At 44.8% G+C, this 576,716-nt stretch overlaps 1 protein-coding gene and 1 pseudogene across 3 annotated transcripts; both read right to left on the bottom strand.

Moving 5' to 3' along the window:
• Nucleotides 1–89,435: 89,435 nt before the first annotated feature.
• On the bottom strand, nt 89,436–460,248 carry UBTD2 (ubiquitin domain containing 2). Of its 2 annotated transcripts, XM_078653001.1 has the most exons (4): nt 459,905–460,248; nt 443,050–443,207; nt 239,522–239,758; nt 89,436–90,386 (listed from the first exon to the last, which is right to left on the bottom strand). In XM_078653001.1, the coding sequence occupies exons 3-4, from the start codon at nt 239,694–239,696 to the stop codon at nt 89,989–89,991; spliced, it is 573 nt and encodes a 190-aa protein (XP_078509127.1). In that variant the 5' UTR covers nt 239,697–239,758; nt 443,050–443,207; nt 459,905–460,248; the 3' UTR covers nt 89,436–89,988. The 2 variants fall into 2 exon arrangements, with proteins under 2 accessions (XP_078509127.1, XP_078509126.1); XM_078653000.1 differs by lacking the exon at nt 443,050–443,207 and having other exon boundaries at nt 459,905–460,195.
• On the bottom strand, nt 113,117–114,371 carry LOC144767098 (pyruvate dehydrogenase (acetyl-transferring) kinase isozyme 2, mitochondrial pseudogene; annotated as a pseudogene). The gene has a single exon (XR_013598061.1). The product of XR_013598061.1 is annotated as a pyruvate dehydrogenase (acetyl-transferring) kinase isozyme 2, mitochondrial pseudogene (transcript).
• Nucleotides 460,249–576,716: the final 116,468 nt, after the last annotated feature.

The raw sequence follows: 576,716 nt of genomic DNA, 5'->3' as shown, positions 1-576,716 counted from the left end.
GGAAGAAGTAAGTGAGGTGTAGCTTAGTTTTAGTATTCTTTGCCAAGAATCTGTTCCAAGAATTCTCTAAGGGTCTAATCAGCTCCGTACCTTGGTTTAGAATGAAGGAGGTCTTGTATCTCTCTCTCAGGACTCGATTTCCCAGCAACCCGCAAGGCTAGCCTGGAAACACTGGAGCTGGATTTCTCAGCAAGAGAAAAGTCAGCGTCTCTTTCAGTGCGTCTGCTGGAGGGTCGGCTTCCTTTCGGCACTTGCTGTAGCAGGGCGTCGGGCAAGTAGATAGTCAAACTGCTCCAAACCACCGTGTGTTTGCCTGGGCAAGTGTGGGCATATTTATACCTTAAAGGTGCCGAGATTGACGTAAGGTTGGACATAATAACGTCATCAAAGACTCAGTTCTTTGAAAACTCCTTGAGTTCTTGGATAAATCAATATTCAAGCAAGGGGAAGTCCCTGACTGCTGAAGGCGGATTTTTCCAAAAAATCGCTGTGGATTCTCGGAACTAGTGGAAGTAGCCATGCCGTATTTGGACTGCATAGGCTAAGTCTAAATACGGTTATACATTCTATGCCTATATAAGGATAGGGTGATTTATACCTATATATAGGCATGAATCGGGAAAATTACACTAGGGTCCTAGATCCATATATAACACCCACTCCACTTTATTAAGTTCAACATTACTAAATTATAATTAGTAAAACATATCTAAAGCATGTGTTTACAATCCCCCCAAAATACATGAAAATGCATTTGAAGTGGCTGTATGCGAAAAAATGAGCATGTGACTATACGCATCTAAGAATAGTGTTTTCATACGAAGTATATAGCATCAAAGCATTAATACTAACTAAATGAATAACGAAATGTACATTTATGAAATGGCTCTTAATTACAGAAGAAAATTCGAGACCATCCTATAGCAGAAATAATATACTGTTTTGGTTTTGAGGGCAATGTCAAATATTGTCTCTAGGAGGTATTCAAAAAGAATTTCTTGTTCTCTAAGAATAGTTCTACTCTAAGCAGATTACTCTGTGCCAAAAGGAAAAAAGTTCAATTTCAAAAAAAGTTCTAATTAAATCGTAGAAAAATAGAGTTCCCAAATTAGAAGGTTTGTTTTTGAAAAGTTAAGGTCGAAATTCAGGGTTCATGGAACGCAGTGTGCAGATTTCAAAAGTTATTCACGGTGTCAGGAAAAAACATCAAATCGTCTAAGCTGGCAAAGAGATCGTCTACCACAGTAGGTGAAAGTGGAACTACATCAAGTAGATCAAATGTGCACAGATGAGAAACATCGCCGTCAGCGTCAGTTGCCTCGTTAGCCATGTTCATATCAGATGGTACCTGAGTGCCTGTTGTTCCTCGTATCTCACCATTAGTTAGACTTGCCGGTGAGACCTCAATGAATGCCGTGATCAGGATTGGTAGCCATTGGGGGCAACACGATGCATGATTCGTTACCGGACCTAGCAAGGCGCTAACATCCAATGGCAGTACTGATGGAAGTGTAAGACAAATGTCCAACACGCATTCTTCTCCGCGAAACAGGCATGGTAGAACAGCTAAGATGCAATCTTGCCAGATTGGTCTGAATGAAAGGAACCAAGTGGTATTCAGATCTCTTAAACAAGCCAAGCCAAGAATCTGTGTAATCCTGTCACGATACGCATGGCTAGGAGAGCTTGTTCCATGGCAGTCTGGGTATCGTTGGTGACTGGATTCGCCATATCGGAGCAGAAGAAACAAAAATAGAATTCCTGCTACGAGTCCTAAAATGAGAGGCAGGCTGCCGAACACAGAGTGCACGAAATTTGGAAAAATACCGAGGACTGCTTCAAAGGGTGCTAATAGTCCTGAAAAAATCATCTTAAATACATGTGCGATGCCGCTGGTATCAGACATGTTTAAGATTTTACCTAACATTTCTGCGAAATGTACTGGGCAGTTTGTTGATAATAATGCATGTATCTCTGCAGAGGTCCTTGCAACTTGCAGATCATATGTTTCTCTAGACGAGGTCAGTGGCACAGTTTTTTGCAAAAGAATGGCTTTCATTCTGCTTAAAGTATCAATTCGTATAGAAGAGATATTTAGTGAAGGCCATAACACCGACTCCCTGTCTGTCTTGCCTTTTGGATACAATACTAGCATACAACAAGTGACCCTGGCTGACACACTAACTAGATGCGCTTTTCCTGGCAACATGCCACAACAGCTGTGATCATTGAGCATAACGTAGCTGCCATTGGAAAGCTCCCTGAAAATTGGTTCTATCACTGCTGCTGGTGAACCGTGCAGGTGGCAAGAGAGGTTATTTGAAGAACCCTCAAAGGCTCCGTGTAAATTATTACCTTCGCATAAAAGTGTACCGCTTAGTGAGTTCTTACAATTTTTACTACTAAGAAATACTTCCTTTCCCCCACTCCACATTTGTGTGTGTATGGTAAATTCCAGGTCGACTTAATGTATTCTTTACCCAAACTTTCATACATGCCTGCTGGTATGTGTTTTAAGCAATATTGAAACTGGAAAATCGTCACCGGTATTGTGATGGTGCCATGTATTATCCATTCTACGCTAGGTTTCTAAGAAACAGTTAATGGTAATCTTTCTAGTTTTTCAATGCTCAGCACCGTATAGTCTGCTCCTCTTTGTGCCAAAGAGATTTGTTTATCTGTAAGGTTAAATACAGTAAACAATGACATGGTGTTGATTAGACGCCATGGCACATAGCCTGAATGCTGATTTTGCAACGTCCAGCCTAACAGCATTATAGAATGTAATTGAGACTGGCCGTGTTGTAGCATTAGCAACTCCTGCTCTATTATGTCAATGGCAGATAATACAATGCTGTCCAAAGAATAAATTCTGGAGGACAGAGTCGTTAACCCATTGTCCACTACAGAGAGAGCTTTCTCTAAATTAATACAATCAATTTCTCGTATTCTTTCTGCAGTTTCCATTTGCGTGATTTTCCATGCTTCATTGTAAGTAGAATATATGCCGGCGTATATGAAACGTTTTTGACGTGGCTTACGAGGTCCAAGTAAGAAATCTCGTAATTCAACGCCTTCTTTAAGTAAAGAGAAGTGTTGTTTAATTTCTGGAAGTGTGGATTTCTGTAGCCATTCAAGGCATAGTTTTCCTACACTGTATGTTGTAAATATCCCTGGATGTTGTCTCTGGGAGTATCGTGGATCTGGCCTATTCACTGTGAACCCTTGTGTTTTGTTCAGGAATCTACTTGACAGTTATTTGTGTCTGTGGGCCAGATTAACCATTTTTTCCAATCAGGATTAGTTCTGTTCTGTTTTAAAATCTGTTTCACGTCTACCTCCTCATCTGCAGTGTTATTACTGTCAGGCGTGGGCTTAGGTATTGACGGTTTGTTTAAATCTTTTATCTTAGCTAAGCCAAGACAAGATGTTTGTTGAACAGTGTCATTTAAAAACTTTATTTGTTCTGGGATAATGCAGGCTCTGAATAAGGCTTCTAAACCTTGCACCTGCCAGTCTTTTGTGCCCCAGACAGTTTTTGTCTCAATGTTGTCTTTCCAAAAGTAAAAACCTAATGTAGACAGCTGAGCATAAATGTTTGCAGAATACATTTGTTTAGTATTGGTCAACATGTTTTTCATGCCTGTCATTCATATTTTTGAAATAAAACGTTTCGGGATTTGTTACATTAAACCCTGAGAAGTATGGAAACTTTTCATAAAATATTTTCGAGCTACCCTTTGGTGGCATTGGACAATGTTCCCATTGATTATAAGTAAAAACATTTCTAGGGTTTGTAGATTTATGCAAATAATGGTGACCATAATGATTAAAACAATACATTTGTTCATAATCTGATGAACCTTCTAGGTATTCATGTTTTGTGAATTTAGCTGACATTTCTAAATCTGTCATCATGTTATTAACAGTTTCAAAGTCCCAATCATCAGAAAATGTGCTGGGTGCAACAAAGTCACTCAAAGAAACCTTAAACTGGGGTGGAAGTTTCAACAGTTCCACCGGGCCATAAATGTCATAATCAGTTGTATCCCATGCTATAACACCAGGTATAGGAACGGCTGTGATGTTCACTGATGACAGGTCTCTTCGTTCACGATGAGATGATTTGTGAGGTTTCAGGAGAAAGTTGATGTTCTTACTTGCTGTGTCCATTGTACTGTATTTTCCATCTATCATGTTTCCCAAACTTAAAACAAGAAGGAGCCAGAGCAGGAGAAAAAGTACACCTAACACAACCCAAAACTCAACCCATGGTGAAACCAGATATGTATTTTCAAGTTGATGAAAGAGTTCTGTTATTTTTTCTTTGAAAGTTTTATTTGCTGGCATGGTTTCAGGTTCACTGGGATCCTCAAAAAATTTATCAAAGTTGATGAAATAGCCAGAGGCAGTTCTGTCAATTGTTGGGATTACATCTGGATTTTTCGGAATCGTCGGAGCTGTTTCTTCCTTTGTCATATTAGTATAGTCAGAGGCTATATCATTGTAGAAAGGTGTTTCTTGACGAACTGTTATTTGGGTCTCAAGAGGTACAAGTTCCATGGCTTTGTTGCATAGTCCTTCTTTTCTTACTGCAGGTTTATCAAAGGTGATAAGTCTTTCAGTTTGAACCTCTTGGATTGTAGCAAGATTTGGCCGTCTGCTACATCTTGGGAGTCCACTAGGCCTACTACTTAATATTGGCCACATGATGTGGTTTGACCAGGTTGATAGATACAACTCTGTTCTCCCTTTTACCAGCAAGGGGCGGTAGTAACACTGATCTTGTTCCGTGGATTGCCAAGACCGGTACTGTTTTTCTGTAAGAAGGCCCAAATTCCTTCTTCACCGCGATCTTTTCCCTGACTAGATCCCCAATTTTTGCAATCCAGACAGGTCTTGCTGGGACAGGTGGTCTTTCTTCAGTGGGCGTTGGCTTTTTGCATTGTGTTGCTCAGACTTCTTCTTGTTTCACTTAAGTCCTGCAAAACAGCCAAACGATCTTTGATATTAAAGGGTTTTTGTTCCACCACTGAAGTTTGACGATCGAGGTCTTTGATTATCATTCTAGTACCAAATAGTAATTCATATGGAGTGATTCCAACCAGAGAATTTCTTGGCAGATTTTTAAGACTACGTTGGACACTTATTAGATGTTTGACCCACCCATCACCCGAACCTAATACCCTAGCTGTAATAGATAGCTTTATGTCACGTTTTTTTCTTTCCACTACCACACTTCCCTCAGAATGGAATGGACTTGAGTACCGCAATGCAATGCCCAAGCTAGCCATGGCCTCTTTGTAAGCTCGAAAGCTAAACGCAGGACCCTGGTCAGAATGTAGCGTGCCGATTGCGTATGTGCCGATAAAGACTTGTAAATCTTTTATAACTGTTCAGGTGTCAGTCGAGCGCTGGGGCCACATCCAAATGAATCTTGTCCTAATAGTTGTGGGACCGCATCCGTCCATGGTGACGTCTGCGTGTAGAAAGTCTAATGCTGTCTAACAATGGTGTCTGAACTGGGCTGGCTACACTGTAGTCAGGTATCTGGTGGTTTTCAAAGGTATGATCTCTATAACAGACATCGCAATTAATTCCGAATTCGTAAACTTGGACGCTCATTCCCGGCCACCAGTACATCTCTTCTAATTCTATTAGAGATTTTAAGATCCCTTGATGTGTCAGACCCTCTCCCATATGTGCTTCGTGAACCAAAACACCTCTCCGGTTCCTGTTTGGAATTACTCTGTCCCCCACTCCAGGGATTCGAGTAAAAGGAACGAAGTTTGCATCAATTATGTATGTATACGTGAGTGGATAGTTTAGAGGTGATGCTGCATAGCTACCTTTTATGAAGGCTTTAACTGCTAGCAATGTTTCACCGTCTATTCCTTTTAAGGACGAGTGATTGTAGCTACGGAAGCCGTTTGCACAGCTGCCTTCGCGGCTTCATCAGCCAATGAATTCCCTGCAACGTGAACGCCATCACGCTGATGACTCAGTGTATGAATCACGTGAGTCTTCTGTAGTTCTTTTTGTAATAGAACTACTTGTTCCCATAGCAATTTATGCTTAATTGTGCCACCTTTTGCGTTTTTGAAACCGTTTTGAACCCAGTTCTGCAAGTGTTCATTGTAAGATTCAACGCAGAAATACGAATCGCACACTATGAGTGTGGGGAATTCGCGATCGGTATTTTCCAGCGCCATCTTGAAAGCCTGTAGTTCAGCTCTCCGAGCTGTACAGTCCCCGAGTGATTGGGTTTTAGTGACCATAGGTCTAAATTTACCTTAGCGCCAGCAACCTTTAACAATCGCGCACGCAGCACTATAGGCTTGTTTACCCCCAATTGCGGGCTGTGCTGATCCGTCTGTATAGATTATACATCCGTAATGTTCTAGAGGCAGAATCTCGGTCGGCAAAGGACATTCATGTTCGTATTGTAGAAATTCTTGTGTTTTCAAGTAGGGGACAAAAACGTATTCAACGCCTGTTGCAGCAAGAGAATTAACCCATTATATCCATCTCGGATGTAAAGCTTTTGCATTTGGAATGCTCGCTTTCGTCACTGCCTCTAGAGCAGGTACAGGTGTAACGATCATTACGCGTTTACCCTGCGCCAGGGCTCTTTCTTTTGCTACTGCAGTTTGAACCGCTGTTAGAATTTTTTTGTAGAAGTGAATTTCATTTCAGCTTGTGTGTACAAGTGTGATTTATATGCTATTGGTACCTTTTCACCTTCATTAAAGGTCAGGTATGTGAATCCGCATCTCCCTGGGATGATTCGGATCACAAGGTTGCGCACGTTGTCGCGTGTCTGTAACTGAGTTTTTGCTAACATGTCTGTTTGCACTGAACGCAAAATTTCTGTGTGTTCTTGAGTCCAATTAGTTGATTTGAAATCAGGTTTTATTAGTTCGTAGAGAGGTTTAACCCTTTCTGCGTAATTTAGAACATAAGTTCTACCAAAATTCAGGAAACCTAGAATTGACTTCAAGTTTTTCAGCGTCTTTGGAGGCTGGAGCAGCGCACATTTCTCTAGAAAGTTTGCTGCCAGGCTTTTGCCTTCACTAAATAATTTGCATCCTAAGAATAGGACGTTGAGGTGGGCAATTCGTGATTTCTTAAAATTGAATTTGTACCCCTCAGAAGTGAACCCAAATATTATGGTGTTCACTCTTTTCAAGTGCACGTCCAAATCATCATTCGTAAGATAGATGTCATCCACATAGGATAATGCCTCATCATCATACGTTTGTAGTAACTCTGTTACTCTTGCTGAAAATAACCCTGGACTATTCTTGAATCCCTGGGGGATGCGGCAGAATTGTCGCTGTGTCCCCATAATTGAGAAAGCGGTCAAGTACCTGCTTTCTGGTGCTATGTTTTGACAGAAAAACCCATTTGAAATATCTAATTTAGTTTTATATTTTTTCCGCACAATGTTATTCATCAGTTCTGCACTGTGTGCTTTTTGTACTGCAAAAGTTTTGCAACAAGAGTTTAAGTGTCTGTAATCCAAAACTAGACAATATGTTTTGTCTGGCTTGGAGACAGGAAACAAAGGATTGTTCATAGATGAGGTACATGTTTCAATCACCCCTTGGTATTCAAGTTGATTTAAAATCTCCCTGACCTGTTTTTTAGCTTCCTGTTTTACAGGATATTGCCTTTGCATTGTTGGTTGAGTTTTTAACTGGATTTTGTGGTGAGGCGAATCCTCATCCCATCCTACATGATTTTTGTATAAGGCTGGATCCTGGGCAACCACCCATTTTCTGGCATGTGTGTATTTTTATGAATCGGAATGTGATTTGAAAAGGTTGGCATAATGATTTCTTCGCCACGTGGGCACTCCCTGACAAATTCAGGTGGCCAGTCTTGTTCAGCTAGAAGAATGTCATAACCCTTAGATAGCTTCTCCCAAAAGAATGCCTTTATTTTCCTAGTTATGTCCCCCTCCATCCAGAGCGTTACTTCATATAACTTATGGGGTACACTAGCTCTGGTGTCTGCAGTTTCAACTTGAATGCATTCATTCAAGTCCACTGTCTCCAGATCTTGCGAGCTATGGTCACTTCTGCTGCGCTGTCTAGCATTGTCTGGGCCCACTCCACGTTCTTGAGTTGTGTCCTAAAGATCCTCGGCATGTCTGATCTTTACACTTGCTACCTTCTTCTTGGTGAATTGGGTTTTCTTATTTTTTGGAACGTGCTGTTCGTCTTTGGACTTCACGCGTTCTTCTTTCTGTTCTGATCGTCCTCTTCTTTCGGATTTCTGCGAGGAAGTCTGAAAGGTACGAGAGGAGCGTGTATCAGTATCTTGATATCTATCAGGTTTTCTCAAATTATCCCTATTTCTGAGATTATATCTCTTTTCAGAGGGCTCCTGTGGAGGAGACCTTCCTCTGGACTGGGAACGCGTCTCTTTAGGAAGTGTCGGTTTGGTGTTTTCCCACTTCTATTTAGGGGTAGTGAGATTATTTTTAATAAAAACTTTTTCAGGATTTTCAGTTAGTTGCGGTTTTAGCGGTTTCCCACCCAAACTATCTCTACCTAGTTCTTCATAGGATTTTTCAATAACTCTTGCAAGTTCATATGGCTGCTCTGTTATATCTGTTTCTTTTAATTTTTGGCGGATTGCCACGGACGCTGCTTCACCTTTGATGTTAGCTAATAGTATAGCCGAGACCTGCTTGAAATCTTTTAGCAATTTCATACCGAGATTTAAAGCAGGTTCTGGACCGTATTCATTTTTAATCTGTCTTAGTACGTCTGGTATTACCGGCATAGATGGAACACCATGTGTTTTTGTGTAGATTGAAGCAAACACTGTACCCCAAGTGTCACAGTCCTCCACGTGCAGTACAATCCCCAATGGTAAACAGATTGTCAGAATTCTGTGTTTCTCATGAGGTGTACTATCAGGAAAAACGCCTCTATCAGAGTAATATTTTGGGCTAACCAAAACGGAATCTGTTCCCTTTTTGCGGGCAATTTACCAATGACTGATTGTATAGTATGTGGTGTAATTTTGTTTGTGTTCCCCTGGTGAGTGGTGTGCTGTGAAATTCTTACAGTAGGTTGGACTGTTAAGGTCCGCATGACATATTGAACCAATTGTCTGTGTATTTTTATTTGAACAAAGGGGGGGACAGGGGTGGACGATATTTAACGGGGTCCAGTGTACAAGTCCATAAACTCAAAATGCAAAGAGAGTACAAGGTTCCCCGGGAAGAGGGTAGGAGTAGAGGTGTGTGTGCTAGGAAGTGGGGGGAATCCCCTAGTTGGGACTAGAACCCTCACACACCCAGCAAGCTAGGTGTCATGCTTCATCATATGGGTACTGCTCCTCGTCGGACTGGCGCTGCAATGTCCGACGGGCTCCCGAAACCGGGGCTCTTTATCGGAGATCTTTTGTCCCGGCCATATGGTGCATGCGTGTGAGAGGGTGGGGGAGGGTGGTCATGAAGTGAATTTAAAAAAGGTTAATCAGTCCACAACCTATTTTATTCTTGTGGTAGATTGCCTTGGTTAAAAGGGGGTGGGAAGGGAGCTAAATGCCCTGGAGCTGTCCTAGCAAATTAGCTACTACCCTCTAGTATGGTCGACATGTTTCTTGCCGTGATGGCAATTCCTCAGGACCTCGGTGTTGTGTACCACACAGTGAAAAAATAATAATTAAGTAAGTGATAAAAGTAGGAAACTTGCAAAATGGTATACAACCTTCTGTGGGCGGTACTACCGAAGTGCAGGCCAAATGGTCCTGCTCAAGTTTCTAGACCTGTGGAGAATAAAATGAACACAGTTCTCAGATGGCATTAGCGGCGTGCTGATCCCATATGGTGGATTTGTGACCATATCATCCATGCACACACACACACATACAACAACCCTAGTGAGAAAGAAAACCGCCAAAAATTGTTTTAGCCAGTTTGGTGATAAATCACACAACCAGTGGTTTGTGCACACAAATATGCAAGTAGCGATAATATTAGAAGAAGTCAAAAACTGCTTAGCTAGAGGAAGGAGACCGGGATAATCATGCTCACCCCAGGAGGTTCCCTGAAGTGCTTCTCAGTCTGCTTCCGATGAACCGGTGGGAAAAAGGGTATGGTACCTGAGGGGGGAGATTAGCGGTACAGTAAACTGTGTGAACGTGATCACATTGTGGCACAGGAGTGGCAAGGACCCCTATGAGGGCGCACACCAGGAGGTAAGCGAGTACCTCGTATCTCAAAATTCCCGTGTGTCACGGTGTATCATCGCCCCATGGCCTGAGACGATCCGGTCACTGATGGCCACAGAAAGGCACATATGCCGCCACCCCGCACCCGCAACAGCGCACCGCGACACCGCTGATAAGCAACAAGATGAAGCAGCGCGGCGGAGCAAGGAGCCCGGTGGGAGGCGAGCACCACAGAGGCCCATCAGACCCCCAGAAAGCATCCCGGCCACGTAACTGATGACCACCCGGCACCCAAAAACTCAAGGGGTAGTCGAGAGTGCTGCCAGCCCCACTCGCTGGTGACGAGATGTCCTCTGCTACCTGGGGCAGATCTAGGTAGGGCAAAAATGGGGGAAGCTAAAATTAAAGGAAGTTGAATGTGCAACCTCACCTTTGGCGGCCCACGGTCCAAGCCGTTGCACCTACCCCCCGGACAGCGTCTCGATCGAGGCGCTCAGCAGCTGGTAGCTGAGAGCCGGGGAACTCCATTATTTAAGCGTTTGTGGTCACCTTACTCAGCCCGGTCACCTGAGCTGCATGGGTCACGCCCCCTCCTATCTCTCTTTTGCCGCAACTGCGCATGTGCGGTATCCCCGAGCCCAGGATTATCGGACGCGGGTGGCGGCCATCTTAAAGGGGAGTAAGGTAAGATTGTTAGTGCGGGGCAATTTGAAGGAACCCACTCTGTACATAGTTTGTAATTAGATTTTCACGGATCATGTGGGATTCGCCTCACTTAACCCGGTCACCTGCTCAGTGTGGGTAGAACCCACCCACACCCACACACACCCACCCCTCTCTCTCTCTTTCACCCTCTACATCCGTGCATGGATATTAGCCTGGAGCGAGGGGTAATAGGTCCAGGTAGTGGCCCTTAAAGAAGGGAGTATGGCGCAATATAAGTGCGGGGCAATATAGGGGAAACCACAAACTTTGGACTACCATATCTTGACTACCCTCGATGAATGGGGGGTGTGCCACCCTGTAGTGTGTGATCAAACAGAGTGAAGGAGGGGTTGGGGCAACAGGGAGACAGACACACCCACAGTCAGAATACGGAGGGGTTTGATCGTCTGACTCGGGGTGCAGTGTGGGTATAATTCCGTTCCCCGGCTCTCAGCTACCAGCTGCTGAGCGCCTCGATCGAGACGCTGTCCGGGGGGTAGGTGCAACGGCTTGGACCGTGGGCCGCCGAAGGTGAGGTTGCACATTCAACTTCCTTTAATTTTAGCTTCCCCCATTTTTGCCCTACCTAGATCTGCCCCACGTAGCAGAGGACATCTCGTCACCAGCGAGTGGGGCTGGCAGCACTCTCGACTACCCCTTGAGTTTTTGGGTGCCGGGTGGTCATCAGTTACGTGGCCGGGATGCTTTCTGGGGGTCTGATGGGCCTCTGTGGTGCTCGCCTCCCACCAGGCTCCTTGCTCCGCCGCGCTTCTTCGTCTTGCTGCTTATCAGCGGTGTCGCGGTGCGCTGTTGCAGGTGCCGGGTGGCGGCGTATGCGCCTTTCTGTGGCCATCAGTGACCGGATCGTCTCAGGCCATGGGGCGATGATACACCGTGACACGGGAATTTTGAGATACGAGGTACTCGCTTACCTCCTGGTGTGCGCCCTCATAGGAGTCCTTGCCACTCCTGTGCCACAATGTGATCCCGTTCATACAGTTTACTGTACCGCTAATCTCCCCCATCAGGTACCATACCCTTTTTCCCACCGGTTCATCGGAAGCAGACTGAGAAGCACTTCAGGGAACCTCCTGGGGTGAGCATGATTAACCCGGTCTCCTTCCTCTAGCTAAGCAGTTTTTGACTTCTTCTAATATTATCGCTACTTGCATATTTGTGTGCACAAATCACTGGTTGTGTGATTTATCACCAAACTGGCTAAAACAATTTTTGGCGGTTTTCTTTCTCACTAGGGTTGTTGCATGTGTGTGCATGGATGATATGGTCACAAATCCACCATATGGGATCAGCACGCCGCTAATGCCATCTGAGAACTGTGTTCATTTTATTCTCCACAGGTCTAGAAACTTGAGCAGGACCATTTGGCCTGCACTTCGGTAGTACCGCCCACAGAAGGTTGTATACCATTTTGCAAGTTTCCTACTTTTATCACTTACTTAATTATTTTTTTTTCACTGTGTGGTACACAACACCGAGGTCCTGAGGAATTGCCATCACGGCAAGAAACATGTCGACCATACTAGAGGGTAGTAGCTAATTTGCTAGGACAGTTCCAGGGCATTTAGCTCTCTTCCCACCCCCTTTTAACCAAGGCAATCTACCACAAGAATAAAATAGGTTGTGGACTGATTAACCTTTTTTAAATTCACTTCATGACCACTCTTCCCCACCCTCTCACACGCATGCACCATATGGCCGGGACAAAAGATCTCCGATAAAGAGCCCCGGTTTCGGGAGCCCGTCGGACATTGCAGCGCCAGTCCGACGAGGAGCAGTACCCATATGATGAAGCATGACACCTAGCTTGCTGGGTGTGTGAGGGTTCTAGTCCCAACTAGGGGATTCCCCCCACTTCCTAGCACACACACCTCTACTCCTACACTCTTCCCGGGGAACCTTGTACTCTGCATTTTGTGTATTTTTATTAACTGTTTTAGCTGAGCTAACAGTTCTGGACCTGTCATTTCTTCAATGTCAGGATGTGGTGTATAGCTGGCTAGTACCAGCCATGTTGCTCTTGGTCTACCTAGTGGACCGAGCCTGGTAATGTGATTTTGATGTTGTAGGGCGCAATTAAACCAGAGCTGATGCCCTTGGTAAGTTAATGGAATTTCAACGTCCTCGTAAGGAACTTATTTAACTGGAGGTTCCTCTACTTTGTAGTAGTGGAACTCATGTGTTACTGCATTTGCTGCAGGAAACTGAATCCATGAATAGAATACCTCTGTCTGCCGATATTCATGTGCCTCTATGACAAAGATTACTTTACCACCTCTCGATGATACCCCATTATTTATGAGTTTGTAAGTTATAGTTTTTCTTACATTTGCCGGGATGATTATAGCATCTGGTCATTTTGTTGGAGATTTGTGTCGTCTAAAACTGCTTGAGCAACTCTAGCTAATTCTTCGTCACTATCCGGCATTTTTTGTTGACCGAAAGTTTGCAGAACAAGTTTCAAGGAAACAAAGATTAGGTGCACAATATTTTGGAACACTGTATCCTTCAACGTTGAACAAACCAAAAACTAATACATAGGATTTTCGTCCTACTCAATTACGGCGGATATTATATCCTTTAACCCACTCCAGACGTCTATTGGTGTATTTTACGGGAAAAAGGGTCTGTGTGAAAAGCACGACTGAGTTACTCTAGTATCTAGCGCTAAATTATCGCCTTACCAAACGTTGGGCGCCATGTAGTGTATTTCCTATATTCCCAATAGGCTCTGCGCATTGGAATAATATATCCTGTAGCTTAGACGTAGGACTGAGGTCGACTAGGTCTCTACCGAGTATATTAAACTTAATTGTGAGTGCCAGCTAGCTCAGAGGTCACTAGAAACTTTCTCGAATTCACAAGAAGGGATTAGTTTCTGACAACCGCATAAACATGACAACTTTGTTTCCCAAGAATAAGAAATGTATCTCTAGAGTCGCGGAAACAATAGATAGCTATTTCACTCAGTCAATCGTGCATGCTTCGTTTCACCAGAGGTGCAGATAACTAGAGAGACAGGCGTTTTCAATAAAAAGTATTTATTGAACAGACTTCTGTCTTATTCAGGAGAAATGAACTGCTATAATCGTAATTCTGGTTGCAAAGTACAATGCGTACAGTACGAAGAGTATTATAAAATAATACTGTAAAAGCATGATATGGTTTCATACATAGAATACATATATTAATAAATAAAGACTAAAAGTACTCAACTGGTGCTTCTAAAATACGCCTACCCCGGTGTACCTAACCTAGTTCTAGTACAAGGGAAGAAGTAAGTGAGGTGTAGCTTAGTTTTAGTATTCTTTGCCAAGAATCTATTCCAAGAATTCTCTAAGGGTATAATCAGCTCCGTACCTTGGTTTAGAATGAAGGAGGTCTTGTATCTCTCTCTCTCTCTCAGGACTCGATTTCCCAGCAACCCGCAAGGGTAGCCTGGAAACACTGGAGCTGGATTTCTCGGCAAGAGAAAAGCCAGCGTCTCTCTCAGTGCGTCTGCTGGAGGGTCGGCTTCCTTCGGCACTTGCTGTAGCAGGGCGTAGGGCAAGTAGATAGTCGAACTGCTCCAAATCACTGTGTGTTTACCTGGGAAAGTGTGGGCATATTTATAACTTAAAGGTTCCGAGATTGACGTAAGGTTGGACATAATAACGTCATCAAAGACTCAGTTCTATGAAAACTCCTTGAGTTCTTGGATAAATCAATATTCAAGCAAGGGGAATCCCTGACTGCTGAAGGCGGGTTTTCCCAAGAAATCGTTGTGGTTTCTCGGAACTAGTGGAAGTAGCCATGCCGTATTTGGACTGCATAGGCTAAGTCTAAATATGGTTATGAAATCTATGCCTATATAAGGATAGGGTGATTTATACCTATATATGGACATGAATCGGGAAAATTACACTAGGGTCCTAGATTCATATACAACAGTGGAAAATATAGAATAGTGCAAAATTTGAGGAAAATTAATAAAATAGGAGTACCCTGTTGTCCTGTAGTACCAAACCCTGCAGTGATTCTTTATCAGATACCGTGGGATGCCCTTGGTATACTGTGATTGATTTGTGCCAAGCATTCTTTTCGATTCCATTGCATCTGGATAACCAATATCTTTTTGCTTTCCAGTTCGGAGACCGTGTTTTGGCATGGTGCCGGGTTCCTCAAGGGTACACAGAGAGTCCTTCCATTTCCAATCAAATTCTGAAAAAAATTTTTGAAAATGTGGTTATGCCCGGAAATTCAGTCTTGGTTCAGTATATCGATGACCTATTGGTGGCATCAAAAACATGAGAAGCTTGTGTCACTGACACAATAGCTTTACTGAACCATTTGGCGAAGGTAAGACACAAGGTGTCCCCAGACAAATTACAGTTTTGCAAACAAGAAGTTCAATATCTAGGACATAAGATAAAGAGAGGAGTCAGAAAGGAGAGACCGGAAAGAATAAAAGTGGTTCGATAAATGAGCCTGCCCAAAACTAAAAAGGAAGTGCAAATCTTTTTGGGAGTGGTTGGATACTGTCGTCAATGGATAAGTGGATTTTCACTGCTTGCAAAACCTTTAATAAGGTTGACATGAAAAGATGTGACGGATCCGATTGAGTGGGATGATGGAAGTGAAGAAGCATTCATAAGATTGAGAAATTGTTTGTGTCAAGCACCAGTCTTGGGAATGCCAGATAATACGAAAGAGTTTGCTTTGTTCTGTTGTGAAAGGGAAAGTTGTGCACTTTCAGTGTTAACCCAGAGACATGGATTGTATGGACGTCCAGTAGCATACTTTTCTGCTACTCTGGATCCAGTGGCCTGCGGCCTTACCTGGCTGCTTAAAAGCCTTAGCTGATACTTGTGTGAGTCTGGAACAGAGTGAATTGATTGTGATGGGACATCCTATAAAGGTGTATGTACCACATTCAGTTCAGATCCTTTTAACAAGGACTCGTACTCAACATTTGACCCCTAGTCGGCTGACTAAGTATGAAAGAGTAAATTTGGGTGCTGAAAATGTACGTGCGACAAGATGCACAATGATGAATCCAGCAACCTTATTGCCCGATGCCCATTGTGAAGAAGTGAAAGAGGAAGTTGATCATGATTGTTTGGATGTGACAGAAATGTGTACAAAGCCCAGACCTGACCTCCTCGACATTACTCTGTAAGAGTCAGACTTTGTACTGTTTGTTAATGGGTCATGTCTGAGAAGGGAAAATGGAGAATTGATGTCTGGTTATGCTGTATGTACTGTATCAGGTATCCTAGAATCTTCCTGTCTAAAAGGAGTCAAGTAAGCCCAAATAGCAGAGTTGTTCACTTTAACTAAAGCCTGCAAAATTGGGAAGAAATTGAGAGTAACCATATTTACGGACAGTCAATATGGTTTTGGGGTTGTGCATGACTTTGGCCAATTGTGGCTACAGAGGGGATGCCTGAAGTCTTCAGGACCTCCCATCAGAAATGGCAAAGATGTTAAAGAACTATTGGAAGCATTGCAGTTGCCAAAAGAAATTGCAGTGGTCAAATGTGCCGCACATAAGTCAGGAAATTATTATGTGACACTAGGTAAATGGTACGCAGACCAAGTGGCACAATTTTGTGCAAGAAATACAATGTCTTTGAGCAGAGGGATGAAAAGAGAAGTTACCAATTGCCAACTAATGTTTTTCTCTGCTTTTGAAACTTGGGACGAAGTTAGACAGTTACAGGATGAGGCAGACACAAAAGAGAAGGAACACTGGATCAAAACAGGTTGCACAAGAAGAGCTGACAATGAAGTATGGGTGTGTTGAGATGGTAGCGAAAAGAAGTATTGATGGACAGAATGCAGAACAGTGTCATACATTCACCCCAGTACAGAGATCTGGACCTAAATCCATCATTTTTTTGCTCACCATGCCATTCCCGTTTGGACCCCGCCATATGCAAATCAGTCTTGACCCTGCGCCCAATGGAAACAGTCCATCCCGAACTGCCAGGCCAGGTTCTCCCTGGACTGGAAACAAGCATCCTAGGACCGGTTTCAGGGTTTCACCCCTCTTCAGCCAGGATAGCTTGATTCCAGTGGCATGGAGAGCATGGGACTCACGTCTGAGCATACCCGTCCAACTCGGGGTGACAAATGCAAAAAGAAGTATTGATGGACAGAATGCAGAACAATGTCATACATTCACCCCAATACAAGGATATGGACCTAAATCCATAGTTTTTTTGCTCACCATGCCATTCCTGTTTAGACCCAGCCATATGCAAATCAGTCTTGACCCTGCGCCCAATGGGAACAGTCCAGCCCGAACTGCCAGGCCAGGTACTCCCTGGACTGGAAACAAGCATCCTAGGACCGATTACGGGGTTTCACCCCTCTTCAGCCAGGATAGCTTGATTCCAGTGGCATGGAGAGCACGGGACTCACATCTGAGCATACCCGTCCCACTCGGGGTGACAAATGCAGAAAGAAGTATTGATGGACAGAATGCAGAACAATGTCATACATTCACCCAAGTACAGAGATCTGGGTCTAAATCCATAGTTTTTTTGCTCACCATGCCATTCCCGTTTGGACCCAGCCATATGCAAATCAGTCTTGACCCTGCGCCCAATGGCAACAGTCTAGCCCGAACTGCCAGGCCAGGTCCTCACTGGATTGGAAACAAGCATCCTAGGACCGGTTTCGGGGTTTCACTCCTCCTCAGCCAGGATAGCTTGATTCCATTGGCATGGAGAGCACGGGACTCACATCTGAGCATACCCGTCCCACTCGGGGGGTGACAAATGCAAAAAGAAGTATTGATGGACAGAATGCAGAACAATGACATACATTCACCCCAGGACAGAGATCTGGTCCTAAATCCATCATTTTTTTGCTTACCAGTGGACCCAGCCTAAGTTGGCAGGGTATGTCCAGACGTTGGTCCCTTGCTCACTTTGCCACTGGATTCAAGCTAGCCTGGCTGATGACGGCTGATTAGCCAGAAACCGGCCCCAGGATGCTTGTTTCCGGTCCAGGGAAGGTATGGCTTGGCAGTTAGGGCTGGACTGTTCCCATGAGGCACAGGGTCAGGACTGATTTGCATATGGCCATGTCTGAACTGGGGTGGCGGAGTGAGCTAAAGAATGATGATGGATTAAACCCAGATCAGTTGACTGGGGGTGAGTGCTTGCAATGTTCAACACTCCACCCATTGGTTTTGCTGTGTTCAGATGGTAGACCAATAATGCCTGATAGCTTGTTGTCACAAATGGCTAGGGTATATAATGGAACCACACACATTGTGAGGGATGCCATGATTAGACATTTCAGGCAGACCTGGTTTAATCCCAAGTTTATGGTTGTTGCAGAGTCTCTGCCAAAGATGTTTAACCTGCTAACTGCAAAACCCAAGAAGAAAGACAGTGGTCAGTTGAGTGAAAATTGGAAAGGCAGAGGGCCCCTTTACCAGATTGCAACTTGACCTCATTGAATTGCCCCCTTGCAACGGTTTGAAGTATGTCCTTGTCATTGTGTGTCTGTTTTCACGATGGGTAGAAGCCTATCCCATGAGGAGGAATGCCAGTCTCACAGTTGCCAAACTACTGTTGAGAGAGCTCATATCACAATTCGGATTTCCAGTCACTATGGAATCAGATAGAGGACCTCATTTTAATAATGAGATAATTAAATTAATTTGTGTAGCTTTTAAAATTGAGCAGAAATTACACTGTGCCTATCAACCAGAAGCTTCTGGAGTGCTTAAGCAGCTAAATGGCACAATAAAATCCAGGTTAGGGAAAGTGTGTGCATCCACTTCACCGAAATGGCCTGATGCTTTGCCCCTTGTATTGATGAGCCTTAGAACCTTTCCTGACCGAAGAACAGGATTAAGTCCACACGAAATCCTCATGGGAAGAGCAATGAGACAAGCATTTGTACCTGGAAACAAATTGATGAATATAACTGATGATCTAGTGTTGGACTATTGCATGGGACTAGCTGATCTGGTACATTCTGTGTCTCACCAGGTTGGAGACGATGCAATCACAGCACAGCCAATCCAAGCTCATGACCTGTGTCCTGCAGATTGGGTCATGGTGAAGAAGCACACAAGGAAATAGTGTTTGGAACCCAGGTGGAAAAGACCACATCAAATCATATTGGTTATGACAACAGCAGTAAAGTGTGCTGGCTTGCCAAACTGGATCCATGCCAGTCATACCCAAAGAGTCCAAAGTCCACCTGAACAACAGAAGCAGCAACTGGTAGAACAAAGATAAGAGCCAGAAGCTGAACGTTGTGAAGTCGAAGAAATCAGAGAAACAGACTCTGAAGAGAGCATTGATGTTGAGCAACCAAGTACAAGTCAAGTAGAGTGGGCACCAGTTACTGGGACTGAAGAGACTGCTGTAAAGACCAAAGGAGAGCCTGAATTTGAAAGACCAGAACTAAGTAAACAAAATCTAGAAGAATCAGTTGCAGAAAGCTCAGATTCAGTTCAGCCAGAAATAGAAGAAGAACTCATTGTAAAAAACTTAGATCAAATTCAGTTACAAGAAGGAAAGGAAAAGAAATCCATTGCAGAAAGTTCAGATCCAGCCCATTTAGGAAAAGAGAAATAATCAACTGCAGAAAATGTAGATCAAAGTCAATCAGAAGAAGAAAAAAAAACAGAGAGTCCAGAACAAAAACAAACAACAGAAGAAAAGAAGTAGGGAATTCAGAACAAAACCAACCAAAAGAAAGAGAAAATACAAGGACACTTGAAATAGGTGAAGAAGGCGAAAAGGCAGTACAATTGAAGCAGGTCAGAAAGGGTGATTACTGGCCAAGTGGAGTGAAAAGACTAAGATACATTCTGAAGAGAAAAACAGGGAAAGAATTAGAACAGGTGAATGAGGTGTCAAGTCAGGTAGAACAAGAACAAACAAGAAGAAGATCATTGAGATTGTCAAAAAGAGAGAGAGTACAAAGTAGAAAATGTAAGGCTCCAGAGTGGACCTATATTATCCTGGAAAATTTTGAAAATCTTGATCTAAATGGAGAATCAGAAAATAACATTGTTGAAGGGTCTGATGAAAGGGAATTGAGACCACCTTAAAGAAAAGACTTTTGTACAAGGGAATTATCAAGCAAAAAGAAGAAAAGATCGAAAAAGAGGAGGAACTGATTAAAAGCTGAAAGCCTTTGAAATATGGGATCATACAAAGATTTTACCTTTTTACAAAAAAATTCTTTAGAGGAAATAAACTTAGAAATACACTTTAGATACTAAAATGGCAGAAGTAAAAGTGACTGAACATCCGAAATCTGGCTTAAAATGGAGCTGTGTTAACTGTTGTTTATGTAGCATTACAATACTAATGTTGTGGTTTTTGTTAACAGTCGTGATACCTGTCCTAATGGTAACTAATAATCAGAATAACACAAATACTAGTGAAAGAGTGAGTGCGGTTACTAAGAGAACTACTACTACAGATTTAGAACAAATGGATAATAGCATGCATTATCATAACAAATCAAATAGTGATTCATCATTACACGTATTTACTAAACTCCTTTATCATTACGTAGATACTATGATGTGAGTGATTGTTATGTCTGCATGAAGCTACCTACTTCTGTCTCAGAAGGTGTAACCTATCACCATCTTCCATTAACTTATGGTGTTATTTGTAGCGTTATGTCTAGTTTATTTTATGTTACTGGTAAGTTGCAATACTGCTATAGTAACATGAATTTTGTCTTTTCAGACATCCCTATTAGTAGAAATTTAAATCCTGTACTTAGTAGTAAGAATGCAGAATTTATGGGTGAATCCAATGAATCCAATAGACATAACACATGCTCATAGAAATAATCTGACGTCTTTTGCGTGATGAAGAAAAATACTTTTTAAACTTAGCGGAAGAAAGATAGCAGGATTTCCAAAAGAAAGCAGTTGAGCAAAAGTCACATATACCTCCACGGCCTGCTTTAGAAGGGGACTATAAGAAAGGCGTGACTCATGCTGCAATGTCCCTGGACTTGTCAAAATTGGGGAAATGTTATCTACATAGATTAAAAACTGATTATAATAGTGTCTTCATTGGTACTAGCGAATGTGAACATACCTTCCTAATTATGGGGGGATGGGGACTAAAAGGGGGAACTGATCCTGTATTCCCAGGAATTTATTATGTGTGCGGTAAAAATGCCTATTATAGGTTACCGGCACGATGATATGGCAGTTGTTACATTGCCATTGCATTTCCGAAGGTATACCACATCACTAGGAACAATGAAATTAATGGAATAAGTAAAGGACTAACAAGAAATAAAAGAGCAAGTTTTTCAGAAATAGTAGGTGATATCTTTGGTGCACTGATACCATCAGTTGAACACGTATGGAATTCGCATTAGATACGTCAATTGTCCACAGTAGTTGATTGTTTATCAACAGATACTGCTGGAGGGTTCTTAATGATCAACACTGAAATTGATGCGATCAGATCTATGGTTTTGCAAAATAGACATGCCCTTGATATTTTATTGGCAGTAGAGGGTGGAGTTTGTGTTGTAATCTACTTACACCTTCATGTAATTATAGTGGTACATTCTGCACCCCCCCTTCCCTTACCTGGTGATGTGCTCCACTGGAGTCTGCTTTGGAATGTTCAGATCCCTCAGGCAGCCTGGAGAGTGGGTGACAGAATAAAGACTACTACTACTTACTTCCGCCTCAAGAGTCTTCTTTTCAGCAGAGTTCCAACTTTACAACAGTCATGTTGAAAGTGCAACACTGCTATACATATATCCCAGACAAAAGTAAAGGTATTGAGGGATATACCAAGAATATTACGAAGATTCATAAAGATTTGACCCAACTGGAGGTTGGCGGTGTTTGGGAAAGACTTAGTAAAAGTCTTTCCACTATAGATAGCTGGTTTTCCACTTTTGGCAGTAGTTTATTAGGGAAAATATGAATACCTGTAATTTCAATAGCATTGGTGATATTAATGATAATAATATCCTATAAATGTTGCAAGGGAAAAATGAGAACTTAATCAATGATTGAAATGAAGAATAGAAGGATGGGAAGAAAGAGAAAAAGGGAGGAAACCGAGCTAGAGGAAATGAGAGATAATCTGTATAGCAAGATGAAATAAATAAACACAAAAGAGATAAATAAAGAATGCATAGAGAACAACGTAGATACCAAGACTAAATGATAAAGTTGGCACTTGGTAATGATGGGTATTTTATGATGGCTCAAAAATGCCATCAGAGTGGGGATTGATAGAGCAAGGATTCAAGAAAACGAAACTTGCTCGGCTCAATCTCTCATTAAGAAATACTAATCACTAGAATAGAAAAGAAATGAAAAATAACATGCGCACAACATTCACATATGGGGAAATAAACTTTAAGCATGCTAAAATAACAAAGAATAATTTGCAGTGCGACCGAATCCCGCATGAAACCGAAAAATGCTTTTGCGCATGTGCAAACCAGAACTACGTAAATAACAGTGACTAACCCGCTTGAGGGGGAAAAGTCTCACGCATGCGCAAGACTTACTAACTGTAGGTCTTGAGGCACCACGTGCCTGGCATATGCTTGCCTGAATTTTAAAAGACAGAGCCACCCAATAATCCCACACGGACTGGGTATAATCAATAACAATGAAATAATGTCCCCGTAGGAATTATTTGCTTATTATTCTTCGGTACTTATTCGTCACCGTAGTGATCCTATAATTATGAAAAGGCAAGGAAGGTACAGTATAATACTGTTTTTTTATTTAGTTTTCATCAAAAATTCTGGTATGGCAACAAAAATACTACACAATATATTCATTTGTTTCTTTGTAGTATTCGACACCTTATATTTTATAACATGGGGATAGTACTACCATGTGGAGATGATGTAATTACAACATATTTCATTCATTGTAACACACTCCAAAAGACATTACAAATACAATGGTGTCTTTCATCGACGTTTCGGTCCCTCGTAGGTTAAGACAAATCCATCGGACCATCATCAGGACCAGTTGCACATGTATATCAGCAACCTCCAGCCGGAGGTGATGAAGACCAAGACAGACAATGCTGTTCTACTGAATAAATAATTCTTTTAAATCACGGCCCCAATCGGCGTTTCCAATGCAATAATCAATGTGGCCACAGCGACTTAATCACTCGTAGCAATCGGGTAAGCAATCGTCAACCTCCCTCTTCAATCCGATATACTAGTTTCGGTGACTAGTGTATCGGATTGAAGAGGGAGGTTGATTATTCAGTAGAACAGCATTGTCTGTCTTGGTCTTCATCACCTCCGGCTGGAGGTTGCTGATATACATGTGGTCCGATGGATTTGTCTTAACCTACGAGAGACCGAAACGTCGACGAAAGACACCATTGTATTTGTAATGTCTTTTGGAGTGTGTTACAATGAATGAAATATGTTGTAATTACATCATCTCCACATGGTAGTACTATCCCCATGTTATAAAATATAAGGTGTCGAATACTACAAAGAAACAAATGAATATATTGTGTAGTATTTTTGTTGCCATACCAGAATTTTTGATGAAAACTAAATAAAAAAAACAGTATTATACTGTACCTTCCTTGCCTTTTCATAATTATAGGATCACTACGGTGACGAATAAGTACCGAAGAATAATATGCAAATAATTCCTGCGGGGACATTATTTCATTGTTATTGAATTTTAAAAGAAGCTGTTGCAGCTAATGCTTTTGCTTAGAGGAAGCGAATTTAACATGGGATACAGTAGAAGTGGGTGGTGAACAGTTACAATCACATATTTGAGAAATTAGCATCTGTGTATGTCTCCTTTATTAATAGAGTATGTTTGGGCCTAATATGCCAAACCAATGAAAAAGTTGGCGGTGAAGATGTATGCCAGCTGGGACATGCGCGTTGAGATAAAATTGTGATCCGCTGACCGGATCATTGACCAGCTGCCAAGAGCCAAGGAAAAGTCGCTGTGTGAACGCGTTCATCGACTGTAGAATCCTATTGAAAAATTGTTTTAAATTGATATAACAAACGCATGAGAAATTAATAAGGCAGAATGATAAATTAGCTAAAGGGAAAGGGTTTGTTAAACAAAGAATTAGTTAAGAAATTGAGCGTGACAATATGAGGTGATGACAACTCCCTTGCCCCTGTCCAATCACAGTCCATGATCCACTGATATTTGCAACTTTTCAGGGTAGGACAAGGAGAAATGAAAACTATAATTTAGGTGACCAAAAGATTAAGAGTTAATGCTGCTGGAGATTGCTGCTTATTATCTCAGAGAGGTGTGGGCGATAGCTGCTGCTGGAAAAAGAGAACAGGCTGGGAAGAGTCATTCCTGAAAGACAACCTGATTAGATTGAAGATTGCAGAAGAATATCTAGGAGGGAGAGAGACTAAGAGAGGGATGCGCTCCGGTGCGTCGGAGTTCTAGAGAAATGTTAGTAAGTATTATCCTATCCTGATCCTGTCCTATAGTCTTTGTCTCCCGATTCTTAATCAGGAGACTTCCACCAGTCCTTTGGCCAGAAGGTTGGGTGTCCCATTTCACCATCGGGCAATTATTATTCTGTCTTAAATTTGCATATCTTTTGCAAATATATGATTTAGTATGTATTTTGTCTCTTCACCTATCCACTCTCAATGCATTGAGTTGTTGAATGAGTCTGTGAATTTAATGCATTTGATAAATGATTTTTCTCTCCCATGAACGTTGATGGAGTTTGCACTGTGAATTTGTACAAATGAGAGTTCACTTTTGACTGAGATTTAGATAACATCCATTGAATCTTACCCAGTGTCTGTGGTTATTTCATTAAGATTTGTAAGTTAGTTAGTTCATTGTTAATATCACCATCAACTACTCAACTAATGGTCCCTTGACCGAAGGAAGAGTGTTGATCTGTGAAGATTAGTTAGGCATTGACTAATCAAGATCAAAGTGAAATAAAACTTGACCACCCAGTGAAAAAGGTCAGGAAACTTGAATGTGTATGTGGGTCCAATTTTCTAAAAATGTGTTAATTGTGAAATGTTCATCCTGGCCTTTAGCTGGATCATCGGTACTTGATATTTTTTACACAATATTCTGTCCACAGAATGTTTTTGTTTTGGATATTCTGTCAGTGATCCGACTGTGCTTATGGCTTTTAGTAATCCTGTAGCAAGAGGCAGAATCCCTCAGGTGGGACGAGGCCCACACATACCGATATTTTGTTTCCTACACTATCAAGAAAGATTTGTTGCAATGTTGTGAGGCAGTTCATATTGTGCTCCAGAGTAACAAAGGTCCTTGTTGGACTACACGGATACTAAGGGGTTAATTTCTGAACAATTTTGCATTGTATTGTGAATGTATACAGCATTCACTACCCCCTGAAGAGGTGTGGAAGTGCTCTGCAAATACGTAGCACACTACTCCATAGTGCTAGCTGTACATATTTTGGTTATTTGTATCTTAAGCAACAATATGAGAGATTGCTATACTCATTAGTTGCATGCTGTTTATAGTCTAGAGGAAGTTGTTTGTTAACTGATGCAGACATTTCAGTTATGCACAATCTTGATGTTGTATGTGAATTGGAGGTGAATGGAGAGGATGCAGTAAAGTGTGTGTGCTGTATCATAATTACTTGCTGTAGTGCACTGTTATCAAATGGGAGTAGTGTTGTATTATAGATCTACACATTCTGGGACACCATTATTTATGATAGGTCATTGAAACAGCAATGGGAAATTCAGTATGGTTTAGCCAGGAGAGTTTGGACTTATGGTACAGAGATGGTATGGACAGAAGTGTAGGAATAGGCTTACGAATTAATGCATGCATTTATGAGAAATGGGTTCCATGTGGTGGCATGCAATCAATACAAGTACTGGAACAACTGTAGGACAGAGATAATATTTACAGACACTGGTTCATAACAGGCCTGTCATTTGATTCATGCGTTGTTTGGGAAATGATCACATGTGGTGCCATGCTATGAGTTCAAGTACTAGAAGGAAAGTTTTAAATTGTACCTTTCAGATTTATTACTTTACCAAGAGTTGTCAGAGATTCTATGGTGCTGCTCACAGTACCTGTAACCTATGTGGACTGTGAATTTGATGTATGGAATCATTATGGTCTTAACTGGTCTAACGGCTATGCACCGGAACAACAATTCCCTAGTAGTTAGTAACGGGGTGCAGCCAGGAGCACACATATCCCCCACCAGGCAGCTATAGGCTCTGCTTATCCTGCAGCAAGCAACTATGGGCTGTTCAAAGTAGCAACTGTTCCCTAACAGATCACCTGTTTTGGATGAAGACACAGAGTTTCTGGCCCTTGGCCTTTCTAGTTTTAACAATCCCAAACAAGCAGTACCCTTCACCTGTCGCCCCATGCCTAGGTGCGCCTGCTAGACCCTAAGGGGAGAAATGCTAGGGATCACATGACCAGGGTCACAGGAGCGTGACTTCCAATCCTGAAAAATCAGAGGGCAACCATTTTTAAAATAAGAGAAATATGCTGCACTAGTGGAAAACTAGAGAGCGTTGATAAATAGGTGGACACAACCCACCCAGGGTTGTTCTGCTAGTGCTTACTAGGCATGGGTACAGTGGAGTATCTCAAACCTGCTGGGAGGATTTTATAACATCAAGATGGGAACATGGTGATGTATAGTGCCATTTAGTCAAAGCTGTGGTAACTTCAAAGTACTAGGGATATGACAGGCGAAAGATGGAAAAGAGGAGACAAGATATAAGGAATGTGGAAGAGCCCTGCACATCGAGTACTGTTTGACAAACACTTGTAATGCAACATCGAGAGCGATATTGCATTGAGGGAAACTGACTTTAGGCGTCCTGCAGTCTCACTGGGAAGGAGGAAGCAGGAGTGGCCAGGATCAAGGAGGAGGCAGGTTTCAACAGAGAAGAGACAGTGAGTGAAATCAGAACACTACATATTGGCAGGAATCCTGGTGCGCCGTTTGTGAAATATTAGAGCTAGGCCAAGAAAGTCTACCCTGCCAACTTAGGATGATGAAGATGGATCCAACGCAGATCTGTGACTGGGGGTGAGTGTCTGAAAAGTGTCAGTGCTCGGTCTATCATCTCCTTGTGTTTGCTTTGTTTGCACTAAGTTGGCGGGGTATGCCCAGACGTGGGTCCCTTGCTAACTTTCACACTGGATTCAAGCTAGCCTGACTGATGTGGGATGTTACCCCAAAACCGGTCCTAGGATGCTTGTTTCCGGTCCAGAGAAGACCTGGCTTGGCAGTTCGGTCTGGACTGTTCCCACGAGGCACAGGGCCAAGACTGATTTGCATATAGCTGGGTCTGAACTGGGGTGGGGAAGTGAGCTAAAGAATGATGATGGATTCATCCCAGATCTGTGAATGGGGATGAGTGTATGAAAAGTTTCAGTGCTCCGTCCATCATCTCCTTGTGTTTGCATTGTAATTTACAATGCCAATAGCTTAAACTCTTGCAAATGTGAGAGCTATTGCACTGCAAATCCGTTCGGTGCCCGTGCTATAATTTTATTTCTCCAAAAAGAATTAGGAGAGACCCTTTCCTGCCTGCAACAGCAGCCAAGACAAAGCTATTTGAGAAAATAGTGCTTGGATGCTGTAATTAAAGCCTACCGAGTAACAACATATGTAACAGGGGGTGTCTTAATGTGAAGTTACGGAAAAGGCGGTACTAAGGAGGGACTACTAAGCCGACTGATGAATTAAAAACCACTATTTTCAGTGGACAATGACACAAGCCAGTGAAAAACATGGGAAGGGAGTGGGCGGAGCGTCAAGTCCTACCGGACTACAGCATGCCTTGCAGAGTAGCACATGCACTGCCCAGGCTCGACCTAAAACACAGGAATAGGGTGAGGTGCTCAGCCGTGAGAAAGGAACCTCTTCAAATATTCCTAAAGTAATATAGCCTTACTTTCTGGGGCCTTTGCAAAATGCATTTCTCAGACGTTGGAGAAGTTGGCTTCGTTCTAGTTAGCTGTGCTGATATTTTATTCGAACAACTCTTAGCTCTGGGACAGTGTCTGGAATCATTACCTTCCAACATTTTTCCAGTGCAGCCAGACTGGCTCTTCTCGGAACTAGAGTTCACATTTTAGCATGCTTGCCAATTCTTGCCAATTCTTAGCCTTCTAAACACTACACCGAGGTTGGTTCTTTCTAACCTGATTTTCTCAGGATTGGAGGGCAGATGGGCATTGCCTGCAATAAGCATAGACTGTGGTCATAATGAGACAAATGAGAATACAGAGTGAATGCAGCACGTCTAATATCAACATGTCCCAGAGCGCTTAGTCGTGCTAATGCCTTCATCAGGGTAATTTCCACAAACAGATCTGGAAATAAAGACTCGCACAACAACCGCAGTACACACACCTGGTCAGCTCTATATCAGGAGCTCGTTTGCCCGAATGGTGCAAACGAGTGTGCAACAACCGTGTCCTCGTGGTAAGCCATTGTGTGCGACAAATCTGCATCTTGTTGGAGGAATTCAGGTTGTCTTTGGGTTAGATGACAAAACACACACAAAGGTTCCTTATAAAAACGACTGCCTTCCGACCACTAACAAATCAGAGAGATGAGGATTGCCCACATCAGATGCTCCGAGATCCAAGTCATCCGAACACCCTTTTTGTGCCCAAGGGGTTAATTTTTGGTGCACAAACTTTTTAACGAGGGCATGGTGCTGGTTGATGGGGGGCACCTGACACACACCCCAGGCATCTGTATTTATCAGTACACAAGGACACTCAGCATCTATTTTTGGATGTTATTCCCTGCTGTGGTCCAGTTGCAACTTCCATCAGTGAAAAACTCCTGCAGCTCTGGTTGACTTCTTCTCATGTACCTGGTCACCTATAGGAAGCTCAATCTTACACTCATTAGAAACAAGTCTGTTATGCATAGCCCCCAGCCATTGTTCCTGTTATCAGTGTAGTGCAACTCACCTCTTGACCGGTGTTTGCTCTTGGCTGGGTTGCCTGATGAAGATGCGGGGATTTGCCACCCGCAGTCACCAGCCTGTGCTCCAAGGTAACTTCTTTAGCTCACACTCTCTACTCAGCTTGGGAACCCAGCTGGGTGAAGACACACTGCAATTTTTGGTACATTCCTTTTTTGGTGACATGTTAAGGAATATGAATCCCAGAGGGTGTTCTGGCTAAAGATGTCAAACTCCTGGTAGAAAGTGGCACACCACTGTTACAAAATGTCCAATCGAGGATGTTGTCAGAGTACCTTCAGGTCACAAGACAAGTAAACTGTATCCTCTTTGCATTGCAGCACTCATGGATATCTTAACTTCATCCTGTTCTATGCCCATTGCATTTCATTCCAGCTTTTCTTTTTTGTAGCTGCTCTGTTCTTGTTTTGCCTTGAAAGTGTTTTAGGCCTTTTGTATTTTTTTTATCTTCTGAAGGTGCAGTGCAGTTATATTTCTCAGGCTTATTGGTATTCCTGTGAAATGTATTTGTCATCTTGTTCTGAGCCCGCTTGGAAATTTGGAAAGGTAGGTTGGCATCAGCGGTCGGTCAACCTCGACATTCTTCTAGCAAGAAAGAGGCAGAAGTAAGGAACGCAACAGGGCCTGCAATAGTCACCTAGATGAATGGTCTGATAGTGCATAGGAACCTTGTCCATAATACCATCTGGTAAAGACCACTCAAATACGTGATCAACTTTAATAGCAGTCTTACAATCACTTCCACCCGCTAAACTGAGTCCCAAGCTGTAGTATATCAGTGATTTCTCAACTTAACTAGCTGATAACTTGCTATATTTCTTATGGTTCACAAACCTATAGCCATGGTGGATCCAGCAACCATGAGGGACAGTGACTAACTTCTCACCCCAACGCACCCTGGAGGATTAGTGGCACCGGACTGGAATCACACACACAAATATCCAGATATCAAGCAAGACGACAGCTTGTTATAAAGAGACACCAATGTGCTTTTTCCTTCATGAAAAAACGATATTGACACAGATGTGTCTAGTTCTCATCAGGGCAGAGTCACTTTATATGACTTGACTCTTCAAGAGGAGGCCAATAAACTGATTGCAAAGCATATACTTTTAAGGAGAGAAAATCTTCCGGGTGAGCTAATATGAGTACTCGCCTTGGCATTAAGAACTGTGGCAGTGGATTGTAAATATAGATCGTTCCAAGATGAAATAATTTAAAACCAGTTAGTACACAAGACGTCGAACATGAGGCTACAGTAAAAACTAGTGCTGCGTGAAAATTGATACTGGAAAAGATTATCACGACTGTAAAGAGGTTAGAGGCAGGGCGTGGCCAATGATTATGGCCTTGTGGACGTGTTCCGGCTGGGCTCTGCTCCTTGCCCCGCAATCAAGGGCCCTACAGCATGCCAAATGGCACTCGGACCACCTGAAACATAGGCGCTGAGAGTGCTGCAGTCGGTGGACACCTTGCCGCTTGCACTGACCTGCTAGTGGAGCAGTAGCCACAGAGAGAGAGAGATGTAGCGGAGCCGACAAGATGGTAGCCGCGACCCCTCCTGGTGTAGAAGCAGTGATCTGCTTGGGAGGTCCGGACTGTGCATGATCGTGGGTGCTGGCGTGTGCTTGCCTCCCAGCCCGCTGCGGCGACCTGGTTCACCGTGGCAGCAGCGCTGGAAGGGAGTCGGAGCGGAGATGCCGCTGAGACTGCGGATGCGCAGCCCCGACCCGGGAAGACCGTAACGGGGAAAGGTCCATTCAAGACAACACAGCCATGGTGGAAGTACACACATGGGACAGCGGGGAGAAGGGAGACTCTGGGGACCCCCCCCCCCCCTCTCCGAACCACTCCTGGGCCCTGTGAGCAATGAACTGGGGGGATAGACCAGACGGTGCCCGACCTTGAAATGGCAACTGGGGCCAACAAGAGGCTGGGCAGCTCTTTCCTGCAGTTGACGATTCAGGGGAATACTGCCTGACATGACGAGCTCTCGGAGGAGACACACCCGACCTGGCGGGTTCCGGCTTGGAGCCAGGGCCATTTTGATTAGTGACCCTCAGAACAGTATGGCGGCGAGTTGGAGGTGGCCCTATCCTGAGACTGGCACAGTCAAATCATAGAAACTGTCAGGGTTCCATAGCGGGGGTGTTTTGATCTTTGTTATAATAGACATCTAGGATGAGACTCTGAGGCTACTTTGGCACAGTGGTTCCTGGCTGAATACGCACCCGCACAGCTCCCCCTGCCCTGGACTGCGACGGACTAGCTGGAGTGCCTGCGCTGAACAGGGGCCGGCAATGCGCTGAGACCCTTGCCCCTATGCCGCCAAAAAAGTCCTAAACCAACACAGTCTTAAGTTATTTTGCTCCAACTGAGCCCTGGGTGGAAAAGGAAGTTGAGGTCCACACAGACGGCAGCATAGCTTTCACCAGGGGGGATCTCCTCGAGACGCTACGAGAATTCCTGAAGGAGGTCAGGGAGAACATTAAGGCGGACATTGGCGCAACGTTTGAAAAGTTCCGATCAGAGGTGGGGTCAAATCCTGCCCCAATTCAGGCAGATGTGGAATAGGGGGGCACTCGTACCCTATATCTGGAAATGAAATGCCAGGAACTTGAGGAGAGATTGAAGCTCCTGGAAGAGGGATCATCCAACTTGAACACTCAGCTCCACTCTGCCTTACTAAAATGTGAAGATTTGGAGAATCGCTCCCACAAAGACAACATAAGAGTGAGGGGCCTGGAGGAGGGAAGTGAGGGGCCAGATCTGGAAGCGTCTATAGTGGGCCTCTTCTCCAGTGTCTTGAGGGACGACTGCCCAGAGGTCAGGCTTGAACGAGTCGACAGGATGGGCCAGCGTCTACCGGGTGATAGCAATCGTCCAAGAGATATCCCGGCCAAATTCAGCTCATTCAAAACTAAGGAACTTGTTCTACGGAAAGCTAGAAACAGTGACTCTATCACCTTTCAGGGGGCTACGTGTTTGCTCTTCCAGGATGTAGCTCAGGCCACGTTGGCCCGGAGGCAGCAGTTTTGTCCAATCACCGCGGCGCTGAGGGAGTGCCAATTAAATACAGCTGGACCTATCCTTTTGGCATCGCCTTCTCATTTGGAAACAAGCAATGCCATTTCACCTAGTTGGAGTCGGACTGCAGCTTTGATCGGCCTAGAAATGACTCAGCTGCAGCAGAGCATGACTCCTGGGCAGGTGTGCATGGAAGAACCACTGCTTGTCTCCAATACTGCAGTCGAAACTCTGGCTCAGGGGACTTGGGTATAAGACAGCGTTAAGCCAAACAGGAAAAGGAGTACATTAGACGGATAGATTACGAGTCGGGCACCACACACCATAGTGTGGAGGGGAAAGTGTATGCCTGTTCGCAACTGCTATTTAAAGCGGATCCCCTGGTTTAGTTAGACCAATCTCAATATTTGGACTCGCTAGTACTCCCACAGGTTTTCCCCGCCACCAATGAAATGCTCAGTCAGCCCATTACGAGAGATGAGGTCCAAAAGGTGATAGATGCTTTAAAACTCCAGAAGGCCCTGGGACCCGATGGCTTTAGTGCCCAGTTCTACAGAACGATTGGTGCCGATCTGACACCCCACTTGACAGATCTTTATAAAGAGATAGCGACCTCTTGACAGGTGTCTCCATCGATGGGGGAGGTGTTAATTACTCTGATCCCTAAAGCAGGGAAGAATCCCCACGCGTGCGCCTCGTATAAGCCTACTGCGCTTCTGAATCCGGATGCTAAATTATATTCTAAGATACTAGCCAATAGGTTGGAAGGGATTCTTCAGGACTTGATTCACCCGGAGAAGTCTGGCTTTATCAAGGGTCGTCAGACCCATGATAACCTGCGTAGGATAGTGCACTTAATCGACAAAGTACAGAAGAAACGCATCCCGGCAGCCTTGCTCTCTTTTAGACGCAGAGAAGGCCTTCGACCGGGTCGATTGGCCCTTCTTGATGACCACTTTGCGCCATTTCGGGTTTGGCGATAGCTTCATGTGCATGGTGAAAGCCGACTATCATTGTCCCAAGTCCCGGGTCCTTATCAACGGAGAAGCTTCAGAGCTTTTTACTCTATCAAGAGGCACAGGACAGGGCTTTCACCTATGCTGTTTGCGCTCTGCATAGAACCACTTGCTGCGCTAATCAGGGCTAACCGAGAAATCCACGGTATAAGGTTTGGTCCAGACAAACACAAAATGTCCTTATTTACGGATGATGTTTTTCCGCCCATCACAGAACCTCATACTTCTCGGCCAGCTATACAAGCCGAACTCAGTAGCTTTGAGAAACTGTCCGGTTTCGAGGTTAACTTGTCAAAATCTTTCTTACTTAGCCTGTCAATACCCCTGGAGGTGATGACGGTCATTACAGCGGGGTTTCGCCCTTCATGTGTGCTTAAAAAGAAACCACCTACCTGAGTATTAAAATTACCCCTAATCCATCAGATCTCGATAAAGCTAATTTTCCCCCCTTGTTAAGATAACAAATAAAAATGTTGGTCCACGTATATCACCTGGCTCGGTCACATAAACGTGATCAAGATGACTGTTGCCCCGGCCAATTAATTTATTTTAGGGCCTGCCAATTGCGGATGACAGGAAATTTTTCGCTGAGTAAAAGGAGATGATGACAAAAATAATCTGGCAGGGCCGTAGGGCCTGCTTATCCCAACAACTATTGACCAGACCGTAATTAATGGGTGGACTGTCCCTTCCAGATGATTTAGCGCAGACCAGCACAGAGTCATGGCTAAATGGTTCGCTCAAAGCCTCAGACACTGGCTCCATATGGATAGGCTATTGGCGGGAAAGAGAGAAAAACCAAAGGTGGTGATGGACGGAGCATTGACAATACAAACACTCACCCGGTCCTAGGATGCTTGATTCCGGTCCAAGGAAGACATGGCTTGGCAGTTCGGGCTGGACTGTTCCCAGGAGGCACAGGGTCAAGGCTGATTTGCATATGGCCATGTCTGAATTGGGGTGGTGTGGTGAGCAAAAAAACAATGGATTTAGGCCCAGATCTCTGTACTGGGGTGAATGTATGACATTGTTCTGCATTCTGTCCATCAACTGTTGTTTTTGCATTTGTCACCCCGAGTGGGACGGGTATGCTCAGACGTGAGTCCCGTGCTCTCCACATCACTGGAGTCAAGCTATCCTGGCTGAAAACGGCTGATAGCCAGAAACCGGTCCTAGGATGCTTGATTCCGGTCCAAGGAAGACATGGCTTGGCAGTTCGGGCTGGACTGTTCCCAGGAGGCACAGGGTCAAGGCTGATTTGCATATGGCCATGTCTGAATTGGGGTGGTGTGGTGAGCAAAAAAACGACGGATTTAGGCCCAGATCTCTGTACTGGGGTGAATGTATGACATTGTTCTGCATTCTGTCCATCAACTGTTGTTTTTGCTATTGGCGGGAAGAACCATACGGGATCTTCTTTGGAAACCGAAACAGGATAGACCAAGAAATGTCTGCCTTAGCACCCCTAAGGCTACTACCCTTAAAGTATAGGATATTACTACCAAAACACTGCACCTGTCGACCTTCCCCTCCTCCTACAGCCCTATTCATTTCAACCCCCTTCCCTCCAGCTTTGCTGGAAGGTCCCTTTGACAGATGGAGGGAGGGCGGTTACCCAATGCTGTCAGATCTGTTTGTTCGAGGGGAACTACATTTCTTTGCTGTTCCTCCATTTTTAAACTCCCACCCAACGAGGAATACCACTACTACCAGTTGAAACACGGGGTGCAGCAACCTCAGATGCGGCTGGCCACGTCCAGGGAGCTGCTCCCTATAGAGAGATTTGTGCAGGCCGGAGGCACGGCTAAGGGCTGCATCTCGTTCCTCTACTCTCTCCTTCTCACAGCGAGTGCCTCTCTGCCCCTGCGACATGTAGCCTTTTGAGCGCCCACCCTGCAGATCCCCATAACAGAGAAACAATGGAGTTCTCTATATAAAGATATCGCTAAATATAATCACTCCATGTTCCTAAGGGAAGCCCATTATAAAATCATGTACGACTGGTACTTACACCCCCAAAAATGACACACTTTTTTTCCAAACACAACAGACAGATGTTGGTGGGATGTGGGCTATTGGGTGTTTTCCGCTATATATGGTGGGACTGCCCCACCATCCAACCTTTTTGGAAGGAAATTCTTTCCCAGATTAAAAATATATTAGGATACCCAATATCAGACTCCCGGGAACAGGTCCTGCTTGGGTTACGCTACCCCAGCCTGAAACATCAAACCCTGGGGGACTGTTCCATCATGTGGTTATGCTTGGAGGAGGCAAAAATGGCAGTGGCAGCAGCATGCAAGAAACCGGAGGCCCCATATCTTTCTCAATGGCACGCCAGGCTGTGGCAGGCACTGGCCCTCGAAAGCATGACTGACATCATGATGGGCTCCCGAAAAGGATTTGATTATATCTGGAGTCTGTTGGTGCAGTTCCTATTTGAAGGCGTGCCACTCTCTGCCTGTGGCCCCAGATTGCAGGCCCTTCATCTTTTTTAGACATAGCTAACTCTAACTTAGATCTTGACGGGATTCCTCCGGGGGCTATGGGCCTTGGAGCTTTTGCATCTCCCCACATGTGTGGTTCTCCCACTGTCCCATGTCTGGGAATCGTGGGCTCCCCGCCCTTCCCCTCGATTGGTCACTGTCCACTACACACTCTCCTCAGTACACTATAGTGAGGTGCAATAAGTATCACAGGTTTGTTTAATTGTTTTCTATTTTGTTTACTTTTGTTGGCTCTTACTCATATTGTAATGGTGCATCGAGAGATTCGTAGAGTTTTCGATACATGTAATTTGATAATGGGGGAGTTGTACCTGAATATACCAAGGGTTATGCCAAGAACTTGTGGGAAAGATGTGTTTTGTCTTTAGCTATCTGAAGATCTTGGTTTGCGGCAAAGATTTGTTGAGCCTTGTAAATTGTTAATCTTTGAAAATGCAATAAAAAGATTTTGACAAAAAAAGGTTTGATGTAACATTGTTAAGGATGAGGCAATTGTCTTGTTAGACCTGGCATTTCTTGGCGTGATTACCCCTGACTTTTTGCCTCTACCGCCTCTATTTTTGATGCTGTGATGGATTGCGTTTTACTGGCTTAGATGCTTTGGGCACTTTGCCACTGCTGATCAGTGTCAAAGTGCAAGGGTTCCCTGTATAAAGTGTTATGGTAATTGGTTGTCCATAATTGGTATGTTTGCCTTACTAGTAAAGTCCCTAGTAAAGTGCAATATGTGTGCCAGGGCTGGTAATGCAAATGCTACTCGTGGGCCTGCAGGACTAACTGTGCAACCCACAAAAGTAGAACTAAAGAGAGAACTCATGCCTGCCACTGCAGTGCCTGCGCGCAGTTTGCTAACTGCCATGTTGTCCTGACAAGTGCACCCACTTGCCAGGCCTTACCCTTCCCTTTCCATGCACATCAGACACCCCTATGGTAGGTCCAAGTTACCCCCCCTGGGCAGGGTGCAGTGTCTGTGAAATGTAGGACATGTACTGAGTTGTGTACCATGTCCTAACAGTGAAATACTCTGCATTTCGTTTTTCACTGTTGCAAGGCCATCTTGCCCATAGGACAAAATGGGGAAGGGTGTGTAATATGTTTCCAGCCTATCTTCCCAAAGGCTTAAGGTGGGGAGGTGAAGTTTAGTGTGCCTGAACTCACAATTTAATAACACATCTTTTTGTGAAGGTGGTTTTTGCATTGTGGGTTTAGGAACCACGCTTTTAGAAGTGGCTGATTTATTTGTTCTAACAATTCTGTGAGTCTCTGCCTGGTTGTGGATTGGCAGTCTGGATTTGAATGTGATCGGGTCTGGGAAATGTCTTGACCCAGGGGAGGAGTAGGACATAGAAACAGGCTGACCTGCATCTGGAGTGTAGGGGGGAGGAGTAGCCACTGGAGGTGAAGAGGCCTGGGCTGCTGCCATAAAAGAATGGCTCCACCTCCTGCAGAGTGTTTGAGGAACCAGACCCCCACTAATCAAAGGAAGAAGGTGTCACTGGCTGGAAGACACCCAGAACTGGTTTGGACAGGGGTCAGTGCCCCCTGAACACAAAGACTTCAAAGACATTTAGGGGTATAACTATGAGAGCTAAAACCCCTGAATGTTGGACTGATCAAGACTGAAAAGGATTGAAACTACTTCGTGGTCAAGAGGAACCTCTGCCAAGGAAGAAGAGCTGAAGAGAAGGACTGACCCTTGCTATGTGTTCTGGGGCTGGCCTGCAGTTTGCTGATTTACCAAAGGAGAGTCTAAGGGACTTTGCTGTCTCCCCCTGCTTGAAAGGACTTTACATTTACACTGTGTCCTGAATTAACTTGTCCCCAAGGGCCAGAGGAGAGCTGCCTCCCTGTTGTGGAAACTCAGGAACATCAAAGTTTCCAAGAGTGTCTCAGCGGCGCTGTGTGTGTGCTTTTTGCAGCCTGAGACCGTCGTAAGCATTAAACAAATCCGATACACGGCGCCGGGAAACTAAGAGAGGGAGAACCTCACATACTAGGTAAAGCACTCCGTGGATCTTAAGGCGTACCTGCCCGACCACGAAGAATTCTCTCCTCCCGGTTTTCACCTTACTCGTGAAATATCGAGATCTATCACAGTACAAATCTGCAATTGTTTGGGATTCCGAAATTAGGACTCCATTCAACGCCCCGACTGGGGCCATTTACCCTTAAGCATATGATCACGAGCAAAACTTTTGCTTTTCTGACACAAACCAGAGTCTACACACTGACCGGCCCTCCCCCTCTATTTTCGTTCTCGTCAAACATCGGGAGTTTTACTATTCTGAACAAGTATATCTAATCGTGAAAGCCACTCATTCCAGCCCTGAAGATTCGCAGTTTGTTCCCTGCGATGAAACACGTGTTGGCTTATGAAATGGAACAATAAACAGAAGTGAATACTCCAAGAACAGACTATTTATCTACCGACGTTTTCAATTTTGTTCATGTATACTGAGTCTCGGAGTTCTACCAAATGTTTAGATTGCTGTACTAAGCTATACTATTGTATTTGAATAACTCAGTTTATACTATCGAAATATTATATATTGTGTTTAGTGCAGGGGCACAGTTGTTCATACCGTCGTAAGCATTGCCCGGGGACTGTGTGGCCCGAAACCCAACCAAGTCACAGCGACGCTTTGTGTGTGTACAGCCTGGGACTACGTGGGGTCCGTGGTACTGATTGGAAAGTACCCCGTGACTGCAGTGCCCCCGCAGCGTGAATCATCGTCCACACTGCTGTGAAGTTGGTTGTGGCCTGAACCGCCATCTTAACGGAGCCTGTGGATCAAGATCGCCACCACCGGCCCAAGCCGCAACGTGCTGAAGGATTTCGTAAAGCTAAGGAAGTCGTGAGGTAATCGTGATCGTTGTTCATTGTTCGCAAGAGGAATCTGCCCAAGATCGTCAGCAACAGAGAATGCAGCACCATAACCTGTCCGGCTACAACATTGCCTTGCATCGGAGCTGTGTCATCATTGGAAGTGCCCAGCAGGACGTCCGAGCGAGCGAGCGAGAGAGAGAGAGAGAGAGAGAGAGAGAGAGAGAGAGAGAGAGAGAGAGAGAGAGAGAGAGAGAGAGAGAGAGAGAGAGAGAGAGAGAGAGAGAGAGAGAGAGAGAGAGAGAGAGAGAGAGAGAGAGAGAGAGAGAGACAGCGCATTCCCCAGGTAAGGCTTGGACTCCGGTCGGGAGCCGCAAGCGTGTGTGGCCTGGGGAGGCGTGCAGGAGTAGTACAGGAGTGCTCCGGTCTCTCTCCCGCTGCATCGCGTTAGACGCGCTGAGTCCTCGAGCAGCCCAGACCTGCTCCGTAGGACCGGGGCTGCCCTCGGAAGTTAAGGACTGTTGTCTGTGATTGGGGCCTAGTGCTGCCCGTGCTAATCACGTCAATAGGCCTAGTATTATTCCTGCATTACGAACTGTCTTATTACTTGCTATAGGGATTGTATTATTCCTGCATTATAAACTGCCTGATTACATGCATTAAGGAGTGCATTATACTTGCATTACAAACTGCCTTATTATGTGCATTGAGGATTAAATTATTCTCGCATTACGAACTGCCTGATTGTGTGTATTGAGAATTGAATAACTCTCGCATTACGTACTGCTGTATTACTTGCATTAAGGAGTGGGTTATACTTGCATTAAGGAGTGGGTTATACTTACACTACAAACTGCCTTATTATGTTCATTGAGGATTGAATTATTCGCGCATTACGAACTGCCTTATTGTGTGCATTGAGGATTGAATTATTCTCGTATTACGAACTGCTGTATTACTTGCATTAAGGAGTGCGTTATACTTGCATTAAGGAGTGCGTTATACTTGCATTACGAACTGCCTGATTACGTTCATTGAGGATTGAATTATTCTTGTATTGAGAACTGCATTAGTCTGACAATACGAACTGCATAGCATTGCACTAGGACTGCATTTGAACATCGTGAACTGCTCATTAATACCGCAAGAACCTACAAGTGTTTGTTGGCCTAATAACCGGCAAAGGGAAATATTACGAATACGCATATGTTGGATTTCTATTGTTTGGTCTTCCTGTATTTTTCTTCTTGATAAAGATACCGCTATTTTCATACATCAGTGTGGTGTCCATTTGTGGTGTTATCACTGTGTCACTGGGAGTGTGGTTGCAAATACTTTTCACATTGCCTTGAAGATAAGCTGTTACATAGAAGGGTAGACCCAATGGCACTGGGACCTGGGTATTAAATGTTACAAGGAAAAGGGATCCCAGTACATTCACTTCTAGATGAAACAGGATTGACTTTAAACTGTTCAAATACAAGAATAAATTCCACAATTACTTATGAGAGATGTTGTTTATTCACATCCTCATCCATGCACATTTATGTACAAAACACACTCGGTGTATATAAACATTGTTCGCAGAGGATAGAGGGGGAAAAAGTGGGTGGGTAAGTGGTTTGTTTTATTTAGATTTGCACACACCACTGTTCAGGTTGTGGCTAGCTCTCTAATCAGGAGCCTATGGGCCCATCTTTACTTCATTGAATCAGCCCCACACATGTGGTGGTGGCTTCCTGGTGCCCCCCCACCCCACTTCACGCTCTAGTCCTGAAGAAGACCCCATAGTAAGGTGACATCAACCTACGCCACTCGGGGGTCGAAACGTCCACTTTTATATCTACACCTACCCATGAACACTAGTTTATTGTTACTATGTTCTACTGTATGGGATAGGTCTGCAATTGTGTTTTATGTGGCTCAAAAACATGCCTATGTGATGTCAACTACTTACACTGTGACCACATTTGATCTTTGAAACTATCTCACTCAATCCCAAACCTCACAAACCACTTACCCACCCACTTTTTCCCCCTATATCCTCTGGGAACAATGTTTATATACACTGAATGTGTTTTGTACATAAATGTGCATGGATGAGGATGTGAATAAACAACATCTCTCATAAGTATGGTGCTCAGATTGGAGCAGCCCGGTTCGTCCCTCATATGTGTTCTGGTCTATCGCCCTCCCCAACCTATGCCCTGTTTTGTGACCCAATTTGGCGCCCTAATTTCCCAACTCGCCATTAACAACACCAATATATTGGTCCTTGGCGACTTTAACTATTGGCCTTTTGACGCCCATGAAACCCCTTGCTCACACGCCTTCTCGGATCTTATGTCAGGCTTGAACTGTATTCAGCACATTCTTTCACCTACCCACACTAAGGGCCACATCCTAGATCAGGTATGGACCTCCTGCCTTGACATTTCCACTCCTCTTGTCCTCCCTTGTCTTTGGTCAGATCACTTTATGATCACCTTTTCCTTGGCTGTGCCTTCCCCTATCATACACCCAATAGAAACCAACTTTACTGCTCGCAATTGGACCAGGGCTGACCTGAATAAATTTACTGTTTTACTTTGTACTTCCGTTCCCCCCACCACTGGGCCTATTGACTCACAAGCCCAGGCCTTGACCGGATGGCTCACTACGGCATCTGACTCAGTGGCTCCTTTAAAAATGGTTAGAGCTAGGTGCCGCCATGACGCCCAAAGATGGTTCACGGACGAACTGAGAGCACTGAAACTTGGCCTCCGTCAGGCCGAACGGCGTTGGCGCCGGGGCTATTCCCCTGCAACTAAATTGATATTCTCCATCCGACTTAAAGAGTATAAGTCAGCTATATCTCTAGCTAAGTCTTTATATTTTTCCCAAAAAATTTTGAATTCTGATAACAAATCCAAGGACATCTTCTCAATAGTTGAGGAGCTGTCCAACCCGGAAAGAGTCACTATTGCACCTCTCCCCTCCCAGTTGCTTTGAGACTCCCTCAACCAATTTTTCGTCGATAAAATAGTTAAGATCAAAAATAGCATCCCCACCCAAGTTATACCCACCTCTTTTCAACCTGTTGCTTTTTGCCCCCTATTAGACCCTCACACCCTAACCCAGATTCCCCTTATCTCATTGGATGGCTTTCTCGCCCTCCTACACAAAGTCCGCTCTGGTTCTCCTATCGATTGCTGTCCTCCCACTGTTCTCCGTGAAGCCTTTACCGCTTGCCCTGAACCCCCCCTGGCTCTTTTGAACAACTCTCTTGCCACGGGTGAGGTTCCTTGCTTTTTTAAGCAGGCAGAGGTAGTGGCCATTTTTAAAAAACCCTCGGCAGACCCTTCCGTTATGACCAACTTTCGCCCAATATCCCTTCTCCCTTTCCTCAGCAAGGTTTTGGAGTCACACGTTAGTCACATCCTTGGTTCCTTTATTGAGGAATCTTGCTTTTTGGACCCCCAGCAGGCCGGATTCAGACCTGCGCACTCCACAGAGGCAGTTATACTATCTGTCATGGAGGAGTTGCGCAGAGGAGCCGACACTAACATCTGTCAGGCTCTGGTGCTTCTGGATCTATCGGCCGCCTTTGACACGGTCGACCATAATATTTTGGTCGGCCGTGTCAGGGAGGCCGGTATCCAGGGCACCACTCTGGACTGGGTCCGTTCTTTCCTGACCAACCGTCAACAGGCGGTCAGGCTGTCTCAATTTTCAGCGAGGCAGGTCGGGTTGACGTGTGGGGTCCCGCAGGGTTCCTCCCTGTCTCCCCTCCTTTTTAATTTATACCTGGCTCCTCTGATTTGATCCCTCCAAAGGCTGAATGTCACTGCGTTCAATTACGCAGACGACATTCAACTGGTCTTCACCATCGACAAATCGGAGGAATCTATTTCTACTTTTCAAACCACCCTCAGCTTCATTAGTGAGTGGATGAGCTTTAACCATCTCAAGCTCAACCCCGACAAGACCGAGCTGGTTCTTGTCGGGGGTCCCTCCAACCCTTGGCAACCATCCTTCTGGCCGACTAACTTGGGCAGTCCCCCCTGCCCGACCAACTCGGCCAGAAGTCTGGGGGTGATTATTAGTGCTGACTTGTCCATGAAACTTCAGATCAGTGCGGTAGTGTCCTCTAGTCACTTCCAGCTCAGGAAGATACGAAAGATCTCCCGCCTCCTTACCACAGAGGCCCTTACCCTGGCGCTGTTAGCGCTAGTCATCTCGAGACTTGATTATGCTAACGCGCTTTATGTAGGCATCCCTGACTACCAAGCCAAGAGGCTACAACAGATTCAAAATCAGGCTGCTTCTCTGATTTTTCGCCAAGCCAAGTACCAACATGTTAGCCCTCTCTTGAAAAGCCTCCACTGGCTCCCGGTTAACGCTCGTTGCAAGTTTAAACTGGGCTGCATAATTTTTAAATCTCTTGCAGGTGGCGGCCCTTCTTTTATTTCCTCCCTTCTTCACCCCTACCTTCCCTCACGCAACCTTCGTTCGTCCCAACTGGCTCTGTTATCAGTCCCCAGATTTAAGAGGAAGAAACACGGTGGCCTTAGGTTTTCTTTCTTAGCCCCTACCTTCTGGAATGCCCTACCTCCCCCTCTAAGGTTGCCCCTTCCATACACCAGGTTTAGATCTCTTCTTAAAACTTTTTTGTTTACTGATGCCTATAACTAGTCCTGTTGTCCACTTCTTTACTTCTTTTTTTTGTTTCCTCAGCACCAGCGCCAAGAAACCTTCAGGTGTTAGCTGCGCTATAAAAATCCCTTTAACATTTAACATAAGTAATTGTGGAATGTATTCTTGTATTTGAACAGTTTAAATGTATTCCTGTTTCATCTAGAAGTGAATCTACTGGGACCCCTTTTCCTTGTAACATTGAAGATAAGCCTGGATGCTCGTGCCAAGCTACCAGAGGGTGAGCAGGGGTTATCAAAGAAGGTGTCCCTCCTTTCCCTAACTAGAAGCAAGGGTCCTTATTCGGACTAAGGCAACTGCCTCAGCCAACTAGAGCCCCCTAGTTCTAACATGTCTCAAAGTGAAGATAAACAGAATACCATAAGACAGGGGATTGTGCATGAGGATTTCAAATTATTTTATATAGGAGTGAAGGCAAAAATGATTGGATCATGAAAATAAAGAGGCATTCACGCGTCCATTGTGGTGTGAATGGTCATGGAGCCACAAGCAAAAAATGCCGAAGTGTAGAAAAAGTGTGCCGCAAATGCATGGGGCCATTATGCCTGATCATGTAGGGGCAGAGGTGGAAGGACCTTTGCAGGAGTGTCTCACAAAGAATCGGTTTATGTTAAGGAAGTAAAGAGTACTGAGGTGCCTGAGTGAAAACTTACTTGAGTTGTGGGAGGTCAGTGAAGTGAGCACGAATGGACCACAATGTGAGCTTCTGATTTGTGGTGAACCTATACATTTGATAGCTGACTCAGGTTCCATGTACACACCTACAGGAAATGAATTTATAGAGGTATTCAGAGGCGTGAAAATTCAGCCACCTGATGTGCAAATAAGGATATATGGAAAGTAGCCCATAGAGGTAGTAGGGGATATAAAGACCAGCCTTGAATTGAAAGGGACCTGAACAAAGGCTAACATTTATATGGCTAAGGAATGTCCATGACTACTAGGGTGATCCTACCAGAGTTGATGATTAAACTAGATCCAACCCATCCTGATCAAGTTTTAGAAAGTATTGTTATCATGGCAGTTGATTTTTGGGAGGACAAATGTAATGCAAGGTGGGGGAGATAGTTTTCTTAAGAGCTTTCCATAACTTTAGGACTTTTAAAAGGTTTTGCATTTCAATTAGATTAAACAATGGTGCCAAGTCCATCATCCATAAAATGAGCAATATACTATTGTCTGTAAGAACAAGACCACTGACTCATTGTCAGTGAAATTGCTCTCCCACCCTCGCAGCTCCACCATTAAGTGAGGTGCCCCTGCACTCTTGAGTGTTGGTGATCGAGGCCCTCCTCCACCCGCAGGTTTCCCTGCGCCTCATCCCTGGTGGTCCAGTGGACCTCTGTCTCCTTTCTCTCACTCTGCTCCTTCACTCGTTTTTCTACCCTTTCTATCTTTCACCTTTCTGCATCTCTGCTCTTTTGTGCCTTATTTCTGCCCATTTTCCCTTTCTCTCCCTCTGCTCCTTCACTCGTTTTCACTCGTTTTTCTACCCTTTCTATCTTTCACCTTTCTGCACCTCTGCTCTTTTGTGCCTTATTTCTGCCCATTTTCCCTTTCTCTCCCTCTGCTCCTTCACTCGTTTTCACTCATTTTTCTACGCTTTCTATCTTTCACCTTTCTGCTCTTTTCTGCACCTCTGCTCTTTTGTGCCTTATTTCGGCTTATTTTCCCTTTTTTCTTTATCCCTTCTTTCCTCCCTTTACCTTTCTCCGCTGCTGCTGCCCCCGCGGCCCCTCCCCCCCAGCGCGACCGGCCCAATCCAGCTCCCCTCCCCCAGCTGTCCATCCCTCCCTACTTAATGGCGGCCACTGCGGGGACAGGCGAGCAAGACCACTGACTCATTGTCAGTGAAATTGCTCTCCCACCCTCGCAGCTCCACCATTAAGTGAGGTGCCCCTACCCCTGCACTCTTGAGTGTTGGTGATCGAGGCCCTCCTCCACCCGCAGGTTTCCCTGCGCCTCATCCCTGGTGGTCCAGTGGACCTCTGTCTCCTTTCTCTCACTCTGCTCCTTCACTCGTTTTTCTACCCTTTCTATCTTTCACCTTTCTGCCCCTTTCTGCATCTCTGCTCTTTTGTGCCTTATTTCTGCCCATTTTCCCTTTCTCTCCCTCTGCTCCTTCACTCGTTTTCACTCGTTTTTCTACCCTTTCTATCTTTCACCTTTCTGCACCTCTGCTCTTTTGTGCCTTATTTCTGCCCATTTTCCCTTTCTCTCCCTCTGCTCCTTCACTCGTTTTTCTACCCTTTCTATCTTTCACCTTTCTGCTCTTTTCTGCATCTCTGCTCTTTTGTGCCTTATTTCTGCTTATTTTCCCTTTTTTCTTTATCCCTTCTTTCCTCCCTTTACCTTTCCCCGCCGCTGCTGCCCCCGCGGCCCCTTCCCCCCCAGCGCGACCGGCCCAATCCAGCTCCAGTCCCCGCTCCCGCCTCCCAGCTGTCCAGCCCTCCCCGACCCCTACTTAATGGCAGCCGCGCAGCGGCCGCGGGCTGCGGGCACGCTGCTGGTGCACCGAAGGCGCATCAAAGGCAAGCACGTCTGCGCCCGTCCGCGACCAGCACCAGGAACCCTGGACCTCAGCCCCGCCAACGCTACGACCCAGCAGCACTCCACGCACTTAACCCAGGCTGCAACAACAACTGCAAGCTTCAATAGTATAAGCCTGATCACATTAGATTCAAAAGAATTTTTCATATAAATAGGCAATTTCTCAACTGATCAGTAGTCAATCACTGGGATCAAAAAATAGTAACATAGGAAATTTAAGTCCAAAGTTCTTTTCTGTTTAACGAGTTCTTTATTCACTCGAGGTTTTCCAAAGTTCCACGTTTTTCAAAAAGTCAATTCAAAATTCAGATTTCACAACTTCATTATACATCAGCACCAGCCAACACGTGTTTCGTTGGGCAATTATCAATGCCAATCAACTTCATCAGGGCTGCAAGCCAAAGTAATACAATATAATCAGATTTAAATATAATATCACTCCTTTAAAATTTCACTTGAGAAAAGTTAAATTAAATTCAATACCAAAAATTATATAAAGTCACCACCTAGGTGAAAACGTACACAGTACCCTCATTAAAGTGACATATCTTGTGCACTAACAGTGGATCCCAGTGCAGAAAAGTTGAATACAGAAAACATTCTGTCATAGAGCCAAAGTCATGTATATCACAAAATCATATTACCTTGAAAAAAGATCAATGTCCTTATAATATATAGGAGTTTCTGCACTTATTTGGCCTTGAAAGCAACAATTCCTGGAATGATATAGGGAGGTTCTAAGCAATATCACCACTAAAATATAATATGTATACAATAATATCATAAACACCATAACCACTTAAAAATGGAGATACCAGATATCCGATAGCGTCGCATTCTATACAGAATTGTAATGACAAAAAGAATCATAGATTTTCTTTTCATGGTATTGAACAGGTAGTTCTAGATAAACGTGGAGGAGATAGAACACTGAAGCTGAGACGAAGAGAGGCACGCTGGATTATGGTTCTTCGGGCTGTAGAGGAAGGACTTAATATTGATACTGAACTGCAATATTTCTTAGGAGAATAATTATATTGATAGTACAATAGATGTTCAGTTTATACATAATTGTTCTGGCTCTTTTGTATATATGAAAAAACGTTTATACTTATTATTGTGTTAAAACTTGCTATTGTATAAATGATTTCCTGGGGATCTCAAATGCTGATGCCACGTTCCCATATGTTTGTCAACGTGTGAACCTTATTAATGTTCAGTTAGGAATGACACGGGAGGCTCATAGTACTATCACCACATAACCAGATAAGTGAATTCTTTTTGTGTCTTTCAACCTGTTGATACATTGATCTATTATGTAGTTATTTGTTTCATTCCAAAAATAGCAGTGGTCAATTATTTAATAGTTTATCTCAATATGTCCTTATATTGATATTATAAAGGTATTATATCGCCCATTAATGAATAATATATAATTTTTGACTAATATGGTTAGGAATAGAGAATTACTCAGAATTACGAATTTTCTTACATATCTCTCCCATGTAATCATTGACTGTTCTAAGATGGCGGCGGAAAACCGGCATACCGCGATCGATTTTGTGACACCTGATATCAGTGTTATTATTGTAAATAAGAGAGTATTGTTTAGATATACATAGGGATAATAATGGAGTTAGAATAATTATAAGAGGATGTCCGTATTGTAGAACTAAAACTGAACACGGATGGACGTAAACATGTTCTAAGATGGCGGCCGTATTTTTACACTCGTGGTAGTAAATACTTTATTAAGATGGCGGCTACTGAACACGCCGATAGCTGATATGCGAGGATCCACCGGATAGAATACTGGAGAGAGATATTGGTAAGAACTGCCCCAGTACCGCTGCTCGTAATTAAAATCGATTTATTGCTCAAGCGCTGTTGCTTTTAATACTGGAAGACCCCGTAACTAGTGGCTCTTCTTCCGCAGACCCTGTGCACTGATACCGTGTATATATCCATCTGCGTAATAAACATGCGAGATACTGATCGAGAGAAACTTTAGGTAAGGGATAGTCTGGGCATTCAACATTAGGATGTGTATTATTAAATAGATTAACTTAATCATGTATTGCTGCTAAGAATAATATAGACTCGTGGCTCAAGTACTGTTACTCTTAATGCTGGAAGACCCCGTAACTAGTGGTTCTTCTTCTGCAGATTTTGTACACTGATATCGTGGTCACCTCCGCTACGTATTAAGAATGTGGGACACTGATCAAGAGAAATATTAGGTAAGGGACAGTGTGGGTAACTATTACTAAGAAGTGCATTAATAAATAGATCAACAGAATTAAGTATGCCTTGATTTCTCTTACCAGACTGACTAAAGCGCAAATAACTTCCAAATCATAAATATTGGAGTGAGTGAAAAACGGAGAAAGGTACAATTTACTATTTACCGTATTATTATTATTTTAGTATTTAGGGAAAGGTTTCCCTTTTAGATTTCTTACTTGCTTCGCATGGTGTAAATAGTTATACATAGAACGTGGTTATGGTGTTTATGATATTATTGTATACATATTATATTTTAGTGGTGATATTGCTTAGAACCTCCCTATATCATTCCAGGAATTGTTGCTTTCAAGGCCAAATAAGTGCAGAAACTCCTATATATTATAAGGACATTGATCTTTTTTCAAGGTAATATGATTTTGTGATATACATGACTTTGGCTCTATGACAGAATGTTTTCTGTATTCAACTTTTCTGCACTGGGATCCACTGTTAGTGCACAAGATATATCACTTTAATGAGGGTACTGTGTACGTTTTCACCTAGGTGGTGACTTTATATAATTTTTGGTATTGAATTTAATTTAACTTTTCTCAAGTGAAATTTTAAAGGAGTGATATTATATTTAAATCTGATTATATTGTATTACTTTGGCTTGCAGCCCTGATGAAGTTGATTGGCATTGATAATTGCCCAACGAAACACGTGTTGGCTGGTGCTGATGTATAATGAAGTTGTGAAATCTGAATTTTGAATTGACTTTTTGAAAAACGTGGAACTTTGGAAAACCTCGAGTGAATAAAGAACTCGTTAAACAGAAAAGAACTTTGGACTTAAATTTCCTATGTTACTATTTTTTGATCCCAGTGATTGACTACTGATCAGTTGAGAAATTGCCTATTTATATGAAAAATTCTTTTGAATCTAATGTGATCAGGCTTATACTATTGTATTGCTGTTGCTGATAAATATAGCAATAGAAATTTGATTGCTCGACAGGATTTTGAATTTTGTATTATATCTTGGAGTGTTCCGAGATTACTTGAGGAAGTTTGGTAACCTTCCTCCCAGTCTTGTAGCAATCCTTAAATAATTACGTTTAAACTACAACTTTGCCATACTCACAGCTGAGCGCCCTTAGTCCTAGTTGCCTTTTTGTTGTTAACAACTGCAAGCTAGCATCACCAGCCGACACCCATGGACCCTTCAGCTGTCACCGCTGCCGGCACACCTGCAGCACCGCCAAGAACACGGATCCAGCACAACCCGCCCACAAGAACACAACCGAACCGAAGACCCTGCAATGCATCCTCCTCAACGTCCGATCCCTCCACAAACACGCCACAGAAATCTGGGACCTCCTCGACAGCACCACCCCGGACGTAGCATTCTTCACCGAAACCTGGACCAACACCACCTCGGGACCGGACATCACCATTGCCATCCCCCAAGGATACAAGATCTCCAGGAAGGACCGTCCCACCCACCCAGGAGGAGGAATCGCCATCGTCCACAAATCCAGCCTCCGCCTGAGCACACTCCCTGACGAGTCCACAGAACTAATGGAACACCTTCACTTCAAGATACTGGCCAGCCCCACCGCCGCCCTCCGAGGAACCCTCATCTACCGACCCCCTAGACCCCGCGGACCCTTCGCCAACTCCATCACGGACATTATCTCCCCGCAGGCCATCGCATCCACCAACTACACCCTGCTGGGAGACCTCAACTTCCACCTCGACAATCAACTGGACCCCAACACCACATGCCTCCTGGACAACCTCCACAACATTGGCCAGATCGTGACCGAACCCACGCACTCAGCAGGACACACCCTCGACCCCCTCTTCACTACAGGAAACTCCATCACCTTCAGCCACACCACCGAACTCCCATGGACCGACCATCGTTGAGTCCACTTCACCTTCAGAACACCCACCATCCACAGACACCAGCACCTGCTTCCACAAAGAAACTGGACCAAAATCACCAACGACCAGCTCACCTCCTCACTCAACAACTCCACCCCAACCATCGCGGAAAACGACGACCCCAACACCGCAGCCCAAACCCTGCATAGATGGATCTCGGACAGCACCAACACCATAGCCCCCCTCAAGAAAAACAACAATACCCATGCCAAGAAAGCCAGATGGTTTACCACCGAACTTCGAGAGTCCAGGCGCACATGCCGCCGCCTCGAAAAGGCCTGGAGAAACACCAAATCCACAGAAGCCCACAACAACTTCAGAGCTGCCACCAACGCCCACCATCAACTCATCAGAGAAACGAGGAAAAAAGCGATTGAAGACAGAATTTCCACCCACGCACACAACAGCAAGGAACTCTTCAGCATCATCAAGGTGTTCGCTCAACCCACCAGCGAGTCTACCGACATCCCTCCCTCACAAGACCTCTGCGACAAACTCAGCACCTTTTTCCATCACAAAATCAAGAGCATCTATGACAACTTCGACGAAGACAACCAACACACTGAACCCTCACCAACCACCCCGACACCCGGAAACCAGCGATTGATGACTGGACAGCCCTCACCACCGAAGACACACTGAAGACAATGAAGTCAATCCACTCAGGGGCCCCCACGGACCCCTGCCCCCACCACATCTTCAACAGAGCCGCCGACACCATCGCACTCATGCTCCGCCACACCATCAACCGCTCCCTGGCGACCGCCTCGTTCCCCGATGACTGGAAACACGCCGAGGTCAACCCCCTCCTAAAGAAACCCTCAGCGGACCCCACTGACCTCAAAAACTACAGACCCATCTCCCTGCTCCCTTTCCCAGCGAAAGTCATAGAGAAAGCCATCAACAGCCAACTCGCCACATTCATTGAAGAACACAACATCCTCGACTCCTCCCAATCCGGCTTCAGAAAAAACCACAGTACGGAAACCGCCCTCCTCGCCACAACAGACGACATCCGCACCCTACTGGACAAAGGAGAAACAGTAGCCCTCATCCTCCTAGACCTATCAGCGGCGTTCGACACAGTCTCCCACCGCACCCTAATACGCAGACTCTATGACGCAGGAATCCAGGACAAGGCCCTCGACTGGATCTGCTCCTTCCTCTCCGGCAGGACGCAACAGGTCAGACTCCCCCCTTTCCTCTCAGACCCCACACCTTCCACCTGCGGAGTCCCCCAGGGCTCCTCCCTCAGCCCGACGCTCTTCAACGTCTACATGGCTCCACTTGCCCCCATCGTCAGAACCTACGGACTCAACATCGTGTCATACGCAGACGACACCCAGCTCATCCTCTCCCTATCCAACGAGCCCAAAACCGCCAGACGCAACATTCGAGAAGGCATGGAAGCCGTCGCCAAATGGATGAAAAACAGCTGCTTACAACTAAACACCAACAAAACAGAAGTACTCATCATGGGCCCAAACCCCGACGCCTGGAGCGACACCTGGTGGCCTACCGCCCTCGGAAACCCGCCAACCCCCACAGACCACGCACGCAACCTGGGAATCATCCTGGACTCCAAGCTCAAAATGGACCACCAGATCAACTCTGTCTCATCTTCCTGCTTCCACACCCTCCGCCTCCTTCGTAAGACCTTCAAATGGATCCCCCTCGAACACCGAAAGACAGTCACTAACGCCCTGGTCACCAGCAGACTCGACTACGGCAACGCACTCTACGCCGGAATAAACAAAAACCTCATCCACAAGCTACAGAACATCCAGAACGCCACCGCAAGACTGGTCCTCAACCTGCCAAAACACTGCCACATCTCCCAGCACCTGCGCATACTCTACTGGCTCCCCGTCAAGGCGAGAATCACCTTTAAGATGCTCACCCACGCACACAAGGCCCTCCACGGCACCGGACCAGCATACCTGAACAGCCGGCTTAAATTCCACGCACCTCAAAGGACCCTACGATCAGCCCAGCTCTCCTACGTCGTGGTCCCCCGAACCAGAAAGACCAGATCGGGAGGCCGCTCCTTCTCCTTCCTCGCGGCCAAAGCATGGAACGCCCTTCTGCTCCACCTCAGACAGACAACATCGCTCCCCATCTTCGCAAGAAACCTCAAAACCTGGCTCTTTGACAGACCCCCTCCTTGATGGAATGGAACCTGCACCCCCCCCACCCCCCACCCCTAGAGCCTTGAGACCCTTACGGGTGAGTAGTTGCGCTTTAACAAACTCCTGATTGATTGATAAGGGTGGAACCTTAATAGAGAGCTTCGAAGTTTGTGCAATCAGGACTTGGCATTAGAGAAACAATGCTCTGAGTTGCTCTCCCCAGGTGTAGTGGCATGCAAAGCAATTGGCTGAATACGGATTTGTTTATTTCGGAGTTCTGAATGCAATGTGTGGGTAGATCAGCACCCTTTGCTGAACATTAGTGAGTTGTTAACTATGTTCAAAGGTGCAACGGTATTCACAACATTAGTCTTATAGGCAGCATATTATCGGATTACACTCCCAGATAAATACAAAACACTAACTTTCTTTCATCACCCCTGAAGGGCTGTTCCAAGCGCATGCCAGTTGGCTTGTTTTCAGCATTCGTTGGGTTACAGCAAGTCATGCACCTATTTTTCAAAGATGTACCTTACGTCACATATTTCCAAATCAACCAGTGGTGGCCGGCGCGGATTAAAGTAGGGGGCCGGGCAAGGACGTGGGAGAGAAGCTGCTATAAAACATCAAATCTTACCTATTTGCCACTTCCTCGGCCTCTCTCTCTCCTCCATAGTGTTCCCTCGCTTGACCACAGGAAGCACACCCAGGCTCCCAGTCAGCCAATCACAACGCTGCCTTAGCAGTGTTGGGATTGGTCTGAGCGCCGTGTTTCGGCGCTCAGATGCAGACTGGAAGTCTGTGCATGTTCTCCACGTAGGCTGCGATGCAGCCTGCATGGAGAACATGCGAAATGCGCAAGACTGTTTTGGTTGGCCTGAGAGGTCCGGTCAAGCAGTCATTGCTGCCCACCACTCCTCCCCTGCCCCCGTCCCCTCATGCAAAGTTGCATAAACAGAGAATATAAAACGATAACACAAGTTGTTCTTTTATTTTCCCTTTGTTTCACTGCAAAAAAAAAAAAAAAAGGAGTGGGGCAATGCTCCTCTGCCTTAGCGGAGGAGCCGCCACTGAAATCAACAATATCGTATTTGAGCCCAATCAGGGACACGATAACAAAACACTGTATGAACTATTAACTATTATTGAGAATCCATGCCTTAGTATTTCTAGGAACAAGTGCAAGATAGGAAAACCTAAGGAAGGTATGGCTATTTTACATGTTCCTCACCCCTACACATTAAGTGAAATGATCATTTCTGGGTCTAGCTGAGTACTATTCAAAGTTTATTCTAATGTTTTCTGATAAGACTAAGCCTATGGGACTATTCATGAGGAAAAACGTGAATTTCATGTGGAACTATGAGTGCCAGAATAAATGACTGAAAGAGGACTTGGCCAGAGTGCCTGCTCAGGTACCCTTTCACACAAACCTTGATTCGATGATTGTTTCTGATGTAACAAGTATCTGATGCAAGAAAAACTGGGAGATTGATTGCATTTGCATTGGATCTATAGTAAGAAGCAAAATATACTCTTACGTAGAAAATGAGGACCTGGACTCATGGTGGGTTGTCAATTGATTCAGACAGTATGGTTTTGAAGAAAAATGGGTGTACCATTCATGGTAGGGATGGATCAAAGCTCAGAGGTCAATTTCATCGAATAAAAGGGTTAAGCCAAGGCCTGCCCGCATAGCCAAATGGCAATACCAGCTTTTAGAATTCAACTATAAAGTTTAAATATATGCCTGGCATTAGCAATGTGCTGGCTCACTACCTATCTTGGATGCCAGTACCAGATGATCGCAAAATTTATACCTGGGAGGCAGAGAAGGAGGAAGTAATAGCCTCAGTAACATGCTGATGGTAGAAGTATATCAAGATAGGATAGATGAGTGCAATAAAATATGATGAAGCCATGGTGTTGGGACGGGAAGTCTCCTGCATGTCTCTAGAGAGAGTGCTTCCCCTGCCTTATGCTAATCTCCATGCAAGTCACTTAAAAGTTACTGCATTGTTTCTTGATCCCTACCTCAGTGAGCATGACAATCATACATGTCCACTGAGGGCCTCCCTGTTTACATGGATTGAGACCCTAGAGCTTGGCTCTGAGGTCGAGGGGGCATGCCTAGTGCACCCCTATTTTTCAGAGAGTGGCTACTGCCCTTCCTATTAAGGAGATGGTAGACTGACAGTGGTGGCAGCAATAAATCTATAGTCAGGAGGGGTGAGTCCCTAGGCACCCTCCTGACCAAGTCTGTGCAGTCTGCCATGCCTGTGGTCCTGTTGCCTTTGTCTACCTGACATGTATTTGAGAGCCCGTGGGTGTACTGGGGAAGAATGGTGAGCTGAGCCAGTGTGAGGAATGCAAGCTGTTCTGCTGGACATCCCCGCTCCCCCTCCCCATTTCCTTGGAAATGCCTGGTGGGCTGGGGCAGACACTCCGCTCTTATCTGGGTTTAGCTGCACTAACTCTGCTAAGAGGACTCTCCCCCACTGGTCAGCGCCTCCTGGGCTGGAGTTAATTAAAATTCCTCTTTAGGGAATTGCACAGACTGGTACCAGGAAAACATGGATGGAAATTGTGCATGCATGGAACATGCCATGAAGGGTTTGTGATTGGAGGTGTATTCAGGATGCAAAAGTAGCAGACCCTCTGATTGGATGAGCCTATCAATTAGAGGTGATAAAAGTCTGGCCTGAGTGGTCAGCTGTTATTCAAGACTGGTCTATGACTGAAGAGGCGGCCACACCAGGTCCGTCTGAAGATAGCCAGGTGCAGCCTGCAGTGTGAAGGCAGGAGATAAGACACTGTTCACTGCCTCTGGAACTAAGGCCATTTTCTCTATGACGGATGGAGTCTGCAGCCAAGAGTTCAGGGAGAATCCAGGGCCTCAGCAACATTGGAGACCAGCTGTTTCTGTGAGACTTGTGGAGCGTGTGCTTTTGAACAAGGGAATTATAGATAGCTGCCCAAGGTGTGGAAAGGAAGCTTTCAGCACATCAAAGGAGTTGGTGTGGAAAGGACGTTTGCGCAAATCAAGGAAGCTGGTGGAGAAGGATGCTTGCAGCACATCAAGGGAGCTAGAGAGGGGGAAGCTTGATTCTAGTCCTTGAATGTGAGACAAATTCCCTCTAACCTCCCCTGCGCTGTGGGAGCCTGTACAAGCAGTAGCTGGGAATAGAGGCCAGTGAAACAGGCCCCCACCTTTCTTTTTATGATCTCTGGGGGTATCTGGGTGAACTGGCACTCTGTCCAGCCACTACTCTCCTACAGCTAGCTACTGGACTAGTGGGACTCCAGTAAACTGTGCCAAGACATCAGGCACCTGTGGTCAGATCCCTGACACCACTAGAGCGGTGTTCTCACTCATGACGGGAGGGCACTTATGTTGCTTTGGGGCTGATCAAGAACATTTGACTTCACATCATATGCTGAAACTATATCCTTTCAATCCAAAGATTGGTATCAAGGCTCTAGTGAATGAGAGCAGCCCTGTGAAACATGGTCTGTAAAATGCAATGCTTATTGTGTGTTTTCATGTTAACTGGGTTTTTATTATGCTTGGCGTCTAGGCGCTATAATACTGTTTGGGGTCAGAACTCTGTCCCAGAGGGTTGTAGAGACATCTGGTTTTCACTGTTTATCCTAGTTTTATGTGTAGTATAATTATCTTGTGTGTATTAAAGTACTTTTCTTTTACAAAAAAGTAAAGCACTGCTTGGACATTGAGTTTATCAGCTGGTGGTACGGTGTGCACTGTATTCTTAATGTCTAACCCCACCACACCTCCTTGAGTAAGCCTTGGACTGCTCTGTCTCGCTACCCTGAGAGAGTCAAGTGCTGGAGAGGAGTACTTGGGTATCCAGTTTTGGGTCCACTAGTACTGAGGCCCCAGGACACCAGTGGGGAACACTCCAATAGATGCAATTGGAGCGCAGTTACCCCTGAGTGCCCTGGTGCCCAGGAAGCTGGGCCTAACACATGGTGTATGTCAAGGCCAGACTGGGGGGAGGGAAGGGCAATTTTTTTTACTGGAGGCCGGTGTTGTAGCAGTGAAGCAGTTTTAAAAGCACTGTAAAGTTCAATGTATATCTAGTACTTTAAGGGCAATAACAAAAGTTTCAAGATAACTGCTGGTTGATGTAACTGCTGGAGGGAAATGGGAGTTTTGTCAAGTGGCAATTTTGACTCACCTAAGGTAGCGCAGAAGGTTAATATTCCTGCTGCAAAGAACATGTACCATGAATATCAAAGAACAGTATTTTATGTGCATCGCTCAGTGCGTTTCTGCTTTTGTCACAGATTCTGCTGTTACTGTGCAGTTCATAAGTTACAATCATCATCAAGCACAGTAAGCAATGAACTGCTGTGAAAAAGCTGTATGCAAACTGCATGGTGCAGGTTAGAAAGTTATGTTTTTTCCCTTCTGTCATTATTCTGATGTTGCTAAAAAGGTTTGTTTGGGTACAAAAATAATAATTATCATTAAAGTCGACCCTAACCACTGTGTTATATTCTGAATCCAGAGTTTGTGCTTCTCCAGATCAAGCACTCTTAAAAAGTGCCTACCAGCATGTATGACATGTGAATCCTACACCTTGTATTCCCTTTTGCCTTATGTAACATTTACTATACACGATTTACACATGTATGATTCATTGTCTCTGTATGTGCGTGCGTGATGTAAAGTGTTCCAACACCCTACACTGGTATGAGAGGAGCTATAAAACAAATGGAAATACATGTGAGAGGAGCTGGCACTTTTGGAGGGTGACAGTGAGGGAATCATTGAAGAGCCCCAACAAAGATGGTCACATCCTGGTGCACAGTAAAGTCATTATTTACTATGCTTTAAAAGCGAATACAATTGGATGTATAATGACACGTGTGGTAGAATGCACAATTTTCCCCCAAATTGTCTTCGGGTGGGGGGACCCCAGAAAGCCCCCCTTTTAAGGGGTCAGGGTTACTCGATGCACTCACTATGCACTGTATGGGGGCTGGTCTGACAAAATTGCCAGGGCCGCTTTGGGTTCCCAGTCCGGCCTCGTGTGTGTTACTGAATTCAGGAAAAACATATGCATCAAGAGAAAAAAAAATTTCAGAAGAAGTTCGTCCTAGCATGGTTTAAAGAATGAGTCGGGGCGCGGCCCGCCCAGGTAGGAAGATGTACCGCGTAATCGCTAAGCTCTGTGTCTTGGGGAGCGGGGGACGGCGACAAGAGCTCCCTGGGAACCAAATGTGCGTCTGCGTCCTAGTTCCAGGCAGCGGGGGACCCGGGGTGACGCGACGGCAGCTCCGATGACGTATAATGCCCCCAAATGAACACTTCTCTATAGCACAGCTTTCCAAACTGTGTGGCGTGACACATTACTGTGTCGCGACCCAGCCGTAGGTATGTCGCGGGATGAGATGAGATGACTTCTGGCGGCAATCGGCAGAGTCGAGCTGCAGGGGCTCTTAGAAGGGGTGAAACAACTACAAAGCCCCATTAACATGCACAAGGTCTTTAATGACCTGTGAAGTGCTCGGGTGCCGCTGTGAGCAGGTCCGGGATGCCACACACGACGGGGGGCGGGGGGATTGAGTGGGGGCTGAAGCCCTGTGATGCCAATGGGGAGGGGGGGAGGGCATTGCATCATCTGTATTATTTGTCGATCCTGCATATCTTCGTATAAAAAAGTCAGTAACATTTAGGCCCTAGATGTTACTGGCTTTTTTGTACGAAGATATGCTTACGTTATGTATGGTGCATTTTCTTCTGTCTTTTGGTCCCCCGTTGTTTTTGTTTTACACCTTCACTGCTCAGGTCAATATTTTGGTATTCTCTTTGCCGAGCAGAAGGTGAGCTTAGGTCAAGTGCCCTATGACAGAAATGACCGAAAATGAGGAACTAATTCTATTTTTAAGAGTACTCGTTTTATTGAAGAAAAACATTTCTAGTCACGTGCTTTCCCCACTTTCTTTAACAGATTGTAGACATTAATTTCTATAAAAATGATTAGTGTTGCTGCATTTTTGGGTCCCTTTATTTCCTCAGTTTTGTTCTACCTATAAATAGTAGTTGTGTTCCTGCATATGGGACTTTGGCATCTTCTGTATGTGTGTTCTGTGCATCTAAATACATCACGCTTCATCTCCTTCCTCCGCATCACTGTCACTTCACTCTCTTCCTGTGCAAGTACTTTGTTTTGTCGCCTCCACTTTACCATCACCTCTCCCACGTACACAAACACACAATACTTTTTCTATTCATTGAGCGCTGTCAATGTTTTGAGAGCTGTGTACAGGGCCAGACTGGGAGCCGAAGGCAGCCCTGGCAATTTTCTCGGACCGGTCCTGGGGGAGTGGGGTTGGCGGGGTGTTGGGGTTGGCTGGCTGCCTGGCCTCTGGGGAAGCACTGCCTGCCCTGGCAGGCTGGAAACGCTTGTATGCTGCTTTTGTAACCTGGGGGGGGGGCAATATTGCAGCACAGCCGCAAACCCGGCCCCCAGTAACAAATCGGCCCCGGTGTGTGTGGGTGTGTGTGTGTGTGGGGGTGTGTGTGGGGTTGTGTGTGGGGTGTGTGTGGGGTGTGTGTGGGGGCGTGTGGGGTGTGTGTGTGTGGGGTGTGTGTGTGGGGTGTGTGTGTGGGGTGTGTGTGTGGGGTGTGTGTGTGGGGTGTGTGGGGTGTGTGTGTGGGGTGTGTGTGTGGGGTTGTGTGTGTGGGGTGGTGTGGTGTGTCTGTGGGGGGTTGTGTGTGGGGGGGGTGTGGGGTGTGTGTGGGGGGGGGTGTGGGGTGTGTGTGGGGGGGGGTGTGGGGTGTGTGTGGGGGGGGGGTGGGGTGTGTGTGGGGTGGGGTGTGGTGTGTGTGGGGTGGGGTATGTGTGCGTGGGGCCCAAACCCACCATAGGTGGTTCGGGCTCGCTCGCTGTGCTTCCTCACGTTACCGTGTCCCTGAGATTTTGTTCACAAAAAGGTGCGTCACCAACATGAAAAGTTTGGAAAGCTGTGCTCTATAGAGAGCTGAGCAGGTCCTAGTGACGGGCGGAAGACTGCGGCCCACAGCAAGAGGGCAGGGCTAATGAGGTGAAACTGCCAGGGGCGAGGGGCATATGCAGTGGACTCTGGCATCCAGCTGGGCCGTGGCCAGCAACTCTGGAGTGGGCTCTGGCTTCTTCTGGCGACATAGCAACGCACGGTGCCCCAGCCGGGATCTCACCTCGGTCAAGACGGACCAGGCATCCTCTACCACACAGAACTGCGGCCTACTGGAGACTGCAAAGACGGGCAGAGAGAAGCTCATCTGCGCTGGAGGGCCGTGATGTGACTGGCGTTGACACGCTCCCTCTTCAGATTGAACCGGCGTGAGTGTGGGCCATCAGGACTCCAGGAAGGACCTGGCTCTCCCTCCATAGTTGTGAGGCCTAAAGAACTAGCAGTGCCCTGCGCCCGCAGTGACTCGACCAGTCGCTGCTGCGTGGTGCTACAGCGGTGCAAACGGGAGCAGCCACGTGTCGCCGGCACCATCACTGACTCCGGGATGGTTGCTGGTATAGAAGGCAGACGATGCCCTCCGTTATTGGGAGCCAATTGCCAGTTGGAGGCTCGGATGGGTGAGTGGCCCCGTCTTCACCTAACATAGCAGACATTGTTCTACCTTCTCTGGAGCCACAGAGTCTGCACACCAGCAGACAGTGAGTGAACAAGTATACTGCACAGCGGCCCCTCTACAAGTGGGCTCATTAATGACCCTCTCTCAGGGATTTGCCCCTGGACGGAAGTACCTGGGAAGGACTGACCACCCCAGGACTACCTTGCGCTTTCAGAGGCCTGCCTGTAGTGACACACTACCTGCGTCTTCCTTCCCCCCTTGTATGCACCACTATTGTCTCCAACACCCATTCGCCACACGGAATGCCCTCAGGTCTCCAGTTGCCACTTCTGCTGACGGACTGACCACCGACGACAAGTGCATACGACGAAGAAGACACCCTCCCTAGGGATCCAAATGCACGAGAAAGACAATGCACAGCCAAGAGCCCCTCCACAAGCTGTTAGCCGCCGCCCTTGCACAGTCCTTCTTGACATAGGCCCTACCTTTAACCTGAAGCAAGGCTGGGCCCCACCATACGCATTCCTGGGGCAAAATACGGGCTACCTGGAATCCTTCAGAAATAGGCCTCTCCTTAAACCTCTTGCCCCCACGGTGTACACCCTTAGCAGTCTTCAACACAGCTCCCAGCTCCCTCGACCTAGTCAGGCCAATGCTAGTTACAGCCAAATATCAGGGCTGACGTTACCACTGCATCCGTACTCTCTCCTTTGCCTGCTCCACACATACCCATGCTCACTGGTCACAGCATTGGAGACACCAGCTGAGGGAAGTGCTTACACATTCGAGGATCAACACAGAAGAGGATCAACAGCATTGGAGACACCAGTTGAGGGAAGCGCTTACACATTCGAGGATCAACACAGAAGAACCGGGGATGCCTTCTGGCAAGGCAACTGGAAAGCCCGCAAGACAACTCCTCTTTACAGAAGCTCTAAAGCAGGGCCGCCCCATCTCAGATGCACGGGGTGTCACCCCTCGACACCGAAACTACCTGATCCTATGATGGCAACCTCGCCGGACTCCACCATGGAGCGGATACTCGAGGAAATCTCCGCTGTGGGCCGACCGCTAAAAACATCCATATCTGCTCTCACAACCGAGACTAAATCCATCCGCGCTGACATTGTTTGATTCCAGAGCCGGATGGAAGGATGCACCGCACGGGTTGTCGCAGTGAAGGACCACCTCAATACTATACCGGACCAGGCCCAAGAACTTCTATTCTTTGGAAGCGAAGTGGTAGACTTAGACCCCTCCATTAGTACTGAGCCTCCACAATGCATACCCACTCCCGTCTATTTTAATATTCCCCTTGCACAGTGGACCGATCACCATCCTTAACATGGACAATATCACCGAAATGGGGCATCTCCTAGTTGGCCCTGCTGCCGGAAGGAGCTCCTCTAAAGCGCATAGCCCGAAAGATTAGACCCGCAGAGAGCAGCCCTACACCCTATACCACAAAAAGAGATAAGGGAGTGAGCCTTCTCTGACTCCCCTACCCAAACTAGTAACGCACTCAAGAGAGAAGGACTAGAAACAACAAAATCTAGGAAGGAGGAGGGGGGGGGGGATTATTTTGTAGTAAACCCTCCCACAAGATGGCTGAACAATTTAGTAAGGTAAGAGAGGGAATAGGAGAAAAGAAAATACATTTATTTTCTTAATACTGCCCTCGCACACTTTGCAGTGTCATGCTTCATCATAGGGCAGCATCAAACGTCCAGGCGCAGACCAACACACTGGTCGGAGCACGACTTTTTGTGTATGAAGAAGAGTGGTGAGGGAGAAAAAACGAAAAAGGAATGAAAACAGAGGAAAAAGTATTCCCTCAAGAAGGGACCATAAAAAAAGTGCAGCTAGATATAGTTAAAACTATCTAAGGGGATAATCACAATATATCTTTTTTCCTGTGTCCCCTTGACAGGAATAAAAGAAATGATGGGATATTCAGGGGAGGTAAAGGCCCCTATATCCCTACTGCAAAAACAAACATGTGTCAACAAGTGCTACGTGCCCATCCGGGTCACAATGGCGGTAGTCAGGGTAATGATCCCTTATATTTTTTTATCTTCACCCCTACATGTGAGCAGAGGCCAATGAGATTAGGCTAGCTTCCACAGAAATGGCGGTGAATATTAGGCAGTCCTTCACAAGCTCTAATAGGCCTCTCCGACGAAAGCTATGTAGTTGGCTTTATAACACCTGTACCAAAGCCAATACAACTCTCCACACTGCACTACACTACACTTTGGACCTTGAGCTGTGGAGTCGATTAATAAAGCACATACACTTTATGAATCAGCCTTGGAAGTAAGGAAAAAGCAGATTAAGGAAGATGCCTGGAAGGCTCTTCATATGGCCAGCCAACAAAAAGATTGTGCTGCTTTTGGCGGTTGTCAATGCCCCCTAGTTTAGTGAGCCATCTGGTACATAAGCAGAAGTTCATATCCCAGCACACCGCTTTCAAATATTTATACTGCTCAGGAGTCCCAGAAGGATCAATTAGAAGATAGCCAAGGGGATCTGATAGAGATTACCAGCCCTCCCCTGGTGTTTGGTATTGGCCGAAAGTAAGAAAGGCAAGGAACCAGGCCCTCACTGGGTTCCACTAGATGGCTTTATAGATAGGCTGGATCTTTGGGCTCCTTTGTTTACCAATGTGTTTAATGCAGCAGCAATGGGAGGCCCTCCTCCTACATGGAATAGATAAGTAATAATAGGTCAGTAATTATTCCCATTTATAAGAAAGGGGCAAAAGCCTAGCCAAAAAACTTCTCTGCTACCCATGGAAGGCAAAAATGAAAAAAATAAAGATTCAAAATTTCCCCACGTGCAATAGGAGCAGGATGCTGTAGACCCCATAGGAGCAGACAGACTCCATTGCCCATTCTGGGGTAGGACTATTGGCTCGCATTCAGAGTAGGTTACCCTAGTCTTTTGTTTGTTTTGGTATCATGTTGAAATCCACGGAGTCTAGTGGCCTTTCTGTCACCAGAGGACAAATTTTGGGTAAACACCCTAAATACAGCCCAAGGTGGCATAAAGAATGATGCACCTGTTCTGGGGTGGGACTACGGCATGATGCCTGGGTGAACCGCACAACCCCCTTATTTATTTTTGGGCCGCTTTTTCTCCTGGGACCTAGAAACCTTTTTGTCCCCGGGCAGATTTTGGGTAAACATTGTTATTCCACCCCCGGGGGGAGGGGGCAGAAAGATTTATGCATCTATTTTGAGGAGGGAGCACAGTGAGACACTGAGTGCCACGCCATCCCAATTTTTTGCTCAATTAAAAGAAAGTGTGTGGGGTGGCACCCCCGGCATGATGCCTGGCTCCCACTCCAGAATAGCTGCATATATGTTTCTGCCCCACCGGGGGTTGAACGGAGTTAGTTTACCCAAACTTTGCTTCAGGGGACAGAAAGGACCTACAGGACACGAAGGAAAAACCGCCCCCCTCCCCCCCCACCCCCAATTGGGGTAGGGGCAGATCACAGAGGTATCATGCTGTACTCCTTTCCCAGAATAGGTGTTATGTTAAATACACTTCTATAGTGCAAGTCTACCCATAGGTGTCTTGGTGCTTACGGATCATGCGCTACTAAGCTAGAGCATTACTGATTCTTAAACAGCCAAGTCTTAAGTTCCTTTCTGAAAGCAAAACGGGTGGGTATGGACCCGAGATTCAATGGGCTAGAGTTCCACAGCTTAGCTGTGCTGTTAATGAAACTCCTTCCTCCCCATTTCACTTTCCTGATTCTTATGGTGGTTATCAATTTTGCATTAGTTGACCGTAAAAGTCTACTTGGTGAATGCCAGTTGAAAACTTCCAAAGGAATTTCGGTGCTTCTCTGTGCAAGGTGCATCAGTCTTTCTGCGCACCTGGCAGTGGATTGAAGGCGCTGACCCTAAATCTGATACCAGGGGACACAAAGGCCAAAAGAAACCATGAGAAAAATTGTCTAAAAAATAAAACAGGGCGGGTCAGCTTGCCCGCGCTTTGCGCCGTGCCCCATGTCCCTGGTGTCTAATGGACTTTCTCCCCTCCCTCCAAGGGGCATATTGGAAGTAAAGCACAAGTTGCTTACCTTTGGTAATGCCTTATCTGGTAGAGACTATTTAGCTGCAGATTCTTTACCTTAGAATTAGCCACAGGCATCAGACTGGATCCAGAACTTTTTCGTGAGCAGTACCCCTGCATGCAGGTAGGTGGCATTGTTTGGCTCTACCTGGCACCATTGGCACTGTCTGCGCTGTAAGTGACGTGCACAGTGCCTATAAAGGGGCCACCCCAGTGAAGAGACATCAGTTTCTTTTTGCGACTTTCCACGCTAGGAGCATGGAGCCATAAAGAACAGTGACCACTGAAATGGTAAACCAGGGCACTGAAAGAGGAAAGCCCTGTCCCTAAAAATCTGTTTGCAGAGCGTGGAAGATTGGAGAGTCTGTAAGGAATCTGCGGTTAGATAGAGTCTCTACCAGATAAAGCGTTACGGAAGTTCAGTAACTTGTGCATCTGATAGAGACTTCTAGCAGCAAATTCCTTACCTTAGAATAGATATCCAAGCAATACCTCTCTGGAGGTGGGTCTTTTAAATAATCTCACACCAAAATGTCATGCAGGACCGATTGGGCAAAATGCCCGTCCCGACGGACTTGACTGCCCAGGCAGTAGTGTTTTGTGAACTTGTGCAAAGCTGCCCACGTTGCTGCCTTGCAGATGTCCAGGAATGGGACACAGCATGCCAATGCAGTGGTTGCAGCCATGGCGCTGGTTGAACGAGCACACAAGTCCTCAGGGAGCTGATTCTTGGCCAGTGAGTAGCAGACTTTAATGCAGTGCATGATACATCAAGAAATGGTCTGTTTCTGCACATCTTTTTCCCCTTCTGTGCTCCGACATACCCCCTGAAGCGTTAGTCATCCAGTCGGAATTCTTTTGTGCTGTCACGGTAGAATGACAATGCTTTATTTGGGTCCAGACGGTGCAGTCGCTCCTCTTCCTTGGTGGGATGCTGCAGAGCGTAAAAAGTAGGCAGAGTGATGGCTGGCCTATATGAAAGGAAGTGACAACTTTCAGCAGAAAGGAAGATCTAGTGCCAAGAACCAGCTTGTCTGTGGAGATGTTCAGGTACGGAGGCCTGGATGACAAAGCCTGAAGCTCACTGAACCTCCGGACAGATGTTACAGCCACCAGGAAGGCCGTCTTGATGGTAATGTGAAATGGCTCAAAGGGAGTGCACATCAGAATCATAGCCTAGCTCTCCTGGACTCGCTGTTCAGGAGGATATGCCCGAAACTGTACTGTGTCCAGAACAACTCCGATAAAAGGTAGCTCCGATTGATTGATTGATTTTTGAAAACTTATATAGCGCGATCTGTCACCCCACGGGTATCCTGGCGCTTCAGACTAATAAACCAGAGTGGAAGCAGGTTACAACAGATAAAAAAGAGAGGGCTTAAAGACTAAACCTTAGGAAAAAGCCAAGTCTTAAGGTTCCTACGAAACTCTAGCAAGGAGCTACACTGCCTGAGACTCTGGGGTAGTTTGTTCCACAAACGAGCACCAGCCACCCTAAATGCCCTTCCTCCTAACCTGGACCGTTTGAATCTAGGGACCGTCAGTAGACCGGCACTATAGGAGCGGAGCTGCCTTGTTGGTAAATACCATGAAAACCTTTCCTGCATGGGAACCGGACCTAACTCCTGCACTGCTTTGAAAACCAGACAGAGGGATTTAAACTGAACCCTTTCCATTATGGGCAGCCAATGTAGCTCTCTCAGAGCCAGTGTTGTGGAGGATCCACGTTGCCTGCCAAGGGCCAGTTTAGTAGCTGCAGCCTGGATTCTTTGGAGCCTCTGAAAGATGTATAATAGGACCCCCAAATACAAAGAGTTACAATAATCCAGTCTGCTTCCCACTGTACTGCTTACCACCAGGGATCGCAACTAGTTAGGTAGCAGAGGGAGTATTTTGCGTAACATACTTATTAAGGCAAAACATACACTGGCAGTCTTACTTGCCTGTGATTCCACCTGGAGATCACTATCAATCAACACCCCCAAATTACGTACCTTACTGACCGGAGTTAGTGGTTCCTCCTCTGGAGTAAGCCTGAATTCAGATGGAAATTGTCTAGGCAGCCTACCAGAGGAGCAGTATACCACCTCAGTCTTTCCACCGTTAAATTGGAAAGAATTCCTTCTAAGCCAGTCAGTTGTCCGCCGCATGCATTGCTGGAACAAGTCCAGAGATCATGCCTGTTCACCTTCTAGAGACAATTCCAATTGTGTGTCATCGGCATAGTTGACTAGGCATACTCCGGAAGACTTTATGATGGGGAACAGGGGCTGCAGATAAATATTAAAAAGAATAGGACTGATCGCAGAGCCCTGCGGCACCCCATAAATGACTGGTGATTTACTAGAAGAGAATGGTGCTAATGATACCACCTGATGTCGTCCTGCTAAATAAGAATGTAACCATTGCAGTGCCCGACCTTTCACTCCTATCTTCTTGAGTCTTTCCGTTAGAATGAGATGGTTCACCATGTCCTGAGAGGGAGTTAGGTGGACTTCGGCACGGGCATGTTTATAGTGAACCCCAGCACGTGTAGGTGGTCTGGTGTAATCTGTAGGTGGGAGATGACAGCGTGGGGTGAGCCCGCCTTCAACAGCCAGTTGATCCGCAGATGATCTGCAACCATTGGCATCACCTTTGTGAATGCTCGAGGAGAGCTGCTGGTAAGGCCAAAAGGAAGCATAGCGAACTGAAAGTGCTTGTGGCCCACCGTGAACATCAGGTATAGCCTGTGGGTAGGCAGGAAAGGAACGTGAAAGTATGCTTCCAGCATGTCCAACGCTCCCATCCAGTCTACCGGGTTCAGGGCAGATTGAACTTGAGCAAGCATAAGCATTCTGAACTTCTTCTTGAGGAAGACATTGAGAGGGCACAGGTCTATGATAGGACGAAGGCTTCGATCCTTCTTGGGCACCAGAAAGTAGCGGGAATAAAAACCATGACCTACTTCTGGCGTTGGTACCCTCTGTATGAATCCCTTGGCAAATTAAAGGGGGTTTGGAGGCTGTGGCTGCCAGGGGAGTCGTGGATTAGCTTGACCTCTGGCAGCCCGATTCACAGGGTCTGTGTGTACAGTGTCCTCTGCTACACACAGGCTGGGAAGTTTGCACGCTGTGATGACAGGGATGGTGCCGACGTGGTTGGAAGCCCCTTCCATGGCCACAAAAGGAATGAAAGGTGTACTGGGGTTGGTGAGGGGCTATCGGAAGGCCCAAGGACCTGGCAGTAGCTCTGCTATTATGGAAGTGCTCGAGAACTGGATTTGCTTGGTCTCCAAAGAGACAGGAGCCATCACAGGACATTTTCATAAACAACATTTGGACATCATCGGAAAAGCCAGTTGTTCTCAGCCAGGTGTGATGTTGTAAGGCCACTAAGAAACCGCTCTGCAAAGTGAGTCAGTCGTGTCCAGTCCTCATCAAATCGTAAACTTAGTAGCAGCTCTCCCATCAGCCAAAGCTAGAGAGAGAATGACCCGGGCCTCCTCTGGCACCATAGGCAGCTGAATACTACATTGAATGGGATTAACAGTCCAAAAAGCACATGGTGTCCACGGAAAGCAGTGCCAGGCTGCTGGAAGAAAATATCCTTCCAGCTCTGTGTTGGAGTTGGGGATGAGAATGGGAATGGCAGCATTGGGAGCGTTAGTATCGGGAGCGATGCTGGGCAAGGTTGAGATGGTACAACTGGTGCCGGGTCAGATCCATTCGTAAATCCAAGGGGTCCAACTGGAGCCGGGGGTAAAGCCATCAGTGGAGAACCAGTGGAGGGCTCCTCCCGGAACCATGGGGCCTAAACCAGCTGAAACGAGTCACCCGACATGCATGGCCTCACAGAACTCAGAGTTGGGGAGGGTCGCTGCAGCTCCTGGAAACTCGGAGAGACACGAGTCGGCCTGGTGCAGGCGCAGCCGCGGAGCCAGGCCTCGAATTATGATGATCCCTCATCTCGTCAGATGACTTTGACGGATGGGGCGAAGTCGAAGACCTCTTCGACTTTTTAATCTTCAGGCGCTTGTGGGACTTACCAGACGACTTGGCGTGCAAAGAGGATCTTGGGCTCCGCGATCGATCTTGGGGCCTTCCTCTCAACTGGGATTGAGACCGTTGCGGTGTCTCACAACAGGCGGCAAGGCTCTTGAGGGAGAACTCCTTCAAAGCCTAGGGGAGCATGGCGCAGCAGTCAAAGTAGGTTGTTGCGTCATGGTCGTGCTGAAGGCACCAGAAGCAAACAAGATGCAGGACCATAACCGACATCTGACGAGGACAGGTGCCGCAGGGCCTGTAGACGGCCTTCCTAGTGGACATCTTGCCACACTAGGAGAAAAATCTCAAAAAGACTGATAATTAGTCAAAAAAGGTAAGTTAAAAATTAACCGAGTTCTGCACTGACTGGCGCAGAAAGAAACAAACTGACATCAGTGCTCTAGGATAGCACCTGTTTAGGCAACGCGCACATCACTTCCAGTGCGGAAGACGTCACCTACCGGCATGCAGAGGTACTGCTCACAAAAACTTTCCAAATCCAGTCTGACGCATGAGGCTAATTCTAAGGTGAGGTATCTGCAGCAAAAAGTCTCTATCAGATGACTGTTAAGGCTAGGGTGGGAGCTCAGCACAATGTCTGGGTGGGCCACCTTCACCCCTTTTACTAATATATATATATATTTTTTTAAGTGTCTAGTAGGCTTACTGTCCTCTGCGGGGGCAGATTGGAAGTAAAGTCCTCCTCATTGCTCTTGGGGGGCACAAAGACTGCCTGGGTCATTTTGGGGGTAGGGGGTCAGCTAATGTTTGGGCAGGCCGCCTCCCCCCACCTCCCCTAGAGACAGCAAAGAAAAAATATCCCTGATGTCAAGCAGGCTTTCGGCCCTTCCCCCCACGCCGGGTTGCAGAACAGGACCTCTATCTGCCCTCTGGGGAGGGAGGGGGTGGAGGAAGACCACTGGTATATTTGTTGGGGTAGGAGGTTTAGTTCAATGCCTGGTTGGCAGGGCCACCCCGTCCGTTTCATTACATGAAAAAACCTTCCTGGCATCTAGTGGGCGTACTGCATCCTGGGTGGTAGACTCAAGGTAATGACCTATCTGCCCCTGGAGGGGCAGAAAGACTGTTGCCTTATTTGTCGTGGTAGGGGTTTAGCCGGATGCTGGGGTGGGTCACCCACACCCCTTTGTTTTATATAAAAAAAAACTCCCTGGTGTCTAGTGGGTTTCCCGCCTCCCCCCAGGGCAGTTTGGAGGCAACTACCTCATTTCAGCCCTCGGGGGAGAGGACCGAAAGACTTTCGTGCCTGAGGGAGAGGGGGAGCAGTAGCCCATTACTAAGGGGTAGCACTACACCTCCAAATGTACTGCCTGGGGTCCTAGTGGGCTTTCTGCCCATTCCGGGTGGAGGCAGATTGTAGGAAACACCTATCTGCCCCCAATGGACAGAAAGACTGTTGGGATTAATTTTAGGGTGTATGGGCTAGGCTCTATTCCTAGGTGGTCCGCCCCAACCATTTGTAGTTTAAAAATATAATCCTTGCTCTTTGTTGTTACTACCTCCAATCAGCTCCATGGGGTGCAGAAAGACTTTTGCGGCTGGGAAAGGGGGGGGGGGGGGGGGGGAGAACTATGCCATTGCAAGGGGGCCACTTCACCCCACCCCTTAAAAAATAGTCCCCAGTGTATAGTGGGTGGATCCCTGCTTAGGGATTGCCCTCCTGCGTTGAAACACATGCAGGGATCCACTTGAGAGAGGTACCATTGGAAAAGGGAGACTCTTCCCTTTCCAATGATACCTCTGTCATCTAAATTGGTGAGATAGGCCCCCCAAGCACGGAAGCAGTGAAAGTGAAATGAGCCCGTTGGCTCATTTCACTTTCCTTTTCAATTATAATAACTTCAGTGCGCCGATTGTCATTACAAAATAAAATAAATAAATGCCTCGAGTTGCTGGGAAAGATCTTCTCCAGCTTTTGAGGCTAAAATACATGTAAGGAAATCCCTCTGGTGTTCACAAAAGAGGGATTTCCTGCTGCCAGTGCAAGAACGTGCTGGAGCTGTCCTCAGCACCTGAGCGCTGCTGTGCTGGGCGGCTCTAGCACGTTCTCAGCATGGAGGCGTTTAAACACAATGCAGCTTGCCTGCATGGGATACAAGGCATTCTAAGGGATGACCTATACATCTTTAAAAGGAAGGTTTACACAGTTTAGGCCTGTAAAACAGGGTTATTTCCGACAGGTTGCATTTGCAATTCAAACTTGCACAGCCAGGCTATTGGTGGCAGGCCTGCAGTCATGTTTACATTGTCATTGTAGAGGATGACACAATGGGTGCTGCAGTCCACTTTTAGCATTTATGTTACAGGCCCTTGGGACAACTTAGTTCCACACACTAGGGTAGGTAAGCTACATTTTACTAGAAAAGCACAACACAGTATATATATTTTGTATTTGGAAACAGAAACCATTTTCACAAAATTATAACTTTCAGAAAGCTGCAAATTCTGAAAATCAAGATTTTCATGAAAAGTCTTTTGAAAGAAAAAAAGGTAAGGCAATAATGCCATTGTTGAGTGATGGCTCTGATAGCTGCTGACTAGTCCCTGTCACCAGCTTCCCTGCACCTGGTCAAATTCCAGACAGAGAGAAGTGCATCACAAAAAAAAAGCAGACATTCACCGACAAAAATAGCGCCAAGGTTATTTTTGGTTCTGCAAGCACAAAACAGAACAACACTACTTTGATGAAGGCACATACATATAAAAAGGAAAAAATCTTGTTTAACAGTTTTTTTCTGTGAATATATACATATTCCAAACATTAGGAGGTACACATAACTAAGAATCTTTATCTTCATTGTTGCTCAAGACAGAAAATAAAACGTGATCCTGTCACAACTAAATGAATAAGCTCACTATAAAGTAAGAATATCTGGCGTAACAGGGAATAAAGGATCCCGAACAGTACAAATGGCAGATGAATTATTGCGTGCATTTACACGTGTGCAAACGCAGATTAAAAGAGACATTTTACACATACAGGAACATTAATTCACTTGCCCCCATCACCATGAGGAAAAAAAGAATTGGCTCAAAAATATCCAAACTCAAGAAGTTAGTTTGAATGCAATATACCTTGCATGAAAATGTGTAAATATTTAGGGTAAAAACCTTCAAGACAGATCGGTACTGGAGCAACGTTTTAAGATACAAAGAAATTAGTGACCATTTATTGAGAATGGTGGAGTGGATATTTTATTAGTTTATGAAGCTCCCATGATGAAAATCCATCACTTATGAATAAAGTTGAACTAATCTTCAGTAATACCTAATCCCAGCCACCTCTACGACAGTGAATGTAAACCCTGAGAAAATAATTGAGCCTGTACACCTACCTGCAATAGTATATGGCTACGTATATCTGATTTGCTCTATCAACATGTATAAAGTGTGCGTGGAATGCTTTTCGTTTGTGCCACAGTCCCAAGCGAGGTTCAGTTCACACGATGCAAACTCAGGACAGTTTAGAGTTTCTTGATGCTGGTGAATGGAGTATTCGTTCTGAAACAAACTTGAAATGCTCCAGAGACCTCTAGAGCAAATATGTCTGAAAAGAAAAACCATCAACAATAACAAAACGCCCAAATCGGCCTATGAGCTTGTAATAATGAACGCCTTGCAAAATGATTGACAGAAAAAGGGGAGGAACCTGTAAATAAATAAGGAATGCTTTTGGGGAGGATTGAGAGTGTGGTTTAAAGTACAACCTACGGCCCTATTTTTATTTCACATTTTAAGCAAAGAAAAATAGCCCTGGGGAAATGGGCCACATTTAGAAAGGACTCGGGAATGAAAAAACGTGTCAACATGACTCCTAACGTTTCATATATGTACTAAAAGTACAGTTGATCTTAAAAAACATCCTAAATAATTGACGAAGGGCACTGGTTTCACCGAGACAGATACTCAATATAATCCCACCAACCCCAGCAACATACTCGACCCGTGGGCTATTTCCAATGTCCAATTACTGCTCCTCTTGATGTTGGAACTGCTCAGCTGGGCAGAGGGAGCACGAGCCCGGATATCAGACTTCAGTGGGAAGCGTTACTGCCAGCTCTGTCCGAGCTTTGTGCACAGTCCCCGACTGCCCTCCACAGCAGATGCCTACAAACCTAAGAATGTAGCCCACGTTCCAGGGAGGAAGTGCACCGCGTATTGGGCTTGGCTGCTGTTTAGCATCCGCTGAGGTGAGGTGTCATGGGAAAGTAAGAGGCACCGAACAGCATTTTAAATGAGACTGCTCAATGCTAGGCAATGAGGACCTATGGGGTCACCGTGACAAGGTAAGGTAAAAGGCGTTGAGCAAGGAAATAACATGGCAGAGAAAAAAGAAAGGAAATAACATGGCAGAGAAAAAAGAAGAAAGGAAATAACATGGTAGGGAAGAAAGAAAGAAAATAAAAGGCAGCAAATCTGTTTCTAGCACTTTTGCAATCCAAATCGGAAGAAAGGTGATAATGCTCAGGCATCACTAAGTGGAGGGAAAGAAAAGGGAACTAGCATGCAGGTATGGTAGCTCAAATGACCTGTAGAAGGGATACGCAGATCAGATATCTTAACTTAACACATTTAAAGATAGTGTAACTTTGCTTTGAATAAAAATAAAAAAAACGTAATCTGATTTTCCTGTAGTGCTCGTCTTCATTTGATGGCATTTCATGCAGGTGCTAATGTGTTCATACTATTGGAATGCTGTTTCGAAACTTTAACGGTACAACAGTAGGGGTGTGTACTAACAGGCAGCGCTGCTATACAGGAATTGGCAGCACGAACAGTTAGGTGATCATTAGAAATAAATTTTTACTTGAGAAATGACCCGGACACTTGAACTGTCTGCCAGAAGGGATTAGTCATCGGCCAATTGCATAATTAGGCTGAGCTCCTACCAAACTGACTTTTGCAAAATGGAAGCTATTCATCTTGGATTATGGAAATATGATGTGTTTAGTAGAGGCACAGTGTGATGAGACTTCTGCAATGGATCTAGTGCAAAAGGGCAATGATTTAATGGTCCCCACAAAACGTTCCTAGCACTGATGAACTTTTTTTTTCCTAAACCTTGACATTTACGAAGAAACAAGTTTTTAATCTAGGCTGAAGTAATCGTGTGCCCAGGGAAAAGAAAAAAAACAATTACTCACCTTGGCGAGCCTCGTACTCCAAGTACCAAAGCTCGCTTTGCAAGCGAGTAGTGCGGGACACCCTCACTTTGTTAGGGACCCAGAGAGCCTTTTTGGTCAACGCAAGAAGGAAAGCAATAAGAAAGTGTGGATGGCTACAAAGCCCCACCTGGGAACACCGCTGATGGCCTACCCCGAGGCCAGGTCTTTTTCCATCCGTTTGCACTGATTTTGTGAGACAAGATAACTTGAACGGCAGATCAGTCTTTTGGCCGAAGAGGGACCCTTAGGATGGGAAATTCAAATGTCACTGCAGTGAGTAAGTTAAAGAAAAGTGGAGGCAGCACCAATCGAAGAGTAAATCGCAAAAAAGCCAGAGTTGTGAGTAAGTTATATCGAATTCTACTTCCCAGTTACCTTCCCTCCAGCATCTAAGAGCCTAAAAAGGGGGCAGTAATAACCCACAGAACCACTAACCCATTTAAACAAAGGTATTTTCAACTGCAACCCGGCCAACCAGTAGAAGGGCAATAGATTAAACTCCACATACAAACAAGCAGAAGGATATGGAAATGGGGCCGACAGTGCCACTAACAAGATGGGGCTCAGGCATCAAACACCCCATAAAAAAATGAGGTCACATACAATGCACTATTAAGACTCTGCTAGACTCACTTATAGAGTGTGAGGACGGCTATAGATATATATATATATATATTAAAAGATGATGGTGACATACCCGTGCCATAGCCGACATGAGATGGGTGAAGAGGAAAAGACAAGCAGTCAGAACCCCGTCCCTCACTCAAAACACCACATAGCCCACATTTCCTTGGGGCAGGGCAAGTACAATGACACATCCACAATAGAGGGAATACCCTCACGTTGCACATTACTGATCTACCATTGAGTCCAAAGTCCCAGAGTGCGAACAAAGCGGGGCTGGCTGCATTGTACAATTAAAAAATAACAATCTTGGATTTTACGCTGGAGTTGAATTCTGACCTGTGTGGTTAGAAAATTATTATTATTAATGCTTCTTAATTAGTGCATACATATTACACTGCTAGGGTCTCATGGCGCTGCAGCGAGAGCTCCGGCAGATATTAACAGAGTTAGGAACAATTAGAACATCCAGGTTTTAGTCCTTTTTTTAATAATCTATGCAATATCACGGATAAGATCCAAACGGGCTCTGAAACTGCCACTTACTGTAAATGCGTGAATGTGGTCATTGGGAAAAATAACCTTTCGAGACAGCATGAGAAAACCATAGGTGGGAACTACAGGAAGCCAGCATCCTTCAAGATGGAGGATTCTCCCTCAAGACCCCCTGCTGAGGTAACAGATGCTGCCATTGAGGGAGGAGGACTGGGACCTTTGCAGCTTCCAAAAAGTCACAGAAACAGAATCTGATTACTTTACTCAACCCTTTGACTCCATCCCTGCTTTTAAATTGTTTTAATTTGTGGATGAATTTAAGAAAGGGGGGGAACTAGACTGAAATGTATGCAAACTGTTTCTGCCTGCTAACGAGAAACACATAATAACAAACACGCATAATACCCCACAAAGTGTGCTTGCAAGCACAAGCACAATACTGCCCTGGATGCAGCAGACACTTTAAACCATTTTAAGTACAGAAACCTGTTTTTTTCAGCAACCACACACACACACATCCTTGAAGCTCTGGTTCTACCAGACTCCACCACCAAAGCATATGACAGTCTGGATCAGCAACGGAAAGGCATTGCAATAATCCACCAATCATTGTGGCACTCTGCCGTGATCCTGCAACCAACCTTCAGCTTTATTAAACTTCTCCCTGCCACTTCCCTCAAGCAGCAGCTCAGCCCTTCTCACTACATCTCCTCTACAGACCCCCGGCACCCAAACCCAACCTCCGTGTTGAAATGAATAACTGGCTCAGTTACCTAGCCTCCACAATTGAAATGTCCAGTCAGCAAACCTTCTCCGGATACACCCCAAGAATCTGCAAAAAAATTCCACAAAAACGATCCCTCCTATATTTCGCCAAGTAAAGGAAGACCATTTTTTTTTGCACTGCATCTTGCCACACCTTAATATCTCCCCAACGACCTCCTTAACCAATCCTTAATGCTCTAAAAACCATTCTCTCGTTCACCAATTACCCTTGTTATTGCCATGTAACTAGTAACCCTGTCTCCCTTATGTTGCAGAGCACTCCATTGCTTTGTAGCTAGGTTTGAGATCTGTAAACACCATCTACATACATACAGAGCTGCCAAAGCACCCCATGCCTTCTTGTCAGGCTGTGTGCACCTCCAGGCAATACAGGGTTTGAATAATCTTTAGGGCAAAACACAATATTAGGGTGTGGCGGCACCGGGTACAGAACTTAGTGTTGAGCAGAGAAAGAATCTATATTAAATATCACACTACTCGGTCGGATCAGATGTATCTTTCCCTTGATTAGGTCATCACCACAGCTTAAAACCTGCAACTATGAGAGTACATCCTCGCACCGAAATGCCGCTGTTGAAAAACCAGACCACTGAGCTAATGCCTGCAGAAAAAAGTCATCCTAAGTATTATGGTGAGCCCTGCTTGGAAGAACTTTCAATTATGCTACTGATTTCCTTGCTAACTAAAGTCCTGTGATGCCAAAATATTTTCAATATTCAGGCCTGAGATTCAGAAATACACGCAAGTTAGCGGGAGAGAAAGTTCCCTCTCAAATGAACCCCTTGTAAAGTGGGGGCCCTGGGCAACTTCCCACTTTGTCTAGGCCTTAAAACGCCCTTAACTTACTGTGATGAAATATACATACGTTACAAGTTTCCTTCTGCCTTTTTCGATTTAGAACTCTAGACTATTTTTTTCCCCCTGCTAAAGCATTAGAATCATGCGCCCGCATATTAATGAATCAGATTTAGCCCTCTATTATATAGCATAAAAGAACATAACACAGAGCGCTGGTTCATGTGTCCTACAAAAACATTACACTTTTATTCCCGGTGTGTTGGCCCACTATTGTGGGCCTACACTATGATTGAGGCTGTTAAAATGCTATTAATTTGCTCCTTGTAAAAAACTACAGCATTTTGGAATGGTATAGGGCCAGACTGGCTGCAGGGGCACCAGGAGTTTTCCCAGAGGGCTGAAAGGGTGCTGGGCGTTTTTTTTGACCCGTGGTGGCTGGTTTTGCAACTGGTGGCTGGTTTTGTAGCAGTGCTGCAATATCTGCCCCCGTAACAAATGTGGCAGCGGTGCTTGACACTAGCCCCCTACCCCCTAAGCCCCTGCCTCCAAAGGGTCGGTCGAGTAAAATTGCCAGGGCTGGTTTCTGCTCCCAGTCCGGCCCGGGTAGCTAGGGGAGAGCACAGACAATTCCCTGGTTCCACCTTATCGCTCGGCTCAGGCTGCACTGTTTTCAGAGAAAGGTTGCTACAGACTCTGGTCTCTAATAAATACAAATTGTACTTTAGTACTGACTTGTCTCCAAGTTTTGAAAATTCCAATCGACACGAAAATCTTGATGCACATAAACACTCTTTTGTGGGAAAGCCAGCTATAGTTACCCAACGAGAGGCACAGTTAAGCTGCAGTCTTTCTACGCTTGTTCCGCAGGACCAGTTTCAGGTCTCTCCTTTTGACAGCCTTCCAGGGAGAGCATCTGCTGCCCATTTTCAAATGGAACATACATAATGGCAAGGAAAAGGAGAGGGGAGACAATCGGTGTGCAAATAGGAAAAGCGTGAATTCCGTAGCTCTGGTCACACCGGAGTGCATTCATTCTACTACACTCAGCTTCCAATCCGCAGTGGAATATTCTGGGATATTGTTGACAGGAGGCACTGGATTCCCCATAATCAAAAATGGTGAACACGATAACTGGGTTTAAATGGGAGAGGGAGACTAGATTATCTCTTTAGCTTCTCTGATGTCCTACTCTATCCGGGACATTCAGGAGACTAACCAGTCTGCAAGAACCGGTCATATTGATACGCATTGCCTATATGCTGTGTTAAGTTAGCATGAGCTTATTAGAAGATTAAACGCCATTTTTTCCTGTCTGTTGCTTCTGCACACAGCACGTAAACTGTTGTTATAGCTTTGAGCCTAGTAGAGCGCTTTGGATTCACACGAGAATAATATGTTATTACTCTGATATCAGCTTTGCGTAGTGAACTGTGTCTGTACACTGAGTGCTGAAGCCTTCAAGGATAACTCGACACAGTGGTTGTTGTGAGGTCTGATCTTCGCACCTTCCTAGACATAACATACATACGGCGGCAGCCAAATTCTGGCTTTAGGCACGGTTTATATTGCTTCACGCAGCGCACCCACACACACTTGATGGTGCTTCGCATGCAGAGAGCTGGTGGAAGATGATGTGATCCCTTACCACTAGGATCTTGAGGTATGGGGCCGCCCTGCTAAAACCCAATGAGACCTTCTTAGATATAATATAATATGCTAGTTAGGGAGGGTGAGAATCAGATGTTGTTAAACCCGATTCATTTCAACATTTTAGCATGTTGTCACCTTGTGTATTTTATGGACTAGTAACTATGCTGATTATTTTGCTTCTTAGAATATGTTTGTTGGTATTATCTAAGATACTGCGTTTGAGAACCCTGCATTAGTGAATAAACATTTCAAATATGCTTGTGTCCTCATTTACTCCTTGTTTTGAATTGAAATGATTGTATAACGAAAGAGTGTTCATGTGTTCCACGTTACCTGAGGTAATCTAAGTCCATGTTCTGGTTTGTCTATATAGTGGGAGTTTGTAATGACCAATAAGACACTGTAGCTAGTCTGGTAATGGGATTTTGGGTACTAAGGTGAGTTTTGGCACAACCTAACTTACTGAGGTTCCAAGTCTCTATGCACAGTTCTGTAGGAGAACAGGATCCCTGCTACATGGCGCCCATACGTTCCGGTGGCCTTATTACATGACACTTGAGTAGTTTATCTTTCAATCCATAACCCCTTAACAGTCGTTTCTGGAAAACGGTGGTGTCGGAATTTTTTTTGTAAATAGGTCTTTTCAAGCTTGAATCTTTCTAAACGGTTTCCTTGGATTACAACCCAGTTGTGCTACAAAGTTTACTTTGTCCTTTTTACTTTCTGTGTCGTTATGGCCGCAGCCGTGGACATTCCGCAGCATAGTCACATTGCGGTGCGCAACCATTTGCAGCAGTATAATGTCCCCGTGGATGGCATGGCCGTAATACTGATGGTGAGTGCAGAGTTGGCTTACCCCTATGAGATATTTTACTCGTGGGTGACCTTCGTGGCTGTGGACGGAACTTCGGGTGTGTTCCACACATACACTCCCACTCCTGTGCCGAATGAATATATGCCATACAGGGCACAGGAAGTACCTATAGATACTTGGCAGCATCGCGTTTGGTTTGGTGGCGCCCTCCCCCATTCTTTGACAGTTCTGAGGTTAGGTCCTTTGTCCATTCCGGGCGCAAATTGACCTGTTTTGGCTGGATTTACTCCTCATCCTCAACACGGCAATTGTACAGTTATTGAACTAAGACGACTACATGTAGTCGCAATTAGCGTTATTCGGTGGTTGGTGCAATACATTACCCGTAATCTCCCGGGCGGGGCCCCAGGTGGTGCGGCGCTTCCGGCAGGACAGGTCGGCATGAAGCTCAGTCCCGTGATGGTCAATGCAGTGATGGGCAAGCGTCCCCTGGATAAGCATGATTTTCCTTTCTGGCTTGCCGAGAAATTTGACCAGCTGGAAGCAGTATTTCCTAACACGTCTCCTGGTGAGAAACACAGGATTCTGACAATAAGCTTACCTAAAGACTTGGCCCCTGAAATCGGTGACTGCGAAACCTGGGGTAGAACATTTGCGGCGGTCTATGCGAGGTGTTACGGCACTCCGTCTATGACTGTCCTGCCTACGGTCCTTAAACGTGTTCAGGATGAGCACGGACCCGAGGCTGCGGTTGAATTGGGTATGCGCCTATGTGGCACCTTTGATGTAGTTTGCGATCTCGTACTTGCTAATGTCAAGGGAGATGCAGTGAACTTTCAGGTTGCCAATGCTTTGCAGGCGCTCCCCGATGCCGAAAAACCCCGTCAGTTAGCGAGGAGTATTGTGGCGGCTTATAAGACCGTGGGCCACCATAGTAGGGGTCTCAAGCCATTTTCTACTAAAGAGAAAACACAACCCCAAGGACAGAAGTCGGAGACTGATGTCCAGCCCAAGACCAAAAAACAAAATTGGCCAAGGAAACAAAAACAGGGAAAGCAACAGCAACAGAAACAGAAGTCTCATCCTGCGTCTCCAGTGCCTGCCCCCACAGAACGTGTTTATGACTTGCGCGATCGCGCGAAGATTAAATCACCTGATCGATTTCAGGTTTCTGATCAACACTCTCCTCGTTCTTTTCAGGATTCATCGGCCTCGGCGACCGGTGGTGGAGGAGGCGGCAGGGGTCGGGGTGGCCAGCAGGGATGCGACCAGCCCCGCCCAAAAGAAGGTGCAGGAAAGCAGGACGGCTCTACGCCAAAGAGACCCCAGTTTCAGAAGAAGAAAGTCGCCGCTTTAACAGCGAGATATGCCACAGATCGTGAGAACGCGGCTTCGGAATCTGACATGGGCTCTGACTTGCTGGACAGCGCGGCGGAGATTACCATAGTGCGAGAGGCCCTGCGTCCACTACTGAAGGTGACAGGGACTGACCGTTATGTTGTCGTGGAAACAGCTGATACTAGAGTTGCTCCCCCTGATAGACTCTATGAAATTGTCCTTTTGATAGAGGGTGACATACAGCGTACCATAAAAGGGATATTTTGGGAAGATCTTACGACTACTTATGACATTTTGTTAGCGTAGGCTGACTGGCCCCCACCTTCTGGGCTCGCAGCTCCGCGAGGGGAGGAGGTAATCCTCCCTAGTTTCGCGCACACAGTCTCGAAGGAGCATGCGCTGAATTTTGCAGAAGAGTGGGCTAAGTCTCTGGTGCCAGCTCTGTACCGTACACATTGTGGGTGGGATACATTTTTGCCACGCCACGAGATTCCTTTGCGGTCTCAGCCACAGCCGCAACCTCAATATCCCATTAGACGTGAAGCTAAGGCTTCCGTTGCGGAAATCCTTGACCAATTAGAATATCAGGGAGTGATTGAAACATGTGTGTCACCAATGAATAACCCTCTTTTTACTGTGACCAATCCTGACGGTTCGTACCGTTTGGTCTTGGATTACCGGCATTTAAACTTGCATTGCCGTACCTGTGCAGTACAGAATACTCAAAGCTCTGCATTAGTGGATAGTCTTGTGCGTAAGCGTTTTAAGACCACGCTTGACATATCCAACGGTTTTTATGCCCACCATTTGGATGGTCTGAGTTCCCAATGGACCTCCTTTACTTGCGGCGGTGTCCAAAAACAATTTCGACATTTACCTGTGGGCTATAAGAATAGTCCTGGGATTTTTACTGCCCGCATTGTCTCTCTCTTAGAGAGAGTCGACCCTGATGCTTGCTCGTATGTGGATGACATTTATCTCACGGACGACGAACTTTGGGAGCATCTGTGTCAAGTTGATCGCTTAATTTGTAGCTTTGCAGACATGGGTTACAAATTCAATTTTGCAAAATCGCACATTGCACAATATACAGTGTTGTTCCTGGGCTACGAGCTCAACAATGAAGGTAGAGGATTGGCTCCTCACTTCTTGGAGAAATGTGCACAACTGCGCGCTCCTACAACTCTGAAAAAATTACAGTCTTTGCTGGGATTCTTGAACTTCGGGAGAACATACATTCCTGATTATGCCCAGCGTATCAAGCCTTTGTATGCTTTGATACAACCTACTTTTTCCAAATCATGCTGGCTGCCTGAGCACTAACTATCCTGCAGTCTTTGCAGGCTGATCTGCTCGCTTCTAAATTCTTACTGACTCGTGACAACCACACCAACCTGGTGATAAGAATCATCCCTGGGACGGTGGGTTTCACTTACCTAACTTTTAACGAAGGAGACACAGTACCTATTGCTTACAAGTCACACTTGTACACATCAGCTGAAATGCGATTTTCCACTGTGGAGAAAGTTTTGACGGCTGTACAGATGGCGATTCTTAAAGAACGTGCTCTGTCACAGGGAAAACGCATGTTGGTGGTTACCCCGTGTCCTGCTTTGGAGGCAGTTACGAAAGCCAGTGTACCCAATTCAAAAGCTTTGCACCCTCGGTGGATACAATGGGCTGCTTCCTTGACGTCCCCGGATGTCACGTTTATTTTTGACGCCTCATTACGGTTGCAGGAGTACTTACAGTATGAATTCATTCATCCAGCTCCTTTAGCTATGCGACCTTTGGAGGATTTCCATTGCATCATTTACACTGATGGTTCGGCGCAGGTTGCGCATGGCTCTAAAAATGCCTACGTTTCCCCATGCGCCATTGTGGTCGGTGCTATGGTGAACGATGAGTTCAAGTCCAGTGTCGTGCACACGCAGACACTAGGGGACTGCACCGCACAATTGGCAGAGCTTCGTGCTCTGATGCTTGCATTGGAGTACGCTGATCCTGGTGTGACGACTCTTATTGTGAGTGATTCTTACTACTGTGTCCAGTCTTACAATGAGAACTTGTTCTTTTGGATTCAGAATGATTTTCGTGATTCCAAGGGTAGCACAATAAAACATAATATGATCTGGGTCCGAGTGGCTGAGCTTAAAGAGCGGTTACCACTCGTGTTTATAATTCATACTCTGGGTCATCAGCGTGTTGGAGTACACGCTGTTGGCAACTCGCTTGCTGATGAGGCAGCGAAATCTGCGGTATCGACATATTTGGTTGCAGCAGTTACACGGTCCAAAAGTAATATTGATGATGATATCTTGGCGGCTATTGCTGTCAATGAGAAGGGAGGTAAATATCCTACGGAGTTCCCTTCTAAGTACACATACAACTTAAGTCCCGATAAGGTTCCTTATGTGAAAATTCCTGAGGTTGGTGATAGATTGATTCCCAACTCGGATCGCAGACATGCATTGATCACAGCTGCGCATGAAGGTGTTGCGTCTGCACATGCGGGCGTTTCGGCGACTGTGACTCATTTACAACAACGTTTTTGTTGGCGGGGACTGTACAAACAGACGCGCGATTATGTCCTTCAATGTGACATTTGCCAGTAGATTAAGCCTTCGACTGCTGCGCGTCCGGCCCAAACACAGTTGTACATCTCTAATAAACCACTGGGATGTGTTTATTTGGATCACTGCGGTTCTTTTTCTTCTGATACTGCATATAAGTATATCTTAGTCGCAGTTGATTCATGCACACGCTTTGTCTGGCTCTGGCCCCACCGCAGCGCTGATTCACGGACTGTCATCAGGGATTTGCGTGTCTTTGTAGGGATTTTTGCCTGTGGTACCTTCCATTCGGATCAGGGTCCGGCTTTCGCCTCTAAGGCGTATAAGGATGCCATGATTTCGATGGGGGTCCAAGTCAAGTTTTCGTCTCCGTACAGACCTGAGGGTAATAGTGTAGTGGAGCGAATGAACCGTGACTTAAAGCAATCTTTGACAGCCCGAGTTATAGGCACTGGCAGGAACTGGCTGGCCCATCTCAATGGCGTGCAGCGTGCTCTTAATAATCTCCCTAGAAGGTCTTTGGGTGGGCGGACCCCATACGAAATGCTCTTTGGTATCAAGATGTTTGTACCGGACCTTGACAGTCTAGACTCGGTGGCTAGCGCTACCTCCTTTGACGTAGATGAACATTGCAATGTTTTACAGACTCTACAAGAGACGAGAGACAGTCTTGCAAAGGAACATTTGCCCTCCACTTCGGATGATGCGTTGCAGATCGCGGTAGTTGGCTGGCTACCCCAAGTTGGAGAACTGGTTCGGGAGAAGATCGAGAACAAGAAAGAATTTGGTCCCTCCTACCGAGCTCCTGTTCCTGTGCTTGGTGTGAAGGGCACAAGAACAGTCATTTTACCACCACTTCCAGGTCGTAAGGAAAACAGGTTTATCTCAATTGACAATGTCAAGATACACAGAGTGGCCGATTCTTCTTAGTATGACACCAGCAGTCTCCTGTCCTTCGATTGTGAGAAATTCTGTTTTGGCCACTGCTTCTAATCCTGAGCCAGAGGTGGTCATCGAGATGCCTACAGTTTCCAGTCCTTTATTAAGTACTTTACCTGGAACTAACGTTGATGAAATTGATTACACTTATCCTACTGACTTATCGATGCCTGATTTACAAACACGTTTGGCCACAGAATCCAGATTTTCATTTGACACTGTCTCGCACACGTCAGGAAAGCCCTCTCGGATTGCAATATATACAAGTTTCTTTAAAAAAAAAATGTAATTCCTCCTTGGACATTTATTTGGCTGGTGCTTTTTTCAATTTACCTTTTTATGTCAATTGGTTTTGTGTTTTATTTTTTCTGGTTGGTCAACGGACACTACGTTGAAGAGAGGACATGCATTCGAGATCTAAATGGAAAATTAGCACCCCTTTCCTCCTCACATTCTGCCCACAGACTGAAGAGAGACTTGACATTTGTTAACATCACTGCTTGGTCTGTCCTTGATGGGATTGTATGGGATCCTGTTAAATTTCAAATCCATGGCCCTACTGAAGTCATTAATGTCCCTAATGTGCTTAGAGCTAACATGGGGGATGTAGTGAAACAAAACATACGTTCTGATGATTGGGATGTTCAGGCCGTGGAAGCATTGTTTTCCGATTTAAAGTATTATGCTGCCTTTGATGCTGAGGATTTATATTTAGATTCTGCTAATTATGGTGATTTATATTGCTTCCAACATTTTGGCAACCACTTTTTACACAAAACTAGTTCCAGAAGAAATACTGTAAATTATACCCAGTGGGAGCATTGCCCGGCTCCTTTACAAGGCAGTTCAAGTACATTTTTGAAAAAGTACACTTATTTTACCGACTTTAATCAGTCTCATCTCGCTTCATTTTATTTTAAAATGACAGAAAAATCCATGTCCAAGGTTAGACTTACCGATACTAAGTTATTTTATTCAAAGTCCTTCCTTGACCAGTTAGCTGTTGGAGGCTACGAGTTGTGGAAGGAAACAATTGACCTTAAATCAATTTGGGGTTCTAAAAGTTGGGAGGTGCAAGGCACTGAGGCTTTGCCCCGGGCATGCCTCATCCCAAATCATATGTTATTTTTTAACTCTACCATTTCTCAGACGACATGCTTTGGATTGGCTTCTTCTAAAAAATTAAATTCTCCTTCCAGCCCTGATTTAGAAGAATATTCGGGTTGGGGTAATTTTACAAAATTTTCCATTAGGGAATTGCAAACTCTGTGGCATAACTCGTCCTTTAACATATCCAGTTTGGATCCTAATGGTTGGCTGTTGTGGCACAGGAGTGCTGATTCGTGCCAACATCGTTTTCTGGGTTTAGCTGATGGCTTCAAACAAATAAGGGCCGATCCCCGTTTTGGGAATGACCATTCTGTCACCACGTATTCAATAGGCAAATTATGTCAGAATTGGCTTCAACATTCTACCTTGGCTTCAGTTAAACTGCATCCCTCTAAACTGACGGGTGATGTTGATTTAAATGATTTTTATAAAAGGCCCGGCTAGTGGTAGATCAAATAGATGGATATATGCTGTTTATGATGAAATTTGGAAAACATCACAGATTGAAGCGGCTACCAGCCTTAGGGCTATTGATCAAGCTAACTTGGAGAAAGTGCTTGCAGTTGTAGATAATAGCATTAACACGCTTTCATCCCGCATTTACACATTGGATAATATTGTATCGTCTGTTGTTGATATTGTACAAGATGAAGTGTCTGAGTTATACCATGGTCAAAATCAATTGCGTTCCATTATGCAGTTTGTATGGACCCTACAGACGCTTAAAGCCGGAAAAGTGCCTTGGACCTACATGAATGTCTCCTCTCTTTTGCCCCTTTTAATTTGACCGAAAAGCAACATTTGCTTTCAATGAGAGATGCATCTTTTTCCATGTTACACATTGAAAAGTTGGAGTCTTTACCATTCTCTGTGGCAGAGAACACGGCTGCGACGTGGCTTATCCACGGTTTAATTACGTTACCGTTTGCTTTATTTAAATTTACAAACTGTTTGAAATATTTGGCCATTGGTAGATACGAGCCACTGGGTAGTTCATACCTCCATGAAGCCTGGTCGCTTCCTTTTACTTACAGATGCCTTAGAGAAGGGAGGGAAGTTTATCTCAAGGGTGAAGAGTGCACGGAAACGCCTGATCACTCAATGTGTAGACATATCCAATTGCACGGTTCTTGCAACCAAGAACAGCCTAATTTAGCCTGTGTTTTGAAAGGTACTCCCGTTCCCGCAATAGTCCCGACTTTCACTTTACTGGCAAACGGCAGCTATTTACTTTTAAATAATGAAGATTGTTGTAGGCTATTAAAAGGCGTCGCTTATGTGGTTACAGTATCTGAACGTGTGGTGTGCTGTAAAAATGTTTTGTATCCTCATCCGCATGGGAACTCAGATGTTGCTATCTGGCCGCGAATTCCAACCTTGAGAGCAGAGTTTAATGGAATGAGTAGAATAAGAGCCCTATTGTCACAAAAAGAGGTTGCTCTGACTTTGGCTCGTGAAACATTTGTCCTTCACATTGCCAACACCGCACAGAGGTGCAAGCCTTATTAAATACTGACCTACCGTTGCATTTCAGTGAGCTGATTCACACAATCTTTAACGCGTCCACCACTTCAGGCCTTGCACATTTTTTAAAAATAGTTAGCAGTGGTCTTGTGACTTCATTTGAAAAAATATTTGGAGTCATTCCTGCTTTCCTCCATTCAGTCTTTTCAAGCCTGTTTGGTGGGTTTCCTGTGTTACTAGCGTTGGCTGCTGGCATACTGGTGATATTTTGTTTTGTGAAAAATGGATGCCTGTCCTGCGTTTCAAGACGCTCAGTCCCGCCTGGCACTGTTTCGCAACAGAATGCTTGAATACTATGGTACGCTGCCGCTTGCCACCTTAAGTGCAGCGTATGGATTATCGTTTCGATTTTCCTATTTTACGTGTGTCCAGCCTGTCTTTCATTGCCTGAGCTGCGATTCCGATTGGGCCCTGGATTTGTGTCTCTGCAAGATGGTTTCTCCTGACGTGGATTTTAATCATCTCATGAGTACCTTAGTTACTCATGAGTTGCTTTGTTCCGACGAAAGGATTATGGCCTTGGCAGCGATGCATGGAGTACTGGGTTGTTGGAATGTATTTGCAGCAGCGCAAGATTTCTTGGCATATAGCTTCATTGAGAACCCACCGAGTTGTCCTCTGATGGTGCTAGAGGCTCCGGTAATTGAAGAGCATGAATGTTCTTTCCCGCTATTGAATTGGATGGCTGATTTGTTTTCTGATGATAACAGTGAATTCCGTTTGGAAGCTGTTGCTGCTTATTTTGCATATTCAGTCCTTGGCTGAAAGGAATTGAAGCTTTTATTAACATTGAACTTTTTTCAATTTTTTTTACAGAATTATGACTAAATTTACATGTCCCAGAACTATTGACAACGTTGATTTTTTAAATTTTGTAATTTTTTTTTGAGAATTATGTCCAATTTGTTCTTTTCCCCAAACTATTGACTTTGCTCAAATTGTCAAGAGGATACAATTTTTTTTTTTTGAAGTAACGAAAATATTTTTTCTCACTTACTCAAATTTGAACTGACTATCGTTCTTGAACTCTGCACTTCAACGTTGTACCCCTTATGTTATTTTGTCTGGTCCGGGCTCGGATCATGGGGGGATGTCATATTGATACGCATTGCCTATATGCTGTGTTAAGTTAGCATGAGCTTATTAGAAGATTAAACGCCATTTTTTCCTGTCTGTTGCTTCTGCACACGGCACGTAAACTGTTATAGCTTTGAGCCTAGTAGAGCACTTTGGATTCACACGAGAATAATATGTTATTACTCTGATAACAGCTTTGCTTAGTGAACTGTGTCTGTACACTGAGTGCTGAAGCCTTCAAGGATAACTCGACACAGTGGTTGTTGCGAGGTCTGATCTTCGCACCTTCCTAGACATAACATACATACGGCGGCAGCCAAATTCTGGCTTTAGGCACGGTTTATATTGCTTCACGCAGCGCACCCACACACACTTGATGGTGCTTCGCATGCTGTGAGCTGGTGGAAGATGATGTGATCCCTTACCACTAGGATCTTGAGGTATGGGGCCGCCCTGCTAAAACCCAATGAGACCCTCTTAGATATAATATAATATGCTAGTTAGGGAGGGTGAGAATCAGGTGTTGTTAAACCCGATTCATTTCAACATTTTAGCATGTTGTCACCATGTGTATTTTATGGACTAGTAACTATGCTGATTATTTTGCTTCTTAGAATATGTTTGTTGGTATTATCTAAGATACTGCGTTTGAGAACCCTGCATTAGTGAATAAACATTTCAAATATGCTTGTGTCCTCATTTACTCCTTGTTTTGAATTGAAATGATTGTATAACGAAAGAGTGTTCATGTGTTCCACGTTGCCTGAGGTAATCTAAGTCCATGTTCTGGTTTGTCTATATAGGGGGAGTTTGTAATGACCAATAAGACACTGTAGCTAGTCTGGTAAGGGGATTTTGGGTACTAAGGTGAGTTTTGGCACACCCTAATATACTGAGGTTCCAAGTCTATATGCACAGTTCTGTAGGAGAACAGGATCCCTGCTACAAATCTTGGCATGAATAAGGTGAAGAAACTAAACGCTATGGCGTAAAAGTGGTAGTGGGGTGTCTGAAAGCATTTTGCAGATTGGTTTATGGTCACCTATTAACCCCTTCCACACTCATGACGAGCTGGGCTCGTCATGCAGTAGCCTCCCAGCACGCTCATGACGAGCCCAGCTCGTCATGAATAATGGGTTTTTGCATATTCCAGCACAGGGCTGGAACTCATCGAGCATCGATGTGGTTATTGGTATGCTAGTTCCTACTTTGAAGGTCCCTGCTTAGCCCTGTGGGTCTTTGGATGTTTCTTAAACATAGGAGGAGAAGCCTCCCTCTATGTGCAAGTAGGAATTATACTGCCTGCCAGATGACCACTTTCTGTATTGATACCCTATATCTACATTTTTTCCAGGAATGCGAGTATCAGTCTGCAGGCATGTTCCAGTGACATATCTCGACTTGTAAATACTGGGAATGCTGCCTGCCTCCTGGAGGCATGTGCTGGGAAGATACAAAGGCCTTCAGCCCACAGAAAGGTGCAGTTCGCTGAGGATCTGCAACGAAGTGGAATGCCTGCTGAAAAAACCCTAAAGTACTTACAAGTCTGGCTCAGACGGATCATGAAACAGTAAGAGGAGTCCTGCTCTGCCGTAAGATACTCCTGCTAACTAATGAGATGCACTGAAGAACATAGCCAATGAGAAAGGCGGCAGGGCAACCCTACCCTAACAATTTTGGGGACAGAGAGCTAAAGATGCATTTGTACTTTTGCTAAAATGTCCCTATAAAAAGAGCAAGAAACATCACATCAAGCTAACTCAGTTCCCCACCCCTTTGGTACTGCGTGAAGCATTCTTCTGATTGGCCCTATTTCTATCATTTAACATCTCCAAGTCCTGAAGACCTCGTGTGGATGTTTTAGTCAAGGCACTGCAGTCTCGGACATCATTTAAATGTATTTCCACTCTTCTTCATTTTGACGAATTATTTTCCCCTTTGAATTGACATCAAATATTGCTATTCTTATTTTCTTTTTTAATACCACCGTGTAAGGAAGTCTTTCTATTTTACAAAACGTAGTTTCCACATTTACATTCTTTACTTCTTAACTGCATTGTTGTGTTTTTTTTTGTTACTATGCTGAACACTTAAAACATACCCTTTAAAGTCTGCCTTGTCATTCTGGTCCTGCTTTTCAGGTAGGCCAAGGAGCCCCAGGGAAACCTGTTTAGCTATGTGCACTAACTTGGGCCATTGCTCGAGAGGCCATTTTCTCACACTCACCTGTGAGCTGCAAGGCAGGGCGTTGCTTTGACGAGGTCTGACCACCAATGCCAGCAAGTCTTAAAAGTACGAGCACAGAAAAAATCGTAAACAAATGCTTGCATGCAGTGTTGAAATACCAGGGACTGTAAACAGAACATACGAGGGTCAGCTTCCAAAAAGATTTGCCAATCTGATGTACCTTGAAACTGCTGACCTACAAAACGAACAGAACATAGGAAGTAATGCGTGGAACAAGATGGGTCAAAAAAGATTCCCAACTTCCAAGAACAGAGACATGAGAAGGTTTTAGTCCAATTTACAGAACTGCAGAAAAAGGAATCATTTTCAGTGGGTTGTTTCGGGACGGGTGATTGGCCGGAACACGTGCCACCTGGTCAAAACAAAATGGATGCATTTGTGTGCTGTACTCGATACCATCTGCACTGCAAGAGACAGCCCCATCTGTGTATGCCCACCACCTTGATCTTGAAGGCAGTAGGCCTGGACATATAAGTAAGAAAGATATTTTGTTATCGGCTCAGCAAACCAAGTGTCACCCTTGTACACCATGTCAATTGTACAAGGCTGACTGATTAAGCATTACTGCAACAGCAAATTACCATCCGAGAAGCCAAGCCTACCCATAGGTACGATCTCTTTTGCAGTTGCAGAAATTAAGGGCGATCTTATGACAGAATGGCAGTTGCTGTGTTATTTTGGAACCAGCAACGTTTAGGAAGTAGCTTCCCATGTATACTCACTTTTCCCCACTTCATCAAATAAATGCACAAAGGGTAGTAGATAAAAAGAGTTTAAAAAACAGAGCAAAGCAAAAACAAAAGGAAGCAAAAGCGTAAAAGACCTAACATGTCCTTACTTTTTTTTTGGGATGAGCAGTACATAATGCACACTTCATAGTAGATTCTGGGAGCATATTGATTTCCAAACTACATATCTACATACACTGTTCATCAAAAGTGCGTCCTTTCATAGATAAATGCCCCACTGACAGTCAAAACATTCTAGAACGTTAAAAAAAACTTTGCTTTTGAAATTCATAAAAAGTTGCTGAATGTCATCTTTAGAAATATCACAGATCAAGTACACCAACTATGGCCAGCTCTGCTCTCGGGTTCCTTCTCTTCACACATCTCCATCACAGATGGAATTTGGTTTTCTTCCCCCTCCCTCCCATTTCCACCTAATTGGTCATTCCTTCGAGATTTCTCAGCAGGCAGATATTTTTAAAAACAGAAGTGGAAATGACCACATCTAAAGAAGAAGAGGGGGGGGGGGGGACGGAGGGGGAAACGCGGGGGTGTTTTATAGGAACCGTTCATTGATCCGGTCAATTTTCCACCGGTGTTGGGTTTGGTAATGGCTGGCTAACGATGACTTGCACCACGTAGTCCCTGGGGATCTTCAGCTCTTCCAGTCGCATTTTGTCTGTGAGCGGCCGGCCAGAGAAAAACCAACGCTGGCTGGTGGGCTCCACGCCCTCCGTGGTGTGCAGGCGCCGCTTCATGTGGTAGACCGTGTCCGTGCTGCGGACTAGAAGCTTGAGGTCTTTGCCTGTGGAGAGGCGCAAGCGGAGCTGGCATTCATGACCGGAATTGGGGTTTGGTTCGGGGATATCCAGAGTCTCAATGTCGCTCTTTTCTTCAATCATATTGATTGGAGGTGCCAGGCAGTAGACGGGAAGCTGGTATCTATTGCCCAATTCGTCATAACATTCAGTCAGTGCACCTAAGGGAACAGAAAACACAGGCAATGAACACAACATCCATTTGGTCTGGCTGCATCGTATTGATTAAGCAATCATGGCGAATTAAGAGGATATTTCCTGATCCATTCTGAAGACCTCTATGAATTACTAATGTGCATGCTTTACACTGCCTCGATCTAATTCAACCCTATTTTAGAAGCACAAACAAAATTATGAACAGTATGAGACCTTGCAGGGCTAGAGCGCTTCTAATCGAAGACAACTGTTGTGCCTGAGTGCAGATACTTTAGCATCAAGGCTTCTTGGCATCTGCTAAGAACAGAGGCATAGGTGAAGGAAGATAACCAAACACTGGCTGTAGGAAAAAACAAAGTACTCCGAGAGGCTCTCCTTTGTGGGTTATAGTATTTCCACATAGAAAAGCCCTGTGCATTTGTATCAGCGCAGCATCCGTTTCCACTAGACAAAGACCAACAACCTTATTAGTATATGTTTTTTCACTTCTGCGGATAGTTGAGTGATGACAACTTTTAGATCAGCTATTTCGAAATTGCTATTCTGGTCAAATGTAGAGTTCTTTAGGGAAAAAGAGGACACAGGTGAATGAATGCATTACGTGTGCTTCACTTTGCACTTGTTAATGGTTTACCATAACCTAAAACTCACCACACATGGCTTCATTTTCTTCATTTTCACGTGCAGTGCACGAGATGCTACACAGCAAAGAGAATGTTAAACAAATATGGGCCAGTGTGAGGACAGCCAGGTACATGTGACTGCCACCATGAAATGAATACGTCGTGTGTGTCAGCCCAGGCGGAGACAGCCTTCGCGGGCTGGCGAGCATCTTGCAGTCGCATCCGAGTACTTAACAGGTCTTTAAAAGACCATTTACTTGTCAAATAAGGTTTTTGTTGTGTGTTCACCCCTTCATACAGCCACTCTGTCTATGGTTGGTAGAATTAGCCCCCCCAAAATATTTTTCAGCCCCCACCCCCCGAAATTTGCCTCTAGTTTCCCGCCTGCTTGGAGCTGTACATTAAAATAAATAACTAACACAAAATAAAAAGAACAAGCAATTTTTTAGAAACAGGCAGCAATCCGTGAATTGCAGCTACTGGGCTAATCTAAAAATGTCAAAATTAAACTAACAACAAAACAAGCATTTACAATGCAATGGTTTCGCCTTTGGAAAAGTTAGAGCTATTGGCATTGTAAATGACAAAATTTGTATTTATGTGTTGGTTTTGTCATTTACATTGCCATTAGCTTAATCTCTCGCAATGTGAGACCTATTGTACCCTACGGACGAGCTCAGCAGACAGCAATTACTACCACACACACACACCCAGAGCCCCACACACACACCCAGAGCCCCCCCCACACACACACACCCAGAGCCCCCCCCACACACACACCCACCCAGAGCCCCACACACACACACACCCAGAGCCCCACACACACACCCCCACCCACCCACCCTCACCCACCCAGAGCCCCCCACACACACACACCCATCCACCCAGAGCCTCACACACACACACCCATCCACCCAGAGCCCCACACACCCACCCACCCACCCACCCAGAGCCCCACCCACCCACCCAGAGCCCCACACACCCACCCAGAGCCCCACACACCCACCCAGAGCCCCACACACCCACCCAGAGCCCCACACACCCACCCAGAGCCCCACACACCCACCCAGAGCCCCCCCCACACACACACACCCGTAGCCCCCCCCACACACACACACAGCCCCACACACACAGCCCCACACACACAGCCCCACACACACACACAGCCCCACACACACACACAGCCCCACACACACACACAGCCCCACACACACACACACACACACACACACACACACACACCCAGAGCCCCACACACACACACCCAGAGCCCCACACACCCAGAGCCCCACACACACACACGCCAGGCGAAACCTAAAAAGTATAACAAATGAAAATGCAGAAGGAATAGGCAATATACAAAATGTACAACCTCTTTTTACAAACTACTGTAGCAGAACCACAACAGTGCTAACCTGAACATTACAAAAAAAGTGCAGTCTATTCTACGGACTGAAAATCACTTTAAATGCTTTCGACTGGCTCAAGGAAAGAATATAATAAGTGTGTACACAAAATCACAAATTTAACATAAAGGTTTATCCACCCACTCCTTGACCACCGCTTCCCACAAAAATCCACTGGCCAGCAGTAGTAGAGCCTCGCTTTAATAATCCCTGCGCATAAAAGGGTGAGGCAACTCACAATCATAGCACCTTTACACGTGAATTGGAGGTACAGGACGCACCTAACTAGGAAGCACCAGAGGGTTTATGGTTATGAGTAGAGCAAGGCTCAAGAATGAGTGCAAAAAAGTTGGTGGCAAGGTGGAGGGAGTTCGGTGAGAGGTTGCAGAAAGCAGCAACGTGACGAGAAATACATTAGGCTACTCCATGTTTGAGGAAATAAGATTCTTAGTCCGTGACGGATCAAACCTTTGAGTGGGTACTTGCACACTCAACGGCTTGGGATACGTCTGCCGCGACAGGGGACGCGAGTTTCCAACAACGGGTGTAAGTGTCAGACACCGAGTTCTGCATTTAGCCCACACTAACACTGCTGCTACCAAACTGGCGTCAAGGGCATCTTTAAACATTTTCCATCCAAAGTTATGCAAAGAAGTGAGCAGTCTCCCTACGTCGAGAGAGACACAACATAGACTAAACAAAGCAAAGGTGCCATGCACAACTACACAAAGGTGCACACCCTGACGTTCCCTACACAAAGCCCACATACTCACAAAGCAAAAGTGACACATAAACCGGCCTACCCCGCATGGAGACAAAATGCAGACTACAAAAAGCAAATGTGGCATGCACGTACATACCAACATTACCCACATACGAACTACACACAGCACAGAAAGCAAATGCGACATCACATACCTCACATAATAAAAAAAAAACACTCTGCAGATATCGCAAACTGTACACGGAGTCAATGCGTTATACTTTAACACACGCCACATACAAGGACAGCATGCCACATGAAGTTCACTCCACAAAGGCACGCTTTACATAGGTCACACTAAATCCACGCACATACTACACACACTCATTTGCAATCACTCCACGTAGCATAGATGTTAGTCAGACACGGCAAGCAGCGCACGTTTCACATACCTCACCCTAAATCTGACACTAATCAAACTAATGCACTAAGCGCATAACCTATAAAAACACATCATGCAGCTGCTCACACAGTATTCAACAGGTAGCAATCAGCAGTTAGACATACCGTCGGAAACATGTCTCCGTGGTTCGCAGGGACGGTGGCCGGGGGGCAGTGGCGTGGGAGGTTGCAGCATAGTGTGGCCGGCACACGGACAGCGAGGGGGGGGTGGGAACGGGCAAAAGGACAGCGGGGGTGGGCAAACCGACAGCGGGAGGGGGGCGGGAACGGGCAAACGGACAGCGGGAGCTGGTCCTCTGACCTTGCTTAAAGGAGAACGAGATCTAGGCCATGGCTGCACTAGCTCCAAACCCTCCCAGCTCGTTTTGCGGCTTCCCCTTTAAGTGCCCACCTCTTGAACTCATGCCACCCTAACGGCACCTTGGGGTGGCGGGGTTATATGACATTTTATGGGCATGCACCGTTGCACTAAATAAAGTGTCAACGCCAACAGCAGTGTTCACGGGGAGTGGGTTAATTGTCGAGTTGGGCCTTCACACGCTTTCCGTCGCCTGCACACCTCACCATATGTCGTGATAGGGCTGGGTCCCGTGATTTCTGGACACGCACTCCTGGCCAAGTGAGGCCGAGTCCGGGATCAGTCCCAGGAGTTACATCCATGCACTGCCCCTTCCCCTCCTGGAGGGAGCAGACGTATTCACTTCGCGTGCAGCATCCGTGCTGACTCGCCGATCGCAGGTGGAGCTCAGCTCAGAGTTCAAACACCCTGCAGTTTCCAAGTGTAAACATGGGATGGAGGGGGGGTGGGGGCTACAGGACCTGCCCATCCCCACAATCAGGTCTTCAGAGATATGATAACAATCACCCCCACCCCTCTCAGGGAGCTGCGCAGGAGGTAAACCCAACTGCACCGCCCCGGGCTGTCGAAACAGACAAGTCCCCACCACACCACAGAGACAAACAAGCCTCGCAAACTACCCGGAGCCAGCGACACCGCTCACAAAGAGGGCCGCACCGGCCCCGCGGAGCACGCCGTGGGCACGGCCGGCACTACACGGGCACGGCTCCCGCCCGAGAGAACTGGCGAGGAGGCCTGGGCGCAGCGAGGGAGAGAGAGAGAGACGGAGCCGGCTCAGACAAAGAGCAGCGAAGCACAGTCCCCCGGACAGATCCCAGAACCCCGCGTTGTGCTTTTTCCAAACCAAACTCTTGGCCAAGATCTTCCTGCCGGCACCCATCCGTGCTACCAGGTTGAAGTTCACACCAGGCAGGGTCAAAGAAGCTCTGAATTTCTCACGTTCGACAACAACCATCGGTACCGGTACACTGAATTTCAAGAATATATTGCGCCGCAAAGTGCCTCAGATATATATAAAGGGGTTATTTTTTCTTAAACTGTAGCCGGGACAGCGCCTCACAGGATCCCCAGGCTGGCGGCAGTGATCTTCACGGCGGGAAAAAGACACGGCAGGGAACAAGGCATGAGCGGCCAATAGCAGCGCGGCCCTGGGTTGAGGGGGCAGGACAGCGCCTCACAGGATCCCCAGGCTGGCGGCGGTGATCTTCACGGCGGGAAAAAGACACGGCAGGGAACAAGATGCGGGAGTGGGGCGGAGCCCAGAAAGGATTGACAAAAAAAGGGGCGGGACTTAAAAAAAGACCCAGAAACGCCCCCGAATCGCATTCTGAGGGGATAGAGTGATTGACAGCCAATCTCTTCCAATGGCTAGCCTCCATTTATGGAGCTAGCCAATGGAAGAGAAGGCGGGACAAAGCCCCACACTGTAGGATCATAAGATTTCGCCCTGCGGGAGCACTGCTACGCAGTGCTACCGCCAGGGCAATACCTAAAAAGAAAGCGGCAGGAGTGCGTGGAGCAATGGAAGAGTGGGGGAGCGGAGAGACCAATTCGACACTGCTGACAAGCGACAGCGGCAAACAGGGAGGAGAGCAAGAGCAATGGAAAGGTGGGAGGGAGGGAGGGATAATACTTTAAAAAATAAATGTTTTTTAAAGCGGAGCGGCGAGGGGAGTGGGAAGCCATAGAGGAGCAGGGAGTGCGATAGCATAACAGAGGGGCAAAGTGTGACTGAGACAGCAGCACAAACGGAGAGAGAGAGCACAAGAAAACATGGACTCCACTGCAGTGCTGAAAGTAAGAGAAAACCGTAGTTCTCTGAATTTAAAGGCTGGAAGGATACAACTCATCCAATAAAAAGGATGTCAAAGAAGTTATGCTCAGGTGGAGAGACAAACTCAAGTAGCGGAAGATGAGCCAATGAATAAGAAGCAAGCAAATGAGATTGACAAACAAGTAACTTATCTTCGGTAATGCCTTATCTGGCAGAGAGTACCTAACCACAGATTCCTTACCATGGAATAATCAATCTCCAGGCGTCAGGCTAGATCAGGTGGATTTTCAAGTAGTACCCCTGCGCACCGGTAGGTGTCGTCGTTCGACTCAGAGTGGTGTCGTCAGAAGTGATGTGCACGATACCCACATAGGCGTCACCCGGGCGTGCTGTTGTCAGTGGCTTTCGCAACTTTCCACACCAGGAGCACCGAGTCATGATGAGCACTGACCACTGGTGTGACAATCTGAGGTCCTTATGAGGATGTTTTCTATGCCATAATCATTTCTCAGAGCAGGGAAGATGGGTGGGTCGGTAGTAAATCTACTGCTATATAGAGTCTCTACCAGATAAGGCATTACCGAAGCAAGTACTAACTTGTTCATCCGATAGAGACTTCTAGGAACAGATTGCTCACCTTAAATTAGATACCCCACTAATAACTCCCCAGAGGTGGGACTTAGAAACCAATTTGATCAGAAAGTCCACAGGACCGAAAGGGCAAAGTGACCATAACAACAGACTCCTCTGTCCAGGCAGTAGGGTTCGGTGAAAGTGTACAGGGAGGCTGATGTTGCTGCACGACAGATGTCCTGGACTGGCACATTGCAGCCTATGCTTGCGGGCTCTGGTGGAGTGAGCCTGCAAGCCCTTACGGGGTTGGTCTTGGCCAATGTGTAGCAGATTTTAATGCATAGGTCAGTCCATCGCGAGATGGTTCTTTTCTAGACTGCCTTCCCTTTTTTTTTTACTCCCACATAGCCCATGAAGAGCCAACCCAAAACTCATTTGTGTGGTCAAGGTAGAATGACAATGCTCTTTTTGATTCCAGATGGTGGAGTCTCTTTCCCTCTTTGGAGGGATGAGGTGGAGTAAAGAAGAAAAGCAAGGTGATGTTCTGGCCCACATGGGAAAGGGTCACAACCTTTGGAAGGAAAGAGGCACGTGTTCAGAGAGCCAGCTTATCTGGGTAGAAAAAGGAGGTATAAGGAGGGTGCACATAGAGCACTCACTGTTCGCTGACCCTCCTGGCCAATGTGATGGCCACTAAAAAGGTAGTCTTTATAGGCAAGAGCCTTAGAGGACATTTGTGTAGAGGCTTGAATGGTGCACACGTGAGAAAGGTGAAGACCAGGTTGAGGTACAAATCGGGCAAGATGAAGGGCGAAGGTGGAAACATATGTTGCAACTCCTTAACTCCTTCCGCGCTCATGACAGCTCTTGGTCGTCATGAGTCACGGTAGGCATGTGCTCATGACAGCAGGGAGCAGTCAGAACATTGCCGCTCCACCCACACGCGATTAATACCCCGCCTGTGTAGGCGAATTAATCAGTGGGCGGAGTTCTGACGGCTCCCGGCCGTCATGAGCACACGCCCATCGTGATTTATGATGGCTGGGAGAAGCCATGAGCACCTCAGCCCCACGCAGAGCGCCCCGCACCACGGCCGAATTCACGCCGCGGCGAAGGGGCTAAGGAACCTAGCCACAACAGGTGAGTTAAAGAGGGAAGGTTGGTCCAGCGACTGTAAGACTGCTGAGATGGTAGAAAGGTAACCCTTAACTGTGCCCAGAGCAGACACCTGCTGGGACAAGGACAATGTGAACAAGATAACTTTGGCTAAAGGTGCAGAGAGGGGGCCAACATTGTCGGAATCAACATGACACAAACTAATCCCAATGACAGGCCGATTTGGTGGAGGGACGCCTGGCTGCCACAATAACATTACAAACTTCAGGACGAAGGTAGAAAGCTGTCAACTGTCACCGTTCAATCTACACACATGAAGGTGGAGGGTGCACAGGTTCAGGTGCAGAACCCTCCCCTGTTGCTGCCACAGAAGATCCTTTCAAAGAGGCAGTCTGACTGGTGGACTGATTGTAATGCTCAACAGCTCAGGATAACCAGACTCCCTGTGCCTACTCCAGAGCCACAAGAATGACTTGAGCCCGGCTGGTCCTGATCTTCTTGAGAACTTTGGGCAGGAGTGGTATTGGCTGGAAGGCGTATATGAGGCCTGAGCTCCACTGGAGAGGAAAAGATAGTCTTTGAGCTAGAGTGGCATTGGAAACGCCAGTGCACAAAACTGCTGACATTGAGCGTTCTCAGAGGTGTCAAACAGATCTTACCAAGGCTCTTCCCACTGCTGAAAGAGACCTTGCAGCTCGTCCGAAAGAATACGTCATTTGTTATTCCCTAGGCATCTGCAGGTACATTTGTCCGCTCTGAGGTTCAGACAGCCCGACTGGTGTCCATCTATCAGGGAAATGCCCTCATGCTTAAGCCATGTCCAGAGAAGCAGAGCCTCTTGACAAAGGGTCAATGACCCCACCCTGTTTGTTGCAATACTACATGGTGGTAGTGTTGTCCTTGAATATCTCCACTAGTCTTTCCTTGATCGATGGAAGAAAGGCTCTCAGTGCCAAGCGAATTATCCAGAGCACCACCAGGTCAATGTGGAGTTAGGACTTTGCTGGAGACCAGCGGCTTCTGATCTCCACCTCTTCCTGGTGGCCAGCCTAGGAGTGATTCATCTGTAACTACAGTGTGCTTCAGTTGGGGAAGGGAGAGGGGTCTGCCACTGACCCAATCGCGGTTCGTTAGCCAACACAGAAAATCTTTTGCTGTTCCCTCTGAGATCTGGACCATGTCTGAGAGATTCTCCACTGATGCTGTGCCCAATAGGGCTTCAGGTCCCACTGCAGAGCCTGCATATGCCATTGGGCATGATTGACCAGCAGGATACAGGAGGCCATGAGACCCAACAGCCTCGGAGTCAGTCTCTCCGAAATCCAGGATGGAAGCAAAAACTATTGGAATCATAACCTTAATATCCTGGACTCAACGCTCAGGGGTATAGTCCCATAAATGCACTTTTCCGAGAACTGCTACAGTGAAAAGGAGCCTCTAAGAGATGGAGTCAGGTGAAGCTTCGGCATGTTGATAGTGATTCCCAGTGAATGCAGGAGGTTCGCCGGAGTCTAATGGTGAGAGACAACTGCCTGTGATGAGCCAGCCTTTAACACCCAATCTTTGAAGCAGGGAAAGACAGGAAATCCAGACCTCTGCAGATGAACTGCAACTACTGCCATCACTTTCTCGCAACACCCTGGGGGGTGCTCATAAAGCAAAATGGAAGCACAGCAAACTGAAAATGCTCTTGGTCCGTCGTGAACCTCAGGTCTGATGCAAGGCAGAAAGGGGATGTGGAAATATGCGTCCTGCAAGTCCAACACTACTAGTCAGTCTCCCGGGTCGAGGGCACTGAACTGAGGGACAAGAGAATTTGTGCAGGCATTTTGAATTTATCTTTCTTCAAGAGGCTAAGAAGGAGCAAATTAAGGACAAATACGAAGTCCTCCGTTTTTTTGGGGAGCATAAAGTAGCGGGAATAACAACCACAACCTACTTCTGATGCACGCACCTTCTCTATGGCTTCCTTGGCTAGGAGAGCCCGCACTTCTTGACGGAGCAAGGTAAGATGGTCCTCCGTCAGTCGATTGAAAGTGGGTGGCATGGGTGGTGGGGTAGTCACACTGGGCAGGGAGTAGCCCCTTTGAACTATCTGGAGAACCCAACGGTCTGATGTCACTGACCATCAGCAGTAAAGAGGATGGCGTATCCTGCCATGCACTGGATCTCCATGATGGTCGATGGGCAAAATAAAGAGGTTTGGAGGAAGCTGCTGCCGGGGGTGGGGTGGTGTTTGACTGATCCGACCACTAGCTGACTATCCCATGCTATCTGTGGGACCAGCGCACTCTGCCACGAAAAGCTGTGAAGGAATGGACGCTGTTGGAGACCCCTTCTATGGCCATGACAGGGGCAGAGGGCATATTGGGACAAGTCCAAGGACCTGGCCGTAGCTCTGCTGTCCTTAAAGCACTCCGATGCTGACTCCACCTTCTTTCGAAAGGGATGAGAGCCATCAAGGGGCATGCCCATGTGGAAGACTAAAAATGCACTATAAAACCAGTTTTCAGCGAGGCATGGTGCCACTACTTTATTCATCCCATCCATGCTTACTTTAACACTTTCAGTATTAAAACCACCCTTTCACCCATCCATCAGTTCGTGATTCTATCTTTTTGTGCACTCGTCCTTCATTTTCACCCTTTCTTCATCCAAAATCTGCCCACCAACGCTTTTTCATCTTTCTGTCCACCCATCCATCTGTTCACCTCTCTATTCTTCCTTCGGACCCTCCCAGTATTCTTTCATTTTTATAAGCATCCATGTGTTCACCATTCCAAGCATCCATCCTTACAACCTTCTGTTTTTTAATATATAAGATCACCCTTCCATCCATCCTTTCCCTCTCCTATCCATTGATAATTCCACTTACTGTGTTTTATGAGATTTTGTAAACAACTTTGCACAGCGAAAAAGCTGAAAAAACGAATTTAAAACTACTCATTTTACTGGGTCCCAGTAGCACAAAGACAACTCTACTGTAGCTGCTATAGTGCAGGTTCACGCGGTCACTGGTTCTCACAAACTGGACAACAATGGTTTTAGGGTGCCCAGAACAACGTGCCCTAAGTGAAAATATCAGTTCTCAGTTTAAAGAACCATTGGAGCTCTAGCTATAAGCGGCAAGTGATTTAATGTTCAAACAGGACTATTTAAAAAAAGCTAGCACACGCAGTAGGTTCATCGGAGTGTACTGGACTTTAGTAGGGCTGTATATTCAAAATCTAATATATCCACTGGATCCAACGTTCCAAATAGCAATTTGGGAACTGGAAATTACTCGGAGTGCAGTAAGCTATAGGGGTGACAAATGCAGGGGACCACTGGCTCCCAAACAATCTAGACAGAGTCGAATGTGATGCCTCCTGGCAGATTTGCTAGCACATCTATCAGCTTGGTTTAGCAGTTTAGGTAATTCTTTTGGTTTCTGCATTACTGTGGGTTGAATGCATATTGTGGGTGGAAACTTGACACCAGCATAACAGCTATCGAGTCGCAGAGTTGAGCAGTGGGGCACCATCCTGTGTCTTGTAGAATACATCAATGTAGAAGAAATTCTTACAGCAAACATTCACCTAGCCCAACACATGTAAGCTCAAACACGCAATATCAATGCAGGAGAAAGAGAAAGGCACCAGTTAGTGAGGTCTGAATGGATTTCATGCAAAGGTTGTCAGTAGACACCCATCTTAGGGCTGCAGGCAAAAGGCTTTTAACATTCACTAGTGTGTGTGAGCTGCTAATTTCTGATGCGAGTCAATTACTATAAAACCGAAACTCAGAAAACATACTGGTGGAAACCAAATCATGGAAAACGAATTTTTAAAGGAAAAACAATTTTATGGAAATACAAATAAAGTGGAAATTAAAGGAAACGCTGTGAAGGAAATAATTTTAAAGGACTGCAATTTAAGCAGAAGATCTAGAGTAACTGATTATTTTATTGTACTTAGAAATTAGAAATACTTTAAATTTGCAACTGAATAAACATTAACAACGGAAAACAGAAGTGTGTCCCATATGAAACCCAGTTATTAACTAAAGATTTTAAAATGTACCTCTTGCTACAATTATAAAAAAGAATGGTTTCTCTGGAATACTTTTCCAATGTAACCAATATTCGGTAAAAAAAAAAAAACTACAAGTAGTTATGTGTGCGTATGTACATATATATATATATATATATATATTCAAAATGGGATTTCTTTTATTATTTTCAAGGAAATCATCCGGCACTCACTCGTGGATATCTTTAAATTAGGCTTCTTTATTGAGTCTTAAATCACATCCATCAAACACACACAAACATAGTAAGGTTCAGATTTTACACACAAAAAAACCGTAGAAATTCAGTAGTTCTAGTTATCTCAAGTAACTGTAACTCGTGCACTTGGGTAACTTTAACTTGCGCCCCCGTCATGCACTCTTTTACTATCAATTTCACTGCAAATGTTGCAGGGATATTATGAATGATGTCAAGAAGATGCCATGAGTGAAGTTATGTGTGGGGTAATTAGCAGTGCATGGCGACGGCTCAAGTTATCATCTTAGGACACGAGCTATGGTTACTTGAGACTACTACAACTGCTGATTTTCTATTATTTTGTGTCTAAAATCGGAAACCTACCTGTAACGCTCCTGTAACCTTTGTTTTTTGAGTGACTTTCTAAGGTTTTTTTATGCTATATCCTAACTAGAACATCCCTGTAACGTGTGGGTGTGTGCGTTTGCAGGGTGGGTGTTGGTTCAAGTGTGACTGGCTATGTGTGTCCGTGAGCGGGTGAAAGTGGCTGTATGGGTGTGTGACTGGCTGTACAGGTGTGTGAGTGGTTGTATGAGTGCCTGTGTGGGTCTGTGAGTGATGTTCTGGTTCTAAGAATGGGTGTGTGAGTTGCTCTATGGATGTGTAAGTTTTTTTAAAATTAGGATCTGGATCCGCCGTGGACTGAGGTGGATCCGTTGATCTCCGCGTGCCCCCCCAAAAAATTCAAGGCCATGAAGGCTCTTCCCCAGACCCCTCCATACGTACAATGGGGTTCAGGATACCTCTATCCTGACCTCTTATTTCCTATTTACTGTTTATTCCCCCCAATCCCGGGAACTGTGTCCCGAATGACAAAATGTCAGCTGTTCCGTTTCTCTTGGGTTGCGGCCAGCCAATCACGGCATTGCTGTTGTAACTTGGATCAGTGGATCCTCCACGGTGGGATCAGCGTCTCTATATTTACACCAAATCACAAAAAGCACTGTTGGCCCAAGATCTAGCTTTTGGCCAAATTTGGAGAAATGAAACTGCATGGGGAAAATGCGTTTTAGAACCCCCCCTTTTTCTTTGACCCCGCTTGACGAATTACCTCGATATAGACTTTCCAGACAGTAGCTGAAGTGAATGGCAAACTAGTTTTGAAAATTTCGGGCAGATTCGTGAAACCGCACCAACGTTATTAGCAAAACAAAAAATGATTTTTCTATGAAAACTAGGTCCTAACTAAAACGTCCTACTTGCGACTGTCAGTAGGATATATACATACACATATACATACACGTATACATATACATACATACACACAAACAAACATCTATCTTTTCACATCCTTGTTGTTTCAAGGAAGCTGTCCTAATGGCATTAGTAAGCGAATTTCTTGAAAAATAAACATGTAAATTATATATCATAAGAGGAGGAGTGCAGGTGGGGATGATTTCCTCACTAACACAACATAATTTCATAAAACAGAGGTGTCATTTATAGATAATGGGTATATAGAGATAAAGGATCAATGTGAACCTGGTAGAAAACCAAAAAAGCAAGATTAAAAAAGAAGAATGCAAAAGTCAATTTAGAAATAAAGGCACTTTATGAATTGTTTTCTATGAAATGGTAAATGGCATTCATGCAGCGCAGTTCCATTAAACACACTGGGTGAAATGTTTCTCAGTAATAGCATTCCATGAAATTGTTTTTCTATGAAATCAAATATAACTGCTAATTTCACCTTAGCCTGGTTCAAGGGGCACAACGTTTTTTTTTTAATTTACACAAACAGGTTTTTGAAAGGAGATTAGATTGATTCCTAGAAAACAGAACAAAGTAAAAATTACCCAAAAATCTAGGGGAAATCTTACGGAAGAATACATAAAATGATAGCTTAACAGTGAAACACCAGGGTAGTCACAACAATAGCATGCAGTAGTAAAAGAGGATAAATGAAAGACTAATACTCCAGTAAAACCTACCAATAAAAGGGTAACACGTTGACTTAAATACAATAAATAATGAAGACGTGGGGGAACCAACTATGTAAGGTGAGGCGGAATAACAGAGGGAGCTCCAGAAATGAAATACTTTTGACACACAGACCCTGTTGGAGAGGGTGGGAAGCAAGGGTCGCAGCTAGGGGTCCTTAGATTTCAGTATTCTAAAATATTTCTTAGATGACTGATTAGAACAAAACTCAAACTAATTTACACACACCAACGTGTATAGTTTGAAGGAAGGACAAAGGTTCCCTTATATGTTAAAAACAAAAATGAAAACTAAGAACTAAACATGATTACACATATGAATGGTATGTTAGGTTAAGTGCATCTAAACGGCGCATTTCTGTCATTTTAATCCCACTGGGGCACTATCTGAATCTTGGAGTCTTTACAGTCCTGGCATTCTCAATGACAAGAGTTAAAGCAGTGTGTTTATATTGTTTTTTCTGTGTTTCGTACATTTGAGAGGCAACTCATATTTGAAACCGACCTAAAGGGCTGCAGTGGACTAATGTAGAAGTAGACCATGTATACAGAACCATGTGATAAAAAGAAGAAAAGAATGCCCTTAATATAATGATATTAATGTATCCAGTAGGGATAATTAACTTATTTTGTTCAATGACAATATCTGTGTTGGTGACATATCACTAAGGCTACTGCAAAAATCACATGCACTGGCCTTCACATGAAATGACAAACTTCAAGGTATATAAAACCTAATCACCAGACTAACCAAGGATTAAAATGAATTAACTACACACCGCGACCCATATAGTTCTGAGGTTGGATCGCAGGCATTGGGGGATCCGTATGGTGCATGATCAACAGGGCTATACACACCCAAACTGACCTGCCTAGACATAACTAATAACTTCAGATACACACTAACACACACAATTACACCAATAATATTAATGAAACATTGTTCTAAAAACAAAAGGAAAAGAAATCAGCACTGTGAGAATGCAGATGTGCTATGAAAATGTTATGTGAGCGCACTACCTCTCACTGAAGCCATTTCCCTCATTTCTTTTTAGAATACTCTCATGTTACGTTATGTGTATTTTTATAGCGTGCTAATCACCAGTGAGGGCATCCAGGCGCTCTGTAGAAAGTGTCTTATGCCAGCCCTGGGAGCTTGGTCGAAAAGCCAGGTCTTCCGCTTCTCGTTAAAGTTGCAGCGAGTGGAGGAGGCTCTGTTGTGTTGTGGTAGTTGGTACCAGGCTTTAGGGGCCAGGTACGAGAAGACGTGGCCATGTGCGGTACTTTTGCGTATGCCTGGGGTGTGTGCTAGTGAGAGTCTGGCAGAGCGGAGGTGTCTGGAAGGTTGGTGGAAATGAATGTGGCTGTTCAGGTAGGTACGGAATGTGTTGTAGAGCGCTTTGTAGATGTGGGTGAGGAGTTGAAAGGGCACATGCTTGAGTATGGATTCTCATTGGAATACCCTAAAGTTTGGTGTGAAATGGGCTCAGTGTGGGAGGTTGAGAACGAGTGTGCTGCTGCGTTTTGGATGGTCTGCAGTCATCTCCTAGTGCCTTGAGTGTGTCAGAAAATGTCATGTGTCAAATAAGAAAGAACAAAAAAATACACACTTGACTTAAGATAATTAACTGGATGACAACCTTCTGACTAAATCTATATATCTTACAGCTGTTGTAACAAAGCTTAAGTCGGAAAAATGGGTGGGATATGCATGTGCAACTCTTGAAAATGGGGTTATTAAAGTTCACTATTTTGTTGTGCAAAATGGTCATGTACCCACGAGATAAACTGATTCTAGCTATAGTGAGTACTCTTTAAGAACAATGGTATGATTCAAGATAGCCCATAGTACAGAGGGGCATCATGGGGCATTTTTAAAAAAAGTGCGAAATTTCATCTCCGCTTGAGGCTAGCACGAAGGCAAAGTGAGCATCAGAAATTAAAAAGGCCTGGTCCAGGAAAGAGGTCTGAATAATGAAATTAGAACAAAGATAGAGCTGAAAATATCAGTAAATGCTAGTTTTACCGAAGACAGGAACTGGGGAGACTAGAGGGAATTGACTATGCATCTCTTGAAGCAATACAAAAAATAAGCATTCCTCTCAGTAGAGCTGTAATCCGTTATACGATGGAGTATGCCAATGCTGCATACATCTAAATCAGCTGAAGTTAGAAAAAACAAAAATAAATTCAAAGAAAGCAGCAAACTAGTAGCTTTGACAATTAAAAATAAAAGTCTACTTTTGGCCTCTGCTCACAACTCTTCGTTGGTCCATCTCGGTTAATCAATTAACATCTTTAAAGGATTCCTCTTAACATATGTAAAAACACAGTGGCGCTTTTACATTTGAAAACTTGAATGATAAATAAATTCTATGCAACATAACACTAGGACGAGATATCAGTTGTGTATGTAAAGACGACATGGATTAAGGGCAGTAGAGCAAAAATGATATAAACAGTTATACAAACAGGCACAGCGAGATGAAGTGATTATCCCAGAATTACAGGATTATGAGCGGGGAATCGAACCTGCTTCCCACCTTCTAACGGAGATACCTGTGGCCATTATGTCACATCTCCTCCTTTTCATTAATTTCTGCTGGCCTTCATATTGACGACTATACTATCGTCCTTGAGGATATGCATGCTGCGCACTTTTCTTTAGACAAGCCGCATCTAAAGAAAGGGGTGCGGCAGACATTAAAGTGAAACCGCAGCATAGGGCGCTTTGACAGAAAAAAGCATCTGTTTGTCAAGTTGACAAACAGATTTTTTTTTTGTAAAAGCACCCATACCACTCTTTCACTTTAATAGCTGCTGCGCACCTTTCTTTAGACGCAGTCTGTCTAAAGAAAGGGACGCGGCCTCCATGAATTGGAAAACGCTGCATGGACGCTAGTAAACCAAAAAAATAATAATAATTAAGCACGGCTTCTGTACTTAAAGCGAACCACGCTGCTAAAATAAATAAATCAACGCAGCCGCTATAGTTAAAGCGGACCACCATTAGTAAATAAAATAAAAGCGTGCAGCGTGCTGCGATGTAGTGGTTGGAATAGGGGCAAATCATTAAACAAAACAGTGCTCACAGCCAAGATAAAGCAGACCGTGTAACAAGACAAGTAAAAGGTCCAGTCGTTATGAGAGGTAATAAATGAAGAGAAGGCGGTACCAAGGAGGGACTAACAAGCCTAATAACGACTCGGAAGCCAGTGTTTAGAAAAGACAATGACAGAAGCCAATTGAAAATATGGGCGGAGAGTGGGCGGGGCTTCAAAGTCATACTCCCAATACTGTATGCCTCCCAGCAGCGCATGCACTGCCCAGACACTGCCTAAAAAAGTTGTCTCTCCAGTCCATACTAATATGCAGTCCTTAGCGTCTATAAAAGTGTTTTAAAGGGAGTGAATAAGGGGCCACAAATAAAACTGGAGGAACCACCTTCAGCGGGTAGTAGGTTAGAGCGTACAGTTGCACGCAAACAAATTGAGTGTAAGGTGCAATATATCGGTATACTTGTAAACACCACAGTATGGCCTTTCAATTCACACTTAACACAGACAGCCTTGTTGCAACCCGTCCCTACACAAATCCCGACCTGGGATTACTCACACCCAATGGAATTTTCACACACAATTTGCCCGGATTAAAACCGGGCACACCTAAAACAGGCACACAGTGCAAATTCCAAGTGTGTACCCCTCAGAACAGGAGAGAACACGTGCTTTGAACACGTTACCCAACCTTCCAAGGGATGAAACTAAGAATGATGCCTATCTGTGCGCCCAGTACATACCGCAAATCAGGGTTATCTGTATTTAGTGGGTGCCCAATCAATCAGGACTGCTCGACACGCTGAACGCGCCATAAAAGTTTACATTTTGGATACGGGTGAAGGAGAATTCCATTATGTCCATGTACAATGAGCTCCACAGCCTATTACCATTTGCTTGGTCTCTTTCGACACTATGTTAAACAAAAGATACATGTACGCTGATGGTACTTGTGGACCACAGACTCACTTGATATGTCCATTTCCATGCCTCCTGTAACACGGTTTATAGGGAATTAGCCTTTGTTTTGATTTCTGCCACCAGAAACACTACAATTAAAAGTTATGTCTTTTATCTTGCATTAGGACTCCCTGATATAGAAAAATCCTGGAACTCCCTGCCAAGAACTTTGAGGATGGAACCTAGCGAGAAAGCATTCCGCAAACAGCTAAAGACCTGGCTATTCTCCAGCGCAGAGAATAAAACCTAAAAGAACACACCTCCTATAAACTCTTCTCTGTCCATGCCTAGCGCGGGGACACACCGTTGGTGTAACCAAGCGCTCTACAAATGAATAAATATAAATATAAAAATGCATGGCGAAAAAGATACAACAGGCCAGAGGCCACCTGAACACAACTAGATTCTGCCTCTCCATTCCTGCTTTAACTTTCTAGACCATATTAGACTCTGATTACAATCAGTGGTCAGATCTAATTTCAGATGGAAACCTCTTGCACCCACAGCAGGCTTACAAGTCGGGGAAACTGTGGCGCCACAGGTGTGGGCTTCTGTGATCTGCGGCAGGTTTCACGGGATTAAATTAAAGAGAACAACATTCTAGTTTTCACATCAATAAATATGTCAAATGTGCGTAATACCAATTTCCAAGCAGTCAGTTTTCTGACGAGGTGAAAATGAAAAAGCAGTACCTGTAAATGGGCAAATACCAGGCTACTGCTACTTAGCAGGTGCCCTGTGATCTGCACTAGCATTTTGCCCATTAGTTGTAACCAGCGCCTTTGTCTCCATCGCTCACTTGCTTCTAATGCTTAAAAGCTGTGTTGTAAATAGCGCGTTCGGCAGAATTGTCTGATGAACATCAAAGCAGGGTTATTTTGATCGTGGCAGGTTAGAGATTCCTTAGGTATGTTAGGTTGAGGCCAGGGGCAGGGCAAGAGGACTCGCACCACCCTCTAACCTTTTTTGTAACATCCGCACAATGGTGCACTCGGAAAATACAAACTTGTATATGGTGTGAAAGTATATTGACACCATATACATGATATAAGTTTGCTACATAAATAATGATAACATTTCTAGCAAAAGGTATCCTTTTATTCTGCCTATTCCACATGTTTCCAAAGCTGCACGTGGGGGCCACTGTTGGGTATATTTTATTTTTAAATTGAGCAGCTAGTCCTAATTTCTTTCAAAAACAGTGTAGCCCTGAAATCATTACAACGTGTTTCGCCATATGACAGCAAATAAAGGCATCTGTCCTTAAAAGGTGCATAATATTTGGGGATCATTAAAATACACAATGCACGGCCAGGGAACGGTTGTGATGTAAACACGAGTTAGCAGGTAGAAAAAATGGAATTGAACAAAAGTGAGAACGACATTAGTCGGATATTCTGTGGGCCCAGTTCACACACTCTTTCGAGCTTGTAAATTCAACAAATACATGCAAACGGCTTAATTTTCGGGGGCATGGCATTTTTTAAAAATAACTTGCCCTCTTACATTAAATTGCTCGTGCCAGTAACAATCTTATGCAAGGGTAAAGCTTACTCAAAGAGTACATGGGGATACTCTGGAAAGTTTTGGAGCACCCAAGAACTTTTGCGCTTGTGCAAACGTTTTTTCAACCCATTCTATCCCAGAAAATAATAGGAGATTCACTCCTTTTAATGGCCAGATTAAGTCCCATTCCAGGGTTGGGATATGACGGCAACACTCCTAAATCGTGCGGTTTTGGGGGATGAAGTGACTTTCTCTATGAGAAACAATATTTAAATAAAGACTATCCAGGTACAGAACAGCAGAGCTTTCAAGTAACCCCGGTCCCGGCATAAACACCCAGTCCAGGTTTTTCCCTCACATTCCTGAAGTTGTATTCATGATTTTATAACTGGATCTCCAGAAATATGTAACATTGCAAAGAAAATTCCTGGGCTGGATGTGCTTCTCACCTGGATCGAGGTACCCGAGATCTCTGAAGCAAGTCGCAGCGATGCAGGCCTTTCTCGCGAAGAACAAGACCCACACGTAAGGATGCAAGCTTCCGTCACTGAACCTATGCCCACGGCAAGCAGATGTGCACGCTTCCGTCACTCAGAACTGGTTCAGGGAATGCGGAAGTGTAAGTCTGCCATACCGGTAACTGGCTGAGCAATGCGGAAGCGCAAGTTTCCCTCAGACATATTCGAGAGAGCACACATTAAACAGAAATCTTTGCAGTGGATGTCTTAATGACTAATCTATCCTAGCACTATGCAAGGAAAGTCGATCATTTACCTTAACCGACTTCAAAGCAGCCCATTAAATCGACACTGGGCAGTGATCAGACTCCATTCAGTTCAAGAAGCGCATGCACCATTTAAACATGGAGCTGTGTGGTTTTGCTTTTTGTGTAAATCGGAGAAAGGCCTGGAAGTTAGTGGAGGAAAGATTGAGAGAGGTTTGCAAAAAGAGTAGCAATGGAAGGCAACATTAATATGGGAACAATGGCAAAGTTATCAGTTTGACATTAAGGCATCTCGGCACAGTACTATCCGAGCATGCATTCTCAATTATCGACAGTTCATGTCATGTGTTTCTGGCTCGCCCGAGTGCCCCTGCTGCCTAGAAACAGTAACAAGCATTTACAATGCAACGGTTTCGCCTTTGGAAAAGTTTGAGCTATTGGCATTGTGAATGACAAACTTTTTATTTATGTGTTGGTTTTGAAAACAGATAAATAAATGGCATTGTCATTTACAATGGCAATAGCTTAATCTCTCGCAAATGCGATTTGTATTGCAACTATTTCAGTTAGCATTTTGCACTACGATGAAAACTGGCTAAAGATAGATACAAAAAACAAGTCTTAGCTAGGAGGTAATACTCACCAGACAGAGACACCCGGCAAAAATGACTTCACTTAAACTATCATATGTACAGCACTAAACATTGCACATCCTTCGTTGAATAACTGTTTGTTTACTGCACTAAAGATTGAAGATTACTCTAGTGTTATTTCTATAGTGCTCACATGCTTCAGAGCAAAGAGGACTCTAGGAAAAACACTTGTAAACAAATAATCATCGTGGGGTGAATAATAGTCAGGCATTGTAGAATTACAGAGATCAGGGGGGCGCAGACCAGAGCCGCAGCCAGCAGACCAGCGCTGGGAGTCCAGATGAGGCGTTCAGAGCACGGGGGTCGCCTCAGCCCTCAGCAGCAGCAGCGTCGGCTCAGCAGCAGCGGAGGGAAAGTTTTCCGAAGCGGCTGCAGGGGATCCAGAGCCACCAGACCCGGGGCTCGGGCTGGGATCCAGCCAGGAAGGGATCCGGCCGAGGATGCACCCGGGGACCCACCGCCCGCACTGCCTCCAGCCGAGTCCAGCCACCGACCCAGCCAGCAGCTCCCAGCGAGGGAGAGAGAGGGAAGGAGGGAGGAGGGAAGAGAGAGGAGAAGAGGCAGAGGGAGGGCCAGGGGGAGGAGGAAACACCGACATGGAGGGGGAGAGGGAGGGGAGACGGGAGGGTGCGGGGGCACAAGAGGGCAACAATGCCATGGGAGACAGAGAGGAAGGAGGGAGCAGCGGGAGGAGAAAGGAGAAGGGACCGAGGGGACACACAGAGATAAAATCAGGAGCAAGAGAGGAGAAGAGGCAGAGGGAGGGCCAGGGGGAGGAGGAAACACCGACATGGAGGGGGAGGGGGAGGGGGGACGGGAGGGTGCGGGGGGCACAAGAGGGGAACAGTGCCATGGGAGACAGAGAGAGGAAGGAGGGAGCAGCGGGAGGAGAAAGGAGAAGGGACCGAGGGGACACACGGGGATAAAATCAGGAGCGGGTGAGGGAAAGGGGAGGAGAAAGAGGCAGGGGAAAGAGAGCATTGAGAGGAAATGAGTCGGGACGAGGGGAGGGGGGAGAAGAGAGAGAGATACGTACTGAAGAGAAAGAAACATATGAGGCAGGTAATCAGTGGAGAAGACGCCTGAAGCAGGAGGGTGAAGAAGAGAGGAAACAGAAAGAGAACGGAGGAAGAAAAGGAAAGACAACAAGAACGGGGGGGGCGTGGCCGGGGGTCAGCGCAGGACGGACGGGGAGCAGCCACCCCCCGCAGCTCCAGACAGGGGCACGAGTCTGTGATGGGAAAGTCCGGGGGTTGCATAGTGTGGGGGGGGGGGCGATCAGAACCATGGGCAGAACTGGGGAACTCCACAGTACGTGGGCAATGCTCTCGGGCAGAACTGGGGGCGTCCATCATGTGTATGTATTCAGGGTGCATAATGAACAAGCACTCACCTGGGCTTCCTCCGGCGGCCGTGGTCGGCATGGACTGACAAAAACAAACCCAGAAAAAAAAAACGAAACTCCGCCCACCGCCACGATGACGACATCGCAGAGGCGGAGAGCGAAAAAATCGCGGGAACGTCCCCGAATCTGGTCCGGCCTTGACGGACAGATCCGGCTCCCAATGGCTAGCCTCCATTTATGGAGCTAGTCAATGGGAGCCGGGGGACGTTCCTGAAGCCCATATTGTAAACAATAGATTTTGCCTGCGCCGAAAAGCTGCGCAGAGCGCAGCCTTAGGCAGGCGAAACCTAAAAAGTGCTATAGAGAAAAGTAGGGTGACCAACCGTCCGTAAATTTCACGGACGGTCCGTAATTTGGACCTCACGTCCGTTGTCCGTGAGGATCCTTTTAACGGACGCCTTTTGTCCGTAATTTTGGGCTTTGCAGGGGAACAGAGCTGTTCCCCTGCAAGAGGCCTCTGCTCCCTGCTGGGGTGCCTCGTTCTTATCTTAGAAGCATAAGAGCAGCCCCACCCCACCCATTGTAATTCTGTCTGTGGCTGATTGCCACATACAGAAAGACAATGGGCCAGTTTAGGCTCTTCCAGCATGCTGTGGCCTCCATCTAGGGCAGGGCATTCTGTTAGGGTTAAAATGTACAAAACAAACATATAAAGTTACAAAGAAGAGGTTAAAGTTCTTTCATAGTCTAATCATTTCAGAGCGGAAGCATTTTTTTTTTTAAATGAAGAAAGATTTATTTTACAGCAAAACTAAAATCGGATTATCTTTGTCTGGAGAGATGAAATCCCACTTCTCGCACGTCTGTTCTCTCGTTTTCTCTCCAGTCTCAAAACGTCACATTCTCAAATGTCCCTTTAAGGGCTTTCCATCAGTTTTCTTTTCAGTTTAGTGGTAACAGCTGCAAAAGGTAGGTCAAAATACTTGGCGTGTTCAAAGTGCTGTAAATTGTTCAAATGAAGGTTTGATGTTCTTTAAAGTTCCACAGCACTCGTGATGTGCGATAATTGGACACACTGGTCCCACAGTGAAGGATTTGGACACAAAAAACAGAGAAACACTGCACAAAACCTCACGCGGTCAGGTTCCCCATGCCACTTGCATATATCACCCTCTATATTGCAGCAGGTGTGGGATTAGTTCCTGACTTAGTGTTTTGAGGGTGTAGAAGCTAATCCTTGACATAGTAGCAGGCAGGTGTGAAAAATGCTGCCAGCCGGCTGGGCCGATATGAGGAGAGATTTTTAGGTTCCGTGCTGGAGATGCACCAGTCATCTGTTTCTTGAGTTGACTGGTAGTGCTTCCAGGCAGATTTGTTGTAGACAGGAAGGCATTCCACCGAGTCCGTGGACAATGCCTTAAGATAAATGACTGCATCAGTTCCAAAGCCCTCCATGGTGCAAAGCTGCAGGTCACCCTGGATGTACTTGGCATAGAGTCTAGAAATAGGAAGACCCTATCCAAAACCAGCCAGAGGTGTTCCACCTGCACCAAGCTGTGGCATGGGTGCAGTGAAAGACACATAGCTGAAGAACCTTTGAATCTTGTGTAGTGGGACACCACCTCCTCTGTCGCTCATCTCAGAGCCACCATCACCTTGATGGGGGAAGTGAGGGTCTGGAGCTGTGGTGTTCCAATGTCGCTCGCATGGCATTCTTGAAGAGCTCAAAGAGCATGTGATAAAGATGAGATGGGGCATATACCATGTGAATGGGGTGTCTTGGATCATTAGCATTGACTGCCTGGATTTCCAGATTAGGCGAAGCCATATAGTATTTATTACACAGCATCTTCGCCATTTCATAGGCATCTCTCACTACGTCAGTCACATCACAATTCGGATCGATGCTTCCAATGTGTTTAGGATGTGCAGGGTTTGTCGTTGCATCAAAAATCAAAGTATGCTGGTTGATCAGCATGCGGATAGAGATGCGGCTCAGCTAACAGCGGTCCATAAAGTATTGCACATTCTGATTTGTCACTGGGTCAATGCCGAAGGCTTCCTTGTACTCAATGACCCCCTGGGCCATAGTTGGGACAACATCATTGTGCCGGTTCCTGATGGTGATGAGGACGTTTGCGAACTGTTCAAGGATGCTCTGGTCCTCTGGACTCTTATGAAGAAACTCCAGGATGTCCAACAAACTCTGAACACACCAACTCTGCACCAGCTGAATGAAAGGTGATCCCAGCAGTCGATCTGGTAGCAAGTTAATCTCTTTCATGATGTTGGCGAGGCGCACTGGCAGCTCCTGGCACAGGAAGGGCAAGGAGGTTTTTTCACAGGCATTGCTATATACGAAGTCCAGGAATTGCTTCATGGAGAGCGGGGAGGGAGAAAACTTAGAGAAATGGTCGATCTGCTTCAGGCTGCTCCTTGCCCGGCTCGCGGCTAGCATCAGGGTGTGAACCAGGGACATCCTCATAGTGGGCTGTCAGAGGAGGAGGGGCATGGGCTGCTGCTGGTCTACTCTCTGCAGCCCTAATCCAGGGCTCGATTTCAGGGTTGTCAGGCTCCACTCTCCCAGCCTGATATTTCTTCCGGATTTCCATTGAAACTCTATTCGTTCTGCCTCTAGATTTCGGGTTCTAGTACCCCGGCCTCTTCCAAGGAGTCTCGGTTGACTCTACGTTTCTTGCGGAATGAGAGCTGAAGCATTTTTATTATTATATAAAACGAAGACATAGTTGCGTTTATTTATTTTATGCAACTAACATCCATTAACAAAGCCAATAGTCCTTGCTCTGTGTGGGTCTAATGTTACTGGATGCAATGATACATTATGCTCAGCAGATATATGGGGTGTTTTAAATCACACGCTTAATTACATCAGACATGCCCCTTGGAGAGACCCCCAGATTATTCATCCCACTTAAAGCCCTTAAAACAACACCATGTCACAGTCACCTCGTGTCCTGGCACTGTGCATCATGCATGACTCATCACTATCAAGTTTTCAGATGTCCTATGTGCAGGGGCATAGTGAACTCTCCCCCTCCCCACCCCTTGCTTTAGGAACTACAGCTTGGGTGAAGTTCTAGTGTGCAACTGGATGGGTGGGTGGATGGGTGAAGAATGGGTGGCTAATTGAAAGAGGATTGGAGAGAGAAAGGGAGGATGGATGGATGGATGGATGAATGATAGCATGGATGAATGATTAACAGAACAGATGGGCGAATGGGTTCATGGAGGAGTGAAAAGAAGAATGTGAAGATGGATGAGTGAAAAAATGCATATATGAGTGAAAGGGAGGGTGGAGTGCTGGAAGAAAGGATGGATGGATGGATGGGTGAATGGGTGGACGCATGAGCGACTGGGTGCATGGATGAGTAAGTGAAACGATGGCTGGATGGGTGAAAGGATAAATGATTGGGTGGATGAGTGGATGGATGGGTGGAAGAGTGGATGGATGAGTGAAAGGATGGCTTGGGTGTAAGGGTAAATGGTTGGATGATGAGTGAATGGGTGGATGGATGAGTGAAAGGATGGATTGGGTGAAAGGGTGGATGGATGAGTGAAATGATGGATGGAAGGATAGATGATGGATAGGTGTGCAAATGGTTTAAAAGCTTTGGATATGGATGGGTACACAGATGGAAGGACAGAATGAATGGTGAAAGACTGAATGGTGGATAAAAGAATTAATAGATGACAATTTGAGTGACACCCAACTGCTACTTGAATGTTACACTAGTAATTGTAAAGGTTTGCATGTTTTGCTTTAGGTGTAAGATCTTAGGGAGAGTCTCATAGTGCCCTGAGCTGTGCTTGAGATGTATATTGTGTTTGTAGCAATAGGCAAGGCGTCAAAAATAAATTCTGTAAAAGTGTATTGACAGTGCATTCTCTAAGAAAGCTGCAGGGAAAAACACCTTTGTGACTTCCATCAGCTTGTGCAACTCTCTGCGAAGCCCCCATAAGCAAAGTCAGATTCCATATTTTAAGTTTCACTTGCTGAAACACCCATAATGCATTCCCTATAGTGGGTTCATCACAGCAATCCTCACTTTATTCACATATGCATGCAGCTTTAGATCTCACAATGTCACTCAGATATGAGATGCTAGTAACAAAGTCTATCCGAGCAGATCTTCCTGACCACTTCTCTCACCAAACATGCCTTCTCAGGACCATGAGTTGTAAACAAATTATCAGACTGGACAACCCAGTGCAGTAACCATATAAATAGATTATTATCATATGAAATACCACAAATAGACCCACTCAGTTGCCTCAAGCTGCACGCATACTGAAAAACCGTGAAGTGCCCAATAGTCTCAACCTAATATAAAACTTATTTTGACTTGTACTTAATTGGTTGTCCATTTACGTACTTTTATACTATTGCACAACTTCCTCTGATGTGTCTGTAAAACTTACCTTGTGTTTCGAATTTTTGTCCTGAATTTTGACCCTTTGTCCTGAATTTTTGTCCTGAATTTTGAACCTTTGTCCTGAATTTTGACCTTCTGTCCTGAATTTTTGTCCTGAATTTTGACCTTCTGTCCTGAATTTTTACACTTACCGTCCTGAATTTGCACCCATGCCAGTTGGTCACCCTAGAGAAAAGGGTTATTATGACCCTGTTTCCTCAGTGCATTTCACTGCTGCAGCACCTCCAGCCAGGAGCGGACTGGGCCTATCGGACAATAGGCAATGGCTAAGGATGGGCTGTGCTGTTCAGTGTGTTGGCCGCTATTTTTTGTATTTATTCTAGCAGTTGTGTGCCGGTTTTATGGCCAGATGGACCAATTTTTACCATACATTTCCCTGATATTGTCACTTCTTTAGCTATCTGCTTCACTAATAGGGCACACATATTTTGGAGCCTTTGGCCTATTTTTTTGTTCCAGTCCGACCCTACCTCCTGCACAGAACCCATAGCAAACTTCAAAAGAGGGGAGGCAGGACAGCATGCAAACACCCTTCGGAGTGCAGAGAAATTCAAGTACAAATACCTGCATCATATGGGAGCAAAAAAAAAAAAACTTAACGGAAGTTTTCATAGGAGTTTTCTAAAAAGAAGCAGAATGCAATATGTGTGGCAACTTCCGTTTCTGATTCGGAATTGGAGTTTCAAGCAGGTGCAAACTACAAGCAAATAACAGCACCATCACTAGAAGCAACTTTAATGTATTAATACAATCAAAAACAAAATAGCTGCAAGTCAACTAACCAGCTTCCAACTCGGAGTTCATGTATCTGCTTGCAGAGAAACATATAAAAATCTGAAAAGTGTGTTTTCAAATTTCTACGGGAAAGGGATATCCAATCTGTAGTAATGTCGGTAAAAAGAAAAAGCCACATTGTTGGTTCTTAAGCATGCGCCTAATCTGTAGCAATCCTGAATGTTTAGAAAAAAGGACAACTGATCTAGGTCAGGTACCTGTTCTTCTCACGCATCCCTTTTCAACTACAAATTGCAGAGACTTGATGTCAGGGAGATGTTTGAGTGAAAGGTCAAACCTTGACAAACAAAGCTAAAAGGGAGAGTGTATATGAACAACGTCCCCTTGGAACAGACAGATGTATTCACATACCTGGGGGTAACACTAGGTAGGAAACTGAACTGTCAGCCCCAGATTGATATGCTGTCCCTTAAACATGCACAACTGGCTGGTGTATTAATAAAAGAACAGAGGCTTTCAAAGTCCAAACCTATCGCACCAAGCCCTAAAGATCTACAGTTCCAAAATCAGTACCTCTATATTATATGGCGCTGAACTTTGGGCCCAGGAGGACTTATCATCCCTGGCCCTAGCACAAAACAAATTTGTCAGATTATTAATAGGCCTCCCACAATCCACTCCACTCATGCCCCTATACCTAGACCTGGGTTGTCATAGTATAGAGGACCTTGCCCGCTTTAGACCCATTGCATTTTGCAGAAGGCTTTGGACAACTCCAGAGCTCTCATTGTATGCCAAGGCTCTTACTGAAGTTAGGGCGTTGGGTTGCTCACGTAAGATATCTTAGTTAACCAACATAAAAATCACCCTGACCAATATGGGGATGAGTTCCTTATGGGAGGCCCCAGAGGATACCCTATTTCCATCAAAAAAGGACCTCAAGGCAGCAGATTAGAATATAGTCAAAACTAAGCGTCTTACACCTGTTGCAAGGCCCACTGTGGTGAGAGAATTCTTGGAGCACAAAGACTAGTCCAAGCTTGAATCCTATTAGGATCTTATTGCCAGACTGAACGATAGGAAGTTATACCATCAGTTCAGAGTGGGCTCGCTTCCAATAAAAGCTCTCACCAGTAGATGGCAGCCCCCGACGAATGACAAATGCTCCTTCTGTCCAGCCCAAATAGAGTCACTTGCATATATCCTGTTTGTATGCCCATCCTACAAGTCACCCAGGAGTAAATGCCTTAAACCAATTTGTATGACTTTGGTAACAAGATGTGCTATGGTGGCACTAAAGATTCTAAAGACCAGCACTGAGGAACCCATTGTGATCGCAGTGGCCACATTGTTGAGCTGGATGTGGGTTATTCCAGCTAACAAAATGATTGCACACTAATCTTGTCAGCTGCTCCCTAGGAGGTTATAATGATTATGACCCGGTGTTGTAGCTCTACTCCTTGAATTTGCCGGCAAGTGCCTCCAGGTTGCCACTACTTGTCTGCTTCCTGTAGAATTATGGGCTTAGCACTTTTGCACCAGATAAGTAGAACGTGTTTGTTATTTATTTCCTGTTTTTAGTATCTTTAACATTCAATCACATTTTTTATCATGTGTTTTATCTTGTTGTGGACTTATTGTAATCATGTTTTAATAATTTGTGAACATGATATGTGGTTACAATGGATTGAAGTCTTGACGGTCGCTGATTATTTGTGTAAATATCATTTTAAATTATTTTTTTATAGATGTATATAGTCTTTTATGATTGAAACAAATCAAAATAAAAACTATATTGATTGATTGAAAAAGCTACATCGTTGGTTCTTACACAAATGCTCCTAATCTGTAGCAATCCTGAATGTTTAGAAAAAAGGACAACTGAAATAGGTCAGGTATTTGTTTTTGTCGTACATACCTTTTCAACTACAAATTGCGAGACTTTATGTCAGGGAGAGGTTTGAGGGAAAGTCAGACCTTGACATCAATTTCCAAGTCGCTCTAATGTGGTTCTATGCACACATCTCTCAATAGCAATTTGATTTGCCAGCCTGGAAAACCAAATCAACCAATGCGAAAATATTCGAAAGCCCCACACTGAGGACGGCTGGACCTAGAACGGGGCCATTGGGGAATGTTTGGGTCAATGTTGCCCACCCATCCTGCTCTGAAAGCAGAACTCAGACCTGCAGCCCTCCAAGAAAATGAGTCAGACCCCATAATAGGCTATGTGCACCCTCTTACAGTCTTCATTGGTCCCCTTTATCATGTTTGTCCAACAGTGCACACGTATTGGAGCATTTAGATGGAGCAGATAAGATTCACTAAGAAAATGAGTGACATGGGTGGGGCAGTTTCCCTACAAAGAATTATTACGCAAGTGTGTACTGCTGCAGCATGCAAGCAACTGAGCTGCTTTAAAATGAATGAGTATATAAGTCAGTGCTGTCAGTGTGATTGTGACCGTCTCCACGCATGGCACACAGCTCAGGATATCATTTCCAAATCTCATTCCCCTACAATCCAAGGAAGTGGTGTGATAATTATCAATATTACAATTTTACCAACTGGCTTCAAGGAAGCCAACTAGAAACTTAAAATGCACTTAACTACGATGGTGGTATTGGCAAAGCGCACAGTTTGCCTTAAGTATGCCCTCGTAGTGCTCTCAGCTGATGCCATTCCACACCTTTACACGGTTGCAATCTTAGACTGGAGTCTGAATTCTCACTGAAGCTGCTGTATGGAAAACTTCAAGGTGATCTGTCAAGCAGGGCCAGGAAAAAAAAACGGGGGGGGATGGGGGTCCCAAAACATGTTTTCCCCATGTTCATTCCCATAGAGATTTTTAACACAACTGCAGCCCGAACTGCTGAACGGAATTACACCAAATTTGGCAGAAAGCAAGCTGTTGGTCTAGAAAGCATGCTATTTGTGATTTGGTGTAAATCTGTTCAGTAGTTTTAGAGATTAACTGAAAACCAAATGTGTATATCTAAGGGCGCAGATTCGACATTACCCGGGCTGAAATCTGATTGGGTGCCAACACCTCAACCAGGAAGCGTTGGCAGCCATCTTGGGGCTTGGCTTCAGCAGAGTCCCACAAAAAAGTTAAAAATAAATAAAAGGGTATTAATACCCTGACCCCCTAGGTGGGGTGGTCGGGTCCCAGAGGGAATCTGCCAGGGGTTAAAAACATTTATTTGCAGTATTGCTACAAAATCACGGTCCGATCCACAGCATAATTGGAAAAAATGTTGTGCAACTTCTTGTGCTTCTTTACAATATACCCCCGGGTGGGGCAGGTACTGGGGGTATGTGAGCATATAAAAAAATAAAAAATAAAAATAATAATAATAATAATAATAATAATAATAATAATAATAATAATAATAATAATAATAATAATAATAATAATAATAATAATGGAGGGGGCGCATTATGCCCCCCTCTTAAGGATTATTGAGACCAGGGGACACCACCTCACCGCGGCTTTTTTATTCAAAAGTGGGGGGTATGACCCCTCCCCCCTTCTTGGGCAGGTTAAAGCCCATGGGGCTAAATTAAACATACAGATGGGAGCCACAGGGAGTTTGTGGTCGCTGTGGCGGTCACATGCAAAACAAAGGAAGGGGTGCTGCAGCCAATTAAAGCCTGGGGAACTGCAACCCCCTAGGGCCGGCTCCAGCTAAGTCCCAGGGGTGCTCAACCCCGTGACATAGCGGTTTGCTTGGAAGAGCTGTGACAGCTCTCGGCAAGCGAGAGCAAACATGACTCTGCTCCCAGCAAGCGGGAGCTGTCAAACCGCTCCAGAGTGAAATCTAAGCCTAGCTATAATGTCCCTGTAACCTTTGGTATTTTTTCCAGTGAATATATATGTATCTCCAAGGTTTTCTTGAAATGTAAAAGACCAGCAGTTCAGTCCAATATATGCTCTTCTGTGATCTTTATTCTGCTGAGGAACGATCATTGTGTTTTGGCTGTGTTCAGTCTTTTTCACGATCCACAGCCAAAACGCTGTGTCAGCAAAATAAAGATCACAGAAGAACAGGTATTTGAGTGCCCATCCTTCCTTTTTGTCTAATTGAGTATTACTGACGCTTAGGAGCATGGCAGCAACCGCACAGGTTAGGAGCATGCCAGCAACTGCACACAGTTCCATGTGTGTGGATAGGCTTGCCATGCCAGTGAAAAAGGTAGTCAAGAAAACATAATTTAAAGAAAATGTGTTAACACATTCTCATGTACAGGGCAATAGCCTTTTGTCCTGATATGCCCATCCTCTGGTCAGAGTAACCTGAAAACTCATTCAATACCACTGTGCTTAACTCTGTAACAAAGCCATCAATCACTGCTTATCATCCAATAGCAAGTTGTCAGAAGCCTCTGAATCTTCCTGGATGGCGCCATTATCTGACCTCACAAATTGCAGCTCTCAAAACGACGTGTTGTGATAGAAAAGATAATGGATGAATGGGAGAAGGAATTACAAGCCATGACTGATTTATTTGAACTAGAAACCAATTTGATGGCCGTAGGCAAGTAATGAAAGAAAAAAATGTTTACAGTGAGCAGTTTAGAGCCAAAAGAGGACATAGAAGAAATAAAAATAAAAAAACGTACAGGTTCTCATTTCATCAAGGGCTTGTTCGAATTCCACAAAACGAAGACATTTAAACTGTTAACATTTTCTGAAGGAAAGGCTCTGTGCATCAAAGGAGCTGCAGCGCATGCACAGCTACTAAAGGTATTGGAAACCTATCTTTGACAATTATTTCTACATGCCATAAGACAAGATGCATATTCCTACTAACTCCTTAGAGGGAAATACATTTTCGAAGTTTAGAGAGCCTCTTTAAAAATAAACTTGACACTCAGTTTCTAGACTTCTAATTTCCGATTATGTTAACTACCTTTTGTTATAACTACATTATATCTATCTAAATAGACAGCATGGCATCAACCATACAGGCAGATGCAGAGTGTAATAAGTTATTTTTACCAATGCTGAAGGAGGGGAAGGGCATCACGACTCACTTAAGGCTTTCCCTCTCATGAGTCATGGCCCCTCTCCACACTGGTAATAATTATTATAATAAATAGCATTATATATATATATAAATATATATATATATATATATATATATATTTTACATTTATATATATATTTATATTTATATTTTACATTTTACCTACTGGCAGTCGCCAGTAGGTAGTTATAGTTAGGACCTAGTATCCATAGGAAAATCGTTTTTTGTTTTTGCTAATAACTTGGGCGCCGGTTGACAAATCTTCACAAAATTTTCAAAACGAGTGTGCCGGTTACTTCAGTTACTGTCTAGAAAGTTTTGGGGTGATTCATCAAGCGGGGGCTGAGAAAAAGGGGTCCCTAAAAAGTGTTTTCCTCTTGCAGTTTCCCATAGGGATTCTTGTTAGAATCGTTGAACGGAATTACACCAAATTTGTCAGAAAGCTAGATCAGGCCAATTTAAGGCCCCTGGACCCCTTGCCATAGGGCCCGCCTCAATAACATAGGTTACAGGGACATTATAGTAGGGATCAGATTTTACACACACAAAACTATAGAAATTCAGCAATGATTGTTATAGTTATCTCAAGTAAGTAAGTGATGTAATATTTGAGGTAATTAGCAGTGCATGGCGAGAGCATGAGTTCTAGTTGCCTTAGGGCACAGGCGATAGTTACTTGGAGAGAACTATAACTGCTGAATTTCTATATAAATTTGTGTATGTAAAATCTGAACCGAACTATATTGTCCCTATAACCTTTGTTTTTTCCAGTGAATGTCTATGGTGTTTTTAATTTATGTAACCTTGGTTTTTCCATACAATGTCTATGTTTTTTATGCTATTTCCCAACTATAACGGCCATGTAACCTTTGTTTCTGTGTGAGTGTGTGAATAGATGTGTGAGTGGGCAAGTGGCTTTGTGGGGGTGGGTGTGTGAGTGAGTGTGTGTGAATGGGTGAGTGAGTGGATGCGAGAGTGGCTGTGTGGGCCTTTGAGAGGATGTAGGAGTGGCTTTGTGGGTCTGCACAACCCTTGCATATTTTTGAGGCCAATGTGAGCCATGTATATCAAGGCATCCAGTAAGGAGTTTGTCTGCTTGCCCAAATAAAGTTTGAGTATTTCAACATAATAAACTTTATTGTTCAGAGAAGGTGAACAACTGAAGCATAAGTGGTTCCACGAGTGTCCGTTACGCTCAAATATGCTCGATTTTTTCACACTTGCACAGAATTGTTTTAAACAATGTATCGGATAAAATATTTGTTTGAATAATGTAACATAATTGTATTTAATGTTGCAACGATATTGAAATGTTTCTGAAACATGGTGAAGTCTGTTGTCAGTATCTACACGGAAGTGTGTCAATTAAATTGATCATGTGACACAATGTTAGTGCACTCCAGTTACTCGTGAGCAAGGATCGGATGCTCAGAAACGCGCAAAGTGGTATTGCCTAATAAATTGTCACTCTGAAAGAAGTTTGGGGCGTGTTGTTTTGTGGAATTTTGGAAACTACGCATTTGTGGATTTGTAGGCGTTCGCGACCCCGCCACGCCATTATATATATATATATATATATATTTCTCTTATTAATTTCTGCAAAACTCTTACTGCCCCAATGAGCAACTTGTACCTTTCTTAGTTAACCTTACTGGAGAAGGTATTTTTGACCAATATAAGTCTCACCATTAGGGTCCTTGCTTTTCAGAAGCGATACAAGAAGAATTGCCTTCTCTGCTTCAATAGTAATGTACTGCATCAGATTCGTACTCTGGATAGGTTTCTTACGTAGAGTTCCTTCGAGCGTTCCTGAACTGGCCTCTTGAAGTTCTGATTCCTGCAAGACCTGGCCCTTTGAAATGGCTCCTCCAGTCTGTTCTAGTCGCAGCTGATTATTTTACCCCGATGATGGTCTCTGCCATGGATGAAAATATGAAACCTCTACAACCAGTACAGTTAAAATGGCAATCTGTAATGTTTTACTCTCCAACCATCATTACACATACCTTTTGTTGAACATTTTTGTACTTTTATTTTATGCATATACTAGTTTTATAACCTATCCCGCTTCACCAACCATGTATTATATGTTATGTTTTCATTTCTATTCTTACTTTTTAACTGAAATTGATAAACAGTTTGTTCTGTTGGGGCTACTATACCAAAATATGACAGGTACTTTTACAGTGACACTGTATTTCAAGTCTTTGTTGTTAGTCACAAAAGAATGTATAAACGGTGGATGTACATGCAATCTACCAAAAAAATATTTGTGAACTAAAATAAACAAGCATTGACATAGCCAATAGATCTATCTTTTGGGACCTTATAAGTACTTAGTTATGCAGCACAATATCCTTGGTGCAACAACTTCAACCATTGCATGGCTAAACACTTATAAGGTCCCAAAGGCAAGACCTATTGGCTATGCCAATGCTTGTTAGACATTGTCAGGCATACACATCGACGTCCACATTGTACAATTTGAACAGTTAGTGAGTGAAACTGAAACAGATTGCCCATAACATCTTATAATATGTATGTTCAGTTGTGAAATGTATATTTATATTTACTGTGTCCTTTTGCATAAGTCTTTGGGTAGATTAATTGGCAATATAGGAGGATTTTAGCCAGCGACCAAGACTAACAAAGTATATGGCGTAATTGTTCACCCAAATATGTTACAGTGGCGCTAGCCACATCCCTTCTACCCTGTCCTGCTCAGACTTTTTAAACCACCGTCTCAAGGGAGCAGCAGGGATCCATACCAGTTCAACGTTCCTGTAATGTAGAGGTGATGTATGCACTCCACTCTTGGCTATGTCTTGTTTAGCTATTAGGTAGCCAAGATCAATAAACGAGTTGGACCAATGTACCTTCCATTTCTTCATGATCCCCAAAAGTGTTTTTTTGGGTGATAACTCAAAACAATTGCACAACGTTGAGGTCATTGCTTGTTGGAGCCGTTTCCATTATGGTTGATTGTTAGGACAATGGAAAATATAAATCAGGACCCTTGCTTATTTTTACGGTTTCTAAGCCAGGGCAAAACTTACAAAATAAACAAATTCCCTGGCAACCGTGTATATTATATCACAGCTGATTAGTCTCTCATCCACCCAAGAATGTACCGCTTTACTGGTTGTTATTATCATTTATTCAACATTTTATTTATTTATTCAATTCATCAAGTCTTGCTTTGTGGGGGGAGGTGTGGGAGGGGGCGTGGCCAGTAGCAGACAGAAATGACCGCACACTAACACGGCTCCAGCCTCCCACATCCAAGATACTTCATTATCCATTGCATAATCTGTATCAAAGAGGAAATAAATCACAGATAAAACTCAACGATATGTGGAGATCCTGCCACCATGCTGATCAACGTACTGCCGCAGAGCCGCCCTAATCACGACTGGTGCCGGACTGGCAATGCCGGGCACCGGGCAATCCCCCGGTAGGCTGGCAGGGGCTGTTTTTTTGGCCAGGGGCCGGTTTTTGTGCTGGGGCCGATTTTTGGTCCGGCTGGCGGCGTTAGTCAGAAAAAAAAAATCGGAGAAGTTCACGACTCAGTACAGTAGTCACTCACTCTCTGCATGCGTCTCTCCTCGCTGGGAAAAAAATCACAACTCTATCAATCACTGAGTCTGGATTCTCTGCAATCTGCATAAATAATGGCATGCATTGGAGCCCTATGCAGCATTTAATAGGGTGGGTCATGCGCAGCACGATGTCTCGTCTGCCGCGTCTGCGTGGTCTCTTAAGTTCACCCACCTTAGGGTGGGGCGGATGGTGGTGATCATGCGCATTGGGGCTCGCGCAATAAAAAGTGCGCGTGACTGGTGAGGCAAGGTCGAGGAGCATTCCAGAAGTAAGCCAGAGACTGAGACGACGACACCTGGTGAGAGAGGCACCCCATAATTTAATTATTTCTAGCCCTGCCACTCGCTCCCTGCTGCCGACTGCCCGCCTGCGAGTCACACTTTTTGTTTAATCCCGGCCCGGTTCTGCGTGGGCAGCGCAGCGCACTAGCGCCTGCCCCCTGGCCCCCCGAGTGAGAATTTATTTGTGAGCAGGGCAGGCCTGCTGTTGGTGAGCAGGGGCCAGGGTGGACGACCCAGCGGAGGCCGAGTCAGCTGCCAGAGCGAGGTGGTGGTGCTGCCTGCCTGGCTTGAGTTGAGTTGCGCTTTGTCTCGGCTCGCAGTGCCAGGGGGCCTGGCCGGCCCGGACTCCTCGAGCTTAGACACACACTTGTGAGACGAGTCACGACGAGCACAGATAAAGAAGCCACTCCGGGTCCTAGCCCTCCTAACCACCCTTTTGCAGGCAGCCATTTGGTTCCTCCTGCCATGGGCCCCAGCAGTGCAGCACTGACCACAAACATGAGCTCAGGTCAGATTCTCTAAAAATGGGTTTTCTTTTTGTCAGGGTCAGGTGTTGTCTGTTGGTCGCGTATGTGTCTGCCTCTGTTCGAGCAGCCAGCTGTTAGAATGTTCCGAGCTGGCAGGCTGGATATGACATAAGGGCTTCGAGCACCAGTCCCATGACTGAAAAATAAGCCACAATATCAGCGCTGCAGATGCCGGCCTGGGAAACCAACGGTGCGTTTTTATTACCAAAACGAATTGAAGGCGCTCAGTCTGAGTCGGAAACCACAATCTGCCCTGGTAAAAATGTTCCAACGTCAAACCGGCCCGCACTGCTGGAGGCTGAGACGGGAACGGAGTGTTTGGGGATTGCTTAAGTCGTGGCAGCCCACCTGTTCGGAAAGCAGCCCCCAAGGCTTAGGCTAACCGTCGCCCTACCGGGGCAGAATAGGCACTCCGGCCCGAATTAGAGGCTTTGTTTCAGATGAGATAAGGTCAGGACCCCAGATATTCCTTATGTTATGATCAACGTCTCGTCAGGTGTAGTAAGTGCTATATAAATAAATACAAATACATTGCTATGTGATATTCTGCGCTGCTGAGTTTGCCTTCCATGAAATGCCAACAGCAGCGGGCGTTCCTCATCCATTCGGATGATGAGACCTCGACTTAATTATGTTCATTCACAAGTTCTTGCAAGAGTGTCTCTTCCTGAGATGAGAACCCTCCTTAGGGTCATCCCTGCCAGAAGTAACCACGGCATCAGGATGAGTTAGGTTAACCAGTCCTAGTTTAAATCATATAAGCGCTAAACCTGCTGTGACTTGTAGGTCCATACTTAAAATTAAACCGCAAGTCCAAATCCTTCACCCAGCATGTTCAGTGCAGTTGGCTTAAAAACAGGACTGTGTGATAGTCACCTATGTGACATGGGGCTAACTGACAGCTGTCCTCCCTTCCAAGCGGGTGAGTGCATCAAGAAAGGGTTGTCACAGTGAGTTCAGTAATTTACTTGGCAATGATCAGAGCGGCTGCCTCCAGCAGAGGTCGATAGAGATCACCAGCAATGGGAGCGAGGCAGGGAGATCACCACTCCACAATCAGTGAGTGTTATGTAGGCTGCATCCCAAACAATCAGGTCTGTAATGATGTAAATCCCATCAGTACTGAGCAGTAACCAACCCTATTGCATGGCATTGTGAGTTTAGCCATATTGTATAGGATTGTGCAGTGTACCCAGTATTGTACTGAATCCATACCCATTAATCAGTATTGACGAGTGTGAAAAACAATACATACCTCAGTACAGTGCAGTAATCAGGGAGGTCATGGGCAGTGCCGGACTAGCTGTAGCAAGCACCGGGCGCTTCCCCAGTATATTGGAGGGGTGGGGGGCGATTTTAGACCAGTGGGGGCCATTTATGTTACTGGGGGCCGATTTTGCAGCAGTGCTGCAAAATCGGCCCCTTGTAACAGTGCAGCAGCAGTGTTGGCACCATCCCCACTCCCCGGGGGCCGGTTAGACGTAATTGCCAGGGCTGGTTTGCCATCCCAGTCTGGCACTGTTAGTGAGCAACATTCTTGCCGACACTGCCTAGCCGCGGACCCATCGGGGGCAGCAGCGGGACAACTTCATGTAAGGGAGCACCCCAGGCATGGAGAGATTGCAGTGGGCGCCACATCAGGGCAGTGCTAATATTTTATGCCTGAGCGCACAGACCACACTGGAGCAAAGAAAATTTCGAGAGGCCAAAGATGAAGCTACGGCTAGGTGGAAGGTAAGGGAACGGCTGATAAACGGACAGCTCTGTGCTCAACGAAGGCACCCACATTAAGGAAACAAGGATTCGCCCCAGGGGAAACACTGAAGCGTAGGCCCTCGCGGTTCACTGGTGACACACGGATACTCACGGAGGTAGGCGGGCAGATTCAACACCAGCGCACGGCAGAGAAGGTGGGCCTCCCAAACGTAGACAATGGACCGAAGGAAGGGAAGGGAAGCCCCGGGGAAGACCGAACCACAGCAATACAAGATCTCTTGTAAGAAGGAACAAATGACTCCAACACAGATCTACTGATTGCACAATTCATGGCAGTAAGACTGAGTCTGTGATAATAATATATTCAAGGGGAATATTAAACTCCCAAAGCATAACATACCACTACAAGGAAGGAAGAGCGGAGAGAGAGCCCCGCTCCAGAAACCCAACCACCTGCGCAATTAACACCCGAGCAGGCGACGGGGAATACCGAGCGCTCGCAGTATTAAGGCAAGGAGATCCCCTGCAAACCGATAAAAAGCATTGGCCGCGCAGCCATGAAAGTGACGAGTCAGCAAAAGTGAAAGTGAAAGTCATCGCACGCTGCGAGCGATGTGCTTAATGAGCATGACGAGGAAAGCCAGATGACGCCTCTGCTCGTAAGCGTGCGCCTGCGCGCGTAACCGCAAGCTTGAGGCCAGCAAAAGCGTGTGGTAGCATTTTCTGAAGCCCACTTACTAAAAGTCTCGCCAGAGCACTGCATGCGCTGGCTCAGGCGAGACCTAAAAATATAGACATACAAGATTAACCGTGGCCATTCCCATGCTTCCAGGGCTCAAGTCCTAAAAAAAAAAAAAAAAGAAGTGGGTGGACTAACCTAGTTAATCAGTATGCAAGGGATATCACTGCGCGTGACATGTCGCGTGATATCACAGAAAGTGGCATCACAGAAAGTGGCATCACAGAAAGTGGCATCACAGAAAGTGGCATCACAGAAAGTGTCATCACAGAAAGTGGCATCAGATCTTAAGCCCTCACATATATCTTTAACATGTCTATCATCAGTACATTGGAGCACATTTCGAGTATGCAGGGAAACCCTCCTGATTTAGGCAGAAGATTCACACTTTTGTAAGCTAAACATAAAACAATGTTGCCTTTTGACAGCATAAACTTCCTCAACCCATAGTGCTTTACAAGTAAAAAGTGATATTCAAATTACTACAACACCTCCTCAGGGGTAGTAAGCACTATATAAATGCTATTTATTTTGTGTAAAAACTGGGAAAGACCAACACATCTGTGATTCTTACAGTACATGCATATCTCCAAACAATGCCTGAACAAAGTGAAAAGCTGCCAATTTAAAGTATGTGTAGGTGCCAACAAGGTGTGAGCCTTTGTTTCCCCTCCAGCTTCTTTTCCATCTAGGTGTGAGGCTCCTGACTGCTGCCAGCCAGGAGACTCTAACAAAAGGAGGCCCGATGGGCCATCAGATTCAGCCTTTGTTATGGGCCCAGCAGGAGTTCTGTACTAAGAAAGCCCCCTCCTGCCTGCACGTTGAATCGAAAGCAGACACCGACGTGCAGGCGCTGCTGAATGTGTCCGCTTTTACAAATTACACCGGGATATATTCAGCGTATTTTTGAGTGGAGCCCAACGTCTTGGCAGGGTAGACTGGGTCCACCCTGTGAAAATAGTTGGTGGATGTCGTCCACCCACATATACCCCCGAATTTTGCCTTGCATGCATCCATGTACATTGCCCCAACTTGTAAAGCAGCATCATAATGCTATGCTAAAATCGATAGAACCCAGGAACTTCAAAATAAGTTTAAGACCCAAAACTAAACTGCTACTGCAGTAGGTCCAGTATCCTACTGATGGGGCGTGGCCCACGTTGTGCATATGGGGCATTGCCCGCATGTACTCGGATCTGGGGAACCAATCAAAAGACGACTTCATGAGAGTCAGCTGTTAAGTATGCCACTGCAGATATAGAAAGCAGCCCACGCGCCATTCTTTATGCTTGGTGCTTCTCATTTGGCTCCTGCGGAGAAGAATTTTAGCATTCGCTCCAGTGCAAACCATCCCAGGACAGACAAGTGTGTGGGTGAGCATGGACATGCACCATAGCATCGTTTCAATGGTCACTTACACTTACATTCTGGAAAAACACGCAACAGCGTTTTTGTTGTTGATCAGTTGAACAACTGGGCGGATTTATCGGATGCAGCGGTTGCTAAAGGACTGTGACTAGAATGGGCAAGATCAGGGTTGGCTGAAGGAAGCAAATCTAGTTCCAAAAGAAGCCTCCCCACCCCTAGTTTGCAGACCACTGGGAAATGTCCGAATGGTGAGCTCACCTGTGGTGCAGTATTTTACTGCTGTTGCTAGCAGCATGTCCTGTAAGGGAGCTTTGTTCTGCTGGTTAGTGCACTGTGCCAAAGTGAGGGAACAGCACACCTGCTGTCTACTTACCCTTTAACCAGGGCACAAGTTGGGGATACCCTCAGGTCGACGGCACCCACCCACTTTTTTCACAGGGTGGGACGTGGTACACCCAGTCAAGAAGTTGGGCCCCAGTAAAATATACTAAACTCCTCCTAGAGTAATTTTCAAGCACCGGGACACATTAAGCAAAGCCTGCACTGTGTCTACTTTGGAGCAGCTTCGTGTAGGCAGAGAGGGTGCTTTGCTATTTTAAATTCTTGCCCAAGTACAAATCAAAGGCCAAAGTTAAGAGGCCACCAGGCCCCCTTTTTAGGTCGAGGACCGTTGGCTGCGCTTACGCAGCCTCAGCCAGAGAATTAATGTCTCCTAGAGTGGGGCATTAACCCGCCCCTCTTCTCCATTGGCTGGCTTCCTAAATGGAGGCCAGCCATTGGGGAGAGGGGCGGCACTCCCTTTAAGCCCCGTCTTTTCGCGATTCTGGGGGAGTGTTTTTTGCATTCATTCTATCTGTGACGTCATCCGTCACTCAACAAAAAACACGCCCCTGAATCGTGAAAATGTCGTAGCTTTGCGGCAGCCATTTTTTTTTCTTGTTTACAGTTGACATCCTAAAAGACGTGCTAGGTCGGGGAAGCGGCAAAACACAGTGAAAGGGGGACACACATGCATTATGGAGTGCTTTTAAAAAACCAAAAACAGACACTTTTGGAAGGACAGAAGGAGCCAACGGTCCGAAGGTAAACAGTCTGTGCTCCATCGGAGGGTCAGCGGGTAGACGGACGTGCTAGAAAAATATAACCATCGAATAGTAAGCAAGAAAATAGGAGTGATAAAATAAAAAGTAAAAGGAAAGCGCGTCATCTATCGACATGTCCCCAAGAAGGCTCGCAACCGCAGGCTCCGTCCTAAAAAGGTTAGTAGTTAGTTAGTATTCAACCTGCAGAACACAGAGCCTGCCTTTGAAAGCTTTTGAACTCATTTTGTGTAATTTGGGTGATTTTCCCAAGAAGCCACTCCAGCTGCTGTGGGGACCTGTCAATGGCCGAGCGTGGCACGTGCACTGTAAATCCAGCAACAATAACACTGAGTGCCCGCGGTGAGACCTGGAGTGAGACAAGCAGGGAATTCCTCGTGCTTTGAAGAGGCTGAGACCTGTCAAACGCGAGGGACGCCTTTGACCCGACACCCGTGCAGAGGAGCTGCACATTTGTCTTGTTCTAACAGTATGGCTGTGCTTACATTTTTAAGTACTTTGACATTTCTGACCTCGACGGTGAAATGTGATGCTCCTCAGATAAACTCGTGCTGAGAAGGGAGTGAAACCAATTCTCACTGACATATCCCCATCAAGAGATAACGAAGTCCCAAAATGTCAGAAAGACAACGCTAGCTAATAGGCCTCTTGTCTGCTTTGCGCAGCTAAATGAATTATAATAATGGGCTAGCGATGCGTTTATCTCTAGCTTTCGTCTCTGTGAGAGCAGGCAGCGGCCTCTGAGCGGCCCACCCTCCAGAATGAAAGCACTTCGAGGTGAAACACGTCACAGTGATCTGCTGTCATTCATTCACGTATCGCTCAGTCCTGAAGTAGGAAGCAAGACAAAGATGGGCAATGCTCAAGAGTATTCAACAACAAGTGACAATAACAGACTGAGCACACCCAGTGCGGACAGACTGGAGAAAAGCACTGAGCAAGCCTCTTTGTCTGCGGGAGTGGAAGTGGGCAATGGAGACCCCAGCTGTGGCTGTGAGTGATACGCACCGCGAGTGGAGTAAGGGAATACCATCTCTTTGTACCCAGGAATGGGGGGGGACGGGAGAGGAAGCGCAGCATGGAGTGATACGGAGAGGGGCATAACCGGGGAAGAGTGTAAAGCTCCCTCAGAGGGAGCACCAGTGAACACAACACCCAGGACCCGGCCTGTGGATACAAGCGGAGGACGGTGCGATGGGGTCCTCAACTGGGAGGGTGGAAATTCAAACCCCAGGGGGCGCTCATGGAGGGCTTCGGCAGATCACTCACCCGGAGTGACCTAAATAGAGGACACCAGTTGAACAGCCTGACTGCCCTCAAATGCAGAGTCCAACATGTTGTCCAGAACCAACTGTGGCGAAGATGCAACGCCAATCTCAGCATTCTAAATGGGGCATCACAACAATGAGATCAGAGATGACTGCGCGCACCGCCAGGGCTTGTTTGTTACGGCATCATCAACAGAAAGTGGAGTAGGAGCATCCTGGTCACCAGGGTCCACCCTAGAGCAAGACTAGGCAGTCACCAAGGGAGCTACCAGTAACTAGTTGGTAGATGTCCTTCACAGCAGCAAAGAGGCGGCAAACCCACCCCTTGCACTGACCCTACTTGATGACATGTACCTGATCAATCAGCATAGGGCAGGCAGCGTTTCAAAGGTTAAGGTGCACCAAAGTTTGCCTGATGTCTACTTACGCCAGCTCTTGTCATGCAGTCTACTGAAGTGACACTTGATCTCTCACAGCAGGAACCCCATTAACCTGCCTCAAGTTTACTTCAATGGAGATGCACCAGGGCAGTTGTAGTGCAGTCTATTGATACTCTTTGCTGACCTGATGCTAAACCCCACCTCCAGTAATGTGTGGTCCTAATAATTCTATGCAACTCTCCACCATTCTTATTCTTTGCATCCGACATGCATGTAAATCCTGTTATATCTTTGGAGGCGCTCTCAATGCTTGGGACCTTGTCTGCACCAGAGATCGAAGTGGGCAGAGGAATGGGGAAACAACGCTCCCATGCTTTATAACTTGTTCAAAACAGTTCCCACCTTTTTTATTTGGAAAACAACCGTTCTGGGTGGTTGAGTTCAATGCAGGCTGAAAGGGGAGGAGAAGGGACGTATCTACCATTAAGTGAGAGAAGCGAGAGGCAAGTAAAGAAGAAACAAGTCATCTCTCCGGGGTGCCTTGCTTTCTGAAATAATGTAAATGTGGGGACTTGGTTCATCTGAAAATCTAAAGGCCGCTTGAGAGTCCGCATAGGCTTGAGTTAACATAATCTGAAATGTATACTTTTGATCAAAGCTTATAAAAAGGTTCGCATTGGGTACGATCTGCATATCGCTAAAAAGAAATTTTTTCAATCAAAATATGTTTGCACATTTAGTGATGGCACATTTACACTGTGTGCGGCCTATCTTATATTGTGTATATTTACACTGTTAATCCAACGTTTTACTTATTCACAGTGCTTTGCTCTTAGCACTATACATACACCTCACTTTTTCCCCAATGCACCAACCAGGAATCAAATTAGGGGACCACTGGTTCCACCCACAGAGATCTGAAGTGATTGCATTAAACAAGCTGAAGTTGTGCTTGCTTCCCTGCCGCCTGGCTGTGCTCGCTTCCCTGCCACCTGGCTCTGCTTGCTCCCCTGCCCGCTGGCTCTGCTTGCTCCCCTGCCCGCTGGCTGTGCTTGCTCCCCTGGCTGTGCCTGCTCCCTTGCCCCCTGGCTGTGCTCGTTTCCCTGCCCCCTGGCTGTGCCTGCTCCCCTGCCCCCTGGCTGTGCTTGCTCCCTTGCCCCTTGGCTGTGCTCGCTTCCCTGCCCCCTGGCTGTGCTCGCTTCCTCTCGCTTCTCTGCCCCCTGGCTGTGCTCGCTTCCTCTCGCTTCTCTGCCCCCTGGCTGTGCTTGCTTCCCTGCCCCCTGGATGTGCTTGCTTCCCTGCCCCCTCGCTGTGCTTGCTCCCCTGCCTTTGCTTGCTCCCCTGCCCCCTGGCTGTGCTTGCTCCCCTGCCCCCTGGCTGTGCTTGCTCCCCTGCCCCCTGGCTGTGCTTGCTCCCCTGCCCCCTGGCTGTGCTTGCTCCCCTGCCCCCTGGCTGTGCTTGCTCCCCTGCCCCCTGGCTGTGCTTGCTCCCCTGCCCCCTGGCTGTGCTTGCTCCCCTGCCCCCTGGCTGTGCTTGCTCCCCTGCCCCCTGGCTGTGCTTGCTCCCCTGCCCCCTGGCTGTGCTTGCTCCCCTGCCCCCTCGCTGTGCTTGCTTCCCTGCCCCCTCGATGTGCTTGCTTCCCTGCACCCTCGCTGTGCTTGCTTCCCTGCACCCTCGCTGTGCTTGCTTTGCTGCCCCCTGGCTGTGCTTGCTCCCCTGCCCCCTGGCTGTGCTTGCTCCCCTGCCCCCTGACTGTGCTTGCTTCCCTGCCCCCTCGCTGTGCTTGCTTCCCTGCCCCCTCGCTGTGCTTGCTTCCCTGCCCCCTCGCTGTGCTTCCTCCCCTGCCCCCTGCCTGTGCTTGTATCCCTGCCCCCTGCCTGTGCTTGTTCCCCTGCCCCCTGCCTGTGCTTGCTTCCCTGCCCCCTCGATGTGCTTGCTTCCCTGCCCCCTCGCTGTGCTTGCTTCCCTGCCCCCTCGCTGTGCTTGCTTCCCTGCCCCCTCGCTGTGCTTGCTTCGATGCCCCCTCGCTGTGCTTGCTCCCCTGGCTGTGCTTGCTCCCCTGCCCCCTCGCTGTGCTTGCTCTTCGGGGTGTGTGGGGGGCTCCGTGCGTGTGTGGGGGGCTCCGTGCGTGTGGGGGGGGGGGGCTCCGTGCGTGTGGGGGGGGGGGCTCCGTGCATGTGGGGGGGGGGGCTCCGTGCATGTGGGGGGGGGGCTCCGTGCGTGTGGGGGGCTCCGTGCGTGTGGGGGGCTCCGTGCGTGTGGGGGGGGGCTCCGTGCGTGTGGGGGGGGGGGCTCCGTGCGTGTGGGGGGGGGCTCCGTGCGTGTGGGGGGGGGGCTCCGTGCGTGTGGGGGGGGGCTCCGTGCGTGTGGGGGGGGGGCTCCGTGCGTGGGGGGGGGGCTCCGTGCGTGTGGGGGGGGGGCTCCGTGCGTGTGGGGGGGGCTCCGTGCGTGTGGGGGGGGCTCCGTGCGTGTGGGGGGGGCTCCGTGCGTGTGGGGGGGGCTCCGTGCGTGTGGGGGGGGGCTCCGTGCGTGTGTGGGGGGGCTCCGTGCGTGTGTGGGGGGGCTCCGTGCGTGTGTGGGGGGGCTCCGTGCGTGTGTGGGGGGGCTCCGTGCGTGTGTGGGGGGGCTCCGTGCGTGTGTGGGGGGGCTCCGTGCGTGTGTGGGGGGGCTCCGTGCGTGTGGGGGGGGCTCCGTGCGTGTGGGGGGGCTCCGTGCGTGTGGGGGGGCTCCGTGCGTGTGGGGGGGCTCCGTGCGTGGGGGGGGGCTCCGTGCGTGGGGGGGGGCTCCGTGCGTGGGGGGGGCTCCGTGCGTGGGGGGGGCTCCGTGCGTGGGGGGGGCTCCGTGCGTGGGGGGGGGCTCTGTGTGTGGGGGGGGGCTCTGTGTGTGGGGGGGCTCTGTGTGTGGGGGGGCTCTGTGTGTGGGGGGGAGGCTCTGTGTGTGGGGAGGCTCTGTGTGTGGGGGAGGCTCTGTGTGTGGGGGGGCTATGTTATGTTATGTTATGTTATGTTAGTGGTATTTGTAATGTGCTCAGCTGCTCCAGCGAAGGAGCGTCCCGGCGCCCGACAAGGCAGCCACACAACATAACCAAGGAGCAGATTTATCAAAAATGCGAGTTTTTTTTTTTTTTTCTTTTTTTTTTAACAGGGCTAGGGAAACAGGAGAGTCTTAACGGCCTTGCGAAAGGAAAGCAGGTCGGCAAGGGTCCGGATTTTGCGAGGCAATGCGTTCCACAGAGCTACTGCCCGCACCTTAAAGGAACGTCCCCCAGCTCGGCTACGATTGAAGCGTGGAGCTGCTGCCAGTTCGAGATCCGAGGAGCGAAGGGAACGGCCTGGGATATATGGACGCAGGAGATTCTGCAATATGGGAGCAGACGGGTCTTTTAAGATCTTAAAAGCCAAACAAAGCACCTTAAAATGGATCCGCTGCCTGATCGGCAGCCAGTGGAGAGCACACAGGGTGCGAGAGACCGAGCAGAACCTAGGGAGGCCTACAACTGCTCTGGCTGCTGCGTTTTGCACTCGCTGGAGACGAGTCAGCTCGGCCTGATTTAACCCTATAAAAAGGGAGCTGGCATAGTCTAGCCGAGCCAGTATTGTCGCCTGAACCACAAGTTGGCGGGTTGCGGCATCAAAATATTTGAGTGCAGGTCTCAGATTACGCAGAATGCCAAAGCAGGATGCTGCCGTCCTTTTGGTATGACCAACAAAACTGAGTGAGGGGTCCAACCACAACCCCAGATTTTTGATCTCCGAAACCGGAGTGGGGGTGGGACCCAACTCAGAGGGCCACCAGGTATCTCCCCATAGATCCGTCCGCTTGCCGAAGACCATCACCTCTGTTTTATTGGCGTTCAGTTGGAGACAGTTGGACGTCATCCAACTGGCCACCGCCCGAAGTCCGTCCCTGAATCGGGGGGCCTCCACCTCGGGGTCCCCGCTGATCGTGACCGCTAGCTGAGTGTCATCTGCGTATGACACCATAGTCAAACCGCAGAGCTTCGTAACCTCAGCCAGCGGCCTCACGTAGAGATTGAACAACGTGGGACTTAGCGAGGAACCCTGCGGGACCCCAAACGACAGGGGATGGAGTTTGGACTGGTAGGGCGGGGCAGCCACACAGAAGGACCGATCTGCTAGAAACGAACAGAACCACTGAAGTGCAGTACCAGTCACACCTGCCTCCTCGAGGCGCTGCAGGAGGATGTCATGCGAGACAGTGTCAAAGGCGGCGCTCAGATCTAACAAAACAAGCGCCGCCGTTTGACCTGCATCAAGCACTGCCCTCAAATGCTCGACCATAAACAGGAGAGCTGTCTCCGTACTGTGGCCAGCTCGAAAACCGTTCTGCGTATCATCCAGAGCGTTGGTGCGCGACAGATTGTCAGTGAGGGCGGTGTTAACATGCCTCTCCGCGAGTTTGGCTGGCCACGGGAGGAGTGAGATGGGACGATAGTTCTCCGATTTACTGGGGTCGAGAGATGGCTTCTTTAAAATGGGCATTACTACTGCCTGCTTCCACTTCGAGGGCACCCGGCCAGATGTAAGCGAGATATTAATCAAATCGCGGACCGGGTGAGAGAGTGTCGAGTCTCTGAACAATACTGGCTTGAGTGGATCTGCCGGAGACCCAGATTTGACTCGAAGAGCCAAAATCTTGAAAGTTTCCGGAGTAAGACAGGGGAAGGAATCTAGCACCACCTGTCCAGGCACAGTATGCGGCCCGACACCAGCCTGCGCTGCGGCAGGGAAGGCTCTGTAGATGGTATGAACCTTCTCCAGAAAAAAGGCCGCCAGCATTTCACAGTGAGCATTAGAGCTGATGGTATCAGCAGCGGGCTTTTTTGCCACAAGGTCCTTAAGAGCCTTAAAGATGGTTTTGACCGGATTCGAGCTGTTGCGAAATTCCAGAGCATAAAAAGCGGCCCGGGCTCTGCAAACAGCTCAATGATAGACCTTGACAGTGGCCATATAGAAGGTTTTTTTGCTCTGATCGTACGCTCTTCGCCAGTCTCTCTCTGCACGTCTGCAGGAGCTTTTCAGTGCGCGCAGAATACCGTTATACCAGGGGCTGGGATCACGAGGACCGCACTTACTCGTTATCATCGGGATAAGGGAGTCAAGGGCCCTGGTTACCCATTCGCAGAAATGGTCATAACCAGATTTCACATCCTCCACTAAGTCCAATGGATCTTCCGTAAGGAGGCGGTAAAAGTCTTCCAACTTTAATTTGCTCCAACGTCGCCTGGGCAAAGCTCGCGACAAGGACTTAAAAGGAGCCTCTGACAGTGGGCAGTGAATCGTCACCAGCGAGTGATCTGTCCAAGGCAAGGGAAGGGAAGGGGCCACCTTTACCCCCACTAAGTTTGAAAAGAAGGGGCCCAAAGTATGTCCCCCGACATGGGTGGAATCCGAGACCAGTTGGACCAGTTGAAGGGCCTCAAGATCGGCCCCCATCCTGCTCACAGAGGGTAGGGCCAAGGTGTCAAAATGGAGGTTCAAATCTCCGTGTGTGTGTGGGGTGGGCTCTGTGTGGGGGGCTCTGTGTGTGTGGGGGGCTCTGTGTGTGTGGGGGGGCTCCGTGCGTGTGTGGGGGGGCTCCGTGCGTGTGTGGGGGGGCTCCGTGCGTGTGTGGGGGGGCTCCGTGCGTGTGTGGGGGGGCTCCGTGTGGGGGGGGGCTCCGTGTGGGGGGGGGGCTCCGTGTGGGGGGGGGCTCCGTGTGGGGGGGGGCTCCGTGTGGGGGGGGGGTCCGTGTGTGGGGCGGGGTCCGTGTGTGGGGGGGCTGTGTGTGTGTGTGGGGGGGCTGTGTGTGTGTGTGGGGGGGCTGTGTGTGTGTGTGGGGGGGGCTGTGTGTGTGTGGGGGGGGCTGTGTGTGTGTGGGGGGGGCTGTGTGTGTGTGGGGAGGGGCTGTGTGTGTGGGAGGGGCTCTGTGTGTGTGGGAGGGGCTCTGTGTGTGTGTGGGAGGGGCTCTGTGTGTGTGGGAGGGGCTCTGTGTGTGTGGGAGGGGCTCTGTGTGTGTGGGAGGGGCTCTGTGTGTGTGGGGGGGCTCTGTGTGTGGGGGGGCTCTGTGTGTGGGGGGGCTCTGTGTGTGGGGGGGCTCTGTGTGTGGGGGGGCTCTGTGTGTGGGGGGGCTCTGTGTGTGGGGGGCTCTGTGTGTGGGGGGCTCTGTGTGTGGGGGGCTCTGTGTGTGGGGGGCTCTGTGTGTGGGGGGGCTCTGTGTGTGTTTGGGGCTCTGTGTGTGTTTGGGGCTCTGTGTGTGGGGGCTCTGTGTGTGGGGGCTCTGTGTGTGGGGGCTCTGGGTGTGTGTGGGGCTCTGGGTGTGTGTGTGTGGGGGGCTCTGGGTGTGTGTGTGTGTGGGGCTCTGGGTGTGTGTGGGGGGGGCTCTGGGTGTGTGTGTGGGGGGGCTCTGTGTGGCTCTGTGTGTGTCTGTGTGTGTGTCTGTGTGTGTGTCTGTGTGTGTGTCTGTGTGTGTGTCTGTGTGTGTGTCTGTGTGTGTGTCTGTGTGTGTGTGGCTGTGTGTGGCTGTGTGTGGCTGTGTGTGTGTGTGGCTATGTGTGGCTCTGTATGTGTGTGGGGGTGGCTTTGTGTGTGGCTCTGTGGGTGTAAATGCAATAGGTCATGCATTTGCGAGCGATTAAGCTATTGGCATTGTACATTTATTTAACGATTAAGCTATTGGCAATGTAAATGACAATGCCATTTATTTATGAATAAAAAATTTTTTTTTAAATGTCATGAGCAATGCCAATAGCTCTACCTAATAATGCCGAGACCATTGCATTGTAAATGCTTGTTGTTCGAGTATCCTGGATGGGAGTTATCTGAAGCCTCATACCTAGAAGCAAATGCAATGGAGAGGAAACAAAGGCACATAGCTTGTTGTCACTTCACAGATACTTGAGAGGCATAATTTTGACTTTGTACCTTAATATAAAAGATATGCATTCACTGTAAGAATGTCAGATGTGTTGGTATGTCCCAGTATTTACAAAAAAATGTAATACCACTATTTTGTTGTTTTTTCTTTTATAGCGCTAGTCATACCATAGCAGGCGTCAGAGTGCTTTACATCACACTCACATTCTACATTCTCAATAAATTGTGTTGGTCAATCAATGTGCAGAATGTATTACATAAGACAGTGCGGGTTACAAGGTGTAGGATTCACGTCCTTCATAACTCACTGTGCTATATTAGAAGGATTACAAATTATGACCTGCAAGTAGCATACGGATCTCTGTTAAAAGCAATAACCACTTACCTAGCCACATAAAATAAAAAGCTGTAAACTGCATGTTACTTGATGTGCTTTGCAGGAGACGCATTAACCCTCTATGCTACTTTGATTCAAAACTCGGACTAGACAAAACACAGACCTCTCCAGCATATGCATTAACTTCCAGAGTTATCTTACCATTACTAATATTCTCTGAGATTTACTGTGCCCACAAAGATCTCTGCAGCAGGTGCCTTAATCCCATTAGATATTTTAAAATACAGATTGTGTAACGAATTAAGCAGAACAGATTTACTCCCACGTTTCTCCTTGTAACCAATTTCTTTGTGGCAGAGTTTTAAAAAGAAAAATGTATAAGTTGAGGCACAGATTCTGCGTCGGGTTAAATCACTTTTTTGGCACAACCCAGATGCAAAATCGAATTTGTTAAATATCTTCATGCGCTCAAATGTACTCATGATAGACCTGCTGTGAGGTGTTAAGATCTGATGTCACTTGTGAGGTCATGGGTTGTGATGCCACTTCCTGTGATGACATGCCCTCTAATGTCACTGCCCCCACAGTATCTACAACCTGGGAAGAACCCCGAACTGTGCTGCACTCACTTCCATCATCAATATCTCCCTCAAAAGAGCCACCTTCCCAGATAGCTTGAAACATGCCAAAAGCACTGCACTCGCAAAGAAAAAAAAACCTCAGCTGACCCTGAAGTACTCAGCAAATGCCGACCCATCTTGCTGCTCCCCTTCCCAGCCAAAGTAATTGAGAAGCCCATCAATAGAAAACTCTGACGACCCAGAATGATGCCACAAACCCCAGGAAAGACTTGCAATCAGCCTTTCAAAACAATCACAGCAACAAAACAGCCTACATAGTTGACAGAGGCAACATGCACACTATCCTCGACCATGGACAGACCACTATCCTCATCCTCTTCGACCTCTCTGCCACTTTCCACATGGTCTACCGCCACACACTCATCACCAGACTACACACAGTGGGAATACAAGGACCAACACTTAAATGGATAGCGGTCTCCCTCTCTGGAAGAACACAAGTCAGGCTCTCGCCGTTCACATCAGAACCCAAGGACCTCATCTGCAGAGTCCCACAGGGATCATCACTCAGCCCCACCCTTTTCAACATATACATGTCTCCTCTGGCAAACAACACCAGATCCCACGGAATCAACATCATCTTCTATGTCGATGACACCCAGCTAATTTTTTCCTTCTAAGAAGATACCGGCACCACCAAGACAAACTTCAAACAATGCATGACCAGCATGGCCAATTGGATGAAAGCAATCCGCTCAACACCGACAAAACTAAAGTACTGATCTTTGGGAAAAAGAGCTCATCTTGGGACTCCACCTGGTGGCCCGCTTACCTTGGAAACATCATTTTCAAAGTAGGATGCACACCTCGTATTTCATGCTTGTAAAATGTATCCAGTATATTTAAAGAATGCGTGCAGGTTGCTTTTAGTGCCATGCCCAAACGGCACTAGGGTAATCTACTTGACTAGAATGGGGCGTCATCTCGCCCCTAGCAAATGCGAAAGTGTGGATTGGAATAAAAGCCGGAGAAAAGTGAAAAAAATGGAATAAGAGGAGTACTTTGAGTAACAATGATTACTATGAACAGACACATTATTGCCAATGATGCATAATTAGCTGTGCATTTGCAAGGGGCGAGATGACGCCCCATTCTAGTTAAGCCGCTTACGTTGGACCCACATCTACTCCAACTGACCACGATTGGAACCTAGGCATCCTGGACACTTACCTCACCCAGGTCAAAGCAGTCACCTCCTCATGCTTCCACATCCTGCCCATGATATGTAAAATCTTCAAGTGGCTCCCACTGTAACCCAGATGTACCATCACGCAGGCCCTAATCACAAGCAGATTGGAGCAAGACAACGCACTCTACGCCAGCATCCCAACCAATCTTCACAGACATCAGACCATTCAAACCGCTGCTTTCAGACTCGTCCTCGATCTACTGCGCCGAACCCACAACACTCTTGTGAGCTCCAGAAGTGCAGCCAGTTCAAACTTCTCACTCACTTCAAGTCACTACACAACAAGGGACTTGAATACTTCAATCACTGCATCACTTCCAACCAGTCAGACAACTTCGATCAGCAGCACTCGCATGCACACACACACTGCATCAACAGAAGCTGAACTGGCGATCCATCATTCTCCTACGAAGCCGCAATTCCTGGAATAACTTTTCCCAACATATCAGGGCCTTCTCTCCACTTCTTGAATACTGCACAAAGCTGAAGACCTGGCTATTCAACTAGTCTTCTTGCAGTTTCATCTAGACTGCCTGTACTCGGGCCCAGCCTCACCACACATCCACACTCACCTACTTAGCGACCAGATAACGTCATGGTTGGTAAGCAGCACTCTACAAAACCACCTTATATTACATTACTAGCATACTGACTAACTTAGCTAGTCCCTCCCACTTCTTTTTTTAGGACTTGTGCCCTGCCTTTAACTGTTTTACATGTCTATTGGAATCTTGCGCTACTCCTTGCTGTGTTTTACCTCCGACGCCTGCTCTTTGTTAAAGTGACGTTTGTTTTGCTCCAATCTACCCTGCCCTGTGTTCTCTGTGGACAGTCACACTTGGAAGAGCCTCGGACTTGACCCACTCCAAAATGACTGCCATGGTCAAGGTTAGCTTCTCCAATATCACTACTTGGACAGCTATGCCCAGAGTTCTATGAAAATTTCAGCTGAAAAACACATCCTCTAGTAGTGTGTTTTTTTCAGGAATGCGAGCTACGTCTTCATTTGCCGCAAGCCTCCTCAGCAGTGCTTAATTTGAGCCAGTGGTTTCTGGAGCGTGGCACCAGCACTGAATTGTCGACACCGGTGCTTGTGATAGTCTGCCACAAGGTGGCGCTATCTGGCTAATTTAGATATGATAACAGTTAATTATTAATTCAATATACATTAAAAAAATATTACCTGCCTCTCAAGCCATTCTTATCGCTTTGGGGGGCTTGAAATACTTCGAACTGTCACAATTGTGGGTGTGTGACGGTTAGCAGTTGTGTTGGTACTGTCATTGGCAGCATAGCTGGCGCAATGGATGAAGGAAACTGAAGTGCTTTCCTGACGAGATCGCTACCACTTATTTATTTTTAACACGTTAAGCACTGCTCCTTGGTGTACACGTGTTTGAATGTAACTACATCTATACCCTGCCTCATGTAGGTGCCCATCTCGGTGTAGGCTCTAAGCTGGACTCTGAGGTCACATGCATATGGATTGATTTGATGTATTTTTTGGGCGAGGGACAGGGAGGCCTCCCACTGAAGAGTCTGTAATTTTATTTTTCAGTTAACTAGGGCCAAGCCCAAACAATAACGATGGCCTTCCTATAAATACACCTGCTGGCTGTAATTATGTGGACGTTCTGCTTAGTTCACACAACGCTGACATCAACGAATTCTTCAAAAATGTAATTAATTAGATCAATGTGCTAAAGTGAGAATGCAATTAACGTGTTTCAGCACATGCTGGGAGGACAGAGTTTCCAAGTGAGAATCGCCAACGGAAACACTAAGAATGATAACAATGAATATAAAACAGATATGTTCTCATCTCTAACTATTCACTTAGTGGTTTTGCACCTCTGGCACAAAACAATTGTCGTTGGTGCGGAGCCGTAGTTGCGCCACTCCTCTTTGCAACCCTCTGCAATTAGTCAGGAGGAAGGCATTTGCTTATTTAATTTTATAGCGTTTAGTCCCGGAGCAATTTACACAAAAGCGCCGAGACGGAGGAGAAGCACTGGCTTTGCTTACAGAGAGAAACAATAAACGAAGAACACGAGAGAAAATGCACTTCAGGTAAGAGGATCAAGGAAAAACTAAACTGGCAAAGCTAACTGTTGTTTTTTGGTGGTGAGACGTTTATATTAATCTCCCATCTCTTTCTCTTCGTCTCTCCCCACATGCAGAGCAGAAAAAAACATTAGCACAGGATTCACTGACCCACACAGGTGCTGAAATGCAAAACAGACTAAACCCATCAATTGCATACACCAAGGCTGCTCGCCCCAGGAATACATAAGTGTTGAGAGGAGGTGTGCGCGCCACTGAAAGCTCGAGCCAGGCTCGAGGCTGAAGTCTGGCCCTGGCTCAGCTCGAGGGTCTGTTGGAATCTCGAGCCAATAACGAGCCGAGATTTCAAGTGGCTTCTGTCTGCCAGCCTCCCTCTACTCAGGATGTGGCATTACGGCCAGAGCTGCCGACGTTGGTTCTGGGGAGCCAGATTTGAGCGTGTGTCGGTTCAACATCCTGTGAACATTGACAATACTGCCTCAAACTAAAATATGACCATGTGTAATGTAACTGGTGCTCACTTTAAAGCGCTCCGATACTTTCGGGGCGAGTTCGCGATATATTACATATGTACACAGAGATAAAAACAAACCGTTAACATAAAAGGGTTAAGACATTTCGACTTGTACAAAGTGAAACCAGAAAATGTGGCTAAATCCCTACTTCTCAGTACTGTACGATAATGTGAGGTATTGATGTCAAAGCTTCCACATGTCAATACATATACGTGAAGTTTGCTGAATGATTTACATAGCAAACCTTTTCAGGGATCGGCTCTTGCAAGGCCAAGCCAGGTCAACGGTTGGACTCTCCCTGTCCATTTATTGCCTCGCCCGCCTCGAGGCGTTGGCTTGCTCCCTGTGTTATTAAAATAAGGGGTGAGACAGTAGATGCCCAGGACAAAGATGGCTGCACTGCCATGAAAGAAATATACACAAGTGTCTTTCGGGCATCGAATTGCTCCTTTTACACAGACTACAAATACCTTTCAGTTCACCCTCTCCCTGCTTCGTTTTTCGCAGGTCTTAGTGCATTGACCCCTCTGAGACCAAAACTGTTTAATAAACGGACACTGGCATGTAGCTGCAAGACAACAGGCTCCTTCGGCCAGATGATGCCAATAACTCCTTTGCCCAGCACAGCCCCAAGAGCCTGCAAATCCCTTAGACCACACCTGCCATCTGGGCTACATCCCACCATCTCAAATCGGAGACAGATCCACAGTAGCTGGAACCAGAGATGGGGAAAGAGCTTTACATTTAGTGAGTGATATGTACAGAGAATTTAGTGGACAGTTTAAAAGTAAAAATCTGAAAAAAGCAATAAAATGAGATCATAAAACATGACAAAGTTAATTAGGCTGAATTATCAAAGCCAAAAGGTTAATCTAATAAAAAAGGATGAGAACTATTTTGGGGGAGCAGGCAGAGTCTCAAAGGATTGAGTGTGGTCCATATTAATAGGTATAAATAAGGCGGCGTTGTTTAGGAGCATATATTGGACCAGGATGTGTGAGTTGTTACAAACTATGTGGGTGTCTCTATTTTGCACAGAATCAGGGTAAAAAACTGTTTCACGACTACAGGACAGACAGTGGGCGACGTCTGTGTTCAGCATAGAGCATCTAAAGAGAAGTAAACGCCTTTGCAGGTCAGTTTTCTCTAACGCTGGTGGCAAGAGTAAGAACCTTCAGAATTTTGTTTAAAGAGATATATTTCAAAAGGAGTCACCCTTTGAAAACGTGCATGCTTAGCAAATCAATACAATGTACTAATTTTTATATTTAGAATCTTAGGGTATTTCAAATTGACGGTTTCCCCGGTTTTCACTAAAGTGCATTCATTCAAATTTTTGATTTTTCATCTAGGCCTCGTGATGGCACTAAAGCGCGTCTTTTCACCAGGATAAGGAAAATACCAGTTTTACTTTAATTCATGCAGATTTCTAAGCATACATACTAGGGTCAATCAATCAATTAGGCATTTGTTAGTCTCAAGGCGCGGGGGGCGTGGGTTAGCAGGCTCCAGTCCATCAAGGGCGTGCGCTGTCAAAGCCAGGTTTTGAGGTTTCTTGCGAAGATGAGGAGCGATGTTGTCTGTCTGAGGTGGAGCGGCAGGGCGTTCCAAGCTTGGGACGTGAGGAAGGAGAAGGAGAAGGAGCGGCCTCCTGATCTGGTCCTTCTGGTGCGGGGGACCACAGCGTAGGAGAGCTGGGCAGATCCTAGGGTCCTCTGGGGTGTGTGGAATTTGAGTCGGCTGTTCAAGTATGCTGGTCCGGTGTCGTGGAGGGCCTTGTGGGCTTGGGTGAGCATCTTGAAGGTGACTAGCTTCAATGGGGAGCCAGTGGTGTGTGCGCAGGTGCTGGGAGATGTGGCAGTGTCTTGGCAGGTTGAGGACCAGTCTTGCAGCGGCGTTTTGGATGTTTTGTAACTTGCGGGTGAGGTTTTTGTTTACTCCGGTGTAGAGTTCGTTGCCATAGTCGAGTCTGCTGGTGACCAGGGCATGAGTGACAGTCTCTGTGATTGCAGGGGATCTATTTTAAGGTCTTACGTAGGAGGTGGAGGGTGTGGAAGCAGGAGGACGAGACAGAATTGACCTGGCGGCCCATTTTGAGCTTGGAAACCAGGATGATTCCAAGGTTGTGTGCGTGGTCCGTGAAGGTGGGCGTGCTTTCCAGAGAGGGGGGCCACCAGGTGTCGGTACATGCGTCGGGGTTTTGGCCCATTATGAGTACTTCTGTTTTGTTGATGTTTAGTTGTAGGCAGCTGTTTTTCATCCATTTAGCGACGGCTTCCATGCCTTCTCGAAAATTGTTGTTTGGCGGTATTGGGTTCGTTGGATAGGGAGAGGATGAGTTGGGTGTTGTCTGCGTATGACAATGTTGAGTACGTAGGTTCTGACTATGGGGGCGAGCGGAGCCATGTAGACGTTGAAGAGTGTAGGGCTGAGTGAGGACCCCTGGGGGACTCCGCAGGTGGTAGGTGTAGGGTCGGAGAGGAAAGGGGGAGTCTGACCTGCTGCGTTCTGCAGGAGAGGAAGGAGCAGATCCAGTTGAGGGCCTTGTCTTGGATCCCTGCGTCGTGGAGTCTGCGTATTAGGGTGCGGTGATAGACTGTGTTGAACGTCGCTGAGAGGTCGAGGAGGATGAGGCCTGCTGTTTCTCCTTTGTCCAGAAGGGCACAAATGTAGACTGTTGCAGGGAGGAGGGCGGTTTCCGTACTGTATTTTTTTCCTGAAGCCAGACTGGGAGAAGTCGAGGATGTTGTGCTCTTCAATGAATGTGGCGAGTTGGCTGTGATGGCTTTCTCAATGACTTTCACTGGAAGCGGGAGCTGGGTCTGTAGTTTGAGGTCGGTGGAGTCTGCCGAGGGTTTCTTCAGGAGGGGGTTGACTTCGGCGTGTTTCCAGTCGTCGGGCAACGTGGCGGTTGCCAGGGAGCGGTTGATGGTGTGGCAGAGCATGGGTGCGATGGTGTTGGCGGTTCTGTTGAAAATGTGGTGGGGGCAGGGGTCCGTGGGGGCCCCGGAGTGGATTGATTTCATCATCTTTAGTGTGTCTTCGGTGGTGAGGGCTGTCCAGTTCTCGATCGATGGCTTCAGGGTGTCAGGGGTGGTTGGTGAGGGTTCAGTGTGTCTAAATGTAGGCTTCATAAGTATAGCAATGAAAGTAATGGGTTAATAAGGCACCTGATGGTTCTTGTTTCGTGGAATCTTTTTCAATTGAGCCATAGAGAGCCTCTCAATAGCCCACTCGTACATAATTCCCTCGAGCAAATACGATGCATTTGTTTCGGCACTGTAGATTGTCATTGGGAAATACTGTTTGATTCTGGATTCTCTGCAAGTTTTTGGTATGGGGATTCTTTGTCTGTAGTATTTAGAAAATCTTGCAGTGATCAGTTAAGTAAAATCCTCTTAAAAGAGTAATTGTTATTCAAGCGGTGACTTTGCATTGGTTGCAACTGCCAAATTCCATTGGGGAATGCATAATACTGGAGAGTCTTTGTAGGGCCACCATGTAAGTTGTACTATGCATGTCCATACCATTGTGGGTCACTAGTGACAGGCTGCATAATTAGGAGATTGTGGTAAGGGACATGTGAAAAGACAGAAAGACAATGAAGAGGTTGAAAGATTTTGGAATGGGAAGTAAAAACCAGACAGCTAAGGTGACCTCCAAACTTCGTCGCGCAATGTCCCCTCTGAGATGCAAACAGTATGCGGTGCCCACTCAGCAACTCTCTTTCTTATCTGCTTTGCCCCTGAAATTTGACTGAAGTGCAATTCTTTCACCAACAATTTGACCATGGATCACTTTTTTGAACCCACGTGTGGTCTTGCACCTTGTCATTTGATGGTGTAATAAAACAATAAAGAAGAACAGTGTATAGAGACAGGCTTGGTCAAACAGATATGGTGCATACCCTGAGACAGCTAGAGATAACACTAACCAGTTAACTAAATAAATGCTACCATCAAGTGTAAAGATTATGAACCTTAAATTGGGTAGTTTTTACTTTACCTACTCTCAAACTACACTGTTTAACCTGTAGATAATTTTATTTGTTTGGAAAACACCAATTCATACGTCACTGGGGAAATTTAAGAATAGGGACAGCAAATGCAAGGGGCGTTTTAAAAAATGGCTCATCACGGTTTGAAGAGCCCAATTCGTTTCGGATGATGTAATTAAGCACATGGATAAATAGTGAGTTTGCACAGGTCCTCACATCTACACCCACACGTGGAAACCATGAATAAAACATAGGTTCTTGACTGGGAATCAGAGGGCCCAACACAATTGTCTAGCGGCTCTAGCCCCAGCACAAAATCCTTCCTCTCACAAGTCAATACTGTTTTCATAGGCCGCCAGGGAAGCAACCGAAAGTGCGATACCGGAAGCTCTCCTTTACCCTCTCCTAGCGCGAGCGCGCATCTGAGAGCCGGGTGCCTGGCAGGAGCAAGATAATGCGCCGGTGATCCCTGCGCATCTACAGTATCTTTTACTCGCCATTTACAAATCCCAGGATAATACAATCCTCGCTAATTAGCTGCCGAACAGCGTGTGAGCGAGCATAGCAGGGCGGGAGGCTGGGAGCAGCTGCTCCTCTCCTCCCGGCTTGTTATCCAGCCGGGCGGACCCCGGGCTCTGCGTCCGCGCGGACAGCATGGCGCCGCTCCCAGCTGTGAGGAGAAGGGCGCGCCACTGGCGGCGGGTATGCTCTACCACGCGTTGTTACGGGAAGGGGAGCCCTTTGAGGAATAGAAACAAGGAAGAGTCTATTGTAGAACGAAAAAACAGACCGATAGGAAGCAGAGGCCCCTGACCTCAATAGGATCACCTGGCCTCGTTGGTCATTCTGCGCCATCATCGCAGTGCCCCGTTATGAGTACCACTATTCCTTACTTAGACGTAAGTATCCACTTTACAAGATCGGGGTGGCCTATTGGACATCACTCTGTTTGCTTCAATACCTCACGAATGCTATGAATACAAATTAAAATCTTTAAGCGAGCAGATGAGCAGACAGAGCAAGGTGTGTGTCATTTCGAGGCACGCGTGCAGCAGACAGTCTGGGGTACATGGTGCTAAGTGGAGATTTGTGGTCCATAGGTTCCAGTACAGCTGCAGATGAAGTGTTTCCTTCCATTCTAGGCTTACGCACTGAACACGACGTACGTGAGGGCCCGGCCCAAACAGGGACCACCAAGGGCTGGAGGGTTAATTTAGCGGAGTGGTCAACACCTTCCATCACGTCAGCCTGCTCCCTCGGCCCTGCTCCCCCGATTTTAAGAGGAGACAGCAATAGTGGGCACACTGAAAGGAAATGAGCATGGCGTGCAGCTGACAGTAAGAGTATCTAAAGTGTGAAAATGCTGGTGAGAGAAGCAGGCCTGCAGGGTTTCCAGAGGGCCTGCAGAGCGGGCAGCTGAATAATTTAAAGGTTGGTACTTACTTGCAGGACAACCACTTATTAGCTAGGGAATACACAAGTGATCAGTGATGGGGCATAAACTTCCAGGGAGCTGAAGCTTCCGGCCCCACCCTCAGGTTCCTCTGGATGGTTGAGGTAGTGACAGTGCGTACAAGCCGTACACAGCACTCGCCGCCCATGCCCAATTGTTTAGTTAAGCCTGGTAGAAGGATTGATTTCGTTCTTTGGACATAGTGGCCTCACGTGCTTTAAACCACTGATCGCCCGAATGATCAACTCAACAACAGACTTGCACCGCTGCCATTGCAGTTTCTCTCCTTTAATAAAATTGCTACATTTGTACTCCAAGACGACTTTTACGATTTTAGTTATTATAATTTGTGCTAGGAGTTAGTGAGAGGTTATATATATATATATATATATATATATATATATATATATATATATATATATATATATCAAATGATGTAAAATGAATGCAGCAATATTTAATATCCTTCGTCTCTTCCAGTCTGAACATTACATTTGTTCCACTCTCTCACAGATCTCTCCTGGTCCAGAACTATTGTTTGAAGTGTGACTGAAATCTAATGGCTAAAGTAATCTATAGCTTATAAACATTTACCTTAGATCACAACACACAAACTCTCAAGTTGATCATATTGTTAAAACTTTTAATTCCTTAATAGTAGAGTTCAACAATTCTGATATTCATCTCACCAGGGATTCTAATTTTAATAGAATTAGGTCAACCCCAGTAGATGGTCGTATTGCATGGATGAACAGTCAGTGGTCTAATTCTTGGAGTGCTCCAATGGCTCAAAAGAAACATCACATGGTTGTAGTTTTGTTGAATTTACGAAGGTCATTACAATAAGAGCTTTGTATTCTGTGATTGCTTCAGATATGCTTTGTAACTATATACAAGAAGGGCCACACTTGATTTATGCACTGCACATATTACTGAATTATTGTTAGGACTGAGAGTTCACTGTCCCTTTGTGTTCACTAGGGACTGTTCATCTCGCAGGCTCATGATCGGTTACCCACTTGGAGACACAGTTTTGGGGTTTCACATCTCAGCGGGGTAAACAGGGCTTAACTTCAGATGCTCACTTAGCGTGTTGAATACCTCCGTTCAAATTGGTGTTCTATTGAGTGTCTTTGGTAGTAGCACCCAGCAACCAATGTGCCTCCATATGAGATAGGTAGCAGCCTCTTTATGTCAACATCTCACTTCTGTTTAGAATTTCTTTTTATTGCCACTCACAAATACTGTGCAAAAATAGATCTGTCACTGCAGTGTTTTTCAAATAAAAGTACAACAACATAGCTGAGGTGATTAACAAAAGTGGCATATGACCATGATTCTTTTGGGATAAAAACCTCTCCTTAAGCAAGATCTGGAAAAGACAATAGTTCTGGTCTTTCAATAGCAAGTGCCGACCTAAAGGCTTAGCCTATGCTTGTTTGCATTGGCACAAAGCACACTTATGTTTTTGCTTAGCGTTCTCACATGGCTGTCAGCAATGCAGGAATGGCAATATGAAAAATTAAAATAAAAGATAAAATAGCAGTTGCATGTTGCAACATATGCACAGATGGTAGTGGTGTTCCTCTTGGTTATTGTTCTAAAATGGCCACTGTGTACACATATGCTTTACCATGCATGTGCACACAGATGTCGCAATGTGAGGTGGCCATTTTGACTTTTTTCCTAGCATTGCATATCCCAATGTCGTAGCTATAAACTAAAAAAAAAACAAGCTCTGACAAAGCATCTTTTGGACATATTGGCTTTGATAATGCGGTTTACAGATGGATTGCAGCATCGGGCAAAATAATGCAGAAGGGAAAGCACACAAGTGCGAGAGCAACCTGGAGAGCTGGTGGGCAGGGGTTGATTGGAGGAGATGTAGATAATGAAGAGAGCCACATGGGGGAGTTTATATAGAGAAGCATTTTTAGGAAGAGAGCAACACATGGTGGGGGTATCTGGCAAGGGGTAGGCACACTAGGAAGGGATTTAACAGTGTGGAAGGGGGGCTTGCAGGGAGAAGCCCTCAAGGGAGAATGCAACACAAAGTGCAAGGAGAAGGGGGTTTGTGTGGGAAAGAAGCAAATAAGTGAGAAATCAACACTGAGCACAGAGTTTGAGGGAGAAGCATAAGGGGAGAGCAACACAATAGCGCTACGGGCCTTTTTGCAGAGGTGCACACGAGGGAGACAGCAACACTGAGGATGAGGAGGACTTGCATGGGGAGAAACGCATACGAGGGACACAGCTGGAAAACATATGCCCTTCCATGGACTGATTAACTAAAGAGTAAAAATAGTTCCCTAAAAGTGAGCAGTTGAAGGAAGCAAGTCAGCCAATCAAAGGGATAGTATAGAGGCTATGCCCGTTGTAGGGACAAACATGGAAGGCCATCGAATAAGAAGTAAGCAAATAAGAGTGACACTAAACCCAACCAATGGTAAACTACTAAGTTTTTGGTAAGTCCACAAATGGTCTTTCGCAACCAGACATCTTGCGCAGTGTAGTAGGCAAGACCTAAAAATTAAGTGCGCACAACAAATGAGCACTTTGCAGCTGCAGGACCGCCAGAAAAAGAAAAAACAAAAACCACATCGAGCATGAGGATGACACAAAGTTCTCAACTGAGCAGGGGAAAGGAGATGGCAAAAAAGTGTTTGAATTATATAAAGGGCACAGGAGGCCTCCTTGTTTAAAAGAATATTGAAAAGGTAAGCATTCAATACCAATAAACGTTTGAACTACTTTGTTTTTTTACGTAGTTCACATAGTGAAATCCTGTTAAGCTCTGTAATGCACTCACTCTACAAGAATGGCGACCAGGGATCTTCACAAATTATTGCCTGATCACCCTTCTAGGTGTAACAGCCAAGGGTTGGTCTGTATTATTACGGATGAAAAGGAGACATGGCCTCAAGACAAACAATGACTGTTTTTCTTCTAGACAGGCTTTAATCCCACGTGCAGTACAATATCATACCATTGACAATTTTGGATTCGTATCTAGCCACAGCATTAACCCCTTCGACGCTGATGACGGAGCGGTTCCGTCATCAGCGTCGGTTGGGCTGTGCTGATGACGGAACCGCTCCGTCATCAGCACAGCCCTCGGGGGGGAGCGCTGGCGCTCCCCCCCTGGGGCATCGATCGTGGTTCCTTTAGCAGGGGTGGCAGCGGAAGACTTTCCGCTGCCACCCCCTGGCCCCCCCACCTTCCTGAAGACTTCAGCGCGCACCGACGTCATCAGAAAGCGCTGGACGCGCTGGAAGCCATTTGTTTCCAGCGCGTCCAGCTACCAGGTAGGTTTTGTGGTCTCCAGTGGGGCGGGGGGCCCGTTTCTCGGTGCCTTGAGGCATCGGGGGGGAGGAAACACTGTTTCCTCTCCCCTGATGTCCCCCAATGCAGGGCATTTCTGGTTCAGGATCGCGCACAGCGTCGCGAGCCTGCACCAGAAATGCCCCCACTAGACACCAGGGATTGTTTCTTCATTTTATTTATGTGTGCAGGAAGCGACCCCTTGGGCAAGGGTCGCTTACTTTGGGGCAAATTTAATTACAGACTTTTCTAGATCGGTCGGTTTTTGGGCCGAATCTGGACCCAGGGGGGGCAGAAAAGCCCACTAGACACCAGGGATTGTATTTTATTTATAAAGGAAGCGACCCCTTTGGTAAGGGTTGCTTCTTAGGGGCCCACAAATTTTTTTCTAGACTTTTCCGCCCCCCCCAGGGGGCAGATCGGCCGTTTTTTTGGCCGAATCTGGACCCTGGGGGGGGAGGGGCAGAAAAGCCCACTAGACACCATGGATTGTATTTCATTTGTAAAGGAAGCGACCCCTTGTTACCTTGTGTTACCCAGCCATGGGACTCTTCTTACCATGAGAAGCACGCTCGATATTCCAAAGGGCAGGGGTCTGTTTATGGTTAGCCAATTTGCCACTTTATTTTTTAGAGCGAATACAGATTCCTTTGAATTGTGTTTCAGCTCTGGTACTCCGGCCAGGATAACTATGAATGGACAAATAAATTGTGTGGGAACTTGGTCGTGGATTTTTTAACAAAGGCCATCATTTGTATGTCGATAACTTCTACACTGGTGTGCGGTTGTTCAGGGAATTGGCCAAAGTGGACACTGTTGCTTGTGGTACAATCCGCTCAAACCGTAAAGGTTTCCCAAAAGAACTTGCTTGTCAAAAGCTTGCTCGGGGACAGTGCAGTGCATTGCGTTGTGAGGAGCTTCTAGCTGTGAAGTTTTCAGACAGGAGAGATGTCTACATGTTGACTTCCATACATGATGGAAGCACTGAACCGGTGACTGTTTAGGGTCAGGTTGCAGAAGCGCGCAAACCTGTGTGCATAATGGACTATAATAGGCACATGGGTGGTGTTGACAGAGTAGATCAGAGGTTGGAACCGTATGCTGCTCTTTGTAAGGCTTACATTTGGTACAAGAAGTTGGCTATCCATCTCTTCCACTTGGCAACCTTTAATGCTTTTGTTGTGTTCCAGAAATCTTGTCCCCAGTCAAAGATGACTTTTGTAAAGTTTCAGGAGTCTGTAATAGGCAGCCTTGTTTTAGTGGAACAGGCAAGTGTTCCTAGATTTGGAGTGGTGGAGGATGTTGCCAGATTGAAAGATCGCCACTTTCCTGATCAAATTCCTCCTACAACCTCAAAAGACTTTCCCAGTAGGAGATGTAGAGTCTGTTGGCGAAGAGGTTTGCGGAAGGAGGTTCGTATGTACTGCCCAGACTGCCCTTCAAACCCCGGGCTGTGTGTACCTGCTTAGTTTTAGATTGTACCACACGCAAAATAATTTTTGGGAGCATCCATGAGTGGTAAAGGGAACTGGTTGGTCTTTATTCTTTAAAACTTATTGTTCAGTTTCAAAGTTGGCATTTGTGTAGTCTTTTTAGATTTAGTTGTTGTGTTAGTAGATTTGTATCAATTTGTTTTTGTTTTTCTTTTACTTAGAAAAAAAAACGAAAGTATGATGTTGGTTTGCGTGTAGTGTCCATTGTCTGACGGTCTGCATGGTTTGGTGCTTGGCTGGTGGGGTCTGTGGACTGGTGCTGGTCTGGCGGTGTGCGTGCTCTTCCGCTTGCCTGGTGTTGTGTTTGGATTGGTGCTTGGCTGGTGTGTGCCTGGACTGGTGCTTGGCTGGCGGTGTCTGTGGACTGGTGCTTTCCTGGTGGTGTGTGTGTGTGTGGACTGGTACTTGGCTGGCGGTGTGCGTCGTCTGGTGCTTGACTGGCGGTGTGTCTGCTCTGGTGCTTGACTGGTGGTGTGCGTGGATTGGTGCTTTGCTGGCGGTGTGTGGAAGTGACTTAATGCTTGTTACTACACACAGTGCTAGTTGAGCGCCAATCCATGTAATCCATGAGTTTGTGTTGTTGCTGTGTCAGGAATGTTGGCGTGTGAAAGTGATGGGCCCTTGATTGGCGTTGTCTGCTGGTGGAAGTGTAGTAATGTGATGGGTCCGCGGCTGGCGGTGTGAATGTTTTGTATGTGTCACATGTATGAAAGGTGTACGAATTGCCTGTAAAGCGGTTGGTGCCTTGTCGTGGCTTTACAGCTCACGAGCTGTGAGTCAATGGTTCAGTTTCTTGTCCTTTCCATTATTAACAGTGTATTTCATTTATTGTGAATTCACTTGCTAATACAATGGTATATACTGAACCATCACTCACCCTCGTGCCAAATCCAACCAGTATGTGTGTGTTGAATTATTTATTTATTTATTTATTTATTATTTTTTTTTTTTAAGCAGGACGCACCTTGTCACTTTTTTTGTAAATGTTGTGATGTGTTGCTTTTGTGCCTGGTGGTGTGAATGGTATTCTGTGTGTCAGGTATGAAAGGTGTGTGAATGGCCTGTAAAGCGGTTGGTGCCTTGAAGTGGCTTTACAGCTCACGAGCTGCGAGTCATTGGTTCAGTTTTTTTGTCCATGTAATTGACAGTGCATTTCATTTTTGTGAAATCTCTTGATAATAAAATTATATATACTGATTCATCACTCGCCCTCGTGCCAAATCCAACCAGTATGTGTGTGTGTTTGAGGAATAGACGGCTGTGTAGGGATCTTGTTTTTCTTAGTCTCTGTGCCAAGATGTACATTCCGCTTCTGATTAACCTGCCAATTGTAGATATTCTTGAAAACCCATGGGACTACATGGTGATGTCTCTCTGGAGAAATCTAACAATTAATTGTACCCACAATATCCTGCAAAACTCACAATGTCCATCTTATTGTCCTTGCAATATTGCGCCCAAATTATCACACTGCACAAGTAAACAACTAATTTTGTCAAAACGAATTGGTTTAGCTAGGGGGGTCACATGGGTTTTTCAATCCTTCCTGGGTTGCCATCTAGGGAAACCTAGCATACCCACACATTTTTGGAAAGTAGGCATCCGGGGGCTTTCAAGGGGGTATGGCTAGCATGGATCCTCCAACGCTCCTTTTCTCAGAATCCCTAGCAAACTTTATATGTTGCAGAAATATTTTATTTTTTCCAAACATTTTTGTGTTTAAAAGTGTGGCATTACTGGGCTCACACAAATTTCCACCCACCCCGCGTTCCCCCAGGTCTCCTGAAAAAAATGTTATCTCACTTGCCTGTGTCTGCCTAGTGCCTGCGACAGGAAACAGCGCACAACGCAACGTGTTCGCACCGCAATTTCGCAGTGAAAACGGGCCCTTTTTTGGCAAAGTGTCTACCTTTTGTTTTTGAACCGTAGCTCGGCCGACCCCTAGGGAAACCTAGCAAACCTATACATTTGTGAAAACTAGACACCCAGGGGAATTCAAGATGGGGTGACTCAACTGCCTCCCACCAGGTTCTGTTACCCAGAATCCCTTGCAAACCTAAAAAAATTGACAAAAAAACGAATTTCTCACATTTCTGTGGTGGAAAGTTCTGGAATCTGCGTGGAACACCACATTTCCACCCACCCCGCGTTCCCCCAGGTCTCCTGAAAAAAATGGTACCTCACTTGCATGGGTAGGCATAGTGGCTGCAACAGGTAAAGGCCCAAATCGTACGGTGGAGAATTTAAAATAACCTATAGCAAAATTACCTTCATTTGGGGGGGGCACCTGAGTTTTTGGCCCGGGGCTCGGCGGCAAACTTGTGAAACTACCAAACCCAAACAGTTCTGAAAACTAGACACCCGGGGGAGTCCAGGGAGGTATGACATGCGTGGGTCCCCCAATGTTTTCCTACCCAGAATTCCTTGCATACTTTAAATTTAGGTAAAAAAATCACTTTTCCAAACTTTTTTGCGTGGGATCTCCGTGCCGGCACAAATGTCCTACCACCCAGCGTTCCCCTTGTTCTCCCGAGTAAAATGATACCTCACTTGTGTGGGTGGGCCAAAGCAGAACAGGCCAAAAATGTATTTTTAAGAAATTGTAGCATTCAGTATTGACAAATTAAGCACAGAGAATTCAACTGTTTTGGGGTCATCCTAGTCACAGGCCTTTGGCTCACCCACACAAGTGACGTATCATTTTACTCGGGAGATCAAGGGGAACGCTGGGTGGTAGGACATTTGGGCCGGCACGGAGATCCCACGCAAAAATGTATGGAAAAGTGTTTTTTTAAACCTAAATTTGAGGTTTGCAGGGATTTCTAGGTAGGAAAATATTGGGAGACCCACACATGCCATACCTCCCTGGACTCCCCCGGGTGTCTAGTTTTCAGAACTATTTGGGTTTGGTAGGTTCACAAGTTTGCCGCCGAGCTCCGGGCCAAAAACTCAGGTGCCCGCCCAAATGAAGGTAATTTTGCTATAGGTTATTTTAAATTCTCCACCGTACGATTTGGGCCTTTTATCTGTTGCAGCCACTATGCCTACCCACGCAAGTGAGGTACCATTTTTTTCAGGAGACCTAGGGGAACGCGGGGTGGGTGGAAATTTGTTGATCCACGCAGATTCCAGAACTTTCCACCACAGAAATGTGAGGAAAATACGTTTTTTGTCAATGTTTTAGGTTTGCAAGGGATTCTGGGTAACAGAACCTGGTGGGAGGCAGTTGAGTCACCCCATCCTGAATTCCCCTGGGTGTCTAGTTTTCAAAAATGTATAGGTTTGCTAGGTTTCCCTAGGGGCCGGCCGAGCTACGGTTCAAAAACAAAAGGTAGACACTTTGCCAAAAAAGGGCCAGTTTTCACTGCGAAATTGCGGTGTGAACATGTTGCGTTTTGCGCTGTTTCCTGTCGCAGGCACTAGGCAGACCCAGGCAAGTGAGGTACCATTGTTTTCGGGAGACCTGGGGGAACGTGGGGTGTGTGGAAATTTGTTGAACCACGCAGATTCCAGAACTTTCCACCACAGAAATGTGAGGAAAATGCGTTTGTTTTGTCCATTTTGTAGGTTTGCAAGGGTTTCTGGGTAACAGAACCTGGTGGGAGGCAGTCGAGTCACCCCATCCTGAATTCCCCTGGGTGTCTAGTTTTCAAAAATGTATAGGTTTGCAAGGTTTTCCTAGGTGCCGGCAGAGCTAGGGTGCAAAAACTACAGCTAGGCACTTTGCCAAAAAAGGGTACATTTTTAACTGCAAAAATTGAGGTGTGACTACGTTGCATTTTGCGGCGTTTCCTGTCGCAGGCACAAGGCCGACCCACACAAGTGAGGTACCGTTTTTATCGGGAGACTTAGGGTAATTCAGATTTGTAAATCAACTGTTATTACCTATTGAGTTTTCATGCATTTCTCCCTTCCCAATGAAAGACAGTGTAAAAAAAAAAATCTTTTTGAAAAATGACCAATAATTCTAATGCTAGTATGAGTATTCCCAATTTTGAAAATGTACAAATATATACTGTTTCTAAACTCTATAATTTGTACCCAATTCAGAAATACATAGGTGTCTTTCATACCGATTTTTCCATGTATACATTTTCCAAGAATACGTGCTCTATACCCAGTAAATAATAAAATACCATTGAAAGTTGCTGCTCAGTTTTTGGCTCTGGGTTCGTCGGGTTCTTGGTGAAACTAGAAGTCATATATATCCCCACAACCAGGAAGGTCACACGGATGTAACAGTATATTGCTTTGAAAGAGCTGTCACAATTTCAAGAAGTTATAGGTGAAAACGTTGAGACAAAAGGCTGTTTTTTTCAACTAATTTACAATTATTCCAATATTTAAATGTTAATGTCTATAAAGAAACCTTTATGGATTTAGACAAATGACCTCTTTCTGAATTCAGTAGTTTGTCAACTTTCCGAAAATGTAAAGCTTTCCAGGATCCATTATTGCTTTCAAACTCATTTCTACCATTAACTGGAAGGACGTTGAAAGCTCTAAAAATAGCAAAAATAGGCTATGTCCCAGAAATATGCCAAAACTGTGTGAAAAATGTTGCTTCTCTGACAAAACACTGTCATTCCCTAAAAGCTGAGAAAATGGAGATTTCAGCCCCACAAACCCTTTTTTGATAACATTTCCAGGGAAAAACCCAGAGGCTTTCATTTGCAGCCCGTTTTTCCCATTTTTCTGAAAAAAACTAAGATTTCACTGTATTTTTCTTAATTTCTGGGACCCCTCCAAGGGAATCCACAAACCCTGGGCACCTTTAGAATCCACATGATGTTGGTAGAAAAGGACGCAAATTTGGCGTGGATACCTTATGTGGTCAAAAAGTTACAGGGGCCTAAGCATGCACTACCCCAAATCGCCAAAAAAAGGCTTAGCACAGGAGGGGAAAAGGCCTAGCAGCGAAGGGGTTAAGGAACATTGTTATGCCCGCATTGATTACAATAGAGCCTTTTGTGGTGTGGATACAGCCTTGCTTTTAAGTAATTATCAGCGTGGGGAATACAGCATTGCATTCTGGGTCAGAGAAAAACTTTAAACGGGGCAGGCACCCTCAAAAATCATGTACACCAATCAAGGTATGAAACAAGGGTACACTCATGCTCCCCTGCTATTCAGCCATTAATCCATGATTTTAAAGGCAGCTTCACCAGAAGCCAAGTGATTTCCACTAAAAATGGGTATACACAATATTTAGTTTCTTGTGTACACAATTGTACCTGTGGGGCATTACCAACAGATCCGAGGGAGCTAGATGCCTACAACAAATCCAAGAAACTTGCAGTGACAATAGGTAAGATGTACATTCTTAACTACTGATCCATACTTTATTATGCTTGCCTAAAGGATTACACCTGTTGAAACGGGGTCACTTAAAGCACCACCATGGGATATATTTAAAAGCAGTGACAGAGTCAAACTTAATCCATGGGGTATTATGTCAAGTAAAGCTCTCATAACTTGAATGTAGTCAACCTGCTAGGTAGTGTACTTCATATGTAAATTGTGGACATGCACTTCTAGATTGTTTGAGATTTTATTTCAGGAAAGCATCAGTTTATATTTTGAATTCATACTATCTTGATGAAGCCCAAAGATACCCAACTGCTAACTTGGGTCGCCAAATTAGTCCTAAATTATTAGGTTTAGATGTTTTTGTATTGCCTTAATGGGAATTCACAAGCATCTCAAAACCTTCCCCTAATCCTGTCACATTTTGTTTGTTAGGTTTGTATAAATAGGGCTCGGTGTCTTACATTTTATGTAGTTGCCCACTTCTGGATCGTCAAATAAAGTTCTAGCTACCCAGTATATTTAATCCAATTTTAACTTCAGCAATACAAGACTGGATACCTTCAAGATTAAAACTAATATTTTCACTAATGTTTTGGATAGAGCACAAACCATTTTTAAGCTGCAGTCAAACTATCTGATGCTGTCTTATTGTGAATATTGATACGTTTTATATTTTGGATAATTCTGTCTTGCTAATATTAGCAAGTAACAGTGTTCTATTTTCTTTAGGAGCAGAGTAGGAATATGCTATTTTGCCATTTTTAAATACTGTCTTAAAACAATTTAGATGAATTCTATATTGTAAAGGTTTAAATAAAGCACCAACAATTTATTTATTTAATATGTATTTAATATTTTGTCATGTGTTGTGAAGGATGGGAGGTAAAGCTATAAAAGGTCACATGCTAAGCTGAGATGGTATGGAATCCGTATTTCCATCTCTGTAGACTTTTTTTTTTTAAGAGCTAGTGATAGGTGTGAGGGGAGCCTGCAACAAGGAGTGGCAAATAATTACACAAGTAGGAGTGGACTCTCACAAAGGGGCAGGGTGGCATGGAGACCAGGGAGTTCAGCAGAATTAGAGCAAAAAAAGTGGTGGAAAATATGCGCAGCCTATGGGAGAGAAAGATACATGTGTTCCAGGGAAACGCATAGTCTGTAGGAGTGCTCCAGAGTGGACAGGAGCGGAAAGGAACTACTTGGCCACCACTACTCTTGAGAGATTTAATGGGAATCCTGCTTCGATCAATGTATTAGGAAGTCTAAGTGGCAAGCTTTTGAGGGTACAAAGTAAAGGGTAAGTGGCTAAAAACCTACAGAAGCTGAATGGAACTAGTAGAAAAAGGTGGAAGAAGGCAGAAAGAAGAGTTAAAACCACACCACTTCAACCTCATTTCATTCAAAATCTTGAAAATGGCACGTGGAGTACAAGCATTGTCTGTCAGCAGGATGGTGCAAACAAAACAAATGGAAAAAGCGCGCACAACATGCTGGGTTCAGACTTTGTCAAGTTCAGCTTTTGAAAGTAGTGAGAGTAATGTTATACTTATAGCGAATATATATATTTTTCGTTTTTTACAGATGCAGTAAAAAAAATAGTCAATATGCCTTTCAAAACCTAGTTTAGAGAGGCACAATGTACCCTAGGCATTAAAATGTTGGATAAAGAGGTTTTGGGAGAGAATTCAGGATCTATCAGTAAAGCACTGAGCGTGGAGGGAGAACTTAATGATGACGTTTCTGTATCCAGCTTCCTTCAGCTATGGACGCAACAGTACTTGATTGGCTGAGTCCTGCGTCATGCCCACTAATGAGGAAAACAAGCAGCCTGGCGCCCTTGCCTGTGTCTTGATTCCAGGGCAGCAAGGTACTCAAGGGTGTCACCCCAAGTTAAAAGGCAACGTTTCTAATTAGGGTACAATCCACTGAGACTTCCGCAACACCTGCCACGGGCAAAACGACCTAATTGCTTTCACCTGTAGCTCTTTGTTTAGCTCTAAATAGACACAAAGGAACATAAGATGTGGTTAGTTTCTAACCATACACCACACCGGGTACCTTCGAAACAGCTCAATGCATCTTTCTGAACACTGACAGACTTACTATAATACAACATAAAAAGGTTCCAGATCGTGGAGAGGCAGCTCTTAGGAGACAATCTAAAATGTGAGGAAAAATCTACATGCAAAAATGCTCACTTACTCACTCAAGCTTTAAACTGCTATTGGCAACGCTTACGCCCCAACCTGTACCTATGCACCAACTCGGTGATAGTAAGACGACAAGGACAGTGCAAACTGCCAAGTGGCCCATGTCATTTGTAAACCTTCAGTCAGCCGTAGCTTTTTAACCAACATTAGAACACTGGAATGTTGGGAGCTACATTGAAAACAATAGAAAGAAGCCCAGAGCTCTAACATTCCAAAGCTTGAAGGCCTCACCCCTCGGGCTCCCTGAGGCCTTTGTTTTACAAATTAGAACATTCTGCACTTTAGGGACGGAATTATTATAAACTTCCACAGCGGGCTCCACCAGCCATTAAACGGTCAGCTCTCTTGTTAAAGGCCCTCACCTTTTGCTCAGGCATTTAACAGCCGATAGAGCCCGCTACAGCAGGCTTTAAGGCTATATTAGAACATTGGAATGTTGAGGGCTCTATTAAAAACAATGGAGTGCTCCTGGCTTATAATGGCTAATATAAGCCTTCTGCTCCAACATTCCAAAGCTTTTCTTTATGTGTTTTCTTTTTTAATTTAGGGCATTCTACACTTAGAGGGGGGAATGCTCTAATAGCCTTATAGCTCTTCTACCTCGGGTTATACTGGTCATTAAAATCCCTCTCCCTTGTTACAGGATATTATACATCTCCTTTAGCAACCAGTATAGACCGAGACAGAAGGGTTAAAAGGATATTGGCACATTCCACCCACTAAGGGAATGCAAAATAGTGGTCAAATATCTCTTCAGACAAATTGCTGCTTATTCTTTTAACATGGGATTGGTGTTTGCTTTTGTTTTTCTGACTGTAAAGTAGGAGGAGTTTTCAAAGTAAATTATCCCCCAATCACGCTGGAGTACAGGGAGTGAAAGTCTGTGGAAGGCAATTTGTTTTGTAACGTAACAAAATGTTGTAATTCTTTAATGAAACAACAAAATGTAAATACATGTAAATAAATTAACAGATTCAGCAGTTATGAAAGCAAAATTACAACACTTTTTGTAGTGCTGAAGTGTAATGAAGATCAAGATTTTAGCAGTATCAAAACAAATCTAGACAAGTTACTAGATGATGCACTAATGATAAATATTCACAGAAACCCAATTCCACACATTATTATTTGAGTGCTACATAGGTTTATCAGTAAAACTGGCTGTGCAAAGTTAGTGGCCATTTTGATGGAAAAGTGTCATCTGTAAATAACACTGCGCTACCACACAATGCTTTAGTTACATTGAAAAATAAGCATTGGAAAAAGCCAATAGGTATCGCCTATGAGAGAGCTATTGCCTTTGCCAATGAGTTTAGCCATGTTGTAAACCAGCGAGGCTGCTGTTCAGCATAGCTAAATGTTGTGAACTGGGCCGTGGAGTAGGGTGGCATAGAGTGATAGAGTACAGTGGCATAGAATGGAGTAGAGTGTCAAAGAGTGGCATACTGCAGAGTGGAGTAGAGGTTCGCAGAGTGGAGTAGAGGTTCGCAGAGTGGAGTAGAGGTTCATAGAGTAGAGTTTAACCCCTTCCACGCTCATGACGAGCTGGGCTCGTCATGAGGTAGCCTCCTCGCACGCTCATGACGAGCCCAGCTCGTCATGAAACATGGGAATGATCAAATCTCAGCACAGGAGGGGAAAATGCATAGCATCGATCTGGTTAAGAGAGTGGAGCAGAGTTTAATAGAGTGGAGTGGTGAAGGCTAGAGTGTCGTGAAATAGCATGGGGGCAGAGTGGAGAAGAATGTCCTGAAGGAGGAGTGTCACAATATGGAGTGTAATAGACTTGAGTTGCATGAAGTGTGCATGGTGTGGTAGCAGACTGCCATTACAGCCAACACATTTTCAATTGAAATGACCATTACATTTGCACAGACATTTAATTTTACTGATAAAGGTATACAGCACATAAACAATGTGTAGAAATGGCACCAGCTAGCATACTGATTTGCTCTGATCAAATAAAAATATTTGTTTCCACAACACTTCAAAATTACAAAAAGAAATCAATTTGTGCTTTCCTAATTCTGATAGCCTGAAATATTTGTAAAGTTACAGGTGTTTACATTTTGTTCGTGCTAGAAAAAATAACATCCTACAGCCTTTTCACATTGTTGTACCCAGCAAGGTAACATCACAAATCCTCTCACTTTGCAGTAAGAGAAAGTAAACACCAAGCTCCCTAAGAAGACCAAGCCTAACATTTGACCATTGTCCTTGAATGTACAGCAAACGTGACAAGATACAAACAAAATGACAGCTTGTTTATTGCTCATTCATTTCTGAACTCCACCATGGGTATTTTGGAGGAGTTCCAGGACCCCCCACTCTCCTACATCCAGTGCCTATACCATGGGCGTGAAATTGAGGAAGATAATTGTTTAAGTTACGCTGTTAGTAAAGAGCACTGACCAAAATGAACAAGCTTAGACAGAACATTGTCCTCACCGGCATTTGAGACTGATGTTCAAAGTGGAAAAGGTAAGTAGAATCAGTCAAGCAGAAAGACAGGAGTCAGGTAAAATACAGCAGGGTTACTGCTTCCTGAACTATCATTCAAGGGAGACGACAGAAAACACATGTTCTCTTGTGGAGTGCCTCACGAAAGAGGAAAAAAGTAGTTCCCAGAAAGCGCGCACTTGTGTAAGGATACAAGGAGTCAGTCAGAGAGGTGGTTAACAGGTTACGCTCCACTGGAGAGACAAATACATGCTGGATAGCCTAAAAGAAAGCAAGCAACTGAGTTACAAACACAACACCAATGGAAAGCAATGATCAGAAAGCATTCCCAGGGTAGCTCCTCAGAATATCCCCAGAAAGTCTTTCACAACCAGACAGCTGTGCTGTCTGGTAGGCTTTAATCTAAAAAGAGAGGACTGGGTTTTGCCATAAATTGAAATGGCAACATTGAGTTAGCAGTTTAAAAATCTCTGTACGAGTCTGCAATGGTGAACTGGTACTCATGCTTTGCTTTGTCACACTTGTGGTGGCACAATAAGCGGTGCAGTCTATGAGGGACACCTAATTTACAGGCTCTAGGTAAGCCTGGTACCATATGCTAGGGATTTATAAGTAAATTAACGTATGTCAATTGGGGGTAAATCCATTAAGCAACAACACTTATAACATGCGGATGTTTGCTTTCAGAAGATTATGAGGCATCAAAGATTGTTGAATAATGTAGAATGTAGGGTGTCCTACTTACAGGTTGTTTAACTCACACTGATAAAACATCCATGAGCTAAGGTTGTATGCCACTGTGCCCATCCCAGGAACATGTGCAGAGTATCTGTGTAAACTATGAATTGTAGACCATACCGCCAGGAAGAAAGTGTCTTTACTGTGGCAAAAGTATACCCTGACCACCTTTTGTCTTACAATTGTGGGCATATGAAGTAGTAAAGTGGGTAATCTCATCAAGGTAAAGTAGAAAATTGTCAACACATGTAGGGTGCTGAATTATTTCAAAGCCGCAAACCCTATAGGATAGTGTCACAATGACTGTATGATGTTTTCAGTGATGTTATTTGAGATGCCAACATTGACGCCATCAATGACGTCATTTAACATGTGATAAGTGATGTTATAAGTGAGATCATAAATTGTGCAAAGCGGGGGCACAATTTAATGTTAGCACAGTAAACTAATTAAAACTTGTGTATTGCAGTGATTTTGTATTTTAAAACAATACTTTCTGTACTATTGCAAGGCCTAACTATAACATCACTTTAACCTTCGTTTTTTTCAGTGAATATGAAATTACAGGCACACTCGCAAACTCTCTCTCCTTCTCTGTGTTCTTCTACTGCTAAAACCCTAGGCCTTTTTAATTTCAAACCCTGCCAACTAACCTTGAACGGATTTTCATAGTGTGAGAGATGTGGTGGGGTTTTGGAGAGGGAAGGGCCTAGATAGTGGTAGGGCTTAAAGTCAGTGATTGCCTAAGTAGTTATTTATGGACCATGGAGGGTAAAGGGCGATGGAAATAGAGAGAAGATTTGTCTCATCACTGGCTAGGGTAACAATTCCTATCCTGCCTAAAAATGCCATTCCTACTTCTGGATACGCTTTCAAACCTGGTAATGGAGCTTAACTCTACTGAACCTCCACAAGTGACCTGGAAATCCAATCCGTGACCAGGATTTCCAGACCAGCTAGTGGCCACCATGTGATATTAACACTTCACAGCAACCGCATGAATAGTGCTGATTTTGTGTGACATACTGGGGCACCTTGTGAGTTGATATGCCTTTAAATCAGTGGTAAATTCCACAACATGAGTTAAACTAAAGGGGAGTAAAATCAGCATCAAGCATCCCCAAAAGTGAATGGTCCTTTATAAACTTTTGAACACATTTTCAATCGCTTCTGAAAGACACATCCAGGGGCTGCTGCTAGCACAAAGTGTTTGAGAGGGCTACTGTAGCTTGTTTGCCGGTCTCTCGCAGGAACACATACGCAGAATGCTGTATATGATGCATTCACCATTGTTAGAGGAGAACGTCTCTGCTATGAAAATCTAGAAAAAATTATAACCACACAGTAACAAGACACATAATTTTCATATTGGACGAATGCTTAAAAAAGAAGCAAGGTCTGCTTAATGGCATGCATTGAATTACCTGACTTTATTAATTCTCATGACATAGATCTTTTTTCACTACTGAAAACTGCATTTCCTCCATTCTTCGAAATCTTAATTCAATCACTTTCCTTGACAAACACGAACTTCAATAAATGGGTGAGGCATGGCAGTCATGCACAAAAATGAATGAAACTGCATTATGGAATCACCATCCTTGACATTTGCCTCTTATGTAACTCAGTTCCCACTAAACTTAATGTAACAAAAACCATCAGCTTTCGGGTCATAAACCACCCAGATTAACATAGATTGCAGTCCCCCAAACAAATCTCAGCAAAACGTATTCACCTATCAAACCTGAGCAGTTGGATATCAATGCAATGACATTCTACTACACTGCCGGTTTGAATGAGAGGAGCGAGATGATTTTCCAACTGCTTTCGCATGGCTGAAATGAAAGGAAACAGTCAGGATTATTGCAGAAGAAATTCATGGTGACGCGCCCGCGGGCCCCAACTACATTTCACGAGTCTCAAGATCCTGGACCGTTTTTAAATCATTATCAAGAACTTCCACAAACCCATAAAATTTAAGCCTCGATTAATACTATGAATTGAAAAACAGATAATGGACATCTGTCTGCAGCACAATTGAGAGCCCAAACAAAACCAAATCAGAGTCCTGAAGAGAATCCCGGAATTGTTGGGGATTCGAAACGCGTTGGTTGTTGAGTGTGGGGGAAGGTAGAACAGGGTGTGCCACGAGGGGACAGAATAGAAATTATTTCCCCCCTTTTTCTAGGTTGTCAACACCCTTAAATAGGATATGCATCCCCACCCTCCCACAGGCAGGACAGTAGACATGTGTCTTTGAATGAGAAATTGTCCGCCTTGTATTTTCAGTGCAAATGCAGGACTGGTTTAATTTCAGGCTGGCACACATACTTTATCGATGTTTGTCTTGTGATCATTGGTTTGCTGTATATATTTTTTGTCACAAATAACGTTATCGTAATATGTATGTGTTGTATATATTGTCTCACAAAAAAATGGTTCTAAATCACGCATACAAATGTGTTGCAATTGTGTGATTTACTAATGTGGTGTTTCCTTTTAAAAGACATGTTCAATTGATTTATGAATGTCTTTTGAAGTATCAAAACTAAGCAGAATAAATGCTCAAAAACCTCAGAATTAGTGGTCTCAGGTTTATCGCGAATATTTAAAATAAAACTCCCTGGACACCTTTCTGTGATTTCAATATTTGGGTGGTCCAGTCTGGGGAGTACAGGACCCAAGCCTTCCCTGTTTTCACTAATTCTATTACACTCAGCATCGCAAATTAATAAAGGTCAATCTAAGCCAACACTAACTTGTAGATCATTCCAAAGCCTCTACTTTCAAGAGGCATGAAAGCTTTAGTACCAATTTCAAGCCTGCTTCAGTTTGCATAAGAGCTCACGAACTAGAAGATCAGCTTGTAAACTAAACAAACTTGCCTCCGTCTCACATTCTTCTGTACTCTGCAACCAAGCTATTTCATCCCAAAATCAATGAACCCCGAATCACCCTACTAATATACTCCATCCACATCATGCAAAAAAACTATACAAGAATCTAACATTTTTACCTTAACCACAAAAACAACTAATATTGCCAACGTTTCCTCTGAGAAGATTAATAAAAAATTATAAAGAACTAAAAAAATAATCTCATTTGTGACACTTTCATCATTCCAAAAAGAAATTCCTTAAAATGGTTCTCTTTTCGGGAACTAGTCACTGAACATAGTCTCCTAATGAATGCCCATATAAAACTTTTTTCTTTTCTCATGTATTTATTTGAATGTATCTGAATATCACCATTTAAAATCTACCACTGACCAACTGAGAGTATTCAAGCCAAGTGCTCTTCAGTGATGTGATCAAACAAATAATCCCAAATATCGAGGGAAAAAAAGAGGCAATAAATAACATATTCCCCTTACTTTTCTTCACAGCCTTTATTCTCAGTTATATCTTGAAATGGCATAGCACAATAATTTGAACACTTCACACTATTTGCACCGAAGATATTTGATTACCATCAAGAGCAACCCACCTTAGGTATTTTGGAAGGACGTGGTACTACTAGGTTGGTTTAATCACCTTCCTCTCAACCAACTTTACTGCACAACTTGTCTATTAGGTGTTCAAACTGTCAAATTCCCTTTGGGGCAGGTGTACAGATAGGTAAGAAACCTGCCTTGTTAATGTAGATCAGACATCTATCAAATCATCCATCTTGTGAGCTTGGTTCAGCTCTTTGCAAATCTTGATTTGCTTTAACCGTCCTTGAATCTTGCAGTCCATATTTGTCCTTTCCTACCAAACTGTCCTTGCTGACACTGCACCACCGAAAATAACAAATGAAAAAATGTAAGAACCAATCAAGCTCATATTCACATAACAACCAATAAGTCAAAAGCTGGTAGAAAACCGCTTACTGTGTTATGGATGAATCTCTAGGCCTCTGACTAGCCTGCCCCAAGAACATTGAAGGTCATACTACCTCTGGGAGCATGTCCGCCTCTGCATTCTGATCCAGCCTACCTATTTAACCACCCACCCCGCATTTTGAATACTTCACACTATTGATCAATCACTTCCATATTTGATGATGGAGCATATGGAACAACAAGAAACAAATATTTCAAGATTTCGTTGTTATTTAGGTTATGGCAGGTACGTTTGATATTGCATGCAACAGTATGTCTGAATGTTAAAATTGGGAAACAACTGATAGATTATTTCAAACCTAACCGCGTTTTAGACTGAGTTCCTCTTTAAAGGGAATACATCACCCCTCAGGGTACCCGGTTACTCCACCATCAACACCTTCTAAAACCTCTTTAGAACAAATTAGTGGATACTTTGTAAGCTGGGAGGTAAACCCACAAGTGATATTCACCGAGTATTATTAGGAGTAATTTCTAAATATGTGTCACTCAACACAAAATAACCCCCTCTCCTTGTATATTCGAAGATTAACCGTGATCAAATTTGATTAGGTAGGTTTCCAACCTAGGAGCCATCACAAATCATCACAATCTGCAAACAATGCAAATTAATTGTGGCCAGTTCATAACTGCAGACAAATTACTGCCAAGTCTGAGTCCCTTTGGACATCAAGAAATCGTTTGCTTATTTCTGCATATTTGTATTTAGCAGTCCATGGCCCTGATATATTGGCAGCTACATCAGACTTTGTATTTTTATTACACCAATTACTCATGCGTTTGTGCGTTCTGGTTAAGCTAGAATAGTGACGATCCTTTTTCGCAGGACTGATGTGCATGAGCGTCCCTGCAGGAGACAAAGACAGAGCGTCTTAGGTTGGGGAGAAGCACCATAAATCCCCAAGAACCCTTCTGTGGGGAACAAAAGTGATGGGCCATTAATTGATGGCAAGAAAGCAAAATCAGTTTATTCAAAATATACCTTCGTTATGTCCACAGATTACCTGATTATTTAATTAGGATAAAAAGAAGCAGAAACGCTCATTAGTCTGTTGCCTGGTGCAGTGCTTTTATGGATGTGCCTAGCACACAGACACACAGACAACTTTCCCCATTTGAGGTTCAAAATTTGGCCTGTATTAACAGACGATCGGTGGTTCAGATCTTTTCTGCTTTTTCTAATATTCAAGGCGCATTTTAACGTTCAATGTATGCAGCAACGTATGAGCGGGAGATGTTCCATTAAGAAACAATGAATGTAATGAAATGACTTGATATACAGTGAAATCTGAAATGAACTCAGTACAGGACAACGGTCGGGTTTTAAGTGTAACCGAATTACGGCGGACAAAGACTGTGGCTTATGGATACATAGAGGCTTTATCCAATTCACTGTTCTGGCGGATTATGATGACCTTCAGAAGGGCAAACTTTCAGGAAATGAGCTTCAGATCTTCAATATTCATGGCATCAAATGGCGGCACCATTGATTTCGACAATACTAAGTTCAAGTTCCAGGGGGAGCAGGGGCAGGATGCCTTCTTGGGAGATGAACATTGCGAGTACTCCTCTGAATTATTTAATCGCTGCAATCAGGGAAAGAGATGCCAGCCATGGGTCTTTAGGATATGCACTCTTCACAAGCAAATGCATCTTTAGAGACAGAGCATAAAAGAAAGGCACATTCAGCCAAGAAAGAAAATAAGTAGAGTCTGTTCTCAGCCTGCCCTGACTTTGCTGCTAAATGCCTCTTCCTCAACTGGAGTCGCTTCCCGATGCCAGATGAATAGAGCAATCAAATTTGCCTTAGAAAAAAACATATTATGGACATCTTTCTATTTCCTTGCTATCCACCACCTACCATATCAAAAGATCACTGGAAAATATTTCCTTCAGGCTCTCCAACTATCTACAGCAGGCCAACCATTTGTGCCTTAGACAGATGGGTTTCAGAATTTGATTAGGAAAAGAGACACCTGGCAGGTGGGATGAGCGTCAGATGGGGTAAAGAGGAGGGAACCTCAACGACCTTACTGCTTTGGATCTGTCCTTAGCCTTTAATATGGTGAACCACTCCACTGGCTGGCAGCAGCCAGTCTGCATGAGTGGGTGCTTGCATGGTCCGGTTTTCTTTACATCATTTATGTAGTAAAGAAAACAAGGGACCCCACAATAGGTGAACCTGGGGTAGAATAATGTTTTAGAAAACGTTAGAAAACAATGGTTCTTATGTTGCCGAAAAAAGTCCAAAGAAAAAGGCAGTGTCAAAATTGGGGACATTGAGTTAAAGTCAAGATTGATAATGAATATCTCAGGGAGCAATAAGTAATAGGAACAGGGACATGCGAGTCAAAATAACATTTGTTATTTATTTTATGATTATGAAAAAATGCAAGAAAAAAATTAATGTGCTCACATAGAAAAGTGACAACAAGCATGACGTGATAAGTGGGGGTGACTTTTAAATATATACAACGCATTGACAACACATAGGAGAACTCTACATGAATAAATTATACAAAGTGTACAGAGTTCTTGTTGTAGGGGGTCCAAAGTGTATAGAGTTCTGTTGTATGGGGTCGACGGCATTTCGATCTCAACTGTTTGAGATCATTTTCCGGACATAGCAATAGTGAGTAAGCTGAATTCAAAACAGGGCGATGCCGGGGAGAAGGTAGCGAGAAATGAAGCAGATCGCCTCAATGGACATGAAAACCTGATACTTGAAGCGGAGAGAGTGGAATTATTTCATCTGTGACTGGTGTCCGCCAGTGAAGGTGCTGAGGAATGATGTGGCGCGTAAATAAAACAATTGTTTAGGACTGCGCGAAGGGGAGCCCTTTATTCCAGCTTCATCCGATCCAAAACGGATTGGAAACCTCAATGTAGTTCAGTGGGTCAAGGCGGTTATGCGAAGTGGGATTCTTCGGTTTCCGATTTGCTATTCAGGACTGCATTAGTAACAGGGGCGGTGGGTGACATTTGAAAATGGGGGGGCGCAATGTGATTTGCATACCGCACCGTAGCGAGCGCGCGCAGCGCGCGAGCCCGAACCCCAAAGGGGGGTTTGGGGGGGTTACCCCCCCCCAAGAAATTTTTTAAAAAAAAGAAGACAAATCGTGCATTTTCAAGCAAATTTGAGAAAGCAGGAAGGTTAATAAAGCAATTGTGAAAGTGCAGTTATTACATTATTCTCTATGTTCTCGTAGTAAACTCTCCTAGTTGGACTACTTAGGCTCTCGCTCTCTCCCCTCTCTATCTACGTCCCTTTTCTATCCCGTCTCCTCCTTCACTCTTCCCTAAGGTCTATTTCCCTCTCTCTCAGCACGTTCTACTTCTCTCCTGCTTGCCCTTCTCTTCCCCCTCTCTCTCAGCAAGTCCCTCTTCTCTCATACCTCTTCCTTCTCTCCCCACACTCTTACCCCTTCTCTCTCTCTCTCCACTTCTCATTCTCACCAGTCCCCTCTCACTTTTTTCTTACTCTTTTTGCCTCTCTCTCTCTCTTTCTCTCTTTGCACTTCCCTCTTCACTATGGCTCGTTCTTCTCACCCCCCTCTGTCTCTGCACGTCTCTTCTCTCCTGTGCCTTCCTTCTTTCTCCCACTCCTCTATCTGTTGCTGCACTTCTCATTCTTTCCGGCCTCCTCCTTCTCTCTCCCCTCTCGCTCTGCACTTCCCTCCTACCTCCTTCACCATCTCAACCCCGTTCTTTATCTCTCCCCTTCTCGCATCCTCATCAGCTTTATCCTATTGACTCTTGTACTCTAGCCAGCTTAAACATCTCATTATTGTACCACTTTTTTTTCATTTTATCAGTGTTTGCAGTTCCATTCTTCTCTCCGTCGACCTAAATGCATAAATGCATGCACGCATGCCTGTCTTCCTTCCTTTCTTTCCTTCCTTCCTTTTCCTTCCTCTCTTTCTTTTTTCCCCAGGTCTGGTTCTGTGCACACACTCTTTATCTAGCTAAATTGTTCCCTCTGCATTCCCATTATCAGTCTTTCCTTGTCCTTTCTTCGTAGCTACAATTACAGTCTAGGTATGTCCCACGGTGCCCTGTAACTTGCTCACGCCGGCAAAAATGTGCACATGGATATGCAGCCTGATGCAAACTGGTATTGATGTGCATAGTCATATGCGCTAAACAAGCGAATTACCTACAAACGACGGGAGGTAGTCAAACCAGCATTTATCAGTTCAATGTCTTTGTTTTGTTACAAAATATTTTTTACAAAATGGGTGCACATGAACGAAGGACCAGCCACCATAGACCCTCTGTCAGTCAAACATCTTGGTCAAAGAAATTATAAAATATTTCTCAGCACTCCAAATCAAGCGACCACTGCAATATTACTTCACGCATAATGTGAATCAATCTCCATGTTTTAATGAGACAACAAGTCAAGGAAAATAAAAATGGCAGGCCTCACCTCTTGTGCAAGGCCAGCCCAAGGACATCCAAAATGGTGTTGCTTGAATAGTGACGAACTTTTAGTTTCTGCTAATTGAATCTATAATTTAATTGTAATTGTTATTCTATTTGTTTATCGCTTCATACCCCTGACAAGTTGCCGAAGCACATTATCGGACGGTTGGCAACCTACATAGTGAGGGAGTGACTTGTAGAAAGGTGTTATATGGCAGGAAAGTCTAAGTGAGAAATATTTTGGAGCCATACGTGACAGCCGAAAAAACACAATAGGGAAAAATGAGGCTAGTTTCACCCCCCAATCAACAAGTCAACCAAAACCAAGAACCATAACACTTCCTACTATTACACTTCTTAGTGGATCTATTTCCACCCAGTGTTGGGTGAAGTCAAAAATTAGAGGAAAGAAATCACTGTAAGAACCCACTGAAAAATATCACTGTAAGAACCCATTATCAGTGCATCAAAACGGTCAAAAGATAATTCACAGGGGCCTTAAACTGCTGAACTTTATGGTTAAAAATGTAGAAACCCCTATGAAAGAACGAATATAGGGGCACGAAGAACCACTGTGGAAACCCCCCGGCTTCTCATCCTTGGTATATGCACACTTCTTCTGGAAACCACAAACCACTCAGCTCATAATGGACGTGGTAGACGCCCATCACGAGGCAGTCAGCCTGGCTGTCCGCGTTTGTATGTCTCATAAATAAAGACTCTGCTGGTTGTGAGAGTATTTTCAAAGCGAAATCCTTCCCTGACTGAAAACAACCGCCAGTAGAGTCGTGGTGTTCGTGAGAGGGAAGGTGTGACACAAATGGAATTATTTACCCTCTGCCCCTGACACCGGGTTCCGAGTACATTTATTTGGTTGAGAGCTAGCTCTGCAGTGGCACAGCTACTAATATGTTTCACCAATCAGTTTGTAAAATATCAAATATCATTTACAAGGTAAAAACATTCTGCTTGAGTTTCGGGGAAATTCTTGCACGAGATAAAGACAAAATTCAGTGATGCTTCCTATATTTTCTACAGTTAAGTGCAATGTGCATCATCCAAGACAATGTGAAAGAAACAAAATATGCCTAATTTCTCTCTAGTACATCAAACATTAAAATGCTGTTGAGTTTTTTCTTTACAAGCTCGTTTGCAATGTGCTCTTGGTTTTCAGAGACCCCCTAGAAGTGGTCAAAAACGCCTCAGGCCTTCTTGCCAGAGCTCGCCCCCCTAGTCATCAGTCTGTGCCAAATTCTCTAATGGCTTATTTCTTGAGTATCTCATCAGAACTGCCAAAAAATGTGTTGCTTTATTAACACTATCTTATGACTAATGTGCTGTAAAATCAATCAGTAGGCACTTAAAAAAACTGTTTTGAGGAAACCCATGTCCTCTACACACTAACAGAGTTCAGTTCAATAACTTTATTCAGTCATATAAAGGTGAACCACAAAAGTAAATACAATCATATGCAGCAAGACACCAATGATAATAAAACACCGCTATATCATACTTAGATCCTTGAGGAAAGAGATAGAGATTAAAGGATAAAAATTACGAGAAACAAATCACGAAAAACATCAACTACAATTACATCAATTATAAACCTACCTATAAATTACTACGACACTACAACAAACCGCAGGAAAAATAAACTGAAAACAACAAATTTCATATTCAAGCTAAAATTGCGGTTAATACAAAGAAAACATATTACATTTGAAGGTAAAATGACAAATGGTACAATACATTTCAGCAATAGTGTAAAAAATATCTGTCTATGAGAGGTAAAAACAACATCATACAGAAAGAGCTAGTGGTCATCATAAAAGCTACCCGATCAGATTCATTGCATTAATCATCAGCCTCAGAAAGGTATATACAGTAAACACAATTTCCTCTGAGGCCAGGAATTGCATAAAGTGCAGTGCTTCTATGCACTGACGCAAGGAATATTGAATCAATAAAGGTTATAAGACACAGGACCTGCTGCTGGAATAAAAGTGCACAAGAACGCTACATGTAAAGAGCTCTGTACTGAATTCTGATCACATGGGCAAGGTGTAAGATCGTGCGACCAATCATTACACTGGGGGAAGGTGACTAATCTATGAAATAAGCTAAGCAAAAATTTAAGAAAATAAAGTGCTGATAGTACTATGAAACGAGTAACAAGAATGGTTGAATGTCCCTGAGTGGCTCGAGCTGCATATGTAAGGTAGCGGAGGAGGACTCTGAAAACAGCATGGTCCTTAAAATATCTTCGCAGTAAAAGCCCCCGCTCCATGTGACAGACAAAAGTGGCAGCAGACGATGAGAGGGCCAATAAGCAGCAAATACATTTATTTTCTGTGACCTACAAAGATGATGCCTCCTGCTTACCCCAGGCCCCTGCCCCATAAATTCCTGCACTGACACATTTTGCAAGTAAATGGCCAGCATGTGAGAAAACCACATATTACCCAATTTGGCACCAAAGGAAAAGAGGGCATTAATACCCATTGCTAAATGATTATTCCTAACTTCTAACCGTGGGAGCCAGGAAACTCTGCAGTTAAAGGTTATACCTAGGTAGCGAAAACTTTCTGTGTGTTTTACAGGGCTATCATGAAGCTTAAAGGTTGGTTTCAGGCCCTTTCTATAACCACAAGACATTACAAAGGACTTAGCAATTTTGATCTTCCTGTCAAGCTCCTCCATATGAGTTAAAGGCATTCAAGAGGCGTGGCAGTGTGACACTAGTGCGGCCCAAGATGACAGCCTCGTCAGCATATAATAATGCTGGTATAGGACGCTTTCCAATCTGGGGCATGTCCCTGCACCAGAGAGGAAAGCTCATAACATATATTTAAAACAAAAACTGTGACGGTATTTAATAATAGGAATGGCAGGGACACGCTGCTGTGTTTTTGAGATTCGGACAGAAGTTTGTGTCATTCCCTCAGGCAACTTATTAAGAAACACAGCACTTAATCCCAGCACCGTTAACTTCAATGGGTGAGAGAAGGTGTCCCTGCCTCTGGGTGCCCCGGGCAGCATTCACAAAGCGACGCCATCGTAACTGCGGTGCCACTCAGCTATTACTGTGCTTTTAACAATCCAATTAGAAGTGTTGTGAGGCTGTTTCCCATAATAAACGCAAAGACAGCATAGACAACCCAAACTAGTTAGGCGGCTGCAGCTCAGAGATCTGCGCTGCCCTCCAGCTGTGTCTAATAAACCTCCCAGAGGACACGTTAGGTCTTTCCACAAACGGGATCATAGAAAGCCAAAGCTGTCCTAACAGGTGCACATAAATACAAAACTGCTCTCTAGTTTGCCACGGTGACTGTTTCTATGAACAAATCAGGGAGGGAGAAAATGGAGTAAGTAAAAAACAGACAGAAAACTGCACATTCGACGGCGGTATGTGGCATGACGTCGCCTTAAGAACATGGGTGGCTCTAATTAGGCCAGGCTGCATTGAGTTAAGTTTCTAACTGTTGGTATGTTTGGCGTTCGGAGTGTCCCTCAGGTCCCGTCCAACATGGCTAATCACTTCAAGTCCGCTAATTAAAATGAAACGCTGAAAAGAAACAGTCGAGCGGGTAAAGAAATGCGAACCCTCAAATGCAACGGAGACAAACAAAAAAGCAGCACATCTTGGAAGAACCTGGCAAACGGTGCCAGGCGGGGAACTTTCACGTGGCGTTACCATATTATACTGGGTCTGTATTGATTCAACCAATCGGTTATTGTGACCCCATATAACGCGAACCTTACCTGATGGTGTCAGGTGCTGTGATAACTGGAAAGCGAAAGCGTGGTCACGACGTATGGGACCGGTCTATCCCCGCCGAGTCCCGACACCTCTCGTCCTCCCTGAGATTCACTCTCTTTCACCTCGAGGGCCGCGGCTTCCTGTTCTGAGAGAGTGAGAGTGCGCGGCATCCAATGATGGATGCCGCGAGGCTGACCAGCCAATCCTGGCCCTGCATGGAGCGCCAGGATTGGCTAGGGGGTCACTTTTGCTGCTCGCCCTGTCGCCCTTTGGAAACCCGGGCTGTGGCAGGCGAGCAAGCACGCCTGGGTCCTGCTGGGAACTTACAGTGCGCATGCTTGTGAAAGTTGCAAACTTTCCCAAGCATGCGCACTGTAAGTTACCCAGCGGCGGTCTGCTGCAGCCTGAGTGTGTGGACTGTCACTCAGGCTGCAGCAGGCCACGCCCCCTTCGCAATTCACACGGCTGATTCCTGATTGCTGGTTTACTTTACACAATTATTGTTAGATCCGGCGGCCGCGATGCGGGTCCATTGTGGCTGGTGGGGCTACGCCCCTACGCCCCAATGGACGCACCGCTGCTGATTAGTAAACGTGATAACAAAAAGCAGAGTTGCGTTTCCAGTTTCTCCGGAGGGCGTCTCACATTAAGCACACTCTCCAGCTCCACCGCGTAGGAACTACTGATCGGATTTACACCATTTAAAAAAAAAAAAGGGCCCTTTCTGAACCAATCACTCACTGCCAATGGTAGCAGCACAGATGCAAAGATTCCACTCAGAACATGCATGTGTGGGAGCTGAACCCCAATAAACGCCTGAATCCCAATTTTTAATTACCCAAAACATTTTACCAATATAATTTGGCTCCAGAATCTCCAGTTGATCTAACTAACTCCATCAGACTATCAGACTAACTCCACATCAGGAAACCACAATTTAGCAGAGTTAAATAGAATATAATATTGGGTGCATAAAAGACTAAATCCTAGATCAAAAATAGAGCAAAATCTGTATTTATTACAGAATAATAATAAAGCGGTATAGGAAAGAGAATGCATGAGCTGCCATGAAGGTCCAAATTACACAAGTACAGAATAAACGTAAAATCCTAAAATCCTAATTAAACGTATTCTAAGCAAAAATACCAAGTGTCATGTCATAAAGAGTACAGGCAGCATAAAAGGCCACCTACAAGGAAAATGTCAAATGAATCCAGCAAAAATACCAAATCCCAGAGGTTTTGCAGAAGAATCACATAAACTATTAACATCTTTGACAAATTCAGCATGGCATGACCATGGTTAGGGTTGCATTTGGCAAATCAGAAACAACGTAATAATTAAAACGACACCATTTTTTTAGCAGAAACTCATTTCCTATGGTAAGAGAAATCTTCCACTTGCTTCATCAGCAGCTGCACTCCGGAGATTTATAATACAAATGAAACATTACTTAAACAATGGCTCACAGAGCTAAAACCATCACATCGCCACCGGAACTTCCAGTGGAGGTCCTTGAAAATGATACTTTGGGTACATTTGGGAAGCCTCATTCACAATGCACACTTACTAACAAATGTTGGACTTTGCTATTATATACGGACGCCATTTGTTTGATTCTCTGCAGAAAGCTGGGGGGCGACGGCTGTGCAGCAGAACACTCTTTGGTAGCTGGAGTGAACAGGAGAAGTTGAACAGAACACCCGAGTCAGCATCCATTTTATAATAATGGCGTTCTAAAAGGGAGGTTTTCCAACATATGAAAGAATTAAGGGGTTGGTGAGTTTTATTTTGTGATATTTCTGCGAGTCCCAGCCCTGCACCTCCAGATCTTCGAATGCAGGGGCACTTCATTATTTTTTCTTCCTTCCTTACACGGGAGTTCAAGTGCGAGGGAGCACAACAGACACCCTTCTCTATGGACCGATGCAGAAGCCCTTAACTACCAGGCTTAACTGCACACACATCCTAACCCTCCAACCAACGTACACTAGTCACACTTCTCTTCCTCTCACTCACCTCACACAACTTCCTCACCCGTTCAATCCATGTTCGAAAATACATAATTTTGCAGCAGCAGCAGTAAAGTACCTACAGTGAATCACTGTTATTGGGAGAGCCATTTTAGGACACTAAGAAATGCCACATTTCTAATAAATGGATGCTACTTTACAAGAGGCATCTTAACCTACCCTACAATTCTAGGCCCGACGCGCTAGAGACAGGAGATAAAAATACAGCAGCAATTGGCTTTACTGCCATTGTTAAGCCCACTTTGCTACACGGCTCTTACGTCTAGCAGCTACAGTACAGGCTGAAATTAATTTGCACTTTCTTAAGCTAAATGCATATGGCAACCAAACTGGACCGCAAAACCGTTCAGTGCAGCAAGTGGCAGAGCAAGACAATTATATTCTATATCCAGGGTTTTAAATAAAATCACCCCTTTGCCATTGTTCGAGTGAAGCAGTGTTTTCAGAGCTGCACACGAAGCAGCGGTTTTCAGCTGCACATTAGCAGGGGTGGGAACGTTGTCAGTTAAGGGCAAAAGAACAGAGAAGTGCCCGTTCCCTACCTGCCGTGAGGACTGGAGGTGCTTAGCATCTGGGTTTTACACTGGGTGTGCCAACATCTGGACTACTCTTGAACAGGGGTGCTAACTTATGCAGGGCAGCGGGTCTCGAGATCCAGCAATAATTCAGCTGAGTAGCACCCCTTTTGCATAGTCAACACTGACGAATTTCACAGGGTAGTACCTGCACTAAGGACTTTACTCACAAGTGCAGCGGGTGAGGCACTTCAAAGTGCATCAAAACTCGGCTCTGGAACACAGCAGCCAACAAGGACCATTTGCATTCCCTATGTCTTCAGACTAGGTCAGCAGCCATTCCTATGCATCGTGACAAATGTGGAGGTGTGAGTTGCAGGTGACTAGCTTTTGGAACACACTTCGCATGGGGATCTCACTGTGGTATACCGCAGTTGCATTTGAACACTGGGTCCGGCAGGTGCCACTGAACCCCTAGACCTGTAGATAAACTAAAAAGGCAGCAGAAAATAAAGAGTCCTTTCAATAAGGTTTCACTTAATTTGGAACTGGTTGGTTGTTCCAATGCAGCAGTGAAAGGTCAATGGTAGTTATGGAGAGCACAACTTTCAGCAAATCACTGGCATTTGTTTTCAATGTATATCCGAGTTTACATTATAAAGCTTCTAAGAGATGCAATTAACCATCAACCACCATCTCAACCACCATCTCACCGAACACCTGGAGAGCAACAATCTGCTGGAGACCTCCCAAACTGGCTTCCGTGTCAACCACAGCACAGAGACCATTTTGATCAGCACCAACATCAGGGCCCTCCTCAACCACAGTTAGACAGTGGCCTTGATCCTCCTTGACCTCTTAGCAGCACTCAACACCATATCCCACCAGACCCTTGTCAAAAGACTCCGCCACATCGGGATCCAGGGAGATTCCCTTAAGTGGATTGCATCCTTCCTCACAGGATGAACAAAAAAGATCCACCTACTACCCTTTACTTTGGAACCAAAGAGCATCATCTGCTGTGTCCCGCAAGGCTCATCCCTCGCCCCACCCTGTTCAACATGTAAATTATGCCCCTGGACATCATAGGCAAATATTGGCCTCATCATATCCTATGCAGACGACATCCAGCTCATCCTCTTGCTTTCAGAAGACCCCTCTACCATCAGGACCAACTTCCACAACTGCATAACGTGTGTCGCCGATTGGATGAAGACCAACTGCCTGAAGCACAACACGCAAACACAATAGGATGAAGGACAAAGTGCTGAAACTTTTCAGAAACTCACCCCCACTTACATATCTGGGTTGAATCCATTTTCTTTCTGCTAACTAAGCCACTCCAGTTTGGACCCAGCCATATTCAAATCATTCTTGACCTGACTTGACTGATTTGCATATGGCTGGGTCTGAACTGGGGTGGCGAAGTGAGTAAAAGAATGATGATGGATTCAACCCAGATCGAGCAATGACTGGGGATGAGTGTCTGAAAAGTTTCAGTCCTCATCTCATTTTGTTTGCTTTGAAACTCAACAGACAAGACTTAAGTGCTGATTTTTGGGAACACAACCCCCAGTGGAACAACGCTTGGTGGCCCTCAGAACTCGGACCCACACCGACAGTCCACGCCCGTAACCTTGGCATCATCCTTGACAGCACTCTCACCATGAAACGCCATATCAATATAGCCTCCTCCACCTGCTTCTACACCCTCCGCATGCTCCAAAAGTTCTTCAGATGGCTCCCTGTCTACACCAGGAATTCTGTCACTCAAGTCCTAGTCACAAGCTAGCTGAACTACCGCAACGCGCTCTACGTAGGACTCACCACCCAACTCCTGAAGAGACAACAGATGATACAGAACTCAGTCGCCAGACTCATCCTCGACCTCCCCAAACAGACCTTCATCACGTCCCACCTCAGGAACCTCCACAGGTGCCCCATCCACAAAAGATGACAATTTAACATGTTGACACAAGCCTACAAGGCTCTCCACGACCAGGGACAAGCATACCTCAACCACCACCTGAACTTCCACCAACCCTCCAGACACCTGAGCTCTGCCACCCTAGTCACACTCCACACATCCGCTGAAGCAACAGTGAAGAACACTCCTCCTCCTACCTCACCGCCAAGGCCTGGAACGACCTACCGCTGTACCTCTGAACATCATCTTCTCTACCTGAATTCAGAAAAGGACTCAAGACTAGGCTCTTCAACTTATCCCAGCAAGAACTCGGCACCTGCATACCCTCACTGGTGATTAGTCGTGCTCTACAAATTCAAGTTGATTGATTGATTAGCAATCACATGTGTGACTGGGTGCTATTGAGAATAAAAGAATGAGGCACATGAAAGGCACAGATGTAACGCATAGCTCATTTTTTATGGTTTACAAATATTAAAAGAGGCTTATTTGGTATTTTAATTGTGGGATGAAGTGTCAGGCAAGGTTTGAAGTACGGTGAGAAAGCAAACCAAAACACCTCTATTTTAACCCTGTGTGAACAAATGGCTAAAAAACACTAATTTGTTATTAATCTAATTTAATATCTCATTTTTTTATAGAAATTGGCAATGTATTCATACATTTGAGAACAGTGAATCATTAATGACCCATTGAACCAGATTTGTGCAAAAAATGTATTTATCTTGTTTTATCGATCTCATTTCATCCCACAACCCCACAGTTTGCTGAACATGCTGTGTCACACCAGAGTATTTTCAACCACCATCATTTTTGTGAGCTGCTGCCACTGGACACCAGCACCCAATTAAAACACTGTTCCCACGCCACTGGTGGGCAGAGAGGATTTTAGAGGATCAATTTTATTTTAGAGGACTGCAACGCTCTACTGCACACTTGGACTGGGTGTGTCAGTAAATTCTCTTACGTGAAACACTATGGCATTTTTAGGTCTTGTCTAAGCTGGTGCGCATGCAAAAGATATTGTGTGGAAAAAGGGTCATGGAACCTGCCATATGCTTATCGTTTGTTGGCTTATTGTAACTCTTATTTGATGCCTCCTAATTGGACATAGAGGGCTGGCTCCACTTTCTCGTCCTTTCCCTGGAGCATGGACCAAGTACTGATTGCTTCATCTTGATTACTGTCCATTTGTTGCTCATGCTGTGATTGAGGTACTATTTTCTTCTGCCCCGGTTGTCCTTGTTGCTTCTTCACCTTTTAACCTCAGTGGTCCTGTTGCTTTTTCTAATTCTATTCCTCCTCCACCGTTGTCCAAGGAGCTTCTTTTCTTCCCACCCTTGACCATGCTGCTTCCTTGTACTTTTTGCTCCTTCCCTCCCACCCTCATTGTCCCGTAGTCCATGTTGCTTCATATAGCCCACTCCCACCCTCCTGTTGTCCACTTTGTTTCTGCCACCCCCCCTCCGTATGCACTTAAACAGCCCCTGGATGTGGTCTGACATTCCCGCTGCTTTACCCCGACCTAATTTTGTTTTATCTTGGACAAAACAACCTCTGTGATATGGGGAGTTTTAAAATGAGGAATACAAACCTTTACTTCGTCGTTCGTCTCCACACCACACATCCTGGAAATTGTCTTTTAAATTGCCATTCTCTCCCAAAATCAAGCCGCAGCCAGAAACACTCATGAATCTTTTCTTTCCCCGGATACATTCTACACGCACACTTCTGCTGGTGATTTGATTATCTATAAAGTGCACAACACAGACAGGTTTGTCTCTTTTTAAATAAAAATGGCGGTTGTAACAGATCTTAACAATACTCCTGCCATTGACTTAGGCAGGGTGAATTGCAGCATCAGCCCTGCCCTCATCTGACTCTGTTGCAGATAAGCTACACACAGATCGCTACAGTAAATGCATTCGCCTCTTGGGCTACCTCACCACCCTACGCAACCGGCCTGGTACAGACTAGACAGCCTCACTGGGAGCGGTATGAATGTTTATGCCTGCGTGTTCCTCCCTCTTACCCCCACTCTCTTGTTGTCAATATTGTTTCTTCCCTTCCACCTCATCTTCCCGTTGTCCGTTTAGCCTCGCATGGGTGAGCTCTATTGGCTTTGTCAATGCTTGTTATGAGGTTATTCAGGTTAGTGAATACTGAAGACAGGCACACCATCCAATCTTACAGAAAAGGTTTTAAAGGTGCTGTGCACCTTTCATTATGCAACCCCTGCAGAGAAGGAAGGGAACATTCGAATCCTCAGTGAACACAGGGAGAAGCCGCAGATATTTGGAAATGAAATTACATAATTGCCTAGCCTTAAAATAAGATCAAAATGTATCTGTTTCGTAAGTGGCTAAGCCCCCCGCACTCCTATAAATATATAAATATGAAAGCCAAAGATACCTCGGTCTGCATCTTGTCAGTTCTTCGCTACTTTTTCACTTTAAATGTCTATGAATGAAACACAGAGCAAACATGCAACAGGAAGTAGGAAAGGTGAACTTTAGGAAACCTTAGGGCGCAATAGACCAGACAGAGTATCAAGGTTGTGGCTACTTTGTGCTGAGAGTCCTAAAACCAGTGTAAGATACTCATTAGGAGTATTTGGTAACCAAATAATACACTTGGAAAAATGTGGGCGGGGAAAACGTTCACATGTAACTCAAAGCCAAACATTTTGGGTGTTTTATGCAGGGGAGGGAGGCGTCCAAGATATTGGGCATGTTCTATACGTCTGCCCTAGTAAAGTCGTGGTAGAAGCTAGGGATCACTTTTTAAAACGTATGCGTTTTAAATATAATATATCTAGAATTAATGATTTGATCACTTTAGTGAGGTCACCTCCTGATTAATGTGTGCTATAAGCTGTATGGATTTTTTAAAGCGTTTTTATGAATGTACTAATAGAAAAAATATACTTTGCACGTTATGATTTAAAAAATTTGCATTTATCATTAATGTATTATATTGTTGATCTCTGATGAGGTCTAAACCCATTTAACTGATTAATCGTGCCTTTGTGCATTAAATTCATAATGTCACAATTGTTTACGTCAATGGCATCGGTAAAGTCATTTGAGATTTCACTAATCATGTAAGCAATGATTAGAGAAGTCGTGCGAGGTAGGCAATGGCCGGCCGGTGTGCAAAATTTAGTTCTGAGATCTTAACACAGAATGAGTTTTTTTTTTGGAGTTGCGTTGTAACTGAAAGGTTAGTTTAAATGTAATTTTTAGTGTCATTTCAGATATCTATAAACTAACTTTAATTGCATGTAAGCAAGAATAACCAGTTATCCATCACAATTTCTTACAGTGAATATAGTTTCCCAATTGAAGTGCACACAGTTTATGAATTGTAGCTCCCGATTATCAAGCACTAAAAAAACATTCACTTGCTGTCAAACCCTGCTCACCATCACCTTTGGCCACTGTAATGTCGCGATACTGCATGTTAGCAGTCTAGCGGATAGCGCACGTAGACGTGCGCATACACGGTGTTGTACGGACACCGCGTACGGAATAAATAAAGGAGGCGTGGCCCCAGGAGTTAGTCCGGGACCACGCGGAGTAGCTAAATGGTGTCCCGGGTCCCTTATTGCCGCGGCGCCTATTATACACGCGCCCACGCTAAATAGAGGCCCGACAATGGCGAAGAGGCAGTAGAAGACCCCACGCTGTGCCCCGACGTCCGCTCCTGCATGCCCGCCAGAGTGCCGATGCTCGATCGGCGCCCAGAGCCCCGAATGTGGTCTGCCCAGCTGAGCTCCCCGGCCACAGAAGTCGGCGGGGGACGCCCCACAACGCTGCTGTCCCGCGTGAGTGTGCTTTGCTGTGTGCACCCCGGGAGACAGACTTTTAGCCTGGCCTGGCAGCATGACCATGCGTATGGTTGGGGGAGACACTCAATCTATAGGCTGACACAGGAGGATCCCTGTCGCCGGAGGTGGCCCCGTTTTCGCCACTTATCACGACACAAGCCCTACCTAGAGACCCGTTGACAAGTCCTCTCACGGGGGGGTCGTTTCCTGGCGACCGCAGCGTCTGTGCCCTACCTCCAATTCACGAAGGGATCCCACGTGCCAAGATGGCGGCCATTACCCCCATTGAGCCGTTCGTGGTCGATGGTGCACCTGCTTCCCTAGCGCCAAGATGGAAAGACTGGACGGAACGGCTACAATTTTATTTCGAAGGTGCTGGAACGGCGAGGGAACGGCGCAGGGCACTTCTTCATCTAGGAGGGAAGGATATCCACAGAATTTACAAGACCCTAGTGGAAGCTACGCCGCACACCTACGTCACGCTCCTCAATGCGCTCAACGCACACTTTGAACCCATGGCCAGCAAGGATTATGAACGTTTCATATTCCGGCAAGCGCGACAGGAGGCGGAAGAGTCACTAGACGCGTTCCACGGCAGGCTGAAAGAACTCGCCAGCACCTGTGGCTTCAGGGAGGAACAAGAGGAGATACGTGGCCAAATAATTCAAAGGTGCTACTCTTCCAACTTGCGAGTCAAAATTCTCCAGGAGGATGGAAAACCACTAGCTGACATCCTAAAACTGGGCCGTTCCAAAGAGCTATCGCAGGCGAGAGCATCTCATATGGAGGCAGCACTCCATAGACCGGTGAAAGCAGAGCAAGTCAACACGGCTGAGCAAGTGAATGTTGTCCGGCCAAAGCAGCGATAATTTGGAGGAAGAAAGCAGCAAGAACGCAGAAGAGAATGTGGATATTGCGGAGGCACGCCCCACCGCGCTCAAGACTGCCCAGCGCGCGGGAAGAAATGCGGCGCATGTGGACGCATGAACCACTTCGCATCAGTCTGCAGGTCCTTCAAACAAAAAACAGAGGCGGCCCACGCAATCAGAGAAAACCCAGATAGCGAAGACATGGACGATGATTCCAGCGACTATCTGGTCCACTACGTATTTGCCATCAATCAGCCACAAAGGAAGAAGAGGCGCCTCCCAAAATGCCGCATAACGTTGAACCAACAAGAAGTGAGGGCTACCATCGACACGGGAGCCTTGATTGAACTCATGGCAGGAGACGTGTACAACCAACTGCGGGACAAACCCACTCTCAAGACAGCAAAGATCCGCGTTTTCGCCTATGGGCAAAAGACTCCAATCACGCTGATCGGATGCTTCCAGACGGAGCTACGACATCAAGACAGGAAGGTCCCAACGACCGTCTACGTAACCAAAGAAGGCAGCGGCATGCTCCTCAGCGGACGGGCGGCGGAAGAACTCAAACTGATCTTCGCGATGGCCGTACTGGAAGAGGAACTGGACGCGATCCTCGAGGAATTTTAAGACACATTTCAAGGTATTGGGTGTCTAAAAGGAAAGGAGGTTTCCCTCCACATAGACCCGTCCATTCAACCGGTCGCCCTCAGACATCGTAGGATAGCATTCCACCTCAGGAAAAAAGTGGAAGAAGAACTCGAGGCCCTCTAGAAACAAGGCATTATCGAGAAGGTCAGCGGGCCCACCCCGTGGGTATCGCCAATCGTGGTGGCGCGAAAACCCAACCAGTCAGGACAAGTCCGCATATGCGTCGACATGCGCCTGCCCAACGCGGCAGTCAAGAGGGAGCGACACTTAACGCCCACCATTGATGATATCCTGGGGGAATTAAACGGCGCAAAGTGGTTTTCCAAGATGGATCTGCAGTCCGGCTATCATCAGTTGCCTCTGCACCCAGACTCCAGGTATATCACCACCTTCTCTACCCACGTGGGCCTCAGGCGTTATCGACGTCTCAACTTCGGTATCTCCAGCGCAGCCGAAGTCTTCCAAAACACCATCAGGGAAGTGTTGAGTGGACTCCCAGGGGTTTTGAACGTCAGTGACGACCTGCTCATATATGCAAACACCGTCGAGGAGCACCACCAAAGGTTGAAAGGGGTATTGCAGAGACTCAAAGACTCAGGCCTAACGCTGCACAGGGAGAAATGCCAATTTCTTCAGAATAAGATCAGCTTCTTCGGATACACTTTCTCCGACCAAGGGATCGCCCCTGACCCTGACAAAGTCAAAGATGTGCAAGCAGCCCCAGCCCCGACGAACATATCAGATGTACGAAGCTTCCTGGGCATGGTAAAGTTCTGTGGGAGGTTCATCCCAGATCTATCCAACCTCACCAGGCCCCTCAGGGAACTCACCAAGTCGACTACCCCCTGGCAGTGGGGCGATTAACAGAACGCGGCGTTCCATAACACCAAGGCCGCATTGTCAGCGGAAAAGACTCTGTCGTACTTCGACCCGGCAAAACCGCCCAACATAGCAGTCGACGCCAGCCCTTATGGCCTGGGAGCGGTCCTGACGCAGCGTCAAGGAGAGGAAGACTGGGCGCCCATTGCATACGCCAGCAGATCACTGACCGAAACGGAGCAGCGGTACTCCCAGATTGAGAGAGAGGCCATTGCAATCCACTGGGCCTGTAGACATTTCCATGTATATGTGTATGGACATCCATTTACCGTCTCCACGGATCACAAGCCACTAACTACTCCCTCCACCCAGAATAGAGAAGTGGATCCTGCAACTACAGGAGTATGATTACCAACTGGAGTTCAAACCGGGGGCGACAAACCCCGCCGACTACCTCTCTAGACACCCACGAGCAGCAACGAAGGGAGAAGAAAAAGATGCAGAGGAGACGGAGGAATACGTCAAAGCGGTAATGGAAAGGTCAAGGCCGCTACCCATGAGCATAGACATGATAATTGAAGCGACCCGCGACGATGAGATCCTCCAGCTAGCGGTGAACGCCCTGCAAGCCAACGACTGGAGGGCTCTTCAAGAGTCACTAAGCAAGAGGACACCACAGGCAAGAAGCGCCCTGGAAGCACTACTGAGGGTACGGGAAGAACTGTCCGTGGACAATCAAGGGTGCTTATTGAGAGGGCCCCGAATTGTGATGCCAACGAGCCTAACACAACAAGCCATCGAACTCGCTCATCGTGAGCACCAAGGCATGGTAAAAACCAAGAGCAGACTTTGTGCGAAAGTATGGTTCCCGGACATGGACACCAGAATAGAACGAACTGTCAAAGAATGCCAATGGTGCCAAGCGGCAGGACAACCCGACTGCCCATCCCCGGTCATCACCGAAGACAAACCGCGAGGACCCTGGGAGCGCGTGAGCACAGATTTCGGACACCTGCCGGATGGAAGACACATGCTTGATTTCACTAAGTATCCAGAAGTAGAAATCGTGACAACACTCGCTGCCAAAGAAGTCATAGCAAAATTTGAGAAAGCCATCGCCACCCACGGTATCTTCCAGCGGGTTAAGATCGACAACGGACCTCCCTTCCAGGGACAAGAGTTTGCTGACTATCTCGCCGGATGGGGGATCCAACACCGAAAAGTGACGCCCCGATGGCCTCAAGCAAATGGAGAGGTCAAGAGATTTATGCGGACTCTTAATAAAGTCATCCGGATTGCCCATGCGGAAGGGACTCCATTAGAGAAGGCGATCTACTCCTTTCTCAGAGAATACCGGCTCACGCCACATCGTACGACGGAAGCCGCACCCGGCCCATCGGCAATGGGAAGGATAGTCCGAGACACCATCCCCAATCATCATACCTGGACTCCAAGTGCCACAAACGCAGAGAGAACACTGCTTAACCGAAGGAAGTCAAATGACTACGCCAGCTTCCGACGGAGGGCCAAGGAACCGTCCATAAATGAAAGAGATCACGTCTACGTGAAGGACAGATATCCGGGAAGTAAGTTCAGACTCCCATTTGAGCCCCAGCCTTGGACAGTCACGCGCTGCACCGGCACCATGGTGACGGCCCAGCGAGGAGGAGAGACTGTCACACGCAACGTCTCATTCTTCAAAAGAGCAATCAGCCCAACAGAAGATCCCTTTTGCCAAGGACCCAGCCAAGACTCGCCCAACCGGCCAGAAGAGAATCATAGTCCACTCGGAAGTGAAAGCAACACCAGGAGTGACATCTCAACAGCGAGTCCCGTTGCTGCGGAAACGCCAAGAACCAGCAGTCCTCAGCCACCCATGGGAGCCCGATCATCTGGAATCCAACATCAAGAAACCCCCAAGAGAGTACTATTCCAGGGAGAAGCCGCAGGCTATGGGTTGAGAAGAAATCCAGCCCCGTCTTCACAACTGGCGGACTTGCCGTGGGCTGAGTACGGACGTCCGAGCCACGAGACTGGTAACCGGCCGGATGGCCCCATCATTCTTTATCACAAATGTGTTACCTTTTGACTGTGAGGTATCTGGTTATTTTGTTGTTCAAATAAAGGATGAAAGGAATGTAATGTCGCGATACTGCATGTTAGCAGTCTAGCGGATCGCGCACGTAGACGTGCGCATACGCGGTGTCGTACGGATGCCGCGTACTGAATAAATAAAGGAGGCGTGGCCCCAGGAGTTAGTCCGGGACCACACTGAGTAGCTAAATGGTGTCCCGGGTCCCTTATTGCCGCGGCGCCTATTATACACGCACCCGCGCTAAATAGAGGCCCGACAGCCACCAACCCCATATCGCTCATAAAGTACACACCCATATACGCAAGCACATTTTTACCCACCAAACCTTTTTCCGCACTAAATAACGCTAAAACACTATTTTCCAGTGTCAGCAATTTGTTAGGATATAAAAAAATAGAAAAAAAATAAGAACAAGACCCATAAACCAAATAATCCCTTCCTCAACAAATATGAAAAAGTTACCTACCTGTAAATACAATTCTCCAACTTTGGCATCTGACTTGCAAATTCACCTTTCATTGTATTTTATAAGCAACACAACACTCAAAACCTTCATGTCTACTTTGTAAAAACATGCATAGAATACATTTCTCCTTACTTTACAGAAAGGCCAAAACGATTGGCTTTGCCAGTGCTTGATGCTGCAGGAGTGATACTGTGGGTCAGAAGGTCAATATGCACATCAGAGCTCTAGACAGATATGCTAACACAACCACAAGTATGTAGGTGGGATTTGTATAGCACAAAGAGCCAAAATGATTTGCCGGCGGGGATCAAGTGGTATGGATTGTATTAGATTTCAGATTCCGAGGCCCTACAGCCGACACATTAACCACCAGATCACAGCCCCTCCAATATCTCAACATACGGACGAGTCCGGTGAAAAGAAGCGCCCAATGGATGGTGGAATGAATAATTCAGCAGCTATCATTAGTCCAGGTAATGAGAATCCAAGCGTGGCCACTTGAGACATTAGGTAGCATGTTTCCAAAACGGAAACTTCATGTCTCAGTGGCTGCCTGACCCACTTTCCTCAGGAGGAAAAGGCCATTCGGATCGAACATGGAGCATCTTTTATAATTGCTAATACTAACCACGTACATTGTCACCAGCGGTCTGAGAACGGGGGCTCTTCAAGACACTGTGTTAATCTACTCAGTGCTATGAAGGCTGGAATGTTCGTCCTTGTTTGACTGAACACTGGGCCGCCCCATCCTCAGAACCTTAGGTTTCACAGTTTTGCTAATTTCTGGAATGAATGTTCCCTGGCTTTGAAACTATTATGCCGATTCAAGAATGAAGATAGCTTTACAAATTAATAGCTATTTATATAGTTAACAGATTAGCAGCAGGTGACAGTTTGTAAATTTAGGATGAAAGAGCATAGGTTATGATCCATGCTACCTGTTATTAGCCATTAGCTATATTTGGCATGCATAAGAACAATGCACTGCTCTGGAGGAAAGAAATGTGTACAACTATCCTTTTCTCTTCCCCAGTCTGTGATTCTTTACACAAATAACCTAGAAACTAGTATCTGAACCTGCATTTTCAAATTCTCAAAGCCGGCTGATGCAAAAGCAAGTCATCTACAGACCAGAAGAATAAACATAAGAAACGCAGAACGCAAAATCAAAGACAACTCAAACATATCTGTTCATGGAAACATAGAAGCGATCACCAGTAGAGTCAGGCTCAAGCCAGATGCCTGGCTCTGGTTCAACTCGAGATTACTTTCGAACCTCGAGCTCAAAATGAGAGGAGATTTCAAGGGATGCGACACCGTGGCCTAGTGGCCACAGCTACCAATAATGTGACATGTGAAGTCAGGTTTGAATCTTGGCCTCGGCTCAGCATCCTGCAAATTCTGGCAAACCTCCCTTTATCAAGGGGGGTGGGGGGGAAGAGGGGCGATATAGTCTGTGTTACGAAGGTTCTAGCGATGTAAAATTGCCCAAAAAAGTGGATTCCGCCTGTCATGCTCTCTCATCCTCCAAGAATGAAGGTTAAAGCAATTAACTTTGATTTGCTATCAGAAAGAAATAACCACCTACCCGCTGAATTGCAGAATGAAACTGGAACATCTGGGTTCGTCCCGACTTCCCTGCTTCACCAAATTTTGTGACGTTAGTAAAATACTTTATTTTACTGAACCTCATTTTTGTTAATTATCACATAAAAGAGCACTTTCAAATATGCCAGTTCAAGAAGTGCGCTGTATAAAAACACTTAATAGCGTCAGGGCGCAAGAGAGAAGGAAAATATTGGACTGAATAATTTTCATTTCTAATTCACAAACGACACATGAAGTGACGTCACAAGTACGTACAAACAGGAGGGCATGCCCAAATGATCCTCCTATACATGGGCATAAAACATTTACAGGATGTACAAGGAAAAAAAGTATGGAGGGATCAATCACTCATTTATTTTCGTTCAAGGCACTATCAATTACCCTGACGTTTTCATGAGTTCATAAATATTCATGATTTGTTAGATACACATCATTCGGCGGGACTCTGGTGCAAAAATCAATTACACATGCAAACTTAATATAAATAAAAGACATCAACAAAAACCTAAAAGTCAAACGTAAATCATTATTACACCAACAGTACATATACACAATATATACAACATATATACTACCTTCACTATTATATATACTAATGTACACTCCTCAATCTGAGTGATACATTCCGAGGTAGTCCTCTTCGCGCAAGGGGTATCACACCTCTCTCTCATTTATTTATGTGCGCCTATAATCTAAAGCCTTACTAAAAAATATTTGGACTCCTCATATATCTGTCGACGCAGTCCCGTTTCAGCCCACAATTTCTTTCGGCTTCCTCAGGGCAAGTGTACACAATATCTGGAATCTTATCCTAACTATCAAGGTCAAGATGAATCTTTTTCATCGGGGGTACCCACTCCCCTCATAGCGTGTTTCCATGCTACAAATGGTAACCTTCAATTTAATATGAGATGCTGCTTTTATCACATTTGTTGCCCTCCGGTCACTGGCCGTTCCTTTATTTATCTCCCTGCCATAAGGGTCCACAATCACCCGGTACGATTCCCACTGTTCGCGTCACGCCGACACATGAAGTGACGTCACAAGCAGTTATGTCATGCCCGCATACTAATCATTACTTAAAAGGTCAAATTATTGTTTTACATAAAAAGTGAATTAACAATCATAGAGAACATTATTTTGTTTTTACCCTTTTTTTTTTAAAAACATAAATTTTTCCACATACCAAAGGTCAAACAGCTTGGAAATTTCTAAAAGTGACAGTATGTTTTGAAGAGACAGGTGGAACTTGTAAATGACATTTTCAAACTGCTTTTAGTGAGCAAACAAAATGTGCGGTGCGTCTTTTTAGGTCTCGCCTGTCAATGCGCATGCGCATTGAGCGGAGCGAGAATATAGGGGCTTAAACAGAGTTTAACTAGACTGGCCCCGAGACGCACCCACGGACCCTTCACCTGCTGCACCTGCAAGTTCACCTGCCTCCGAACCTGCCCCGCACCCGCCAAGACAAACACCAGCAGCAACCACCTCAAGTGCATCCTGATCAACACCCGCTCCGTCCACAGACACGCCGTGGAACTCTGGAACCTCCTCGACGCTACATCACCGGACGTCGCCTTCCTCACGGAAACCTGGATGAACGCCTCCTCTGCACCCGACATCGCCATCGCCATCCCGGACGGGTACAAGATCATCAGGAGGGACCGCATCAACCAGACCGGAGGTGGCATCGCCATCGTCCACAGGAACACCATCCGCATCACGACCGACGCCAACGACTCCTTCGCCGCAGCCGAACATTTCCACTTCCAGATTCACACCGACCCTAAGACGACCCTCAGAGGCACCCTCGTCTACAGATCCCCGGGACCACGCACACAATTCAGCGAAGACATCACAGACTTCATCAGCCTGCACGCCCTCCCCTCCACTGACTACATCCTCCTCGGGGACCTCAACTTCCACCTGGAGAACAACAAGGACCGCAACACCACCACCCTGCTGGAAAACCTCGCCAACCTCGGACTCAAGCAACTGGTCAACACCCCCACCCACTACGCCGGCCACACGCTTGATCCCGTCTTCTCTTCCAGCAAGTACATCACCTTCAGCCACGCCACCGGACTCCACTGGACCGACCACAGCTGCGTCCACTTCAGCTTCAAAAGATCCACGACCCACCACCACCCGCAACAGGTACCTCACAGGAATTGGAGCAAGATCACCGCAGACCAGCTCACCACCTCCCTCAGCCAGAGCCCACCCGCCAACACAACGGACCCCAACGAAGCAGCCCGCAACTTCACACAGTGGCTGACCGCCTGCGCCGACGACCTCGCGTCACTAAAGAACCCTCCCAGCAGACCCAGAAGCAAGAAGGCATCCTGGTTCACCGACGACCTCAAGGACTCCAAGAAGACCTGCCGCACCCTTGAGAAAGCCTGGCTCCTCGACCGGACCACCGACAACATGACCGCCCTCAAACACGCTACCCGCAAGCACCACCAGCTCATCCGCACCACCTAGAAGAAATCCCTGAGGGAACGACTGGACAACAACGCCCACGACAGCAAAGAGCTCTTCACTATCGTCAAGGAGTTCTCCAACCCCAGCACCGGCACCAACGACATCACTCCGTCACAAGACCTCTGCGACTCCCTCGCCTCGTTCTTCCACCGCAAGATCGCCGACATCCACAACAGCTTCGGCGCCCCACCCACGCACCCAACTGTCGAACCAACGCCCCCCACCGCCACCCTTCGCACCTGGACCACGGTGACCACCGAAGACAGCTCGCACGATGAACACCATCCACTCCGGATCACCGACCGACCCCTGCCCACACCACGTCTTCAACAAGGCCGACTCCACCATCGCACCCCAACTCCGGAACATCATAAACACCTCCTTCAACACCGCCACCTTCCCGGAGAGCTGGAAGCACGCCGAGATCAGCGCCCTCCTGAAGAAACCTACAGCGGACCCCACCGATCTCAAAAACTTCCGCCCCATCTCGCTCCTCCCTTTTCCTGCTAAAGTCATCGAGAAGATCGTCAACAGACCGCTGACCGCCTTCCTCGAGACGAACGGATCCCTCGACCCCTCGCAGTCCGGCTTCAGAGCCAACCACTGCACCGAGACCGCCCTCATCGCAGCCACCGACGACATCCGGACCCTGCTCGACAAGGGGGAAACAGTGGCCCTCATCCTCCTGGACCTCTCCGCTGCGTTCGACACGGTCTGCCACCGCACCCTAGTCCAGCGCCTCAGCAACATCGGTATCCAAGAGAAGGCACTGGAGTGGATCATCTCGTTCCTCGCCGGTAGAACACAAAGAGTCCGCCTCCCCCCGTTTCGCTCCAAGGCCACCGAAGTCATCTGCAGCGTCCCGCATGAATCTTCACTCAGCCCCACCCTCTTCAACATCTACATGAAACCTCTTGCAGCCATCGCACGCCAGCACAACCTCAACATCATCTCTTACGCCGACGACACCCAGCTGATCCTCTCCCTCACCAGAGACCCCGACACCGCCAGAACCTGCCTACACGAAGGGATGAAAGACGTCGCCGAGTGGATGAAGGACAGCCACCTGAAACTGAACTCGGACAAGACGGAAGTCCTCATCCTGGGATCTTCGCCCTCCGCCTGGGACGACTCCTGGTGGCCCCCAGCCGTGGGCACCGCACCCAAGCCAACCGACCACGCACGCAACCTGGGCTTCATCCTGGACCCCTCCCTCTCGATGACCAGACAAGTCAACGCCGTCTCCTCATCGTGCTTCAACACCCTGCGTATGCTTCGCAAGATCTTCCGCTGGATCCCGACCGAGACCAGGAAGACTGTCACCCAGGCACTCGTCACCAGCCGACTGGACTACGGAAACGCCCTCTACGCCGGAACCACAGCCAAGCTACAGAAAAGACTCCAGCGCATCCAGAACGCCTCCGCCCGACTCATCCTGGATGTCCCCCGACGCAGCCACATCTCCAGCCACCTGAGGAACCTGCACTGGCTCCCCGTCGACAAGAGGATCACGTTCCGGCTCCTCACCCACGCACACAAGTCTCTCCACGACCTGGGCCCCAAGTACCTCAACGACCGCCTGACCTTCTACACGCCCACCCGCCAGCTACGGTCCACCAGCCTCGCCCTCGCAGCCGTACCACGCATCCGAAGAGCCACCGCCGGAGGAAGATCCTTCTCTTACCTGGCTGCCAAGACTTGGAACTCCCTCCCCATCCACCTTCGGCTGACCCAGGACCATCTCGCCTTCAGGAAACAACTCAAGACCTGGCTGTTCGAGCAGTAGCATACCCCTCCCCCCCCCCAAGTGCCTTGAGACCCTCCCGGGTGAGTAGTGCGCTATACAAATGGCATGATTGATTGATTGGCGATTTGATGCAGTGCATGTGCGCTTTTAGCTCAATGCGCAAGCGCAATGAGTTAAAATGCGCGTGCACAGCATCAAATCTCCAGCCATCGCCATCTGTTCCCCAGCTTGGTGCCGCCAGCACCTCCCCTCTCTCTACCCGCACACAGCCTTACTCGCATTTCTCCTCCCCCTCCCCAGCCGCCAGCACCTCCCCTCTCTCTCCCTGCAACACGCTCTGACTCAGTACTTTAAGTTTCACGGCCACCAGGCCGTGTCTCCCTTTATTTTTTCAGCCTCCCCTTTTTTCAGCCCCTGTTGTGCCGCCCGACTGGTTTCTGTTTGTTTTCTTGTTGCTGTTTGCCCGACTTGTTTCTGTTTGTTTTCTTGTTGCTGTTTTATTTTGGTTTGGTGTCATGTGAGTTGCTTTGCAGAGAGCATGACGCCCAGCCCAGTTCGCCCTCCGGTTGGGTGACTTGGCAGTGTGGTGGACGTCACGGATATGTGTTGCCCTGGACTAATGCAGCCGTTAACATAAAACTGGAGTTTGGGAGGGCTTGGAACACATGTGTAGGACGTTTTCATGCATCACTGGGGAATCTAGTGAGTGTGCGCTTTCCAAAACAAACCTATTCAAAACAGGCATTTAATTTGTTTGAAATCGATGCTTGGGACGAATTACCTGATAACAACGTTCATCTTCTTTCTTTTTAGCATCACATGGCAGTCTGAAAATAGAATTCTTAATCAGTGTTGCAGAATTGTGCACTTTAATGCTTTTAGGTCTTGCGGACAGACAGCTGTAATTATTCATCAGAGATGCCATTTTACCACACAGTACAGAGAGAGTGTGCTTTTGGTCCAACCATTTGCTGTTGACTTTTTTATCCGCTGGTACGATAGTCATGGCAATGTAAGGAAGGCTGCATGAGTTTGACATTATTTTCCGACTGGGTGTTGTGATAGGGTGAGATTATATGAAGATCCTTTTCCCTGTTCATTCTGCACCTCTTCACAGCTCAGTGCCCTGTTGTGCAGGATGTGGCCCCTCTCTCAGCCGTTTAGCTTCTGCCTGTGCCAGTGCTTGTTGAATTGTGTCGTAAGCACAGTCCATTGCAACCGCGGAGCCCAGCCATTTGAGGTGTTATTTTTTTCATACAGGCATACAGCCAAAGGGACCTAGATGTTGCTTCACACAGTACCAAGGCCATTTCACCCCCTCATCCTCACACACCCTCACTCACCCTCACACCCTCACCCCCCTCACAACCCTCTCACCCTCACTCACCCTCACACCCCCTCACCCTCACACCCCCTCACCCTCACACCCCCTCACCCCCCTCACCCTCACCCTCACACCCCTTACCCTCACCCACCCTTACCCTCAACCCCTCACCCTGACACACCCTGTCACCCTCACACCCCCACACCCCCTCACTCACCCTCACTCACCCTCACTCACCCTCACACCCCCTCACCCTCCTCACCCACCCTCACACCCCCTCACTCACCCTCACCCTCACACCCCTCACCCACCCTCACACACCTTCACACCCCCTCACACACCCCCTCACACACCCCCTCACCCTTACACACCCTCAGTCACCCTCACACTCACACTTCCTCACCATCACACACCCTCACATCCTCTCACCCTCACACACCCTCACGCTCACACTTCCTCATCACACACCCTCACATCCTCTCACCCTCACCCACCCTCACACCACCTCACCCTCACTCACCCTCAACCCCCTCATCCTCACACACCCTCACTCACCCTCACACCCTCAACCCCCCTCACAACCCTCTCACCCTCACACCCTCAACCCCCCTCACAACCCTCTCACCCTCACTCAGCCTCACACCCTCACTCAGCCTCACACCCTCACCCACCCTCACCCTCACCCTCACCCCCACCCCCTCACACCCCCTCACACACCCTCACACCCCCTCACCCTCACATCCCCTCACTCTCACCCTCACACCCCCACTCACCCCCCCTCACCCTCACACCCCTTACGCCACTCAGTGCTACAACACATATTGTGTTACAATAGGTGTCACATTTGCGAAAGATAAAACTATTGGCATTGTAAATAACAAAGCTATTACTTTTGCTATTTTCAAAACAGGCACATAAATAAAAAATGTAAGGAAGGCTGCATGAGTTTGACATTATTTTCCGACTGGGTGTTGTGATAGGGTGAGATTATATGAAGATCCTTTTCCCTGTTCATTCTGCACCTCTTCACAGCTCAGTGCCCTGTTGTGCAGGATGTGGCCCCTCTCTCAGCCGTTTAGCTTCTGCCTGTGCCAGTGCTTGTTGAATTGTGTCGTAAGCACAGTCCATTGCAACCGCGGAGCCCAGCCATTTGAGGTGTTATTTTTTTCATACAGGCATACAGCCAAAGGGACCTAGATGTTGCTTCACACAGTACCAAGGCCATTTCACCCCCTCATCCTCACACACCCTCACTCACCCTCACACCCTCACCCCCCTCACAACCCTCTCACCCTCACTCACCCTCACACCCCCTCACCCTCACACCCCCTCACCCTCACACCCCCTCACCCTCACACCCCCTCACCCCCCTCACCCTCACCCTCACACCCCTTACCCTCACCCACCCTTACCCTCAACCCCTCACCCTGACACACCCTGTCACCCTCACACCCCCACACCCCCTCACTCACCCTCACTCACCCTCACTCACCCACCCTCACACCCCCTCACTCACCCTCACCCTCACACCCCTCACCCACCCTCACACACCTTCACACCCCCTCACACACCCCCTCACCCTTACACACCCTCAGTCACCCTCACACTCACACTTCCTCACCATCACACACCCTCACATCCTCTCACCCTCACACACCCTCACGCTCACACACCCTCACGCTCACACTTCCTCATCACACACCCTCACATCCTGTCACCCTCACCCACCCTCACACCACCTCACCCTCAACCCCCTCATCCTCACACACCCTCACTCACCCTCACACCCTCAACCCCCCTCACAACCCTTTCACCCTCACACCCTCAACCCCCCTCACAACCCTCTCACCCTCACTCAGCCTCACACCCTCACTCAGCCTCACACCCTCACCCACCCTCACCCTCACCCCCACCCCCTCACACCCCCTCACACACCCTCACACCCCCTCACCCTCACATCCCCTCACTCTCACCCTCACACCCCCACCCCCACTCACCCCCCCTCACCCTCACACCCCTTACGCCACTCAGTGCTACAACACATATTGTGTTACAATAGGTGTCACATTTGCGAAAGATAAAACTATTGGCATTGTAAATAACAAAGCTATTACTTTTGCTATTTTCAAAACAGGCACATAAATAAAAAATGTGTCCTTTACAATACCAATAGCTCAAACTTTCCTAATGCGAGACCGATTGCATTGCAAATGCTTGTTTAAACATTAAACTTGCTGGTAATGCACATTTGTTTCCTGCTGCTGTCCTTGATTTATCTCCAAAGCACAAAGTGCTTCAAATTTGCAGGTCATTAAACAATAGAAGGGTTGACACTGTCAAGTTCTCCGTTGCTTCGGCATGAGATTAAATCATAGCTCCCTTACTTGGCCATTCCCCCAAACAAAATGGATGCTCCAAGTGGGATGAAGGTTTACAAACATCCTGACGTCAGGTTACATACTTAAAGTGGTTACAAATGCAAGCAGCAGCAGTGCTGGGGCACGGGGACACACCTTTCAGGTTCAGGTTATGGCGAGAAGAAGTGGGCGAGCCAATGAAGCTCGAGCCAGGCTCAGATCTTCTGCCAGGGCTCTGGCTCGCCTCCAGGTCCTCCTGGACCCTCGAGCCAAGAGCAAACCAAGCTTTTATGTGGCTTCTGTCTGCAATCTACATTCTACCCTCATGTGCCAAGGACTATAGGCAAAGAAGTAACCTTTGATATAAATTGGTCAAGCAAAAGATGCTTATTTAGTGGCTGAACAGTACAACTAGGAACTAGAAAACCTGTGATCAATCGTGGTATCAATTCTGGCTTCACTGCTTCATAAAACTGAGTGGTCCTTGACAAATATTTAATTTTACCAAGCCTCTTTAGGTCTTAGCTAGCATAGGCTGCGCACATGAGTAGTCTCGCTGGCGAGATTTTATGTCTCTCAGTACGAGGTTAATGCCCGCCCCTCTTCTCCATTGGCTGGCCTCCTAAACGGCGGCCAGCCATTGGAGAAGAGGTCTCTATGACGTTCTCTTTTTGCTGTAAGCCCCGTCCTTTTCGGATTGAGGGGCGTGTTTTTTTCATTTCTTTCTCTCCTCTCCTCCAGCCAATGGAGAAGAGGGGAGAAAGAAAAACACGCCCCCCAGTCTGAAAAGGACGGGGCTTACAGTGAAAACAGAACGTCATGGCGAGTGCTTGTATGTTTTTCCCGCAAGGCTTCCTCCGTTCCTCCCGCAGCCCCGTCCCTTGTTTAGATCTTCTCCCTTTCCATGCGTCATGTCAACCAATAACAGGTCCATACGACCACTAACTGGGAAATTACGTTCCGAGACCCAACGCTTTTTAAGTGGTAACAGTAAACATCTGTGGGCGGTGTCTGATCCGAGATCTACTTTCGTTTCACGAAGTGTTGTGCCGGCTGAGAAATGGGGAAAAAAGACTTAGGTTTCTATTCCTCTCGGTAGCTGCAGGGCACTGATTAGCATCAGCTATTGCGAAAGCAGGTCGATGTGGCCGAGAGCAGGCTGGGGGCGTGTGCGGCACTGCCTGACTCCCTCGATTCCCGACCCCGCTGCCCTACCACTACCAACCCAGAGTACTGTTCACCCACCATGGCCGGAGTTGACTGCTACCCGGGGCCTAGTGGGGAGGAGGAGCCACCCCTAGGCGCGCTCTGTGACTTCTGTCCCCCGGGGGTGCGGTGACACCAGGCAGAGGGCGGCTGCCTGACCTGCGGGGCCTTCTTCTGCTCGGCACACCTGGAGCCGCGCCTGAGGCCCGGCGGCTTCTCTGGGCACCGCCTGCTCAGCGGAAGGAGAGGCGGCGGGGCCAGACAGGGATGCCAGGAATCTGGCTGAACTTCGGCACAACAGGCGGCGCTGCACCGAGCACCGGCAGCGGGAGGTGGAGCTCTTCTGCCGGAACTGCCAGCTCTGCATGTGTGCCATGTGCCCGGCACTGGGGCCGCACCGCGGGCCGGCGGTCACTCTGATCCAGCACGAGGCGGAGGAGAAGACGGTAAGGGGATAAACAGAGCAGGGTCAGGAGAGGGACTGCACATTCCTTCCAGCTGGAGCCGGTGTACAGAGCCATATTCGTGGAAAGTGCAAAATGTAGATCGACTAACATCTGTACATTCTAGCAACGCCCACTTACCCGTGTAATTACATATTCTATGCACTGCTCACCTGTATAACCTGCCACCTGTGTACTCCTTATAATAGAGCAATCTCACCTGTATAACAGAAGAATCGTGTGATAGATGATCACACGATTCTTCTGTAAAACCTGCCAACCACTTATTAGCCTCTTGTGTCGTATGTTAGCTAGGGCTGACCCTAGAGTTTTTGCCGCCGTAATACCAAAATGCCCAAGTACTCCGTGCCGCCCATGATCACCCGTTCACACACCCAAGGACCACACCCATAAGCAAATCGGCCTGTTATTTTGTAACTCATACTTTGATCAAGACCATTTCCGATAATGCATTTTGCAAAGAAAATACATAGGGATTAAACTCCCTTACAAAGTCAAAGATCACCACCACATCCACCACCACCACGTCATCCACCACCACCACCACCACCACCACCACATCCACCACCACCACCAAATATGCTAACTTAGGATGTGTCCAGTAGGAAAACCTCTTGAGTTTGATTAAATAAATTGTGTTGTTATTCCATCTAAGAATCTAGGCCACATTACATAGCGTACACATGACAAGCGCTTTGCCCCTTAGTTCACCAGTGACATTTGTCAGCATGGGGGTGGGGGCACAGGAATATTAAACAAAATATCACTTAATAAATGCCTTTAAATGCAGTGATATAATCAGATGTAATATGGTGAACTGTTTCTGCAGGTTAAAGAAATACACTTCATTGAATTTTTAAGACACCACATCACATTACATTACATCAGGTTTGTTGCATGATTTACATGACAAATATTTTAAAGGCTCAGCAAGTGCACAGACTAAGGCCCAGCCAGACACTTGGCTTGCTCTGACTCGGCTCACCCTGTAAATCTGATATCTAGTTCACCTTTAAAGGAGGATGGAGCCTCCTTCCTAAAAATAGTGGGGAACTCCGTCCACCCTGACCTTTGCCTATAATGTTGCTCCATCTAAAATAATAATCTAAGCAACATGTAGGGTACACATGACAACTGACTTGACTCCTAGTTCACCCAGAGCACTCATCAGGGAGGGCAAGAAATGCTTCTCGGTTCGAGTTTAAAACCTCTCATATGTAATAAATACTTTTCAATGCAGAGATATAGCATGAACTACTAGGTAGAACCCTTCTGCATGTTCAAAAATACTATTTTTTGAGTTTTTAAGACAGCATCTCACATTACATTACGTTTACTGCAGGATTAACATGCCAAATATTCAAGGCTGGGCTTGTGCACAGGCTCCTGGAGCCAGCACTGACCCTTGAGTCGGCTCTTCCTGTTCAATTGTTAGCTCCATCAACTCACATCTACTGGCACCGAACCTTGGATGTAGCAAATGCAGTGACACCGAGCCACAGGCTGCGAAGGACCCACCCCATTATGTCCATCTTTAACGCCCCAACCAGTGTCCCATTTTCCAAGCTTGTCACTGCATCTGCTACAGAAATATGCTACGTCTGGAGGTGTAAACAAAATGATTGCAATTATTTTTTGTACTTTTGATTTTGGCATTTCGTCTGATATAGTTGTGCCAGGGGGCTATTAAACTAGTGGCACATGCATGCATGATGTATTAGCGGACATTGTGGACATTTTGGCAACTGACACTGGCCTCTTATTCAAATTGATTTTTTCCTGGCTAATCCAGGATTTCCTTACCCACCTTTTGCTTCTCGGAATCAATGTCTGAGTTTATGAAAGCACTAGTCAACATCACCAAAATAATAACATAATTAAACGCAGGCTTGTGTAAGTTTGTGTTTTCACTGACAAAATGAACATTAAAGGGCATTGTGCTTGGATCTAAGAATTAAAAGCCACTGGTAACCACCTTCATTCAAACACTGCAAAGATATACTTATTTGCTTTGTAATTGGTGTGTGCATTACGGTTCAAGTGGTGAGCATATCCATGAACGACCAATTTACGCAGTTAATGGTTAGATCAGGAAAATAAATTAGTTAATGGAGGTTATGTAACTGAATGTGAAGGAGTATTCAAAGTAATTACAATAGAAGAAAGCATTATCAGTAACATTTAGTGTAGAATATAATTCATTGTATGCAATTATGCTAATAAAATAGGCCATCAACCTCTCAAATGAAGTTTACAAAGTTTTCATAAGTTAAGGGGGACTTCCTTTTGTAGGTATAAAACTTGCGAACAAGAAATTCACTAATTTCCTCCTGGGAGAGTCCTGATGCCTTCTATGGTGGTTATCCTCGTTGCTAACCCTGCATAGAGTTATATTCTTTTTTTTTTTTAACAGGAAAAAGCTTTAGGAACTTTTTAAAAGCTCCATACCTCAATCTTCTGGACAAAAATCTATCAATAAGAAATAGCATCTCACTTCACCCAGGAACAGGTTTTGAACATGCCAGTAATCTGAAACAATTCTTAAGTTTGTACATGAAAAAATTGGCAGAAGCAGAAAAACTTCTTAGATAATCCTAAAGGGTTCTTCATATGCCACAACTGCTTGACTTGGAGATCTGAAACCAACAAGACCACATATATAACATTTAACAATGGCTACAAATCATAGGACAAAGGAGCAGAACAACTGCAACAGCATTTTTGTCATCAATGCAATACAACATGCTTGTGATCTCACTTACATTGGCTTCGACACAAGACTTCTTAAAATACATATTCTAGAATACTATAGAAACATCTAGAAATCAGATACGAAAACACCATTAGCCAAACACTACACTCAACAGAATGAACAGCATAGATCTTTTATGTTCATAGGAATCGAGCAAATACCTAAGAATCCAGGTGCGGCAATCTCAAACTTAAAGTACAAAGGACGACAGAGTAAATGGATCTTAAGGCTGGACACAGCACACAACTGGATAAACAAAGAGACAGAGATGCATTATTGGCTTTACCAACTACACTGGACGTCACTTTCTGAATCTTTGTCTGCCCTCACTTACTCCACAGAACTCCTCATCCTGCTGGCTAACTAATGCACTGGTGCCCTTCGGCTTTCAGCATTTAGATCCAAGCACTATCTTTGTGCTCTATTTTTCCTTGGGATTTACCTTCCTTTCCCCAAATCATCTTCGTAGTCTGTCTTTTCCAAATTCCAAACCAGATTTAAAACAGTAACCCCAGCAGATCATCAAAAGAGAAACCTTCCTACTCTTAAGTGAGACCACATTCTTAGAAGATGGCAGATGCCTTCAGGTATCTTACTACAGTTTTTGACACATCTCTTAATACTTTTATCACATTCATCCCCCACATAGGATGCATACCAGTCACAGACTTCAACTCCATCTACCTAGCGCTACTTACCACTAGGTATGCAATGTCCCATGTGTATCATTTTCTCCCCTCCATTTTAGAATCCACTTAACTACCACTCTCTAGAGCACTACATTCCTCTGAATAATTAGGTGAGCACCCCTGCTTTGCTGTGAAAGTGGCACTTCAAGTCCACCACCTCCCTAACATTTACCCTCATAGATCCAGCTGTGCCCTTTTGTGCTGCTTCTCCACAGAACTTACAAGGGAGGATTCTCGACTCTACCTCTGGAACCCATGTGATCTCATGTTCACAATAGAATTTCACTTCTACAAACGTATATATTTTAGGTCGGTCTCAGTCTCTCTCTCAGTCGGTCTCTCTTCATCTCTTGCGGTCGCGGTCTCGGTCTCTCTCCCGCCCTCCCTCCAGAAAAATAAATGAGGATTTTAGCTAAAGGACCTCTTTGAATTATTTTTCCTGTTCAAAGTATACTATTCACCCATATGACAGGCACCTCGCTATCTCCATCAATTATGTTGCCTCTTCCGAAGGCAGTTGTGTTCGACTCCCTGCCTGTGCCCAAACCATCATACTAAAACATATGTTTTGTACATCATTTTTATCACATTTTACGTATGCCTCGCTTTTGCATTTACCAAGCTTAACACATTTTCTTCAGGAATTCCCTGAGACATCTGTGTGACAACCACCCTTAAATGTGAATATTCTTCTGGAATAAATATAAAGTAATTAAACTAAATATTACCTTTTTAGAAAAGCCCCATGCCTGGAGACCATTGAAGGGGCAGAGCAGTGTTGGCTGTCAAACCACAAGTATTGTTTTGCTGTACAAGATGCGAACCTTGCCTGAAACTACCAAACACAAGAATAAACATTTTGGACAAGAAACCTTCGTGGGGTCTCCTTAATTCAAGTTCCTTGATCACTTTTGACGATGTCGCTAGAATTATAAGAGGTGAGCTGTTCTGAACGTTGGTGTTTGCATCCGGTGTGTTTTTCAAACTTCAAACGTGGCTGAATAGTACAAGTTCCAAACCGTTAATCCGCTTTCAGAGCCTCAAAGTCGTTGAACGACTACCAGCTACCTACATTCTCCTCTACGCATGCATACAGGTGATTTTTAAAATACATAAAAAGTAGGAAACCGAATTTCACCAAACTTGGAAAAGCACGTTTAAGACAGTGGACTATGTGTGCATGTAAAATGTTTCAGCGGTCTGTTTAGATGCTATAATGTTAGGGGTCGCAAAAAACATGAACCTGTGGCTTCCAGAAAGGCGTGCACCCCTTTACGTTTTGATGAACTAGGGCAAACCTTTCAGACTAAAAGCAAGTAGTTTACATTTTTTAGAAAAACATTTGTTTCGCAGATAAATCAAATGCTAATAAGTAAATTAAAAATAAAATCCTCCGTACTAACCATATCACTGTGGTATACACATTATTACTAATTATAGGAAATACATATTGGCTAACATTGATATAGGGTGCAATATTTACATTTTGAGGTTATGGCGACATCATAAACCCTAAGTTTGAAGGCAGAGTGGTTTATATATATCACCAAAATCCCGAGATGACAATATAAGACCTTAATACATGTAATCTGGTATACTTTTTTTTTATATTATGTTTATTTTGCGGTGGTTCGCTTTAAAAAGTAATTTCGCCAAAGTGTACTTAACAGCGGGCACTGATTAAAACGGCAATGTTTACTGTTCATGAATACATGGGTGGTTAAACAATGGCGAGGGCCAGTGAAATTGTGCAATGCTATTGTGTTTACCACATTATTATAGATTTCCCCACAACTAATTTGCAAAGTAATGTGTATATTTCACCCCAAATATTGTTTGCAGATCAACTGGCTGATAACACAGCAAGAAAGTATGCAGCATATTTTGCCATATCACTGCATAATTTAGGTACCTTGGCAACATTATTTAGATAACACTGCCGTATAATGCCAGTGGCCCTGTCATTTGTAAAGCTTAGAAGAGTAGTTTGGGGCAGGTCATTACAATGATGAAACCCACAGGGATCCGTGAACTATTATCCACATTTCAAGGTTCTCAATCAAATATGCGTTTACTATCTCACTGTATTTTCAGAATACAAACTATCTACACATACTATCTACACACATATATATACGTACTTAAATTGCTCGAGTGCGTGTGCGCTAAACAACTAACAGACATCAACAGGTGCACCGTCATGGACGCCGAAGATGTGGTCAGAAAGAGAAATAGAGAAGAGGCAGCAGTTAGCATGTTTGACGACAGCCCCGTGATGGAGCACCAGCAGGCGGGGCCAAGTATTACACCGGGACTTGGGGGCAGCCGCATCAAAGATCTTTTCAAACAACTGGAGAAAGCCATGAAAGTCGAACAGGCAAAATGGTGGGAACAGAAATCCCTCACTAGATACTTGGAGGTGGGGAGAGTTCCGCGTGGCTTGCGGATTATGCTGGCCCCCAGCTTCGAGAACCCCGACCCAAAGATGCTCCATGATTGGGCGCAGTGTAATCTTGACAACTCAAGTCGCCTAATACGGATACTTGTGCAATACGCTGAAAGTGATGGTGCTAAACTCCAGACACAGATCAAAGAATTAAATGATCAAATTAAGGCACTGAACGAGGAGGACCTGGAGAAAAAACTAAGAGATGACATGACAACAAGGTTGGCCAAAGAAGAAGATATAATTAAAAAGAGAAAACCATTTAAATTTCAAAGGGACAAACTGGACTATCAAAATGGGCGTATTTACACATTTTCAAGGAAGTTTGACCCCCTGGCAACGAAAAAAATGCCGAAACAAGCTCAGGTGACAACTAGTCAGGAACATCATTCAATCTCCTCCACAGACATCAGTACGATTCCCAGCAGTGACTCCGAGATGGAACAGAGATCAACCGTGGAGCAGTTGGGGTTTACAAAGCGGTCGTTGGGTCAGTAGGTGGAGTGCCTGCAACACGACCGCAAGAAATCATTAAGATCCCATGCCTCCAACTCCGGCGCAACCAGAGGAACAACGCCAAGCGCAACCAACGGAGAAAATGCAGGACAGCCAAATCAAGGGGCAAAAAAGAAGACGTACAAAAAATGGAATCGCCGCTAAATTCACAAGTAAGTGAAAATATGACTATTGTGAATTTAACCAACACGCGATTAAGTCCCAAAGAACAGAAAATTCTATCACTGGGGTTATCATTTTGTCCACCATGCACTTTTGATTACGCCAAAACCAGGATGGATATTTTTAAATTTGTTAGAAAATTAAAACTTAGGAAGCTATTTCTGGTCAGTAAACAAAAAGTACGTAAGCCTCAAGATATAAGTATGGTGGCGGGAACCAACTTGTCGGTAAAGGAATATGAGTTGCAATGCGACTTACAAGACCTTTTAAATGAAGGGGATTTGGATAACATTCAAGAAACAGTGAGTATAACTGTAACGAACAATCCAGGTAATACCCCTTTCAAGCCCAAATCGACATTTAACCCGGTGAGGGCACACGATAATATTGATGTGTTTAGTGACATGATAATAACTGAGATTAAGAAATTAAACAAAAAGACTATGATGGAAAATAAAAGAACAACAAATTACAACAATTCTTTTGGCAGCCTAATGAAAAAACTTCAAGTTGATGAAAAGACTGTAATTAGGCAATCAGATAAAGGGGGTAATATCGTCCTTTGGCCAATGCATCTTTATCTGGAGGAAGCACTCAAACAACTGGGCGACAGAATGTGCTATAGCAGAAGAGATCGACAGGCATTTAAACTAGCATGGGACAAGCTAAATACAAAACTTTACTCATGGAGAGGCCAAGGACTCCTGAGTGGAGATGAATTGAAATTTTTAAAGACTAACCATCCGATAATCCCGGTGTTCTATCTGATCCCAAAGATCCACAAGGACAGTACTAGACCACCGGGTAGGCCCATTATTTCGGCACGCGGAGGGACATTTGGAAATGTGTCCCGATATATTGATCATTTCCTTCAGGAGTTTGTAAAATCCCTGCCGTCTTATATCAGAGACACTATGGACTTTTTGCAAAAAATTAAATCAACAGTGTGGAATACTGAATATCTATTGATCACACTAGATGTAACTGCTCTTTATACGAGCATCAACCATGCTGATGGGATGAGGGCAGTTAAACATTTTCTCAGCAAAAGACCAGTGTGTATGTTGGAACATAACATAATGTTGTTAGAGATGTTGGAAATGTGTTTGAACAACAACTATATTCACTTCCAAAATCAAATGTTCCAGCAGTTGCGGGGAGTGGCAATGGGGGCCTGCTTCTCCCCCAGTTACTCATGTCTACACATGGGGCTGTGGGAGGAGCAGGTCTCGGGTAATACCTTTGGTGAGATTATGTCTAACAAAGTGGAAGCTTGGTACAGATTCATAGACGATTTGTTTATAATATGGAAGGGGTCAATGAGTGAAGCAGAACAATTCATTAGTGACATCAACAAGAATGAATTGAATTTAAACTTCACAGGGAATATAAGTAAGAACAAAGTCAATTTTTTAGACGTAGAGGTATATGTAGAAGGAGGGAGACTGCAGACCAAACTACATCGCAAGGAAACTGCGGGTAATACAATCCTCCATGCCTCTAGCCAGCACCCCAACAATTTAATCCGAAGCATCCCCTACGGGGAGATGCTGAGGATCAGAAGAATCTGTAGTACAGATGCCGCCTGTCTAACAGCACAAAATGAGAGCAAAACAAGATTTATACAAAGAGGCTATACAGAAAATTTGGTTTTAAAAGCAATGGAAAGGGCCAATCAAGCAGGAATGGTCCCGGCTGCGCAAGCAGGTGCGGGGCCAGAACATGCAGTGGTAAATAATACTGGGTGCCAGCCTAGACTTATTATGGAATATAGTCGCCAACACAGGCAATTACAAAATATTGTCAAGAAAAACTGGCATATAATCACAGGGGACCCTGTGATTGGAAAAACGGTGGCGAACTATCCGGCCATAACATACAGTCGCGCCCGGTCCATGAATGACATGTTGGTCAAGAGCAGTCCGGAAGTATTAATCAGGGACAACTGGCTAGGGAAAAGCAAGGGTTTCCTAAAGTGTGCCGTGTGTAAGGCATGTACCATAGGAAAGAACAAAACAACATATAGCTCCCCATTCAGTGAAGCTGAAATTCCTATTACTAAGAAGATAACTTGTAAGTCAGATCATGTGGTCTACGTGTTGGAATGCGCTTGTGGGCTGTGTTACGTTGGTAGCACTAAGCTACAAGTCCACAAGCGCATATTGCAACATATGAGGGCAGTAACCAACAAAGATGAAGCCTATCCTGTGGCGAGACATGTAAATTCATGCCACAAGGGGGATGTAAACTGCCTAAAGTATTTTGCAATAGACATGGTACAGCCTTTACGAAGAGGGGGCAACAGAGAAGCTCGTTTAAGATTACTGGAAACCCGTTACATTCTGGAGCTTGACACCAAGACACCGTATGGCCTCAATGCGACGGAATATTTATACACTTGTCTACATCTGGAATAACACCATAAGACAAGAGGTATGATTCTGTCAAGAGATGCATAAGCCCAAAATGAGATTCAGGGGTATAAAAGTCGTCAAACAAATTAAACCATCTAGCACTGCCAGGTTTTAAATATTATCAATTTAATCACAATTTTAAAGGGCAAACCACATAATTTCTTTTCAATGTGCAGGATTAACACAAAAAATTCCCAAGCAGTATAGTAGCAGTAATCTGAAAAATGACAATGCCCACTGGGGCAGCATTTCCAAATCCTCTCAAAATACCAAATTCCAAATTAAAGCGAGTTCAGTACACAATATGCACTTTATCTTGCCAACTTTGCACAAAATCCACCCTTTTTCATAAAATTATTTTTATAATATTTTAAAGGGTATGTGTACATAAATGATGAATTATGAAAATTGATGTTGGTGTATATAAATGTTAAAACTGACATTGCATATTTGCACATATTTATATATTTATCTCATTTATTGTGAATTTTGCACTTATCTGTGGAGTATTAAATTAAGAGGAAATTGCTAATAATGGAAACAAGAAGGAAAAAAACTAATGTAAGGAATTTTGAAAAAGCCTTTGTTAAGAAGTTTGGATTAGGCTGAAGTACTTTGTTTATTTCTATAGGCTTGGGAACATGTGACCTTTTCTGCACTACAAATCACGAGGTGAATTTCGACCATGTCATGTGATCAAGGGCTCCAGGGCCCAAAACGCGTCATGGCGGACAAGAGGGTGCACAAAAATAAATAAGCGCTGAAACCAACCTGATTGGGTCCGTTTCGTTATTCTGGTTCCAGTTTCCTTGGGGCGGACAACGAAGTTCTGAGCACTCTCAACACCAGCGACACTCTAGATCTGCTCACCTCAAATGTCTGTTTTTCTATCAAAGTTTTTAAGCATAGGATTAGCACAGTGCTATCCACGCCGAGATAGAAAATGACAAAGTCTTTTGCCATTTAAACAGCAAAGTCTTTAAGCATAGGACATAGGACTAGTACAGTGCAGTCCTTGCCGAGCTGTAAAATAACAAAAACCATTTATCACTCCAGGCACAATATTATAGCTTTGAATTGGTAAAATACCAACTCAAGCCAACCTGAAATGAGTAAAAGCAACCCCTGACACAGTGTTTCGCTCTAATTAGAGCTCTTCAGAGAGGTATAGCTTTGTCCAGACACAAGGGAGCACCCAGTATTAAGTCAAAACAAAACCCTTTCAGGCATAGAGTGACGCATAAATTATGCAAAAAAGAAGGAGAGAACTCTGGGTAGGTCTCAGTTTAGGTGGAAAGCAGCTCCTGTTAGAGCACTCTCAACACCAGCGACACTCTAGATCTGCTCACCTCAAATGTCTGTTTTTCTATCAAAGTTTTTAAGCATAGGATTAGCACAGTGCTATCCACGCCGAGATAGAAAATGACAAAGTCTTTTGCCATTTAAACAGCAAAGTCTTTAAGCATAGGACTAGTACAGTGCAGTCCTTGCCGAGCTATGCGTCACTCTATGCCTGAAAGGGTTTTGTTTATATACATATACACACACATATATATACATATATACATATACATATATATATATATATATATATATATATATATATATATTCACTGAAAAAACCATAGGTTATAGACCATATATAGTTAGGAATTAGCATTTAGAAAACCTTATTTTACTCACACAAAACCATTGAAATTCCATATATAGTTAGTTGCACTAACTATATATCGCGCACCCGCAATCCACTGCTGATGTCACATATTACATCATTCATGACATGGTCAGTGACATCACTGATGACATCACTGATGACATCTCAAATGACATCACTGATGACATCACTGATAACAACATCCAGTGATTTTTTGTTTCTATAAAGTTTAAATATGTCTTACATATTGAAGAATGAGTGGATGTGTAAGTGTCTGGACGAAGGATTTAGTAGGTGCATGACTGACTGTATGAGTGAGTGATTAAATGTGTCTCACTGACTGCATGGGTTAGTGACTAAACTGTCTTAATTTGTGCATCATTATGTCTGTTGTTCTGTAAACTGCTGCATGTGTTGATCAGTAGCTATATGAGTAACTATATGGGTTATTGATTGATTGCCCAAGTATTTGTATGGGAGACTGAGTGTGTGTGTGGCTAGCTGGGAGGTGTGTGACTGTGCAGATCAATCTGTACTTGTATCAATGATTGTATAAGAAGGTAAGTATGTGTTAGTATATGTTTGAAAATGTAAGGTGCTCTATGTTTAACTGTATAGACAAGAAAATGGAAGTGTCATTGATTCTTTACAGGACTGACTAGGTGTGTGAGTAACTCCATGGATGAGTGGCAGACTGTGAGTGTCTGTATAGGTGTATGAGTGCATATGATAGTGTTGTAAAGATGAGTGATTATATGTATGAATGATTGTATGGGTGAATGAGTGAAGGTGTGTGTAGACGTAGCAATCAGTGAGTGCGTATGTAGTAACTAGTATTGGTGTGTCAATGGTTTCAAAAATTATACTCTCTTTTTAATACTGGGTGAAACAGAGGTTATATTAAAATGTGAGGAGATGCATTGTATTGTCACATGAATGATATCATCAGTGATGTGGTCATTGATGTCAAATGAGATGTCATCAGTGATGTCATCAGTGATGTCATCAGTGATGTCATTTGAGATGTCATCAGTGATGTCACTGACCATGTCATGAATGATGTAATATGTGACATCATCAGCAGTGGATTGCGGGTGCGCGATATATAGTTAGTGCAACTAACTATATATGGAATTTCAATGGTTTTGTGTGAGTAAAATAAGGTTTTCTAAATGCTAATTCCTAACTATATATGGTCTATAACCTATGGTTTTTTCTGTGAATTTTCAAGGTTTTGTAAATGCTAATTCCTAACTATATATGGTCTATAACCTATGGTTTTTTCTGTGAATTTCATTGGTTTTTTAACAGCTAATATCTGTAGCTGTAAAATGTATTCTTCTTTAAATCCAAAAATATATTTTATATGTTTATGAATAATTTTTTTTTTTAATATTTTTTTTTCTTCGTTCCCGCTTCGCGAATCGGGAAGCTTCCCGTTAGCTGACCTTGATGCCGCGAAATAGACCGCGAGCCGGTAAACGTTTCTTTACCGCAAGTGCCGCGTTAGAAAACAACATCGTGACGCCTCCCGTCCGCATGACGTTTCACGTTGTCGCGTGATACGTCATATGACGTGCTACGTTAGCGAACTGGTACGCGAAGCGAGTCGCAAAGCGCAGGTTTCTGGAAGCAAACCGGGAGGCCCTGCAAAGCGCTTAACGTAAACACAGCAAGTCATGTGACTTGGTAATAACACTTTTCATTGGTTCATTTCACTTTTGGTTTCCTAATGATGTAAGACTAGGTCATATAATCTAAAATGAACACTTTTGATTGGTTGAGAACTCTTGTTTTTCCCAAATGATGAAAATCCCTCCTTCTTTCCTCACTCTGACTTTCATCATTGTGAGAGAAAGACCCTTTGTGATCACTGAGCAATGGCTTCTTTAGTAGCTTCAGCTGGTGCTTCCCCACCACCTCCACCACATCCAAGGAAGAGTGGACCACCTGCTCAAGTTATAATTCAACAAGAAGAAGAAGAAGAGGAACAGGACGACGAGCACGAAGAGAGGCAGTTTTTGCCTGAGCAGCCCAGGACGTCTCACCGGAAAGAAAACTTCATTTGGCAATTTTTTAAAATTCCCAAAGGTCAGAAAAAAGTAAATGCAAGATACGTAACTTGCCTTATATGTCAAGATAGACTGTCCAGAGGAACCGAGAAAAAATACAGTTTCGGAAACTACACAATGCATCGCCATATGACTAGGTGGCATCCTAACAACTATAGTGCTGCACAGTTTCGGAACGACCTAGATAATCTCCCTATTATGGCCAGAAGATCTGTTGTACCGGAAGTAACGGGACCAGAGGGCAGGGAGATGGTGCCAAATATACAAATGAAATTTGGTGAAGTCAAACACATCTGTGTATTTTGCGATGGATTCATTTCCTACGGAGAAAAAAGCATCACTCTGATCAACAGAGCTATTGACTATCATATGCAAGTTTGTACGAAACGCCCAAAATAATAAATACTTCTTTTTTTGTTTTGTTGCTCCTGTTGAGCCCTTTACAATGAATCGTTTTCATTGCCCCCTCCAAGAAAACCCCAAAAAAATATAAAACTGTTCAGAAAAATTCAAAAAAAGTAAAAAAATGTTCCGAAAAATAATAAAAAAAATATAAAACAACAAAAACAATAAAAAAAAAAGTTCTTTTCAGAACTACCTCCCCGTTATTAAAAAATTGGTACAATATTTGGAACTGTGCCAACCTCTATTTCTCTTAGTTCGCTTCCCAGTTCGCTCGCCGGTACGCGAACCAGAAGCGAACCAAAAACAGTAAGTATAAGGGAAGGAAACAGACACTTATGTTAAAAGAAAGACAGCTATAGGGGAGTAAACTAGAGATACTATTACCCGTAATCCACTGCTGATGATGTCACATATTACATCATTCATGACATGCTCAGCGACATCATCAGCAGAGGATTGCGGGTTTTTTGGCAACGTGCCTTATCCACGGTTTAATAACGCTGCCTTTTGCTTTATATAAGTTTTCAAATTGTATGAAATATATACCAATAGGTCGTTATGAACCTTTAGGTAGTGCTTTTCTTCATGAGGTCTGGTCGCTTCCATACACATACAGATGTTTCAAAGATGATCAAGAAGTTTATCTGAATGGAGAGGAATGCACTGAGACGCCAGATCATTCACTAATGTGTAGGCACATACAGTTACACGGTTCATGCAACAAACACCGACCAAATATGGCTTGCGTGTTGCAAGGCACGCCAGTTCCTGCTATCATCCCCACGTTCAAGTTGTTGGAAAATGGTAGTTATTTGATGCTCAATAATGAAGATTGTTCTGAGTTAATTAAAAGTATTCCTTTTATCGTAACAGTAAGTGAACGGGTTATTTGCCGCAGAAATGTTCTATTTCCTCCCACACATGAACATAGGGAGTTTTCAATCTGGCCACAAATACCAACCTTGGGACAGATTTCAACGGCATGGCAAGAATAAGAACTCTTTTGTCTCAGAGAGAGGTGGCCTTGAGTTCGGCCCGTGAAACTTTCGTGCTTCACATAGCGAACACCCGTACAGAGGTGCAGACCCTTTTCAATTCAGATTTGCCTTTCAATTTCAGCAAGATGGTTCCGACTATCTTTAACGCATCCTCCACAAAGACCCTGGCGCACTTTTTTAAAGTTGTTACCAGTGGTCTCGTGACTTCATTTGAGAAAATCTTTGGAGTCATCCCTGCTTCCTTTCATTCTATTTTCTCCACTCTGGTTCGTGGATTGGCATTTTTACTTGCATTACCAGCGGACGCTCTTGTGCTTTTTTACATTTTTAAATATGGATGTCCCTCCTATGCAACCTCCCACCCTGCAGCTGCTGACACTGTTCCGCAATCGCATGCTAGAATATTATGGCACAATGCCGTTGGCGATATTAAGCACGGCATATGGATTATCTTTTCGATTCTCCTACTTCACCTGTGTCCAGCCTGTATTTCACTGCCTGACCTGTGATTTCGATTGGGCCATTGATTTGTGTCTCTGCGGACCGGTTTCTCCTGACGTCGACTTTAATCAGCTGATGACTCCTATCATTACTCACGAGTTGGTTTGTCCTGGCGAAAGGATTATGGCTGTGGCATTGATGCATGGACTACTTGGTCCCTGGAATTTACTGGCGGCAGCACAGTCTTTCTTGGAACAGAGCTTTCTTGAAAACCCACCGAGCTGTCCTCTGATGGTGATAGAGGATCCGGTGCTGGGAGAGCACGTATGTTCTTTTCCGCTTTTAAATTGGATGGCTGAACTGTTTTCGGATGAAGACGGTGACTTCCTATTGGAGGCTGTTGCAGCTTATTTTGCATACACAGTTATGTCATAGACCTTTTTCATGTTTGATATGCTGAGTACTAGCATTTCATTGACAATTCATTGACTTATTTGTCAAGTTTTTATTATTTACCTTGCCTATTGGCTTAAGACTCGATAAAGTACTTGGCTGTTTTATTTTTCTTTAGCATTAAATTTTCCTAGTTTTTAATGCTTTACCTTGCGGACCGTCCACATATAAACTTGCAATCTGCTCTCATGAGATGGCACTTCTATTATCTTATTCAGTTCGTTCCCGGATCATGGGGAGGTGTCATCTAGGTCCTGGATATCTTTACACCGTGTTAAGTTAGCATGGGCTCATTACCGGTTTAAACGCCATTTTTCCTTTTTTGCAACTTCTGCACACGACACTTAGTTGTTGCTTTAGCTTTCCACCTAGTAGTTCATCGTGGTTTACATGAGAATAATATGTTATTGCTCTACTATCTGCTTTGCTTGTTAAACTATATCTGTACAGCGAGTGCTAAAGTTTCAAGAACAACACAATACAGAATTGTTATGAGGTCTGATCTCCACGACTTCATACTCATAACATAAGTGCAACTTCTGCCAATTCTGGGCATGAGGCGGGTTTTATATTGCTTTGCCGAACACACATACACAACAGTTGATGCGGTTCACATGAAGAGAGAGCTGGTGTATGCTGATGTGATTCCTTCAAATCTAAGACACTAAAGTATGGGCACGCCCTAAACCAACACAAAGAGACCTTCTTAGCAAATAATATAATATGTGTATTAGGGAGGGTGAGATATAAGCAGCCGCGGGCCGTGGAGGGAGTTACGGTGAGGCAGGGAGGCGGGGAGGGGGAGAAGCAGGGTGGAGCCCTCTCTACCTTGCCCCTCCCCCTCCCCGCCCCACCGTAACTCCCTCCACGGCCCGCGGCTGCTTATAAGTGTTGCTAACTCTTATTCATTTACAGCATGTTAACATACTGTCACCATTCGCTTTTTATGTACTAGTAACTATGCTGGTAATTTTCCTACTGATAATATGTGTACTTGTATTCTCCACCCTGCTTCTCCCCCTCCCCGCCTCCCTGCCTCACCGTAACTCCCTCCACGGCCCGCGGCTGCTTATAAGTGTTGCTAACTCTTATTCATTTACAGCATGTTAACATACTATCACCATTCGCTTTTTATGTACTAGTAACTATGCTGGTAATTTTGCTACTGATAATATGTGTACTTGTATTATCTAAGATACTACGCCTGAGAAGACGGCATTAGTAAATAAACATTTCAAATACACATGTGTTCTTCTTAACTCCATGTTCTGGTTTCTAAGAAATATATAACGACCGACTGTTCATGAGTTCCACGTATCCTGAGGTACTATAAGTTCATATTCTGGATTGTCTAAACATTGAGAGTTTGTTATATCCAATGTGACACTGTACCTAGCTTGCTAAGGAGTTTTTGATTACTAACGTGAGTTTTGGGACACCCTAATTCGCCGAGGTTCCAATCCTCTGTCCACAGTTCTGTGTGAGAACAGAAACCCTGCGACAGGGGCACCCCCGACCCTTGCTGGAGCTTCATCACACTTGCGATACAACTCCAGCAATGCGCCACCTTTACGGCACAGATACATCACGCATCTGTGCTGTTTTTGCCCCATGATGCGCCGCATTGTAAATGCAGCACACCATAGGTGACGGAACAGCGGCACAGAATGACTAACACATCCCTGGTGATGCGCCAGTCATCATAAATGTATCCCTATGCTTCTTATCTTGTTAGAGATGAACCGCCATATGTATCATCAAAGTTTTTTGCATTTCCTAAATAGCGAACTTTAAGGAATAAATAGCGATGCTTTACCATTCCTAGTTTGCAATTAGCTATTTGCTAATTACAAATTACCCATTCATTTCCATAGGGCGGTTGGACTCACTTTTAGCTCGAACGGCTGAATGGATTTCCACGAAACTTGGCAAAATTGTAGGGACTGGTAGCCCGATGTGCCTTTGCTATGTCTCAAGATATATGCTCCAGTGGTTTTTACGAAAATTAACTTTGAAAAATATATATTGGGCTACATTGGCCTATATATATGTTGGAGCCCAAATGTAGCCCAATGTAGCCCAATGAAGCCCAATGTAGCCCAATGTAGCCCAAAGATGGCCGCCAGACACACAAAAAAACAAATGTAGCCCAAATATCAGCCAGATGTAGCCCAACTATAGCCCAGTGACAGAATGACCAATCAGCTTCGCAAACCTCCGTTACGCGAAGCGGAGCGCTGTTACAGATATATATCTTTTTTTGAACGTTAATTTCTCAAAATCCACTGGAGCACATATATTGAGACCTAGCAAAGGCACATCGGGCTACCAGTCCCTAATATTTTGCCAAGTTTCGTGCAAATCCATTCAGCCGTTCGATTATTATTATTATTATTTTTTTTTGCCCCGCGGGGCCCTTTTAAAACCTCCACATCAAACCTAGGGGGTCAGCGAGGATCTACTATGCCCCCTTATAGTTATTTCCCCCTTTGTTTTGACCTCCTCTTGTCTCTCGATCCTACCGAGAGACAAGATGGCGGCCGCTACGGACTTTTTGGAATGTTGACAGACGCCGGAGAACCAATCAGCTTCGCTTCACAAAGCTCCGTTGCGCGAAAAGTACGCGTCCTGGGACGCTGCCAGGTCCGCTGTTACAGATATATATCTTTTTTTAAACGTTAATTTCTCAAAATCCACTGGAGCACATATATTGAGACCTACAAAAGGCACATCGGGCTACCAGTCCCTACAATTTTGCCAAGTTTCGTGCAAATCCATTCAGCCGTTCGGGCTAAAAGTGAGGCCAACCGCCCTATGGAAAACTCAATGTTAAAAACACGTTTTGGGACCCCCCTTTTTTCTCGGCCCCCCCTTGACGAACCCCCCCCAAATTTTCAAGGGCTGCTCAGAAACAAAATGTGCCATTTTCCTGAAAATTTCAGCCAATTCCGTCCACAAACGCCAAAGTTATTAGACATAGAATTTTCAAAAATCCCATAGAGAAAAAATCCTAACTATATATACCTACTGGCGACCGCCAGTAGGTAATATATATACATATACACACACATATATATATATATATATATATATATATATATATATATATATATATATATATATATATATATATATATATATATATATATATATATATATATATATATATACATATACACATATATATACATATATATATACATATATATATATATATACACATATACACATATATATATACATACACATATATGTATACATATATATATACATATATATATACATATATATATCCACACGTTTGCAGGCACCCAATTTGAAGCCGCCACACGAGGTTTGTAGTAGGCACTGTTTAATGGAGGTTGCTGGCAATTTCACAAAACAGATGGTGGCGTCATGCAAAGTTCCAACGCCAGACGCGTTTCCAGAGCTTCATGCTCTCTTCATCAGTGGCGTGTGTTGGAATGAATAATGGCGCCAGCGCAATAAGCACAGTCTATTTGTAACACCTGCCTCAAAGGGCGTGGTAGGCAACACTGCATTCTGGATGCTGTAGTCACACAATTAAAATCCCCAGTGGGCGCGCTCATTATTCAAAATTTAAACACTTGATATTGTCCCGATAGGTTTGAGGTCACCCCTCTGTTCGTAAGATGCCCTGCTGTAATGCCTCCATTAGTGCGAGAGCGGGCGTCTCCCTGCTTAAGCCCCAACTCTCACCTCCTCCTTTCAATCGAGTCAGCCCCGATCAGGGGCCCGCTCAGGACCGCACACAAGCGGTGGGCTGGCTTCGCGACTGGGACAGCCGCTAAAAATCCACACGTTTGCAGGCACCCAATTTGAAGCCGCCACACGAGGTTTGTAGTAGGCACTGTTTAATGGAGGTTGCTGGCAATTTCACAAAACAGATGGTGGCGTCATGCAAAGTTCCAACGCCAGACGCGTTTCCAGAGCTTCATGCTCTCTTCATCAGTGGCGTGTGTTGGAATGAATAATGGCGCCAGCGCAATAAGCACAGTCTATTTGTAACACCTGCCTCAAAGGGCGTGGTAGGCAACACTGCATTCTGGATGCTGTAGTCACACAATTAAAATCCCCAGTGGGCGCGCTCATTATTCAAAATTTAAACACTTGATATTGTCCCGATAGGTTTGAGGTCACCCCTCTGTTCGTAAGATGCCCTGCTGTAATGCCTCCATTAGTGCGAGAGCGGGCGTCTCCCTGCTTAAGCCCCAACTCTCACCTCCTCCTTTCAATCGAGTCAGCCCCGATCAGGGGCCCGCTCAGGACCGCACACAAGCGGTGGGCTGGCTTCGCGACTGGGACAGCCGCTAAAAATCCACACGTTTGCAGGCACCCAATTTGAAGCCGCCACACGAGGTTTGTAGTAGGCACTGTTTAATGGAGGTTGCTGGCAATTTCACAAAACAGATGGTGGCGTCATGCAAAGTTCCAACGCCAGACGCGTTTCCAGAGCTTCATGCTCTCTTCATCAGTGGCGTGTGTTGGAATGAATAATGGCGCCAGCGCAATAAGCACAGTCTATTTGTAACACCTGCCTCAAAGGGCGTGGTAGGCAACACTGCATTCTGGATGCTGTAGTCACACAATTAAAATCCCCAGTGGGCGCGCTCATTATTCAAAATTTAAACACTTGATATTGTCCCGATAGGTTTGAGGTCACCCCTCTGTTCGTAAGATGCCCTGCTGTAATGCCTCCATTAGTGCGAGAGCGGGCGTCTCCCTGCTTAAGCCCCAACTCTCACCTCCTCCTTTCAATCGAGTCAGCCACCATCTGTTTTGTGAAATTGCCAGCAACCTCCATTAAACAGTGCCTACTACAAACCTCGTGTGGCGGCTTCAAATTGGGTGCCTGCAAACGTGTGGATTTTTAGCGGCTGTCCCAGTCGCGAAGCCAGCCCACCGCTTGTGTGCGGTCCTGAGCGGGCCCCTGATCGGGGCTGACTCGATTGAAAGGAGGAGGTGAGAGTTGGGGCTTAAGCAGGGAGACGCCCGCTCTCGCACTAATGGAGGCATTACAGCAGGGCATCTTACGAACAGAGGGGTGACCTCAAACCTATCGGGACAATATCAAGTGTTTAAATTTTGAATAATGAGCGCGCCCACTGGGGATTTTAATTGTGTGACTACAGCATCCAGAATGCAGTGTTGCCTACCACGCCCTTTGAGGCAGGTGTTACAAATAGACTGTGCTTATTGCGCTGGCGCCATTATTCATTCCAACACACGCCACTGATGAAGAGAGCATGAAGCTCTGGAAACGCGTCTGGCGTTGGAACTTTGCATGACGCCACCATCTGTTTTGTGAAATTGCCAGCAACCTCCATTAAACAGTGCCTACTACAAACCTCGTGTGGCGGCTTCAAATTGGGTGCCTGCAAACGTGTGGATACATATATATATATATATATATATATATATATATATATATATATCCTGTTTTAGGATTACATTTCTCAAAGATCTGTTCATTCTTGCAGTTCATTTGCTGCTGTGTGTGCTGCCCCAAAAAGAACATGCAAGGTGTATCTGCCAAATAAGCAGGGTGTATCAACTGTTACTTTGTAACATCATTTATTAAATTTATGTTAATTTATACTGCTTCTTCTATTCATAGCCCAATAATGAGCATATACAATAAATCTACTGATTTTCCTACCTGGTGTCGCTTTTTTACAGTTACGTGATTGGTAATTATAGCTATTAATTATACTGAAGCACCAAGATTAGACATGTTTCATAATGAACTGATGAAACTGGTTAGCACATCTCTTAAAAGCAGCAAGACTGCATTTCAGGCTGCCTGAGACCACAAGAGAGCTTCAGTAGTTGAGGTAGGACCTGCAGCTTTAGGAAAACCAAAGATCTGTGCGGAAAGGATGCCAAACATATCTACCTCATACGATATGGAGCTGGGGCAGGTCAGATCCAATTGTCTAGGAGAGTTTAAAGAGTACTGAAGATTAACAGGGTCTAAGACTATGCCACCCACACGGCCTACATTTGATGCTTTCATCTGCTGATGTGGAGTGAATTATTGTTTGTGGGGTGAATTATTGTTTAAGTAGTGACCAAGAGGGCAGCATCCGAGTGCTAAAAATTCAAGAGTTTGTCGATGTTCAGTCTGCTATTTATTTTGATTAACAAACTGCACTGCTAGCCTGCAATACAAATTGAAATTTAACAGCTGGGGACAGCACCTGCCAAATTTGCAATCATTTACTTTCTCAATTAACAGAACACTTAGCAGATCAAGGAAAACTAGAATAAATGATTCAGGGAAATCAGTAGGACGGTAATGGAGGCAGTGAATACAGTAGTATGAATTGGACCAATCCCTTCCCAATTAACAAGTAGCTACGGAAATGGTCTTTGGTACATTATATGATTACTTCATATATGTTTTTGGGGAATATAATGCATAGTCAGATGTGGTATCCATTACAATGTGAAGTCAGAAGCAAATGCTGGTTGTTTTCTGGTAGGTGATTGAGAAGGAAAATGCTACTTACCTGTAAAGTTTCTGTTTGTGGGAGAGGTGTGGCGCCGCGGCCAGGGCGACTGACGCTGGAATCTAGGGGATCAGGGTTCGATCCCCGGCTCCGGCGGCAGGTTAGCCCAGCACCATGCGACTCTGGGCAATAGCTTGCTTAATCTTCCCGACGGCCCCCAGCGCCTAGAGACCCTAACGGGTGATTGTGCGCTATACAAATGTGGATTATTATTATTATGTTTGTGGCATGTAGTGCTGTAGATTCACATGCTGTGCATACTCCTGCCATCTAGTGTTAGGCTGTTTTTGTGTGCAAGTTGTTTTTCTTCAAAGAAGTCTTTCAGGTCACAAGGTGACAACTCCTCTTGCTATTAACGCAGATGGTCATCAGCTTCATTGTTCGATTTTTTTTTCCCCGCACGGTGGGTGAGATTGTAATGTAAAGCAAAGCGATGTATAGAAATGAGCATGCAAAACAGAGGAGAATAAGATAGTTAAAGAGATACTGCAATAGCCACAGGCATCTGGGCGCATATGAATATACAGCAATACATGACACGTGCAGATACTTACAGGATAACATTTTCTGTTTGAGGCATGTATGGCTATACAATACATGCTGTGTATAGACTATAAAGCAGTCCTTCCAAAAAGGAGTAGCTAGCCTGTGGGTGTTGCAGTAGCTTGAAAGAGTGTACAGAGTATCCATTTACCAAGATTAGCTTGTTGGCATGCTAGAACATCCACACAAAAATGTTTTGTCAAAGTGTGGAGTAGACCAAGTAGCTGGTTTGCATATGTCGGTGCGATTGGGAATCTGAGAATGTGTCGGAAACCAGCCCCAGGAGGGAGCCAGGAGGCATGAGCGGAGCGCAGGCAAGCATTCTAGTTGTTTTTCCGACACGGCTCGGAAGCAGTGGATGGCTGTTAATAGGCCGAGACTTGTAGCCTATGTTGTGTATGGAGAGGAGGAAGTGAAGGAAGCAGCACCTAATGGCGCAGACGGCAGGACAAAAGGAGTGGGAGCAGAGCGATAGGGGTCAGTCGGAGAAGAAGAAGACAAAGAAGAAGAGCAGAGTGACTGTGGAATGAGTGGTGACACCGGACAAGCTGAAGGCCATCCAACATCAGCCAGAGCCTGTGGGAGACTCTACAGAGGAAGAGGATGCCACAAGAAACCAGGGGAAGGGCGAAAGAGACGAGACTGCATTGACTCCAAGGGTAAGTCACGGCCTCAGGCAAGTGCCGCAGCTGGGTTTGCGCAGAGTGGTTATGTGGGCTTCACTGGGATATCTGGTGGGTTTGTGAGAGCACAGGATCACTATATCAGGTGGTAATCGCCCGGTACAAATTTGGTCACGGGCACAGGGAGGGAAGGGAGCACTGTGGCACATCCAGAAACCTCAAGGAAAAACCCACAGTCTGTGGAAGTCTGTAGTACAAGACCTTGGTAGCAAGAGTCATAAAATAAGGACACCAGTTGTCAAGGACCCTAGACCAGCTCTCCAAGAAGAGTGCAATGTGTGTTGACGGGTTCTCCGCCTATTCAGAAGAACTGTTTATTAAGGTCTCTTTCCGGTCTTATATTTTCCCCGAGGATGAGACTCCGGACCCGGTGAAGCAGACAGGAGATCCAAGGAAGATTCAGAGAAAGATTCCTGGAAGTCAAGAAGATCCCAATACTTGTGACCCAGTCCTGTACCCTATTTATTCTCTTTGTTCCATATCAAATAAATCCTTATAAGAAATATTGGTTTGTGCCATCTTCATACTCTGTTACAATGGTATCAGAAGTGGGATGACCTTAACTTCCACTACGGGAACATGGAAATGACTCAACCGAGAACGATGGAGGACATCATAAGAGGCTGATCAAGGGCCAACGTCACCTGAAACTTGTAGTGGAAGGTCAATCCAAGCCGCCCAGAAGGACAGAGAAAATGTAGAGACTGCCTTACAAACACAAGCCACTGTTCTAGGCAATATCAACTGGTGAATGAAACGGCCATTCAAAAGTTAACCGAGACTATTGCACAAGCAAAAGTACACACAAGCGTCCCAAGTTCAGTACTACAAAAATACCACATAGGCAACGAACCAGACGCATTCTTTACCCATTTCTAAAGGGTTGTTACCTCGGCCTCGTGGCTGCAGGAATGGTGGGGGCAGTGTGTGGCACCACTCCTTACTGGGTGACAGACTGCCAATCCAGCAGGCACAACTCCTTACTCGGAGATAAAAAAGGTCCATTTTAGAATGCTTGGGGTATGACAGTGAACACTATCGGGTGAAATTCATGAAATAAAGAAGGAATTCACAGGACAATTCCAGGGCCCTCTTTTTCAGGATTCAGGATCTAGGAAATAAATGGTTGAAGCCCCACTGTTCTACTACGGAAGAAGTGATGGGCAAAGTGTTGATGAAACAATTCTTAGAGGCTTACCCGGTCCCACTAGGGCTTGGATGTGGCAACACCCTGATGCGACTGTCTCCCATGCGATAAACTTGGCTGTGCCTTTCACCAGTCTCCCGATTTCAGGGTTACCCAACCCAGTGTTCCACAACAACCACCCCACACCTGGTGAAACCCTCCCCAACCAAAAGCAGTCCCCAAAGCCCTCACTGAGAACAGTTTTGCTCCCCGTCCACCAATAAGGGATTTTGGACAAGAGCCCCAGTGCTTCCAGTGTGGGTAATGGGGGCAAATAGGCTGCAATCACCCCCAGAAAAATCAACCAGCTGAACCCATGGAGATTGGGTACCCCCTTGGCAGGGTCTTGTGAACAGGGGGCAGTCTTCCTAAATATTAAAAAATTATTACGTAAACAAGGAGCCTCAGGTGAGTCTGGTAGTCTCTGGGTGTCGCCCTTCCGTGGTCGGTGCACAAAAAGTACACCAGCAATGGCGGAAGGGTGAGAGAGTTGTGATTACTTGTGTGCATGGGTACTGCAGACCTTATCACGTAGGTCACTATATGAGTGGGTGTCATTCCCCAGTTAGTGGAAGAAATGATTGTGAGAACAACTTATGAGGAATTCCCCTGCTGTTGTCCACAGTTGAGAAAGATGATCCAAATCTTGTGTGATTGAGGGAATCACCCTTCCAAGATGCTGGTTTCAGGTTCAGGAAAGACCTGGCTTGGCAGTTCGGGCAGGACTGTTCCCATGAGGCACAGGGTCAAGACTGATTTGCATATAGCTGGGTCTGAACTGAGGTGATGAAGTGAGCTAAATAATGATGATGGATTCAACCCAGATCTGTGACGGGGTTGAGTCTGAAAAGTTTCAGTGCTCCGCCCATCATCTCCTTGTATTTGCTTTGTTCGTCCTAAGTTGACAGGGTATGCCCAGATGTAGGTCCCTTGCTCACTTTACCACTGGATTCAAACTAGCCTGGCTGAAAAAGGTTGTTACCCCGGAACCGGTCCCAGGATGCTTGTTTCCGGTTCAGGGAAGACCTGGCTTGGCAGTTCGGGCTGGACTGTTCCCATGAGGCACAGGGTCAAGGTTGATTTGCACATAGCTGGGTCTGAACAGAGATGGCAAAGTGAGCTAAAGAATAATGGTGGATTCAACCCAGATCTGTGACTGAGTGTGAGTGTCTGAAAAGTTTCAGTACTGCGTCCATCATCTCCTTGAGTTTCCCTTCCAAGATGAGACTTTGTCTGGGAGTAAGGAAAAGAGACAAACTCGTAGAGAAAAACGTAAGCAAATGAAGCTATATGCATCAACCTCCTGTTTTTCCTTCTACCACCATGACAGGAAGCCAGCAACGTAGTTTTCACACAGCACAAACGGAGGATGTTAAATTGAGACAAGCCTGAGCTTCAGCAGTAAATGACGACAACGGTCAGATAGGACCATACTTTTGTATACGCAAGGGACTACAGTATTGTAAAATAAAAAAGGCCTGAGAAGTTATCAACCAGTTGATCCTTCCCCTCTCTTTTAGGGAACAAGTGTTACACTTAGCCCATAGTCAGACAGGTGAGTGTTATAATGGGAGGGACAAAATAGAAGAATACTTACTTTGGTAGTTTTATTGGCCTGGGGTCTTCATAGACATTCATCACTTCTGTGCGGCATGTAACTGATGTCAGTTGATTAATCCGCCACACACAACCAAGGAACCCTTATGGCCTTGAGGTGATGGTTGAGAGACGGGTGGTCGCTCTATCTGTCTTCCTGCACTGCTTTGATGAAGCGGGAATGTCCAGGGCTTCCTCGAATGACAGTTGGCGCTTGGAAGCTGGAATTACAGTAGATCCCATTGTGTGGGCAAGGATCCGGCCTATATCAGAATGAATAACCAGATGTTTCTGTCTTGCATTGATCCCCTTTTGCAGTCTGTGGAGGATCGGTCGACCGCTCTGGCACAGACGATAAACTTTGAGGGCAATGCCGAAGGTTTCTGCTCTGAGGACACTTTTGGCAGGGAGAGTCTGGTCAGTGCCAAAGGTCGGCTCGGTTCTGAAGTAGCTGGGACCAAAGCAATCGGCTTTGACTCTTTCTACGGTGCCAAGCCGAAGCTGGGCAGAGCGTCCAAAGGAGTTTGTTGTTGCCAATCATGGCCCGAGGCAGTGGGGTCCGAAGGACCGACTCCGAGGCTGCAGAGGGGCTGTGTGTCTTTTGGCAAAGGACTGCTCAGCTTGAGAGGAGTGTCGAGGGGAGAGGTGTGGCAGGGTATACTCAGACATGAGTCCCTTGCTCACTGCTCCATCAGGATTCAAGCAAGCCGGGCCGACGACGCCTGAAATGGCAGAAACCGGTCCCCGGAAGCTTGTCTCCTTTCTGGTGAAGAATTGGCTTGGTAGTTTGGTCTGCCCTGTTCCCATGATGCACTGGGCCAGGGACAGACTAATTCGCATATAGCCAGGTTCTGAGCTGGGATGGGGCAGTGAGCTAAATAACGGTGATGGATCAAGCCCTGATCTTTGGACTGGGTAAGAGTGGTTTGCTTAATTCAGACACTCTGTTCATCACCACCCCCTTTTCTGAATCGTTTTTGGCCACTATAGGTGTGGCAGGGTATACTCAGACATGAGTCCCTAGCTCACTGCTCCATCAGGATTCAAGCAAGCCGGGCCGACGACGCCTGAAATGGCAGAAACCGGTCCCCAGAAGCTTGTCTCCTTTCTGGTGAAGAATTGGCTTGGTAGTTTGGTCTGCCCTGTTCCCATGATGCACTGGGCCACGGACAGACTAATTTGCATATAGCCAGGTTCTGAGCTGGGATGGGGCAGTGAGCTAAATAACGGTGATGGATCAAGCCCTGATCTTTGGACTGGGTAAGAGTGGTCTGCTTAATTCAGACACTCTGTTCATCACCACCCCCTTTTCGGAGGGGAGAGGGAGTACTGTTCTCCCAGATTGCTTGGCTAGTAGAAGATCCTCGATTTCCAGCTCGGAACTGGAGCTTTCCTCATAGGAGAAAGCCTCTTCATCTGCAGCCAACGGATGTGGATGATGTTCCCCCGTAATGGTATTGGGGCTGTAAAGGTCTGGAGTATCAACACTGCTCCTGTGCGACATATCAAGCCAACTGTCACGAAGTGTCTTCTTGGAGTGGAACGAGCGTTACGAACGGATGAGAGGCACAAATTGCAGATCGGATGGAGGTCCCTTTTATATTATTTTGTGTTGCAGTGAGGACAGTATCTGAATTGTTTCTGTTCGAACACCATTGAGGCATGGTGGAGAAACGAGAACAACATGGAGGTAGTGCCTGAAGGGCAAGGCCCATGCAGGGCTGGGGTCAATCCGAACCATGCTTGAGTGAAGTAACAAAAGTCATTCCAAGACAAAAAGTAAGGGGGACATGGTCCAGGAACAATATCGACAGTGAGAAGAAATCTGGGTAGAGTGAGGACAGCACTGCAATGGTGTCCACCCAGAGCATGGAAGCATACGTTCCAATCAGATGGTGGAAAGAAAACAATCTAGCAATGGAGCCAATGATCATGCACATTAACAGCAAGAGGAGGAGTCACACTAATTCGTGACTCGGAAGACTTCTTTGAAGAAAATCAACTTCCATGCACCTGGCCCATACTAGATAGATGGCAGGAATATGCACAGCATGTGTATCAACAACTGCACATGCCATGAACAATAGATTTTGACTCCTACTTCACTTTTTTAATTTGAAGAATGGCGTTCGGAGCATCATCATGAATTCTCAATTTCATTGCAATGGCCTACTAATTGTGCCGCCAGGTGAGGAGCTCCGGTCGGGAGCTCCTCTGACTGGGATCTGGCTCTGGCACTTGGCCCGGGTTTCTTTCTCCCTTCTGCCGCCTATACCTACGAGGATCTTCGGACCATACTCCGGCGTCTTCCTTTCCTCCAGAGATGTTCTGTGTGGCCTGCTGCTCACCCTCAGAGTTTCCAGAGGGAACGCTTGCGGAGCCTATGCCACCATGGCCGCTGGTTCGGCAGGGATGCCTCACTGCTGAGGGAATGTGAGCTAACACCCTCCACGCTCCCCCCGCTAACTGCCACCTACTTTCAGGACTCGACTTTCAGGATTCGACTCTGGGGGCAAAATGTCGGTTGGAGGAATCTGACTGGAGCGGAACGGCTCCTGAACACCGGAGGCGCCGCTAAGCGCCGATTGCCCTCGGGCAGCACAGGCAAGATTGTAGGCGCCTGAGGCCCCGGGACATCACCTGAGCGCACAGCGGGAGAAGCTCGGCGGGGCTGATGGCAGGCAACGGGCCGTCCTACCCCCACACCCACATCAAAACATAACAGCAAGTGCCATCCATTTACAGCACGAATCTTGACCGCCTAGGCCACATTCCACGCGACAGGCTGCCTGGAGATTCCCTCTCGGGTACAGTGAGCAGGCGAGAATACACTTGTGGTGGCTGATGCCTGACTCCAGAATGGCGGCAGTGTGAGCCATGAAAGCTCTCCGCAAATGCAGGTCTCGGCGGGGCTAGTTGAATATGTAGGGGCTACAGACCCCTGCTAAGCAGTTTACCCTGGCTTTTGGAAGCATCTGGGGTCAGCGGATGAGGGATCTCATTATACCTGGATGCCTGACCTCAACATGGCCACCACACAAATGGCCTAAACAACCTGGCTCCTACCTACAATTCCTCACTCTCGATCCCCCATCTCGCTCCACCGGACTGCAGCTCCGCCGTAACTCCCTCCTACCCGTTTACCATACCCCCTTACACTTCTACGCACCATTTATTTCGTCTTCCATGATATTTAAATGTTTCTAGCAACAGATGTAACTTGTAACTGATGTAACTTTGTAACAATGTGTATCCTCATGTAAAGCGCTCTGATACTTCCGGGTATAGCCAGTGCTATATAAAACTCTTCAAATAAATAAAATAAATAAATTAAATAAAAATACTAGTTTACCATGCTACTGTGTCAATCTTGATGAAAAAGTTCATACTCACAGAGACACAAACACACGCAGGTAGCTAGGACTAGAGAGAGAACCACCCCTGCCGCTTTATTGGCAAAACTATTGCTTGGCAGTCTGAGGATCACCATGAAATCTCAATTTCATTGCACCTGCCTACTTATCGTTTTACTAGTTTACTATGCTACTGTGTCAACTTTAATGGAAATATTCCTTACATTTGCCTCGTATGGTTGGGTCCTGTAATAGCCCAAAAATGTTCATTTTCGCAAGTGTAATTGCTGAGGAGATGATGCCAACCCTAGAAACTTCCAGTGGCACTGCTTTGGTAAAAACAGTTGTGCAAACAAACCAGCCTTTCCACTTAAAAGCCACTCATCATCGATTAGCATGTTCATAATGTCCACTTGCACATCACTTGAAATCCAGTGAAACGCACCAGTGGTTGTTTTAAAATAATCACAACTGTATTGATGGATCATTCTACAGTGACTTGAGGTTGTACTTTAAAATCTGTAAGCGGTATCCTAGCCATCAAGTTTACAGAAAAGGCTACTCGTATGGTCCTGAAAAATCTCAGTCAAAAGATAAAACGTGTCCTCTGCGAATAGTAATGAAAACAACAGTGGTCCCAAGCGCAAGCAAAATAGTAGAACGCAATGAATATAGACACAATAGAAATGTACGGCGAGTAATGGTGTTTAATGGAATTTCTGTCATTGAGAATTTTACAGGAAATTACAGCTTTTGCCTAAGAACTCTCTGACTATCTTCCTCTCTATGCCAAATTGTATATGTTTGGGTACAGGCTTGTGCCCCTCTCTGTGGAAATGTTGAAGGTATCCCTTCAGAATATTCATTGTTATAAGTAAAAATTGGACCTCTGTCCGGCTGGACAAGTCACTATTTAATATAGTTTCCATTGTGTCTATATTCATTGCGTTCTACTATTTTGCTTGCGCTTGGGACCACTGTTGTTTTCCTAACTATGTTCCCCGAGGTCCTGTGCTGACTCGAATGGGTGCCCTTGTTATATATAATTACTCTGCGAATAGTAAGCGCAATTCCAGCACTTATCACTTTAGATGCCCTTTTGATGACAGATGTAAAGGAAGCATTCTCTTGAGAAGAAGGATGGGTAAATTGTATCCCTGAAGATATGTCCAGTTTGATGCCATTCTGGAGATCCATATAGGAACTCGCATTTGAATCCTGGGCTGCAAGTAGGTTGTTTACATGGCTGCCATCGCTGTCTGTAAAGGGGCAGAATTTTGACCCAAAAAAGGTCCATGCGTGCACACTTCTGGCTTCCTGGAAGGTGTTCCTCAAATTAGGATACCTTTTTCCAAGCCAAAGTTACAATGTGCTCAGTTTGAAGATAGGCAGGAGACACCAGAGGAACTGGTTCTGAAGTCTTTGCCACCAGAGCCACAAATGGCATCAGAACGCGGTGCACAGACGAAGCTAGTGACTCCTTATGTGGTAGTTGTCCAAATGACAGAATATTAAGAGTTGAGAATGCGGTGTTGGCTGCTCCAGGTGGGATTGAATGGCTTTGGGACATCAGCCACTGGGAGTGCCGAGTTGTAGGGTTCAACACCATTTCCAGCTAGAGGCGTGACAAGTAAGGAGGACTTGTCTTGATGCAAACCACATGCTTAAAAGCAGCAAACTGAAAAACTGCTGAGCTGCAAATTATTCTGCTGCAGTTTTTGAAGCACAGATACTGGCTCCAAGATGAAGCTTTTCTTTTTTTTGCGTGTAGATTTTTATTGTTATTTCCAAAAGAACATTACCTATATTGACAAATTGCATCAAATCACTTTTTCATTATCAAACAAAACTTCTCTTAAGGTCCCCCTTCTCACCCCATCACCCACCTCCAACAATCGCTATGTGATATATGCATACAGTGATTTATGGACGTTTTCTCTTGATGGATCTGAGGGCAACAATGCAAGCAGGGCATATACAAAGCACAAGCTGGAGGTCACTGCAGAGTATCTATTGTAACCATAGCTACCCCTCGTCCTAAGGTACTCCTTCTCCTATAGAGACAACTCAGCAACCACCCAGGCCGGCAAGTCATCCACCAGTTTATCATACTTGCGCGTCTTGGTCATGGGACCCCTTCAGTGCTCGTCCACTCAGCCATATCCTTCAGCCAATCAGCAACTTTTGACGACCGCCACCCTATTGCTATTCTACATTTTGACAGCACCGGCCCAGAATGAGAAATGCTCTGATTCATTTCTGCTTTTTCCTAATAAGGATGTGTCCCAAAAGGCTTGGTCCCTCCTTCCTGGGAATCCCCAACCCCCCGGCCACGTTCAGCTTCACAAGCACTGTCTGCTAAAATTTGCCTATGTTTGGACACCTCCAGATCATATGCAGGAAATCCGCTGCGTGCCTACTGCATCTGGGACACCCATAGAAGCGCTCCGGGTTCATAGTATGTAGTCTACTGGGGGAAAGGAAAACCTGACGAATCACATTGCAGTGCAGCAATTTAAACCACACGTTGGCAGATGAAGCTTTTACTCTCATGTATCCCCTCCAGTCTCTCGTCGATAGGGGCGCCTCTAGGTTCTCATGCCATTTATGCTGTACAGATACCTCGGATAGAGGAGCGTCCTCCCTCAATGCCCTGTATATATGAGAAAACAACCTTCTACACCCAGACAAGGCTAACAGGGTTTCCAGTGGGATCCAAAATGAAGCTTGTTACATTGTTAGAAAATTACATGTTTGGTTCCAGAACCCATCTTCAGACAGGAGTGCTTCCGGGGAAGAGGAAGAAAAGCATCCTGGTGGCATTGACAAAGATATTTACTGCTAGATCTACTGGCGTCTCCTTTTAAGTCTGATTTACTTAGAAGCAAATGGGAGTAGGACGACTCACCTGACAAGCCTTACCCACACACAGCTCTGCCCCCCTCTGTTCTAACCGCTGTCACATAACCAGACACCACCTGCAACTGTCATGAGGCACACAAAAAATCACCATGTGCTTCCTGCTGGAGGGCACGGTTTAAATCCTGAAATCTTTGATGGGGACATGAACCAGTCACTAAGGAAGAGGGGGAACACAGAGGAAGTACATTCCTATGGGCAATTTTGATAGAAAACACTGAAAATCAAAGGATGCAACTCTGGAATTGCTTCTGAAGAATGTAGAGACAAAAAAATCAACTGGTGTCACAAAGCGGGTAGTGCCTTATATATACAATGGTTGGCAGAGCAGTAGCTGGAGTCGCTTGGGTGACTAGTGCCATTGGAGAGCTATTGCTACGTTACCAGATCCAGACGGGGGCCCGGAGATTATTCAAGAGCAGAGGACTCTACGGAAAGGTGTATTCAGATTTGTAAGCCAAATGCACGTAAGCAAACAAAAAACACGTGCCTTTGCATGTACATGTTCAAGAGAAAACAAGATGGAACTAGAAAATGCAGTAAAAACAAGCAACTAATTAACATGGTTTCTGGGAGGAACAGCTCACTAAATACAATAACAACAGAAAATGTACACCATGCCCAACTACTTCTCTGTTCATTTCCAATCTAGTGAGACACGGAAACCTCCACAGTCTTCAGCTCGGTATTGCCTCTCCAGTGGAAATGGATTGACTACCCTTGAAAACCGGAGCTAGATTCTTAAACCTGTAAGCCACTAAATTATATTGTTTCTGTTTTATTGAAACAAATATTTTACTACACAGAACTACCATTCAGAAACAACGGAACTAACATCCAGAAACAACATCTGGTTTAAAAGTAAAAAACATTATAACAATGATTCTGTACTGCATTCTAGAATATAAACCCACTGCAATGCTCTGTCCTGACCCTGTATGATACATTTTACTCCATCAAAACACAAAAAATGGTATGATGCCCTCTGGTTGTGTTTGGGGAGAAATCTCTTTTTTGCTGATTTGTATGATCCGGTCACCCTACTGCTCGGGTCATTAAGAAAGCGTGGGCAATTCCAAGAATTAGATGAGGTAGGCTCACTCATGTAATGTGACATACTTCCTCTTTTGCCACCTCGTTCCGCCCTGGTGAGATGGTACTACCAGGGTAAACTCGACACCAGGTAGGAACTGACCTAGGGGAGTTCTTAGAAATATTTTTTTTCTCTGGATAACATACTTTAATTCAGTGCAATGTCTAAAAAAACCCTTAGGCTATACCACAAATTATCCTTTAGTCAGGTGGTATCCTAGGTTTGACTAAATTAGCAAGCGGTAATCTCAGAGGATGTAATGAGTTACCATGACCATTACGTACCCATGAGTTGTCATGCCAACATGTTTCTGCCCTCATCATTAAAAGCCTAAACAAGGTCTCTAGTATTAGTCAGGGATAGGAATGTGTATCCCTACACTTAAAACTACAGTGAAGGGTACAGGAAAAGAATCAGAGAGGACCTACCTCTCTTTAGGCAATCACCAGGAATTGATATCTAGTGTCAGTGGGCCTTTTGCCTCATAGCCTTTTCTGGGTGGGAGTCACCTGTAGTCACACTTCTTCAAGGTCGAGCACCCGCAACGATTCTACCATGCACATGGAAAACAGCCGACTAGTGTTACAGAAACAAATATTTTACTACACAGAACTACCATCCAGAAACAACTTCTTATGTAAAAGACAAGAACATTCTAACCATCACACTGTGCTGTTAACTAGAATAAAACCCCACAGCAAACCTGTCTTGCCAATAGGATACATTTTACTCCACCCTCAGGAAAGTAACCCACCTCACACCAATGAATTTTAGAACCACTAACATATTACTTCCAGGGCCATTAACCAACTTAACTGTATCCTGGCGAATTTCGTCCAGTACACTGCACTGCGCTCTAAAGGCGCTAGCGTACCACATTTCAGTGCATCCTAAGAATAACCAACCACACTCTAATGCACCCTAGGGCCTCTACCCGCCTCATTAGACTGCATCTGAGGGACACTAAAATGCCAAACTGTAATATACTACAGGCACACAAGGTCACCACTGAATGGTACCCTAAAGACACTGACCCAACACACAGTCCTGCAACTGGTCATAGCTGTAATAAAAAGGAAAAATCAACCCTGAAGCCACACATCAATGACAGTACTACCTGGGAATCTGAAGTAACAGACATGCTGCACATCCCATTTCTACAGAATAAAGGACAATATGCATCTAACGTCTCCATACTTGTAATCAGTCAACAATCTTTGCAAGACCAAACCTTCATAGAGAGATCTTTGGCGATACCATACAACACTATCACAAGGACATCACATTTTCATTTAAGTAGCCACGGTACGTCCAGATGTGGGTTCTTTGATCTCTGCATTCAAGCTGTAGTTCACTGGCGATGGGCAAACAAGGACAACCCATGCCTGTGGGCTGCTATTGCTCCCTTCTGGATGGTGTCTTGCATGACAATTCAGGATAGACTGCTCTCAAGAAGAGCAGGGTCAGCACAGATTTGCATAAAGCAGGCCTTAGTCTCGAGTGGCACAGGAGGTGAGAAACGATGCAAGCTTTCCCCGCTCACCTTTTGTAAACAATTTTTGGTGTTCCAGATATACACAACGATGCAAATAGCAATCAAGAAAGAATATGCTCCAGTTATTTTGAGTAAGAATATTCAGTGATATTCTTTGCTAAATGAACTACCCTATATGACGGAGTTAGGTTAATGAGCATTCTGACTTATATTTCTACTATAATAACTATTTAGAAGTGCATACTGCACAAAAAATTGTCTTCGGGTACTCAAATATTAACACCTACTATCGTAATGAATGACAATGTTGCTGATCTTCAAAATATAAAATCTTATGTATGTGCGATCACGCGGCTCACTGAGATATCACACAAGCATTAGAGTTCCTAAAGTGTGTCAGTCATTGAGCCTGGTTTAGTTGCGAGTTGAGCGGAGTCTTGCTGCACTGCTCACTCTGTAGCCACTGTCTAGAGTCCACTCTGGTGTCCAAGCTAAACTCCTACAAAGTCCAATTCCGAGAAGGGCCAAGTGCAGAGCGGTGTAGTGGATTTTCCTGCCCACTTTAATCTAAATCCATGCACCAGGTACACCAGACACCACGAACTAGAGCCACCTGAAGCTCAATCTAGTCCAACTGAGAGCCTGGCAAAACAAATCTCATTAGGTTGTAAAGGTATAAAGGACAAACTTAGACCCTCAGGAGCAACAGCTTTTAAAAAGAAACCGGTTAGTTTTAATCCAACGTTACAGTTTAGTTTAGCAAAGGACACATTCACCCCAAACAAATATGTAGATTCAACAAAAGTTCAATCCTCACTGCACATCAGATTTTATGAGAATATGAAAATAGAGGTTTGCTCCCTTAAAATGACTTCAACATTGGGAAGAAATTCCTGGCTAATTTGGAATTCTCAAACAAAATCCAAGAGCACAGCTAGAAAACTATGACAGGTGCAGTTTTCAGGAGTACTGGCATGCATTCCACATACGTACGAGGAACTATAACACATCGAAAGGTTATGTATTAACAATTGTAACTTCTTTTTGTTACTCCAAAGGGAAAATATTTCATCGGAGGTGGATACCTTGGCACATATTTATTGTTGCGCTTGCCAAGAGGAGGTTTGTATATGCTTCTTGGTAGAGAAACTACCTGCACATGGTTGGTGAATACTCAAACTTACAAGTTTGCAGGTGTTCCCTGCTTTTTTTAGGTGAACTAACTATGAATGTTAAGCTGGCCCTTTACAAACGCATTGATTTTTCCACCTATCCTAATTCTCGGAATATGGATCTAGAACTTCGATGTACAAAGAGACAATAATCTACACCTATGTCTATCTTATGTGTGCTGAAATAGTTATAACTCCGGGTGAAAGTATTTGTATAGATTTCCACAATCTTGGATCACTACACGTTTTTCACTCACAATGTCAGTGTTACGCTTGCCCTCAGAATAATGCTTTTTCAAGTGCTGAGCAGTGGAATAAACTGAACGGAAAGAGAAGGACATTGTGCTAAAATAACAAGGTCTGTGGGGCTGTGCACGAATGAGCAGACCGAGTGCTGGTACTCCGTTCCACCTGGAAATACTTGGCCGGTGTGAGGCAAGAGTAGAGGTACAGCATCAAGAGGTCGATTGCCTGCCAAGGGGAAATTAGCCTTATGTACACAGTGTGTTCACTTCAATCTTTCCATAGCTGACTTCTTCACATAGCCCTGGTGAGATGGAAGAAGATTGCTATGTTTCAAAGTTTTGGCTTAGAAGGAACTTGGAAGCCACTGTGGTGAAACCTACTGCAGCAGTACCAGGAGAGGGTAAGATAGAAAGCATGACTAAATTATTCTCCTTTGCCTACGAAAGGTAAAAATAGCACCCATAGCCTTTTGTTACAAGGTAGCTTGATAAAAATATGCCAACTTTGTTCCTTTGATGTCCAAACAAAGCAGGAACTAAATGGTCTCAGCTCACTATAACCAGTATGGCTTCAAGGAACCACAACACAGCCCTGGCAGATGGAGTATTTACAAAACTGCGCCGCTTGAAAGACTGTGTACTGGTGAAATCACTGAAGTACTAACCTTCCTTGCATAATGTACCTGTGTTGGCACCATGCTGCAGGAAGTACTTTTTATGTGAGGAGCTGAACAGGCGTAGTGACCTGCAGGGCTACGTTAAGCTGTTAATGCTGGGCAAATTGGTACCTTTGAAGAAATGAAGTGCAAGCTAAAAAACAAGAAGGAGCTTACATTCAAATCTCCAATCGAGATCATGCAGTGTGCGTCCGGGTATCTCTGCCTCTGATTTGAAACTAGTTGGCCATTGCTCTTGTCTAACATAAAACACTCCTCGTCTGAGAGGCATTGACCAGGTATCATGGGCTTCAAAGCAAGCGACGGAAACGAGTCCCTCAATATATACTGATAGACAGCTGTAAGTGCAATGAGCTGGGTCCCTCCTATCCCTAAGTCCCACTGCTGTAGCACCTGCTACACTAAAGATAGCTCGGCCTTCGCTCTTATTTTGCTGGATGCCACATGTAGCGCCTCCGGCTCCCAAACCCTGGAGAGCACCATACTTCTCCCCTTCACCTTGCTCTCCGCCAGCCTCACTCTGTACTTAACCTCTAAACATTGTGCAGGTATGTGCCACTACAAGGTTCATGGTATGGACTGTAGAAAAAACCTACAAATTGTAATGAACGTCATAAAACTGAAAAACAAAATCAAAGATCACCCATCAAGGTATAAACTAGGCCAGACTATACCCTAATGGGTGCATTTTGGTTTTGAGTTTCAGTCTGAGGTGGTCCAAGGTAACAGGTTATCCATGCCCACTTTTAACTTTAATGTCCTCCCCTTGCGGCCCAAGCCAGAGGCTAGGATCATGTGAACAAATGCAAAAACAACAGTTGATGGACCGAATGCAGAACAATGTCATACATTCACCCCATCATGTGAACACCTACCATGCGGCAGAGTGATGTTCGCGCCGTCCAGGATGGCCTGGGCCAGTTCATGATCGTTACTCTCGAAGGCATGCGCAGCAGCCCGGAGTGCATCCCAGATCTCCTTGCGGCCCTCGAAGGCTGGCGCGGTGTCCCAGAACTCATCCCTCTTGCTGCGCAGCTGTCCGTCCGTCATGGGATAGTCACTCTTCCACTTTGGCTTCTCCTTTTTCAAAGGCTGATTTCGACCTAAAGCAACTGAGAGGGAAGTAAACATGCATTTAAAATGACATCTTAAAAGTATTACTTTTTTAACAGATTATATAGACTAAGTGAGAACCTTACCCCAACATGCACTTTGACCGAAGGTGCCATATCTATTCCCTTACTTCTACCTCCTATTCAGGTCTCTACCACAATGGTGGTTTAATGCTTTTTGTAAATATTTTTTTAAAATATCTTTTTATTGTTTTATACAAGAGAAACAGTCGGCAATGGCATTGTCATAATGGGACAGCACAATGGTGATAGCAGTAAAACAATCTACATGATACAAATAGTGACAGATTATCCTTTGCGTTGCGTCAAGGGGATAGTAGTTCCTCCTCCGATGAATGCACAGAGTTTACACAAATTCCTCCCCTATAGTCGTTCCATCCAGACCACACCGCAGACCACTTTTTGGGGCATCCTCGTGCTACATATACAGTCTTCTCCCTGAACATACACCAGTTTAGACTCCTCTCCCAGGAGGCCAGGGTAGGTGGAGCAGCCGCTCCCCACTGCCGGGCTATATCTTGTTTGGCAATCATTGCATCCCCAATGTAGCCCAGAGCCTCTCCTTACTCGTTAAATCAGTGGGACCCCACATGTTTAGAAGATATTGTTTAGCCTCCGGACGAATGGTTTTATGCAGCACCTCCTCCATCACCTAATGTATTTTTCACTTTGTACATTTTATTGGTCTAAATATGTAAAGAAATTCTGCTTTTAGATTTCTAGAAAGTTCTAAACCCCAGTAATTTTAAAATTATTCAGAGGAAGAGCTGTGGTCAGGTGGCTAAGTTGTAGGTTATTTTTAACACCACTTTGCCCTCATTAAGAATATTGTAGGAAAACCTCTTAATTTTAAAGCCCCTCGTCAATTTTGTTATCTGGCACAATTGGAATACATTGTAAACAAGTCTTCGGAGTAAAGTTGTAACATTTTGCCAAATTTAGTGTAAATCAGACATTTTTCCTATATCGAACAGTCAAGTTTCCTATAGGAATTAACATGGCAAATCAACGTTTTGTGCCCCCCCCCCCTTTTTTCACCCCTCTTTTTTATTTTTAACCAATGCCCAACCTGTTCGACCTTCATATAGTAGTGTAATTTAATTCAGCTGTTTTTTTAAGACAGCAAAGATTTCTACAGGTGTTAAAAGTCTGAATTGTTTTTTATTCGAAAAGCTCTTGACCTCTGCTCGACAGATCGATGAAACTTGGCATACCAAATCCAAATCGAATGCCTCTTTTTTTGGGCCGTTATGAGCAGATTTGAACGACACCAGTTAATATGCAAACAAAACAATGTTTTACAAAAGCAAAATCCGAGCTTGCCATAACTACACAGGCGCTATTGGGCATTGCGTCGTATAGGAAATTGCTCACGCATTTTAAAGCATTGAACACAAATCATAGCCTAAAAAATGATACTAAATTCCATACTTTCTCACTCTAGCATGAGGCTAGGGCCAAAGATCATAGGTCTGAAAAGTAAAACCCTTCAACAGTCCCATCATGACTACAGACACAAGTGTGATTTTAGAGCCACTGCTCACGTTTTTGTTTGCCTCCCCTCTTTGTATTACAGCGCTGATTATTACCAGAACAATTCAATTCGCTCTTTGTCTAAAACGAATTTTATTTCCATTTCTGCCCAAGAAAGAATTTTGTATGTTGCAACTAGTGATACTTTTTTGGTGGCCTGATATTAGGTGATGACTTACCATGGAGGAAGTGCAAAATTATTAGCGTTAAAAACGTAACAATTCACAGCCGTGGGTGGCTGCAATGCTTGAGTTTTTATCCACCATTGCACACCCATCTAGATTTCACCCTGGCCCCAGAAATGGCTACCCAATATAGGCTCGTTAGGGAACATTCCGGAATAATGTCTTCAGTTGTTAACAACCCTATTATTTACCTATCGAACAGCAAACCTTTTAAAAAGTTTAAATCTACATGTACAACGTACATTTACGTCTCTTTAAGGAACTTTGGAGCGGATTACGATGGCGGTTGGCCTGCCACCGATAGGCGGTCAGTGGCGGTCTGACCGCCGACAGCTCTTCAGTCGGACTGCCGCATTATGATGGTGGTGTTTGGACCAATGCGGTCGGAGTCTACACCACCGCCTCCGTCAGGATCTCAGAATCCGACTGGGCAGCGGTTGAAGTCACGGCTGTGAAGGGCCTTGCTGCCAAGCCAGGCTCCGCCATCGGTATTTGGATATCCGTTTCTGACAGCCTTTTCATGGGGGGAACAAAGACATGGAAAGGTTGTTGGAAAGAGATATTGGGGGCCCCAAAAAAGAACCCCTGGCGTCATAGGCCACTGAGAAGTGGCAATGGGGCACATGTACTGCTTGGTACAAGGCACACAATGCATGGACCTGCTGGTGGTTTTGCAAGGCGGCAGCATGTGATGCGGTTATTTAAATTTGTGGCAGCATGCCACACCTGCGGTTCGGACAGCGTTGTGACTGCCAGCACGGCGGTCGCTTCTTAATGCAGCAGTCGCACTGCCGCCTGCTCGTCGGGCTGTCTCCTGACCGTTGAAATAGGTCCGACCGACCGCAATCTGGGCCGTTGTCATTGCCAGTCATGTGTATGTGCACAAGGTAACAGTGTAGCCTCAAAAGCCAAAGGGTTAAGCCATTTTACTACCTTCTTCCACGCATTTAGTAATTAATGGGTGAAGTGTGATACACTGTTAGCGTAAAGTTACACCAGGTGCTTTTACTGTCAAGTTCTGTGTTTCACAATAGACAAATGGGAATAGCAGCCGTTGTTACCAAGCACAGTCGCTCTTTTTGGTCCTTTCCCTCGTTAAATACCTTAGAAGAATATGCAGGTGGTCAAAACGAGCACCTCTGTCCAAATTGTGCCCGACTTGGAAACTGAAATCTGACGCACTTGAGATACCGGAGTTACAGTGCAGCAAAGAATAACCCTATAAATACTAATTTGTTACATTGAATAAACTGTACTGCCCTCCAGAATAGAGCGTTTTTTTTACAGGTCTGCTTTATGAACTTGGCATCAGTATCACTTTCTTTCTGCTTTCCTCCTTCCTTGATCATACCACCGCCCTGTCAGTGCTCACTGCAAACATAAGAGGGCCTATGAAAACAAACCGGTTTCCAAGGCAACAAGCCTTCCTTGTGAGAAAAACGTACTATTTTAAGCCGTTTATTGCTCTTATCATTGTGATAGCATACAAAATGGAAGGAGCCCCATTGACTGTGTGTTCTCGCTGCCAACACTTCACCTCGGGGAACACATAAGACCCCCCCCCCCCCCACACACACACACAGTCGTAACCAAGAAGTATACTTGCACACATCCATGTAATATTTGAAATGAAAGGGAGTCTTTCAGGGCCCTTTTCCGGGTCTTCGAGCTGACCGGGTTGCATTGATTACTACGGTTGCTTGTGTGTGTTTTAAGTTGATCTACAGACAGATGCAGAGGTCTGTAAATCCTCGTCATGTATTCATACAAAAGTACAATACGAGATGCAGAGAGAGAGAGAGAGAGAGAAAGAGGATTTTGGCCAGCCCGCTTCAGTCCTTGTTTTTGCATGGCATGTCGGTGCTTGGATGGGCTCCTATCAAAGCTAGGCCTTTGTTGCTGCTGTTTACTATGTCTCAGTTATTTTTAGGTCTCGCCTGTCGATGCGCATGCGCATCGAGCAAGCGAGACTATGGTGGCTTATCCACTCTTTATCCAACTTGCAAGGAATCGTGGCGATTCCTTGCAGTGCACGAGAAATTTAAGCTCAATGCGCATGCGCATTGAGCTTAAAAGCGCGTGCACATGCCCCCAGCCGCCTGCCTTGCCTACTCTCCCAGCTGGTGCCGCTCCACCCCCTGCGGCATCAAAGGCTTTCACGGCCGGCCGGCCATGCTTTCAGTTTCACGACCGGCCGGCCGTGCGAAGTACATTTTAAAAGCCCGCTCTCCCTGCTCCGCCCCCTGCTCCGGCCGAGACGCATTTCTCCTCCCTCCTAGGTCAGTTCCAGTCCACCTCAGCCCAGTAGTTGATGTACCGCCATCATGGAATCCCACTGAGTGCTTGTGATAATTCCTTGCTGCTATTTTCTTGCACGGTTTTTGAGTTTGGAAATCGGTTAATGGTGAGATAAAAACAGCAGCAGATTTTTTTAGCATTTTTAACGTACATATGGGGATTAGCTTCGCCCACCCACTCCCCATATCTCTGCCACATTAGTTATAGTCCCATTTTGTGTCACTCAAATTTAGATATGCCCTGACCCCTGCCAGCTGCCAGGCCCCTGCTCCGCCCCCTCCCCTGCCCGCCGTGTCGCTCCAAAGCAGCCTACGGCCAGTATAGATAAATCTGTAGCTCTGAATTCGCAATGTATAAGCACACCGATGATTGGGGAATACTCCACAGTCTGAGCAGAACTTTGAAGTATCTATATTGTTACTTTTCATTGAAAAAAGCGTGAGTTTTGCTTTTTTTCTTCAGAAACATTACAATAATTTGCAGTTCACGGAGTTCACAGCAAAGCGTCCAACCCTAAAAGGGAGTTATTAATGTCACAACTGCACGCAAGTGTGCTTCGGCCGATTACTGTGCATTTTGGGAGTTGCACAGATGACTGCTCAAGAGCGTGAACATTTATTGCTTCATCAACGCTGAAAGCAGTTGCTTTAGGTGCACAATGTTCAAACGCACACATCCCATATACCCCCCCCCCCCCGTCAGCCACCACGTGCTTCCCACATTGAGCAACGCGGTCAGTATGCCGGCTCTCACGTGGGTACCGTTTCCTGTAACTGAAATGCGACCATGCTTGACAAACATCCCGCGCACAGGAAAAAGCCCCACCCGGGCTGCTGCTCTCTCCCTCCGTCCCTCGAGCCACAATAAGCCGCTTCTCACAGGGTGATTCCAACGCCCTCCAGAAGTAAGCACCAGGTTCAGACCTCCAGGGGGCATTTCTCCTCCCCCCTCCCCTTATCTGCCGTTCCTTCGTCTGTTCCTTCTCCCTGCTCCGCCCCCTCCCCTGCCCGCTGTGTCGCATTTCTCCTCCCCCCTCCCCTTATCTTCCTTCCCTCCGTCTTGTTTATATCTGTAATCTATTGACTTTCGTAAAAAGCCGTGGGAAACGGTTTATGGGGTGATGGATGTTCGCCTCGACTCTGGGAGTAGGGCATGCTGCTGGACTTTGGGAAACCATGCATTCCTTCCTCGAGGACCAGACGTCTCTGCAGAGGTAAAACATTTTGTATATTAAAAACAAAACTCTGCCTTTCCCGCGACAAGTTCAAAGGTGCAACATTCAGCTTATAGGACGGACACATTCTAAACAAACTGTGCACCTAACCCTGCTCGAGAGAGTCCTCGTGGGCGCAGGCTGCCTCATTTCCTGTTGCACGTGCATACCACAGCCTGTCCTGCTTTGCAGCACCCCGCCCCAAGGGCTTGGCTCCCTTCCAGGAAGCAAGGACCGCGAGAGAGGGGGGGGGGGGAATTGAATTACTATTTGAATCACATTTTAACCTCTCCAATTATATATTTTTTATAAACCGTTGCTTTTTGTTGTGCGTCTAGAAAACCTGGTTTGGATCACGCCTCCAGGATATAAGTTTAAGAGCGTTTTTCACCCACAACAATCCTCGCGGTACAGAGTGGAATGTATATGCACATGGACATCAGCTCATTAATTCGCTGAGGATAGCGAAAGTGACATCACTGATTATTTGACTCCTCGCCAATGACAGCACACATTTGACTGCCAGGCCCACCTTTATCCCCTCAAGAGACTCCTGTTTCATGGTGCTGGGACCAAAGTTAAGACACAACCCCTCACTCACCCTCACCCTCACTCACCCTCAACCACTCACCCTCACTCACCCTCAACACCTCACCCTCACTCACCCTCACTCACCCTCACCCTCACCACCCTCAACCCCTCACCCTCACTCACCCTCACTCACCCTCATCCTCACTCACCCTCAACCCCTCACCCTCACTCACCCTCAACCCCTCACCCCCTCACTCACCCTCACTCTCACTCACCCTCAACCCCTCACTCTCACTCACACTCACCCTCAACCCCTCACCCTCACTCACCCTCACTCACCCTCACTCACCCTCACCCTCAACCCCTCACCCTCAACGCCTCACCCTCAACGCCTCACCCTCAACGCCTCACCCTCAACGCCTCACCCTCAACCCCTCACTCACCCTCACTCTCACTCATCCTCACTATCACTCATCCTCACTCACCCTCACCCTCACTCACCCTCAACCCCTCACCCACCCTCACTCACCCTCACTCACCCTCACCCTCACTCACCCTCAACCCCTCACCCTCACACAGTGCAATAGGTCTCAGACCATTTCAGTTAGAGCTTTTAGAAATGTTTATGGCTTTTTTTATTTGTAATTCTTTAGCATTGGCTACAGGAAACAAAAATGTTAAACATTTACAAAAAAAACCCATAAACAATTCTAAAAACACTAACTCTAATGGTGCGAGACCTATTGCATTTCCAATGCTTGTTTGGTATGCGGCTCCAGTGGTCATTTTGTGAAACTAAAGCCAGTGTGCTCTTTGGCAGCGGTGTAACGAAAAATGATTGTGTTGGGGGGGGGGGGGGGGGGGGGGGGGGGGTTGAGGGGGTGCTGCAGAATGTGACAAGGGCCCGGAGTCTCCCATATCTCAAAGATACTCGTTGGCCTTGGGTTGAATTGGGGTCCCTTAAAGCAAGGATGGGGGCTTCAGTGCGCCAAAGGGGCCTGTGGAACGCCCCCTGCTGTCTTGTCTGGTGTACTTACTTGTGGACACACCGTTCCGTTTATGACAAGCTAGAAAGGTTCTTTAGCTGCAGACTCAGAGTCCTGGATCATTACACCGTATTTAACAAGCATTGGCATAGCTAATCAGTCTCAGCTATGAGAGTGCCTAATTACAGAGTTGGTGAAAGGGGGGGTTGCTTTTGCACAGCAGGTTTTTATTTCTGACTTTTTAATGAATTGATGTGTGCACTGGGGACAAAAGATTGTGATTTGCAGAACAAGATAAGCTTCATATATGCTTGCTGGGCTCTTTTTTTTTTTTAAAGCAGTGACATAGTGAACCTTGCTGCTGTTTAGAGCGGAGACCTAAAAAAACGGGAACTGTCACAGCAAATCTGGGGCCTCTGGTCACCCTACAGTTGTGATTTAGTGTAATTAGAGGAGCACTCACTATTATTTCTTATTTAATTATTTCAAAATGATTCCTATTTATACAGGTTTAAACTTAAAGCGTGCAGCTTAGGTAGCACGTCTGCCCTATCACGTGCCTTACTTCGAACAACCTTATCCTACAGTTGTGTCAGAACAAGAGTTTTGCTGCGGTGGTGAATGCCTAAGGTATCAACATGTAAATCATACGCGCCCTGCAAGCCCCAAACAAAAAAAGTCACAAAGAAAAATGTCAAAACATAGGAACAAATTGCAATAAATAAAGTACCATGAAGTTTGAGCAGTGGAACGACACAAATTAAACAAAATCAATTGGTACTTAGTCCATGCTCAGGAAAAATAAAAAGAAAGAACGTGACATGGGTAGAATATCCCTTGCAGCAACGACAAAGGAGCGCTGATAGGGAAGGCCTTAAAGGACATACAGAAGCGTGCAGCCAGTGGCCGCATACGAGAGCTGTAGTTGGTCAATGCTCCACAGTAGGGAAAACACCCAAAGCCCCAGGCAGAAGCAGTAGGCGAGCAGAAGGCCTTCACCAATAAGAACAAGCATTAGAAATGCAATCGGGCTCGGATTTATTTGAGTTTGAGCTAATGGCATTGTAAATGCCAATGTATTGTTGCTATGTGTTATGGAGTGTGTTCATGTGGTGTGTACTGCCAGTGATCTCCTTGTGAGTGTGCGAATATTGCACCGTTACTGCCTGTGATGTCCTTCTTGTGAGTGTGAGAAGCTTGCACCTCTGCTGCCTGTGGTCTCCTTGTGAGTGTAAGAAGCTTGCACAGCTGCTGCCTGTGATGTCCCTTCATCCTACCCATACTCTACTCTACTCACTACTCTACTCTACTCACTACTCTACTCTACTCACTACTCTACTCACTACTCTACTCACTACTCACTACTCTACTCACTACTCTGCACTCACTACTCACTACTCACTACTCTACTCACTACTCTGCACTCACTACTCACTACTCTGCACTCACTACTCTACTCACTACTCTGCACTCACTACTCACTACTCTGCACTCACTACTCTACTCACTACTCACTACTCTACTCTCTACTCACTACTCTACTCACTACTCACTACTCTACTCACTACTCTGCACTCACTACTCACTACTCTGCACTCACTACTCTACTCACTACTCACTACTCTACTCTCTACTCACTACTCTACTCACTACTCTGCACTCACTACTCACTACTCTGCACTCACTACTCTACTCACTACTATACTCTGCACTCACTACTCACTACTCTACTCTACTCACTACTCTGCACTCACTACTCACTACTCACTACTCTACTCACTACTCTGCACTCACTACTCACTACTCTGCACTCACTACTCACTACTCTACTCACTACTCACTACTCTACTCACTACTCAACTCACTACTCACTACTCAACTCACTACTCACTACTCAACTCACTACTCTGCACTCACTACTCTACTCACTACTCAACTCACTACTCAACTCACTACTCACTTCTCTACTCACTACTCTGCACTCACTACTCACTTCTCTACTCACTACTCTACTCACTACTCTACTCACTACTCTACTCACTACTCTACTCACTACTCTACTCACTACTCACTACTCTGCACTCACTACTCACTACTCTGCACTCACTACTCACTACTCTACTCACTACTCACTACTCTACTCACTACTCTACTCACTACTCTACTCACTACTCTACTCACTACTCTACTCACTACTCTACTCACTACTCACTACTCTACTCACTACTCTACTCACTACTCTACTCACTACTCTACTCACTACTCTACTCACTACTCTACTCACTACTCTACTCACTACTCACTACTCACTAATCTACTCTACTCACTACTCTACTCACTACTCTGCACTCACTACTCACTACTCTGCACTCTGCACTCACTACTCACTACTCTGCACTCACTACTCACTACTCACTACTCACTACTCTACTCACTACTCTGCACTCACTACTCTGCACTCACTACTCTGTGTGCCTGGTGAAAGCGTGCACTGACGGCTGGTGGTGTGTGTATGCCTGGTGAAAGTGTGCACTGATGGTTAATGGTGTGTGTGTGCGCCTGGTGAAAGCTTGCAGTGACGGCTGGTGGTGTGTGTGAGCTTGGTGAAAAGCTGATTACCCTGCATACTCACATAGTGATTACCCTGCATACTCAAACACTGCTCACCCTGCACAGTCACACACTGCTTAACCTACACACGCACACACTGCTCACCCTACACACTCACACACTGCTCACCCTACACACTCACACACTGCTTAACCTACACACGCACACACTGCTCACCCTACACACTCACACACTGCTCACCCTACACACTCACACACTGTTAACCCTGCATACTGCTCACCCTGCACGCTCACACACTGCTCACCCTGCAAAGTCACACACTGCTGACCCTGCACACTCACACACTGCTGGCGCTGGACACCAACGTACTGCTCACCCTGCATACTCACACACTGCTGACCCTGCACACTGACACACTGCTGGCCCTGGACACCAACGTACTGCTCACCCTGCATGCTCACACACTGCTGACCCTGCACACACACACACTCCTGGCCCTGGACACTTACATACTGATCACCCTGCATACTCACACTCTGCTCACCCTGCATACTCGCACTCTGCTCACCCTGCATACTCGCACTCTGCTCACCCTGCATACTCGCACTCTGCTCACCCTGCATACTCGCACTCTGCTCACCCTGCATACTCGCACTCTGCTCACCCTGCATACTCGCACTCTGCTCACCCTGCATACTCGCACTCTGCTCACCCTGCATACTCGCACTCTGCTCACCCTGCATACTCGCACTCTGCTCACCCTGCATACTCGCACTCTGCTCACCCTGCATACTCGCACTCTGCTCACCCTGCATACTCGCACTCTGCTCACCCTGCATACTCGCACTCTGCTCACCCTGCATACTCGCACTCTGCTCACCCTGCATACTCGCACTCTGCTCACCCTGCATACTCGCACTCTGCTCACCCTGCATACTCGCACTCTGCTCACCCTGCATACTCGCACTCTGCTCACCCTGCATACTCGCACTCTGCTCACCCTGCATACTCGCACTCTGCTCACCCTGCATACTCGCACTCTGCTCACCCTGCATACTCACACACTGCTGACCCTGCACACTCACACACTCCTGGCCCTGGACACCCACATACTGATCACCCTGCATACTTACATACTGATCACCCTGCATACTCACACTCTGCTCACCCTGCATACTCGCACTCTGCTCACCCTGCATACTCGCACTCTGCTCACCCTGCATACTCGCACTCTGCTCACCCTGCATACTCGCACTCTGCTCACCCTGCATACTCGCACTCTGCTCACCCTGCATACTCGCACTCTGCTCACCCTGCATACTCGCACTCTGCTCACCCTGCACACTCACACTCTGCTCGCCCTGCACACTCACACACTGCTGGCCCTGGACACCCACATACTGATCACCCTGTATACTCGCATACTGATCACCCTGCATACTCACACACTGCTCACCCTGCATACTCACACTCTGCTCACCCTGCATACTCACACTCTGCTCACCCTGCATACTCACACACTGCTGACCCTGCACACTGACACACTGCTGGCCCTGGACACCAACGTACTGCTCACCCTGCATGCTCACACACTGCTGACCCTGCACACTCACACACTGCTGACCCTGCACACTCACACACTCCTGACCCTGCACACTCACACACTCCTGGCCCTGGACACCCACATACTGATCACCCTGTATACTCGCATACTGATCACCCTGCATACTCACACTCTGCTCACCCTGCATACTCACACTCTGCTCACCCTGCATACTCACACTCTGCTCACCCTGCATACTCACACTCTGCTCACCCTGCATACTCACACTCTGCTCACCCTGCATACTCACACTCTGCTCACTCTGCATACTCACACTCTGCATACTCACACTCTGCTCACTCTGCATACTCTCACTCTGCTCACCCTGCACACACACACTGCTGGCCCTGGACACCCTGCTACAATACTTAATTGTGGATGCGTTAACAATTGATGTGTGCACTGATGGCTGGTGGTGCGTGTGTTCGTAGAAATTGTGCACTGATGGCTGGTGGTGTGTGTGCCTGGTGGAAGCATGCACTGCTGGCTGGAGGTGTGTGTGCCTGGTGGAAGCATGCACTGTGACGGCTGGTGGTGTGTGTGTGCCTGGTAAAAGTGTGCACAGATGGCTGATGGTGTGTGTGCTTGGTGAAAGCGTGCACTGACGGCTGGTGGTGTGTGTGTGTGTGTTTGTTGAAAGTGTGCACTGACGTCTGGTGGTGTGTACCTGGTGGAAGCCTGCACTGACGGCTGGTGGTGTTTGTGCCCGATACAATGCCAAAATATAAATAGGTCGACAATTGTTTTAACCATTTTCCAGTTGGGGATTAAAGTGCATGGTTCTCACTCTGCAGTCACTAAAGGAAGGAAATACACAAATCGTTCTTTTTCTGGGGTGTCCGTGTGTGGTGTGTTTACAGAATAACACGTTTCTTTTAACACCAGAGAGCCCCCCCCTCCCAAAGTACCTGCACAGTCGATTATATGCGACGCCCCAGAGAAGGGCACCGCCCAACACGTGTCGGCAGAGGGCACGCTGTGATCCTACAATGGCCCTGCAAAGGCATTAAGGTGTGCCCCCGTCCCATTCTCCTGCCCCGTGCTCGGTTTAAAGCAGCCCCCCCCCTACAACGAGATGACCCAGTCAAATAGTGCTTCCTTGCCCCTCTTGCACTGCCCACTGTGTTTACTACAATAGCTCCTCCCTATCCATTGCTGTTCTCTTTAAGCTTCTGTTGTTCTCTTTAAACAGTTTCAAAAGTCGACCAACATTGAGTCAGAGGGAACACTTCAAGTGCTGCTAACAATCAATTCGAGGAACTATAGTTTTAAGTATGTGCGGGAATGGCAATGAGGTGCTGGGGTCGATCCCAAATTCCCTCTCATTCCCACCGCTGGGGTATACTCTGTCGCCGCCCCACAAAGTACTTTCTTTAAGGTGAAATAGAACGTAAATAGCAGCACGTGCTTGCGACAAAAAAATGGAAATACGTGGCCCCCAGAAGTGTAAAATTGCAATTGTGCATTTGGACTTTCCTCTCGGTTAATAACGCATTAGGGTAACTGAAAGGGCCGCAGAAGGAGGCAGCATCTCTTGAAATAGGTCTCTGGGTGTCCTGTTGAGATAATAGATTATGGAGAATTCTATTACAGGGCGCCTGCTTTGCAAATCCCACCCTGGCCTCTTTCAGTGAGTTATCACTGTTTCCATCTGCAGAAGCAGCCCCCCACTCCCTTTTATCTCGGAGTCTGCCAGGCTTTTCAAGACCACCATAAACAGTGCAGCCTCAAACACGTGCTTTGGGATTAAAATAAATAATAAAACTAGACCTGGTAAGAAATATAAACATATGTCAGCAAGGGGGGAATCACGTTAAAGGGGCTATAAGAAGCGGGACTGAAAACGATCTGGGGCTGCTCAGGTGACGGACCCATAGAAAGTGACCCTATGACCCTGGATGCAAGCACTGCCACGGGTGCAGAAACGAGTTACACTATGCACATCCTTGGGCGGGTAGCCCTGTTCGCGCTGTGCACAGCTTCCACCAGCACAACTCGCCAAGCAGCACGCGTTCCTAAATCTCAAAGAATATATTCTATGCACGCATGTGAGGTGACTTCACTCTAGCCGTCTAGTTCACTTTGTGTGCCCATACCATGTCCGCCGCTCACCCTCCTCCACTGTCACACTCACGGCCATTGCCGTTCCTTGTTGCCTTGCCGGTCTTTCAGTTAATAGGCGCTTCCAACTTTTTCCCTCAGCGAACTAGCATCCACCTGGAAACCTTTCCAGAGAGGCCATGGACTGTATGGGCTTGGAACCATTTGGCGGTTATACAGCAGCGAGGGAAACTGTGCCTGTTCTGTTATGTATTAGTGAAGTGGCTGCATCAGACAGGGTTCAGAAAGTTCAAAATGCCTAAAGTTCATTAGAAATTACGGAAGTCTGGGAATGTGCATCAGTCTTGCAGTCAACAGCCTGTTCTAGAAACTGTGGGGCAGTGAAGTTTTTAAAAATCTGATTACGTAGACAACGTCTCTCTCCTCCGTGTTCTAGATCATTGAACTGAAACCTACACACATTCAAACAACGGACGGACACACTCCCCTTCCCAGACCCTAAAAATAAACAGTCAGCACACCATCGCTCATTATTCTTACAGACTGTCACGCAGAGGCAGAAAAAAGACACCCCGTAGCAACTTAAAACAAGAACTACAGTGTGGACGAGCATGTATGAGTCATCTTCTGTGAGCGTCGCCTGCTGCCTCTCGTCATTTAACATTGAACGCGCTCACCGCTGTGAACGCGTTCGCATCATCTGGCTTGCATTACACGGGCACTCTGACTGCTCGTAATTAAGATTAATCACTCTGCCATGCTCGCTCTCGCACACAAAATGCCACATCGGGCACGCGTACATTACTTACAGCCTATCACTTCAAGGCTACTACATACACAGCACAGGGAAGACGAATCACTGACCAGATGCCAGAAAACGCTAAGGAATGTCTGGAATTTCTCTCTCCAAGGCCCTCTTCTTCTTTTTTTTCTCCTTTAACATTAGTTCTCTAACTCCTCCCCCAGGGGGAGGAGTCCGAGCCCTAAAAAAGTAAAGAAGAGTGACGTCTAAGCCAACCAATGGTAAGTAAAGGGCAGACTCTAAGCCCCCTTTAGTTTTCAGTCTAGAAGAAATTTTGCAAGCTCTGTCTGCAGGCGAAGCCTTAAAACATCACAAACAAAGGAAACCCGAAGGGGAAAATAAAAAAAAAATGCGGACCTCGACAACAGCAAGTTGAGGACACTCGGGCTGTGGCTCGTTTACAGTCTCTTTCCAGTACGCTGGTTGACTCAGAATCCAAATTGGGCTAAAAACGACTATACCACGGTCAACCAGAGAGTAGATGGCTGGGGAGCAGATGAGGCAGCGCCCAGCCTTACTCCAGTTCAATCTCCAAATATGAGGGTGGACGTTGTTCAGGTTCGGGTGCAGGACCCTGCCTTCTGCTGAGACAGAAGAGTCTACTGAAGCAGCAGCTGCATCAGAGGACAGACGCTTATGGCCAGAAGTTCTGGGCACCACACTTTCCTGGCCGTAACCTGAGCCACTGTGTTGTCTTGAGCAATGATCATTCCTGATCTTCTTCAGAACTTTTGGCAGGAGAGGTAAAGGTGGGAAGACTTGCAAGAATCCAGAGCGCCAGTTGAGCCAAAAGGCACCTCAAAGCGAGAACTGCCTTGGCAACTCCAATGTGCAAATGTTTAGACACTGCGCGGCCCTGGTGGTGGTGGTGAAATGATAGAACCAGGGTTATCCACACTGCGGGAAGACACAGTACCACCTGTGAATGTAGCCACCATTTGTAGTCCGCTAGGTAACGCCAGCTGAACTCGCCCGCCCTGGCTTTCAAAGACCCTGCCATGTGCTGTTCAATCAGAGAGGACGCTGTTGTATCTGTACCTTTTATTTCCTCATTCTATGACATGTACTGTGTTCCTGTAATGACATATTCTGTATTCCATGTTCTATGTCTGAGCTCTGCTGTCGTGTCATTCTATTCCGTTACTTGGACACAACAGCATTGCTCTTCCATAGCCTGTTCTTGTGGGTTTATATCTTTACAGATTTATTCTTAATAAATCTTCCATTCAGACTCCTGCCTTGATATGTTGTTATTCCTTTAAATACAACATAAATATGGCGACGATGGATTGGGATCTTGAGGATATCTTGATTGAATTTTTAATTTTTGGCAGTTTGAGTTTGATTTAATTTACCCACCGAGAAAATATTCAACCTTCAAAAAACGAAGACTTTATTTACAGCGACTACATACTTATGGTAAGATCTATTTACCAATTTCGTATGCATCGCTAGAAGTTAAAGACTGTATGCGTTTAAATTTACCTGGTGTTCCACTTAAACGTCGTTGAGAGGCGAGTGAAGGGGAGCGAGCTGAGTGCAGAACACGAAACGTCATTGGGAGCTGAGCGCGAGCGGAGGAGAGCGAGAAGGCTCAGTGCGCGATCTAAACACAGCTTGGTTACGCTCTGTCATCACGCAAGGTCAACCAACGTGACCCCACGCAGCGGCCATTTTACCTTACATGTAAACAAGGAAAAGTTTCCTGATTCAAGACACCGGCAAAAAACGAGCAGATTCTTTTTATATAAAAAAGAAGATCGTCACTGGTAAAATTATTTATTTATAAATCGGAATATTTTGTTTTCGTTATATACATTTCAAATCTGAAGTTAAAACTTTATAAAAAGTCTTTTTTGTGAAATAAGAAAATATAACAGCAATAAGGTGAATTATTAAGAATGGCTTACCAAATTCAACCTTATCAAATAAATCCTTTCCTACAGAATGCTGGTAAACCGCCTGTTAGGTGGGAACAGTGGCATAAATCTTTTGAAAGCTATCTTGTTGCAATTGATGGTAAGGATTATTCAAAGGAGAGGAAACAGGCTGTTTTATATGGACTCTTAGGTGATGCTGGAAGAGAAATCTTTGACAACATGCCTGAAAGTGAACCACCACCTGGACAGTTCATTCCATGGGATGAGTACACTGAGGCAGTAAAAAGATTAGAAAAAAGATTTAAAGAACAGCCAAATATAATGGTGGAAAGGCATGGATTTAATAAGAGAAAACAGTTGCAAGATGAAAGCATTGAAGACTATCTTTCTAGTTTGCGCATTTTAGCTTCAAAGTGTGACTTTGGTGACATGCTTGATACTTATTTAAGGGATCAATTGGTCTTTCACTGTTTTTCAAACAAAGTTCAAGAACGTCTTCTAGCATGTAGAAATCCTACTTTAAATGAAGTCATCGACATCGCAATTGGGATTGAAAGGTCTTCAGTTTCAACTAAGGTTATTTCTGGAACAAACAATGCGGAACCTGTATGTTCTATAACGAATAAGAGTAAAGTACAAGACTTTAAAAAAGAAAAAGGATCCATTTCTGCAAAAAAGAATTTTGTTTGTTATCGTTGTGGTTCTAAAACTCACATCGGAAATAATCCTATCTGTCCTGCACATGGAAAGAAATGTGCAAAATGTAAAAAAATTGGACATCTTGAGAGTGCATGTAAAACTATTTTTAAAAACTAGTGTAAATGCTTTAGATGACATGGAAGAGGAAATTAGTAACCTTGTTATTAATGTAAATTTAGTAGATTCTGAGATTACTTTCAAAGCACCTTTAGGCGAAGCTATTCATGGTGTTAAATTGGAAGTAATGGCAGATTCAGGGTCGCCAATAACCATTTTAGATGAAATGACTTATGCCAATTATCCTTTTCCTAGTAAACTTTCTGTTGCAGATGTAAATCCAAAAGCAATTGGTGGACAATTCCTCAAAATACTAGGATACTTCACTGGTTTAGTTGAACTGCTAGGTAGGGAAATTACAATAAAAGTTTATGTAGTTGAAAAAGGCAAAGATATTATTGGTTGGCGTGATCTAGGTAAGATGGGCATCATGTTAAAGCCTGGTAGTGACACTCCTATTATTCTTGGCGACATTCCAATAGCTTCTATAGATATCTGCAAAGAGAAAGTATTTTCTAATAACCTAGATTCTATTCTTAGTAAATACAAAGAAGAATTTGAGGACAAAATCGGTTGTGTGAAGGGTGTTGAGCATGACATTAAGTTAAAGGATAATGCTATACCTGTTATACACAAGGTCAGAAATGTACCATTGAGTGTACGAGCAGAGTTAAAAGAGCATTTGGATGGTCTATGTAAAGATGGAGTAATTAAACCTACAGATTCTTCTGAGTGGGTTTCGGCTGTCGTCTTAGCCAAACGGAAAAATGGTAAGTTGCGCATGTGTGCAGATTTGCGCTCTCTGAACAAAAACATTTTGGTGGATTGCCACCCTTTGCCATTGATTCAAGAGATGCTTATGGCAATAGGAGATTCTACTCATTTTTCATTAATAGACTTAAAATCAGCCTACCATCAGGTTGTTTTGTCAAAGAGATCACAAGATCTTACTACTTTTGTTACTTCCTTTGGTGCCTTCAAATATACGAGACTCCCTTTTGGATTAGCTTCTGCAGCAAGCGTATTCCATAAGCTAATGGACTCGTTATTTGGAGACATCAAAGGGGTGCAAGCATTTCAGGATGACATACTCATTTTTGGAAATGGAGTCGAAGACCATAATAAAACTCTTGATAAAGTATTAAACATCTTGAGTAAAAGAGGAATGACTGTATCGAAAGAGAAGTGCAGTTTCTTGGTTCAAGAATTAGAATATTTAGGGCACTCAATAACTAAAGAGGGCATTAAACCTAAACAGAACCTGATTGATTCCATCATGCTTGCACCTGCTTCAATTGATAAAGACTCCCTTAGATCCTTTTTAGGATTAAGCGAGTACTATGCACGTTTTGTGCATGGTTATGCATTTGTAGTGGAACCTCTCAGGTGTTTAACGAGGAAGAATGAAAAGTATGAATGGTCTTTTATCCATGATGAAGCTTTTAACAAAGTCAAGGATATGATTAAGAATGCACCAGCCTTGAAGCCATTTTCTTGTGGTGTTAAGTGTGTTGTCACCGTAGATGCTAGTTGCGTAGGTCTTGGTGGAGTACTAACACAGTTTGTTGATGGAAAAGAAAATACCATTGCCTTTATTTCGAGAACCTTAACTGCAGCTGAGACCAATTACAGTACCATAGAGCGTGAAGCTTTAGCTTGCTCATGGGCGGTCGAAAAGTTCAGGTGCTATTTATGGGGAACTCGTTTTGATCTTGTTACAGATCATAAGCCTCTCATTTATTTGATGAATGGGAATGGTACAGGCCAAGCAACTTCAAGACTAGTTAGAATTATTTCTAAGCTACAGGAATATAATTTTGATGTTAAACACATCTCAGGAGGAGCAAATTTTAGGGCAGACTGTTTGTCAAGAATTCCTCTTGACAATCAGATTGGATCCTCCGATGTCTTTGATGATGAGTGTGTCGTGGTTTCAGCAATAGATGCGTGTGATAATTCTTTGGGATGTTTTACTGAAAATGATTGGTTGGATGGTTATGAGAAAGATCAAATTTAAAAAAAAAAATCAAAGAATACATTAGAAAGGGATGGCCACCAGTTAGAAGTCTTGGTAAAGATCTTGTACCTTACCAACAAGTATCCTCTGAATTAAGTTTGGAGAATCAGTTCATCACCAGATGTGGACTTTTTGTTCCGCCCTGTGATTTGAGAAAGGGTCTTGTAGAGAGAGCTCATTCTGGGCATCCAGGAATGTCCGGCACCAAGAAAATTTTGAGAAAATTTTATTGGTGGCCCAGTATGGATTCTTTTGTTGATGATTTTGTTAACCGGTGTCCTGAATGTCTTCTATCCAACAAGCATTGGAAAAGTAAAAAAAATGTTACATCTACTAATTTATTGCCTGAACAAGCATGGGAAAAATTAGCAATTGATTTTTCAGGACCTTATAATATTTTGCCGGAAGATATGAGATATTTAATTGTCTTAACTGACTATTATTCTAAATTGATCTCATATGATTTTGTTAAATTTCCCTCTACGGATATTGTAATTGAATTTCTAGAGAAGATTTTTAATGTAGAAGGATTTCCAAAGAAATTAGTATCCGATAATGGCACACATTTTGTATCTAACAAAATGGTAGATTTTCTGAATAAATATGACATAAAGCATATTAAAAGTCCTTTGTATTTTCCAGCTGCAAATGGACTAGTTGAAAGAGCAAACAAATTTTTCAAAGAAGGCATACAAACAGCTTTGTCATCAGGAATGGTAGAAAACATGTAAAAGACAAGGTTTGGAGTTATCTTAATACTCCGCATTCTATCACTGGTTTTACCCCTTTTTTCTTGTTGAAAGGTAGGGATGCAAATGATAACATCAAACCTCTTTTTGATAAAAAATCATCTTCTCTAAATAAGTTACAGCTTTCAAAAGCTAATTCAGTTGAGGAGTGTGTCAGGCAGAATTTTGAAAAAAAATATAAATTAGCGAATACTATTTCTCTGACAAACTGAGTTTAAAACTGGTGATTGGGTAATCATTAAAAAACCCAAAAAAGTTGTCAAAGGGGAATCTAAGTTTTCTTTGCCTCAACAGGTTGTTAGATCATCTAATTCATCTGTTATGATTAAGAATAAAGGTTGGTGGAATAAGAGTGCGGTTATCAAACTTGAACCTTATCAAAAAGACATTATCTTGAAAAAACTGGGAAAAAAAAATATTTCAAGAAATTCCTCCTTTTTGTGTTGCGAAGATTTCTTGGATTTTGTGCAGCCATCTCTTCCTTTGGATTTTGATCAAGAGTTAACATCTAAAGATCATGAAGTTTTTGATAATACTCAAATTTCTTCACATGTTAGTGAAACTAATTCTCAATCTTGCTTTGGTGAGGAAGTGGGTGAGAGTAATCTGTTAGATGTAGAAACAGATGCAAATTCTGTAAATAAGGAAGTAGAAACAGCTGTAAATTCTGATGCAAATTCTGTAACTAAGGAGGTTGAAACAGCTCAAAATTCTTTATCTGATTCTGATTTGAATCTGACTTCTGTGAAGAGAAACATTGTTATTCCTTCCAAATTTAAAGATTATTATTTGTATTGAAACTTGTTTAGCTTAATAATATTTGTTTTACTTACTTTTGTTTTCTTTTTCTTTTATGGAAAGGAGATGTTGTATCTGTACCTTTTATTTCCTCATTCTATGACATGTACTGTGTGTTCCTGTAATGACATATTCTGTATTCCATGTTCTATGTCTGAGCTCTGCTGTCGTGTCATTCTATTCAGTTACTTGGACACGACAGCATTGCTCTTCCATAGCCTGTTCTTGTGGGTTTATATCTTTACAGATTTATTCTTAATAAATCTTCCATTCAGACTCCTGCCTTGATATGTTGTTATTCCTTTAAATACAACAGACGCCCTTCCTACTCACTCAGTTCCAGAGCCTTTTGGCCCAGGACCCACAATCCCACTCTCCCCAACTTGTTGGATGGCAGTGGTGTTTTCCGTGACAACCTGCATTTTTTCCCCCTTGTTGGACTGGAAGAAGACTTTTAATGCCAAGTTCTCTGTAACTCCAACAGATTGATGATTGAAGATTGATGAGGAGGAAACCAGAGTCATTTATCTGCACTTTTCCAGATGACCTCCTAAACCCAGTAATGATGCATCCATCATGACCATCAGCCCCGGGTGGGGTATAGAGATAGGTCTACCACTGGTCCAATTGCGGTCGAGCAGCCACCACTACAGGTATTTCGCAGTTTGCTCCTACATCTGGATAAAATCTGAGAAAATTCCTTGGTGCTGAGCTAACAAACTTCAGATCCCACTCTTGAGTCCACATGTCACCTGTCATAGTAGACAAGCAGGATGTAGCAGGCCAAGAGTCCAAGAAGCCTCAGAGGTGCCAGGTCAAAGGTTAAAGCACCAGGATCATAGGCCCGAATGTCCAAGACTGGTTGAGGCAGAGAGAAGGCTTCAAGCTGCACCCTATCGAGGATTGCTCCAAAGGCAGCAAGGCTCTGCAAAGGAGCCAGGAGTGACTTCGGCACATTGACGGATATTCTAGAAATGCCAACAAGTTGGCTGTCGTTTGGGATGGTTAACAACTGTTTGAGGTGAGGTAATTTTCAACAATCAGTCATCGAGGTATGAGAAGACTAGTATTTCTAACCTTCAAAGATGTGTAAGGACCACGACTATCACTTTAGTGAATTCCCGTGTGGCACTGGTAAGGCCAAAGGGGAGCACTGAGCATTGAAAGTGCTAGTGGCCAGCCTGAAACTGCAGATTTTGTTTGGGGAACTGCAGGACGGGGATATGGATATAACTGTCCTGCAGATCGAATGCCACCATCCAATCACCTGGATCAAAGGCAAATAGAACATTTTTATTTAGTTATTTATTGAACAGTTTTCTATAGCGCGAACATGACCCTTGGGTATCAGAGCGCTTAACAACAAAAGGGGCAGATTATAAAACACAACATATAAATATACAATATGACTGTTAGGAAATTGGTTAAGAAAATTTCCATATAGGGGTACATAAGGATCGATACTTGTTTCAACATGAATATACAATACTGTGTGATTTGTTAGTGACTGATTAATATATATATATATAGATAGATTGGCTCTTTCCATGATATGAGTGATTTTAGTGACTCTACATCAGGTCACTATCTTCTCCAGACCCAGGGTTGGCATCATTGTCATCATAACGTTGGAGTATTTCTATATCTTTCCCTAGTTTTTATCTAACAATGATCATCACAGTGCCAAGTCTTAGATGGTGGATAGTCTTGCCTATGGAAGGAACTTATTCATAAGAAAGATCTTAGTTTCCCTCTTAAATGTTGTAATGTTTGTGAATTTTCTGAGGCTCGGTGGAAGAGAGTTCCAGATTCTGGGAGCCGCTCCTGAGAACGTCCTCTCATAGGTTTTTTCTTCCTGAAGATAGGAGGTCTCAGTAACAGATCTTTGGCACTCCTGGCAGGTCTGTTTCCTCCTGAGATTTCTATTTTCTGGGCGAGGTATTTCGGTGTGTTGTAATAAATCGCTTTGTGTGTGATACATGCCATTTTTAGCTGTATTCTCGCTTCGTAAGGTAGCCAGTTTAAAGCTTTCAGGTGAGGGGAGATGGTCAAATTTCCTCGTTCCTGTTATAAGTCTTGCCGCTGCATTGAGGAATGCGTTTAATGGTGCTGTAGAGATTTTTGGTAGTCCTGCTAGCGTAGTACATCCATATTCGATCCTTGAGATAACAAGTGATTGTACTGCTAGTTTTAGATCCGTCTCCGTTAAAAATGGTTTCATTTTTCTCAAATAGTTCAGATGGAAACGGGCGTTTTTTGCCATTTTTAATGTGGGATTTCATGTCTAGATTCTCATCCAGAGTGATTCCAAGTGATTTCGCGGTTTCAACTTGTGGGGGTGCAATTTAACGCTGTAATCATTTCGGACCATTCCCTCACTTCTGACTGGTTCTTTTGAGGCGAGATAAGTAAGAATTCTATTTTATTTGCGTTTAACTTGAGATGATTGATAGTTAGCCATTTTAGTGTCTTTTTGAGGACCTGATTCATTAAGTTAATGTCCTCCAGGGACGCAATCTTGATGTATAACTGAGTGTCGTCCGCGTACATGTGATAAGATATTTTGGCATTTCTCAGAATTTCTGTGAGGGGTTCAATGTATAAGTTGAACAGTGAAGGAGATAAAGTAGATCCTTGGGGTACCCCTATTGTGTTTGGCCTAGCAGGTGAAAGTGCTTGATTTACTAGGAATCTCTGACATCTATTCTGTAGGAATGATTCAAACCATTTCAGTACAATACCCGATATTCCCATCCTGTCTTGAAATCTGTTCAGTAATTTTTCATGGTTAACTGTATCAAAGGCCGAAGACAGGTCTAGGAGGATGAGTAGACAAGATTGATTGTGGTCTAGTGCCTGCAATGCATCATCGACAATCCCTCCCCGCCCTACTGGCCACCTTACCGGCTACTTACTATGCCCTCCGGGCAGACCGCCCTTCTGGCAGAGCTGGGGGCGGCGTGGCGGTCATCGCACGCACCGATCTCCCTTTTCAAACCGTGTCCTTGCCTGACATTGCAACCACTGAATACCTGGTTATCCGTACTACCGCCACCTCTCCCCCTTTGACCTGTTTTCTTACCTACCGCCCTCCTCAATCTCCCTTACAGTTTCTTTCTGATTTCTTGGAAGTCTTGGCTACCATTACAGTCAATAATTCCTCTATCTTACTCCTTGGCGACTTCAACTTCTGGCCTTCTGACCCAGCTGAATGTTCGTCCTCAAAGGAATTTTCTGAAACCCTTCAATCCCTTAATTTCACTTCCTTTGTTCACTCCCCTACCCACATCAAAGGTCACATGCTTGACCAGATCTGGTCCCTGAATTGTCCCGTGGAATCTCTTTCTATTTCACCTTGCACATGGTCCGATCACCACTTGATCTCATTTTCTTTGCCCATTCAACCCCCAGCCAAGCCCCTCGCCCCAAAAACATCTGGGTCCGAGCATGGGGCCGAGCCAACCTGGAAGAACTTTCTTCCCTTCTTACCACCTCCCTCCCTTCCCTGCAGGGCCTTTCCACCCTTTCCCAGGTCGAGGCTATAGATCAGTGGCTCTCCGCTGGTAGTGATTCTGCTGCCCCGCTCAAACGCATTACCTCCAAGCGCGATAAGGATGCCAATCGGTGGTTCAATGCAGAGCTTAAGGCCACCAAACTTACAGTACGCCGCGCGGAGCGGGCTTGGAGGAGAAGTTATTGCCCCATTTTACGACTGGAGTATACCAACATCCTTACCCAGTACAAAAAAGACATCTTGGAGGCCAAAACCACCTACTTCTCCTCTAAAATCCTTGCCGCAGCAAACCAGTCTAAGGAGATATTTATGATTGTTCATAATCTGGCGCTCTCGGACAGAACAACCCTTAAGCCCGCCCCGTCCGAAGAACTCTGCCAATCCCTCAATAACTACTTTATTCACAAAATCGTTACCATCAAAGCCAACATCCCGCCCCCCTCCCCCTCCTTTGTTGATCCTCAACGTCCCCCTCCCAAGGGAAAACTCACTACTTTCCCTCTCATATCTAAGGAAGCTTTTACTTCCATAGTACCCTTGGTCAAATCTGGCTCTCCACTTGACCCCTGTCCTGCTCACATCCTTCGTCATATTTTTGTTACTTGCCCAGATCCCCCCCTTCATCTCCTCAACAGCTCCCTGGCCCAAGGTGTAGTACGTAACCCCTTGAAGTCTGCGGTTATTGTGCCAATTCTTAAAAAACCTGGGGCAGACCCCTCTGTCCCTGCCAATTTCCACCCCATCTCCCTTTTGCCATTTTTGGCAAAGGTGCTCGAGCGCCATGTCACCTGCGCTCTGAGCTCCTTTGTGGAGATGCACGGAGCTCTTGCTCCCCGCCAGGCCGGTTTCCGCCCCGCACACTCTACGGAGTCCGTTGTCATCTCGGTCTTGGACAACCTCAGGGAGGGTATGGATACCAACCAGTGTCAGGCCCTCGTGCTCCTCGACCTCTCAGCCGCCTTTGACACGGTTGATCATACCATCTTACTTTCCCGTGTCGAGGCGGCGGGGATCGGGGGCACCGCTCTGGTCTGGTTATCCTCCTTCCTGAGTGACCGCACCCAGGCCGTTCGCCTTGGTGACTTTACAGCGGACATCCGGAAAGTTCAGTGCGGGGTTCCCCAGGGTTCCTCCCTCTCCCCCCTCCTGTTTAATCTTTATGTTGCCCCTCTTATTTTTTCTCTTCAACAAATGGAGGTCGCCGTATTTAATTATGCGGATGACCTCCAGCTTGTCTTCAACCTGTCCTCTTCCCCCTCTGATGTTCTTAACTTCCAAACTATTATGCTTCACATCCGGGACTGGATGAACCACAATCACCTGAAACTCAACCCCGATAAGAAAGAGCTGGTGTTGACGGGTGGTTCATCCAGCCCCTGGTCTTCTCTTTTCTGGCCCCCTGTACTGGGCCCCTCTCCTGTACCCACTACCTCTGTTAAAACCCTTGGCATAAAACTCAACTCTCAACTCACCCTTCATTCCCAGGTCAGTTCCGTGGTATCTTCTGCTTTCCTTTCATTGCGCACTATTCGCAGGGTGTCCCGTTTCTTTACCTTCTCTGCTCTCAAACTTATCATCTTGGCCATGGTGGTGTCCCGCCTAGATTACGGCAACGCCCTATATGCAGGTATTCCTGCATATAGTCTACGGCGTTTGCAGCAGATACAAAACCAGGCGGCCCGCCTGGTCTTCAATCTTCCGAAATTTCACCATTCCTCCCCCCTCTTGAAATCTCTACACTGTCTCCCTGTGCGAGCTCGGGTTCAATTCAAGCTCGCCTCCATCACTTTCTTGGCTCGACTGGGCTTGGCACCCGCATTCATCTCTTCTGAGATCACCCCCTATGTTCCCACCAGGGAACTACGCTCTTCCTCTCAGTCCCTCCTCACCATCCCTCGCTATCGGAGAAAGAAGTGGGGAGGCTCGAAATTTGCTACCCTTGCCCCGATCCTGTGGAATTCCCTCCCCCTTGAACTCCGTTCCTTCACTCTGTACTCGCAATTTCGTAAACACCTCAAGGCTCACCTGTTCACTAAGGCCTTTGACTAAATTCCCAATAGCTTCCCTTGTCTCTTAGCCCCGGATCTTATCAGTTGTAGCGCCAAGAAACCGCAGGTGTATGTGCGCTTTACAAGTAATTTTAAACTCAAACTCAAACTCAAGGATTGCTGTTTCCATGCTGTGACCTGTTCTGAATCCCGATTGGCAGTCATCCAACAGTGAGAAGTTGTCTATGTGCCGGCTCAGCTGTTTCTGAACACATTTCTCTATTAATTTGGCAAGAAGAGGAATGTTGGTCACTGGGTGATAGTTGTTTGGATCTGTTGGGTCAGCTGTAGGTTTTTTGATGATTGGGACTACTTGTCCAGTCTCAAGGCATTCTGGAAGGATCCCCTGGGAGAGAGAGGCGTTTATAATTTCTGTCCATATTGGAATCACTAGTTGGCTAATTTCTTTCAGGCATTTTGATGGTAAAGGGTCGTTGTAGTGGTTGTTGGGTTTGGTGACAGCCAGCGTTTTAGCATTTCGATCTGGTCTAGTAATATGAAGGTGTCCCATTTTGCCTTGTTTTTTATCGCATCATTCACATAATTCAATGTTTGTTGTGGTGATGTTGTATTGTAGTCAGGATTATCTGCTGCGGTCTGGAGTTCTCTTTCTAGCTTGATGGCTTTGTTGGTGAAAAGGGTAGAGAACAACTTAGTTGCGTTTTGGTGACTTCTTGGGCAGATTTAGCCAGCTTGTTTGATTGTTGTTTTCTAATCTCAAACATTTTCCGTGGTCTGTTTTTGGCGTTATCCAGTTCTGTTAAATTCCTTTTTGGCGTTGAGGATCCTTTTGGCGTTGAGGATCTTTTTGTTGTATTCATTTCTAATTTTTCTGAGGGATTTCAGCTCAGGTGATGAAGGATGTTTTCTCCACTTTCTTTCGGCATGTCTCAGTTGTCGCCTGTCTTCATTCAGTAATCCGTTGAACCATGGGTTTTTAATCTTTTCAGTAACTCTTTTCAATTTAAGTGGAATGGTGTCATTGACAGTATTCGTTACTGCGGTAGTGTAGTGGTTCGTTAGATCATTCACATTCTGCGTGTTGGCAGGAAGGTATAGTTCTTTCTTGCAGCTTTCCAATAGTAGATCCATATTCGCGTCTCTGGTATCTCGTATCCATCTTTTGATTATTCTTGGTTGAGTGGTTTTTATCTTCTCCCAAGTGGGAATTCTGAATGTTATGGCGTGATGATCTGACCAGCCGCATGGGTCTATTGCGAGGATCGAAATGTTCTCCTTTTTAGATATAATCCAGTCCAAAGTTGCTCCTTTCGAATGTGTTGGTTGTAGGCATGCTTTGGATAAGTTCAGTTCGGTTAGAAAGTCTTTAAACGCGTTGACCTGTTTGTCGTTGATGTCGTTCCAGTGCAAATTGAAATCACCTAAAAATATATTATTAGTGTCGGTGTTAGCGTTAGCTGTGAGGATCTCCATGAGCTGGTCTATGAAGTTCGTATTATTTCCCGGTGGGGGATACAAGGCATGTAGATTGCAAATCTGTTTGTTCTCCGATCTTAAATGGAGTCCTAGATATTCGCATGAATCAAGAGGGTCGGATTGAAATTGTCTAACTTCTAAGCCCGATCTGTGTATACAGGCTATACCACCTCCGGTCTTTTTTTGTCTATCAAGTCTCATTATGTTATAGTGCGGGGGCACCAGAAGGTCCATGACTGGGGATGAGGATTCCGATAGCCAAGCTTCAGTATGGATTGTTATGTCTATTTGTGCCAGTGTGAGCATCTTGACCTTGTCCTATTTGAGGAAGAAGTTTTGAGGGCAAAGGTCTAAAATAAGGCTAAGTCCTCCATCCTTTTTCAGCACCAGAAAGTCACATGAGTACCCCAGGTACCAACCTCTGATGCCGGCACCCCCTCTATGTGCACAAGCGCCTGAACTTCCCCTTTCAGAATGGACAAGTGGTGATTTGGAAGCCAATGAGGGGGAAGTGGCATGCTTGGAATAGAGGCAACAAAGGGTAGTGTATACCTATGTTAGACAATCTGAAGCACTCAGCTTTTGGCTGTGAGGCCTTGCCTCCTGTGTAGGTAACAGCTTATCTGGTCTCCAACCATGTGACAGAATGCAGCTGACGACAAGCTAAAGGGATTTTGTAGAGGCAGCGGAAAAGGGCAGGAGACTTGGTAATTAGTTGCTCTTGGGGACCTGGATGATATTGGCGGATCCTAGACCTCTGCATTGAAAGACCTGGTAGGTCCGCTGTTGATGAGGGAAGGTCTGTCATGGCCTCTGTTGTAAGCGTCTTCCATTACCTTGAAATGGCAAACACTGCTAGGGAAACTGCAGTCTGGGCAGTGCTAGGCCAAGAGAACATGCTTTTCCATTGCTTTACTTAAAGCGCTATAATGTCAACTCTGACCTGTCGCCAACGTGGTGGGTGCCATGAAAAGCCATTTTCATCAGTGATTGGTGGATGTTGTTCGAAAAGCTCGTAGAGCATATCCAGGCATGGCTGCAAAGCACCTCGCTGGAACCAACTGCCCTACCCAGACAGGCCTGAACTGTTCACATATTTTGTAGAGACTTGGTCTTTCTAAATTATCTGTTGGAGGTTGGGGTGATGGTCATCTGGGACAAGATAATGCTCACCATATCCCCCAACACAGGTTCATAAACTCAAGCTGCCTCCTGGGACATTGTTTGCATGAGTGCAATACTGACAAAATGCCTCCATATGGTTTGACTCAGTCTGGCAGGGTGGTCTGAAACACATTTGGGTTCAGCCTGCATGTGGAGGCCTGAAACACAAGGCTCTGTGGAGTCTGATGATGCAAGACATAAATGGGTTCCCTGGAGCTGGTCTGGGTCTCCTGGCTATCTTGTGGTTAAATAGGGGTCAAGAGCCTAGTTTCGCCCGGTGCCCAAAGGTGTGCCTGTCAGTGCATCATTAAAGGGCAGTGGTGATTCTTAGGAGGTCTATCCTAGCTGCCGTACCTCCCACAGTATGTTGGTCTTTACTTCTATAGTGGAGAGCTGGAGGTCGAGCACCTTTGTGGTCCATACAACCATTGCAAATGATACAGATTACCCCATAGGGGGGTCAGATCGAGGTATGAGGACAGTGTTAGGGCCACTGTCCTCTTGGAGGTACAGACATAGCTTCTCTTCATCATATACTGGCAATGTATCATCATCGTCACCATCTCATCTCTGGGTCTAAAAATCTGCAGTGTAATGGAAGTGTATCTGAATCAGAGTGGGAGTGATCAAAGGGGTTAAGGTAAGCGCTACCTCAAGCAAGGTCGCGGTGGATTTGCTCTCAAGTCCAAAAGGATTATGGCCTCTTCCTCCGGCATCGTTGAAGCCGGTTTTGAAAAACAGGGCCCTGATGGAGAACTCCGCGCCATAAGGGGAGTCAGAGCAGGCGTCAGTCCCGAAGTCTGGGAGGGCCCAGGGAGGGGGGTCAAGAGGTACAGTCAGCGTTTGGGACAGATTTGCCGGCTGTAACTCAACTGGCACCTGAACTCTTGGTAATGGGATGAGCAGCTCTCTTGGGATGACCTCCTGACTGAGAACGGGTAAGCGCCCTAAACTGGGACTTCCGAGCCTTTATTTGGTTCTCAGTGATGTTGAGTTAGGCCTCACAATCGCAGGTGACCTTCGGATTCATCAGAGATCATTTGTCAGACTTCAAGTCAAGTGAGGATCCCAGACAGCAGACATACCTCGTGGGGTCCATCGCCAACATCTGTGTGTGACTATCCTCACATGGTCTTAAATATATCTTATGGGGGGAGGGAGGAGGAGCACAAAGACATCCCTTGGACACTGCAAAATATTAGAATAAACACTCTGTAAGACAGAAATCGAGAGAACACTCTAGATCTATGTCAGACAGCACTGAAACAAATGAATCAACATTGACGTGCACCAGGACATTTATATTGTGGACCCAACATCACTTCTGTGGTGTGAAGGACTCGACAGAGAGCAGGACATTGCCATCTACAGATGCACATGGGATTTGCTTAGAAAAGTCTGTGGATGCAGCCTAGCGCCATTCCTCAAAGGGACAGGGAGTAACAGTGTAAGAGAGTGAGTGAGTGTGTATACACCAATGTGTGGGAATGGGCTAGGGAATTCCTCACGGTGGAGGGGATAGATTATGTCACTAGTGATGCCACATGCACGATAATGAAGAGGCCCGGAAATGAGCATTGGGCCATCTCATTCTGTAGTTTACCTGTATCCAGAAGAAAGCAGGACCTGGCAAACTCCACTGCCATCTCCCAAGGACAAAGAGGAGCGCGCCCCCCACACCCCAACCCCACTAATCAAGGAGGAAGACTAAGAGAAAACGCAAAGAAATGTGTGAAAGCACTTTAAACACTGAAGTATATTACGTCACATAGGCATAAAAGAGACAACTTTTTATGACGTGTACATTAAGGGAGTAAAGAGGTTAAGGATGAAAAATGCAAGGCAAGAAAATAGGACTGAATTAATGCATTCTTCCACTCCTCAGTTTGACCCCAAAATACACCCTAATAGTTTTTGTCAAAACTTTTCCAGACATTGAATTTCAGAAGAACTAGCCCAGTCAAAGGTATTTATTTATTTAGTTGAGATTTTATATAAACACATATGTCTTGTCTACATCCAAGCGGTTTGCCCAGTTGTAAAAATAGAATATCTACTAGTAAAGGAGAATAAAATCACAGATCAACTTGCACCGATGTTACACTATCTGACTACTAAATACATGTACACCTTCATGTTTGATGAAGGAGTAAAGTGTTTTAGCAATGCTCTTTTTCTAGTGTTGCTTTGGTAGACAATTAGACCATTTCGTATTGATACCAGGAGGTATGACTTGCTGAATCGAGTTTACAATCACAAGACACTTTCAGACTAGTTTGTGTCAATGATCGCATCATGCGTAAGGGTATTTTTGTTATTTACTAAAAGTGCAGGCACTCTATCTTTTCTGGGTTTAGGTAGAGGTAGTGATTAGTTAGTCAAAATACAGTATTCCACGTTTTTTTTACTGTTTTTCATTGCTTGTTTAGGTTTTACTTTTAAATAAATTAGAGTCATCAGCGTATTGATACACACTTAGAAGTAGACTTTTTAATTCTTCTTTTAGCAATCCCCACCTACAGCTTGAAAAGTGTGGGGCCTAAAGTGTCACATATAGGTAGAAAAATGTGGGACCTCATCTAGAGTCTTATGGGGACCATCAGGTGAAGCAGAAGGAGTCATTTGGAACCTTAACAATATTGGACCAATCACCCAGGTTGGAATTAATCAAATTTAACACAATGATGTCAAACTTCACCCAATTTTGAAGAACGTGGAGCCAAATGTCACTGTAAGGTCAAGAAAGAGTAGAATGTAGTGCCCTCCATTGCCTATGATCTTAAGGTCATCATCAATTAGATTTAGAGTTCAAATGTTGGTGCTACAGCCGTTCCTGAAGCCTGATTGGTTTGATTAAAGTGTCCTGCTTTAGTTGCTTTGATCTTTCAATTGTATATTTATGAGTTTTCTAAGGTTTCACCCAGGAAGGGGAAAATAGATGTATAAAATGATGTATCTGCTCTATATGAGCAGATGCACGTGTTCCCTACAGACCAGGGAGAGGAGATGATCAAAAAAGAGAAACCTAGGAATACAAACTCTACACAACTCGTCCTGCCAGCTTGATCAAGCAGTTTAGGCATCATCAACAAGAGGGGTGGAAAGGTAAACGTCGTGGCACACGTTGTACATCGGATCACAATAAATATCCAGCAAAGCCAATTGGTTTAAAGAAAATATTTAATAATTGTCCTAATCATAATACCAAAGATATTAAGAAAAGTGTGTTAAGAGCCATGGTCTGCATTTCGAGGACTGTTGTGTGCACTTAATTCCTTCTAAAAAGATACAGTGAAGGATTGTTATATTTTCAGAGTTCGGCACCATGGATTGCTCCAAAGATGTTTCGAGTCCTGAATCTTATTATTATTTATTTTTTTTAATCACAGTTGTGAACTGAAGTGCCACTGAAGATTCCAAAACCACAGGGTAGTAGAGTAAGGGGATGTATTGGTTTTAAACTTCTAGGCCTCCTTGGAATAATAAGCCCAATGGATGAGTAAAATGTTGTAAGTAACAAACTCCAAATAATCTATCTTCAGCAGTTGATAAAAAATAATTATCCTCCATTACGACCTGATTAAGAGTTTAGGTGTTATTCATAGCACATGATAAATACCGATACCACGAGATATATTATTTATTTTGTGCTATAAATAACACCTATTGCAGGTTTGTGGGGGAATAACATGCAAGTGTTGGTGTTTAATGCATCAATATCTGCATGGCAGACTAAATATAGTACAATTTCCCTTGTTAAATTTCGATAGGTTTAACCTGCCGAAATTTACAGACAGCTGAGGCATTTAACGCATCTGAATATTATCAGATGCGCTAAATACAGCCAAACTCTTAACTCTGTACGCATGGGACAGAATCGACCAGCCCATTCGTAATCAGGCCCATAGGTCCTTTCAACTGGAGTTGGGGTGGGGTGGTATATTATCTATACGTAGCAGTCGAAAAATTCCAGAGCCACACAGCAATAGTAGGTTACCCCACCCTGTTAGACTTCAAAACTAGGCAATGCACTGAATCAACTCTTACCTTTGAGAAATAACGTTAAGTTTCATTTCAAAGCTGTATTGTTTAAATCACATCACAGACGGTTTTGAAATTCATCATATCAATGGTTTTCAACAGTATGAAATTGTAAGAAGAACACTGCATAGTTTTGCTATCCTCTGGATGACACTTCAGGTTCAGTTGGTACATTACTTCTAGCTACTTTCACAGACTGATTCAAAAGGTCTGACCTTGGAGCATTCATAAAATTTGACAAAACCGAAAAGAGTTTGCAAAGTTCTAAGTGTAATCCAGTGGGACTAGGAATTTAATTCCCCTTCTTCTTAACTCTTTTGTTGAACACTGCTCGCAACTGCAAAATTCAACCATGGGCCGCTACCGGCCATAGCTGTTGTCTGCGAAAGGACACCATTAAGCAGAGACTTTTTACAGCTTCAGGACCATAAGGCAATATAGTCACAGAGCATCAATAGTGCTTAGCCCAGAGTAACCAGTGTCAGTGATGGAATGATCCTGAAATCAATTCTATCATACACAAAATTGTAATCAGGATAGGGATGGGACAAAGTGCCACACATGGACCTCATGTCTACAAGATGTGGATCTTACGGTGCAGAGGACAGCCAATTGATGGAGCCACATCACTATGACACAAGAGCACCTCGGGCACGCCTTCCCGCTACCTGTTGACGCAGTTGCCACATGCATGGCAAAATAGGGAAACCACGCAGAGGAAAAAAATCAAATACTGGTAGGGTGAACAGCTGGTATCAACAGCTGTGGACTACGCCAACCCAACTGGCTAGTTTTCGTTCCTTGACACATACATTTTAATATATTAAATAAGCCGTTCTTTTTTTACCTAAACACACGAAAACTCAATCTGGAGGTAAGGAACGCAATGATGATTTTACCCAAATGTACCGGGTACCATGTTCACCGGCAGAGATTCCAATCCAGGATTTTCAGATTATCTACAGATTTCTGCTGCAGGTTCATTTATACCAAGGGCGAGGCTAGACGAGCCCGCCTTTAGGGCCCGGCCCCCCGGCCCACACCGCGCCGCCATTGGTTCTTAGGTCCCAGGAGGCTGCCCTATGGGCAGCCATCCTGGGAAGTACTTCCGGGTCAGGGGGCGGGTGACGCACGTCCGGTGGGGGCGTGGGGCAGAGGCCATGACCTATTTAGGTTTGGGTCACGGTCAACTCGGCCTCTTTCCCCGCCTGCGCCGGACCTGATCGCCCACTCCCTGTCCGTTAGTCAGCTAGTTTTAATCTTAAATTTTAAAAAACTTAGGTGGCCCAGTAGCTTCCCCGCCCCATAGTCTGACCCCCGGAGAAGGACAAAGACGGAGTGCCGACGAACCTCGACGGGCGGCGGAGGAGAGAGCGCCGACCGGGTCGCCAGGTGAGGTGCCGGGGTTAGCTGAGGCTGGGGGCGGGCGCGGGTCCGGGGCTTGTTTGTCGCTTCCTCCTGCTGCATCCTGGTGAGGTGTTGGGAGCAGAGAGCGTGGTGCGGGCCCGTGCTCGCCTGCAGCTGCCTTAGAGAAGGGCAGCAGAGCTCCGGCGCCGTCGCCTGGCGGCAGGGTGGGTGTGGGGCGAGGGAGAGGGGTAGCGGGATCCGGAGTGGTAGTTAGCGGTGCAAAGAAGGTACCATGGCACCCAGGGGGCAGAGCCATAAGCGCAAGGGCAAAGACCCTGAGATTGCGCAGTTACTGGCCTTGCTCCTCCAGAAGTTTAACAGGGACGACGAGAGCAGTGAAGGAGAGTCCGATGGGCCCCATTCCGACCCGGAGGGGGAGACCCCGAACATTGCTGAGCGCCCACGCAGGCAGGGGGTCCCGCCCAAAGCGGCGTTCCCTCCCCTGCCCAAGAAACCGAGGGCACAGAATCCTAGGGGCAAACGTGTGCAGAAGAAGAAAGGGAGCGGTGGGGGCTCGGGCCGCCCCCCCCTCCGAGGGTTCCTTTGGAACCGTTAGTAACGATTGCCCCCCCCATTGGCGCCGCATGCACCAGTAGCTCCTCTTCCTGCGCCCCAGGCGCCAGTAACTCCGTTGGCGGCGCCTCTAGCTCCAGTAATTCCTGTTTCTGCGCCACAAGCGCCTGTAATTCCTTCGCCTGCACCACTAGCGCCAGGGGCCCCTCTACCTGCGCCACAAGCGCCTGTTGTTCCCCCAGCGGCACCAGGTGCTCCGGCGATACCCCCGGCCTCTGAGCCTACAGGTGGCATCTTGAAAGAAATCTTGGGGGCAATAGCGGCACTGGGATCTCCCCCGGTGCTTCCTGAGAAGGTGGCAGTGCCCCCGCCAGTGGTAGTAAGCCCGCCCCGCCCCAACTCGAGGGCGCTGGGACTGGTGGCGCTTTGGGGGAAATCTTAAATGCCCTGAAGGCGCTCACCCGAGCTCCGGGTGCAGCGCCCCCTCCTCCTCCAATAGCCGTGGCACCGACCTTGGTCCCGGCAGTCACGCCTTGGGTCCCTGGGAATATGGATGAGGGCCCCCTGGGCGAGATCAAGGAACAATTGGCGCTGTTAGCCAGGACTCAGTCTCTGAATGCCCCGGTGGCACCATCAGTGGTGGCGGCCCCTGCTTGCGCCCCTAGTACTCCAGGAGGTAAGCCTGAGATGAAGGGCCTGGAGCCCGGGGGGGGAGCGATTGCGGGGGGTGGCCAGGGATATGTCTTGTCTAAACCAGGCCGCCTGGCTACACACGTATCTCCCGATATGAAGGAAAAAATTTGGAAGGGGGAATTCGTGGATATATTTGCATTGATTAGGCCCAAGAGAATGGAAGTGGAGAGTAAGGACAAGGAGGGTAAGGATAACTCCTCTAAGGATAGGAGACCTAGGGTGGAAGAATCTATCACGAATTGGCTCTTTGGTTTCCAGGTGTTTATAACAGTAGTTATTGAGAAGAAGCCAGAGTTGGCGGGGCCATTGGTGTACTATAGGCATAGGATCTTGAAGGCGCACACGACGCATGGAGGGACAGCCTGGCTGGACTATGATAGGGATTTCAGATGGGAGAAGGTGCAGGACCCAGACATGGGTTGGGACCAGGTGGAGGTCAATGTATGGTTGGAAAGTGTGAATGCCAAAGCATGTGGGTCGCAAAACAATAGACAGCCCTTTCGGACATCCCAGGGGGGACCTGGGGAGAAGCGGGGGACATGTTGGCAATTTAACAGGAAGGTGTGCACCTGGCCGCCGGACAAGTGCAAGTTCAAGCACGCATGCTCCTTTTGCGGGCACCCCTCACATCCCGAATTCAAGTGCATTAAAAAATCCAAGGAACGGGGAGGGGGGGGCAAAGAGGTTAAGCCCTCCCAGCCATAAGCTGCCCACCCCGGTGGACATTGGGAAACTGGTTTTTTGGCTGAATCAGTATCCAGACCGGTCAGCAGCCAAACTCTTGTACTCAGGGTTCTCAGAGGGGTTTCGCATTCCAGCACTTGGGGTCCCCCCGGTTCGGTTTTGCAATAATCTTTTATCTGCGAGGGCGATGCCTGCGGTGGTTGAGTTGAAGGTAAGGAAGGAGCTTAGTGCGGGGCGTGTAGCGGGCCCGTTCGGGGCCCCCCCGCTTCCAGGCTTTGTCTGCTCACCTCTAGGGGTAGTACCGAAGAAGGAACCGGGGCAATTCGGGATGATCCATAACTTATCTGCCCCCAAGGGAGAGTCTGTGAACGATGCTATCGACCCAACTCTGTGTTCAGTATCTTACTCGTCCTTCGACGTAGCTTTGAATAAAGTGAGGTCACTAGGGCCTGGCGCCATCATGGCCAAGACAGACATAGAATCCGCTTTTCGCCTGTTGCCTGTTCACCCGGAGGATTATCACCTGTTGGGATTCCAACTGAACCAACAGTTTTACTATGATAAGTGTATGCCCATGGGTTGTGCTGTCTCCTGCAAGTATTTTGAGACCTTTAGTTGCATGCTCCAATGGTTGTTTTCTCATAAGACAGGGTGCAGGGAGGTTGTGCATTATTTAGATGACTTCATGGTCATGGGACCAGCCGCCTCAACAGCTTGTAATCAGGCGTTGGACCAACTGGTGGCCTTGTTCAGGGAATTTAATATTCCGTTGGCCCCGGGCAAGACAGTGGGCCCCGATACATGCATGACTTTTCTGGGGATTGAAATTGACACGGTGGCGGGGGAATGCAGGTTACCACAAGACAAAGTGAAGGCTTTTTCCCACGCCATTGATGCGGTCTTGGCTTGTACAAAGGTGACTTTACACCAGCTTCAGGTTGTGGTTGGACAGCTAAACTTCGCCCTCAGGATCATCCCCATGGGTCGCCCCTTTTCTAGATCTATTGCTAGGGCGATGGTGGGCCTAACGCAGAAGCACCACAGAGTGCGCCTACGGGCCGAGGTGAAGGGAGATTTGAGAGTGTGGCGAGATTTCTTAGCGAATTTCAATGGCACAGTTGTCTGGCCGTCCGCCCCGGTGTCCAACTCTGAGTTGGGATTATTTACGGATGCGGCAGGCAGCGTTGGATTTGGGGCTATCCTCGGGCCTAAGTGGTGCGGGGCGGAGTGGCCGGAAGAGTGGCACAAAACAGGTTTGACAAGAAATGTAGCCTTTTTGGAGTTGTTCCCCATACTGGTGGCGGTGTCTGTTTGGGCAGAGCACTTCAGGAACAGATCAGTGATATTTTGGTCAGACAACATGTCTGTGGTTGAAGCCATTAACCGACAGGGGGCCACGTGTAAGAAGGTGCTGAGATTGTTGAAACAGTTGGTGTTGGCATGTTTGAGGTTGAATTTAACGTTTAAGGCAGCACACATTCCAGGGGTCGACAATCATGCTGCTGATGCTTTGTCTCGTTCCAAGCTGCAGGAATTTCGGAGGTTCCATCCTGGAGCGGAGGATCAGAGGACGGTGTTCCCACCATCACTGTGGAGGATTGGAGCCCCGCTTTAGCGGGGCTGGTAGGTGCCTCATTGAGTGACCGCACTCGGAAAACGTATCAGCAGAGTTTTTTGTATTACAGGACATTAGTGCAAGAGGCGGGTTTCTCATGTTGGCATTCTGATCAAGCTATGTTTCACTTTCTTCAGCACATCTGTGACCAGGGCAGGTCACTCTCTTATGCCAGAACGCACGTCACTTCTGTGGGATGCTTTGCCAGATTGGCGGGCTTGTATGATCCGGGGATGTCTTATGTAGTCAAGAGAGCATTGACTGGGTGGGCTAGGAGGGAAGGCCCTAAGCGAGACAGTAGACGGCCCTTGGACGTGGGGACTTTGAAGAGTATGCTAGACGCCCTCCCTAGACGGTGCACCTCTGCCTTTGAGAGCACTTTATTCTCTGCAGTCTTCTCGTTAGCCTTTTATGGGGCGTTTCGTCTGGGGGAGATAGTGGGGTCCTCTCGCAATGATCATAATGGGGGGCTGCAGTTCAGGGATCTCAATCTTAGAGCAGGGACCTTGGAGGTATTCCTCAGAAAGTCAAAGACCGACCAGCTGGGAAAAGGGGCCTGGATCCAGTTGGGCCCTGCGCCTGATGCGCCCGTGTGCCCGGTAGCCTGTATGCAGGCATACCTGGCCATCCGCCCTGGGGAGAAGAGTCAGGCCTTGTTCATTCATGAGGGGGGTGAGTGTGTCTCGCAATACCAATTCAAGGCTGTACTTCGGGTGGCTCTGGGTGACCTGGGCCTTGGGGATTCGGGTTATTCGTCCCATTCATTCAGGATAGGCGCTGCCACATTGGCGGCAGGGGCAGGGTTTTCTTCCAAGGCTGTGAAGAAGGTGGGCCGTTGGTCGTCCGACTGCTTTAAACGATATGTAAGGCCCGAATTGCTATGACGTTGTGTATTGCCATGCCCATGTCTGACTTTTCTATTTCCTCTCCGATTACTAGTATGCCAGGGAAGGTGGTGTGGGTATTGGGACACTCGTTCGTTCGACGGGCAGCGGTGCGACTGCGGCAACGGCGAGTGCGGAAGCCACCCGGGCTGGAAGGGACGGAGTTTTTGTGGCATGGTGTGGGAGGAATGCGGATTCGGCACCTGCGGCGGTTGGTGGAAGACATCAAGGGGCGCGAGAGGCAGTCTCCCGCATTGGTCATCTTACACTTGGGCGGCAACGACATGGTCGACAGGGGCCGCCTCGCAGTCAAAGAGGCACTACTGACAGAATTTGCTTGGCTGGGGCGAACCTTCCCCCATGCCAGGATAGCATGGTCATGCATGATCCCACGACGATGGTGGGGCAATGGGATCCGGCCGTACCCGGTGAATGTGTCTGTGAGGCGTCTCAACGGAGAATTGGCAAAGATGTGCTCAGGAAAGGGCCGCTTGCTACATCTCCCGCACAGGATGATCTCGGGATCTGAAATGTTTCACCAGGATGGGGTGCATCTGTCGGACATTGGTATGGATGCTTGGATTCAAGGCATTTGGTCATTTGTGCTGAACTTGGCGGCAGGGGGGAAGGGCGACGGACCTGAGGGCCCTAGTCTCCCTTGTGGCGGAAAAGAGACATTTGAACACTGATAGACTGGAAAAATGGAGTGGAGTCCGCCTTGCGCACTCCCTACGCCAGCACTGAGGGGAGAGAGGGTAAGCTCTCCGCAGGGGGATGGAGACCACCGGCTGGGGAGGCAAGGGCGTCAGGTACGAGCCTCCTAGCAGCGTGGTGGATGAGAGGTGGGGCCCTGGAAATGGCGGACAAGGACCCGAGGGCTGGGGCCCATCGCTCGGGGGGCGCAGGTGGGTTGCACCTGGCGCGGGCATCGTTACTTGGGGGATGCGAACCTGAAGGCCCCTTGGTGCTGGGGGAAGCAAGAAGTTATGAGCAAAATAAATACAAGTTGAAACGTATAATAAAGTTGATGAAGAACAGTTGATAATAAAGGAGGGATGTTGCTCATAATTTGAGAAATGTATAAACGATTTACATGTCATGTTTATGAAGTGTAATTAAACATGGCCTTTTAAACCCACCTGTTCCCAAGTGCTTGTTTCGGTGGGTAGGCGGGTGTGGAGCATGCTGGGGGATCCGGGGCCTATACCAAGGGCGAGGCTAGACGAGCCCGCCTTTAGGGCCCGGCCCCCCGGCCCACACCGCGCCGCCATTGGTTCTTAGGTCCCAGGAGGCTGCCCTATGGGCAGCCATCCTGGGAAGTACTTCCGGGTCAGGGGGCGGGTGACGCACGTCCGGTGGGGGCGTGGGGCAGAGGCCATGACCTATTTAAGTTTGGGTCACGGTCAACTCGGCCTCTTTCCCCGCCTGCGCCGGACCTGATCGCCCACTCCCTGTCCGTTAGTCAGCTAGTTTTAATCTCCCACCCACCCGTCCCTTGAGGCAGTGATTTGGAGGGTGCGTTGCGGAAAAGAGACATTTGAACACTGATAGACTGGAAAAATGGAGTGGAGTCCACCTTGCGCACTCCCTACGCCAGCACTGAGGGGAGAGAGGGTAAGCTCTCCGCAGGGGGATGGAGACCACCGGCTGGGGAGGCAAGGGCGTCAGGTACGAGCCTCCTAGCAGCGTGGTGGATGAGAGGTGGGGCCCTGGAAATGGCGGACAAGGACCAGAGGGCTGGGGCCCATCGCTCGGGGGGCGCAGGTGGGTTGCACCTGGCGCGGGCATCGTTACTTGGGGGATGCGAACCTGAAGGCCCCTTGGTGCTGGGGGAAGCAAGAAGTTATGAGCAAAATAAATACAAGTTGAAACGTATAATAAAGTTGATGAAGAAGAGTTGATAATAAAGGAGGGATGTTGCTCATAATTTGAGAAATGTATAAACGATTTACATGTCATGTTTATGAAGTGTAATTAAACATGGCCTTTTAAACCCACCTGTTCCCAAGTGCTTGTTTCGGTGGGTAGGCGGGTGTGGAGCATGCTGGGGGATCCGGGGCCTATTCGGTGTTTACTTGCGCTCTCCTGCAGAAAGTCAGCAAGGCACAGCAAACTCGGGCTAAGCTGCCCCATAATGGGTAGATTCGCAAGACCGATTTGAACACGGCTGATTCGGTTTATAGTGCTTCCGAATTCACTTTCAGGTGCAAGTGACAGCACTTGCCATGGACGACGGCACTAAGCACTATATACAAACTCGACGTTTACATGCGAGTTATCTATAATCGAAAGCTCACCGCTACTTAGAGAAGCGCTGTGTGAACATAGCCCTTGATTTAGGTCTATGCTTAATTAATGATCATGTTCCCCTGCGTTATGCTTTTAAAAGCGCTTTCGTAAGGAAAAGTATGAGCAATTACCTTTAGCTACGAGTTTAACGTGAACGATACTTCAAAGGATGCAAATTGCTTTCCTTAACAGAAATCATTTCGTAGTGCAAGGAAAACACTCGAGACACCTTTGATCTGCCGGGAGAGTAACACTGGCGCCCATGTTACTGCCCTGTGCTCTAAATTCATGTGTGCTTTGTTTTTAAAAGGGAAAACAAAAAAGTGATGTGTGGATTGCCTGAATAAATCTCGGCCACTGGTAACTGCTCAGGCCTGCAATCCAGCCCATCACGTTTTTTAGCCCAGCAGAAACCAACCATACGCCCAAACTACCAGGACAGGACACCCGGAACGGTAACGCAAGCAACCCCAGATGGGTTTTGGCCTTGGCCAGAACCAAGTCTGTTTTGCATATGGATGGTTCCCGCCTGAGGTGGCATGTAGGCAAAAAAAGATGGTTGAATTGCGGTCCACAGTAATGACAAGTTGCTGAGAGGCATTCTAACAATCTACTCATCACTTTATTTTCCCTCTTGCGACCCCCTACGTACAACAGGAATGACCAGGTCTGTGCCCTTGCTCCCCGTGTCATGGACTCAAGTTGTACCCTACAGAAGAGGCCAAAATATGTCGGAGGTGCCGTGTGATGAGACAGGTTCACCGTACTGCTTTTTAGAGGGAAAACAAAAAAAGTGTGGTCCTTTTCTGTTTGTTACTAGGTGGATAGCATTTACTATGTACGTGTGCATCTTCACTGCTGCCTAACTGCCACCGCCCCCCCACCGTCTCATCTCCTCAATTTTATTTCCTCAAAGGAGCCCCAAATCATGGCATTAGAATACCTTTTCTGTTTGTTTAGGTCCAGACTGGGAAGCGCATGCGCTGCTCTGTGAGTCATGCTGTAACCTAGAAGGTCTGTTCACACCCAAGGAGTGCTGTAGGGTTGAACGGAAGCATGTCAACATGAAAATACTCTTGGGCAACCTTAAAGTGCAGGTAATGTCTTTGGGACTGCAGGACAGGCACATGAAAGTTAATGTACTGCAGGTCCAAGGCTTGCCATCCAGACTCCTAGGTCCAGGGCAAACGGAGCCAGGGCCAGCGTGAGCATTTTGAATCTCTTTTCCATCCATCTTCAGCATGAGGATCTAGCAGGAGTAACAATCTGCCCCGTTATCAGAATCTGTAACCCTCTCAATGCACCTTTGGACAGAAGAGCTCGCACCTCTTGCAGGAAGATGGATATGTGCTCCTCTTAGCCGCTCAGATGAGGGACAAAGCTGCAGTGGGTTGGAAAGGAACAGAAAGGCATAGCTCGCTGAACAATCTTGAAGACCCATCTGTCAGATGTGATGATTGTCACCCTGGGAGAAGGTGTTGGATCCTGCCTCTCGCCGTGGTGCATAGCTGCTAAGTGAAAACTAAAGCAGCTTGGGTTTTGATGCAACTGTGGAGTGGGACTGCGAACATCGATGCAATTGCTGACCTGTGTGTTGACTGCCTGATCCTCATCCCCAACCACAAAAGGATTGGGGGTGACTGCGGTGGGGAGGTGGCACACTTGAATTACATCGAAAAAGCCAAAACTAATGGGAAAACTATCTACCAGGGGTCAAGAGGTTCAAAGATGCGTTGTGGCCCGACTTTCCTTAAAGCATTTTAAGGTGGAGCCAGCTTTTTGCTGAATAGACAGTCCATTGAAAGGCACCTCAATAAAGGATGCTTGCACATCTCCTGAAAACCTGCGGATCACATTCACACACGGCGTCTGAGCACTGGACTAGTACCGGCTGCTCGCCCCAAGCAATCAGAAGTCCCCAGGCCGTCATGAATGACAAAATTGGCCACATCCCGAATGAGGAAACTGCCTTTACAACGCAGGCTGAGCCACGGGTGCTGTTTCCCCGCAAACTGAACAACGCTTGCTTGAACCACGCATCTGCCTTAACCTCACATGCGTAGTTAAGGCATATATCGTTCTAGATGTTCGCATGGGTGAGGAGAGGAACAGGAAGCATCAGGAAAGGAAGCTCCGGACTCGGACAGGAAAGAGGGTCTGGGGTTTGAGGGGGGTACGGTTTTGGGTTCAGGGTGGGTGGGGTGTTGGAGTAGTGGAAATTTACCATGCATATCCTTTTAGTAATCATGCCTTTATAACGAAATGAGTTGTAAAGGCGTGCGTGGTAAGCACAGTCCCAAAGACCAGTAACTGCTTGTTCGTAAGGTATCTATTGCAGACCACTGGATACCAAGATGCAGGTTGTTATGAGACAAGGAGCTGACTGTATCATCTTGTCCACTATCATGGTTCCTCCTGTCATTTTCCAGCCTTGTTTATTATTTACACTTTCCTAGCATCAGCCAGACAAGCACCCCCTTTTGCTGTCAACAACTAGATAGCACAGGATCAGTCTTTTGCAAGACACGGTTAGCTGACTGTGGGCTTAGAGAACATCCATTCTGTCCATTGGTAGGCTTCAGTGACTCATGTGGTTGCTTCTTACTCCTTGGCTTGTGTGAGCTTTACAACGTCATCGGTTTGTTTCTTCCTTGGTGCAGAAAGGCATTTATTTCAATTCACTGCTCACTTTTTTTTTTGTTAAAGCACTCCACGAGAATGCATCGGTTTTCCAACTGTCTCTGTGTACTTCACTGCGCATGTGTTGGTTTCTCTGTGTGCTTCTCCCCTCCCCACATGATGCACCCTCACTTATGTGTTCCTTCCCCAGGGGTCTTATTCACTTATGTGCTTCTCCCTTAAGCTCCATATTGCTATCCACACCGGCTCCACATTCCTCGCTGTTCATGTTGCTTCTCCCCATCATCCCCTGTCCCCATATTGCTTCCCCTGGCCTTCTGTTGGTTGCCCACCCCTGCCCTTTGGGATTCCCAGCCCTCTCCATTTTGATTCCTACCCACCCATTTCTGATATTTTATTTCTTTTTGCAAAATGATCCAACTCAGGTTGGTAAACAAAGCCATGCTGCACAGCATAGGGGAGATATACAGCATCACTAAAGCCATTGACAAGGTCAACCTGTGCCCAAAGAAGTAATGTTCGGCTTTGCCAGTGCTGGATTCTTTTTTCCTCTGTAGAGGATTGGAGAGGAACTCCCACGCAGCACCTGGATGATTGTCATCGAATAAGTCCGGCTTCCACTATCGCTCCAGTGACCTGGAAGCCTCTGGTCATTAGGATCCTAATAGAGGCTGTTGCGTACTCCTGCCCCCTTTATTTTACCTGCGAGCGAGGAAGGTGTCTCTAACCTTTCTGTTTGTAGGTCAAGCATTCAAGACCTCTTGTATATACTTTAGTATGTACTTGTATGTGTATGTACTTTGTGGGCTCTGGAGAACAGCCCTATGACTTGTCTGCTTCCTCTTAGGAACTTTATTTCTGTTCAATTGCCTCTATTTAGCAGTCTTGATAGAATACAACCAGTAGAGGTCAGTAAAATACCAGAATCGCTTTCTGCTGCGGGACTTTGTTTTTATAAAAAATTTTGGCAATTGCCTCTATTTAACTTTCTTGAAAGAAAACGACCAGCCAAGGTCAGTAAAATACCAGAATAACTTTAACATTCTCTAGACTCCAGTCCATAGAAATTGTCTTCCACGAGCACCCATAGACAATAATAATTTTTCCAAATCTTGTATTTTCAATGATATGACCACCAAAGGCCCTGATTTTATAATAAAAACAGAGCTTTGGACTATACCATTTCCCGCTGAAAGGCAATATTTCTCTCCATGTGCTCCCATACCTGGTGTGTCACGCAGTTTGGTGCTTACTTTTCCTCCATGTTAAAGAACAGTAGATGTTTCAGCACCCAGGCTGATGTGCTGCATAGCCAGGTCACAAGTCCTAAAAAAAGAAGTGGGGGGGGACTAACCTAGTTAATCAGTATGCAAGTGGCATTGCAGCGTGTGACATTGGGGCGCGTGACATCACAGCGAGTGACATCAAAGGAACTGGCATCACTAGAAGTGACATCAGATCTTAAGCCCTCACATATATGTTTAGCAGGAGTATCATGAGTACATTTAAGCACATTTTGAGTATACTTGCAAACCCTCCTGATTTAGGCAGAAGATTAACACTTTTGTACTCTACACATAAAACAATGTTGCCTTTTGTCAGCGTAAAGCCTCCTCTATCCATAGTGCTTTAAAAGAAATAGTGATATTTAAATTATTACACCACCTCCTCAGGGGTAGTAAGCGCTATATAAATGCTATTAATTTTGTGCAAATACTGGGACCGAACAACACATCTGACCTTCTTACAGTGCATGCATATCTCCTAAACAGGGAACTGAACAAAGTGAACAGCTGCCATTCTTAAGAAAGTGTGAAGTTCTAAAAAGGTGCGAGCGAGCCTTTGTTTCCCCTCTGCTGCATTTGCATCAGGTGTGAGGCTCCTGACTGCTGCCAGCCAGGAGACTCCAACAAAAGGAGGCCTGATGACCCCTGAGATTCCGCCTTTGTCATGGGCCCAGCAGGAGTCAGAAATAAGAAAGCCCCTCCTCACCTGCACGTTGTTGGGATCGAAAGCAAATACCATGCAGGCGCTGCTGAAAGCGTCCCGGTGTTTGGAAATTACACCAGGAGGAATTCAGCATCTTTTTCAGTGTGGCCCAACTTCTTGGCTGGGTGAACGGCGTCCACACTGGGGAAAAATGTGGGGGGACGTCGTCCACCCGCGTGTACCCCCTTCTCGTGCCCTGTGCATAGCTAAATACATATAAGGTCCCATAGGCGAGACCGATTGCATTGCAAATGCTTGTTACTTCGGGTGTCGGAGCCTGTCGCAGTGTAAGTACGAGTGGCGTGGTGCTGGTCGGGAAATGACCGGCAGCTACAAACTGGCGTTAAAGTGCCTTTGATGACCATTGGAAATGAAGTGACTCCAGTTCGAACTAAAACAGCTGTTCACTCAGTGCCCTGCCTCGCGCACATCATGAATTCTTCAATGATTTCCTGGAAAAGGAAGGTGCAAAAGGGCACGAGTGAGCCGAGCTGTAGCTTGCTGCGTGACGGGAACGGAAAATCGAAAAATTAAAAGCAAACTTGACGTTGTACATGCAGGGCACAGAGGACTCAGAGATACCGTGCCAGGAAGCTACTTGTCGTGGAGAGAACGCAGCCCTATCCCCACCATCTCGCTTTTACCCTGCTCAGATTACCCCGTGATTCCAATGAACACCTTTCAAGTTTGCACTGTGGTTTCAGGTGCAAATGGCGGGAAAAGGCTATTTAGCCCCAAAATCGCAGTGAATAAGCAGGATTTACTACCTAATCTGAACTGAATCTGGTAACCTGGTTCGAAGCCTTAAATTATGCACTCATAAACAACTCTCCAGATAAATAGATAACCCTCCAACATAGCATGACGGGACGGGCTTTGACCTTCCATCTAGTGTGACCGTCTTCAATTTCACCGCCCCAAGGGAATAATTACATATACTTCCAACGGGAGAGATCTTTAACTCGTCGCTCTGATCCTATGTGGGCAGAAGAAAAAAGGTCATGTTTCTAATTGTTTGTAAGAAATTCCCTGTGCTGTTGCAAACATGATCATTTTTTATGGCTGCTTCTATTTCCATTTGCGGCTTGCTTTTACAGAAGGTGAAACCGAGCCGAACTTTCATCAGGAGATGGATGGCCAACACCAGCAAGGAGGAGGACCGCAAATACCAAACACGCACTACGATTCACAACAAAGAGACAACCCTCCAAAGAGCAAGGTTTGAAGGCCACATCACAACTTCATCAATGATGATTCAGTCTGTAAATGACAGGTAAAGCATTCCATAGCCTGGGGGCGCATATAGAGGAAGACCGCCAAGCCTGATCTGGCTTTGTGAATTCTAGAACTCTATAGAAAATGACCCCCTAAAGATCAATGCGTCCTAGAAGGGTGATATCTCACCAGACACATCTTAAAGAAGTTGGAAGCCTCCACATACAAAGACTTCTGGACACGGCAAAATGTTTTAAACATAATTATTTGTTTGACAGGTATTCAGTGGAGGTTGCGCAAAATGAGTCTGCTATGATCGGACCTCGAGCCGCCAGCAGCAACGCGGGCAGTCAAATTCTGTAATTTTATTTTTTTAATCAGCACCTGGAGCAATTCCAAATAAGTCGAGTTGGCATGGTTAAGTTAAGGCCCGATCACTGCCCTCGCTACTAAGGGCTTGCTCTCTAAGTTCAAATAGGGTGATATTTTCAGGAGTATCCGGAATGGGTAACAGCAGGCCGATACTGTTCACAACAAGTGCTCTGCAATGGAGAACTGGACTTGGGTCTTCACCCAAAAAGCTTTTTCACATCGATGATGGGATACGCGTAGTACTCTGCTCTGGCGGCTAGAATGCGTCCAGTCACAGATCGCAGCAGTTGTTCGAAACAAGGACTTCCATCTTCTCAGTAATAAGCTTGATGCTTCCTATCAAATTCCAAATAAATGGCATGGTCTGTTCAAATTCAGCATGAGAGGCCACACATCGGATATCCAGACGCAGCAAATTCTGGATCTCCTCTGCATACATGAAAACTAACATGCGAGCACGAGTGGCCTCATAAGTTAAAAAGTTGCGGCCCATAAGGAGCACTGGCTCACTGTAGGACAAATAAGGCAGCAATATTACTTTAGAGCGGCAGGCCAGAAAATAGTATATTAACTCCAGTACCATCTAGAAGCATACAGAACTGCAAAATCCGTCTCAATTTTCTAAAAACTGCCACTCCCGGCATGCAGAATTACTTAGCTGGACAAAAGGCTTAAAGGCATGCAAAATTGCTATACAGTCTGTCATAATCGGGATTTGAAATCGTTAAATAAATTTGTAGCAGAAAAAAGCCCAATTCTATACTTTGTGATAAGTAGCCCTACTTATTTTTTTTGCCTACGGCCTAGATGACTTCCAGGTATTCTGTACTTTATGATGAGTTGTTTTTTTAATTGGTTTCTTTGCGGTTCAATGATTCTAAATATCAGATTTTCTCTCAATGAAAATTAAAGAATGGCTCCTCTATAAAAATCAACCACTTGTAAAACCCGCAGGGAGGATGTGCTCCTCAATTAGGTGAAATAAAACGAGACTAAAGTCCATGATAATAGAGTTAAAATTTGGGGTTAATGCAGGAGCCACAGAATACGCAAGACTGTACTAATGACTCACCAGATGGCTCATCATCATTTAGATGAGTGAAGCTGGTAACTTCTAACAGGGTTGTTTCTGTTTGAGGGTATCTTAATACCCTTTCTGTGCATAACCCTAGTGTACTCTGTTTATTTAAAAAAACATCATTCCCACTCAAGTAGCCGAACGGTGGGTGATTTGAGGAGACTAAATAGTACCTATGGTACATTGCAGAAAGCATGGAAAGAAACAAGATGTGTGGGTGACAGTGGTTGCTTTTATTTATGCATGCGAATAGTAAGATAAACCCCGAACTTGGAGATAATGCACAATTTAACTGTGGATATATTTGTGCAAAGGAGAGTGGTAGATCATGTGATCTTGTTACAAACACGTGTTTTCTTCATTAAACTTTTGTGCGCATGTGCTGAAGTGCGATTCACTAGGTCTGAAAGTGTGTAGATAGCTGTGACACCAGATGTCATTTATTAATGTACAACGTTTGATGTTGAATCATTAAGTGGAGGGAGTGCGTACAGAGAAGGGGTCTCCGGTGCCATTAAAAAGTGGGGAGGGACAGAAGAGAACAGGGGATGGGCAGAGAGTAAAAGCGAGGATCATAACAGAAGTGGTCAAGTGAATGGCGAAAGTACCTGTAGACTAAATAATGGAAGCTAAAGTTGTGAAGAGCAGGCGTGCGGCTGCTGGGGATAATGGATGCTGGATTTCTGTATGCCTGCAGTGTTTCAAGGCGCTTTGATGCAAAACCAAGTATACAAACATGAAATATTAGTACTACGACAACAACAAAGTTGCAATGCAGAACAGTGCCACAAACAAGAGCAAAGACTAAGCAAACGACAACCATGGGGTAAGTAATTTAAAGTATTATGGTTTTATTTGTGGACCCTTCATAAGATCTGACTGAGCAGAACTGAAGAGGACTCCCCTGATTGTAGCATGGTTCGGTTTGCCATGTCAGTGACTCCTAAACAGCATATTTCAACCGCCCTGACATTCAGGTGATTATGGATACGGCAAGCGATCGCACTTTTATGTTGTTATCAGAGACTGCCGCTAGCGCAGAACCCTTGTGGGTCTCTTGAACAGCAGATCTCAGAGTAGAGGCCAGCATCCTCCTTTTTGCCACAATCCTGGCCCCGTAGTACACCACTGTTTAACAGTCCAGCTCTCCGGGTGTTTACAACACGCCCAGCGATTCATATGTAAGATTGATTGATGGTGAGTGTGCGTCTGTATATTTTTAATCATGCTACTTTCATTGCTCTTGCGTTATTGCAATACTGAGTGGCGGTGGTATCTTGCATTTTTGTCAGTCCTCTGATATTCACAATTGTGTATATTTACGATGACTATTTCAAAAAAGTTTACCAGGAGTGACAAATGGTAATGGAGGAACTGGTTTGCCGAACACTCCACCTGCTAACACTGGTATGCAGGCTTAACCGGTTAGGGCAACAATCGTAAATGTTTGTGCTGATTGTGTTTTACATTCTGTAGTGGGCTACGGAGATACCATGTTTCCTATAAAGTGCAATCAAAATACAGATTCATAATGCCCGCTTAGCCAGGTTCTTCCACGCCTAGAGATTATTCCTGGACTCCCACCCCCAACCTCACCCCAAGACAGGCATGACCTACCAGCAAAGCCAGCTTCTTCCAAATTCACCCCTTAAACCTAACTAGCCAAGACACAGTTTCAGATAGGGGCTTCAGAGTTTAAACCAAGAGCTGTAACGAATAGACTCGATAATTTTCTAAAGATAAAAGTATACAAAAATTCCTGATAGTGAAAATTAACCAACAGGCTATTCTTAGCAGCTAGGTACTGCCTGAGGACATCTTTGGTCAAAATTAAACAAGGATGTATGTTTTTTTTAAAGTGCCTCAAACAAAGGCATCCTGTTAAACAAGTGGAAGAAAGGCTAATTGTGCGTCAAAACCCTTGAGTAAATTCTACATGTCCCTTTGTTATTAAGCAAGGATTTCAGGTAAACATTATGATAAGTCTCTCTGATCAATCGCACGTGGGGCGCGCTGTTATCCCGCAACAAGCAGTGATCCGACAGGACGACCTGGTAGATCACGTTGACGTACCAGGAAAATCTCAGCATTAAATTCGCCAAAAAATGTTTCTCAATAGGATCGCCATGACCCTCGCTCACACCACTTCCAAACAGACACAGTCAAATGAGGTAATAGACAGCGTATGCAGGGCCCAGGGTTATTAAACCAGCATCCTGCCAAGAGATGTCAGAGGTAATCCCTGAATTCAACAAAACACTGGAGAGAAAACAAATAAAGCATTCATGTATCAGATCCAGCTATTTTAGCGCAGGGGCAGGAACTTAGAAAAAACACAGATGTTTAAAATGATCCTACATTCAAATAACCATAAAGTCTTTTGACTCAAAGTTCCATCATACATGTGGCAAAAAATTTCCATAGAAAATAAAACTTAATTCACGTCTTGTTAAAAAAACAAAAATCTCACCACACAGCAAGTACGGCCAAAAATTTCTCACAAAATGGCATGCCCCTGGTTAGGGGGAAGAAACCTAGCATTACTGCACTCAAAGTAACTGCTACAAGAATGCCAAATTGCATGCATATCAATTCAAGAGCACCAACGTTATTAGCATATGAAATTGTTTTGCCCTTCTTTCCTTTTGACATTGCCCCCCTTGATGGCATGAAACTTGCAGCACACACAGGCGACTAAACATGCTAAATAAAAGACTGCTAAATGTAATGTGGAAGCCACAGTCATTAGCAAAGTAACACTTTTCGACTGCTCTTTTAAATATGTCCCACTCCAACAAAATACTACGAGTAAACTAAAAAATGATAAGCACATCAGAAAGTTATAAAAGTTAGTCAAATAGTCCAAAGGTTACATGAAAATCAGAAATATCCCTTTTCGGCTGTCAATTAAATCAATTAGGCCCCAAAAGCATCAATGGTGTGGCAATCCTCTTTACCAGCTGGACCGTAGAAACGTGCACCTTGTGCAAACTGGTGCTCCATAGAGGCAAACCTGGCTCCTACCACATGGGTATGCGCAGGCTGAGGAAGCACCGGGCAGACTATGCATCCCAACCATATAGCCCAGGCAGAGAGTCAAAGAACACAGCACAGAGGAGAAAGTGAAGAAACTGCACCCTTGGAAATTCAACAGCAAAAAGAGGAGGAGGATATGCAGCATTTTGTTGTGTGCTGTAAACAGTGTCTGAAAGTTTTGGCTCCTGGGGAAACCAATAACTTTTTTTTTATAAAGCAATGGAAGAACATTGTAATAAAAAAAATGGGTTCACTAAACCATAACTGGCAAATGTCAGTGTTTTGGGGCGTTTTAAACGTTACTTCTAGTTTCATTCCATTGCCTAACTATTATGCTAATTCAACCCTTGGTTTATATCAGTGAATATATATAAATATATGCTAATCAACGAGGGATAATAACTCACCTGGTCAAGATGAAACAAACTAATATAACATAGAATTAAATACACAGCTTCTTTGCACTGGACCACCCCATATATATAATTTAGAATGTAAACAAAACAATGGCCACTTAGACAACATGAGAGAATGGACTTGCATGCAATACTCCGTTGTCCCTCTGACTGATAAACAGGAATATACAATGAACTGAATTAATTTAAAGTGGATAAAAAAAATTGTGATGAATTTGATTAACACTAGATGGTATATGCCTGACATATTGAATAGGCAATTATTCCAAATTTTGCTCCCCCTCGTTTGAAGGTTTCAAGTCGAGCAATCAGAGACGGCAACTAAATGATGAAAAATGTAATTGTTCGTAAATGTATTACTTTTGTATACTTATAAAACACACTGTATCCTTGGGACTTCGGAACAATACCATGAGTATTTTTTTTCTACTTTCTTTATTATTGCATCACACAGGAAGCGACAGTCCCCTCTCTATGTTTTTATATTAACACAAGATTGGCATGAAGAGGCAACAAGAGAAAAATAATTTTGTGTAAACAAGGAAGCTGTATGCGGAAACACGTCCACATGGCTGAGCTGTATTAAATGGGATAAAAAGCAACAGTGAGCAAAACACCCCAAGCTCCAGCCTGTCCTTCCTTGGAGGATTGTGAGCTGTAAATTTTATATATTATATATATATATATATATATATATATATATATATATATATATATATATATATATATATATATATATATATATATATATATTATATTCACTGAAAAAACCATAGGTTTCAGGCCTTATATAGTTAGGAATTAGCATTTAAAAAACCTTTAAAATTCACTCAAAAAACTATAAGATTTAGGGGTGTTATAGTTAGCTGGACATTTCACTCATACAAAACTATTGAAATTGCTCCTATATAGTTAGTTGTACTAACTATATTTCGCGCACCCGCAACCCACTGCTGATGATGTCACATATTACATCATTCATGACATGGTCAGTGACATCACTGATGACATCTCAAATGACATCACTGATGACATCATCCAGTGAATTTGGTTTGCTTCGTTATTTAAATATGCAGTATATATATAGCAATTTGCATTGAAGAATGAGTTGATATATAACAATTTGGATGGAGGATTTAGTAGCAGTGTAATTGACTGTTTACTTGACCAATTTATAGTGTCTCACTAAATATAGTGGATAGTGACTAAACTGTTTGAATATCTGTATCACTTTGTCAGTTGTTGTGTAAACTGGTTCTCCAGTTGGTTACTAGCTATGTGAAAGTCTGTATTAGTTATTGATTAGTTAACTGAGTATTTGTATGGGAGAGTGAATGTGTGTGTGGTTCGGTGGGGGGTGTGTGACGGCCCAAAGATGTGTGAATAGTTGATTCACTAGATATATAAAGTTAAAACTACATGTTCTAACAGTTGTTTGGGTGAGTGAATATCTTTATGGGTGTGGTGATGAGCAAATATATTTCTCAATGGTACATGTCCAACACACTAGAAAAATAAAAGGCAGTGTATGTGTCAGTTGTTGTATATTAATAAGTATACATAAGACTCAATGATTGTGTGAGTGACTGTATGGATAACTTTATACTTGTAATAATGATTTTATAATTCACTAAGTATGACTTACTATCTAAATGAATAGATGAAGTTGTGTTTGTATAAGTGTGTAGCTAAGTAAATATGTAAGTATGATCCATTGTTTGCATAAGTGAGTAGGATGACTTCATATGTGAATAGGATGTGTGCTGGTGTGTAATGTCGATTTAGGTGTATAAGTATTTTTGATAGTGTTCTATTGTTCATTGACAGCATGTATGAGTGAATCTACAGATAAGTGATTAGATGTGTGTATACATCTAAAACCACTGAGTGGGTTTTTAGATAATTGTATTGCTGTAACAATGGATTCAAATATGATACTCTTTATTTTACAAAGTGATGAAAGATTTTACTAGTGTATGAAAAGGTGTATGTGATTGTCACGTGGATGATGTCATCAGTGATGTCATTTGAGATGTCATCAACGATGTCACTGACCATGTCATGAATGATGTAATATGTGACATCATCAGCAGTGGATTGCGGGTGCGCGAAATATAGTTAGTACAACTAACTATATAGGAGCAATTTCAATGGTTTTGTATGAGTGAAATGTCCAGCTAACTATAACACCCCTAAAACATAGTTTTTAGAGTGAATTTTAAAGGATTTTAAATGCTAATTCCTAACTATATAAGGCCTGAAACCTATGATTTTTTCAGTGAATTTCAAAGGTTTTTTTAAATGCTAATTCCTAACTATATAAGGCCTGAAACCTATGGTTTTTTCAGTGAATTTGCAAGGTTTTTTAAATGCTAATTCCTAACTATATAAGGCCTGAAACCTATGTTTTTTTCAGTGAATTTCAATTTTTTTTTAATGCTAATTCCTAACTATATAAGACCTGAAAGCCCACCAGGAATCTCCAGTATGCGCCAGGGGACTGCATTGCAGAGAGGTGTAATGAAGCCACGCCCCTTTTTACACCTCTCTGCAACGCAGCCCCCATGCATGTTTGAAGAGGGGGAACTAATTCCCCTTGCATACTGGGGGCACTGGGGGCCAACTACCCCACCTTGAACCTCCAGTATGCGCCAGGGGGCTGCATTGCAGAGGTGTAATGAGGCTATGCCCCTTGTTACACCTCTCTGCAACGCAGCCCCCTGGCGGTTTGCAGAGGGGGAACTAATTCCCCTTGCATACTGGGGGTCCCTGGGGGCCAACTAGCCCACCAGGAGCCTCCAGTATGCGCCAGGGGGCTGCATTGCACAGAGGAATAATGAGGCTATGCCTCTTTTTACACCTCTCTGCAACGCAGGCCACTGGCACGTTTGCAGAGGGGGACTAATTCCCCTTGCATACTGGCGGTCCAGGGGTCCCAAACGCCTAAATTCCCAACGATTGAAAATGACTTTTCTTGAGAAACATTTGGATTTGGATTATCATGTCCTATACTTTTGAATTTTTGAAAGACTGACTTTGAGGATGCTATAAATTACTCAAGTCTGCCCAAATTGTGTGGGTAAAATTGATACCTAGTCACTTTGAATAAGAATGCACTTGCGTCTCGTCTAACATTTGGAAGAAATATCTAGTTATATGACAACAGGATACCGACATAACTTGAAGGAAATAAGAATGCCCTGAAGAAGTTCTGTTGTACAGAACGAAACGCGTCAGCTGGCTGTGGTACATAAACTTAAGGAAAATAAAAGCATTTGAATATACACCAAGATTCAGCGCTTCAATAAGGACTCTAAGTGATATGATTTGATTGGACTTATTGTGCAAGTGGTGCTGTGCCAAACTTTGGAATATTCTCCATTACTCTCTACTACTTACTCTCTACTACTCCCTACTACTCCCTACTACTCCCTACTACTCCCTACTACTCTCTACTACTCTCTACTACTCTCTACTCACTCCCTACCACTCACTCCCTACCACTCACTCCCTACCACTCACTCCCTACCACTCACTCCCTACCACTCACTCCCTACCACTCACTCCCTACCACTCTCTCCCTACTACTCTCTCTCTACTACTCTCTCTCTACTACTCTCTCTCTACTACTCTCTACTACTCACTCTCACTCTCTACTACTCACTCTCACTCTCTACTACTCTACTATTCTCTCTCTCTGCTACTCACTCTCTACTACTCTCTACTACTCACTCTCTAATACTCACTCTACTACTTACTCTCTACTATTCACTCTACTACTCTCTACTACTCTCTACTACTCTCTACTACTCTCTACTACTCACTCTCTTCTCTCTACTACTCTCTACTACTCACTCTCTTCTCTCTACTACTCTCTACTACTCACTCTCTTCTCTCTACTACTCTCTACTACTCCCTCTCCCTCTCTATTACTCACTCTCTTCTCTCTACTACTCTCTTTTACTCACTCTCTTCTCTCTACTACTCTCTATTACTCACTCTCTCCTCTCTACTAGTCTCTACACCTCTACCCCTCCACACCTCTACACATATATATATATATATATATATATATATATACACACATAGATATATAAACATATATAATCTGCATATATTTATATAAATACAAATATAAATGCATGCATACATATACATATATGCATACATATGCATGTTATTTACATGAAAGTTTTAAAAACACTAATAAAAGCAAAGCTAAAAAGCCACCTCATTACAAACTAATTTAACTTAAACGAGGGCGAGATCTATTGCATTTTCAATGCTTGTTTACTTTGGTTCCATCAAGAAGGCATTCAGATGTGTCACACATTTGCCATAAATTCTGAATGTTAGCACTCTAGTTGCTCATTAGATCACTGTAGTAAAGCTACTGCTCACCAGGGAAGTCTGCTGCTAATCATACTTTCTATGGCAAAATGAACCCCCTCATTTTGTTCCTTTTTAGGTTTCGACCTGGGGAGAGCTCGCAGAGCTCCGCCCAGGTCGAAAACTTTTGTCAACAGTAGGGATGTTCGGCCCGCCTCTGTATCCCATTGGCTAGCTCCATAAATGGACGCTAGCCATTGGCAAACAGAGGCGTCCGTCATCCTGCGAGGCGACTCGTGGGCGTTCCTGGGATGTTTCTCTCCGGCCCCTTTGTGCACGTCTTGTGCACGTCATTCTGGCCAAACACGCCCCCGAATCGCCTCGCCATCGCCTCGCCTTCCTGCACCGGCTGATGCGTGATTTGCGAGATCCTCGGCAGTACCAGTAGGGCAGCCCGTTCTGTCTAGTCCTCAGTGAACTCCATTTCTGAGATGTAGTATAGGCTGCACTGTGCACGCTGGATACAGCTTCACTTCGGTAATGTTACACATGTTAAGCTGCTCGCGCCGGGTGGTTCCGCACGTCAGGTATGTTGCGTGCACTCTGCACTGGATGCTTCAGTGTTGAGCACAGCGACCTGCCCTGCACACTGCTTACGACATGCATTGGTTGTGACCCTGGAAGGGAAAGCACAGGACCGGACTTGCCCTGCGCTCTGCGTTTCTCACAAGGGGGTCCCGCCTTGTCCCGGGTTCTTTACTCCCTCCTCCTCTGGGGTCTCGCAGCTTTCCGCCTGCACCGGAGCTGGACAGGGGTGCGCTGGAATGTACAGACTGCCTGTCCTGCTCTCCCAGATAGGATCAGCCTAACATATCACACGGGGTGGGGGTCAAAAACCTCTGGCAAGGAGCTTACACCGGGCGCGCACACAGCCCGCCCCTTTTACGAGAACCTTTCCTCTCCCTACCACCACCTTCAGCACCCCTCCCCCAAGGCCCTCTCCCATCTCCAGCAACCCTCCTCTCGTCAGCACTCTTTTCCAGGGCCCCTTCCCCCCCACATCTCCGGTCACTTCCGAGGAGCGCCTCTTCTAGCGCCTCTTCTAGCGCCCCTTTCTAACACCTTCCTGCACCAGAAATTCTAACCAAGCACCTCTCCTCCAAGCAAAACTCCTGTACCTCCGGATACCCACTCTTTTTTCACCTGTACCCCTTCTTCTCCAGCCGAAGGGACTTACCACTAACCCCTATCCCACATAGCACGCCCACTCACCAGCACTCCCCTTCCTCGAGTATTGCTTTCCTCACACCCCTCCTGCTCATCACCCCCCTCCGCCAGCAGCTCCCCCTCAGTAGCACTATTCCTCCACAAACACCCCTACTCTCACCAGCACTCTGTCAATAAACACTCCTAGTCTCACCCGCACCCCGCTTCTGACCAGCACCGCACCCCCACACCCCTTGGTCTTTGGCGGGAACACCCCGCTGTCTGCCACTGCCTCCTGGACAGGGGGTTTGTCCTAGCACCCTCACCGTGGGTCTGCGACGTATTTAAACAATGTTTAACCCCTTCCCCCCTGTCTCCCGTTCGCACTGCTCTCCCCTCAAACTATTTTTTCTGTTTCCCCTTTCGTAGTTCGCTCACCTCTTCTCTACCTCTCACCCAAGAGCGTGTACACCCCACTCTTCCATCCTGCCCGCTTTCCATTATGCTTTACGCATCGCATATCTGCGTTGCCCTCACTCAAGCTCCCTCGTTTGTACTCTCTACCCCATGCCCTTCCTCCCCCCCGATATTTCCCCGTCCCTTTAAGTTCCTTTTCCACCGTATCCCTCATTGCTCCGTTACACTATGCTGAAGGAAGCACCCCGGCCTGTCCACCGGTGAAGCCCCTGCGAAACCTAGCTCCCTGGAGCCTGCTAGTGCTATCTCAAGGAACAAGCATTTTCAATGCAATGGTTTCGCCTTTGGAAAAGTTAGAGCTATTGGCATTGTAAATGTCAAAATTTGAATTTGTGTTTGTTTTGAGAATAGCAAAATAGATGGCATTGTCATTTACATTGCCATTAGCTCTAACTTTCCCAAAGGCGAAACCATTGCATTGAAAATGCTTGTTAAATTAAATGTTTTCAGACTTACCACTTCATTCCAATCAAGATGGCTTCTGGTGTGCCATACTTTTGTCATAAGTAAGACTGTTAGCGCTCTAGTTGTTCTTTAGAACACTCTGGGACATTTTGTCATTGGGCTATACTTGGGCTACATCTGGGTGATATTTGGGCTACATTTGGGCTCTTTTGTCTCTGGTGGCCATCTTGGGAGACTGCATGTCAGAATTTTTTAATGAAATAGAAGAGGATTTGGGAAGTCACTCAAAATGTGCCCTAATTTTTCTTTCTGCAGCACTAATCATACTTTCTATGGCAAAATATACCCCCTCATTTTGTTCCTTTTTAAATTAAATGTTTTAAGAGTTACCACTTTATTCCAATCAAGATGGCTTCAGGTGTGCCATACCTTTGTAATAAGTAGGACTGTTAGCGCTCTAGTTGTTCTTTAGAACACTCTAGGAGGCTGCAGTAGAACACAAAGGAATCAAATGACAGTCTCTGTCCTTGTTGGATGTACATGTTTTACTGAGAATGTCAGACTTCATGCTCACATGACTGAGAAAGATAATGTGAATTTACAGAAAATATGCTTTCAGTTTAGCTTATAGATCCCCTTCCAAACCACTGTGGGAAAAGCATGAGATAATAGTTTTCTTTTAAACATGATTCATGATATCCCAGCAGAAGGCTTTTTCACATGGTAAAATCACCTTAGAACACGCCACAATTCCTAAAAGGAGTATGGTACCATCAACAAATGATTTATAATGTAACTAAAGTCCTAAAACCCTCTATTAACTGCAATGCTTTTTAATGAGGTGCTAACATGTATATTGGTCCCAAGATGGCTGCCAACACTTCTTGGATGAAGTGCTGACAGCCAATCAGATCTCACGATGAGATGTGTGGTTAGGCTCCGCCCAGATATATATGTGTTTTTGAAGTTAATTTTCATAAAAACCACTGGAGCAATTTTCACCAAATATAGCAAAGGCACTTCTGCGTACCAGTACCTACAATTTTGCCAAATTTGGTGTAATTCCGTTCAGCGGTTTGGGTTGTAGCCTTGTCAGAACGTCCTATGGAAATTAACATAGGGAAAACACGTTTTGGGACCCCCCTTTTTTCTCAGCCCCCACTTCACGAATCCCCCCGAAACTTTCAGGGAAGGAGCGCAGAGGAGCTGGCCAAAATTTTGGAAAATTACACGCAAATTCCTCAACCGGCGCCAAAGTTATTCCCAATAGAATGTTGCGGATTTCCTATGGTAGCTAGGTCCTAACTATATATACCTACTGGCTATCGCCAGTAGGATATATGGAATATATATATATATGGAATATATATATATATATATATATATATATATATATATATCAGAAAAACGTCTTAACTGCAATCTTGGCAATAGACGATACAAACCCAATGCTGGTGCAATATTCTTTATTGAAGCCCAAACACCACACCGACCATAACGCGTTTCAGCCCACGAAGGGCCTTGATCACATGACAAGCGTTGAGTAGGTAAGGTGACCCTTTTAAAGTGCTAACGTGCTAATAATTTTGTATGAACATAAAGGAAAGACTACGGGTAGTACCCTCCATATAATTGCACAAACCCCAACAAATGTGTTGGATACAACCAAACATGAGATTGTAGGTACACAAAAATTTTTTAACTGTAAAATACATTTGGTGTACATTGCCTGCTCAGTAGTGGGGCAGTTCAGTTGGTATATCTCTGTATCACGGTAAAATACGAAAGTGACAGAATGTAAAAACATGTGAAACATGTAGAAACAGTTTCTGGATAAGCAGGTAAAAACAGCTAAAACCATGCAAAAGATAAAGATAAATTACAAGATTAAACTGTTTATAATCACTGTTAATAGTCCCCCTGAACCCTTTGCCCATGTTGACCCAAAAATTATTGTTATCACTAAGGGGTCATCGAAGCCCATCTAGGCTAACATCCTATGTGCAAAATAGCAAAACAAGTCGAATAACATGTATACAAAACTTTAGTCACGTTAGAAAAAACCCCAGTGTTAAAAAATACTTTAAAAAGTGTCAGTTAATTTCATGATAAACTAATTGGAAAAGATTGATAAACAAATCAATTAATTGATAGGAAGAATAGCAGCTTGACATGAATGCAGAAAATATACTTAGATATAGTTAGTAGTAGCAGGAAAATACCTACAAATAGGTGTACATATCGTCACTAGCATTCGTGCCATAGGGGATCTTACAATCGAACAGTAATATATGTCTAGTTTCTAGCTTGCGCAGAAGTGCCCCACGGTCACCCCCTCTCCTTAAAGGAGGAACTGTATCGATTACAAAATATTTTAACCCCTCTGGATTTTTGTTGCGAGTCTCCTCAAAATGTCTTGCTACAAGGTACGCAGTGTCGCCGTTGTTGATGGCTCTAAGGTGCTGAAGTATCCTTTTATGTACAGGCAGCTTTGTGCTGCCTATGTATCGGAGACACCAAGGACACTCCAGCACATACACTGCGTACCCTGTTTTGCAAGTTAACTTAGTTTGGATTTGTACCGGTTGATCATTGAATGGGATCAAGTATTCACTTCTGCTGATACCATTCTTACAAGCCTTACATGTAGCGCACCTGATGAAACCCTTGCTGCCAGCTAGCCAATCACCAGATGTTCTAATCTCAGGGCTGCTACAAACCAAACTGTTGCGCATGGATCTTGCCTTCCTGAAAGTGATATTGGGAGGGGTGCATAGTTGTTCTCCTAAAATTTGATCACTTGCTATCAGCGACCAATTGTTGCGCACTATTCTCCTAATAGCCTGATGTTGTCTGCTATAGGACAGGATCAGCCTGGTTTCATCCAGCAGTAGGGAGGATTTGAGTGCTGGCTGGGTTGTTGGAGACAGCTCCCATGGCATTGGTTCGGCACATGGCGCTGTCTAAGACCTCCAACCGGTAACCCCGCCTAAGAAATCTGGCTTTACAGTCACTCTGGGCCAGTCTGCAATCCAAGTCTGAGCTACAGATCCTTCTAATGCGCAGCATCTCACCATACGGGATGCTGCGTATTAGAGGTGCTGGATGATGACTGGACGCATGGAGCACAGCATTCCCCGCAGTTGGCTTTCTAAAAAGTCTGGTGCGCAATTCCAAATTATGAACGTAAATCTCCACGTCCAAAAAACAAATGGAGGAACAACTCATGTGGCTAGTGAAGCCCAGATTGAGAGTGTTATTGTTGAGGTCATTAACAAATACCAGAGCTTCCTCCTCACTACCATTCCAGATTATAAGCAAGTCGTCAATATAGCGGAGCCACTTGACGACTTTGGTAGGCAGTATTTGTGTGAAGAGAGGTGGTAGGACCTGCCCCTCCCAGTAGCCCATATGGAGACAAGCATAACTGGGAGAAAAGCAGGCCCCCATCGCCACCCCTCTCATTTGTTGGAAGACCTGCGTGGAAAACAAGAAAAAGTTGTTGCTTAGACAAAGCTCAATTATTTCAAGTACCATCATGGTATGGTCATTTAAACAAGATGGTCTATTGCCCAAAAAGTGTGCTACTGCATTAAGTCCATCCCTGTGATGGATTGAAGTATACAGGGAGGAAACATCCAATGTGATTAGCATAAACCCTGGTTTCCAAACAACATCCCTCAATTTATGCAAGAGATCACCAGTGTCCAATATGAAAGATGGCAGTTGTTTAACAAAGTCTTGGAGAAAGAAGTCCACATATCTACTCAAGTTCTCCAGAATGCCATTGCGTGCCGATATGATGGGCCGCCCTGGTGGCTTCCTGCTGTTCTTGTGTACCTTGGGGATGAAGTATGCCACCGGCATGACAGGGTTCAACGTTCTAAGGAACTTATACTCATCCATAGACAAGAGACCAAGGCCGCGCCACGACATAAGTTTACCATAAATCACATTCCATGCCTGTTTAACTTCGACCATGTCGACTCTCTTGTAGCAGTCTCTATCTTGTAGTTGGCCCAAAGCTTCTTCCATGTAGAGTTTCCTGGGCCACAGCACCACGATGCCGCCCTTGTCCGATTGGCGGATAATAAAGTTGGTATTGCTCTGAAGTTTTTTAATCAGTAGGTGGTATGCTGCATCTCGATAGTGTTTCTTGCTACCTTCTTTAATTTGTTTCGAAAAAAGTTTTTTTAGTTCCAAGGTGATTTTATCCTGGAATAGATCGATGTTGTCTTTCAACATGAGGGGGCAGAAAGTGGATTTTGGTTTAAAGGGTGTCGCAACCATTACTCTGTTGATCCCAGTGTCCATGCAAACTGCCTGTACTGCTGACGCCGTCTCAATCTGGGCAACTAGATGTGATAGATCAGAGCTCGTAGGTGGTGGAGGAGTGGAGGCCAGTGTCGGATCAGAGGATGTTGATAAAATGTTTTTGTCTGTTGTTTAGACGCATAGTGCTTACGCAACTTTAACTTTCTAGCATATTTGTAAAAGTCTACTCGAGTGGTCGCATAGTCAAAATTATTGGGAGGGCTGTAAGACAGACCTAAAGCAAGGATGTCGAGTTCTTTCTTGGTTAGTCGGGTGTCTGTCAAGTTAATCACTGTTTTGGAATCTGAGTTCTCACCTTCTATCGGCGCTTCCAGTGTTTCTTTTTAACTAGATTGCTGCCGCTGTTTTCGTTGCTTGCAGCAGTGGCGCCTTGCCCTGCGCTTGTTGTCTTGTTTGCGCTGGCATTCCGGACACCTGAACGTAGGCTCTGCTTTCTGTCTTGCCGAACTGCATCCGATTCCTGGGCCAATGTGAATTTGCGAAACCCCAAGCGGCTGGATCTTACTTGCTTGTTGTCAGATTCACTGGCAGCATTGGAACTCGCATCTGAAGACGGTCCAGGTTCTTCTGTGCTGTTACGGCCAACCACTGGCTGAGCCATTGCATTATTGCTTGTAACTTTGATCTTGTCGTATTTCCTGGCGAAGGTGAAGATCTGGCCATGTTGGTAATCTAACCTATCCCGCTGGAATTTGTAGGTTTTGCGATTTTTAATGATGGCCTCTTCACGTTGTAACCGAGACTCCATCTCATCTCTGTATTTCGTTGACTGGGCACTTGGGGGCAGTTCGTCAATTTGTCCACTGATGATGTCTATTTGCCTTTGAAGTGCAATTTGATCACTCTCTGCATACTGCACTAGGATTTCTGGAATGCTCCAGATTAGCTTGAGCCCAATCCGATAACATTTGTGGATCGGGATTTTCGTACGTGGGGGCCAGCATGGCCCTAAGCCCTCTGGGAATTCGTCCGACTTCCAAGTACCCTGTTAAGGAACGATGCTCCCACCACTTTGCCTGTTCCGATTTTTTCAGTTTTTCCAATTTCTTAAACAGCTCCCTCAATTCGGGCTGTTTTTCCTGCTGCTGACAGCTGCTAACCACTGCAGCGGCGTCTTCCCCAGCCGGGGAATCTGCAAACATATCAAGCGCCACTTCTTCGCGGCTCTTCAACTTGTCAGTCGGCATGGTGTTACAAACGTGCTGGGCTTTGCCAAATCCTGAAAATAGGACCCGGTCAGAAAGGAATGTCACTGACCTGAGCCCCGCACACTCCACACAGGACACTCGGAGATTTTCCCTGACCAGAAACAAGCAAAGCGGCAGTTCCGTCCCGTCCTCAGGCAGCCGACCGACGACCCGGAACTCCACCACCGCACTCCCTCGTTACCTTCGGGGAACTTCCGCTATCCCGGGGCAGGCAGCTACTCCCGAACTTGGAGTAAACAAGAGATTCCGGAACTAAATCACAGCTCCTTGCCGCGAGCCCAGAACGTAGAGGGATTACGTCACTTCAGGGAAGCCATCCTGAAGATACTTGAGGCAGAAAAACGTCTTAACTGCAATCTTGGCAATAGACGAGACGAACCCAATGCTGGTACAATATCCTTTATTGAAGCCCAAACACCACACCGACCATAACGCGTTTCAGCCCACGAAGGGCATTGATCACATGACAAGCGTTGAGCAGGTAAGGTGACCCTTTCAAATATATTTTTTAAAAAGCCCTGGTGGATTGAATGGGGACGAAGAACTTTATGTGCACCTTTGAGTAATTCCAACCTCATTAGAAATAATCTAGTTAATGTAAAGATAAACAACGGTTATTAATGTACAATGTAGATTTGCCTTAGAAATTGGGCACTAAGTCCCTATTTTATTTTTATTTATTTTATTTTAGCGATTTGTATAGCGCCTGGTGACCCAAGGGCATCCCCGCGCTGTAAGGAGATTGTTTATCCTGTAAGGAGAGGGAGGGAGGAGGAACAGTTATTTCGGGAATAGGTGCGTTTTCAGTTTTTTGCGAAAGGTCAGGTAGCTGGCTTCCAGTCTGAGGGTGCGTGGGAGGGAATTCCATCTCACGGCCGCTTGCACCGAGAATCGTCGGCCTCCAGTGCGGGTCCTTTTGAATTTGGGGACGTTGGCCAGGTGCTCACTGTCTGAACGGAGGGATATGGATGCTTTGTAGGGGGTGACCAGGCTGCTGAGGATAGTAGGGCCAGATCCGTTGATAAGTTTGTGTGTTGTACACATGGCTTTGAATTCCACCCTTTGGCGAACAGGGAGCCAGTGCAAGGCCTTGAGGGCTGGTTTTGCTGACACTCTCGAAGGAAGGTTCGTGAGCAGACGGGCCGCAGCGTTCTGTGTCCGCTGTAGTCTAGTCAGGGTGGCCTCTGGAGCGCCCAGGTAGACCATATTGCTGTAGTCAAGACGGGACAATACTAGCCCCTGGATGAGAAGTTTCCTAGAGGGAGGAGGTAGTAATGGGAGGATCTTACGGGTGGTGCGCATGAGCCCTACACAATTCAAAATGCGCGACACGTCCAGGCAAATAATGTGATGCTTAGAAAAGTGGGTATTTACATGCAATCATACTATGGATGCATGCAGCAATGTTTATCCACTTGACTCACTGAGAGATTACACATTAAATGTATTGCTATGTTTTAAGATGCGTTAACATCATAATGCTAAGACAAATATACATTTGTATACATCTGTGCCAGAGAATATAATGTAATTATGCACAAAAATATACCACGAATTTTACATGAAAAACTATGTATGAATTGTAAATAGTAACTAACAGAACCATAATGCATCATAATAGTGCTGCTATGACTAACTGGTATAAAAGGTTGAAACTAAAGATGGACAAATGCTTGTAACCGTGATCGAGAGATCGAAACGCGTAGGTTAAAGGCTGTGTGCTGTAATGGCACAAATAAACCTGCTACAAATCGACATCCTGGTGGTGTGCGAGTATAATTCTTTATGGTGGTGAATATATATATATATATATATATATATATATATATATATATATATATATATATATATATATATATATATATATATATCTCTATATATCTCTCTCACAGGCCGATATTTGAAACAAGATGGGTGGACTTCCAAAATATATTTAAAGTTGATATTTGAGTGGTAAGTCATGGGGACATTGGGGGGGACCTATTATTCACATAATTTCCGTGGGCATTGCAGCTTTGGCTGTTATGTATAATCCACGTAGAGGAATTTGACTGAGGAAAACCTGTTTTTAAAAAAAAAATGTTTTGCATTACTGCTGGCAACCCTCTTTGAGGCTGTGAGGTGATCACTAATAATATTGCATATAGTGGCCACTAATGTAATCTTGTCTGATGTGGCAATTTTTCCAACACTAAAAATAATAGTAGCTGGGAATTATTTTTTATTGAACATAAGTAGCTCTTATTAGAGAAAAGGTTGGAGACCCCCGATATATAGCCACACATACACACCCACAATAATACATATGTATATGATATATAGTTAGCAAATTAGGCAACAAAATTGTACAATCGAAATAGCTAATCGGAATACCTTTTCTTTGGATTTCATATTGGTGTACTGATATCGCTTGCCTGTCTGAAGGAAACACCTGTCAGTATTTTTCTGAACCTGGGGTTCAATATTACGCTGGGATCTAGGGTACATCAATGGATGGGGTCCCCTAAACCTTAGAGACCTGCCATCCTGTCTGGCTCCTTGATATTTTGTTTACAGTGGACTCTTCTGCACTAAGTTGTCTGTACTATTAGCAGGCAAAATGTTTTTTTGCGCCCGACAGTCTTAGTGTAAGATGCAGACAACATTTCAATGTGGCAGTGCAAACCATGCAGCTTTTCTGTTTGTTTTTTTGCCAGAGCTCGGCTAAAGGAGTGTTTTTTTAACCAGTACTGACTCAGAATAAAAATAAAATGAACAATATTTGCTTCAGAGGTGGAAACAGGCTGCAAAGTGGCAGAAGTTCAATATGAGAAAATGACGGTGCGAACACAAAAGGGATGGAATAGTAGGTGGTGGGACATCCCAAACAGAGAGCTGTTTGCCCAGTGTCAGTGCAACAGAAAATTCTGTGATGTAGGAAAAGATTGCATTTTGAATACAAAGAAGATTGGTGATTGTGACCACACAGTTCCTTTCTTCACATGTAGCATTCACAACTAAAAGAGGGCTCTAGTGGGTTAGGAAACTGGACCACTACAAAATACATTTTTTCAATGAAATAAATGGTAGCACCACCTCAAAAATAGAGACCAGTTTGAGAGCAAACATTGAAATTGGGGCTTGACAAAAAGTGTGCCTCGCTGTACAGACTGCGCTAACGTGTCACATGAATCGAGAGATAAAGGCGGATAAGCCTCAAAGCAGCATCAACTTGCACAACATGAAAGGAAGCAATTAGCGTGGGTCAAGAAGGCGACTAGCGTCAGAGAGATGCGTCGTGGCAGTGTCAAGAATCAGCTATTAACAACGCAAAGCCTTATCAACATCTAAATTATGCAGGCGCAGAAACCGGTGCCATGACTCATTCCTGCACATAGCCCAACGTGAAGGATTTTCGTTCATAAAAATTGACATTCCTTGAAAAAGATAAGTATTCTGTCTGAAAGCACGAGCCAGCAAAAGGCTATGATCAGAATATTTTCAGCTCTTCGATGATGCCGGTTAGGTCATCACACGAAAATAGTCCCAATTGAAGAACACAGTCCTGGCTAACCAGGAAGACCTGTGAAAAGCCATGTGGAAAGCAAGCATATAGTTATCCTACGACCCACTGTAAGTTGTCATGTGTCTTAGTTAGCCTGAGGAGAAACACTGCCTTTTTAGGTCTCGACCTGCGTAGGCTGCGCTTGCGCAGTTTCGCCGGCGAGATCTTATGTCTCTTAGTGTGGGGCTTGAACCCGCCCCTCTTCTCCATTGGCTGGCTTCCTAAACGGAGGCCAGCCATTGGAGAAGAGGGGCGTTTGTCAGTTTAAGCCCCGTCATTTTGGGATTCGGGGCGTGTTTTTTCAGGTTCTTTCTCTCCTCTTCCCATTGGCTGGAATTTTACATTCCAGCCAATGGGAAGAGGAAAGAAAACACGCCCCCGAATCCAAAAATGACGCTGCGTTTCTCCGAGGCATTTCTGCTTCGCCTCGGAGAAACGTGGTCGTGTGGAGCGCTCCTCTCTTGTTGAATAGTTATCTTTAGTAAACAAGCTCCTTTTGTATTTACGAATCAAAGAAAAGTTTTAGTGTATTTAACTGTGTTAAAATCGCAGATATATTGCGCAGTTGTATATAATTCAATATTTAGGATTGTACAGCCTTATTGAAATCGCTTTACATGTGCTTTTGTTGCCCTTTCGATACGCGAGCACTTAGATTTTAACAATGCTTTCTGCTAGCACATTTCACCCCTTAAAACGCATGCGTCAAACTAAGTCCATTGGAACGTGTTCTGCGGTACACTGACGATTTGGTTATATCCCGACACACCCACCTGCGCAGAAAATTACTCTGTCTGGAGCGCGGTGGGTAAAGTTTACTCTGATGATGTAAATATGCCGGTCATTTTCCAAATATAGCGTGCTGGTGGTTTAACTTGGAAGAAATGGGACATGGTCTTTTTTACATTACAACATTTGCGACGTACAGCTTTAAAATAAAATATGTGCAAAAAGCACACAAAACGTTCATAAATATAAAAACAGTACAGATAGAAAATATTTGTTTTTTTTCCATTCCTCTACCATTGTTCACTTATTTAGAAATTTTACGGTCCGAAAACTGCTGCCTTGGGAGTACAGGTCTATGCCGAACAAATACAAATGTTAAATTATGAAATCATGTACGTTTAAGATGGCGGACTATTTTTTTCTCCCGTCTAGCTTGAAGCGGCGCGGGTGGATAAAGTCGTGCGCCGGGGCAGCACGAGCGGTACTGCTGCTTCTGTTGCCAGGGAAGGAGAGGCTGGAGGTCGGAGCAGGGAGCCAAAAGGAACCGCATGTTCCCTACAGCCGCTGGAAGCTCTGAAGCAGCCATGTCCTACTGCCGGCAGGAAGGTGCAGGCAAGGCGGGTTGGTGTGACCAGTGGGTCTGGTCTGAGAACTGACCATTTGGGGATAGGTGGCACGTTTTCAGGTCGTCTATATGCAACATTTCCATTTGTGGTTATGTATGATACTTAAGGCGACACAATATCATCCGCGAAACCAAGCTGATACCTCTGTGCAATGAGAAACATTTCAGAAATTATGAAGTTTTAGAATTACGTGACGCTTTGGAAATACAAGGATAGATATAGCGTATAGAATGGAAGTCCTGGCCCGAGACAGCAGGTTTTATTTTATTTATTTATTGCATTTTTATAAAGCACGCACTTTACCCGAAGGTGTCAGAGTACTGTACAATAGAACCAGTTACGTTACATGAGAGAACTGTTACAGGAATGGAACAAACAAAAATAGCATGCCATAGAATCGAAGCGACGCAGGCAACAGGCACACAATCTCAAGCACAGCATGAACAGCATGCGAGTAGGGCGGATAGACAGGATGCAAGTTGGATGGGGTTTGAAGCTCGCACTCTTCCTGCTGCAGTATGGCGATTGGCATGCGGAACAGAAGCCGGTGCAGCTTTACTGTGTGCAGGGCGGCTCGGTGAACTGTCCCGGCCAGCTTGCAGTGTAGACTTGTATTGCTTATTGCCTTATAGTTCATTTCTAATGTGGCCAGGGACTAAGCAGTAATGGTTTGCTTGCGCATGAAAAGCGCTTGAGTTTTGAGTGGCGTTAAAAAGCAGCAGAGCATGCGTCTCCTTACGGGTGCAGGGCTAGTGCAATACAGTGTGTGTGTGTGGGGCTCCGTCTGTGTGTGTGGGGCTCCGTCTGTGTGTGTGGGGCTCCGTCTGTGTGTGTGGGGCTCCGTCTGTGTGTGTGTGTGTGGGGCTCCGTCTGTGTGTGTGGGGCTCCGTCTGTGTGTGTGTGTGTGGGGCTCCGTCTGTGTGTGTGTGTGTGGGGCTCCGTCTGTGTGTGTGTGGGGCTCCGTCTGTGTGTGTGTGGGGCTCCGTCTGTGTGTGTGTGGGGGGCTCCGTCTGTGTGTGTGTGTGGGGCTCCGTCTGTGTGTGTGTGTGGGGCTCCGTCTGTGTGTGTGTGGGGCTCCGTCTGTGTGTGTGTGGGGCTCCGTCTGTGTGTGTGTGTGTGGGGCTCCGTCTGTGTGTGTGTGTGTGTGTGGCTCCGTGTGTGTGGCTGTGTGTGTGGCTGTGTGTGTGGCTGTGTGTGTGGCTGTGTGTGTGGCTGTGTGTGTGGCTGTGTGTGTGTGGCTGTGTGTGTGGCTGTGTGTGTGGCTGTGTGTGTGGCTGTGTGTGTGGCTGTGTGTGTGGCTGTGTGTGTGGCTGTGTGTGGCTGGCTGTGTGTGGCTGGCTGTGTGTGGCTGGCTGTGTGTGGCTGGCTGTGTGTGGCTGGCTGTGTGTGGCTGGCTGTGTGTGGCTGGCTGTGTGTGGCTGGCTGTGTGTGGCTGGCTGTGTGTGGCTGGCTGTGTGTGGCTGGCTATGTGTGGCTGGCTGTGTGTGGCTGGCTGTGTGTGGCTGGCTGTGTGTGGCTGTGTGTGTGTGGCTGTGTGTGTGTGGCTGTGTGTGTGTGGCTGTGTGTGTGTGGCTGTGTGTGTGGCTGTGTGTGTGGCTGTGTGTGTGGCTGTGTGTGTGGCTGTGTGTGGCTGTGTGTGTGTGTGTGTGTGTGTGTGGCTGTGTGTGTGTGGCTGTATGTGTATGTGTGGCTGTATGTGTATGTGTGGCTGTGTGTGTATATGTGTGGCTGTGTGTGTATGTGTGGCTGTGTGGCTGTGTGTGTGTGGCTGTGTGTGTGTGTGTGTGTGGCTGTGTGTGTGTGTGTGGCTGTGTGTGTGTGTGTGGCTGTGTGGCTGTGTGTGTGTGTGTGTGTGTGTGTGGCTGTGTGTGTGTGTGTGTGGCTGTGTGTGTGTGTTGCTGTGTGTGTGTGTGTGTGAGGGTGGCTCTGTGTCTGGGTGGCTCTGTGTGGCTCTGTGTCTGTGTGGCTCTATGTGAATGGCTCTGTGTGTGGGTGGCTTTGTGTGGGTGGCTCTGTATGTATGTGTGTGTGTGTGGGTGGCTTTGTGTGTGTGGCTCTGTGTGTGGGTGCAAATGTAATAATCTCGCATTTGCGAGAGATTAAGCTTTTGGCATTGTAGAGGACAATGCCATTTATTTATGTTTTAAAAACAAAAACAAATAAAAATAATGGCATGAGCCATGCCAATAGCTCTAACTTTAACAATGCAGAGACCATTGCATTGTAAATGCTTGTTAAACATGTACACGTTTTCTAAGCTACTCTTTCACACAATTACTTTTGACACAAATTTGCATGGGTGCCAATGCAGGATTAGTTAATCTGAAACTACACTGCTTATAAATTCCACTTAGTAAGAGCATTATCAAGACACCTGGAACACCTGTACAAGGTCTTGACTTAAATTGTGCAAATGTGGTTGTTGTCTGTCCAAGCGGCGACATGGCTTTCTATGACTAAAGGTGTCAGCCCGGAGCAAGGATGCTTTTTTGGTATAAACAAGCATTTCCAGGTTTTAGTCAAAGGAGCACTTGCGGTCATTGCAAGGTCACTACTCTCTGAAACCTCAGCCCAGCTGCTTGCTTATCCCTCTGCGAGGAGGGATGCCCAACTTGTGAACAAGACGGGGACCTACATTCTTGCCTTTCAGGTAACAGTGGTGGATCATTCAATAGAGGATTCTTGGCAGAACATATACACACCCTAGAAATTAAGGCTACGGAACAAATAGTAGGATATATAGATATCGTTTTATATGCCTGCATATATACATTGTTTAAGCAAGATGGTGGAACTGTTCATTCAGTTCACTGTACTTATATTGCTAATTACTCTGCTTCTGTCAAAAGCACGTGTGACTGAGTGCAAGGGTTCTAGATCGGTTACTAAGATTCGTGAGAGGGAGCAGGGTTGTCATGTTCTGTGGTTGGCAAAACCATTTGCTACCTATATAGGTTTAGGGGTGGTTATGGTGGCACTGCGAGCTAGTTGGTCTTCTGGATAACATATTCTGAAGGGGTGCTCAAAATTAGTTGGCACAATCCCAAAGTGCAACAACAACAAACGTGCAATTCCGCCTGGAAAGTGGAAACTACACGATAAGGTGAAAAATAAATCCTTTGTAGTGGGTGGAGATAAGGGAGTAGAGGAAACGTATGCAATGTCTAAACTTAGAAAGAGCTGCAACACAGCAGAAAGAAAAGGGGAAGACTCCATGAATGCATAAATGGGACACAGGACTTGAAATTAAACCACAGCTTTCAAACAGGATTCTATGGCTCAATACTAAGGTCATGAAGACAGCAGTGAGTGCTATGAATGAAAGGCTATCAATCAAATTAAAAAAAATAAAGAAGAGTATAAATCTAATTTTTTACTTATGCAATGCTCGGATTTTGCTCCACAATTAGTAAAATACAAGATCTTTTTTTAGCTACTCTATTTCCAATACAATTTCCAGTGCAACGACTATTGTGACTAGGGGTTTTACAATGCTCGTTGTCATAGACCCAGCAACAAGCCAGTAACACCACATTCAGGAGAATACACATCGTTTTTTAGCTTAGTTTTGAGAACCACAGAGCCAAGTTGGCAATAAAAACACTCTCTTCCAGAATGCATCAATGCATTTCGATTCCCTGTGGGGTGGCATAGTAGGGAATGCAATGATGTTGACCTTGCTTAGGTAAGGTTTCAAATAGGCCAGGGCTCCTTTGACGCCTCGCTACTGGCGGACCAACTAGGGTACCCGAACATGGCTTCGTCATGTTGCCATAAACGTGTCTCTCAAGACTTAATTACAGGGCAGCAAGGGCTCGGCTGCAAGATCTCGGTCAATAGTCTTCAGTCTCAATACTCCGTAGTCAAATGTCCAACACTTCTGTTGCTCTGCTGACTACCACCACTAAAGAAGTACTTTCTATCTTGGGGAACCCTTGTGAAAGCCCAGTTCTGTTTTAGGACAGGTGTGTAGGCCACAGGCATTCTGTAGATTATGAATAAGAAAGCAAAAGTATAATGAGGGCAGGGAGCAGGTTGTCCGCCTCCTTGCCATCATCCAGAACATTTTGGAGGCCTGGAGCGGCATCTAGCTTGAGGTAAAAACAGCGTTGTGGAGGAAGCTGCAGGCTGAGCTTGATAAGTTCAAATGGGGATATAGGCCTTGGGTTTGCTGAAGTCAATTTAGGATTGGAAACTGATGTCACGATCAGATCAGGTGCCTGCACCACTGGAGTTAGAGTTGGCATTAGAGCTGTTGAAACCAACAAGAACTATGGCACCATAATGGAAGCATGGACTGGCCTGGAAAAGAACAGGGCGGCGGATCAGCAGGGTCAAACGCTGGGGTAGATAAGAATTCTAACTAAGGGCGCACTTCAGCTATGTGCTGCCGCCATCCTGAAAAGTTTCAGGATGGTCTTATTATGGCCTACATTTGATGCAAGTTGGACTATAAATGGGAAAACTCCTATCATTCTGGAACCAACCTTGGATTGGCTCGGAGTAGGCTGGTGGCAGCAGAGTCTGGCTTTTGGAGTGCAGACTGTGCCATCACTCCCTGGGGTGGTAGCCAACAGATGGGGAGCAGAAGCAGGCTGTCGCACTGGAGCAGAAACAGGGAGTTGTGCATGGGCCACAGGGATCACATGCAACTCTACTAATGTGAAAGTGGCCAGTGGGTACCCAGCTTGGGGACGACTGGGGCAACTCAGTCTAAAAAGAAAGAGTTGCAGGGCGAGGCCATAGATTTTAAAATAAAAGCATTGTTGCGGCACAAGGCTGCTAATAACATAGGGGCTAACGGAATGGCTCAGAACTCTCTGGGATTCCTGAAAATCTACAAATCAGTTCTCTGTCGTGCCCTAGAGAGGGCAGAGGCACCACAAACTTTATGTAAGGCGTTCTGGTCTGGGGATACCGGAATCCCGCAGCCCCCCTCCTCCATGATGACCCCAAATGATACACTAAATCTTCCAGGGGCTTACATTGATCACTCTGGGAGAGGTCTGCTCTACTTTCAAGCACTTCTAGAGCTTGGTAACTTATCCCATAGGCTCTGTAGAGCAGAAATCCCTGTTGTCTGTCCTAAAGCATGTTTTAACAAGCATTTGCAATACAATGGTTTTGCCTTTGTTAAAGTTAGAGCTATTGGCATTGCTCTTTACATTATTTTTATTTATGTTTTTTTTAACATAAATAAATGGCAGTGTCATTTACAATGCCACTAGCTTTATCTCTCGCAAATGACACACACAAACGCACACAGAGCCCCCCCCACACACGCACCCACACAGAGCCCCCCAGCCACACAGAGCCCCCCACACACACAGCCACACAAAGCCCCCCACACACACAGCCACACAAAGCCCCCCACACACACAGCCACACAGAGCCCCCCACACACACAGCCACACAGAGCCCTCCACACACACAGCCACACAGAGCTTTCCACACACACCCACACAGCACAAGCAGGCAACAGGGGCACACGGAGGCACAAGCAGGCAACAGGGGCACACGGAGGCACAAGCAGGCAACAGGGGCACACGGAGGCACAAGCAGGCAACAGGGGCACACGGAGGCACAAGCAGGCAACCGGGGCACACGGAGGCACAAGCAGGCGACAGGGGCACGAAAACTGAGTCACAAGCAGGCGACAGGGGCACGAAAACTGAGTCACAAGCAGGCGACAGGGGCACGAAAACGAGGCACAAGCAGGCAACAGGGGCACACGGAGGCACAAGCAGGCAACAGGGGCACACGGAGGCACAAGCAGGCAACAGGGGCACACGGAGGCACAAGCAGGCAACAGGGGCACACGGAGGCACAAGCAGGCAACAAGATCATGAAAACAAGCACAAGCAGGCAAAAGGGTCACAAGCAGGAATTGTAATTTAGACGGGCCTGAAGTCGAGAACGGTCAGTAGGGAAGTAGTGCGGCTGGTGCAGTGGTACCAGGCCGAAAGGTTAGAGGAGCTGTCTGCACCTCAGTTTGGACAGTTTCCACTCCCTAACAGGGATTGGTGGGAGGGGGGCGTACTTCTTGCTTGCTTTAGGGCTGTTACTTCGGGGACGCAGTGCACGCTCCTGCCTGCTGCCTCCGGGACACGACAACAGACAGGGAGAGGACAGGCTGGGAGAGGGCAGGGAGGGGACAGGCTGGGAGAGGGCAGGCTGGGAGAGGGCAGGCTGGGAGAGGGCAGGCTGGGAGAGGGCAGGTTGGGGGAGGGCAGGTTGGGAGAGGGCAGGTTGGGAGAGGGCAGGCTGCGAGAGGGCAGGCTGCGAGAGGGCAGGCTGCGAGAGGGCAGGCTGCGAGAGGGCAGGCTGCGAGAGGGCAGGCTGCGAGAGGGCAGGCTGCGAGAGGGCAGGCTGCGAGAGGGCAGGCTGCGAGAGGGCAGGCTGCGAGAGGGCAGGCTGCGAGAGGGCAGGCTGCGAGAGGGCAGGCTGCGAGAGGGCAGGCTGCGAGAGGGCAGGCTGCGAGAGGGCAGGCTGCGAGAGGGCAGGCTGCGAGAGGGCAGGCTGCGAGAGGGCAGGCTGCGAGAGGACAGGCTGCGAGAGGACAGGCTGCGAGAGGACAGGCTGCGAGAGGACAGGCTGCGAGAGGACAGGCTGCGAGAGGACAGGCTGCGAGAGGACAGGCTGCGAGAGGGCAGGCTGCGAGAGGGCAGGCTGCGAGAGGGCAGGCTGCGAGAGGGCAGGCTGCGAGAGGGCAGGCTGCGAGAGGGCAGGCTGCGAGAGGGCAGGCTGCGAGAGGGCAGGCTGCGAGAGGGCAGGCTGCGAGAGGGCAGGCTGGGAGTGGGCAGGCTGGGAGTGGGCAGGCTGGGAGTGGGCGGCACGTATTTGTCCATACGGTGTTATATGAATTACTTAAAAACCCTGCATTTGAAAACTCAAATGCATCAGGATTTTTGTTTTAATTTTTTGTTTGCCCACAGGGGTCTCTGTTTTCGAGCGAACGTCTCCCAGGTGTTAGACATAACCCTTGTTCCGTATTTTTCAAATCAAGTGTGAGAAGTAACGCTGCCGCCAGACCACTTCTGAAAGGGCCTGTGACTAGTTGATCTAAGCCGCTAGTTTCCAAGCAGTCACCTGAAGGATGCACGTTACAAGGATGAGAGCACAGTCCCGATTTCGACTAAAGAAACTTTACACATTAAAACCTTGCCGTTCTGTTTTTTAAGGCCCGTTTTCTCCAAAACGGATTTATTAGCAGGACATTGATGAAACTTAGACTGAAATGCTTTGAAACGTATTAAAAATAGTAAAAACCGAAACGATAAATTAGAGAAAAAAATATATATTATTGTTTATTTATTTGTCGTGGGTGTGGCGAATTCGCCGCTTCTCGTGAGGGTTTAGGACGCCTCTTTGTCAATGGCGTGTGCCCCTTTAGCCTGCGGCCTAGATGTGTTAAAGGGAGGCTGGGTTTGCGCATCTGCAGCTCTGCACCTCCTGCTGGTTTTCATCCCGTGGCGCAATCTCTGCAGACAAAGGTCGGCGAGGGCGGCGCGCGCTGGCAGTGCGGACTAGCAGCAGCCTCCGGCCTCCACAAGCAGCCCAGAGGGTCACGAGCACCAGCCTTCATGCCCAGTGCGTGAGACCCGGTAACCAGGCCCAGCTCACATAACCAGGGCCCGACTCTTGTATAAACTGTCTGCCGCCGTTACCAAGCACCCATAACCAAACCTCTGCCTATATCACCAGCCCTCTTAACCAGTTCCAGGCTCCGTAACAATCCCAAACCCACGTAACCAGACACCGACCTTCATATATAACCAGCCCCCGTTACCAGCCTCCCATGGCCAGACCCCTGCCTATACAACCAACACACAAACAGTCCTCTTAACCAGCTCCCCGTAACCAACTTAAACAAGGTACATCTTGAGCCCCCCCAGCCCTTGCAAATTCACCGGGCTGCTCAACGAGGCCCTGGCCGGACCAATGGCCGCGAGGCCCCGTGATGACGCTGCGGGGCTCTGTGGCAGTGGAATAAATGGCGGCACACATGAACAGCGGGAGGGCGGGGCGGAACGGTGCGAGTTCAGCGGGAGGGGGGCGCTGGCAGTGCGGACTAGCAGCAGCCTCCGGCCTCCACAAGCAGCCCAGAGGGTCGCGAGCACCAGCCTCCATGCCCATGGAATCAATGGCGGCACACATGAACAGCGGGAGGGCGGGGCGGGAATGGTGCGAGTTCAGCGGGAGGGAGACTTAATCGTTGTCTACACAGAATCACAGCGGGACCTGACCACGGGCAGCGGAAGCATTTACGGGCCGGAAACACGGGGGCGGGAATGGGGCACACACGGACAGCGGGAGAGGGGCGGGATATCAAATCAAAATGCAGAGCACTCACCTGGACTTCTTGGAGCAACGAGAAGTCGACGGGCCCCGGCGCCATCTTCGGCGGAATGAGAGAACACGCCCTGACAACAACAACAAAAAAAACAACTCCGCCCACCGCTGCATGACGTCGGCAGAAAAGCGAAAATCTGGTCCGAATTGACGGACAGCCCTGTTTACCAATGGCTAGCCTCCATTTATGGAGCTAGCCAATGGAAACAGAGGCTGGGACCAAGCCCAGATTCGGGGGCGTTCCCGAGAACAGGCTTTCGGCTGACGTAGCCAAAATCGCAAAATTCTCGGGAACGCCCCCGAATCTGGTCCGGGATTGACGGACAGAGCCCTCTCCCAATGGCTAGCCTCCATTTATGGAGCTAGCCAATGGGAGGAGGGGGCGGATACCCGACCCCACAGAGAAAAACATAAGATTTTGCTAGCGTTGGCGTACTTCGTACGCATTGGCTAGGCAAAACCTAAAAAGGGGTAAAGAATTGTGCACATGTTAAAAACGGACAAATGATTAACAGCAAATCATTACTTGCTCTAATGAATGTCAATGTGATTGTCAATATACTAGGACTCTAACTACCCTAAGTGATTTTAATGGTGTTGCATTAGTGTAATATGACATGTTTCTATTTTTAGGTCGAGCATTCGAGACCTCTTGTATATACTTTAGCATATACTTATTATACACTTCTATGTGTATGTACTAGGTGGGCTCTGGAGATAAGCCTGGTCTGCTTCCGCTTAGGGACTTTTTTTTCTGTTCAACTGCCTCTTTTTAACTTACCAGAATCACTTCAGCATTCTCTAGATTCCAGTCCATAGAAATTGTCTTCCACAAGCACCCGTGGACAATATTTTTTTTAAATTTTGTATTTTCAGTGATATGGCCATCGAAGGCCCTGATTTTATATTAAAAACAGAGATTTGGACTATACCATTTCTCCATGTGTTCCCATACCTGGCGTGTCACGCAGTTTGGTGCTTACTTTCCATCCATGTTAAAGTACAGTAGATGTTTCAGCACCCAGACAAATGTGCTGCATAGCTAAATACATATAAGGTCCCAAATGCGAGACCGATTGCATTGCAAATGCTTGTTATTCGTGTGGTGACACCCTGACAAAGTTAGCAGGCATGCTTTCTGAAAACACACCCCATTATATTGTGTCCAGTGTGTGTGGGGGCTTAGGGTTCAGGGCTCGCTCGGCGTGTGAACTGTTAAGAAGGATGTCACCATAGTTATGCCAACTGCCATCACATTTGTAAAGTAATGCAAAGAATAGAGTAGCATGTACGGAATAAAGTACTTTCCTTTTTTCATAAGTAAAAGCACTGACCAGACTGATTTATTGGGTGTTGGTGGAGTGCCCCTCGGACTGGGATACTTACCCCCCTCCCCTTCTACTAATCACGTTTTAAAAAATTAAACTGGGTTTGCAAACCATTTTCTCACGAGTGTGGTGCTGAAGATGAGTGTGCCGTGTGGGTGAGTTTGTTATGCAACCAAAAGAGTGCTGTGCTTACGATGTTTTCCTGAAAACTTTGTGAAAATGAGTAAGGGTGCAATATTGAAAGGACCACCGAAGTCTCAATGTTAACACAATTACCCAGATTGAAAAAACTTCACGATTTTTTTGTACAAAATTTTGCACAACACACATGAAAGCCTAGAGGGAAAAATATACTTCACATCTTTCACGTTCCACTACTCCGAAAGCACTAGTAGCAACCTGAGCCTGTTTGTAACTAGCGAGTTACCAGAAAACTCCTTCACGAACACAAAACCTTTCCATTATACACAAATCTTACTGAGGCAAAGTTCTATGTTCCACAAAGAATTACATCTGTGATACTTTTATGAAGGCATGGTAGTGCCAGGGCCACTGCAATTACGCCTTTCTGCCACTGTGGCTGTTTCCGCATAATTATTGTTTTTCCACAGAATCCATTATCTTCTGCATAATTTTCGGATTTCCATGACAAAATGTTTGCTTCTAGCTCAAATGAATCGCAAGTTACTAAAAACGCTGCCACGTGTTGCTGTGCATTGGCACCATCCTTTACAGCGCTGGGCCGGGTCACCATTCTTTTATTGATTTCGGCTGTCAATGTCACACTGACATTAAGAGGTGAAACCTTTGCCCAGACATTGTAAAAGGGGCAGCTTAGCAAAGCAATAATGCCAAAAATTGTGCTTTATTACTCGGGATTATGTGGTGGTTCTTGCCATATAATTTAGTTAACCGTTTCATGTAATGTATTGATCTCTCGGCATAATTCCAGTGGCGTTGGGTATAACAAAAGATCATTGGGGTTCTGGGTCCGAAACAATGGAACATTCTTTTATCCAAACTCGAAAGAGTAGCGGATTACCTCCAGTTCAAAAAACACTTAAAACTGAACTTTTTACGAGGCATTCAAATAATTCCAACTTCAGCAAGTGACCAAAAAAAGCTTTAGCTTTCATGCTTCCAATTGGACTCCTAACTCCCTGTGCTCAGAATTTCTCACTTTGTATCCTTCTCTTCCAATGCTCCTAAGTAACCTAGACACCGGCAGCCATATACACAACTTCTAAATAAACATAGCATGTGAGGGCAAAGCACACAAGGGCATTTTTTAAAGGATGCCGTGTAGTTCTAGTTGGGTAAGAGTTTCCTTAGGAAAAGCGCATTTAGTTATGCAAAAAACGTTGACATGTTTGACAAACTTGCACGAAGTCTTCACCCCCTCCCAAAAATAGTTCATCCACCTCCGTTCCTTCCTTTAAAGTTTCAGGGTAATCCATCAAGTAGAGGGCAACAAAAAGGGGAGGGTCCCAAAATGTTGATTTCCAATGTTAATTCCCAGACAAATATTTGCTCTCTGAACCAGAAAAAACAACTAAACTGAATTGCACCATATTTGGCAGAAAGTTAGAACTTTCTAAGTAAAGTGTGGTTTTCGTTATTTGGTACAATTTCATTCAGCCTAGTTAATTATATATAAGAAAAAATAGGGCCCTCTGATTGGCAGAGGGAGTTCTTTTTACCCCGGTCGGCCTTTCCAGTACTGTGTGAAAGATCTGAGAGAAAACATGTTGCAGCTCCCATTTCAGGTCTCATGGACTTGGTTCCTGCGTCCTGAAGTTACAAAAGAAAAATAGGGTGCAGAGTAGGGACACCCTGACCCCCCCGGAACTTTTTTCTAGGCCTGAGAAGGACCTGCTCAGGGTCGAAAATGGGGGGGGGGGGTCGCTGTTCTAGCTAATCTGCCACCCTATACCTTATTCTTTTTAATTTTCAGAACACTAGGACAGAGCTCCTGCGGGGACCTTTCACTTACGTGGGAGTGAGAGCCTCAGTCAATCAGATTGCTCTATTCATTGAAATAGTGTGATCTCAGGACTCTTGTGGGCCTCCTGTGAACCCAATCGTCAAGATATACAAAGTTTTCAAACCATCTTTTCTCAAAAAATAATTTATGCCAAACCACAAAAAGCCACATTTTGGGCCCAGATCTAGCTTTCTGCCAAATTTGGTGTAATTCTGTTCAGCCGTTTTCATAGTTGTCTATTGAAAACTGCATGGGGAACTGCTGTTTTGGGACCCCCTTTTTCTTGGCTGCCGCTTGACGGATCACCCTAAAACGTTCCAGGAAGGAGCCGAGGTGCATGAACTTTTTTGGGCAAAGTTTTGTGAAAATTTGTCAAATAGCACCGACGTTATTTGCAAACCAAAAGATGCTCTTTGTTATATATATCTATCACATGCAGTCCGTGCCAAATGCAGATTTCTCCAGCAGCACAAAGACATTTTCAGTTGACTTTTTTCCCCATCATTAAGCTGCAAGTTCAGACTCTCCAATCTCAATCAACTTTTTTAAAGATAATTTAGACAACATCCTGAATATACCAACCTTATTGAAGCTAATCTATTCATATATATATATATATATATATATATATATATATATATATATATATATATATATATATATATATATATATATATATATGTATTTTTATATAGAGTAATTCTCCAGATGAGATCTGCAGCTCTGTGCTCTAGTTCCAGACACCAGCAAGAGCCTACCGTCAACAATGAGAAGTGCTCACTTATGTGCCAATCGCAAACATCTACGTGAAACACTTTATCATTCAAAGTAACTGGTGGCAGCCATGAATAGGAAAATGAATCTACCATGTCATCTCTTTTTTTTATTTTTATTTTTAACAGCCCTTCTTATAGTTTTTCCATTTCTTATATTTGTAATTGCCACAGCACATCTATGATCAAAGGAGCTTTAAGATGTTCTCGTTCATTCTTCAATAACCCCCACCTTTCTGCAAGGAATTTGAGATTCCCCGCTGCGCCCTTCCTTCAGATTTCCATTTGCAACACCCCCCCCCCCCCCTCTCGAGCGCTCTGTAAGGCTCGGCCTCTGAAGTCTGAAGGATTCAGGGAGCCTGGAAACATGAGCCAGTTTAGCCAGAGTCTCCTCAAACGAGCGTGGAAGGGGACTGACCTCAAAACCAACCAGCTTTCAGGGAACCGTTATTCAACTCGAAAGACATCAAGCAATTTAGCAACGCTTGTTCCCGAAAAAAGCTCTTGGTTTTCCAAAGCATTACTTGGAGTGGCACTTCAATCTGAACATCGGTACAGTGCAATATTTCCCTTTCATGTGCATACTGCTGCAAGCAGCCCCATTCGCACAGTTCTGCACACACTGCATTATGCTTTGGTTGTCTTTCTTGAGTATTTGTTCAGTCGGAAGTCCTTCATGGTATTTTGAGCTGCTCCATTTCTCTCTATTTTGTGCATTCGGCATAACCTGGTACCCTTCCTGCCATGGTGGGCTCAAATCCTTACCCACTGGAAGGTTCAGGGGCGGCCTTAGGCATGTGCAAGCTGTGCACCTGCACTGAGCCACCAAACCCCAGGGGCCTCCATGCCAATATATATCCTTAATATAATAATCCTCTGAGGATGGATACATATTTGCGTGGCGGCCCCTGGCAGAGATTTGGCAGCCTCTGGCTCTGTTCCACTTCCTAACACCCGGACCCCTCTTCCGGGGCCCCCTACCTATGCTCCCTGCCCAGGGCCACCATGAGCCTAGAGCCACCCCTGGAAGGTTCTTGACATGTTTACTTCAGTTGCTTACTCAAGCAGAGTTGATGACTCACTCACAAAGGGCATCAGCCAAAAGTGGACCTTTAAACAAGAGTAGTGGACAGCTTCTACCGCATTACCAGACCAGTATCTCAATTGAGAGGGGAACGGAGGGGAAACAGGACATTTCCAAAGAGGGTCAGCTAGTGGTAAAATGGCATGGGACCCGGCTGTCAAATAACACATTGTATATATGGCCCCTACTGACTGAGAAGGATAAAGGGTGTGAATAGTCTTTCAGAATCTTAGTATTGAGGGAACTCATATGGGGGGGGGGTCGGGAGGAGGATGAGCTGGGAAGTTAGTCTGTTTGGCTGTCAATGTGATAACTGAGGGTGGTTCAGGCACTAACTTCACCAGTGATCCAAATGGCTACAACTAAAGTGTTCTCTGGCAGGGCAAATTCACCTCTTCCTTGGGTCCGCCCTATCCTTCCACCGCTCCTTGCCCAGCCGTCTCCCTTTCTCCTTCCCACACACTGAAGGAACAACTGCCTATTGGAAAGACCACTTACTTTCTGTTAAGCATTTGTTTTCTTTCTTGCTTTGCTAAACAATGCTTAGCCACTGCAAATAATTCTAAAAACAATTTGTTTTTCCAACCAATACAACATTTTTTCAACTGCTCTTACATCCAGAGGAGCAGTGCATGTAAGAAAGCATTTCCCACAGCTTCTCGGGCTATCTCAGATGCATTCTGAATAGCGACCGCAGAATAAAAAAAGATGGCCAAATACATTTTATTTTATCAATCTAAATTATTCGCATGAGAATCTCCCTTAGTTATTAATTTTGCGTCAATCTGTTTTGCTCAGGCATATGTTTGCTGTTGCATCAACAAGAGCATATCTAACTATCATAATGGATTGTCATCCCTGGGTGTATTTGTTGCGTCCAATTTGCTATCACAATTAATTGGCACTTTACTTCCGTGGACACTGCTGTTCTTAATATCTGGGTAAAATCAGCCACATTTTAACATTCAAAAGGTGTTTATTGCTCTTCCGATACCGTCATCGGACTAACTCAAATCTCAGGAAATTGTTTTTTATTTAGGAGGTCAGTAGTAATCAGGGAAATGTATGGGGACCTTTCCACCATCTTGTACACCCTTGGTATTATGGAGAGGGTAGTAATACGAGGCTAACCACAGAAATAACTTCATCATTATCAACTCAGTCTTCAGGACAGTTCCTTTCTGTAAGACCTTTCTCTCCGAACTCTGCTCCTACCAATCCTGCTGGACGCAGTCAAATTTAATAGTAAAGATGCAGCTATCAATTCTGGTCGCTTGTTTCAAGCCTGGCGAAATGCCAATTTAGCTCCGATAGGTGGTGATAAATGAGGTGCCAGCTTTTCGTCCTTTTATCATGGTAGTTGCATTCATACCTGCTTGGATTCCATTCACTAGTGCACCATTACGGCTGGTCAATGGAGGGTTGGGTTAATACAACTAAACAATCCTATTACCTCCCTATGTTTTTTATCCAGGAACCTCGGTAAAGAGGTATGCGGGAAGATGGGCAGATGGATGGTCACTTCCAATCTTATTTTTTTCATACAAGTATTCAGGCACTGATCTGGCATTTTAACTTCTCCTGAGAATCAATGAGGTTCCTTATTTGAGATCCTTGCCAGAGTACGAGGGCTTCCACATGCAAGTTTTGTAATGGCTTTCATTAATCATGGAGGAGACTTAAGTTGTTAAAATCTCCTATTTCAATTTGAAGTGCGCTATACTATCCATATCGAAGGTACCTTTGAATGAAAGGCACTTGCTCATATCCCAATTTTCCCAATCCTTTGGGTACCTGCAAGATACTGACGGCACAAAGTGGGCGGGAGTCATTATTTGGAGTCGGATTAGCCTTACAGCTTTTGGTTCTCATTTTAACACTAGTTCACCCTCAACCTTGAAACAAGTCAGCTTTAAAGTATCTAAATAGAAAAAAAGTCTCCAACAAACAGACGTTTTCCGAAATTCATGTTTAACATGCCAAGATAAAAACCCATTTTACTGTCAGAATGGGATTTCCAGTTACTAACATTAACAAAGTTGGCTACAACATATTATACACTGAATAGATTAGCACAATTATAATTGGTCAGCTGGTTTTAGGGTATAAAGATTGGTAAGGGAATGGGGTAATAAGAGTTTTAGAGTTCAAGGAATGGTAATGGTGCAGGTTAGTAACAGTAATTGGGAATCAAGGGTGGGTATGGGGTAGACAGGGTTTTAAGGTTTAAGGATGGATAAGGTGAGGGGGTAGTAATGAGTACATAAAAAAGTATGTATATCAATATTACAGTGGTGGTTGCCATTGTGTAGTTATATGCAAGTCAGAGTCTCGGTAGGAAATGTGTTTTATGCTTTGCTAATAACACACATAGCACCGTTAAGCTGGGGCAGAGAAATCCCGGGGTCCCAAAACACCGTTCCCCGATGCAGTTTCCATAGGGAATTTTGGGTGACTTTACAGAAAGACCTTCTGAAAGAATTACACCAACCTTGGCAGAAAGCTAAACCTCTACTCAGAAAGCGTGCATTTTGTTATATATATCTCGACACCTGGTCCTGCAAAAATCCTGTGGGTGTCTCAAGGGACAATAAACACCAAAAAATAGGTAATTCGGATTGGCCAAGAGGGCTTGACACCCGCCCCTGCAATCAGCCTTCTTGGTCCTGCAGTACCGAGGGATCTGATTGGCTGGCTGCAATCTAATGAAAAAAGTTGCAGCCACCATTACAGGACAGAATCAGTCGCTGTATCCTGAAGTAATTTTGTTAAAAATGTAACACCTTGGCTTTCGTGAGTGAGGGAAGGTCCTAGAGGGATTCCATCATTCTTGGTCCCAACGTGACTTTTTTGGCACACTGGTTCTGTGGTAATTATTCTGGCTAGAGTCTTTGACACCTCCTACAGGAATCCCACTGGATTCTGACAGGAGCCATGGTGGACTGCTTAGGACCATCCATATGACATCTGAAATATATGGCTGTGCAAGTAACACTTAGGTCAGTTATACTTGTGAATTTGAGTGGTTTCTGGTTATTAAACATTATTTTGTCATTATTAGAAGATCTATGTATAACTCTGCTCTAATCTCAGATTGTCAAGTGAATTTCAAAGGCTTTTTAACACAAATTCAAATCTTACTACCTTACTTGCAACTCCACTTTAACCTGTTTTTTATAGATAGTAAAATAAAAATAACGATGCCCCCCTCAAATATTGTTATGTATACGTATCAATATCAGTTGATAACACTGTACAGCGTATTAAAGACATGCGTGGTAAAGCATTTGCTTGGTATTAGAACACATTGTAGTGGTAAAGGCATCCTTGGAAAAGTCTTGCGTTGTAACGTCTGATATTCAGGATTGCCTGATGAGACTTTGGCCACAAGTCACAAGGTAGAGAGAATGCCCTACATTGCCACTGACACTCGTTCCTTTTGTCTATATGCTCCAAAAGAACATTAGTGTCCCCTACCAGTCTGTAGAGATTTGGACAATCCTGCGACATGGGTTCCATTAGCTTCTTTCTTAACAGTGGGAAAGACTGACTTTGTCCAAATCATTGACATTATATGGTAGTCTCAAAATATTGGGACTAAGCTACCATAAAGTGGATCTTGTGATTCTTTTGGGGGTAATCATTCGTGGGATGTGAAGTTGTTGACAACAATGTTCTGCAGAACTGACTTTGGCTACTGAGATGACTAGCTTTAATTAGGCTGGGACCTTATAGAGACATCGTTGTAGCAATTTCACACTTAAGTAATAGTTTTGTCGGAAACATGATCTGCTGTTCCTAGAAACCAACATGGACTTAGGAGACTAATATTTGACTGCAAAGGATACGTAACAAATAAGTGACTATTTCAGAAATACCAAGTGCAAGCCGAACCACCTAGTGGCACTGCGAAGAGTAAGTACACTGCATATGATCAACATTCTCTACAGTGCAGTTAATGTAGGCAATAGAGTTCAATGTTACGTGGTTGGTGGTCTTAGAAGCTGTAGAGCTATAACATTTGGGGTTGTATCTCTGCCCTAGAAAATACAGGGCCCTCTGTCTAATTTGGTGATCATCAATGTTGCGGTTCTACTGAGCTATAGGGGTAACTAAAGCCCAATACATTTAAATTAATATATTTCTGTTTGGATATGGAGCTTTACTGAATGTTATTAAATGGTGTCACTTTGTACTGGAGTTTCTACCTTCTAGAATAAACCTAAACTTGTCAACTTCGTTATCCCAAGGAAGTCAAGACCAAAATATTAGACTTGCACTTCTGAGCAGGCCAACTTGGACACCCCTTACTTGTGAACTGCCCCGTAACCAAGGACTGCTCCAAGGTCTTCCACATAGTCCTGAAAATATGCACATTTTTCAGTAAAGCCCATTTTAGCATGCCTCAAACCATCATGTCTGGCCACAAAACATGTTGCAAACTTGCCTTCAGAAGAGAAAGAGGTACGAACTTCATGTAGGGCATTGCAAACGAATTATGAACACTTCCCACAGTACAGTTTTGAAATAAGGACATATGTTAATACACAACAAGGCACTAACAGCATCAAGAACTCTGCACTTCTAAGTAAATTAGGTTTCTTTTAGGGCGCTTTTCTCGTTCTATCACAGTGACGAAAGGGTCTCTTCTGTCTACCGTACCGTACTCTCAAAACACAATGGAAAATGTCAGTTATCAGGTACCAGAAGATTTCAGATGGGCTTGGCGGGGTGGGAGGGCTGTCAAATCTTGAATGTTCAATGTACATTTCCAACTCCCCACGGCAACGTTCTGCTTCTCTGGGCTTGTGATGGCTGATGTTCTGAGAATACTAAGTTTCCCGCTTCCCTTCCTTGACCTTCACCAAGTTCAGCACTAAAAAGCATCTGCAATTGGAAGGCAGATAATTCATTTATTCAGCCGTTCATTGTTAAACACGTGACTGAATTATCCGAAAGAAGACGATTCGGACAAAAATACAGCCACTTAGCTCTCTGAAGGGCTGTGCCAGGCATCTAAGCTGTGGGAGGCTGGGAGGAAATGGAGCATTACTGGAAAGTGAAGATCACTTGTCCATGTCATTCCCACTGGTGTTGTCCCATGTCAATCTATCGTGCGTCATTTTTTGCACATTTCCTGCATTTCAGCAATTATTTCAAGCAGATGATCTCATCTCAGACATGAAAACACCTTTCCAATCACAACACGGTAGTTCACCTTGCTAATAGGAACGTGGAATTTAGGATTCCGCAATTGCATACCTGTAGGGGAAGCAGTAATGTTCTTGCTTGGAGCAAAACACATGCTACAAAGTTGTGTCCGTCTGGTCAATTCGGGTATCTCAGCTCTGAAAGTTTACATTTTTGTATTTATTTGAAGGTCGAATGTGTACTATCCCACGATATAGTTTTTGTGCTTGTATTGTGTTCTGTCCCGTCACCTAATCTCCACTGGAGCTGCGTTTAAGAGATTATACACGTTTGTTTTCTATACATGTGCGATTTAGCGTTTAAGCTAAGGTGCCCATCTCCGATTCACAAATTATATTTTTTTGCTAATAACCATTTTCAGACTTCAAGATCTGCAAGAGTGCAGACTTCTTTAACACAGATCTACAAAATAAAATTCCAAGTCCCTTGAGCATATGGATTGAAAAACGTAAAACAAGGTATTGACACCATAAATCATGGACAGTTGCAGGAGTTTAGTATTAGCCCTTAAATGGACTTGTAGAATGAGAAAAATAGATTAGCTTTGTGTTGTAATAAAGATGACAAATCTGGTGCAACACCACAAACTGTGTAAACCCAAAGCTGGACACTATGATCTGTTCAGATGAGCTATTTTCTCTGATCTCTACTACTGGTACCCTCTTCAGCCTTCTCAGCCATATGTTTCCCACTCTATTTCCCAGGGTTTCAAAGTAGAATAGCCTAGACTGACCTTGTTGCACACTCCCCCAGTGTCCTGTTTTCTTGGCCTTGTCACTTATTACCTTGTTATGTATGGGATTCTTCAGCCTTGTCCTATTTTATCGACCTGGTCACTTCCAGCCTATGGGCATAGTCCTTCTGTCGAGGGTTGTTAAACTGCACGTTCACGTTCTCCTGAACCTTTACTCAAAACTTGCGAATGTTCCCTCTTTCTTTCCTTCAAATGACCCTCTCCTTACCTTCCATTGTCTGCATGCCTCCTCTAAGTATAGCCTACTCGACGTTGCATGCTTGTCTGCTTTGATGTCCATTATTGTATGTCTGCAAACAGCCCATACCTCATTTCATATATCACCATTCATTCTTTGAAACCATGACCTCCCCCCCCCAACCTAACAATACCATATCATCTCCTCTCGGTATCTATTCATCCCACCAACCATTTACATTAACTTAAAATATTCCCAGTAATGATCACACCAACTACTATTAATGTAACCTTCCACAATGAAAGTGGAGTGAATGCATAGAATGATATCCTAGAGAGCTCAGAACTTATCCCAATAACCAACATCACTTGATTAACCACTATCCCTCGTTTCCGCAGTACCATGAAACTCACCGTAAGCCAATTTGAAGCCTTGTCAGCACTTCTTACTGTAATTTTTTTTCAGCTTATTACTTTTTTCAGCTCATGGCAAGAGTGCAACACTATTTGGGACTATGTGAATTAGTTCCTCGAAAGAGGGTGCAGTGGCAGGGGTGTCTGTGTTTGCCTAACGAGCCACTAATCTTGTACAAACTGGTTCATTTAGAGAAAAAGAAACCTTCATTTCCCACTTTCTTGTTCTCAGAGAAGGGATTATTTCAGCCCAAGATGAAATAGCACTTGATATGTGGCCAAAAGGTGAAGTCAGCCTCCTTGTCAGATTTTGATGTTTATCTGAAAGTGATTAGCAAATTATGCTAATCATGCGAAGCTACTACAAATGCTATACGAATATGAACACGAAAGCTACAAAAAACCTTTGCTATGGCTACCAATTTACTGTAGAAATGTCTAAGTCCTTAATTCATGGACCGCAGGCTAGAACTTTAATAGGTTAATTCTCCATGACGAGTTTATAGTATAGTACCAATCCACACACAAATACTTATTTTTTTGTAAGTGAAAGACGTTTTTTTAGGTACCACGTGCATGCATGTCTCACAGAAAGAATGGTGGGATGAGGCATGAAATAAACAGATTGTCAGCCACAGACTCCTCGCCTTCTATTTCCCATTTCAACTTGTGATATCTCAGAGAATCGTCTCCCTTTGCCCTAAATCTCACTAGCCAGAATTCCAAATGCATAGAATCAAACGAAACCTGTTAATATACCTTAAAAATCAGGTGCTACATCTGTGAATTTTTAAATATGACCTCACATTTGGAGATACAAAAGCTTGCTCAAAATATTAAGGCGTAAGAATAATGCCTACGTACAAAAACAAATTATCCATCACAGTAGTATATCTCCTTAGCTTTAAATCAGGTACGAGAACGTTATGAAAACTAATCAGGCAGACCTCATGCCAACTAAAGTTAACAAAGCCGTGAAATGAATGGCTCCCATGGCTGTCATAATGCATTAATGTAAAGGGATAAACAGATTGTTTTGAACCTTTGTGAAAAGAGCAAAAATGTTTGCACCAATTTTCTGAATGCTCTTCTGCATCCATGAGAACACCATTAATGGGACTAGAAGTTTCTGGTCATTACCGTTTCTTTGATACAATGCAAGACATTATGGGCAGGTTGGTCGTCAGGACCCCTTACGAAGAGAGCATGTACATGGATAAAATCTTTGCTAGTAGTTAAAATTTAAAAACAAACAACAGATACCCTGCATTTCTTTGCATTGTGTTGTGCCTTCTGGATGTGACATGACCTCTAGACCAGATATTGGATATGGCAGAGGATGCTAAAAGCATCTGGATCCCTAGTCTCCCCAAAGGCCGTGTCTAGCTGGGCTCAAAGTGCCATAGTTTTCCTCAGGAACGCAAACTGTGGGATCTAGACAGAGCGACTTAGATCGCTCCTGATCAAAATAGACCCGAAACTGGGGGAGCCGTCTACTTTGGCGGCGGGTCCCATAGCCCAAGGAAGTCTCTTTGGTGACATTTATTTGGGAGCTGGGCAAGTTTGTAAATACATTCAACTCCCTAGACAAGGCCCAAAGATCCATTAAAAGAATTTTTACACCCAGTGGTTTTGCTGGAGCCGGTCATGGTAGGGGGGGGCTTGTCCGACAGTGCTTTTCACCAAGCCTCACCGAGAGGTTCAGACTCCCGCCGAGGAGAGGTCTGACTGGTTAAAGCTTGGGGGGCGGTTGGTGCATTTTTTGCACAATTGGGAGGCTCTTTCCTCAGATGTGTTGGTTCTCCAGACCGTAACAGGGATTTCAGATAAAATTCTACGGAGTTCCGTCTCAAACACAAAGGCCAAAACCCCATTTTTTTTTCTCCAGAACAATCAGTTAGTGGAGCAGGAAATTGCGAAGCTCTTGGAGAAGGGCATGATTGACGCAACCGCCTTACATCCTACGGGTTTCCTCAGCAACCTTTTCCTGGTAGAAAAGATGGCCTGAGGCCAGCGCCTTGTTATCAATCTAAAAGAATTCAACGTGTGGCTCGTTTACCACCACTTCAAGATGGAGAGTATCCTTTTACTCAGAGATCTTTTGCAGGTAGTCGATTGGATAGTCCGCCTGGACTTGAAGGACGCCTACCTCGCAATATCTATCTTTCCACCCCACAGACGTTTTTTACAGTTCCAATGGAAGTCACAAATAATCAAATTTACTTACCTTCCTTTCGGTCGGTTTCCGCTCCATGATGTTTCATTAAGATGTTGAAACCGATGGTCGAAGACTTCGGAGCTCGGAGTGTGCGACTGATAGTCTACCTGGACGATATTCTTCTCATGAATCAATGCCCAATACGTTTGGCCGAACACTGGAATCTCTCAGGTTTGTGGGCAACGAAAAGAAGTCTTCGCTCTCCCCATCGCAATCTCTGCAATTCCTACAGTTCGTAGTGGACTTTCAAAGCTACCTACAGCCTCCCATCTCTCAAACTGACCAAGATAAAACACGAGCTCAGGAAAGCATTGTCCAGATCACTGATATTGCTTCGTCAGTTAGCACGAATCATGGGTCTTCTCATTTTCCATAAAGGCCATACTCTCAGGCCCCCTCCACTACAGGGCGTTACAAAGCCTGAAGATTTCCCATCTCCGACGGGGTCTTACCTATTCCCAATCTATTCACCTCTCAGTGGAGGAGACAGAGGAGCTGCAGTGTAGGGTCTCCTATATGGAAGCCTGGACTGGCCGAACAATATTCAGCTCCCGACCAGACCTTGTGATAGAATCAGATGCCAGAGGCTCAAGTTGAGGAGCACAATGCAGAGAATAATCCATAGGATGAAAATGGTGTTTCGCAGATCAGGACCTCCACATAAACTGTCTGGAATTAATGGCAGTTTTTGTTGCAGTAAAATGCTGGACAAAAGCAATGTTCACTGTTTTCTCCTGAAGATGGACAATCTGGCAGCGGTTCGCTATGCCAACCACCTGGGGAAACGAGATCGAAAACCCTTTCGGATCATGCTTGAACATTTTGGAATTATTGCCTGGCCAACCAGGTATTGGTGTCAGCAGAACATCTTCCAGGGATGTCCAATCAAGTGGCAGATTGGCACTCCCAGCATTGGAAGGATGTCAGTCTGAGGAAACTACATCCTCGGGTGTTTCAGCAGATCAGTGAAAGGTGGGGTCTCTTCTCCATAGATCTGTTTGGCTCTTAGCTGGATTTTCAACTGGACAGGTATTGAAGTTGGATGATACAGTTGGAAATGAGGCACACCAAGGCTGCACTTTGTGTGAGGAACAACCAATGCATGTCAGCTACTCCTGGTCTACAACTTGCCCAAAAGAGCCGCAGCAGCAAACCCCTCAGTGAGACAAAGAATGCGTTAGTAAGGTGAATAGTTGTACTAAGGAACAGATAAAGAAATCTAGGAAGATCTACCATTTTAATAATGGCAATACGCCCAGCCATCAATAACAGCAATTTAATCCAACGTTCAATTTGTGATGTTAATTTATCGATGGCTGGACCGTAATTTAGGCAAAGGATCTGCTCCTCATCACAGTGGATCTGAATATCGAGAAATTTGACTGTATCATCTCGACATTGCAGGGGGGAGTTACGGTGAAACGGCTGAGTGGCAGGAGACTGTGGAATTAACTCGGACTTTCCCCAATTAATGTGGCGACCAGAAAAAAGGCCAAATCTTTGGATCTCTTGTATAATAGAAGATATGTTTGTGGCTGGAGGCCTGAGGAAGAGCAATAGGTCATTGGAATAGAGAGATACCAAAATGGGACAAGTGTCGAATCGTAGTCTGCACCAAAAGTGTTTTTCCTGCAAGTGGCGAAATTGGGGGTCCAGGGCAATGAAGAATAAAAGTGGAGAGTGGGCACCCCTGACGTGTGCCCCTAGCCAGTGTAAACGCGAAGGACAGCGAACCATTGGTGCAAATGAGGGCAGTGGGTTGAGAATACAGAAGCTGTATTAAAGACAAAAATCCACACGGGAGGCCTAGTCTACAAAGAGTAGCATATACAAAGGCCCATTCAAGGGAGTCAAAGGCCTTTTTTGCATCGAGAAAGGCCACGGCGGCACTTCAGGGGAAATCCTATTGAACACTGAGAAAAGTGTACAGAAGTTTATAGAGGCAGAACGATGTGGAATTAATCCCGATTGGAGAGGGGATTCGAAAGTCTGGAGGAGAAGAGAGTCTTCTCGCCAACACCTGCGGTAGGATTTTTTTAGCAAAGTTTAATAATGACAAAGGCCTAAACGATTAACAGCACAGTGGGTCCTTACCAGGTTTAAACAACAAGACTATAACAGACTCGCGCACAGTGGGGTAAAGCTTACCAGTTTTGAGATATTCGGCATAGAGCTCCAGCAGGTGAGGAGCTAGGATATGTTTGTATGTTTTATAGAATAGGCCTGTGAGCCAGTCAGAGCCAGGGCCTTTGGACCCATCCATGGAGTCCACCGCAGAGAAAATGTCCTCAACCTCTACCGGTTCATTAAGAAATTGCTGCTGCAGGGATGACAGCCAAACCATGGCAACACCAAACCAAAGTAAAGCAAAGCAACACCAAAAGAGAAAGAAACCAATTGTCCAGGCGTGACCAAGTGCCGCAAGGTGCAGAATAGACTCCAAGGAAGGTTATATGGATGTGCAGCATCCCGATTGGATAGACGTTTTTTGTTTCTTTCACAAGGATGCCGTGCATCTCCTACTAATCCGGAGGATCTGCACGTTTGTTTATACAACAAACTAAGGGCTTGGTGCCTAGACTAATTCCGGACATCCCCACAGGATATGTTGGCCTAGATAGACCAGCTAGCTCATAGTGCCACCATAACGCCCTACCCCCAAACCTTACCAGGGAGCGAATGGTTTCTGGCAACCATTGAACATGACATCCCTGAACCCTCAGGGATCATGGAAACAGTACATAAACTTTCGCTCAGTTACCCGTGCTTACTTATTCTCAGAGAAGTAAACAAAGAATACACTGCGGGACGTTTTCAATATGCTTATTGAACCTACGTTCTTCTTGTATAAAATATGTGTGCTGCAATGATTAATAGATGGAAGCAGACAAAAGTGATTACAAGCACCAAAAGTGTAAATAGTAGACATAATTCTACCACGGTGCTAAAACAGTGTATAAATGCAGGCATATAAAACAAGGCGGTAATCAAGCGTATTCTTATTATGCAAACCCTATTCTGAGTGTACCTAGAGTGTGTGTGGGTGCAGAGCCAAGAATCCCCCCTCCCCAAGAACGAGCCAACCCCATTACCTGATAGGAGAGAATGTAGGAGCCCGTCTTGGTCACAATCTGGACACCCCGTCATGGAGATGTCAGACCACTGGGTTGTGAATTCTTAGCATGCAGGGACCCTCGGTGTCAGCTGTAGTGCCTCATCCGCTAATCTATCATGATTCTCATTATTTATCATAGAAAGAAGCCTTGCGATGTACGCATAGATTAGAAAATGTAATGGATATGTAGATAATCCTGTCGCCCCGTGGATGAAGATAGGTTTGACATTTGTACATAGTGCGTAAAGAGGCATAGTACATGATGTTTGAGGCATCGTGATAATGTTGTGCAAAGCTAAATGTGTAAACAAAGTAGTTTCAGAGAAACTAATCCAACATTGTTGTGCATGTAAATGTGTGCAAAAGTTCACAGACAAAATGTTATTGGTAGGACAATGTAAGAAATAAGCTGCTATGATACATGGGTCTAACCCGGGATCATAATAAGGATTTATGGGAAATGTAGTTTAATGCTAAATCTTCAAGAAGTTAATGGCTGTTGGCGAATTGAAGCGGAGACAGTAAATCTTAATCCTCATCCCTTTGTCTTTAATAGAATTGAAACTCTTGGTTACAATTGCTAGGATCATAACATAAGGCAGTATAGAGTAGTAGGGTAACTCCTAGATTAAGTACTGTGCTACTGGTTTATCTTTCTGGAGGCTGTAATCTCTTAGAACCATTTACTTTCGCATCCACCACCTATTTTCACTAGGTAATGGTACAAATATTTTCATTCATTAACTCAGTTGGTTCAGCCTCCTCCTTTAACAAGGCACGGGGTTGGGGACGGTGAACGTTTGACGTTATTTGCCTTCAGTGGAATTTGGAAATCGCTTAGTATCCTAAAGTGCTTCATACGGGGAGAAAAGCCTGCTTCTAGGATTTCTCAGCTTTTCTAGGTAGAAGAATTAAGGCATAGCAGTTATCCCTTAGACAACCTGAGTGGGAAACCGAGAATGACCAGGCGCCACAAATCAGTGGCACCCAACCTTTCATACCAATTTCCCATCTATTCATCACACTCCTAGTGGACTAGTACTTTGGGGTCATTGCAATGTGAAATGTTGCTCTCTACATAACACACACACAAACAACATAATGTAATGACAGTTTCACTCGTATATTTGGCTTAAGTGAATATTTAAATTATTTTCAGTTATGCTCTTCAGCAAAAGTATCCCATTCCTGTCACCTACTAAGCAGATATTCAGGGATTATCTTTTTGTTTATCTGCATTTAGTGATGAAGCCTGGTAAATCTGTCAGGCAAAGAGTACATTCCTTTGATGATCGCAGAGGCAGCGCGCTCGCCTATTGAGCACAGCAAGTCAAGTCTCGGCAGACTGCGGGTTATTTTCTCAGCCACTCAAATCCACAATTTTGAAATCTCCAGATTGTTGATAATAGGCTTCCTGGAAATGTAAAAGTTCAGAACCCTTTGCGATTACCCTTGTGATTGAGTCAAAGTTTCATTTCCGACCTGCATGAGAAAAAAAAACAAGACCTAGCGACAGTCCACGGGTGCCACCCTCATGTGCCATGCAGGCCAATCTGCCCGACTTGTTTACAGGTGCCCGTCGCTCAGGCTTAAATGGGCCCCATCACAATACATCAGCTAAGAAGCTGAGTCACACCACCAATCTACATCTGGAGAAGCCAGCCTTTCATTACCTTTGTTTGTTCTTTTGTTTATGGGGTTATGCAGCCAACATTAATTTTCTGGGTGACGCACGAAAGCGAAATTGAGGAAGGAAACAAACAATACAGAACGTTTAAGTCAAAAGTGCTTACAAACTAGTGCAGCGTGCGGCATGTACGCTCAGTAAAGCCATCCGCTGCAATTAGAGCAAAGGCTCGGCATCTGAACAAATGCATTAAAATAGCCTTAAAGTTTTTTTTTTTTTTTTTTTTTTTAAAGTTACAAAATTCTTTATTGCGTGATTAGTTAAAATCCTTGCAATAGGAAAAATTCATTCAAATTAGTCTAGATTAAAATTACTCATGAATACAGTTAGATGGTATAAAATCGTTAAAAGTACATATGACATTCCATTTCTGAGCAAAGTTAAAAATACAATAAACGAACCAGACATTCCAGACTAGCTTTTGTTGAAATCCGCTCTCACTATCTTAAAGCATAAAGCTGGTTTGCATTATGGGTACAATAGTCTACATACAAGTCTTAAGGCAGAGTTTCAGAATTCTGGTTTATACAGCTTAGTCGATGGTCTGATAATAGCCTAATTGATCAGATCGTCAGTTCATAGTTGAATTTAACCTGGTTTTTGCTGTATTCATAAATCGAACTAGCCTACATTCTAGCTGAGTGTCGTTTCCATCAAAGCTGGCTATTAGTGCTTGCCTGCGTGTTCGTATTCCTCTTTGGTTCTGCAGTGGTTGTAGTAAAAGTCTTCGCTCATTCTTTAAAGCTGAACAGCTGCACAGTATATGCAGAACGTCCTCTTTAAAATCTCCACAGGTTCTGCTGTTTATTTTTGTTTCTAAACGTTCCCAAGGTGGCAGATGCTGATTTACGGGCAGGATGCCCATCCTCAATTTCAAACAGGACTCCTTCATTTCTCTTCAGAACCCTGTTCCCAAATAAGCTTGTGGCAGAGACTTTGTGTAGCTCTGAATAACAAACCACCTGTGTCGTGGGCCCTTTTAGTCAATGTGGCCTTATCTTCCTCCAGAGATAGTAGCTTAACTGTTTTATTTACTAGCTTCTTAAAGATTTTGTGAGGCCCATTGAGTTCCCAGAGATCGTGTAGGGCAAGAGATCTTATTGCTGTTTGGAAGTAGATCATTGCAGGACTGTCTTTTTTTCCTTCTAGCTCCTTCCATAAGAATGAGTTCAGAGAGCCTTTCTCTGCTCCCTTTATCTTATGCCAGCATTTGGTATATGCTCCTTTTCGAGCTAATTTCTGTTTTTGGAGGCCAAACTCTAGCCTTAATTGTGCTGGCGATGTGTACTGAGGGAGGTAAATATTATTCGTATTCTTTTTGATATCACTTTGTCCAAGATTGACTCCTCTCTCCCTCTCATACTTTTGCTGCCATAAGCGATGGATGGGAGCAGTTTTGCTCGAAACACTTCAGGTAAAGGAGTTAGACTCGGTCCTGCTATTTTTTGCTTGAGTTTTTTTTTTTTAAATCTTTTTATTATTTTAAAGCAAAAATGAAAAAAATAAACAGACATATCCGGTGCCATAAATACATACGATATTACCAGGGTGAAGAGGTACAAAAAACAGGATAAACTTAATACAGCAAAATTCTTCAAGAGGTCCGCACTATTAAGCACAAAAATAAAATTGACAGCAGTATAATCTCTAAACAGTTTAGAAGCGGAACCTCAACACCCACCCACCCACAAATCAAATATCAGGAGAATCATGGCAACCTGACACTAGAAGTTAAGGATCAGAGTCCGGATATTACGACAACAGTACATGTATAGGAAAGACTAGGAAAAAAAATGAAAAATTCGAAAAATAATATGGACGATAACGAAAAGAAAACAATAAACCCATCCCCCCACCCTGCACCCCTGCAAACGGTTACCGCCTAACCCCCAGTAGCAGCGTGCCTGTCGCCCCAACTAACTAGGTTCTAAAAGAAGAAATCTACCAGAGTAGAGAAGAGAAGTGGAGGAGGGCATATTTGTACGGGCCCCCGGTCGCCCCTCCCCCCCGCCAGAATCATAAATCCCCAAATTGAAGTCAAGAAAACTATCGGATAACAAACATATGTCTCCACAAGGGGTACTTCAATCACCGCCCAGCCATTCCAAGGCATAAGTTTAACAGATCCCGTGTCCACCGTTCTTAAGTAAAAAACCCAGTCTTTCAAACTCATCCTTGCCCCTTTAGATCAGACGCAGGAGTCCCCTCTGGACAAACCGCCTCTGCCACCAGACAGTCCGAGGACGAAGAAAATGTAAGAGAATTCAATGCGAGACAAAGTAATAGAACGAGAGTGCTGTGAACACCGACAGGTCTAGAGACTCCCCTCCACGTCATGTAGTCCCAACGTTGATCCTTCCGCCACCTTAGTGGCCCCGATGTATGAAGGAGTGACGCAGTTCCAATCCGATAACAGTTCTCATCAAAAGTCTCTAAAATGGAAACAACAATTAGTTCTTCCATAGGCGGCAGCGATCGTAGGCTTGGTGATCCATTGGTGGCATTGAGTTTTTTCTCATCTTCCATGACACTGGGCAAAGGCTCCGGCACATCACACAGTACGGGGTCTACTTCCTCCAGCAGAGTGGCCATCTTGAGTGTCTCGGTCGTCCCCGTTTCTTGTAGTGGAGTAGGGTCCGGTCCAATTTGTACCAACTCAGACAAGCGCACCATCATCGTCTGAATACGCTCTTCGACGTATACATGAATAGACTCAATGGCTGCCAACACAGTTCGTAGCGACGGGTCACTCTCGGTCCGCTCCTCTACTCTGCAATCGGCGACAGTCATGATCGCTTCCCCGTTCAAACTCGAGCTATCAGAGAGGGAACGGGCGAGTCGGGAATAGTCGACTGCGGAGGGAGACTTATCAATGGTTCAGGTAAAATCCCAGGTCCACAACCGCGGGCGGAGGTCCCAGCCCCGCGAACACCAGCGGGCCCTTTACCGGGTCACCGGGCAGGACCCCCGTCCACAGCCGCGACCGTTGAGCTGTCACCCCTCCTCCGACGTTCACCAAGGCAGCCAAACGTCATCCATAGCAATCAAGACAGTGAAAGAAATATTTCCACTCCGGTGGACCGGACCCAAGCACACCACCGCAGCCGATGTTGTTTAACTGAAACCCGGATGGGCCAGTACTCGAGACCCTGGCTTCTGGACATGTCTAGGCCGCAAACTTCCACTCGACGTAACTTCGGCAGCCGAACAGGTAAAAAGTTCGGAATAGCTCCATTAAGCTCACGGCAGGTTCATAAACACGGTGGCTGGGCGCAAGAACAGGATAAGTGACAAGATATTCCGGCGGGAGTCAGAGGTCGGCGGAGCCGGGAGCCTACGCGGCCATCTTGGTTGCTAGCGTGGCTCCTCCTTGCTTGAGGTTTTTTAATGCTACTGCTAGTGTGATTCCTCTTGTTTTAATCAATGCTTTTTCTTGTCCGAACGATCCCCTTCTATCGAACGTTATTCCCAATTATTTATATACTTTGACCACCTCCAGCTGTTGACCTTGCAGTTCCCGTTTAGGATAGTGTTTATTGTCCTTCCCACTGAGTATCATCACTTTCGATTTTTCTTACTTTATTGATAACCCGTTCTTGTCTGAGAAGCTGCATGTGGTACTTATAAGATGTTGCAACCCGACTGGGGTTCTACTTATCAGTATTAGATCACCCATATACAATAGGTTCGACAGTGATAAGCCTCCCAGGTTTGGGGCATGATGGGTACAGACGTTAAGCTCCGACGAATGGTCGGAAAGAAAGAGGTTGAACAGAGTAGGGGGAAGAACGCATCCCTGCTTCACCCCCTTTGTGGTCCTGATTTCCCTTGATAAACAGTTACCTGATCCTAGTTTTATTTGCACCCATGTCTCCGAATGAAGTGAGATCAATTGGTTCAGAAGTTTCTAATCTATGTCCCAGCCAGATAGTTTGGCCCATAGTTTCCCCTGGTCTATGCTGTCGAAGGCCGACGAGTAATCGATAAAACAGACAAATAGTGGCTGTTTCATTTTTATAGTGGCGTCTATCAACAGTGAAAGAGCATGGATATTAGTCACTGTCCCTGAGCTTTTTTGGAAGCCAGATTGATTAATCGGGATTACGCCTGTCTTTGATGCCCATTCAGTTAGTTCCTCCAGCAGAAGGCCTGCAAAATATTTGGAGTCTATATCAATTAATGTTATAAGCCTATAGTTCTTTGCATGATTTCTGCTGCCTTTTTATAGATAGGGGAAATAATTGATCCCTTCCAGGAGGCTGGGATTTTTCCTACTTTTAAGATGTTCTTTAAGAGGGTACTTAGTTGTTCTGCCCAGTAATTTAGGTCCTGTTTATATAAAATTAAGAGGTATTCCATTGGGTCCTGGGGTCCCCCCTTTCCTGCCTTTCGTGATTCGATTCTTCATTTGTTTGGTTGTGCACGTAACAAAGGCCTCCACATCTACATATTTTTGGGCTTGTGGTCTATAGTTGATAATTTCAGTGTATTGAGTAATTACACCGGTTTCTTTGTTGAAATGAGGCTGCAGGTAATTTACCCAGGATTCCTCCGTTATATATGAGTTAACTTTATGAGCCCTTGGATTATCTAAATTGTTAACTGTGTGCCAAAATCTGACACTGTTGTTGGATTTTAAATCATATAAAAACTTAGCCCATGTCTTCTCTGCGGATTCCTGTTTAATTTGCCAGATGTACTTGGCCTTTACTAAAATATCGACTATATTATACTAGTTCTAAAAAACTACTATGTCCCTTACACAGCTTGAGGGGCGTCCATAAATGCAATCTTTTAGAAAATAATGGTGATAGGGCATACGATTTGGGGCAGGCAGAATGGTAAAGTCCAGAGCCCATTATTGAAGTGTGGTCCATGAAATGAGGCACCAAAACAAATCGTGATCCATAAGAAGGCTTTTTCTGTTTCTTTTTGGGAAAATGAGTGCTAGACTGTTCAATCAAAGATTTGAAGAGATCACCTGACTCAATAGGAGACTCCAAAGTGGGAAAATAAGTGGCGCAATCAAGGTCTCCCTTTATTTTCCAGAATGTGAGCGTCCTCACAGCTGATGTGGGGGACAGAACAAAGCAGAAAAGTCCAGAGAGCTTGTCTGGGCTTTTGTCTCTATATAATAACTTCCGCTCTACAGAGATCGCTCCTCTGGTGGTCTCTGAAGGCCAGAATTGAAGAATTCTTTGCTTTAACTTTAAAGGCCGGCAAGGTAGACACATACATATGTTTGAATGGCTGTACAGGCCTGTTAGAATGCTAACTTGCACTGTTCTCTGCCTTCAGATTTTTGTGTCCAGATTTATGGCCTGCGGTGGCTCCCTGCCTAAACCGCAAGACTATGGAATGCATTGTCCTTGTACATCCGTCTTACATTCACCTCATGAGGAAAACCTAAAAACCTGTGAAGACACTATGTTTCCAGTTCACAAATTCCAGTCATTTAACAGCCTTCCTCACATAGGGCCATGCAAGGTTGAGATTCTACACTTAAAAATAAAGAGATAGAAAACAAGAGGGGTGGCCCCAGGGGCACGCGATACATAGAATGTGATGTGAGGCAGACTGGAGTACTTCTGAATAAACACCAGCACCCAATTAAAAAGAAACAAGCATTGACAAAACCAACAGATGTGTCGTTAGCTGGCAACCTTTTGCTTTGTCAAAGCTGTTTTTGTTGGTGAAGTTACTGGGCATTCGTGAATTTAATAAATAAATAAATAATAAAGCGCCGAAAAACTATTTTTCTTTATCTCATAAAGCACACATTGCCATTTTATTCCATTGGAACTACTTTGTGTACTGATGCATACCTTGTGAAAGGGCAGAATGCCTTTCACTCACAGCGAAGTAGCCAACGCTATTATTAGAGGGTGTTCCCTCATTTCCATAGTGGAGTGGCCCCATGTAAATGAGAGAATCACTTTGCCTCTGCGTCCGAGCCATATTACCAACGTGAGCGTAGAGGCAAACATGCCTTTAGAAGGCGCACTAAAAGTGCCCCACAAAAAGGTGGCGCATTTTCATTGCGCCTTCAAATTACAGCCCTCTAAGGGATGAAAGAGGGTCATGGACCCCCCCCCCTCCAACCCCAACCCAGATAAACATCTTGCAGGCTGGCGCTGCACACGCCTGCAAGGGGATCTCAAATCCACTTTTAAAAATTGCAGGCGGGTTGAAACAATGAGCAGCTTTCAAACAACTGCAATGTATTTCTCTTGAATGCGCTGCCCTGGCGTCTGCGCAAGTTCACAGCTCCCAGAGGGCAGTACACGCTTCCTGATAGGGCGCAATTTCCATGTTTGCACCTGGCACGCCTGCTTAAAGTTGCGCGACGGCGCAAACATGGAAAATGCTCTGTATTTGTAATACTGTGCCATCTGGGGTTAATGTAAATACTAGTACTGATCTAATTTCTGCGATAGAAAGAATGCAAATACTAGGACTGCATAAATTCCTGCCAAAGACTACTCCTTGAGCGTTCTCAGCGTTTTGCCTGGGCAACATTGGAGCTTAGCATGGACTCCATTTCTGAAGCCTAACTGGGCGGCCATCCATTACACAAGCCAAGTGATGTTTACAGATACAGCTGCTTTGTGACAGGAGTGTTTCTTCCTGAGGGGCACCACATATTGATACTGATCACGAGACGATGTAAAGACCGATTTCGTCTGACTATAGAATGTGGAGTGGCCCTGGTTCTTAACAGTGGATACATTTGGGAACTCTATGATTTTTAAGGATGGATCTAGTGTGACGGCGCTTTGAAAGAATTTAGACTACACTGATTGCAGGTCTACCTATCTGCCTTGAAAAAGTCAGGATTGACGAAACACGAGTTGGCTGGGTTCTCTCTGGAGGCTGTGTTTTGCCAAACTAAACCAACTTCAAAAGAAAACAGGACTGTGTTCTTTATGAAAACTACTTCATTACTTCATTTCTGAACTTATCTATGCTACTAGTGGATCCCTGCTGGAGTCTTAGCGTTTTGGTAACCCACCAGATATCAAGAAGGAATGGAGCAGTCCCTGTGAAAAGATTTGGGTGGGGAGTTATCCCAATGTGTCTTACCCCCCCCCACTTCCCCTGGAACCTGAAAGCTCACAAGACAAGGGCCAGCAGAGAGGGGTGCAAATTCCAATTTCCTCTTGCTTGTAAAGATGAACGACTTCACTATTTGAATCCTGGGTCAGTCTGCATCCAGGGAAGTATCAGAAATGGGGTTAATAATATGGTGGGGAGAGTATACTCAATAAGCCCACTTTTATAAGGCCAAAACACAGATCTGAGAAAATCTTAGCTCAACGCCTGGTAGTCACCATACAGGCAGGCAATCCCCAGAGAAGTGTATGTTTGGCCCAACCAGTACCAACAATTTTAAAGTGAGGTACAACACAATAGTATTCCCCCCCTCAAACAAAAAGCCTAAATAACAAGAAAACGGCAATAAAAGAGGAATTATCTTTTAAGGTAAACATTACCTAGAAAAATTCAAGCACAATGGAAATGCAACAGTTAGCGGTGGGCTGAGCCCTAGACACAATCTCAAACCTACTGCGATGGAGTGGAGTCATATACACTAAGTGAGTTGTCCCTGGCAAATATTTTACCTTCAGTATTAGTTTCCAATAGCAGAGAAAACTTCTTTTGGTCAGTACTGCAACCCGCACCACCTCAGGAGATATTTCTGGGCACCCGGTCCCTCTTCGGTCAGGTGCACTTCAGTGTCTAGTTCCCTTTCTCAAACGGGACCTCTTAAATTCAAGACTCTTTGGGTCACTGAATCAGGTAAACAAGAGGCCGCAACCTGTTGAACCGTGCTGAGCAGTACCAGATGGTGGGTTCCAGCAGGAATCAGGAGTTCTTGTGTGACTCCAAGTCTTCTAGCAGGAGTCATAAGTTGTATTCTTTTGCTATCACAGTATTCCTTAAATAGAGTCTTTGCAGATCCAGGAATGTTGTCAGGAGGTGGTGGGGGAGGGGCCAGATTTATAATGTGCACTTGCCAGTGACTGACAATTTCTACCACCCAATTCTCACTATTATCAAATAGTGCACCCCTACCTCCTTTTCTGCACTTCATCTTTGCCTTACTGTAAAAGTTACCCAGGATCCCATTTCAACGTGGCAGCACCGAGCTGCCACCAGGCAGGTCTGCGTTCATCTTCCTGACCTCTCCACTAATACAGGGTCAAAACTAGTTTTCTATACTCCTGTGGCTGGAACTGGACTGTCTAGGAGGGTCCAGAGGGTGAATTGCTGAATCCCTCCTTGGCATCTCCAAGGTAAAGTATTAGGGATAAATCTGCCCCCTGTACTTACAGCCATCAATTAACACCTGTTGGCCTTCCTGGAATCAGATACAAACCTCTGTTCTGAGCCAACGTCATTAACTCTTCCAGCAAACAATGTATATTCCTGCCCGGGAGGAGTGACTAGTGACAGAACTGGTTTTAAGCTAACTCAGGCTGTGAAAATAATTTTTACAAACAAACTTTACTGCTTAAGTGACCAAAATTTGATTTCATCATTAAGTCAGATTTTGAAAACATAGGAAATAACTTTGAAGCATTTTTCTAGCCCTTTCCTAGGAAGGAAGGTAAAGTAATCATTTTAATCCCTTAGGCCTATTAGAGAATAATTAAATCGTTTTGGGCTTTATTTCAGTGTGGGGACACACTAAGTAGCGTACACTTTATTTATGTATCATCAACCAGTCCTGTGGCTTTCCATGGCACATTTTAAGCAGGACTCGTGAATATATATAAAAATAGTCTTTTTCATACATGGCAAAGACATTTTCCATGGTTCCAAAACAAGAGGAGCGTACATTACGTTCCAGACACATGTCACACTGCAGAGAATGTGTAGAAGAATCCTGTTTTCTTCAATATTCCTTTTATTTCATCTTATTCTCAACTATGATTTATTCCACAAGTTCATCATATGTTTTTTCCATTTTTCATATAAAGGCTTCATACATCCCATATTTTTCTAATGCTATGGAAATGCTTATGCAGGCTTTTTAAGTAGCACGTGGAATTACACTGTCCCAGGCATCCTCATTTAAACTTCCCCAATGCATTTCGTGCTACAAAACAGCCCTTCCACAGTGGTAGCTACAAAGTTAAAAACAGACAACAATGTAACATGTATTCAACAGTGATCATCTACTCCGCATATTCGTAACTCTTATGTCAGGTTCAATCCATATTTAACTGGCAAGCATGCTTTATGGTACCACTATTATTGTATCTTACTCGGTGTAAAAATATACACATGATCATAATTACGTCATTGATAACGTGCTCCCCGGCTCTCCAAAGCATAAAAGCCCTTCTTATGAGAACCACATCTTAGAGAAAGCATTCAAAAATAATTAAAAAGCAACAACAAACATTCCCTCCCTTTGTTTAAATGCACAATGCTTAATGGATGACATTGTATTTGAAATTTTCAAATTCGTAACCAACAATTTAACTCCATAGCACAATCGTGCCACTCCAAACCAGCTCGTGGCTCCACCGTTCCGACCTCCCTCAGCGACTGTTCTATTTCAACCCTCCACGCTGATTTAAACCACCCATGTGACTATGAAACCTAACTCAAACAATAAACATATAAAAAATATGTCTAATGCAGTGCCAATAATATGAAGACATTTCCTCACCATTACAGCAACTGAATAAATTAAATTAAATAAGTAGGCGCTAGGAAAAGGTTAATATTAAGGAATAGGGAAAGGTTAACATTAAGGAATAATATTATGTAAGGTTAATGAATAATGGATAGGTATAGGGTTGGGCTAATAAATATGTTTCAAGTTAGTCTTAAAGAAAGCGATGGATTTAGGATAAGGACCAGTTTGAGTGTTAGCGGCAAGGGCTAGGCTTCGCATAGGGATGAGATATGTTTAGGATAATGTAAGGGATAGACCTACAGTAAGGGCAGAGGAAGTGCTTAAAGTTAATGTTAAGCCAAGGGGTAGGATTCGAGGAAGGAAGAGACTTTAGACTGGGGTAAAAGAAAAGGGTTACGGTAAGCTGGAGGGTGATGTGATTCCAGTGAAATCAATGTTAACGCAAGACAGACAAGTGATGGTTGATGAGGTGATTTTTGACATGGTAGAGGCAGACAAGGGAGTGACTATAGAGCAATGACAGATACACCAGGAATGAAAACAAGATGTCTCTTTAGCACATACGCTCCTCTTTCTAAGGTAAATAGGAGGTGTAAATGGATCAGCAAATTCCTACTCTGAAGAGATGGCTTTACCTGCTGTAAAGTGGGATATTGGCCACTACTCCCAAAATGAGACATGCTGCACATTGTTGTTGCATCGCACCATGATAGGAATTTATTGCAAGGGTGGTGTCACTCAGACAAGTAGATGAGAACGTGAAAGCAAAAGCAACACAGACCCAAAATATAAAGAAAAATAGAAATCTTTTTTTTCTACAGCTTTGAAAACAGTTCAAGGGTCCAATCATTTCACATCCTTAAAATTAAAAGTGTGGACAACCAACAGGGATGGGAGGAGGATAAAAGAGGGATGGAAATGTCTCTACATGTTTAGTTGAAAGGGCCTGTCGATTTGGATTATATGTTTAAGAACAAAGGCTATGTCAACTAAGATAAATATTTGGCAAAGTATTAAGTTAAACCTCCTCCAGTGTGCTCACTGTAAGGATCCCTTTTGGTCCTTTTTGTGCCTATGGCTAAAATACTGACAAGAAGAAAACGGTGAACCGAGGCCAGCTGCCACGATGTTTTCACACGCATTTTATGTCCAGTCCTCTCCAGGTCCCCTTTTTGCCCACTGCAAACCCAGAACGGGGGCTCTCAGCCGGGCTAAGCTTGACCACCCATATCAGTGTAAGGGATCTCAAATAGTTGGGAAAAGGCTCTTGAGCAGGAAAAAGAATTCGGCAGAGTTACGGGTGTGGTTAAAATGGCGCTGGGCAAGGGATACCTAATTTGTATCATATTTCCCACTGATAAAATAGTTTGAGTTCAACAAAATACCATAAGCAACTGAAAGTATGAACTACCGAATAAATTTAAAACTTGCCAAAGGACCAACATTTCCATGTACATGTTTGCTTAAGATGCACCAGTAAGGCTGCATTGCACTTTTTTCAAGCAAACTGTTCTCTGAAATGTCTGATGACTTGGCAAAGAAATCTGCAATAAAACTTTAACAGCACTGAAAGCACAGATTGAATCAGTTAACATGCCGGCATCAAAGCATTCTATGGTTTTGGCATCGTATTCTCTCCTCTTGCTCTGCATATAATTACAGCAGAACCCGACTTATTGATCTCTTTCACAAAGATGAGTTGGAATTTTCCTTGTGTTCACTGGGTGCATCAATACCAACCACATACGATGCACTGATCTAAGAATTAAACCTTTATTGCAATGTAAAATAATGGATCGGAGTTTAATTATCTATATTTATGTAAGAAGAGTTTTGGAAACTGGCAGCCTTCTTTTGACTGACAGTGCAGATTTTAAGTGTGTCAGTTGTCGGATACAAGTCAACTCGGCTTTAGCTACGCAACGTAGTCAATAAACGTATTCATTGTGGCGGGAAAAAATGGAAATAGAAAGAAGAGTGATAAAATGGAATGGGGAGCATTTGTGCCATGCTATGCAGACTCAATCGTGGATAATGCCCAGGCTAAAGAAAATCCAGAATTGAACAGATTAGAAGAACTTCAATCCTGCTTAGTTAAAGCCTCGAAGGACATTAAGTTCGAAGAAAAAGTAATTACATTAACATTTATATTTTCCTTTTTCAGCTTTTCTCTCTTGCCTTTTTTAATGCAACAACTTATTTAAATAAAGAAATCCTCTAATGTAAGAAAGCAGAAGCATTAAAACACAAGGAGATTGGGTGTTCTAAGAGAACTTGGCCTAGGGAGTCTGTGGTGCACTATCAGCTCTGGGATGCATTGATGTAGCTATGCGCTATATAAGCGCCTAAAGAATAGAATAGAATTTAATAGAATAGGGAGGAGACTCGATCAAGTGGCAAAGTTGTCATCCAGTGGCGATATATCTAGCTCTTCCAAATCACCTTTGCATGGGTAAGTGCGACCAACATGAGTTAAATAACTACATTTTGTTTGGGCATGAAATCATTGATCATTAGACTCTTTTTGTAAACTCAGTGCTGACTTTTTTATTTATATAACATTTTATATAGGGCAGACTTGACCCAAGCGGGTATCAGAATGCTTTATAGATGATCTAAGTACAAACAGAGGTGCAGGTAAAAAACTACAGCAGTGAAAAGCAATATACTGGAAAAGATAGAGGAGCGAAAGGAAATAGAAGGGTTAAGCCAAGACCAAAGTCACAGACAGTCAAAAGCATAGGACCCCCTGCAAGAGAAAAAAAAAAAAACACACAAAAACTAAGAAGTAGTGTTAATCAGGGCGAGGCAGTCTGTGGAAAAGGAGAAAAGCCCGCCAGTAGCGGAACCAGCCACGAGAGGTATCTGATGAGGGTGGGTGCCTTCAGACAGGGGCGTTCATCCATAGAGCTTTCACTTCTTTTTTTAAAGATTCAGTAGAGGGAGTTAGTCTGATGTGTGGAGGCAGGGAGTTCCAGATTCTCGGGGCGATACGTGAGAACGCCAGATTATAGGATTTCTTTTTTTGGAATTTTGAGGTTTCAACAGCAGAGTGCTGGAACTCCTAGAAGATTGACTCCCAGCAGAAAGCTACAGTTTTTGGGCTAGGTACAGAGGGGTGTTAAAATGAAGAGCCTTGTGAGTCATGCATGCAATCTTAAAATGAATCCTAGCCACCAAAGGCAGCCAGTTTAAGGATTTCAGTTCTGGCGTGATGTGGCTGTTTCTTCTGGAACCTGTGATGAGCCTTGCCGCTGAATTCAAGATATTCTGTACCAGAATACTACCAGCCTAATTTTGTGACACTGCAAACAAAATTACCACAATATCTTTAAGTGTATAGATTTTCAAATCTGACATCTGTATTACTTGCAAACCTATTATACATTCCTTGTTAGGAGTTTGACCCTGGTGTTAGGTTCACGAAAATATAATTTACAGTTGTCGATTCTATTTGTTTCAAGGTACAAAGTCATTCTATAGTTAAACTGCACAGTAGGTGGATCCCGAACCTGGAGGCCGGAGATTTAAAAGGAAATAGAAAACCATGGTTCCAACATAATCAGCAAAGCATTTTTAAGTCTTGCTTGTCAGCTCAACCTTCTGCAAGATGGGTTGATACCCATTCTTTAATATATATACACAGGTGCCCTTAGCCACACCCACAGGATTATTACTCTCTCACCTCATGCTATGGCTATTATGTGAATCAATCTGCCTCCCAGAAAGTGCTTGCATTGGATTGCATGAGGGACTATTATGTTATGGCCACTTGCTATAGTGCAACAAATCACACCCAAAGGTGTATTTCGGTGTTCACTACTCAGGGTCGGTACAGTATGACTACAACAAACTTCTTTAAGAGTCTTTTGATCTGGTCAGGTTCTGTGCACATACGAATTTATAGAGTAATTTTGTTCCAATGGAGTCGGACAAGATCCGGAAAAGATCTGCTTCCAGACCTCAAAGTACAGGTACGAGGGATCCGTAGTAAAGCTTTGTTTGCAGATCTGAGCAGTCTGTTGTGACGGTAATGGCAGAGCCTATTGTGCAGGTAAGCTAGTGAAGAGTAGGTTAATGCCTTGGGAGTCAAACAACACAGCTTAAAAGTGGTGCGCAAGGCCTTCAAGATGGGCACCGAGGAGGAGCGTGAAGGGAGGTTGCAGATCAGCAGGGCCGCAGTGTTCTGCACAACCTGGAGCTTAACAACAGTGTGTCACTGGCTGCAACTAGCAGCGCATTACCATAGTGCAGAAAACTCGTACTCAAGGCCTTTACAACTGAAATGTTCACTCAATCATCACACCACTGGTCAATTCAATTTTTTTACATCTCCTTTATGTATTCTTTGCAGAAAGCTATGCATATTCTTTCCAGAAAGCAATCTTTTTTTCAGTACTTCCAGTCCTCCCCGACCCCAAACAATGCAACCCCAATAGGGAAGGTTTTGACGTAATATGCAGTATTTGTGCATGCAACATATGTAAAAAGAATTTGTGAATAACTAGTTTAAATGCATTGGCACATTAAAGGCAGACCTATTGACTATACCAATGCTTGGTACAATTCCTCTGTTTTCCCAATTTTAATGTATAGCCAGAAGCTTCATCCATTTTAATTTTAATTTAAAGGAACACTAAAAAAAAAAAAGCAATCACACAGATTATACCATTTGTACTGTTACCAAAATAGTTCAGTCGTTCATATGTGTATCTAAGAATACATAGAGGTAGCATTTGACTGAAGAGAATCAGTAAAGAAACATATTGTTTCCATTGACATTGTTTGGAGCCACAATAAATCCAGCAATACACTTTAGTTAACAGAATTCTTCAGCTATCACAGTTTAACCTTTTTGTTTACTCTGGCTATCTTCTGTAACCTACATGGAGCACAGAGGTAAAACAAGTAAGCTTACTTTACAACCACTGTTAATGCTCTCGTGGAGATCATCTGGACAAGAGAAACTTTTAACTCACCAATGAAAAGCTGATCACTCAAACCCGATGGTAAGCACAGGAGGTACACGATCATGTCAAAAAATAAACAAGCATTTGCATAGCCAATAGGTCTTGCCTTTGGGACCTTATAAGTGATTAGCCATGCAACGGTTGATGTTGTTACACTAAGGATATTGCGCTGCATAACTAAATACTTATAAGGTCCCAAAAGCGAGACCTATTGGCTATGCCAATGCTTGTTTAAATCTGCAGATTATACCGCAGATGATTGAGGATTTTGCGGAAAATTTGGTCATTCAATCAATCCTTTCACAAGGCGCACGTCTACTTGCATGCCAAGGACTACTATGGTAATGAGAGATAGTCCTTTAAGCCAAAGTCAGTGGAAGCATAGGCCCAGCATTGTGCCCAGCTTCAGCAAACTGTGTGAACACATCCAAGACAACCACACTTCCCTATGCTTTTAGAATACATGAAAATGAAACCATTCCAAACGCTGCCGCACATCAGTTTGGCACCTGTTCAAATAATTGCACGTCGAGTCGACATTAGTCATGGCATTGTTTGGAATGAGCAAACCTTCATTGGTTCGTCACATTTAAGGGCAGATTTCACCAAAAACCACACCAGCATTGCGGTTTCTACGTACTTCGACTTCCGGAACAGGGTACCACAGCTGCTGTCTCAACCTTCAGACAACAGAAGGAAAACAGAAGGAAAACAAAGTATCTTCCCACAGGCGCTTAAAATACCTGTGGAGTGGTCGTTTCTATGATGCTTTTGGCAGTTGCTTTCCTGAGAGAGACCCTGGAACCTCACTGAAGAGAACCTTTGAGCAGGGTTGATATGCAAGGCAAGAGAGGACTCTGCCCGCGCAGCCTGCCCCTGAGACTGGCACACAGTGTGGGTAATGCTCTCCTGATCTTCCGTTCACAGGGACACAGGTGAGGTAGGTTGGCAACTGCTGCCTTGTTTTACTTTCACATTGCATGAGGGAAAAGACGTTTTTTTAAAGTGGGGGGATTTTGGAGTTAGTAGCGGGGTGCGAGGGACAGATTAGATCTATTGCGTTATGCACATTCGAGCATTAGAGAGCGGAAGCTTGATGAGCCCTGGACAAGGAGAGAGACATTGAGTGACACAAAGAAACACAAAGCAAAGGACAATTACGTCCAGGTCGGTATAAGGAAATTAGACATGAAATCGAGGCGGGCACAGTATTAGAATAAAAAGCGAAAGGAGAGAGCAAGCTTCTAACAAGCTGATGACCTGTTGAACAAGCGCGCACGTGCCTCGCAGAAGAGAAAGAATCACAAGAGGGGAGAGCCGAGGGTGGCTGAAAGTGAGAAGAAACAAGCCCGGGAGTTGGAAAAAAAAAAAGCACGCGAGTGGTGCGCCCGAAAGTGGCGGCTGTGAGAAGCACTGTGGTGGGGGAAGGGTGAGCAAGACGTGGGGGAAGGGTGAGCAAGACAGGGGGGAAGGGTGAGCAAGACAGAGAGGCAGAGCGAGGCCTGCGCGCGGGGTTGGAGGAGCATGCTGTAAGGCGACTTAATGAGCCATGAAAGAAGGGCATATGGCAGCTGTGTGCGAGCACGCGCTCGTGAACGCAAGCTTGAGGCAAAAAAAGTCTCTGGTAGCACTTTGAAAAGCTCTAACTAAATGTCTTGCAGAGCAGCACATGCGTTGGCTCAGCCAGACCTAAAAAAACAAACCACATACTGCAGAAATGAAAAATGCTTAGGTAATTACTTTATATCTCGACATGCCACACACAACTGCACTAATGTTGTCACCATTATTAGAAACAGCTCACTAACTTATTACAGTAATTCAAACGACCAGCAGGTATCTAACTCAATTGTGAGATGGCATTTCCTTGCGAAACCAATAAATGTCAGGTATGCCTATGTTTTTAAGGTGTTTGGCAGGATTTAGTCCTCCATCCTTACTCTAAAACCTTTTTATTACTAAATTACACAGTATTGCATTTTAGCACTAAGTTACTTAACTCAATTTAAAAAAAACATTAAAACGTGTTTATAAACAATTGCAAAATTCATCTTATTAAAAAAAGTATTCATATATGCATTTGCAAAATTAAGGAGATAATAAATCTACACTTTTTAAACATTTTGTAGGATGAGTCCTATGTTTAATTAGTATCAACTCAGAACCATAGATTAACAACTTGCACAGTTCATTTACATAATACAGTATTAGTTTGTTACATAACACTTAATAAAATGATTACTTACCTTTACCATTTCTTCATAAAAGATCAATCAATGATAAACCATTTCAGTGACTTGTCTACACAGACTATGTATTGTTTCACAGTAATAACCAAGCGTGTGCTAACCTTAGTTTCATTAACTTGAATAGTCATTGGTATACAGACACCAGCGAGTTTAAAATGGATGCAATCTGCCAATGTAACCATACAAGGCTTCACTTTGCTTCCCAGCTATTAAAACAAATCACATGGCTGTATCTTAATGACTTCTAGCATAATATTAATTATCTTGCAAGACATGTTGGAGTCCACAAAACATTACTAATTCCTAAGTAGCATTACTGATGTTTAGAAAAACATCACTTTTGGTAATGTCAAAATGTGTTCGCTTGAGGTGATACAGCAAGGTGCTAAGAGTCAACATACAAAAATTAGCTTTCAATGACTATAGTTTAATTACAAAGAGGCAGATTTCACCGGGGTCACAATTCTCAACCACAAACCCAACCCCTCATTCTTTTTAAGTTCATTTCTGCCTAAAGAACGCAAGGTCCTATACCACAAGGGGAACATTTCGCTTTAATAGGAAATACCAAGGAAAATAAACAAAAATGGGCCCACATTTGTTATTATGTTATTATGAGCTTGTAGAGCGCATTATCACCCAGGGGTATCAAAGCGCTATCAGCAGACACACAACATCAGTAGGACACCAGACCACTCAATCATAGAGCCCCCAGGCCTCCAGGAAGAGCACGGTCTTCAGATTCTTCCTAAAGAGTAGGAGATTGGTTTCTTTCCTAAGTTCAGCTGGGAGAAGGTTCCATGCCAGGGGGACCGTGCTAGAAAAAGCTCTGCCACCCTTGGATGCAAGGTTGAACCGAGGACATATCAAGTTGCATGCCTCAGCAGACCGAAGGGCCCTACTTGGCGTGTAATTAATGAGCCGGCCCTTGATATAGCTGGGGGCTGAGCCATAGACGGCCTTGTGAGCAATGCAAAGGCTCTTGAATTTTACTCTTTGAGCAATTGGCAGCCAATGTAGGTCCCGTAGTAGGGGCGTGGCCCGGGTTCGCCTAGGTTTATTAAAAATGAGCCTGGCCGCATCATTCATCACCACCTGAAGCCTGGCCAAAAGGTTTTTTGGGAGGCCATAATATAAGAAATTGCCGTAGTCCAACCGTGCTAGAATCAGGGCGGAGACCGCCAGCCTCAGCGTGGAAAAAGACAGTAGTGGAGATAGTTTCCGCAGCTGACGCAGCAAACCAACACAGGTGCCCACCACCGCCGATACCTGCTGTGTCATGGTTAGCAGGGCATCAATTCTGATGCCTAAGCTTTTTACTGATACTGCTGGTTCTGGAAAGGGCCCCAGTTCGGCCGGCCAGAAAAGATCGCACCACGGATTGGCAGCTGTAGTGACTGCCAGGACTTCCGTTTTTTCCGGGTTTATTTTTAAAGAGTTGTCCGACATCCAGTTGATCGTAAACTTGAGAATGTCTTGCATTCTAAAGTGGGCCGTAGATGAATGGTCAATCTGGATCAAGATTTGCGTATCGTCGGCATAGTTATAAACCCTGCAGTCCATCATGTTCAGTGCTGCAATCAGAGGCTGTAGATATAAGTTAAAAAGCAGGGGTGAGAGGGCTGAACCCTGAGGCACACCACACGTCAGATTGGCAGGTTTTGACACAAGGTCTGCTAATTGAACCCGTTGCGAGCGATCTTTGAGGAAAGAAGTCAGCCAGTCCAGAGCCGTGCCCTGTATCCCTTGATCCCTAATCCGCGATAAAAGTCGGCAGTGAATAACGATATCAAACGCCGCGGATAAGTCCAAAAGGACCAGGGCACAAGGGTTTTTTTTGTCAGCCTTGAGTCTCAGGTCATCCAGCACGGAAAGCATTACCAATTCCGTGCTGTGATGGGCTCTGAAACCCGCCTGATTGGGCTCGAGAAGATGATTGCCTTCTAGGAAGTGGGTGAGAGAATGCAACACATGTTGCTCCAGGATTTTGGCGAGAAAAGGTAGCTGGGAGATTGGCCTAAAATTCTTTACGTTTTTGGGATTGGAACCTGGTTTCTTTAGGAGTGGAACCAACCGTGCTTCTTTGAAATTGGAGGGGACAAGTCCCATCTCCAAGGAGTGGTTCAGCAGGGCAAGGACTTTGTCCTCCATCCCAGACCATCCCAGTTTGAAAATATTAGACTGGCAGGGGTCTGCTGGATTTATTATTAAGTAATCCATTCATGTCGGTGGCTACAATTTCCATGTACATCCAATTCCCAAAAGCCATCTTCTGCTGGATTAATCCTACACTTGGGAGTGAATTTCCAGCTTCCACTGGCATTCACAAAAGAACCCTAGGACTACTCATGGAAATGTTTGACAGTTGTTGAGTTTCAGTAGATACGTGGATAAAATGTATGCATTTGTTGGTGTGAAATTCTCTATGTGTAAACTTAAAAACAAATGTGCATGTGAACTTTTCATTTTTCCACACTGAAAACAATTTATCTGTGTAGCAACCTCCATGCTCAGCACTCCCATTCGATCTGAGTGTTCCATGCTCATTGTAGCCTTGAAAACACAGTTAATCCTGATTTTGATAAGAGCAAATCTGTGTATTTATTTCCAGGAGAAAATATCTTCAAAATGTACAAAAATAGCAACAGTATTTCCAGTTTGTGGGTTCACTCCTACTTTTGCAGATATGACTTCCCAGAAAGACTTACAAAACAGCTATCTAACCAGTCTTGCAAATGCAGAATCTCTACTCTTCAGGCGAATCCTCATACTCCATTTTTGGTAGAACTGGACCGAGTGTGGGAATAAAAGTCTGTTCGTTTGAGATGCTGGAGTACTGGGACACAGGCAGCACAAATATTTTTCTTAACACTGAACAGCTACAGCACTGCTTTGAAAACAGAAATGTGCCAAGTGCAAAGCTTCTTTGCAATCCTGCAGAGAATGGAGTATGACGGGAGCATGGATACTAGTAAATGCGAAACCCTCAACAATGCAGAAAAAAGGAGCCTATTTTGTATTTTTCTTCTTGCATCAGCTCTGGAGGGAAAGGATCTTCAGGGAATAGGAAGAAAATACTGCAATAACAGGCACTACTCCTCGAAGTTCCCGACATTTTTTTGAGCTGCAATTTTTTTTTTTTTTTTTTAAAAGACACTAGGCAAGGATGTGGTTTCATAAAGAATAATTCTAACACTGGGAATTCTATTTTTCTCAGGCTTTTTGGATGATGCACAAATGCCTGCGGTTTCAAAACAACTTGTTTAGCTATAGAAAAAAACATAACTATCACTAATACAACCAAAAGGGAGACATGACTGACTTTCAGAGAAGCAGATATTTTGAATGATATGGAGGCTCACAACCTTCACTCCTGATTCAATTCCAAGATGAAAATCCAGTCCTTGTGTATAGGAACAGATTGGGCAGAGTGTGGCAGCAGTGCTAAAACACGCATTGGCAAAGCCAATAAGCATAGTGTTGGCTGACAGCCTTTTGGCTTTGTCAATTCTTGTTTTGTCACTGAGTATATATATATATATATATATATATATATATATATATATTTATTTATATTTATATATATATATATAAAAAAACTTTCCCAAAAACTTTGTTTTAGAGCTCCTGGGCACTCACTATTTTTTTTCTTGAAACATTGTACATTGGTTAAGAACAAAATATCACACTTAGCCATAGCTGCACCTGCCACCGAAGGAACCTACTTCGTGTGCAGATGTATACTCTGTGAAAGAAAAAAAAGCTGCACTCACAATGCCAGTGGCTGAAGGGGGCTGCCCTGCCCCCATCCTGTATGTTGTTGTGGGCTGGAGAAAAATGGGAGAGAGATAATAACAGACCAATGGATGAAGAGTGCTGGCTGAAAGTCCATATAACAAAGTACATTATTCATATAAATGTAGAAAATTAAAAGGTCTTGGTTAATGTCAGATCTAGAAACGCACTCCCATTAATGAAAGCATTTTAGAAAACTATTTACTTTGCAGCCAAGGTACAGAGAAAAATACTTCGACAGTCATCCAGTTCCACACACGGTATACAGCACATTCCCTGTATTAATAAAGGAGAGAACGTTCTGCTGGTTTAGCCAGCGAATAAGGCACAAGAAAAATCTTATTCCGATGCTGGCTTCACCACCTGCCCAAAAGTGCGATCTTTGGAAAATCATTTTCCCTCTCTCCTCTGCAGCGGCTTCAGCTACGAAAAATTAGGAGCAATAGGTCAAACATTAGTATTCAGGGCTACAACAACAATTCTCCATTTACATTACGGCTCATTTGCTTATTATAAATTGTGTGCGATACTTGTTTTCCAGTCAGCTTCATTAACTAAGTTGAAAGTAGTTTGCCACACCAAAAGACCATATTCATGCATCCTTCACAAACAACGTTTCCCCCTAAAAATTGCACTGGTCGGCTCGTTTTGTATTTTTAAGAATCTCCTTGGATCCAAGAAACACACGCACAACGCCCCTCGAGAGAGTGGAGTCATATAAAGTGGACCCAATGTTAAACCGAAATAAATCTGACATCACATCTATGTGTTTACTTGCAGTATGCGAGAGCATCCTTCCCCAGCCTCTGCCAGATTAATTAGAGGCCAGAGACGCACACAAATCCACCAGACACGGTCCTTGTGGGAAAAGAGCGTAGATCGCGGCTCTGCCCCCGGGGGAGCTAATAAACAAGACTCATAAAGAAAAGCAGTTGAAGTTAATGGGAGCTGCAAACCCAGAGTGCTGCGTTTAACGTGGACACGCGCCATTCGCCTGATGGCATGACAACAGACGTCTGACGTGACCGATAGCTAGCGTCTGACGCAGCGAGCAGCCGGGCTGTCGGCGCCAGGGCTGGGAGCATTCATGCACTCCCAGGCCCGCGCGACTAGAGGCAACTAGGGCAGAGTTACTAGCTACATCATATGCATACATTACTTTCTACACCAGGCAAAAGGGAGGTTTTTGTGCTTGTGACGTACTGACACGACACATTACTTAAGAGCGCCTTGCATGCGTAATAACTGAGAAGTCAAAGCAGTACACAAACGACAGTGATTCACAAACTCTGGGCAATGAGCTACCATCGACCCCTACCTTCACTGCCTCTGTACCACAAAACGCTCCTGGTACTGTGCTAGTTTGGTACAGAGTCAGTTAATAAACCGAAGATGCTCCAACGAGCAGCACGAGCTGTTAACATTTTTCATTTCCTATCTCCGACCTCATTCTCAAAAGACTTTTTCCTTCTTTCACTACTATAAATGTGTTTTAGTGTTATTCAAATTGTACACGGTAATAACGCCCGTGGGAGGGATAGATGGCAAAAAACCTTTAATAATATAAATACAACGTGAACAATAATAACTGAAGCGGAGAAATGGAGAAGAACATTATTTTCCTGACCACAATCACCATGGAAGTAGTGTCCTGCACTTTGACAAGCAGAGCAGGATTATTGGCAGACATATACAAGTCCAGAAGGAGGCTGGCATATTAGAAGGTGCATACACACAAATACTTTCGAGGGACGCTGATGACCGATTCGCACAGGTGACGCTTCTAGCGCAAGCTGTAGCGAGAGATACACTTTTGAAAAAATTAGTTTTAACAGAGATGACTTGGAGGGGTAGAGAGACACACCTTTTGCTAGTGACACGTTAAAGGTATTTCATCAGTGCTTTAAATGGGCAAGTACTGTTTGGTACTAAGTACCTGCACTTCTTTAATTTAACACATTCGGGTAATTGTTTGCGCTTTACAAATACTGGACAAAAGGGAGAGTACCTGCACTTTGCAGCTCTGCAGCAATGCATTTAATGGCAGAATACTGGCACTTCTGAGGAGCATAGCAAACACAACCAGATGATGGCTGGAGTGCTGAAACTTTTCAACCACTTACACCCAGTCACAGATCTGGCTTTAATCCATCCTTCTTATGCTCACCATGCCACCCCAGTTTGGACCCAGTCATATGCAAATCAGTCTTGACCCTGTTCCTCAAGGGAACAGTCCAGCCTAAACTGCCAGGCCAGGTCTTCTCTGGACCGGAAACAAGATACTGGGACCGGTTTCGGGGTATTACCCTTCATCACCTAGGCTAGTTTGAATCAAGTGACACAGCGAGCAAGGGACCCACGTCTGGGCATACCCTTGGCCACTTAGGTCGAACAAAGCAAACACAAGGAGATAATGGACAGAGCGCTGAAACTTTTCAACCACCTACCCACAGTCACAGATCTGGGTTTAATCCATAGTTATTTTGTGCACTATGACACCCCTCTCTGGACCCAGCCATATGCAAATAAGTCTTGACCTTGTTCCTAATTGAAACAGTCGAGCCCAAACTGCCAGGCCACTTCAATCACTCACCCCCCAGTCTGGCTGTGTCCAAACTGGAGTGGCTTAGTGAGCAGAAAAACGATGACTGATTAAACCCAGATCTGGACTGGGCCCGAGTGTCTGAAAAGTTGCAGCACCCCATCCAGCATTTCCTGGAGTTTACTTTGTTTGCCCAAGTTGCCAGAGTATGCCCATACGTGGGTCCCTTGCTCACTTAACCACTGGATTCAAGCTAACCTCACTGATCGTTGAAACTTTGAAAATGGTCACAGGATGCTTGTTCCGGTCCAGGGTGGACCTGGCTTGGCAGTTCGGGCTGGACTGTTCCCATGAGGAACAGGGTCAAGACTGATTTGCACATGGCTAGCTCCAAACTGGGGTGGTGAAATGAGCTAAAGAATGATGAGGATGGATTAAACCCAGATCTGTGACTGGGGGGTGAGCGTCTGAAAAGTTTCAGCACTCCGTCCCTCATTCTATTGGGTTTACTTCTAAGGAGCAAACCGGTACTCCGAACTTCTGTATTTCCATTTAAAGCACCAGAGACCACTAATGTTTATTCATGGATGCTCTGGTCAGTAAGGTTGTAGGGTAGGAGCGTAACACAGGCTCCTGTGGCACAGGCTCCCCTGCCCCTCTCCCCCCAACCTTTCAGTGCAATGTTTAGTCCAAGGGGCTTCATTCAGTCCAAGTCCAATGAATATTTGAGATATGGGAGCCTCCGACACCCCTCTTCACATTCTGCAAATGTGGGGTGAGGGACATAATTTTGCAATCCAGTAACAGTGATAGTCATGATTACTTAATTTGTTTTATTTTGTAGAATTTATATAGCACTTTACAGCCTGAAGATGCAATGAAATGCTCCACATTCCTTCTGGCTCCTGGCCCTAGAATAAAATTTAAAAAAATAGTAAACACGGCACAAGAGTATGCAGAGTTTTGCGGCGACATGTTCCATCAGCTTGGTGCGTGGAACCCAGCAAATAAAAGTGAGTGCTGTGAGTCTGCATCATCCCTTTCAGCATCAGGTACAGGGAGCTGAGCAGTTAGTCGGTGTATTAAGTAATGTCAGATGGTGCACCTTCCAAATGGACTTTTGAGACCAGCCGTATATTGGTTACAAGATATAGCGTAGGTAAAAGTATGTTTATACAACACAGCGAACCTGGTCTCAAGGCAGCCTGTCTTAAACACATGACCAGTAAGTTGTGTAGTTATAGTGGTTAGGCACTCTACTGGCCATTTTCCATTTGGAAGAGACAAGCACTCTGGTCTCCAACAAATTTTTGGAAGTTTCCTAGTCTCAAATATGTTCAAGGATTAGCATCAAAATATGTTTTGCGTTTTTTTAATATATACATCGCAAACTCAACCCAAAGGTATTGGAACGCTGTTCATGAGCACCAGTTACGTTACACAAGGACACATTCATTTTTGGTCGGCACGGAGAGACTAAAAGATTTGCCCAGAATCACAGGATGTTGAGTCGATGCCAAGGCTCGAACCTGGCTGTAAGGCCACTTCGAACCTGGGCGTTAGGCCACATCCTCTGTTATTTTGGCTGGTTGGAATTCTTGTGATACTTATCAAACATACATGGTCGGCGACTGGCTGCCCCCCCCCCCCCCCCCAACTCACCACACCAAACCCAGGATACAGGCTCATGAAACATGGTTAACTTTTGGAAGGCGGGGGGTCGCGAAACCCCCCGGACGTATTTATTAAGATATAAGATCATAAAATTTAATTGCATGATCAACGTTTTATACAAAAATCATCAGGACATTAGATACAATATTGTCAACAAATTTGAGAGCCTAACCTTAAGAGAGACTCTAATACAGATTGTTTCCTAACCGAATCTAACATCCTCATCTAGATTTTTGTATACTACATTTCTGGCCATATGGCAAGGTCGCTAACCGGTGTCAGGTCCTACGAGCTGCGCCTTACCTAGAGATGTGCGCATGCGCAGCCGGGCCCGGTAATTACCCGGTCCACGCCGTGAACTCCATTTACCCACTAAAGGAGGGCCCTTACTCTGTGCCATCCGGTGACGTCATAAGTATGCAAGCGCGGGGCACGACACGCTGTGGGGGAGCGTCCAGGGAACAAGAGGGTCTCCCGGGCGCTCCCTGCCTCTTTATCCCTGAGGAGCCCGAGGGGAGGGGGGCGGCTACGCCCCCCACCCGGCCCCTCCTGCGGCCCGCCCCCCTGACCCGGAAGTCCTACAATGACATCCGGGCCAGGGAGGGCGCCACCCAATCGGTGGTGAGGTGCGCCCGGAAGGGCACGCCCCACCACCCAGAGGCTTGGAGGGGGAGGCGGTCGCCGCGCTGCCATGCGGGCAGGGGGGCCAAGAGCCCCCCTTTTCAAGTTGTGTCTAAATCAAGGTCAGTATCTCCAATTTGTCTTTGTTTCACGAATTATACAAGTTTCTAAGTGAAGCATGTCAAGTTAATGTCCAACACAAAAACCATGAAAGCATTCAAAGCTTTAAATGTCCAATACATGTTATAACCCTATGGCGTTTGTGTTTTCAGACTTTAATATCTGGCGGCCGTCATTGGACCACCAATGCTGCAACCACGCCGATTTATCACAAATTATCCTACAAACTCTCAGGCACATTTAAAGAGTAGTTCAACATGCCCAAACAGATCCACGTCTTAAGGCTGGACTTTGTTTTTGCATACATCTAATGATGGGACAAAACTTTTTTTTTCAAAGCCGACAGGATGCATACAAACATATTAACTGAACTAAAATCCAGTGAAAGGAATAAAGTGAATGCACAAATGCAGATTTGACTGAAAGTTGCACAGAGAAAGAACTTACACGAAATAAAATAACTACATAAATAAAAAAACAGAATGAGGAGAGCTAGATTCAGAAATATGCTGGGTCAGTGTTTTTAGTGAACCTAAAAAAGCAAGTCTCAGGATTCCCCTGAAATCACAACTAATTTGGTGTCTCCCCAAAAACATTTAACCGCATGCGTGCGGTAGGATTTCCGCCCGTACGCTGGGTTTTACGGATTCGCATGTTACGTGACGAGCTGGGCTCGTCATGAGCGTGCGAGGAGGCTACCTCATGACGAGCCCAGCTCGTCATCAGCGTCGAAGGGGTTAAGTAAATGATACATTTTATAGTACACATACCTGACTAGATAAAACATCGTCTCAGGGCTTTTGAGAACAGCGGTTAACATTACCCTGCTCCAAGGCGCGACCCCAGAAGCCGGACGTTGCAGTTGCTCAGCTGGTGCCTGAACATGCGGTCAGCTGTTTACTCCAAGGTTTCTTGAGTGGGTGTTTAATACAATAAACTCTTTAAAATATATTCAAATTACACATCATTTGAGGGTTTGTAAGTCTCAAATATTATTATTATTATTATTATTATTATTATTATTATGTTTCTTATATAGCGCCTGAATCGACCCCCGAAGGGGTATCTCCGCGCTTGCCTTGGGAACCCGTCCTGGCTTTTCCCTGTGAGATAGCCCCTACAGGGCATCCCCAAGGTGAAAGCCAGGCATCCCGCCGCAGGGGGGCCGTTGTGGAGATTAAGCAAGCTTAATGCCCAGAGTTGCAGAGTGTGAACCCATGATTAGGTCAGGCACCGAAACGAGAATTATCGAGTCCATGGACATTTGAGCTCAAGACCCTGCCGCGTCGGGAATTGAACCCTGGTCCCGGGTCTGACCTCTGCTTCAGGGTCTGCCTGCTCTAACCAGTGAGCCACACTTCTCCACAAATATGCCTTGTTTTTTCTAAATGTGTAGAGATTTATCAGTTGGGTTCACTTAAATACAACCAGTCGTTTTTAGCTGTCTAATGAAACTAGGCTACAAAAAATAGGAACATAGAGTAGCAATTGCTGGTTGCACAACACGGTATGCACGTCTGCATAAAACAAAAAAAGCAAACATTGTTATGATGCACCTAGCTCTGTAAACGTGCCATACTTTGGTCCCCGACATTATTCTTCCCGGAATGGTTTAACACTAGAGAAGTCCTCGCTTTACTTCTGTAAATTTTGACGCTCTGGGCAATGAGAGAGCTACTAAGGTGGTGCCCCCTGGCTACCTCTCAGCCTGGGCACAGTGGGGGTCACTGAGAACTGTGGACATAATCTGTACCAGTGATGAGACTCATAGAAACAGTCTCCTCCTTGTGGTGTTCCTGGGAGTTTCCAGCGGAGAGGTGCAGTTACATTATTAATAGAGCATTGAAGAGACTTTTATCCATAATCTGGTCTGTGTCTGGAGAATAACTAGGTCACGTGCATTATTTATAGAAAAGGATTCAGACAGCCTCAGCTTTTCACTGCGAACACATTTGGTTTTCCGATGCCTAAAATGTTATTTGTATTTATTGATGCAATTAATTGCACAAATCATACAATAAATGTATGCTAATCTACGTGTCACAGCCCCAGTCTGTCTGTACTCTTGCTCACTAATCAGATGCTAAATACTACCATCATGTCCAAATCAGTCTTTTATTTTCCAAACAGAAGAGAACATTTTCACCCTTCAATCTCAGACTGACATATTCTCTGCCCATATCCTCTAAGGCAAGAGCCACTCAACATCCGAGTTACGCCCCACTTTTGAAATATGCCTTTATCACATTTCAAAGAGGCCTTCAATAAACTCCGTGTGGATAAACCAGTACCCAAAATCCGAACCCCCCCAAACACTCGGCCAATTTCTACCAAACTGCTATTCTAGAAAAGGTCACGTCCTCCAGCTGGAAATATTTTGCTGACTCCATCATCATTAAGGGTCCTCTGCAATCTGGGGCCGTATTATACATAGGGCCCGGGGGCACAACCAGAGTTTGCACTTGCTTTTTGCACCCTTGGGATACTATTGAGATACAGACGGGTCACCACATGCTCCTGTGACCCGTTTAATGAATGGAAAGAAGATTGTTATTCGGACATGTTAGCAATCAAATATTGCACTCACTTTCTTCTAGGACAAGCATCTGCCACTGTCCTAATGAAACTTTTGTAAAATAGTGGCAACATACTGACGTTTTCAGAACAAATTCCTAAAAAAACCTGGCTTAAGAACTGTATTGATTACAGTCAGTAAACATTTCAGATTATGTATGCCATTTCAAATTGCCTAGCCTAGCATCTAACTTTACTTCATTTTTTCCGCCTTGTCCATCCAAAGCAGATTTACAGACATTTGATATGACTGGGAAATCTACTTTTGGGGGGGCGGTGGAAATATTTTATCAAAAAAACCTCTCACTTGACCTCAATTTCTTTGACTTTTGGGCTTAATCTGCTCCAATGGGCCATCAAAGGATAGCAAAGGATGCACAGAGTTGTGGCCGCACTGAACTTCGGGGGCCGCATTGAGGAAAACTGCTGCTATGAAGTAATCAATGAAAACTGGTGCCCTTAGATACTTTTTGTAAGTGCTCCTACGTGCAGCAATATATTGATAGAATCTGCCATTACACAACTAGTGTTTCTTGGACAAAGATATAATAAAAAGGTATTGAAGCCATCTTATGAGCAGTGCTCCAAGTTCTTCATAATAACTGGATTAACACTCACCTCATAGTGAAAAGGATTAGTGGGTTTCTACCACGGGCAGTACAACATAGATGCATTTGTGCCTTGTGTGAAACGAGAGATTCATATCTGACACAGAGGGCATACCAGTATCTGCGTACGATCTAGTAGCGGTGCCTCAAGAAATGTTTCCACACTGTACTCTCTAGTACCCCTACCACTTGTTGAAAGGTTACAATTTTGGAAGGTTCGGAGGAAGGGGGTCAACACAAAGCTAATACCACCGAAATGCAGATCGGCCCAGTTGTATGCATCCAGCCCACAACACTGTCATGGAGACTTAAAACACCTTTGTCCCCTTATGACCATGGGGTGTATGTGCTCTTGGGTTGGTTGTTAGTATGAATGGCTTGGCAGAGTATGAATGTGGACATGATAGGTTAGTTTGATTGTGTGGTGAATGAATAGGGGTCCAATGAAGAGTATTATATCTCATGTGTAAATAAGTATAGGATTTTTTTTGTCTATTTATGAATTTTATAAAAGGAAAAAAATATGGAAAAAATCTCAATAATACGTATGTCTTTAAACCTTTTTTTGATACTATAAATGAAAATAAGTATACATTTAAAGAAAAATTAATAAAAAAGTTTTTGATTAAATGATGATGTTGTATATATCATGTCTCAGAATATATATTGTTAGCCCACTGGAGCAGATTTAGCCCAAAAGAGAAAAGAAATAGAGGTCAAGTGGGAGGTTTTTTTGACACAATGTTTGGTGTGTTTGACCTCCTTTTCTCCCAGACCTAATTGTACTATTAGGGGGGGCTCCTTTTTCTAAGGGGGGGCGGTGGAAATATAAATTATACACATTTCTCAATAAAAGCTCGTACACAGCAGAGCTCGATAAAAGCAGGCATGCTTATGTTCAATTGTATAAAGTTTGTAGGAACAAACAGTTTACTCAAATCTTACATGCTTCGGTCGAGGACAGACGGCAGTAACGATAAAATAAAAATTCTTCTTCACACCTCATGCACTAACAGCTATGGCAGTAAGTGCTCTATGATTCGATGGAACAAAAGTGAACAATATGCCTTCCAAATCCAGCATGCATTTCCACTCACTCAAAAAACCGATTAACCATCATTTCTGAAATGCAATAATTTTGTTTGATACATCAGTGTCAGTTTCTGTAATGCAAACATTTCACAGCAATATTAGTCTCTCTGTCTCTCTGTCTCTCTGTCTCTCGGTCTCTCTGTCTCTCTGTCTCTGTGTCTCTCTGTCTCTGTGTCTCTGTGTCTCTGTGTCTCTCTGTCTCTGTGTCTCTCTGTCTCTGTGTCTCTCTGTCTCTGTGTCTCTCTGTCTCTGTGTCTCTCTGTCTCTGTGTCTCTCTGTCTCTGTGTCTCTGTGTCTCTGTGTCTCTCTGTCTCTGTGTCTCTCTGTCTCTGTGTCTCTCTGTCTCTGTGTCTCTCTGTCTCTGTGTCTCTCTGTCTCTGTGTCTCTCTGTCTCTGTGTCTCTCTGTCTCTGTGTCTCTCTGTCTCTGTGTCTCTCTGTCTCTGTGTCTCTCTGTCACTGTGTCTCTCTGTCACTCTGTCACTCTGTCACATTTACCTTTTCAGTTACATTGACATATCGTCCCCAAGGTTCAGTAACGGAATTCAGTCAAACACTACCAGAGCTACTAGCAGAACATAGCCTACAGAAGGCTATTTTCACACTGCTGGGAGATCTAAATGTACACTTTGACATCTATAACTGTGAAAGCATTAAGAACCTAATCCAAGATCTGGCAGCGATACAGATGAATCAACTTGTGAAACACCCTACCCGTAGATTGGGCCATCTATTGGATCCCATCTTTTCTGATTAGTGATATGACAACAGACGTTCCCATACCAACATATTGGTCCGACCACCACATAGTGCCCTTCTGCCGCCGCATAATTGGGCACAAATCTAAATCACCCCTTCCTGCTAGGCAGAGTCTATGTTGGTCTAAATTCGACACAGCAAAATGAGAAAGCTACTTAGCTGAATCTGTCCTCATAATGGAAGGGGCAATTGTATAAAGGTACAGCAACTTTGACAACTGGCTCAGTGGCTCCCTGGATGTTCTGATCCCCATGAAATTATAGGGGTCTAGTCACCCAGCAGAACACGCCTCTTAGTTCTCATTGGAAGTTGCTAAAATAAACAAGCATTTACAATGCAATGGTTTTGCCTTTGTTAAAGTTAGAGCTATTGGCATTGCTCTTGACATTATTTTTATTTATGTTTTTTTTTAAACATAAATAAATGGCATAGTCATTTACAATAGCAGGGCAGGGCCCAGGGAAGGGGGGGCGAGGAGAGACGAAGGAGAGCTGCGGGCTCAGGAAAGGAGGGGGGTCGAGGAGAGACAAAGGAGAGCTGCAGCTCAGGGAAGGGAGGGGCGAGGAGAGACGAAGGAGAGCTGCGGGCTCTTGTTGTAATGCTTGCATGGATATGTTGGTGGATGCATGGATGGGTGCATGCATGGATGGGTGTATGGATGGGTGTATGGATAGATGCATGAATGGGTGGATGGATAGATGCATATATACAGCCAATCCCTCAACAATGTATGCAATCCACCAACCCATTCAACCAACAACCCATCCATGCATCCACCAATACATCCATGCATCATGCATACATCCATCCATCATGCATCCATCCACCCACTGCGTCCCACTCCGACCCCTCTAAATACAACTCATTTTTTCTGTATATAGAGATGACTGTATTCACTAGTATATGCAGTAGACCTTTCTACTCTAACATTCCTATGTGACTCTTGCAGTACATCTATTCATATCCCTTCCATACGTATATAGAAATATAACGAGAAACAACAGTCTCTTCTTTGTGTGACTACATCTAGTACATTTCAATTGTTTTCCTGTTTGTATCTTTTACTTAACGCATGTAAATCAAAGTCTTTAGGTTTGGCAACTGGTTCTTATGTAAAGCGCTCTGACACCTTTGGGTAAAGTTCGCGCTACATAAAATCACATTAAATAAAACTTTACCCCACAAATCCAACCATCCATTTGTGCCTAGGCTTACATTTTACGGCCTCGAAGCACACAGAGAAGGGACAGTTTACTAAGTCGATGCTTTGTAGGGTGCATGGAAGGGGACAGTTTTAGGCGCCAAGGGAGGGTAGGGAGCAGAGTCAGAGTACTTCACGGAGGTAGGGGGCACTTTTTTATGGTTCAGGGCAGGTGGCTACGGTACTTTTTGGAGCATGGCCTTATTTTAAAGGGCTCAGTTCAGGTGGATGAACGGCACAAAACACCAGGCAGACAGAGGGCAGAAGGACACAAAAACGAGGGGAAACAATTATAACTGAGGGCAGATTGGCACAAAAAACCAGGCAGACAGAGGGAAGAAGGACACAAAAACGAGGGGGGGATGATTGTAACAGAGGGCAGAACGGCACAAAACACAAGGCAGACAGAGGGCAGAAGGACACAAAAACGAGGGGGGGATGATAGTAACAGAGGGCAGAACGGCACAAAACACCAGGCAGACAGAGGGAAGAAGGACACAAAAACGAGGGGGGGGGGGTGATTCTAACGGAGGGCAGAACGGCACAAAACACCAGACAGACAGAGGGAAGGAGGACACAAAAACGAGGGGGGGGATGATTCTAACGGAGGGCAGAACGGCACAAATCACGAGGCAGACAGAGGGCAGAAGGACACAAAAACGAGGGGTGGATGATTATAATGGAGGGCAGAATGGCACAAAACACCAGGCACACCGAGGGAAGGACACAAAAACGAGTGGAAACAATTATAACTGAGGGCAGATTGGCACAAAAAACTAGGCAGACAGAGGGCAGAAGGACACAAAAACGAGAGGGAAGAAGGACACACAAGCTACGGCAGGAGGGGGCAGGCACAAAGGGAATACGGACAACGGGAGGGTCGGGAGGAAACACAAACTACGGTCACAGATGCCAGCCAGTTACCCCCACATTGAGTCACGGGTCGAAATGCAGCCTCAGCCCCACCCCTGCCCCTTCTCTTAGACAGCAGGGACTGTTTATCACACCACAGCCCCCTCATGCTCTCACCTTAATGGTCTAGTCCATCTGGGGGGAGTCAGCCAGTTGCCCCACATTGGGTAATCCTGGGGGAGAGCAGTAGCCCGTTCCAGTGTGGTCCCCTGTCTCCCGCTCGTGACACGCTCGTGTCGCCCGCTCGTGACACGCGATGCTTCCTGTTCCGGGTCCCTTCATTACGCGGTTTACTCAACCTTAGTCAATGAATGGTAGAGTCCTTCACCTAGGCAGAAGCGCGTCTTGGAGTATATAGCGTATCTTCCATGGTAATTTATGCTTTTCGGATTCCATTGACACGACATGTCAACCATAAATGTATTATTTTTGTTCTTTCGAGAGCAAAGATTCGAGCGGGGGCCTTGTATGCTCCTCTCTCTCAAATAAGAAGCCGTGGCTAATAGTCTAGTATAACTCCCAGATTAAGGTTTATAAGGCGTCTAGCTTTCACAATCTGCGACGCCCTTGGTGCAGGAGCTGCTGAACGTGGCATCTCTTTTAATAAGATGTTCCATACTTTTAGTTCTTGCACTGTTACATAAAACAGAGTGCCTCTCAGACTTAAGAATCTTAATAAGGGACAATTGTGTCAGAGAAAGAACAAAATGATTATAAAAGCAGGGAAGTGGTGTCAGCCTAAACATCTGATTCTCTCCGCCCCCCCTGCTTGTCGGCTGGGCGAGAGCGCGTGGCTGTAAAGGTGGTGCAGTCCCCGCGGCGGGCGCCTTGCAGCGGCTCGGGGTCAGGCGAGTCCTCGGTGCTTCTGGGATCACGGACGGCTTCACATGGCCTCTGCGAGCGATGGGCCAATCCCAGCGCTGTCCTGAGGCGAGCCCCCGATGACGTCAGAGCTCCTTGACCAATAGAAACGCGGCTCCCTCGTGCCAGCAGCCTATCAGAGCCTATCAGATACACACACATACAAACTTGACTGCTTTGTTTTTCTCGGTCTAAACCCTTCTCCAGAACGAGCTCTGCATATTTGTATCCGTCATTGCTTTCTGTCTCTTCGAGGACAAAATGCAGGTTACTGCTCAGCTTATAGCCCTGCAGGGCGTTAATCCAATGTCGGGGTCTCGGGCATTCCCGACAGCAATGCGCGTTCCTGGCAACGTGGACTCCGATATATTTAAATCAACAGCATTCTTTAAAAAACTCGGGATGTTATCGTTAATATCCTGGATGTGCACGGAAACACGAACAAAGTTAAAAACAAATTAGACAGCGGGAGGGGGGGGGGGGCGGGAACGGGTACACACTTACCTGCTCGGCAACATAAATCGCGCAGCCCACTCCTGCAAAAGGCAGGACGAGAGTAAACAAAACACGGCTTGAGAAAAAAAAAAAAAAAAGACCCCCGCCCACCGCAGCGTGACGTCGCCAAAAGGAAAAATTCTCGGGAACGCCCCCGAATCTGGTCCGGGATTGACGGACAGAGCCGTCTCCCAATGGCTAGCCTCCATTTATGGAACTAGCCAATGGGAGGAGGGGGCGAGGAGGGGGCGGATACCCGACCCCACAGAGAAACATAAGATTTACGCATTGGCTAGGCAAAACCTAAAAATTAAGCTAAAATGCTCAAAAGAGCTGGGAGGAAAACGTACGATGGGCCCAGTAAGGCATCATACAAGAAAGCCATAAAAAGATTTCAATATGCGATAAGAGAAGCTAAAGTCTCTTATTTAAGTGATAAAATAGAAAATGCCCCCAATTCATCAAAATAATTATTGAAGCTGCTAAAAAGCCAAATGGAACTAGCCAATAGCCAAACGGGCCCCCCCTCCTTTAGAGGAGTGCTGCAATATGTTTGCAAACTTTTTTTTTTAGGAAAAGTTAATAATATTCTTTTCTCTCTAAACAAAGACACCACTCTTAACAGAACCTCTGTTGCAACAAACCCAACTAATAACAAACAGCTGACCTTCTCGTCGATCAACAATGAGGCCACCGAGGGAATTCTTGGAACAATCAAATCAGGGTCACTGCCCGAACCAGCCATCCCCTGGAAAGGAGGGAACACGATCCGGTCTAGACTGACGGACATTTTTAACTACTCACTGGAAAGTGATACTGTTCACTCTGCATGGAAACACATCGTGGTTAGACCGCTACTAAAAAAAAAAAAAAAAAAACTATCAGCAGATCCCCTTTGTGCAGAGGACTATCAACCCATCTACCTCCTTCCAGTGGGTAGCAAGGCTTTCGAGAAGTAAGTTAATAATCACCTGTCCTCTTTTTTGGAGGCACATGCCATCCTACACCCAACCGAAACAGAGTTTAGGCCTGGCAGCAGCACATAAATTGCTCTATTAGCTGCCACTGAATAACTAAAAGCAATCCTCGACCAAGGCAGCTCAGCAGCCATGATTCTGCTTGATTGTAGCTTAGCCTTCTACATAGTATCACAACTGTCTTAATTCAAAGGCTTAAATATGTAGGAATTGCAGGAGTCGATCTTAAATGGCTCACTGCATTTCTTTGAAGCAGGTGCTTTCAGGTACATGAGGAATCTGTATTCTCGACAACCTACCCCTTAAAGTGTGTGGTGACATAAGGCTCATCCATAAGTCTTGCACTTTTCAACCTATACGTACTCTCACTGGATGAGACACTGTGAGCACATGGTCTCGCATTGGTCTCCTAGGCATACGACACACAGATTGCCATCTCACTCACCTCATACACTAACAAAACCTCCAATCAATTAAATGTCTGCCAGAAACAGGTAACAAACTGGATGTCCGCCAGCTGCTTGAAACTGCATAGGGAAAAAAACTAAGGCTATAGTTGTAGGTAACAACCCCTTCCGCTGGATGGAAATCAACTAGCTTGATTGCCTCAGTCCACTTCCCACCCCTTCCTCCAGAGTCAAGAACGTCGTGTTTTATGTCGATGATGAGCTTTCAATGGAGGTTCAGGCCAAGAAACCTGCTGCTTGCTGTTTTGGACTTCTCAAAATCCTAAGAAAATTGCAGAGTTGAATCCCTGCCCTACTGCGTACAGTGGTTTTGAAGGGAATTATCAACTTAAGTCTGGACTACGGCAACTCCCTATACCTAAGCAGCCCCAAGCTTGTGACCAGAGAGCTTCAAGCAGTCCAAAATGCCGGCGCTTGAATTCTCCACAAAGTTCCTCAGCACTTTTCAGTTGTGCCAGTATTAGAAGCCTTGCACTGGTTTCCGGTTCATAAGAGAATCCAGTTCAAAACACTCAGTCTTGCCCATTGTGCCATTCACAAGAAGGATCCTCACCTAATTTAAAGTGGTAACTTCGTATACTCCGAGATGCCCAATATGGTCCAGGGGTCATAAACTACTGCAGGTGCCCAGGATCAAGAGGGCAAGATGAGGAGGAAGTTCCCTAGCCTGTCTGACTCCCAAGCTCAGGAATGCTCTTCCAGCGTATCTTAGATTGCACCAATCTGAACGTAGAACCAAAATAGGAAATACTGAAGAATAGAATATTCAGGAGAAAATCTCTATTCCAATAAACCAAAGCTTGCCATTTTCACGAAAAAAAGAACAGTATTTTCCAGCTGAAATGCCAGAGTTTTCTTTTTTAATAAGTTTGTTCCCACAGCTTGTAATTTTATCTAGTCTCCGCACGTGTACTGTCAAAATACAAACATATTTTGCCTCAGGTGCTCATTTATCCTCAACAACATCAAATACCAAGCATGCCTATCCCTTAGTAGGAAATGTAAGCACCAATTGCAAAAACTAGAATTATATCAGTTACAGCGATAAGAAGTCAAAGATTGCACCGCTGAGTGATTGCCATCATTACATAACAGACAGACACAAATGTATCAAGAAGGCTGACAGTATGCCATGATTGGGCCACTATTATGTCACAGACCACAAAGTCCAAGGGATGATCAGAATGCCAACAAAAATACCCTTTACATGTTGAGGATGATCAAATACTATGCTAGGGGTAGTCAAAATACCACTGACCATAACAACAACATTTCAAGGACAGAGCACTGTTATGCAAAGGACAGCCAGAATGTTGACAACAAATACCAAGAATGAGCAACTACTAAACCAAGGAGAGATAGAATGTCAGAATAAATACCTGCTATGATTATCCACTAAGAGTCTCTTAGAGAACTGGTGCCAATCCCTGCATCATTTCAATGTAGATACCTTGGGTTTGGAGTTTAACAAGTTCGATAAATATCACTTTGTTCGTTTGCCGCATTGTAAGGAAGAATAGTATGCCGATTTTTGTCCTTTCCGCACCAAAAATCTGCATGTTCAGATATTTACCAGGCCTTTACACTTGGTAAATAGCAGGTTTGACCTGCCCATATTGGCCTAGAGAAAATTCAGAGAGGTCAGAAAAAACACTCATTTGCGACACATGTGCTAATACAAGTTTGCATGAGAGTCACAATTTAACAAGGCCCACATAATCAAGGCCTATATTTCAAGAATGGGCTTTTGTTTTGCAAAAGACAACTAAATTGTTGCTAAAAAACACCTCTCTGCTGTGAAACTACTATGTTGGAGAAAGCTAAAATGCAGTAAAAATTCCTAAATTAGGTCAAAGGTGTGCCACTACCATGGCAAGGATATCTGGAATGCCACCAGGAATGACCACAATATGAGGCCATGCATAGCTAGAATATTGAAAACCTCTAACATAGCAAGGAATGTCCACCATTACAGGTCTAGCCAGCTGGAACCGGATTGATGTCAGTACAACGCGTTGTATTACAACGCATTCCGTTACAACGCAGATTTTACAACGCGGGATCCATTACAACGGATGTCATTACAATGCATGGCATTACATCGCAGATGCTATTACAACGCATGGCATTACATCGTAAGTATAGGTAAGTTGAATTTTTTGTTAAAAATGTTATTTAGTTTATTGTAAATAATTTTTTTTAAATAATTTAATTAAAAGACATTTAAAAATTGTCATTAATTTAATTTAATAAAATAATATCTATTTAATAAATGTAAATATAATAAAAATTGTAATTAATTTAATTTAATTAAAAAAAGTAATTAGTTTAATGTACATATTTTTTATAATGAAATTAAATTAAATTAATAATATTAATTTATTTAATTTAATTAATTTAATAAAAAATGTTATTAATGTAAAATAATTAATTTAATTTATTAAATATATTTCAATTAATTTTAAAATGGTAAATATAATTTAATTATCCCTAAACCCAAACCCTGCCCTAAAACCTAAAAACACCCCTGTACCCCAAAACCCAAACCCTACCCTAAAACCTAAAAACACCCCTGTACCCCAAAACCCAAACCCTGCCCTAAAACCTAAAAGCACTCCTGTACCCCAAAACCCAAACCCTGCCCTAAAACCTAAAAACACCCCTGTACCCCAAAACCCAAACCCTACCCTAAAACCTAAAAACACCCCTGTACCCCAAAACCCAAACCCTGCCCTAAAACCTAAAAGCACCCCTGTACCCCAAAACCCAAACCCTGCCCTAAAACCTAAAAACACCCCTGTACCCCAAAACCCAAACCCTGCCCTAAAACCTAAAAACACCCCTGTACCCCAAAACCCAAACCCTGCCCTAAAACCTAAAAACACCCCTGTACCCCAAAACCCAAACCCTACCCTAAAACCTAAAAACACCCCTGTACCCCAAAACCCAAACCCTACCCTAAAACCTAAAAACACCCCTGTACCCCAAAACCCAAACCCTGCCCTAAAACCTATAAATACCCAAACACCCCAAAACATATACCTCAGTACCCCAAAACATATACTCCTATACTCATACTTATTTAAAAAATCACTTAAATTAATATATTTAATTTATAATATTTAAAAACAAAAATAAATATTTTTTTTTATAATTAATAATAATTAAATCAATTAAATAATATTAAATGAAATAAAAAAAAATTAAATACTTACCAATACTTACGATGTAATAGTATGCGTTGTAATAGCATCTGCGATGTAATGCCATGCATTGTAATGACATCCGATGTAATGGATCCCGCGTTGTAAAATCTGCGTTGTAACGGAATGCTACGTAAAAGTTGCGTTGTAGGTGTAACATACCGCTGGAACCATATGCCAGGGACACCACTAAGTGATGACATAGCCTAGCAGACACACAAGCAGATACAAACAGAAACCCACAATGACGAAGAGACACAAGCACACTTCTTTAATCCCCAAGCACTACCCAAAGCTCAGTAACCTACCAAGTGGTGGAGGATCCTAGCTTCGCAGCTTCTGGTGGGTCCCTCCTCACTCCATGGTTCGTTAGGCAGCGAGAGGAGAGGGCTACAGACTGTGGTCAGAAAGAGTCGCATAAGATTTAGGCCCCTTCAGGGCTCCGGAAACTAGGCAGAGAGCTGCTGTCTACAGTACAGAGGTGAGGACGCCGGCCACTTACAAGAAGTCCGCTGGAACAACCAGAGATACAGGGGAGAAGGGAAGGTCTCATAGGAGAGAGGCAACAGACCATAAGACCACTGAACCATGGCACAAGGAAGGGTGAAGTTGAAAGACTCCTTCTCTGACTCCCATCTTTTCCCAATTTGTTACTTACAGGTTGGGGTGGAAATGAATGTTAAGTAAAATAGCCCTTTCCCGAGCATGACAGTGACATGCAAACTCAGATCATGCTTGAACATTCCAATGCTTCCCTCAGCCAGGCACCACTTCACACCACACACAGGGGTCGACCAAATTAATCAATAATTCTTGATTAGCTTTCTTAGGAATCAAGCAAGATCATTGAGAATGTTATTTTTGCTAAACCTGCAAAGCCTGCTCCACTTTGGGGAAGAAAATAAAATAAAAATCCTAGGCAATGCACAAGAGCCAGGATGTTAAAGTCGACTCTACATTTTGGATGCGGATTTCACAGTTTTGTGTTTTCTTGTCCCAGAAGATCTTTCTGCAGTTTGACACAGCCTTCCAAAAAGACTTGATCAGGCATGCAGAATTCACTCAAAAGGGAATTTTAGCACATTGGGCCAGTGAAGTTAAAACGAACATTTGCAAAAAGGAAAACCGTCTGGCATAGACTACCAGCCTTTTGGCGTTGCTTCGTCATTGCTTTTGCAACACTTTACTGATGGGAGTGTTGCTGGCCCGGCCAGTATATAAGCAGCATTAGCAAAGTCAATAGGTCCGTTATTGGCAACCAGCCTTTCGGCTTTTCCAATACTTTTGTTTTGTCATGGTTTTTGCAAAGTTTATTGTTGGGGAACCTTCTGGACATTCAATCGAAAAACTAAAAAACCACAACTGGCTAAAGGCAAAAGTATTGTTTAGGTATTAAAAAGGTGAACACGGTCATAGTAGTACCCGGCACTGAAGAAGAGATACATTGTATGCCGATGTGATCTCTCTGTGAAAGACCAGAATGCCTTCACTTCCAGTGAAGTTAGCGAGTACCTGAAGTGAGCTAACCCAGTGCCCCACTGCTGCATGCTATAGTGGGCACTGAATGATACAATAACAGACCAATGGATGAAGAGGGTGGCCTGACAGCCACTTTTTGTAAGTATATTAAACACATAACGTTAGTCACGTGGAAAAGCCCCTCATATGTGGACTGAATAATAGCCGGTCACTTGTCAAGCACCATGTGGATGTTTCAAGTCTGATCGAAGACATGGGACTAGACGCTCTGTTCCCAACAGAGACATGGACCACTGCTGAGTCGATGGTGGAAAAAGGGCTTGCTTGTCCCAACGGATACAAAATCCTCCACAAGCCAAGAATTGTAGGCAGAGGGGGAGGAGTGGGAGTAATTTTCAATGAGGAGCTGAACTTTACGCCCCTACTGATAAATGAAGTGGAGGGGATCGAAATTATGGGCTTTGCGCTGCAGGCTCTCAGGGGTAGTTTACTTACAGGACTGCTATGCTATAGGCCTCCAGGCAGCACCACGTAATATCAAAATCTCCTAGATACCATCACCAATTTAACCCTGACACATACCAGAATGATTATACTGGGAGACTTCAATCTTAGGGAGGATGGGAATTTCAGCAGCCACCTGAGAGATCTGAAACACACGTGTACCAACCTTAATCTCTCACAGTTAGTGGAACAAGCCACCCATCAAGGAGGGCACATTCTTGACTTATTGTATTCCAATCAGGCTACCTCCAAGATATTAAATATATTACCCCAGTCCTGGACTGACCACTATTTAATTCAGTTTGAGGTCAGGCGGCCCTGTTCTAAGGCCAAAACTAGCCAGCAGAATAACTATAGGAGAGGCAGGGAATGGGCAAAACTAGATAAGATTGGTTCCCTTTTACCTGTCAAGAAGGATAACTACTTTTCACCTACGGTGAAGGCTGAAGGGAATTATACGATTTATGCCAGCTATATAACAGACTCTCTAGATCAGATAATCCCAATAAAGAAGTTAAAAAACAGGATTAAAATCATGGCTCCCTGGTATAATGAAGACCTGAAACAGCTGCGTACACTCCGCAAGAAGGCGGAAAGGAAATGGAGAAGGGGATATACTGAGGAAGATAAAAAAAATCTGAGAACAGTACAATTGAAATATAAAGAACTTATTCTTAAAACAAAGGCTGAATTCTATGCTACCTCCATCATACAAGCGCCGAATGGAGTAAAAGCCCTATTTTAAAATCATTATGGACCTTTCTTCCCCCACCTGCCTAAGCAACAAGGTTGCAGCATCACATAAATTATGTGATGACCTTTCTCTCTATTTCCAGGACAAAATTGCCAAAATTGTTAACACACTCAATTCCAATAATAAGTGCCTAGATGATTTAGATCAATCAATGACTGATGATCTTCCCCAGCCAATGGTCTTGGATAACTTTCCGGTCCTCACTGATGACGCTTTTAACAGCTTGGCGCACAGTGTTACGTCGGGTTCCCCTCTTGATCCCCTCCCTCATAAACTTTGGAAGACATTTGGCAAAAAAACCTTCCCGTGGTTGAGACAGATTTGTAATCAATCATTAGTGGAAGGAACTGTCCCGGAAAGCTGGAAACAGGCGAATGTTGACTCCGCTGACCAAAAAACCCACCGAGACCCATCAACCCCGGCCAGCTTTAGGCCTATCTCTCTCCTGCCTTACCCGGTCAAAATCCTGGAGAAAGCAGTCAGTAGGACACGGTCGTGCTTTCTGGAGGATAACCTCCTGCTTGATAGAGATCAATTTGGGTTTCGAGCAGGTCACGGGACCGAGACGGCGCTTGTCACCATGATGGACAATCTGCACATGCGAGCCGACAACGGGAATGCTACTGTTTTAGTGCTTCTCGATATGTCGGCAGCATTCGATTCGGTGAATCATTCCATCTTAGTGGAGAGACTCAAGAGGTTAGGGGTGAAGTGACGAGCACTGCAATGGCTCCAGTCCTATCTGGTGGGAAGACAGCAGGAAGTGACCCTAGCACCTTTCTCCTCCAGTAAATCTCTGTTAATACATGGGGTGCCGCAGGACTCTGCAATCAGTCCCATTCTCTTTAATGAATATCTGCAGCCCCTGCTCCCTATTATCAAATACTTCGGAGTCAGCCTAGTCAACTATGCTGATGATACTCAGCTGGCTTTCTCCTTAGAAGGCGAACATGCGATCTCCCTGGACACATTCCAGCAGTGCATGCAACGCACGGCTGACTGGCTCAGGAGAAATTCCCTTCCATTTAACAGCGGGAAGACTGAGGTGTTGTACTGCTTCTCTGCTAGGATGTCCAAATCCCTACCTTGTGAATTAAAACTTACTCCTGAAGAGGAACCAATAGCGCTGGTCAATAAGGTACGAAATCTAGGGGTTTGGATTGATGACAACCTTCAGATGGAGTCTCATGCAAATAAGACCGCTAATGTAAGTTTCTCCTTAATACGCATGCTACGAAAATACTTCCGCTATTACCAACTGAGTCACGCCCACTGGTGGTAAGAAGCACCGTGTTAAGCAGACTCGACTACTGCAATTCTCTGTATTTGGGTGCCCCACAATACATCATTCAGGGATTGCAGAGAGTACAGTCTGCAGCAGCGAAATTAGCACTCAATAGGCCGCGAAGCTCATTCGCCACCTTGGCTCAGAGAGCTGCATTGGCTGCCCATTAAGGAAAGGGTTCAGTTTAAATCCCTCTGTCTGATTTTCAGAGCAGTGCATGAGCTGGGCCCAATCCCTTTACAGGAAAAGTTCTTGTGGTACCAACCCAAGAGGCAACTTCGCTCCTCCAGTGCCGGCCTATTGTCGGTCTCCAGGGTCAAACGTGCCAGGTCAGGAGGGAGGGCATTCAATGTGGTGGGTGCCCGCCTTTGGAATGAACTTCCCCGGAAACTCAGACAAATGGACACCTTGATAGAGTTTCGTAAGAGCTTAAAAACCTGGCTCTTCCCGAAAGCTTAATCTCCGCCTCCTACACATTATGGCCTGACTTTTTTCCACTTTCTACAGTTGGAAGCGCCAGGATACCCGTAGGGTGACAGCATGTGCTATATAAGTACTAAATCATCATCATCACATTATAAGGTCTTGGCTAACTCTAGACCTAAAAAATATTTTTTGTAGTCTCAAAAAGTACACAGTGCAATAGATGTCTCTGGCGTACAGGGAACTACTTTGCGTGTGGATGTGCTTCTTGTATTAGAGTAGAAGGAAGTCACTACAATGAAGTGAGCCAATGGCTGAAGAATGCTGACACTACCACATTGATGTATGCCATAGTGGGCAGCGGCGAATTATGAATGACAACAGACCAATGGATAAAGAGGGCTGGCTGCAAGCCCCTAGAAGTATCACACACATATACTTTTAGAAGGACTTGGCTAACGCCTGAACTAAATATACACAATGGAACTTCATCGAAAAAGGTATAGGAATTGCATTTAATTTAGATAACTAAAGAAAAAGTGGTTTGTATTACGGGATTCAGGGATGAAACCCATATTTTACGTGTTTCAGACAAAAACTTGGTAGAGATGTTGACAAATGGCCCCTGTGATTACAGCAGAGGGAAAACAAAACGTGTTATTCAATTCTCAAAACGGTCTGGTGACCGCTGTAGCAGTATGTTTTGGCACGAACCACTGAAGCAAGATGAAGAGTGAAAACAGTGGAAACTCACTGAACTACACAAAAGAGGTTGTCTAATGTGACCGGAAGAGATCTGTCATTTCGAACGATACGGACGCTGCGTCTATACATCTTTTAAATACACAAGAAGTTTGTGGGCTTGCACTAGCAGTAAAAGGTCCTTGTCCCCACTGGAGAAAAAAAGTTGCTTTTCTCGTTACTTTCACAATTCTTAAATACACATGAACACAAAACATTTCGCTCAGCATTTTTTGTACTTATAATCAGCAACACTGCACTTACAACTTAAATAAGGTACACATCATTGTTACTTCATATTAACCATCAGTTAAAAAAGTTTTTTAAAAAATGCTCGTTTCTTGCGATCTATCAAAAAACGGTAAGAGCTACCAAGCTTTTCCTAGAATCTGTTGGCAGTAGAGAGCACCTGTGGCAGCAGAAAGGATAAAATGCATGTTTCCATACAAGCTCAAGATGCTAGATACCAAAGCTTGCAGAATGAAGACAAAACCCCATAGGCTTCTGTCACTCAGAAAGGAAGCTGTAGTAGAGTAGTCAGTGCTGATTGAGAGGAGCTGTTGAACCGTTTTGCACAATGAAATCCACTAGTGATTTACAAAACAGTAGTGCGTTCCGCTAGTATTGCAAGGTTTTGGGGAAAAACACAAGGTTCTAAAATAAAACTGAGATTTTCTAATATTGAGTTTATTTCGGACCTCCACAGCAAGTGTTTTTAATGCCCAGAATGTCCTTCAACTCGGGGTTTTGGTGCGGGATAAGGACAGACAAAACGGTCCAGTCCCTCATATAATCCACTGATTTAAGATTTTATTTAGGTCACCCCGTGGTAACTGAGACCGATGCTATTTCGCAGTCATGATTTAGGGTACCAGGATGGCTTGCAGTCTGCATCTTAGGATCCACGCAACAGCTGTGAACAAACATTGGAATGTTGATGCTCCTGGCTTTCACCAGCCATTAGAAGCCCGGAGCACTCCACGGTCTTCATAGGAGCGCTCAACATTCCAATGTTCTAATAAGGCTTATAAACACAACTCAACATTGAAGAACTCCTAGATTCCTACATAAAACCACCTCTCCCTTGTCTTCACAGTGCAGGAGACACCCGACCTTCCCTTTCAGTCAGAGGCATCTGAAGGTCAGCATTATCCATTCTGGAACAGTTGTTTTTCAACAAGAAAACGGTTATTGTAAAAATGAAAAAGGATTGAGAACGTTGCTCCCAAAAGATCCCAACCCACTTCAATCACTGTATTCTACACCATTCCCACAGCTCCCTCGGGCTCCAGAGTACCCTCAAACTGAGCCTTTCACGTTTTCCCACTCATGTTTTCTGTGCGTTGAATCTTTTCCCTGTACCCCTCTCCTACCCTCCCATTCTTTGCTTCCACTGATGTGTTCAAAATAAACATGATTGGGAGGCACTCATTTTAATTATAGTTTCAAATGGAAAAAGTCAGCCAATTGTCTACTGAAGGGTTCAATTCATTCAGCTCTTTTCCCAATGTAGGTCTGCCTCCTGGTTGCAGTAAAAACACCTGCTTTTACAGAGGAAGAGGTTGGCAGGCGCTTTTTAATCCTCTGGAAGTCCTGCTATCCCAGGTTCCTATATGCTGCTTACAGTGGCCCCCACCACTAGAAACATTTTACCCCATTAAATTTGACCGACACCCCAAAGAGCATTCAGGGCTTGAATAATGCTTGGATTACCAGAAATTACAGGACTCTTTGGGTACTTTTCATAAAAAAGTACCAACTGTAGACTCCAAGTGAAGATTTTAATGTGTACTGTCAAAGATCACTAAATACATATCTTTATACTGAGTCATTCAATCGATCTTTAAAGACATTTCCAAAGCCTGCAAGGACCATATCTGCAGGGAGCCTGCACCCTACAGTGCAGCAAATCTTAACCCTGTAAATCCGTGCACAGCAAAGTGAAAGTAATTATTTTCTCCCAGTCATACCATATCAAAACAAGCATTTACAATGCAATGGTTTCGCCTTTTGAAAAGTTTGAGCTATTGGCATTGTAAATGACAAAATTTGTATTTATGTGTTGGTTTTGAAAACAGATAAATAAATGGCATTGTCATTTACAATGCCAATAGTTTAATCTTTGCCAAATGCCACACAAAAACACACAGACCCACACACACACACAGACCCACACACACCAACAGAGCCCCACACACACACATTTCCACTTTGTGTAACTAACCTAAATTTGTAAACGTGTATTGTAAAGAGACATGCATGTTCACGTGCTCGTGTAAGCAAATCATGTAACTTGATGTGGATTATGCATATGTCTGATGGGTGGTTTGGGCGAGCACCACTTCTGAATTTAAGACTACAGACACAATCCACAACACATTATCACAATACACAAAGACAAACTCAAAAGCACACGCAGACACTTCTCCCTAAACGATTATCTGTCCGATGAGTCTGGGTGCCTTTCATTGCTCGAGTACTTTACCTGCTGTGAGCCATTTTACCTACGTGCGCGTGACGTCTGAGTCCTCGGGACCCTGTGTACTTCTGTCTACAGAATACCTTTTTCAAAGCCACTCTACTCGCCCAAAGCACCCGACAACACCCTGAGCAGCAGACGCGCGCATTGTTAGTCACCTTTGGTAGATCGGGACAGCATCCCCTCACAAGCATCTCATCTGTGCTGTGCGCTCCTCCTTCTCACCTGAGTGTTAATGAGCTGAGCTACGGAGCTAGGAAGGACCAGGTCCCCCGCGTGGGACCACTAGGGTTTTTAGCTGCTACTAACGTAGAACAAGCACCTACGAGGACACAGGGGGCGGGAGAGGACACGGACGGCGGGAGGGGGGCGGGAGAGGACACGAACGGCGGGAGAAGGCGGGAGAGGACACGGACGGCGGGAGGGGGCGGAAGAGGACACGGACGGCGGGAGGGGGCGGGAGAGGACACGGACGGCGGGAGGGGGCGGGAGAGGACACGGACGGCGGGAAACGTGTTTTTGAAATACTCGACATTGGAAACTTTTCTGGTAATAGCGCTGCTTTCAGCAAGGTAAACCAGCAAGTTAAATCCTGACATTAATCCCGACAAGCTGGGGGCATCTGCCACTTCCGGACTCACACACCAGCTCGCTGTTACGAGCTGCGCCCGATAATTTATGTGCCTGCTAGTTTGAGCTAGCGGATGCGGCTCTGGGATTGCCGAGAGATGTGGCTGTGGCCTGGGCTGCTTCTCTTGCTGCGGTGCCTGGTGGCCCTGCTGAATTTGAGAGTAAAGAGGCCACAACACGGACGCGTGCCTGATCGAATGTCTTTCTCCCTGAGACCCTGGTGAGTAGTGTTCCCGGCATTCCTGACCTGAAGAAGGCAGAGTGCTCAGAAGTGTGCTAGCCTGCTGTGGATGCAGCCGCAATATTGCTGTGAGGGCCGGAGGCGCTTGACAGTGATTAATCTCGGTGCGGGTGCTTGTGCCCTCTGCAATTCGCTGGGACCATGCAGGAGCACTGACCCACTGGTGCGAGCCTGTGTTTGGCGGCACTTGCTGCAACCTTCACTGCAGTCCTATACGGAAAGATCGGCCTGTTTAAATTGTCGGTGAGTGATTGAGGACGTGTTGAGACTGAGCTGCCTGCAGTGAAGTGAATGTCCCGCTCAGCTGGGGATCTGGCTAAAATAACTGCCCTTGTGCAGTGAACCACATATCGAGGGGGACACTCTGGTTAGGGGCCTGCGGCACCCCGTTGGGACTGTAGTTGCTAGTCAAGCCGGGCATTGACGGCAGGGTACGGGACATTGGAGAGGCACATGCGACTCTCTATACAAGGAGAGTAGCACTGTATGGCGCCCATTGACAGCAACCCCCCCCCCATTTCTCCCTCCACCGGGCTTAGGGCACTCGCATCAATATACAGTACATGCTCCCCCCATCTGGCGGTGTTCTCTTCGAATACGAGTGTTATGTTAATTGCTGGCCTGGCGGGAGGGGGCGGGAGAGGACACGGACGGCGGGAGGGGGCGGGAGAGGACACGGACGGCGGGAGGGGGCGGGAGAGGACACGGACGGCGGGAGGGGGCGGGAGAGGACACGGACGGCGGGAGGGGGCGGGAGAGGACACGGACGGCGGGAAACGTGCACAGGACAGCGAGGGGGGGGCGGAAAGGCACACGGAGGGGGCGGGAATGGACAGACTTTCAGTGAAAGGGGAGGGAACGGGAAAAAACGTAACTCCGCCCTGGGAAAAAATCTCAGGATCGCCCCCGAATCTGGTCCGGCCTTGACGGACAGATCCGGCACTCAATGGCTAGCCTCCATTTATGGAACTAGCCAATGAGAGCCGGGGGACGTTCCCGAAGTGCTTATTGTCAACATAGGATTTCACCTGCTCTGAAAAGCTGCGCAGAGCGCAGCCTTCGGCAGGCGAAACCCAAAAATGTTGGGCTTAAGTGATGAGGAAGGTGCAGAATAGTGTGTTAAATATTAGTGACCATGTGGTCCTGGGAGCTTAGATTGTGTACTCTACAGGTTACGCGGACAGGTGTCCGCACTTTTATAAAATCAACTTGCCCAATGGACGCGATGCTTCGGAAATCTACTTGGCTTGCAAAGAACCTCCACTTGTCCCTTTTGGTGCCACGTGGGGAGTAATAAATTATGGCAGAGTTCTCATTATATGAGAGTTCTGAAAACAGACTCTCTGATTATGATCATATTACATGAGAGGTTTGGATTCTCGCAAAGCTTTGATTTTTCCTAATTTTAGCAAATGTATATACACTGACTAGAAGTAGATGGGAAGCAGTAGTTTGAGGGCTGGAATGCACACCCAGTAACTTGTACGTCAGGAGTATTCATATTCACTAACTCTTCTCCAATCTCATCCCACACAGAACGTTTTAGAAGTTTATTCATGACAAATGGCAGGAGTAGACGTTTTTCGAGGGTGGGGAAAAAAGGGATGGTCTAAAAAGAATCTGAAATTGCTCAGTTTTTCTGATTAGCTAATATAACATAAAATAATGTGTATTTGTAAAGCGCACATTCATCCCTAGGGTCCAGTGGTGCTGAAATAACTCATGTTTGTTACTGAACTCAACAGTACTCATTATCAACCTTGGAAGGATGAAAGGCTGAGTGGCCCCATTGGGTTTCAAACTTGTGGCCATGCGTATTTACTCATACAAAAATATAATTCACAAAAGTCTGCTAGGAGTACGGTTTTCAGGTATACTTCTGCAAAGTTTTACTAATTCCTGAAAGTCATAAATCTGCACCAATGTAAGGACATGTCTGTGGGTGCACTTTTGTGTTTGCGTGCAAGGGCCTCTAACTTATTTACATGTTGCCCATAATATTTCTGACATGGATTCTTCTTTTTTTTTTTAGATATTTCCTGTCCTTTAAATATTGGCGTGTATAAAACATATTACTATCAGATGCCTTACAGAAATGGTATGCAAAGTTGTACAACAGTTTGGCAACCCACTTTTTCCAAGTTGGAGTTTTTTTCTGAACATTTTATTGTTAAAATAATAACATTTAAAAAACGATCTTGTTTTCAGGCTTCTGCATGTAATTTGAAGCATTACAAGTAACCTCAAATTGTTGCATTTTGCAAATATGTGTTCAAGTGTTTGTTCTGGAACCGCTGTCAGTAATGCAAGCTCAGCTCACAGTTCACTGCATTTCCTTCCAGTGCTGATCTGAATAGTAAAGTCTTTGCACTAAGGAACCAAATATACAAGTTTCAATCATACATATATATATTTATACACAACTTGCTTTAGTGACCTACAATCCTTCCAGAGACCTAAAGTGTAAACTGGCAGCCAAAGTGTTTGAGCTTCAGAACCTTTGCCCTATTGATCTCAATAGAGAAAGTAAACCTGAACACATGTTGCCATATCCCTCAAAGCAATAAATCCTGGTCATAGGGCAACAGGAATTCCACACCCCGACGTGGACCAGCAGGATTAAGTGAATGCCTGGCTTGAAACTCATTTTTTGAGCCCCTTTTTTGGGAAAAATTCAAAACTAAGGATGTACTCGCGTGCAGTCGCACCTGGAGGGAAAGGGACTCTTAGCTGATGTTATGGTGATCCCAGCCTGTGAGGGAGTGCAAGGGTATAGGTTTGATGACGATCTGGATGAGCTACGGTGGAGGGATGACACACTGCACCGAATTGCACACCAGTGTGACAAATTTCAAGTTGGGCTGGTTTTATTTTGTGATCTGACTATTTTATCCCCGCTGATTGCTTGTCTAGACACCAATTCCTATCAAGAAACCCAGGGGATCTACAGCAGAGGAATACATTACATTTGTCATCAACCATGCTAAACCACACATGGCAACACCTAGATGATGCACCAACATATGTTGACCAAACACGAACACAACTCTTTTGGTATATTAACAATAAACTCTCAATGAGGCACAGGGTCAAGACTGATTTGCATATGCATATAGCTGGGTCTGAACTGGGGTGGCAAAGTGAGCTATAGAACGATGATGGATTCAACCCAGATCTGTGACTGGTAGAGAGTGTCTGAAAAGTTTCAGCTCTCCGCCCATCATCTCCTTGTGTTTGCTTTGTTTGCCCTAACTTGGCAGGGTATCCCTAGACATGGATCCCTTGCTCACTTTGCCACTGGATTCAAGCTAGGCTGGCTGATGAGGTGTTACCCAGAAACCGGTCCCAGGAGCTTGTTTCGGGTCCAAGGAAGACCTGGCTTGGCAGTTCGGGCTGGACTGTTCCCATGAGGCACAGGGTCAGACTGATTTGCATATGGCCATGTCTGAACTGGGGTGGCGGAGTGAGCTAAAGAACGGTGATGGATTAAACCCAGATCAGTTGACTGGGGGTGAGTGTTTGCATTGTCAACGCTCCGTCCATCACCACCTTTGGTTTTTCTTTGTTCGCCCTAAGTTGGCAGGGTATGCTCAGACGTGAGTCCCTTGCTCACTTTGCCACTGGAGTCAAGCAAGCCCGGCTGAAGACGGCTGCAATGCCAGAAACCGGTCCTGGGAAGCTGGATTCCGGTCCAGGGAAGACATGGCTTGGCAGTTCGGGCTGGACTGTTCCCATGAGGCACAGGATCAGACTGATTTGCATATGGCCGTGTCTGAACTGGGGTGGCGGAGTGAGCTAAAGAACGGTGATGGATTAAACCCAGATCAGTTGACTGGGGTGAGTGTTTGCATTGTCAACGCTCCGTCCATCACCACCTTTGATTTTTCTCTGACTATTTTCATCCCTGCAGGGCAAGTTGAAGATAAATATTTGATTAAATGGAGGGGGAGTGGAAGGAGTGAAGACAACTTTACAAGTTCCTCTGAAAAAAAACTCAGCATAGGGCAGTTGTAGCTGCCAGGTTAACTGAGAGTGAGAGCAGTAATCAGGGGCAAGGCAGAAACAAATGAACTGTGGAGGGTTTCGCCAATGGCAACGTCAGCACAGGAGGCAACAAATAACACCATTGCTCTGTCGAATGAGTCGAGATTTGGGGTGCAGGAGGCTTTCAGCTGAGCAGGTGTAAACCCAGGGCTGAATCGGATGCCACGTCTTGGATATGTGATCATACAAATAAACTGATCTCTGATGAATGCAAAAACTGATATGTTAATCAAATTTTCTTGCAATGTACTTGCTTCTAAGAAAAACAGCAGAGTGAGGTAAAGAACTATTAAGTCTATCTTCGCAATTAAATCATTCCCTCCACTTCCTCCGTGTAAGTGCACATCTCACCCTGGGGCGTTTCTGATGCACTAAAGTGAAAGGAAATCCTGGAATCATAGAATGAGACTCCCAAACCAAGGTATCAGTTGCGAGGACAAAGCACCCTGCCCCGCCCGACGTTAAAATACAATTTCAGCAGATTCCACAACAATGCAGTCAAGTCCCTGACTCGCCCCCTGACCGCGGGATCTCATGACTGCTCGCAGCGTTAAGCTGCTGAACGTCAGTCAGGCCCTTGCATCCCTTGCCAATTTAATTAAAGTGGATGCAGATGCGCGTGGAAACTCTCAAACCCAGAATACAGGCTCTGCTCATAACAAATGCAGCGCGAGGCAATCCCCAGTCGCCCTGGGCTGTCCCTTGCATACTTCTGTATTCTAAAAAAAAAAACAAAAAAAAAAAAACGATCCTATAGTATACAGGAATGAGGAGTACATTATCAAACAACTAAAAAGTGGGAGCTGTGTCTGTGAAAGGTGGACCCAGTAATTGTTAATATATAAACAAACAAAACAAACAAAAAAAGTCGATGGATTACTGGGGGACTTGGAATCCAGGCTACTTGAAGTTAGATGAGGAGACAAAAAGTAGTCCAATACACAGTGCTTAATTTGTAAAAAAAAAAAACATAGTGCCGGGGCTTTAGAAAGGAGGACACTAGCGCTTGCACCCTCCATTGCCCCTGAAAGCACTGCCAAGGACAGCACCAACACACTACTAATCATCACACTGTTAAAACTGTGCCCATTCATACCATTACAGCCCCCCAAAGCTAAAAGAATGGCTTTGGAGGCAAATACTAATTATTGTAAAGTTATCTCCGTTCAAGTCAGGGCCAGGTTCTATCTCACATATGTAGAAAAACAAGGGGGAGTGAGAAGCTAAATTAGGCCAACCCTCAGCCACCCCCTTAAATGTTGTAATCAGTACACAAAAGAGGGAAAGCCTCACAACTGATGTACTCCTAACATTTTAGGAGGTCCAATTATCTGGTCTCAATATATATCCAAGTCGGAAGGGATCTGCACCCAGGTGAATAGGTACAACTCTTGCATCACATGGATAGATCAGTAGGATCCTCACCCACTAGTACCACCCACTCACACTAAATGCAGCAGGTGAGGATCCGATGATGAAGCATGACACCGGTGGTACCAGTGGATGAGGATCCTACTAATAAATCCATGTGATGCAAGGGTCGCACCAATTCACCTGGGTGCAGATCCGTGTCTCTCACACACACATAAGATATAATAACCCATTACCATCAAGCAGTAATCCAAGTATCATACTGAGGCATATCCTAATATTAACTCAGGGATAAGCTTCGTCGGCAGATAACTGTTAGGCTATCTCCAAAAAGAAGAGTCTTGCCACCACAGCACAACTGCTGCTTGCTAGTGGTGCCTGTTGAATCCTGCGTTCAAATGCTGCTGGGAGAGCACTATGACCTGCACCAGATCTTAAGTGCCTTAAGCTCCTACACAATGGTTAAGATGTGCCTCTCATGGGCTGCTAGACAGCTAACACAATGCAGAGTTTGGTATTGATGTGAAACTATGGAACCCATCGTTAACCTTGTTCAGGTTTTTAATACCGCTGTATCCTGTGAATTCATTGCACCGTGGAAGGTCTATTTAGCCAATAGACAGCACTGCCTTGGACAGTCAAAGTATAGATATGCTAAATGAAAGGTGTCTGTGTAAAAAAAAGAAAAAGAAGTACAAACACGTGCTCCTTTAGGGCATGAAAGATAGCCACCTGCTGGCAGTGCACCACAATGTCTTCAAATAGATGGCTGGATGGACCTGGCCCCTCATGAAGCATATCACCAATGGTTGGTTCATTATGGACTGCTCAAACAAGGGGGACCAGGGCAGTCTTTGATGAACCAGCTGGCACTAGATGTCTGTCTGAGAAGTATCTGAGCAAATACACAAAAGGAATTACCGCTCCAAAGCAGCGCAGTAGCAGCTAGGATTTCTCTCCTCTTACCAGAGCGCCTTCATACTCAACAGATACTGCATCAGTCTGTTTTACAGCAGTTCAAGCTGACACCTGGCAACACAATCCTAAGTAAGAGAGGGAGTGTGGTAGTCATGAGGGACTTCAAAAACATTGTCCGGTAGGAGCCAAGCCACCTTACAATTGCTTCTCATTGTACATTTTAATTAGTTATCCTACTCAACAATTTGGTTTGCTTTCATGAATGTTAATATTGCACCTTCTGCCAGCAAATATAACTCTGCAAAGCGGAGGGCCTGTAGAGGGAGTGTTAATCCTTAAGGTGAGTCGTTGCATCCTGCATTTTAGGACCCACATTCCCTTTTCCTCACTCAAGGAGTTTAAACACGCAGTGAGGGTGGGCCCATTAAAAAGTTATAGCACCAGGTGCAGTCACGTTCTGGTGTCTGACCATGCAGGCAGGCAGCCAGCATAGGTCTGGCTATCACTGGCAGCACTTGGAAGCACGGAATTGATCTTGCCTAATAAGCCTTCAGAAAAGTTATCTCCAGTACAACATAGTGTGGTGGATTCACATATGTATACATTCAGCTTATGAAGTGTTTGACCTCCTCACTCAAACTGACGACACTCAGATTATCATTTCCCTATCCACAAACAATCCTCCTCAATGTAAATCTGGTCTAGCAGTCATTGGTCAGTGGATGGGCACCAAGTACCTTCAACTTTATGTCAGTTAAACTGAGATCTTAATAGTGGGGAAGCATCTCAACCTTTGGAGTCTCCTTTGGTAGCCAGAGGTACTTGATCCTTTGTGCCCAAACAGGTTGTCTAAGATCTTGGGCTATGGATGGATAATTAACTTAGGCTTGATCAACAGATTGACATGGTGGGTGCTTGCTGTGTTGGTCTACCGAGATGTTTGAGGAAAATCATCTAGTCTCTTGGGGTTTTCACCCAAAAGACCAAAGTTCAAGCGCTTCAAATTTCATGCCTAGACTATTGCAACATGCTCTACCTTGGCGACAAAAGGATAGTACTTAAAAGACTTCAAACTATACAGAATTCTGCCGCTCATCTTTTAGGCCACATACACACACTCTCTCATGTGTCCTCTCAGCTGCATGATCTTCATTAGTAATCCATTGAGAAACACATTAAATGTAAAGCCCTTTGCTTCACCTATTGAGTTTGGCACAAATAGGAACACATTAGTTTAGGTACCTGGTAAGCCCCTACTGCCAGTCTACAGCCATGCGCTCTTCAAATCAGAGATTATCTCTGGAAGCCAGGTTTAATTGGGTTAGGTAGGGAGGTCAATATTTTAGACTCCACACCCCTAAATTATGCAACACTTTCACCCTGCATCTACACACCTCAGCGCTTCAGAATTACTGATTATTGTAACCTCCTGCTTGGTTTTGGGGCAAGGGTCTTCTCAGCTAGTATTGGGAAGCCCAGTATGGGCAGCCATGCACTTTACAGATTGATAAAAAAGAAATACAATAAGATGAGTGTCCAGCTATGCATTATCTGTGATATATGAATGCCTGCATCACACACAGTAGGACACCTTGGCGTAGAGCGTCTTAGTGCAACATTCCCTTCCACACACCATCTACCCCACCATCATAGGGTGGGAGGGTGTGTTTATGGGGTAGTAGATCAACCAGTCTAGTAGTCACTTCTGGGGTATTGGCCAGTTTTGAAGGGGGGGGGGGGGGGGGGAGTTTACGTACTGCCCATGAGCTGTCCTTCTCCTTTTTTGCATTTTCATAAAGCGAACTAACCCTACCTCCTAACCTCAATATCTGATGTGTAGGATGAGCAATGTTGTGTACATATTATGATGATGTCTTGCAGGTGGTCGAGTTACAGGAGGTGAAGGGGGAGATGGCGGGGGTAATGCCAACGATGCAGGAGTCTTTACACAACACCGTGGGAAGAAGGCAATGGCTCCCCATAAGGTCCTCAGGCACTTGTAAGCCTGAGAAACGGAGGGTTTGTCGGACAACGCACTGCCCTGCACAAGAGTTCAAATTCTCTTTACACAAACAAGACCGGTACAGAAAAATTGTACACATCCCTGAATAGATCTGCAGTAAAATCTTCCCCTAAACACACAGCAAAAGAACAGTAAGAACCGATCAAAACAGTGAAGGATTCCCTCACTCATGCAGGGCAGGAACATTATAGATCGGGACCAGGGTTTGCTCACCCTGCTCCTTATTGGCCCTATTCTTGAGTCCCTGAGTCCTGTGAAGACTACCTCAACACTCTCTCTAATGTTATGGCCAGCTAATCATATTGTTTTGGTACCAAATTGGCCTTAGTGAGAAAAAGCTCCCTCAACCAATCAGTAACACCGATAGCAAGTTGACTTTTTTTTTTAAAGGGTCAACTCTTGGGGAGCATCAGGTTGCATTCACTTGGCACATCGTTAAAGAATTTGAATATTTAATGAGTTACTTTACAGAACCTATAGTTTTTCAGCAAACATATAGGAAAAATGTGCCTTAAATGCACTATATGGCCCCCTCGCTGTTGGTGAACCACCATCCTCCCTCCTCCCAACACCGAGCCCTCCGTAGAAGAGGTGTGGCTCACTCACACTCGTCGCAAGGCAAGTATTATGACCCCACCACTTAAAAAAAATCATTAGATGCCACTGAAAAAAAGAAAAGATAGACAGTGTCTTGATGACAACGATTTACTTTCTGCAGCTTCCACGAGGACTGGGACACTAGGCTTTAGGTTTTCTATAATAAATACATTTCAGAAGTGCAATGCATACTTTTCAGACTAAATAAAAGAATGAACTAAGAAAACCAAACACAAGTTGTTGCCATGTTTCATTATTGTGAATACATGAAAAATGTATGTATTTGAATAAAACCTTCACATATGTGCTTCGCACGTGACTGTGCATTGCAAATGATCAAAATTGAACAATTTAATCCAATAACAAAGTTTATATTCAACATTTGAATGATCTGTGAGCACGTGAGGACAAGAACTGTTTAAAAAAAAATCCTCTCCCTATGATATAGCAATACATTTCTCGTTGCAAAGTACACTGGGGAGGGCTATTAAATTAAACTAGTTACTGGTATACATGAGGTTTTCACTGCGGTTATGTGGCACTAGATTCTCCTTAAACGATCATATTCATAATTTTCCAAATAATACAATGAGAAATGTTCCCCACACACGTCGGCATCCTAACAGGTGTGTTGTGTAACTACATTAAACATGCATGTATTATAGAAATGTAGCTGCCATTTATTGTGATGTCATCAGGGTTAAGGCCTCGTGATTCAGGATCAAAAGGCATATAGTCAAGATCAATAGGCGTGTGTGTTCCTTCTGCTTCCCCAGACATTTTTGGTGACAACGTCCATGAAAGATGCTTAAAGTAACTTCCAAACCCCACTTGCGTTAAAACCCCACCTGTGTGCTGCAGAATCATGGTAAAAAAGCCAATTAAATTACAAAAAGATATCGGAATGACACAGATTGAAAAACCTAGAGGAAAAAAAACAGAAGTAAACAGACTTGACACATGCGTACTATGGCCGAGTTGAAAATACATTCCCTCACCAGGAGTTCTATCATAAACAAAACATAGCCTTTGGCATTTAAAGCATGGATTCGTTTGAGTGCAGACTATGGAGACCAGTACTAGTCGGCGGGAGAACCCAGGCTCGCCCGTGGTCCCTATACAGAACAGCTCACAAAGGCGATTTACAATCCGAGATGCAGAAAATGTAGTGGTGCACCCTGTTACTAGCGGTTAACAAAACTAACAAATATGCTGCACGCAATGCCATTAATATCCCTGGGAAGAAACAGTACTGATGTGACGTCGCCGATATATAAGCTCTATGCGGGCAGGTTTTCAGCAGATGCATCACTAACAGTTTCAACATTCAGAAAGGCAATATCAGCATTGGAGTGGAGGGGCCTCTAGAGCCTACCCACAGTGGAGACAGATCATTGCACAAGGTTAAAAGCACTATTGAGACCCCCCCCCCCCCCAAAAAAAGGAACCAGATATAGGTCTCCAACATGAATGATGGTGTAAACGAAAGGCCTTTGAAAACAGGAACTCGAGCAGAAACGTAACCTTAATCAACAGTGATCTCATCTGCAGCTTAGTCACGCCCAACTGACAGGTTAGTGGCAACAATGAAAATACCTCATTAAGAGACATAAGTGGCAAAGGGTGAGGTGGGCGACAAGCTGAAATCCAGCCAATTTGGTGTGAACAACTCTCTGGAAGGAACGCAAACGACCTGCCGCTGGAAGAGATGTTGCCTCTCCCTGGCTGGCAGGCTAAACTGGATGTAATCCTAAAAGGCCGACAAAAGCATGAGGGGCTGCTCTTTTGTTCTGGTTGGAGTTGGGGACAGAGAAGGAGAAACAGTTGCCAAACCAGTTTTGCTACTGGCGTGTAGCCCTCAGGCAGGCATACTTCTAGGGTGGTGTTAGAACTGTCATCTTTTGCAGTGGTTTCCAATGTCTTTCTCGGACCTCCTGTTTTTGACTGTATGCTGAACTTTGTTTTTGCTGGTTTTAGGTCTCTGGGCACTTTATCACTGCTGACCAGCAGCCGCGGCCCTTGGAGGGAGTTACGGTGGGGCAGGAAGGCGGGGCGTGGAAGGGGCAGGGTGGGGGGTGCTAAAAACCGGAATATGGATAATTGGAGGTAAGTAAAAATGTAATTAATAAAACAAATTTCGTAGCGCACTGCCTAGAGTGAATTCACTCTAGACAGTCATCCAGACCAGGAGCTGAGGTGTGCCCTGCAAATACTGATGGGCAATCACCAGGTTGAGGACCTGAATAGTGCCATGCAAGTCCTCAAGCAAAGAAGTCGCCACACCATATAGTGTATCTAGAGCCAGGGAAAGGTAGGGCAGAGTCCTGTGTACGACAAAGACCGTTCTTTAAAGTATCCCTACTTCAAAGGCCAAATTGGGTAGAAGTACTGTACCTCCGACACCATACACTCCGAACACTTCTGCCAGGAAGAAGAGCTGTTGTGCTACATTGCTGCTTGCTTTGCTGTGCTGGCCTGCTGCTTTTATCCTGGGAGCGAGAGGACTGCACTTTGCTCTCTACATCCTGCTGTCTGAAGGTTCTCCAAGGGCTTGAGCTGAGCTTGCCTCCTGTTGAAAGCTTCAGGGTCATCAAAGACTTCACCGGTAGCACCTGAGCTCCTCTGCTAGGAGTTCTACTTGCAAGTGGTGCAAATTCCAGTTTCCGAACCCAAGTAAGTACATGTACAACAAGAAGAAGAAACTGGCGTTGAGCAACTTCAGGACTGGCACCTGTGTACCACTTTGACACTGTGTTGCTGCCTGCACGAAGACGTGGTCCCTGCACAAAGAACGACCGCGACTTACAACGCAGACTTCGATGCCGCCGTACAGCCTTTGAAGGACCACCACTGTGGAGTTTCGATCCCCACGCCACGATGTCCGTGATGCACTGCTCCGGCACTGAAGCTGTGGCCCAGTGGTTCGACCTCGATGCCGTGAGCCAAAACCTCATGGCTTGATCTCCGGCTTAATCATTGACCCCGCACAGCAATAAAGAACAGAGGGTCATCTCGACAACCAGCGCATCAACTCCCCTGCACCCGCAACTTCCCTGAGCCTCAAAGACTCCCAGACTCTGCACCGCCACCAGGAACCGATGCCTCACTTGATCAGTGATGCCGCGCATCCTTCGCGCAATGCCGCATCCTAGAATGCAGACGTGCCAACAACCAGCACAGCAGTAAGGAACCAACACCACACTTGCTTCCCCAATACCTCACCTCCCTGCATCTTGTACCATCTTTGATATCTGGTGAATAGAAGGTACTGCACCCAGATCTGCTTGATCCCCGAAGCTGGTCCTCGCTCCGCGAGGCCGGACTGACTTTGTGAAACTGTCAATGCCAAGCGTGACCAGCTAGCCCTGTTGGAGCTATTGGGTTTCTAAAAGTCATTCTTGATCTAATCTTGGAAAACTCTTATTTTAATTTGTGTATGTTGGATTGTTTTTGTCATTTTGGTCTTTTTTTACTTATACAAATATTGGCTATTTTTCAAAACTGGTGGGGCGTACTTTTTAGGTGCTTTCCCTGTGTTACTGTGTGCTGGTGCAATACTTTACACATTACCTCTGGGAGATAAGCCCAATAACTCTTTCCATGCTACCACTTCATCAAGTGATGACTCCAATATGGATGACAATACTACTTATGGTGGCCAGACTGGCAGACCAGCTAACCGTCGAGGAAGAGGAAGAGGTCCCAGAAGAGGTAATCCTTTTGGACAAGGATACAACCCATGGTGGCAACCAACACCCTTTGGTTTCCCACCAGGTAATCAACAACCAACACAATTCTTTCAATACCCGCCATACAACCAGATGATGCCACCACAGCCTTTTTTAGGATTTGGCCCTCCCAATCAAAGAGGCAGAAGAAGAGGCTCGAAAACAAGGGTGAACTGGAACTCCCCCGTGGCGACAACCATGACGACCCATACCCCAGGGACAGCAACAACGAGCGGCACAAACAGATAATATTGAATTTGAGCACTTATAAACCAACAGAATCCGAACTACAAGTGCTGGAAAAAGGACTTGGATTTGTGCCTACCTGTAAAGGGGATGTGTTTCAAACACGTCAAGAATTAGCGGCATTCTTTAGAAAAATTCGTCTTAACTCCTTTTTCAAGGATAAAGAACCAGGAGAGTCTAGTGTTACCAACACTGGATTACGTCCAAAATCGACATTCAATCCTCCTCAGCATATGATCCCAGCACGCATCACTGCTTTTGAAGAAGCCGTACTCTATGACTTTGAGATTATCACTAACAACAACTCAAACCAATATCAAAATCTTACCCGGGAAGAAAAAACCTCGTTGCGCAATCTGGCTAACAACTCAGAGTTGATTATCAAACCCGCTGACAAGGGGGGAGCGATAGTCCTATTGAATAAAGATACCTACAGAAACGAGTGTTTACGTGAACTTGATGATCAAAAATCTTATCAGAAATTACAACTGGACCCTACTAAACGCCTGATCAAAGAAATCAGTAGCAAGGTGGATGAAGCAAAAGAGAAGAAATGGATCACTGATCATGAGGCAGTTTATCTGGTGGTTACTAATCCAATAACACCGTATTTTTATGTTCTGCCCAAGATACATAAAGCCACTAGACCACCACCAGGGAGACCGATCGTCTCAGGGATCGGCTCTCTACTTGAACCTCTCTCCACGTTCGTTGATACTTTTCTCCGACCTATGGTAACTCAGATGCCTACCTTTGTTCAAGACACTAAACATCTTTTGTCTGAAATTCAAGGGCTACCATTTGATACAGAAAATGACTGGCTGGTATCCTTCGACGTGGAAGCTCTTTATACCTGTATTCCACATGATGAGACATTGGCCACAATTAGAACTATGCTAGAGAATCTCAATTGGGACAGCATCACGCCAATAGATTTTGTGATGTTCTGTGCCAGAAAAGTGCTGAAAGAGAATTTTTTCAAATTTGAGGACCAACTGTACCTCCAAACTTCAGGCACTTGTATGGGCAGTGTATGTGCCCCTAGTTTGGCAAATCTTTATGTCCACAAAGTAGAACAGGAGACCATTCTAGCATCTAGTAACCCATTCTCTAGCCATCTACGTACCTGGAAAAGGTACATAGATGACATTTTTGTCATTTGGCGTGGAGATGAAGAAACACTTAAACTGTTCCATGAATGGTTGAACCAGCAGGATGACTTCCTATGGTTTACCCTTGAATGTTCTAGATCTAGTTTGCCTTTTTTGGATTTGCTAATAAAACCTTACAACGGAACTTTAGAGACCGAACTATACAAAAAACCTACATCATGTAACTCCCTGTTGCCCTTCCAGAGCTATCACCCGCGAGCTCTTCGTGAGAATTTGCCGTTTGGGCAATTTCTACGCATAAGGCGCAATTGTACCAAAATGGCAGATTATGAAAAACATGCTAAAGCACTATCACTTGACTTAACAGAAAAGAAATACCCTACACAATTGATCAAGATATCTAAGAAAAGAGCAGCAAACAATAATCGAGAAGCGCTGCTAGAAAAAAGTACTCAGAGAGCAACTAATGAGAGATTAACATTTGTGAATACCTTCTCTAGTTTCTCTTATTCTGTAAAAAAAGAGTATCAATAAACATTGGGGGGTGTTAAATACAGCAAACAATACTCTCCCAAGACCTCTATTTGCTTACAAACTGAGTGCTAACATTCGAGACAAATTAGTACATACTCGGCCACGGGGAATGAGGAAAATAGAATCACAGACCACATTGTGGAACACGACTAAGGTTGTGGGTCATTTTCCCTGCGGGACATGTACAGTTTCTCCACAAACTGAGAAAACACTTGAAATAGATATAGGCACTTCACGCCCGTGGAAAATTGACAAACACACCAATTGTAACAGTGACTGCCTGATTTATTTGATATGGTGTCCATGTCAATTGCGCTATGTGGGAATGACCACTAGGAAAATTAAGACCCGCATCCAAGAACACAAAAGTACAATAAGATGTGGTAAACGGTCAACAAAATTAACTAACCATTTCATTGACAAAGGACATGTTGACACTGACCTTCACTGGGTGGTACTGGAAAAGCCGTGGATTCCCCCTCAACTGACAGACCCCTCTAATTTTCTTTTTCGTAAAGAACAACAATGGGTTTTCAAACTCAAAACAGCTGATAAGGGGCTAAATGATAATATACCCTGGACTTCTCTATAATAATCCAACTAATAACCTATTTTTGAAGAGTGGGTGAGCTAGACTATTCATATCATCTACATCGGTCTGTAGTCCCATAATCGGATAGTATGTATCACACAATTGCAGTATACATACACCCTTATGCTGTAATATATGAGTGCATGTATAGGGCCTCTTAAACCCCCCCCCCCACCTTATGCAACCCTTAATTGGAGTTTCTCAGCATGGGTGCGTAGGGACAGCAACCTTATAATTGGTAGTCACCAGTACCTTAACACTTTCCACCTCATCCTGGTTTTGAGGTCATTTGGTGCTTGCATATTGAGATCACCATATTAGTTATGCTAAGCACACTCGCGGTTTATACCACACTATTGTAAACCTCTCGCGCACTGACACACTATTGGTGTTGCGCATGCGCGAGAGTATAGCGTAATCCTGCCGCGTGAACTATTGCGCATGCGCCGAGAGACAGTGTATCTCGCGCGTGGCTGCGCCTACGCTGGTTTTGAGCACTGATCTTTGGCGCATGGGCCCTGGTGCTTTAGGCAACTCCTAAGACTACTATTTTCGAGGCCCGCGGCCCGAGCACAGGTGCAAGCAATTAACTTTGGCCCACTATAAATACAACTTGTCTACCACCCGATCGGTACCTCCCGGGGCGAGCTCTCATGAGCATCGAGGTACCGACGGACAGGTAAGACATGCAGGATTCTGGTTTGGATTCTTGTGGGGAACTTATTCCTTTTTGTTAAACCTTCATGTTAAACCGGATTTAGATCACCTAGATGCTTCTTGAATGGGAATCCTCCATCTTCTAAATCAAATTTAAGATGGGAGCTCTCTGACATTTTATGTGCTTTTCTACACATACTGTTACCAAGCCATATCTAACTAGATACTTGGCTCTTTTTACAACTTATAAAGTAATAGTATTTTGTTATATTCTGGGTTTGTTTACTCTTCTGTTTGAGGTAGTTGCTATGTTTTCTGAGAAATAAGAGAACAGTGCACCTCTTTAGTCACTGATGTTATTTCCCGCAGAGCGGGGCCTCCCTCCAGAGCAGCCAGCCAGGTAGAGGTGAGGCAGGACTATCCCACAATTGAGGGTAAGTCTACTGCTCATATGACTATGTTTATAGCATAACACCTGCAACACTGAAAAAATGGACGGTATGCATTATAGTACATGTGATAATTTAGCAAAGTGTATGTCTCTCTCTTTCTATTCCAAATCCACAGATGCCTGGGTATGACCTGACAGACAAATGATACGCAGGAATACCGGTGGTGTATAATACTTTATTATTATCTTTTCATTATTAGTTTCACTTGAGTGCAGCAGCATATACACATAATAATATTCTGGTCCTGAAGAAAGCCGCAGATACTTTGTTATAGATCTTTAGGCTGAAACATGTCGACCTTCTAGTGATAGTGGTTTATATCCATACCACTAAGCTGTTCCTTTTTAACCCTGACAGGTAGAACACATTAATAAAGTTATGTGGTGATTCTACTTAGCCAGTTTTAAACCTCACTTATCCACACCTTCACACAGCGCTGCTTACCTCACTACACCCCACATCTCATCTATGGGATTATCATCCTTCTCTCATAAAACATCTCTAAGCTCCTTCTTTAACACCGAAGTAGCAGCTTCCAGTGTTGACTAGGTTTTCAGCACTGGTAAGGAGGACCCATATGATGAAGTATGTCACCTTCGGGTGAGTGAGGGTTCCTATCCTTAAGGGATGCCTTCCCCATCACTTTAACTACATATTTTTTCTTGTAGATTGATTTTGAGAGAGACACCTACTTGCTTATACACACATGTTTCAAAAGACTATAGGGGTATCATTAGGTATTGAGATTGTTATTGGGATTATACCCCCAGTGGTCTATAAACTGTCCCTTTAGACCCCCAATCCACGGTAGTTCCTTTTTATTCTTAGAGTGTACCTTACTTACGCCGACTAGAGTGAGGGTCCATACTTGGACAGGGTGCAAACCACCGCCAACTAGAAACCCAAATTCTAACAGATGGGCTACTAACCTTCAGACACCTAGAGTAGTACTGCCATCTTTAGAGTGGGCAGAAAATCGCATTCTGGGATTGCTTGATGCCATGCTTCGCAGGTCATCTGACGGGAGGGGGCCAAGCAGCCCATTGGCAAATAGTCATTGCATCCCCCGAAGGCCATAGTGTTAGTGGACCAAGGGGTGGTCCCCAGGAAGACCCCTGTCACCAGATTAGCATAATCAGCATCATGCAACAATCCCACATTCATGTCTATGGTGGTTCGCCCTTAGAGCCTGGAACTGGGCTGTAGACTGCAAGGTAACCCCTCGGACAGGCTCCCTGCCAGAGCTGGTCTCCCCAACTGGGTTGCAATAGTCAGACACAGCTGTACAAAAATGTGTTGAAGTCACCACTAATAAATGTGGTTGCCAATGCTCGTTTGCAATTTGAATGAAAGCAGTGGTTTATGGTTTGCTTAATAATTTGTATCTTCGGAACCCTCTGGAGAATGTAGTTCATTGCGGTGCCTAAACATTAATAAAAATACAAACGTTTTTCTAAATTGGCATCATATTTTCTTTGTGTTGCTTTCTTATTCAGTTATCTTCGTACATCTAAATGCTTTGCACCACTTCTTTTGACAAAGCGAGACTGCTCAAAGCCACAGCTACCCAGCGTTGAGCTAAGGTTTTGCAAATAAGCCAGACTAGACTCAAGACCGGTTTAAGAGTTTATTATACTGCGGAGTTGCATAAATACATCACATAATAAATAACTTTCCTCACATACAGACTTACTAACTAATGGCAAGACAAAGGATACTTGTTTATTGGTATTGATGTACATGTCTAAACGAAGGTCATGCCAAATTGTTACATAGCCTGTTTTCGATGGTTCAGTCAGAAGAGAAACAAAACAATACTGTACACCATTTAAAGTTAATTTAAAAATACCAAAGTATGGGAAAGCCACTTAAGATTAAGATGTGACACGGTGTCACATACTCAAATCTAGAGAAAATGTGTAAGGAGCAGTCATAAACATCTTACAACTAAACCGCCGATCTACACTGGTTGTGAGTTGCCTAGAATACTCCATGTAGAGCTCTTGCTCTGAAAGTATCTAATTTGCACACACACAAAAAAAGGAGGCTTCTGCAAATAAAAGAAAGTCCTTGAATAAAACAAAGTTTAAACTATTAAGAAATGTATACATGGATTTCAGTCAAGCCTATACTTTATTGCATTGGCATTAAAATATGAATATCTGTCGAAAAGAAACTCTTGCTAGATGTCAGAAAAGTGCAGCCAAGTCTATATGCTGTCCGTGTCTGCACACTTTGAAAAAAAATCATCTTATTTCGGATAAAAATCTTTCTACCCGCCAAAGACATATACAGTGCTGTCAATTTTCCTTATTTGCATTCGTTCAAATGGCACCTTACTCCGAATATGTTTTGTGTGCGTGTTTTTTCCCCATCACCGCATTCTAATCCACACTTTGGCAAGATGCACGGCATGTACTCTTGATGGCCCAGCAAAGCTACTTAAACAATGCAACTGTGTGAGGTTCTACTCAATGATCTAGGGACCTAAAACACCATGCGTACCAAGATTATGAAGCCAATGGAAAAAATTAAAGGGAAAAAGGAGAGGGTTAACAGTCTTTTGGGAAATAAGGAACACGCTGCTTCTTCAATCAGTAATGCTGCCACGTTACCAACTATTTTCTACCCATATTTGCTCTAAGAAATACCTCACTCAACCTCATTTTATGTTACCTTCTTATTTCCGATATAGCCTCACCCTCTGTCCTTGGAGATTCATCCTTAAAACCATGTCAAGAAACAGTCCTTGGATTAGTGTGGCTCACTGGTTAGAGGCGGCAGGCCTGAGAGCAGAAGTCAGCCCGGGACCAGGGTTCAATTCCCGACGTGGCAGGGTCGTGGACCTTGGTCAGCGGACTCGATAATTCTCGCTTCGGTGCTTACTATAATCAGGGGTTCCACTCGGCAACTCTGGGCATTAGCTTGCCTAATCTCCACAACGGCCCCACCAATTCCGGGGATGCCTGGCTCCACCTTGGGGACTCCCAGCAAGGGACCATCCCACAGGGAAAGCCAGGACGGGTTCCCCAGAGTTATACAGCGCCGGGACGCCCCGTTGCTGGGGCAGCTGTGCGCTTTACAAGTATACATTTACATTTACATTTACATTCAGCGCACGCTTAACCAACATAGCAAACAATGCACATCAAATGCTATTAATCTGATATTCCTTTTTAGCGGTAAAGCCATGTCGAAAATGGAGCAGACAATGCAATGTCTCCCTAGGTGAATTGTATAAGAATTTCTGGCACTTATATGAGGTTCAATATGAGAATGTTTCACGATAATTAATTGGCATTAGAATTGCTGTCAAATATAACAGCACAAATTGCGAACCCCGAGTTTGTTTAATACTGTGGGCATTTGGTAACCCCCACAACATATTGCTGAGGAGTTTACACCTTTGGGATGGTTCCATCCTTAGAATACTTCAATTTCTGTGTCTACAAGGATGTTAAGCTCTTCGGACTCTTACTGGGGACTCATGAATGCATGACTTAAGTTTGGTTCTATTAATCGGACAGTCATCACTTATTTTTCCAAAAGTAATTGTCTCCTTTGTATCTAGTGTACGTTTATTATTGATGTAATCTATTCAAGAATGATGGCCAAATCTCACAAACAATGACTAAATCTGCTTTAATTAGCAGTGCTACCTGGTTCTCCAAGTTTGGACTATCTGCATTGTGTCACAGTCCAAAGGTGCATGTGCCTTTCTATGAGGACTTTAAACTGCTTTTGGATAATGTTCAGTCTGAAAAGAAAAAAAACAATTTGAGCATTATTATCTTTGGAGGATTTCTCTCTCAGAGGAGCCAGCGGTGGTTTCTACATAAGAGCGCAGGGGCGTTGACCTCCTGACTGCAGCCATAGACATTACATTACTTGCAAACTGTATGTGTGCCACTGCATGGAGCTGCCGGCTTCTCGCAGACAGTAGTGGGCGTGGCTTTATTGCAAACTAGCAGCTAGGGCTATTTGACTGAACTGCGCATGTCAGGTTGGGCTGTAATTTGCTGACGGCCAGCCGGACATGCGCAGTTTATGGTCACCCCCTCACCCTCGTCAGTGAGGTGGACAAGGAACACAGCACCATCTGTTTCAGATGGAGAGCTGTGGTCACCAGTCCCAGACGATCCTTACACTGCTCTTATGCAGTTAACTATTGTAAACAGCATGAGAGCAGTGCTTTTATTGGCTGAGATGCATGGTGTTTTCTATTCACTTTGCCCAGCATGCTTTGCTCAGGTCTTCACGAGGTGTGGATAGTCTGGCCGTGGGGTAGAAGGTATTGTGCTCTCACCCGTGTCCTATCATGTCATGTCCATGTCCCTGTCCCTGTCCCTGTCCCTCCATGCCCCTATTCACCAAAAATTCACCCGCTTTCGAAAAAAAGGCTTTCACGCAAATGTTTTTAAAATTATTATATTATACTAGTGGGTACAGCACGCACTAACTAGTGACTGCTACAGAAAAGTACCCCCATGAAGAAGCAAAGGCCAGTTTGATGTAGCCTTTCACGCTGGAAACACGTCGTCTCATGGTGGTCGTTGACTGTGGCTGTGCAGGAACTCGAGTCGTAGCCTGCTGTGGCCCAACTAAACCTGCCCCCTCAAGACGCAAGTACTTTGTTGTTTCAATTCCACATGGTGTTAATGGCAGGTGTGTGATTATGAGCGAGGTCGCTCTGCAAAGTTGAACTACCAGTACCACAATGCAAAGGGAAATGACGTAAAAAAGACTGGATACATTTCCCAAGGTGTGTCACACACGCTCAGGTAACCACCTTTCCCGGATAAAAATACGGGTTCACATGTTAACATTCTGCAAAAGCCCGGGCATGATTTTTAGGTAGATATTCACAAAAAAATGTCTGTCTTCATCTATAACATGGGCTTCCTATCTATTTACTATGGTTATCAGCAAGGGGCCGAGAAGGAAGCTGTAGAACACAGTTTAACGTGTGTTATTCTTAACTATTTAAAGTAAATACTGAGAAGTGGTAAAATAACGGATTTAGGCGATTTACCTAATTTTTGTACTGCCGGGACATCAAAATAAATACTGGCCATGTAGGTATAAAACCTGCCTGATGGCGACCATACAAGTCACGCGTTGGTATACAAAAACAGACAAGTTAGTGTTGTGTGATGCCGTGAACCAACTCTAGTTTTCTACTTAAAGGCACGTTGCATGCTTGTGGGGGGCTTATTTACAAGCCCCCGATGCGTCACTTTAAATATGGGGGAAAGTGGCGTACCGGCAGAGCAAGGGGTTTGTAAATAAGCTCCTTGTTTTTTTTATTTTTTATTTGCAGTGAACTCCAAACTTACTCCAAACTTCGTTTGATGATATATACAAAAGTGACATTTGGGCCGGCTGCCCAATTGGCTGTCATTGTATACTGTTGGCTCCTGTGTCTGTGTGGTACTTGGGTCATAAGTGCAGGCTGCAACTATAGTAATTGCAGAGTTAGAGGCTAGTAATAGACTAGTCTAAATTCCTCGAGACCTGAAGAGAGCACGCTTTGGTCTTTATTTTGCTATTGGGGCGTACGAGGCAGCGGTCACCCTAAAATGTGCTGACCATCGTTCTTCAATTGTACAGTGTCTTTGTGGGCGACAAGTAAAAGATGGTAGTCTTATGGTACTTAATATATTTTGGGGATTTAGTGGTGTGTGTGTGTGTCAAGCTCTAAACAAGAGAAACGGTACCTACCCATGATTGTTTTGATTTCAGAAGTGCGGGCCATGTATTCCAGCTTACTTTAGCATACTGTTCTATAAAGTAAAGTATTCTTTAGCTTGGTTCACAAATAGTATAAAGTCTGTTTAATAATTGTATTTGGCTTGATATTTTGAAGACGTTTACACTGGAGGAAAAGAATGGTGCATCAAATCAAATGGTCCCCAGGAATGCTAGTCATGTCTCATTTGATCTACTAATCCTCCAGGCAGTGTGGTTGCCCCTTTGCCTCTTTTGACCATTCCTTTAACCCTCCCGCAGCATCTATGGATATGGAGATCAGTGTTGTGGCAAGAGAACTATTGACCCAAACACAAGCAAGAAAAATGTACATGGTTTGTCAGCAACAAGAGGACCTCATCACACCACCCTTCACATTTATTTTCAGCATCCACGAATGTTTAAAACGGTGGTGGCTGGAGACATTTGAAAGTGATCGCCTTAAACAAACCGGTTCAACAAAATTTGCATTGGTTAACCATATTTATGATAAGGTATTATATAGCTTGCACCACATACGGAATTGTGTCATGAGCTTTGCGTAATATAGCTTACATTACCCCACTGACCGTCATTTTATAATCCACGAAAGGGTAAATGCTGAAAGGCACCAGCAAAGTGTCTCAACTCTTGCTTGCAGTTTATGGTATAAATTACTGCAGCATGTGCTCAGCTATCTTAATGGATAGAAGTAACACTAGAATGTTTATGCTGGGATGCGTAATGGGAAGCTAGAGTACTCACTGCCTTATTTCCTCAATTATGATGCCTTGACTGATTTTACTCTTCTTTATATTTTGATGTTGTTGCTGCCTACCATTCTGTTGTCTTCCTTTGTGTGGATACAGAAAGAAGATAGACTAACATAACGAATGATGTAAGGCAGCCGGTCCCACAGTCCATTTAGCATGCCCTGCTAGCAAATGGCGTGTAAAGGCCTCATGTACAAGGCATTTTTGCGATGGCAAACCATGCGATTCACAAAATTTTAACCCTGTGTGGAGTAAGGGAGTTGAGAACAGGGATTTTTCAGGATAATATGGATCAGTTAAGTCACTGTAGGAATGGTTCGGCAGGTTTGTCGGATTGACAGTTCTCTGAATAATTCCTTGCATGTACAAGATTGTGTGTACATTTATTGAGAACAGACACTTTCACAACTGCCTTATTAACCTTGTAGCTTTTTCAAATGTGCTTGAAAATCGCAATTTGCCAACTATAGCTCTCTCGCTACCCGCCACTCATCATACCATTTTACGCCCCCACCACTTTTAAATGTCATCAGCTGCCACTGATAGGAACGACCATGATTATTAGGGAGGTCTGTATTCTGCAGCAGGTGAACCACATGAATGCAAATATTCAGTAATTGTCATTAACCCCTATAGTGCGGGTGTTGACAACAGCCAGCGCCCACACTGCCTCCCCTGTGCGACTGTAGGTCAATGGCAGATGACGGGGAGTATTTAAAGAAAACTTCTGGTGTTTGCACTGGAAGTGAACTCTCTTTTCACTGATTCGGAGGAGCATGGTCCTGGCAGTCATGATGTCCCTTCGCAAGCACAATCACCAAAGAGTAAAAAATCAGCGTTCCAAACCATAGGATAGCTGGACGCGTTCTGCTCTAATTTTTATTCACATTACTTTAACATCTTTAATTTTTCTGTTACCTTTTTCATTAAGATAGATTAGAATGCTGATCTGGCACTCTTTGGTTAGTACCACAAAGGCTTGATCTTTGAACTCTGGACTTTGCTTATTTTTGGATTTGGTGATCTTTTCTCTCGGTCTATAAATATAATTTTTTGTTCACACAGTCAGGTTTCTGACATCGTTTTAAGCTATTTTAAGCTAGCTACTTTAACTATCTGCGGTTTCTCTCCTGGTCACAGACACTTCATATATAATAATTGCATTCCCTTATCACTGTAGCATTTTACTTAATGGTTGTAAACAATGAACATGGCATGAATATTGCACCACTTGCTTATTTATCAATTCTTCTCTAAGCTGTGTGAAAAATTACTATGTAATATGAGATTTGTTATCTGGAAACCAGTATTGAACTTGTAACCATTTTTCTTCCCCACCCTCTTTCATACCTTTTATTTCCTTACCTTCTTTCTTCATTGTTCTCCTCTTTGTCTCCCACCTTAGTTCTTTTCAGTTTCATTTTTGTTATCTTTAATTAATATGTACTTTCTGCTTATTGTGTCTTTATAATTACTTTTATAAATTATATTATGTTTTTGGTCTAATATCTCTACGAGATTTCATAGTGATTTGGCCGTAGATGGTTACTTGTATATAATGTTCTATGTGCATTTGTTACATATCTATCAGCCTTGAGAAAAACAGAGGCAGGCCAGCCATTTTGTGAGAAACACGTCGGCTGCACTTTGTTACATAATGCTCTAATCTTGATGACTTCAATAAATGCATATCAAATACGTAGAGAATGTTTTTTTTTTTTTTTTTAAACCTTTATTCGTATCAAAAGGATATACAAATCTGGGCCTACAACCAAAGTGGCCGGCACAATACGGAAATCAGTCAAAAGATCCAAAGCGAGCATTACAGCACCAATCATCAAGGAACATCAGCAATACAATCCCAGAAAGGGGAAACACAGAAGATCTAAGCGGCCAGCGAACAGGAGCAGAGAAGGTTAATTTTATAATATGGGGAGAAGGAGTACGACAGGGTCAGTGTCAACGTAGAAGAATCCGAATTCCCAAAACAAACCCACAGCAACAGTAAGGGGGTATGGGGCCGCAATACAGGAGAGGCAACACCGTATACATAGGTATAAAAACAGTTGCGTTAAACACAATCAATATGCGATCACTATCGACTTTGCATGCCCACCGCCCAATAGCACATCGGAACCAGAACGAAGGGATCGGATGGATATCGTACCAAAACTAACCCGTCATACTAACCTTGGGTGAAAAGGAAGGGGAGGAAAGAGGGGGGGGGGAGGGGAGAGAAGAGGACAAGACAGGAAGAAAGGGGAGAGAGGGAATTGGAAACAAAAAACGAAAGAAAAGAGCGCCACGCCGACACAGGCGTCCCGCGGCGGGAAACACAGGAGAGAGCAGGAGCGTTAGCAACGAAGAGGGTAAGGCAGTCGCTATGAAAAACAACAGAACGAAAAGAAGAAGATTAACGACGCTGCAGACCCACCCCCAGTCATACCACGGAAGGCAAGGACAGACGCGGCATTCCTATAAAGAGATACAAAAGGGCCGTAGAACTGAGGAAAATGAACATCAAATAGGACCCAACCCACCCAACCCACCCTGCACCCCTGTAGAAGGCTACGGCCTACCCTTCAGACAGCGTGCCTATCGCCCTAAACCAGAACCCGAAATGCAGTAGAGAGAAAAGAAAGGAAGAATAAATGAGACAAAAGGAAGACATGAACACAAAGGAAAAAAATGGGAGGGAGGAGCAAGAGAGCGGAAACAAATACGGTCGGCCACAGCCCTCCGCCCAACCTTACACGCGTTTTACGAATGAACCAGAACGACACGATCTCGAACGCCATAATACTTACAGGGGGGGACCTCCCACCGCGCTATGAATATAAGCAACTGCACCGCAAGTTCGTACACCAAAAAAATCCACCGGAAGTTGTGCACCTCACCCCAATCCTTTCTTAACCACCAACCCCACCCACCACATAACAATGTAAGGTGAGCTACTCGATGCGAGGCAAGCACACAACTGAAAGAAAGTACGATAAAGACGTAGACAAGGGGGGGTCAATCAGTCTGCAAGTGAGCAAAAGTTCAAATAGGTAGTTCAAATGCAGCAGCAACAGCAGCACGGGCGGTGAAAAACAGGAGTCCAGTTTCGCCGTTTCGAAACGCGGGAGTTCCCCCGCAATGTAGAAATACGAGCTCGCAGATGCAGAGACAGGCAGCAGTCCACCATTCCTCCCAGGCACCCAAGTGGGACCGGGCTCCGGCACAACATCCAAGTCCCCGATCTCAATACTTCGAAAAGCAAGGAGTTCCAAAGCCACTGGCCCACTAAGTGGTCGATGAACAGCGGTGATAACCCTCGCAACATCCGAGGGGGGCGAGGCAATGGAAGCACTGGGACAAGGGGGATGCATGAAGAAGCGTCCACCCAAGATGGCAGCGGACCGCGACGAGCGTAGAGGGGCATTGGGGGCCAGGGATGCGCGCAAGGATCTCAGGGCATCAAGAACATCTCCAATTGTAGGCTCACGCACACATGTCCAGGCCCCCGTGTAGTCCGGCAACCCAAGTCCGCCGCCACGAGGTGATCCATATTCCAGATAGTCGGCGGCCATTTTTTGAAATCAGCCCCTTCACCACCCTCCGTTACTCTCAAGACTGTTCAAAAATGTAGGACTTTACAGAGCTCCGGGGGGTCCCAGCGATGGCGGCCTCGGTGCAGAAAGGGTACTCGCCCAATGCGGGGGTCCGCCTATATTAACGCCGGCGCTCCTCACAAGCAGAGTCCAGGCCCGAGGGTCCAGGGTCGCCGGATGCAGCAGCGGCGGGGGGGACCCCTTCACATGATCAGTCCGCGGAGCAGCGCGCCCCGCATCAGCCTCACGCCACCAGGACTGGCCCGGCTCAGGATCACCGGGGTGTCCGCACAGCGGCTCTCTCCAGTGGCGCACTCTCACGGCCGGGGCCAACAGTCACAGCGACACCGGGCCGGATCCCATAGGCGAGGTCCCGGGCCAGGCTCCACGGAGGCCCCGATCCATTCGGGGGGCACAACTTCGGAACCACGGCACGTCGGAGCTTCCGGGAAAGACGGTGAGTATGAGCAAAGCGTTATGTTCCCAATTCTTAGATAATGTGTCGGCTCCGGACAGGATATAAAGCAGGATATACGAGTCAGGCCGGAGGGCTGACGGAGCCGAGCTAAGAGGCGACCATCACGCTCGCGAGCGCTGGGCTCCTCCCCTACGTAGAGAATTTTGGACATTTATTCCTGAAACACGCAACCACTTTTAGAAACAGCCTGCCTTGCCTGAATTATTTTTCCAATTACCTGGTGAATATTAGGGGCATTGCACCTGACAGGCAGTCCTACTTTCTGGAGTACCTGATGCGGGTTTTGTCCCAGCTACGTAAACCCCTTGAGCCTCATCACCGCTCTAACAAAACCGACTTCTAACAATTTCTACTCCTGGAAAGAATACAGCTATTAAGGAGTCCTTGATCCTGTACAAAGGATGGCTGCGGTTCAGGTAGTACATACAGAGCAAAAAAGAGCTTGGTAGGGCATCAAAATGTAGGTGCTGTGTGAGAGCTTTACTTGTTAAGTATATGTGAAGATTTGGGTGTAATATATGGTATGGCTGTGCAGTGATAAACTGGTAAAAAATGTCTGGAGTCCAGTCAGGCTCGTTTGCAAAACCTTCAGCTTCACCCTGGGTAGCTATGGCTGCGAGCAGTAGGGCTTAATTAAAGGAACTAGTGTAAAGCCTTTAAAAGTACCAAATAACGAAACAAGGCACAGAACGTGAAAGAAATCAGACATCAATTTATTAAAATAGATATTTTTATGAATGTTTAGAATTTAAGATTATCAATCTCCACCACAGAATTCCGGAGATACAGATTTCTAAATTAAAGTTAAATCTCAGTTCAACCTCAAACAAGCATTTGTAACCGTAAAGTCTGCAAACGTTTGACAAGTTTGTAAGAGTCGAGAGTTTGACTACTACAACCAAATCCAATATGGGACAAAAAGGAGTATTTGAACAGTTACCTGGGCACCAAACTGTTCCCCAGTCCAGTTCCACACTATGCAGCATGATCGCCATAAACTTCAATGGAGTGGTCCTGATGATGCAGGAGATGAATATGCCAGAAGAAGCTCTGGATGCTGTGTGGTCGATGGGGATGCCTTTGCAGTTATTCCTCGGTCCATGGGGAAGGAAGACTTTGCCCACAGAAGTCAGAGTCCCTCGTAGTCCTCTTTAAGAAAATAGAAGGCTAGCTGTGGCTCGGCTACCAATCTCCATACACAGCGGTCCCCGCAATATCCTTTGGTGGAGACTGGGGTCTGTGACCAATCTGGACTAAGGTGACACTCCTAGCTCCATCTGTCTCGGATGCAAATTTTGCTATTTAGGATCAGTCATTTGAGGCGCCCAGCAGTAGTCCGTGGTGGTTCTCCTGAAGTGGCAACTGACTTGCAGAGTTGGGCTTCTTCAGCTTTGTAGGCCCTGTTGCTGGTTCCACAGGGTCAGCCAACAGACAGCTGGAGTCATTTCTTTGGTCTGGGGCTTGGAAAACACTTTTCCCCCCCAAGTCAGAAGCCACAGGCGCAGTCCTCTCTTTGCTAGCCTATGGTGCAGTCCAGCAGATGGTGCAACCTCACATTGCCAAGACCAGGGGTCAGCAAGACAGTCCTTATTCGGTCCTTTCTATAGTTCTGGCATGATCGGAGGTTCAAGGTGCCATATTTATTATCAGAAACTGCCCTGAGGGGATGATGTGGTCACTAGCCAATAGGCTAGCATGTCCCCTCCCTCTTGGTGAAGACATTGGGGCCATGTGTGGCATCTAGCAATCCCAGACAGCACTATTTTGCGCACTCAAGATGTCGGACCCTTCCTCGGATGTTAGGAGCTTAGTAGCCCACCCTAGTGTGGCGACGGGAGGGCTTCACACCCACAGTAACATGGGTTTAGGCACTGGGCTTCCCTCTCTGTTCCTGCCACTAGCCTGTCTACCTGAACAAAGGGCAGCCACTCAAAAGTGTAATTGCCATTTGCCCACCAAAGGAGGCTTCACCTTTGAATCTCGCATTTTGGGCTAACACCCTGTGTGGCTTTCTGAGAAGGACAGGTAACACTCTGTCCTGTAGCAGACAGCTATTGTTGCTAAGCCCGAGAGTCGTTCCCACAGATCAGCAGGCAGGCAGAAAGATGTCTGGTGGCCAGTGACCATATGAGGCCACACCACAAACTGGGTTACAGAGTGACAACTTTCTAAAAGTTGCATTTTATAGTAGTGACGCTAAATTACACTTCAGCATCAAGTTGGGTTTAATGCCATGTTTAATTTGATACCTTACAGTATTCATCCAAGTAGCCCCATTCAGAACTTTAGCTGGACTGAGTGGTCAGCTGATAACCAATGGGGATACTAACTCTCCCATGGCAACAATACAATTTGGAAGTGTTGCTGCACAGACAGATACACATACTATGTGTCCTACATAATAATATACAGCTCTTTGCCTTACGGCTTGATAAGACTTCTTTAGGGGATACTTCCATATATTGTTAACTCCTTGCGTGCTCATGACGAGCTCAGCTCGTCATGAGGCATGGTGGCGCTGTGCTCATGAATGGGCTGAGCTCGTCATGACCGCCGCAGCGCTCCCACGCGGGGATAATTCCCCCGCTGTGCTGAGCGTTCTATTGAAATGGGCGTGGTCATGACGAGCTCAGCTCATCATGAGCACAGCACACTGTGCTGTGTGACGAGCTCAGATCGTCACGAGCACCCTGGCGCCACGCACGGCCCCCCCAGCACCGCGGGGGGAATTAGCCCTGCGGCGAAGGGGTTAAGCGAAGTGAGGGCTTTGTCATTAGCTTGAAAGGTAACGTCAAATGAGCAGTGTTACCACTACCCTTCCAGCCTGCAGTGATAGGTTTGGAGCCATTTTCTACTTTGTCACACACAACCCTGGGTGGACATTCTGCCTTACAGGCCTTGGAAACCCTATACTAGGCACTTATAAATAAGTCAATCGTGGGTAGCAAATTAAACATATACTTTTTAAGGTGTTAGAACACAGGCCCTGAAGTCTGGTTAGCAGGCCTCTGTGCACTCAGAGTCAAAAAAACACGCAAGATTGTATGGGAACTTGTCTAACCACCTCTTCATAAAGGTGATAACCGTTATGTGGATAATTTATTTACAGAAGTAGAGCTGCTTAACGAGCTGGACAAAGCTGGCATTGTGGCAAACGGTACAGTTTAGGTCATGGCACAGGATTCCTGCAGGAACTTGTTCATCAGAAGGTCCAAAAATCCCAGAGCACTGCATTGTGTTCCAACGAACTGCTCGCAGTCAAATTCTCAGATAGGAGACGTGTACGTGCTCACTACAATCCATAATGATAGCACTTCCCCTTCATGGTTTGTGGTCAGTTGGTCGAAGTTCACAAGCTCACCAGTTTACTTGATTACAAGTACATGGGCAGGGTGGATAAGAACAACCAGGCACTTCAGTCATACAAGGTGAGTCGTAAAACTTGCATTTGGTATAAGAAGCCGTTTGCCATTGTTAGCAAAAAACTATGCGCAAGTTGTTTACCGTCATACCAACACTGGAAGACTAATGTCTTTCCTTGACTTTCAGTTGACCAGCAGTAAGACTTTCAATGATGAAGAAGCAGTAGCTTCCACTTCATCTGCTGTAGAGGATGTAGTAAGGCTGCAAGATCGGCACTTCGCCAACCGCATTCAGGCAACAGTGAGAAAGACTCGACCAGTCTGCTCTAAGCAAAGAAAGAGGCAGTAGGCATGCTGTTACTGTCCCCAGTGTGCTTCTCAGCCAGGCCTAAGATTTCCAACTTGCTTTACGTTGTACCATTGGAAAGAGAAGCATTGGGAAATCGACGGACGTGGAGATGTCCTAGTATATACCTTTCCGTGGCTGTGCATGGTAACATACTTTAATGTGGCACTACTTTACTCGGCAAGCAGCCTTTCAAATTGTTTCCTCTAGTTGCTTATGGCCAGCTAGGCAACTTTATAACCCGTCAGAATGAGGTAGATGTTTTGTTTGCCATATGACAAGATCATTACAGTCACTGCACTGCACATAACTGTGTACGGAACATAGCACACATTACCAAAGAGTACCCTGTGCAGCAAAACCTAAAGGCGTTATTAGTATTCGGAGCTCTCATTAGTAACCTTAGGGCAGTCCCCCCCAGCATGTTTACCTTAGCTTCAAATGTAGATATGCTAGAGAACATGGACAGCTCGGGGGAGGAGGAAGATTCAGAATAGGGGGGAAACGAAAGGGGGCTAGGAGCGCAGTTAGGAGGGACACAGGGATCTTTTGCGCGTAGGGCAGGATTGGCGAATGTGCAGAATGTATCGCGGATGCCTTGAACGTTATACTGCATATTCTGATGATATAGGCGATATGCTTGATTGGGGACGAAATTCCACTCAATGACCTTAGAGTTGTAAGTTCTTTCTGTAAAACAAAAGTTGAACTAAGGGATGGCGACAGCTGAATGTTGAGGCTGCGCCAACCAATGTACAATCTTGTGATTATACCTATCTGAATAACACAATAAAATGTTTAAAAAAAAAAATGTAGATATGCTCACTCCATTCTGGTAATATAGGCATTGAGGAATCCTTGGACCTTCCCCAACTCACATCCACAACCTGAAAGGAGTTGGATTTAGCAGAGATGTGTGCTAAAGGCATATTAAAGACATGTGTCTTCTTGAGAATCATGTGACTGCCCAGGAAGGCATTAATAAAGGTTCACTTGAAATGTATACAGGATTAGGCAGGACTTTGAAGGAGAAAGGGAAATGAACAGTTAGGAAAAGCTTAGGCAAGGTCTGCTTTCATAGGGATATCACATAGTTATGAGTTATATAGTCATGGTAGTAGAGATGAACATGCTGTCGGTTAATATTCACCAAAGGACTAAAAACAAAACACACACACACACAAACCCCCCCCCCAAACAGGCCCAGCATACCTCAACAACTGACTCAGATTTCAGAAGCTTCTGGAAACCTCTGCTCAGCTGGGCAACTACTTGGACACATCTTATACATATGCAGCACCAGAACAGGTAGTGAGTGCCTTACCCTACCTTGCTCCAAAGGCTTGGAACGACTTGCCCCTACACATTTCTGCCATTTCCAAATTCTTGATTACCGTCTCCAAATTCTTGATTTCCCCAAGAAGCTAAAGACTTGGCTCTTCAACTGGTTGAGTCCATGGATCAGCCCAGACTGCTCCTGTGTCAGCATCAGGATATCTTCCTGGATGATAGAGTGCTTTACCAATACACATAACACTATATGGAACTCTGCACCCCATACTACACATATGGATAATATTTGTGGCCTTCTCCCCATGTTCATCCATCGCTAGAAGGTGATAGATGTTCAGTTAGCTGCATGACAAGTGCATTACAGTCACATCGTGGCACATAATGGTGGAAGGGGCATAGGCCACGTTGTCAGAGTCCACAGTGTGCCAAAAATTAAGGCCCTTAGGAGTTTAGCACGTGCTTTAGGCAACTTAGGACGGTCTACCCCAGCATGTTTACCTTAATTTCAAAGGTAAATATGCTCAGTCAGATTGAGGAATCTAGCCCTTTAGACATCCTTCGACACACACCACTGTGTGTTTTTTTTGTTGTTAGCAGGTTAGTTGATGCGTGGGTGAGAGGTGGTTTGATTTGGGATTTGTACTATGGCATATGAATGTGATGTGCACTCGAATGCCAGCGGTATGTTGACATAAGTGCACTGCTCTGTTGGACTGGGCCAGTGACTGGCAGTATGAAAGTCTTGTGCGTGAAAGGCCCATAAAGCGGTTGGTGCCTTGTTGTGGCTTTGTGGCTCAACTTCAGTAGTCATGGTTTCAATATTCTGATACTATGATTTGTATTTGCTCTTTAAAGCTCGCTCTTTTGGAGAGGTCAAAACAAACCAGTGTAAGTGGTGAATCCACTTCGAAAGTTTGGTAACAAACCCTCATTTTTTTTGTATTAGAACTGAACTGGAGGTGTCCAGGGTGGTGTAACTTGCATTGATCCTACTCACTTTCCCACAATGTCCTGCAAACTTTCACAGCAGGTAAAAGGCTAAGATCACTCATTAAATTTTGTTTTGGAAATTTCTGAAATCTGTAGTGATAAATAAATTGACACATGTCCATATTTCCCATATGTCTCTACATAAAAACAGAACCCAATTTTTGTTGGTGGCCCTAGCGCACGCAATTGTAAAGGACACACAATGCAACATGGACAGATCAAATTTTTCCACTGAAAAATAACAATTTTTGCAATGTGGGTAGTGGTTTTTCTGTGCACCACCTCAGGAAACCTACCAAACCCGCATATTCCTGAAAACTAGACAACCAGGCAGTTTGAGGGCTTCTGGGTAAAAAAAACTAAAAAAAAAAAAAAAACTCATGAGATCCATGCAAGCCACACCACCCTGGACTCCCCTGGTTCTCTACTTTTCAGAAATGTAGGAGTTTGGTAGGTTTTGGTATGCTGCGCTTTGGGCTCTTATCAGAGGGCTGTGCCATTTTTATCTGGAGACTTGTGACAATGCTGGGTGGTAGGAAATATGTGTCTCCCCCAAAATTTCCATTATAGAAATGTGAGGAAAAGCATGGGGGCTTCTAGGTAGAATAACCTGGTGAGACTCTCTCTGTGTCTAGTTTTCAGAAATGTGTAGATTTGGTAGGCTTCCCTAGGTGCTTACAGACTGGACACTTGTTCTTATTTTTAACCCCCCCACACTCCCCTAGAAAAAGATACACGTTGGTTATTTTCTTGGTCCCCTTCAGGAGAATCCAAAACACCTGGGTACCTTTAGACTCCCTGTGATCTGGGGGACAGATATGGCATGGATAACTTCAGTGGGAAAAAAGTTATGGAGGCCTAAGCACAAACTATCACAAATAACCAAGAAAAAAGGCTCAGCACTGGGATGGAAAGGAGTCGACAATTAATTGTTTATGTCCATCTGTTTGTAGCACTCCCAGTGTTGGTACATTAGAAAACTGAACCACAGGCAGATATAATGATTTAGACAAGTGGGACAGAGAATCAGAATAGCCACACAACCACTTTTCAAGGTTGTACAGTTAAGTGCTGAATCTAGAAGGACAAACACTAAATACAGTGCCTTGGCTGTAAGTTCTGGGCGGTGAAATGGCACCCTGGGCTACCTAGCAGCCATGTCACGGACCAGAAACTCCTGCAGTTTTTCACACGCTGCCCAATTTCAAAGGAGATGCACGTCTGGTCTCGTGCCCGATTTGGCAGGCCGAGTGTGTATTGCCAGGAAAGCTGGTAACATCACCAACTTCCATTTCGAGAAATGTATTTATTTCACACGCCATCAATTGAATAGTCTTTTGCTGTTCGAGTACTTTATGGACACTTTTTATATTGAACTCATAAAAGTCACAGGATGGCTTAACAACTTTCGGATTTCAGCATGTGATTTTATGATTTCACGAAGTTCACTGCAGGAGAAGCTCAAGCCTTAGCCGCTTATCAGAAACGGAGCGCGAGGTCATATCCGATAAATTAATGAGAAATTAGACGCATCTAATTTCATTTCATCAAGGCGGAAGCGATTAGTGTTCTCACTGCTGTATTGGAATACTCTAGTAACATATGGGATGAAGTGCTCAAACAATGTTAGCACCAATCAGAATATTCCATCCACCCTTTTATGAAAGAACACAGTGCAGCGAACACTGCTAATTCACACAGCCATTTAGGCTAGAGAGGTAACCAAGTGAAACCGCTGTGCACCGCTCCGAAGAATTACTCCAAAGAGAGGAAACTGAACACTCAACGTGTGTTCTGCCCCTAAGAGTGACATAAAAAGTACGGAGTAAGTCAACAGATCTGAGCTTTCAGTTTATGGCAACATTATTGTGGGTGCAATGCACAATGATGTGTGTTTTGTTTGAGGGAGAGGACTGTGCATGGAAGTAACATGCAAAAGACGGGTGATGTTTACATAGGGTCCGAGCATTTAGAAAACGAGGGCAAGTACCGAGCTGAAGGCTGAGAGCAGACCAGGTGTTACAGCAAACAAGAATGGGATGACTCCACTGTCCCGGCGGCTCGACAATAGTCCAGAAGCATTCAGAGGTGGACTGGCACCAAGCCCACATCTTTACCACTACGTTTTCAGTCAGTGTGTGCTTGGTAACTTTCAAATGCTACACATGAAGAAACTATCATAGGTGCCTGCTGCTCCCACAGCTGCTTTCTGCCCGCAGTTATTTTTAACTTTCTATTTTCAAACATGCATGGTAAAGAAGGCACTCTTGTCATAGAGGCGCAGCACACTTACAAGGAAAGGAGTGCCACGTCTGAGAAACCGACAACGCCAAAATAACCCGATATTAGAATTCATTTGAACACAGGGCCGAAATTGAAAAGACTACTGCTGCTTTGCCCAAAACAACACTAAGACATTTTGAACCTTTGTATATTCAGACCACGAAGGAATATTTGCCAATTTCAGTATTGCAACACCTGATCATGCAAACGGCATACCTCTGTGAGGCACGGCTGCCCCTCTGATGACGATAGCCTCTGACCTCCGAAGACGGAAGGTCTGAGCTTCTGCGACAAAAATGAACTGCAGGGGATAAATGTCACAAAGACATTTTTTTTACTCGATCGTTTATCAGAGAATGAGGAAGTAACCTCTCCATCCATCTTCTGTTTCAAATTAATTACAAATGCGGCTTTGTGCACATTTCCAGGTCTCAGGTTGCCGGAGTGACCCTCTTCGAACCAGTGTTAAATTTCAAACTGGCATGCCGTAATTTTATTTACCAGATTATTACTAAACTCAGTATCTTGTGCACATTTCAGAAATACATAAGTTTGCTTCATACGCATTTTTCATTTATTATATTTGAACATATAAATTGTAGTGCGGTCAATACATAACAAAAAAATCATAAGCTTCAGCTAAGTTGTTGCAATGGTTATCATGTGTTTTTGGAGAACTTATAAATCGCCCTTCATCATTTGGGGACCGTCACGTTTAGTAGGTCGAGTATCCACAATAGATTGGCAGGTTTTTAAAAGCCTGATCTATATTAAACGTGTCAGTAGGGAAGCGTGTCTGTGGACAACTGAATAGCAGTGCATAAAAAGAAGAAGGTGAATCAGTGAATAGTAAAGCAACAAAGGTATAAGATTGGGTTTCACTATCCAATCTTATACCTCTCGTGAGTTGACTGATGGGAACTCGCACTCTCTGGACGATGTTCCACTGGCTAGTTTTCACCTAGATCCTTACACGGATACATACTTTAGAAATAGTTCTCCTTTTGACCTACCGTTATTTGTTGTTGAAGTGACTTCTTAATTGGGGGTAATAGCAGTCTAGGTCGGTAAACTTCCCCTGGGACCCTCCTCTCGTAGTGTTTTGTGGAACTTCTAAATCCCCAGTGACCAGAACGGTGGGTGTATCAGCCATAATGGTGTATCGCTTTGGTAAATTAGCCATTATGCCAATCAAAAAATTACAGATGAAAACATGGTCACCAACAGCTATTTTGTTATACTTATTTTATTATTTTTTAAACCAGTGATTAATTTATTTGCTGAAATCATGAGGGATCTACACAAATGACCCTTTACTGAATTCAGAATATGGTCTCGCTTTCAGAAAGTTATATCTTTCGGTGGATCACCCTTGGGTCTCACACCTATGTCAACGTCTAATTACAAGTAGGTTGAAGCCAGAAACATTAGGATCAAGCGTTGGTGAAGCCAATAGATTTCACCCATGCAAAATCTATTAGTTTTTACGTGTTGCATCATTGTAGCGTAGTGTCAGAATCTAAAAAATTTAGACATTTTACCCACACAGACTAAAACACACAATATGAAGTTTTGTATTGTTTTCAACAAAAATTAAGTTGTGTATTTCATGGCATTTGTTGAGGGGAGTAGCTTTCATTGGTGCAGCACGTGCAGTGACACTGTGGCCCAGGAATGAGAGACCCCCATGAAGCCAAATGTATGACTGTATTATTACACACCCAAAGGTGGTTTCTGGCATACATGACACTCAAGGCATGCTGGAAGCCTTCCTTAAATGAAAGCGAGAGCTAAGGTGCAAGTGAGAGGCGGGAATTAGAGGATGGACTGAGTCCATGAGAGATTAATTCATAAAGGGGTGTGGCGTACTTTAAGACAGTAGCAAATGATCGGCCAGAGAACTTTGTGGAATGATCTTCATAGACGCATTTACAGCTAGAGCTCACATCAAGCGTTTACACTCTCCCAGTGGGATTGCCTGGTACAGATATGGTACAAAGATTGTAGACCAGTAGAGGGGTATGTGGCCGGGTGGGCTGATACAGATATGATAGAAGGATGGTTGGCAATAGAGGGCCGTTGGAGGGGTGGGTGCAGTGGTGACCATCTGCAACAGATGTCAGAGATATGGGTGGCATGGTACAAGCAGGGTACCTGGGTGGCAGCACTTGTAGGCGAGGTAGGGTGGCATTATTATTTATTATTATTAAAGGGGCTTATAAAGCGCCTGGTGACGCCTCCCGGCGTGTCCCCGGCATGAGTGGCCTTGTACAGATGTCACAGCGATGGGTGGATGGCAGGGACTACCTGGTCATGGTATGATAGAGGATGGCAGCACCTGGCAGGTGCAGGTAAAAAAAAAAAAAAAAAAAAAAAAAAAGGGGGGGTAGAAGCGGTACGGTGAGCAGGGCACTACTGCCAGTGACACAGTTAGATGGCAGGCGCTATATTTTGCAGGATGGGAATCCACACACTGGCGCAATAGTGAACAATGGGCAAGCACGTTCACAACAAACATCTAAGCATAGCCCTTGAACACAAACAGATAAGCAAAGACAAGCTCACGTTCTCAACAAAACAGCAGGCAGTTTGTCAAGCAAATGTGTCACTAAGTGGTGCATGCGGGTGCAAAGTTGCATTTCAAATGTGTCACCTCATTTCCTGCACGGACTATCGGGAACTCTTATCGAGGAGATTGCGCAGCTACACTGGACAATACGTGAAGTCAGAAGAGCATAGGAGAACTTTTTAGGGTCTGACACTCACACAGCCGAAGACATGTTCATCCAATGCTTAAAAAGTAGCTGCTCCAGCCTATTAAAAAAGCTTTGAAACAAAATCTTCCTGTGGTCTTTACTTTTTAATTATTTTGTTGCAGTTTTATATAGTGCAAACTCACCCCAAAGGTATTAAGAGTACTTTACAAGCACGAGTTACATTCTGCAAGGACACATTCATTTTTTGTAAGCACCTGGAAAGTTAAGGAATTTGCACAGAATCACAGGATACTAAGCGGACACCAAGACTGAAACCCAGTTACCTGGCAACAAAGTCGGCTGCTCTGGCAATTACACCACATCCTCTCCCAATAAATCAACTTTGCTTTTAGTAACTGTCTGCGTCTTATCCAGAGACAAACTTGGCTAAAAAAGGACTAAACAGCCTGTTAAATACGAACTAATTCTAAACTTTATGAATTTGTTGTGTCAGCAAGCCTTACATATATTTGCACCGCTGTGTTGTGCAGCTGCAGCATCAGTAGAAAAAGGTGTATTAAATAAACACAGGTGTGGTTTGTGTACAAAACATGAAAAACGGAGGACTCGTGGGGCCTCTGAGGCAAACAAGAGATGTTGTTTAACTCTCTTCCTAGCTATGCTAATTTTTCCACCAATGGCCATCACTGGACAGACACAGATTAAAACATGCATGCACGATGAGTGTGGGTAGGGCTGGTGGAAGCTATGACATGGGGGGCAGGGGCTCTGGCTGCAGGTAAATATGCAAAAGGAACGCAAGGAGGGCAGATGGTCTGAAAACGGTGCACTTCTATGGAGTGCTATAACGTTAATAAAAAATAAAAAAAAAAAGTACTTTGATAAGCATACTGGCTGTAGCCGGAACCTGTACTTGATCCAACATCCACGGAGCAGCCGAGGAACGTGGATGAGAAACCGGATGACATGACCCTGATGCTGCTGACCAAGAGAAGTACGAAAATGAGTTACCTCGAAGTCTACAAATGTTAAGTATTGGGCAGGCTTGTAAGCGCCTTTTAAGATTATTCTTTTTTTAATTACAAGAGATATCACAAGCGATGTGCAGGCGAACCCTACAACTGGACTACCTCTTAGAAAAATGCTAAAACTTGTCAAAAAATGTTGATACAGCTCTGCTTGTTCCTGAAAGTGGGGAAGATTATGAGCCTAGCATAGCAAACATTTTGTTGATGCCATTTTTAGAAGAAGAAGAAGAAAACAAATGCTTTCTTACATAGCACTCCTACTACCCCCTCATTTATCTCAAACCATCCCCGACCCCCCTCCCCCATAATGGGAAAAAGACATTATGAAAGCTTAAGCACAAAGTGCCCTAGATGTCAAAAAGGGCTAAGCATTCGGCAGAGGGGAAAGGCTAAGCAACTAAGGGCCCGATTACGATATAGTCCGGAAGGGCTCCGGGTGGGATTCTATATTGTAGAATCCGATTTGGAACCCTTGTTTCCGAACGAATCGTACACATTTCCCAAAGACCGATTATGATGCCCGGAGACCATTTGTGCAGTCTGAATCGGGTCAGAAAGGCATTCTGACAGCCCTGGTTATTCGGAACCGAGGTATACAGCTCTATGGACACGGTATCCAAACAAGAGAGTACGATGACTGATTCAGGCAGCCGATTCAGCATGCCCGACACAAAATCGTTGTTGGAATCTGTATTCAGAGGCCCGTTACAGGGCTCCCCTTCACTCAGAGGTGTCCGATAGGGGCCCGTGGAGTTACCCACGGGACCCCTCTTCCCAGTCATGCATAATGTGGCAGGTACAATGGGGTGCCTGCCAAAGGGTGTAAGGCTTTCTCCAACCACCACTTTTTAAAATGGGATCCTATGTTCTCGTTCGGAACAGAGGCTACCATTGAAGTCAATGATAGTCCGACCGAACGATGTTGGGAAGCATTGTGATTAGTCGTTCGGACTCGCACAACCCAATTAGTTCGGAAAGCATTCCGGAACGGAGTCGGTTGGACTGCTTTCAGAACGACATTGCAATTGGGCACAAAATGGTAAAAACTCACTTGCATCCATACAACATATTTGCATACACAAGGTGAGGAAAAGAAAATCTTTGTATGACATCTGAAATTCAAACTCCATTTTCACAAATGACGACATAGGAGGCTTGGCTGAGAGTGGCACTGAAGACATGAAATACATAAACAAGCCCTGACATTTAGCTGAATGACGCAAATCACCACTCGTCGTCTATAACAAATCATCCTTGAAATCTGCACTTAGAACATGTGATGATGCACAAGATCGTTTTGTAACACCCACATAAATGAAGAATGAAGTTTATTATTCCTAAAACACTGTTCAACAGCAACGTTTATGTAAACAGATACATTTTTAATGGACCTGCAATGTTCTTTTTTGTACGACTCTCCATTACAAGCATAACTTGTAGGAGTCGGACATATTTTTCCATTTCTTCGAGAATACTTTTAGAACACTGTGTTGGGTTCAGTACATTTTGCAGAGATTTGTGTACAACCTCCAGATGACGTGTTTGATGCTGTACATGAAGGACCCAAAAGAACCATTGAAGGCCCTTACGGGTAAAAAGAGGCATGGCTGAAAGATTTGCACGTAATATCGGATCACTAGACAGATAAGGCCCCAGAGTGACCAAAACTATAATGCCCCACAGGGAACCAACCACCTATCAATCAGAAATATAGCGTGGAGAATCATCCTGCCAAAACTCAAGACAATGCAGCTTCTATAGACTTTCCCTAAACAGCACGACACCTTATCCATCAACTCAAATACAGTTGTAGAACAACTCTACTAGTTATAGTCAGTCACAGTGCAGACACAATCTCTTTCAATTGGAAAAAATAAAGAGATTACAAGCAGACACTTGGATGACATAGAAGGCAAATAAATAAACATGAAAAGTGTAAAAGGCGAACAGCGGCGATGCAGCTCGAAGCAGTATTTGGCTTGCCATTATGCAGCGCATTTCCCACATAAAAGCCTCCACAAAAATCGCAAACTAATTGCTGGTGGGAGCAAGAACCTACGATTCTTACTCGCTGAAAAAGCCCAGGAGTGCCAGTTCTTTGTGTCTGCTAATACCTATTTTTACTGACAGCAATGAAAAAAAAAAAAGATAATGTACCAACAGAAGCTTGGTACTCTTAAAACCCAGCCACCTATAGTGTAAAAAAAGAAAGAAAAAAAAAAAAGAAAATCTACAAGTGAGAGCTGCTTTTCTTTTGAAACCGTCACACACACTTCAATGAGACAATGTGTCTTTAAAAGGGGTCGTAGAGAGGGATGAAGACGCTTTTGGCAACAGCAACAAACGGATCAAGTTTTGTTCTCTTAGAATAGAGTTCTAAAAGTAATTCATGTGCGCCAAAGCCTACCATACAGAACTGCATGACGCGCCAATGCCAGGCCTGCTGCGACGGGCGACCTTCAAATGTACTTCGCAGATGAACTCAGACCCCCGAATATCTCGTACAGACTGGCCTTTTCAGACAGATGTAAATATCATTGTAAAAAATATCCAAACTATTCAAATTGTGATGTTAATCGTTAAATCATTAACATATGTCCAACCAGTTATCAGATTCATTTATTAGCGTGCAACAGGCATTACCCAAGCCTAATTTTTATTCCATCCTTGGTTTTCCAGCACAATTGTCTCCATTGGTCTCGCTCAAACGTTTGGCAGGAGATGGCAATAAAATTGTTTGACTGATCAGTTTCAAATAAAGACGGCGATAAATCAGTCACCATTATGGCTGATGGGTACAACTTCTCTATCTATGTATTTCCTTACTAAAGTTACAGAGTTGAAAGAATGTTATCGTCCTAAAAAGAAGGGTGACACAAAATAATAAATACCTGAAGTGAAAAGCCAACCATGTACACTGGACAGTAACTCTTGAATGATATGACAGAACTGAGCATGCGAAATGTGAGTTTGTGTAAAATCACCTTTTTCCTCAAACTCAAAATCTTGGAAGAATAATTGTTTTTTTAACTGTTATGACAAACTGTGGGTGATAGGATTTTGTAAATGTCCAGAAACATCTACAGGAATCGAAGGTAAGAGAATGTGCCAGCGCTATGCATTGCTGATAGGAGAAAAAGACATCATTCCTGGCCCAATGCCTCTTTTTGGGTCTAGCTTGCAGGAGCAGTTGTCTGCAAGAAATATTGTTACCAATTCTTTAAAAAACACTAAGGGCCCGATTAGGACTTTTGGCAGTGTGGGGGCTGGCAGCCCGCCACCGCCGCGCCCCCTTTACCGCCAAGTGTTGCTGCTGCCCGCACGATTACAAGTAATTGTGTGGTCGGTCAGGCAGGTAGCGTGGCGGATCCCGTGGCAGTACCCTTTTCAATGGCGGTGGTGTCTTTGAAAAGCGGACCGCCGCACCGTTCCCTGGCGGAGCCAGCGGTCTAATTAAGGTCTGACCGCCCAACACATAATAGGGTGGTCAGATCGCCGGTGCAGCAGTGGCTGGACCGCCACGCCACCACGAATCTGGCGGTTCTCGGACGGCCAGACTCTTAATTAGGCTGGCAGTGAATGGACGACTAGCTTGACTACTCTGCGTTTAACTTGAAAGTGACTACAAATTTGTTAAATTGTATGAGGATGAGATGACAAGTGCGAGGGCACGACGTGACCTATTTCCTCACGATTTTAGTATTGTTGGAAGAAGGTGAAGTTAAAACCTCTAGAATACATGAAAGAGTTGATTACACTTTACTACACACAGAAGAGAATCTTTGTCTTTCCAGAGTGTTTAAAACTTTATGCCCTGACGAAGCCTTTTTCAAGGTGAAACACATTGGCTGTGGTATTGTGAGAAAAAATAAAAAATGTATGAATTAAAGCAAAGTAATTACCTCATCAACCAGGACTTATGAACATTTACTTACTCATATCTTAAATTTATATTTACTAATTGATTGTGGTTGACTCTTTCTATTTAATTGATGTTTAAGTTTTGGTCAATGAGCAGCTGATCATTGAGAAGGGCAACGAGTTTGTACAGTATACTTAATGTGACAACCTCAGGTAGTGCGGCTGTTCTATCCCTGGTTGCTTCTCAGTCTTGTGTGTGTGTAATATATTAACATTCATAACAAGCAAAAGGGAAGAAAAGTACAAAAGGACCTACAAATTTATTAAAAAACTAAGTTCTTTTTAATGGTATTTCTTTTAAAATCATATATTGCATGTATCAAATTTGCATAAACAATAACAAAGTGAAAAAATTATTACATTACTAAAAAGTTCATCATACAATATTAAAAATAAGGAAGGGGGGGTGGCAATCAAAACTTTCTAGACGCGCGTTTCGGTGGTTAAGGAAACACCTTCTTCAGGAGCCAAAAATTATTTCCAGGAATTTTAAAAACAATCTTTCTACTGCCAAATGTCTGGCTACTCAATGCCAGCGTCCTGCCAGGCATATGGTGTCCAACTATATATATTTACGGATATCCCGCAAACAGAAGAAATTCCTGTTGTTGTTGCTAGATTGGCAACCCGTTAAGATCCAAAAAACGCTTTTTTTCGCCTGCCTCACGTGATATTCTTTTTTCAGAATGTGAATGTAGACATAGCGCTCAAGCTATACACCCGCACGATAGATGTTCGTGTCGAGAAAGGCTGAATTCTTTAGAGTCAGGAAGTCATTCGCCCGTTTCAACTTCTAGTTCTGTGTAGTTCAATAGAGGCTGATAGCAAGAATCGTACGGCGCTACAGACGATGGCTGCCGGCGTTCCGTGACCGTTGGAAAAGATATCTTTTCCAACGGTCACGGAACGCATTCACATTCTGAAAAAATAATATCACGTGAGGCAGGCGAAAAAAGAAAGTTTTTTTGGATCTTAACGGACATTTGGCAGTAGAAAGATTGTTTTTAAAATTCCAGGAAACAATGTGTGTCTCCTGAAGAAGGCGTTTCCTTAAACGCCGAAACGCGTCGAGAAAGTTTTGATTGCCACCCCCCCTTCCTTATTTTTTAATATTGTATGATGAACTTTTTAGTAAAATAAAAATTGTTCACTTTGTTATTGTTTATGCAAATTTGATACATGCAATATATGATTTTAAAAGAAATACCATTAAAAAGAACTGAGTTTTTAAATAAATTTGTAGGTCCTTTTGTACTTTTCTTCCCTTTTGCTTGTTATGAAAGTTATTATTTTACACACACAGTTTATTTCCCTGTCCCATGAACTATCATTTTTGAACAGGGGGTCCTTGTTGTTCACACTATGCTTCTCAGTCTTGTACAGGTCATCTTACAATGGCCCTGACTCCCCCATCTTTCCCTGGAGGAGCCAGCAGTCAGTCCAATTAATGTCCGACTGCCTAACTAGCAAAAGGGCGGTCTGATTGCCGGTGCGGCGGTGGCTGGACTGCCACATCACCACGAGTCTAGAGGTCCTCTGACCGCCAGACTCGTAATTAGGCCCTAAGAGTGGGCTATGGCTCAAACCAGGAGTAGCACTCTGTCCTCATGCTACTGGAATTTGATATAACATTCTACCTACCAAGAAGTGCTTCTATTGGAATTCATGAGGGAATATTTTATATCTGAAAAGCACACAATCATCACACTGTAACAAAGAAGTGAAACACATGGCATTTTGCCCCCCCTGCAGTACACTACAGTGCCCCACAGCAGCTCAGTGGTGACAAATTCCTTTATCATCTCACTTTGTCAGAGGTACGTGTGGGACAACAGGACATCCTAGACGGCCCGATCATGGAACAAGAAATCCGTTGCACCATACACAATTCCACTGCCTGTGAAATCCCTAGCCTCGATGGGATTCCAATTGAGTTTTACGAAATCAACTAAGACCTGGTGGTCCCGAAACTCACTAAACTGTACCTCGGCATCAGGCTGTTACCGCGGTCCATGAGTGAGGCCCTATCAATCAATCAATCATAACACTTGTATAGCGTACTACTCACCCGGAAGGGTCTCAAGGCGCTTGGGGGAAGGGGTCCGCTACTGCTCGAACAGCCAGGTCTTGAGTTGTCTCCTGAAGGCGAGATGGTCCTGGGTCAGCCGAAGGTGGATGGGGAGGGAGTTCCATGTCTTGGCCGCCAGGTAGGAGAAGGATCTTCCTCCGGCAGTGGCTCTTCGGATGCGTGGTACGGCGGCGAGGGCGAGGCTGGTAGACCGTAGCTGGCGGGTGGGCGTGTAGAAGGTCAGGCGGTCGTTGAGGTACTTGGGGCCCAGGTCGTGGAGAGACTTGTGTGCGTGGGTGAGGAGCCGGAACGTGATCCTCTAGTTGACGGGGAGCCAGTGCAGGTCTCTCAGGTGGCCGGAGATGTGGCTGCGTCGGGGATGTCCAGGATGAGTCGGGCGGAGGCGTTCTGGATGCGTTGGAGTTTTTTCTGTAGCTTGGCTGTGGTTCCGGCGTAGAGGGTGTTTCCGTAGTCCAGTCGGCTGGTGACGAGTGCTTGGGTGACCGTCTTCCTGGTTTCAGTCGGGATCCATCGGAAGATCTTTCGGAGCATGCGCAGGGTGAGAAAGCACGATGAGGAGACGGCGTTGACTTGTCTGGTCATCGAGAGTGAGGAGTCCGGGATGAAGCCCAGGTTGCGTGCGTGGTCTGTTGGCTTGGGTGCGGTGCCCAGGGCAGGGGGCCACCAGGAGTCGTCCCAGGCAGAGGGCGATGGTCCCAGGATGAGGACTTCCGTCTTGTCGGAGTTCAGTTTCAGGCGGCTGTTCTTCGTCCACTCAGCGACGTCTTTCATCCCTTCGTGTAGGCTGGTTCTGGCGGTGTCGGGGTCTCTGGTGAGGGAGAGGATCAGCTGGGTGTCGTCGGCGTAGGAGATGATGTTGAGGTTGTGTTGGCGTGCGATGGCTGCAAGAGGTCTCATGTAGACGTTGAAGAGGGTGGGGCTGAGTGAAGATCCTTGCGGTACGCCGCACAAGACTTCGGTAGCCTCGGATCGAAACGGGGGGAGGCGGACTCTCTGGGTTCTTCTGGGGAGGAACGAGATGATCCACTCCAGTGCCTTCTCTTGGATGCCGATGTCGCCAAGGCGTTGAACTAGGGTGCGGTGGCAGACAGTGTAGAATGCTGCAGAGAGGTCCAGGAGGATGAGTGCCGCTGTTTCCCCGTTGTCGAGCAGGGCTCGGTTGTCGTCTGTGGCTGCGATGAGGGCGGTCTCGGTGCTGTGGTTGGCTCTGAAACCGGACTGCGAGGGGGTCGAGGGATCCGTTCGTCTCGAGGAAGGCGGCAAGCTGTCTGTTGACGATCTTCCCGATTACTTTAGCAGGAAAAGGGAGGAGCGAGATGGGGCGGAAGTTTTTGAGGTCGGTGGGGTCCGCTGTTGGTTTCTTCAGTAGGGCGCTGAGCTCGGCATGCTTCCAGCTCTCCGGGAAGGTGGTGGTGTTGAAGGAGGTGTTAATGATGTCCAGGAGTTGGGGTGCGATGGTGGAGTCGGCCTTGTTGAAGACATGGTGGGGGCAGGGGTCGGTCGGAGATCCGGAGTGGATGGTGTTCATCGTGCGGGCTGTGTCCTCGGTGGTCACCGTGGTCCAGGTGCGGAGGGTGGTGGTGGGGGGCATTGGTTCGACGGTTGGGTGCGTGGATGGTGCGCTGAAGCTGTTGTGGATGTCGGCGATCTTGCGGTGGAAGAACAAGGCGAGGGAGTCGCAGAGATCTTGTGACGGAGTGATGTCGTTGTTGCCGGTGCTGGGGTTGGAGAACTCCTGGACGATGCTGAAGAGTTCCTTGCTGTCGTGGGCGTTGTTGTCCAGTCGTTCCTTCAGTCATTTCTTCTTGGTGGTGCGGATAAGCTGGTGGTGCTTGCGGGTGGCGTGTTTGAGGGTGGTCATGTTGTCAGTGGTCTGGTCGAGGTGCCAGGCTTTCTCAAGGGTGCGGCAGGTCTTCTTGGAGTCCTTGAGTTAGTCGGTGAACCAGGATGCCTTCTTGCTTCTGGGTCTGCTGGGAGGGTTCTTCAGTGGTGCGAGGTCGTCGGCGCAGGCGGTCAGCCACTGCGTGAAGTTGCGGGCTGCTTCATTGGGGTCCGTTGTGCTGGCGGGTGGGTTCAGGCTGAGGGAGGTGGTGAGCTGGTCGGCGGTGATCTTGCTCCAGCCTCTGTGGGGGACCTGTAGCGGGTGGTGGTGGGTCGTGGTTCTTCTGAAGCTGAAGTGGACGCAGCTGTGGTCGGTCCAGTGGAGTCCGGTGGAGTGGCTGAAGGTGATGTGCTTGCTGGATGAATGTAAATGTTGTTTGTAAATGTTTGTATTTTTATATAGCGCACTTCTACCCGGAGGCCTCGTAGCGCTGTATTCATACCGCTGCGGAACCCATCCTGGCTTTCCTGTGAAATGTCCACTCCTGGGCACCCCCAAGGTGAAGCCAGGCATCAACAGCGCTGCTGGGGCCGTTGTGGAGATTAAGCAAGCTATTGCCCAGAGTCACAGAGTGGGACCCATGATTAGACTAGGCACCGAGGCGAGAATTATCAGGTCTGGGGAAATTGAGCCCAAGACCCGCCGAGGCGGGAATCGAACCCTGGTCCCGGGCCAGACCTCTGCATCAGGGTCTGCCGCTCTAACCATTGAGCCACACTTCTCCAATGAGAAGATGGGGTCAAGCGTGTGGCCGGCGTAGTGGGTGGGGGTGTTGACCAGTTGCTTGAGTCAGAGGTTGGCGAGGTTGTCCAGCAGGGAGGCGGTGTTTTGCAGTCCTTGTTGTTCTCCACGTGGAAGTTGAGGTCTCCAAGGAGGATGTAGTCAGCGGAGGGGAGGTCGTGCGGGCTGATGAAGTCTGTGATGTCTTCGCTGAATTGTGTGCGTGGTCCCGGGGGTCTGTAGACGAGGGTGCCTCTGAGGGTCGTCTTTGGGTCGGTGTGAATCTGGAAGTGGAGATGCTCGGCTGTGGCGAAGGTGTCGTTGGAGTCGGTCGTGATGCGGATGGTGTTCCTGTGGACGATGGCGATGCCTCCTCCGGTCTGGTTGACGCAGTCCCTCCTGATGATCTTGTACCCGTCCGGGATGGCGATGTCGGGGGCTGAGGAGACGTTCATCCAGGTTTCCGTGAGGAAGGCGACGTCTGGTGATGTTGCGTCGAGGAGGTTCCAGAGTTCCACGGCGTGTCTGTGGACGGAGCGGGTGTTGAGCAGGATGCACTTCAGGTGGTTGCTGCTGGTGCTTGGCTTGGCGGGTGCGGCGCAGGTTCGGAGAGAGGTGTACTTGCAGGCCCTGCAGGTGAAGGGTCGGTGGATGAGTCTCGGGGTGGCTCGGCAGCAGGCGGGGTTCCGGCTGGCATTGAGTGCGTGGAGGGCAGCGGCGTCGTAGGTCTGGCGGGTCATCTTGCATCGGCGGGGGCCAGGGGTCCTGGCACTGGGAGCGGACGGGCGCAGACGGGCTTGCCTTTGGCGCACAATCAGCGCGCCCACTGCGCGTCAACGCTGCGCGTGCGTGGGGGCGACATAAGAAGGAGCCGGGAGGGAGGAGCAGCTGGGTGGCAGGAGCGGGGCGGCGAATGGGCAGGAGGGGGGCGGGGCCGCAGGGAGGCAGCGGCGGGAAAGGAGGGCAGAGGGCGGCTCAGCGGCGGCTGGGTCGCCCTTTGAAAACGCTGGGAAAGAAATAAAAAAACGATTAAAAACGAAGGCAGCAAAAAGCAAGGCAGCAAAAGGGCACAAAGGGCACAGCAGATGGAGGCAGTAGCAGGGGTGTGTGGGGGCGACCTCGCCTGGTTACAGGCTCAGCGGTCGCCTACTGCCCAAACTCCCAAGCCGAGGTGGGACCCGCTTGAGGTCAAGGCCATTAGCGATGCTGGGCGGCGGCTATAAATGCCTCAGTAATATCCTTGTGACTTGACCTAGAGAAGGCTTTTGATATGGTAGATTGGGCTTACAAATTTGCTTTCTTCCGCAGGATGGCACTGAGAGACAAGATGCAAAGACCGATCAAACTCCTTTACACAGAACTGACATGCAGGGTTAAAATCGGCCAACTAATTTCAAACCCCAATCCTGTCCTTTGAGGCACACACCAAGGACGCCCCCTTTCACCGCTGCTCTTTGCGCTAGCGATTGAGCCACTAGCACATCACTTCCACCAGTCGGGGTGGACCTTGGGGAAAAAAGCTCAAGGGTGAGATGCCAGCTGGTTCCCAATAGGCAATGCCTTAATATATATTTAAGATAGTCACAAGGGCGTGGAGGGTGTTGCACACATACTGGGAGCTTTCAAGGCAACCTTAGGACTAAGGATCAAAATGTGCATGTTTCCTTTACATCTCGCCTGCCCTACATGCAACATAATAGTTGATGCTCACCAGCTTAAGTGGGAACCCTCTGCCTGTCAATATTTGGGCATCACAGTCTACAATGCTGCCAAGATAGTAATTTGGTGAAGGAGATCCTCTACCTCCGGCCCAAAATTACATTTTGCCGTTCTCTTCCTCTAACAGTAGAGGGCAGAGTGGCTCTCTCCAAGATGATATTGTTGCCATGACTCCTATTATTTTGCCAATCTACCAATCCCCACACCCCGAAGCACATTCCATAGACTAAACACCATGTTGGCAGGACTTGATCAGGAGCCTGCAGTTCTGCTTTTTTCTTTGCCAACTGCTAGAACATGCGATATCTACTAAAGGGCACAAAAGAAAGAGAAGGCTGAGACAAGAAACCTATGTAGTGTAAGGGAACATATGCTTCTGCTTCCTGCACTCCATGGCTCCTCCTGTGCCCCAATGTTTATTGTGCCCCACCTGGCACACATGTCGGAGGACGGATGACATTAAAATGATGTCTCCCCAAAAAAGATTTCTGCGGACGCCCATGTTATTGACCACAGTTGCTTTCATAGGGCTCAGAGGGTCTCCCCTGGTATTCTACCAGCAGTATGCAGAGATACCTATGAGATCCATGTGCACCTTCTGCGAAGCTCCAGGCCGGAGTGTAACAAAGAATTGGTAGAACTCAGGGTTAAGAACAACCGGTGACCTGTTTTAAGACGGTGCCTCGATCCCTTTTAACCTAATGTCCGAACAGACAGGCCGCCCCTCTGCAGGATAATTCTTAATGCACAGGCGGTTGGTTGTGGAATTTGAAAGCCTCTGGGGAAATTGCCACCTCCAAACATCCCACCCATCCTTTTATCCAAATCTTGTTTACAATAAGAACATGCTCGAAACTCATTTCCTGTTTTTAAAGTCATACCGAACAAGACTGTGGACCCATTAGCAGCTATTCAGCAGAATTGGGAGCTAGATTATAGGGAACCCTTAGAAAACTAAGCAGTGGGATAAAGTGCTTGCATACCTGCACAAAGTTCACAACAATGTACGATTCCAGCACATAGAATATACACCGGGTAGCCTCCACAAAATGTACCCCACCGTATTATCGGACTGCCATCTTTGCCGAGCCCCTCAGGCAGACGTTCTCCACATGTTTTGATACTGTCCGATAGCACAAGCCTTTTTGGCTGACGTTTGCACAATTCTTGCATGGATAATGGAAGGCCAAGCTGTGTGGAGTGCTAGTCTGTTTGGACCTTATAAACAACGGAGGAGTATTCAACATTTGAATTGGCCTGGCATTTTTGAAAACTCGTACCTGACGCCGGGGGGCCACCACAGTTGCCGCTGCTACCGCCTTTGAAGCTGCTGGGTCCCTGACGCTGCGAGGTGGAACTGCAGCTCCCATCACGCGCCCGGAGGTGCTCTAAAAGGCGGAGGCTCTCACTGGAGAGCGGGGGCATTTTTTAAAACTCGTACCTGACGCCGGGGGGCCACCACAGTTGCCGCTGCTACCGCCTTTGAAGCTGCTGGGTCCCTGACGCTGCGAGGTGGAACTGCAGCTCCCAGCAGGCTTCGCGAGGCCAGCCTACCCGCTTCCTGTCATCACGCGCCCGGAGGCGCTCTAAAAGGCGGAGGCTCTCACTGGAGAGCGGGGGCATTTTTGAAAACTCGTACCTGATGCCGGGGGGCCACCACAGTTGCCGCTGCTACCGCCTTTGAAGCTGCTGGGTCCCTGACGCTGCGAGGTGGAACTGCAGCTCCCAGGAGGCTTCGCGAGGCCAGCCTACCCGCTTCCTGTCATCACGCGCCCGGAGGCGCTCTAAAAGGCGGAGGCTCTCACTGGAGAGCGGGGGCATTTTTGAAAACTCGTACCCGACGCCGGGGGGCCACCACAGTTGCCGCTGCTACCGCCTTTGAAGCTGCTGGGTCCCTGACCCTGCGAGGTGGAACTGCAGCTCCCAGCAGGCTTCGCGAGGCCAGCCTACCCGCTTCCTGTCATCACGCGCCCGGAGGCACTCTAAAAGGCGCAGGCTCTCTCCGCATCGCGGACACGCGCGGGCGTCACCGGGCTGAGCCCGGGCAGAGGGCGGGCCGTCTGTGGCCATCCGGGGACGACCAGGGACGGGACGGGCCACCCCCTTTATTTCTACTAGTGAGTACTCCCAAGTGAAAATAACTTTATCATATTTTATATTTATTGCTGACAGTCTCCTAAACTACCACCCAATATGTCTATACAATCCACCTTACCTGATAACTATCTTTTGAAGGTAGTAAACAGAATAAACACTGATAGGAGGAAATCTCTAGGGAAAAGTACCTCGGAAATCCCCTCTTTGGTTGTGCCTCAGGACTCTAACAATGTGGACATTAATATACCCAGTGACCATGTTATAGAAACTGAGACGGACAATATCAGTTTCGTTGTAGGTACAATTGAGGCTACCGATAATGCGATTGTAGCAGAAGATGATTTGGGTGATACCTGTGAGGGTACTCCCCACCAGTCTATGAGGGCCACAAGATTAAGGAGAGCATATAGGAAAACTGCTCCTAAAAGGGGAAATCATCACTCAGGTAGAAAAATATAAAAAGGACATAATTCACAAGGACAATTCAGAGGATATTGGGGATCTAATTAAAGAAAGCTGTGTTTCCATTGATTCCGACCAATTGGATCTGTTGGTGAGCACTATTGATAATAAATTTAAAATGATCGTAGAGCCCTTGCTAGCCAAAATCGAGGGTTTGAGTGGGGAAGTGTTGAGATTAAGAGACGCGGTTGACCAGCACTCTGTCACCTTGGGAAAAAACGTGTCAATTATTAAAGATATAACACCCCCAATCTTGGTAACAACACAGGAAAGGGCTCAATTACGAAACATAAATAGTTCTCCTGTTATAGTTACTTCTGGGCCGCAGTGCCGTAAACAACCATCTAAAGAGCGACCTGTATCGACATGCCCTGTAATTCAGGATAAGGGTCGACCTCCCCAGCTGCAGAGAGAAGTATCAACTAGTGTAGGACAGTTTACCCCTAACCAGGAAGTAAGACCAACACTACCCTTAAATGGGGAGAAGACAGGTCTAGTACCAGCTGTGACAGCTCCTGTAGCTGCCACAGGGGGAAGTATTAGGGGTCCTGTTAGAACAAGCAGGCGCCCCGTAGATCTCCCACCTGAATGTGTACCCTACGTTGTAGTTTTAACTAATGTCCCACCCATAACACAGGCCCCTCACACCAAAGGGCTGGCGGATTCACTAAAAAATAAAGCTATCTCTTGGCTAAATCGACACTGTGGTTATCCAGTTGGCTACTCTGATCAAATCATCTCTATCAGAAGAGTCAACTGGATTGGTAACACCAGAAAAACCTGTGGGGGTGACTGCGTGATTATTAACTTTAAACATCCGCAACACGTTGCGACGGTCCTCCTTAGAGCGGCCTCAATCACGCAGTCAGAGACAGATGTCGTCGCAAGGCCACTGGGATATTTCTACAACCATTTAAATAGGCTGCACTCAGTAAATAGCTGGGAGGGGCCAATGAATAATAATAACTATCAATCTATGGTAAACAGACCAGGGCCACACACCTTTTGTTTCGGTCCCCAGGACGGCTCTCTTATTCCGCCGATGCAGGTGTTGAATTCGGTCCCTGGTGGGAATAGATTTATAACACATGCCCCTAATTTTCCATCAGTATGTGATAGTATCTGGTCACCGGTTAACGGGATGTGTTACCAAGTTCCAACTCAGAATAGGTTTCAGTCATTGAGTTTTTTGGATCAAAATGACTGACATAAGAGTAACTCAGTTCAGGTGAGAGATGATACTGGAGAGCCAACTATGTCCGTAGCTGAATTGACTAATATAAATGTGGAATGCAGGTCTATTGGGGGAGAAGAGGAGCATTCTGAGCTTAACATAGAGCATTTTAATGTAGATGACAACATGTCCGTATCTATGGATGGAACGCCAATTGTTAGCCATGAAAGGGCTAAGGTAACTTGCTATATTGCTAGCTGGAATATTGCAGGTCTGATGGCCAAAGAGGAAATGCTGGGATGGAAAGATTTTATTGGCTTATTTGACATCATTTGCCTACAGGAAACATGGTGTAAAGAATTTAAGGGCAGTGATGGCTTTGTTTCCTATGAGCTCCCCGCTATGGCTTCGCCTCATGGCAGATCAAAAGGAGGACTGCTAGTTTTAATTTCAGTGAAGTTACCTATTTTTGTAAAAAAGTATGTAAAAGTGGGGGTTCATTCCCAAATCCTATGGCTTGCACAAGAAGCAGGTAGAAATATATTGCTGATTAATTTCTACAATAATATATTTGATGGTACTAGGCACACAGTTATTAAGGATTTACACAAAGCAGTGTGTAATCTTGTAGAGAATTTTAATGGTGTGTATGAATTTATTTTTGTGGGGGATTTTAATGTACCTGTTTGCCCCTGATCATCCCAGAATCTATGTGGTGTCTATAATCATTCAGGGGATGTTGAAGTTCATTTCCCTCATCATTTGTATGGTGAAACCCTGAATAACTTTTTGATAGATTATGACATGGAAATCATGGACAATGTAAAGAATGATCTGGGAGAAAGTACCCCAACTTTCAAAGGGAGGGGGGCTAAAACTGTTATTGATTTTATATGCATGTCTTCCAACCTAACCCCCATGTGCTCTGAGGTCAATGTGGTCGATGTGATGCTGAGTGACCATAACTGTTTAACCACTGAAGCTAAGATCTGGAAACCTACCACCACTCCTGATACGGGTACAATTGTTAATATTGAACCACACAGAACAAACGGTGTCAGGATGAGGTGGAAGGGAGAAAAAGCCGATGAAACATCTGATTCTATCATTAATAGCTGCCTGATTGAAATCTCGGCAATTCTCGAACAGGAGGGAACAGTGGTTGCCAGTATTGATCACTTTGTTAGAATTAATTCGATCATCAGCAAGAAGTTTACCAAAAAGGTAGGGCACATGAATAGACAAAATAGGGGCTGGTTTGACCATGCTTGTTCCAATGCCCGGAGAGATCTTAAAGAAGCTTTAGCAGCTAAACCAAGAGACAAGTGTTTAGTGATCCAACTTAGGCAAGATTTTAAATCGGTCCTTAAATACAGAAAGGTTGAGCTACAGCAGGAAGCGTGGGACAGCTTAAGTCAAGCAGCAGAACAAAGGAATTGTAATTTGTTCTGGACCACGGTAAATAGCCCATTCCTCAAGGATGAGAAGGCACCAGAGCTCACATCTAATGTGAGCATAGAGTCATGGATACAACATTTTTCCACCATATTTGACTCTGGCAACAGATTAGCTACCAATGGAAAAGGATGGCCTATAGCTGCCCTAAATATCACTGTAGAGGAAGTTATGATCAGTATAAGAGCTAGTAAGGGAGGGAAGGCCCAAGGACCAGATGGGGTACCCATAGATGTTTATAAGACCGCCCCGGATATCTGGGGCCCCGTATTGGCTAAGATTTTTAATGCAGCCGTTACCTCTAAAATACCATCTACTTGGGCAGAATCAATAATCATCCCCATCTATAAGAAGGGAGACCGGGGCAAAGCAAAAAATTATCGACCAATTTCCCTACTGGACTCATCTGTTAAAGTTATGAGTCGAGTTCTATTAGCCAGATTAGAGGAATGGGCAGATACGAATGAGATTTTAACTAATAGTCAGTTTGGATTCAGAAAAGGACGTGGCACAATTGAGCAGTGCTTAAATTTAGAACTTTTGGTCGGGAAATATACCCAGGCCAAAAAAGGGTCATTATACTTATGTTTTGCTGACCTAAGCAGTGCTTTTGACATGGTAGACCACACCTTATAGTGGGCTAAACTGATCGCTATGGGAGCTCCCAACTGTATAGTCTATTTTTTGGCACGCCTGTATGAAAAACTTAGTACCAGTGTCCGGTATGGGCCTAATGGGGAATGTACAAGTAAATTTAGAATCGGGAGGGGAATCAGGCAGGGGTGCGTTTTAGCACCCCTACTTTTTACTCTCTTTATAAATGAGGTGGATTCTGTCCTGCAGACAGTTTCGGCAGACGTACCTAGAGTTAACAACCTTAACATTCCAGTGTTACTCTATGCGGACGACGCTGTGCTGCTGTCCAGGACTCCCCTGGGTCTCCAACGTTTGATGGACAGATTTGTTCTGTTCATCAAAAACAGGAAACTGGTGATCAATAGGACTAAAACCTATGTGATGGAGTGTGGACCAGGCCGAGCTAAAACGAAAGTCAACTCCCACTATTTTATAGAAGGTGAACAGGTTTTAAAAGTAGACAACTTCTGTTATTTGGGGATCAATTTCTCAAAAAATGGTAGCTGGGATATCGAACACAAAGCAGTTAAAACTAAGATGATTAGAAGCCCCAATGGGGTTTTTGTATTTGCCAAGAAGCTGGGGAATAGACGCATAGCAGATATGCTAAAAAAAAATTCAATCAAAATGTCTATCTGCGGCCCTTTATGGGGCAGGGGTTTGGGGTGTGACATCTGTCGGGTGCCTACAGGTAGAGGAGAACAACTTCTTGAAAAGGCTCCTGTGCTTACCCAAATCTACCTCCAACATCTTGGTTCATAAGGAAACGGGGATCCATTTTTTGAATGATCTAATCATGTTAAGACCCTTATTATTGTGGCGCTCTGTTTGGCTGAATGAAGGCACCTCACTAAATAGAGCTATCATTGAGGATTGCCTCTCCTTGGACCAGCACCTGAAGATCCCGTGGATCAAATATATCATTGATAATTTTCAAAAAGTCTTTGGTTACAATGTGATCAATGATCGGTATTGTGCATCTGACAACTCCAAATCAAATTTGAAAATTATGTTTTTGAATTTCTGTATAGAGAGGCGTGCTCTGGAAGAAACAAAACTAACTACGTGTAATCTGTACAATAGCTTGAATGTGTTTACTGGATTTCATCCGTATTTGACGCAGGTGACCAGAGTTTCACACCAGTTTGTACTTACAAGAATGAGGATGGGATTAGTACATCATCTGGTTGCGTGCCCTAATGTAAAAATACGCCCTACTGGTCCCTGTGCTTGTGACTATAAGACGGAACAGAGTACTATGCACTTTCTTTTTACCTGTAAACTATACAGCGAATTACGTAAAATCTACCTAAAGCCCATCCTGAAAAGATTTGGAGTAAGAACAATTACTGAATCTATGAAATTGCTTTTTAATATGCATCATCCGGACATTTGCTTTTTTACGGCTACCTTCCTACTCAAGGCCATTGGTGTTAGGAAAAGTATGTGTTTTTAACTTTGGTTTTTAACTATTTATTCCATCCCGCACTGGAAAATTTATGTATTGTGTGTTCTTTTCTTTTTAATTAATGAAATGTTTGCCTTGTAACTGTTTGTGCTTTTATGGACATGTTTTTTATGTTCCGAATAAAGCTTTATGAAATTAAATGAATTGGCCTGGCCCTCCGGTTAGCCTGGCGCACAACCACCCTGAAGTGAGAAGCTTTTTTTCTGCCGGAAGCTGCACAGTGGCGAAGCTGGGCTGCTTCTGAGTCTGTGTCTCTGGATAGAGAAGAGATGCAGGATCTTCGAAAGTGCACCACTGCAGCCCCAAGAGATTAGCAGCTACTCAGATTATAAAGCGATGATGGGGATGATACCAGGCCACCACAGCCTGAGCCCAATACCACATCCCACCACCCATGCACAATCCTAAATTAGCGATACCCCATCACAAGTCTTCGGCACCCTTCAAGCGAACATTACTGTTTCGGTTGGACACCTTGATGCCAAGTGCACCCACTTACGGACTCCACTGCGACATAATCACATAACACATGTGGCATGCTTAAGGTCGCTACTGTGTGCAACAAGTCAAACAAGTGTTATGCTTTCATGCCTTTTACTAATATATTCATATATGTCTTGATGATCGCATGATGTCTGTCATGTATCAATACCCATGCCATATCAACAAAAAAAAAGATCATTAAAGCTAGTTTAAATAAAATTATATATTTAAATTTTGCACTTTATCCAAATCACACAGACTGTTGGTGATGTGTGGCTCAATGGTTAGAGCGGCAGACCCTGATGCAGAGGTCTAGCCCGGGACCAGGGTTCAATTCCCACCTCGGTAGGGTCTTGGGCTCAATTTCCTCGGACCTGATATTTCTCGCCTCGGTGCCTATTCTAATCATGGGTCCCACTCTACAACTCTGGGCAATAGCTTGCTTAATCTCCACAACGGACCCAACAACGCTAGGATGCCTGGCTTCACCATGGGGGTGCCCAGGAGTGGGCACTTCACATGGAAAGCCAGGAAGGGTTCCACAGCGGTATGCGTACAAGCGCCTGAGATACCCGTGCGGGGGTCGATTCGGGCGCTATACAAGTACTACTACATTTACATTTACATGTGAAATAACACTATTAAGCAGATTGAACACTTTTGCACACAGTTCAGGTTTCACTCGAACATTCAAGGTGCATGACGGTCACAGTAGTATTTTGCCTGAGTCACATGACCACTGAGTTAAAAGCATTAAGAAATCAGCATTACAGCGTTGCTCACCTGTGAACACGGTTATCTTGAGCTGAAACACGTAAGGAATGACAAGCTGCCAAACTATTTTGAATAAATGCCAATAAGTCATCGAAATTTGGCTTCTTCACTCTTTGGTGTGTTTTGGCGCGAAGCCGGTTACTGGATGCTCCATTCCCGTTTTGAGGCCGGCCTGCAGGAATGGGGGCTCCCGACATGGAAAATGTGTTTTTGGATTAAATTGGGGAGCATGTCCCGCTTCACCCTCGAGTGACACTGCATGGATTTCCAAAAGGTATTTGTCCGCAAGGAGGAGAAAGTGAGAGGAAGGGTATTTACTCTTCCTGCCGACTCTGACTTTATTTGACATTTTGGAGGAAGCAAGGATTTGCAGCAAGGCAGCATGTACTGAGCAAAGCTGCCAATTTGTAATAAGAAGATGTGACTTTTAAATTTTGCGCTTTGCATTTTATCAAATGACACAGACTGTTGGGGATGTGAAATAACGCTTTTAAGCAGATTGAACAATTTCACACAGTTCAGGTTTTACTCGAACATTCAAGGTGTACAATGGGCAAAGTAGTATTTTGCCTTAGTCACATGATCACTGAGTTAATAGCACTAATATATCAGCATTACAACGTTGCTCACCTGTGAACAAGGCTATCTTGAGCAGAAACGCATAAGGATTGACATGCAGCCAAACCATTTTGAATAAATGCCAATAAGTCATCGAGTTGTGGCTTCTTCACCTTTGGTGTATTTTGGCGCGAAGCCGGTTACGGGATGCTCCATTCCTGTTTTGAAGCCGCCCTGCAGGGATGGGGCTTCGGACAAGGAGAATGTGTGTGTGTGTATATATACACGCAACCATTACCAGAGATGGACATATGCAATGCATTCTGGGACTGGTAGTCGCGGTACATGATGCGACCTACCAATGGACATTTGCGATTGGTATTTGGACCGAAGGGGCGGAGCAATGCAGGACAAATGAGGTGGGGCGTGGTATTTGAATCAGGGAAATGTGCCACCACCTGTAACAATTCACTCGCGGCGCTGAAGAAGGCTGATTTTTAAGCCGAAATGCATTCGCTTGTAAGCGGGTGACAAGGAAGCCTCCTATCTGTTGTTGTGGAATAAATGCTGTTTCCACAGGTTCTCCGTTGTTGGTCTCTGCACTCTCACCGTTGGAGGGGGTGTTGGAATGAATTTAAGCGCGGGCTCCAGCGCCGTGCAAAGAGACCCCCGTCTTTTAAAGTTGGCTCTGACTCGCTGGTTGCCGCCGTGGCGGTGCTTGGATTTGCCTGGGGTACCGGGATATATCAGAGCCCACCACCTCGTCTGGATGATACTGTAGCGGAGTAAGGAGCCGAGGAAGAAATGGCTTCGCACAGGGCAGGATAGCATTTCATCCTGTCCCCGTTTTCAGATGACACCAGACGCGGAGGTTGAGACGTAGGAGACAGGAGGGAGCAGTCTGTTCTGTGGCGGCAGAGAGGGGAGTCCACTCCATACCATCACAGCATTTTTTCCTATCCCCACGCAACCATTACCAGAGATGGACATATGCAATGCATTCTGGGACTGGTAGTCGCGGTACATGATGCGACCTACCAATGGACATTTGCGATTGGTATTTGGACCGAAGGGGCGGAGCAATGCAGGATAAATGAGGTGGGGCGTGGTATTTGAATCAGGGAAATGTGCCACCACCTGTAACAATTCACTCGCGGCGCTGAAGAAGGCTGATTTTTAAGCCGAAATGCATTCGCTTGTAAGCGGGTGACAAGGAAGCCTCCTATCTGTTGTGGAATAAATGCTGTTTCCACAGGTTCTCCGTTGTTGGTCTCTGCACTCTCACCGTTGGAGGGGGTGTTGGAATGAATATATATATCACCATTCCACACCTTTTCACGAAGATCCAGTGAAGAGACCAACAACAGGGGAACCATGGAAAGCAGCTTTTATTCCACAGGCAATATATATATATATATATATAACCTACTGGCGGTCGCCAGTAGGTATATATAGTTAGGATTTTTTCTCTATGGGATTTTTGAAAATTCTATGTCTAATAACTTTGGCGTTTGTGGACGGAATTGGCTGAAATTTTCAGGAAAATGGAACATTTTGTTTCTGAGCAGCAACTGAAAATTTGGGGGGGGTTTGTCAAGGGGGGGCTGAGAAAAAAGGGGGGTCCCAAAACGTGTTTTTTTTCCCCATGTTAATTTCCATAGGGCGGTTGGCCTCACTTTTAGCCCGAACGGCTGAATGGATTTCCACGAAACTTGGCAAAATTGTAGATATTGTTTGCCCGATGTGCCTTTGCTAGGTCTCAAGATATGTGCTCCTGTGAATTTTGAGTAAATTAGGTTTAAAAAAAGATATATATCTAGAGCCGCGCCCCGGTGCGCGTACCTGGGAGCGCTCCGGGCGCGCCACGCGACTTGCGCACGGCAAGCTGATTGGTTCTCGGGTGTCTGTAAACATTCGAAACAGTCCGCAGCGGCCGCCATCTTGTGTCTCGGTAGGATTGAGACACAAGAGGTGGCAAAAATCAAAGGGGGAAATGAGCAAAAGGGGGCAGGGTACACCCCCCTGACCCCCTAGTTTTGATGTGGGGGCCATAAAAGGGTCCCGCGGGTAAAAAAAAAAATTTAAAAAAAAAAAAAAATCGATTTTCGCGGGGGGAGCGCCAGGTACGCGCACCGGGGAGCGTACCATGGAGATAAAAAATGACACTTTTTTTAAAAAAAAGCGCTTTTTTTTTTAATAAATTGGAGGTAGTTCTGAAAAGAACTTTTTTTTGTTGTTTTATATTTTTTTAGACTTTTTAAAACTATTTTATATTTTTTGGGGATTTTTGTCAGGGGAAAAACAAAAACAGGGATTCCAAAACTGCTCAACAGGAGCAAAAAAATGTGAAAATTTAGGGACTGGCAGGGCAGCGATGTTGCTGTTTCTTCATGGCAATGAGTTCAACACTCTGCTCCCCATAGCAGAGCAGTTTGTCACACTCTGTGCACAGAAATTTGATGCCTGCAAACACCGGCTGAATGTTAGGGACCATTCTTCCACGGGGTGGTCCCGAAGGTGTTGCTCCACCAGTGGAGGTGCTGCCGCCATCTGTGGGTAAATTCCGTGCCAGCTCTCTGACACTCTCCCTGGCAAAGTTGTTAGGGTGTCTTCTTTTCACATGCCTGATTAAATTAGCATTTCCAAAACTATATTTTTTCAGAGGATTGCCTCTGGATAAAGTACTACCACATATTTTGCAGGTTACTTTTGGAGCGTTGACTTTTTTTGTCCTTCAGGGATGTCATAGAATTTCCAGATGAAATGGGTTTTTTTCTTCTGCTGAGGAGGGTCCTCATCTAAAAATCCGTCGGAATCACTGCTGGATGACTCTCTTGCAGCCATTGCTGTAGATCAGAAAAGTAGGAGATGAACACAGTACACAGAACAGCTCTTGCTCTCTCCAAGTACAAAGCAATAGTGAGAGAAATGGGTGGGTTTCACACAATTTGAAGGAAAAAAAAAAAGTTATTAACCAATTAAAAGTGTTATTTTAAAGTCACATGGTTTGACGCGCTTACGCTACGCGCCCCGGGGCGTGTTTCGTAAGCGCATCAGGGTGTTTACGTTGCGCGATCGTATGCGCTTCCGGGTGCGTCATAAGACGCATCTCGCGGCTACGCGATACGCGCTTATGACGCAAGGCGTGGCGGCTACGCAATACGTCACGATGTTGTTTTCGTTCGCGGCATTAGCGCTATCGAGACGCTCATCAGTACGCGCCCCGGGGCGCGCCGCAAGATTGCGCTTACCCGTGCGTTCACTGGTCCGCGCCCCGGGAGCGCACCAAAAAGAATAAAAAAAATAAATAAATAACAATTATACAATATAAAATTCGATTTAAAATTTATTATTTTTAAAAACTATAAAAATTTGCTATTAAAAAACCTATGAAATTCACTGAAAAAACCATAGGTTATAGACCATATATAGTTAGGAATTAGCATTTACAAAACCTTGAAAATTCACTGAAAAAACCATAGGTTATAGACCATATATATAGTTAGGAATTAGCATTTACAAAACCTTATTTTACTCACACAAAACCATTGAAATTCCATATATAGTTAGTTGCACTAACTATATATCGCACACCCGCAATCCACTGCTGATGATGTCACATATTACATCATTCATGACATGGTCAGTGACATCACTGATGACATCTCAAATGACATCACTGATGACATCACTGATGACATCACTGATGACATCACTGATGACATCACTGATGACATCACTGATGACATCTCATTTGACATTACTGATCACATCACTGATAACATCATTCATGTGATGATACGATGAACCTCTTCAGACTCTAATATAACCTTAGATACACTCAGTGTAAACAGACACTCACAGACTGTCACTCATCCATGGAGTTACTCACACACCTAGTCAGTCATGCAAAGAATCAATCACACCTCCATTTCATCAACTATATAGGTATACACACCTTATTTATTGAAACATATAATAACACATATTTACTCTGTTATACAATCCCTGATACAAGTTCACAATGATCCATACAGCCACGCACACATTCACTGGCTCTTATGCACAGTTATTTATATATGTCAACTCTCACATGTACTGTGTTTTACATATGTACTTACTTTGACATGTAGCACTGAGATATCCATTCACTCACCAATACACTCATGCACACAGTCAACCGCCCATACAGCTGTTTCCACATGCACTTTTGCAACCATACATCTAGTGAATCAACTGCTCACACATCTATGCACAGAGTCATACACCTCCCAGACACCCACACACACACTCAGTCTCCCATACAAATACTTGGGCAACCAATCAATAACCCATATAGTTAGTCATATAGCTAATGATCAACACATGCATCAGATTACAGAACAACAGACACAATGATGCACAATTTAAAACAGTTTACTCACTAACCCATGCACTCAGTGAGACACATTTAATCACTCACTTATACAGTCAGTCATGCACCTACTAAATCCTTCATCCAGACACTTATACATCCACTCATTCTTCAATATGCAAGACATATTTTAACTTTACAGAAACATACAGTCACTGGATGTTGTCATCAGTGATGTCATCAGTGATGTCATTTGAGATGTCATCAGTGATGTCATCAGTGATGTCACTGACCATGTCATGAATGATGTAATATGTGACATCATCAGCAGTGGATTGCGGGTGCGCGATATATAGTTAGTGCAACTAACTATATATGGAATTTCAATGGTTTTGTGTGAGTAAAATAAGGTTTTGTAAATGCTAATTCCTAACTATATATGGTCTATAACCTATGGTTTTTTCAGTGAATATATATATATATATATATATATATATATATATATGTGATTAACCATGTTAAATGGGTGAAATATTAAAGATATCATATTCACTCTCACTATTGATCCAGATCCAGATCCTGGTTGACCAATCCTGAAATGTAACTGTATGAACATTTATCCTGGACAATATTATGTATATATAAGGACTAGCCCACTTGGGCAATATTTTGAACTACAACACGATCATCTGACTATGGTTGTCGAAAAAGAAATCAATGATTTGGTTTTGCCCACTGGGGCATTATTTTTGAGTGGATCAATAGTGAGAGTGAATATGATATCTTTAATATTTCACCCATTTAACATGGTTAATCACATAGCTCAATAGACAAAGAGATAAGGTGAGCACGGACATGTGCTGTCTTTTGAGACCAGAGGTTCGATCCTGGTAGTTGCATTGCTTAGTTAACAGTATAATTTTTTCAAAAACTTTGTGCAACTGTTATTATTGTAATTTTGTGCAACCGTCAACTTATAATTTATGCATACTAATTTTGTGAAATGCGTAGCATTTGCGAAATAACAAGCGTTGTCTTGTCATGAGTAACGTATAACGCATGTGTTTCTGTGATTTGGTCTAAACCTTGTCTTAATTTTATCAAATGAATTACAACACTGCTTTTGCCATCATCTTGTATAAAATCGTGGCATGCATTACATTTACGAAAATACTCACGTAAATCACCCATTTCAAATCAATTGCAGGCGAAGTATTTTGTTTATGTTTTTATCACGTGACATTTACTTTACTTTATTAACTACACTGAAATGCACAAACTTTGCCCATGATGAAGGAGTAGTTGACTCCGAAACGCGTAGGACGTTGTGTCTGAATTAAATTGCACCACGAACAGAGGCCACGGCTCCTGTGTTGTTCTTTTCTGGGATCGCAGGGAGGAATACGCTGGTTGAATGTGTAGATATATATATATATATATATATATATATATATATATATATATATATATATATATATATATATATATATATACACACACACACACACATATACACTCAGCTCTTTATCTATAAAATGTCAATCCGTTTGTGTTCCTTTTTTCCCCCTGAAACCTTGGCAAAACCAAAAGGACAGGCCTAAAAGCAAAAAACAGCATTTGTTTATGTAATGCAGGTTAACCATGTTTGAGAATGCCTGTGTTTAGATGGGTTGGCCAATTAAAGCCATACCTAATAGTTTTACTGATTATTTTACCTAGGAAAAAAAGCAAACAAAACTTAAGTAAGATGCCTTAAGTAGAATTGATCAATGAGTCACATAACATCAGGTTAATAAGAGAAAAAAAAAGTCACTGCAACGAGTATTGAGGACATTTTTAATAAAGTTGTACTAAATTATATTCAATAGAAACTATTTTAAAATAGAAAATCTTTAAGCAGAATGTTTTAGCTCACCTGTGTGCTAATATTCAGGAAAAGAAAAATGTACTTCTCCAAATTGAAGGGCCTTCCTAACTACATGACATCACATACAAAGAAATAAGCATTGAGATAGGCCAGACTCCAGCACAAAAACGAAGGACACAACACATCCTTTCCGTGCATTTGACAACAAATCAGAAGTACATACAAGGGCCACCACGTACCCATTCAGATGAAAAAATTTAATTATATTCCCATAAGGATGACTGGAAGACAGAGTTAGCCAATCGATCACCACACAACTTGTGTAAGGGAAAACCTATGAAGGCACTGCCCTTTATCGACAAACCATTAAATCTTATAAGGACTCAACATAAGGCTGACTACACACAAAAATAACAAAACAAAAAAAAGCACAAGGAATTTTACATCTGCCATACACCCAATACCAATCTGCTGCGGATTGAACCCACTCCTGAACTACAGCACAGGGTAACTTTGAGTACTTATTGCTGAAGCAGGTAGAAGTCCAAAATATAAGAACAGGTTACACTTCTTTATTTGCACATTTTCATTTCATTTTCATTCATCAGCTGCGCAGACTTCACGCGCACACTAAACAGCCTGACACAGCGAGAGGAGCGAGGATCACAGAATCTACCCTGATTTCTTCCTGCCACCTGTTCCACTGTTTGCCGGTCCCGCTTCGCGGGACCCGCTTCACCAGGTCAACGAGGGAGGGCGGGCTGCGTAGGCTCAACGGGGCTGCGAGCAAAAGTGCAGGGACTCCATTGCCCAGGAGTCCCTGCGAGGCCAATCACAGTCACCTGGCCAGCTCTTCCCGGAAGCCACGCCCCCAGCGCCTGGACCCTTGAAAAACCGGCCGTTACCTGCTTACTGGTGGGACCTGTCTTTCTACAGCCTGACACAGCGAGAGGAGCGAGGATCACAGAATCTACCCTGATTTCTTCCTGCCACCTGTTCCACTGTTTGCCGGTCCCGCTTCACTAGGTCAACGAGGGAGCGCGGGCTGCGTAGGCTCAACGGGGCTGCGAGCAAAAGTGCAGGGACTCCATTGCCCAGGAGTCCCTGCGAGGCCAATCACAGTCACCTGGCCAGCTCTCCCCGGAAGCCACGCCCCCAGCGCCTACGTTAACAATTGACACATTCCCCGCGCCCGCGGGAAGAAGCGCGGAGCGAAGACCGGGCAAAGAGCGGGCCGTTTTAGGCCGTTAGAGGCCGATTAGGGCCGGGCTGGGCCACCCCCCTAATTTCTAGTTCAAAAACCGACCACGCAACTCCTCTAATTCTGCAGGTATGTCTCCTAGAGGATCCAGGAGTAAGACTGCGGCAAAAAAAGGGCAACTAATTGGCCCTATAGACAGTTTTATTACAAAGGCAAACTCTTTTATAGATCAGAGCATCACACTTATCGAACGAAGGGTATCCCAAGACCTCCTGGAGGCTAGAAGATCCTCAATGGGTCACCTGGCAACAGCCAGAACGCCGGTCCCCCAAAAGGATCAAAGACAGAGCGAGGGTGGGAACAATAAAAGACAGAGTCTTCCAAACATAGTGGATCTATCGGCCTCGCAATTGTCACAACTTTCAGAATCCCAATCAATATCTGATTTAGATCTAGAAAAAACCCCAGACCTAGCCCCACACCCCACTCCTGAAGAGGTAAGACAGGCAAGAGGGAGGAGAGAGGGAGCCATAAGGAAGAAGAATCATCTAGTGATTAGTAAAGTACCAACGACTCAACCAACTCCAGTCACAATAGAAGAAACAGGGAATACACTTAGCCCCCCTTTGTCGGAAAACCAGAATAGGCACACTGCGATGATACATCATGTACACGATGCCTCACTCCTCACAAGCCTAGTGCTAGCATCAGAGGATTCCCCAACAAAGGAACCTGAACATAATTATAACACAGACTTATTAGTAAAAATCGGAGATCTCCTACACAAAACCCTTGCACCCATACAAGTCACATTGACAAATTTAGAAAAAGCAGTAGTCGAACTCCCAGCCCTGGTGAAGACTAAGCATAACCCTAATCGTTCTCAAGAGCCACCAAAAGTACAGAAGCCCGGGATGGCTAAGTCGTCAAACTCAATCCCCGGGCCTCAAGCTAAAAGCTCGACCCCTGTGCCCACTGTAGTACTGAAACCCACAACCACGATAGCGTCTAAGAAAAAAACAGAAGAGATTTTATCTGCAAATACCCTATCTGGAAAAAACAGTACTCCTTGTAATACCGTCACCACAGACATGAAGAATAAACAACCCCAAACTAAACAACCCCAAACACATCGAGAGAGGGAGAGACAACAACAGGGCGAAACACGACCAGTAACTCTTCCACCAGAAGCGAGCCCATTTGTTGTTATTCTGACCGGTGTCCCAGAACTGATGGACCAAAAACCTGAACCAAATTGGTCCTTAAAAAACAAGATACAACACTGGCTTAGTATAAATCGCCCACCACCTCCCTATTGCTCCACCAGAATTCTAATGGTTAGAAGAGCCCCCTGGGTTGGCCATGGTAAAAAAACAATACAGGGTGACTGCATTTTAATTACTTTTGAGGACCCTAGAATAGTGGAATATATCTGCTCAGAGGAGGATTTAAACCTAAATGGGGGGATAGGCACAAAGCGCCTCTCTTTCTTTTACCCACCTAGATTTCCGAATGGTCCCTCACAAAATGATGGACCCTGGTATACAGTGGGCCCCCGTTACCGAGGAAGAGAAAGGGAGGAGTGGAGAGGGCAAGAACAGTGGAGAAATTACAGAGAACCACCACGTTGGGAGGGTTGGAATGGAATACCACTAACGAATATGTATAGTGGCCTAGAGTGCGTGGACTGACCATCACAGCCAGACGAACAGGCCCCCAAACTTCCAGACAACCCCCCAACCCTAGACAAACCTCTAACTTTTGATGACCCAGCTACTTTTGGTAACTCACAAATCGAAAATAGCCCTAATAATGAACCTCCATCTTTGACCATGATCTCCTGGAACATCGCAGGATTACGGCCAAAGGTTGAGGATGGGAGTATCATGCATCCTGTGGACGGGCATCAAATAGTCTGCTTACAGGAGACATGGTCGCCAATAGAACTCCACTTGTTGGGTTATAAGACGTACTTTTCTCCAGCATTGGTGGGACAAAAGGGTAGGCCAAAGGGAGGATTAATACTTATATAGCTAATACCATCCAAAAAATAAAAATAAACATTATTGAACTGGTACATAATTTCCAGATCATTTGTCTCTCCCTACCCAAAAATGAGTCCGTTGTCCTCGTTAACTTTTATAACAACCTCGAGGAACCACAGCTCCAGGAAGTGTTGGCGCACTTGCACGAGAAATTAAACACCTTAAGGCAGAAACGAGGCGCAAAGGGCTCAGTATCTATAATATGGGCAGGGGACTTCAACTTGCATCACTGTACACAGCCAGAGCAAAAATGTGCAGGAATGGTGACAGAGGACGGTAACCCCCTCACTCACTTTTTTCACAATAATATTGGTGGAACAATGAACGATATTCTATCAGACCTAGACCTTCAAGTAGTAAACACCCCAGATGATAGAACTAATTCTCTAGAACCAACATATGTAGGAAGGGGATTTAGTACTACAGTTGACTATATTATAATATCGGCTAGTTTACAAACCAGAGTCAACCAGTTTGAAGTTTTACCCAACACTTTAAGTGATCATTCCATTCTTAAATTGGAAATGTTTTTAAACTATCAACAATCCCTACCTGTGACATTAGCTAGTGCATTGACCCAGGATAATATAAATCTGGGCCAAATAAATGGGTATACAATAAAGTGGGGGAAAACAAACCCAGGGGAACTTATCAAAGATCTGATAAAATTGGCATACCCCCAAATCAAGAAATGTTTAGACATACAGACAGAAGATGAGGAACTTCTTAGTAACTTTGCCCAAATCATGGAAGACACCAAATCTCTACTCACAGTAAAACATAAAGTAGGCCCCCAACAAATCAAAGGATGGTTTAATCATGAATGCACCCAGGCTCACTCAAAACTCAAAATAGCACTAAATAAGGATGAAAGGGACCCCCACGTTATATCTGCACTAAGAAAGGAATACTTTGCCATCAGGAAAAAGAGAAAGGCGGAGTTAAAGCAAGCTTTGTGGGATGAACTCCACTCTAGTGCCCAGGAAAAAAACAGCCAGGCATTTTGGAGAGTAGTGAGAGCCCCATTTTTGGTTGACGATAAAATCCCAAAAATTGAAGTTGCTATAGATGAGCTAGAATGGGTATCACACTTTTCAAAAAATTTCCAAAAACAACCAACAGAACAAGAAATTGAAGATAGAAACTTAGTAGTTCCATCCTACCCCATCCAAATAGACTTTGAAATGTCTGAGGTCCTTTTGGCCCTGAAATCAAGCAAAAACGGAAAAGCTCCAGGACCGGACGGAGTCCCGGTAGACTTTTTTAAATATAATACAGATCTCTGGGCCCCTATCATCACCAGGGTATGCACGGCAGCTGCAAAGAAAGGAATCCTGGAGTCTTGGACAAGGTCCGTGATGGTACCGATTTTCAAGAAGGGCAATCGCCAGGATCCCGCCTGCTACCGCCCAATATCTCTGCTGGATTCATTGGGAAAGATAGCAGGCAGGATGATCCTGGAGCGACTTCAAAAATGGGTGGAGGAGAGAGGTATCCTGTCTGAGTTGCAATTTGGTTTCCGGGAGGGTTTCGGAACTGTGGAACAAGCTCTAAATCTCTCCATTATCATCAGAAAATACATACATGCAAAGAAGGACAAACTATATATGATCTATGTGGATTTGTCATCCGCGTTTGACTGTGTTTCTCATACCAAATTGTGGTCCCTCTTGTCACAAATGGGGGTTGATCCGCCACTCCTGAATTTTCTGAGAGAAATGTACTCCAAACCCTCTGCCAGAGTCCGCTATGGTACAAAGGGTGAGCTGTCAGCGTCCTTTAGAGTAGAGCGTGGAGTCAGACAAGGATGTGTCCTGGCGCCTTTCCTTTTCTCCCTCTATACTAACAACTTGGAGGTTGAGCTTTTGAGGGGCGCCCAGGACCTCCCACAGGCAAAACAACACCCGATTCCCGCTCTACTCTATGCGGACGATGCTGTCTTGCTGGCGCGGACTCCCCGCGAACTTCAGAGGATACTTAATAGATATTCTCTCTTTATGGGTACTCTAGACCTGCACATAAATGTGAAAAAAACCTTTGTGATGACGGCAGGTGCCGGGAGAAAACGCCCTAAAGATTTAATCCTCAAAAATCAAAAAATAGAGTTTGCAACCGAATATTGTTACTTGGGTATTACAATAGATAACAAATTGTCCTGGAAAATGGCAGTGGAAGCAAGGAAACATTGCTTTAAGAGAGCGATAGCGGCCTTGGTGTCTTTCTCACAAAAATTGGGAAAACGACCGCCCCTGGAATTACTAGCCATTTACAGAGCTAAGTGCCAATCAACAGCACTATATGGAGCCAGTGTATGGGGTCATATGGATGTTTCTTCCCTGCAAATTGCAGAAAATTATTTTCTGAGGTTCCTTTTAATGGCCCCAAAGCGATCCTCTACGTATGCATGTCATGTTGAACTAGGCGTCCCATACATTGAGGACTTGGCAAGAATACAACCGTTACTCTTATGGCGCCGTATTTGGACCTCAGAAAAAAACGCCCTCACTAAGACAATAGTGGCAGATGCTAGGACACTGGACCATGCTCTAAAAATAAAGTGGCTAGCTTACATCAGGAACTTTTTTATTGACCTTGGGGCCGAAAAATACTATTCGACTCCCCAAAAAAATCAGTGAACTCTCAAAAAAACAACGACAAACACTAGCCCTGGGACATTTGCAAAATCTGAGACTACAAACTGAAGCAGGCAAACCGTCTGTCCAACATGCTGTAATGGTTCAATCCACCCTTTCCATCCAGCCTTACTTAAATCTTAAAATCAGTGCTTTCGATAGTTTTCTTCTGATAAGATTCAGATTAAATCTATTTCACAGGCTAGTAGCTTTCCCAGTAGCAAATGCATGGGATACGATTTTACCCCTGTGTCCCTGTGATGAAAAGTCATTACAAACCACTTTACATACAGTATTGTTTTGCAAATTTTATCATGAACATCGCAAACTTTGGTTATTGACTCTGTTAAAATCTTGGGGATTTAGGCAGTGTCGTCCTGCTATGTTGAGTTTACAGCTCTTGGATACTGAAATTACCTGCTATCATGTTCTTAATTTTCTAAAATGCATATACAGACACAGAAAAAATCTGTAAAGTAATGTTTTCTAATTCATAGTATTGTAAATAGTTTTGTGAAACTTATCATTTTCTATGAAATTATTCTGCATTTTAAAACTCATGTTCAAAAATTTCTTACGATTTACTTACTATGTACTAACATTGCTTTTATGGATTTCTAATACTGAAATTCCGAATAAAGAACTTATTATTATTATTTGCAGCAAGCTATATTAAGATCATCTTTCAACTCCACCAATGTTTTCTCCAAATGCCACACTATGCAGCTCAACACCAACACATTCTATAGCACATTAGCTCACTTAGGCTTGTGTGTAGGTAAAGACAACCTTACGTTAACCCACAAATGGTATGGAATAATAAAAAATAAGGATTCAGGCCTTGAGAAATCTACTCGACCACTGGCTATGGCGCGTCAGATTTCATCAGGGCAAGCTATTTTTAAGGCCTACTAGCCCATTTTGGCGAGCTGACAAATAACAGCTGTTACGTTCACTCACAAAGTGAATGAACAATAAAGATGCAGTTAAATCTTGTTTTTATCTTGTCGCATTTGCTCTGCATTCAGAGACAGGGGCCATAAAGCAGTTTCTATTCCTGCATTTACGATTCTTTCTGACTGTGAAGGATTTTGTAAAGTGAACTGCACGACAATTGTGTTGTGCAAAGCGTGTGCAACGAAAGGCTGTAAGATATCAGGGTTTTTTCTAACACAACATTGCAGTAGGTAATATGTGAGCTGTCCAAACATTAAAAAATATATTTCATTCTTTATAAAGAAGGCACATTTTCATATTTCTGTGCGATGAAAAAAAATGTTTTTTCTAGATTAAAACAAACCGGAAAACTTTGCTTGGCTGTGTGCAAATGATAAATATTTTTGCTGAAACTCAAATTCCAAACATTGTTTGTACGCTATATACTTTCATCATTAAAACTGCATGTTAGTGGGGAAGTTTGTGGTCATTTCAATGGAAAATGTGCTGTCTGTATAGGACCGAGGCCTACCACATCATTCTTTAGTAATATATTAAAAGTGAGATGTTAACATGAACTGGAAAGTGTTCCTACCCCCACTAACATCACAATTCTATTAGAGAACTAAGAGGCAAGTTATGGGTTATGTGTGGGCTCGATGCGTATTATACATGGAGCAAATGTTAAGTTTATTAAAAGAAAAAAAATGTGTACAGCAAAAATGCTGAGCTTGTATATTTGAAGGTGCTCTTATATCTGATAATAAAGAAACAGGCAGCTCCTTAAAATAAACGAGACCAGTTTACGGAAAGAAAAAGACAAAGAAAAAAAACAACAAAAAAAAACCCTCAACCTCATCATGACTGAAGTTCTTCAATCTATCAAATGACCCGTGAACCTCCTGACAACAATGAGGTCTATGTAACTTTAGTCTCCATGCTCAGCTTTTCTGCTCTAATCAACTCTTCTGTTAAATCTCAGGATACCGGTTGGTCTCTCAACTCACATTTACGGATCACCTAGCTAAGAGACATATCTGAACGCTTTCAAATCCACCAGCTTAGAAAATAAAGTGTTTGATTCTTCACAAATACATTGGAATTACAGTAAAGTACTTAGTCAACTCATGTTAACTGTGGAAACAACCCCTTCCATGTCTTCTAAATACTACTTCAAATCCTCTCACCTACATTCTGCTTTTACCTACAGAAAGAACCCAGAAGATGGACCATTCCACCCTCCCCTCAAGTTACTCTGCTGGCACCTGCATGAAATCAATATCTTGTTGAAATCACATCTTGAAATGTTGCCAATATCACTCACAAAGTTTCAGAAGCAAGCATCTCTTCCACATCAAAGTTACCCTATCAAAAAAAGTATGCACTTTCTGGGGGGTAGTGGATTGTCTGAGTGTCCACCTTAGAGGATACTGTGAGCCTACTTATGTCTAGAGTGCTAATAAAAATATATTGCAGTCTGGCGAGGAATGTATATTTTACAGATATTCTGTAGCTGGAGCATTGGTGCTGGACAAGCGAAGGGTGATGGAAGCTTGTTACATGCTAGAGATGAATTGTGTATTAGAACATTGGAATGTTGGGAGCTCCGTTGAAAACAATGGAGTAGCTCCAGGCTTATAATGGCTGGTATAAGCCCGGAGCTCCAACATTCCAATGCTTCTTTGTGGCTGTGAACAAAGGCTTCAGGGAGCCTGAGGGGATTTCAATACCCTTGCGCTCCCTGAAGCCTTTGTTTAATTTGTTAGAACATTCTGCCCACTAGTGACAGAATGTTCTAATAGCCCTATAGCCCTTCGCAGCAGGGCTATACCAGCTAATTAAGTCCTGCTGCCTTGTTATAGTCCTTCGGCTCAGGCCTTTAACGCTGTAGCGGGCCTTTAATAGCCAGTATAGCCCGCAACGGTGGGCTTTAAGGCTATAGTATGCTTCTTGGAGGACGGGGAGGATGTTGCTTTACATGAGGGGGCTGAGGTGAGGGTAGGCATGGTAGCACAAAAGAAAGCAGGGACCTAATTTTTAGTTTTACAAGAGTTCAGCATTCTAAAGTTCAGAGGGCAGAGGGCAACTAAGGACAGATGTCCGTAAAGCAGTCAGTGATTCCTATTTAGAGGTTGTTGAAGGCATGGAAGAAGACAATTTTTGTAAGCCATGAAAGTGAAAGGAATATCTAAGGAGAGGTGAGGTCAGCAAGATGGTGGTACAGTGGATGAAAATGACTGACCAATCTAGAGGGCTTCCTGAAAAACTGTGCGTGAAGTGATTTGGGGCATGATCTCATTGTCAGCTTATGAAGCTGTACATGCTCCAAGGACTATGTGCCTTGTAACGCAACCTACTCTGCCGATGTCACATCAATATCTCTTCATGTCTTTAAGAACAGCTTTACTGTCATAGCCGCTGATGCATCCTTTGTGGGTAGCCCCTATGATTGGGCTTCCTCTGCTGTTCTTAGATGGACACCGGCACCAGCTTTATGAACCAATACTGCATTTTAATTTTCTTTTGTATGTTTAATTGTTACTTACTGCTATTTTGGCATTAAACTCTTATCTTTTGACCGATGTTAGGATTCTATTATAACTAAAATATGTGACAGTTTGAGGCAGAAGGTGGCAAGATGGGAGATGGCATTATAACAGGTCTGCAAGAGGGCCTTAAGGAACAGTTCAGAAACCGCAAGGAGAGATTGAAGTCAAAGCATAGGGCGGGTCTGAAAATGATGCATGTTATGGAAAGAGGCAGTGACAGGTCAATGGAGGCAAGTGATCACTAGCTTACCAACAGGAGAGGAACAGGACCGCACTAGGGTTTGGATGAATACTGCAAGTGGGAGGAGTTTTGCTAAGTAGCATTCCCGAGATGGGGACAGATAGGGCCTAGAAAGTGTGGAGGAGTGAAGGTTAAGGGGTGAGGCAGTAATGAAGAACAAGATTAAGTGTTGGGACAGAGAGGCTGAGGGAAATGTAGTCGGTCTTAGGCTCAGAAGAGTCAATGAGCAGAATGGGAAGGGGGTCTTTATGACAGGACAACTGTAGGTGAAGTGGGATGAGGGGGGAAGTAGTTCTGACAAAAAAACAAGAGTGATAAGCATTTTTGAAATCTTGCGGGTGGAGGGAGATGTTTTCTTTGCAGGGCAGAGGTAGAAGTGCAGATTTGGTGCAATTGAAAGAAATCAAAGGTACCTCTGTAACTGGAAGGACACTGGGCAATGGAATCAGTACTTGGGCCATGCTCCATGGTAGGTTCAAGCACACAAAGAGGAAGTGAAGCCGGCACTCACTGACCAATGAGAATTAAGGTAATAAAGTAACGATTAAGTCAACCAATGGTACGTATTGGGAGGGCTCTAAGCTCCCTGTAAGCAAACAAAATATCTAGCAAGCAACACCTAAAGTATAGGGTAGGGGGGAGGGCAGGAGGAAACTGCCATAGGAACTAAGAAGTCTGTTAGACATACTGAAGGGCACAAAACAACTGACAGAACCGCAAAAGCATTTATGGGCACTGGCGAAAAGGCAGGAAAGTGTTTACAAAAGAGGATGGTGATGTGTCCTATCCGAGTGGAAACAGCCTTTACCGCTCAAGTTCTGTAACACACAGTTTTTTACCATGCAGGTATTTGTTTGAAATAACATACTTTTTATATTATTTAAAAAAAGTGATTTTAGGATGGGTTGTGGTAAAGGGAAGTGAGGGTGACTTGAGGATTCAAGGGTGGGTAAAGGTAAAGTGAGGGGATGGTGCCTTGAGGGTTCGGGTGGGTGGAGGTAAAGTGGAGTGAGTGTGACTGGAGGCCACAGAGTGGGTAAAGGGAAGTGAGTGTGACTTGAGAGCACAGGGTGGGTAAAGGGAGATGAAGGTGACTTGCGGTACAGGGGTGGGTAGAGATAAAGGGAGGTGGCGGTGGTAATGGAATGAAAGGGTGATTTTACAGTCAACGAGTGGGTGGGGTTAAAGGAAAGTAAGGCGATTTTAGGTTTAAGGGTAGGTAGAGGTAAAGGGAGGCAAGGGTGAATATACGGTTCAGGGGTGTGTAGAGGAAAATGGAGGTCAGGGTGAATTTACACATCAGGGGGTAGGTAAATGGAGGTATGGGTGATTTCAATCAGTATTTGATTGATGTCTCGGGGGGCGGGACATAGAGGTAAAGAACGACAGCGGGCACGCACCAGTGAAAAAGAAATAAGATGGACAAAGAAACCAAACAATGGTAACTAATGGGTTTTCTAAAAGCCCCTTTTCAGACTTTTACTTTTTTTTTTTTTTTTACAAACTTGTCAAAAGCGCTAGAAAAGCTCTCTCAGGCAAGACCTAGCAAGGACATTTTTAAAGTAAATGCAAAAGAAATCTTAAGGCCCACGAAAATACTTAAGATGTCGAAATGTAGCTCACATTAAATACAAAAAAACATCCATACATTTACAGTGACGAGAAAAAAAGTGTGCTTTCTTAAGACTATATAGCTTTACATATTAAAAGGTATATCTGAACTTCACCTTGGCCTTCCAAACAGTAGCCAAGCCTAACTTGTGACAATACAAAGTAACAATTTGGCTTTGTTTATTAAACAAAAAATGAACCAACATGCTGAAGCCGGATGTGAAAAGGTTTGTGACCCCTTTTGCTTGTTTATCAGTTAACAATGTAATCAGAAACAGGTTCCACTATTACTCGACCACTAAAAGGTGCTACCAATTGCATATAAACTTAGAAACTTTGCACAATAGATTTGTAGCATTCTAGCTTGTGATAACACAGTGTGCCTAGGCTGAAAGATCTGTGACAGTATTAGGAAGGAATTGTTGCTGTTCATCAGTCTGAAAAGTGTTAATCCATTTTCAAAAACCTGAAGTCCACCATTTCACAGCAAAGAATAAGTATGGGACACTGAAATTGTGTCGCAAATGAGAAACACACTGTGTGGAAGGGCAAAGACATTTATGCAGCAACGGAATGCAAATTATGCAGCATTTCAGAATTATGGCACTTCTTATGGCAAAATTACCTAGCTATTTCAGAATTTTAACACATTGATTTATAAGGAGTCCCATTACATTTGAAAATATACAGGTTTCTCATTACTATTGAAAATATACAGGTTTCTTAACGAAAACAAAAATACACATTCAATAAATACTACACAAAATATGTTTCACCAACAATTATTTGTTACCCAAGAACAGTATTTTATTAACGGTATCCTTTATACCACCCACGATAGTTTTTATAGAACATATGTCATATAGGGTTCAACAAACAGAACAGTTCTTGCAATAAAACGTTCCTTTCTAGTTTTGCGCAACCCAGCTGTGTTTTAAAACATGTATTTAGCATCTGATTGACTATGTTCACATCTTGAAAAAACTAACAAACACGAAATACTTTTTCAGAATATTAGCCCGGATCGCAGATTAACTATGTGAGTGACGTGCTAATGAATACCTTAGACTCCAAACTACAAGCATTACAAAGGGACGTGAAGTGTTTTGAGTTTCTTCTAAATAGCAACTGTCCTCTTGAAATAATTACTCTGGTGAGACTGGGAGGTAAACTTGTAATTGTTTTACTAATAAAACAAACCATTTAAACGATAAACTAGATACCTTTCTTTCCACAATTTCTGGAATACATAGAATCAATGTGGGTTGAGGCTTGGGCGGAATGGCCACAGCTTAGGAAGGTAGGGAAACGTGAAGATGTGGGGTTCTTTTGAGACCATTCCCGAATTTCATCCTGAAAGAAGCTGATAAAGGGTGCAAAGGAAGCCTTAAACGAATGTTGATCTATATGCCGAGACAGTCTGGTGGCAAGTGCGTTTTAGTCACTTCTTTGTTAGGGACGGTGAGTTACAAGCTCAAGGCAGGGACCAGAGACAGTACAGGAGAAAGAGTCAAAGAAGTCAATGAGAGGATTCATTGAAAGGCTTAAAAGATTGTTTCTAGAAAAAGAAGGAAGCGTGGGTAAGATGACGACAGAAGACAAAACTCAATGACAGGGAGAATGGAGGGTTTAATAACAGGCACAGAGAAGGAATCGGCAATGGTGAGAGACCAGTGGAATGCTAATACCGTATTAGTATCATGCAAGCTAAGAGGGCCAGTGACAAACTGGGATGTCTAATATGGAGTCACTGACAGGCTCCGGGGACTGAATGACAAGCTCCAGGGGGTAAATAGCAATCTGCTGGGGGGCCAATGGTATGCTCCAGGGGGTGAATAGCATGCTGATGAGGGGCCAATGGCATGCTCCAGGGGGTGAATAGCAAGCTGCAGAGGGACCAATGGCATGCTCCAGGGGCCACAATGACAATCTCAAAAAGAAGAGGCAGTGTCGGGGGTTGAAAGGTTTAAAAGGAAAAGGCTCTAAACCAGCTCGTGGGATGAGGGGGCAACATACCCTCAGCAATTGGTAGAATGCACAACAGTCCCTAAACTGTACCCACTTTTTTTACCCTCTTCGCATCACTCCCATGCTCCCTCCCCTCACCTCCGGTGCCTTCAGAGTTCTCGGTCAGGCTACCCGCGGACTCGTGCTGGGAACCCACGCAGCCTCCCATGGGTTCCAGGGACCCCGCGGCCACCGCCTCCGCTCGCTCCGCTCACAGGCGGGGAGAACGGCGCTTGCGCACAGCACTCCTCCTCCAGGTCCCTGACAGGCGCGCGACCTCCTTTCTTCGGTCGCGCGCTACTCTCCCAAGTAACATGGAAATAAAGAGGAGACTTTGGGGCGGTGTATTGCTCATAGAGGCAATTGCCTTAAACTCATTTTAATGCGCATGTACGACGTTCGCGCGGCGACGCAACGCCATGACCAGCAAACATGTTAGATACGGCCAGCGTCATTGTTTTATTCAGCTTTCACTTGATTTGGGGGCCCTCTAGTGGTACGTTCATAAATTAAGGATGTTTTTTGACTGACTCCAATATGGCTGCCAGTCCAAACGTATTCTATGCTCGACGTGAACCTCATCTGTGCAGTATTTACCGAATAGTTACTTTTTGATACATTTGTAGTCTGTGTGAATAGACGTAATCGATATGATAGTTATCCACAGACCAGTTTTTAGGTCTCGTGCCTAGCCGCTAGCCCATTTCACAACCCCTTGTCCGGGGTTCTGAAATGGACCCTGGAATTGTACACCATAGCTGCCAAGGTTCCAGATTGCTATGTGTGACATTTTCATAATTTGAGTGTAATTATGAGTGACATTTGAAAGACTATGAGTGACACTTTCTCGTGAGCAAATAAAGCAATAAAGACGAGGCAAACATCTACATATCAGAAATTACACCCATTTGAGCAATGAGAAACTCTAGCTTAAAACTGCTGCTGCAAAGCACCAGAAATGGAAGGGCACTAACCAGAGTCCGACTGTGCGACACTTTAAACCGAGCAATGACTTTCATGTAGAGAGAAAAACTTCTCAAACTTGCCTCTTTGCTCAAAAACATCTGAAATGAAATGGTCACTAACCACCTAATGTATTATTAAGGAAACTTCTGATTCTTCAAAACCCACTAGACAGGATCTAGTGGCAATCGGCACCAGCTCCTTCCCTGGACCTTTTAGAGAAAGGAATCTCCGTACTATTTTGCTGATTCACCTTTACAGCTCGGCGGGCATCTTCTTGTTTTTGCTGCGTCACGCCGTGGCACTTTACGAGATTGTAACACTATGCGGGCGTGATTACCCCGGGAGAGGCATGCCTGAACCTTGAGAAACTAGCGATGAAAAGGCTGCTAAGCCTAGACAGTACAAGGTGGGTCCCTGGGTGACAAGGAAGCAAGGCACGTCACCAGCCTTGACCCTTGACCTAGATTCGCCAGGGAGCTGGAACCTCGCTTAGGGTCACTTGTGTCATGCTCTCGTACTTTTCCCCTGAGCGAGACCTGACGTACCATCACATGTTCTGCATGACATATTTTCTATTGGGAGGACGGAAGTACAAAGCCCACGCTACTAATATAGCCTTTTCATGACCACAAGCAGTGTCACCGAACCAGTATGTTGCAAGTGCCATTTCCCAAGTATGTCATGTTTTTAACTCGTGCTTGAACTGGACACACGTCTCTATACCTGCCAACCTTTTAACACGACCGCCGGGCGGCAGCAGCTACTGACTGCAGGTAGAAATGCCTGATTATCTTACGCTGCTAAAAATGAAATTTTTCATGAGAAATTTTTAATTCACACGCACAATACTTCGCTCAAGAAAGTACAATCACTTACTTCAACTTGCGGCATCAGGCCCGCCGTTAGAGCCACGGGAATTCATGTTTGCCGCCCGCCACCAGTCCAATGACAAAAGTCTCCGCTGCCGAACTCCGAACAGTCCGGGGTCAGTTGTGAATGATTTTAAATATACTGCAGCTGAGAGACACATCTCTCTCTGTGAACACTGCAGGCAGCGCTGCGCCCAGATTTACTCAAAACCAGCCAGCCTCCATGGTGGGGCCGGACGGGTCGGGACCCCGCTCCTGCTGCCAGCCCGGCCTGCTGCTGCCTGTGCGTGCCATGATGCGCGCCAACCATACTAAACTTCCTGTTGGCGGCCGGACGTGACGCGGGAGTAGCGCACATCCGGATTTAATGATCCCAGCTCTCCTGGCAGACAGTGGTGCAACTCGATACATTTGTAGCGCCGGCTCTCAGGGAGCTGCGGCGCAGTCTGCTGTAACACTGTTTGGGACACAGGCGGTACCTCGAGCAGCAGAGAGCCACGGTTCACGGGCACAGTGACAGGTGCCTGGCTCGCCTGGCAGGTCACGGTAAATGCGTGACATTTCATTTCAGTGCGGTGATGCGGATCACCGCACTGAAATGCGTGGGCGTCACGCGTATTGCGTGACGCTTGACAGGACTGGTACACGCTTGTGTGTGTGTTTTTAGTTTGCTCTTCTGTTATTGGGCTTTCAGTGCGTGTATTTTTTAAACACCGCACGCAATAGGCCAAAGGCGGGCGCATTGCTCTGCCCACGTCCTATGGGTGTCTGTTACGCGCACCAAAGCCCATATGTTATCAATTATCGTGCCCAGATACGGGCGCGATAATTGAAGACATATGGCTCGCAGTGGCGCACGCGTGCGCACCACTCGCTGGCGTTTTTTTTTTTTTTACAATAGCGACCGCTTTGGCGATCACTTTCAGTGCCGCTTGTTTTCACTGGCCTGTTTTGAATCCTCAGTTTGGCACGCCTTACAAATGGCTGTTTTTAGTTTTGTTCTGTATGGCGTATTTCATTTAGCAGTTCCTTCTTGCTGTGGAGAAAGTAGTTAACATTTTTCAATGGAGTTCGTCATTTCCTTTGTGGTGAACCGGAAGCTTGTCCCGAAAAGCAGTTGAACGCAGGTTTACTTTGCCATTTTTGGTAAGGACACTTCATTCCCTTCTGTAAAATGACTAAATACGGGCAGATGATTGCATGAATCCACTCCATCTAGCATATGGCAGAGATAAATGCGTCTCTTAATTAGTTTGATTTTTGGGAGTACATCCTGTTAGTTAAGACACAAACCGGAACTGATATCCAATTTCAAAACGTCTCTCTCCTGTCTGGGCTCTGTTTATCAAATGTGCAAGGTTGCGGTTGATTGTGCCGGGGGCCGGGCCTGTGGCTGGCGTGGCAGGATTACTGCATTGAGTTGCTGACTTCCTAGGCAGAGTAGCGGAGGACCTGGCGGCTATCCCAAGGGTGGACTGCCATTCAGTCGCCAGGAAAGCCTTGAGGGGAGGTGCGCTAGAGAGCGGAGTTGCTTTGTCTGCCCCCATGAGACCGACGGAGGGGCGCAGCTTTCATGGACTGAGTGGGCTGCCATTGGAGCTTCCGAGTGTGTGATAGGTGGGTCCCCCTCCCCCTGACACTGCTAACGGAACACGGGTGCCGCCCGGGGTCCTGCACAAGAGCGACACTCACCCGACTCTTGCCTCTGGAGTTGTTGTACTGTTCACAGCGGCACTCCCCAGTGACTGGTGCACAGCCAGGCTGAAGTGATCGTGGGCCTGGTGTTCCCGTGAATGGAGGTCACTGGCGCTCCATGCAGTGGGTAAGAAATACGTGCCACGCTTGACTTTAAACAAGCCTAGAATCGATTGGGGCCTACCCATGAATGCATTTTGCCCAGACAGTACTCCCTAACCGAGGGTTAGGACATAGGGGCATTGAACTGCTGTATTATCCCCTGGGTCCCTGCTGATACCTACACTATATCAACATAATCCCTGCTGTGCTGCAATATTTAGGCTGTTCACCCGGTGCCCTCACAACTTATCACCTCTGCATCCTTCTGTGAACTACTACTCCTCTCTGTCCCGGCTGCTACACTTGCTAGAGGGTCCTGTTGGGCTGCGGTTGCTTGAGTCTGCTCGTACTACCGCGCTCAATGTTGCTAAATGATGGAGGTAATCGGGCTCTCTTCAACTACCATATCTTAACGACTGCTACAGTAATACTGGCGCGTTGCATGGACTGCAGTAAGAGTTGAATGCCCCGCGGCCTTCCTCGCTAGTCTCATCACAGCTCTACCCCAGTTTTTGTATGCAGCAGTCATGTCTGTGTTCCTGAGGTCCTAGGGCTGCTTGTTTTATAGGCTGCAATTACCGAATTATATATAGGTAAGGTCTTTATTCCTTTAACGTTGATAAAGTCAGTACCATTTAGTTCCTACAGAATAATGAGTATTCATGAATTACAAAGGATTTCTGCCTTAAAAACAACTTAATAAAGAGTATGTTTGCTCAGTATAAGCTGGAGCTTATTATTAGCACAGACGATGTCTACCCCATGTGAAGCACTGCATACAGTGGACACAACGGCAGCACCCCCACCAAGTACAGGCGCAAACAACCGTGCCACCCAGCGCAGTTTATACAATCTGACCCCAAGCACACTGCTCCGCCCTTTAAGCAAAATACTGTTCAACCAATCAGCATCTCCCATTCACTCCTTCAGTACGTGGTCTCCTGCTCCCTGGGGGGCAGGGCACTTTCTGATTGCAGATGTGCCATGCAAAAAACACCGCAATGATCAGCTGATAATGTTCTGCAAAGAAATATTCCAAGAAGTCGAATGTAAATCACCTTTAAAACAGGGTTCGGATCTAAAAGGAAGCAACAGTCAGTACTTTCCTGGTTTTGCACTCCAGAGGTCAAGTAACATGTCCCAATTCAGTTCTCTCATGCCCTCTTTGGCCATGTCACTATCAGTGCACAGACACACTCGTTCAAATTCGAAAGCTGCTAAATTATATTTTCAGGAATAGTGAGGTGTGTATTTAATATTGTAATACAGCAGCAGCTCACTAATAGTACTACAAATAATCTCTGTGACACCCTCCTATATCTCAAATATGAGGTTCTGTTTTTATCTAATAGAAACATTATTAAGGATGTTGCATGAAACATAAACACAACATTTCTCTGCAAAATGTCTTTAATAGACAAGCATTTGCAATGCAATAGGTCTCGCATTACTAAATGTTTCAGTTATTGGCGTTGTATTATTATCAGCAACGCTAATAGCTCAAACTTTTGCTAATGCAAGACCTATTGCATTGCAAATGCTTGTTTTATATATGGGTGGTAGACTGGTAGTCCATTTGGTTAAGGTATATTCTTTTTTTTCTTTTTCGCCCCCCCGAAGTTTTAAATAACGCGACCCGAAGGAATTAGAACGCTTTAAATGAGCACCAGTTGCGTTACAGTCGGACACATTGGGTAACCAACTTTCCATGATCACTTTGCAGGACACTTAATGTATCAACCACACATACTGCCCACAAAAACTGGTCTACTGGGTATATTTTAGCCTTGGAACTAGGATCCTTGACATAAAATCTGAGCTTTACCACTGATACCTAAATATGCTGAAAATACTGTATTCAGGAGCTGCGCAGGGCCAACAACACAGAGACATTTCCCTGAGAAGGGCAGCGCAGCACCATTGGCCTTCCCATCAGAATCACTGCAATCACACTTGTGTCCTACTTGACCAGTTGGTTGATTGGAACCTGGAGACATGGTATTTAATCCCAGCCACCCATTTGGCCAAAATGTGTGCTCTTGGCAATCTCAGTCTCATGCCAGATCTAGTACTACACATGGATTTAATTTACACAGTGTTTATCATCAGGTGGTTTGATTTGTATCTCATTAGCTGAACAGCTCATAAAGTTGCATTGTGCTGGACCCATCATGTGCTGTATCTCCTCCCTTCTGTCCTAATATAGCACCTCTTTCACAGCTCATAAAGGGCTGAAAGATTGAGATTTGCTTGTCCTTTGAGTGGGATAGAAGTGGTAATGAACCACAAAGCAGGTCAATAGGAATCTCATATTATCTCTGTGTGGACAGCGGAACAGGAACCGCAACTGCAGAACAAACCTGCGAAATCTGGGCTGGTGGGTCACCCTAGTTTATCCCTGTTATTGTTAAATTGTTACATTTTTCTTTAGCTATGGTTCATTAATCCTCGCTACATTCCCTTCCTCTCCTAAATGCGTTAAATGGCTTTATAAAATATCCCACTGTTCCACAACTTATATAATCTTTGCCTACAAAGTTCAGAGCCCAGCTCATGAACTGTGCCTACCTTTCAACCTTTCGACTCTGAAATGAGGGTGTTTACAAGAGTTATACCATTAAAATGAATTAAAAAAAACATTTTTGGGAAGGTAAGTCTTATAGTGCAGTAAACATTATCCAAACTCACTGTGGAACCAACGTGATTGTTTCCGTCCCCAGGAGATCACCACCCTGGTTCGTTTTTGAGTATGTGTGTGATCACTTTATAATGTCCCTGAGACAAAATGTGGGTCCAAGGGAGGTTGTACCCTTAGGACCCCCACAGTGACTGAGTCTCTCAAAAGCTGCAATGGCTGTAGGGAGCAATACACTAAGAAAAACAGAGCAAGGAAAATCAGCCAGGTACTAGAGATATTGCAGATTGCACAGCAGACAAGCCCCATGGAAGGATGAAGAATGTGTGTCCCACCATTTGATAAAGGACTCAGAAAGCAAGGAAACGAGGCAGGAGGAAACGGGACCATCCCATGAGGAAATTTGAAATTATATAATGACATAAGTAACTTTGGGTGTGAGAGCAGAGGGTGTACTGAAGCAACAGTCTTCAAGAAATGGTAAACGAGTGCCACAGAGGGAAATACAAATGAATTTCTAAATCCTAAAAATAATCAAAAAGTAAAAGGGTATAAATAAATAATACCATACAAATCTAGAAATAAGACTGATTTGTTACTCCAACTAAGGAGCAGTCATAAGTATTTGGTAGGGTCAGCACTTGTTTTTCTAAAAGGCTGGATAAATAGCACATTTTTTAAGTAAAGTGTCTGGTCATAATGACCAACACTATTCTCATAACACTTAATAACACTTAAAATGTAGGCTATACAATACAATAACATTAGAACTGGTTCAAGTAATGCCATGTTGCCATCAACATCCTTGTGATTGTTACTGTTAGTAAGGGGCAGTATTCCAAGGCGTGGCTAAGATGACTGCTGTTGACTGTGTGGGCTATTTTGTCATTCTTCTCAAACTTGTTGGCGCTGTGACTAGTGTGTCAAGTTGTGAGTGACATCTGATAATATATCATTTATGGAGGAACAGGCGGTCCCTTCCAACAGACTATTATGTAAAAATAAACATAGAAGTCAAAATTGTTTCTGTGACTACATTGATTGGATGAAGTAATAACAACATTTAATTAATATGAAGTAGGGTAAAAAAAAAAATAGTGGGAAACAAACGAGACACCATATAAATTGGGTAACCCAACTCAGACATTGAAAAAGTGACTAAATAAACAATTACTGTCACGTCTATTCAGGCACCAATCCAATTGTTCTTAACATAAATAGGACATTGTAATAGATATGGTAGCACAGGTCATATAAAGTGTCAAACAGACCTGGGATCCTCATTTGTGCTGTGTTTTTTTTCTTTTAATCATCAGGCCGAAGTGTTTACTATGTCTGCTGATTGCGATAGCTGTGCATATTTATACTTGGAAATTGGTGTTTGAGTACATGTATGTGCTTGTTTATGGCTTGGTGATCTGGACAGAGAGTGGATGCAAGGCGAGGGTGTGTGGTGTCTGTTTCTGGCCTAATGGCATATAGGCCCCATGTGTGCATTCTTGATAAATTCTTGATGTCCCTGGAATAATAATAATAGGAGCCCATCCATGTTATATATAGTGCCATTTTCTCCTTACTTTTTGTCTCTCTCCGACAGAATAAGAGGCCTATTCTTGACATATGTTCTTGATATTCCTGGAATTTCATGGCCTATACCTGATATATTGTGCACATTCTCAATGAAATTGTGGCTACAAATGGAATAATTGCTGCCCACCCTTAATTAAATTTGGCATTCTTGGCAAACGCCTGTCTTTACTGGTAACTGGTTTCTTTGAGGGGAGAACTGCCATTTTTGGCATAATTTCCCGTGCCCATGTAAAGATGTCTTTAAAATTTATCGTGTTTTGATCAACGATGTTCCACAAAGTGCTTTATGCACCCCTGGACTATATGTTGGCCAAAAGTTATTTGAGTAGAAACTGATCCCATGCACGCTCAAATTGTCTTTGAATAATATTCATTGTTGATCAGTGACACTGGTGTAACATGCTTTCAGAGTCAAGATTGTTCCCACTACTTGCTAAACATTTCTGGGGACAAACAATAGAATGCTCCAAATTAAGATAATCATCATTCAAAATCATAGCTTTGTTTCGGTAAATTTTGCAGATGTACATGTCATTCACCTTTTTTTATGTTGTCAAGATCATTGGCTAGGGCCGAGAAAACCTAAACTCTAAGCTACTGGCCTATGTTTGCTGCACTGTTGCCTACCTACACAACTACTTGTGCTTGCCCTGTCTGCAGCACTGTACTTGCCTGTGTGTCTACTGGTGCATTCACTAGTGCTCCATATCCATTGTGGAGCTTGGTAGGGATAACATATCTAAGAGATCCTCGCTTATATCTTCTTGGATGTCCTCCTCTGTAACCTGGGAGAAGAAGTAACAGGGAGGTATGGAAGCCAAGGTACAGGTTCTAATTTTATTCTTCATGCTACTAAATGTATATGTTAGCTTTTCCTGAGAATCTTTAAGGCCCCTTACTTGAGACTCTTGCCAGAATTTGAGAGCTTCCTCATTCCAATATATGAATGCTGTCCATTGTTTTGGATCTTTTTAATTTTAGTTGAGCATTTCTATCCATATTGAAGTGTACAGTGCACAAGAAATCCTTTGTCCTTGTTTACTTTGGTGCACTTTTTCCCAATCCTTGTAATGCCTGCATGCGCCTTTACCATACTGATAATTCATAAAGTGGGTGGCAGCCCCTTATTTAGTGTCGTTGTAACCTTGGAACACCTGGTTCCTATTTTAACCTGTTTTACTCTGAATCATGCTAAGAAAAAGATTTAGATCCAGTTATTATTAACTAATAATATTAGGCAGGAGGATGGACCTTTGCACCAGGAAAAAGGTAGTAGGTAGTCTGCGGTGTAATGGCTGCTCATCCAAAGAATGAGTGGGTGGCAGGGCACAGAAAGTGCCCTGCCACTCCTGTCAAACATCTAGGTGTCGCAGAACTCCTTGTATTCGTAGAACTCCTTGTATTCTGTAAAATCTCTGGTCTTGAACCACTGGAGTTTGCAGAGCTCACTTTCCAGTGGTAAATAGTATTCATCTGTCTTTGTCTATATTGGGTCATAAACATATAAAATTAATGGAAAAGAAAGGGCAAAGGAGCTAAGAGTGTTTCTAGCCTTCCAGGATCCTGTCTGATTCATCTAGAAGCAGGGTCAGGCTGGGACAGAAAATAGGCCCTGGCAACAAAATAGAAGTGCCCCCAATTAGTGAATTAGATAGCTAAAAATGTGGCCCATGTTTAAAAATGAGGCAATTTTGAACTTGGAAATGCAGTCTGTTTAAGTGTTTTGAAGTTATTTGAGCTTGCTGCATGCATTATTTGTGGTCACATCAGGGAAATCAATTGTAAAAACCGGCCCAGCAGACTATAAAAAGGCCCTCAAAGAGCAAAAGAACATCACGCACAATCTGTCAGATCAGCCCGTTGAACACTGCCTGATTGTCCTAAAAGTTAGTCTGGCCTTTTATAGAAGCCTGTCTGAAGAAAACACCAAAATACCTATCTATGCACTAAAACGTATGTCCATGCAAAGAGTATCCTGATGTCTCAAATACAAAGCTATGCCACACTCCATTGATGCCAGCGGGCACAAGATCAAAGTGTCCTTATGATGATCCCACCGTAAGTAGCAGGATAATTTTATAGCAGTTCTTGATCCTACTGCTGGCTGCCCTGCACCCAGTCCTGTTAGTTTATCTGCTGATTTAGATTGTTAACTATCCTGAATGAGTGCAACATACACCATGCAGACTCAGAGGAGATACATCGGTGACTTTCAGTAAGGGGTCCTTAACCTAGTTCTAGCTATCAAGCATATCTTTGTTATCCATATCTTGGACTAGGCATTTCTGTGAAGGAGCTATTCCTATGTTAGTACAGGACTGATGTGTTTTTGGCTTAGTGGAACATTTCCCAACTTGTTTTGTTGTGTTACTGCAATGTCTTTTCTGAGGGATATCGAGAAAGGAGATATAATGTGCTATTTTGAGGGGAAAATGAGTTCTCTATTTTCTCAAATTCATTATCGTTATCTGCTGTATTTAGGCCTTCCTAAAAATTCATTAAAAGCAGTGCAGAGTATTCAAAGTCTAGCATCAGAATTTTACATGGGTTACGAAAGCATGATCAAAATTCACAACCAAGAGCATTTGCATTGTGTCTGGTTAGATATATGGTTATTTTCAAAATTTGAAACTGTTATTTGTTGTACCACAAATTAATAAGGTAGAGACTGGAGATAGAGAATTAGCTTATTTAGGACCTCAACTATAGAACAGACTTCCTTTGAGGATCAAGGCGATGGTGTCATATATGGGTTATTAGATGGCACTGAAGAGACTTTTTTATTGTGCGAGTGCATCGTGGAGCTGCTGCTGTGTTACTGCATAGACGATCTGAGTCGTGTTTATCTACTGTTAGCACCACAATGACCTTGGGTGAACGTCAGGCTTTACAAATGTTCTGTTCTGTTATTTTCTTCTACAAGTACAAAGTTTCCCAAAAAATGTGTCCTCACAGCTTATGGTAAGCTGGAGACCTAAAGGTACCCACAACGTTATGTTACAATATGTAATCAACATAAAAAGTACATATCAATGCTACAGAATGCCCTTTAGGCTGGTTTCACTGCTTTTCTTTTCCAGGGGCTTATGTACCAACTGTTCAAAATGCATAAGTTGAGTGGTTGCTTTCCAAGATGATGTTTTGGCCTTTTCTACCACAAAAGAAGAACACAAGAATATTTTGAATCAAGTGTTGATTAATGATGAAGAATGGTGTGGTACTTAAGAAAGGAAAATATGATTTTTTTGAAACCAAGCTTTGAATATTTAGGTTGCATTGTTTCTCTTGACAGAATTGAGCCAAGACCTGGGTTGGTGAGTGTTATCTCCAATGCATCAGCACCCAAACCAAAAGCAGGTTTGAAATCATTTTTGAGGTTCCTGGATGCGAAACCTTTGTCTGCATTGCTTAAGACTAACCTGCTTATTCTTTGGGATGAATTGTGTTAAGAATCTTTTGAATGGGTCAAAAAATAACTGGCCGACTCCAGAACTTTGAAACCTTTTGATTACCATGGGATAATCTTTATGTTGAATCACAGTGGATGCCAGCAGTTATTGCCTTGGTGCTGTACTTACACATAGTGATGAGCGTAATGAAAATATGGTTGAGTATGTTTCATGAGTACTCAGAGAGAATTAAACTCATTTTTCAAATATTGAAAAGGAATTGTTGGCTTGTTGGTGGGCAACTTAAAAATGCAATCTGTATGTTTGGGGTACCAAGTTTACAGTCAAAACAGATCATAAGACTCTAGTGGCTATATTGAATGGTGTACCACTTTAAAGTTGTCTATGTCCTAAAAATGTGAGAGCAGGTTATCTTTCAAGATTTGTGGTTGATGATGTACTTGGTTTTGATTAAAGTAAAGAGGATAATAAAAGTTGTTTTATTGCATCCATTGACTTGGAGTCCATGTAAACTATATCGAAGAATGAATGGTAGGTGGAAATGCCTTATACCTCCTTGAGTTTGACTTGCACAGTCCATTGCCTATGACCCGATGACCACAGCTGTCCTGACGCTGGTCTCTGACTGCAGTTTCTAAACTTCCTTAAGGCGAAGTAGACAGAGAGTTGAGGGATGCAGCTTGCAGTTTCCCAAGTCCCGGAAAGATCTACCATCATGTGAGTTTGTGGTCATTTGTTCCCTCTCCCAATCCACTGCTGCTCAATAGGATGATTCACAGGGGAGCCATTGTGGAGCGGGGGCACTCAGGAACCAAGATAACAGCTGCTGTCAAATTTTCAGAATGGCTACTGTGTGTGAATGTATTTGCAATGGTGTCTGCAATTTTGTGAGTGTAAGTATGGTTGTGTATGCTTGGGTGGGTTGACAATGTCAAGGCATGTTTTGGCCATCCTTGATAATATGGTATTCCCGCCCCTTGCTAAAATGTGACGTCGAAAGTGTGCTTTATTTTATTCTACTGATTCTGTAAAGTTTTTATTAAATGTATTTATTCTGTGCTTTTATGGCCTGGAGCCAAATAAAGTATTTTGATGATGATGATAGACCCTGTATTTGTTGACCCTAGCACCTGTATTACATGGACACACACACACTCTCTCTCTCTCTCTCTCTCTCTCTCTCTCTCTCTCTCTCTCTCTCTCTCTCTCTCTCTCTCTCTCTCTCTCTCTCCCTCTCCCTCTCCCTCTCCCTCTCCCTCTCCCTCTCCCTCTCTCTCTCTCTCTCTCTCTCTCTCCTTCTCTCTCCCTCTCTCTCCAGACTCCGGCTCACCGGAGTCACTCACAGTGAAGTGCGCATGCCTGGTTGGACGAGTGTCATTCTCTGACCTGCCCGACATGTGCACTCAAGACCTCTCCTTATCTGTACAATTAGTGAGCCTGGTGGATCACAGTCGCTGCCCCCTCCAGTGTCCTATGGAATGCTGTGTTCATTTGCCCAAGCCAGTCCTGGTGCTGCTCTCAAGCTGTTGTACGGATTGTATTTTCTGAAGTAAAGCTGTGCATTTGTTAGACAACATAAACATTGGACTGGTGTGAGAATGATTCTGTGCACCCCTCAGGATATGATGGCCTATAGTCCTTCTAGCTCACAGTGCACCATCAGTACACCTAACCTTACAGGGTAACAAATGGATGTACGACCTCAGACCATGAAAACCCTGACCCACCAAGGAAATCGTAGTAACAGATCTTGAACCCTTTCGCTCAGCCACTTATGCATAACCAAACAGATACACAAGAAATACACAGTGAAAATACTTGTGCTGCAATTATTAATTGAAGAAAACAGATAATGCAATTAGCATTATGAGAATAGTGAACATTAAGAAAAATGGGACCATTTTGCTGATTACAGAAAGCGATATCCTTACACACAAGTATTGTAATATAGAGTACTCCTACTTGGTTGCATTCTACCCTATCTTTTCTAAGGCGAGTGGATCTGCCAAATCCCTGTCGGGTGGTCTGACTCCCCATTACCTGTGGGTTAGTGTCAGAAAGATGCCCACCTTGGTGTAGAGTTAGACAGCATCCCTCGTATGAGTTGACTGGAATCAGCTGAGCTGGACTTCCGGCATGGACTACCTCTCGGTGCATGCAAAATGCTCCTCTGAATAAACAAAGGCTTGATGTCATATATACAATAACATCCTCCCTGTTACCAATCCTAAGCCTCAGTCAGGCTGCTATTGTTGATTCTATTGTGATAGCTCTGTTGACGAGTGGCCAAAAAATAATAACATCCTGCGTGCTGAACTTAGCCCGTGTACAGAGTGTTCAAGGTGTTCAGATATAGTGCCTACGAAGTGGTATTGTAAGCAAGCAGTGTTTGAGGAATGTTATCCTGTGTGTGCATGCAAATTAATGTGTGTCGAATGTCATTGTGTTTAAGGGGAGAGAAGGCAACTTAAGAACGTCAGTATGTAAAGATGTCCTTTCTAAATTGGGCCTAATACCTCCATGTGACAAAGCTGTGTGCTAACTTACACAGCAAAGGGGGAGCATCTGGATTGGCTCAGGAGACTCGGGTATGCCTCTGTTATTCTCACCTCCTGACCTTGCACTCATTACTCCTGTGGTGGGTATTATCTGGCTGTCCCAAAAGCACTCTTGGAGTTATAGAAATTAAGAGGTAAAATTCAGGACCTCATGCTGCTCAGGGGAGAACAGATTCCATTGCAAAAGTGTGTTAACGATTTCCTTACATAACCTTTCTGGATGTTGAAAGTAGTGGCTAAAATAACTCAGAGATCCTTATCTGTTGTGTTCGGGTGTTTCTCGTGTCACAAGCTACTGCATGCAGCATTTGATTTTGGCTGCCCATGTGTACATGTTCATTATGCGTGTCTGCTCTGCATACTTATGCATGCCATGTGCTTTTATGGGATGTTGTATGGTGTGTTTGTTGTTGCATGATACCTGCGGTTATGCATTACGGTTTGCCATTTTCTGAGTGTATATTTACATGTGGAGTTGTGTGTCTTTGTTCTTTGTATGTGTGATTTCATATTTGTGGGTACACGGAGCTCGGAGGCTGATAGAGCGCGGGCTCACCTGCTCATTTTTCTATACTCACCTGAGCCCATAAAACATACACACTTTGAACAGGTAAACCTATGCTAATCAGAATTTTAATTAATCTTTTAGGACCTATACAATTGACTTACCAATCCTAGTCACTGGTACCTATAGTCCTAAGGGATCAAGGGAGTTAGCATAATAGGCAGTAAATAAACATTTGCATTCACAAAATAATCACATACTCGGGGAAGGTTTAAACACTTTATCTATGTAAATTCTTAAATGTCAGAGTCCATACCAATTCAATTAAAACTCGTTCAATTAGGAAGAAAATAATCAAAGCAAGATGATGTGAAAATATTACGAGATTTTCTTCAAGCATTGAAACATAGAAAGGGTAGGAAAAGGGAAACAGTACAATCACATACCCACACAAATGTATATTTACCTAGAATGGTGTGAAAACCAACCCTGGCCACGGGCTGGGATAAAGGACAGGACCGCCGATAGTTCAGGTGCCAACAGGACAGGACAGGTGCAGACCAGAATCAGGACATGTACGGACCAAATTGGATCAAGACAGGACCACCGCAGGTCAGGACCGGCACCCACAGCTAAAGTGCAACGGCAGCGTCACACCCCTCTCTGCAGCTAACAGTCGGACCCCGATTGGGTTATCGAATCTCCTTGCCAGAACCCCGATTGGGCTATCGAATCTCCTTCCCAGAACCCCGATTGGGTTATCGAATCTTCTGACAGAGTGCTCCGCTAGCACCTCTGCTCTCGATCGCCTATTGAGTGCGTTGGGTCAGTGAAAGGTCAGCTATTCGGACAAGTCGGACAAACTAACTAGCTAAGCCTACATTAGATATATCATTTTTCAGGGCAGTGTACCACCCCCCAATGTTGCAAGTTCATGTATTCCCTCAATTTGATTGGTCAAAAGCGAGGAGAGGTCATCACACCATACAGTTATGAGATCATTTCATTCCAATATTCAAATTAATGTTCCCTCCCATAGTTTTATTTTCCCATGCACTTTTATTCCACCCAACAATGGATGTTTCAATAAAAAATACAATGTATACGAAGATTTGTAGGTTGTCTTCCTTTGTGAGGTTTAAAAGCTCATTTTCCCAGGCGCATCGCAGACAAGACTGTCACTGGCATGGATTCAATGCCATGGCTTGTGGACTCGGAAGAATTCAGCACATGCGCGTTGAGAGTTTCAAGATGGAGTTCAACAATCACACATCAGGCCCAAATACGAGCTAATAGCAAAGTCAAAGAGATACCGTTTTAGAACAAAGAATAAATGAATGCACTGTATACCACTAATCTCTACTCTATTCCCTTTACTTTATTTTAACTATAGCGGTAATGATTAGGCAGAACGAACAGGGTTTAGTATATGCAGCAATTGCAAGCATCAGCATGTGAAACATAGAGCAGCCATCTTCAGTTCTAGTGAGCAGTAGCAAAGTTTTCCCACCAAAGCAGATAGTACGTCATTTCACGTGAGTGTGACAGACGCATGCGCAGTGAAATTCCCGGGTTGCGGCGGCCATATTAGGTCATTCGAGTTACTGTTAGTAAAAGCACATTGACAAGCTTCCCCAGCTTACTAGAAATGTCGTGTGGTGCATTATTAATGACAGCCATGTTTATTAATACATTATATGTTATTTCGAGAGGATTGAATCCGAGCAAATCTCTTTACGTGTGAAACCTTGCTCCATCAAGGCCTATGACTTGAGTGAACGCATCAGCCAGTTTGCTGCATCATTCCTGCAGACGCCAACAAGACATAAGAACCCCGCTAAAGTCTCCCCACTCGGCACACATTTGACAAGATGTACTCATCACTGCCTGGCAAGTCCCGCCTGGGAAAGAGATTCAAGGTCCAGGGTGCAAAATGACAGGGCCATTATTTGCCCAGCCTGCCCTATCCAAGCATTGATAAGGCTCCACATATCATTAGAGTACGTGAAGGTGCAGAGTCTGTGAAAAATATACTTGCAATTATTTTTTTTTTATTATAGGTGAATAGAGTGAACTGTCCCAGGATGCGAATATCTGGGCGATGTATGATTTTTATTCTAACGTGAACTGCGGCTGGAGACCTGTCAACTGTGTGTTTTTAGGGTAGGAAGAGAGGAGAGAAGAGTTTGCACGTCATAAATGGTGACAAGACGGGTGAGAGATGGACTGGAGGGGTGTGCAGAGGAGAGGCAGTCTACTCCGATTGGGGGGGGGGGGGATAGCTGAGACTCTCCCAGAAATCCATGACTTATGCTGCACCCGCTTGCCAGACAGCTATGACGGTTAATTGAGGGGCATGCCAGTTCGTCCCTGAATATGTCTGATTAGCTAAAAGCTGCCCACACTTAAAATATGTTGTCTTCTGTAAAGAAAACCCACGACTAGAGCACTGTCGCGTAATAGTGTCCCTCCCCGATGAGATGAAGTCGTTTGATAAGCCTGCCCATTCTGTGAACTAATTCATGCAGTTTCATTTTCATTGGGAGCTTTAGTTACAAAAGAATTCTTCGGGGAGGAGCCAAGATGGCGGACGGACTGGACGTGTGAGCTCCCGGCTCCGTAAACCGTCTGCTGATTTTAAGACATCCTGGCATTTATATTCGCCCACAACGTGCGCAACTAGGGCCAAGAGCGAGTTGATGTTACCCGCGTTCCTCCGACATCCCCGCCGGCTGTTTTGGCTGCGGATTTGCGAGGTTTGCCGACTTCCGACTCTGCCCCCTGACTCAGCCCCGATCGTCACCGCCGGACGCTGCTGGTCCTGTTCGGTGGGACAAGTTGGGACAGGGCTGGAGTGTAATATACCGTGACCGGCTGCGGAGGTAGGCTGGCTGGCTTAACTTTCCTCGGCGACGGAGTGGATCCCTGCGAGGCTGTGGCCGTGCAACCGACACTTCCTTTGTTCTGCGGCCGGCAGTCTGATCTGCCTCCATCTTGGAGCGCCCCCTTTGCCGTGTACCATCCACATTGATAGAAAACGAGGGGGCTTTCACGCCGCGCTGGCCTCGGACTATGAGCCGTGTTTCCCTTGGGGGCCCTGCCTGACGTCCCTCCTGGTTATGGAGTCGCCCCCCCCTCTCCGCCGTGAGCTCATTGCGGGGGTGAACTTGGCGCCTGACTACCGACCCGACACAGTGTTCGCTCCCGTATCCCCAGTCCTTGCTGCCCTGTCTCTTTGCGTACTGGAGGATGCTAAGGGGGCGTCGCTGCGCACTGCTACCCGGCCGAAGCCGGGGACCGATCTGAATTGTGGCGATATCCTGGCAGCCCTTGCAGACCTGGGGGCGACTTGGCGACGATATGCCCGTGAGCTGGAGCAGAGGATTGACGGTGTGGTGCCTGACAGGGAACGACTGTGGCTGGCTGGCCCCCTAATACCTCTCATTTCTCCTGTGGTGGATACAATGTTGCGCAATGAGGCTACTGTAGGGCGTTCTGTCCTTTGCTACAGTGTCGGGAGTGCCCTTCTTGGCGAGGCTACAGTTGCGAAGTCTCCTTCCACTCCGAAACCTGAGACTTTACCGCTGCAAGTACTACCGGGACTTTTTCTACATTGCTGGACTGTTCGCCTACAACTAGTGCTCGTCAACTTGGACACGGTGATGATCGGTGATTGGGGACACTTCTTTCCTCTTCCTCTGCTTCTTCTATGCCGAGGGCGGCCATCTTGCTCCTTTGTTCCGCCTGCGGTGCACTCGCAGCGGCGGCCATGCATGGAGGGGTTTCAGCGCTCCGGCCAGGGCTGATATTGTCTCTCTCTCTGATTTGGCCTGATCGACTGGCTGTGCCCGGACTATAACACTTGTCGATATATTGCTTATCCTGCATGTGTGTGCTTCCCTCTTTCAGAATGCAATTGCTACTAATTTCCATGGTCCTTTTTATTTTGGGTTGCACTTGCTATGCTTGATTTTTGTCCCTTCCTAACGGGATGGATGTACTTGCGGGCTGGGTGTCTGGGGGTGCTTGATATTGCTTGGGGTCCTGAATTTTGTTTCTGTTCGGCTAGAGGGGTCTCGGGTTGGAGCGCTGTCTTGATGTACGCAGGGGCTCTATTTGGGATATCACTCCGTATTAGTGGCGATGACTTTGTATTCGCCTTGGCATAATTTATGTGTTTTAGGTCTGTGTTGGTATGGAGGCCGGGACTCGGACATTGGGCCCTCCTCCGGGGCTGCTCCTTTTGATTGATGGCGCTGTTTAGGACTGGCGCAGTCCAACTTGTCTCTGGGTATCTTCTTTTGGTCGTGTGCGGCCATTTTGTCTCTTCGTTTTGATTGGGGCGGGCCCTCCGAGGAAGCCATGTTCTGGGATACGTTTTCGGACTGGCAGGGGCTAGGGGAAATTTTTTCTCTGTGGCCATGTGCTTGATTGGCAGGTGGGACTTTGAGATGGGGCGCTTCTTCATTGTATGTTACGGTTGTGAGATGACTCTCCCCATTCTCTCCTGTGTTTCATGCTGTACAGTTGTGTTCGGGGTGGAGGGTTTACTTGTGGTTGGGGAGACCGGGAACGTATTGAATTGCCCCTCTTCTCAGCGATGGCCATGCCTGGTGGGATTTTGTCGTTCGGACTGGGCTGTGGGTGTTTCCCTCATTAGTATTGTTTGCTTGGCTGGCGAGGTCCCGGATTGCACTGTTTTCTGCTATGTTGTTTTGTGCTGGCCCGGGGCTCTGGGTGTGCCTGATTCTGATACTCTTCTGTTTCTCGGTCCTCCAAATCTCCTGTTGCGCGGCGTAAAGGTTGTGTATGCCTGGAAAGTCCGGGAGCTCTGATATTGGGTGGGCTCCTCCCCACCTTCCTTCCTTTTTCTGGGAGTTATGGATTAGTTTAATCTTTTCTTACTCCCTATATTTCAAGTGTGAGGGGTCTTCTTTCCTTTTTCTTTTTCGATTCCTTTTTCCTTCCTTTTCTTTGTCTGTATTTCGGGTTCTTTAATGGGCGACAGACACACTGCCGGGGGGGGGTAGGCCGTAGCCTCCGCATTGGTGTAGGGTGGGGGGTGGGACTTATTTTACTTCGTTTAGTTTCTATGGGCCTTATTTTTCCTATTTTTCTGCGCTTTCTTAATCTGTTTCTGTTCTGGGTCCGCGATAGGGGTTAATGGGGAGGGGGTGGCGCTGTGTATGGTGTGTAAATGATGTCTGATGATTTGATTGTATTACTTCGTGCCGCCATATTGCTCGAGGTCTTCACTTCCATTGTTGTTTCCAGCGGTGAGGCCACCTGCCCATACCGTGATGCTATAATATGGACTCAGTTCTCCTTATTTCTTATTCTTCACTGCTTTGTATTTAGATCGAAAAACCTTAAAACTTAACCTTTGATGCTCCTTCTCCTCAGCGACACGATTCTGTTCAGTGTAATGTACATTGCTTGTTGCTATGTCGTCCGCTGCCGCTGGGGTACTGTATTGCTTGCACTTGTGCTTCAAAGTATTGTGGCCGGCCGGACGGTTGTGGGCCCGTATTTGTTCTTTACTTCTTGCACAATAAAGGTTTTAAAAAAAAAACAAAAAAAAACAACAACAAAAAAAAGAATTCTTTATGGGAAGGGATTCCACTGTTGAATAGCCAAGTTTTCATCATACTTGCAGAAGCCTCTTGTCACTTGCAAAAAACTCCAAGTACGCCTGGCTTTTAAGTCAGTGGCACTTTGCATCCTGGGAATTTTGAGTCACTGTTTGCAGTGTTAAAACCAGTGTACAAATCCGAGAGGCAACGTGCTCCTGTCAGGAAAGCCAGGACTGGCTGAAGGTCTCACACCTTTCACAGGGCCACTTGTCACCTGTGCATGATGATCACACACAACAGCAATTGGATCACAGTGTTTTACATATTGTCATGTGGTGCTGGGGAGAATGATCAGAACTCATGTACTACTTATTCCTATAATAATTTGGGGGAAACAATCCTTGCCTTCCCTTTGATGTGCACCATGCTCTTGTGCCAACGGAGTAAGCAGTTGTGCAGCTTCCATTCTGTGCTCGAGGGCCCAGAATGGAAGTGCGTTGGGTCTCTCAATCCAGCATGAAATGGAGACTGCAGTGATACTAAGGGGCGCGACTTTATTTTAATCATTGTTATTTATTAGTGATATTTGTATAGTGGGCCTATTCACTTACGCAGCAGATAGCTTCACAAAAACAATTAAATGCCACTTGCAACAGGCACAAACAGTAACCAGATGAACTTTTATAACAAGCTTTGGCAAAGCCAGTATGTCTCCCCTTTGGGACACTGTGGCTTTACAAGTTATTTTAGTAATATAGTACTGTATATACCGTAATACTTTTCCTAAGTAAACCTTTAGAATTTGTTACATTTTGTAAACTATTTTTGCTTTATTGCAATTTTGTACTGTAATTGGAATTTACTTTACTGCTTATTGGCAAAACCAAGAAGCCTTGCTCCAAAAGACTTGGCTATTTCGTTTACCAAAACGTTCTATGGTACTTCTGAGCTGAGTCGTATTTAGGTGTCCGACTCAGTTCTGGTGGCGGGAGGGTCTTCATAATGTGGCATTATTGAGCTCTCTGGAGTTGAGGATGAAGGCAGTGTGAGTCAATAGGCCATAACAATGTTCTGATCACATGCTCATCCAATTTTTGGCCTCTCTCCATTGCACGGATAGTGATGGTCACATACGCTCCATTTGGAATTCCTATTATAATTAGTTACAATAAAATAATTGTTGTTACTTATTTATATCAAACTGCTAACAAGCAGTCACAAAACCAATAGGTCTAGCTTGTTTTAGACATATGTTTGGTATTGTGTGATGTGTCTGGATGCTATAGAAGAACCCTAGCAAAGAAGTACCTAAATGCTGGTCAGGCAGCATGCTGTATAAGGCACAGGATATTAGTGGCATATTGCATAGGAAATTACATACTTTAAACTACACCCTGAATTACTTAGCACATGTCCCTTTTAGAGACCCCCCTCAACTTTTTTCAGGGCACAAGTCCTAAAAAGAGAAGTGGGGGGACGCTGTCACCGGAAGTGACGTCACGACAGGAAGTGACGCCACGAAAAGGTGCGCTCCGATCTCGTTCCAGAGAGGCCAGAGTTAAGTCCAGCTGTTTGGCTTGGAGGACAGCGTCCCCCCGGTAAAATAAGTGGGGGACGCCGTCCACCCGCGTGTTATCCCGACTCGAGCCCTGACTTTTTTTTATAACACTTAAAGCTCTGCGGTCCACAATAGGCTTTTGCATGCACACTGCTATAAGCAGTCTCATAGGCAACACCTACAAATGATGATGTTGTAAAACTGTGGAGTCCTTGGAGTCAAATCTAAAGCTTGTGGTGCAGAAAGATAGAAAGACCACTTTGCTGTCTGCGTCACTCGCTCTGCAGCGTTTTTAGGAAGGCAAGAGCACAGCTGGTGTTACCTCTCCGAGGGGGGAGTTGTGCACTTTATAGAAAGCTGAGAGCCTGACCTACCCCACTGTGACACTCCGGGCTGTGATTCAAGGTCCTGGGCTCTTGGTGCCGTCATGTCTCTTAGAAGTGGAGCTGCAGTATTTGTTCCTCAGCCAAGTTGATCCAAAAGTCGTGCTGGTAATTTTTTCCCAATCTCAATCCCCCTTCGGAGGATATCTGCATGCATTCCTGCTCCTATGCTGTCCCGCCTGTTACTTGTATGCTTGTTGGGCCCTTTGCTGTGGAACGAGCACCATTGCTACAGTGATCCACAGTGGAAGCTAGCCGAACGGACGTCTGTTATCAAGGCACAGCCCGCAGGTGGACACAAGTAGGACAATCCAAGACCAGCAGATGTCACCGTCTCTCTGTCCAGGACAATGTGCCATTTCTGGAGCAGTGTCCAATTGCGCTGCGAGTTAGTGGTTTGGAACTGGACAGCTCGGTTTGTTGAAGGTACAGGTGGAGCTTGATAGAGTGTTTGGTCACCGAGTGATGTGGCACGAGACTGGTGAGGTTTTTTATGAGAGAGGTATGATCCTAGTAGTCACCACTAAAATGACAAATCCGTCCCTTTGCAAGATGTAATCCTATCTGTGGGGAGGGCGAGACGCAGTGAAAGAACATATCTGTAGTACGTCATAGAAGTCGTACAAAATGTATGTATTCCAGAACACAAATCGCGTGCCAGTTGGGATAATGGCAGTATTTTAAGTAAGGCTTCTCTCATGCCTGATGTGTGCCCCATGATGGATTTTAGAATAATCTGAAGCTGTGTACTGTGCCTGAAAGTGAAAACAGTACTCGACCCTAGAGGTAGTGTAGTATTGGCAAGAGGCCTTGCCCTCCAGGACAAGGCCAGCACCCTCCCCAGTCAGCAGCTCCCCCGTTCCGTCCACCGAATGAATGAATGAATGAATATATTTTATTGTAACAATTAACAAAAATTGTTACAAAAAGTGTCCTATAAAATATCCACAAAAGTTGCTTGCTACATTAATCATCGTTAACTGCTACACATTTGGATGCACTAAATCTTGTAAAGCAAATCCTAAAAATACAGATCATAGATAATAAAAACATTAAAACCCATGTGTCAATCTAACCTCCTTAAATTCTTCAGGAGGATACGACTCAAACATTTCTTTGCTGAAAAAATGGAATCAAACTACCAAAATCATTCTATATTCCGACCGCCATCCACTTTCAACCCACCCTCCAATCAAATGTCACCAGAAATTTTGACCTTTGAAAAATTGGTAATGAAGGAAGTCCTGGACCTCAAAACTGCTCCAAGATTCACACCTTACAATTTACCCATAACCGAAAAAAATGCCCTTCATTCACTTAAAAACAATAATGAAATTATCATCAAGCCTGCTGACAAAGGCGGAGGAATCGTCGTAATGGACACAACCCAATACGATACTGAAATCAAACGTCAACTTTGTAATATGGAACACTACCGTCCACTGACCAAAGATCCCCTACAGGACATTAAATCCAAAATATTAACAGTTACTGGCCCAGCTAGAGACCTTGGCATCATAACCAGAAAAGAGCATGCTTACTTGAATAACCCTCACCCTAGGACACCTGTCCTATATGTACTGCCAAAAATCCACAAGGATACGACCAATCAACCGGGCCGACCAATTGTTTCCGGTTGCGGTTCGATCCTCGAACCACTGGGTAAATTCATCGATGCAATCATCAAAGAATGTGTCCCTCTCACTGACACCTATGTACGAGACACCATGGACCTCATCACCACCATTGAGGATAAGGCCTTTGACACCACTTCACAACTCATGGTCAGTTTGGATATAGAATCTCTATATACCAATATACCCCACAAGGAAGGCCTACAAGTTATCTATGAGTTATTACTAACAAGACCACAACCCACAAGAATCCCGACGGAGTTTATCATGGACTTGCTCCGTATTGCCCTACAGAATAACTACTTCCTGTATCGAGAGACATACTATTTGCAAATCAAAGGTGTCTCTATGGGCGCTTGCTTTGCCCCCAACCTCGCTATATTGTTTGTCCACAACTTGGAAAAATCACTTATTCTCAATCCCGCCAATCCCTACCTCCATCATGTGGGTCTTTGGCGTCGTTATATTGACGACATCCTCCTCCTCTGGCATGGCACCACTGATGATTTGACACCCTTTATTGAATGGCTCAACAACACCCAAGAACATCTCAGATTCACGAGTGAATGCAAAATGAATGATCTACCTTTCCTGGATGTAACCATACATGCGGAGGAGGGCACCTTGGGAACTATTCTTTATCGGAAACCCACAGAACGCAACACCTTGCTGCACTACTCAAGCCATCATCCCAGAGGCTTAAGAGATGGGCTGCCATTTGGACAATTTTTACGTATCAGACGTAATTGTAAGTGGAGGAAGGACTACTTCCGCGAAGCAGACATTCTTGTAAATAAACTAATACACAGAGGTTACCCCCGCAGATTGGTCACCAGAGCAAAGAAACGTGCCTGGTACTACCATCGGGAAAATCTATTGATTCCCAATACCAAAAAAACGACGACAAGGATCCCGTTCGTCTCTACTTTTGGACCAGACAGTAACAAAACAAGTGCCATCATCAAAAAGAACTGGGGAGTGCTACGATCTGAAAAGCAATTCCAGGATCCACCTCTTTTCTCATACCAACGGGGAAACAACATTGCAAATCATTTGGTACATGCCATCACATGGCCAGAAACATCCAAAGACAAACACACCATCACATCAGCCTGGGGCCTTGCACCAATTCGAGGACATTTTAAATGCCAGAGTTGTAGTGTATGTGAACTCACCATCAACACCAAAGAGTTTATATACAATGGAAGAAACCATGAAATAAACTGTCATACCAACTGCAAAACTACTAACGTGATCTACGCCATTCGCTGTCCATGCGATCTACTATACATTGGCCAGACGACCCAAATGGTGAAACAGCGAATTATTCAACATAAAAGCCATATAAAGTGCCAGGTTCTTTCAGCACCCCTCGTACCTCATTTCATTGAAAAAGGACATCGAGACATTGACCTACAGTGGCAGGTGATTGAACATCTCAGACTCCCAATTAGAGGTGGCAACATAAACATGCTTCTAAACTAAGCTGAATGCAAATGGATTTCACTGACAGACTCTGTAAACCGGGGCCTTAATACTCTTGATGAGTGGAATAGTACCGTAATCACTTGAATCTCTATTCTGGTACCCTTAACCTGCCCTTATTTACCTGAACATGACATATGCCTATCCCACAGTATATGAACACCATGGTTGATTATGTGTTCCAATATAGGCACTAATTCCCTCTATTCAACTAATATCACTACCATACAGGGTTGCTCTCTTGCAATTACTCTTGCCATGCCCTAATTACTGCGCATTCCTCCTTGATCTGTATACTTATATTTTTATTTGTATATACATCATGCATTTAGAACCATTTTGATTCAATTGTGATTCTTACTGTTTATTGAAATAATTATATGTTTTCAATTCCCTTCGATGCTGGAATAATCCATTTTTGATATAACAGTCCAATGAGTTGTTAGACATAGCCTTATAACTTAGTCACCTCCTCTCTTTCCCTCCACCCTCCCTCTTTCCACTCCCCCTCTCAACACTCCAACGTTGCCAGACATAGCTTCCTGGCGTAGTAACCTCCTCCTTTCCCTCCTCCTTCCCACCCTCCACGCCCCTTCTCAACACGTCATCCGCCCCCTCTCGCGGCTACTTCCTGGTTTGTTCCAGCAGCCGCGATCGACCTTTGTCCTTCGTGAGAAACGGTTCTCACAACACGGATTCATTCGACTACAGCGCGAGATTAATTCAGGTATACTGCGACCTTTTGCCGACCGATCACCTTAGCGATTCTAGGTAATTTAAAACCGATAGTGCCCGGCATTTACCGCCCGCTCTAAATCAGGTTCTCTCATTTTAGGCGCTGTACCGGCTCCAAACGTTGAGACCTGAACCCCCCCTAGGAAGGATCACTGCTTCACCTCCTGTAAGTCGTGCTTCTTCTCTCTAAATCTCCCCTCCTCCCCCCCCCACCCCGTCATCCTGACAATTGCCTTTCTCTGACAGGATCGCCCGCTTTCATTGTTCCTGCACGACTGACTACCACTCCATGTCAGCGTCTTTTTTTCTTCAGGTACGCCACTGTCACATGCCTCTACCTGCCTCGCCACTCCCCGCTCTCCACCATAAGCCCCCGTCTGCATAATCACGCGCGGAGTAATTGCATGAGACTTATCACCTCCATCACTCATAGATCTGCCCTTTAATAAACTGGCTCTTCCGCTCTAGTGTGAATTGCCCTTCCACTCGGCTCACACTCCCGCCCTGGAAGTTAGGCTACCCTACACCCTTGCCCGATCTCTGAATTCAATTTTATCCCCATGCAGCACTCCTATCCATCATCAACCCTGTCCTGAAGAGGATCCCAAATCACTGAGGATCGAAACGCCGTCGACAATTACAGCGCAATTCCTTGGCGCATCACCTCTAGGCTCATAACTGTGTTCAATTTAAAACATTGGAATTATGTGTATTTACTGTGGAGCCTTCTACTGAATTTTTCCAGTCACTTTGCGCCGACCACGCTGTTCACCACGTTCACTTGCGTCGTTACTTTCACCTTGTTATCACCTTGTCACCAAGTGCCATTTGGGTTGTTTCATGAATGTTTTCATGTACAGTGCTGCTTTTTAATTGTATTCCCCATTTGAAACAAGTTGATGATTAATAAGCCTTTCACAAATGTACTGAGACTCCTTGTTGTTCTTTACCTGTAATGCTTGATGCATGCATCTTTGAAACTGCCTTATTGATCGATACCTATTGGGACATTGTACTCTATATACGCTTAATCATCAATTCAAGGCATTCAAAGGCCTATTTTGGAATAGAGATTCCAACAAAGTGCAAAATAGAAACAGCTTGTCGCAGCATGCAAATCAAAGTCTGGGCATGCCCAAAGTGCAGTCTTGAAGTTCTAAAGTGCAAGGTGCGTTACTTAAATGTTCTTTAACTTTATGTGTAAATTTGGCAAACCTTGCCAATTCCATCGGTGTCTCCAGGCTAAACAAGAGTTTCATTGCATCCTTGCAATTACGTGTCCCATATTTTAAAAACAATGGCCTAAGTAAAGTGCGACGTGCTTGTATTAGGCAATGGCATATGCAGACCAAATGGACCATGGATTCTTCATGCTGGTGGCAAAGTCTGCAGGTGGTAATCGCCTCTAGGGATTTCCAGCGTCTGTTGATATCTTTTATCGGCAATGCCATAAGCCTCACTGTTAAAATTTGCTTTCAAATTATCTTGTTTAATGCAGAATCGAGGTATGGTTGCCATAACCAATCTTCATAGGAGCTTGCAAGTATCCCAATGTTACTTTTGGAATGATTCAACTCCTTCATATCTTCTTCTCTGGATAATGCTCTAACTTGTTTTTTTATTATAGATTTTAGTGTACCAGGCTGATAAGTCAGATCCTGCAGTTTGGTCATGTCAAGCTGTAATGCTGTGCAGGCAGTTTTCAGGCCGTTACTCCATGAGTTATTGGCTTTCATAAAGATCCTTTTCAGGGTTGACTTCATTGTGTTCGAAGGGGCCGCACAAACCCCTCGGTAGAACCGCGCCAGCATTGCCCAGTGGTCATAGTTTTGTTTGTTCAACCCAAATTCCAGTCGCACCAGGATGTTTCGTGTGTGCGCTGGGATCTGGAAAATTCGCTTGTAGGCTCGGCAGTTGATATGTTCGAGGCTATTAACAAAAGCCGCAGGAAATGCTAACTGGCCATATGTTATTGAGGGAAGCAGCTTGGCCCTTATAACTCTTCTAATGGATTTTGTTGTTGGGCTATTTAGTTTAGCATTCAGCTTGCACAAGGCGAACGTCACTGCCCTTGCCTTTATTTCGGCTGAAGCAAGGTAAGCTGTTGATTTCCCATTAATCATCAGCCAAACCCCTAAGTAATTATATTTGGGCACTGTTGTTATCTTCAAGTTGCCCAAACTCCAATGCTGTCCGAGTTTGTTGGCATACTTTCCGAATATAATTACCTTTGTTTTTCCTGCATTTGCTCTTAGGTCATTCTTGTTGTTGTAGAGATTTAGTGCTTCCAATAGTCTTTGCATGCCTACTTTTGTTTGATGTAATAGCACCATATCATCTGCATACTGTATTAAAAATATTCTATTTGAGCCAATTTTCGGAGATAGAAGATTTGCATTAAGAATAGTTTTAGCAAGGTCTGCCGTATATAAGTTAAAAAGCAAAGGTGCCAGTACACAATCTTGTTTTAAACCATGGTCTGTTGGAACCTTTTTGGTAGCTGAGTTCATTGAAGTTTTCACCCGTACCCAAGTTCCAGTGTAAAGGCTAATTATTGCCTTTAAAAGCATCTCTGGTATCCCCCAACCTTGTAGTTTCCGCCAAAGCAGACTCCGATTGACTCCGTCAAAAGCCGCAGAGTAGTCCACAAAACATGCAAATAGAGGAAGCGACTTTTTCTGCGTAGTCTGTTCTATCATGTATGCAAGGCCTAAAATATTGTCTATTGTGGACGCCCCTGGCCTAAAGCCATTTTGGCAACTTGGTACGGTTTTTATTTTCATCAGCCCAGCTCTGCAGGTCTTATAGCAGGAGGCTAGCATAACCTTTCACTTCAATGTCTAAAAGGTTTTGAGGGGTCCCCGGTATTGCCCTTTTTGGAGTTTAGGTTGTAGTAAAGATCCTTTCCAAGTCTCTGGGATCGTTGAATTTGCCAGACAATGCTGGTAGAGCGGCGTGAGTATGCTACTCCAGAAATCGCGGTCTTCTTTAAACAATTGTCCTGGTAACCCATTAGGGCCTGGTGCCCCATCCTTTCTAATGTTTTTTAAAATTGTTGTCACGCGTTTTCCTACGACGGGGGCTTCTGGAGGTATCTCCATATTTAATGAGTTCCTTACCACTGCCGATACAGGTATGTCGCCTGTGGCTACTAGTGGGATTTCGGGTAGAGCAGTGCTGGTAAGGAGCTCTTGGTTGTGTGCTGATGTCAAGTTTTGTGCGTCACAATATAATGTAGTTACATGGGTTATCCAAATGTCACTAGCAACCACATTGCACCGGTCTTGGCCATGACTGGAAAGCTTGTTAATATATGCCCAGAATTCAGCCTGTTTATTTGGTTTTAGCAGGGAAAAGACATGTAGCCACTCCGAGTCTTGTTGTTTTCTTTTATTGTCCCACACATTTTTCCTGTGGATTTTCTTTGCTAGGAGTTGGTTTTGATGTGTTTTGCATTTTCCGTTTTGTTATGGATCCGTGTGGCTGTTCTGAGCGACCTCTTACTTTGCTCTACTTTTTCGTTCCGTCCACCGCGCCAGCACAGAGTCCTCCGGCCGTACAGGGTTCGAGCCTGCTGCTCTTCAGGTCTCGCATTCTGTCTGCTCAGTGTCCATTTTTTCTCCCCTGCCCATGCATTGCCCGCACTGTTTTGCTGGGTTATTTATTAAGTGTTTTTGGTTCAGTACTTTCCCCTTGGCCCCTCGCCACTGTTCTCTTGTGTTGTCGATAGAGGAGCGACCAAGGCCTTTTGTACTCTGACTCGCAAAGAATTATCGTTAAAATACTGAACTCCTTTTAGCAAAGGACGTGATCTGCTAGAAGAAATGTTTGAAAAGCAGCACAAAAACCAGCAGCACCACAGTCCACCCCACATGTCATGTAGAAGTGGAGAGTGGTATCGAGGAGGAAGTCTAAGCCCAGCACAGGCAGTCAACAGGAAGCCAGGCAGGATGTAACACACTGATAAAGCTTGCTTTACCCCCAATGAACGAGGACAAGCCTTTAGATATATGTGTTGTGCCCGCCTTGATTATTGGTAGTATGGGTGCCCTGGTCACAGATAAGGAAGTGATAATAGTATGTGCCGAGGCTTTTGGAAGTCATCATAGGCAAAATGTCTTCATATTCAGGTCCAGTGTTTCCTGCCCCAACATATGAATGGTTCACTGGTTCTTCAGCAGTCAGAGGAACATGGAAATATTTTGAGGAAAACACCTCAATTAATTCTGTTTATTTCCATCCGTGAGAGAAGAAGGCACTTTGAATGATTTACGGTGGATTGGCTAAAGCGAAAGATGCCTGAGAGGCTTCATTCATTACTTCACAAGTAATTATATCAGGAATTAATATAAATGTATGCATATGACCGAAAATGCCTTCACTTTCTTCTAGCAAGTATGTAGAAAAAGAATCTTGGCAGATGGAAGTACCTTTACTACTGAAGAATTTTCCACCACAAGAGTGGAGAAATCTGCTGTAGTATATCTCACGCAAGAGGTGGGAAGTGGGTGGAACAAGACATGCATACCCTTATAGATTTGCGAATACCCAAAAATATCTGGGACCATTCACAGCCTGAAATCTGGCCATTAACCACCCTCTGGATGGTGTAAAACCCCCTTTAGGGATGGAAAGGAGAATGGATTATCCAAGATTTGGTGGGCTCTAGGAAAAGGACCTTTTTTACAAGGAAAGGGTTTTCCCCTAAGAAAAAAAGAAGAACACGTACATTTGAATAGTGGTCTTAATACCCAATGAACGTTCTTCACTGTGTAGGATTGCACCTAGGGAAAATTGGAGCCTTGGGGATATGTCACACAAAGTTCTTAATATAACACGCTTGGGAATCTGCGCTTTCTCTGAGCACTCCTGGCTGTGTTCACGAATACCACAAGTAGTAAATCTGCACCCATAGCTAGGCATACTTTTAGACGTGCAGGGATATTACTTTTTTGTGAGTTGGGACCCAAGACAGCTGCAAAGGAAGACTGCCATCTGACAACTCAAGGGTAACAGTCTTCAGTAGGGAAGTCTCTAAGATTCCAAACCAAGAGATCCCTCTAACTGGCTGTACTTCAGGACAAAATTATGCAGGTTGCAGGTGATTCTTTCGGTAACATTATAACTTTCATATTAATCTCTGGATATTAATATTGAAGTAATTAATGAAGTGTTTCCATTTTTAATTTTGTTTTGCAGTTTATTTGGGATGAACAATTACGTTTGCATAGAAATAAAGAATGTTTATCTTTCCTCTTGATGGCAGTGTTGCTTCATGTATGAAGTTGCATTTTTTTCTATTTCTTTTTTAAGGTCGAGCCTACCAGAGAGCTTGTGCACGTCTGTTGGGTTGCAAAATACATACTGTGGGCTTACAGTTACCAAGAACGTTCGGGGCCTTGCAGCCTGCCCATTGCGTTTCATGGATTTGGTTTAATGTCACTGGTATTTGCTTGCATTCTATTGGATGGCTTTCCTTGGTTCAGCCTGTCCAATTTGTGGTTATCGCTCCCCTGCAGCATAGCCTGATTTGATCAGCGATGTTATGAATGAAGACGTTTTACATGTCACGAGTGATGTAATATGTGAGGTCATAAGCAGCGCATGGCGCAAGTTATAGTTAGGTCATTAACATATGAAGCAGGGTCCAGTTTTAACATATAGTACCCCAGGCCCATTCTGTCTACACCTGAAACATGAGACCCTGATGAGGCCCCACCAGCCAGTATGCAGAGTGGTGACACTGTCTCAGTTGTTCTTTTAATGTAGTAGGCCCAAAATGCCTCTCTGCTGAAATACAAGTTATTTATTCTGCAACACACATAACGCATCAGCTCTGACTTCTTCGTTAACAAACTGTCCATAAGGCTCCCACTCCCTCGAGGTGCTCTTCTTCTCTAACACCCACGTAGATACCGCAAGAACAGGGAACTTCCCAAGCTAAGAGGAGCATCACGTGATACCTGATGGTGGGGGCTGCTGCTCTCTTTCAATGTAATATATTTTTGCTTGCATTAAAGTAATAATGACGTGCACATGGCGTGAGACGATCACCTGTAACCTTCTCAATGTTCTGTTTTTCTCATAAAAATTCCGCAAAGTGACGCATATTGGTTTTGAGAGATTCCAAATTGTGGTATGTTTGACGATCAGAACTTGTCAGGTGATGAACTTGCGGTCAATAGTTCCTCATTGAAAGAGTATAAAAGAGCTGCCCACAGTCCACTCGACTAACTACCTCGCAGAAGTGACCCCTTGGGTCATGACGCATGTGTAGCCTCCCTCAGCCATCATCTTTGGCTGAAGCTATAATGCTTATTATATTTTGAAATTGTCTCTTTCTCTCCTCTCTGCATTGCCGTTATTCTAAACATTATTGCAATTGCATGTTGTTGCTCTCCAAGAGAATCTTCTTTAAGGTTGCCTATTTTCTAGTGTATTCAGAATGGCATTTCTCTCTGCAAATGTTTCATTGGTCATGAAATGCTTTTCTCTCCTTGCGTTATTTTAACATATATCCTTCTCATTGCTATTATTAAGGAATGCATTTCTCCCATAACACCTATCAAGAAAGGTATTTTTCTTCTTGAGTTCTTGCATGTATTATTACAATTGTCTCTCTGCGTACATTATCATGAAAAGTATTTCTCTATGATTTTAAGTCTCATTGCAATGGCGTGTCTTCTGCTCTCTAAGACAATCTTGACACGGTTGCATATGTTTAACATATTCACAAATGTTTATCCTCTTGTTCCTGTATTCTTATTGTTCTAAAAGCATTCCATTATATTCCTTTGTTATATTTCTAAAATGTGTCCTCTGCCATTTAGTCTTTGCTAAGACACAGCGTCTTATTATTGCATTATAAAGTGTTTTCTTTACGCTTCTTGTTGAAGTGGTTTCAGTGTAATAAAGCACAGCATTCCCTGATTCAATATATATATTAGATATTTTATTTTATTGATTTCTGGCAGTGGTTATTAGCCTCTATAAAAAGTACATAATATGCAGACATAGATCTAAGGCATTTGCCAAATGAAAAATGTTATTTATACGATTGCATCTAAAAATATGTAAAATGGCTGCCACGTTTTACTAGCGTTTCGTATGAAATGTGCAAGCACTGAAATCCTGTCCGCTCTCAGTTTCAACGAGGGCGTTTACAAAAATGAGCCGTGAGCAGCATGTTGCTGACACTGAGGAAGGACTTTTGTCTGAAACGCGTCTGTCATCTCTGCCGTAGACTTTGAATAAACCCTTTTGCCGTACCCCGAGTGCTTAAGTCTTCCTTTACAAGCTGTGAGGGGGACTGACGAGCTTTATATATATATATATATATATATATATATATATATATATATATATATATATATATATATATATATATATATATATATTCACTCCAAATACCTCGATAATTCCGAAGCAGACCAGGACACACAGAGTTCGTTTGCAAATTTAATGGCAGTAGAAAAAAGTGCGACGCGTTTCGCCGATAAGGCTTGCTCACGCTCTACATACATACATACATACATATATATATATATATATATATATATATATATATATATATATATATATATATATATATGCAAAAGAAACCTCCTTTCAAAGAAAGAAGCGGGAGCCTCAGAGGGGATTGACGAAGCAACACACTTTAATCTTCAATGTCCAAGCTAGCACATAACCACTTCCAAGAACCAATGACAAAATCACATACGATACACACATATACATACGTATTATATGCAATATGATTATATGCGTGGGTGTGTGTGGGTGCTATGGTCTGTGTTGGTAACCTATGATGTATGTGGGTGTCTGTTGTCTCCACTAGTGTGTGTGGGTATTGAAAGGGAGAGGTTGCGGCCTTTGGAGCTGGGGAAACAGGTTCGAGCTTGGCGTTGGCGCAGCTTACTGTGATTCTGGGCAAATCACTTAATCTCCCCATGCCTGCTAAAAAATGAATTGCAAAAACAATAGGTGATGGACAGAATGCAGAAAAATGTCATACATTCACCCCAGTACAGAGATCTGGGCCTAAATCCATCTTTTTTGCTCACCATGCCATTCCAGTTTGAACCCAGCCATATGCAAATCAGTCTTGACCCTGTGCCCCATGGGAACAGTCCAGCCCGAACTGCCAAGCCAGGTCCTCCCTGGACTGGAAACAAGCATCCAAGGACCAGTTTCGGGCTTTCAGCCCTCATCAGCCTGGATAGCTTGATTCCAGTGGCATGGAGAGCACGGGACTCACGTCTGAGCATACCCGTCCCACTCGGGGTGACAATTGCAATAACAACAGGTGATGGACAGAATGCAGAACAATGTCATATATTCACCCCAGTACAGAGATCTGGGTCAGGGTGAAGCTTCATCATCGGCTTCACCCTGACTCCTAAATGTCAGTGTGGCCTCAACCGTATTCCAGGGAGCACTTAGAAGACAATTAGTTATATTGTTTTTTTTTTTTTTACATTTAAGATAAAAAGCCCTCACTCACCCTCGGGTATCCCTTTATTAGTGGGGTGAGTGTGGAGGTAAAAATTATGGGAGGGGCAATAAGGTTGTTGTGGTCCTATGACCCTATTGTAACAATGCCAACATGTTTCTGCCCTATTCTACTGGCCCACTGGGTCCAGGATATTCATCGAGGTGATACCAGAGAAAAGATCCCCCAGTAACTTCACCTTGTGATTGTTGTCAAAGCGAAAAGTATCCCCTGGTCGTGCTCAGTTGCTGTGGGACATTAGGTCTCCTTATGTTTCCTAAGGTGCCTAAGTGTACCTAGGCCTCTTAGCCTTGCAAAGGAAAGGGAGGCTGTCTAACGAAGAGCCCCACCTTTCGCAAGGGTAGAAGGGGCGGCATTTTGTAGGGATGGTGTGGATGCATCTCTCTTTCAGGTTAAGACCGGGCCGGGCGTTGGCAGCATTCCTACTGAAATTGCAATATTGGTGTGGAAACGTGCAGTTTTAGTAGAAATTTCAATTTCTGTGAAAACTACATTTTTTTACCTATTTATTTGGTGGGGGGCGGGGGGGTAGGTGTTTGTTCCCCTCCTCCATCATCCAAGAACTGGAGAGTGATAATTGCATTCGTCTCTCACAAAGTTTGCAAACATTGTTTGAGAGATTAAAAAGAATTCCAGCATGGGGTTGTAAAACACCCAGAAATGCCGATTGATGGGGGCTCAAGGGTCCCTAAACACCCCAGCCTTGTGGGAACATTTTCCTTTCTTTAACACCCCCCTCAACTTGGTCAAAGTGCCCTATGCTACTGAGGGTACTGAGACATAATATCGAACTTTTAATATCGAAGTGACATAATATCGAAGTTAAAATATCGATGATGAAAAATATCGGAATCACAAATATCGATGTCAAAAATATCGTAATAAGTATGTGTGTTGAAATATCGATAACAAAAATATCTAAGTAAAAATATCGTTGTAAAGAAATATCGATAAATAGTAAAAATATCGAAATAAAATATATAGTAATAATTATGTAGTAATATGTGTTATTGTTGTGTAATAATTAGTAATATTTACTATTATTTAATAGTAATGTGTACCTATAAAATATAATAAAAAAAATAAATAAAACATATATAAATTTAGGAGCGGGATGTTGGGTTAATAGGGGATAAGGGTGGGGAGTGTATTAAAAATGTATATATTATAAATATTAAAGCGACTTGGAATCCTTGCAGGATTGGTTTGAGGAGAGGCTAAATGATCTGGCCCCGGTAAGACCTTCTCGGCCATTATCTAAACGGGTCTCTGCCCCGTGGTTCACCGGGGCGCTGCACGCTTCTCGCAGGCAATGCAAGGTGGCTGAAAGGACCTGGCGAGCCCAGTATAATTCAGAAGCCAAGCTCGAATACAGGAATATGGTCAAAACCTACCATCGAGCGATTTTGGTCGAGAAGAAAAGCTATTTTGCCAGGAGGATCGAGGATGCTTCGAACTCCGGCAAGGAGATCTTCTCGATCGTTAGGGAATACATTACCCCGCGGTCGAATGGGACTCAGTCCGCTCCTAGTCGGAAGTGGGCGGCGGATCTGGCTGGCTTCTTTACCACAAAGATCAAGATGATACAGGAGTCATTTCCATCGCGGCCGGAGGCTGCTCTGTCTGGCCCTGATGCTGGCTCTGTCCCATCGATTTTCGCGGGACCTATTCTTTCTGATTTCCCGCCTTTATCTATGGCCTCCTCCTTGGCTCTGCTCGCCAATCTTAAATCTGGGTCACCGCTTGATCCATGCCCGGCCAAATTCTTGGCGAGGATGGCGGAGGTAGTCAACCCGTTGGTTAACCCTCTCCTGAATCGCTCCCTTAGCCTAGGTGAGGTTCCTGTGGCGTGGAAGCGGGCTATGGTCATTCCTTTGATTAAAAAGCCCGGTCTGGCTCCTGAGGTCTTGGCCAATTATAGGCCGATTTCTCTTCTTCCGGCCTTAGCCAAGACCCTGGAGAAGCATGTTCACAGCGTGCTTTCCAACTTTTTGGAAACCAACGACCTGCTTCACCCTACTCAGTCGGGCTTTCGCCCTAATCTGAGTACGGAGACGGCGCTGTTGGAGGTCTCTGAGGCCATCAAGGAGATGCTAGATCTGGGTGGTAGAGCGATGTTGATCATGCTCGATCTGTCGGCGGCCTTCGACACCGTCCCCCATGGGGGTCTCCTCTTAAGACTTCATGAGATCGGTCTGAGGGGGACGGTGTTGAGATGGTTTACATCTTTTCTAGCTGGCCGCCGACAGTCGGTCTGGGTTTCCTCGGCTTCCGCCGAGATGCCGCCATTGGGAGTCGGAGTCCCGCAGGGCTCGGTATTGAGCCCGACTCTGTTTAACATCTTCATGACCCCATTGGCGGCCCTGGCGGAGTCCTATGGAGCCCAGATCGTATCCTACGCGGATGACACCCAGCTGCTCTTCACCTGCCGGAAAGGGGAGGATTTTGACGGAGAGAGTATCTGTGAGTGCCTTGGGGCTGTTTTCAAATGGCTCCAACTAAACAGCCTCAAGTGCAACTCAGATAAATCGGAGGTACTCTTCTTCGGTTGCCAATCCGACCCGGACTGGCAGATGTGGTGGCCGACAGACATGTCTCCTCCGAGCCAGTCGTCGCAGGTAGCAAAGAATCTGGGGGTCAAAATTGACAACGGTCTGACCCTCAGATCTCAGATCCTCACTCTTACAGGCTCGTGTTTTGGACTTCTCCGCATGTTGCGGAAGTTCTTTCCGCTGCTCTCAGAAGATCACAGGAGGATTGCGGTCCAGGCCTTGATTGGTTCAAGATTGGACTATGCTAACATCTTATATCTTGGCCTGCCCGAATACCTCCTGCAGCGGATGCAGGTGGTCCAAAATGCGGCGGCTCGCGCCATTTTTGGCTTGCATAGGCGAGCGCATGCTTCTGGCCTGCTACAGGCACTCCATTGGCTGCCTATCCGACAGCGGATAGTTTTTAAAACTCTGACCCTTGCCCATAAGGCCTTTCACTCAACTGGGGCTAAATACCTGCAGAAGAGGCTCAAGCAATATTGCCCGTCGCGATCTTTGAGATCTGGATCACAGCTTCTTGCCGTTGTACCCCGTGTGAGGAAGGCTCGACTGGGAGGTCGTTCCTTTATGCTTCGGGCTCCTCAGCTTTGGAACTCTCTGCCTTTTTTGCTACGAAGCAACTCTAATTTGCTATCTTTTAGAAAGGCCCTCAAAACCTGGCTGTTTGCCTCTTTGATTTTACAAAACAATTAAAATTCTTTCTGTGCTTCCCTTTTTATTCTTTATGTGTTATGTTTGCTTTTAGGATGTCAATAAAGCGCCGGGACACTCACTGAGTAGCCGTGCGCTATAAAAATCACAAATAACATAACATAACATAACATAACATAAATAGCAGATATTTTATTTTAATTAGAGAATATATAAATTAAAAAAATTAAAATCTAAATTTTATATAAAAATTAATCAATTGATATATAAATTTAGCAGCGGGATGTTGGGTTTATAGGGGATAAGGGTGGGGAGTGTTTTAAAAATAAATATAAAGATTTTTTTGATTTAAATTAAAAAATATATTAAATTTAAAAAAACATTTAAAAATTATAAATGTTAATTTTTTTTAAATATTTCGAAATTTTAAAATTATGTTTTCAAATATATATTTTTATAAATTTGATATTTGAAATAGATTTTATTTTATAATAATTATTTAAAATAATATAATATACAAAATGTTTTTAAATAAATATATTGAAATAAGAGAAAAATATTAAAAATGTTCAATAATTATACATTAAAAAAGTCTTTTAAATTAAAACATTTTTGGGAAAATGTAAAAATTAAATTTTTTTTTTTTATAATTTACATAATTTAAAAAAAAAAATGTGTTAAAAAATGTCAAAACATTTATAAAACCAATATGTACATTAAATACAAAATTTAAATTTCGAATTTCGCAAATATTTTCTAATAAATTGCGAAATTTTTAAATTTACATTTTACTAGATTGTTCTATTTTAAAATATGTTTAACAATTTTTTTTATATAAATAATATGATTTATTTTTACATTTTTTTTATATTTACACATTCCGAATAAGTATATTTGTTTGTTGAGTGTATGGAGTGAGTAAAATGGTTAACTATTTATATTGCTGTACAGTTTTGTATATTATACTACATTTGAATTGTGAAAATAAAAATTATTAATTAGAAATTATTATTTTTTAAACTTCATTATTGTATATAGTGTTTAAGGTATGGATTTGTATTAATATAAACATATATATACATGCATTTTATGTTCCTTGGAGTGGCAATTTAAAAGTATATGTAAATAGTGTGCTAAAGTATTCCTAATTAATGTAGAATGGAGTAGGAATAGTAAATTATATATAATTAGTCTCCACCATCTATGTCTAATTAATGTAGACTGGAGTGAGAAAATTAAATTATATTTAATTCGTGTCCAGCACCTACCCCAAATTAATGGTGACTGGAGTGGGAATAGTAAATTATATTTAATTAGTGTCCAGCACCTACACCAAATTAATATAGACTGGAGTGGGAATAGTAAAGTTATGTAGATTGAAATGTCATTAAATAAATATTTTATTGAATTAAAATATAAAATGCTGTAGTGTTTTTTTGAACAAATTAAATTTTTTATTAACATGAGAAAGAACAACAATAAACATTTGTATAACATCTATTTTTTACATTTATATTTATTAAAATATTAGTGGAATTTGTGTAAATTTTATTAAACATTTCAAACAATATTGGTAATATTACTTAATTGAAAGAGTACATATTTAATAAACATAAGTATTGTTATAAGTAAATTAAATGGGAAACAACAATTACAACGCAACTTTTACAACGCACTACCATTACAAAGAAATGTTCCCAACGCTAAAACTATTACAACGCATGTATTTACAACGCATTTTTTTACAACGCAGGTACCTTTACAACGCATACCATTACAATGTAAGTATTGGTAAGGATATAATTATATTTAAAATTTTATATGTTTGGTTTGTTTTTAAGGGATATTTTTAAGGGTCCAGGGTCAGTTTTCAGTTTTGGGGTAAAGGGGTATTTTTAGGGTTCAGGGTCAGTGGTAATTTTTTGGGTAAAGGGGTATTTTTAGGGTTCAGGGTCAGTTTTCAGTTTTTGGGTAAAGGGGTATTTTTAGGGTTGAGGGTCAGTTTTCAGTAGTTGGCTAAAGGGGGATATTTAGGGTTCAGGGTCTGTTTTCAGTTTTTGGGTAAAGGGGTATATTTAGGGTCAGTTTTCAGTTTTTGGGTAAACGGATATATTTAGGGTTCAGGGTCAGTTTTCAGTTTTTGGGTAAAGGGGTATTTTTAGGGTTCAGGGTCAATTTTCAGTTTTTGGGTAAAGGGGTATTTTTAGGGTTGAGGGTCAGTTTTCAGTATTTGGCTAATGGGGGATATTTAGGGTTCAGGGTCTGTTTTCAGTTTTTGGGTAAAGGGGTATATTTAGGGTCAGTTTTCAGTTTTTGGGTAAACGGATATATTTAGGGTTCAGGGTCAGTTTTCAGTTTTTGGGTAAAGGGGTATTTTTAGGGTTCAGGGTCAGTTTTCAGTTTTTGGGTAAAGGGGTATTTTTAGGGTTCATGCTCAGTTTTCAGTTTTTGGGTAAAGGTGTGTATTTAGGGTTCAGGGTCAGTTTTCAGTTTTTGGGTTAAAGGGTATATTTAGGGTTCAGGGTCAGTTTTCAGTTTTTGGGTAAAGGGGTATTTTTAGGGTTCTGGGTCAGTTTTCAGTTTTTGGGTAAAGGGGTATTTTTAGTGTTCATGGTCAGTTTTCAGTTTTTGGGTAAAAGGGTATATTTAGGGTTCAGGGTCAGTTTTCAGTTTTTGGGTAAAGGGGTAATTTTAGGGTTGTGGGTCAGTTTTCAGTTTTTGGGTAAAGGGGTATTTTTAGGGTTCAGGGTCAGTTTTCAGTTTTTGGGTTAAAGGGTATTTTTAGGTTTCAGGGTCAGTTTTGGGTTTTTGGGTAAAGGGGTATTTTTAGGGTTCAGGGTCAGTTTTCAGTTTTTGGGTAAAGGGGTATTTTTAGGGTTCCGGGTCAGTTTTCTGTTTTTGGGTAAAGGGGTATTTTTAGGGTTCAGGGTCAGTTTTGGGTTTTTTGGTAAAGGGGTATTTTTAGGGTTCAGGGTCAGTTTTGGGTTTTTGGGTAAAGGGGTATTTTTAGGGTTCAGGGTCAGTTTTCAGTTTTTGGGTAAAGGGGTATTTTTTGGGTGCAGGGTCAGTTTTCAGTTTTTGGGTAAAGGGGTATTTTTTGGGTTCAGGGTCAGTTTTGGGTTTTTGGGTAAAGGGGTATTTTTAGGGTTCTGGGTCAGTTTTGGGTTTTTGGGTAAAGGGGTATTTTTAGGGTTCAGGGTCAGTTTTGGGTTTTTGGGTAAAAGGGTATTTTTTGGATTCAGGGTCAGTTTTCAGTTTTTGGGTAAAGGGGTATTTTTAGGGTTCATGCTCAGTTTTCAGTTTTTGGGTAAAGGGGTGTATTTAGGGGTCAGGGTCAGTTTTCAGTTTTTGGGTTAAAGGGTATATTTAGGGTTCAGGGTCAGTTTTCAGTTTTTGGGTAAAGGGGTATTTTTAGGGTTCTGGGTCAGTTTTCAGTTTTTGGGTAAAGGGGTATTTTTAGTGTTCAGGGTCAGTTTTCAGTTTTTGGGTAGAAGGGTATATTTAGGGTTCAGGGTCAGTTTTCAGTTTTTGGGTAAAGGGGTAATTTTAGGGTTATGGGTCAGTTTTCAGTTTTTGGGTAAAGGGGTATTTTTAGGGTTCAGGGTCAGTTTTCAGTTTTTGGGTAAAAGGGTATTTTTAGGTTTCAGGGTCAGTTTTGGGTTTTTGGGTAAAGGGGTATTTTTAGGGTTCAGGGTCAGTTTTCAGTTTTTGGGTAAAGGGGTATTTTTAGGGTTCAGGGTCAGTTTTCTGTTTTTGGGTAAAGGGGTATTTTTAGGGTTCAGGGTCAGTTTTGGGTTTTTGGGTAAAGGGGTATTTTTAGGGTTCAGTGTCAGTTTTGGGTTTTTGGGTAAAGGGGTATTTTTAGGGTTCAGGGTCAGTTTTCAGTTTTTGGGTAAAGGGGTATTTTTTGGGTGCAGGGTCAGTTTTCAGTTTTTGGGTAAAGGGGTATTTTTTGGGTTCAGGGTCAGTTTTGGGTTTTTGGGTAAAGGGGTATTTTTAGGGTTCTGGGTCAGTTTTGGGTTTTTGGGTAAAGGGGTATTTTTAGGGTTCAGGGTCAGTTTTGGGTTTTTGGGTAAAAGGGTATTTTTTGGATTCAGGGTCAGTTTTGGGTTTTTGGGGTACAGGGGTACAGGGTTAAAATATATTTAATTTTAAATTAATTAAATTAAATTAAATTACATTACATTAAATTAAATTAAATATTATTATTTTTAATTATTAAAATTTTTATTAAAATTTATTAAATGATATTAAATTACATTAAATTATATTACATTTAATTAAATTATATTATTTTCTCTTAATTTTAATTAACAAAATTATGATATACTTACCAATATGTACGTTGTAATGGTATGCGTTGTTAAGGTATCTGTGTTGTAAAAACATGCGTTGTAAATACATGCGTTGTAATAGTTTTTGCGTTGTAAAATTTTCTTTGTAATTGTATGCGTTCTAAACGTATGAGTTGTAACGTCATACATCAAAATAAAATATACTGTTTGAAAAATACATATACAATGTATATATTCAAAAACATGTTGTTAGTAAACAATAGTTTTGTATTTATATTAATATAAATATATTAATATTACATTTTGTAACAAACATTTTTATTGGAAAAAATATTGTAGAATATATTTATTTTTATACATTTTGTTAAACATTTTGTAATTTTTTTTACACCATTTCAACATTTTTACAATTATAATAATAAATATTATGTATTTTATAATATTTATTTTTATAATTTTTCAAATTGTGTACATTTTTCTAAGTAATTTAATACAAATAAAAAATTACTATTTTTTCATAGTATTCATTGGTTTATTAAATTAACAAATACTTTGCTTGCATTAAATAATAAGTGTGTAATGTCTATCATTTTCTTTAGTTTTGGGTCCTTTATTTTGTAACTGCTTTAGGTCGTTTTGTGTCATTTTGAGGAAGTTCAGTTAGCGGTTGGGAAACACTTCACGTCTCTGAAGGTAAGGTTTATTTAATATGTTTTAACTGTGTTTTGAATTAATTTTGAGAGTAGTCTGGTCGTATTTAGTGTTGTTAGAAGTAAATGTGTGGTATTGGCGATTATGATGTGTTGTGTTTGCGGATGTACATTTAACGTACTTTTTAGTGTTGTATTGCCTTGTGTGTAGAGTTAGTGTTTCGATGTTTAAGTTTATTATTCGGAATATTATGTTGCTATTACTTTTAGTAGGAGTGTATGTGTTATTTTATGTGGGTGGGAATATTTCTTTTATGTCTTTCACTTGCAGGAGTTCCTGATGTCCGAAGGAAGCGTTTTTTTTTGGGGAGAAGTGTTGGTTAGTTTTATTAACTAATAGTTTGTAGACACTTCTTCAAATTTTTCGGCTTTCCTGGAGCGTTTTTTCTAAATTTTTACATTTTTCGTGTTTTTTATGGTATTTCGAAAGAGCTTCGTGGAATGGATTTATCTATTTTGGGACAGTTGTATTTTTTCATTTTTTTTTGGGTAACTGGTATTCGAAACTGGATTATTTTGGTGGAAATGGATTCTACATCATTTGGAATATCTTTGGTAAGTTTTTTTACATTATATTAATTGTGGGTGGGTAATGTTTTAATGAATATTGTTTAGTTTTATTTATTTCAAACATAATTAATGTGTGTATATATATTTAATTATATAATATATATTACATACATTAATTTTTTTCGAGATAAATTATATGAATGTAATATTATTGTATTAGAACATTTTTCTATTGAGATTGTTTGTGGCTTAGAGTAGTTTACAGTAGTGTTTTGGCTATTATATTGAGGTATTCCATGCCTGTTGTGCTAGGGTACAGCTTTACTTGTTGCTCTAGGTATTTGTGCATTTGTTTTGTTTGTTTGGATGTTTTTGGAGTTAGTTCAGTAATGGATTGCTCCATTCTGAATTCCTGATAACTTTGCTCTTTTTGGAGGCATGTAATGAATTTTTCTAATGTTGGTTTAGTTCGGCCTGTTGATTGGAGGAAGGCATTGTGCCAACCTTCAACTGCGTTGTTTGTTTTAGATTCTCCATTTAAGGTGCTTCTGTAAACATTCCACCAGGGTATTAAGAATTTAGGATTTCTCCTGTGGCCAGATCTATGGAGTCTACCTATCCAAGTGTCCTCAAAGTAGTCTAAGAGAGGAGTTAACTTTGCTTCATTTTGTTTGTAAAATTGGCTGTCTATTAAAAGGTTGTAGTGTTCAGCCACATCTGTTTCAGGGACGTAAGCTAGTGCTATCAGTTTTTTTATTTGATATGCAAAAGATGAGCTTGTAGCATATTCTATGCTTAGAGTAGTTTTTTGTAAATGCCTCCAAAGACACTGATTAAAATGATAATAGCAGCCTTGGATACAGGTATGGGGGTGTATTTTTAAAATAGCTGAGAGCATTGCTTGTTCAAAATCCAGTATAATTTTTTCTGGGGAATAGTCATTTGTTTATTGTTTGATAATGTTTAATACATCCATATATGTTGAATTAGTTTTATTTGGAAGCAGTGCATATAGTAGAGGTATGTTACAGTTTTGATATAAGCCATGTATTGTGTAAAGTTGGTAGAAAGGTCTGGGACAGATGTTAAAAGTACCGTCCATCATCCAAAATTGGCATTGTTGGAGTTTTATTAAATTTATAGCAGTACCAAAGATTATTATTCTTTTCTCATTGTTTTTATTGTCGTAAATTATAAAAGGTATTTTGTTTAAAGTTATAGTTTGGTCATGAGTTAAATTTATATCACTATATGTTTTAGGAGGTGGAGTGGTAGTAGTAGTTGCTTTTTTGGTACGCGATATTGTTCTTTTGAGAGAAATTATATTAGGCATTTGGGTAGTGGCTGTTTTTGGGATTTGTGGAATTTGTTCTTTTAAAATTAGGCTTGTAGGTTTTTGGGAACATGTACTAGCTTCTTTAATGTTTTCTAATGCTGTTCTGACTTCTATTTCTGTTATATTTGGAGGGTGGTTGTGTTCCCTGGTGTAAAGGACAGTTGCTTCTCTAGTTGTTGCTCTTCCATAACATTTGTTAGAGTAATATTTGCAACATTTCCAATTTACTTTCATCCCAAATTGTTTGTCTTGGGTATAAGTATAACCCATGTAGCAGAGTAATATTTTTCCTTTTTGACTGGTAACAAATTCAGCTCCTTCTGTCATTTTCTCCTTTGTAAATCTATTAGAAATATATGGTATAGGTATTATAGTTATAGTTATATGTATTTTAAGTGGGAATTATAAATATTTATATTGTGCATGCTTACCTTTAGTTGAAGTTTAGTCTGTGATTTTGATGTTCTTTACTCTTTTCCTTGTGGTCTGTATTTTCTGGTCTTTTTTTCCTTGAAAAAAAATTTATTTGTGTTAATTGTTTAGTTATATTTTTTGGGTAGCTTTTACATGTTTTGCTATAAGTTAAAGCTTTTACTTATTTTATCTTTTAGAAAAGTGTTTGGATATACTTACTTTGGTAGTTGTATCTTTGTTTGTTGAATTCTGTTCTTTGATATTTGTTGTTAGTGGATGTTGTAGTGGTGCTAGAAAAAAAGAAGGATATATGCATAAATTATTACTATATGTTAGCAATTTTTTATTCTTTAGGAGTTACTGTTTGTCACATCATTTAATTTACTTACTTTGTATTAGTTGCTTGTTATGCAGAGTTTTAATGCTGTTGTAGGTGTAAGGTAATCTGTTCAATTTTCAGTTGTGGCCTGTATTTTCTTTGATGTCTTTATCTGTAAAAAAAAATAATAATCATTAAAATCCATATTTATTAACATATTTTTGGAAGCAGGTCTGTTTGCTGTTTTAAGGTTAAAGCTTAAATAATTTAATGTTGTTCGAGAAAAAAAAAAAATACTTTGTTAGTAGTTTCGTAGTTTTCTTCTTAGTTTTTTCAGTTCTTTAGTAGTGAAGTTTTCTGTAGTGGTAGGAGATAATATACAATACATATGTATGAGTAATTTGTCCTTTTTACTACATGTGTAATTTTAGCAGTTCCTTTAATTAAGTTACATTTTGTTACTTACTTTCAATCCTCTTAATGATAGGTTGAATCTTAGTTTTCTTGTAGGCGTCGTCAAATGTATCCACAGTATTCTTTTCTGTCTTCTACTTTTCTCAGTAATTTGTTTGTTGGATGTAATTGTTTATATAGTGTTTTGGACTTAGTAATTAGTTAGCTATTGGTGAGTTTATGTTTGTACTGTTTTGATTGGTTGGTTTGTAATTTTGAAAAACTGTTGGTGTAATTAATTACCATATATGGTAAACGCTAATTAATGTTGAGCATACATACCTTTATATAATATGTTAAATAAATAATTTATACATGTGTAAATCATTTATTTTTAAATGTGAAAATGTATGTATTTTTAAATTGTTGTAAAATGTGAATTGTAGTGCTAATAGTATTTTTTTAATGTTTACAAGTGTTATAGAATAATAATAAAATTGTTCGATATTGCTTAAATAACGATATTATTGTAGTCGATATTTTTACTCTCGATATTTTTAACGTACTGTTTATAAATTTTAATTATCGATATTTAAATATTGCGATATATATGGGGTCGATATAATTGATATCGATGTTTATGTATTGCGATATTTTAATTTCGATATTTGTGTATGTGATTAAATAAGTATAGGATGACGATATATTTGATGTCGATATTTTTGTGTCGATAATTTTGTACTACGATAATGTGTGTTTCGATATTATGTCATAGATTCGCTACTGAGCTCTGGTACAGGTATGAACTACACTGGAACTCTGTTACTTGCAGCATTTATTAAGAGTGAGGCAGATCTGCCCCAGCACCCTCTTTCAAAATTGCAAATAAGGCGCAGGAGCAGCTCTGCCACAAACCCTCCTCCTCCGCCCCCTCTTACCCCCGCCCTGCCCAAAGTATCTGTCATGCCACAGAGGAGCGCCGCAGCTGCCTCACAGCATCTTTAATGAGTCTTCATCCGTTCTCCATCTTGAGCACCATGGGTGAGAAAGGGAGAACATACATGCCCGACACCAGGTCATTGCAGGACGGGCCTCAAGGCAGAGGTTGTGATTAACAGGCCCCTGCACAGGGTGAATGTGAGGAGGAACGAGTGTGGGGGGAAATGTCCCCCTCCTCCCCCCTACCTAGGGCAATGTGGAGAAAAGGCCATAGTAAGCACTCATAGCTCTCAGGCGAGTTGAAGGAAGTGAAAGATGCCCAAACGCTCTTAGCAATTTTGCACCTGGAGTTTTGCATTTTATTCTTTTAGTTTAATGCCACCCAATTCCACACCTATTATAAAACGCAGGAGTTGCAAAAAAACAAGTTCATATGTATGACTCGGCAAGCAAAGAGTAACTAGATGGTACTACAGAAAGGATTTTTTAGAAGTGCAGCTGTATCACGCAGGTATAAAATTGGCATCCAGAGGAGGAAAAGGCTAAGGCAGTGGAAAAAAATGCTATTGTTGGAACAATCTTAATCATACCAGATATGATCTTGAGAGAGCGCAAATCGAGGGAAAAATAGAAGTGCACCATATTTACAAGCACGTTGCATTAGTTTAGTAAAGAAAATACATAAGCGTGTTTAATTAAAATAGAATGCATATATCAGTGTGAAAAGCTAATGTAGAAGTGTGTAGAGATGTTAGAATGATGTTGAAATCCCATGTTATATGGCTGTTGTAGAGGAGAATGTGATACTGATAAACGTAGAAATGTGTAGGCCACATGGCAGTTCACAGAGAATGAAAGGTGCTGTTATACTTTCACATGATATGGATTTTAATGTTGTTGTAATTCAAAGTATTATTGATCATAGAACTGAAATATATGTTTTATAGAAGTGTTTCATATAATCATTGTGTGTAATAAGTTAGAATACTGTTTAGACTAAGAAATTAAAGGTTTACAGAGTGCACAGGCCTGTTTCATGTAATTCTAATAGGCCTGAATAGATAAGGTCATTTCTTTTGATCTGCATGTGTTAGTTCGAGGAATGTCATGTTAAGCATAAAGTGCGGAGCCTGCTCGAAGGTTTACGACTTAGAAGATACGGTGGAGGCCGGAATGTGGGGCCCACTGTACAAGTGTCTGATTGCAGGTGCGAGGAGGTTCCAATCAAGAGAGTGATGAATAGAGTTTTGTTCAGGGAGCCAGGCACAGGCCTGGAGGAGGCTTCAGGAATTTCCTACCGTGTGTAAGTAACCTATCAGTTAAGGCGATTGTCTGGACGTACACGGAAAGACATTTCGTCAGTTAAGGTGACAATTACAGTTAGACTGTGGGCGTACAGTCAAGGAAAGTGATCGCTTGGTCGGAAGTAATCATTTTTCAGAGTATGAATGGGACGCATGCATGACCGGGAGACGAGCGGAGAAAGGAGGGGAACTGCTGCGAAGGGGGACGAGTGACGTCAGCGAGAGCTGCGCTGTGATAGGCCGGTTGGTGTGAAGCCGCGCTGTGATAGGCCGGTTGGTGTGACGTCAGCGAGAGCCGCGCTGGGATTGGTGGATTGTCATCAGGAAGTAAACGAACGCGGAGAAAATAGAAATTTTGTAGATTTTGAACATGAAGTGTTTTAAATGTTTGAGAGCGATCTTTAAGAGAAAAAGAAGAGAATCTTATTACTGGGAAGAGGCACCGCCAGAGGGTACACCAGCTCACTATATGGCAACGAATGTTGGGTTGCATACTATACTGTGGCTTGATACTTGGAGTAAGATTACAGAAGGGAATGAGGAACTGACTTTTCCGAAATACGGAACGTTTAGACTAGAAGTGTTGCATCAGCTAAAAGCAGTTATGTCCTCATTGAGACCTTTGCCTAGACCAACACAGTTTGAGGCCCTTAATGCGTGGATTAGGGCGGCGCACGACAGGAATCAGAACAGACGCCAGGAAAGGGTAAGGCGATCAGTAAGGGCAGTGCAAGATGCCAAATGGGATGCGGAAGCCAAGAGATGGAGGGTACAGACGATCGAAGTGGATAAGTTGTACCCAGTGAGAGAAGTTACAGGAGAAAAGAGACCCATAGAAGACGATGACGAGAGCGAGTCAGAGGATGGCCTAATAAATAGGTTGTTGATAGATAGACCGCCTCCGGACAATAGGGAGATAGAAGGTACTGAGCTCCCAAGGGAAGATAGGGTTGACATAGAAGGGAACAGGACACTCCCTATAACGAATTGGGTACCTACCAAAGGTGAGGAGACACCTCAACATAGTCCTGTACAGAGAGTAGTCGGAAGGGTTGTGGTGCAGAAGATGCCAGCAACAGAGAGGGTTGAGTCTTATGGATTGCCAGATGCTCTTCAAGTACCCGTTACCATAGGTCCTATAGTGTCGGTTTATCACCCAGAGAAAGGGAGAGAGGAAGAACAGGTACGGCTAGACAGAGAAAGAGTTGAGATGGAAAGAAGAAATAACATGACAAATGCCTGGAGGCAATTGCCAGGACCGATAACGGGGAGCACCCCATTGGATTCAGCAGTGGATCCCGTAGCAGAACAGGGGGGTCAGAGAGGACAGATGGACCTGAGGGGACCACGGCCGAAATCCTATAAAGAGTTGAGGGCTGACTTGAAGGAATGGGATAGGTCCACAGAAGCACCGAGCAACAGGTCAAGAGCAGAAGCTGGATGGGGAAGTCGAGGCAACGGGACATTATCTCACTACGGGGCTAGCGAAAGCAGTCAGGAGTGGGACGGTAAAAGTCAGGAGAGTAGAGGAGTTACACGTCATATTGACGGTGGAAATGGGCAGGAGCGAAAAGGTAGAAGTACGGAGTGTGGAGAGACGTCTCGTCTCATTCAAAGTGAGGGTGACCAAAGGACACAAGAGTACAGGGATAGGTTTAAGTGCACTCTCCATGCACCTGATGATAACGTACAGCACTGGAGTCGTGGGAACATGGGGAACCGCGAAGGACCTTGCCATGCGTCGAGTGATCAGAGATCACAGGCAAATTGCGAAGGCATGGGGAATAATGGAATGTCTTACCATGCACCTAGAGAAACCAGGCAGAATGGGAAATGTGGGACTATGGGAAATAGAGAAGTGTTTCACTATACACCCAGAGAGGATGGAACTGCATGGGACCTGGAGAGATGGGAGCATGGGAGGACTCCCCATAACACGCCTGAGCCAAGACGTAGGACTCAGAGCTGTGATGGGAGAGATGTAAATGGACTCTCTAGAGATAGCATACTGAAAGCTGTGATAAAAGCCAAAAGACTCGATGTGACCAGCTTAAAATCTGACCTGGACGAGATAATAGATGGTGTGTTGCCTTTAGAAAGGATTGACATGTACGAACAAGATGAGCTGCTGTTTATAGCAAAGGATATTACTCGAAAGGCAAGAGCAACTCATGAGAAACTGTCTGAACTGGCAGACAAGTATATGGTAGATTTGTCCAGAACAAAGGCATTGCAAGGTAACCATAGGTTGCATTATTCAGACCAGGACTTAGAAGAGAGGCGGACAACTGGATTAAAAACACACATAAGGGAACTGATCACAGGAATAAGAGCATGGAGAGATCTGGACAAATGGGAAGAGAGGTGGTCCAAAAAGGGAACTGTTAGGCGGAGCGCGAATGTGATGTCTCCGGAGGGAAGGCTACTGCAGATGGAAGCATTCCCTTTGCGAGAAATAGCGAATGGGAGTTATGTACACGTGCCCTGGAGTAGGGGAGATTTGGCTGCATTTACTAACTCATTTCCGAAGTTAAGGGAAAATCCCGTAGAGTGGTACAAGCAGGTAGAGAGGTTTGTCAAGATTTCAAAAGTATTGTGGATTGATTTGAACACCTTATTCGACATTGTGGTCCCAGGAGACTTGTGGATAGCATGCAAAGTTAGTGTCGAATGGCCAACTGCAGAACCAGAAAGGGATGCTCGTACTAATGGACCGTCAGAAGGAGTAATGTTAAAATATGAAAAGGTGATGACATGGCTGAAGGAGAAGGTGCCACCACAAGATATAGATTGGGTAAAAATTGATCGAACAAGACAGGAACCCAAGGAGACAGTTCATGAGTTTTATGAACGTTTGCTGAAAACGTTCAAACAATACAGTGGATTAGATGTAATGGATCCTAAAGATATAGGACAGTTTGTATCGAAGTTCGTTTTGGGGTTGAGACCTGATATTTGTTTGATGATTCAGCAACATTTAATTTGTTGGCAAAACAAACCATTGGATGAAATTCTGAGATACGCAAGGTATTGCAGTGATGAAATAGATTCCAAAGCAAAGAAACTAAAGGAGAAACTGATGATGGTGCAGATGCAGTCGGCTGGAAAGGGTGGACAGCAGCAACAGGGAACAGGGACAATGGGACGGAAACCAAATAGTCAGAATAAGGACAGCGAGGAAAACTCAAGACCTAGAATAGACATTGCTACATTGAAAAAAACGACAAAGTGTCACCAGTGTCACCAGGTGGGACATTGGAAACGCGAGTGTCCCTATAACCCTGAAAACGGAGAGCTAGAAGTAGAGGAGGAGGAAGTTCGAGAAGTTCCAGTTCAAGGGGTGACAGTGCCAAAGAGTAAGGTGGCCAAAGGGGGGACTTCGGCTCCACGAGCTCAGTTCCCGCAGCCACCAAAGATTACGACAGGGGGAAAGATCTATAGACAAATGCCTCTTTTTATAGACGAAGAAGAGTGTTACTACGTTGATCCATTGACGGGACGACGTGTAAGTAGAGAGGAGGACTGTACCCTCGGGGCAGTTCTAGAGGTGGATCAAAGAGGACCGTTTGTTGAGGCTGAAGTGGCAGGGTATCCTACGACATTATTAGTAGATACCGGAGCTACTCAATCAACTTTGAGATCGGCAGTGGTTCCAGATCTACCAATGTCGGGGGAAACAATTCAAGTGGTAGGAGTCGCAAATAGGAGAATGACTAACCCTTTGGCGGAACCAGTGCTAGTGAGAATAGGAAACTACACCGATGAACATCAGTTTGTAGTATGTGATTCTAGTCCTGTGTGTCTGTTAGGAAGAGATTTATTGTGCAAACTGAACCGCACAATATACTGCACACCTCAGGGAGTGGAGGTACAGACTACAGACGATGATGCTACCTTTAAAGTTGCAAATTCGAGAGTATGCGTAGAACTGTATCCTACCCTGACTGTGGAGGAGCTTCCTCGGGACTTACGCGATACAGTGTCATCAGAGGTATGGGATTTTACTGGAGAAGAGATAGGATTGATCAAAGGAGTAGAACCAGTGAAGATCATGGTAAAACCAAATGTTGAATATCCCAGAACGCCTCAATACAAATTGACCCCGGAGACGATTGCAGGAATAAAACCCGTAATCGACTCTATGATTAAACAGGGAATACTGAAGGAAATCGTGGGTAGTCCATGCAACTCCCCGATTATGGGTTTGCAGAAACCTAGTGGGAAATTTAGAATAGTGCAAGATCTTCGAAAGATTAATAACCTAGTTGTTTCATGTTGTCCAGTGGTACCGAATCCATCAGTGATATTGTTTCAGATACCATTCCAAGCTGAGTGGTTCACCGTGATAGATCTTTGTCAGGCTTTCTTTTCAATTCCTTTAGATGAGGAAAGCCAGTATCTTTTCGCTTTTAAGCTGGAAAATCTTGTCTTAACATGGTGTCGTATCCCACAAGGGTATACAGAAAGCCCATCAATTTTCAACCAGCTATTGAAGAAAAATCTTGAAAGTCTAGTACTGCCACAGAACTCGGTTCTGGTCCAGTACATAGACGACCTACTTGTTGCGTCAGGAACGGAAGAAGCTTGTAAGATAGATACCATCGCCTTGCTGAACCATTTAGCTGAAAATGGGCATAAGGTATCTCCGAGCAAATTGCAGTACTGTCTGACAGAAGTACAGTACTTGGGTCACCGGATAGAAAAAGGAAAGCGCAAGGTGTCACCAGATAGGATAGAGGCGATAATGAAGATGAATGCGCCTACGACACAGAGAGAAGTCAGGATGTTCCTAGGAATGGTTGGTTATTGCCGACAGTGGATAGCTAACTTTTCCCTGAAAGTGAAACCCTTACAAAAACTGACGCACAAGGAGGTGAGTGATCCGGTACCATGGGACAAGGATTGTTTGATGTCGTTCCTACAGCTGAGAGAGGACTTGTGCCGTGCTCCAGCTTTGGGGATGCCTGATTACGAAAAACCATTTTCACTTTACTGCTGCGAAAGAGAGGGTTGTGCTTTGTCAGTCTTAGTACAAACTCATGGAAATGCCCGTAGACCAGTTGCATACTTTTCGGCTACTTTAGATCCGGTAGCCGCAGCGTTGCCCGGATGTGTCAAATCCGTTGCTGCAACAGGTGTCAGCATTGAAAGGTGTGAAAATATAGTAATGGGACACCAATTAGTGGTGTATGTACCTCATTCTGTAGAACTGTTAATGACCAGGACCAAGACACAGCACTTAACCAATGATAGGCTCACGCGCTACGAGCAAGTTATTCTTGCTACGGAGAACGTGACCATTAAGAGGTGCTCTGTTTTGAATCCTGCTACATTGATGCCACTTCCTAATGATATAGAAGGCGAAGAATGTGAAGATCACGATTGCCTTGATGTGACTGAACTATGCACCAAGCCAAGACCAGATATTGTGGATGAGCCGTTGAGTGACCCTGATGAAATTTTCTTTGTTGATGGCTCATGTTTAAGAGACGATACTGGTTGGTTGAGAGCAGCTTATGCTGTTTGCACCATTACTGGAGTTGTGGAAGCCGCTTGCCTGGAAGGAGTACACTCCGCTCAGGTAGCCAAAATCATTGCATTGACAAGTGCCTGTTTAGCAGGTAGCAAAATTAGAGTCACCATTTATACCGATAGCCAATATGGTTTCGGTGTAGTTCATGATTTTGGGCAATTGTGGTCTCAGAGAGGTTACATGACCTCCTCTGATTCGCCTATTCGAAATGGGGAATTTGTGCGACTGTTGTTAGAAGCATTACAAGGTCCAGCAGCAATTGCGATCGTTAAATGTGTAGCCCACACCAAAAATACAGATTTTGTGTCGCAAGGTAATCGATATGCAGAAGAAGTTGCTCGCTACTGCGCGGAGCAAGGATATTCTTTCACGGAAGTGGAAGTAGGTGGGATTCAGGAAAAGACAGAGTTAAACATGATGCTACAAACAGTTGATACTTGGGAGGATTTAAAAGACATGCAAGAGAACGCACCTGATTCTGAGAAAAAGGCATGGGAAACAGCAGGTTGTGTGAAAAGTTAAATGGATTTGTGGGTTTCAGCAGATGGAAGGGCAGTATTACCTGATGAACTAGTGAGTCCAATGGCACGACAGATACATGGTCCAGTACACTTAGGAAGATATGCCATGCTGAGGTTATTTAGGCAGACTTGGTATAATCCTAGGTTTAGGATTGCAGCAGAAGCAGTGTGTCAAAGATGTGTCACATGCCAGCAATTGAACGTAGGGAAAAGAACACCAGTTACAATGAGTCACATTGGGAGGTCTGGGGGGCCTTTCAACAGAATGCAATTAGATTTTATTGAGATGCCAAAAATCAACCGCCTCAGGTATGTTCTGGTAGTTGTATGCATATTTTCCAGATGGGTCGAAGCATACCCTACACGCAGGTGCGATACACTCACAGTAGCAAAGTTATTGCTTAGAGAGTTGATCCCGCGCTTTGGGGTGCCGACCTCCTTGGAATCAGACAGAGGAACTCATTTCAACAGCGAAGTTGTGAAGATGCTTTGCTCTGCATTAAACATTGATCAGAAGTTGCACTGTAGCTATCGACCAGAGGCTTCAGGTATCGTGGAGCAGATAAACGGAACTCTAAAGTCCCGAATAGCCAAAGTATGTTCATCGACGTCCTTAAGCTGGCCTGATGCTCTGCCCTTGGTACTCATGAGTATGCGTAGCACACCAGACAGGAGGACAGGTCTCTCTCCACATGAGGTTTTAATGGGGAGGGCAATGAGACTTCCGTCTGTTCCAACTACAGCTTTGTTGAATATTACAGATGACCTGATCCTGGATTATTGCAAGGGACTTTCTGATGTCATTCATTCTGTGTCTCTTCAGGTGCAGGCTGCTGAAGTTCCATCTTCAAGAGACCTTTGTCACGACTTGTGCCCTGGTGATTGGGTGCTTGTGAAGAAACACGTCCGGAAGAACTTCCTAGACGTGCGTTGAAAGGGGCCCTACCAAATAATCCTGACAACGAATACTGCTGTAAAGTGTGGAGGGCTGCCAAACTGGATTCATGCTTCCCATACTCGAAGAGTTCCAGCACCCTTAGAAGAAACAGCTCCTCTCACAGATGAAAATCCAGCTGTGGACGGCGAACCACTAGAGGGAATCAGTCAAGCTGTGGGGGTGTCGGAAGAAGTTGGGAGTGCTACAGATCCAGAAGAAGTGTGGTAAATAAATAATTAATTACCGGTACTATTTTTCTATGCATTCAATAAAACAGATAGCTCAATAAATAAGAGGCAGGATCCGGGATATCTGAGTTTAACAGGCTTTAATCAGGCATAAGGGAAGGGACAGGATCGGAACAGCCTGAAATAGAATGGCCTGGATGGCACGGAGTGGCAGCTGCAACGTCTCATTAACAGTACATAGTATATATAGGAAAACATTACAATTGCATTGAATACAGTAGACGTAACAAGTGACAAACGTAAGATAAGAATACATGGGCGTAAAAAGAAGGCGTGCACAAGGCGTGCACGAAGACATGTGATGAGAACGTCACAGAAGTGTCATAAATGGGTGGATACATGGAGGGGGCTACCTGGGCAGCTGGAACCTTTAACCTAGTGGTGCGCGCAAACGGACCATGACGTGTAACTAGGAGAGCTGGGGGCTCTGACTTCTGCACTAGAAGAGGAGACAAAAGTCTGATATCTGGTGTTTGGAGTACATGTTGATAGAATCTAAAAGTTATCAGGGCAAAGGCTACTTGACACTAAGGCTGGTGCATGCATATATTCTACATGTATTGCGTGTGCTATGAATCTTCTATGGATATTAATTCAGTAATTCTCTTGCATGGAGACAGGAAGACTAGACTATAGCTGAAGATGTTTATGCGGTTCGTTAGCTTAGGAATGTGAAGACGAAGAGCTGAACTGATAACTAGAGGCATAACATATTCTTGGCAGACAGGCAGGCAGAGCCAGGCCGGGCACCGCGCTGCGCGGCAGGAAGTAAGTGAAGGGTCAGGGATGCAGGTGGGGCTGCATCGCTCCTCGGAGTGAATTCAGGAGACTGGAGCTTGAATCTGGTGCTCAGGCCCTTTTGAGGCCTAGAAACGGGGACAATGCGATGAATATAACGTGCACAATGTAAAACATTGGCAACATAGGCCTAATACTCGTTGCTTTCACGAGAACTGGAAACTGGCATACTAACGTTGGACACAACTATAATTGCGTCTTTAATCGATCATAGGGGGATATATGCATATCGATCATGCACATATAACATAGGATGGGGAACACGTAGGCACATATGACAAGGCAAAATTCAATTTTCCTCATTCCCTCCTTGTGCCCTACGTTTCCATCAGGAAACATCAATATTCATGATACCATCTATCTGTTCATAGAGCATCATTTGCTCGTCTCGAATTGTCTTGGAACAGGACTTTGGACTTGGAATACAAGAGGTAGCGCACAAGCCGCAAATCGCAGGGCCACATTGTAAACATAGGCAACAACTGAATATGATCATTACTACTATACCCAGGAATGACAATACTTTCCATCCCCAGGCAGATATTATACTCCAGAGCCAACCGGACCATGTCCAGGTGCCTGGATTCTGGTGTAACTGATGGGCTATTTTATGAAGTCTGGTTATAGCTGAATAAACAGACGGTGCGTTATTAGGAATGAAAATGCAGCAACTAGATCCGATGACTCTACAAGCTCCTCCCCTATCGGCCAGTATGACGTCAAGGACGAGACGATTTTGGAGCACGACAAATCTCATAGCAGATTGCTCTTCAGTTAAGTTACCTAGAGCGGAAGTAGTCTCATTCACTACTGCCTCAAGAGTTCTAGTTAGCCTACGTATTAACTTACTATTCTGGACAGGACCTATGAAGAAAAAGAAACCTTTATTGAAGTCTTGATATTGTTCTAATGCAGTTTCAGTTTGATCGACAATTGGGGACTCAGTCTCCCTTCTATGTCTAACGTGTACTAGATGTGTGTTTCTGTGATAATCGGATGGGGCTAGGAAAACTGGTGGCAGTAGGAAGGCAATGTAACATGTTCCATCCCAATCTAGGGGCAGACGAACAACATATGCGGTCTGACCACATACAAAATAAGAATGACGTGAGGCTTTGAAAGTAGATTTCCCACTGTCACTATACTCGACCATAGTAGTACAATCACTATGTCCTACATGTACTGAACCATTCTTTCGGACACATAATTCACCTTTCACTGGTAGAACTGTAATAGCAGGCAAATCTGGAGTAGTCTCGGACTGAACATTCAAAACCATGAAATTCGAGGAATAATTACCTAGATCATATACTTCATTTTCTAGATCTAACCCTGTTCTATGGGAAAGACCTTCCTTGTCTGGGAAACATGTTCTATTCAGAAGGGACATATCGTTTGAGGATGACGTTAACGTGGACCATGCTCCACACGACCCATTATGTGAAAACGGATAAGGAAAGAGTGGCAGAACTCCCTTCGGTGTCTGGAAAGGGGGGAGTCGACCACACACCCAACAATTAGTGGCATTGCTGGTCTGGTGTGAATAGTGTAACATACGGATAAAAGTATTGTTGCGCATGGCAAGACGATAGGATAACTCGTGAGGAGGCAGTTCACTAAATGTGTGCTCTACTGTAACATTAGAAAACATATGTACGTGTGAATCAATAGGAGGAAAATATATATATAAAACATAACTTATGCCTGTAATCGTAAGACTCAGAAATAACAAAAGTAATAGAGTAACAATGCATCGACTTCGAAGATTTTTTCGATAACGTATTCTCTTAGAGTTTCGACTAACTCTCTCACTATGCGGGTCTATCTCATACATGTCAGGAACCTGTCTAACCGTTTCACCCGAGAGGGACTTAGACAATTAAACTGGCTGACTTACTAGACCTTAACTTTTCTTTATACTCCTGCTGCGGAGTTTTCTCTAACAGGGGAAGTTTAGAGTCAGTATCTGGGCAGTCCTTGAGAACGGGGCAGTCCTTGAAAAAAGTCTTTGGACGGAGTCCATGAAATCGCTTTACATGACTGGAATGCAACCACCCTTTACGACCCTCGACCTTGATTGCAGTCCTTGTTGTCATCAGAACGAGTTTTGGTTCTTTCCATCGGGGCTCCAGCGGACTTGAACGATCAAAATTTCTAACAAGAACGAGGTCGCCTGGTATGACCTCGTGCGGTTTCACTTGGGTGTTGTCTGGAAAGGCAGCGGCGACCTGTGAACGACAAGAGAGTAGTGCAGACATCAAGGAAGCCAGGTAATCTGTCAGCATATTACTGTCAACATCTGTAATTGTACGTGGTCTAGGTGTACCCCACATGTTTGGGGGACGACCGAAAACTACCTCGTAAGGAGACAGACCTGAACGGGAGTGAGCGACCATTCTCATGAAAAAAAGGGCGACTGGCAGTGCTACCATCCAATCTACACCTTTCTCTGCGCATACTTTGGCAATGCGGATTTTCAGGGTCTGATTATGTCTCTCTACGAGACCAGCTGCTTCAGGATGTCGTACACAATGGAACTTCCACTGGTACCCTAACAGACGAGATACTTGTTTCATGAGTTCGGATGAGAATGGCTGGCCGTTATCTGAATACACGACCCTAGGTAAACCATAGCGGGGGAAAAACTCACGAACCAACTGCCTGGCAGTGGTCGCTGCAGTGTAATCTGGGACTGGATATGCTTCTGTCCACCTGGACAAAGCGCATACAACTACGAGGACATACTTGAAACCTCGACATCGATCCATCTGAATATAATCCATCTGGAGGACTTCAAAAGGGTGGTCAGGAGGATGGAATCCACCTTGTTCCACCGGGACACCTTTACCTGGATTGAACTGACAACAGATCATGCAGGTACGCACTTCCTGCTTGGCTGCTGCTCGTAAATGCTTGTTAAACTAAAGGTTCTGAATACTGTCTAACATGGCTTTTTCTCCTAAGTGTGCTGGACTATGTGCGGTGTTAATAATGACTTGAACCATAGAGTCGGGGAGAAACCACGTGGCTTTTCCCTTCGTCAACCATCCCTGATCTGTCTGGACCCCTCCTTGTTCAGACCATTTCTTGATTTCGTCTGGGGTAGCATGTAACTGTATATCTAGTACGTCTGGTGTAGGGTCCTTAACTGTCATACAAGTCGTCTGAACTGGAACGTCTGTCTGTGTCTTGTTAACTGGAATGTCGGGAGTCTGAGCTGTAAGCTTGGCTGTTCGATCTGCCAGGTCGTTACCCTGGGAAATGATGTCAGTGACTTTCGTATGTGCCTTGCACTTCATGATAGCGATAGCTGTCGGTAAATGTATTGCATCTAACAGAGCTTGAATGAGGGGGCCATGCTGAATCTTGGTTCCATGAGAAGTCATAAAACCTCTTTCTTGCCAGAGTACTCCAAAGTCGTGTACGACTCCGAATGCATAACGTGAATCTGTGTATATATTTACTTTCAGGTTTTTAGCTCGTATGCAGGCTTGAGTCAGAGCGACGAGCTCTGCTGCTTGAGCAGACAGGGTGTCAATACGATGTGTTTCTATAACTTCAGTGTCAGTAGTCACTGCATATGCGGCTACTAGTTCTCCTGTACTTGTCCTCATACATGAACCATCCACATAAAGTGTCAGGTCGGGATCAGGTAATGCAATGTCTGTCAAGTCTTGTCTTGGCTTTGTCATGGTGTTAACAACTTCCACACAGTCATGTGTGGCAGGATTCGAAGTAACTGAGGGTAACAGTGTAGCGGGATTTAAAATGTTGCAGCGTCTGATTTCTATGTGTGGCTGAAACAATGTCAGTTCATAACCTGTTAAACGTGCAATTGTCAAGTGCTGTGTCTGTGTTCGGTTTAAAAGAACTTCCACGGAGTGTGGAACTTGTACTGTCAGGGAGTGTCCTAACACTATGGAATCACTTTGTCTGATAGCTAGAGCTGTAGCTGCAACGGACTTGAGGCACGCAGGCAGAGCCTGGGCCACTGGATCTAATGTGCTAGAGAAATAAGCACAAGGCTTGTATTGTCCTGCTTGATCTTGTGTGAGAACAGATAATGCAGTACCATCACGTTCAGTGACAAAAAGTGTAAAAGGCTTACTGTAGTTTGGTGTTGCTAGAACAGGTGCTTGGCATAAAGCTTTCTTTAACTCGTTGAAAACAAGTGTATGTTCCTGGGTCCAAGGGAGGACAGTCGATGTGGCTGCCTCCTGTGTCGTTAACTGTATCAGTGGCTTGGCTAGATATGCGTACTGAGGAATCCATTGTCTGCAGTAAGAAGTGAGGCCGATAAAAGCTCGTACCTCCTTCTGAGTCTTGGGCTGTGGAAGATGTGCTATTAACTGGATACGGTCAGGTGTCAACTGCCTACCCCACTTGGACAGTAAGTGTCCAAGGTAGACCACTTGCTGGACACAGAATTGCAGTTTCGAAGGGGACACCTTGTGCCCCATCTCGGCTAGAAAATACAAGACTGTAAGTGACGCACGTTCGCAGTCACGTTCAGAACGGGCTGTGATCAATAGATCATCGACATACTGGAGCAGAGCAGTGTCAGTTGGCATGTGAATATTGTCTAGTTGTCTTTTAAGTGCTTGACTGTAAATACTAGGACTTTCTGTGAAACCTTGAGGAGCTCGTGTGAATTTATAGCTTCTTCCATTTAAACAGAATCCGAAAAGGAATTGGCTGTCTGGATGAATGGGGACACTAAAGAATGCGTTCTTGAGATCTATAACAGTAAAGAACGTAGCTTCGGAATCAATGGCAGTCAATAGGGAAGAAATATCTGGAACCACTGGGTACTGAGGTATGATACATTTATTAAGTTCTCGAAGGTCGATCACTAATCGATAAACTGGAGGTGCATTTGGATCAGTACGTTTTAGAATTGGAATGATAGGAGAATTACATACATTGGAGTCAGTTTCTACAACTACTCCTTGAGCAATGAGCTCGTCAATAATTTTCGATAAGGCTGCTACAGCCTCAGGTGGCAATTTGTACTGTCGGATTCGTGGTAATACAACACCTTGCTTCAGAGTGACACGATAGGGTGTAATGTGCATACAACCTACATCAGTTGGACCTTGCGCCCATAAATGTTGTGGTACATTCAATAATCTTGGATCAAAATCACGTAATACATAATGACCTTTAAAATCTCGTAAGAACAGTCGCACTCCTTCTGGGGAGCAGCATATGACTGCTCCTAATTCTTTCAGGGTTTTGATGCCTAGTAAATTTTCTGGACATGATTTCGTAAGTAACAAGTCTGTAGTTCGGGACAATGGACTAACTTCTAGGGTAACTGGTTTCGATATTTCATTAACAATAGGCTTTCCTGTAATTCCAAGGGAAATATTTCTAGAGCCTGAGAGTGGAGCCCCTGGAACCTCGTCATGACTGATGGTAGTCCTACTTGCCCCTGTATCAATCAGAAACTTTCTGTCTTTCCCTAATACTTGACTGTGTACATAGGGACCCTCTTGATCTACAGGAATCTCGATGAGAGGCAAGCCAACCTCCCTCTCTAGGCTGTTTCATGAATACGGCTGATAATCTGGATACTCTGACTGTGCATACTGGTACATCTGCTGTGTAACGTGTTGTGTGGCAGCGATAGGCTGCGGTACTGTAACTGTCTGTTGTGCGTTCTGCGGTGGCTGGGAAGTCTGTGAAACTTGTTCTTGTCTAGGCGAACGTGGTCTCTCTTTCGTTTTACCAGTAGCTATGTGAACTGCACATTCGTTTATATAATGACCTGGCTGTTTACAGTAATTGCAGGTCCCTTTAACGGGAGCTGCAGGATGACTAGCTGGACCCCTCTTCTGACTGTCTTGTGGAACAGACTGTGCAACTAGTACTTTCATTTTCGTGTCTTTCATACGTCTCCTTTCATGTTCCTGCTCCTCCCTGATTCTGTTCTGGTGATATTGTAGCATCTGGAGCATTTGTGACGGAGTATTAGCTTGCCAGGTACTTTCGACTTTCAGTACTCTATTTTTAACTTGTGGTAAAGAATTCTCAACTAGTTTGGTAACAAAAAGATGTGGATACGATTCACTACTTGTTTTCAGACCACTATTAATAATGAAACATTTCTCAAATCTAGAATAAAAATCACTAGTGTCTTCATCTTGTTTCTGTTTACAGGCTGAGATAGCATCCCAGTCTTCCTTTTTCGTGGCTAGTAATCTTGGCAAGACTTGTATTAACAATTCGGGCAATGCTTTAGCTTTATCCCCAAGACCGGTACCTGGAACTCGTGTGTTATCTTCAGTCTCTAATGCGGTCCAATCTATCTTTTTCTCTCCCACCTCCCATTCTTTTTCTTTGAGTTTTTCATATATGCCCGCAGGCAACAGGACCTTTAACATTTTAATGATATCAGGATACGTGTATTCTCCCATACGGAGCATGTCCTTTAATTCACGATGGAACCCTGCTGGATCTTTATCGTGACAGGGTATTAACTTTTTCATTTCTAGAAGTTCTATTTTCGTGATAGGGGTGTAAACAAATACTCGTTCTAGATCACCCCCCTCTCCCTTAACTGGATGTACTTCTCGCAACGGATTCTGTCTGTCTATGTAGAATGATTTTCTTTCTGGGGGTGGAACAGGAACAAAATGTGGATTCAGGAACGTTCTGTATTTGTGGCGCTGTTCTAAAATGACACTAATTAAATCGGTACCTAGACCTTTCCATCTGTTTAGTAGTAACTCGTTCAGTACATCATACAAAGGACCTGGATCAGAATGCTGATCCTCATACAGTGTAATGAGGTGCTGGATCATATACATACCCACCAGACGCTGCTCGGCCGGGGGCAGCTTCAGAAACGTTTGGGCCACTATTTCATCTGGAAACGTGGCAGAATCACTAGTCCATCGAACGGCTGATCGGGCTAGTTCTTTTTCATGCATGGTACTAAGCTCACTATAACCTATTCGTAGTTTCAGAATTTTATCAGTAACCTGGAATACTTGTTCAAGAGAAGACTGTTCTGGTACGGGAGGAGGAAAAACTTTCTTGTAATCTAGGCGTGAATGTCGGTCGGAAAGTCTCGTTCTACCTACATACGCTATTCTGGCGGGATTCTCGCTGTCTATGTCTTCACTTGAAGAGTCATTCTCTTTCTCGGTTGCTCTTTTTGCTTCCTCCTTCTGGTGTATACTTATAATTTCTTTACGAATTTTCCTGTACATACTTTCTATACAACCTTGTGTCTTGTGTTTTCCCTCGGCTATATTGTCACTCCACCTAGTCAGGGCTTTCATCTTGTCTTTGTCTTTATCTGGATAATCTTGTTCTCTTATTAAACAGTTAATCAAGAACTGTAAAATCATATTTTGAATCTCGACTTTTCTGTGTGCCATAGCTTCGTGAATACTTTCTGAATGTTCCCCTGTACGGATAAAATGATATATTTTGTCTAGATGTTCTTTCATGTCAGGCAGGGTGGCCAAAAAGTTGGCAACCCGTCTTAAACGTACTGAATATAATATCATATGACCTTCGCCTGGTACTGAATCATATATGCAGTCAGTAAGGTGTCGCTTGAGTTCCGCGTATGTAGTTACTTTTGGCGTGTGCTGTAACGCTGCGTCTCTCAGCGTCGTTCGTTTTACTTGAGGCGGGGTGGTGGGAGCACCTCCCCCCGCTCCTCCTGAACTGGAATCGTCAGTTAATACTGAACGTGCTGGTAAAGTGACTGGTAAAACGGGCACACTTAATGTGGGCTGGTCCGGGGGTACTGGCACATTAACGGAGTCCCCGGGACCAGTGGCTGGAGGAACAGGAATTACATTATTAACAGGGTGCTGAGGGTGAGCAGGCGGAATAGGATTTGCATATTCTGGGACTGTATCATCCAAATAGGACGAAAGGAAAATTTCAGCTGCAGTCGGTTTATGACGTAGCTTAATCGGGACCAATGGTGGCGGTAAATTACAGGGTGCTTCCGGGGTTGCCTTCGGCAAGCCCTCGGCAAGAAGAGGATACATACCTTTAATAAGGGCATTTCTCTGCCTGTCTGACTGTTCTGCTCTAACTCGTTCACCTTCTTCTAGAAGTTCCCTTTCTTGGGCTTTTTCTGAGGATTCCCTACTTAATTCTGCTTTTCTGAATTCTTTTTCGGTTCTTCTATGAGATTCTTTGCGCCATAACTCGATGGCATCTTTCTGGGACTGTCTGGCTTTATTTTTCCATAATGCTTCTTCTACTCGCATGATGCACTCGGCATCCCATGTACCTGATACAGGCCATCTATATTTCTCTTCAAGATTCTTTGTATAATCCACCCATAAGTCTAGATATAATATGGCATCTAAGCCATGCTTGTGATACATAAAATGTCCAGGACTGTCCCTAGGAGGTACAGGAACTGCTTCTTCGAGTAACCCTTTTCTGGTTTTTATCTGACGTAACTTTGAGAACAGAGGCATTTTGGAGTTGTACTTGAACTAAACACAATACACAATAATCACAGTAATGAAATGGCAAACAAATCACTCATACCACGACATAGAAATACATTAATAACAGTTCGAACAGAATACTACCTGATACACTGAAAACATAACGCTTGAATTTTTTCGAGAACAGACTTACTAGAATTACTGGATGCACTGCTAAAACAGTACAGAACATACCGGTCTCATAAAGAGACACGTCATACCGTATCCACCTAGATGGACACGTCGGACTGGATCTGCGTACCCAAACCCATCGGACCGGAGACAAACTAATGACCCCGTCTAGATACTCCCCCAGCAACGGTACTCACCGGGAAGCAGAAACTGAAGGCCTCGGACTGGACTGGACTGCTACGACATCTGGTTACTACGCATGCGCTTCGAACTTCGGACTTCAGAAACAGGTGGGCCTCCGGATACCTCGGACCTTGCTCTCTCGGCTTGGGCTCTGGTCGGGACGAACCGCATTCCTCACCGCCTCGTCTGGATGCCGGACCGCAGTCTCCGTCTCCTCCGTGGGCCTGAGGGAGACTTGATGAAGCAGAAATATCTGCACGTGCACGGTAGAGTTCCGTCACGGCTGTAGAAGGGTCAGGGGGCCTGCGTTACATCGCCGGCGCGTGGGGAAGGGGCTCGTCCCTATTCGGGCGCCATTATGTGGTAAATAAATAATTAATTACCGGTACTATTTTTCTATGCATTCAATAAAACAGATAGCTCAATAAATAAGAGGCAGGATCCGGGATATCTGAGTTTAACAGGCTTTAATCAGGCATAAGGGAAGGGACAGGATCGGAACAGCCTGAAATAGAATGGCCTGGATGGCACGGAGTGGCAGCTGCAACGTCTCATTAACAGTACATAGTATATATAGGAAAACATTACAATTGCATTGAATACAGTAGGCATAACAAGTGACAAACGTAAGATAAGAATACATGGGCGTAAAAAGAAGGCGTGCACAAGGCGTGCACGAAGACAGGTGATGAGAACGTCACAGAAGTGTCATAAATGGGTGGATACATGGAGGGGGCTACCTGGGCAGCTGGAACCTTTAACCTAGTGGTGCGCGCAAACGGACCATGACGTGTAACTAGGAGAGCTGGGGGCTCTGACTTCTGCACTAGAAGAGGAGACTAAAGTCTGAGATGTCAGGACGACATGTACCTATAGCATATCTGATATCTGGTGTTTGGAGTACATGTTGATAGAATCTAAAAGTTATCAGGGCAAAGGCTACTTGACACTAAGGCTGGTGCATGCATATATTCTACATGTATTGCGTGTGCTATGAATCTTCTATGGATATTAATTCAGTAATTCTCTTGCATGGAGACAGGAAGACTAGACTATAGCTGAAGATGTTTATGCGGTTCGTTAGCTTAGGAATGTGAAGACGAAGAGCTGAACTGATAACTAGAGGCATAACATATTCTTGGCAGACAGGCAGGCAGAGCCAGGCCGGGCACCGCGCTGCGCGGCAGGAAGTAAGTGAAGGGTCAGGGATGCAGGTGGGGCTGCATCGCTCCTCGGAGTGAATTCAGGAGACTGGAGCTTGAATCTGGTGCTCAGGCCCTTTTGAGGCCTAGAAACGGGGACAATGCGATGAATATAACGTGCACAATGTAAAACATTGGCAACATAGGCCTAATACTCGTTGCTTTCACGAGAACTGGAAACTGGCATACTAACGTTGGACACAACTATAATTGCGTCTTTAATCGATCATAGGGGGATATATGCATATCGATCATGCACATATAACATAGGATGGGGAACACGTAGGCACATATGACAAGGCAAAATTCAATTTTCCTCAGAAGAAAGACAGGACGACAGTGAAACTGAAGTTGCCACCGAAGGAGAAAGTTGCTGTGAATACGGCTCAGACACAGATCAAGACAAGAGTGATCAAGAACCGAGAGTGAGGACAAGAAATAGGAGAACAAGGCGTGGAGAAGCTAGTTGGCCTGAAAGAAAGAAGAGGCCGAGCTTGAAGCCAACTCCAGAGAGAACTCTTGCTCCTATATCTGAAGACTCGAATCTGGACGAAGGTGCACAAAGACAGGAACAGGAAGGTCCGAGAAGAACGAGGAGGGTGCGAGTGCCCTGCAGAAGATACGCTACTCCTGAGTGGACCTACCTAGCTGCAGATGTCCAGTGCACAGAGATCCGGGAGGGTGAGGGAAGTGACATTGACCAGTACTGACCCAAACATAACATTGGAAGTAGTGTTGTTGATACCCGGAGTGGAGGTCGAAGGGTTGCTGACACTCACTATTCCTAATCCTCCTTATCTGAGCAGGATAAGAGAACTGGTTTTAAACAGAATAGAATTTCCGACTTTTTGTTCAATGAGGCCAACACCCGAGGAGATCATTCTTCGTTTGGAAATATTAGAATACGTGATTAGAGCCGCTGGAACACGTATCATTCCAGATTGTTAAAGACTTTGTAAATAAACAGATTGAAAGATAACCTAGCGCCAAGTGGAAGAAGAAGAAATTTAGGGACTTCCCATTAGTGGACGGAGAAGGGCTAGGGTTGTCTGTTGCTATAGAACTCAAGGACTGATCTTGCAGAAGGGATTATCAGCTTCCAGGTGTGGTTCGGAAAGACTGAATAAGCAAAGAAAGGAGACTTTGTGTTGTGAAAGAAAATCAGAACTACACTGTCTTGAGATCATGGAGGCCGGCAACCCAAACCGCAAGACAAAATGCATTGTAGGCACACTTTTAGTGGGAGTAATTTTCCTTATAGTTTTAGTAGTTACTATATCATATGTAGTGGGACATGAAAATGAAGAGAAGGCAACAAAGGAAGCAAAAATTGTATCAATACAGAAACCTACTACTGCTGGTCGAAAGGGGGACAATACAGAGAGAGAGATAAAGCTTTACTAGCAGCAGAGACTCGTAGGTTGCATGTGGATGAATCACAGGGAAATTTCAAATCAAATGCATATGCTAAATTGCTTTATGAATATATTGATGCTATGGAGGCAAAAGATTGCTACGTGTGCATGCAATTGCCAGCCTCTGTAGACGAAGGTATTAGATATCATCATCTTCCATTGACTTATGGAATCACATGTAGTTTGTTGCTTAGTATATTTTATGAACGTGATGGTTTTGAATATTATTTTTCAAATTTTGATGCTGTTTTACCAGAAGTTCCAAATTACAAGCACATGAACAAGTGGGATTATTATAAGAGTGAAGATATATTAAAGAAATGTTTCATTCCTTGGAAAACGTTGGATACTTCACATGCCCGAAGAAATAATTTGACTTGTAAAGTGTCAGAAATTGAGAAAAGGTTTATCGGACAGGTGGATGATCGGTATAGGAGACAGAAGATCTTAAAGGCTTCAGGCCAATGGAAAACAGATTGGACTGAGGAAGAAAGGTTACACAAAAGAAAGGGTAGTAATGGTCCAATAGCTTTAGATCGAGAGCAAAAAGGGAAACTGTGTATATATAGGGGTAAAACCTATGATGAGAATGTGTTTGTGGGAGAAGTAACTTGTGAACATGCTTTCCAATTAGAATATTATACCAAGGATTTCTTTTATTTATTTATTATTATTTTTTTTTTTTAAACCTTTATTGTGCAAAGAAAGCTCACAAATACGGGCCTACAACCCCACGGGCTGGCCACCACACGTTAAAAAAGCGTATCAAAGGAGAATAAGTTCTTCACAGGAGTTGACACCAGGAGCACAGGAGAAACAACAAAGGCCATCGAGCAGTCAGCAAGAACAGGATAATAAAAGGTTAATTTTCTAATGCGGGGCGGGAGGACAGAATACTAACGGGCCGTGAAGAAACAACAAGGGAGGGGCCGCGGCAAGCCGCCATTTTATGAACACAGAATGACACAAGAAGCCATACAAACATAGCAACCAAAGAATATACACATAATCGGATTACAACAAGCAACAATGGCATCTGTCAAACCGCGCTCACTCAGCACCGCCCTCACCCAAATTGAGGAGACATAATCAAAAAGGCCCCCATTGCAAAGACAATACGATACGCACCCCAACGGAAATAAAGAAACCCCCATAAAGGAGGAAGGGGAAGAGGGAAAAAGGAGACGAAAGAAGGGACTCCCACCAAACCTCGCAACCCCAGGAGACAAGACAGGACAACATAATCCGGCAATCGATATACCAAAATACGAATACGAACGCCACAGAAACTCCCCAGGGGGACACATGAGGAGACAGAGTCCCGAAAAAGTAAATACACAAGAGCCATAGAACAAAAAGGAGGAAATAAGGGGGGAAAAAGACCCCCAAATACAGACAGACCCCCCCCACCCACCCCTAAAGCCCACCCTGCACCCCTGCAGAAGGCTACGGCCTACCCCCCCGCAGCGTGCCTGTCGCCCTAATTAGAACCCGAAATATAGCGGAACAAAGTTGAGTCGGAATCAGAAGACAAAAATGGGAAGGGAAGGGGAAGGGAACACGGGATGGGAAACACACACACACACACACGGGGGAGGGCCGGGAGACAGGAGGAAACGCACCCAGCCACCCGCCTGAGTCGAAGGTCCGAGTCCCCGGGAAGCCAAAGATTATCAGGTTACAGTCCAGGAGCACCCACCAGTCACATATAACCATACCAAAACACGTTGACCATCCAAACCAGCATAGGACTACCGCACGCAGAAGCCAATGCACATCATCCCTGTCCTTGTTTGTCCAAAGTGGGAATGGTCCGATCCATCGAGGACCAGGCCACGAAGAACTGAAGGCAGACAGCAGGGAAATCCAACGGCAGTCCAAAAAATACACGTGAAGCAAAACACGGAAGATCCAGGAAAGTCACGAAGAGTAGGAAACGATGCAGGCACAGTTCCAAGGATATGTTCAGAGAAACCGACCCATCTGGGCCAGCACAGGAGAGATCGCCGGGCAGCGGCGGCCGAAAGGAACCGGGAGAGTCATGAAGGTCAGGCCAAGCAAAATCCAGCTCCCGGGCCAGAGGCAAAGGAGGTAGCGCAGGAGGAGGAGGTGCCACCAAGTTACGCACACCCGCAGACGCGGTCGTAGCCGGGGCCAATTCCACCAGGATAATTCCAGCCGCATCCCGCGACGGCAAAGCCACATCCGGCCGTGGGGGCCCGGGAGGCCCGCAGCGAGGAACCACCTCCGAAGCTATGACAGGCGCGACCACCAAGAGTCGCCAGGAGAGCAGGGCGTCCAGGACCTCCTTAAGTGTAGGAAAACCTTTACAGTATCCGGCATCCGGGCCATGCGGCGGGCCTCCAGCGCTCGTCCAGGCCCGGCCAAGACAATTGGGGTCGGCCGCCATTTGAGAGCCCGACCAGGCCGCGCGGCCGACAACCTCCGCCGGGGCGACGTCAAGGCAAATGTAGTCCCGCCGACCGGAGGCAGAGCACACCGGGCAGGAAGGAGGGCCACCAGAAGAAAGGGACCTCGCCGGCTCCCCTATTCCGCCGGTCCCGTTCTCCGAGTCCGGGCGGCAAAATCAAAATGGCCGGACCGGAGAACAAAGGGGGAGCAAGCCAGATACACGAGGAGCTCCGACAATGGAAGGCAGCGCCTCCACCAAAGGCCTCCTCCCCACGGGAATCGGCCAGGAAGAACCTCCGGCCCACACGAACAACGGCCTTCCGACCACCTCCACCGCGCCCCGAAGGGCAGACCCGCGGGCTCCGTCCGGCCCAGGAGCCGGCAAGAAGATCCAGGCCAGTCCGCCTCCGACTCCCCGAAACGATCGGGGGCACCGCACCGGATACACAGCAGCCAGGATAACCGGAACAAGAGGTAAGTGCCTGCAGGGCGTCGTAGCACTACCACACAGCAAAGAGGGCTTCCCGGGGCAGGATAACAGCAGGATAAATGTGGAAACACAGGCGGGCGAACGGAGCCGAGCTAAAGCGCGGCCATCTCGGTCGCGAGCTAGGCTCCTCCCCCTCTACCAAGGATTTCTTGAAGGGAATGCAGGTGATCCCGAATGTATATTTTGTTTGTGGAAGAAATGCATACGTGAAACTGCCGGATAATTGGTATGGATCATGTTATTTAGCAATTGTCTTCCCCAAAATATACCATGCTAAGGATCTAGAAATTATAGAGGGAAGAACTCAAGCTAGAGGAAGAAGGGATGTAAGCGATGAGGAGGTAGTTGGAGACGTATTTGGTGCTATGTTTCCTCTTTTAGGGATAGTACTGAATGATGTCAAGATTAGAAGATTGGCAACAGTTGTAGATAGGTTGTCCGCCAGTACTGCTAGATCATTAATGCTGGTGGAGGGAGAGATGCAATCGATAAGGGCAATGGTTCTTCAGAACCGACTTGCTCTAGACGTTCTGTTAGCCAAAGAGGGAGGAGTCTGTAAGGCTTTGAAGGTTCAGGAATGTTGTACTTAAATTCCAGACAATTCAAAACCTCTAGAAAAGTATATACGGAACATCACTGAAATTCATCATGAGATTGAGGATTTGACACAGGTAAATGTGTGGGAAAAAGTAGGTCATGGAATGGGTAAAGTTGGAGGTTGGTTTGCCAACCTAGGAAAGGGTTTCATTTGGTACATACTGAAACCTATTATCATAATAGTGATTTGTATAATCACCTTGTGGGGATTGGTGCGGCTGTACCAATGGTATAGATCAAATAGGTTGCAGAGATCCATGAGAGAACAGGAGAGGAGATTAGCTGCGATGCAGGATAATCAGTACAGGAGTCTGAGGGCTCTAGAGATGATGAAACGAGAGAGTACTGCAACGAGTTCAGTTTGACTCAGTTCATACCTCAGGGATGGTGTTGTGATGGTGATGACTACTAAAAGTCATCAAAGGGGGGAACTGAGAGAGCGCAAATCGAGGGAAAAATAGAAGTGCACCATATTTACAAGCACGTTGCATTAGTTTACTAAAGAAAATACATAAGAGTGTTTAATTAAAATAGAATGCATATATCAGTGTGAAAAGCTAATGTAGAAGTGTGTAGAGATGTTAGAATGATGTTGAAATCCCATCTTATGTGGCTGTTGTAGAGGAGAATGTGATACTGATAAACGTAGAAATGTGTAGGCCACATGGCAGTTCACAGAGTATGAAAGGTGCTGTTATACTTTCACATTATATGGATTTTAATGTTGTTGTAATTCAAAGTATTATTGATCATAGAACTGAAATATATGTTTTATAGAAGTGTTTCATATAATCATTGTGTGTAATAAGTTAGAATACTGTTTAGACTAAGAAATTAAAGGTTTACAGAGTGCACAGGCCTGTTTCATGTAATTCTAATAGGCCTGAATAGATAAGGTCATTTCTTTTGATCTGCATGTGTTAGTTCGAGGAATGTCATGTTAAGCATAAATTGCGGAGCCTGCTCGAAGGTTTACGACTTAGAAGATACGGTGGAGGCCGGAATTTGGGGCCCACTGTACAAGTGTCTGATTGCAGGTGCGAGGAGGTTCCAATCAAGAGAGTGATGAATAGAGTTTTGTTCAGGGAGCCAGGCACAGGCCTGGAGGAGGCTTCAGGAATTTCCTGGGGGGTACCGTCCTGCCGGAGAAGAGCCTGAGAAGCAAGGTCAACGCTAACGATGGGCCCAGAGGAGTATCAGCATGGAAAATGCCAGAACCGACACCACGTGAGGGGCGTCTCTAAAGGGCGTTTCTATTGTAAATGTGATTTTTGTATTAGGGACAGCACCCGTGGGTGGAGTTAGGGCAGATGGTCTGAGGAACCTAAGAGAGCGGATGGGTAGGCAGATAGGTTAACTGCGAGACACCGATTTACAACGAAGACTAAGGGAAGTGAGTGATCTTCTTTGGAAGTCACCACGGCTGACACCTTTTTAGGTTAAGATTTTACTAAGTAGGGATGTCCCTTAGTCTAGTGTAGGGACAGTCTAATCTGGATTTTCTTCCTTTCTGTAAATGACTCATAACCTACAGCTTGTGTCTATTCTTGCAACTCTGATGATTTTTGAATTGGTATTGGTGATATTCTTCTGCCGACTAAGAGCGTTTAGAAAATGTATGTTTGTATTGATACCAGTATATCTTTTGAACCTTATTTTGAGATGTTTGTATCTCCAGTTAACTTTGGCTTTATAATAAACTTTTAAAACGTATTCGTAGTAAGTGGTTCTTTAGAGTGGTGTAAGTCCTTAACTGATTGACCTAGTAGTGGATTGCCTTTTACTCTATGACAGGTATCAACGGTTCAGTCGACCTGAGTTGGGATCTAGACCTATAACAATAGATCAGAAATCCCGCCGTAACAATCTTACAAGGCCCCCAAAGGCACAGATGAGGGTGAAAATGATAATACATTCATATGATAAGTATCCAAAGTGCACCAAACTTTAATTCTGTATTTCTCTCCAATTATAAATAGGGGCTTAGCGCAGGTACTTGCAGCCTGGGAGCACGCAACAGATCACACCACACATGGAGCTCTGGTTTGCAACTCTTTATTCTTTAGCATGTGACCGATAACTGAACTAACTGCATCACAAATGTTATTAACCACACCCAGTCACACCCACCACATTACGTATTTCTTGTAAGGAGTCTGCCCAAGACCACTAGAGGCCTCCTACACATAAACCCAAGACAAAGCATCTCCCCCTTTGGTAAATAAAAAGTACAAACAAATATATATACATATACACATCATAACTCCTCGATGACTCATCAAAGTGCTTGCACCAATCTTCCAGATTTCGTTGCACAAGTTAGAGGAAGGGTCTCTACATCTTGCATCTCTGGAGAAGAGTCAAATACTTGACTTGGGCACTCAGATGGACTTGCCACACTCATGAGGTCTGGAGCTGATGAACATCGAGAGAAAGGCTTAAAGTGTGACCAGTCTCTGGTTATTGATTTTCCAGGTCATTGGGTAGTTACCAAATGTCCTTTGCTCACCACAACTCTTAGCGGTACAGCATCAAACGGAGAGTCCATCTTGCGTATCCACTTTCACTTGACAAGAACTCAGTCTTCTTTCTTGAAAACTGTGTCTCGAGAGCATCAGCAATAGCCTTCATTTTGCATTTGCGAGAGGTGTCAGTGACACAAATTTCTTCAGGGTCTATTGACCAGCTGGTGGTCAATTGTGTTATCTTCATTCCAAGAACTCTCTTGAACAAGAAGGTGACAGGACTTCTCCTGTTATGGAATGAGGAGTGGAACAGTAGGCACGAAGGTCTGGGCATAAAGCAGGCTTGAGGTAAATGCCTTTAAGTGCAGCACGTTGAATCACCCTTTCCAAAGTACTTATAAATTATTCAACAATGCCATTTGCCTGTGGCAGAGATATATACTTTTCTGATGTTTAATGTTCAAACGATTAGGAAAGTCTTTGAACTTTATACTATTGAAGAGTGGATCCTTGTCAGATTTAAGAATGGGAGCAATACCCCATGTTGTGAAGATGTCATCCAGCCTGGCGATGCCTCTGTCATGTGTGGTTGATGATAAGTCTTCCACTAGAGGAAAATGTGAGAACTCATGTACAACTACCATGAGATGATGTCCATTGTTGAGGAGTCAGAAGAAGTCTACAGCAATCCTATCCCACGCTCGCTTAGGTAGCTCAGACATGCTCAACTGGTGCTGAGTCATTTTGGGAGACAGGCAGTTGCATATATGACAAGCTTTAAGCTCCCTTTTGACTTGTTCGTCAAGAACCGGGAACCACACTCTCTCCCTTGGAGCTGTTTTAGATCCAGCAATGCCACAATGTCCTTCGTGTGTAAGTTCACTTGTTGCCACAGCCTTTCAGGGATAACTACTCTTGCCCCTCTTAGAATGACACCATCATGTGTAATAGAAAGTTCTTCACAAACATTTTAAAATTTCTGGTACACAACATCATCTATAAGAGGTCGAGTATGCTTCCTCCAGGATTGTGTTGTAATGATTTGCTTGAGCATAAGCATGTCTTTGTCAGTATTAGTAGCCATCAGAATCTGTTCAATAGAAAGTGCTGCAGGCACTCTTGACTTCACTATGGAATTGATGTAGGCTTCTGCTGCTTTTAATGTTGTGCTATGACGCTGTAGCGGCACTCATGAAAATCAGTCTGTGGGGTTTCAATCCTTCCCTGGTGTATGCACGATAGTGTAATCATACTCCTGCAGACGCACCCCCCACACCTTGAACCGAGGGGGCATCTTGGCTCTCGGATTCCCCAAAATGGTAAGCAACACTTGATGATCTGTGACAAGGGAGAAATGCTTTCTGTACAGAAACATATGGAAGTGTTTGCACGCCCACACAACAGCTAAGCTTTCATTCTCCGGTTGAGAATAAGCATGTTCGATTCGACATAGACTCCAGCTAGCATCGTCCACAATGTGTCTTTGAGCATGGAGATATCCATTGTGTTCGGCAAGGATCACTCCCAACCCCACTGGGATTATATCCACTGCAATTTCTGTATGCAATTTTGGATCAAAGTAAGACATATCAGTTGCATTTTCAAATGCATGCTTTATTTTCTGTAACATTCAAATGACTATTCAAATGGAACATCACATTTTGTTAGTTCCCTAAGAGGGGCACTCACAGTAGCAACATTGGGAATGTACCTGGAGCAGTAGCTGGCCATGCCTAAGAAGGATGGCAGCATGGTCACATCTTCTGGAGGGCAAGTAGGCGACAATGCTTATACCTTTTTCGGGGTCAGGAGTCATTCCCTTTTCGGAGAAAATATGCCCATTGAATGTAAGTATGTTTTCGTGCAATTCACATTTCTCTGCATTTAGGCCTGCATCAGCAAACAAGCGGGATACTTTTGTGAGTGCTATATCATCACTGTAGTTAAATGCATGTGTGACAGGCTGAATTACTCACATTTTGAAAGATTCTACAGCTGACGACACACCAAAACGGAGTCTTTTATATCTGAACAAAACAACATGTGTTTAAAACGTAGTAATGTACCTACAGTTTTCTTCCAGTTCAAGTTGATGGTAAACTTTGTTCAGATCAAGACGAGAGAAGACTTTAGCACCATTCAGCTACTTCATCATGTCTGCAATGTGTGAACCTGGGTGTCTTTTGCTTTTGATTGTTTTGTTGGCCTGTCGAATGTGCACTGAACCTCCACTGTCCTTTTTTGGCACCACCACAATAGGTGAAACCTGTGGTGTCAGACCAGTAGCACACTCAATGATGTCATGCTTTAACAGCATTGCTAAATCTTTGTCATCAGCTTCCTGTAAGTGAACTGCAATTAGATGGTGTCACTGTGCAACAGGGTGACTATCTTCATTAATGTAAAGCTGTACCTTCATTGTCTTAAGGTTTCCAAGTCCATGAAACAATGTCAAGAATTGGCTCTCTATTTCAGAATGGACATTCAAGTTGTAGCTGATAGAGATGAGTCCCATGTCAGCAGTAGTATTGAAACTTAAGCATGCACTTGATGAAGTACCTGGGAGGACATGAATTGGCGCTTGCTCTGTTTTCTGCTGACACATATTCGCCACAAAAGATCCTTTGCTTTAAAGGGTGTAGAAGTTGCCCTGGAGTCCACCTTTGTTCTCAACAGTGTGAGACAGGGTATCAGAGACATTCTTTTCTACTCTTCTGCCAGCATGATATTTATCAACCCACCACTATCTTTAATGAAAGTTATAGGGCAACCATTTACCTTGTGAATGAATTTCGGACCATGTCCAAATGAACCTTGTTGCTTCATGTGGTGATTTTTTGCAGATTTGTGTTTTTCCCTGCAAGAGGTCAATCCTACATCCTCAAGTCGGTCTGTGACTGACATCGTCATTGCACATCTATTTCCCTCATTGTCACTCGATGATGACTTCAACGGCTTGTTGAAAGATGAATTTGATAAAAATCGACTTTGTTTCATCTCCACTTTCCTTAGTCGATGTTGCTGTTTGGCCTTGTGGGAGTAGCGTGAGTGCTTCGGGAACTTTCTAGCATCCATCCTCCCATCTCAACTTTGTTTCATTTCCACTTTCCTTAGTCGATCTTGCTGTTTGGCCTTGTGGGAGTATCGTGAGTGCTTCTGGAACTTTCTGGCATCCATCCTCTCATCTCTTTGTGACACACTTAGTTTCCCTTTTGCTTTGCAAACTGTTATGAAATGGTTTTCCTTCCCATGGCCTTTGTGTATTTGTCTGATAGCAGGACATTTATCTTCATGTTGAATTGAGAATCCACATAAGAAACACAATTTCTTTTTCTTCCAAGACATCACTCAGTGGGCCTCTGCCTTGTGTTTCTGCTTACTTTCATGCTTAATCCTGATCCATTTTGGGTTGTTCTAGCTACTATATCAGCAGCTTCACGATTGGCACATTCCTGAGCTCTTGCAGCCATGAGCACTTTCTCTAAATTGAGCGTTTCTCTCAGCATGTGTCATTGGAATGAATCAGAGAGGCAGCCATCGACAAACCCTAAGATTCATGGCTTCTTCATTATTGAATTAATTGAACTTGCAATACTTTATAAGCGTCTCAGTAACAAACCTCAGGTGGGTACCCATAAACCCAGATGAGACCTGGGTAGATTGTATGTAGCGTGCAACAATGTCTCAACAGGTATTATTTAGTTAACAATTTTACTTTAAAAGCATGCACGTAGGAAGTTGCAAAGGAGGGGGAATAGGGAGACAAGAAACTAAAGACCAATGAATACAAAATTTGTTGTGTATTTGGTCAAAAGACAAAACAATAGCACTTCTGTTACATTAAATGTCATGTAACCTGTACGAAACTGTGCACAATAGTGCTGTGAGATAAAAAGGGAACGACGCAAGTGACAAGTGAAGGGTTATATACAGCCGCAAACGGCGCAGAAAAGGACATCAATATATACAGTGAACTCTTATTGGCTCCCATACATTAATACATTAACAAATACAATTAATTTGGCGGGAGCCATGATGAGGGCGCCCTGAATTGCGCTGCAGGGTCGACGGCGTTTTAACCTGTTGAAATTTCAGGTCATCATCAGGACCAGGTTACTAAATTTGTACAAGTGCTGTATAGGAAAAAGGGGGGGAGAGTAAACAAACCCCAATCGGAAGTGGATCGCGACAAACAGTAGTATATAACAGAATGTTTTAAATGGTAAAAGGGGACAGAAAAAGAGACAACAGATTTGAGAAGAATAAAAGATAACCATGGCTCAAACCGGGACCAGGGATGAACCCAAAGGAACACGTGATCCTGGGAATCTAAATATGGAAGGAGTTAAGCGAGATGCATTAAAATGGAAAGGCACGCTTCACTAAAATTGGAGAGTAGTACTAAGCGGGAAAACGGAGATCCTACAATGTAGGACGGGGGGGATTGCCCGAAGCCTGCCAATAGATTTTTGCCCCCTGACATCAGATGGCACAATGACCCCAGTGAATATGGTACACAACCTGGGGGTCAGTTTTAATGAGAATCTTAATTTGGGGACCCATGTTAGTATCCAGGTGGCAGCAGCGAAGCTAGCACTCTCCCGACCGCGTGGCTCCTCAACAACACAAGCACTGGCGGATCTACACTGGCTCCCAGTAGCCCAAAGGATCCGTTTTAAATCCTTGTGCATTGTGCATAAAGCTCTTTATGAGCAAGGCTCTAAGCCACTTCAGGTTAGATTTCAGTGGTATAAACCCACCCGGAATCTCCGATCCGCTACTACAAACTGCGTGAGAGTACCTAAAGTAAGGAGGATGACCCTGGGAGGAAGAGCCTTTAGCGTGGCTGCTGCTCGCCTTTGGAACAGCCTCCCCTTAGAAATAAGGAGAACGCAAGGCTTGCTGCTGTTCCGCAAGAAAATTAAGACCTGGTTATTCCCCAGGATATAATATGCCTCTCTGTGAGGGGTAGAAGTAGATTCTCTGGATAGCATGTCGATCCCCTATTATGTAGCTGACTAGCGCCAGGATGCCCGTAGGGTTGCAGTGCGCTCTATAAGTGTTTATAATGATAATAATAATAATAAGTGAGGTGAGAGACTCACGGACTAAGCTCAGATGGTGATGCCTAAGTCAAAGGGTGAGATGAAAAAACCTCACCAGGGAGATGATGAGGGTTTTAGAAAAGGTGACAGGAATTAAAAGTTCCAGATATAAGCAACACGATAAGTACAGAAAATTGTAAACCAACCTTGTTTGAAGGTGCAGAATATGCAGGGATATCCGGAGGTAGAAACAAGCGAGGTGTCTTATGCACTGGGTTAGTGCTAGGGGTGTGAAGAGACGAGAATGCAAGGTAAATTACAGGCCAAGCAGCCCTCTGCTGATTCACTTGGCAAGGGACAAAGAGAATAACTTACATTAATAAGCGACCTGCTTTGGGTCAGTGGTGGTCTGGATTTATATGTAGACCATCATGGGAGAGGACCGCACAGGATCGGTGCTGGGAACTATGGAGGGGAAAAATAGAAAAGAAAAGTCAGGGTATTATTCTAGGGGTGGAAGCCCTGTGCAGCCAAAGCCGGCGGCGAGGGCCAAGGAAGGGAACCTACTTAAAGGCACAAAATGCGCTGGGTGAGCCGAGGTCCAAGAGAATGTGGAGATCCGCGTAGGCTTGGAACAATGTCCGTTGGTGGGGCGCACAAGGTGGTGGCATGAGTCTGGAGATGCGGAAGCGGGGCACTAACTCGGAAAATAAAAGCTGAGTTGGGTCGATGCGTCACCGCGGGGGAAAGAAAGGACAGACTACACGAAGGGTGCCATCGAAAGGAAGAACGAAAATAGGTAAAAGATCGAAACTACTAAAAAGCAGCAGTCCAGCTTTAGGGACAAGAATTCATGGAGCTTGACAACAATTGTGATACTGTTATAGGCAATCAAAAACGATTTGAAACAATAGTATAAATGCATGTTGAAGCTGATATGTAACATTCAAAACGAATGTGGGTGGCAAGAGAGCTGATATCTATATATATAAACACAAATATATGTTTGTCTGTCTGTCTGTTTGTCCTTTATGCATTACTACACCATTCATCCGATCGCCATGAAACTTTGGGAAGTTGTTGAGTACACTCCCGCGAAGGTTTCTGGCATATGCATTGCTACTCTATTCATCCGATCGCCATGAAACTTTGGGAAGTTGTTGAGTACACTCCTGCGAAGGTTTCTGGCATAAACTTTTTTTTAAATATCAGCCCCCCAGGGCCCTCATAATCTTTCGAATACTGATGTACGCACCAGACGGAAAAACAACAAATCGTGTATCCACAAGCACTCAAATAAATAAATAGAATTAAAACACCATTCATCCGATCGCCATGAAACTTTGGGAAGTTGTTGAGTACACTCCCGCAAAGGTTTCTGCCATAAAAGTTTTTTAAATATCGGCCCCCAGGGCCCTCATAATCTTTTGAATACTGATGTACGCACCAGACGGAAAAACAACAAATCGTGTATCCACAAGCACTCCAATAAATAAATAGAATTAAAACACCATTCTTCCGATCGCCATGAAACTTTGGGAAGTTGTTGAGTACACTCCCGCAATGGTTTCTGCTACAACATTTTTTAAAATATCGGCCCCCAGGGGCCCTCATAATCTTTCGAATACTGATGTACGCAGAAGACGGAAAAACAAAAAATTGTGTATCCACAAGCACTCGAATAAATAAATAGAATTAAAACACCATTCATCCGATTGCCAGGAAACTTTGGGAAGTTGTTGAGTACACTCCCGCGAAGGTGTCTGGCATAAAAATGTTTTAAATATTGGCCCCCAGGGCCCTCATAATCTTTCGAATACTGATGTACGCACCAGACGGAAAAACAAAAAATCGTGTATCCACAAGCACTCGAATAAATAAATAGAATTAAAACGACACTTTGAAATGTTTTCCATATTAAAATGAATACGTTTCAAAAAAATTGCACAATGTAAATTGAATGTCATCATGACGAGTTTCCTTGAACTTCCTTTCTTCGGAGATCGCAGCAACGCGCGACGGGTAAGCTAGTTTACAATAAAACGTGTATACCACTGTCAGAGTAATTTCTTAAAAATACACATGCATAAATACAGGATACACTTCATGTATTTGAGCCACATTTGGGAACACAATAATCGGAGTGTTAAAAAGGAAGCAGATTTCTTTTTTACACAATAACAGTTATATAGAGACAGAGATCAAATGGCAGTATAAAGCCATAAAGTGTATGAGAAGGCATAGTAAAAATCTCAACAGGAAGCATAATAGTCAGGGAGCAAAATCTGCATATACAAAGGCATTATCAGCTGTATAATTGTTGATTGTGAGGGACCTTGAGCCTTCCAAGCCGATAGCAAGGGCAAAGTAGCAGGGGAAGGTTAAGGAGAGAAACCAGCTGAAGAAGAAATTAAAGCTATGTGAGAACACATAGGAGGGAATATGGCTTCTAACCTATCACAGTATTATTCCATCCATTCAGGGTGTTACGTCCTTGTTCCACTGAATTACAACAGGCTATCCATCTGCATTCACATCTGTTTAGTAGTTGTAGCAGGTTTCCACCTATTAGTGGTCAATAACTTGCCAAGTAAAGTCTGTTTCACTATGGCTTTTCTCAAGGAAGTGTGGAACCAAGGGGGCATTCTATATTTTATCTGATCTGACTCTCTGGGGTGCTGCTCACAGCGTTCTTTTCTGCCTGAGGTCCCGTGTCCGATTGGAGGCGATTTGGGACTCGTGGTGTTTTTATTGCCCTGAACTCTGCTCTAAACTTTGCCTGCATTCTCGGCCCCCGCTCCACGGGTGACGCCTGGGAGACTGCTGACTGCTGCTGATTGGAGGGAATCACCGGGGGAGTGTGAGGACCAGCAGGCTACACTCCCTCACAGCTGGTGCCTCTTCCCCCGGTGTACACAGACCCTGCCAGGTGACTTCATTAACTTTTCGCTGCCCTGCTCCGCGGGAGCCGCTCACAGCGTTCTTTTCTGCCTGAGGTCCCGTGTCCGATTGGAGGCGATTTGGGACTCGTGGTGTTTTTATTGCCCTGAACTCTGCTCTAAACTTTGCCTGCATTCTCGGCCCCCGCTCCACGGGTGACGCCTGGGAGACTGCTGACTGCCGCTGATTGGAAGGAATCACCGGAGGACTGCGAGGACCAGCAGGCTACACTCCCTCACAGCTGGTGCCTCTTCCCCCGGTGTGCACGTCCCCTGCCAGGTGACTTCATTAACTTTTTGCGGCCCCCGCTCTGCGGGAGCCGCTCACAGCGTTCTTTACTGCGTGAGGTTCTGTGTCCGATTGGAGGAGATTTGGGACTCGTGGTGTTTTTATTGCTTTGAACTCTGCTCTAAACTTTGCCTGCATTCTCGGCCCCCGCTCCACGGGTGACACCTGGGAGACTGCTGACTGCCACTGATTGGAGGGAATCACCGGGGGACTGCGAGGACCAGCAGGCTACACTCCCTCACAGCTGGTGCCTCTTCCCCCGGTGTACACGCCCCTCGCCAGGAAGGTTAAATTTGGCCATATTTTCCCGTGACGCGGGGCGCGCGCGGGTCGGCTCCGGGCTAAGCCTGGGCAAAGGGCGGGCCGTCTACGGCCGTCCAAGGACGAACGAGGCCGGGCTGGGCCACCCCATTCGATTCCAGGTTTCAATACTACACTGTGTTACTATATTATATATAGTTACAGTTTATTCCCGTAACAATTATTTATTGGTTATTGCTGATCTTTCATTATGGCTTTACGCTCAGGGAAAAGCAGATTGGTTACCTTGAACACAAATGCTGGTCTAGTTACGGGCACATTGGACCAGATTTTTAAAAGGACTACCAGAATTTTAGAGAAGAAAATAGCTCTCACAGAAAAGCGCCTGTCAATTGATATCTTGACGGGCAAGCGGTCTTCTCTGGGTGCGATCTGGTCTGCTGTAACACCGGCCCATTGTAATGACCTGGCCCCTCTGGTAGTGACTAGCCCAATCCCTTGCCTATTAGAGGAGGAGCCAGGTGGTCCTGTTACCGGTTCTATGTCCAGTTCAAGCGCACTTAGCTCTTCTTCCAGCGGTTTGAGCCGCAGAACTTCGACACCTATCCCTCCTACTCCTGCCCCCCTGTCAGAAAAAGTACAAGATCAGGTGACGGGGGGAGTAAATAAGAATTGTATTGTAACTTCTAAGCTTGGGAAAAAGAAGAGAGGGGGAGGACTTATTAAGGGTGGTGGCACTAGAATAACAAAAACCCAAAACTCCAGTGATTCCCCACAGGTTGTAGCCGAGTCTCCTATCCCAAATGGTGTTCCAACTAACACTGTTTCATCTCTGGACCACAGAATCCCAATGACGATCTTCTTGTCAAAATGGAAACATTAGTAAGGTCATTAATATTGCCCCATATCAATCGAACAAAACTAATCAAAGAAAAACTAGATCAATTAGAGTCAATGGCTAAAGGGAACACGTCAAAACTCGATGTGCTGATTAAAAGCATAAAAAGCAAAGATGTTAGAGCCCCCCCCACTGTACCCCCAGGAAATGCTAAAACTACTAAAGTTGCTCACCCTGTGACAAATGTAACTGCTGTAGCTCAGAACATCCAACCAGCCCCAGGGGGAAAAGGTGTGGCAATTAGAAATGCTCAAGGTACGGCGGTAGCCATGGTGGTTGGCTCCAAACAGGCTCCTAACCCAAAACAAGGGGTGAGACAGTCTTTGAGTGATGCACCCCATGGTAGAAAGAGGCTCCCATCTGTAAACCTCCCGCCGGAATCAATGCCTTTTACTGTTATCTTAACAGGGGTACCAGAACTTAGCCCAGAATCCCAAGAATCAGATAGGGAACTTAAGAACAAAGTTATTTTCTGGCTTAGTAAGAACAGGAGATTACCCCTGGGCTCTAGTACGGAGATTTTAGGCGTGAGGAGAGTGGCTTGGTTAGGCCATAGTACTAAGGATCTCGAGGGAGATTGCATAATTGTTAAACTTAGAGATCCTTGGGCTGTAGATTATATACGTAGGAACCAAGGTTTGGCCGTTTAGGTGGTATTCAATCAATAGGCCTACATTATTTCTACCCCCATGTGAATCATGGTTTGCCACATTTGTCGCAGAATTTTGGTAGGGGCAGACCTCTTGGTGACAATAGATTGGATTGGGGAGTACAGCATCTATCGTTAAGAAATAGGTTCGACACGCTCATGGGCCTGGAGGGGGTGGATTGACTCCAGAATGATTGTATCTCTAACAGCGGGGTTGAAGAAGATACGGATAGGGACATGGCTGCTAGCCCTATGAGGACAAACCCAGATGAAGCAGCTGGTTTTTGGGTAGAGATGGTTAGCAACACAAGTCCACCTTCTAATCCGCTGATTGCTCCCATAGTGGCTTATAAGGGAGGGGGAGGGGAGGCGGAACAAACAGCAATGGTACCCCTGGGCCTTGAAAATATTCATTTCACAGTAAACCAGAGTAGTAGAGATAACACCAGACACTTAATATCAGCACCTCTTGATGCAGTAACTAACCCAGGAGGAATAGCTCATGGTGAGAGTAATGTGATTCATCAGAAAGTAATAACATCCCTGGGGAAAGTAGATAGGCGGGCTGAGGGTTCTCCTTTTCGTCTGATTTCATGGAACATAGCTGGTCTTTCTCGGAGGCTGGATGACACGGTGTGGTTAAATTTAATCGAATCTTTTGATATAATCTGCCTCCAAGAAACCTGGAGTAGAGTGGACCATAGCCTGGATGGATATCAAATGTTTAATATTCACGCTGAGCCCTCACAAGCTGGAAGAGCTAAGGGTGGTCTCATTACAGCTATCTCTGTGAAGTATAATATGATAAAAACGGTCACATTGGTGGAATCTCCCTGGTACCAAATGCTTATGATCAAGGACTTATTTCCAGTATCCTTGCTCCTAATAAATTGGTACTATAATATATTTGATGCCCATGTTACATCGGTTATTGAAAAATTACAGGATGAGATTGTTAAAGTGACTAATACCGTATTTCCCCTTTTTATTATGTGGATAGGTGATTTTAACTGTGCTCTGTGTAAGTTTAGCGGGACCAGAGTCTGTGGCTTGGTAGATTTAAGTGATCAGCCTTTGGCACATTTTAAGCACTCAAAACAAGGGGATGCTCTTAATAATATCATCACGATTAACAAACTTTGTGTCCTGGATATGCCTAGTTTTTCTAGATCGTCGGGTATACCCACCTTTCAAGGTATAGGGGGTCAAATGAGTATAATCGATTTCGCTATGGTCTCTAGCAGGTATGCTCATCTTGTTAATGATTTCCAGATTGAAGTGAATCCTGCGAGCGACCATAACCCCTTAATCGTAAGTCTGAATCCTGTTCTTGAGAAAGCTCAGACCCCGGAACAGCCAATAAAATATAGCCAGAATCAAGGGGTCACCCTAAAATGGGATAAGGTAGATGCAAGGCAATTGGAGGTGGAGATTTTTAAGACAAATAAGGTAGGGATAGATGTTTGTTTGACCCCCACCACTGAGCCAGATTTAATAATCAGGAACTTTGAGGCTCTTCTAAGCAACGTGGCATCCCACCTCATAAAAACTGTGGGGGGGGGGGGGGGGGGGAAAGAAATCGGATGCAAATGGTTTGATGCTGAATGCTCCGCAGCACAAACAAGATTAACAAAGGCATTACATCAAGTACCACGGGATAGAGAGCTGGTTAGAAATTCTAGGAAAATGTACAGAGATGCCATCAATAGGCGAACATCAGATTTAAGGACAAAGGCATGGGAAGACATAGGAAAAGCAGCAGAATTGAGGGATAGCAGGCTCTTTTGGGAGGTAATAAACCGCCCATTTTTAAAGAGTGAAGAAAAGGGCAATATGTTAGTGCACATACCGGGGGATACCTGGGAAGCACATTATGAAGAATTTTTAATCCAAAGGAGGTGACGTTGTTAATGAGGGGGTTGGAGATTTCCATTTGGAGTCAGCTCAAACGCTTAGTCTTTCACTCACCCTTTCAGAGGTAGAGGCTGCTTTAAGGAAGGGCACCATATTAAAGGCACCAGGGCCGGATGCAGTCCCTCTATATCTTTTTAAACACAATGTTGAGGTGTGGGCACCACTTTTATTAAATGTTTTTAGAGCAATTGTGGTGGGGCGTATTCCAACTTCCTGGCAAGAGGCGGTAGTGGTCCCGATTTTTAAAAAGGGTGACAAGGGTGACCCGTGCTGCTGCAGGCCGATATCATTAATAGATGCGTCTTGCAAGTTGATGGGTTAAGTGAAATTGGCACGCCTGGAAACATGGGCTGAGTCATCAGGTATTATTGTGGACTGCCAGTATGGGTTTAGGAGAGGTAAGGGAACCACAGAGCAGTGTCTTAACCCCTTTCATGCTCATGACGAGCTGAGCTCGTCATGCAGCACAGTGCTCGTGTGCTCATTACGAGCTGAGCTCCTCATTACCACACCCGTTTTTATTGCTGTCCAGCACAGCAGAGGGATATCTCAAGCAGCGATGTGGTTAATTTGGCGTTAATTATGGGTAAGTACATGAGGGCCAAGCATAGCTGTATTCATCTGGCCTTCATGGACTTATCCAGTGCCTTTGACACTGTATGTAGAGGCAAGTTGTGGCAAATGATGGAGACCATGGGATTTGAAGAATCGTTGGTCATTCTGCTCCGTAGTCTGCATGCCGCCACAACAGTGAGGATTAGATTTGGACCAGGTGGCGAGAAGACAAAACCCATCCCATGTACTGAAGGTGTTCGCCAGGGATACATCTTGGCCCCTTTTTTATTCTTGGTGTACACCAATGGTCTAGAAACATTTCTGTTGGATAGCGGTGCGACTTCCCCCAGGTAAATGGTAAACGGATACCGATGTTATCTTATGCAGATGGCACGGTGCTAATGACCCTCACCGCTAACAGCATGCAGACTTGTCTGAACGCCTTTGACATCTTTATGGAAGGATTAGATCTTAGGGTCAATTTCACCAAGTCTTTTGCCATGGCCTGTGGTCCCAAAGGGGTAAAATCTTGCAGGTATATGGTGAAAGACTCAATTATTGCGAAAGTTGATAATTTTAATTATCTGGGGAATTTATTTAACAAAACGTTGAGTTTGGACCCTTTAATATCAGCTCGTGCACAAAAGGCCACACAATCTATAGAGGCTCTTTTCCGCTTTTCTAGTAAATTGGGTCAAAAGCCGATAGTAGAACAAAAAACTTTATATAAAGCAAAATGCCTCCCTGTTGCTACATATGGGGCAGGAGTGTGGGGGACACAAAATTGTGAAAAGATCAAAGTTATGGAAAACAAATTTATTAAGCGCCTTTTATCTGTTCCATCTGGTACCTCAAATAGTTTCTGCCATACCGAGGTGGGTTTTGATTTTGTGAGTGATATTATCCATGTCTCTCCTTTGTTGCTATGGAGCAAGGTCTGGCGGTCTGAAGAATTGAAACTTACAAAGTAAATCTTGCAAGACTGCCTTAAACTTGACTATTCTATGGAGATCCCATGGCTGCTATATGTAAGGGAAACCCTTTACAAGATTGGGTTGGGACATATATATCAAAATCCCGAAATGGTTGGCAAGGAGTCTAAGCTAATGATTAAAAATGCCTATTGTACCAAGTTAGGTATGTTAAGAAATAGTGAGCATGCATTATATAATAAGTGCAAGCTGCTGCAGCAGTTTTACCTATAGAATATTATGCATACTCAATGGCGTTTTTACTTGACAAGGTTTCGCCTTAGCTCACTGCACTTTCTTTTTGCTTTTCCAAAACAAGGGGGGTGGTGTGAGAGACTACCCCCTTGTCCTTGTAATGACAAGGTTCCCCAAACTGTGCACCTCATCCTCTTTTGTGCTTTGTATAAAGATCCAAGAAACCGGTTTATCAAGCCTGTTTTGTTAACTCTTGGATCCCGTTATTATAAAGAGGGTTATGAGTATTTATTGTCCTTGTCAACTCCAGCCATATGTAGTGCTGTGCTTAGTTTTATTAGACAGGCACTCAATATTAGAAACCAATATTGAACAGTATTATTATTGGAAACCTCCTGTAATAGATTACTATGTGGGTTTGTAAATGGAATATACAAGCACTTTACGATATGTTCATATATTTGACCCGTTTATCCTAAGTGCATTGTAAACTTAATATGGATATATAATATGTACTATCGCTGTTAATATAATATAATTTCATGGTTTACTTTTTATCAATTTTATGTAATCTTTTAAATCTGTGCATACTTTTATGATTCTATCTATGAATCGAAATAAAGTTTATTGAATCGAATCGACTCTTGTGTTGAATCCGCTCCTTAACCCTCAGTGTGGTCTGCCCTGTGTAAATAAGGTCACATGGGCAGTTTCTCTGTCAGGATATCTGCCTCCCAGAAATAGTCCTTCCTCCATTTACAGTCTCTGAATACACAGACATTGTCTGAATGGCAAACCATCGCGTAGGCCTCATGCGTGGTAACTGGAGTACAATAGGAGCATGTTGCGCTCGGTAGGTTTACGGAAGAGAGAGGTACCTATGTTGTCGTCCTCTACCTGAAGTGTCAAGTTCAGAAAAGTGAGATTATTTTCTTTAGGGTCTGCTGTAAATCTAAGGTGTGGTTGACAAGCATTGAGCCATTCCAGGAAGGATTGTAAGGCATCAGAGTTCCCTTTCTAGAGTAACGGAATATCGTTGATGTAGCGGCGCCAAAATGTAATCTGTTCAAAGAAAAGTTAAGTTGGTGTCAAGATCTTTTTTTTTTCAAGGTTGTACACGTAAAGAATGGCAAAGTTCGGAGCAAAACATGCTCCCATTTAGACACCCGTGACCTGTAAAACATGCGAACTCCCCTCACAACAGGTTGACACAGGAAGAAAGTAGTTGAATGGCGAGTTTCACTTTGAAGGAAGAAAGAGTTTAGCAGGATGCGTGGTTCTATTTCATATTGTAACACATCCTAGAAAGTCAATTTGTGTATGGGATTTCCGCGTATAAAATAAGCGTACATATGTGCAAATGAACGAGTGGGTTAAGAGCTCCACCTGGTGGTTTATTGTAATGCTTGTGCACGCTTTATCGTGCATTAAGGGCATGGTTTCAATGAACGCAAATCAAGTACAATCGAGATTCAATACTATTTTAATATATTAGCGGGAGTAACACATTTGTCCTTTGATACAGTTACACATTATAGGTAAGGACACTAACCATGTGCCAACTAAAGCACAATCTTATCAACATATGCTTGTAAACATGGTTGGATGATAATCTTTTTATTTTGAGCCTATGTGGGAAGTGTATTGATGTCCTGCGTGATGACCACTGAGATGCAGGCATTGTATTGTTGGACGTGGAGCATGGCGGTGTCATGGAGGATTAAGAGTAAGAGACAGAAACGCAAATTGTGCCTGTGCACCAAAAAGGATTGTAATCAGAAAATTCCAAAGTTGCTGCCAGTTGAGTATAAGGGTACCAAAAGGGCACGTACGGGAAATGGGGGGCACAGCTAAACATGACAGGTGCTGAGTATTATGGAATTTTGCACTTAGAGGTACTTTTGTACCACCGTGGGAAGTGGTCAATGTTCATTCAATAATCCCACTCTCTCGCACTACTACATGTGTTGTCTGTTTGAGCATATGCACCAAACACTCTACCTCTCTGTTGGTTTAGGGGCACTGCAGTGTGATTTTATGATGGTGAACTAGTAGTAGGGTTCTTAATTAGTGTTGAGACTCGCTCTCAGTTGATGTTGTCAGAAAGGCCTTGTGGAGGAAGGGTCTTCTCAAGTTAGGGCTTGCCGTGTTCAAAAGGCGCAGAGCCTACAATTTCTACCACTGGATAGTCTCAAGCAAGGGTCCACGAGAAGCAACAGGTGCTGCCCATCCCGCAGAAGGCAGGGCCAGCACTCACTCTGGACCACTATGACGTGCATGCTTCTTCAATGATACTGTTAGCTGGTTGGGTATTGGCATCAGAGGCTTGCCTTGGTGCAGCTGCATGTGACGCGTTCTATGAGCGGGTCACTGCAAGGAAACCATCCCTTTTCTCAAAGTTGTGCTAGTTCTTGGCTCTGCCTTAATGACCTCGATACACTAATTGAACAACTCCATCTTGGAGGATCATGGGGATCACCATCTTGTCTCCTCTAAAAGTGTTTCTGTGCTGTGAAACTCAGTGCATGTCATGTTTTCCACATTCCGAAAAGGGCTTGGTCAGTTTTGACGTCCTTGTCTTTGTGTCTTGCTTAGGAATGTTTTCCACTGTACATTGTGTATGGAGATATTGACAAGCTTCGTGCTCATGAGCTTCATGTTCAGGTGTCATGTCGGGATGCTGGGAATATGTCATGCATTGATATTGAATTCAGGCATGCTTATTGGGATACGAAACATATGAATTATTTTGTTGTGTTGATCAGTCTGTGGTCGGTGGGTTTGCAGTTTGCTTGATGGCTAAACAGATAATCCACTGGATTTCACATCAAATCTGTATTTATAAAGCTATAGTTCCAATTTGTCAGTCTTTGGTGGATGGAGTTGTGATATCCCATTGAGGAGGGGAATGAGACGTTTGTAAATTTGTGAATACAGAAATGTCTTTCCCATATTGGTAAAGGTGAAAATGAGTACATGCCCATCTTATGGCCAGTACATCATGCTCAATCTAAAGGTGCATCTTTTCTGTTACAGTGAGGGCTCTGCTCGCTAAATATATGGGGTTCCATGCATACCTTTGGTGTTTTTGGAAGAAATATGCCTCAAATATTGCTTGACTTGCATCAACTTTGATGTGTTTTTTACTTCAGTGTCTAAATAATGCATCTTGGTATTTCTAGAGAGAACAGTTTTGATTTTCTCAAATGCTCTGTCATGTTCAAGAGCCATTCCCACTGTTCTGTCACTTTGGTTAGATTTAGAAGTGGTTGGGACATTGTTGCAAAATTTGTTATTAACTGTCCACAATAGATCACATGCCCAAAAAACTACAGATCGTGAACACATTTCTCTATGCCATTGCCCTGTGGATATCTTCGACTTTTTTATTTTTTTATTTTTTAAAACTTGTTTTTATTGTTGCAGAAACCAGGATAATATGCACCGTCATTATGTCATATCGCGGCATCAACATTCTGCCGTAAACAGCCACTCATGCAACTATTCAAATAAGCTGTTACTTTTTACAACTAAACCATAAACAGGGTCTCAACAGTTGTCAGTTTGCATAGTAAAATTCAACATTCTCGCTTGAGTATAGGTTTCCCTAGGCATTTAATAGTGTACATTACCCGACTGGTATCATCCTCATTCCTTTTCATCAGGCTCAAACATTATCTTCGACTTTTTGAGGGTCTGCACTTAGGCCTTGATTGGAAAATATAAACCCAAAGAATTTGGTGCCGTTTTTCAAGATTTCTCACTTTTCATGGTGTAACATTAATTGTGCTTCTCTCAACCTTTGCATTGTGTTGCAGAGTCTCTGAATATGTTCTGCAAGGTGTGTATAGATGACTGACTATATCATCACTGCTAAAAAAGGCTAATCAGAGTTTCTCCAATTCTGTTCTGAAACACCTCTTTGGCAGAGGAAATCCCAAAATGTAGTCCTTCATAACTTCTTAGTCCCACGTGTGTAGGAACTATGGCGATGTATCGGCTCAGTTAGTCAAACATTAGCTGGTGGTGTCATGCGCTCAAATCTAGCTTGGAAATTCATCTGGCTCCATTTATGTCAGCCACTATGTTGTCAATTGTTGAGATGATATGTACCTCTTTTTTGATGCCTACATTTGGCAGCCTCATGTGTATGTATATGAATAAGGAGTCAATTTTTGGGTTTTGTCTCTACCACCAGGTGTGAGATCGTAGGTGTGGGGCCAGTAACTCTTTCAATAACCCCCATTACCTATTGTCAATTTTACTTCGACCTTTGGTGTGGATGGAATGGTTTTCTTCTCTGCCTGAAGGCAACTGATGTTATATACTTGTCAATGTGTATTTTGACTGACTAGAATCTAAGAGAATCCTGTAAAAATTCCTAGAATTTTCTGAGAACGTTGCCTGTGTCTTTAGTATTTACGCTAAGCACAAATTATATAAATTCCAAGGTTTCTGCTGTGGCACAGCTGAAGATGGTTCATTTGACCCTCTCTATGACAAATAATGTGGTCTGGAACACATTCTTATAATGTTGGATCAATGACTTGAAAACTCTAGCTGAAGGTAGTGGCTCTTGGCATGCATATACATAGATGTGCTTGTTGGTGGGCTTCAGAGTAAATTCTATATGATAATGATGATGAAGGCTCCTCAGACTATAAGGACAAAACCCCTCAGCACAAATATTTTATAATTTCTCATTTGGTTGGGGGGTCTTCTGCTTTCATTTATTTTCATGGTTGATGGTAGATATGAAGAACATGTCTTCCTCTTCGTCTTCTGGTGTGTATTCCAGGAGGTTTGGTTTATCTTCCATCATTGGGATCCAGTATTATGTGTCTGCAGGTATGATGTGAATGGCACGTGCACAGGTGCCTGTATGACTCGTCCTGCTGGGCGGGTTCACCAGCCTCCTTACATAACCCAGCAACATAAAAAGATGATGGGCGGAATGCTGAACATTGTAAAGATTCACCCCCAGTCACAGCTCTGGGTTAAATCCATCTTTTTTTGCTTACCATGCCACCCCTGTTTGGAACCAGTTATAAGCAAATTAATCTTGACCCTGCTCCCCATGGAAACAGTCCAGCCCGAACTGCCAGATCGGGTCTTCCCTGGACCGGAAAACAAGCATTCTGGGACCAGTTGCCGGGTACCACCCCTCATCAGCCAGACTAGCTTTATTTCAGTGGCATAGTGAGCACGGGACTCACATCTGGGCATAATCTTCCCAACGGTAACTATAGCATCACAAAAAGAAGATGGACAGAATGCTGAACATTGTCAAACATTCAACCCTAGTCACAGATCTTGTTAAATCCATAGCTTTATGTTCACCATGCCACCCCCTTTTGGACTCAAAATTATGCAAATCAGTCTTAACCCTGCTCCCCATGGGAACAGTCCAGCCTGAAATGCCAGGTCAAGTCTTCCCTGGACTGTGAAACAAGCATCCTGGGACCGGTTTCAGAGTATCTCCCCTCATCTGCGAGGCTAGCTTTAATCCAGTGGCATAGTGAGCACAGGACCCACGTCTGGTCATACCCTCCCACTTAGGGCACTATAGTAACATAAAAGATAATGGACAGAATGCTGAACAATGTCACACACACCCGGAGTACAGAGATCTGGGCCTAAATCCATTGCGTTTTTCCTCACCACGCCATTTAAGTTTGGACCCACCCATATGATTGCATTTGTCACCCCATGTGGGACGGGGATGCCCAGACATGGTTCATGTACTCGCCATGCCACTGGATTCAGGTTATACTGAGTGATAAGGGGTGATACTTGGAAAACGGTCCTAGGAAGCTTGTTTCTGGTCCAGGGTGGAACTGGCTTTCTGGTTGGACTGTTCCCATGGGGAGCAGGGTCAAGAGTGATTTGCATATGGCTGGGTCCAAACTGGGGTGATGTGGTGAGCAAAAAACACAATGGATTTAGGCCCAGATCTCTGTACTTGGGGTGAGTATTTGACATTGTTCAGCATTTTGTCCATCAATTTTTCTTTTTGCATTTCTTATATACCCCAGCAAAATGGTTGTGTCTTCCACATGCTAAGCATGTTTTCTCTTGGGAAGGGCAGCCACCTGCAGAGGTGGTTTTCTAAGTTGCAGTATCCACATCTATTGCATTCATTCTAGCTGCTTCTTCTGTTAAAGGGGTTAGCTGGGGTCTTTGTCTTGGCTCACAGTACGTCCGCTGTTTTTGTTTTAATGGGTTGGTACAATTCCTCTCCATCCTTCACCTCCACCCTTGCTAGTGCTGTTTCCATCATGGTGTCATAAAGAAAGCAGAGGTTGGGCCCGTATCAGTCAGCAAGGCTAGGCCCTACAAACCACAGAAAAAAACAGAAAAAAATTCCACTGCTGACGATCATTTGACACTACCAATGATTTTTGATTTTGTGACCGTACATTTGAATTACGGCAGCCACCGTTTAATTCCTATTATATATTTATTAAAAATTAACAGATAATTTGTGTACATCAGAATTATACATGGAACCTGGACACATATTCTAAAACAATCAATAGATATTTTATAGAAAAATCAAAAACACATTTCACAATACATCACATGTAACAAATAACATAATACAATGCCATGTCACCTATGTATAAACATGTAACCGTGTTTATATCCTGGCTCTGAATTGATGTAACTTATAGGACATGCAATAATTACAACCATTCCATAGCTCCTGCCTGGAGAACTAAAGCCAATAGCGGAAACAAAAATGTAATTCTGTGGCACATCAAAGGGGCGTTTTCTTTACACCATGAACCTCATTCTACCTGTGTACCCAAACTCTCTTGTAGACCACGCTCTCTGGGTTATGCCCTTGTCGATGCATTTCCAACCCTGAAAGGCTAGGGGATTCTCCTCAGGACTCAGAACACATGGATACTCTGAAAAGGAAGTGAAGGAGCCAGGTTCCACGTTCTAGGCTTACTCCGGAACCCCTGGCCGATGGCTCTTTGTTGTCTGCATGTAAGTGGGGAGGGGAGAAAATTCCATTAGCCAATTATGCATTACAGTTCCAATGAACCATGACTACGACGAATCACAGACTCCTGATTCAAAGTTTAGTTCGTTTATTATGAAGCCAAGAACAGCTGGACATAACAAACACCTCAAAATGAGGGTGTAGAAATACATTGGAACTAATACAAGCCAAACCTAAAGGTGAAGTTAAGATGATGCAGCATACACAAAATAGCTAGTTCTTAATCAGGACCCAAAATATAACTGCACCAACATCAAGAGTCCCCTTCATCGGAGGTTCGTAGGTAAAGAACATTAGTCTGTCCCTACACTATCACTAAAGTGGCATCCCTACTTAGCATTTCCCAGGAAAGTTCCCAAAAAGTTTTGAAATAGGATCACTGATGGATTTGGTACCACGGGACAACTTGAGATCACAATTGCATTGACTCTTTGCAGGTCCTGCACAATCCTATACTTTCCACTCGGTTTCTGCAATCCCATTATAGGCGAATTGTACAGACTTCCCAAGATCTCCTTTAGGATGCCCTGCGTGATCATGGACTCAATCAGTGTTGTAATTCCTGCCACTGTTTCCGGGGTCAGGTTGTACTGAGGCGTTCTTGGGAATTCAGCATCTGGATTAATCTGCATACGAACTGGCTCAACCCCTAAAATCAGTCCGACCTCTTCTGCTGTGAAATCCCACAACACAGGAGTGACGGTGTCTCTCAGATCATATGGTATATCCTCCACTGTTAGCACAGCATACATCTCTACAGAATGATTCTGATTCACCAATTTGAACGTAATATCATCTTCATTAGTCTGCAATTCCAGTTCGTTGGGTATGCAATAGATGGTACAGTTCAATTTACACAAGAAATCACATCCCAACAAACAGACTGGACTCAAATTACACGCCACAAACTGGTGTCGATCCTGAAAGGTTCATATTCTAACAGGTATCTTATCTGTCAACGAGTTTGTCATTATCCTTTTGGCAACTCCTACAACTTGCATTGATTGTCCCAAGAAGGGCAGGTTTGGGACCACAGCTGATCTTACAGTAGAACGTGCAGCACCAGTATCAATCAAGAACGGAATTGGATGACCATCTATATCTGCCTCCACATTCAGTCTACGCTGGTCTACCTCCAAGACTGCTCCAAGGGTACAGTCTTCCTCCCCTCTCAGGCACCGTCATTGCAACGGGTCAGGATCAAATCTATCCAAAGTTTCCATGAAGGGCATTTGATGATACATTCAATTACCCTGAGAAATCCTCGGAGGATGGGGCACCTGCACTAGCTGATTTGGACCTCCCCCATCTAATCCAAGTCTTGTCACAGTGTTAATAACCTCATACACCCGTATACTTTCTTCATCCTGAAACTGATTTTCCAGATTCGCTCAATACTTTTGCTTCCAATGCCCGATTTTGTGACAATAATGACAGACAGTGGTTCTCCTCAGTGTACCAACGTCTACCCCTCACTTGGGATCTGTTCCTTTCCCTTTTCCCTGTCCTGCATTGTTCAGTGCATTCTGAGTCCCTCCTTGATTATTCCCCTGATTCCTGCCTAAAGTCCCTCCATTCGTCTGCGCGTGTTCTACTCTGTTCGCATACCTCATCAACACCAGTATTGGCTTGTCCTTAATTTCCTATGCTTATATTCCACCTTATCACTTCACTATCTGGCTTACAGTAGGATCTCATCCATGGACTTGTTCTGCCAGCAGATTAGTTGTTGCCGAATCATTACGCTAATCTCTCTTCTCAATCCCAACACAAACTTGGACAAAAACTGTCCCATATCTTTCGGGTCTAAAGTTTTTGACCCAATGTACTGCTTGAAGGCTTGCAACAGCCTTTCATAGTAAGCATGCTCTGATTCTTTAGGCTCTTGGGTGGTGTGTTCTATTTTAACCCAATTAATATCTTGTGGTGCAATCTTAGACTGTGATTACCTTACTTTTTCATGACCAAAGGCGAAGGATCATGAGCTATGGGGTCTCTATCGCATTCAGTAGAGGGCCAATCAGCAGCAATTTTACATGCAGACCACAAGTAGCTAGGAACCACAATGTCAAACATATATTCAAATCAATCCACAATACCTTTGAAATCTTTACAAAGTGATCAACTTGCTTATACCATTCAGCAGGTTTCTTCTTCAGCCAAGGAAAGTCGCTTGTGAACGCTGCCAAATCACCCCTGCTCCAAGGCACATTTGCATACCTTCCGCTTGGTACCTCTCGCAGTGGGTAAACCTCAACTCCTGGTACGCCCCCACCCAGCAGAAGCGTTTCCCCTGTCGCCTTCCTAACATTCTTCTTTTTCGACCATCTTTCTTCCCACTTATAAAGCATGCTCCATGCACGCATCCCTATGACCAGCTCTCAAATGTGTGTCTTCAACCCTATGACCCTTTTCTCCTATAGTTCCTGGTCAGTGTAAATCAGCCTATGGTTTCCCTGTAGCATTTTTGTCTTGGACAACTCCACATCATACCTTTGGGCCAATTCTGTCAATTTCTCATGTGCTTGCCTTGCTTTACGAGTTACATCCGTTGCTACAAACAACAGTTCATCCTGTTCATAAAGTTCTATCCTTTCCAAAGGCAAGCTCCAACTGATTATCTCATCCACCTCTGCTTTCAGTCTCACTACATCTAACAATGCTGCCTTTACTGCAGCTTTGATCGTTCCCTGAATTGAGACGCTACTCTGTCCTTCTTTTTCACCACTCTGTTATCCTAGTCGACTTTCTGAGGCTATATGCTGCGAAACATGCTGCTCTCCAGAGGTTTCCTGATTTGTACCTACCTCTGATATCCCTTCCATGGGTCCCACTGGGGCTTTCCACATCCTCAGATCTGAATTGTGAATTTTATAATTCGGTGGTTACCAAACTGTGCACCATGGCACCCTGGTGTGCCTTTAGAACTAGCAAGGGGTACCACACACATCTTGGGAATGTGAGAAAGGTAGCAGGTTCTGAATAAGATTTTTGGAATGTGGAAAGTTTGTAGATTATGTCTTTGAGGTGCAGAGTAACCCATTTGGGACTGTCATGGGGGAGTTAAGAAAGCCCGACTGTCAGTGTCTACTCTGGAACATGGTTTGGCTCGGCCCCAGCACGTAACGTAATTAAAAAAGCCTACACTTAGGCGGGGTCTGGCACAATCAGCAGCGATGCTAAACGTTATCGCTGCCCGTTTTCTGCAGTGACTCTAGGCCATCATCATTACAAGTAGGTTCAGAAGAAAGGAAATGTGAAATTTACGATCGGGTAATCATGTGAGAGTCCCCCGATCTCTACACCACACCGTCTTTATATATACAACTAGCTTACCCGTCGCGCGTTGCTGCGATCTCCAAAGAAAGGAAATTCAAGGAAACTCGTTATGATAACCTTCAATTTACATTGTGTCATTTTTATTAAAACTTATTCATTTTAATATTGAAAACATTTCAACGTGTCGTTTTAATTCTATTTATTTATTCGAGTGCTTGTGGATACACGATTTTTTGTTTTTCCGTCTAGTGCGTACATCAGTATTCGAAAGATTATGAGGGCCCTGGTGGGCCGATATATAAAAAAAATTATGCCAGATCCTTCGTGGGAGTGTACTCAACAACTTCCCAAAGTTTCCTGGCGATCGGATGAATGCTGTTTTAATTCTATTTATTTATTCGAGTGCTTGTGGATACGTCTTGTGCGTATGTAAGTATTCGAAAGATTATGAGGGCCCTGGGGGGCCGATATTTAAAAAAATGTTATGCCAGAAACCTTCGCGGGAGTGTACTCAACAAATTCCCAAAGTTTCCTGGCGATCGGATGAATGCTGTTTTAATTCTATTTACTTATTCGAGTGCTTGTGGATACACGATTTTTTGTTTTTCCGTCTTGTGCATACATCAGTATTTGAAAGATTATGAGGGCCCTGAGGGTCGATATTTAAAAAAATGTTTTGCTAGAAACCTTCGTGGGAGTGTACTAAACAACTTCCCAAAGTTTCCTGGCGATCGGATGAATGGTGTTTTAATTCTATTTATTTATTCAAGTGCTTGTGGATACACGATTTTTTCTTTTTCCATCTTGTGCGTACATAAGTATTCCAAAGATTATGAGGGCCCTGGGGGGCCGATATTTAAAAAATGTTTATGGCAGAAACCTTCGCGGAAGTGTACTCAACAACTTCCTAAAGTTTCATGGCGATCGGATGAATGGTGTTTTAATTCTATTTATTTATTCGAGTGCTTGTGGATACACGATTTGTTGTTTTTCCGTCTGGTGCGTACATTAGTATTCGAAAGATTATGAGAGCCCTGGGGGGCCGATATTTAAAAATAATTTATGCCAGAAACCTTCGCGGGAGTGTACTCAACAACTTACCAAAGTTTCATGGCGATCGAATGAATGGTGTAGTAATGCATATGCCAGAAACCTTCGCAGGAGTGTACTCAACAACTTCCCAAAGTTTCATAGCGATCAGATGAATGGTGTAGTAATGCATATGCCAGAAACCTTTGCGGGAGTGTACTCAACAACTTCCCAAAGTTTCATGGCGATCAGATGAATGGTGTAGTAATGCATAAAGGACAAACAGACAGACAGACAGACAAACATTCGTTTTTATATATATAGACTAGCTTACCCATCGCGCGTTGCTATGATCTCAGAAGAAAGGAAATTTAAGGAAACTTGTTATGATAACATTCAATTTACATTGTGTAATTTTTATTGAAACGTATTCATTTTAATATGGAAAACATTTCAAAGTGTTGTTTTAATTCAGTTTTTTTATTCGAGTGCTTGTGGATACACAATATTTTTTGTTTTTCCGTCTGGTGCGTAGACAAATAAATCGGAAGGTTTTCCGACGCGTGAGCTGGCCACATACAGTTGTCCATGTGAGAAGCACGGATTCTCCAAATCTAGTTCACACACTTGCAGCGATTGTCCTTGTGCTTTGTTGATGGTCATTCCAAAAGCGAGTCGCACCGAAAAATGTAAGCGTTCAGTATTGGAAAGATTATGAGGGCTCTGGGTGGCCGGGTGCCGATATTTAACAATTTTTTTTTGTTGCCAGAAACCTTCCCGGGAGTGTACCCAACAACTTTAAAAAAAATTATTTAAAAAAAATATATATATATATTTTTTTTTTTTAGCCAGAAACCTTCGCGGGAGTGTACTCAACAACTTACCAAAGTTTCATGCCAATCGGATGAATGGTGTAGTAATGCCTTAAGGACAAACGGACATACTTTGTTTTTTATATATATAGATTACACAAACTAAATGTTGTCATTTTAAATTTAAACTAAAGAGAATCTGTGAAGTAAATCACCCTTTCCTATTTTATACAGTTCTGAAAGTCTCAGAACAGCGCTCCAAATAGCAATCTTTTTGTATGCCGGTTATACTTGAGATCCACTAGCAGAGATCTCGTGAAACTGGACTTTGCCGGTTTGCCGCAGTCATCTCAGAGCCTCTGCCTTATAACTGCGAAGGCACCAAAGCTCAATTTTGGAAAACATCCCACTCACACACAGCTATAGTGCGTCTGCCTCCCAGCAGGCACTAATGAGCAATGAATGAGTGTGAAAAGCACAGTGCTGTGTCCCATTGACACACAAACACTGCAGCTCTACGGCAGCTGCCTCCCAGCAGGCTTACACTCTGCACCACCGACCCTCCCCAGCCTTCTGATAATATGACACAGCTGCCCATGGACAAGAGCTCGAGCACCAGAGAGGCTGAACAGCAGAAGCACACAGGGAGGCGGTTTCACTGTTGGCAGAATCACAGTATAGTGTGTATGTATCACAAGTGGTAGCAGCACAGATGGGAAAGACCTCACAAATGGCGGGAGCACACAAGGGAAGAGGGTCTCACTGGCTGCAGGAGTACCATTCTAGAGAGGATCAATCAATCATTCAATCAGTGACACTTATAGAGCGCGCTACATACCCGTAGGGTCTCAAGGCGCTGGGGGGTGGGGGGGGGTGCCGCTACTGCTCGAACAGCCAGGTCTTCAGCTTCTTCCTGAAGGAGAGGTGGTCTTGGGTCAGGCGCAGGTCGGTCGGGAGGGAGTTCCAGGTCTTGGCGGCCAGGTAGGAGAAGGACCTTCCTCCTGTAGTCGCTCTTCGGATGCGGGGGACGGCGGCGAGGGCGTGGTTGGCTGATCGGAGGTGGCGTTTGGGAGCGTAGAAGTTGATCCGGCTGTTGAGGTAGCTCGGGCCTTGGTCGTGTAGGGCTTTGTGTGCGTGGGTGAGGAGGCGGAAGGTGATTCTTTTGTTGACGGGGAGCCAGTGAAGGTCTCTCAGATGTCCGGTGATGTGGCTGGTTCGTGGGATGTCGAGGATGAGTCTGGCTGAGGCGTTCTGGATCCGCTGGAGTCTCTTCTGGAGCTTGGCGGTGGTACCGGCGTAGAGGGCGTTGCCGTAGTCCAGTCGGCTGGTGACGAGGGCCTGGGTGACGGTCTTCCTGGTCTCGGTGGGGATCCACCGGAAGATCTTCCGTAGCATGCGTAGGATGTTGAAGCACGCCGAGGAGACGTTGTTGACTTGCCTGGTCATGGAGAGGGAGGAGTCCAGGATGAAGCCCAGGTTGCGTGCATGGTCTGTCGGTTTGGGTGCGGTGCCCAGGGCGGGAGGCCACCAGGAGTCGTCCCAGGCGGAGGGGGAAGAGCCCAGGATGAGGACCTCCGTCTTGTCAGAGTTCAGTTTCAGGCGGCTGGTCGTCATCCACTCGGCTACCTCTTTCATCCCTTCGTGCAGGTTGGCTCTGGCGGAGGCGGGGTCGTTGGTCAGGGAGAGGATCAGCTGGGTGTCGTCGGCGTAGGAGATTATGCTGAGGTTGTGTTTGCGTACGATGGCCGCGAGGGGGCTCATGTAGACGTTGAAGAGGGTGGGGCTCAGAGATGATCCTTGAGGGACGCCGCAGATGACTTCGGAGGCCTCTGACTTGTACGGTGGTAGGCGGACTCTCTGTGTTCTCCCGTCGAGGAAGGAGATGATCCATTCCAGCGCCTTGTCCTGGATTCCGATGTTGCTGAGGCGCTGTACTAGGGTGCGGTGGCAGACCGTGTCGAAAGCCGCGGAGAGGTCTAGGAGGATGAGGGCCGCTGTTTCCCCATTGTCCATCAGGGCTCGGATGTCATCGGTGGCGGCGATGAGGGCGGTCTCGGTGCTGTGATTGGCTCGGAAGCCGGACTGTGAGGGGTCGAGGGATCCGTTCGTCTCGAGGAAGGCGGCCATCTGCTTGTTGACGGTCTTCTCGATGACTTTGGCAGGAAACGGGAGGAGCGAGATGGGGCGGTAGTTCTTGAGTTCGGTGGGGTCCGCTGTTGGTTTCTTGAGTAGGGCGCTGAGTTCGGCGTGTTTCCAGCTCTCAGGGAAGGTGGCGGTGTCGAATGATGTGTTGATGATGTCTCGCAGGTGGGGTGCGATGACAGCGTCGGCCTTGTTGAAGACGTGGTGAGGGCAGGGGTCAGTCGGTGATCCGGAGTGGATGGAGTTCATCGTGCGGATGGTGTCTTCGGTGCTGATCGGGGTCCAGGCGTGGAGGGCGGTGGTGGGGGGTGGCTGTTCGGTCATGGTGTGCGTAGGTTGGTTGTTGAAGCTGTTGTGTATGTCGGCGATCTTGTTGTGGAAGTATGAAGCGAGAGAGTTGCAGAGGTCTTGCGATGGGGTGATGTCGTTGTTTCCTGCGCTGGGGTTGGAAAGCTCTTTCACGATGTTGAAGAGTTCCTTGCAGTTGTGTGCGTTGTTGTCCAGCCGTTCCTTGAATGCTGTTTTCTTGGCGGCGCGGATCAGCTGGTGGTGCTTCCGGGTGGCGAGTTTGAAGGAGGTCCTGTTGTCCGGTGTAGGTTCCCTTCTCCAGACTTTCTCGAGGGCTCGGCAGTTCTTCTTGGAGCTCTTGAGTTCGTCGGTGAACCACGGGGCTTTCTTGCTTCCGGGTCTGCTGGGCGGGGGATCTCACATATGAAAGTAGCATACAGGAAGGGGATATCTCAAACGTGGAAATATTGCACGGGAGGTGGTTGTTACAGCTGGTAGTGACACAGAGAGGAAGGGTACCTCTGACTTCAGGGGCAAGGGTGCATTTGAGCACCTTCCGGGACTCACTAGGATGTGCATCAAAGCACGTTCAGGGACAGAGTTGTCGTGCATTCAAGCCATTTCAAATCAAAGACATTAGCTCTGACCATTTCCTTATGGAACATGGTGGTACATCTAAGCATCTTTAGGGATAAAATGGAGCATCTAGGCACCTTTACAAGAGTTATGGGCCCCTAAGCATTTTCAGGGGCATTCAGCTGAATCAAAACATCTTAGGCACGAGGGTAAGTCCACACTTCAGAGCTCCATTGTGCTCAGAAAAGGGGGTGGTGATGAACAGAGTGTCTGAATTAAGCAGACCACTCTTACCCAGTCCAAAGATCAGGGCTTGATCCATCACCATTATTTAGCTCACTGCCCCATCCCAGCTCAGAACCTGGCTATATGCAAATTAGTCTGTCCCTGGCCCAGTGCATCATGGGAACAGGGCAGACCAAACTACCAAGCCAATTCTTCACCAGAAAGGAGACAAGCTACCGGGGACCGGGGACCGGGGACCGGTTTCTGGCATTTCAGCCTCGTCGGCCCGGCTTGCTTGAATCCTGATGGAGCAGTGAGCAAGGGACTCATGTCTGAGTATACCCTGCCACACCTATAGTGGCCAAAAACGATTCAGAAAAGGGGGTGGTGATGAACAGAGTGTCTGAATTAAGCAGACCACTCTTACCCAGTCCAAAGATCAGGGCTTGATCCATCACCAAGTTCTGAGCTGGGATGGTGCAGTGAGCTAAAAAACGGTGATGGATCAAGCCCTGATCTTTGGACTGGGTAAGAGTGGTCTGCTTAATTCAGGCACTCTGTTCATCACCACCCCCTTTTCTGAATCTTTTTGTCCACCATAAGCGTGGAAGGGTATACTCAGATGTGAGTCCCTTGCTCATTGCCCCATCAGGATTCAAGCAAGCCGGGCCGACGACGCCTGAAATGGCAGAAACCGGTCCCCGGAAGCTTGTTTCCTTCCCAGTATAAGAATTGGCTTGGTAGTTTGGTTTGCCCTGTTCCCATCATGCACTGGGACAGGAACAGACTAATTTGCATATAGCCAAGTTCTGAGCTGGGATGGTGCAGTGAGCTAAAAAACGGTGATGGATCAAGCCCTGATCTTTGGACTGGGTAAGAGTGGTCTCCTTAATTCAGGCACTCTGTTCATCACCACCCCCTTTTCTGATCCATTGTGCTCAGGCTAGATTTCTGCTCCAAAAATTCCATCACATACGTACAAACAGAAAGATTCATCGAAACAGATGGAGGGAAAAGGAGGTGAATAGAACCACTAACAGAGTCAGGAAGATCACGGCACAGGCACAATGAGATTAACGTGGGCACCTGAAGACACAGGAATGTTTCTATGCTCTTACAGTCACTTAACCAATTAAAGTTTATTATTAAACAACTGCTTTAATTTTTATTTTGTTACAAATATAATTATAATTAGGGTGCCATGTTTTCTATTTTTACGGATTTTTACAAATAAATACAGACAGAAAACATTATGTTCCTGTCTGTATTTATTTTTAAAAGTGGAAAAATGCAGATATTTGGCTCCTTTTGGGTGATTCTCTATGATGAAATTATTGACTTTCAGGCCAGTTGGCAGCATGGTCCTTAGCTGTGCATATTGGCAGCATAGGGAGTTATAAAGCCCACTGCGATTTGCTTAAATTAATTACTGCGTATCTCAACATGTATTTGTGCTATTATGCAATTGTTTGATGTGTGTATTATTTTGGCAGTGTAATTTACACGTTTAACCGTTAAATAAATATGGAAATATACATATTATCACATCATATGTTCACAAACCACAAAATAAACATGGATAAATACCAATAGGAGGGGCAAAAAAAATATGGATGAATACAGACGGAAATGAGAAAAAAAAAATAATATAACACAGGGAGCCTTAATTATAATATGTTCGGGAAGCATCGTTTACAACGCGGTGGTTACATCGCGATGCCATTACATCGTGGTTTTTAGAACGCAAGTCGTTACCACGACTTGGGCTGGATGGCGCTCTAGGACAAGGAATAGTATAATTTGCTATCCAACACCTTCCCTACTGTATGTAGACTGGAGTTGGAATAGTGAATTAGACTACTCCTAAGTCCAGCGCCCTCCAACGCAAGTCGTTGTAACGACTTGCATTGTAAAAACCGCGATGTAATGGCATGCAATGTATTAGCATGCATTGTAATGTCATACAACCATATGTTCATCGGCTTAATCCCAAATTATTTTCATGGAGAAAAATGGAAGTACTTCTGAGTCCAGGCTTACATCCTCCCTCACCCCCCAAAAAAGTAATATATTGGGGAGCTGCGTCAATGGCCTATAGGTCAAGGGAGCCGCAAGTCAAAAATGTTTGGGAACCACTGTGCTAATGACACTGATCATATTGTACTAGATCCAACATTCACCCTTGAAGAGGCTGCAATTGCTGGCAATCGGGTACTAGCTTCTACAGGCACCAAGAATGGACCGTTCCCACTCCTCGTCACATTCCATCCTGGGTTGGCCCTTTCTTCCAAGCCTGACTGCTATTGACTCACGTTTTCTCCTAAACTTGGATCATACACAGAAACTAGAGTTCCGATGGTGACTTGTACGGTAAGGGCTTCAGGTAACCATATAGCAGTGTTTACTCCAATTGCCTATGCACCTCCAAATACTGGTTTTCCTGTCCCTTCTGCTCCTGCTGACATCTTTCCCACTACTCCTGCACTATGTCCTGCCTGTGACGTTACCATTCTTTCCATGCTTGCTGCATTTGGCAATTATCGCCTTCCCTCTTTTGAATGTGGATTGTATGGAGGAGGGCCCTCTGCTAATAACCTGTCTAACAAACTGTCATCAATATCACTCCCATCATCTCCATCTCATCTCCATTCCTATTCCGAGCATCTACCTCTTTTACTAATAGTGGGTACAACCTCTCTCCCTCGATGGTGCCTATTCTCCACCACTTCAACTGTGCAAGGCAGTGTTAAGACACTTAGGGGTCCATTAGGATGGTGGGCGGACTTTGTCCGCCCGCCACCCTAACGGAGATCGGGACCGCCCGCCATAAGGGGTCCCGTTGGGGGTATTAGGATGTGCCCGCCACAGTGGCGGGCACATCCTATATGTTTTACATTGTGGCGGGCGGTGCTCTCTGCACCGCCCACCACAATGCAAAACATAAGTTGACACATTTACATATGCAAAGCGGCAGGCACCGCGCGGTGCCTGCCGCTTTGCATATGTAAATGTGGGGGGGGTACCATAGGTACCCCCCATGTGCCCCCCGACAGTGGCGGCAACCTGGGGGGCCTGCAGGGGGCCCCCGCAGCAATCTCCGCCTGCCTTTCCGTGGCGGCATTGCCGCCGCGGAAAGGCCCCTACATTGTGCCATCGTAATATGGCTGGCGGTGTCCATTGGACACCGCCACCATATTAATCTATTACCACCGCGGTCGCAAGGCGACCGCGGCGGTAAAGCGGCGGACGGTTTTTCCGTCCCCCGCTGTCCCCTCCGCCAACCTAATCTGGCAGAGGGGAAAACGAGAGGGGTTGTCGGGCGGATTGCCTCCGCCAGGGTGGCGGTGGCAATCCGCCCGACATCCTAATGGACCCCTTAATGTGGCTTAACGCTGCCTTGTAAATAAGGCCCCCTTTCACGCTATGGTTAGCGTGAAAGGGGTGGGTAGTGGGTGTTGCGTTGGGTGCTCCACCGCAACAGCCTTTGATTTTGATGCTGGCCCCTGTTTGCAAGGGCAGTGTAAATAGGAGGCAGCGCCAAAATTAAGACCAGGGAAAATGCATTATTCCTCTTTGTTTTTGTTTTTTCCATGTGTGCTGCCTTGTGCAGCACACATGGAAAAAGCAAAATGCCTTGGATTGTTTATGTACAGGAAGGTCCCCCCTCATGTACAGAAAAACTCTTTAAAAAAATGCCATTTTGTGATTTCCATGTGTGCTGTGCAGCACACATAGAAGTGACAAAATGGGATTTAAAGATTGTTTATGTACAGGAAGGGGGACCTTCGTGTACATAAACAATCTTTCCCCTGCACGCAGACACTATAGTGCAAGGGTGACCGCATTGGCACTACACTGCTAAGTGTAGCAGCAGTGCAGGGGGAAACGCAAGGCTGCACCATATCGTTGTAAATATGGTACAGCCTTGCCTTACTGAAGTGGCGGAGTGAGGCGTTAAGCCATGACGGCTAACGCCTCACTCCACCACTTCCTTAAACATATGTCCCAATGTTTCCAAATTCACCCTCCAGATATGATTACTCAAACACCAAGGGAGCAAATGTTCAAGGAAGTGGCGAAGTGAGGTGTTCAACCCGGATCTGTGACTGGGGGTGAGTGTCTGAAAAGTTTCAACGATCCGTCCATCATCGCCTTGTGTTTGCTTTGTTCGCCCTAAGTTGGCAGGGTACGCCCAGACGTGGGTCACGTGCTCACTTTGCCTCTGGGTTCAAGCTAGCCTGGCTGATGAGGGGTGTTACCCTGAAACCGGTCCCAGGATGCTTGTTTCCGGTCCAGGGAGGACCTGGCTTGGCAGTCCGGGCTGGACTGTTCCCATTAGGTGGAGGGTCAAGACTGATTTGCAAATAGCTGGGTCTGAACTGGGGTTGCAAAGTGAACTATAGAACGATGATGGATTCAACCCAGATCTGTGCCTGGGGTGAGTATCTGAAAAGTTTCAGGATTCCGTGCATCATCTCCTTGTGTTTGCTCTTTAATCCACTACCAGACACTGCTGCCCCTTTAGTTCACTCTTACCGGTACATGCTTTCTACATTTGTGTCCGTTTTCTGCCTTTCTCTCCCTCCTCCTTTACTGTTTGAATCTTTTTCTTACTCTTGCTCACAGTTATTATCTGATGGAGAAAACTAAGTGGGGGTCCCCAAAAATGAATGCCTCTGGGTCCCACCAGTAACCACCTGCTCAAATTAAGCCCTGGCAATGCTTATTCTGTTACAAAATGTGCTGGCAGCAACACATTTTTCTAAACACCAACACTTATTTACCCATCACATTGTGGCACTCTGCGTCTATTTTGTTTAGCAAAAATCCTCAGTGGTGATTTTATATACATAGGTACTGCTGTCATAGGTATTATTTGGTAGTGGAAGGAGCTGAGGCTGGTGGGAGCCCGTGAGCTACTCCCGGAGGCCCCGAACACTAAAACAGGTGTGGATGCCCCAGATGGGACAACTCCTGAGAAAAACGTTGTGCCGAAAAGCTTAGAGGAATTTAGGAGAATGCCCACACGTAACCACTGATGGTTAGAAATGCTTTCTGCACACTGGGTGACTCAGGACCACCTGACCAATTACGTCACTGATGCAGTGGTCAAAGTGGGGGAAAAAAAGTAGGGGAACTGTGGGTGGAGAATCAGGGGGCGGGAATAACCGAAGATTGGATCAGTGGGCGAAGTCAGGGGTGTGGCTAGAAATCGCAAAACATACCATTTTTTTGTACGTTTAGCATTTCACTGACCAGTTACAGTTTATAACATTATTTAATTCAAACAATGGATAAACATGTTTATTTGAGGTTTAATTCAGGAAAAAGCAAATACTCTTAGAGAATACAGGTTTATGTAAAGCGTGCGAAATATAAGCAGGAACAACGGCATGGGCGCAAATTCAGGATGGTGAGTGTAAAAATTCAGGACAAAAATTCGGGACAGGAGGTCAAAATTCAGGACAAAAATTTGGGGCAACAGGTATGCTTTGCAGACACATCAGTGGATGTCATGCAATAGTATATAAATAAATGGGCTAGGAACATAAGTACAAGTCACTTCTCTTACCCCGTCACCGCTCCTTCCCTGTCCTTTCCCCTGCCCCTTCACCACTCCTGCCCGTTCACCGCTCCTGCCCGTTCACCGCTCCTGCCCGTTCACCGCACCTGCCCGTTCACCGCTCCTGTCCTCAGTGGTGATTTTATATACATAGGTACTGCTGTCATAGGTATTATTTGGTAGTGGAAGGAGCTGAGGCTGGTGGGAGCCCGTGAGCTACTCCCGGAGGCCCCGAACACTTAAAACAGGTGTGGATGCCCCAGATGGGACAACTCCTGAGAAAAACTTTGTGCCGAAAAGCTTAGAGGAATTTAGGAGAATGCCCACACGTAACCACTGATGGTTAGAAATGCTTTCTGCACACTGGGTGACTCAGGACCACCTGACCCATTACGTCACTGATGCAGTGGTCAAAGTGGGGAAAAAAAAGTAGGGGAACTGTGGGTGGAGAATCAGGGGGCGGGAATAACCGAAGATTGGATCAGTGGGCGAAGTCAGGGGTGTGGCTAGAAATCGCAAAACATACCAATTTTTTGTACGTTTAGCATTTCACTGACCAGTTACAGCTTATAACATTATTTAATTCAAACAATGGATAAACATGTTTATTTGAGGTTTAATTCAGGAAAAAGCAAATACTCTTAGAGAATACAGGTTTATGTAAAGTGTGCGAAATATAAGCAGGAACAACGGCATGGGCGCAAATTCAGGATGGTGAGTGTAAAAATTCAGGACAAAAATTCGGGACAGGAGGTCAAAATTCAGGACAAAAATTCGGGGCAACAGGTATGCTTTGCAGACACATCAGTGGATGTTATGCAATAGTATATAAATAAATGGGCTAGGAACATAAGTACAAGTCACTTCTCTTACCCCGTCACCGCTCCTTCCCTGTCATTTCCCCTGCCCCTTCACCACTCCTGCCCGTTCACCGCTCCTGCCCGTTCACCGCTCCTGCCCGTTCACCGCACCTGCCCGTTCACCGCTCCTGGCCATTCACCACTCCTGCCCGTTCACCGCTCCTGCCCGTTCACCGCTCCTGCCCGTTCACCGCTCCTGCCCGTTCACCGCACCTGCCCGTTCACCGCTCCTGTCCTCAGTGGTGATTTTATATACATAGGTACTGCTGTCATAGGTATTATTTGGTAGTGGAAGGAGCTGAGGCTGGTGGGAGCCCGTGAGCTACTCCCGGAGGCCCCGAACACTTAAAACAGGTGTGGATGCCCCAGATGGGACAACTCCTGAGAAAAACTTTGTGCCGAAATGCTTAGAGGAATTTAGGAGAATGCCCACACGTAACCACTGATGGTTAGAAATGCTTTCTGCACACTGGGTGACTCAGGACCACCTGACCCATTACGTCACTGATGCAGTGGTCAAAGTGGGGAAAAAAAAGTAGGGGAACTGTGGGTGGAGAATCAGGGGGCGGGAATAACCGAAGATTGGATCAGTGGGCGAAGTCAGGGGTGTGGCTAGAAATCGCAAAACATACCAATTTTTTGTACGTTTAGCATTTCACTGACCAGTTACAGCTTATAACATTATTTAGTTCAAACAATGGATAAACATGTTTATTTGAGGTTTAATTCAGGAAAAAGCAAATACTCTTAGAGAATACAGGTTTATGTAAAGCGTGCGAAATATAAGCAGGAACAACGGCATGGGCGCAAATTCAGGATGGTGAGTGTAAAAATTCAGGACAAAAATTCGGGACAGGAGGTCAAAATTCAGGACAAAAATTCGGGGCAACAGGTATGCTTTGCAGACACATCAGTGGATGTCATGCAATAGTATATAAATAAATGGGCTAGGAACATAAGTACAAGTCACTTCTCTTACCCCGTCACCGCTCCTTCCCTGTCATTTCCCCTGCCCCTTCACCACTCCTGCCCGTTCACCGCTCCTGCCCGTTCACCGCTCCTGCCCGTTCACCGCACCTGCCCGTTCACCGCTCCTGGCCATTCACCACTCCTGTCCGTTCACCACTCCTGCTCATTCACCACTCCTGCTCATGCCTACTCACTGCTCCCACCCAATCACTGCTCCCGCCCAGTCACTTCTCCTGCCTCGTCACTTCTCCTGCCTCATCACTTCTCCTGAATCGTCACTTCTCCTGCCTCATCACTTCTACTGCCTCTTTACTTCTCCTGCCCGTCACTTCTCCTGCCTCATCACTTCTCCTGCCCCGTCACTTCTCCTGCCCTGTCACTTCTATTGCCTCTTCACTTCTCCTGCCCCTTCATTCTCCTGCCCCTTCACATCTCCTGCCCGTCACTTCTCCTGTCCGTCACTGCTCTTGCCCCATCACCACTCCTGCCCCATCACCGCTCCTGCTCCGTCACCGCTCCTGTCCCGTTCACCGCTCCTACCCCGTCCACCGCTCCTACCCATTCACCGTTCATGCCCCGTCACTTCTCCTGCCCCGTCCACCGCTCCTACCCTGTCCACCGCTCCTACCCATTCACCGCTCCTACCCCGTCCACCACTCCTACCCATTCACCACTTCTACCCGTTCACCGCTCCTACCTATTCACCGCTCATGCCCCGTCACTTCTCCTGCCCCGTCACTGCTCCTGCCCCGTCCACTGCTCCTCCCCCATTCACTGCTCTGTCCACTGCTCCTGCCCCGTTCACTGCTCCTGCCCCGTTCACTGCTCCTGCCCTGTTCACTGCTCCTGCCCCGTTCACTGCTCCTGCCCCGTTCACCGCTCCTACCCCGTTCACCGCTCCTACCCATTCACCGCTCCTACCCATTCACCGCTCCTGTCCCGTCACTTCTTCTGCCCTGTCACTTCTCCTGCCCCATCACTGCTCCTGTCCTCTGTCTGGGGAAAGCTCCTCTGTAATCAGTAACTCAGCATGATATGCTAAAGGCGGAAGGCGGTAAGGGGGTAATCAGTCTCAATCGGAATGACAATGGGCTGCCCACAGTCTGTGTGAGCTCAGGGAGGGGCTGCCGCAGCCTCTGGAGTTCAACAGAGAAGTGCGAGCCGCCCCAGGAAGCTGAATGAAAAAGTTGTCATTTTTAAGTAGGACTATTGTTGCCATCCCGGGGATGCTTTTTTGAAAGAAAGAAGTAGGGGAACGGACTGAAATAATCTTTAAATGTAGGGGCACGCCATGCCCTTCTGATCCCGCCCACTTCTACCACTGCACTGATGTAACTACGTCACTGTACAGCGATAGAATGGCAGATGCAGGCAATCAGTTCTCAGCGGCGCTCCTCTGGTTGAGCGGAGGAGCGTCACCCCACTTAAAAATCCCCCCAAAGCCCGAGTTTAAAAATAAAATAATAATTCCTTACCGTTCTATTTTTCATCCTCCCGCCCTGAGACAAATTTCAGGGCAGGGGTGAGGTCACAGCTGAACGACAGCAGCAGGAAGGAGGGTGTGCCGGTTCTGCACTTTTTAAAGGGCGCATGTCTCTTTGGCAGGCCATCTTGAGACGGCCAGCCAGAAATGGGCACTTTCAAACTTCTAACCCAGCTGTCTTAACACAGCTGGGTTAGAGCAAGTGCAGGCCTCCACAGGGTAGTGGAGTGCCAAATGAGACGGCTCCCTCCAATCATGGCGCTGCTCTCAACAGCATGAGAGCAGGGCCAGGATTGGTTTAGGGAGTTTCCTGGTAGTCGGGCTGGAGTCACGAGAGGTCAGGAGTATGAGGTCCTTTCCTGAGGTAAGTTTACTTTTATTATATTTTAAGATTACATAATATTTTTTAATTTTATTTGTTTGCGCGCGTCCACCCCGCCTCTCTTTTGATGCCAGCCACCACTGTCAGTTCTGAAAATATAATGGCCATATGTCAGTTAGGCATAGCATTTCCTATTCTTTGCTCCCTCTTCTCTACCCCTACCACTGCGCTTCTCAACCCTGGCTCTCAGGAGTCGTGAAGACAGTCGCCGGACAGAAAGTAAACAGGAATCTAAGCACCCTGGTTACTTTCTGTAGGTTCCATTCTTTGGCCTTACCCTATCGTCGCAGTAGCAAACAGGAGCATACCATGGGGCTTTAGTTACGACAACAGGCGAGGTATGTGATGTAATTGACCCTCAAAAGGTGTATGGTGTCACTTCTGCTGGCATTTGCATTTTGGTGGATTGACTTCCATGATCATGATGTGATAAATATGTACAAGCCACTCCAATGTTGCTTCTTAAAATAAGCGATAATCCCTGAGTAAGGTGGTCTACAGTGCTGCCTGCCACGGGTTCTTTCAAGATACCAGACTTAAGCTCTCGTATTTAAAGAAATTTTTATTTTATTGTACTATTCACACATTCATCTTTAATAATGGCCAGTTTCCATTCAGAAATGAGTTTTGTGAACTCGGGAGAAAATGGTCAATTAGAGGAATATCTGCCACTCAGGGCCTACATCTTGGGCCAGATTTCCTGTGCGATGCCTTTCATTCAGGACAGCATGAAAGGGAATTATTTTCTCAGCCTTTTTCTGCTTTCTCACATACCTCGCTTCAAGATCGCTTTCGCGTTCTCAAGGATCCCTGCTGATTTTGGCCTGTAGGGAAAATGGAGTTTAACAACATGATCGAAACCATATAACACAAGATGTGTATTTAATTCTGATGTTCTACGTGGACCTCTGCCAGCATCTATTTTGGTCGGTGTGCCAGGCTGTAGAAACATTACTCACATCACCATATCCCAAAATAAATGTCTCTTCTCGTGTAATCCAAGGATAAATCTCAAACACATTAAACAAAAATTCTAAGTGGGAAATTGGGGTAGTTATTATTTCCTGCTTCCATAATCCTACCTTTTATTGAGGGCCGACCAACCACCTGCACCCTAACCATCATGGGTGACCAACACCTGCCATGCACAGCCTACGGTCAGAGTCATCTGATCAACCTTTCATGTTACTACAGTACCTCACCTGTGTTGTTGCATGTTTAGTTTTTTGTATCCACAGTTTTCAAAATCGGTGTATTGCTCACAAGCGTGGACCGAGGGCTGCACACCCTGTGTGAAAATGTGGTTTTGTTTTATAAAAAACATTTTTTTGGCCTTGGTAGTTCCTCAAGATTCCCCTCTTGGGTATGAGGATCAGTGTCTGCTCCCACTGCCCATTTTCTGCCCTGTACTAGCAGTAGAAACAGAAACTTACTTCTTGCAGCCAGCCAATCAGAGATCTAGGCTTTGCTGGCCTGAATTTTTATTCACAACTTCTCATTCCCCAATTGGATGGTGGGAGAACATGCTCTATGTACAATGGGATTTGTATAGTTTCTATTTTTTTGCTTAGCAGACAATTTGCGAAATAGGGTTCAAGAATTGTCCATAAATGAATGGTGAGACATACAGAAGTATTTTTGTCAATAAATCTTTGAAGCCCATCTGACAGATGTTTGTAAAACAAATTGATTGCTAACTACTGAACCCCTTTCAGTAAAGTTTTAACTTCTTCTCAAGTTTCGTGTAATTCCAGCAGTTTTTGGTGTACTTCCAGTTGTTGATATAATTCCAGCAAAATATATATATAAACCTTCGCGGGAGTGTACTCAACAACTTCCCAAAGTTTCATGGCGATCGAATGAATGGTGTAGTAATGCATAAAGGACAAACAGACAGACAGACAGACATACATTCGTTTTTATGTATATATATATATATATATATGTGCGGTAATCTTCTAACCGAAAGGAAGAAGCAGAGCCCCTAGGGGAGACAATTGAAGGCTTTTATTCAGTGGTAGTGGCGGATGCATTTCTGGCTGTTGATGTGCCGTCGTCAGCGCCTCCAGCCTTCACAAGTGAAGCAGCACACCGTAGGCTTGAACCCGCCCTTTTGTAGGTCTTGTTGTTACAGGTTAGCTACACCCCCTGGTGTTCCACGCAGCACACCTGTGCAGCAGTCCGTGTGAAGGGAAACTACACATCCCAGAGTCCTTCATGTACGGGACACCGGGAAAGTTGCTGCGGGGGGTTATGATGCAGGTATTCACACCATCCAGCTTAAAGGTGCGGGAAGCCACAGTGTGTCCAACATGCCTTGTTATGTCAGCTGGAAAGTCCTGAACAAAGCCTCCTCTGCTCCCCTGTAACGCTTCAGCCTCAGGTGCCGGGGGTAGAATAACAGGGACTGCTGCCCAGCGCGAGGTGAATGCCTCGCTACTGCTAATGTTCGTCCCGGGTTCTGTGGCGGGCTGCGGACATTTCAAACATTAAATATATATGTAACAGAACAAGCCGTCTCCACACTTCCTCGCTGGCGAACAGAGACAGCACGAATCCCAAATTCAGGCACGGGTAAGTTTACTGGTTACCGAGCTGCAATCTGACGCATTTCGGCCGGTTGCACTTGCTCACATATGTGTGTGTATATATATATATATATATATATATATATATATATATATATATCCCAAGCGCCGCTTAGAAAACTCGGATGCCAAAAGCTCTTCCTCGGCAATTCTCGAAAAGCAGACACGAACCCAGAGTAAGTGCAAAGTAGCGTTTTTATTCCTCGCTAGTCAGCCATAACGCGTTTCACCACAAACGTGGCTTGATCACATGACAACGTTCAAGACTTGAACGGACCATTAAGACAGCTAGCACCCAAAGCACGTGACTGTGATAACAATGAACATAAAAGAAATAAACGTGAAGTACATTTGGAAATTTACCTTCGAATCAAAAGTAAGTATATACAATATATATATACACCTAAATTCACAAAAGTCCAGGGGTAATAATGGGAAGGTGAGATTCAGTTACTGTGAAATACATATACATTTTTTGCAATTATTTCGGAAAATGACTCAGCATCACAATTTGTATAAAATTAATCATTGCTATTGACCAACATCATTGTTGAATAATAATAATAAATTTGTACAAGGGCAACATAGATTAAAACGAAAGCACACATCACATTTGTGGGCAATGTTAATAATTGTTGTATTATGAAAAAAGTGCAAAGTGCTTGTAAACATAAGTTGGTACGTTAAAAAATACAACGATGTTATTTAGAAGAAGGCTTTTTCTTTCATACAAAATATAATTCCATATAAAAAATATATAAGAAAACCTCTGATATTTCATATATATACACAAATATACAAATATGTTGCCCAAGGTGATATTGGGTTGGTCATAACTTGATTTCAGGCATAATGCTTACATGATAGTCCGTCTGAGTGCAACCATAATTGCAAAGAAAGAAAGGTCTCCCTTTTCCCCATTGATGGAGATTTAATTCAAAAACCCCAAAATGATGTAACTGGAAGGTTAATATCCCAAAAAGGAACCGTCACTAAGTGCATAAAGTGAATGTGTGCATAATAATTAAAAAACCTCGGTGTGAGGATTTCGTGAATAAACAGAGAGAAATGAGGCAGCCAAGGGGGCATGGTCCAAAAGCCCGTGTGTGGTTTACAAGACCCATGTTGTAAAACCACTTAAAATGACAATACGACTAAAGGAGTTTCAGAATTTAGTCGATAAAACAATAAATTGAAATGAAAACGAAAACGAAAAGGAGAAGGACACAGGGGACAGGTTTCATTATACAGGTTTAGAATTGGAACAAAAAGGTCAAAAAATAACCAGAAGTTCAATTGCATACAAACAGATCAAATGCGAATGATCACTTATGGGGGTTCTCTTACCAATAGGTCTTATGTTTAGAGGCATGTGTGTAAATCTTCAGTATTATTTAGTCCACCCGGGCTCTTACTATTAAAGTTCAAAATATACCTCGTCTCCAATTTACGCATGCAGTGTTCCCGGTCACCTCCTTGCTTAGTTTTCGGAATGGTGTCAATAACATAATATTTGAGATCCACTAGATTGTTATTGTGGACCTCACGAAAATGTCTTGCAACAGGGTAGGTGGGATCAGAGTTAGTAATAGCCCTGATGTGCTGTAATATCCTAACATTGGCAGGTAACTTGGTACTTCCCACATACCGTAGGGGACATGTGCACTCTAGGATGTAAATGGCATACTCAGTTTTGCAATGAAGAGACTTGGTTATTTTGAACTCTTTGCTACTGAAGGCAGTACGGTAACTGGTTTTGTTAATACCGTAAGTGCAAGCCTTGCACGAATGACATTTGGTAAAACCTCTTGAACTTTTCAACCAGTCCTTAGAAGGAGTAACCTCAGGACAATTGGATACAAGACTATTGTAAATGGAAATAGCCCTTTTGTATGTAACACTAGGCTTGATAGGCATGACTTGACCTATGATTGGGTCTGAACGAATTAAGGCCCAATTTTGGTTAATGATTTTGTTTATAGCGCCTTTTTGGGCACTATAAGGCACAATGAGTCTAACCGTACCAGTATTAGATGTTACTTGGGATTCTGATGTGGGCAAGTTGTTGATCTTGGGGACTAGGAGAGAGTTTCTATCCAGTTTAGCAGTTTTGTTGATGGCAGTTTGAATGATATGAATGGGATAACCTCTGGCGAGGAATCTGTCCCTACATTCATTTTGTGCCATCTTCAAATCAGTTGGATTACTGCAGATGCGTTTTATCCGCAGCATTTCCCCGTAAGGGATGCTGCGAATAAGATGTTTAGGATGGAAGCTGGTGTAATGTAAAATCGAATTCCCCGCTGTCTCCTTTCTATACAACTTGGTTTCTAGAATGTTATCATGGATGTATATCTCTATGTCTAGGAAGTGAATGTTGGTGTTGCTCATGGTACAGGTAAATTTCAGGTTGATATCATTGATATTCAAAAGGTTGACCCACTCCTGGGCCTCCTCCCTAGTACCCTTCCAGACAAAAATAAGATCATCAATATACCTGTAATACATTTTAACGTGTTTATCATAAAAAGCGCCTAGAGTGCCCTTTAGAACCAGCTCCTCCCACCAGCCCATGAAAATACAGGCGTAACTGGGGGAGAAGCTGGCACCCATTGCCACCCCCCTCATTTGCTGATAATAGACTTGGTTGAAGGTGAACATATTATGATGTAAACAAAAGGTCACCATGTCTAATAGCATTTGATTGTGCTCGGGGGAGGTTGGTCGATTTTTGGAAAGAAAGTAACTTAAGGCTCTTAAACCATCCTTATGGTCTATACAGGTATAAAGAGATGAGACATCCAGAGTAAGGAGTAGATATTCAGGGTCCCACAAAAAGTCCTTGATTTTGTCAAGAAAATCGCTAGTGTCTCTTAAGTAAGAGGCTAATCCAATGACATAGACCTGCAAAAAAAAGTCAATGTAATTTGAAGTATGTTCCAACAAACTGTTC

The sequence above is a fragment of the Lissotriton helveticus genome, chromosome 7 (assembly GCF_964261635.1).
Source record: "Lissotriton helveticus chromosome 7, aLisHel1.1, whole genome shotgun sequence".
NCBI lineage: Eukaryota > Metazoa > Chordata > Amphibia > Caudata > Salamandridae > Lissotriton > Lissotriton helveticus.
This window is presented reverse-complemented; position numbering and strand designations above follow the sequence as displayed.

What these genes read in the sequence shown, in the direction of transcription:
- UBTD2 (XM_078653000.1), bottom strand. Translation starts at nt 459,974, where the DNA reads ATGGGAGGCTGCGTGGGTTCCCAGCACGAGTCCGCGGGTAGCCTGACC. An exon ending in GAACTCTGAAGGCACCGGAG is followed by an intron (nt 239,759 to 459,904) that starts GTGAGGGGAGGG and finishes CTTCCCTCTCAG; the next exon opens with TTGCTTTAGGTCGAAATCAG. An exon ending in GAACATCACTCTGCCGCATG is followed by an intron (nt 90,387 to 239,521) that starts GTAGGTGTTCAC and finishes CTGTTCCCTTAG; the next exon opens with GTGCACTGACTGAATGTTAT.